This window comes from Callithrix jacchus, chromosome 15, assembly GCF_049354715.1.
Source record: "Callithrix jacchus isolate 240 chromosome 15, calJac240_pri, whole genome shotgun sequence".
In the NCBI taxonomy this organism is placed as follows: domain Eukaryota; kingdom Metazoa; phylum Chordata; class Mammalia; order Primates; family Cebidae; genus Callithrix; species Callithrix jacchus.
In genome coordinates this window covers 66,053,570-66,526,153 of record NC_133516.1, presented here as the reverse complement: position 1 = coordinate 66,526,153, position 472,584 = coordinate 66,053,570, and the positions used below count along the sequence as shown (strand labels likewise).

At 42.7% G+C, this 472,584-nt stretch overlaps 2 protein-coding genes, 2 long non-coding RNA genes, 1 other non-coding gene and 1 pseudogene across 20 annotated transcripts; 2 read left to right on the top strand and 4 right to left on the bottom strand.

Annotated features, from left to right (window-relative positions):
- Positions 1-70,260: 70,260 nt before the first annotated feature.
- Positions 70,261-338,104, top strand: SRGAP3 (SLIT-ROBO Rho GTPase activating protein 3). 13 transcript variants are annotated; one of them, XM_054245906.2, is made up of 24 exons: positions 70,261-71,033; positions 189,836-190,028; positions 212,998-213,160; positions 238,389-238,451; positions 253,123-253,308; positions 256,983-257,111; positions 258,566-258,787; positions 260,680-260,781; positions 263,884-264,081; positions 273,278-273,362; positions 281,288-281,383; positions 282,916-282,943; positions 285,343-285,429; positions 292,713-292,743; positions 293,839-293,899; positions 295,455-295,532; positions 307,092-307,226; positions 308,910-309,015; positions 309,216-309,443; positions 312,302-312,381; positions 324,316-324,496; positions 325,786-325,935; positions 327,997-328,324; positions 332,885-338,104. In XM_054245906.2, exons 1-24 carry the CDS (start codon positions 70,967-70,969, stop codon positions 333,296-333,298), a joined length of 3,411 nt encoding a protein of 1,136 aa, XP_054101881.1. In that variant the 5' UTR covers positions 70,261-70,966; the 3' UTR covers positions 333,299-338,104. The 13 variants fall into 13 exon arrangements, with proteins under 13 accessions (XP_054101881.1, XP_035132063.2, XP_054101883.1 ...); XM_054245910.2 differs by lacking the exon at positions 70,261-71,033 and adding an exon at positions 71,149-71,386; XM_078351583.1 differs by lacking the exon at positions 70,261-71,033 and adding an exon at positions 192,152-192,294 and having other exon boundaries at positions 189,913-190,028.
- Positions 156,610-159,111, bottom strand: LOC118148058 (uncharacterized). Its single transcript, XR_008476812.2, has 3 exons — positions 158,987-159,111; positions 157,368-157,429; positions 156,610-156,721 (listed from the first exon to the last, which is right to left on the bottom strand). It is a non-coding gene; the product is annotated as an uncharacterized LOC118148058 (long non-coding RNA).
- On the bottom strand, positions 198,516-199,833 carry LOC100896828 (serine/threonine-protein phosphatase 2A catalytic subunit alpha isoform pseudogene; annotated as a pseudogene).
- Positions 338,105-355,462: 17,358 nt separating the features above from the next.
- Positions 355,463-454,690, top strand: RAD18 (RAD18 E3 ubiquitin protein ligase). Of its 3 annotated transcripts, XM_008982083.5 has the most exons (14): positions 355,463-355,600; positions 361,974-362,055; positions 382,408-382,469; positions 383,717-383,787; positions 390,667-391,004; positions 391,947-392,021; positions 393,215-393,314; positions 396,830-397,014; positions 412,690-412,766; positions 414,024-414,084; positions 423,706-423,846; positions 427,078-427,231; positions 440,790-440,852; positions 453,811-454,690. In XM_008982083.5, the coding sequence occupies exons 1-14, from the start codon at positions 355,550-355,552 to the stop codon at positions 453,911-453,913; spliced, it is 1,563 nt and encodes a 520-aa protein (XP_008980331.2). In that variant the 5' UTR covers positions 355,463-355,549; the 3' UTR covers positions 453,914-454,690. The 3 variants fall into 3 exon arrangements, with proteins under 3 accessions (XP_008980331.2, XP_002758647.2, XP_017820539.2); XM_002758601.7 differs by lacking the exon at positions 391,947-392,021; XM_017965050.4 differs by lacking the exon at positions 427,078-427,231.
- Positions 401,534-401,671, bottom strand: LOC118148187 (small nucleolar RNA SNORA43). Its single transcript, XR_004734963.1, has one exon. It is a non-coding gene; the product is annotated as a small nucleolar RNA SNORA43 (small nucleolar RNA).
- An 8,282-nt stretch (positions 454,691-462,972) lies between the features above and the next one.
- On the bottom strand, positions 462,973-465,774 carry LOC128929801 (uncharacterized). 2 transcript variants are annotated; one of them, XR_008476927.2, is made up of 3 exons: positions 465,740-465,774; positions 465,160-465,221; positions 462,973-464,393 (listed from the first exon to the last, which is right to left on the bottom strand). It is a non-coding gene; the product is annotated as an uncharacterized LOC128929801 (long non-coding RNA). The 2 variants fall into 2 exon arrangements; XR_008476928.2 differs by having other exon boundaries at positions 465,417-465,769.
- Between the last annotated feature and the right edge of the window lie 6,810 nt (positions 465,775-472,584).

Here is a 472,584-nt window from a genome sequence, read left to right as displayed (position 1 = left end):
AACTCTGTAAGCTAATGGAGTGGAATGTTTTCAAGAAGAGGACCCTCTGTATTGTCTTTGTTTATGAGACTATTGTCTATAAAGTGCCTAATATAGTGACTAGAATATAAAGGGCCCTAATGAGAGATAATTACTCATTTTATTATCCACTCTGTTTCTATAGCATGCCTTGGTGTTTCTTTCCTTGTTTTCCTCCTGGTTGGAATTAGCTAATTACCCTGGTTGGATTAGCTAATCTAAGATTAGATACATTTTCTGTATATCTAATACAACACACATCACACTATTACATTTTTCACCTTGTCTCTCTACTGCCTCAGCCTTTGCGTGCTTTAGTTTTAGGAATCATGGATTTCCTGTTTAGTTCCAATCTCTCTAGCACAGAACCTGGCTGAATAAATGATGATTGAATATAATTGAAATTGAATTACACAGTTGCAAGGTACATTCAATCACATTCTTGTTTAAATTAAAAAAAAAACTTTATTTTAAAATAATTATAGATTCACAAGGAGTTGCAAAAACAAACTAAATCAACAGTCACACACACATTCTAGTTTGACTCCTACAGCAATAATCCTGTGAAGCAAGTATTATTGTTAATATCATGTTAAATGATATTAATATTAATAATATTAAAATATGAGGAAACAGAGGCTCAGTATCCGGAGAATTTCTTTGCAGTTGGTGATGCTGAAGGGATTTTTGTGAGGTGATTGCTATTCCTTGCATTTATTTACCATTTCTGCCATGTTTTCTTCTTGATGGCAGAGCCTAAGTCGTATGATGATCTCTATCCCCAGCATGAGGCATAGCAGGTGGGAGACACTCAGTAATTGTTGATTTGAATTTAATTTCCACTTATATATGTTAGAAGTTATGTCTAGTACCACTCTAGGGAAATGTTTAAAAATTGCTTATGGTAAGTCTACCAAATGTACCTTCATTCTTTTATCATGGATCAGATGTTTGCAGAAGTAGAGAGGGAGAGAGAGTGGAAGAAAGAAAGAGAGGGAGAGAGAGAAATCTTTGAGAAGAGAAAGACCTGGGAAATTGCTAGGTAACCCAATCCTGTCTGAGAGAGAATTGTTTCTTTGTGCCACCACCAGAGAAATGCAGGACTGTTATGTGAGGAGCAGTTTTGCTTTTTGTTTATCAGGTAAGGCAGAAAGGAGAGGAATAAGGTTCATGGCAAGGAGGAATTAGAAGGGGCCAAGTGATTGAAATCAACAAAGGGAACAGACCAAGAAATATGAGAAATGGAGAGGAAGGAAAGGCTGAGAGGGTGTAATGTTCATAGCATTTAAAAGGGAATAGGGAATGCAAAGTGACCTGCTGTGAAGGAGCTCTAAGATACCATCTGAATTCTTTTTCCTGTGAGACACTTTCTCTTGAAAAGAATTGTCATCATCCAACCCTAAACACCGCTACAGTATTTTATGGGTGTAGTTGCTTTTAACAAGTTACATAGCTTTGTACCAGGGACTCTGATGCCTTTTATTATTGTTTGCATTCTCCATTCTAAGATTAATAAAAAGCTTTCAATTTAAGAATTTGATTAATCTGTGATAATATTCTGGTTTTTAGAAAACTAAAGTATGCTAAGTCATTCTGTCAAAAAGCTAGGGTATTTTTTTTCCTCTACCATCATGGTTGCGAATGTTGATAAGGAACTACCCATACGCAAGAAACATCTCTTAGTATAGTGAGTTCCATATCTGTTTTGAGCTAATATGATTTTCTCGTCTGGAGCCACTTGTGTCTGAATAAAAATGACAGCTACGGGAACAAATTGTCATATTCTCCTTGCAGCAAGTTCCGTTTGCTCATGAGTCTGTTATTATTGAAGAAGCATTTAGTTGTAGGTAAATGACCCCTGCCTTCTGTCTTTAATTGAAACTCAGCCTGCCACATTTAATATGTTTCATTAGTCAGTAAAGCTTGGAAGAAAATCCTAATGTGTTTTAAAAGCAAAGGAAATATATTAATTGGTTTCAGCACACATTTTCCTATGTGAACAATTCCTTGCTTTTATGTAGAAAAAACTCTCTTGACATTCCTTTTTTTTTTTTTTTAATAATCTTCTGGACTGTCTCATCAGTATCTGTTCAGTTGCACATAGTTGTGTTTTGAGAAGAAGAAAGCTTTGGTATGTTTGGAAGGGAGTGTGAGACCTATAATCACTCTCTGACTATGGAATTTGGGTTTGATCTGTGTACTAGGAGAGGAGATACAAGATAACCTCACTGCGGCTGGGTGAGGTGGCTCATGCCTGTTATCCCAGCATTTTGGGAGGCCAAGGCATGTGGATCACTTGAGGTTGGAAGTCCAAGATCGGCCTGGCCAATATGTTGAAATCCCGTCTCTACTAAAAATACGAAAATTAGTTGGGCATGGTGGTGTATGCCTGTAATCCCAGCTACTTGGGAGGCTGAGGCATGGGAATCATTTGAACCTGGGAGGCAGAGGTTGCAGTGAGCCAAGATGGCACCACCGTACTCCAGCCTGGGTGACAGAGTGAGACTCCATCTCAAATAATAATAATAATAACGACCTCAATGAAAGGGCTTGCACCACACTGAATAATATTTCTTTTTTTGACATTGGCCCAGCACAGGCACTTCAATGACTGGAAATCTTCTTTTGCTTTGTAAATTCAAGTTGTATCAGTTAGCTATTGCTCTATAACAAATAATCCCACAACTTAGTGGCTTAATTAACAACAGTATATTACTTTTCACTATTTTTGGGTTTTCTGGGCAATTTTTCTGCTAGTTTTGCCTGGGCTCACTTATGTGGCTCCATTCATTTGAAAGGCTGTTGGCTGGGGGCTGGGTTCATTTGGTAAAACAGGAATGGCTAGACCTCTCTCCATGTGGTATTTCATTTTGGGCTTGTTTACACCATGGTGGTCTTGGGGGAGGGATTCTGAGAATATAAGAGTGAAATCTGCAAATCCTCCATAACTTAGCAATGTCATTTCTGCCATATTCTGTCAGTCAAAGCAAGTCTCAAGGCCAACTCAGATTTGAGGAATGGGGAATATACCTCTTCAAAGAATGAGCTCCAGAACTTTGCGGCCAAGTTTTTTCAGTCTACCATATGGATAGTTACCTAGGAGAGAATGATTAGGATATATGGGGCCGTGGTGGGTAGTCATATCTGGGTTTTGAGCCTTACATAGTGGCCATCTGAGTTAGCCAGCTCAGCTGAGTCTAGTATTTATGAGGGTATCTGCTTTTGTGCATGCAGGCATATATAATTGCATTCCAAAGTCAGTTCCCATCATATGGCCCCAAGCTTCATCTCTTCATCCTTAAAATAGGAATAGTAATAGAGCCTCTTACATAAATTGTGAGGATTAAATGAGAGAGAATGTATGGAAAGTGCTTTGCAGTTCCTGGCACATGGTAGGTATTCAAATGAATGATATCTAATTTTACTTTTAAATTTTCTTATTTAAAATTCTTAGCTATTTGTGTGTGTTTGTTTTATAAGCAATCCACATTCCTTGCAGAAAAATTGGAAAATATGGAAAATCAAAAAGAGAAAAAAGCTAATTTCAAGTTACTCAAGATATAGTTACTATCAATCTTTTGGTGAAATCCATTTATAGTTGTTAAAGCAAGCTAAATATGGTCTGAGAAGGACTCTGTACTTCTATATTTGAGTCCTTTTGGATGAACTGTAACCTAGCTTAATAGTAAGACAAAATTGAAACCTAACTTAGTAGAATGTGCCTGTAACAATAGCTGAGTGTTGGCCAGTTCCAGCAGCCATACTTCAACCAATCATTGACTGCTGAATACAGAATAGTTTTGTCTTACCTCAAACTCCTGGTGCTGTCCCTTTATAGTCAGCACCCCTCCCTGTTCACCTCTGGCAACTATGAATCTGTTCTCTACCACAGTAGTTTTCTCTTTTTCCAAGAATGTCATATGGATAAAGTCATACACTATGTAGCCTTTGTAACTGCCTTTTTTCACTCACATCTGTGTTATATGTATGAATAGTTAGTTCTTTTTTGTTGCTGAGTCATATTCCATGGTATGAATATATCAAAATTTGCTTATCCTGTTGAAGGATATTGCTAGGCTTTGGTGGGTATGAATAGAGCTGCTGGAAACATTCATATACAAATATTTGCGTGAACTTAAATTTTCACTTCTCTGAGGAATGGGATTGTTGGGGCACATGGTAAGTGTATGTAAACAAACTATTTTTTTTTTTGCTTGTGTTAATGTATTAAGATGGCAGTCTCCAACGTTTTTGGTACCAGGGACCAGTTTTGTGGATGGCGGGGAGTGGCAGGGGATGGTCTCAGGATGAAGCTGTTCCACCCCAGATCACTAGATTCTCATAAGGAGCACACAACCTACATCCCTTGCATGTGCAGTTCACAATTGGGTTTGTACTTCTATGCCACGCTGATCTGACAGGAGGCAGAGCTCAGGTGGTGAAGCTCCCTCGCCTGCCACTCACCTCCTGCTATATGGCCCTGTTCCTAATAGGCCACAGGGAGCCATACCAGTCTGCAACCTGGGGGTTGGGGACCCCTGTATTAAGATCTGACATCACCGGCATTTCATAGAACATACTATTAACATCCTACAGTCCTAGTCTTTCACAGAACCCACTTTAGGAAGGCCTCGTGTGCTGACACTTAATGCACTTGGAAAGTCCATTCCACCTCAAATCTATCCCACACACCCAAAGCTTACTGAGGTTCAGCCAGGATTCCCACCACACTCCCCTTTGTTGAGTGCCTACTGCCAGATGTTGGCATCGTTATTTAATTTAATTTAACCCACACCACAATCTGTGATTTTTATAGCCTAGGAAACTGAGGCCCAGAGAGGCTAAATGAGTAGCCTAAATTTCAATATGTGGTAAGTAGCTAAGATTTGAACCCTGGTGTCTTATCTCCAAAATCAGTGCTACCTCTTCTACCCTATTTACCTGCCTTTTCCCTGCCTTCCTTCTTTAAACATTTATTATTATTATTATTATTTTTTAAAGTTTTATTTCAGGTTCAGAGGTACATGTGCAGGTTTGTCATATAGGTAAGCTTGTGTTATGGAGATTTCTTGTGCAGATTATTTTGTCACATAGGTACTAAGCCTAGTACCCAATAGTTATTTTTTCTGATTCTTTCCCTTTTTCTACCCTTTACCCTCCAATAGACCCCAGTGGGTGTTGTTCCCCTCTATGTGTCCATGTGTTCTCATAATTTAGCTCCCACTTATAAGTAAGAATGTGCGGTATTTGGTTTTCTGTTTCTGTGTTAGTTTGCTGAGGATAATGGGCTTCAGCTCCATCCATGTTCCTGTAAAAGACATGTTCTCATTCTTGTTCATGGCTGCATAGTATCTTTGAACATTTTTATCTGGGTTTGTAGTTGGTTGTAGGCCAGCGCTGACAAATGACAAACCCAAGTGCTGTCACTTCCCACTTCTATGCTCATGGTAGACATCATTAATTAAATTTCATCTTCTCTTTTTCACTCAGCCCTGATGCAACCCTCTCCAGACAACTATCAGTTGGTCAGTGTTAGCACTTTAGCTAATTACCATTTTTTATTTTGTCTTGTATTAGTTATCTATTGCTGTAAACAAACTACCTCAAAACATAGTGGCTTAAAAATAGTAAAAATCCCTATCACTCATGATTTCTAAGGGCCAAGAATTCAGACAGCTGAGCAGAATGGTTATCACTGTTCCACCATGCCTGGGGTCATGTTCATTGGAAGACTTGAAGGCTGGGGCTGAAGTCCTCTGAAGGCTTGTCCACTCTCTTGTCTAGTGGCTGATTCTGGCTGTTGGGTGAGGGCTAGCTGGGGCTGTTGTCTGAATACCCATATGTGTTTCTCCATGTGACTTGGGCTTCCTTGCCATGTGACACCTTGGTTCCAAAAGCTAGCATTGCAAGAGAGTGAGAGCCGAGTGGAAGTCATAAAGCATTACTTCCACCACATTCTATTTTTCAGAAGTAAGTCACTAAGTCTGGCTAATTTTCAAGGGCAGTAACTAGATTCTACCTTAAAAAATATATATTACATATATATTTTGTATATATACGTATATATTGTGTATATATTATGTATATTATATATTTTGTGTATATATTATATATTTTGTATATATTGTGTATATATTTTATATACACACACACACGCAATGTGTGTGTGTGTGTGTGTGTGTGTGTATGTATAATAGAGATGGGATCTCACTACATCGCTACAGGCTGATTTCAAACTCCTGGCCTTAAGCAATCCTCCCACCTTGGCCTCCCAAAGTGCTGGGATTACAGGTATGAGCCACCACACTGGCCCCCCCACTTTTTTTTTTTAAGAGACAAGGTCTTTCTCTGTTGCCCAGGTCAGATTGCAGTGGTGTGATCATAGATTACTGCAGACTTGAAGTCTTGGGCTCAAGTGATTCTCCCACCTTTGTCTCCCAAGTAGCTGAGACTACAGGCATGCACCATCACACTTGGCTAATTAAAAATTTCTTCTTCTGCTTATTTTTTAATAGAGATGGGGTTTTGCTATATTGCACAGGCTGGTCTTGAACTCCTGGCCTCAAGTCATCTACCCACCTTGGCCTCCCAAAGTGCTGGGATTATAGATGTGAACTATTGTGCCTTGCCTATATTCTACCTTTTAAAGAGAGGAGTGTCAAATACTTTGTAGACCGATTTTTAAGCCACCAGTTTTTTTGTTTGTTTTTTGTTTTTGTGATGGAGTCTCACTCTATTGCTCAGGATGGAGTGCTGGAGTGCAATGGTGTGTTCTTGGCTTACTGCAACCTGTGCCTCCTGGGTTCAAATGATTCTCCTGCCTCAACCTTCTGAGTAGCTGGGGTTACAGCCACCTGCCACCACACCTGGCTAATTTTATTTGTATTTTTAGTAGAGACAAGGTTTCATCATGTTGGGCAGGCTGGTCTGCAACTCTGACCTTGCAGTCTGCCTGCCTTGGCCTCCCAAAGTGTTGGGATTACAGGTGTGAGTCACTGCGCCCAGCCAAGCCACTAGATTTTAAACACATATTGGACATAGTGTCTGTGCAACATTCTTCTGTGGGCCTCATAGAGCCCTATGAATAATTAAGTGTTGGAATTAAGTTGTTCTGTTGGCAGGGTTAGCAGCTAGCATTGTTAAGATCTTATATCTAACATACCTACAGTGAATATTCACTGGTTGGAGAGAGTTTTCTTTGAATCTTAAACTCCCTTCCTTTTATTGGGTCTTAAAGACAACTTCCCTCAGCCAACGAGCAGTTTGGCTAGACCCGGTGGAAGCACATTTAGGGCTTAGTCCTTGTGTAATTCCACAAAACAGTGTTGTGCCTTCAGTGCTTCTGAACATATTTTCATTATTCAGAGTAAATTTTTATGCATAATGCATTAGCAAAGTCTCTTTCAGAAAGTGACAGATACTCAAAAAGGAAATTTATTGGTTCACTTAACTGAGAAGTTCAAGGTGATTAGTTTGTCAGACTGGATCCAGGGCCTCAATTGGTGTTCTTAGGTTACAGTCTCTCTCTCTTTTTGTCTCTGTATTAGTCTGTTCTTGCACTGATATAAAGAAATAGCTGAGACTGGGTAATTTGTAAAGAAAAGAGGTTTAATTGGCTCATAGTTCTGCAGGCTGTACAGGAAGCATAGTGACTTGAGACCTCAGGAAGCTTCCAGTCATGTCAGAAGGCAAAGGGGGAGCAAGTCGTCTCACATGGCAGGAGCAGGAGCAGGAGCAAGAGAGAGAGAGGTTGGGGAGGTGCTACACACTTTTAAACAGCCAGATCTTACAATAACTCACTCACTATCATAGGAACAGCACCAAGGAATGGTGTTAAACCATTCATGAGAAATCCACCTCCATGATCCAACCGTCTCCCACCATGCCCCATCTCTTACGTCGGGTATGCAGTTTGACATGAGATTTGAGGGGAACTCAGATCCAAGCCATATCAGTTTTCCTCTATATTTTAGCCCTACTTCCTTCTCTGTTGGCTTTATTCTCAGGGAAGCTCTCCTTGGGAGGTGGTCCAGATGGATATGCCAGCTCCAAGTTTACCTTCTACCAGGTTAGCAAGCCCAGAGGATCACATCTCCTTTTTTTCCATCGCTTCGGGAAAGCACAAGGATTGGCACTGATTAGCCTGCATTGGGTCCCAGTGCTCACCCCTGAGCCAATCCCTGTGACCTGGCCAGTTGGCATGAACTAGATTGGGGGAATTTGTTCCTCAAAAGGATGAGACTGGGTTTGTTCTCAGAAGAAGGCTGCTGGACAAAAAACAACAGCTGTTCCCTGTGCACAGTGACACGCTTTTGACTTGAGGCTTTCTCCGCTCCCTGCTTTCCTGCACCTGTCCCGGCTTTGCACTCTTCGCTCTCATAGTCATGTTCCTGTTCAACTGTGGATGCTCTGAGTCTCTCCCTCAGGAGGACAACTCAAGGGCAAACATAACCTTTCTAGTACAAGGTCTAGCTCTTAACTGCTAATACTTTGATTTACTTCCATAACTCCCTGGATTCCTGACTCCTGGGCTGGGCAGAATTTGAGGGATTCAGATCGCTTTGGTTTTGGAGTTAATTTTCTGTACTCCTTACCTGTCTCTCATGGTCAGGAAATGATCACTCCTTGACCTGTGACCTTGACTTTAGGCCTTTTGACTTCTTGGTCCCTGGTGTTTACATGCCTGTTAACTTTTACTTTCCTTGAATCCTGTCTCTTGGTTTTTTCCATCTGCCTGTTACCACCCCTTCTGGCCCTTGCTGTCATCTGCCATGTGGTTGTCAGTTGAGGACTGATTTCTATGCCTTGTATCCACATCTTGACTTAATAGTATCTCTTGGCTCAAATAATTTCCTAACACACATCCCCTGATCAGTGTTCTGAGTCATACCTTCTGCAATGACAGGCCTCCCTCTGTCCCTTTCTTTTTTGGAGGACAAGCTGAGGTACAAAGGAATGAGCCTTGAATTCGGAACCAGCATCCCTGGGTTTGGCACCATGTGACTTTAGGCAAGTCTTTTTAATTTCTTAGAGCCTTGGTTTTCTTATTTGTAAAATGGAGTGAATGACATCTGCTTCACAGGACTGTCTTGAACATTAAACAGGAGAATGCAGGCATTGCGAGATAATAATTCTAAAGTACTAATATGTGTGTATATATTTAAAATAAATATATTTTGTCCCCTTTGAAGCATTTCCCTTTATTCAGTTTTGTCCCCTTGAGCAGGCAGGCCATTCTGTGCTTATTGACTGAGGGAAGAAAATGACAGAGCAGAAAAAAAAAAAATAAGGATATTACTGGCTTTGATTTTCTTTCTTTCTTTTTTTTTTTTTCTTTCTTGAAACAGGGTCTCACTCTGGCGCCCAGCTGGAGTGCAGGTGTGCGATCACAGCTCACTGCAACTTCAACCTCCCAGGCTCAAGTGATCCTCCCATCTCCGCCTCCCAAGTAGCTAGGACTACAAGCACATGCTGCCATGCCTGGCTATTTACATTTTTTTCTTTTGGAGGTACAGATGGGGTCTTGCTGTGTTCAAGTGATCCTCTTCCCCACCCTCTCAAAGTGCTGGGATTACAGGTGTGAGCCATGGCACCTGGCTCTGGCTTGATTTTCAAAAGCTTAAAGCCCTCAGGGGACTATCGAGGGCACCTATATATGGCCAAAATGAGTGAGGGCAAGGAGGTTGAAGAGGGAGAGTCTCCCTCAGTATAGAAAAGATTCTGCTGCTCTGGACAGAGAAAGGGGGCAGCAGGGGGAAGAAGGAAAGAGAGAGGAGGTGTGATGAAAGCAGAAATGCAGCCAGCCCCAGAGAGAGGGGCCCTGTGCTCTACTTTCTGGGCAGAGCCCTGGGGAGCAGAAAGGACATGGCTGGGTAGTAAGCCAGCAGATTCTGGGTTCCCAATGTGGCCCAGAAAGGGTGCTGGGCTGGAGGTGAGAGACACATCAGTGGTGATGAGTGAAGACTAGTGCCTATGGGCCAGACAAGGTGATGGCAATTTCAACAGATAACTGCATGGAAAGACAACAGCAAGGACCAGAGTGTACCCCTCTCCCTCCCATGATTCTCCATAAACAGCCAGAACCTGGGGGCATTCCCTGAAAGTGTGAAGAAGACTTCAAATTAGCTAAGGTTATGTATTTGCCACTCTGATCTGATAGGGGCTAAAATGAAGTTGAAATATTATATTTTGTGTACAACTGTGCAGTAAATTGAGAACCATAATCAGCATCTGTAGAAAGCATGTAGCCTGTGTCTGTAGGTGGACACCAGAATATGTTTACTGAGTCTGAATCCAGATGTTGTTGAGCCTTTGAATATGTCCAGTGTCTTGCTTGATGTCCGAGGCCTAGTAGAATCAGTGGTTTGCATCAGTGGCTTTCAAGTGTGGCCCCTGGACCAGCAGCATCAGCATTCGAGGGCGCCTGTTAGAAATGCACAGTCTTAGGCCTTGTCCTGGAGTGACTGAATTGGAAAGTCTCTCAGGTGTTTCTGATGCATGCTAGAGTTTGAGAACCTCCCTTCTACATCACTTCTGTTTTCGCTTCTTACTTACACTCTCAGTTTCTTAGATGTATTCTCATTTTTAAATAGCCAAGTTACTCATTGACACTTGACCAACTTTAGCTTTGGGCCAGCCACACATTTTAAGCTTCTTCTGTGAAAACAGGAGAGAGCTTCTGATTTTACCCAGAGCTTTTGGCATAGCTATCCCAGTTTCACTGAGGATCTAGTTTCTGGAAGGAAAATAGTAAGATGGGGAGAAAACCCTTTAGTAAATGAGGAGAAGGAATTGCAGGCAAACATGATCTTAAAAACCTTTACCAACTCTCCATGGAGTTGGTGAACTTCAGAGGGAATGATTTTGTACCAGCTCCTAGGGAAATTTAAGGCCGAAACATTTCCCCGTTTCTAGGTCAGGAAGTGATAGCACACAGATGGAATTTACAATGGGACCATGAATGGAGTCTACGTTAGCCGGTGGCCCTACCAAGGCTGCAGAGCAAAGGCCCTTTTCACTGGCTCTATTCACATATAATGAGTGCTCCCCAGGCTCTCGGCTGCTGGCTGGCCCCTTTTTCTTTTTCCTCGACTGCTTTCACTTTTCAGAGGGCTGCCCTGTTGCGGTCCACTTGGGATTGGTGTGAGCCTTGATTTGGCAGGAGAAAGGAAGAAGTACACTGTGGCCTACAAAATTGAATTGCTCTGTCTCCCTGGCCCCTTTCCTCGAATAATAGGCCTTTGTGCTTTGAAATGCAGGGAAGTCCCAGTTTCTCAGGCTTTAAAAAAACTCAGCCCTTCCTCCAACCTCCTCTCCCGCCTTAAGATGCTTAGCAGGGAGTAGTTAAGGGGCAGAACAATTGTTAAATCAAATATTTCTTTAATGTTAGACATTGTTTGGTTAGCTGATTTCTAAACAATATGTGTGATGCATTCCTTCAGATGGACAAAAATATTGGCTCAACTTAAAAATCCAGCTTAAGAAATCATATAAGAAACTGCTATATTATTATTATTTTTAAACCAACAAGGCCAGGTGCAGTAGCTCATGTCTGTAATCCCAGCACTTTGGGAGCCCAATGCAGGTGAATGTCTTGAGGCCCGGAGTTCAAGACCAGCCTGGACAGCATGGCGAAACCTGGTCTCTACTGAAAATACAATAATTAGCCAGGTGTGGTGGTGTGTGCCTGTCATCCCAGCTACTCGGGTGGCTGAGGCATAAGAACTGCTCGAACTCAAGAAGTGGAGGTTGCAATGAGCTGAGATTGTGCCACTGCACTCCAGCCTGGGTGACAGAGGGATACTGTCTCAAAATAAATAATAAATAAAATAAAATAAATAAATACCATAAAATAATAAAATATTCAACAAAACCAAGTGTTTGACTCTAGCCTGTGACTCACTTTCTTTTTTTTTTTTTTTGAGACAGAGTTTCACTCTTGTTACCCAGGCAGGAGTGCAATGGCGCAATCTCGGCTCACCGCAACCTCCGCCTCCTGGGTTCAGGCAATTCTCCTGCCTCAGCCTCCTGAGTAGCTGGGATTACAGGCACGCGCCACTGTGCCCAGCTAAGCCTGTGACTCACTTTCATGAAGTATATGACAGAGCAAAATTGCATTGCCAAAGAGGAATTCAGCCTTTGTAGTCTATTGAAATGGGTTTTTGATAATAAATATAGTTTAAGTAATTCATCTCTTTTTTCCCTTCCCTAATTTTATCCTATGTTTTCTGTTCTTTTAAAGGTGTGTGTTGATAGCATTACTTTCCTTTTTTTAATCTTGAAAGCGAATTATGTTGAAAAATCATTATCATCATTTAGATGCTCACATTTTCAGTGGTTTAAGTCTATTTTGTACATCTTTAATTTTCATTTCACCATAAAAGATATGATTTTCCTACATGTATTTGACTTCTGTACAGTGTGGCAGAAGATGGAAAACATTCTTCCATCAAGGACTATTATTGAACTCTTTGGCTGGGTTACTCAAGGAGTGGAACTATAAACTTAACATAAGAGGTTACTGTCTCCCATCCCAGCAGCCATTACCTTTCCTTTCGTTTCAAGCCCGGATTTGTGTTTTCTCCTTGTCTCAGTGCTCTCTGTGAGGCTCCACTCACAGCTCCAAGACTAGAAAACATGACCCCCACCTAGCCAATCAAATGATCAAATCTTCCCAGGATGGAAGGGAGGCCACAGTGATAGGTTTAAGGTTGGGCCCATGATCCAGCCATAGCCTGTGAAATGCAGTGAGACTTTTCTGGGATTGGTGGGAGAGAGACAGGGGCCCTCATTCCAGGCCAGCTTCAGTCTGGGAAAAGGTCAGCAGCCTCTGGGAGGTACAGCACCCAGCTGAAAGCCTTAAGCCTCTGGCAGAGGTTGGGAGCCTTGGAAGAGCCTGGGGCTGAATGAAGCCAACCCAGCTGAAGATACAGTAGAGAGTTGAAAACACAGTCCCGATGATGTCATTTGAACCCCGGCGTGAGGCCAGCCCTCCAGACAAGCCTTACCAGTTTAGTTTTTTAAGCCAATAAATTTCCATAGCGCTTATGCCAATTTAGTTGGGTTTCCTGTTACTTTCAATGGAAGAGACTTTTTGATAACATCGGTCATGCCAAGGCTGGTCTGGAGTCCAAATGTGCTGGGAATTTGCCAAGATGAGGTTCCGGGCACTGAGAATGAAGCTGAAGTCTAGTTATCAGAACATAGGCTCCAGTGCTAGGTCCCCTCCCTGGCCTCTGGCCAGAGAGGAGTGCCCCGAGGCTGGTTTCTGTAGAGGGGTGCTGAAGACCCCTACAGTCTTGCTTTCCCTGGGTCAGGTCTGTTCTGAGAACTGGGAGCAGGACTGGACTTGGAGGTTGGGGATCACAACCCTCCAGCACTGGAAAGAGGAGGGCAGGCTGGGGAGAGGAGGGCAGGCTGGGAAGAGGAGGGCAGGCTGGACATATATTGTGAGGGGGGTATAGTAAGACAAAAAAACCCCACCCTGTATTAAATTTCTTTCATTGCAAGGACTTTTCCCCCTCTTTCTCAGTGTGTCCATGAGAGCAGGGAATGTGTCTACTTTGGGTCTCTGTTCCGAACATTCTTTTCTTCTTCCCCTTCTCCTTCTCCTTCCCTCTTCTTCCTTCTTCTTCCTCCCGTCTCCCATCTCCTGTCTCCCTTCTCTCTTCCCTCTTCTTTCTTCTTCGAGACAAGGGATCCCTGTGTTGCCCAGGCTGGTCTCGAACTCCTGGGCTCAAGTGATACTCTCGCCTTGGCTTCCCAAAGTGTTGGATTTACAGGCGTGAGCCGCCACGCCTGCCCTGAACATCTTCTCACCCTGTTGTGGTCTGCCTAACTTCCACAACGGGATTAGATATCTCTCCTCTGTATTCTCCTACATGCCTTTACATAATAATCATCACATTTCTTGTCCCGTATTTTCATTCATTCATTCATTAATTCAGTAACGGTTTATCAAGTGTTATGCCAGGCACTGATGGTACAGCAGTGAACAAGACAGACAAAACTGTCTGCGCTCAAGGAGTTATGTTCTAATAGGCAGAGATATACAATAAACAAATAAATTTTAAGCTATTTTCTTTTTCTATTTAGAGGGAGTCTCATTCTGTCATCTAGCTGGAGTGCAGTGGCACCATCTCAGCTCACTACAAACTCCGCCTCCCAGGTTCAAGCGATTCTTCCACCTCAGCCTCCCAAGTAGCAGGGAATGTGGGCCTGTACCACCACACCCGGCTAATTTTTGTATTTTAGTAGAGATGGGGTTTCACTATATTGGCTAGGCTGGTCTTGAACTCCTGACCTCAGGTGATCTCAGCCTCGAAAAATGCTGGGATTACAGGTGTGAGCCACCACGCTGGTCAATTATGAGCCATTTTCTTTTTTAGATGCAGAATCTTGCTGTTTCACCAGGCTGGAGTGCAGTGGTGTGATCTTGGCTCACTGCAACCTCTGCCTCCCAGGTTCAAGCAATTCTCCTGCCTCAGCGTCTTGAGTACCTGGGATTACAGGTGTAGGTCACCATGCCTGGCTAATGTTTTGTATTTTTAGTAGAGATGGAGTTTCACCATGTTGGCCAGGCTGGTCTCGAACTCGTGACCTCAAGTGATCTGCCTGCCTTGGCCTCCCAAAGTGCTGAGATTACAGGGATGAGCCACTGCGCCCAGCCAAATATGAGCTATTTTCAAAGTAGATAAGCATAAAGGGGAAAAGTGGAGAGGGTAAGAACTGACAGGGAAAGTGCTTGTAATTTGTAATGTACTGGGAAGTGAAGACTTGATTGAGAAGGTGGCATTTAAGGAAGATTTGAAGGAGCTGAGTTAATGAGCCACGTGGGTATCTAGAGAGGGAGGAAGCTTTCCAGGTGAATGCAACAGCAAGTGCAAAGGTCCTTTGGTGGGGGCTTAGTGTGTTTGAGCAAGGAAGCCAGTTTGGGAGGTGTGGAATAAGCACCTGGGAAAGGAGTATGGTTGGGGAGATGGGTGGATTGCAGATCACCCCCATCCTTGTAGAAGGGGAACAATGGAGGCTTTTCAGGAGAGGAGGAACATGACGCTTGTTTTTTGTTTTATTTATTCATTATTAGAGACAAGGTCTTGCTCTGTCACCCAGGCTATAGTGCAGTGGCACAAACATAGCTCACTGTAACCTTGAACTCTTGGGCTCAAGTGATCCTCCTGCCTCAGTCTCCTGAATAGCTAGGACTGCGGTGTGCACCACGACGCCTGGCTAATTATTTTTATTTTTATTTTTTGAAGAGACAGGGTCTTGCTATGTTGCTCAGGCTGTCTCCAACTTCCAGCCTCCAGCAATCCTCCCACCTCAGCCTCCCAAAGTTCTGGGATTACAGGTGTGAACCACTATGCCCAGCCTTTTCTATTTTAAAAGAACCTTTGGCTACTTAGTTGAGGATGGACTGTTAAATAATCTCTCTCCTATGCTAATCAATTCATGTCATAACAGCAGAGACCCTAATTGTGTTGTTTATGACTGCTTCCAGTGACCCACCCAATGTCTGGTTCGGTGAGTTTGCTGAATGAACAAAAGAAGGCCCGAGCATGTGGCTAGACACAGATATTTGCTGTCATTGCATGACAGGTGTCAAAAATTGAATCTCGGCTGGGCATGGTAGCTCATGCCTATAATTCCAGCACTTTGGATGGCTGAGGCTGGGGGATCACTTGAGGTCAGGATTTCGAGACCAGCCTGGCCAACATGGTGAAACCCTGTCTCTACTAAAAATACAAAAAAATTAGCTGGGTGTGGTGGCGGACACCTGTAGTCCCAGCTACCCAGGAGGCTGAGGCAGGAGAATCCCTTGAACCTGGGAGGCGGACGTTGCAGTGAGCCGAGATCGCACCATTGCACTTCAGCCTGGGCGACAGAGTGAGACTCCGTTTCAGACAAAAAAAAAAGGAAACAAAAATTGAATCTCAGCTAATTGTCAATTTTTCAGAGTAATGAAAGAAAGCTGTGGTTCTTGTTGTCCATATGCACAATTGACTGTGCAGATTAGACATAAAAATTATAACATTTGCTAAACTTGTAGTTACTAGTCCAGCTGAGCTCTGTGCATTGGCAAGTGGATGCATTAGTACTCATGTAAATGATTTTAGAAATAGTAGAGTGTTACAGTTACTCATTTAGTTACTCAATCCTATCAGCAGAGATTTGACACAGAAAGTATTTCTGGTATTACAGCAGGGTGGGTTATGGCAATGCATGAGTGCTCCCCGACCCTAACCCTACTACCCCCAACCCCAGAATCATTAACTTTAGGAAACCCTTTACAGCAGGGGGAGACAACCTGTAGTTTGCAGATCAAATGCAACCTGTGGCCTGTTTTCCTATAGCTAAGAAGGGCTTTTACATATTTGAATAGTTGAAAAAAGTCAAAGGAAGAATAACATTTTGTGACATGTGAAAATGATACAGAATTCAGATTTTGGTGTCCATAAATAGCGTTTTATTTGGGTATAGCCACACGAATTCATTGCATATATTGATGGCTGCTTTTGTACTACAACTGAGGGCCAAGTGGTTGCAACAGACTTGATGGCTTGTAAAGCTCAAAATATTTACTAGCTGGCTCTTTGCAGAAAAAGTTGGCCGACCTCTATTTTACAATAATGCCAAAGTTTCCTTCCCAAGTTGTCCTGAATAGTTTCTATTTTATGTGTGTACTTTTTCCTTAAGTACATTACCTTGCACTTCACATGTATTGAAATTTATCAGCCTCTTTTCTACATATGCCTACCTCTTCACGATTATCTTCCTAGAGTTTACTACAATTAGCTATTAACCATCTGGAAGTTCAGGTGTCCTTTGTAAACCTGGAAGTGCCACTGTATGTAGTTTTTTTTTTTTTTTGAGCTGGAATCTCGCTCTGTCACCAAGGCTGGAGTGCAGTGGTGTGACCTGGGCTTGCTGTAATCTCTGCCTCCGGGGTTCAAGAGATTCTCCCACCTCAGCTCTGAGTAGCTGAGATTACAGGCACCCACCACCAGGCCCAGCTAATTTTTGTATTTTTAGTAGAGACGGGGTTTCACCATGTTGGCCAGGATGGTCTTGAATTCCTGTTGATCTTGAACTCCAAGTGATCCGCCCGCCTCAGCCTCCCAAAATGCTGGGATTACAGGTGTGAGCCACAGCACCTGGCCAACTGTATGTATTATTCAGGAATCTTTAGATTGCAGATAACAAAAACCTCATTCAAGCAGCTTAAAGAGTGAAGGAAATTATCTTCTATAACTGAAAAGTCAGGTTTAGGACTAGTTTCAGGTGAGGTTTGAGTTGACCTCTCAAATAATGTCACTAAAGACCCAGTTTGATCCTTCTTTCTGCTCAGTGGTCAGTTGGTTTTCTCTCTCTAGCTCTGCATGATTATTCCAGGTTCTTTTCTTGAGGTACCAACTGGTTATAGCAATTCGAGAACTTATAACCTTATATCACACCTTAGTGAAGAGGGGATGTCTCTTTCACTAGCTCATGCAGAAGCACCTCTTCCCAGAAGCACGGGCAAACATCTCCTGGAGTGGCATTGGCACTGATCAGTTTGCATGCCTAAGCCAGTCTCTGTGGTCAAAGGTAGGATATACACTGATTAGCTATGGTAACCAAGATCCATCTCTGGAGCTAGAGGTGGGTTAATCCCACCCAAACTGTGGGGATGAAGACAACAGATGGGGATACTAATGGCAGGAAAAGGGAGGAGTGGATGTTAGAAAAAGCATCAATAAGTGTCCACTAGATTGGGCATTCTACCTTTGTGCTTATGTGCAGCTCTGACCTTGGGGCAACTCCAATATTTACCCATGTTCATCCTGGGAAACATCTGTTTCCTTTCTTTTCTTTCTTTCTTTCTTTCTTTCTTTCTTTCTTTCTTTCTTTCTTTCTTTCTTTCTTTCTTTCTTTCTTTCTTTCTTTCTTTCTTTCTTTGAGACGGAGTCTCTCTCTGTCGCCAGGCTGGAGTGCAGTGGTGCAATCTCGGTTCACTGCAATTTCTGCCTCCTGGGTTCAAGCAATTCTCCTGCCTCAGCCTCCCATGTAGCTGGGACTACAGGCATGTACCACCATGCCCAGCTAATTTTTGTATTTTTAGTAGAGACAATGTTTCACCACGTTGGCCAGGATGGTCTCGATCTCTTGACGTCGTGATCTGCTTGCCTTGGCCTCTCAAAGTGCTGGGTTTACAGGCGTGAGCCACTGCACCCAGCTGTGCATGTTTATTTCTACCTGTCCTTTGTGATGAAAAGGAAACCTCATCCTGACTTGGCTCTGCTATTAGCTTAATGAGTTCAGAGAAGTAAGAGACAGGGTCTCCCTCTGTCACCCAGGCTAGAGTGCAGTGGTGATCATGGCTCCCTGCAGCTCGACCTCCCATGTTCAACAATCCTCCCACCTCAGCCTTCTTGGTAGCTGAGACTACAGGTGTGTACCCTCATGTCTGGCTAGTTTTTAAATTTTTTGTAGAGACTGGGTCTCACTGTGTTGCCCAGGCTGGTCCTGAACTCCTGTGCTCAAGTGATCCTCCTGCCTTGGCTTCCCAAAGTGCTGGGATTACAGGTCTGAGCCACCACACCTGCCCTACCTGTAGTTTTATCTTGATTCCTTTCATATTTAGGTGAATGATACTGGTCCTAATTTCCTGGATTCCCTCTGAAAGTGCAGGTTGGAAGTTACGACCCAACGTCCCTTAGGGGCTGCTCAGCCAGGAGACTAGGAGGGCAGGGTCTCATCCCAGGTGGTTTCTCATTATTAACTTGTATTGCCTGGTCTTACACAGCAAGTGGGTCCCTGAAAGGAGCAGCCCAAGGGGACAAGCCCTAATGTGGAAACAATTATCTAACCTCTGTCTGAACCACACTTGCTAATATTCTGTGAGCCAAAGCAAAGTCATATGGCCAAGCCCAGAGTCAGTGTGGTAGAGAACCACAGATGAGGCTGTGAATATCAGGATACAAGGTTCACTGGGAAGCATCCAGAGAGGCTCAGGGATCCTGGTTTCTAAACCCATTGAAAGAATGGGGCAAGGGTGTACATGATGGATGGGCTGTGGGGTTGGGATGGGGTGGAGGAGAGGCCAGGTCAAGAATGTTGACCACGTTCTTGCCATCTAGTTGACTAGCTTCATCCCTAGGCAGAGCCAAGGAATCACCGAGGAGACTGTAATTCCTCATCATTTCCATCAGCCTCTGCTTCCTTTTATAGAAATACTTGGTGTCATCGCATTCTTATTTAAGGTGCTGTGCAAACATGGCTTCAGCACAAGCTCCCAAGCTGAATCTCCAACTAGACTGCTGCCTTTAAGTTCTACCTATATGTACATTTTGGAATTACCACTGACTCTGTGAACAAGAGGAATTGAGATCTAGCGAATTATATGAGCCCTCAGTGGCAACTGCTTTGTTAAATGCTCAAAAAAGTATCTGGCAGGCCCTCTTCTCTCAATGTAGTTCTCCGTCTAGCTCTTTATTGTCTTTGGCCTTGGGAGTCATTTCAGTGCCCTTATGATTATTTTGTTTTTCAAAGTGAAAACTTTACACACTGTTTTTCTTGGCCTTACAAATGTTATGATGCTTGTTTTAAAACATCCAAATAACACAGACCAATATAAAAAAGTGTGTGAAAATCTCTTGAAATTTCACTACCCAGAGGGTACCACTGTTGATATGTTCATGAACATCCTTCAGTTGTCCCTCAGTGAATATATGCGCACACATGCAACAAATGGGATGGTGCTGTGGTCTAACTTTTTTTTTGAGATGGAGTCTTGCTCTGTTGCCCAGGCTGAAAAGCAGTGGTGCTATCTCAGCTTACTGCAACCTCCACCTCCCGGGTTCAAGTGATTCTCCTGCCTCAGCCTCCCCAGTAGCTGGGATTACAGGTGTGCGTTACCACGCCCGGCTTTTTTGTATTTTTAGTAGAGATGGGTTTCACCATGCTGGCCGGGCTGGTCTCGAACTCCTGACCTCAAGTGATCTGTCCGCGTTGGCTTCTCAAAGTGCTGGGATTACAGGCATGAGCCACTGCGCTCGGCCTGTGGCTTAACTTTTTAAACCCCATTTTATAAAGGTGCAAATTTGTTTAATCCCGCATTTATGGACACATGGGTTGTTTCTAACCTTTGCAATTCTGATTAAGTAATTTTTGATTCTCTGATCTCAAATACGCCCCTGAGGTTTTTCTGTTCTTTCTGTCTGGAATCTATTTCTATTTTGCCAAAGATGCCATCTGTGTAGGCTTTCTTTTCTTTCTTTCTTTTTTTTTTTTTGTCTCAGCAGTTTTCATTATGGACATACATTTTGTTTAGGATCTCTAATAGAACTTCTATTATAAATGGTTTTAAAGTAATGTGTGATAGACTTTTAAAAGCTTGTTTTAACCTTCTCTTTAAATAGAGTATGCATTTGGTTGACTAAACATCCACCTGAATAGCTGGGTGGCAGGTGCCTGGGCTGCTCTCTCCCTCCCATTGTTCAGTCACGTTGTGTAACCACGGTTACCAGGCTTGGTGTCATTACTTCCTTATGGTGATTTCATGCCATCAGCATTTCCAGACCCCAGGAACCCTGGCTGTTCACAGGCTAAATGCCTTCCAGGGGTTTGATGCCCTGGCTGGGCTGGAGTAGGGGGGACAGTCATAGAACCTAACTGGGGGCTGGCCTAGGTAGCTCATGCCTGTAATCCCAGCACTTTGGGAGACCAAGGCAGGTGGGTTGCTTGAGGCCAGAAATTCAAGACCAGCCTGGTCAACATGGTGAAACTCAATCTCTGCTAAAAAAAAAAAAAATTAGCTGGGCATGGTGGCATGTGCCTGTAGTCCCAACTACTCAGGAGGCTGAAGCAGGAGGACTGCTTGAGCCTGGGAGGCTGAGGCTGCAGTGAGCTGTGATTGCACCACTGTAATGCAGCCTGCATAACAGAGCAAGACCATATCTCAAGAAAGAAAAAATCATACAAGTGTGTAAAGAGCTATATATAATGATTACATATAAATATTTGAAAAGCATCTTGCTTATGAATATATTTGAAAAACAAACATCTCTCTTTTATTGCTAAGTTTAAAAATATATAGAATAACGTATGATAAGTTGTCATTTTTGTAACTGTCTTTTGTGGCAGTCAGGAGATTGTGTGCTCAGATCAGCTTTAAGAGAGGACCTCCTGTGAGGACTGTGGGTAGCTTCTTCCCCCTCGGCCCCCGCATTGCACTACAGCCCTCATGCGGAGGCCATGCTCTTCTCCAGCTGCCCTCACCAATGAATAAGCACTAGGAGGATACTACAGTCCTGAAGCCTGAGGTTCTCCCTGCCAAATCCTTCCTCCCCTTCTCTCTTCATTGGTGTCTGACCTGCAGCAGGGTCTGAGACTTTCTGGGCCTACTCCTATTCCCTCTCTCCTTTATCCTTAGATGTTTCTTCCAATTAGACAAAGTCTCTTGTATGTCTAATTCTGTCTTAGTGTCAGCTTCCTGGAAGGCCCAATCTGACATCTCTCTGTTCTCAGGGCCTAACATAATGGATATGCCTCTGAAGGTGGTTGTGAGGATTAAATGAGGTATTGTTGAGAAAGGCTTAGCAGAAGGCCGGCACAGAGGAGGAGTTTAGTGAAGGATAAGTGTTGTTGTTGTTATTATACTCACCGATACTATTCCCCAGGTGAGCAGGTGGAGAATGGTATTTGTCAGATGTCAGTTTCATTAGATGTTGCAACCCAGTGGACTGCCCCTGAATCACTGCCCCCGGCCCTGGGAGTTTCTCCAGGAATCAGGGACTAGAAATTGGAAATGGGAAGCCCTAGGAAGATGCATCCTAGGCCTTCAGGGAGTGAGCATACAGCTTCTAGAAGAATCTCCTGGATTTGGGGAGCCTAATGCAGAGGGGGAGAAGCCCAAACGGGAGGCTTTGAGCTCTATCCCTCTCTGACAGCAGCACAGGCCACTTGCTATAGCTTGAAGGAAAGAGCCAAGGGCAGTGGAACATGGTGAACCTGGCATCGGAGTCAAATCCTAGCTCTGCCATTTACCACCTACCCATCAGGGCTGCTATGAGATTTAAGAATCTAAAGATAGAATGCTGAGCACAGAGTGAATGCCTAAAACCTACTAGTTCCACTTCCTCCCTGATACCATTTTTATTTTACTGTATTTGTAACTACTCTTGAGAATTAGGGCAGGGGCCTGTGCCAAGGAGCTACAGTCTAATCTCTGTGGATTGCTGGGAATGAGAGGAAGGTCTGGGGAAAGACAGGAGGGAGAGCAAATGAGCATGAAGAGGAATAGGACCTTTCATGAGGCAAGTGTTTATGGGGCAACCCCCATGTGCAAGGCTCTCTGCTGGGTGTTGGGTTATGCAGACGATGAGGACACAGGCACTGTTCTTAAGGAGCTCAGGTGCTGAAGGGGAAGTTACTGTTGTGGACTTACAGGTCAGTAAGCCATACATGGGGTCCCGTACCACGGGCAGGCACAGGGCTTGGCAGTAGTGCGACCCTGGACAGAATTGTTTGTGAAACGTCTCCCCTTCCAGACCAAGTTATTATAGCTCCTGGGACTACTTTCTGTGTTGCCTAGATTTCCCCCGTTGTACACTCAGTTCATGAGTACTTACTCATATCTCACTCCAGGGCATGGGGACCCCCAAAACCTTGTTCATGTGTACCCCAGGGTCCAGCACACAGGAGGCAGATGTGTGCTGACTGAGTGGTCTTTAGTTTCCTTGTTTTAAGATGAAGATAACATTGATCTTAACAGGCTGTTGTGTGGATTAAGTGAAGTAATGTTTATCAAGTGTAAATCGCCTTCCAAATGTTATTATTGTAGACTTTTCAAATTGGTGCAGTCTCTTGTGGATTAAGCCAGTGACTTGAGAAGCCATTCTATACCTTCCTCATGGCTGTTTTGAAGATTAAATAAATTAATATAAATAAAGTACTTAGAACAAGGCTTATCACATCACAAACACTCAAAAAGTGTTAGCTAAATCAACCAGGATAAAATTTCAGTTATGCAAAATTAAGTTCTAGAGATCTGCTGTATAACATTGTGTTGTTATACATCGCTATATAGTTAATACTGCTGTATTATGTACTTGAAAATCCATTAAGAGGGTAGGTCTTATGTTGAGTGTTCGGTGTTTTTTTTTTTTGAGATGGAGTCTTGCTCTGTCACCCAGGCTGGAGTGCAGTAGCACGATCTCAGCTCACTGCAATCTCGGCTGCCTGGGTTCAAGCAGTTCTGCCTTAGCCTCCCCAGTAGCTGGGACTAGAGGCATGCGCCACCACGCCCAGCTGATTTTTGTATTTTTAGTGGAGCTGGGGTTTCACCATGTTGGCCAGGTTCATCTTGAACTCTTGGCCTCAAGTAATCTGCCTGCCTCGGCCTCCCAAAGTGATGAGATTACAGGTTTGAGCCACCTCGGCCGGCAAGTGTTCTCGCCACAATTAAAAACAAAGAAACAAGCAAACCCACAAATGTGAAGGAATAAAAACTAGGTAAGAAAAAATCGAGGTAATGTTACAACTTATCAGAGTGCCCAGAAAAAATGCTGTATGACTTCTAAATTTATTGTCTACATTGATTTATAATCCTTTACTATTTCAAAATAAAGTGGTGACAAAAGGTGGCGGTGGGGAATATTAGGTATTTTAAGTATTGTCTTCGTTGCCATTCTTCGGTGTCATTTTACCTATCAGAATTCTGAGGTTCAGAGAACTGAAGCCCCTTGCCCAGAGTGCAAGCTAAATATGGGCAGAGCCTCCCGCTGGGACCCGGGAGACTGTTCCTAATGGCTGTTCCGAGACATTCTCGGAGTTGTTCGCCAGATGGCGCTCTTCCCCCAGGATAGGATCTGACCAAGCCCCACCCCGCTGCAGACGCTAGTCCTTCCTCACTAGGGGAACTTGGCGTTCTACAGCCAGCAGGGGTTTTGAGCGTGTCTACAGTCTCATTTTAGAGGGAGAGAAATAAAGCTCAGCGAAAGTATGTCCCTGGGCTCAGAGCCACCCACAGGCACCAGGTGGTGCTGGGGCGGAGTCCCAGTTTATCCAGTGACGAATCCCATTTGCTTCTTACCTCCCTGCGGCATCCTGGCCTAGCTTCCCACGCCCACCGGGGCCCCTTCCTTGCAGACACTATCTCACGCCTGAGCGCAGCTGGGCAGAGTGAAGCGCTTCCCTGCCTGGCTGTTGCAAAGCTCCACGATAGTGGAGCGAGTGTTTGGGAGCAGGGCAAGGGTGTAGGCAGGCTGGGGAGGAGTGAGGGGGATACCCAGCGACGCACCCTCCCGTTTCTCATTCTTCTCTAGTTGCATTCAGAAGCAGTGTGTGCACTCCTAAGGCCAGGGCCCCTGGAGTCAAACCGCCTTCACCCAAACCCTTGGCCTACTCTAATCCAGCAGCGTGCCTTGGGCAATTAGTGAGCTTGTGCGACGAGTTTTCCTATCTATAATATGGGAAAAGTAATACTTATCTCATTGGGTCCCTGAGGTGACTGAGTAAACGCACATAAAGTGCTGAGGATGGTTGTAAGCACATGATAAGCACAATAAAAATGTTAGCTCTCAGCAAGATGACTCACTAGCACCCTACCTGGATAGAGGAGTTTAGGTGAGAATTTCAGGATGATTCATCATACTCCTAGCCTATCACTCACCCCACAACCTCCTTTCAGAGTAATAACTGCCGTTTATTTGCAATTATGCCAGGCAGTATGCAAAACCTGTGATTTCATGATCTCAATTAATCCACAGGTCAGCCCTGTGAAGTAGGTACTATTACTGTTCCTCTCTCATTGTCGAGGCTTACACAAGATTAAGTCATTTATCCCGGGTCACACAGGTAATGACAGAAGCGGGTCCCACGCTCATTCCTGTCTGGTGCCAAAGATGAAGCTTTTTACTACTACTCAATCTTCTACCTCTTCTTGAAGCCAGTTAAAAACAACAAACACAGCCCCCTCAGCAAACACAGGCTCCCACAGCAGTCACAGGCATCAACTGTGCTCACTGTAATTCTACAGGACCCATCCCTCACAGAAGCCAAGGTCTGTAGAGTGAGATTTCTTTCTGCTCTTACGTGGTACAAAAGAGCGCATTTTACAGATGTCTCCCTGCTTCCCTGCTGCATGCTTTGACTGACACAGAGGCCTCTAGAGATTAAAGCTAAGTTAGCCATGGAGCCTTCAAGGACCACCTTCCCTGCCTCCTGTTTCTTCTGAACCCCAAAGCCACCTATCTGGGCAGGCAGGGACAATGCATCTCAGGCATGTGCGGTCACTTAACTTCTGCCATCCCGGATGTAATGCAAGGGCTCAGTGACTCATGCTAGGCTACCTGGGATGTCTCCTCTCTTGGCATGTGAAAGAGTCTATGCAGCATTGACATCTTTTAGCCATGAATGAAACAATAGGAACCAACCTACAAATGCAGAATTCTAGAAAGTCAGGGCCAGAAGAGACTGTAGGAAGTAAAAAATGGAACTTCACCAAGGGAAGATGAGGATCACATTGAGAGGAAGGAAGGTAACCAGATTTAAGCCCGTATTTACCTTCCATACCTTCCTGGTAGCCTCTGTTCCTAGAGGTGCTGAGCTGGGAGGGGTGGGAGTGGGCAGCCAGGCTGCTAAGCTTGTGCGTTCATCCAACTGTCTGTTTTTTCCCCTCCCCAGCATGTGATGATCCTCTAAAACAAGACTTCTCAACCTCAGCACAGCCTGGCTTAGGGTTGGACTATTTAGGGTTGGACCATTCCTTGTCGTGGCAGCGGTCCCGTGCATTGTCTGATGTTGAGCATCAGACATTTGTTCACTACCCACTACCCACTAGTTTCCAGTAACACTTCCATCTCCCCTCTGTTGCATGATAACAAAAAATGTCTTCAAATGTCACCAGTTATCTCCTAGGGGTCAAAATTTCTCCCCTCTCTCCCTCCTGTTGAGAACCACTACTCTTAAAGCAGACTCCTTTCTCCTTCCATTCCTGGAACATGTCTTGAGAGCTTGGTATATGCCATGCTTTGCTGGCTAATAAATCAAGCCCTGGCTCTGTCCTTAAACAATTCAGAGTCTAGCTGAGGAGACAAGGCCCACCCATACAGGTGGCAAAGATGGGAAGCCTCTCTACAGACAAGAGCGAGGTGCTCAAAGGAGCACAGGGGTGGATGCCTCACCGTCTGGGGAGATGTGAGAGAGCTTCATAGAAAGACACATGGCAATTTCTCAGGCAGGCAAGATGGGTAAAGGACATTCCAGGCAGAAGAAATGGGAAGTACAAAGGTAAAGAGTTGTGAAGTGTGATGTTTTGGGGAAAAATATTTTAATATGATTGTTCTCCAGAGTGCACATGAGGAGATGTTAAGGAAGAGGCTATAGAGTCAGGCAGAGCAAGGTGATGATGGTGGTGATAGTGGTGGTGATGATAGTAGTGGAAGTGATGATGGTAGTAGTGGTGGTGATGACAATGATGGTGGTGGGGGTGATGATGATGGTGGTGGTAATGGTGGTGGTGGTAGTGGTGATGGTGGGGATGGTGATAGTGATGACAATGATGATGATGGTGCTGGTGATGATGATGGTGGAGGTGGTGATGGTGGCTGTATGGTGGTGGTGGGGATAGTGGTAGTGATGACAATGATGATGATGGTGGTGGTGGTGCTGATGGTGGCTAACACATATTGAGCACTTAGTTCCAAGTGTCTCTCATATATTGTCTTTTAATTTTCATAGCAGTCCTTTGAGGAGGGTGCTATTATTACCTCAGTTTGCATATGGGAAAGATGTTGCATAGAGAGATGAAGTAACATGTTGAAGTCACATAGCTTGTGAAGGTTCCTTGTGAGTTCTAAGAAATTTGGCTATGAGGAGCCAAGGGTGTTTGTTTGTTTGTTTCTTTATGAGACAGAGTCTCACTCTGTCACCCAGGCTAGGGTGCTGTGGCGTGATGTTGGCTCACTGCAACCTCTGCCTCCCAGTTTCAATCTCCTGCCTCAGCCTCCTGAGTAGCAGGGATTGCAGGTGTGTGCCACCACGCCCAGCTAATTTTTGTATTTTTAGTAGAGATGGGGTTTCACTATGTTGACCAGGCTGGTCTCAAACTCCTGAGCTCAGGTAATTCTCCTGCCTTGGCCTCCCAAAGTGCTGGGATTATAGGCATGAGCCAACTCTTCTGGCTAAACCGAGGGTTTTAAATAGAGCAGTGAGTGACATGACCAGTGTTTCAGTTATTTTTAGCTGTATAATAAACCACCAAAAATGTCCTTGCCTATCCAGCAGCGTTTTATGATAGCTCACGATTCTGCGGGTTGGCTGGGGCTCAGCTGGGTTGTTCTTCCGCTGGTCTGGCTATTGCCGTGGCAGTAACATGGTGGCTGGGGATGCACGTTGGGCTGAATGTTTACTATCTTGATGTTTCTTTTTTCTTTTTGAGATGGAGTCTCACTCTGTTGCCAAGGCTGGAATGCAGTGGCACAATCTTGGTTCACTGCAACCTCTACCCCCCTGGTTCAAGTGATTCTCCCACCTCAGCCCCCTGAGTAGCTGGGATTACAGGTCCCAGCTAATTTTTCTATTTTAGTTTCACCATGTTGGCCAGGATGGTCTCTAACTCTTGGCCTCAAGTCATCTGCCCACCTTGGCCTCCCAAAGTGCTGAGATTACAGGTGTGAGCCACCCCACCCAGCCTTGGTGTTTCTTCATGTGGCTCCTATTTCTTTGAATCCTTCTAGGTCTTTCCCCGTGGCTACTCTTTCCAGCAGAGTATCCTGTTCTTGGTGGCTCAAGCTGCTAGGCCTCCTTAGTGCCTGGAACTGGAAGTCCCAGGACATCATTTCTTCTGCATTGTGTTGGTCAAAGGGTCACAGGCATAGCTTAGATTTATGGGGAGAGGGCATAGGATCCATTTCTAGTGGAAGGAGGGCCATGTGCGTACACGGAGGGGTGGAATTGTTTGGCCATCTAGCTATCACAGCCAGATTTTTATACTAGGAAGAATGTTCTGGTGACATTGTGTAGAGTGTTTTGAAGAGGGCAAGACTAAAGACATGATGATTAATTATAAAGTCATGGATAATTGTAGTTGAATTAGTCAGCTAGCTTCTCTTTTTCCTTCTGTTACGGAAAGACCAGAGTAATTATGCTTTAATAATAATAATAAAACAAGAATCATACTAACCTACATTTCTTGAGCACATAGTATGTGCCAAGCACTGTGGTAGATTCATTTCTCCACAATTTAATACAATTATCTCATGAGGTGTGTCTATTCCTATTTTATCTTTCAGAAAACTGAGGTCAAGTTTATTAGTATGCGAAGGCTGCCATAATTGTAAGTACTATTGACTAGGTGGCTTAAGCAACAGACATTAATTTTCTTACAATTCTGGATGCTAAAATTCAAAGATGAAGGTGTCAGAAGGGTTGGTGTCTTCTGAGGCTTCTCTCCTTGGTGTGTAGGTGACCTTCTTATTCCTTGGTCTTCACATGGCCTTCCTTCTATGCACATCTATGTCCTAATTTTTTCTCTCTCTCTCTCTTTTTTTTTTTTGAGATGGAGTCTCACTCTGTTGCCCAGGCTGGAGTGTAGTGGCACAATCCTTACTCACTGCACCCTCTACCTTCTGGGTTCTAGCAATTCTTGTGCCTCAGACTCCCGAATAGCTGGGATTAGGCACTCATCACAATGCCAGGATAATTTTTGTATTTTTAGTAAAGACAGGTTTCTCCATGTTGGCCAAGTTGGTCTTGAACTCCTGACCTCAAGTGATCCACCTGCCTCCGTCTCCCAAAGTACTGGGATTACATGCGTGAGCCACCACCCCTGGCCCTAATTTTCTCTCTCTCTCTCTTTTTTTTTTTTTTTTTGAGACAAAGTCTCCCTCTGTCGCCAGGCTGGAGTGCAGTGAGCCGAGATCATGGCACAAGATCTTGACTCACTGCAACCTCTACCTCCCGGGTTCAAGTGATTCTCATGTCTCAGCCTCCCGAGTAGCTGGGACTACAGGCCATGCCACCATGTCCAGCTAATTTTTCTATTCTTAGTAGAGATGGGGTTTCATCATGTTGGCCAGGGTGGTCTCGATCTCTTGACCTCATGATCCTCCCACTTTGGCCTCCCAAAGCGCTGAGATTACAGGCGTGAGCCACAGAGAAAAGAAGAGCAATTTTCTCTTTTTTTAAGGACACAAGTCATGTTGGAATTAAGGTCCACCTTAATGACCTTATTTTACCTTAATTATCTTGTTAAAGACCCTGTCTCCAAATTTAGTCACATTCTGAGGTACTAGGTATTAGGATTTCAACATACGCATTTTGGAGACACACGATTCAGCCTATAATATTATGTGATTCGTTTATGCTCGTGTAGTTAATAGGTGGGAAGTCAGACTTTAATCCAAATTTGCCTGACTTCAAGCTCCTGCTATTAAGTACCGTGTGTATTATTCCTCCCTACAAGTGTCTTTAGTTTTTGCCCAAGCAGGAAAATAGCAAGGTGGAGGAGGACACTGGCCTGCATAGCTTTGTCTTTAGGACATAGCTATTTCTAACTTGAGGAACAGGGGTTGGATTCCAGTTATGTGTTCTGTGTCTGTTAACCTGTAACTCAATCATAATGATCTTTTTGGAAGGACATTGAAAGGTAGCAGGGATTTGCTTGAGCCCAGGAGTTCAAGACCAGCCTGGGCAACACAGAGAGACCCTGTTTCTACAAAAAATAAAGAAATTAGCTGGGTGCGGTGGTGCACCTTGTAGTCCCAGCTGCTTGGGAGGCTGAGGTAGGAGGATTGCTTGAACCTGAGAGGTTGAGACCACAGTGAGGTGTGATTGCATCACTGCACCCTAGCCTGGGTGGCAGAGCAAGACCCTGTCTCAAAACAAACAAACAAACAGACAACAACAACAGCAAAACCCCCACAAAAAACAAAACACTAAAGGTGGCAGGGGCGGTATATCCTGATGGAACTATAATAGGGGATGATAATAATAATCACTAATACTTCAGGGATGTGTACTGTGTGCTAGGCACAACGCTTAGTGCTTTACACATGTTATTCTCACAATAATTCTATTTGGTAGGTATTATTATGTTTCCTGTTTTACATATGGGGAAACTGAGGCAGGATGGTGAGTTAACCTGCCCAAATTCACTCTGCTGATAAGAAGTGGCAAAGCCAAGCTGAGCACCCAGGCGAACTGAATCCGGAACCTGTACTCTTAACTATTATGCTTCCATACTGCCTCTGGGAACCCAGTGAAGAATGTATATGTACCGTTTTTACAAAAAGAATCTAAGTATCTAAGTCAGAGAAGACTCATCAGGCCTCCCTTACTCTGCTAACATGGCTACCATTCCTCCATCTGTTTTCTGTCTTCTAAAAATGAATGGGATAAATGGCCAATAAGCACATGAAAAGATGCTGAACATCACTAATCACTAGGGAAATGCAAACTGAAGCCACAGTGAGATACTGTCAACGTCCATTAGGGTGACTATTATTAAAAAAAGACAACAGCAAGCATTGGCATGTATGTGGAGAAACTGAAACCCTTATGTATTGCTGGTGGGATGTAAAATGGTACAGCCATTATGGAAAACAGTATGATGGTTCCTAAAAAAATTAAGTATAAAATTACCATATGATCCAGCAATTTTACTTCTGGGCATATACACAAAACAACTGAATGTATGGATTTGAACAAATACTTATACACTAATGTTCATATCAGCATTCTTTGCAATAGCCGGAAAGTGGAAGCAACCCCAGACGTCCATCAGTGGATGAATGGATAAAGAAGATGTGCTCTAAGAATAAAATGAATATTATTCAGCCTTAAAAGGAAGGAATTCTGATACATACAACAAGATAGATGAACTTGAAAACATTACGTTAATTGAAATAAGCCGGGTACAGAAGGATATACATGCATGATTCCTCTTACATGAACTATCTAGATTAGTCAAATACATAGAGAAAGTAGAGTAGAGGTTACCAGAGGTTGGGGAAGAGGAGCATGGGGAGTTCATGTTTAGTGGGTACAGAGTTTCAGGTTGGGACGATGAAAAAATTCTGGAGATGGATGGTGGTGATGGCTGCACAATGATATAAATATACTTAATGTCATTGAACTGTACACTTAAAAATGGTTAAAATGGGCTTGGTGCAGTGGCTCACACCTGTAATCCCAGCAATTTGCGAGGCTGACGTGGGTGGATCATGAGGTCAAAAGATCGAGACCATTGTGGCCAACATGGTGAAACCCCGTCTCTACTAAAAAAAATACAAAAATTAGCTGGGTGTGGTGGCAGGTGCCTGTAGTCCCACCTACTTGGGAGGCTGAGGCAGGAGAATTGCTTGAACCCAGGAGTTGGAGATTGCAGTGAGCCGAGATTGCACCACTGCATTCCAGCCTGGCAACAGAGCGAGACTCCACCTCAAAAAAAATGTTTAAAATGATAAAATTTATGTTATGCATATTTTACTACCATAGAAAAAAGAGCTAAAAAATGGAAATCTCTTGCCATTGTGATATTATTTCCCATTTTCTTTGTGTGTCTTTTTTTATGCCTTCAGTGTCATTTAGTGGGGTCTCAGAATGAAGAAATGTGTGTGGTTAATCCACCAATCACAACAAATTCCTCTAAAATATGTTTTGAATGCCTGCTACATGGATGGCACTATGCCAGAGAGTAGAGAAATGGTAGGTTTTCATGTTGAGGGAAGAAAGAAAAACAGCAGGCAGAACACTCCTTCAAAACTTGCATGCTGTAAAACAGTTTTGGTTCTGAGGTCACTAAAGAATGAAGAGAATAGATTTGCAGCAATATTTAATATATTTGCTGTCATCTTGTACTATAGCCCTAAGTTGCCGTAGCAACAGACCAGAGCAGAAACTTCATTAGAGGAAGAGCTTCTTGGATTTTAACCCTGTTATTCAATCAGGCATGAGTGATGGGGAAGGCCATCAGATGGCACCCATAAGATCTTTTATTTTGATAAGCTGTATAATTATTGAAACCTAATAAGCCTTTGGAACAAGTAAAACAACAACCTCAAACCTTACTTTATGTATCTTTTCCAGAGTCAACAGTAGCCAAAAGATTTCCTAGGAGTTTCCTCATGGAACTATTCAAAGCAGTGCTAGCAATAATAATGGAACATCGCATTCATCAACGAAGGGCAGGAAGGAACACTAACAGATTAATTATAGATAATAGCTTACTTTTATTAGCATTTGGCATTTGGAAGAAGATGCCTGGCCTAAGCAGGTCATAAAATAAAGAAATTACTCTGTAATAGTCAAGTCTATGTCACAGGTTGGGGGGAACTATTTCTTTGGAGGGGAGAAAGACACCTACACACACACACACACACACACACACACACACACACACACACACATCCCGCTACCTGAAAAAGCTTCAGTAGCAATTTCAATGTAACACGCAGTGAGTCCGTACTGCCGAGGGAATTTAGAATAAAATGTGGTCAGAATCAAGCAGGGGTGGGTGGTCATTCCCACCAAGGATGGATTGCAGGAGGACAGGAGTTTTGTTTTGTTTTTGTTTTTTAATTTTTAAGTTCAGGGGTACATGTGGAGATTTGCTACATAGGTAAATGTGTGTCATGGGGGTATGTTTTACAGTTATTTCATCACTCAGGTATTAAGCCTTGTACCCATTAGTTATTTTTCCTCATCCTCTCCTTCCTCCCATCCTCCACCCTCCAATAGCCTCCAGTGTGTGTTGTTTCCCTCTATGTGACCATGTATTCTCATCATCTAGCTTCCACTTACAAGTGACAACATGCAGTATTTGGTTTTCTCTTCCTGTATTAGTTTGCTAAGGATAATGGCCTCTAGCTCCTTCCATGTCCCTGCAGAGGACATGATCTCATTCTTTTTTATGGCTGCATAGTATTCCATGGTGTGTATGTACCACATTTTCTTTACCCAGTCTATCATTGATGGGAATAGGTTGATTCTGTGTCTTTGCTATTGTGAATAGTGCTGCAAAGAACATACACATGCATGTGTCTTTATAAAAGAATGATTTATATTCCTTTGGGTATATACCCAATAATGGGATTGTTGGGTTGAATGGTATTTCTGTCTTTAGGTCTTTGAGGAATTGCCATACTGTCTTCCACAATGGTTGAACTAATTTGCATTCCCACCAACAGTGTATAAGTGTTCCTTTTTCTCTGTAACCTCTCCAGTATCTGTTACTTTTTGAATTTTTAATAATAGCCATTCTGACTGGTGTGAGGTGATATCTCATTTTGGTTTTGATTGGCATTTTTCTAATGATCTGTGCTGTTGAGCTTTTTTTGATATGTTTCTTGGCCACATGTATGTCTTCTTTTGAGAAGTGTCTGTTCATGTTTGAGTGGGCAAAAGTGCCCACTTTTTAATGGGGTTGTTTTTTCTTGTAAATTTGTTAAGTTCCTATAGATGCTAGATATAAACCTTCATCAGATGCATCATTTGCAAAAATTTTCTCCCATTCTGTGAGTCTATTTACTCTGTTGATAGTTTCTTTTGCTGTGCAGAAGCTCTTTAGTTTAATTAGATCAGGACACGAGTTTTAAGCAGAGTTTTGGGAAAAGAAAGAGTCACATACTCTTGAGGAAGACAGATATTTCTGAGTCATTAAGATCTTACCATCACGCCACATCCTCAGTTTGTCCATTTGTGATTAAGTCATGCTCATTTCCAACACTTCCTCTTTGCCAGCCTTCCAGGAGGCAGGCACCAGGCAGAGCAATCAAATGGAGGCAAGTGGTTATTTGCAGGCCTCTTCACCAACCCTGGGAAGGCCATTGTTTTGTTCACTCATTTTCCTCCCACAAAGGGTGACTTTGGAATTTAACTCTTCGGTTTACAATACAGGACTGTTTTACTGCAAATATTCTTTTATTGTGTTGCTGTCCCCTGGATGCAATTGTGATATAGTAAAATATATATTTGAAGTCAGCAGTGGTGTTTTTTCTTTTTTCATTTTCTTTTCTTTTCTCCTTCCTTCCTTCCTTCCTTCCTTCCTTCCTTCCTTCCTTCCTTCCTTCCTTCTTTCTTTCTTTCTTTTCTTTTCTTTTCTTTTCTTTTCTTTCTTCTTTTTTTGTTGCAGCTGCTAATTCTAAAGCCCTGCGCAAGGTACTGTACAGTTTACAAAGAAGAGTCAGATGGAGCCCCATTGTGCTCTTAAGGGACAATAGAAGAAATGACAGAAGACAGTCAGTGATTAATGACCAGATGAATGATGTATGCCAGGTGGTCCAAACCTGAGCTCCCAGGCTCCCAAGGGTCTTAGAGAGCAGTAATGGGGAGAGAAAGAAGGGGTGCTTATGAGCTGTTTTCAGTACTTCAAAAAGACTAATCCAAAGAGCTCATATTTACCAGATATTAGATGCACAGGCTAATTAAAAGAAAACATCAGGTTTCTTTGCTTGGGGCTAGAAATACCAGTTACCCCATGCTAACTGGAAGCTCTGATTGGCAGTTACCCTTGTCTTTGATTAATAAAACATGAGAAAATGAATTAATTATTACTTGATAAATGTCTTTTATTTGATAGCCAAAAAAACATTTCAAGGCATGGATGGGATTTGTGGAATGAGAATAATAAAATGTTTGCTTTGAGTGAAAAGAATGGGAATCAATGAGATGGACAATAAATGACTATTCTGGAAGTGTAAGGTGGATAGAGAAGGCAGAGAAGGCTTCATGGAGGGCAGAAAAGGAGGGACTCACCCAAGCAGGATTTTGAACGATGTATAGGATTGATCTATGCAGTGGTTCTCAACGTGTGGTCTCAATGAACAGCGTCAGCCCCATCTGGGAACTCGTTAGAAATACAAACTCTTGGGCTTTGCCTACTGAGTCAGAAACTCAGGGGATAAGGCCCAGCCATCTGTGTTCTAACGGGCCCTCCGGGGGATTCTGTTGCATGCTACAGTTTGAGAACCTAAGATCTATGCCATTTTTTCTCAAAGTTTGAGATGCGAATGCAGCAGTATGTGATTCCAAGAGGTATCTGTTCAGCCTAAAAACAAAACAGAATCACTACCAAGAAAGTTATTTCCTTTCCAATCTCTCATGCCTTCTGTTAACATCATGAGAAAACACTCAGTTTGATCCTAGTAGTGCCTTAACAAGAAACATCCATGTCTCTTTTTCTTTTAGACAAAGAGAACAGGCTTCATTTAGTTTCTGTGCTTTGGTTGGCAATAGAATTTAAGTTGAGTGTGATAATTTGGCTCATTTTCCCTTACATTTATTTTTATAGTTACCTTCTTTTTTGGCAAGTGAAACTAATTTTTCATTTGCTGAACGAGTATAAACTATTTTTTATGAAAACTTTATTTATATAAAAATGTGATTTAATTTAAAGAAAAAAGGTAAATAGTAGTGCCAGAGGTGGGTAGAAATGGAAAACATAATAAAGACATCGAGTGAATTAAATTTGTGAAATATATTTAAGACAACAAGTGTGTGTGTGTGTGTGTGTGTGTGTGTTTGGTGTTGATGCATGAATGGATGCATTTGTATTTGTCCTTGCTTATTGATTGTTTTTTGGGAGAATAGACCACAGATATGCACACCATTGCAGCAGTACAAGAGCAAAGAAAAAAGTATACAAATAAAATGTATTCCATGCTACAACCTATGACGCGTTGGTGGAAGCAGTGTTCAGTATAATGAAATCCTGCACAGCAAAGGGACTCATATGGTACTTTGTGCCAGTTGTGCCAGGATTTTGTGATTCTTTATCTCCTTAAATAACAGGGCTGCTGAGATGTAATGAGAGCTGGAACACAGATTTTGTGATCTCTTCAGGCAAATAAGAAAACCATTGTTGAATAGGTAACAATTAACAGCATGCTTTCACCATCCCATGTTCATAGAAATGCTTTTTATCACTTTATTGTGAGTCAGAAAGTGCCAAGATTAATTGATCATGTATATACATAAATGTGAGCTGGCATGCTACAGGAGGAGTTATTCAGGGGGGGAATTATATTGCGTTCCTTTTCCTCCCAATATTTTAATTATAGGTCAACTGTGATTAAAAAGAATATGAAGGGCATCCTCCAAGGCAATGCCTCTCTTTTTTGACCTCAGTACACAAAACACATTTTATAGCTTAGCCCAGAACACACACACACACACACACACACACACACACACACTCCATCACCACCACCACAACAACAACAAAAATTTTGTGAAATAACACACATCCTTATAGCAAGAGATGCACACTGAGAAATTTCATTTTATTTTGGCTCATTAAAGATGATTTCCCATCTTGCTAGTGGTCTCATTAGCAGTTAGGAAAGCATTGCTCTGACTCACAGCTCTTGGAGTTTAGTTTGCATAAGGTTTACCTGCAAGCTTGTTAAAATTCCGGGTCTTGAGAATTACCCCCTTCTTAGCTTCCCTCCCTGGGAATACTGACTGAGTAGGTTTCGGGTATAGCTTGGATCTGCAAGTTTTGCTAAGTGAGGTAGACGATTCTGAGGCAGGTAGAACTTGGACCACACTTTAAGAAACACTACTTGAAAGGAAACAAGAATATAAAAAACTTTATGAATCTTGTGTTCTGAACTTGGAAGTACCTCCATTACCCACTGGATGAAGTTGGAATATCGAATGACATTCAGGGCTCCTCATTGCCAGGTCCCTACTGTGCTCTTCAGGTGTATCTCCAGCTCCAATCTTGCTGTCCCCCTCACTCCTGTCCTAAATGACCAAACAATGTCAGATCATTCATCATTTATGCAGCACATACTTTTATGTGGACTTTCATTTCTTGCAACCTTGGCTTAACCTCCTGTTTTAAACAACTAAAAATTCTGGAAAATATACAAAAACCATTAAAAAATATGTTTATGATCCAGTGAGTTATTAAGGAATCTCCAGAGGCCAAAAACAAAGAAAGGTAAGGAGAGCTCCAAAGTGGCTTGTGTTTGCTTCATAGACACTTGCTGAACTAGGTGTTTTTTTTATTCTTTTTTGAAACAGAGTCTCACTCTGTCACCAGGCTGGAGTGCAGTGGCATGATCTCAGCTCACTGCAGCCTCCGCCTCCCAGGTGCAAGTGATTCTTCTGCCTCAGCCTCCCAAGTGGCTAGGACTATAGGCTTGTGCCACCATGCCCAGCTAATTTTTGTATTTTTAGTAGAGACAGGGTTTCACCATGTTGGCCAGGCTGGTCTCAAACTCCTGACCTCAAGTGATCCACCCGCCTCGGCCTCCCAAAGTGCTGGGATTACAGGTATGAGCCACCTTGCCCAGCTTGAACTGGGTGATTTTTGAGGTTTGGTTTTTTTCATGGTGTCAGTTGCAGGGGACAGAAGAGGAAGTCCAAAACCCATCCAAGGTAAGGATCTAATAGGACTCCTCCCATAAAGTTATGTCCTTAAATGGCCAAGTGTAAAGGTAATTTAGTGCAAGGGTGATTTAGAAATAAATCTGTCACCTAAAGCATAAAAACAATTGCCTATCTTGAACATTGGGACTGGGTGTAGGGGCCAAAAAAAAAAAAAATCTCTGAGAATTTGTAACCACAAGTAAACTGTTACGAGGATCTATAACATGAATTCACACAATCAAAGTGATGTTAGACTAGTAGTGTTCTAAGGTGCCTAGCAGAATCAAATACATATCCCCATAGAATAACCTGTCTTTTCCCAGATCTCAAAGAATTCTTTATGATGAAGTTTTAAGAGGTTTCAGCTCATGGTAAAAAATTCTAAGAAAGCAAGGCAACGTAAGTATTGAGCCAGCAGAACAATACATAGCAGAATCAGATCCATGGAGACTGCAGATAGTATAATTATCAGTCACAGAATATAAAAGAAGTGTTTGAATATGTTAGAAAAAAAGAAATAAATTTGTTAATAAAGAAACTAGGCCAGGCACGGTGGCTTATGCCTGTAATCCCAACACTTTGGGAGGCTGAGATGGTCAGATCACTTGAGGTCAAGAGTTCTAGACTACCGTGGTCAACGTGGTGAAACCTCATCTCTACTAAAAAAATACAAAAAATTAGCAGGTGTAGTGGCACATGCATGTAGTCCCTGCTACTCGGGAGGATGAGGCAGGAGAATCACTTGACCCTCAGAGATGGAGGTTACAATGAGCAAAGATTATGCCACTGCACTCCACTTTGGGTGACAGAGTGAGACTCTGTCTGATAAAAAAGAAACAATTAAACTAGAAAAATGACAATGTGTGTCCAGGTATAGTGGCCCATACCTGTAATCCCAACACTTTGGGAGGCTTAGGTAAGAGAATCACTTGAGCCCAGGAGTTCAAGACCAGCCTGGTCAACATAGTGGGACCCCCATCTCTACAAAAAAATTTAAAAATTAGCTGGGTGTGATGACATGCACTATAGTTCCAGCTACTTGAGAGGCTGAGGCAGGAGGATTGCTTGAGCCCAGGAGTTGGAGGCTGCAGTGAGCTATGATCACACACTGCTCTCTAGCCTGGGTGACAGAGTGAGACCTCTCCAAAAAAAAAAAAAAAAAAAAGTGGACTTTAGAAAAATAACTTACAGAAATAAAAAATAATGGATTCAACAGTTAATTAGATACAGTTGAAAAGAGAATTAGTAACCTAAGGGAGAGTTATTAAAAAAATACTCAGAGTTCTGAAAAAGTATTCAGAGCTCTGGAAGATAGAATTGAAACAAGGCTGGGTGTGGTGGCTCACACCTGCAATTCTAGCACTTTGGGAGGCTGAGGCGGGTGGATCACCTGAAGTCAGGAGTTTGAGACTAGCCTGGCCAACATAGTGAAACCTTGTCTCTACTAAAAATACAAAAATTATCCTGGTATGGCTGTATGTGTCTGTAATTTCAGCTACTTGGGAGGCTGAAGCAGGAGAATCACTTGAACCTGGGAGGCGGAGGTTGTAGTCAGCCAAGACTGTGCCATTGCACTCTAGCCTGGGCATCAAGAGCGAAACTCTGTCTCAAAAAAAAAAAAAATAGAGTGAAACAATTCAGTATTGTTTTATTGAATATTGAAATGTATAATTAGTATTCCCTAAGAAGAGGAGACAAAGAATAATGTGGAGATAATATTTGAACAGCAGTAAGAATTTTTCAGTATTGGTGAAAGATACCTGTCCATACATGCAGAAAGTCCAGTGAATCTCAAGCAAGATAAATAAATAAAAAAATTCACACCTATATACATCACAAATGAAACTGCAGAACATCAAGATGAAGAAAAGATCTTAAAGCAATCAGAGTGAAAGACAGATGTCGTTTAAAGAATGATGATTATCCTGACAGTTGTCTTCTCAATGGCAGTAATACAAACCACTAACATGTCTTTTAAAAAATTAAATTTTTTATATATTTAGGGGTACAAGTGCAGGCTTCTTGCATATATGTATTGCATAATGTTGGAGTCTAGGCTTTTAGTGTGCCTGTCACTCGAATAGTGAACATCGTACCCAACAGGCAGTTTTTCAATGCTCACTGCACCTCACCCTCCCATCTTTTATAGGCTCCAGTGCCCATTATTTCACTCTGTGAGTCCATGTGTGGCCATTGTTTAGCTCCCACTTCTAAGTGAGAACATGGGAGAAACCACTAAAATATCTTACATATGCTAAGGGAAAATCACTGTGAATGTGGGATTACATATGCAACAAAAATATTCACAAGGAAGAGGAAATAACATTTTCAGGCAAAATCTGAGAGAACTCATCACCAGTAGACTCTTTCCAAGTGAAATTCTAAAGAATATACTTTAAGCAGAAGGAGGACTAAAATGCAAGAAGAAATGAGGATCAAAAGAGTATTAATGTGCTGGGTGTAGTGGCTCATGCCTGTCATCCCAGCAGTTCAGGAGAGTGAGGTGGGAGGATTGCTTGAGCCCAGGTATTTGAGACCAGCCTTGGAAACATGGTGAAATACTGTCTGTTCTAAAAATACAAAAATTAGCCAGGCATGGTGGCATCTGCCTGTAGTCTTGACTAATCAGGAGGCTGAGGTAGGAAGATAGCTTGTCTCTGAGGTCAAGGCTGCAGTGAGCCATAAATGCACTATTCCACTCCAGCCTGGGTGTCAGGGGCAAGACCCTGTCTCAAAAAAAACAAAAAACAAAACAAAACAAAACAGTGTCAATGTGTGGACAAAGCAAACAAGTATTACCTCTATATATAAGATAATAACAATGTCTCGAAGGCCTTAAAAAACAAGATAGAACTAAAATAGATGATATAGGTGATAACTCTTTAAATTTGGGAGAGAAAGTACCTAAAGTTAAGGAGACATAGTCTTTATTTTTCATGGGGGTATCTTTAAAGTACGGATCAATCTTGAATTGTTTAAAAAATAGAGATGGGGTCTTGCTATGTTGCCCAGGCTTGTCTGGAACTCCTGGGTTCAGGTGATCCTCTCACCTCAGCCTCCCAAAGTGCTGGGATTACAGGTGTGAGCTACTGTGCCCAGCAACCTTGGATTTTGATGTGTATCCATGTTAACCTTTCTAAAATAGTGTGTGTTGTGGGCATGTTGTAAGAAATCTTTCCTCACCCATTCCCAGGTTGAGGCCCTATAACTAAAGACAGATGAATGAGAAAAAAGTATACAAATCTATTCATTGTAAGTGTTACGTGACACAGGAACCTTCAGAAATGAAGACCAAGACACAGATAAACCGTGTGTATGTGTGTGTGTGTGTGTGTGTGTGTGTGTGTGTGTGTTTGAGATAGGGTCTCGCTTTGTTACCCAGGCTGGAGTGCAGTGGCGTGATCACAACTCACTGCAGCCTTGATCTCCCAGGCTCAAGCAATCTACTCAGCCTCCCAGTAGCTGGGACTACAGGTGCACGCCACCAGGCTGAGCTAATTTTTAAACTTTATTTTTAGTAGAGATGAGATCTCACTGTATTTCCCAGGCTGGTCTTGGGCTCCTGGGCTTGAGTTTCATTGATCCTCCCACCTCAGCCTCCCAAAATGCTGGGATTATAGGAGTGAGCCACTGCACCTGGGCAACTTGCGTATTTTAATGCTTAGGTTGGTTTTTCACTTAACAACAAATTTTTTTTTTTGAGATGGGCCCTCACTATGTTGCCCAGGCTGGACTTGAAGAACTCCTAGGCTTAAGTAATCTGACTGCCTCAGCCTTCTGAGTAGTTAGGACTACAGGCATATGTCACCACACCTGGTTTTATGCTTAGGTTTGATGTAGACAAGTTGTGGGCAAGTACAATTGTAGGACAAGTAAGTGCGTGATCTAATGGTAGTAAACTGGGGGAATCTTAGCAAGGCCTGTTTGTTCAGATTCTTCTCTGCATCCCTCTGCCTTCAGAGATGAGGACATTCCTTTCCTCCAGGTATGGGGGGATACCTCTCAAATATGAGTCTTCTCCCAGGCAGGTTGGAGAATTCTTTTACAGCCTGCTTTAGAGGAGAAAAGCAGGGGTTCAGAGAGACTTTCCTGCTTCTGCTGTTTTCTCAAATGCCAAGGTATTACATTTTAGGGTAGCAAGTTCTGAGCCCCATCTTTAATCACTAAAACAATAGAATGGTTGCTCTCTCTTCGCTACACAGCCTGCCACTCTAATGCCAGTGGACCCTGATGCTTCCGTCTGTACTTCTGGACAGTAGGATGGTCTGCCCGCAGCGGGAGGAGTAGCTTGGCCCTGGCTTTGTTGGGAATTGTCAGTATGTGATAACAATGAAAACGTACAAACTTCTAGTGGATTTTGTCTTCTTCACTCCCCTAACTCCTGCACTGGTTTTAGTTTTTCACTGATCACTTTTTCCTTTGCAAGGAAAGGATCTCTGTGAGTCTTATTTTTCACTTTGGGGTTGTCTGGCTCTTAGCTTCTTTTTCTCAATCTTCTTCAGGTCATTTCCTTAACCAACAACATTACCTTAGGGCAGTGGTTTTAAAGTATGTGCCATAGACCCCTGAGTTCCCCAAGGTCCTGTGAGGGGGTCCACAAGGTCAGACCCATTTTTTTTTTTTTTTTTTAAGATGGAGTCTCACTTTATTGCTCAGGCTAGAGTGCAGTGGTGTGATGTTGGCTCACTGCAGCCTCAACTTACCAGGCTCAAGCAATTCTCCTGCCTCAGTCTCCTGCCCAAGTAGCTGGGACTACAGTTGCATGCCACCATGCCCAGATAATTTTTAAAATTTTTGTAGTGATGAGGTTTTCTCACGTTGTGCAGGCTGGTCTCAAATTCCTGAGCTCAAGTAATTGATCTGATCAGCTTTCTAAAATGTTGGGATTACAGGCATGTACCACCACACTTGTCCCAGAACTATTTTATATTAATACTAAGACCATCACTTGCCATTTTACTGTGTTTACTTTTACACTAAGGGTGCAAAAGCAATGGTAGCTAAAGCTTCTGACACCTTAGACATCAAGGTGGTGACACCAAACTTTACTTGTAGTCATTGTATTCTTTGCCACACATGTGGTAAAACAAAACAAAAACCCAGTTCACTTAAGAATGTTCTTGGCAAAGCAGTGCACATTATTGATTTATTATACATCTTTTTGGTACTTTGTGTCATGAGATAAGAAATACACATATAGCACTTGCATTCTATACCGAAGTAGAATTATATTTTCATTAAACCTTTTGTTTTTTTATTTAACTCAGGAGGATGGGTGACATACAACTCTAAAGGAAGATTTGTGCTTTGAAGGAAAACTGAATCGTTATACATCTTGGTTGATTCTGATTCTATCAGTGCTATTTTACAACTCTGTTAAGTTGTAGATAACTCACGGCAATGCAAAATAATTCTGGTCTATAAATGTTAGGCAAATGAATTCTGCCTGCTAGAGGGACATTCCTTCCCCATCCAGTAAAAAAACCAGTCTTGTGACCATATGTACTTTCGTTTTGACATTTCAAAATCCCTTAATAATTTGTGCTTGTTTGGCTTCTCCTTTGAACTGGTTTAAATATCTGCCTGGTTCCCTCATTATGAGTTAAAAAAATTAACATATGTTCATTTTGTGTGTCAGTATGAGAGTCATGGTTTTACCTTTTTTTCTTTTTTTAAAAAAATATCTTTATCAAAGACTATAATTACTCTACCTTGGGTATTTAGCAGAAAATTTCTCAAAAATAATTAAAATGATCCTGTCAAGGAAAACAACTGACAGTATTTGTTAGCAAAGGTCACATTCGAGCTTTCAAATGAAAATTAGAATATCTGCTGCCCTGAGCCTGACAGCTACCCAATACTTAAAGACTTAAATTATGAGGTTGATGGTGACGTTAGTGAATGTGATGCTGGATAATAAAATGTGACAGTGTTTGGAAGATCTGCATAATTCAGTGAGCCAATATTTTCTAAATGACCAATGCATGATGTTACAAAGTCATGTATTAAAAAATCCATTCAAAGTACATGATAGGCCAACAGATTTTAATGTAACGGAGTATGAAAAGTTCATTGATATGGTTTCAGATTCTATATACAAATAGTCTTTAAGAAACTACCGGCCTGGTGTGGTGGCTCATTCTTTTAATCCCAGCACTTTGGGAGGCTGAGGCGGGCGGATCGCCTGAGGTCAGGAGTTCAAGACCAGCCTGGCCAACATGGTGAAACCCTGCCTCTACAAAAATTAGCTGGGTATGATGGTGAGTGCCTGGAATCTCAGCTACTTGGAAGGCTGAAGCAGGAGAATTGCTTGAACCCAGGAGGCAGAGATTGCAGTGAGCCAAGATCACACCACTGCACTTTAGCCTGGGTGACAGGGTGAGACTTTGTCTAAAAAAAAAAAAAACTACAAAATTTTTTGTGTCCAAGAAGAAAATTCACAATTATCTGAAAAGACCATTACAATATTCCTTCCCTTTCCAGCTACATTTATCTGGGTGAGAGCATATTTTCTTCATACCCTTATTCAGCCAAAACAATATATCATAGCTGGGTGCAGTGGCTCACATCTGTAATCCCAGCACTTTGGGAAGCCAAGGCAGGCAGATCATGAGGTCAGGAGTTTAAGATCAGCTCGGCCAACGTGGTTAAACCCCGTCTCTACTAAAAATACAAAAATTAGCCAGGCATGGTAGCGTGCACCTATAATCCCAGTTACTTGGGAGGCTGAGGCAGGAGAATCACTTGAACATGGGAGGCAGAGGGGTTGCTGTGAGCTGAGATCTCACCACTGCACTCCAGTGTGGACAACAGAGTAAGACTCCATCTCAGAACAGAACAAAACCAAAAACCAAAAACCAAGATATCATAACAGTTTGAATAGAGAAGCAGATATGAGAACAAAGCTGTCCTCTATTAAGCAGGACATTAAGGAGATTTGCATAAATATAAAACAGTGCTATGCTTCTTATTAAATGTACATTTTCTTAAATTTTGTAAGGTAGTTATGTTTTGTAAAATATGTAATTAATGTTCCTATGTAATGAGTTTATAATTGTTATCTTAAATTAATAAGTAGTTTTAAAAGTCTTAGTTTTAATTTTTAATTTATTAACTATTGATAGATAAAATCTACATAAACAAAATCTTCTTGGGAATCTTCAATAATTTTTAAGTGTTGGAGTCTTGAGATCAAAATGTTTGAGAACCATGACCTTAGAGAAAAAGATTGTTAAATTTGAGCTGGTTAAATGGTTGGTTTATGTTAGAAGATGGGGTTTGGAAAGAGGTAGGATTATGGGATTATTGATTAAGGTAGAGTTGAATTCCCTCCTGTATTGTGCAGAAGTCATTGGCTTTGCCATTAATAATAATAACAGTATCAGGTCTAGTGTAGTGGCTCATACCTGTAATCCCAGCACTTTGGGAGGCCAAGGTGGCTGGATCATTTGAGGTCAGGAGTTTGAGACCAGCCTGGCCAACATGGCAAAACCCTGTCTCTACTAGACATACAAAAATTAGCCAGGCATGGTGGTGCATGTGTGTAGCTCAGCTACTTGGGAGACTGAGGCACAAGAATCACTTGAACCCAAATGGTGGAGGTTGCATTGAGCCCAGATCATGCTACTGCTCTCCAGCCTGGGTGACAGAGCAAGACCCTGTTTCAAACAAACAAACACACAAACAAGCAAACAAACAAACAATCTACTAATTTGGGGGCACCTATTGTGCACTAAATACACTACATAGATTACTTCGTTTATTCTTATACCAACATTAAAAGGTTTGCCCTTTCATAATAATAGTAATAACAATAATAAAAGTAAGTATATCTAGGTTTCAAATAAGCCCAGATTCAAAGAAGTAGAATGACTTGCCCAGAGTCTAACAGCCAAGAGGGACTCTATTTTGTTCTTCCTCATAGCCAGTAGCCTTAACCAGGAGTCCACATTATCTCCTAATTCTGAGTGGCCACGGTCAAGTCTAATTTTCCTAGTCTGTTTCCCAATCTGTAAAACAAATGGGATCAAAGAGAGTTTCACCTACCAAGGGCCAAGTCCTCAGCCTTGTGTGCAAAGCATATTGCACATTCCCCTGCCTTCAGGAAGCTCCCAGTAGGATGTTCCTTAAAATCTGGTGAAGCTGCCTGAGACTGTAATTTTCATAACCCATATTCTTAATGCTATCACTGTGAGTCCTGGGATTTCAGTGGCTTTGTGGTTGGAGAGTGAAGAAACCTAAGCAGAGAATGCAGAGGCTGCCAGTTCATTAGTGTGGAGAGGCGAGATAACAATCCAGTAGTTAATTCATTTTGCCACCGAATCCTAGAGGCTGGGAACTAGAAACCTAAGCAAGAAGCCTCCTCTGCTGGAAGACTCCCTCCCCCTCACAATTCAGGAATTGCTTTTAGCCAGCATTACCTCTGCTTTCTGAGCACAAGCCTGGCTATTGTGCTGGAAATAATCTGTGTTAGTCTTATTGGAGTGGCTTGCGTTGCCATAGTTACTATTTGGGTTCTGTGCACCTAAAATTTCAAGTATTTAACAGGCAAAAAGAGTTAGCTTATTTTTCTCTTCTTGCCTTTGGAAAATCAGATTGGAGAGAAAGCAGATTCTACATCCTATTAAATGTCTGTGTTGAGTGAGTACTGTCATATCCGGCATTGCAGAGTCATAGTTAACTAGCAAGCAGTGAAAAGCAGCTTGGCCGTTGCCTTGAAAATGGAGTTATCAGCATCCTGCTGAGGACCCACAATCACTGCCTCCTGATGGATGGAAATGCAGATTGTCATTGCTGGTTTTGCAGCTAAGGAAATTGGGCGAGGCAGCTGGTTATTTACAACGGAGCAACACAGAGCTGGTCAGTGGGTTTTCCAGTTGCTACCACGCTGTGTACATGGCAACCTGCCCCTAGGACTGAAGGCTGGGACAGAAGCTTACAAAGAGATGGGAAAGGGAGGTGGGCACAGACTGGCGTGTATGTGGGGTAGCAGCACAGCAGCAGCAGAAAGGGAGCAAACTGGGCCACTCAGCATCATGAGTGTGCAACACATGAAGACCCTGCTTTTGAAGCCATCATGTCTATTCGTGCTTCCTGTTTGCCTGTCTGGTTCACAGGTTCTGAATCAGCCCACAGTGGTGCCTAGAAATAGTTCCCTTTGCCTGGTCACCATGAGTCAGACTGGTCTTTATGTGGCTGTCTCCTAGGAACCCAAAGCTATGCCACATGGCTGGAAGCTGTGTTTACAAGCTTTTCATCCGTCTTCCTTAACTTGTAGTTGCTATGGTTTCCTTAGCCTGCTGGGCTGGCCCTTTAAGGGGGACAAGCTGTACACTCAACCAAATGCCAGAGGCACTGGCTCCACTAGCATCGGTCTTTTGGCCATGGGCTCAACATGTCTTGTCACCTGCTCATTCTGAGCCCCAAACTTCTCCCCTGATGAGGCTGACCTTGACCTTTGCCCTGTCATGTGTCCAGTGTGGGGTCTGCCACCTTACTGCCTGTTCTGGCACCCTCTGCGTTTGCCACAATCAGGGTGTTCATTTTGCTTCCCATTGGACTGACTTCTCAGTAGCTTGGATTTTGCTCGGATAGAGAGCCCTGTCTCCTCTGCCGTGGTCATAATGACTTACTTAGACACAGGGCTCATGTTCACCTGGAGGTGCCATCCTATTCTCTGTCACTTTGTCATAAACACCTGTTATCCCCTTTTTGGGTAATGGCACTTTGTGTTTTGGGGATCCACCTCATTCTCAGCTTATAGGTGTTTCTAGAAGGGCTTATCCAACCCCTCTTCAATGATTGGTACAGGGATGAACACATAATCCAAGCCAGGCCAATGACAATTAATTCTGGAACTTTTGCTAGGAGAAAGACGTTTTTTGCTCTGTGGTTGTTTAGGGTATTGGATGTATCTTTTTTTTCTCTCCTATAGCCCAGGCTGGAGTTTGATGGTACAGTCTTGGCCTTCTGGGCTCAAGCAGTTCTCGTGTCTCAGCCTCCTGAGTAGCTAGGATTACAGATATGCACCATCATGCCCGGCTAGGGTACTGGATGTAATCCTGATGTGCTGGGTGATGTGGGGGTAAGGGTTACTATTTAAAGACAATCAATCAACATGCAGGAGAACAAAGCTAAGAGATCAAAAGAGAGCCTGTGACTTGACATTGTTCACATGCCTCAACTGTAGTCCAGATACCTGAGTCAGAATAAACTCCTTCTTAATGCCAATGCCTGTTGAGGTTGGGCTTTCTATCACTTGTAACTGAAAGAGTCTAATACATCCCTATTCATGAGGACGCCAAGGCTCAGAGAAGTGAGGTAATCAACCCAGGATACCTGGCTGCTGTGATTTGACCTCATTTCTCTTGGCTCCCATGACTATGTCTCTCCCATTATGCCTACTTTGAATAGCAATCTTATGTTTGTGACATTTCACAAAACACAAACCACTTTCTCATGACATACACCACCACACCAAATTTTACTGCTTTCACTGTGTGCTTCCAGCACGGGGTTATTATTGTTATTAGACACACTGTATTATCAATCTGATTTTCCAGATGAGGGCATTGAGAGTTGGTTGCATGCACACTTGGCTGGTGAGTGGCAAAGTGGGACTGTCTGCTTCAAGTCTGACTTAATATTCATGCCATTTCCCTACATCACTTCCTGGGTATGCCATGGAGAATAATTGCCTCAGCTAGTGGCCTCTTGTCCCTTGCTTTTCCCCCAGGGAGTCTTGACCAGTGCATATCTTGGAGGCAGTTGCTTTTGAAGGAGGCCTGACACAATGGAAAGGGCCTAGGCCTAGGGGTCAAACAGATTCAGGTTTAGATCTTGCTTCCCCCACTTACTGGCTTTGTAACTGACTTAGTCCACTCAGACAGCTGTAAGAAAATACCATAAACTGGGTGGCCAATAAACAACAATGTATATCTCATAGCTCCTGAGGCTGGGAAGTCCAAGATCAAGCTGCCTACAGATTCCATGTCTGGTGAGGGTCTGCTTTCCAGTTTATAGATGGCATCTTCTAGCTGTCCCTTCCTCACATGGTGGAAGGGACAAGACAGATTGTGCCTCTTTTATAAAGGCACTAATCCCATTCATGAGGGCTTCACCCCCTTGAGTTAATCTCTTCCCCTTGAGCTAATATTAGGAGATATCAGCATATCTCCTAATACCATCATCTTATTATGGGGGTTGGGATTTCAACATATACATTTGGGAGGGGACACAAATATGTATGTATTTATTTATTTTATTTTTGAAACAGAGTTTCACTCTGTTACCCAGGCTGGAGTATAGTGCCATCCTGGCTCACTACAACCTCCACCTCCTGAGCTCAAGTAATTCTCCTGCCTTGGCCTCTCAGGTAGCTGGGATTACAGGTGTATACCACCACACCTGGTTAATTTTTGTATTTTTGTATTTTTTTTTTTTTTTGAGATGGTGTCTCACTTTGTCATACAGGCTGGAGTGTAGTGGCATGATCTTGGGTCACTGCAACTTCTGCCTCTTGGATTCAAACAATTCTCCTGCCTCAGCCTCCTAAGTAGCCTGGACTATAGGAACATACCACTATGCTTGGCTCATTTTTGTGTTTTTTTAGTAGAAATGGGGACTCGCCATGTTGGCCAGACTGGTCTCCAACTCCTGACCTCAAGTGATCTGTTCGCCTTGGCCTCCCAAAATGATGGGATTGCAGGCATAAGCCACCATGCCTGGCCTGGTTACAAATATTTAGACCATAGTGGTAACTGTGGGCAAATTACTTGCTTTATCTGAACTCTTGTTTCCTATTCTGTAAATTCTGTGAGTCAGAGAGAATAATGTCTTGCAAGGTTTTTGTGAGGTTTAAATGGAGACAATGCATGTAAATTGGAATAATATCCACAATTAACATTAGTTGAGCATTTATGAGATGTATTGACTCACTTAACTCTCAAGCTAATCTTCTATGATAGGTATTATTCTTATCTCCATACACTATATGAGAAAATGAGTCAGACAGAGGTTAAGTAATTTGCCCAATGCCACATTTCTTGTGAATGGCTGAGCAGTATTCAACTCAAACATGCTGATTAAGAGCGCTGAATCACAGCATCATGATACACCTAACTCAGTGCTGAGTGTAGGGTAAATGCTCAGATAATGGGAAACCCTTTCTCCATCCCAATCCCATTTCTCTGGATACCTTAGCATCCAGTGTTTAGGACAGAATTGAAGCAGTGGAACTAGGTTGGAAGAGGGCCACATTCAATAGTACAGATTAGAGCAGGGATGGAGACCCAATCAGGGAGGTAATAATGGTCAAGAATCTATGTGGATCAGACACCAGGAAGACAGTCAGGGTCTTGGATGCTAATGGAGGAGGGCCCAGCAAGACAGGTGAGCTCAGGAATTAAAGACTGTTCACAGGAACAGGAAAAGCTAACTAGTAGACCCCTTAGTCACCAGAGGCTTTTTATCTCTGTCCCAGAACTTTGCTGTGGTTTCTGTGAAGCCAGAAACCCATTAAAGAGTGGCTGACCTGGGCTCTGCAGAAGAAGGGGTTAGGATTAAGGGAGGCTGTGGCTTCTGGTGGGCATCTGTGTTTTGACATTGACTAAATCTTGATGGTGATAATCTCGATTCATTCATTCATTCAATACATGTTTATAACCCAGTGGAGATTCCTTCCTTCCTTCCTTCCTTCCTTCCTTCCTTCCTTCCTTCCTTCCTTCCTTCCTTCCTTCCTTCCTTCCTTCCCTCCTTCCTTCCTTCTTCTATAATAGGTATTATTATAGAAGTACAAACTATATTGTGAACTGCATATATGAGAGATCCTTATTAGAACCTAACTAATTCCTGGTGATCTGTGGTGGAACGGTTTCATCCTGAAACCATCCCCCTGCAACCTCATCTGTGGAAAAATTGTCTTCCATGAAACCAGTCCCTGGTGCCAAAAAGGTTCAGAACCACTGTACTAAGATACAACCTTATACCCATTAGGATGGGTACTATCCAAAAACGAACAAACAAACACCCCCTCCCCCCAAAAAACAAGTGTTAATGAGGAAGTGGAGAAATTGGAACTCTTATGTATTGTTAGAGTGAATATAAAATGGAGAACGACTATGGAAGAAAGTATGACAGTTCCTAGAAAAAAAGAAGCAGAATTATTATATGATCCAGTAATTTCACTCTGGGTATATACAAAAAATAATTAAAAGCAGAGACTCCAACAAATGTTTATATACCAACATTCATAGCAGCATTACTCCTAATAGCCAAAAGATAAAAGCGACTCAAGTCTCCATCGATGGATGAATAGAAAAACAAAATTTGATTCATATATACATTAGAATATTATTCATCCTTAAAGAGGAAGGAAACTCTGACCCATGCTACCACATGAATGAACCTATGGACATTGGGCTGAGTGAAATAAGCCAGTCACAAAAGGACAAATACTGTAAGATTCCTTACTTGTATGCAATACCTAGAGTAGTCAAATTCATGGAGACAGAAAGTAGAATGGAGGCTACCAGGAGCTGGGGTAGGAAGGATGGGAAGTTTAGGGGATCCAAAGTTTCAGTTTGGGATGATGAAAAAGTTCCTGAGATGGATGGTGGTGCTGGTTGTACAATGATGTGAATGGCTTAATGCACAGACCTGTACACTTAAAAATGATTAAGATGGTAAATATTATGTGTATTTTACCACAAGTTTTAGAAATTTAACAAAACTTTAAAAAGTGATTACTCACTTAAAAAATCATACCACTGTAATGACTGACAACATTTTGTACCTTGAAGAGATGGTGCAAAGTGGGTAAGTTCCTAGCTGCCCAGTAAGGGCAGATGGGCCAGACATTGCAACAGATTTGTGGCAACTGAAGTTGTAACTGGTTTTGGACATTCATCTATTTTGGCAGGTCATATGACTTTAGTTTGATCATTGTGGTCATTTGCTATTAAGACAGTGGCACTGGCCAGGAGTCATGGCTCATGCCTGTAATCCCAGCACTTTGGGAGGCCGAGGTGGGCAGATCACGAGGTCAGGAGATCGAGACCATCCTGGCTAACAGGGTGAAACCCTGTCTCTACTAAAAATACAAAAAAACAAAGTTAGCTGGGCATGGTGGTGTGCATCTGTAGTCCCAGCTACTCAGAAGGCTGAGGTAGGAGAATTGCTTGAACCCAGGAGGCAGAGGTTACAGTGAGTTGAGATGGTGCCACTGTGCTCCAGCCTGGGTGACAGCAAGACTCCATCTCAAAAAAATAAAAATAAAAAAAGATAGCCATACTCCTGAATAACTATAATTCCAGGATGGAGCAGGTCTCAGACCTTCCATGCACATTATCTTCTGTTGTGATGACAACATGAGAAATGCTGTAAAAGATAGAGCTAGGTGTAGGGTACCTATTTGTTCATTCATTCTTGAGACAGGACAGAGGTGTAAATTACTGCTTCTTTGCTACCTCCTCTGCCACACTGTGCTTTTTTCTTAGTGCATCATGCTTTGGCTGTAAGGTTTTCATCTTATTAATAGGGCACCTTATGTTCAATGGGTAAGCCAATTTTCCTAAGTTGGGTTCCCTGGTGAACAGACTCCAAACTGGAGATTTGTGCACAGCTTTATGAGATACCTCTCAGGAACAACAACTGTGAGGGAGTGAGGGCAGCAGGCTCGGAAGAGGCCTTAGCCAATCTCATGAGAAGTTCTGACTGGGAGGGTCGTTGTGAATTGTCCACAGTTAGGTAAGCGGGTGGAATCTTCTGCCCCATGGTCTGGGACTTAGGCTGCCCTGGGGAAGGAGAATGATCTGAGGTAACATAACACTCCTTGGCTCAGGACAATGCTTGAGGAGTATTATAGCCATGAGCCCTCAATAGCCAACACTTGATTGATTGATTGATTGATTGAGAAAGGGTCTTGTTCTATTGCCCAGGCTGGAGTGCAGTGGTGGGATCTTGGCTCACTGCAACCTCTGCCTCCCTGGTTCAAGTGATTCTCATGCCTCAGCCTCCCAAGTAGCCGGGACTATAGGCATGTGCCACCGCACCTGGCTAATTTTTGTGTAGTCAGGTAGAAATGGGGTTTTGCCATGTTGTCCAGGTTGTCTCGAACTCCTGGCCTCAGGTGATCTGCTCATCTTGGCCTCCCAAAGTGCTGGGATTACAGGTGTGAGCCACCGGGTCTGACTGATAGCCAACACTTTAGGCATTTGGAGGAGTGTGTCCAAAAGCCCAGGCAATGAAAGAAAAACAAAAGAAAAATCCTCTGCAGGGGGATCTGGACAGCACAGCACACACATCTATGCCGCACTAGTCTTCTGCTTTTGTCTTTAGCAGTTGAAGACATGCTAAAGACAAAAGTAAGGCATTTCCTGGAAAAGTAGCACAAAACAGTACCAGATGAACAAGAATTGAGTTGTTTCTTTTTTTTTTTTTAATCTCTTGCTTAAATAATATCAGTAAAAATGGAAAAAAAAATATTAAACTCCAACCTCTGTTCTGAATTACTTGTTTTCACTTGCTGTGTTATTATCTGGTCAATATCCATCTGTACATACAAATTTTACACAGTTATGATTATAGGTATGTATATGTGTATGTATATAATTTTGTATTATGTGTATTTATATAAAAATGGCACTTTTTGCTGATGACAGTGAGTTTTTAAAAATGAGTTAAATTTGATAGAGAAATATGGGTCTTAAATATACAATTAGATTAGTTTTGATAAGTGTACACATTTGGGTGACTACCACCTAGTTAAGGTAAACATTTCCGTTATTCCAAAAGGTTTTCCTGTAACCCTTTCTGGTCAGTCTCCACCCCCATGGGCCACTACTGTTCTGACTTCTATCACCATGGATTAGCGTTGTCTGTTTTTGAATTTTACATTTAAAGGAAGCAGAGAGGATTGACTCTTTTGATACACATATATGTAAAGATTGACTTTTTTCTTTCCATAATACTATTAATGTGTTTTTTCTAATTATAAAACATGTACACTTTTATTGTCAATACTATGTAATACAGAATAATATGATGCAGCATTCAAAACAACTGTGCTTAGACCCTTTTCCTATAGGTGACCACTGAATCTTGGTTACAGTGGTTCTCAAAGTATAGTCTCCAGACTAGCAACCTCAACAGAACCCAGAAATGCACCATTTTCAGCCCTACCCCAGGTCTACTGAATCAGAAACTCTGGGGGTGTAGCTAGCAATGTGGTTTAAGAAGCCCTCCAAATGTTCCTGTACTTCAGTATTTGAGAACTATTTCTCTATGATTTCCCTCCTTCCTTCCTTTATTCCTTCCTTCCTCTGTCCCTCCCTTTCTTCCTTCCCACATTTTTATATTCTACTTTTTCATATGACACCTTGTCAGAAGCATTACCATGCCATGCCAGGTAATGAGCTAATTTATTTAGACTAGGAAAAACTGGTGTGGTATTTAAGTGTAGAAATGAGGGTAGATGTGGCTTGATTGGGCTTTTGCCCTCTCTTGAGATAACTGTTTCCCAGCCTGGCCCCATTTGTGGATGGCTTCTTTACTCCCTCTCATCCCCATGCAGCATGAGGATGCTGGAAATGTGTTTGGGTGGAGAGGTTCAGTTGTATTTGGGAATATTTACAAATAAACCTTGTCTCATTTATAGCAGGTGAATAAGAGCTTTATCCAGGGAAATGGCACAGAAGGCTGGGGCTTGTGGTTCCCAAATAAGAGTTGGTCTTAAGTCTAGGTGGGCAGGCATGGATGTACCAGTGGCAGGGGAGACACCCTGAAGGAAAGATCACTATGTGGCTCTGTGGGAGACACTGTCTGGGTTCTTGGTTCTGGTTGAACAAGGACCCTTCCTCTTGCCTCATAATACAGCACTGTTGGAGAGCACTGTGTCCTCTGGTGGACTCCAGATTGGCAGGCCTGACTTTGGTCCTCCTTGGGAAGTGCCTGTTGACGCTTCTTGTCTTGAGATGCCATTTGTTAGGCAGAAAGAGGAGAAGGGGCTTTATCCACAATCATCCCAAGTATAGCCCTCCACCCAAAGGCTTTCTATTCATGTTTCAAGAAATGACCTTTCAAGATATGACCTGTGAGCACCCAGAGACTGGGGAAGTGACTTGCTGAAGGTCACACAGTTGGTGTGTTTCGGCAACACTGGGATTCCAATCCTAATCACCTGACTCCAAATTCTGCCCTCTTTCCACTCTGTTGTGCTACCTCCTGGAGCAGGCATGGTTCTGTTCTTCTTCATGGTGGACAGGGCAGTAGGAAAAGGGACAGTGTTGGACATCTCAGGGAGCAAGAGGCACCTATATCAGAACTCCTGAGGAAAAGGAAGGAAGAAAACATGAAATGCAGTGTGATATAGTGTAAAAATGAGTGGGTTCTGGGACCAGTGTGACCTGATTTAGAATCAGAGCTGAGGTTCCTACAGGTTGTGTGCAAAAAATTACCTCTAAACTTAGCAGCTTGAAAAAACCCACACATTTATTATCTCAGAGTTTCTGTGGATCAGGAATTCAGGTTTGCCTTACTTGGGTTCTCTGTTTGTGGGCCTCTTGCAAGGCTGCGTTTGATGTGTTGGCTGGTGCCTGGTGCTGAGGTCTCATATGAAGGCTTAACTAAAACGATCCTGTTTTAGTCTCCAGGCTTCTAAAACAAGATGCCATATATGCCATAGACTGGGTGGCTTAAACAACAGACATTTCTTTTTTCACAATTTTGGAGCCTCTCAATCTGAATTTAGAGGTCAGGGTGCCAGCATGCCCAGGTTCTGGTGAAGGCTGTCTCTTCCTGGTTTATAGATAATTGCCTCCTCCTATGTCCTCATATGGCAGAATGTGTGTGTGTGTGTATGTATGTGTGTATGAGTGTGTGTGTGTATGAGAAAGAGAGAGAGAGAGAGAAAGAGAGAGAGAGAGAGAGAGACTGTCGTCTCTGGTCTCCTCTTATAAGGGCACTAATCTCATCCTGAGGCTTTATCCTCATGACTTCATCTAACCCTAATTATTTCCCGAAGGTCCTATCTCCAAATACCATCACACTGGGGGTTAAGGCTTCAATAGGTGAATCTGGGGAGGACATAGCTCTCTCTGTGGCAGATCTGCTTCCAGGCTGACTCACATGGTTGGTGGTAGGATTCAGTTTCTCCTGGGTTGTTGGATGAAGGGTCTGAGGCCATCCTTGCTTCCTTCCACAGGGGCCTCCCCAGCATGGCAGATGACTTAACTCTTCTGTATCCCCTCAGCCCTTTTAACATGTAAAATGGCAACTGCTGTAGCTATCTTAGAGTTGTTGTGGGATTTCCTGAGGTAATGTAGGAAATTGCCTTGTACAGAAAATGACTCCTTGTTGGGGCTTCCTAAATGGTAACTATTATTCCTATTATTAAAATTTTTAGGGCATCTGTTACTCAGAAGCTTGGCTATTGCCCAGACAGCATATGGGGTAAAGCCCTGTCCCCTGCTATAACACAAAGGCTTCCCTACATGAAGGACAATTTCTAAGTACCAGAGAAAACACATCTAAGACTACGTGACTGACAGTTTTCAGAGATGTGGCCTGGGAAATACAATGGTCGCATTTATTGTCCTTTCATGATAAGAGCAGGACTCAGCTTCTCAGGGTAGGCCCCAGTGTGTTCTTCACATCCTCGGGAACAAACCCAATGCAACCACTGCATGCGGAACAGCCCCCAACTGCACCCATGGCATCCAGAACAGACACCAACTGCACCCACTGCATGTGGCACAGCATGAACTCTCTAGGAAGTTCAACTCAAGCCACTTTTGCACAGTTGATCTCATCTCTCAACCATCGTTTCTGTTTTTTGTCCCATATTTGTTAATATCTGAAAGCATCTCTGTCTGCTGTTTTCCCAACCAATCCTGGGCACAGTTAACAAGGTGTTTTCCAGAGGCCTTGGGAACTCTATCTTTCTCAGTCATTATTTAGGGCCATTACAGGGAGAAGTAGAAGTCTCATTGCGTGGGATAATGTAGATGTCCTAAATCCTCACTGGGTAGAAACAAGACCAGATTGAATATCTGTTCTGAATTATCTTTCTCTGTTTAAATGAAGTCCAGGAGGAACCCTTACTTGCAAAATATATATTATTCAGCCCGATGCTGCGTTCATTTCCTAAAAGGGATTGGGTCCAAATAACACTTTAATTGAATTCAGTTTCTTGACCTGACACTGACTTGGTTCTCCCTCCTGTGCCTTCCAACATTAGACAAAGGAGGAGGAGGAGGAGGAATAGACAAATAAAGCGATTCACATGGATTTATAGGCCGAGCCACTCACTTCCACATTCCATAAAGCCCAAATGACTGTATAGGAAACAGCTGCAGTATTTATTGGGGCCTGGTAAGGCCTCATTACCATCCCACCTCCTCACAGTGGGTATTGCCTCCAAATGGAGTGCAGTGGAGGGAGTAATTGACTCTGCTGCCCTGGCACCTGGTGTTTCTGCCAAATGCCTAAGGGCAGTGCTGAAAAAAAAAAAAAAAAGAAAGAAATAAAAACAGATGGAGGGAGGCCTCAGGGCTTCCAGTGGAGTAGGGAGCGGAGCTGGAGATAGTCAGAAGGGATTTCATTAGTTTGTATTTTTCTTCCTTCACATAGGTAGTGTTTATTGATCACCTACTATATGTCAGGCATAGTTGTAGGCACTGGGGATATAAGGACAGACACAGTTTCTGCTGTCTTAGAGCAGGTACTCTAGGTGGCTCTACCTAAACAATGACCCCTAGCTACATGTGGCTATTTAGTTTTATTTTTTAAATTATACTTTAAGTTCTGGGATACATGTGCAGAACGTGCAGGTTTGTTACCTAAGTATACGTGTGCCATAGTGGTTTGCTGCACCCATCAGCCTGTCATCTACATTAAGTATTTCTCCTAATGCTATCTATCTCCCCTTACCCCCAACCCCCCGACAGGCCCCAGTGTGTGATATGCTCCTCCCTGTGTCCATATGTTCTCATTGTTCAACTCCCACTTGTAAGTGAGAACATGCAATGTTTGTTTTTTTGTTCCTGTGTTAGTTTTCTGAGAATGATGGTTTCCAGCTTCATCCATGTTCCTGCAAAGGACATGAACTCATTCTTTTTTATGGCCGCATAGTATTCCATGGTGTATATGTGCCACATTTTCTTTTTTTTATTGCATTTTAGGTTTTGGGGTACATGTGCAGAACATGCAAGATAGTTGCATAGGTACATACATGGCAGTGTGTTTTGCTGCCTTCCTCCCTTTCACCCACATTTGGCATTTCTCCCCAGGCTGTCCCTCCCCAGCTCCCCCCACTGTCCCTCCCCTATTCTTCCCAATAGACCCCACTGTCTAGTACTCCCTTCCCTGTGTCCATGTGTTCTCATTTTTCCTCACCTGCCTGTGAGTGAGAATATGCGGTATTTCATTTTCTGTTCTTGTGTCAGTTTGCTGAGAATGATGTTCTCCAGATTCATCCATGTCCCTACAAAGGACATGAACTCATCATTTTTGATTGCTGCATAATATTCCATTGTGTATATGTGCCACATTTTCCCAGTCCAGTCTATCATTGATGGGCCTTTGGGTTGGTTCCAGGTCTTTGCTATTGTAAACAGTGCTGCAATGAACATTCGTGTGCATGTGTCCTTAGAGTAGAACGATTTATAGTCCTTTGGATATATACCCAGTAATGGGATTGCTGGGTCAAATGGAATTTCTATTTCTAAGGCCTTGAGAAATCACCACACTATCTTCCACAATGGTTGAACTAATTTACACTCCCACCAACAGTGTAAAAATGTTCCTATTTCTCCACATCCTCTCCATCATTTGTTGTCTCCAGATTTTTTAATGATTGCCATTCTAACTGGTGTGAGATGGTATCTCAATGTGGTTTTGATTTGCATCTCTCTAATGACCAGTGATGATGAGCATTTTTTATATGTTTGTTGGCCTCATGTATGTCTTCTTTTGTAAAGTGTCTGTTCATATCCTTTGCCCATTTTTGAATGGGCTTGTTTATTTTCTTCCTGTAAATCTGTTTGAGATCTTTGTAAATTCTGGATATCAGCCCTTTGTCAGATGGGTAAACTGCAAAATTTTTTTCCCATTCTGTTGGTTGCTGATTCACTCTAGTGACTGTTTATTTTGCCGTGCAGAAGCTGTGGAGTTTGATTAGGTCCCATTTGTCTATTTCGGTTTTTGTTGCCAATGCTTTTGGTGTTTTGGTCATGAAGTACTTGCCTACTCCTATGTCCTGAATGGTTTTGCCTAGATTTTCTTCTAGGGTTTTTATGGTGCCAGGTCTTATGTTTAAGTCTTTAATCCATCTGGAGTTAATTTTAGTGTAAGGTGTCAGGAAGGGGTCCAGTTTCTGCTTTCTGCACATGGCTAGCCAGTTTTCCCAACACCATTTATTAAACAGGGAATCCTTTCCCTGTTGCTTGTTTTTGTCAGGTTTATCAAAGATTGTAGGGTTGTAGATATGTTGTGTTGCCTCCGATGCCTCTGTTCTGTTCCATTGGTCTATATCTCTGTTTTGGTACCAGTACCATGCTGTTTTGATTACTGTAGCCTTGTAGTATAGTTTGGAGTCTGGAAGTGTGATGCCTCCCGCTGTGTTCTTTTTGCTTAGAATTGACTTGGCTATGCGGGCTCTCTTTTGATTCCATATGAAGTTCATGGTGGTTTTTTCCAGTTCTGTGAAGAAAGTCAATGGTAGCTTGATTGGGATAGCGTTGATTCTGTAAATTACTTTGGGCAGTATAGCCATTTTCACGATATTGATTCTTCTTAACCATGGACATGGAATGTTTCTCCATCTGTTTGTGTCCTATCTTATTTTGTTGAGCAGTGGTTTGTAGTTTTCCTTGAAGAGGTCCCTTATGTTCCTTGTTAGTTGTATTCCTAGGTATTTTATTCTCTTTATAGCAATTGTGAATGGCAGTTCATTCTTGATTTGGCTCTCTTTAAGTCTGTTATTGGTGTATAGGAATGCTTGTGATTTTTGCACATTGATTTTATATCCTGAGACTTTGCTGAAGTTGCTTATCAGTTTCAGGAGTTTTTGCCACATTTTCTTTATCCAGTCCTTCACTGATGGGCATTTGGGTTGGTTCCAAGTCTTTGCTATTGTGAATAGTGCTGTGTAAACATACGTGTGCATGTGTCTTTATAGTAGAATGATTTACAATAATTTGGGCATATACCCAGTAATGGGATTGCTGGATCAAATGATAGTTCTATTTCTAGGTCCTTGAGGAATCACCACACTGTCTTCCACAATGGTTGAACTAATTTACACTCCCGCCAACAGTATAAAAGTGTTCCTATTTCTTCATGTCCTCTCCAGCATCTGTTGTTTCCTGACTTTTTAATGACCACCATTCTAACTGGCATGAGATGGTATCTCATTGTGGTTTTGATTTGCATTTCTCTAATAATCAGTGATAATGAGCTTTTAAAAAATATGTTTGTTGGCCACATAAATGTCTTCTTTTGAGAAGTGTCTGTTCATATTCTTTGTGCACTTTTTGATGGGTTTGTTTGTTTTGTAAATTTGTTTAAGTTCCTTGTAGATTCTGGATATTATCCCTTTGTCAGATGGATAGATTGCAAAAATCTCCCATTTTGTAAGTTGCCTGTTCACTCTGATGATAGTTTCCTTTGCTGTGTAGAAGTTCTTTAGTTTGATTAGATCCCATTTGTCAATTTTGGCTTCTGTTGCAATTGCTTTTGGTGTTTTAGTCATGAAGTCTTTGCCCATGCCTATGTCCTGAATGGTATTGTCTAGGTTTTCTTCTAGGGTTTTTATGGTTTTACATCTTATGTTTAAGTCTTTAATCCATCTTGAGTTAATTGTTGTATAAGGTGTAAGGAAGGGGTCCAATGGGGGTTGGGTGTGGAAAGTCCAGAAATAGTCATTAAGTGAACAAACAAGTAGGTAGCCAGGTGCGGTGGCTCATGCAGGAGGATTACTTGAGCCCAGGTGTTTGAGACCAGCCTGGGCAACACAGTGAAACCACTGCCATCCCTACAGAAAAATAAAAAAATTAGCCGGGCATCTGGTGTTTCAGGTCACACCTGGTACAACTTAAAGTCCCAGCTACTTGGGAGGGAGGCTGAAGTGGGAGGATGGCTTGAGCCCAAGAGTTCCAGGTTGCAGGAGGCCATGATTGTGCCACTTCACTCCAGCCTGGGTGGCAGGGGATGACCCTTCTCTAAAAAAAAAAAAGAAAAAAAAAATACTCAGCCCCCCAAAGTAGGTAAATAAGATAACTTCAAATGTGACAGTCCTGTGAAAAAAATAAAACAGGGAAATGTGCTGGAGTTGTCCTTTGGATAGTGTGGCTGGGTGAGCCTGTCTGAGAAGGCCACACAGGAGCCAACACCTGGGGAGGATCTGAATGAACAGCAAGTGCTGGGAGCATTGCAGAAATATAAGAATGCCAAGCATGGCCTGGAGTAGGGAGCAAGAGGGAGAGAAGCGTGAGATGGGCTCAGGAGTGAGGCAGAGGCCCAATCCCATGATCTCATGGGAAGGAGCTTGCAGTCAACTCTTAAGTGTTGGACAGACATTGTGGGCTTCCCACAGGAAAGTGTTATGATCTGATTCACATGTGAAAAGCTCACTCTGGTTCCAGGGTCGATCGCAGATAGGAGGGAGGCATGAGCAGAGACAGAGGGATCAGTAGGGAGCTCCTAAAGCTGTTCCAGTGGGAGAAGCTGGGGCCTTGGGATCACGGAGAAAGGGCAGCAGCTAACCCCAGAGGGAGCCAGTATTCGCATTGTAGCTCAATTCTGCATCTGAAAATAGCAGGGGCAATGATAGCAGCCAGTATGTGATGCCACTGTTACAAGGATACAGAGAGCTAGTCTATAAAGTCCCCAATCTTTTCAATATGACGGTATATGGCATCATTTTGTCTAACCCACCTGTACCTCTCAAAATATTTTATAGCTCCCTGTCTTGCCTGTTCTAGTCTGGTTTCCACACTGCCACTAGAGTTGCCTTCCTCAAAAGCCAATCTGATGTCAGTCCGCTTCAGGAGTCCTGGGGAAACCCAGATGAAACTTCAAGCTTTTTAGTACATCCTAGGAGGCTCCTCACACTCCAGCCCATGTCTCTGTCCAGCTTCACCTCTCCCACTCTCCACCTGGCACTCTGCTCCAGTTGTACTGATTGTCCACTTGGCTCATGCAGTTCCCTTGGCTGGGAATACTTTCCCTCCCCTACTTGGGTGGGCTCTCTCCAGCTCTCTGTCTTTCTAAGCTCAGCTTAGAAATTTCGTCTGTAAGAAACTGCTTCTGTCCTTCCAAGTCTAGGTCAAGTGCCTTTTCATGAGATCCTATGGAACCCTGTACTTCTCCATCACGTTGAATTACAATAGTCTGTTTACCAGTCTCCCATTAAACTAAAGTCTTTACAACAGTGGGGATTCTTTCTATCCAGTTCACAATTGTGCCTATCTCAATGCCTAGACTCTACTGAGTGTTTAAGATACATTTTGTTTAATGAGTGAGGAAATGAATTAAAAAAAAATTATCTATTCAGAGCATTTGGCAGACACTTTCTTTTCCTGTGCCCTTCTTTTTCATATTATTATTGTTATTTTCAAACAACCATTCCTTAGGTTTCCTAACCTGGGTGTATTAGCTCAGGGTGCCATAATGAAACACCGCACATTTGGGGGCTTAAAAATCAGAAATGTATTTTCTCACAGTTCTGGAGCCTGGAAATCTGAGATTAGGGTGCCAGCATGGTCAGGTTCTGGTTTAGTCTCTTTTCCTGGCTTTCAGATTACCATCTTCTCAGTGTGTCCTCATAGGGCAGAGAAAGAGAGAGAGGTCTGATGTCTTCCTTCAAAGGGCCCTAATCCCATCATAAGGGCTCCACCCTCATGACCTCATTTAACCTAATTACCTCCCACAAAGCCATTTTCAAATAGCATCACATTGAGGGTAAGGACTTCAACTCATGCATTTTAGGGGACACAAGCATTCAATCCATTGCATACCCTGTGCCTTAGAATTTAAAAAAATATAAGGTGTAAATTCTTTTGTCTTGGACTTTCATAGGGGCAATATATAATACCTCTCTTTCCTATTTAGGTTCTGAACTAACTGAAGAATAGATAAAGAAGTTAGACAGATGGAGACGATGTTTAACAGATGCTTATGTGTCACTTACTAGGTGCCAGCTAACAACTTGCCTAAGGTTACAAATGGCTTTGTGGGAGGTAATTAGGGTTAAATGAGGTCATAAGGGTAGAGCCCTTATGATGGGATTAGGGCTCTTTGAAGGAAGACATCAGAGCTCTCTCTCTCTCTTTCTCTCTGGCCTATGAGGACACACTGAGCCAGGAAAAGAGACTGCACCAGAACCTCACCGTGCTTGCCCAAGGTCATCGGTGGTGGAGCTGGGCTTTACACTCAGCTCTAGAATCTCTTCTTGTTATTCCATTTCTTAAGTGTAAGCTTTAAGCTAGATTGCATGGTTTAGGTTCATGCCCACCAGGCCAGCTAACTCTCCATCACTGAACTAGACTCTCCCAGAAGGTTGCAGAACCAGAGGTCTCCTCCACAGGGGCAGAATGCAGGCAGAGCTGAAAACAGATTAATGTGTAAACTTAGTCTCTCTCAAATGTACCAATCAGCTAAGTCACTTTTCCTCCCCTGGGGAGGAGTGAATGAGGGATGGGGAGTGAATGGCTGGAAATGTTCATCAGGCTAAGGTCTCATTGGGGAAACAAGCATTCCCTCAAACCCGGTGGAAGCCATGCTGCAAATACCAGCTGTAGAATCTGTTCTTGTTACTCTGCTTCTCAAAGTGTAAGCTTTGAGCTAGATTGCAGGACATGGTTTAGGTGCATGTCCACAGGGCCAGCTAACTCTCCATCAGGGACCTAGACTCTCCCATGCAGTTGCAGAACCAAGGGTCTTCTCCACAGTGGGAGATATTTAAAGCCTTCTCTGTCATCATTGGAAATGAGCAAACTTTGCTAGCAATGGAGTCAAGGGCTTAGGGGTTTGAAGTCTTTCCTTCTGTTCTTCCAGAATTAGGATCTGGGGCTCAGCTGTGAATTTCTATCACTGAAGCTGTCCAGTCCTTGGATGCACACGGAGACAGGTGGGCTGAGTAATGGGAATGTTCTTGGAAAGCCGGAGGACCTCTGCAGTATTGCCCAGCAGCTCAGTGACAGGTCCTGATGACCAAGAGACTGATTTCCCATCATTTCCTAAAGAAACAGGGACTGGTGAGCAGAGCACGTGTGAAGCCTGTGAGGTTCCTAAGTGCATAGCAGGGTCTTTCAGTAGAGCTTGACACCTGAGTGGATGGGAGAACAAACACCAGATGCAGGGTCAGGTGTCTTGATTTCTTGTCCAGCTCTTCCATTTGTTATGAGCCATGGGATTCTGGGAAAGTCATTCAGCCTCCCTGTGCCTTCATTTCCTCAACTGTAAAATGGGAAAACTATAACCTGTCTCCAAGGACTGTGTGAAGAGCATGATACTAAATGAGAAGATGCTTTATAAGCATCAAAGTTGGATAATTTCAAGTTGTTATTACTCCATCTTCCTTATTTCCCACATTGATTTTGTAGCAGACACATACTGACTTGCCCTACCTCCTCCTTCTGAAATAGCACCCTGATCCTCCTTTCGGAGCTCCTGGGGCCCATCTCTTGGGGCCATGCGGATTGTTTGGGACTGACCCCATCCCAAAGTGCCAGGGCGAGCCCAATCTCCAGGCCTGGCCAAGCGGAACACCCCTGACTCCAGTGATTGGTTCAGGGATCCAGGGGCCAGCTGATCAGTCCAAAACTTTCCTGGAAATCCTGGGAGAGACTTTGCCTTCCTTGCTGAGATTGCCAGTCTGGGAGAATGTAAGCCTGGGGGTGTTGGGGGCCATCTTTGCCATCTTACAGGGAGAGCCTGCCACCCATACAGAGGCAGAATGGAGAGCAGGAGGAAGACACAGTGTCCTGTGTCTAGACACAGGAGAGCTCGTGTTTCCAGTCATGCCTTACTTATGTTCATTATGATTGAGGTGGGCTAACATTTCAGGTGTAATTCCCTTTCTGTGAACTGCTGCTCATATCTTTTACTGATTTTTCTACTGGGTTATTGGTGTTTTTCTCATAGATTTGCAGAAACTTTCTTTTCTTTTAGTAGTTATTTTTCATTGAGGTCAAATTCACATAATCATAAAACTTACCATTTTAAAGTGTAAAATTCAGTGGAATTTAATCTATTCACAATATCATACAACTGTCACCTCTGTCTAGTTGAAAACATTCCTTCCTTCCCTCCCTCACTCCCTCCTCTCCCCCGCCCCCTCCATCCCTCCGTCCCTCCTTTCCTCCCTCCCTCCCTCCCTCCATCCCTTCCTCCCTTCCTTCCTTCCTCTCTTTCTCTCTTGCTTTCTTTCTTCTTTCTTTCAACAGAGTCTTGCTCTGTTGCCAAGGCTGGAGGGCAGTATTGCAGTTGCAGTCACAGCTCACTGCAGGCTCCACCTCTTGGGATCAAGTGATTCTCCTACCTCAGCATCCCAGGTAGCTGGGACCACAAGCATGCACCACCGCACTTGGCTAATTTTTGTTTATTTTTTGGTAGAGAAGAGGTCTCACTGTGATGTCTAGGCTGGTCTCAAATTCCTGAGCTCAAGCAATCCTCCTGCCTTGGCCTCCCAAAGTACTGGGATTATAGGTGTAAGCCACCATGCCCAACCCCAAAACATTTTAATGATCACCAAAGAAACTTGGTGCTTTCTATTAAGCAGTTACTGCCTGTTCCCTCACTCTTTCTAGCCCCTGGTGACCATTCATCTGTGACCATAGAGATGGAATTTTCTATGGATTTATCTATCCTGGGTATTTCATAAAAAGGACTTATATAATCTGTGTATTTCTTTGACTTAGCATAATATTTTTAAGGATCCTCCATACTCTGGCATGTATCAGTACTTTGTTTCCCTTTATGGCTGAATAATATTCCATTGAATCGATATACCATGTTTTGTTTATCCATTCATCCACTGGAGGAAATTTGGGTTGTTTCTATCTTTTCATTTTTGTGAATTGTGCTCCTATGAATATTCACATTTAAGTGTTTGTTTGAATTGATATTAGAAAAATTATTTCTTGCCCTATGATAGGTGTTGCAAATACTGTTTTTCAGTTTGCCATTGGTCTTTTACTTTGCTTTTGTCAAGCAGAATTTTGAAAGTATCGTTCTGTAGTTGAATTTGTCAGCTTTTCCAACTAATGGGTTTTGTGACACAGTTGGAAAGGTCATCCTTACTCTTGAGGTTATAAAACAATTATACTATCAAAACCTCTGCTTATCCATTTATTTCCTTACCAATGAAACAGGGATTGAACACAGCCCTACTTGCCATTCCTTCCTCTCCCAGGATTATTGTGAGGACCACATAAGACAAATGATATAAAAGAGTCTTACAAAATATAAAGCAATATATACACACGAAGCATGTTGTCATCATCACTATTAGTTCTATTAAATTCTGGCATCAACTAGCTGAGTTCTGCTTGTTGCTTTTGTTTTGCAGAGCAGGGCTTGAAGGGCAGAATTATTCACTGAGCTGGCCAAAGATGCATTCGCTGGTAGCAAGATGGAGAATGTCACAAAATTAGTCATCTTGGTGAGGGGGAGGTGTTCATATTTGACCAGAAAAATAAAAGTACCTTAAACCAAAAACTATTCTGAGCACTTTTCCTACAAATGAAGCCTTTTCTTTCTACCAGGAAAAAAATTCAGTGGGTTTTGCATTATTCGGCTGTTATTTTAAGTTAAGCCTCACCTTTGGTCATTTGTGACACGTTTTCCTTATATTTTTAACCCCAAATTCTTTTTTTAAATGTAAAACTTTATGTTGAACTCTGTATTGAAACAATGTAATTATGGGGAATGAAAAAATAGGTTAATACTTGATAGCAATTATTCCTATGCTGATTCCTCCGGGATAGAATAGTGCTCTGGTTAAGTCCTTAGGCTCTGATATGAGCCAGACCTGGGCTTCAATATAATTAAGTTACTAGCTAGCTGTGTGATCTTGGGTAACTTGCTTCACTGCTCTGGGCCTCTGTTCACCCAACTTGAAAACAAGGATGATTTACAGCACTGGACTCATGGGGCTGTAGCAAAAAATCAGTGATAAAATCTACATAGAGTGCTTGGCCCTGTGCCTGTGTGGAGGGAGAACTTGTTAAATACTAGTTATCAGTATAATTCAGAAATATCTAAAAGAATTCAGACATGAGCCCCAAGGAAAGGGGACAAACCCTTCCAGGGGCTCTTCTGGTCCTTAGTGGATGGCATAGATCAAATCATATGGTAGAAGCCCTCCCCTCACATATCCACCAGTAACAGAAACCTGGTTTCTGTTACTACCATGTGAAGGGTAAACTTTGTGAATAGCAGTTGGTTCTCAGACAACAAGGAAAAGGTGGCCTTGCAGAGGAGGAGTCACAGGAGGGCAGTGGGAGGGCTGGGGTAGGCTGTGGGAAGGACTGGAAGGGTGAGAACCTGGTGCTGGAGGACTGCCCAGGTCTGATGTGGGTTCATTGTGTGTGGTGATAGATTTTCAGGGAGCACAGACGTTTTCCTCTTTTTCTTTCCTCTCTTCCTATTCCCAATCTGGGTATCTGTGGAGCCCAAGCTCCATTCCTAGGTCTAGCTTGGTTGGGCCCTGTATTAGCCCATTTTGCATTGCTGTAAAGGAATACCTGGGGTTGGGTAATTAAGGAGAAAAGCTTTATTTGGCTAGTGTGGTGGCTCACGCTGCAATCGCAACACTTTGGGAGACTGAGGTGGGAGAATTGCCTGAGACCCGGACTTTGAGACCAGCTGGCCCAACGTGGTGAGACCCCATCTTGAGAAAAAAAAAAGTAGAGTTTTAATTGACTCGTGGTTCTGCAGCCTATATAAACAGCACCAGCATCTGCTTGGTTTCTGGTGAGGCGTCAGGAAGCTTCCAATCATAGTGGAAGATGCAGGCATATCACATGGTGAGAGAGGGAGCAAGGAAGTGGGGTGAGGTCCCAGACTTTCCAACAATCAGATCTCTCATGAACCCGTTACTGTGGAGGTGGGCACCAAGCCATTCCTGAGGGGTCCGTCCCCATGACCCAAATACTGCCCACCAGATCCCACCTCCAGCATTGAAGATCACATTTCAACAGCCCTGAAAAAGAAATTATGTCTGTGAGACTTCTGTTCTATTTAAAGCCAGGTACTTTAAATCCATGATCATGTTGGATCCTGTGCCATGGGTGGATCACTATCATATGACAGATGAGGAAACCAAGACTCAAAGAAGGTATATTGCTCCATGAGCCCCACACACAGCTTGTGCACAGCAAAGCCAGAAGGTAAACCACTATCTGACTTACTCCAAAACCCAGCCTCTGCCAGGTGTCAGCTCAGAGTGCTCTGCCATCTTTGGTGTTGGTTTTGTGTGGATTTTTTGTGACATTCTTGTGACATTTCTGTGGCTCAGCACCCTACACATGGGTCTCCTAGTACTATTTGTGGATTTTTAAATTTTAATAATGGTGAAAATAGCTGACATTTACCGAGTTCCTGCCACCAGTGGGCACACAAGCAGGTTGAGCCACTTGCTCAAGTTCTCATGAGCTTAAGGCTCATGGCAGAGCCAGGAAAGAATCCAGTCTGTTGCACTCCAAGGCGTAGCTTTAACTCTCATTTTTCTTGAAAAATCTAGGATTGTGGCAGGGATGCTAATCTCTGTGCCTGTCTTTCTCAGGTAATGGGGGGGCTTTTGCGGGTTTAAACTAGTTAGGACAGCAAAGGGCCTGAATGTGTCCAGGGGAGGTGTGAGGCAGTGGGATGATGGCAAGAGCTGTGGGCCAGTGGCATCTATTTCTGAACTCCGTGACCTCCTGCCTCCTGGCTTGAGGTTATAATAAACCCCATGATTCACCAGTTGGACTTCTTCCTTTGGTTGCTCCAAGCAGGTCTTGTGCTTTGCCACCTGTGGGCCCCAGCTCACTCTGCGTGCTCCAGGAGAACATCCTGCCCAATCTCACTTCCCTTGCCATGCCTGCCTGGCAACACCCACTGCACCTGTCACCTCTTCTAGGACACCTCGATGGGCTAACCTGGATAATCTATTCATTTCTGAGTCCAAACCAAATCTTTTATTATATACTCAGAAAAAGGCAAATGGAAGGGCTGGGTGCGGTGGCTCAAGCCTGTAATCCCAGCACTTTGGGAGGCCGAGGCGGGTAGATCATGAGGTCAAGAGACCAAGACCATCCTGGTCAACATGGTGAAACCCCGTCTCTACTAAAAATTCAAAAAATTAGCTGGGCATGGTGGCGTGTGCCTGTAATCCCAGCTACTCAGGAGGCTGAGGCAGGAGAATTGCCTGAACCCAAGAGGCGGAGGTTGCGGTGAGCCGAGATTGCGCCATTGCACTCCAGCCTGGGTAACAAGAGCGAAACTTCGTCTCAAAAAAAAAAAAAAAAAAAAAGAAAAAAGAAAAAGGCAAATGGAAGACTATACCTATTTTGAGAAATTTGGGAACATTTCTCTCAGGAGACATGCAGGGGCCAATACATGTTAGTGACTATCTTAGCATATGAAATTCCTTGACTCTCTAGTGCTTGATTCAATTTTACAGAAGAATATTTATTCTACTTTAACTCCACATGAAATGGGTTTGGTCTTCCTTGTAGAATGCAGGAGACTTTGAGCAAAGTGTGGTGTAAGACAGCCTGGGTGGGAAGACAGCCTTGGTTAAGTCACTTCCCATATCCGAGCCTTTGCTCCACTGTCTGTGAAACAGTGGTGCTTTTACCTACGTTGTTTAGTTGTTGGGAGTTATAAAAGGGTAATAACAATTGCTACCGTTTATTGAGTTCTTACTATGCACCAGACACTGTGCTAAACTTAGCTTTGCATTCTTCTTAGATCTTCCCAAGAGCTCCTCTCATTCCTGATATCCCTTATCGTGCAATATTGTTTTTCCCATAGCCCTTAACATTTTGTATGATATTATATAATATACTGATTATGCTTATCTTTTTACTTCCTCTCCCAGGGCCTCTTTCCTCGTACAACTCCAGGGGGCACCATTCACAATGGATTCTACTCCAAGGGTGCTTTTACTAAGAATATTAGCATGAATGGTGGAAACTCCTGGAATTGTGTGATGTGGAGACCCGGGAGCTTCAGAAGGTCAGGGATTTTTGTGTGTGCCAGTTCTGATCATTGCTGTATCCCTGTACCCAGAATGGTGCCAGACCTATAGTAAGCATTCAGTAAATATCTGTTGAAAGAATGAATAACAGAGCATCCAAAGAGAGCTGATTTTACTGTCTAGGAAACTGACTTATGAATTTGCCCAGAGCCCCACAAGCCAATGACCCAGCTGTTATGCCTCCAGCCTGCCTGCTCTGCATGGCTTTGCTAAGCTGCATGCCTTTAACTCCTGGCATTGCCCCTGCCACCAACTAACTGCTCAACAAATATTGAAGCTTTTCCCTACATGGGTCAGGCCCTCTGCTAGACTCTCCCGGCATTGTGACAAACCATCATATAGCTGTTGATTCCAGAAATTGAATTAAATTGCACAATGCAAAAAAAAAAAAAAAAAAAAAAAAAAGGGAAGATCTTTAGTTTTTGGAAGAAAAATCCCTAACCCAAGTGCTAATGTTTGGAGTTTGCAGAAACCTCTCAAGCCTCACCAACCCGATTATTTTTCCTGCTGCCTTCCCTTTTGTAAGTGTTTCTTCCCCTTTTTGCTTGCAGTGAGTTCTGCTGTCCTGTAGGCTACAATGTGTCAGTTGTTATAAAATCCGGGAGGCGGAGTCTAGTGACGTAGGCGGTGGGGGAGCGCTCAGCCAGCCCTGCAGGGCGAGCAGTCCAGCCCTGGGTTCACCGGAGCTTAAGCTTTGCAGCAGGAAAACTTCCATCTCGCTCTCCTGGCTTTGATCCTCACTGGACAGCAGACCAGAGGCACTGAAGGGAGGGAGGATGCGAGATGACCGGTCCTTTGGCAACCTGACCATCGACTTAGCAGAGCCTTCAAAAGCGAGCCAGTGGCTGACTGCACGACCAAGGAGGCGCCGCGCCTCTCGTGGATGTGTGTGTGTGAGTGATCCAGCGAGTGTGTGTGCGTGTGAGGGTGTGTGTGTATGCCTGTGTGCACATCACAATTGTGTGTGTGTCTGGGTGAGTGTGCGTGTGCACGCGTGAGTGTGTGTGTATGTTTGCATGTGTGTGTGAGTGCTCTTGGCTATTATTATTATTTTTGGAAGAAACATCTTTGAAAATCTGGGGCAGGTTACTGTGCTCCTAGGGTGATTCTTCTTTTGCAAGAGGAGCTGACCACAGCAAGCTACTAGAGCCATTTCTCGGCCAGTAAAGAGATTTTTCCTCCCAGAAGGAGAAGGATTTTTCTCCCTGCTCTGCAGCCAAGTGAAAGAGATTAGTCCCTAAACCTGTGAAATCGACCAGAGCTGTGTGATTACCAGGGCTTGAGAGAGGACTCGAAAAGAAAAGGAGAAATAAATCAGCCTGACAGTTCCTTTGGCCACATTGGAAGATGTCATCTCAAACTAAGTTCAAGAAAGACAAAGAGATCATTGCTGAATATGAAGCCCAAATAAAAGGTGAGATGCTGGCTGGGAGAGTTTTTTTTCTCCTCCCCTTTTGTTTTTCTCTTGCTCTGGTCACCCCCCCCCCGCCAATTTTCCTCTCTGCCATTATGAAATGTTATGCATCAATAATCTTTTTGTGAGGAGGAACAGTGGCAGCCGCACAAGTCCGGACTGGTTTCAACTGCAGATAGCGCTGGGGCTGGGAGTGTGGATTATGGAACGGGCAGCAGTCTCTGCATTGCAGGTGTGTGAGGAGGATCCTACGCCTGACTTTAGGAGCGTCGCTGATACTCTATCATCTTGGCGGTGACATGTCACTCTAAGGCCATTTTGACAGTCACTACGTCTATCCCTTCCCCGCCACGGTAAAAGCCCTTTAATATTGGGGTTTATTTCTTACCATCTGCTCTTTTTCCCTCCCCTTTTTGGTTTCTGTTGGTGGTGGTGTTTTTGCCTCCGCCTCTTTCTCTGGGCTGGAATTCACATGCATGTGCACAGCGAGGCAGCATCTCTGGGCGGCACTTCTTTGTCGGTGTCTCTGGGCTGGCCTGGGTTGCCATGGATTAACTGTTATGGGGCATATTGATCCAGACTAATGCAGGCATTTAGGCATAAAGAGGAAGCTCAGTGAAGAAAATGTATTATCTCGTGGTGTGCAGCCCAATTACTCCGTGCCCTGGTGTTTAGAGTCATCAGCTTTCATTCAAAGCCAACACCTCAGCATGCCGTTTGGGCTGGTTGGTGCTGCCTAGCTTCTGGGGTTCCAGGAGAAGCCTGCCGGGAGGGCGAGATGACCTCTGGTTGCTGGTTGCAGCTTCTGTGCCACTGGGTGTATACTTATTTCAGAAGCCGCTCCCTAAATCCACTCTGGCCAGGCAAAATAGGAAAGGGAACACAATTGTATGGCTAAATGCAGGCTTGCTGCGTCCTCATTCAGGCCAGACTGGGGCTTCTCCCACCCCTACCTGTACTAGGCTCAGCTTTGGCAAGGAAAATCTAAAAGCTCCATCCACTGTGCTCCCCTTTTCTCTGAGCGTGCGCCTTGTGGGGAGCCTGGGCCCGTGCCTCTTGGTGTCCGTTTTCTTTCTGGTCGTGGTTCTCCTTGCTGCGACACAGGGTGTGCTGTGGCCCCTCCTAGAAAGAGTAAAAGCAAAATATGTCTTCAGTGGAGGCCTATCTTTGAGCTTATGCACAGACTGTTAAGCAAGTTGGGTATTTGGGGTTCAAGCGACCTGAGGTTGCCACACTTGCTTCTGGGTGCTGCTGCAGCTGAAGACCCAATGACCCAGGGAGCCGGGTGGCCTCCTTAAAAGCAGCGGGAAGGCTGGGCACCACAGCTGCCATACACGCTTCTGATGCTTGGGAAACTTTGGGAGTGGAGCAGCCACTGTGGGAGGGCTCTGTTTTTTTTTTTTCCCCAGTCTCACCAACAGCCTTTTTGCCTTTTAGTCTTGGTCAAACCCAGTGTGCTCATCACCTCTGGGCAGACCTGAGGGCAAAAGGAGCAGAAAACCCTGTGCTTTCCTGGTTTCCTGTCTTCGGTTTTTCAGTTCAATGTGGAAAACAGTGACTTATGATGTCTCAGCCTTGCTGTAAATTTAGAAATAAGCCCTTTATTGGTCAGAGATTTGAAGTCACCCGACTGCTCAACACCAAAGCCTAGTTTCAATCTTTGAATAGACTCTTTTTAGGGAATTTATGTCTTATAAAATGAATTTGGCCAATTATTATTATTTTGTAAAAATTAAGGTTGCCATGAAAATGCCATGAGAGAGAAGGGGATGCTGAGTTTTGGACAGTTCAGGTTTTATAATTGTTTTCTTGGTAACAAATGTGCTTATCTCATTTTGGAAGGATTGCTGCTACTGGGCCAGTGAACTTTTCTTCAGGGCCAGTTAGGCATTAATTGCTCTGGCTGATCCTTTTGCTTTTGGCCTTTCATCTATTATTTTAACAACTAATCAGCAAGTACCATGAGTTTCAAAAGAAATGCACCAATTACCATGCATTTCATTAGGAAATGTGTCCAGATGATCTTGTCTCTTCCAAACACTGAATTTCTCTGGATTCTGGTTAAAGGAGTTACATCTTATTCCTTTAGAATTGACATCCACAAGATTCAGGTCAGAATATGGCTGTACCTGAAACCCTCTGGAATCTTTTCTTTTAAAATTCTGCATGTTAATCACCATCATAATTCTTGGTGTGTGTATAGGGCCCTGCAGTTTCTATGGCTCATTCCCAGACATCATGACTCCTGGCCCACACAATATACAGTAGGGTAAGTGTGAGCTCAGTTTCAGAGATGAGGAAACTGAGGCCCAGTTAATGTTAAATGACTTGCCCAAGGTCACGAGGCCAATTTTCTCCAATGTGTTCCCTGATACATTGTTTGCCCGAAGCTGCCCCTTGAAGGATTGATGTCAGCCCCAGATGGCAGTTTTTTGGGGGAACTGGCAGCCTCTTGATGGAGTTCCATTGTTTACCTTCTTACTTTCATCCCGTTGCCTTTGTTGCATGCCTCTGAAGAACATTTGACCAGTCACCAAAAACAGTGCCCAAGGCCAATTACCTTTCTCCCTGGGAATCATCTGGCCAGTTGGATACAAACGGTTCACCTAGTCAGACAGATTTTTTGCTTTGTAAATTTTGTGAAGGGAACTTTTGATTTTTAAAAACAGTGCTGAGTTCTTTGTTGACTTATTCCCTTTTATCTCTTTTTCAAGAATTTACAGACCTAACAAAAAGGAATGTTTTAGAACAGTATTTTTTCTATTGTAAAATAGAAAGAAAGATTCATGCCTCTTCTTACCTCATCAGATACTTGAAGCCCGTTGATTATGAAGCAGTAGTAAACCATATACTTGCATGTTTCTAGTGATGGGGAACTCACCACCTCCCAAGCCCACATTGTCTATCATCTTTAGACAGCTCTGGCTCTTGTAAGCATTTTTTCTTTCTTCTTTTGAGACAAAGTCTTGCTCTGTTGCCCAGGCTGCAGTGCAGTGACATGATCTGGACTCACTGCAACCTCTGCCTCCTGGATTCAAGTGATTCTCTAGCCTCAGCCTCCTGAGTAGCTGGGATTACAGGTGTGCACCACCACACCCAGCCAATTTTTGATTTTTTAGTAGAGATGGGGCTTCACCATGTTGGCCAGGCTGGTCTCAAACTCCTGGCTTCAAGTGATCTACCCACCTTGGCCTCCCATCACAGGTGTGAACCACTGCACCTGACCCTTGTAAACATTTTTTTTTAAAATGTTGCATTGAATATGTCTCTCATTTACTTATTGTTCTATAGTTCCTTACCCTTTGGACTAGAGCAAAACAGATACGTCTTCCCTGGGACTGCCCATGGGGTGTGTGGAGCCTGGGATTAAGTTCCTGACAATGATTATCCTCATATAATAAGGTGGTTCACTACCACTTACCATCTCCACTCTCCTTTGGCTCTACTGCATACTGGGTTGCAAACCTCAGTGTCATTGGGTGCTTGGCAGATAGAATAAATGAGTGAAGCTGGCCACATAAAAGATTTGTGACAGCTGGCCCACCACCTAAGTGCAGGCAGTAGAAGAGGGCGTGGTGATGATTATGACGGACCTCAGAGTACATGTCCTGTCTAAATGGGCAGTCAGTACTTAGGTTCAACCAGTTATTGCTATTTAGGTTTAGGAATGTAGGCCCAGTCAGATTTTCCAATTTTTCAACAGATGCCAGAAATCTGGATGAAAGCTTTATGTTTTTAAAGAGGTTTTTGCCAAAAGGGCCTCCAAAGATTATACTTCAGTATCCTATATCAAGAGCAGAACTGAGTTCTGAATATGATTCTCTAGATGTGACCAAAGACAAGACAACTATCACCTCCGTTCTGCTGTCTTATATTAATACTTCTATTAATATAGCCCAAGGGTTGAATTAGCCTTTTGTGCTGCTTGCTCCCTCAGTGTACCATGTATATTGTGTCTGCTGTGTTTCTCCATACACTAGGCTGGGAGCCTTGTCAGAGAGAAGAAAATGAAATGAATTTAACATGACTTGTTCTTGGTGACCCCATGCTGGTGCCAAATGGACATTACTTCCTGTCCTCAGAGCTCATAAGTGTCGTTAACAAATATGTTCAAGAACCTTGCTTGGGAGTGACATCACATTATCTAGTCTGGAACTAGCAAACTATAACTTTTTTCCCCTTTTGAAAATTAGAACATTTGCCTGCCTCCAGCTTTTTGGCGCCTGTCCTATTTATTCTCTATGATTCCCTCAAAGATCACTGATAATGTTTGGTGATCTTATTTGTAGGCTTTCCCAGGGCTTCTGATTCATCTTGCTGCCAGACATCATGATCAGTTCTGCATTTATTCAGAGTTTCCATTTCCATTTCAACCTGATAGAAAATTGAAATAGAAATGCAATGATTGACTTTGGTGCTTTATTTTTTTATTACATATGCATCCATCTTCTTAGTAGCAAAAGTGTAGAGTTTTGAGGAAGAAGGGCAGGTATGGAAGATGACCACAGAGGTACATGTGTTTACTCATTAATTTCTGCATTAATTCAACAAAAATTGATTATCTACATTGTACCTAGTCTTGTGCTGAATTGTGTGGGAGACACAAAATATGTGATTCATTCTTTGCTTTCTAAGAGTTTTCTTGGACTATGGTGATAAAAATGAGAGAAAGAAGTAAAAAAATCAAAACACAAAAAACTTCCAACTGAGTGCCAGAATGAGCTGAATCTTAGAGTATATATTGTACAGTGATTAGAAGACCACCTTAGGAATGCTCACTGATTTCAACAGGTTTAAATGAAGAAAGCAGGCTGGGTTGGGGAAACAGTGGGGAGTAGTGGGGACTGTGGCCAAGTGGGGAGTTCATCTAGAGAGGGCAGCTGCTGCTCTGGCCTGCCCTTCCTAGGCAGGAATGTAAGCCCAGAATGGTCAGTTCCTTCAGCATTTCAAGGGAATCTGGATTTTTAAACAAAATCTCTTGATTTTTAAATGGTGGCTTAAAAATTTAAAAACACTTCCTGAACAAACATGCCAGTAGAATCGTTTTAGCCTGTTGGGCCACAGTTTGTAAAATATGGTCTACAAGTTGAAGTCTGTACAAGTCCTTGGTGATGGGGTGTCAGCCAATTTTCCTATTTTATTTTCAGTCATTTTTCTCTATGATTGGCTTGTGCTCTTATAACCACAAAAGACCACTTCCTTTTCTCTCTCTTTCATTTTTTCTTTTTCTTTTTCTTTTTTTTTTTTTTGAGACAGAGTCTTGCTCTGTCACCCAGGTTGGAGTGCAGTGGCATGATCTTGGCTCACTGGAACCTCTGCCTCCTGGGTTCAAGCGATTCTTGTACGTCAGCCTCCTGAGTAGCTGGGATTATAAGCATGTGTCACTATACCTGGCTAATTTTTGTATTTTCAGTAGAGACGGGTTTTCACCATGTTGGTCAGGCTGGTCTTGAATTCCTGACCTCAAGTGATCCACCTGCCTTGGCCTCTCAAAATGCTGGAATTACAGGTGTGAGCCACCACACCTGGCAACCAGTCCCTTTTCTCTGAATCCTCCATACCCTTCCCCTCATCCAGATCTTTCCCATTGTAGACAGCTGCCTTTTAGCCATATGCTTATCTAGCCTTTTCTTAGTGCATGCTTATGGAGAGTGAGAGAAATGGAGAGTGAGAGAAATCTCTCACTTTCTCTCCTTCCTCTTCTTCTTTTTTTTTTTGAATTAGGGTCTCACTCTGTCACCCAGGCTAGAGTGCATGGCATGATCTCAGCTCACTCTAACCTCCACCCTCTGGGCTCAAGTGATCCTTCCACCTCAGCCATCCAGCTGGGACCAGAGGCCACTATGCCCAGCTCTTTTTGGGTATTTTTTTGGTAGGGATGGGGGTCTCACTATGCTGCCCAGGCTGGTCTCAAACTCCTGAGCTCAAGCGATCTACCTGCCTTTGCCTCCCAAAGTGCAGCACTACAGGAGTGAACCACTGTGCCTGGTCTGCTCTCTTCCTCTTCTTATAAGGGTGCTAATACTATCACGAGGGACCCACCTTCATGACCTTATCTAAGCTTAATCCCTTCCCCAAGGCCCTGCCTGCAGATACCATCACATTGGGAGTTAGGGCTTCAACATATGCATTTTTGGGGGACATAAACATTCAACTCAATAGCTTCCACACTTTCTATTCTATTGAAAGTAGAGGTTTCACTGGGAGAAGAAATATTCTTAATGGTTTGCTTGATTTCCTTGCATTTCCTTGGTAGAGACGATGTTTCTTAGTGGAGGTTTGGTGTAGGCTGTTATATTGACAGCCATCTCAGTGGGGTGTGGTCTAGGGAGCACTTCCTTTGAGGCCCCTCCCAGTCTGGGGAAATTAATGGATCTGAGAGCTCACGTTGGCCATTTCTGGGGTTTTTACTACTAGAGGTCATGTGTTGGCGATGACCTTTCCTTTCCAGAAACTCCTATTATTCATTCATTCAGTGACTGTTAAAGCCATGCTTCAGGCTATAGCTTTATTTAGTAGTGGGAGGTAATTCTTTTTTTTTTTTTTTTTTTAGCTTCTATGTCTCACTCATATATGGAGTATCTTATTTTGTGATCCCTGTAACTCTGTGAGGTAGTCATTATTGTTTTCATTTTATAGATGAAAGGCTGAAGTTCAGAGAAATAAAATAGATTGCACTGGATTGCATAGTCAACAGTGGCAGAGCTAGGTTTAAACCAGCATCTTCCTCACTTCCCAGGGTGCAGGAAAGCAACATGCATGCCAAGGCAACAATGGTCTGCAACCCAGGGATTCCTTCAATGGGGGAAGTCTGGGGTGGGTCTTAACATTTGACTTCCTTCCCTTCCTGACACTTCCATCTTCCTGCTAATCCAGCCTCTCCTAGTTTGCACTTGATGCCACTAAGAGATCTGCCACTAAGGTCAGATCTCTTCAGTCCCATCCTGGGAAGTCATCTTTGGGAAAGTGTATACTGCAACTCCCCCCTGCACAGCTGGGATGCAGGCTGCCAGCTCTACCTCTCGCTAGCCAGCCCACCCCCCCACCAACCTGGAAGTAGGAACCAGAAATTGTAGGTGTCTTCTAGTCCAACTCCGTCTGTTTTTCATATTTGGAAATTGATGCTTGGAGAGGGACTCTGGCTTTCAGATTACTTTTAGACTGTTTCTCCACGAGGATGGAAGGTTGATCTGCTCGGTTCATTACTGTAGTGTAGCGCCCATCATGTAGTTGGTGATCAGTACATTTTACTGAGTTGAGTTGTTCTGGTGTGTGGCAGTTGCCTAGGGAGGAAGAGCTGAGTAGTACCTTGGAAAGAAAGATGAGGCAAGGGTGTCTAGCAAGGTAAGGATTGGTGAGGTCAGGAGGGGATGAGTTTAGGTTGCCTTCTGAAATTGAGTCCTAATAGCTGTGAAGGAAAGGACTTTTGAATCTTTTCCAAGTGAAATCAAGCCCAAGACAGCTTCCTGAGCCCTGTATTAGGCCGGAAGTTCTCAAGCTCATCACCTTTAAAATTTCAAAGCTCTTTCAGATTACTTTTACATTGTCTCTCCATGACTTTGTAAAGGTGCTGAGCTTGAGAACTTCTGGCCTAATACAGGGCCTGGGAAGCTGTCTTGAGCTTGATTTCCCTTGGAAAAGATTAATTCCTGATAGATTGTTGATGTTCATAAAATATCTTGGGTGGCCAGCAATGGCACTGCAGCTCTATTCTCTTAGTTTTTTGAATTGTGCTGCTAGTTTATGCTTGGGATAATGTTCCCTAAGAGTATTCCATGAAACTGGATATAAAGAGGTGTTGGGTGAAAAGAAAGTAGTTGTGTGCTCAAATAGATTTTGGAAATTCTAGAATAAATGGAGTGAAATAGGCCTGGTTCCCCCAGGACTTCTGGGAATCTTGCCTGTGTGAAGTGTGAATTGCTGAGTAGGGGCCATGGGTTTTCCTCAAACTTACTTGATTGTGTAGATCTTTTTCATGGACTAGCTCCCAAGACTGTTTTCTGAGTTACATTTTATAATATGTCAGGCTGCACAATTCATGGATTATCTGGCTGCTTTTTCTTTTTGCCTCTTGCCTAGTTGCCTAATGTTTATACTTTTCTCAGAGGGTAGTTTGAAGAGGGAAAGAAGGAAAACAAATGCACATCCAGTTGAGCTAAGTGGTATCAACATTAGTGCTTTGAGTTCACCTAGAAAATGTGAGTTTTGACATTTCCAATTACAGAATGCTCAACCATTGATTTTAATGGTAATTTGGAAACAACACAGTCCAGATCAATATGCATTGCTTGTGCCCATTTGTTTGTGACGGTAATGGGGTGCACGCTGCTGCAGCAGAGTGTTCTGGGTACCTTGAATGGAGCTGGCTCTGCCCCTGGGATTGCATAGCCAATGCCAGGTGATAATGGCACAGATGAACAAAGAGCCCATGTCCTCTTGTGCCTCAGAGTGAACATACCTCAGCTATAAACCCAGATGTACAAGAAATATATTTTTCTTTCTTTCTTGGTGAATCAGTCTCCATTTCACATCTCTATTCTTTTTTTTTTTTGAGACAGGGTTTTGCTCTGTTGCCCAGGCTGGAGTGCAGTTGTGCAATCTCAGCTCACTGCACCCTCTGCCTCTCGGGTTTAAGTGATTCTTCTGCCTCAGCCTCCCAAGTAGCTTGGATTACAGGTGCCAGCCACCACACACAGCTAATTTTTATAGTTTTGGTAGGGACAGGGTTTCACCATGCTGGCCAGGCTGGTTTAGAACTCCTGACCTCAAGTGATCCTCCTGCCTTGGCCTCCCCAAATGCTGGGATTACAGGTATGAGCCACTTCTCTCGGCCTTATATCTCTATTGTGCTGGGGGTGACAGAAATAAGTGTAAGTCAATTTGGGGTTTCCCTCCCTTTTCCTCCAGGGTTGTGTCCCAAGATCCAGGGGGACTTAGGCAGCACCAAGGCCCTGTGTGGACACCCGTTGTGGTTTATCATCAATCTACTTTGACAGCTACTGGGACATACTCCTTCCTATTGGGTCTTTGGTGGTTGGTCCTTGTCAGCAATCCTTCCTTCTTTCCTCATGTGTTCCCCTCCCGTGTTCCCCTCTCCTTGGCTCCTTCCATGCAATTTGCAGGCACTAGAGGCCATCCTGCTGCTCACACAACACGCTGGGCTGTGGGGGACCCTGGACATTTGTCTCGGGCCTGTCTTGGCCACACTCAGCACTTGCTTCTCCCCTGGTGTCTCCCTAGGGCTCTGCCTGGGGAAGTGACCTGGCTTCTCTCCGCTCTTAGATTCTGTGAATCTGTTCAGTGGTTCCCTTGTTACCTCCCTCCCTGGGCTTGTTCGGGATGAGTGGGGCAGGGTGCAGATTTTTTTCTTATAGATATTACAGATCCCTATACCTACATATACTTTGCTTTACTGCTTTACTCTCTGCTTTGGTCCAGGAAATTTTTACGCATGTGTGAATACAGTGGGGTGGGGAATGAGGGTGCTATCTTGGCTTTTTCATCAGACATCCACTCAAAGCTGTTATCCATGAATCTCATGTTCTTCCTCTCCTTCCTAAGGGTTTTTGAAAGTCAGAAGCCAAGAATTGACTCTCTCTCTGTATTATCCTGGAGGCAATGAACACAGAATGCCCTCACTGACTGAGGAGGGACCAAGGGGGTCTAAAAAAATATGGAGAAAACCGCTCAACATTTCAAAGTATTAACTACAGTGAATTTCCTTCCTTTTCCATCTCCTCCATCCTGGCCTAGACTGCCATTACCTCTAGCTGGGACCAGTGCAACCCGAGGTTTCTCAGGGTCTCCTGACTCAGAGCTTACCTACAGTCAGCACTTTGGGCTGGATCATTTGTCGTTGAAGATGCTGTTCTGTATAATGTAGGATATTTAGCAGCATTCCTGTCCTCTACCCACTAGATGCCATAGCATCCTCACTCCCAGTTGTGACAATCGAAAATGTCTTTAGACATTGCCAAATGTCCACTGGGGGCAAAAATCACCCCTAGTTGAGAATCACGGTTCTAAGTGGCTGCCCTGCTTCTTCTCCTGTCCCCATAGTCTACTGTCCCCACAGCAGCCAGTAGTAATTTGTATACCATTTAAATCTGGCCATGTCTCTTCCCTGTTTAAAAACCTCCAGTAGCATCTCACTATATGAGAATAGAATCCAAGCCCCTCATCTGAACTTACAAAGCCACGCTCTGCCCCCCTCTTTCCCTCCTCTGGTCACTCTCCCCTTGTCATTCCATCCAACCATACCGGCCTGTACTGGTTTTTGGACTGCTCCAATCTTGTACATGCATTGGGCCTTTGCACTTAGCTTTTCCCTCTTTCTGCAGTGGTCTTGCCCTGGATTACCACTTGACTGGCTCCTTCTTGGTGTTCTGCTTTGAGGTTGCATGCCACCTGCTGCCTAACCCATCTTAAGTGGCCAAACAGCAACTTAAGATTAGCTGACCTGAATTCTTAACAGAGCACAAAAAGCTGTATGATATTTTTCGTGCTTTCTTTGTTTCTTCTCTTCACCAGGACTGAAACTCGATAAGAAGTTTGGTTTCTCTTGTTCATTAGTGTTTTTTGGCACCTAGAACATCCATTGTGCCGATGGTTACAATTTTTGTTGAATGAATGAACGAATATAGGTATTCTTGTGAGGGACTTTGCATACAAGAATGCATAGATATTATGTTTTGGGGTGCATGCTGAAGCAGATTCAAGCTTTCTGCAAACCCTGCCTGAGAGGTAATTCAGGAAGATGAAAAATCCCAAGATGGGACAATTGTATCCATGCAGAGCCACCCAACGGATGACTTAGAAGGAAGTGAAATGAACAGGTGGCCAGTTGCAGAAATACTGCAGGGAATCTGGCATATACTCTATTAATTGACTTCCTAGTATGTGTCTGAGATGGGGACACAGAAATAGTTTCATAGTTTTATGAAACTTATGAGTTTTATCAAAGATAAGAATGGGAACTATATTTCACCAATTTTTGTGTCCCCATCTCAGACACATAGTTTTATGAAAAGACAGTGTTAGTCTCTTCTTGCACTGCTATAAAAAAATAGCAGTGGAGACTGGGTAATTTATAAAGAAAAGGGGTTGAATTGGCTCACAGTTCAGGAGGCTGTACAGGAAGCATGATGCTGGCATCTACTCAGCTTCTAGGGATGGCTGAGGAAACTTACAATCATGGTAGAAGGTGAAGGGGAGGCAGGTACATCTTCCATGGCAGGAGTAGGAAGAATAGGTGGGGGGTGGTGCCACACACTTTTAAACAGCCAGATCTCCTAAGAACTCACTCACCATCATGAGAACAGCACCAAAGGGATGGTGCTAAACCATTAGTGAAGGATCCATCCCCATGATCCAATCACCTCCCATCAGACCCCATCTCCAACACTGGGGATTATAATTTGACATGAGATTTGGGCGGGGACACAGATCCAAATCATATCAGACAGATATAAAAATAGGTGAATAAATTGTGACACAGTATAGTACGTACTGGTACAGTGATGGAATCAGGCACTGTGGACACTTAGAATGAAAGTTGCAGCCTTACCAGGGAGAGCTAGAGAAATTCTTATAGAAGAAAGATCTTTTGGGCAGGATTTTAAAGGATGGTAGAAGCTCTCCAGGTGACAAAAGACATTACATGAAGAGAAGACAGCATATGCAAAGGTATAGGGGTCACAAAAGGGCCAGGACACTTGAGAAATGGTGAAGAGTTTGAGGTGGCTAAAACTCTGAGTAGGTGGAATGGAGTGGCGGTGGAAGATGAGGCTGGAAAGGAGAAGAGCTTGAAGTTCCTGTCTGATCATCAGATCCTGTAAATATTTAACCTTGAAAATGGTATGGATGAGAGTTTTATTTATTTGTTGTGGTAAAATATACAAACACAGAGTTTACCATCTTACCCATTTTTAATTGTGCAGTTCAGTGGTACTAAATGCATTCGCATTACATGCCACGCATCTTCATAACTTTTTTCATCTTGTAAAATGCAACTCTGTACCCATTAAACCATAGCTCCTCATTCCCTCCTCCTCCCAACCCCTGGAAGCCACTTTTCTGCTCTTTGTATGAATATGACTGCTCTAAGGAAAAATAAAAGAATCTAGAAGCCCCTATCTGAAATAACTACTATAAACATCTGATGTATTTCCTTCCAGACTTTGCATCTCTATCAATAAAATTTGTTGTGTATCTCTGTATATAACAAAAATGGGATCATAGATTTTTAATGCAGATTTATAAAAATAAGGCTGATAGGAAAATAATCATAGGCCCATAGGCTTAGGGCTTGAAATAGAGAAAAAACAGTTTGTCAAGTAAGAACATCAATATGCATGACGTCCCACGTCCGTTTTGATGGTCCTTTAGGGAGGGGACACCACTCTCTCATGGCAACTGGCTTGTGTTGGCCACTTCTGTCTCAGGTCTTTGTGATTTGGGTAAAACTGGAGAGAACTGAGCTCTCTCATCAAGAACTTCCCGCCCTGCCACATCTGTCCCAGCCACTTTCAGCCAGAATCTCCCCCCTTCCTATCCCTGGCAGTCTCACTTCCCTGTTGGTCATAGGCAGCAGTTTCTGTCTTCGGCAGTAAGTGCTAAAGTGAGAGGCTTGTCTAGGGCAAAGGTTCCTGATCTTGCTCTGACCAGCAGGAATGCTGATTCTCAGCATCTGGAGACCCTCCCTGCTGGTCCCTCTTCCCTGGCCTACCCTTCCTTCCCTCGTTGTTGCTCTCTGTGGGTTTTCCTGGCTGTTGTGGTACTTTCTGGATTCACAATTGTCTGCTCCTGGCAGATGTAGCCTGCCATCCCCTTGCTTTCGATTCCTGGTGAGAACACTTTCAAAGTATGTTAATATAGATCAGTAAGTTTTCCAACCATTTGTCAAGTAGAAAGGCCTGGATTCCTGTAGCAGGGGTAGAGTTCTCACTGAGAGATTCAAGCTCAACAGGATGTGACAGTTCCTTAGGGGACACTCTATAGCTTATAGTGCCTTAAGTGGGTCAAAGAGGTGCATAAGAAGACTCTTACCAATGAAACACCTCAGCCACCTTCAGGGACTTGAAAGAATGGATGTCATTTCTATGATTTAAGTACTAAAGAATGTGAACTGGCCAAGAAAATGGCTGTTCTCCAACTCAGTGTCTTGGTAGGACACTTCCAAGCAGAGTTGGCAGCCATAATGTCTTTACTTGAATCAGTGGCCTCTCCAGACAGGATGCTTTGGGTCTCCAAAAGATCTATCACCTTTGGGAAACTGAGGCAGAACAATAGTCACTCTCTGGCTTCTGACATCTTATACTTGATTACTCCTTGAACTTTTGCTCTGACCATCTGGAACCCTGACCATTTGCCTGGTTGTGGTCACTTGAATTTATTTGTCCCTTGACCCTCAGCTAATCTAGGGCTCCATCCTTGGCCTGATTCTCCTGGTTCAGGCCCCACTTTGAGCATCTCTGTCTTGCTGGATCTTGTACTTGGCGTAATAACACCATTGAAACGCTGCTCCAAAAATGGCAGAGGCTCTACTGCTCTTTGCCAGAAACAGAATTATGTTACTGGGAATTGTGCAAAAGAAATGCTGAGATTGTGGTGAGCCAGTTTACGTAGATTGAGCTCCTACTATGTTCTTTGCCCTCATAGACTTTATAATTCTGTGGGGAAGACAAAGGATAATTTGTAATTACAAAAGTGTTGAGTGTTATGGAAGGAGTGGTGCAGTGTGTGCGAGGGAATCAAATGGATCTAAAGCTAAAAGTGCTGCGGGTGATTTTCTGATATTGAGCTGTAAAGTTGAATTGTATTGGCTAAGCTTACCTCACTATCATTATTTCCTGAGCTCTTTACAATCTAGAAAGAACCATCTTTCCATTTAGAGAAGGGTCAGAAGTTATGAAAATATTTAAGGGGTCGGAAAGATCAGTGCGTCTAAGAGAAACACACAACTCCCAGCGTAAAAGATAAAAGTGGTTCCAGAAAGGGAATTTTATAATAGCTCTATTCAGGATGGCAAATACCATGTGGGATAAGTGCTTTTAAGGTGGAATTAAAGCCAGGGATCAGCTGAAGAGGATTGAAACCTACCTTTGCTGGATAGAATGAAGCTAAAGGCACAGAGGTAGATGAGACAAGAAAGTGGAACGTGAAAGGAGGCAGCTGTGAGACCCTGGGTAGAATTGCCCAGACCTGGGTTCAATCATGGCTCATGGTGAATCAGCTGAATGACCTTGGATGAAAAGTCATTAACTTTTCTGAGTTTCAGTTTCCTCATGTGAAAGAAGGACATAATAACACTTCACTGTATGTGTGTGATTAATTGAAATAAAGTCAGAATTTCCAGCACAGTGCCTGGCACACAGTGGCATTAATTTAATGCTGGAAATGTTGACTAAACCAGTTAGTGGAGCACCAGCATTCAGAGTCCTGGAGGGTGATTCTGAGCCAACAGGTGAAGCCATTGTTAAGTGCACCTGGTTGGGAAGGAGAGTAAGGTGAGACAGTACTAGAAGACGTCAGGAGACGTGGAGTAGTTGCCAGCATGGGTAGCTGGGAAGAGAATTCTGGTAAGTGTGGACAGGCATGATACTTTCTTTGCCTACTATGTATGTGTTTCTCCCACTGTGGTTCCTGGACCACCTGCATCAGAATCACCTTAGAGGAACTTGTAACAAATTCAAGGAGCTTGAATTCTAGGAACGGCCCCAGACCAATTGAATCAGAATCTCTGTAGGGAGGTCGTGGGTGGACCCTGGGAATCCGCATTTTACAAGTGCCCGAGAGTTCATGAACTTAATGTACTTGTCCTTGGTCTGTAGTGAACTCTCCAGCTTGGCTGAGTATCCTTTTTTGAAGGCAAAAGGACATTTAATAATTAAGTACACTATTGCTGAGTGAGGGGGGAAAGTAACACCCAAAGTGTGTGTGTGTGTATGTGTATTATAAGTTTAAAAATAAGAAATCTATGTCCTTCTATATTTAGATATGTATAAAAAGAGTCTTATGGTTCTTGATGATTGGTAATGAGGTTTACCCTTGGGGACTAGGGATGGAACAGGATGATAGTGATGGTGGACAGTGGAAAGAAGACCTTTTAATCTTTATACTGTTTAATTTTGATTGGCTTCTGAAAAAAAATTAGCATGTATTACTTTTCTGATTTGAAATCCCACAAAGTTGACAATAAGTAAGGACTTTCTTGGCAAAATTCCTGCTAGAGAGGATGCTCAGATATCAGCTGAACTGTAAAAGAAAGAAAGTGAAACCTGCAAGAGCTACTTAAGTTATGCTGAACTTATTGTGGTGCTCATTATGTAGTGTAAGGATGATTGCTGAAATGAAATGTAATATGTTACTGAATTATTCCCCCATGTAGTAGGAAAATGATTTTCCATACTCTTTGAAAACTTTGAAAGATGGGTAGAGGAGTGGAAAAGTCCAGCTTAACCTTTCAATTTACTGAGTCTCAATCAGGAGCCATCACGATGCTGTGACCAGAGTCTGGGGTTTAAACTCATAAGACCTGACTTTCCACTTCTGATCTATCTAATAAGCCAGTCACGTTTGCATTCTTCATTCTGCATCTTGGCTTCGTCACCTGTGAAATGAGGGTGTTATCAACCTTAAAGAGTAGTTACTGTGAGGATCAAATGAGGTGGTATGTGAGAAAGTAAATTCTCAAGTGCTGCAGAAACGTTCATTATTTCTATTTTTTGTCCCACTCCTCCTTTGGACATGCTGCTATTACAGTGGTGTTGTTTATGTGTCTGTCTCTCTGTGAGCTCATTGAGTGCAGAGGCCTTGTTTTATTCATTCCCCAATTCTTGTGCTTAGGGCCTGCCACACAGGAGGCATTCAAAGTAACTTCTGGAATAGCTATCAAGGAGAGAAAAATACATGCACAGTTTGGTGTAGGCCTATAAAAATATTAAGATAGTCTTCCAGAAAACATTATCTTCCATTTCTATTTAAAGGAATTAAAAAAAATTATCCAAGTCCACAACAGAAATTGTATTGCTAGGAGAAAATAAAGAACTTCATTAAGGAAAATTTAATTGCCCAGTTTTCTAAAGAGACAGAACCTCATCTCTCCATCCTCATTACTGCCAAATGGGTGATGGCCATTTCCAAGGAGGGCAAGATGAATGACAAGGGATTGTGAGAAGGCAAATCCTAACACTCCTGGAGAAAAGTCTCCCAAGAAACGAGAATGCCCCTGCTGGATCACCAGTTACACTATTGTTTGTCAGAGCCATGGAAGAAGCCTTCTCTGAGCTCCTTGGACAAAAGCCCTTCTTGGCTTCCACCCCAGACCTTGGCTGATAAACCACAAAGTCCCTGTTTCCCCTGGAAGTTGGAAAACTTCCAGTGTCTTGACAAAACTGGAAGGATTATCTGACGTTCAATTTGGGGGGCTGTGGTACCTCCAAGACCCTGATAATTATCATCTGAATGGGCAGGGGGAGAACTGAAGCCAAATCCAGTAACAGAGCCCTGGGGTACACCTGCAGTTAGAAGATGAGGACCAATCTCAGCTTTTCCCCTTTTCATGTCCTGCTACAAATCTGCACTTTTTTTCTTTCCTTTTCCTTTTTTTTTTTTTTTTTTTGAGATAGGGTCTCACTCAGGCTGGAATGCAGTGGCGCTATCATAACTCACTGCAGCCTTAAACTGCTCAAGCAATCCTGCCTCAGACTCCTGGGGAGCTGGGACTATGGGTGCATGCCACCATGCCTGGCTAATTAAAAAAATTTTTTTTTCTTTCTTTTTTTTTTTGTAGAGACAGTATCTTCCCAGGCTGTCTTGAACTGTTAGGCACAAGCGATCCTCCTGCTATATCTTTCCAAAGTGCTGTGATTACAGATGTGAGCCACTGCCCTTGCCCAAATCCTTTCTTTTTCCCTCTCCTGCATCAGTTCCCAAGCACAGACCAGACAGGTAGCACCATTAGACGTGTTCATAACTGTTTGAATATGTGCTGATTCTGGCATGGGGGTGCCATTGTCAGCCTAGGTGAAGTCTCCAGTGGCATACCAACAGGCTCTCTCCTGTTCAGTGTTTTAATTACTTGGATGAGAATGTGAGCATGCTCATCTAGTTTTAGACTGTCAGGAAACCAAGAAAGGTAGGTTTAGTAATTGGGAACATAGTTGTTGGTATTGAACTCACCAGGGTTTGCAACGTTTTTGCCACTTTCTAGCTGTGTGACTTTGGGCAAGTGTTTTCATTTTTTGAGCCTCACTGTCATCATCTGTAATAATAATAATCCAACCTCAAAGAATTATTGAGCAGGTTAAGTGAGATAATGTGTATAAAACCCTTAGCACAGTGCCTGGCACAGTCCTTACATAATAAGGACTCAGTCAATGTCACCGACTATTATTGGTAAATCACAACTGTAAGAGCTGCACTGCAGGCTCTGGAGTCTGGGCTTAAATTCCAGTGCTGCCAGTTATTAGTTGTGAATAAGTTGTTTAACATCTCTGAGGCTCAGCTTCTTCCTCTGTAAAATAGGGACAGTAAGACTTACCTTGGATGTTGCTGTAAATAAAGCCTGCAGGCCAGAACAGACACATAGCAGATGCTCAATAAACCGAGGTTACCATTAAGAGAAAGAGCGAATCTTGTGGCAGACAGAACCAGGAAGCTGAGTGCTTAGCAGGAGGGGATGAGGGATTGACTCAGAATGCAAAAGTTTAATAGTATCTTTAAGAGAAAAACCACCCACTCATTGAAAGAAGCTAAACTTTTTTGGATCTTGAGCCCTGAGAAGAATTTCTCCTATAAATAGATAGAAATGTGAATGGGGTAGGGACCAGCTGGCATTTGGTTAGGATGCCAGACCTCAGACCCTGACCCCATCCTGTCCCTTGTCCAGTGGCTTCTGCCCCGCCCCACCCAAGAGATTCTAGTGAGATATATGTGACAGAGGCTGCTGGCTAGGAAATGAAATCCTATCTCAAAGCTGTGGCTGAACACAGAATTCTGGTGAGCTCTTCTCTACATGGAGAGTACCTTTGGCCTAGGGAGTTTGCCATGCAGGCCTCCCGCCAGGCCCACACCTGAATCTCAGCTCTATTGCTCCAGGGTAGAGGAAGCCGATCTGTAGTGTGTCAGCTCTGGGGGAGAGCTGGAGTATCTTACCCCTTTCCTATAGGGACCAGCTAGACACCTGCTCCTATTTCTCTCCCAGATGTGGCCAGGCCTACCCAGCCACAGAAAGAAGAATGTCGAAAGTCTGGACCCACCAAGACTGAACCTTTGAGCTTGTTAGGAATATAACCTCTGGGAATTTTGGTCTATGACTGTATCCTAGAACCTAGCCAGTCCATAATATCACCTTTCCTTCCAGTGGGTGGGTTACTATGCCCTTAATAATAACCCTTATTTGGGGAGGAGTAAGTAGAGTTGACCTTTAGCTTGCTAGATGTCAGCATCCCCCTCCCTCTTCAACCTTATTGATCTTTCTTCTATTGCCCCCAAGAATTTAACAGCAAAACCCATGATCAACTCAGGGTATGACTGTTGGCTGTCCTTTACTGCAGAAGAAATTAATGAAGTCCAGGATGCATCCCCAGCACCCCTCCATAGGGTGCCTGCCATACAACCAGGAGCTGGCTAATGTAGCCCCCAAGGATTTAAGAATGGTTCTTTGGCTTCCCTCCTCTTCTCTGGATGTTTGAAGCAGTTCAGGACTCAATAGGAAAAAAATTCAACTTATTTTTTTCTAGAACAACACTGAGAATCAGGCAAGAGGTGGTCTGGCTATGCATTTGCCAGCATTGGCCAGTGAGTTTGAGATACACAGCACTGGCTGGTGAGTTTGAGATGCACAACAAAATTGGGCAACTTCATTTAAATATCTGTATTTCTCACTCTTTAAGAACGAATTGGATGATCTAGAGGCACTGGGTGCCTATTCCCACATAGTAACCAATCAGCCAGAGCTGACTGGCAGCTTCCCTTTTATAAAAAATTTTTTTTGAGACAGAGTCTCGGTCTGTCACCAGGCTGGAGTGTAGTAGCATGATCTTGGCTCACTGAAACCTCCGCCTCCCAGGTTCAAGTGCTTCTCCTGCCTCAGCCTCCTGAGTAGCTGAGAGTATAGGCATGTGCCACCATGCCCAGTAATTTTTATATTTTTAGTAGAGACAGGGTTTCACTATGTTGGCCAGGATGTTCTTGATCTCTTGACCTTGTGATCCACCTGCCTTAGCCTCCCAAACTGTTGGGATTACAGGCGTGAGCTACCACGCCCGGCTGCAGCTGCCCATTTTGTATGAAGTGTGTGCTCTTGAGCCCCTAACCCTCTCTGGCCCATAGCTCTTGGGTCCCTACAACTTTCTTCTCTTACACCCACTGCTGTTCTCATTAGCCTAAGCTGCCTGGTTTCTATGTGTGTTTGAGTTTGCCACCTTTGCATTAGGCCCAGAAGTTATGCTTTATTTTCTGTCTCAAACTATGATCATCAGATTGGGTTGTACAATGAGAATCGCATGATAGCGTAACAAACAATTCAATGTTTGTGATGGAAAACTGCCTCCACCTTACCATCATCCTTTCAAATTTCACCAAGGAGACTCCCTGTCATTACTTCCAGTAAAACCTTTGTCATCTCCTTAAGGATGAGTTTGAAGTTCCACTCAAGGGCAGGATGCTCTCCCCCAACAAGAAGTGCTGCTGTATTTGTCTCTGACTGCTCCTCCACCCCTGAGGGAAATGGAGGGAGGGGCATTCAGGTGCTAGAGGCCATTGAAGACCCAGTGATGTATCACATGTGTCCTTAGTCATCCCTATCATAGCCACTGTAATACGTTTTCAGTAGTTAAAAACACCTCAGTGTAATTTGATAATTTTAACGCCAAAGCGCAATTTATAAGAAGCAATTCTGCCCAAACAGCATGGCCCAAGGACTCTGCATTGGACTGGGAAACCAGACAGATCTAGGGCTGAATCCCAACATTGTCACTTACTAATTGCTTGACCTTGGGCAAGGTATCTCCTCGCTCTATGCCTCAGTTTCTTCCTCTTTCAAACGGGCACTACATTGGACTCTTGCAAGGATTAAATGACATAACCCATGCTTACCCAATGTCTGGAATGTGGGCCACACTCAATAAGTGCTCTCTGTTATTACTCTTACCCAGATTTTGAAGGTTTGATTTGATCCAGGAGTGAAATTTAGAATATTCATGGCAGAATGGATAGCGTGCAGGCAAAGTCAGACCCATAGCATGTTTTGTTTGGCCCTTGCAGCATTTACAAAAATGAATTTATCATTTTCAACATTTAAAAATCAAGAGAGTTTTTAAAAAATCAGGGAGTTCATGTAAAAGTTCAGACTCCTGGCAGCTCTTAGAAAATGGGAAGATCTAGGAACACTGGGCCCTCATTCTCAGAGGCAAAAATTGGCTGTTTACTTCCAACGGGACAGGGGCTCAGATTTGTGCCAGTGCCTACCTGGCCCACTTTGCTAATTTCTGTTGCCTGCTTGGCTCTTGTGGGCATGTGAGTTTTTTGATCTGGAGGAATGGATCAACCTTGAGCCAACCCTCCATAAATATCATTTCCTGTAGACAGGGCTTGGGGAAGGTGAATAGCAGGTCACATTTCCTGGCAGGTGCCCATGGTGCCATCTGTGTTATCGATGAAATGCCAAGCTGTTGGCTTCAACAATTCAAGGGGCAGAGATGGGGTCATGGTCCTCTGAAAAGAATCTGAGAAATTAACAGATTTGTAGCTGTGAATGGATGGCCACCTCATCCCCCTATGTAGGTGGGCTGAAATTTAATGAGGAAAAAGTGTAAAATCTTGCCCTTATATCTGAAAACCAGGCCGGCCAAGTACAGCCTGGGGAGAGATGTGCTTAGCAGCAGCACTTGTGAAAAAGACTTAAGGTTCTCGTTGATAATGAGTTTTGGTGTGAGTCACTGCAAGGCAGTTGCCAAAAAACCTAATCTGATTTTGGGCTGCGTTTATAGAAGTCTAGTGTCTGGAAGGCCTTTCTAACAATTAGAGCTGTCTTGAAGGAACAGGCAGGCAGTCTCCTAAGCCTTGATCTCCTAAGCGTAGGAAGTGCTTGAGGCTGGGTGATGAATCCCTGGAAGAGATTGTCGGAGTGGGGATTTAGGCATCAGAGGGAGATTTGTTCTAGGTGACTTAGAAGGTCTCTGCCAACCCTGAGATTCTCTGCTTTCTGCAGCCCACTAGAGAAAAATAATTTCCATAACAAAAGTAAAACTGTTTCTGATAGAGGAAAGCAGGACTCCCTGAAGAGGCTCAAAATGGAAATGTAAACTTCCAGTTCATACCAAGTAATTTGGGCAAAAGATGTCACCACCCTTACCCCACCCCAACCCCCTGCCTTATTTCTCAGAGATGGGGGCATGGGGCAGGATCTGCTCTGAACATTACTGGTAATTTTTTTTAAAGCTGAACTTTTATGCAGAGCTTGCAGACTGACGGCACATGGGCCAGATCCAGCCTCAGATGTGTTTTATTTGGCCTGTACTGTGTCTTTTAAAAATGTGAATTAGATGCCAACTTGTAAAAATGAAGAGATTTTGTATAAAATTTGGACTTCCCAGCACCTTTTTAAGAAGTCAGAAGGTCTGGCAGCACTGGGCTCGTGTTCCGGGGATGAGCACTGATTGCCCTTCAGTGGCAGGACCTGAGCTCTCTCTTGGTCCTGGTCCTAAACTCCCTACCTGGCCGGCGTCTCCTCTTCACCCGGCCTGCCTGGCCCCAAGACATATTGGAGTTTGTCATCCCTGGTATCATGGCTTGTTTTAAAGGCCCTGCACTGTTGTGACCCTTAAGGTACCATTGCGAACTCTACTTGGTCATCCCCTAGCAGAGGGGCGGGTGGCTGGCTGGGAGTCCACCAGGGTAAGGGGTTGGGGTAAAGTGAATGGGTGTAGAAATGCTTCTTACAGCTGCTTTTAAAAAGTACCTGTGGCTCGAACCATCATTCTCAGCAAACTGACACAAGAAGAGAAAATCAAACAGCACATGCTCTCACTCATAGGTGGGTGTTGAACAGTGAGAACACATGGACACAGGGAGGGGAGCATCACACACTGGGGTCTGTTGGGGGGAATAGGGGAGGGACAGCGGGGGGTGGGGAGTTGGGGAGAGATAGCATGGGGAGAAATGCCAGATATAGGTGATGGGGAGGAAGGCAGCAAATCACACTGCCTTGTGTGTACCTATGCAACAATCTTGCATGTTCTTCACATGTACTCCAAAACCTAAAATGCAATAAAAAGAAGTACCTGTGGCTCACACACAGTCAGCCCCCGATTCTTTCATCTCAGTAAACACCCTCAGCTGTTCTATTGCACGGCTCCAAGGCCCCCAGTGGTTTTCCTCATAATGACCCAAATCTTCATCTTGGTAACTTCCACATTGTGGGCCTGTTCTGGAGCTTTGCAGAACGGTGGCTTCCTCTTCCTCAGCAAAGCCTGCCAGATATTTGCAGACAGTAGTCTCCTCCCTCCTGGAAGCCACCGACCCTCCTTGCCCTGAGAAGATAGTGTTGGGGTGCAGAGAGACCAGGTCGATTTCCTGGAGGTGGTTGAGACAGAGCTGCTTTCAGGTGGGTCCCAAGCTGGGCAGTTTCTGCTTGGAAGACTTGAGTGTCACATGAAGCACTGTCCTCTCCAAAGGCCCCTCACTCCAGGCTCAGAACCTCTCTGTCATCTGCTGGAGTCAGGAGAGACGGAGAAGAACTGAATCTTTTTATGAAGTTTTGGAATTTGGTGGTAGAAACTACAGGCACTTCACCCAGAATCAGGAATTTTCAAGGACTGTTAGCTCCATGTCTGTTGGCTGCTCTGAGTTGAAGGGAGTGAAGCCTGCCTGTAGACCTCTTTGTCGGCTGCCCTGCTCGGCAATAATTTGCTAGACTTCCACCCTGTTTGAGTCTCTCTCTCTCTGTTTTTTGGTTCTCGTGCTGAAATTGTCCATCCTGGACCTTCACAACCTGTAGGACACCCTCCAACACCACTTCCCTGCACAACCAGCCCCTCCCTGCATGGGTCTGTAGGCTTCACACTTAGAAGCTGCCCTTCTGTTCTGAGTTATTTCTAGTGTAGACATAGGGGCTTGTCTGGCCGTCCATGGTACAGCCATCTGGTGGCAGTTCCGTGTTTTCACTGTAGCTGCCTCAGTGTGTTCTTTTATTGAATCATCCTTTGAGTTTTCCTTTCACTTTTCCCTTATCTTTCTTTTTAAAGACTTGCCCTTTCTCGGGGCCTTTTTCCCACAGGTATGAAGGTATTTGTGAATTGTGGTAATTTCAGGAAGGTGGTATTTCTTGGGAATGGTGGGGTGCCCCACAATTACTCGACATTTGGAAGATACTGGAGTCTGCATAGGGAGAAAAGATAGGCAGGTACCCTCTGACCTGCTTGAACAGGGTTAAGTGTGCAGGGCGGAGGAAGGATGCATGGTATTCCCACATGTCCATCTCCCTTTGCACTTTCCTTCCTCTATCCCCTTTTCCACACCACTTATAAATGGCATGACATTTCAACATGAATGTCATGGCTGCTACCTAGCTTGGGGTCCTGACTGGCTCAGCGTTCCCTGGGGGATTCCAGAGGTCTGAGTCAGAAACAGCCTAGTCTCGTGTCTAAGTGAGTTGTTCTATTGACTAAGCTTGTGTAGCACTCGGTGATGAAACCTGACTGTTGATGTAGGTATCATGTGGAAGGGCTGTGGGCGTTGGTGGAGGGGAGGGTCAGACCTTCTCTTCAGTAGGGGCATCTGTCTATTTAAGAGCCCCATGGCTTGTGAAATGGCTTTGCACAAGGAAACAATCTCTCTGGAGCAGATTTCACTCCTGTGTAGTGTGGGGAGCTAATCAAAATCTTCCACTCTTCGAGAGGAAGAGTGCCTGTCTTCCATCTAGAATCAAGATTAATTGATGTTCTTTAATGGAAACAAATCGAGTCTCACAGCAACCCTTCCCATTAACCTTACAGTCATGAGCTTTTCTATGAAGGCTGGGACAGTTTTTCAGAATCAGCAGGTTCTTGGAAACAGTTGATACCTTGATGCCATTTGTGTCTGTCCTCATAATGGCTGGTGGGAAACAGGGAGAAAATGCCTCTGGAACATCTGATGAGTGACTGCGATGAAGGGGTGATTCTTGTTTGCCTTGTGACTTGCATGGCACACTCATGTTGCATGGCATTTGATCTTCCTGGCAACCCTGTGATGCAGGTGGAGTTGGACTGAGTATCTTCAATTTACAGATGAGGAACTCCTCCTAACTTTGGCGCACCAGTCCCTTAAGATGTCTGCTGAGTAAAGGGCTCTGTGTTCAAGTAAGGGTAGAAAACATTCTACTGCATCTCCTTCTTAAAGATTAATAGCTCACATCTGTGTATTAAAGGCTGTGACAAGTCCTATAGAAAAAAAATCTATTTATCATTTCCTGGACTGATTAACCTAGGTACTCTTTTCTTTATAGTGTAATTATTGGCATCTTCTAGACCTACTGACTTGTCCTATAAAAACCAGAGAATAAATATTTTAGGCTTTGTTGGTCGTCTGGTCTTTGTTGTAACCAATCAACTCTCCCTTTGTAGTGCAAAAACATCCACAGACAATAGAGAAATAAGTGGATGTGGCTATGTTCCAATAACACTTTATTTACAAATGCAGGCTGTGGGCCAGATTTGACTCATGGGTTGTAGTTTGCTAACCTCTGTTCTGGTGAAGCATCCTGCAGTATATCTTTTTGGGAGATGGTGTTTTAAGTGTCCAGTGAGTCCCACACAAGGACTACACTCTCAGCCCCTAGCACAGGTGGCATGGTGGCAATGTCTTGTGGAATGTGGCACAGAGGCTGAATTTGTTGCCCAGGGTATGTGACTGCTAAGCGCTGTCACAGAGATGTCACCCAGACTGTTGACTATAAAATGGATTTATTTTGCATTGTTCTCTTCTCTTTTGGAGTACAAGAAGGGTAAGGGGCAAAATGCTCCTGGGAATGGGGCAAAATGCTCTGAGTGTCTTGCTCTGCAGAATTGCAGTGATATGCATGCTAGGTGTATGTGGGTGTTTGTGTGCAAGTTGGTGTCAGTATGACCATGACATTTGTGTTATTAAGCACGAATATGGTTGATGGATGAGTTACCCAGTTAGAGGCCTTTATTTCAAGACACTTAACAGAAGATGCTAAAAAGAAGATTCAAAGTGCAATTTGAATTGAGATCTGTGGTGATAAATCATTAATAGATTCAGCAACGTGCAATAGTTTACTAAACACCTAACATGTTCCTTTGCTTTAATCAGAACTTGGATTTATGAGCCACAGAAATCAGCTAAAGCTGATGGTAGTAGAAATACATGGATTTTGTGATGAAGATGCAGGGTGTCTTGTGGAATCTAGGTGGGGAAGTGCAGTTGCCCCAGGCTGGCCTGGGACCAGGATCTGGAGGGCCGGGGAGCCCTGGTTTGTTCTAGGTATCAGTAGTATACTTCCTCTCATTTTGTCTCCTCACTACACATCTGCTTCATCCTTCCTTCTCAGAAAGCCAGTCATTTCTGGTACTTGGACTACATGACAGGTACACAGTGATTGCCAATGTCTCCCAACTGTGCGTTTCAGGTGGAAGTAAACACATGGAAGTACTGTTGACTGTCTCTCTCACTCAAACTCTCTCTCTCTCTCATTTGTCTGTGATGCCTCCTCCCCCACTTCAGCATTGCTGGGGAAGGGACTCTGAAGGGCTCAGCCTAGGCCATTCCTGAACCAGTCGCTGTGGCTTGTGGGATCTAGGTCAGCTGGACCCTACTCCTGTGGATGTAGGCAGTTTTCAAAGGAGAGGGGCTACTGTAGTCCTGCCCTGTCCAGGCGCTGAGCAGGCACAAAGTTAAGAAGAACCCTTTGATCGCCTGACATTTATAAATGAGTTGGAAAATAAAACCAATACATAGCAGTGATGACAATGTCACATATGTTGTTTCATTAGACAGTAGAGAGGATGCTGGTATAAATAAGGCACTGATTTGGCTGTATAGACATTGAGTGCCAAAAGATGGAGTCAGGAGAGGGTGTGTGGGCCAACCTCAACAGGAAGGCTGGCTTTCTGCGGCACATAGACATTCTTGGAGGGTGGGTGGGAAGCAGAGTTCTGACTGGGAGATCAGCATGGATAAAGCCAGAATTGTAAATGTAAATACAGTCTGGGTGGGAGTGTTAAACTGGGATGCTCTTTCCCAAGAGCCTGGAAATTATTAAAAAAAATTTTTTTATATTATAATTTTTCTTTAAAAGATAGGGTCTCGCTCTATTGCCCAGGCTGGAGTTTGGTGGTGCCCTCATATCTCATTGCAGCCTTGAACTCCAAGGCTGAAGCTTTCCTCCTGTCTCAGCCTCCTGAGTAGCTAGAGGCATGCACCACCACCAGGCCTGGCTAATTTTAAAAATGTTTTTGTAGAGATGCGGTCTTGCTCTGCTGCCCAGGTTGGTCTCACACACTTAGCCTCAAGTGATCCTCCTACCTCAGCCTCCCAAAGTGCTGGGATGACAAGCATGAGCATGCCTGGCTGGAGATGACTTTAGAAGGCAGTCGGAAATATATTGGGGGAAAGCAGGAAGCTTTGCAGGAAACCCAGTCCCCAGTGTTCCTTAATTGTGACAGGAGGGGCTGGAAGCTGGAACTGCTTTTCCTGGGGGAGGAGGCAGTGCTGGGGAAAGACTCCCAGCTCTACCCAGGCAAGAGGAAGTCCAGGCTGGCAGATGCATGTCCTGGCCATGGGGCTGGGACACTCAGGAACAAGACTCAGGCACTGGGGACTAAGGCAGATGCTGTTGCCAGTGGGGTGGGACAGAGGCGGGACCTGCGAGGATGGGAGGTGGGCTCTGCCCTAGGCTGTAAGGCAGCAGCAGGACTAGCAATGGGAATGGAGTTGCTTTGCCTTCCTCAAGCCATCCTTTTCTCTGTCCTCTCATTAACACCTTCCTGTGTGTGTCCCATTTGCTCAGGACCTCAAGGCCAATGATGAGCTAATCATCTAGGGAGCCGATGATCAATGTGGCTTTAGGTGCTACCCAATTTTTGTGACATTTGCATTGGGACAGACACCTTAAATGCCTTGATCCAAAAGAATGACAGTCCCTGGGATTTTGGGACAGAGACACTAACCCAATGTCAAAGATCCCATCTGTGTCCCTTTGTGAAGAATACTCTTGTTTGGGGATATAATGATCAAACAAGATGGCTGCTTTCCGGCAGTGTGGAAGCTGAGCCCTGTACCTGAAACTTTCGGAACAGCAACTATTGGGCCTTTGCATAACAATCTGGGCAGCATCTTTAGGGAGGAAAGGGCAGGCAACAGTGGTACCATCTGAGGACCGAAGAGCTGCAGAGGAGGCCTCATCTTGATGTTTGCAGCCTCTCCTGGAGGTGGGTGGAATACATGCAGGACTTCAAATGATCTGGATATGAATTCTTTTATTTTTTAAAAAAGGCTTTAATTGATTCATAATAATTGCACATATTTATGGGGTACATGTGGTATTCTGATACATGCATATAATATGGAGTGATCAAATCAGGATATTTAGGATTCCTATCACGTCAAACATTTTTAATTTCTTGGTGTTGGGAACATTTGAAATCTTCTAGCTACTATGAAATATGCAGTATCTTGTTTTGAACTATAGTCATCCTACTGTGCTATTGAACACCAGGATTTATTCCTCCTATCTAAATATATGTTTGTACCCATTAACCAATCTGTCTTCCTCCCCAACCCACCCTGCCTTTCCCAGCCTCTGGTAATGATCAGTCTACCTTCTACCTCCATAAGATCAACATTTTTAGCTCCCACATATGAGTGAGAACATGCAATATTTCTCTTTTTGTGCCTGGCTTATTTCACTTAACATAATAACCTCCAGTTCCATCCATGTTGCTGCAAATGACAGGATTTCATTCTTTTTTTCTTTTTCTTTCTTTTTTTTTTTTTTTTTGAGATCGAGTCTTCACTGTCAACTAGGCTGGCATGCAGTGGTGTAATCTCTGCTCACTGCAACCTCTGTATCCTGGGTTCAAGCAATTCTTCTGCCTCAGCCTCCTGAGTAGCTGGGATTATAGGTGCCAGCCACCATGCCTGGCTAACATTTTGTATTTTTAGTAGAGACAGGGTTTCACTGTGTTGGCTAGGCTGGTCTTGAACTTCTGACCTTATGATTCGCCTGCCTCGGCCTCCCAAAGTGCTGGGATTACAGGTGTGAGCCACCATACCGGCTAGATTCATTCTTTTTTTAATGGCTGGATAGTATTCCATTCTGTAGATATAAATTTTTGATATTCTACTTTCTCATAGGGTGAAGTTACACAAGCCCCCTCATCTGTGAATAGAGGTGATAACCTGTGTGCCTTTTCCTGCCACATGTTATGGCTTAGTATATACCCAATTACACTGAACCTCAAGAATCACAGAATATGCCCTAATGCTCACCTGATGCAGGAATTCTCAACAATCATGAGACTTCTGTTTGGAACTTCCTGTCGTAAGGGGCTGCCCACTTCAGAAACCAGACTATTAGCATTCTTGGAAAGGCTTTCTAGGAAGGTCTTTCTTGAGTGGAACTGCAAGAGGCCTCTCTCCTTTGGAACAATGCAGACTAGGTCTAAGCTGGATACCTCATGGTGACACTTTCATCATTTGAAGACAGCTTTTGGCCAGGGGCGACAGCTCATGCCTGTTATCCCAGCACTTTGGGAGGCCAAGGTGGAAGGACTGTTTGAGGCCAGGAATTCAAGACCAGCCTGAGCAACATAGTGAGACCTCATCTCTATTTAAATAAAATAAAATAAGATGAAATAGGCTGGGTGCAGTGGCTCATATCTGTAATCCCAACACTTTGGGAGGCGGAGGCAGGCAGATAACCTGAGGTCAGGAGTTTGAGACCAGCCTGGCCAACATGGCGAAACCCTGTCTCCATTAAAAATATAAAAATGAGCCGGGTGTGATGGTGCACCCCTGTAGTCCCAGCTACTAGCAGGTCTGAGGCAGGAGGATTGCTTGAACCCAGGAGGTGGAGGTTGCAGTGAGCCAAGCAGAGATTATAACAGTGTACTCCAGCCTGGGCAACAGAGTGAGACTCTGTCTCAAAAAAATAAATAATAAATAAAATTAAAAGATAAAAAATAAAATAAAATAAAGACAGCTTTCATACTCCTAGGTCAGGGGTGGGAAATTGTTTCCGCCTGAACTGCCAACTGTGGATTGCAGTGATGGCTGGTGGACTGTGTTGAGAAGTATTCTGAGGCTGTGTCAGATTGGGCAGGAGAGTATCGGATCTGCCTGGGGCTCAGGGCTGGGCATGGTGTGTATGAACAGTGTATTTATTTTCTCTGCTAAGCACTCTCATGCTTAGATTCTGCCATGATGCTTTAGGTGACTTATTCCCTCACCCTCTGGTCTCTTTTTCTGGCCACACTTTAGCTTATCAACATTTAAAAAGCCATCTGGCTGTCATCTCTTCTCCCTAATTCATTTTTAGGGTGGATTTGACCAATCTGGCTGGCCCAGCTGTGGTCTCTCCTAGAGCATTGTTTCCTGCAATATCTTCCCAAATAGAGGAGGACAATTTTTGGATCTGCAGTCTGCTAATAAACCTTCCAAGCTATTAATGGGTCTCTTAAAATCTGGAGCCCAAGCTAAGCACTGTTTTTCAGAAGTACTCTCAATGATTTGGAGGCTAGCAGGACTAATAATACATCCCTTGATCCTGTTAATGCGGCTTAAAGGTTGTGTTAGCTTTTTCCCTGTGTTTGTAAAGCCGAAGCTGTAGTGCACCCCCTGCTTAGGGTGAGGAGGCAGGAGAGCCAGATGCAGTGGGGGCAAGATCTCCTCCTGTCCCCTCCCTGCCTCTGTGACTCTTGGCGGCTTGGAGGGTCTGGGGCCTGCAGGGGTGACATGTGGCCCCAGTGAGGTCTGAAGGCCACAGTTCTCATTCTGTCACAATGAAGTTGTCGGCCCTAAAGGTCTCTGGATCACTGTCAGTCTTTGGAGTGTCTCTAAGTCTGGAGCAACATGAAAAAAATAAGGACAATGCAGACCTTTTCCCATAAAGCAAATGGCACATAATTCAAGACCTGCTCTTTAGTATACAAATTATGGCCTTTATTTCCTGTGTGTGGCATGTTGTATTTGTATATATATGTGTCAGAAATTATCCTTTTTTAAACAATTGAGGTGGTTTTTCTCCCTGCCCTGAATACCCTTTGAAAAGTTGGCCACCCCCTGTAGACATCCTTCATTTCGGGGGTAGGAGGCAGTTTTACCAGGCTGTGAAAGCTGGCCTAAAAACCACAGCCTTGTCCAAGGTGAGGCCCATCAGAACTTGACGTGCCCCCTTGGAGGGTCTCGAAGAAGCCATCTGGCATCTCAGTGAGGCCCCTGTGGCACAGGATTGGGCCATGGGTAACTTTATTAGTAGTTAAAGTAGTTAAATTTCTCATAGTCCAATTTGTTGGAAAGGTAGCAATGTTTTTATTTAGATCCTAGGGCTGGGGAATAATTTAAGGAGAATGGACTTTGATTTAGGAACTTGGTTAATGAATGCCAGCCTTGTCAATTTTTTCTATTGTGTCAAAAAGCTCATCACATAAAAATTACTATCATAACCATTTTAAATGTACAGTTCAGTGACTTAGAAACATTCATAATGTTGTGCAGTCTTCTCCACCATTCATCTCCAGAACACTTTTCGTCTTGTAGGACTGGAACTGTACCCGATTAACAGGAACTCCTCGTTCTTCCCTTCTTCCTCCATTTCCTGGCAATCGCTAGTCTACTTTCTGTCTCTGTGATTTTGGCTCCTCGAAGTATCTCATGTGAGCGGAATCAGACAATATGTTCCTCTGTGACTGGTGTACTTTAGTTAGCATAATGCTTCAGGGTTTATCCGTGTTGTGGCGTGTGTCAGAATTCCCTTCCTTTTTAAGGCTGAATAATATCCCATTGTATGCACATAGGCTGTATTGTGTTCGTCCACTCCTCTGGGAATGGATGCTTGGGTGGCTTCCGTGGTTTGGTTCATGTGCTGTGGTCTTGTCAATTTTTAGCCATGACTCAGGAAAGTGACTTAACCCCTCCATACCTCAGTTTCCTTATCCATTACATCAGAATGTGTCCTCTGCCTGGGACTGAAGTAAGAATCGTTGCTTGTGACAGTGCATAACTGCAGCGGTCCATCTAGTTGAAGTAATTTCTGAGAGTGTCCGGCTAGACTTTTTCAGGGTATCTGCTCTGTGGCCATTCATCTTTGCCAGCCTGAAGTATAGGAGGAAGGTTAGGGAGGGTTCAGAGAAGTGACATGGAGATGATCAGGATGAGGCTGCTCCATGGGGTGTTTTGGGTGGGGCAGTTGCTCACTGTAGGGACTGTCTCAGGTATTGCAGGGGCTTAGTTCCCTGGCCCCTGACCATTAAATGCTGGTAGTACTCTCCACTCATTGTGTTGACTTAAAACATATACCCGTATTTTTGCATTCCCCTTGGGGAGATGGTCCTGCCTCCAGGTGAGAGGCAGGGGCTGAGTGTTTTGGAAGGGTCTGTGGATGTCAGAAGACGTAGCACAGAAGAGGCAAAGCATCCAAGAATGACCTGGTGGGCTGACACATCTGCAATGTGTGTATCAACAGTTGGCGCTCAGGCCCTCTGAGTGTTTGTATTAGGGTTCTCCAGAGAACCAATTAAAGAATATATGTATTTTTCCGTGTGTGTGTGTGTGTGTATGTGTGTGTGTGTATGTATATATATGCATATCTATCTGTCTGTGTGTTTGTCTATCTATCTGAGGGGATTTATTAGGGGGATTGGCTCACGTGATAATGGAGGTTGGGAAGTCCCACACTAGGCCATCTGCAACCTGGAGATACAGGGAAGCCAGAAGCATTGGTCAATTTAAGCATTGGTCAAAGAAATTCTCAGAACCAAGTCAATAGTGCAGCTTTCAGTCTGAGGCCAAAGGCCTGAAAACTGAGGGGAGGCCACTGGTGCAAGTCCTAGAGTCCAAAGGTTGGGAGACCTGGAGTTCTGAGGTCTAAGGACAGGAGAAGAAGGATGTCCCAGCTCCGGGAAAGAGAGAGAAGGAATGTGCCTTTCCTCTACCTTTGTGTTCTATTCAGGGCCTCAGCTGACTGGCTGGTGCCAACCCACATTGGTGATCTTCCTTACTCAGTCCACTGATTCACATGCCAGTCTCTTCCAGATGTACCCTCACAGACAGAACTAGAAAAAATGCTTTACCAGAGATCTGAGTATCCCTGATTCTAGTCAAGTTGTTACCTAAAATGAAGCATCAGCATTGAGCAGAGAGAAGCATGGGTTGCAGAAGGACCACAGCTTCATGAGGGAGGCAGGGGTCTGTGTTCAAATGCCAAGCTTCCTCCTGACTAGTGAGGGAGCCTTGAGAAAATCTTCTCCCTTCTCTGGACCGCATCTTTAAAGTGAGGGCTTTGGAAAAGGTGGTCATTTTCAACTCTATGGCTGCAGGATTTGAAGGCAAAACAGGATAGATTTCAGTGAGCTGAAAGGAAGGACTGCTCACCTTTGGGACTAAGTGGAAAAAGGTGAAATCTAATAAGGAGGCTTGAGTGGGAAGAGCCAATTTGCTGAAATTGCTTCCTAAACCCCCTCATTGTCTTTGTTTTGATTGTTGAAATACAGTTCATTCTTTGAATAGGTAAAATAGACACACAGTATCATATTCAAAACATAAAAGGTATTATAAGTAGAGCAAAAAGTAAATTTCTCTCCCCACCACTTAGCTCTCCCTTTTCAAAGGCCACCTCATGTTATCCTTCCAGGAATGCTGGACTCTCATTTTCTTTTAACAGGACTCAGAAGATTGTTTGAAATACAGCTTGGTTGTGGTGTATTTTAACTTTCTGGTCTGAAGGGTGAGAAATTTGATCCTCCTGTAGCCTGTGGTTAGTTTCCTATGATGAATTTTCCTTATTAGTCATAGGTTTTTTTTGCAACTCTTGACTAGAAGTACAGCATTTTTCATCTCTCTTTTTATTCCCTCTACCCCCAAATTCCTGGTTCTTCATTTGAATCAAAGGATGCCATAAGCACAGATCAAAACTGAGATAGGACATCTGGATGCCTTGCAGCTTCTCCATCCGTGGATTTCAGAGGGGCTCATTTTACATAAATGTCTATTTTGATGATTTCTAAAATGGTTTCATAGCTTCATATTTTCTTTTGCCTTGGAATTTAACTCAATCCTGCAAGTAACTGCCTTGCTCCTCATCTGGTGTTTAAAAGTTTTTGCTCAATGACTGGGAAGCACTGTTGGATGTTAACAGTAAACCAAGGGAGGAACTCTGGATCAGAGGCAGAAAGCAAAACAGAGGTTTGTGCAAAACAGGCTTCTTTCTTACTATGTGACCTTCGGCAAGCTCCTTGGCCTTTCTGAATCTCTGCTTCCTCATGTGTAAGTTAGGGTTATGCTACCTGCCCCATATGACTGTTTCTGATATTAAGGCAATGAATATCAGTATTCTTTGCAAATTGTTAAGGGTCTTGCAATGATAATTATTGTTATTCCTTCAGAAAATAGTTATTAAGCTTCTGTTGTGTCTGGATTCCAGTGATTGAGTAGGAAATGAGATTATATTTGTGTGTGTGTGTGTGTGTGTGTGTGTGTGTGTGTGTGTGCTGGAGATGGGTAGGGATGATAGAAGACAAGGAACTGGAAATAAAAGGGTTAACTAACAAATAGGAGCCATTCAGATAATGGTAACCGTTACAAGGGAAATAAAACAGAGCAGTGAAATAGAGAATGAATGGAGGGGAATGGTTCCTGATAGGATATCAGGAAAAGTCTGTAAGCTGACATTGAGATGTCATGTGAAAAGCGGGAAAAGAGAGTCCAGGTCTGGGAAGCAGCAAGTGCAAAGGCCCTGGGGAAGAAACAACAAGCTTAGGCAATTGGAAAAGAGAAAGTGTGGAGCAAATTGCAAGAAAGTATGTGCATCAGGAATGAACTGACAAGGAGGCAGAGAATGTCACAAGAAGAGGTGGGAGAGGTTGGCCAGATCATGTTCGTGGAGGGCTTTGTGGGCTCTGCTAAGAGCTTGTATTTTATTCTAGGTGCAATTGGAGATTTTAAGCAAGGAGGTGATGGGGCCAATTTTCTGGTTTAGAAAGATCTCTCCTCCTGGAGTGTGGAGAACAGCTTGTTAGGTAAGGGGGAGTGTGAGACCAGTTGGGGGTTATTATAGTAGCCTAGGCAAGGGAAGATGCCTGCACACCTACATGAATGAAACCACCCTTGAGGTATGTGATATGAAGCTCAGGGAGCTGCGTTCGTATGAAAAGGGTGGTCTCCTGATGTAAAGGAGGATGCCTTCCATTTTCCCTTTGCTGTTAGGTTTGCTTCGTCTTAGGAGTATGGAGGGGGTTGAGGAAGTGGGCAGGGGAAAATGTTGCATATTTTTTTTCAGGTGAGGCTAGTTTTGGACTGAAGATGCCTATGATGAATCAACAAGCACATACTGACTAGAGGAAGGTTCTTTTAGGCCTTTGGTTTCCACTTCAGATCAGTCTTTTCTGTGGACAAAGTGGGCATTCTCTCGGAAGCCTAATAGGGAATAGACTCCATTATTTGTATCTCCAGTGTGCACAGGAGCAGCAGTGATCCCAGAAAAGGTCACCTATATGGCTGTGTAGGTTGTCCTCTACCCAAGGGCACCAGGTTGAGAAGTGAGACCCCAAATCCTGTTGAATTTCTGCTCACGAAGCAATTTGCCCTGGTATGGAGCTGCATCAGCAGTGGGAAATGGGAGTCTTTTCCAATGGGCTCCAAGACGTCATCTGGGTTGGCAGTAACCCTTCCCAGGCCCTGGAGATTTCTGCTTTGTGGCCTGGTTTTCTGGGAGGCTCTGTCTTCACCTACTCTATTTCAGTCAATCAGCATGTATTTTAACAAATATTTATTGAGTAGCTACTGTATACCAAGCACTGGATTTACACTGATGAACAGGAAGACACGCTTCCTGCCCTCATGAATTTATAGTCTAGTGGAGGTCATTCTTGCTTTCTTTCTTCATGGTAACTGAAGAGAGACATCTTTTTGAGGGAGACTGAGCTGATTGCAGCCCCTGTTCTTTGAGACATGGGCTGTTGCCACCTGACTTGGGAGCACCTTTTGTGGTTGGGAAACAATGACCATCATCCGCTCTGCACACATACATCTTTGTCTAGAGTTTAGGGGAGCTGGGACCAGTGTGGTTTTTGGACTGTTAATAGCTTAACTCCTTCATCCTCGGCTTGGGAGCAGCACAAACTCACACACGAAGTGACACCGAGGTTCCCACTGGAAAAGGGGTAAATTAATTATTGAGCCTTGAGCCATAAAAATGTTCCTTAAACTTGGTATACTTTTCTGTATACCTAGTTTTCTGTGTTGTACTTCAATCAAAAGTTAAGTAAACACCACTTAAGTTTGTTGAACTGCCAGGGTCTGAGCTCAGAGAAATCAAGACAGGGCTGAGGCCAGGCACAGTGGCTCACACCTGCAATCCCAGCACCTGGGGAGGCTGAGGTAGGAAAATCGCTTGGGGCCAGGAGTTTGAGACCAGCCAGGGCAACACAGTGAGACCTTATCTCTACAAAGAGTAAAAAAAATTAGCTGGGCTTGTTGTTGAGCACCTGTAGTCCCAGCTACAGGATGCTGAGGTGAGAAGATTACTTGAGCCCAGGAGGTTAAGGCTGTGAGGCTGCAGTGAGTCGTGATTGTGCCACTGCACTCCAGTCTGGGTGACGGGGCAAGAACCTGTCTTTAAAAAAAAAAAAGAAGGACGGGTTAGGCACATCCATCAGGCCTTCCTGTTGTCTCTGCATCTGCATCTTGATGAGATCCTCAGGTTTTCAGTTTAACTGAGTAGTCAGATTATTTTATCAAACTTTGAGGAATCCATAAGAAATTGCCTTATAAATCATGGTGTCCCTAGACACCACAAGCACCTAGGTTAACACTGTGGGATACCCCTCTCTAGGGCCCTCTTTCTCCCCAGCTTCAAGGTGGTTGGAGAACAGAATTAGTCATAGCTTGTTTGGGAAGCTTGGAATGAGAGAAAGACAGAACTGGGTGGTTTTCAGATGTTTTTTTTCCAGGCTGCGGTGGAGCTGGGAGAATGAGAGATTCCATACATCTTGTGACCAGATGTGGTTTCTTCAGCTACGACTAGGCTATATCAACAAAACAGAGTCAATTTTCAACCTTCCTTCTTTATTTACCTATTTATTTTACTATTTACATTGTGTGTGTGTCCTTAATTATAAAAATAATGCCCACTTCTCCCCCCTCAACATCTTACTAAGAAAGTGTTCAAATATGTAGCAAAAATACCTAATTTAAGGAAATCAGACCAACTGGAAGAGAACCATAAAGAGAATGAAAGGTTCTGATAACTCTACCTTCTGGAGAGAATGTTGCCATTACTTGTTTGTTATAAAATCCTCCAGAATTTTATTTTTTAAGTATGTACTAATGTATACTAATATGATTGCTTTAACAATCAGATATTATTTATATTATTTTGTTTCTTTAAAAAATTTAACAGTTTATTGTGGACACCTTTGCATGTGAGAATTTTTTTATTTATTCGAGATGGAGTCTTGCTCTGTTGCCCAGGCTGGAGTACAATGGCAGCATCTCGGCTTACTGCAACCTCTGCCTCCTGGGTTCAAGTGATTCTCCTGCCTCAGTCTCCCAAGTACTGGGATTACAGGCATGTGCCACCACGCCCAGCTAATTTTTTTGTATTGTTAATAGAGATAGGGTTTCACCATGTTGGCCAGGATGGTCTCGAACTCCTGATCTTATGTGATCCACCCATCTTGCCTCCCAAAGTGCTAGGATTACATGTGTGAGCCACCATGCACAGCCTATCATGTGAAAATTTATTTATCTACATTATTCTATTTTTAAAAATTTTATTTATAGGCACAGAGTCTCATTGCGTCACCCAGGCTGGAGTGCAGTGGTGCGATTATAGCTCACTGCAGACTTAAATTCCTGGGCTCAAGTGATATTCCAGCTTTGGCTTCCCAAATACTGGGATTATAGGCATGAGCCACCACACCTGGCTGTTCTATTTTGAAAAGTGGTTCTACTGAAATATGAATTATGTACCACAAAATTCACCTGTTTTAAGTGTACAGTTCATTGACTTTGGTAAAATTTCAGAATTGTGCAGCTAACACCATAGTCCAATTTTAGAACATCTCCATCATCCCTAAAAGATTCCTTCTGCTCATTTGCAGTTACTCCCTGTTCTCATCCTTATCTCTAGGCAACCACTTGTCTATTTTTTGCCTCTATAGATTTGCCTTTTATGGGCATTGCATATAAATGGAATCATACAATGTATGTTCTTTTGTGTCTAACTTCTTTTAAAGAGCATAATGTTTTTGAGGTTCATTTATGTTGTAATGTAGATCCATACTTTGTTCCTTTTCATTGCTGACTAATATTCCATTTTAGAATATAGCACATTTGGTTTATAGCACATCTGTCAGTTGGTAGACATTTGGATTATTTCCAGTTCTTGGTTATTGTGAATAATGCTGCTGTGGACATTTATGTGCAAATCTCTGTGGGGACATAGCTTCATTCTTTTTGAGTGCCTTGCTAGAGTTCCAGTGTATGGCGCTACCATAATGCATTTAGCCAAACTCCACCAGTGGCAGTTTACTTGGTTTTTGATTTTTTGGTATGATAGAAATAATACTTTTTCAGACGTCTTTGTGCTTACATCTTTGTATATACAAGGGATTGTTTTTGAAGGATATATATTTAGAAGGGAAAGTTCTGAATCAATGGCTATAAACCTTTGAAACTTCAATAGCTAGCGTCAAATGGTCTTCGAAGAGAAGTTGCCCTAATTTATACCACCACTGTTTTCACATACTTATCAATGTGGGGCAGAATTAATATTCTAATCTCATAAGTGAAAAATCTCTTATTGTAATTTGAATGGGAAGTTCTCTCATGATTAGAAAGGTTATTGAGCATTTGTATGTCCTTTTCTTAATTTTCTATGGGGTTGTTTATCTTTTCCTTGGCTTTGCAATCACCATATTTTAGGAAATTGGCTCTTTGCTTATAAGATGTACTGTGAATTTTTTTATTTGTTAGTTTATCTTTTATTTCCCCAAAACTGTGTTCATGGCTGTTGTGCTATACAGATGTTTTACATTTTTAAGGAATCATATGTGTTACGAGAAAAACCCCTATGAACATTTTATAGTATCACTTAGCTATTTATAATATCCCCAGAAGGAGGTGAGGAAGGTGAAATATTGGTGGGGAGAAAACTGAGGAATGTTACATGTGCTCCATCTACCTAACATCTGGATGATCAGGAGACATTTTTTAAACCTCTTATTTAGTTATTTTTGTGTCCTAGAAGCCCAGCCTCCATGTATGAATGTGAAATCTGAGAACTGAGTCTGGATTTTCTGGGGCCTCCTGGCCCCTTGCTGGTAATAATACTGACAGACACTATTAATTGAATGCATACCATAGGCCATTTGTTCCAGTTAATCCTTGCAATAACACTAGGAGATAGGCACAGTGATTTCCCCATGGAAAAAGACACAGGAATTTGATAGCAGCTTGCTCAGAATCATATGGCAAATGCTGGAGATGAGATTCAAACTCAGATTAGCCTGACACCCCAGCCCTGTGGTGAACTAGGGCCCCCTTCATCCTCCCTTCCTGAAGCATTGAAAGAGTTGGCCCAGCACTGACCAATAAGTTATTGGTCAGGGAAATTGGGAAACAGGGTATTGGGAAAGGACAAGATCTCTAGGAAGGTGCATGTTTGGTGAGAAGGCCACTGACTTGAGCATGGCTGGCAAGATCTGTGGGTCCTAGTCTTACCCGCTGCCCAAACTCTTTCCTTGTAATGAGAGAGAAGGCATGTGATTGCAACAGAGTCCAAGGAATGACAGCAGGAAAAGTCGATGGGTTCCGAAGACCCTTGTGGGTTTTCTGTTTGCTACGTGGCAGGAATTAGCTGACTCTTGGCAGTTGGATCTTGGCCTGGCATGGAGACATCTGGGGCAGTGGGAGAAGAGAGGAGTTTCAGGATCCAGCTCCAAAGTCAAAGTAGTTTCTAGATTCATATTGCTCTGCCTGGGATATTTTGACACTGGGAGATGCAGTAGAGGGGTTGGCTAAACTGACTAGGACTGGGGATATGGTAGGCCTAGAAAGAATATGGTCAAAACCCATAAAAATCTCGGAGGTCTGGAAAAGGATGGACATACTCTTGCTCATCCACTGCTTCCTTGGGAAGGATACAGTGCCCAGTGCAACTGTGGGAGGGGGCCATACAAAGATGAATTATTTGTGGGCCCTGCACTCAGAGGACTCACTGTCTGGAAAGGGAGATGGGATTTGTTCTGGCGTTGTCGGAGGAAAGGTCCAAGAGGTAACACAAGAGGTTCAGATAATAGAGCAGAAGGAGCTCAGACTCTGCAGTGAGACAGGCCTGACCTTGAATTATGTTCCATAAGAGCAATAACATTTCTCACGTCTTGCATGGTGTGGTGGACACAGAGTTCCCTCGTCAGGATTGAAGGACATATCTCCAGGTCCTGGGATTTAGTGTGAGATGACAGCTATCAGCTGCCTGCCCTCTTGGAGAACTGCTTCAGCTGAAAAGAGCTGCCTCACCGAAGATCACGTCCTCTTCCCAAAGGCCTAGCTACCTCACCTCACCCTGGGACAACTACAAAGGACCAACCTCAGCTTCAGTGCTTCCTTGTGGAGCCTGCTGAGGCCTTCACTGGCCCTGTACTGTGGCCTGGCTTCTCACTGGGCCCAATCCTTCTTCCTTTTCTTCCCTTCAGTGGGTTTAGAAACTAATAGCACACCGTAACACACTTCCTGTATGGTAGTCTGCATCTCAGAGTTTGCTTCCCAGGGAGCCCAATCTACAATAAGTAGATGATCATGATAGACCTCTAAGTTGGGATTATTTGCTTGAGGGCTTTAGCTATAACTCTCTGCTATCTGCTGACTCTGGGCAAGCCAGAGTCCTAAATGGCAGATCTCAGGTTCAACCCACTATCTCTATATTGCCACTGTCTAGGTGTGTGACTCTAAACAGTAGAAACCATGGGGTTATAAAATCAGCTTGCAGGAACAGAATTCAAAGTTCATTTGGTTACAGCTCCTGTTCTTTAATCTCTGGATCGGAGTTTCCTCCTCTGTGAAATAGGGACAATAGTACTTAAAGCAAATGTTGTGAGGATGGGATGCCCAACTCATCTTGATTTGCCTGGGACTTTCCCAGTTCCCCCACCAAAAACCTCACATCCTAGGAACCCCCTCCATCACTGAGCCTTGATGGTTGGTCACCCTATGTGAGGATCAACCAAAGTTAATCCATTCAACAAATCTTCATTGAGCATTTACTATGTGCTAGGTGCCATTTTAGGGTCTAGGGATACTGCATGAACAAAGCAAAGTCCCTGCCCTCCTGGAGTTACCTTAGGAGGGGGAAGCAGACTGTCATGAAATAGACAAATGAGGATGTGCTATGATGCCAAGAACTGATAGGGGCTATGAAGGAAATCGAAGAGACTAGGGGGATGCAGGGTGCTGGGCTGGAGGCTGGAGAGAATGTCTTCTTTAGGGCCATTCTGCAGTGAGGGGATCTTTGTGCTAAGACCTGAATGAACGGTGAGCTGGCCATGGAAATCTCAGTGGAAGTGCATTGCAGGTGGGAGAAACAGCATGTTCCACAGCCCTGGGCATTTTTAACAGGTTTAAGAAAGACGCAGGAGGCTGGTGTGGCAGGAGCACTATCAGTGAAGGGGGAGAAATAGAAGGTGAGATCAGAGAGGCATTGAGGGGCCATAACCATGTGGGACAGGGGCATAGTCAGGGAGATTTGTGACTGTTGTGCTGAGAATAGCTTATGAGTCGATTTGAGGATCATCAGAGAGTTTCATGGGGGAAGCCATATTGAAAACATGGACTCAGGAATCAGACTCCCTATGCTCCTGCACCCATTAGCTGTGGAACTGTGAATTATGTGTTATGTTTAAGCCTCGGCTTCCTCAGTAGTAAAGCAGGGATAATACAGTACCTATATTATAGAGTAGGTTTGTTGTGAGGTTGAAATGCAATAATGCCCGTAGAAGTTAGCACAGAGCCTGCATTTTTTATTTTACAGCTTCTCGTTGGTTGTAATAAAATTTATTTCATTTTAAATATTTATTTATAATATACTGAAGATAAAATTTATAGTTTTCACCATTTTTAAATGTACATTCAGTGGCATTAAGTTCATTCACATTGTTGGGGAATTGTCACCACTTTCCATCTCAGACCTTCGTCATCTTCCTCAACTGAAACTCTGCACCCATTAAATACTAACTCCTCCTCTCCTCCCTGTCCCCTAGCAACCACTATTCTACTTCCATTTCTGTGAATCTGATTACTGTAGGTACCCCATATGAGTAGAAGCATACACTATTTGACCTTTTGTGACTGGCTTATTTCACTTGCATGATGTCAAGGTTCATCCACATTGGAGAATGTATCAGAATTTCCTTTCTTTTTAAGGCTGAATAATATTCTATTGCATAGATAGACCACATTTGTTTATTTATCTGTGACGGGCATTTGGGTGGCTTCCTTCCTTGGCTGTCGAATAATGCACCTGCATTTCATAGCACTGGACTTACCTTTGCCATAGTTTTTATCCTTGTTTGCTTGAGCACAGGGAAATGATAGACACATAGGACCAGGAGGCAGGAGATCTAGGTTCTAGACTTGGGTGGGGCTGACTCATTTATTCTGAGTCTCAGCTCTGTCATCTGTGAAATAGTGCTGCAAATGCCTGCTTCAGGAGGCTGTTGTAAAGACCGGTTAGATATATTCTGCCAACTTGATGGTTGTACCAACCAACATGGTAGCCACCAAGCCACATGTGGTTATTGAGTGTTTGAAATGTGGTTAGCCCTATGTGAGACATGCTGCAAGGGCAAAATCCACAACAGATTCTAAGAATTTAATACAAATAAAGAGAATATAAAATATCTTGTTAATAATTTTTATATTGATTACACACTAAAGTAATACTATTTTGGATGTATTGTATTAAAGAAAATATAATACATTAATGTTAAGATGTATTAAAGAAAATACATCTTAGCATTAATTTTATCCCTTTTTAGTTTTTTAATGTGGCTACTAGAAAATTTAAAATTACACTCGTGACTTTGTATTTTGATTGGACAGTGCTGGTATAGAGTTCGCTGCACATTTTTCAAATAATAATCAGCAACTTTCTGGGTGCCCCTCCCTGGGTCTGGGATCTGAAGGGAGATTCTGTCTCCCAGAGCTCCAGGCTGACAAGTGATTTACATTACCAAGGTGCTGAAGTCTCAGTGGTGATCAATGTTTATGGCCCATGGAAGCTTAAACAAGCCAAGAGTAGAATAGGTCTGGGCATTGCTGCCAGTAATGTCCAGCCTTTAATGTGCAGCTCTTAGCTGCCTCCACAAAGGGCGGTTTTCAGTGTCACCACTCTGCTGGGATTTGTGATTTAGCTCCGTGCTCCCTAGTGACAATAGATTTCTTCATTTCAAAGCCTAACTCCTACAAAAGCTGGGGCTGGGGGTGGGGAGGGCCTTCGATCACCCGGTTTAGGCCTTCTGTGTGTCGCTAATTGTATTATCACAGTTTCTTTAGGGAAAAATCATGCATTCACTTAGGACTTAAAAAAAAAAAAAAAGAGAGACCTTAGGGGAGATTCATTTGGGTGTAGAATTTTTTCCCCCCTCTGGGGCAGAGGAGAAAATAATTTCTATTTTGCAGCTGGGAGAAAGCTGTTGTGTACATACCCTCCCTCTTCCATTTTATCTCCCAACTGATAGGATATGCAGGGGGCTGAGACAGCTAGTGTTCCTCACAGAAACAGATCAGTTCAGAGCCCAAGGCAGTGGCAGCAAAGGCATGTGTATCCCAGGCCCAGGAGTGAGCTGGGTGGCAGTCAGGGAGGCCTGGGGGAGTGGCCTGGTGACCTCTGAATTCTCTTCCTTCTCTGTCAATGCCACAGCTTCCTGGCTAAGGCTCTGTCTAGGGCTGTGTGCCCAGTCCCTGAGGCTGTCACTCCTATGGCCTTTCTGGCAGGCCCTCTGCCTTCAGCTTTTCTGAGGGTCACACAGGGCCCTACTCTCTTGAAATTTTGTCACAAGAAATATTCTAACTTGGGGTCTAAGTAGTTTCCAAGATGGGTTCCTGGTGTTTGATGGTTTCATTCATTCACTGCTGGGGTGTTGGCCCCTGAATAGTGGGAGCCACAGGGCTGGGGATGGTGGTGGTGGAGACAAGCCCTTCCTAGAGTGTCAAACTGTAGCAGTAAGATCTGCATCCTCCTCTCATGTTTTGGTGGGGGGTGGGTTAATGGGCGAGAGATGCTGGCTTAGCAGGCCAGAGACCAGTCCCCATCAGTGAGTGAAGCACTTAGGGCAGGGAAAATGATTTCTGTCCTGTCTACTCTACAAGGTTGTTATGAGGATCACATGAAATCCTAGGTATGAAAGCCATTTGCACATTGTAAAGGGCTGTGTTAACACAATATTACCATTGCTTTTTCTGTAGCACCTAGCTTTATTAGTTTGTTCCCAAATATTTTTGAACCTTCACCATATGCCAGGTTCTGAGGTGGGCACAGGGGCATATAATGTTGAATAAACACATTCCCTCCCCTTATAGCTCATGGACCAATATAAGGAAAAGACAAAAAGCAGGTAATTGCAATTTAGAAGGTAACAGCTGCAGTAAGGGTGTGGGCAGAGGGTGCAGTAACACAGAAGAGTTCTCAATCTTGCCTTTGAGGGCTGCGGAGGGCTTCCTGGAGGAAGTGACATCTGGGCTAGGATGAAAACAAACATGTAGTCAGTTCTCAGTTAATGTTTGATAACTCTTCATCAAGGAAGAGTCTTCAGGGTCCCAAATCCATCCAACTGCTTCAAGGGCGAGCTAATTTGGCTGCTGCTCCCGCCATAGCTGTTTCCATGGATACATTTTAAGCCTCAGTCTGGTCATCTTCAAAAGCATCAAAGGCAGCAAACCCCATCCATGCATAATCTTTTGTTATAGCCCCACAAACAGCTTTTGTTATAACCCTTCCCCCACCTCTCTCCCTCTATCCTCCAAACCAAAGAAACCGGCTTCAGTGTGGCACAGTCCTCTAGCAAAAGAAGCATTCAACTTTTTCTGGAAGTTGAAAGACCTGAGTTTGAAGTCCAGCCTTGGCATTTGTAAAATGCAGATAGTAACAACTAAAGCACAGAGTTGTTGTAAGGATTCAATGAGACACATGGATCTGAAAATGCACAGCACATTGCCTGGCCTGTGGTAGGTCTTCATGAAATGTTTGTCTTTCCTTTCTCTGTATTTATCAGCTGGGCAGCTTAGGAATCACATCCCTCCAGTAGGACTCAAGTCTCTGTACTCTGTCTCCTTGAGTGTTACATGCACTGGATACAGAATAAGCTCTCCTTGATGTCCCTGTACTCTCCCTGATGGCAAACACCAAGTCCCATGATTGCAGTCTCATAGATTATCTCGACTGTTCTTTTTTCTGACTCCCTAGTTAGGAAGGAACCAGTTATAGGGACTTGAAGGCAAGTAGGCCAGTCTTTTTCCTCCCTCATCAAGGCCAGGCCTTTGCTAGGAGCAGGCAGAGGCACACAGGGCGGGGACGCTCCTTGCCTCTGGAGAGTCTGTTCCAGCAGATGGCTCTGCTGAAGCTCTGCTTAGGAGGTTAATGGACACCAGATGTCTCGTCAGGCAAGTTTTCATTTTCTCCTGGAACCACTTAATTTGGCTGAACATCTGCCTTGGCTTCCAGGCTTTTCTATCACCTGAGCTTCAACCCTGGGTCAGTGGCCAGTGCGGAGGAGCTTACAGTCCCTTTTCCTCACCTGGGGTCTTGGGGGCTGGGGATACCAGCCTGATTTGTGGGAGTTAAAGATGGTGGTTGAGAGGGCAAGAGTGGGGCCTGGTTGGCTTTTGTCACCGTCCTTAATGTCTGGTCTGTTGTCACTGAGCCTTCCTATTGGAAAATCAATATTAAGCTAACAAAATGGTTTGTGCCTGATTGGGGAATATATCCATCTGGACCAGCATTGGCTGTTTGTCAAGGGCAGAGGGAGGCTTCTTGGAATTGGCTTGAGGGAGGTGCCAACATGCTCACCCTCCTCTGCTCCAAGGCCTCCCTGGGTGCATTTCCAAATCACTGGCAGCTGATCATCTCAGGGTAGTCGTGACTTGAGTTTTGTTTGGAAAGTGCCATTCTATTACTGGTACTGCTGGTTTTTAAATGTGTCAGCATGGCCTTAGGACCTTAGTAAGCTGTAAATTGCTGGGTCTCATCATGGAATTCAGTACATCTATGGTGGAGCCTGGGAATTTGCATTTGAAGCAAGTACCCCAGGTAATATTGATGTATGTGGTTTTTCCACTACACAGAATAATGCTGCCTGGAACCCTGTCTTTTTGGAATCTGGAAATTTCTTCTGCTTTCTATCCCAGGGAGGTGCATATGCATTCATGGTCTTTCTTCCTTGCCTGGGAAACTACTCATCCACTAAGACCCAGGTCAAAAGTGACTTCAGCTGTGAGACTTTTTCAGCCCACAGTTGCTTGCTTCCTCCTTATTAGTTCCATAACATTTTGCAGGCACTTTAATAGGATGGCACTATTCATATTTACTATGGTGTTGGTGTGCTCCTTTGGGGCTGGGAGCTTGTCTTTTTCTGTTTGTCCTAGAATATAGCAAAATAGCACATCATAGGCTCAATAAATACGTATTGAGTGAATGAAAGAATCCTTGTCCAACCCCCAAATATTAATAACATACTCTTACAGTATATAGGATCTTTATAAACTTTATTCAAATAAAACAATTTTAGTTTTGATAATATAGCTTATTTATCTTAAAAACAAAGTATATTGGTGACGTTTAAAGGACACATACTTTTTCTTTTTGCGCTCATGGTCCTAGTCCTCATGGGACACAGTTTACCTTCTTCCTGGCTGTAGTTATTTTCCCCCACAAGCACACAAGTGATGCCTTGCATACAGCCTACATATTGTCAGCCTCTCCTTTAATCAGCTTGCTTTTAAATGCCATTTTCCTGGTTACTAGCCAACCTGCAGCCTGATAGTATGTCTCGCAATTCATAAGGCCTTTCTGAAGGCTTGGTTTTTTTTTTTTCTTAAGCATTTATACTGGTTTTTCATTTCTTCTTTGTCATTGTTCCTTTATTTAAGAGCTCAATGGTGTCTGTCTCAATGGCAGATTTCCAGGGGACAGAGACCAAGTTTTTGTAAATCTTTTTGGATGGGGCTTGGCATGTCAAGTAATAATGAATAATTGTAGAGTGCTCATATAGTTTATAAAGCACTTTCCCATCAGCCATGCTTTGAATTAGAGAATACGATTGTTTTCCCCTTTAAGGACTCGATAACTAGGAAGAGACACAGTCAAAATTGGAATGCACTTCTTTAAATCCCATGCTCTTGAAAATGATTATTGCAGCACTATTTATAACAAAAACAAACAAAAGCAGAACCTACATAATACTGTTACAACTTTTTGGTGGAATGTTATACAGTCATAAGAAATGAGGCCTCTGGAGGTAATGGAGCCACATGGAAAATATGGTCACAGCAGTCATATAAAGTGAACAGAGAAAAAAAACAAAGGACATTGGAAACGATTTGATTGGTGGGGGGAGATAAAATGGCTTAAAAAGAAATCTCAATCAGCGTTGCTAGCACATTGGTGTGACTGAAAAACAGGAATACAAAACCAAACCCCCACCCCCTCTTCTGCCAGTACACATTTGCATTTATGAATGCTTCTGAGGTGCTGATGAAGTGAGAACAACTTTCAGCTGGAGCAGAGAGGTATCGCGTGTGAGTCGCGGGAGTGTGGTCTGATGCAGATGATTAAGCCCATTGCAAATGCAGAATTAAGTAACTGATAACGGAGCCCTTGAGCATCCTTCTTGGAGATTAAACCTTTCAGGCTTTTAGCGATGAGAGGTGCTGGGGATTGGAGATAGCTGGCTTAGAAAGGATGGGAAGGGGGGCAGATATTGGATGGGGACAGGAAGGAAAATGCACCACATTCAGGTTAGGGTTCTGTTCTGAAATTGGCTCTTGCTGCGAGAAGTGTTGGAAAATGGCCCATTATCTGGAGTGAGAGGACAGTGTGTCTGCTTGCTGCCCTTCTTTCGCTTGCTTGCCTTCCTGCAGGCTGGGGTTTTAATTTTCCGTACTGGCCTCTTCCTCCAGTTTGTGTATGAGTTTTCATTCTTGTTTGGTGGCTGAGCCTGTTTTACATGTGAATGCCCTTTAGAAGAAAGGGCAGTCATAGCGTCATTTGCTGGGGAGAGAAAGGAGAGGCCTCTGGGTCCTGCAGCCTCTTCCTTGCACCTATTGACTGATTCATCTCGTGCATACATAGGGTGCACCTTTCTTGTGCTAGACACAAAGCCAGGTGCTGGGAGTAGACAGACATGGTCTTTGCCTTCATGGAGCTTACAGTTAAATAGTGGTTGCTCAGGACTGGATACATAATTTGAAGGGCCCTGTACAAAATGAAAAGGTAAAACCTCTTTTAAAAAATGAAAAGTTTCAAGACAGTGCCAGTAGAGCACCAAACCAAGCACTGGCTACTGAGTGCTGGGTAGACTGTAAGCCCAGGAAGCTGGTCCTATGGTTTCTTCAGGGCACCTTGGTATAAGGAGAGGGAGTTATTCCTTCCTTATTACCCCAGTCTTCTTTATCGCTGGGTATGGGAATTGAGCAGCCTCTGAAGAAGAGGGTGTCTTCCTTGACTCAGTGGGCCTATGTAGAGAAATGATAGAACACAGATAAAAGGCAAGAGAAATATTAAATAAATACTAGTTGCCTGAGACATGTAGTTAAGGCCATGTAGACATATAAAGAATGTTCTACTTTTTTTGAAACATCTGAACGTAAAGCAGATGTAATGACAGAAACCTTATCATCCAACATCTTGCCCCATGGAGCAAATAGGTTGTGACCAGTCTAATTGTTACAGGCTTGAAAGACAGTCTCTATAGAAAGGCCTGTGTCCTGTTTGGTATCACAGTTTACCAGTTTCTATAAAGCAACAGACAACCTACCTGAAAGTAATAATGAAATGAAGAGTAACTACAATAGGATAGTTTTTGTATTTCCCAAATATTCTCTGGAATATTATTTTAAAGAAAGAGATTCTACCTAAATTGGGTAATTTGACAAATAAGTTTTGGAAAGACCGCATGCTCTATTCCCTCTTGGAGACGTACAATTAATATTAAAGTCCCAGGGCTGTGAAGGAAGTCCTTTAAACTTTTACCACAATTTTATTTGATTGTGACGCCTTTTTTAGAAAATAATAACTAATAACAATGTAGTTAGAGAACAGGGATTCTGAAGCATAGCTTTGGGAAATGCCAGCGGTGTACTTCTAAACTGCTAAGATGCATAATCTGGGATCACAGGATCTGGCTTTCAGAGCCACTGAGAACTATGGGCAAGTTACATGATCTTTTGGAGTCTTTCACCCAGTCTGTTAAATAATAATACCCACCTCACACAGTTGTGTGGTTTAAATGAGACACTGCAAAATGAGAAGAAACATTTTGCAAACTGTGAGGTTGTCAAGCAAAACGGTTAGTGATTATTGAACGGATATTGAAATAAACAAGAACTATTATCTCTATTTGAAAGTGAGTAAACTGAGACCTGGAGCGATTAAGAAAGGGGGCCGGAGTCCATAGCCATTTTGTGGCAGAGCCAATTTCGCAATTCATAGTTCTCAATGGATGATTTTTTTTTCCTTTTTATTGCATTTTAAGTTTTGGGGTACATGTGCAGGACATGCAAGATAATTGCATAGGTACACACATGGCAGTGTGATTTGCTGTCTTCCTCCCCTTCACCCACACCTGGCATTTCTCCGCCTGCTATCCCTCCCCAGCTCCCCCCGCACTGTCCCTCCCCTATTCCCCCCAGTAGACCCCAGTGTGTAGTGCACCCCTCCCTGTGTCCATGTGTTCTCACTGCTCATCAACTGCCTATGAGTGAGAATATGCGGTATTTCATTTTCTGTTCTTCATTCTCAGCAAACTGACACAAGATCAGCAGGATGATTTTTAAACCAACTTCGGTTGTAGATTTTAGTTTGGAAAACAGGCCACCTCTTTGACAGGATGTTCCGTGGAACAGCTAGAGGCAGAGGCTGGCATCAAAATGCCAACTTTCCTTTCTAGCATTGACATCTGATGACAGCAGAATGATGAATTCAAGGTGACAGATTTCTAGAGGATTTGTGTCCTCCTTAGGCCAGTACACCCTGTCATCTATATGAATCCCTTTTCTATCCTGAAAACCATCACTGAGGCTGACTTAAAAAGGAAAGTGGCTTTTCTTGTCATGAGTGAAAAAGAACCTGGTATGTTCTCTGTTGTGTATCTTTGAATGGGGAGGACAAAAACTTTGGAGAGGTGTGTTTTAGAAAAGAAAATGTTGTTTTTCTTCCTTCTTTAAAACGGAGTGAAAAAATGTAGAAATTGGAATTAGAAGACCTGAGTTTTAATCCTCTTTCTGCATCTAACTGGCTACCTGACCTTTGGCTGTTCCCTTACTTTATCTGGGTGCAGTTTTGCTGTCTTAAAATAAGAGTATTGGATTAGTTTGCAAAATTTAGGGTTTTGTGTCTTATCTTTCTAATTTTCCGTATTTATGTCACCTTTATTGTCTTCTGCATATTTTTCTTTAAACTGATCCATCCATTCTGTACAAACTGTTTTGGAGGGAAATGTTATATACTTCTGCAAATAAAAAGTCAGCATCGATACTGTATACTGGAGGTAATTCTAAGACAAAAGAAAGGATGCTTCAGAGGGTGTGTTTTTGTTATGCATATTTTGCCACAATTAAAATATTAAAAACAAAGAAAAACAAAAACAAGAGCAAAGAAAACATAAAACACAACTATTAAAATAAATATACTAAATTTACGTCTTTACAACTCAAAGCTTTCATCCATCAGTGACAGTAGATGATCCGAAGATGACCTTCTGGCTCCAAAGGTTTTGGTACAGATGATGTTTCTACTGGAAACTAGGACACCATGCTGCCCTTGCCAGAGAGCCACACATCTTTCTTAATCACACTGTAGCCGTGGGAACGCCCCCTCCTCCAACTTTGGCAGTCCTTAATGGGTGGTCTCCAGGGCTCATGGCTTGTCTCTGGGAAAACCCCATCCCGCCTGGCAGACCTGTCAAATGCCTGGTTGTTGGTTGCACCTGGATTAAACTGCTTTCTCCATCTGGAGAGTTCCTGGTTTTCATTTCCAAATCAAAATCCTACTCACTCTTTTGATCCCAACTCCTGCAGAAACCTTCCCTGGATCCCTCTAAAGCCACAGTGATCTTTTCTACTTTCTCCCTAAATTTTTACTCTGTACAATATTTTAGGTTGGGTTCTTTTCTTTTTTGTTGCTTTTTGTTTTTTGGAGACAGGGTCTTGCTCTATCACCCAGGTTGGAATGCAGTGTTGTGATCATGGCTCACTGCAGCCTCAAACTCTTGGGCTCAAGTGATCATCTTGTTTCAGCCTTGCAAGTACAGGTGCACACCAGTACTCCTGGATAATTTTTTACTTTTTGTAGATATGGGTCTTGCTGTGTTGCCCAGGCTAGTCTTGAACTCCTGAGCTCAAGTGATCTTCCACCTTGGCCTCCCAAAGTGCTGGGATTACAGGTGTGAGCCACCATGTGTGGCTTAGGTTGAGTTTTTTAGAAGTAGAGCCTGAGGCTGGGCACAGTAGCTCATGCCTATAATCCCAGCACTTTGGGTGGCCAACATGGGTGGATTATCTGAGGTCAGGAGTTTGAAACCAACCTGGCCAGCATTGTGAAACCCCATCACTACTAAAAATATGAAAAATTAGCTGGGCGTGGTGGCAGGTACCTGTAATCTCAGCTACTTAGGAGGCTGAGGCAGGAGAATTGCTTGAACCCAGGAAGTGGAGGTTGCAGTGAGCTGAGATCCCACTAGCCTTCTAGCCTGGGCAACAAGAGTGAAACTCCATCTTAAAAAAAAAAAAAAAGTAAAGCTTGAGACAGGGCCTTGGGTGCATGCTGTTTATTGGTGTGCACTTCTGGAAATATCTGTAAGGAGGTGGGAACAGAAGGATGGGGAAGAGAAGGAGCTGAGGGAGGAAGTGGCCTCAGGCAAGTCTACACTGGGACTGATCCATGGGAGTTCTGGGATTAATCACACCACAAGTTGTTTCTTACCCCTAGATGGGATGAACAGCTCGGGTTTTGCACCCCTGTGTCATCAGTTACCAGCCTCAGGCTGGCAGGGATGGGGTGGGGGGTAAACCAGTGGTATGCTGGACCTGACCCTTAAGAGCTTATGATGGTCAAGTTTTGAGGAATTTTGTGAGCCACTATTAACAATTAAATCATATAAAATCATATTTAAGTAAATAATGTTAAAAGAGTGGAAATTCATATTCAGAAGTCATCACTGTCTAGTTATTTTACTACAGTTTAAAAAAAATCTGTGCACTTGCAGTTATTTTTGTATTGGATCTTTATGGTGGAAATACTACGTGTTGGAGAGCTCCATGCATCTCTTCACAACTCCACCTTGGTGATGTCTTGTTTGGAGTCAGCCATTGTGGGAATATTTACACCAGAGGAAATGGAAAATACTCAAGCTGGGCTCCCCCTACCCCACCAGAAAGTGACTGCTAAACATCTACCAACACAGCATTTGGTGTAATCTCCCTCATCAGCTGGGTTTGGGGGTGGTGGGGGTGGCAATTCTCCAGAGGATGGGGCAGCTGTGAGCCACTGGCAGCTACCACTCAAAGCAGCCAAGGGATGGTACATGGCCTGGAAATGGGGATCTGGACAGGGCACAGTGTTCTCTATAGAAAGTTAATTGAAATTTTCTTCATATCCTGACACGTGGTGTTTTTTTCCTTCTGTTTTTATATGTTTCTGTGGAGAGGAAAGAACAATTGGAGTCTGGAGCCCTGGGTCTAGTGTTGACTTTGCCACTATCTTGCTGTGTGACTTTGGGAGAATGTGATTTTATGTCTCTGTTTTCTCACCCATGAAAATAGGGGATCAGATGACCTCTTAGGAGGCTTTCAGCCCTGCACAGCCTCAGACTATGTGATCCTCTCAGCCCACCTGAGTTAGGAGTGTCAGTACAGAAACCACGTCTCACTATATTACCTGCAGACGGAGCACATGAAACTTTCCTCCTTGATCTCCAGACTTAGAGACCCAATAGTAAAAAAAGATAACATTTATTGAGCACTTACTGAATAGAAGACATTTTAGATCTTAACTCATCGAATCCATATCTTAACCTTATGACATAGGTATTTTTCTATTTTATAGATGAGAAAACTGAGGCTCAGAAATATGAAATTACTTGTTCAGTCACACAGCTGGCCCATTTGGGATTTGAGCCCCAGTTGGCTTGTACTTTCAACCATTTTCCATATTACCCTGTTGGAAAAGGATTTAGAAGAGGCTCTTGCTACATCAGGGTCCCCACCTGAGATCTAGAGAATGCTTGTTTTCCTCCCTGCTTCTACCTATTCTCTGTCTTGCTCACTCTCAGTTCTTTTTCTTCTGGGTAGAATGGGTTTTTCAAGTTCCCTCTGCAGCTCAGGCCTTTGTAACTGTTGAATAGGCAAATGAAGGAGGAAGGCTCTGAGGATGGAAGCCAGCTGTGCACTTGGCTGATGGTTTGGGATGCGAAGAGGTGGGGTGGGGCAGGTGAGCAATGGAAGGCTGCTAATGAGCATTTCCCAGTGATGCCTCTGAGGGTGGCTACAGCCTTTGAGCTGCTGTTTCGGGTTGTTGGAGTCACCACAGCACAGCCAGGATTTGCCCTTAGGGTTAGTGACAGGTTGGATTACCTTCACTCAGAAGGCCTGGCCACTCTTTGTGACGTCTGGTCTGTGGTGTGGAGGGACAGCAGCTGACATGGACTCCTAGACATCCAGAAATGTGTAAAGTGCAGCTTAGCCCCAGGCCAAGGGGAAATTTTCTGTGCAGCTTGCAGAGCCTTTGTTTCTTATGATTTCATTCAACCCTGCCCCCAACCCCCACCCAGCATCACAAGGATCTTAGTCCCACCTCCCCAGGGTCTTCCCCAAGACCTTCGTCACCCTTGGTGTTTGAAAACTCTTTGCATAGCTATGGTTTATTTAGGTCTCTGTCACCCACCTGGGCATCTCCTCCTCCTGGCTCCCATTGCACAGAAGGTGCTGATGCCTTTCTTGTGATTCTGTCCGCAGAAAAATGGAGGTCAAGGAGATTGGCCAAGCACACCTTTCTGAGGCTTTCACTGTGGGCAGAGGGCTGAAGGGATGGCTTCAAGGAGAGAAAAAAGAGCAATCTGATGGTTCCTGAATTGTAGAAACGAACACAGTGAAAACAGTCAGTCTGGGTTGGGCGTCAGAACCTCTCCCCAGCCCCCGAACATGAGCTTCCTCATCAGGATTTCTCACTTCAGTGACTGGCTCCATCATCCCTCCAATTGCTCAGGCCAGAAATCTAGGAGTCGTTCTTGGCAAATCTTGTTGTATCTATTTTCAGTCTCTTGAGTTCAGTCCTTTACTGTGGCCACTGCCCACTACCAAGGATGCCCCAGCTCTTACCTGGACTAGTTCAGCCATCTCCTCCTAGGTCTTGGTCTCCCTGCTTCAGCTCCGTTCCCCCAGATCCCCCATTCATTCCCCACTGCAGTCCAAAGTATCTTCTAGAAGTGTACATTTGGCCTTGTCATGCCAAATGTACCTCCGTGGTTCTAACCTGGAGCTACTGTAACGATTACCTCCAGGGCGAAGTTCAGACTCATTAGCCTTCCAGGAAAAGCTCTTCTTGCCCTGTTCCTGTTTGACTCTCTATGATGGGGCTCCCAAGACTACCTTAGGTTTGATGATTCACTGGAGGGACTCACAAAAATAAGAAGAGCTGTTATACTCATGCTTACGTTCATTTCAGCAAAAGGAGACAGATTAGGATTAGCCAAGGAAAAGGGTGTGTAGGTCGGGGTCCAGGAAAACACCAGGCATACATTTCCAGTTGTCCTCTCCCAGAAGGTCACTTAGACCTGGGGTAGTACTGAACTACCCCAGCAATGATGTATGACAACACATAGGAAGTATTGCCAACCGGGGAAGCCCAACTGCCCCTTGGTGTCCAGGGTTTTTGTTGGGAGAAAGGGGTCAGTCATAGAGGTATGAGTCACCCATGTGACTGACCTTGGCTACTCCGTCTCTAGGCAAACCCCTGGACCCCTAGAATCAATCTGGTAAGAGTATGGTCTGGGACGCCAGGCAAACAAAAACAGACCTTTATCATGAGTGACACTGTTAGCATAAACTATGTGGGGTGGCTCAAAGCCCCAGTGATACAAGGTACTCTATTCTACCAGGCATGATATTCCATGGGCTCAGAGGTTATCTCCCAGGGGCTGGACAAGGGCCAGTTCTTTCTTTGGAAGGTGCAGAGTTTGAGGACCCCAAAATGGAGTTAACCCTTTATTGCATACCTCACATCCATGATTCTCTTCAGTATTAGGCCATTCTTGCATTGCTGTAAAGGAATACCTGAGACTAGGTGATTTATAAAAAAAGATGTTTAATTGGCTCATGGTTCTTCAGGCTTTACAGCAAGCAGGGTGCCGACATCTTCTGGGGAGGCCTCAGGTGGAATCATGGTGGAATTACCATTATGGTGGAAGCTGAAGGCGGAACAGGCATATCACATGGCAAAAACGGGAGTGAGATAAAGTTAGGGGGGAGATGTTACACATTTTTAAATAACCAGATCTCACAAGAACTCACTAGCATGAGGACAGTACCAAGGGGGATGGTTCTAAACCATTCATGAGAAATCTGCCCCCATGATCCAATCACCTCTTACCAGTCCCCACCTCCAACATTGCAGATTATAGTTCAACATAAGATTTGGATGGGGACACACATCCAAATGATATAATCTCCCATGCATCCCACATTCCAGCTATATTATTTAGCTTGCACTCTTATGACTTTGCTTTTGTATATACTGTTCCTTTTGCCTGGAATTCCCTTCTGCCTCCTCTTCCCTTTTACCTGGAGAGCTCTCACTCATCCCATGTGGAACCTTCCCTGATGCCCCCAGGCAGGCTGAATTTCCTCCCTCCCATGCACCCGAGCTACTCTGTCAATGCCTCCTGTCAATTGTAGATTCATCATGCTGTGGACAGGTTCGTGTCTATTTTCCATGCAATAGGAAACACTATTAGCTGCTTTAGCATGAAAAATGTGCAGTTCATTAAAATGTTTATTTTATTTTTTCATGATAAAAGCAATACTTGTTCATGGTAGAGAAATTTGGGTAGCATATTCCTTTTCGGCTTTTTCTCTCCGATGCTTTCCATGTGTGAATCATTATAATCCAGGAGACCATGGTGCCTGGGCCTGCGTTTGCCTCCACAGCACTGCTGCTGTTCTTCTAGTCTCTCTAAGGTTGTGAATGAGGGCTACTCTACACCTGTGTTCTCCCAACCTCCAGAGACTTGTGGGATGGGCTGGGAGCTGAAGATAGAGTATGGATGAGGGGGAGGAGAAACGTCTTTTTCTCTTTTGTAGGAAGAAGAGGTGGGGTAAGGATGGAGTAAAGGGAAGACTTCCCAAAGAAGTTGACATTTGGGCCAGGACTCGAAGGAACTTTAGGATTTTGCTCAGGGATGGGAGGGAAGAGCTTTCCAGGCCAAGGTCATGGAACAAAGGGGTGACTGGCTGAGCTCAAGGCAGTGGGGCTCCCCTGCCCAAGGGTCCCCAGCCCTAGGATGTGACATACCACTTGATTTTCCTTTGATCCCACACAGGAGTTGTTTCCAGGGGCCCACCCTTCCCAAGCTGCTGGTCCCAAATTCTGTTTTAGTCCAGGGCTCATTTGTTTGTTTGTTTTGTCTTTTGGCTCTGGATGCGTGTGAAATCCTAATTAAGGCCCCAAATAGCTGGCTGATTAAAACCTAATGAAACAAAAAGGTGGAGGAAATGTGCACTAAGACAGATGTCAAGTAACCCCAGGTAGCATCAGCGCATGCCAGCTTTAAGCCTATAAATACGTCGATGGGCAACTCTTTCTCTTCTGAAACAGCAAGCCCTGGGGATTGGAGCCAGCCAGTGATATTCCATTATACAACATTTTCAGTTTTAGGAAATCTTTTGAGCAAAATGGGATCTTTTGGGTCCAACCTGTCATACTTGAGACCTTGGTGAAACCTGTATGTTCATGCCAAGAGCCCAGTGTCCTATCTGAGTCCTGCTGAATTGCCCGTTCTCATCTCTTCCTTTCAAAGTCACTCGCTGCTACTTCCTGTCACGGTAACTAGGACTTTCCACTCCTTATTCTGCAGCCTTTGCTATCATCAGGGCTGAAAAGATCACTGGACCTTCATGGGGTATTTTTCCAATGTTAATTGACTTTGTATGTGTTGGTGAAATGACCAGAATCTTCCACCGATTGTATGAGGATGTTTGTAGATCCAGTTCTGTTCTTTTCTTGCTGTGTGTCAATCTCTACTTTGTCACTTACTCATCCTGGGATATTGGACGGGTTACTTGACCACTCCTGTGTGTCAATTTCATCTGTTAAGTGGGGATGATTATTTCTCAGTGTTCTGGCAGGGTTAAATGAGATTATACATGAAAAGCACTTAGGACAGTACTTGACACATAGTCAACATTTAGGAATGGTTATAGTATTATGACTGTACTCTGAGATCCATCTTCTGTCTTAAACTCTGGATTATAGGAAAATAGGAGACTCAGGGAGAGCTGGGTTCAAGTCTGGGTTCTTTTATCAATTTACTCTGTGATGCTGGGTGTCAGTTCTTCCTCAAAGGCCTTAATCTGGCCACAGTAAAAATCACAGGTTTGATCAGGAATGACAGAGACGTGAAGGACATGGAACTTCTGGATTTTCACCCATTTCCTACTGGTCCCAAGCATGGGACCCCAAGACTGTTCTGAATATAGCCCTCCAGGCAGCCATTGTAAATGGATTAGAAGACACTTGAGCTGAAATCTGTTTTCTGTCCCTGGACTACAGGAAGCGTAGGGAATGTGGGATGCATAGGAGATGATATAGTTTGGATGTATGTCTCTGCACACGTCTTAGATTGAATAGTCTGTGATCTTAAATAAAGGGATGGGGGGAGCCCAATTTTCAGGCTCCACAGATACTTCATCCCCTTCCCATATATCTCTGCCCATTAAAGATGACAATAGATAAAAACAGACTTCCAGGAGGGACGAGGGACAAACCATTTGACGAAGAATAAGCAGGGGCTTGCCTTACCGGCTGCAACATTTCCTAAACCTCAGTTTGTCCAGTTCTCTCTGCATAATATTCAAAAGAGGCCTACTGAAGGTCTGAAAACATCTTATCTCCAACTTTGGATTTGTTTTTAATTTAATTTAGCCAAGGAGCAGAAAGGAGACAAGTTTGACCAGAGCTAAAGGTTTGTAGGAGAAAATCCTGAGTGGACAGGGCCAAATTATGGTGGCTCCTTCTTGACTGTGATGATATGTCCTCCTCTAAATGGCAGAAGTCTAGAAAAGTGTTTTGTTTTCAGTGGAACCTACAAGAAAAGGACACAGACCAGTAGCAGTCACTGGTCTGATTCTTTTAGCTTCTGTTCTTTCTTTCTGCCATCCTTCAATGGTCTGTTTAGGAATCAGTGGTTAAACCATCCCGGTGGTCTGTTTAGGAATACCACCCTTTCTCAAGTTTCCTCAAATTCTTTCTTTCATAGTGTAAAGAGAATTCTTAATGTGAAGAGAATGGCCAGGGGAGCAGGGATCACTAGTTCTTAGGCCAACTTTGCATCATCCCTATTTGCATTTATTATCATGCACTAATTATTCACAGAGAGCCTTGCCTTTTGTGGATTCACATTAATTTAGATTGCTTTTGAAAAGCAATCAAGGAGTGAATGAAGTGATCACACATCAAAGGGAAAAAGATATGGCACCAAAGAGAGGTAATATGCTTTGCACAACTGGTCATGTTAGGGTGCTATGTGCTTTCTCCAGCCTGGGAAGTATCAGAAAGTCCATCTGAGCTCTCCTATCCCTGGTGTGGCCCTGTTCATCTTGCTTCGTGTCATTCTCTCAGTGAATAAGAAGGTGGAGGAGGCATATGTGGCAGATGATTGCTGGGTAGGGCAGGACTTTTTCCCTTGCTCAGCCTCAGTTTCCTCATCTAGAAAGTGAAAAGGTGGATTAGATGATTTTTCATGCTCTTCTCTAGGTCTACAACTCTCTCCAAAGTTGTTTTGGAGACTTATAATTGTCTAACATAACAAATGGACACACTAATTACCTGCTCCTAATCCATAAGGTTCTCCTTGCTCAGTCTTCCCTTGGGTATTATTAGAAACAGGAAGGTAAACTAATAGTTCTATATCCCTCTCCTGCTTCAGTTACCCAATGCTATTAATCTTGGTCATGGATTTTTCAGTTGTCAGCCTTTTGTCTTATTTGTATTCTTAAAAAAAATGGTGTTATTGAAGTGTAATGTACACATAGAAAAATGCACATTCAGTAAGGGTACAGCTAGATCCTTGCTTTTTATGTTCACTATCTTGTATTCTTTCTCCCCTCACTCCCTCATCCTACTTCCTTCTAATTTGGGATGGGCACAGAAAGGGACTGGACCAGAGTCCCATTCCAAATATATTGTTTTCATAGGCTTCTGGCAGAGGGTTGTTTGCGAAATAAGTTTGGAGGATTTGTTGTGAACCTGGTTTCTATTTCTGTAGTCACTGTTAAGGGTGAATATGAAGATTTGCAGGTGTTCTGAGGGTGTCTTTGTTGGGTATAAGTCACATCATACATGGGCTTGTATGGGACACCCAGGGAGCAAGCGTTTGGTGAAATGAGATGGAGGCTGAGGGTAGGACCCTGGTGGATTGAAGAGACTGGCAGGGAAAAAGACAGTGGAGCAGGAGAGTGGGGCAGAGCATGCCCTGTCAGCAAGAAGCAGCACAGATGAAGCTGCAGTGGGGTCTAGATCCATACAAGCCAAGGGGGCGGGTGGTGCCCACAGATGGGCAGCCAGAAAGAGACAGTGGCTGGCTTCTTAAACTGCTCTTCACGTGGGGAGAGGCCCAGGGCTGGGAAGGACCACTGAATTTGTGGTTAGGAGGTTGGTGAACACTGTGTTTCCTTGAAGAGGTGAAAGGTGCTGCGGGGAGAGAGAGAGAAAGGATATGGAGCACTTAGCACAGTGTCTGGGCATGGGGTGGTGCAGCTCTCCCCAACTTACCCTCAATCACTGGACCGTGGTGATGAAATCCCACCCTGACCCTTCCTTACTCCACTGACTATGCTCCCCTTCTCTACGACTTTTCACCTTGGAGGCACATTGCCTTAGAAAGATCACCATTAAAACTTTTTGCTGAAGGGAAAGTAAGAATGTAGGGAGACTTCAGTGCCCACTGGCCATAGAAAGGTCTAATTAGCCTTGCTTTGGTGCTGCTGAAATGACAAGCTGTTCCTCTGTAGAACAGCAGATGCCCCCAATGTTTATTCAACAGCAGCATATCGATTGATGGACTCAAATTGAGTAGATTTCAATAACTGGAAACAAACATCTACCTTGGACTGCCTCAGGACACGGCATGATTATTCCTGGGGTTAGACGTACATGGCAGGGTTTGGGGAGGGCGGGAGTTGACCTGCTCAAGCTGGTTTGTTCCTTCATCTCACAGTTAGCTGAGGTTCTCTGAAGGCCAGGTTCCCTATCTCCAAGATGGGCTAAGTAATACTTCACTGGTGAGTTACATGAGGATTAAACAAGTTTCTGTTTCTCAAGTACTTAGGGTAGTCCTTAGCATGTGGTAGGCATTTCATAAAAGGTGATATTAATAATAAGACCAGCAAGCATTTATTGAGCGTCCCAGGTGCTGTCATAGAATGAGTAATACAGAACCCCTATTCTTAAGGAGCTGACAATGTAACAATAAAGAAAAATTTATAATAGGAAGTAGTCACAAGGCAGTATGATAAATATTGTGATAGAGGGATACTCAGAGTACTGTGAGAACATAGAACGTCAGATTCTCTTTGGGAGAGAAAGACAAGGCTTCCTTGAAGGTTAAGTTAGATCTTGAAGGCAGAACGGCAGAGAAAAGCTTTCCAGGCCCAGGAGACTCTGAGTCCAAAGGCCGCAAGGTTTGAGACAATGTGGTGCTTTTTAAGGTAGAATAACTAGTGTGGTGTGGCATGAGCGAAACAGGCTTTCCCAAGTATTTATAACAGTTCGTGAGTTTGAAGGGGTGACACAGTTGGAGAATGTTGAGTTGCTGGGATTGGTTGGCAAGTGGAACTTTCCCAACACTTAGCAAGGTTAGTCTTGCTAACCCTGTGTGCCTGCCCTCTCCCTGCCTCTCCACTGAATCCTCTTGGGAGCATTTGGGGAACAATCAGTCTTGGCATCCAAGGCTCATTACAGTCTGTTTCGCATCTTTCTTCCCTCTAATCTCATACATCAAAACTTCTCAACTAGGTGCAGTGGCTCATGCCTGTAATCACAGCACTTTGGGAGGCAGAGGGGGCAGGATCACTTAAGCCCAGAAGTTTGAGACCAGCCTGAGCAACATAGTAAGACCCCATCTCCAAAAAAAAAAAAAATTAGCCAGGCATCAGTGCCACTTGAGCGGTACACACCTGTGGTCTCAGCTACTTGGGGAGCTGAAACAGGATTGATTGAGCCTGGGAGATTGAGGCTGCCATGAGCTATAATCTTGCCACAGCACTCTAGCCTGGGTGACAGAATGAGACATTATCCCTAAAAAAGAAGAAAAGAAAGAAGGAAAGAAAGAAAAAACGACTTCTCAACATTTATCCAGTGCCCCCTCCCACAAAGGGGTGCCATTACTATGCCTCACTCCCACAGTCAGTCCAGTTCACAGAGTACTCCCTCTTCCTCTGAAACCCCTCTTTGACCACTGTAGTCATGAGCCTCCCTGCCCCTTCTTGGAGCTCAGGGTAGCTAGTACGAGGGGCTGGAATCTGGCCTCTGCCAGGTAGATAAGGGATAGAGAGGCTCAATGTGGAAAAGGCCTTGCATGGTGTCCAAGGGCACTCAGCCTGTCCATGGGAGATTGGAATATAGGCAGACAAAGGGGTCAGCAGTGATTTTGAAACCACAGGTGCTCCACTTGGATGGAATACTGCCAAGGGGGCTCTGTGGCCTGTGATACTTGGGAATCATGTGGGAAGACCCTAGACTGGAGAGAGACGATGGGAAGAACAAGGTACACTAGGGATGTGACTAATACAACACCCAGCCCAGGGCTTGGGAACAAGGTGGGATCCTGACTGTTTCCTGAGAGTTACATTGTGGAAGCCACAGGGTGGGGTCCAATCTGATTTATACCTTCTGAGCTGATTTATACCTGGTATGGATGGTTGTAGAACTGGAGGAGAGGCTCTTGGGAAGAAGGGTGCAAGGGTAAGGAGCCAAGCTGGGCTGGATAATCTCCCTCTTCTCATCTCTCCTGTAAAGCACCTAGTTCATTCTTTGCCATTTGTTTGACCCTTAGCCTCCAAATGACTTTTGCATTGTGGCCAAGACCTCATGGAACTTCAAGTGGCTCTGCCTAATTCCCATTCTGGCTATAAATTCCTTGAAGGGAGGATCTGTGTCTGCATTTCTAATAATAGTAATGACATTAACAACAACACTTATTTACTGAGCATTTCCTTTGGATGCTAAGAGATTAGATGGATAATTGATTCCATCCTCCTGTTAAAACCTTGAGATCTACTTATTTATCGCAGTTTGACAGATGAAGAAACTGAGGCTCAAAAGACCTTAACGCCTGGTGTTGAAGGTCCCACAGCTAGTAACTGTTGCACTTCAGATTCGATTTCAGTCTGATGCAAAGTCTCTCTGTCTAATCCCTGTGCTATCTGTGAAACAAAAGCATTCCAATTTATTGAAGCAGGTTTGTTAAAGATCATAACTGTGCTGGGAGGCACTGTGCTCCTTCCTCTCCATGGCCTCTGGCTTCACCTTGCCCACTATTAATTGATTGATTGAAATGGGAGGAAGTCGAGGGTATGGTCAATGCAGGGACACCTGGCTTGGTGCCCTTTGCTTCCTTAAGCCCCTTGACAGAGGGGACTCCTGAGAGCAGATGGAAGTGTCTGCAGGGAGTATTTCTTTCAAAGGGCCCCCAAAAGCATTCTGCCTAGCAACAAAGAGCCTTTCAGAACGCAGCTCCGAGAGGAGGCGAGGAGCTTGCAAGCTGAGAACCTGGAAGGGCTGGAGTCAGTGCTATATCTGGCTTCACAAAAGAGGCAAGCAGCAGAGGATTGAGTTTCATCTCAGGGTACAGCTGTAGGGGCTGAGGGGCGGGGGCTGGGGATTAAGGCTAGAGAGACTGAGAAGGTCTTTAGGTGAACAGTATAGTGTGTGTGTGCGTGTGTATGTGTATGTGTGATAGCAAATTTGTGTTTTAGTACTATATATAACACAACCATGTGGAAAGACATGTTCAACCAGTTTCCTAGGGAGCTGTGTGTTCTTAAGAATAGCTTTAAATTATAAAAGCAATGCATACTTGCTATAAAAATTCAAATATTCTAGAGGTATATAAAGTAAAAATGGAAAGCCTTTGCCATCTACCCCGAGTAAGTACTGTTTTAACATTGTACTGTGTATTCTCCCAGACTTGTGTGTGTGTACAATGTTTTATATATGCATAATTAAACATCTGTATAATAGATACACAATCATAATGACTAGATTTTCTTGAATGCTTACTATATGCCAGGCTCTATAGTAAGTGCCAGATATTCCATGTTTTCATGACCTCATTTAATTCTTGCATCTTTGTGAAGTTAGATGTTGTATACATTTATAATTTGCTTTCACAGGGAGAGGGATGTGAGACTCAGTAAGGTACAAAGATGTGGTAGCAGGGTTTGACCCAGGCACCATGGCTGCACCATGCACACTTTTCCCTGCCAGCCCTGTGCCTGCTGTTCATGACAATGTGGCATCAGATCAGCTGTTTTTGCAACTTGGCCATTTTCCTGCTCCCCTCCTGGGCCTCCTCCTCTCTCAGGTTCCAGTCAATGGCTCTTCCCTCTATTCAATGAGTCTGATAATGCCCAAATATTAAGGACCGATAGTCAATGGGTGAGTTTGGGAAACAGAAGAATGTTTCCCCAGAGATCCTGGGAACCTGTGAATGTTATTTCACACCACAAAAAGGACTTTGCAGATATAATTAAAATCTTTGGGCTGGGCATTATGGCTCTTGCCTATACTCTCAGCACTTGGGGAGGCTGAGGTGGGAGGATCACTTGAGGCCAGGAGTTCGAGACCAGCTTGGGCAACACAGTGAGACCTCCATCTCTATAAACATTTTAGAAAAATTAACCAGGCATGGTGGCACATGACTGTAGTCCCAGCTACTTGGGAGGCTAAGGCAGGAGGATCACTTGAGCCCAAGAGTTCAAGGGTGCAGTGAGCTGCTTTGTGCCACTGTACTTCAGCCTGGGTGATAGAGCAAGATCCTATCTCTATAAAACAAACAAATAAAAATTTTAAAAATTTAAAAATAAATATTTGTATCAGTGTCCCAGAAGTGCTATAACACAGCATCAAAAAATGGGTGGTTTAAAACCCACAGAAATGTATTATCTTATGGTTTTCAAGGGTGAATGTCTGAAATCGCCATATCAGGAAGACCTTGCTCTCTCTGTTGGATCTGGGTGAGAATCCTTCCTGGCCTTTTCTGGTTTCTGGTGTGCCTTGGGTTATAGATGCCTCACTTTGGTTCCATGGCTGTGTCCCCACTGTGTGTCTTTCCATCACCTCTGTGTGCCTCTGTCCAAATTTCCCCTTTATACAATGATATCAGTCATACTGGATCAGGACCTTCCCTAATGACCTCATTTTAACTCGATGACTTCTGTAAGAGCCTTTTAATTTTTTATTTTAATTAATTAATTCCCCCAAATTAGTAGATATTTACTTTGTTTTTTTGAGACAGGGTCTTGCTCTGTTGCCCAGGCTGGAGTACAGTGGTATAATATTGGCTCATTGCAACCTCTGCCTCCTGGGTTCAAGTGATTCTCATGCCTCAGCCTCCTGAGTAGCTGGGACTACAGGCATGTGCCACCACGCCTGGCAAATTTTTTGTATTTTTAGTAGTGTTGCCCAGGTTGTTCTTCAACTCCTGGCCTTCTGTGATTCTCCCACCTCAGTCTCCTAAAGTGCTAGGAGTAGAGGTGAGAGCCACCATGCCCAGCCCAAAGATTTTAATTACATCTGCAAAATCATTTTTGTTGTGTGAAACAACATTCACAGGGTCCCAGGATCTCTGAGGAGACATTCTTCTGTCTCTCAAACTCACCCAATGACTATCAGTCCCAATGCTTTGGCATTACCTGACTCATTGAACAGAGGGAAGAGCCATTGACTGGGAATCTGAGGACGGAGGAGGCCAAGGAAGGGACCAGGAAAATGGCCAAGTTTTAGTAGACAGGGTTTCACCATGTTGGCCATGCTGGTCTTGAACTCCTGGTCTCAAGTGATCCACCCTCCTTGGCCTCCCAAAGTGCTGGGATTACAGGCATGAGCGATTGCTCCTGGCTCATGTAAGACCCTTTTTAAAATTAAGGTCACATTCTGAGTTATTGGGATGAGGACTTCAGTCCATCTCTTTGGAGGCTTACAATTCAACCTGTAACAATTTTAAAAGATGGAGATTATCCTGGATTATCTGATGTGTCCAGTCTAATCACATGAGCCCTTAAAAAACAGAGAACTTTCTCTGGCTGGAGGCAGAAGAGTTGGGGCACCAGAAGGAAATATCAGAAGGTTACAACGCATTCACCCTCCCTAGCTCTGAGATGTCTGGGCCCAGGCACAGAGACTGGAGAGGTCTGAGGAGCAGAGGGCACCCCCTGATGGCAGCTAGCCAGGAAACCTCAGTCCTACAACTGCAAGGAATTTGATTTGGCCACAGCCACAGCCACCATTCATGAAGAAGCAGATTCTTCCTAGAATCTTCCAATAGGAGCTCAGCCTGATAAGACTCTAAGCAAAAAACCCCCTGAGTCAACCTGGACTTCTGAGCCACAGAACGGTGAGATAATAAACTCATGTTGTATGAGGTAGCTAAGTTGTGGAAATTTGTCTCACCAACAAGAGAAAACAAATACCATTATCTTCCCATTTGGCTGGCCCTTCAATGCTTTAAACTAAAGAAATGGCCTATGCTGGGAATTTCTTGGGGTCTCATGTTTACCTTCTCAAGTCTTTGAATAATACCACCCACCTGTGCAGCACGTGACACTTCCCGGTGCATTTCTGATTCTCTCAGCAGCCCTGAGAAGTGTAGGTATATTATTATTCTTATTTTACAAAGGAGGAACCCAAAATTTAAAGAAGTAAGTGGCTCTGCTTGAGGCTTTACAGAGCTGGGGTTGCAAGCCAGGTTTCCTGCTTCCAAATCACATGTGCTTTTTTGCTACTGCCCATGTCTGCCTCTGTGTCTCCAGACATCTGTTGTCTGAACACAATTTCTGTTATCCAGTGGGCTGGGCTTTCTTGTGAGATCATGGGCTTCCGGTTGTTGAGAAATGCCCAAGCGAAGCCAGTGGACAATGTACTTGGGATGCCAAGGAGGGACTCACTGGCATTCACTGGAGGTGCTGGCAGGTGGGCTCCTGATGCCATGTTCATCTCAGGTTCTACAGTGGAAACGGGGATCTGCTCTTGGGGCTGCATTCAGACAGGTTAAAGCTCCCTGGGAATAGCCCTAGCCGAGGACAGATTCACGGAGGAGATGAAGTCTGAGTGAGGGTTTGAAGAGCACACAGGACTTAGAGAGGATGCGTGTGTTTGGGTTTCTTGTGTGATTGCAGGGTACAGCTTTTGCCCATGCCTTCCACTCCGGTTGCTGTGGTGAAACTTGCCCGCAGGAACTGGACCAGACTCGAAGTCAGCCTCTGGGCCTGCCCTCCCCACCTTGCTCCTTGAGTTCATCTTGGTGGCTGAGGGTTCATAATGCGGTGGCCTGCTTCTCCGCCAAAAGAAAAGTGGTGGGAGAGGAGGGGGTGAGGGGAATATACAGACTGAGAATAACTTCCTCCTGGCCTCGCTTCCTGTGGCTTCCCGCTCACCCCACCATAACTCTTATTAACTCTCTGTATCTTTCTGTGGGTGGGAACCAAACAGCCTGTCTTGAGGGCAGCTGTCTGCCTATTAAAATTCCCTAGCAATGGCCACTTGTCCTTCCTGAGCCTCAAGTGTCCCCTCCTCAGTCTTGTTCCCTGCACTGCTGAGGTGACTGACAATGTGTCCTCCCTGGGCCACACCTCTCTTGGTAGCTGTGAAAGGTGGTAGAAGCCATTCTTTCCCTCCCTTTCTCTGGAATGTCTTGGAGTGCTGTTCAGTTCAGGAGCTCTTTCTAACACATTGCACTGTGCCAAGTGCAATGGGGATGCCCCAGAAGTGTTGGCCTGGTAGGCTGCATCTTGGGAGGCAGTGTGGCTCTGTGGAGAGAGAACTCAAGTGTCTACCGGGCATCTAGCCCTGTCCTGGACCTCAGGGACACAGTACTGAATGGGACAGTCCGAAGAGGGTATACAAGCCTTAATTCTCCCACTTGGTAGCTATGTGGCCCTGGGCTAGTCGCTTGACCTCTGCATCTTCACAGTTATGTCTTACAAAGGCCAACATCGTGCTTTGGAAGTGTGTTGCAAACTGTAACACTCTATGGAGGTGATGTTGTTAGGTATTATGCCCTCAGTTGATTCTCTCAATCTCCTTGTGAGAGAGGCCCGGAAGCGCCATTATACCCATTGTTCAGAGGAGAAAGCAAAGCCTTCGGGAGAGTGAAGAGCAGAAGCAGGAACGAGAACGAAATGGTCACCTTCTTGTTGTGACCTCACTCTATTTTATCTGGTGGCTATAGCCACCAGGCATCCATTGGTGATGGTATCTGATGACATTTTCAACATCAGCAGCATTAATAACTAACATTTGCCAGGTGCTTACTAAGTGCCAAGAACTAAGTTAAACCCTTTGATGCCTATTATTACCTCTACTTTCCAGGTGTAAAAAATGGAGACTCGGCAAGGATAAGTAACTTGCTCAAGGTTGCTTTTTTAGGAAGAGGCAGAGCCAGGCTTTGAACTCAGGTATGGCTGATTCCAGAGCCTAGACTGGCAGCCTCGGTGCTACCTGCACATCTCATCCAATTGTGCATCTCAACATAACATGCCTGAAACAGCCAGAAATTATGCAATCGAGTAGGAAGGGCATATACTGGCAGGAATCAAGCCCCTTCCAACCCCCAGAGAGTGACCCAGGCAACTGGGACTGTGCGTCTCAAGAAGAGATGGTGTCCTGAAGCCTGGAGTTATTGGGTGAATGGATCTTGTTTGATGGGCAGGATTGGAAGCTGAGAAGGACAGAGGCTGGTATGGACAGGAGACTTGGGGCAGGAAGGGATCAGGTAAGTTGGGCAGGGCCTCAGAGGGCTGTCAGTGCAGCAAGGGAGGTGAAGTTGGTTTGGGCAACTGTTGCAGCTGTGGCCTGAGGGTTCACTGAGCTGCCCACGTCCCGGCCACAGAAGGAAATTAGTACACAGAGACATCTCCGGGTCTGGGTGGAACAAAGATCCTGTCCTATTTGTTTTTCTTTCTGGAGCCTTGAGGTTAGGAGAGGGGCACAGTGCTTATCCCTAGGGCCTGGGAGGAGGACAAAGGAGAAGAAGGGAGGAGTCCACGCCATGGGAGGCATTGGGTGTGTCAGTCATGTTGCCAGCCTGCTGCAGGAGCACCGGCCTGGGGGTCCACAGGCCCAGGTGCTATGCGACTGTCTGGCTTTGGGAAGTTGGATGGTTGAGTCCTCTCTGGGTCTCAGTTTTTCAAACTGTGGAGAGATCTATCAGGAGAAACTGTTGGTTGCAAGTATCAGAAACACAATTCAAACTGGCTGGAATCAGGCATTTATTGGCTCATGTGATTGGAAAATCCAGGGAGAGTTGTAATTATAGGAAGGCCTAGGTCCAGAGGTTCACATGTACCCTCAAGGATCTGTCTCTCTCCATTTCTCAGCACCACTTTCCTCAGTGATGCCTTCTGTCACAGGTAGCCTCAGTGTTTGAGATCTCAAAGTGACCGCCAGCTGCCTCAAGCTTACCTACTTTTCTTTTTGTTTTTAATTTTTTTTGAGATAGGGTCTGGCTCTGTTGCCCAAGCTGGAGTGCAGTGGCACAATCTCAGCTCACTGCAACCTCTGCCTGCCAGGCTCAAGTGATCCTCCCACCTCATCCTCCCAAGTAGCTGGGACTACTGGTGTGTGTCATCACACCCTGCTCATTTTTGTATTTTTAGTAGAGACAGGGTTTCACCATGTTACCCAGGCTGTTCTTGAACTCCTGGACTCAAGCAATCTGCCTACCTCAGCCTCCCAAAGAGCTGGGATTACAGGTGTGAGCCACCGTGCCTTACTTTCTTCAAGCCTACCAACCTGCAGAAGGAGAGCAGCTGCTAGCAGTTCCTGCAGAAGTCATGGGACAGATGCCTGTTGGTCCTGATTGGTCGTGTGTCCATCTCAGGATCTATTCCTATGGCCAGGAGATGCCCTCCTCCTATTGGCCAGACCGGGGTTGCATAGTCTTCTTTAGAGTAGGAGTAGTTAATTCTACAGAAGCCACAAGGAGTAAGAATGGAAAGGGGTGATTTTCCCTAAAGAAAAAAAGAAGTATTGATGCCAGAAAAGAGAGCATAAATATTGGACAGACAAAAACCACAGATGCTCTCCTTGGCACCCAATGGCTGGTCTGACTATCTTCAAATGAAGCCAGGACCCTGGGCCCCTGACAGCGGAGCTCCTCTCAACTGTATTAGGATCATGGAGCCCTTTGAGTATACATGAAAATCACAGACTCCCTTCCCAGAAAGGCACATGGGCCTGACTCTGTGGCATGGGCTCTGAGGGCTGCACCATCTCTCCTGCCTCCTCCATGTTCCCAGCCAGTTCCACTGGCCTCCTTGATGCTCCTTGCACTCACCATGCTTCCTCCCTCCAGAGGGCCTTGAACTTGCTGCTCCCTCTGACCTAGTTATTGCCTCCCTTTACATATGTTCTAATTGCACTGTGAACCTCTTCATCCCTATTTCAGCTGAAGTTGTAAATTTCTTACAGGATTATTTGGTTGTATCTGTCTATCTCACCAGAATGGAGACTCCGTAACAGGAGGGACCTGTCTTTGCTTCCTTGTGTGTCCACATCACCCAGTAGGGTGTCTGGCACGTAGCTGGTGCCCAGCAGTTGGTGGGTGAATGTGTGTCCGTGAACACATGATTTTCCCTGCAGTTTTAGTTGCATTCACTTTCCTAGAGCTTGTCTCTTAACTTCAGGTTAAGAATCTCAGGATAAAAACAAAATAGAAAAATCAAGGCATTAGCAGCAAGGCTGTGCAAATGAGGTCCTCCCAGGCCAGCTTTCCTGACAATCTTACTGCTATTGACTTATGTTGATGTCTTTTAAGAGGAGTTGATATAGTTTGGATATTTGTCCCTGCCCAAATCTCATGTTAAAGTGTGATCCCCACTGTTGGAGGTAGGGCCTGGTGGGAGGTGTTTGGGTCATGGGAGTGGGATCCCTCATGAATGGCTTGGCCCATCTCCTTGATGAGTTCTCTAGAGATACAGTTGTTTAAAAGTGTGTGGCTCCTCCCCAACCCCACCTTGCTCCCACTTTGCCTTCAGCCATGAGTGGAAGCCTCCTGAGGCCTCCCCAGAAGCAGATGCTCCCATGCTTCCTGTATGAGCCAATTAAGCAGAACCATGAGCCAATTAAGCTTCTTTTCTTATAAATTACCCACCCTCAGGCATTTCTTTATAGCAATGCAAGAATGGACTAACACAGGAGTCCCTTGGACGATTCCTGATGGGTAAAATCTGTGGTCAAGTAAATCTGGGGAACCCTGTCTAATCTGCTCCTTTTGGAGAGTCACAACATACACTAATAATAGTAATATTTATTTCATGTGATCATTAGTATAACTGCCATTTATGAAGGGTTTTCTACCTGGTGGGTACCTTATGAGGCCCTTCATATGCATTTTCACGCCATCTCATCATATCCTTGTGTGACAGATGCCATTATCACCCTGTGTTACAGAAGAGAAATGAACATGTGGAGATATTAAGAATCCCAAGCTCTCTTCTAGGAAACAGTAGATTTGGTGCTCAATCCCTGCCAATCTGATGTGTCTATGCACTTTAAGCCCTCAAGAGGTGGGGAATCACCTTTGCTGATAATGGAGCCCTTTTTCCCTCTAAACATGTAGATGCAACCTAAGGACCACACCTGGTTTGGGATGTGCTGGTGAAGTGTTGATTCCCATTGACTGGGTCTAGAACAGAAAGAATGTAGACCTGGCACAGGCTCAACTCCACAAATATTTCCTGTGCCAGGTGTGGTGCTGGGAGTGCCAAGAATGCAGCACAGAGCTGCATCCTTGTTGCCTGGGGGTACTCAGAGCCCCAGCTTTTCCCTATAGCAGACCAGCCTTGCCCTGAGCTGCCCCACCTTGAGGACTCCCCATGCTGGGTCCTCCTGGGATCATCCAGCTATGTCTTCCCTCAGGGGAATAGGGCTCTGTGTCATGTTCATGATGAGTTCACAGCAAAATGCATATTTTCTATAAATGTTTACCCAGGACTTTCCGTGGCCCTGGCTTGTGCTAGGAATTGGGGATACAGAGGCAAATAAAATGCTGTCTCTTTTCCGAGGACACCCATCGTCTAGTGGGGGAGACAGATCAGTGAAGAAGAAACCATAAGAAACCAAAGGACAAGGCAGATGAAATGCCCTCTTATAGATAGAAACCACCCTGCTGTGGGAGTTCTGAGATATGGAGGAGTTCTTTCTTTTTTTAATTAACAAAATTATTTTGGCTTGGGATTTAAGCTCATGCTTAAATGATGCTGGAACATCTGGCTGACAGGCAAGGCATTATCAGCCTCCTAAGTGTTTCGCTGACAGGGCAGTGAGGTGTCTGTATTCCTAAGCATCCTGGGGAGTTTCGGGGGAAGAGGGACCGTGGGAATGAGGTGCCTGCTCACCGGGCTCCCTTGGGCTTTGCGGACCACAGCCCAGCAGAGCCTGCATACACAGAGTGCCATCACCCCCACCCCTGCACACAGTCCTCCTAGTCTGCAGAAGGATGCCTTCCTGGTGTCTACCTTTGCCAAGCTGCTCCTGTTTCTCGTGTGAGCCTCAGTCACGCACATGAGCCTCAGGAACAAGCCTACACTTGCATTCTACTGCCCTCCGTTTCCTCCTCTGTCAGCTGTGAGTACTAATTCCTCCTCCCGAGGTGCCTGGGAGGATCAAATTAGATGAAAAACACGGGGAGAGCTTTGCAAATGTCACATGTTGTTAAAGACCCAAGGAGTCCCCCTGGAGAAGTAGCAGATTCCAGCCCCCTCACCCTCCTAGGGGTGCGACTCCTCTTTGGGCAAAAGGTCAGGTGAAGCTGGAATTCTTTCATGGGTCCTGGAACCTTAGGTAACCTCTTGCCTGTGGGTCTTTGCTGGTAGATTCAGTGAGATGATCAGTATGAAGCCTTCAGTGCAGTGCCTGCCACAGAGTTGGTGCTTACTAAATAGTGGTGGCTGTGGCCTTTCTCCCTTCCTTCTGTCTTCAGCCTCCTCCCCTCCTTCCCTACTCCCTCCTCCTGGCTTCCTCCCTCCCTGTTTCCTTTCCTCCTTCCTCCCATCTTTACTTCCTCATTTACTCATTTGTTAAACACTTCCCCCCTTTAAAACATTATTTTAATTGTGATTAAAAAACACATAGCAGAAAATGTACCATCTTAACCATTTTAAAATGTAGAATTCAGAGGGATTAAATACATCACAGTGCTGTGCAGCCGTCACCAATGTCTGTCTCTAGAACTCTTTTCAACCTGCAAAACTGAAACTGTACAAATCAAACAATAACTCCTCATTCCCTCCTTCCCCCAGTGCCTGTCAATGAATCTGGCTCCTCTGGGTACCTCATGTAAGTGGATCCTTACAGGATTTGTCCTTTTGTGACTGGCTTATTTCACTTAGCATACTGGCGCCAAGGTCCATCCATGTGGTAGCACTCAGTAGTCTCTTCCTTTTGAAGGCTGAGTTGTACCTCATTGTGTGCCTAGACAGCATCTGGTTGACCCATCCATCTGTGGATAGACTTATGGGCTGCTTCTGCCCTGTGGCTATTGTGAATGGTGCTGCTGCGAACACTTTGGTACCGATGAGTGCTTTTTGAGCATAACCATGCGCCTGGCACTGTGCTGGGCTGCAGTGGGCATGAACTTGGTCCCCATGGTCTGGGGGTAATGTTAAGAAGCAAACTCTAATATATGTTTACTAAGAGACTACAATATGTCCTGTGATGGGAAAGAGCCATGTTCGGGGGAGAGAATTATGGCAGAGGTGGAGGTGAGTGGCAGGGATGATGGTCAGGTCTCAGGAAGTGGCCTGAAGAATGGGGAGAAGAGGTGGGCAGGGATGGGGAGGGTCCAGGCAGAAGGAACAACGTGTGAAGCCACTGGAGTGCGACAGAGTTGGCAAGTTGGAGGGGCTGGTGCTTAGACTGCTGCTTCAGTGCCTCCTTCTCCAGGAAGCAACCTGCCAGCCTCCAGGCCCAGCTCTCCCTGTCATCTTCTCCTCTCTGCTCTTATTCCAGTTCATTCAAACTGCCTCTTTGCTCAGCTGTTTCTCCCACTGGCCAGTGAGCGGCTTAAGTGCAGGAACTGTTTTATGTTTGGCCCTTCCTTGCCTATCTTAGTAGATGTCAGCAACTCTCAAACAGATACTCTCCTGAAGGAGGGCAGTGCGTTCACTGGCTATGCCCCAAGACCATCTAAGCAGGGAGTCATCTGGGGTCTGCCAGAGTGAGACATAGCCCCGGCTTTAGGACTTTGCGCTCAACATGCAAGCCTGCCCTCTGCGTATGTGGTTGCCGCACAAAGCGCTTGTAAACATCTGTGTGCAGTGCTGCCCCTTTTGGCCTGCTGAAGCTTTCCTGCCCTGTTGCCTCCTAAGCAGGGAATATGGGAAGCACCCAGCTCAGAGCTGGGCCAGATGTGGCCAAACCTCCCAGCAATGCAAGCAGCATCTCTGCTCCAGGCCAGCTGACTCCACTGGCCCTGGTGCACAGTGCTTAGGGGCTTGTGGCTGCAAGCCATGCCCCACCACCTCTCCTGTTTGCCTTGGTAGCTTCCCAGCTTCCTCTCACATGACTGTTTCTGTTTACCTCTCCCTCTGGCCTCCCTGCCTGCAGCATCCCTGTGCCACCTCGAGTCTCTTCTACTGCATTAGACATAGCCTCTGCAATGGCCCCTTATCAGGGCCTCTTTCCAGGGCATATCCTGTCTCTGTCTTTAGCCTGCACTCACCCCTTTCACTCCCCATCTCTCTCTATCACTGTGAGTGGAGGATCTGTGCACTTTGTCATTTTAAGCCTATGACATTTTATCTGTGGCTCTTCCATCAAGTGCCAAGGAGAGGGCCATCTCCTGGGGCCAGAGAGGGGTTAGTCCTAAAGTCATGGGTTGGACATTTTACTGTGGCTGGCCCAGAACTTGGCTGGAAACAGATGAGAGATGGCATGTGAGGAGGCAGACAGGAGCTGGGGATCCAGGCTCTGAGTGCCTGAGAGGTTTGGGGGAAGGTATTGGTAACGGATTAGATTGTGTCCCTCACCCAAAGATTTTCAAGTCCTAACCCCTGTACTGGTGAATGTGACCTTATTTGGAAATAGCATCTTTACAGAAGTAATCAAGTTAAAATGAGGTAATTTGGGCAGGTGCAGTGGTTCACGCCTGTAATCCCAGCACTTTAGGAAGCTGAGGTGGGTGGATCACTTGAGCCCAGAGTTCAAGACCAGCCTCGGTGACATGGTTAGACACTGTTTCTACAAAAAATTAGCCATTAGCTGGGCATGGTGACATGTGCCTATAGTCCCAGTTACCTAGGAGGCTGAGATGGGAGAATTGCTTGAGCCCAGGAGGCAGAGGTTGCAGTGAGTGGAGATTGCACCACTGCATTCCAGCCTGGGCAACAGAGTGAGATGCTGTTTCAATTAAAAAAAAAAAAAAAAAAAAGAAAAAAGAGGTCATTCGGATCGTTTTTAATCCACTATACCCAATGTCATAAAAAGGGAGAATTGGGACACAGGGACAGACGTACACAAGGAGACAGCCATGGATGGGAGCATGACACCAGAGATGCAACAGGAGACTAGAAATGCCACAGATTGCAGGCAGTCCCAGAAGCAGGGACAGGGGCATAGAATAGATTTACCCTCACAGCCTCGGAAGGAACCAGCCTCACCGACAAATACCTTGATCTCTTCCGGCCTCCAGAACTGAGGCAATACATTTCGGTTGCTTAAGCCACCTAGACCAGGAGGCTGTTGGGGAAGCCCCCGGAAATGAATGCAGTATTTGGATGCCATCAGAGCCTCTCACCTCTGAGTACGGGTCAGTGCACTTGAGCTATCTGGTTCCTTCACATCATATTTAGTTGGGACACACAGGGGCTATTTTGAAGCATCCAGGCAAATATTTTAATAAAAAACTTTAAATAAGACTTTAATAAGAATTTTAATAAGGTTCTAATGAGAAACTTTTGGACGTCCTTCCGAGTCATGTAAAGCCATGCGAGGGATAATAAGACTCATAATCCCACTCTATTTTTATAGAGCTTTCCAGTTCACAGAAAAAGTCCTTCTCATTTGTTATCTCACTTGACCCTTAGGGCAATCTTGTGTGATTAGCACTGTGGCCATTCCCATTTAGGAGAGGAGAGAACTGAGGCTCACAGATGTTCCAGAATTGTCTTAAGTGGTAGGCAGGGGTTTAAACACAGGCCTCTGACCCAGCCTCATGCTCTTTCCATGCACTGGAGGCTGCCCCTGGAGAAGATTGGATGGTTTGAGGGCCCCTTGGCCTTTGCCTGTGGCTCGAGGAGTAACACGTTCTCTTCCAGGAGTGAGGGACAGGGAACATCAGGTTGCCAGGACTTTTTCGGGTTCTTATGGGGTTCTGTGGAGGCTGCTGGGGCCTCAAGGGTTCTTGGGTTCCTCTTCCACAATATTCTAGTATGGGACCCAGGCCCTGAAGGGTCAGGTCATCTATAGCAGGACACAGCTGGTAGAAGCTGACTGCCCAAGGCCAGGATCGGCACTCCTCAGATGCATGCACTGTCCTGCTGCTGAGGGACAGAACAGGCCTGAATCCTATGGCCCTGCCCTGCCAGCAGGCTGGAGCATGAGGGCAGTGTCTGGCCCAGGACTTTTTGTGGCTCCCCCAATCCTGAGACAGCGCTCATTATACATCAGCAAGCGAAGGGCTTCGGGGAGAGGAGCAGTACTGAGGCTGGAGGGCAGGTCTCTGTGGCATGTGACCCTCGGCATGTGCCCTCATCTCCCTGGGCCTCAGACCCAAGCCTGTGAACCGGCTCCATAGGAGCATCTGCCTCACTGGGCGAAGGTGCAGAGGAAAGGATATGCTGGGAACATTTTGCAGTGGTTGAGCTCAGCATCATTCATAATCAGAACCACCGAGAATGTCCATGAGTCTTCAGGGACCACGTGCTAAAACCTTCATTTGGAGTCATGAATACCATTTGAGTGCAACTTCCTAAAAAGTAGTCCACCTCTGCTCAGGTCATCTGTTTTCTGTTGCGTCAGGGTGTGAGTCACATTCTTTTGCTGCTGGAGAGTTTCTTTCCCCTTGAATCCTCCCGCCCCTATCCCTCTTACTCCCCGCACTGCCACTCAGAGGCTGTCATATGAGTGTTTTCCACGTAAAAAAACGTGGAAAGTTCATTCAAGCCAAGCACAAAGACAGTGTTACCAAGTCTGAAGTGTATGGAGTCCATTGCACTCACCTGATGCAGGGCTTTGGCAGGCTCAAAAACTTCCCAACTGTCAAAGAGTTTTGGTTTATAGATTTGAGAGGTGTGAGACTGGGGGCTGTTTGGTCTACAGACATTCACTGACACATCCCACACACCATCACTGTCTAAACAGCAGTGATCAAATCTATCATTTCTTCTGTGCTTCCTATGGGGTGGTGTTAGGTGTTTTACATAGATTAAATCCTCATTTTGTTCCCTTAACACATGTCAACACAGGCCTGTCTGACTTTGAAGTCTAGGCTCTAAGCAGTTAGGTGTACTGTCTCCCAGTTTGAAGAAACTCCAGCCCAGCCCCCTTCATTTTACAGGAGAGGAAACTGAGGCTCAGGAAAGGGGACAGTGACTTGCCTAGAAGGTGGGGCAGGAACCCAGGAACCCTGACTTCCAGGGCTTTCCCCCAACCCATCCTCCCTTTCAGAAAGCACCGATCTTCCCTCTGTACCAGAGGAAACTAATTTAGTGGTTCTCTAGCAAGCAATAACATTCCAGGTCCTGAAGTAACCTGACGAATGTGGTGGTGGTGAATTCAAAGCCATTGTCAACTTCACAAGGCGTTGGCCTAGTTGGCACCAAGTATGGCTACTTTGAGTTTCCCAAGCGTTGGGATTTATAAGTTTGGCACCTGGAGGGAGTTGTTTACTCACTTATTGTGCACTTCAGCTCAGCAGAAGTTCGTAATTAGTAGTTAATAGTGTGGGAACTTCTCACACACTGTTCCTGGAACATGCAACGACATGTAACTCCTCTGCCTTCATACATACTGTTCTCAAAGCCTTGAATGGTCTTCTTCCCATGCCCACCTTTTCTCTGCTGGTTGAATTCCTACTCACCTTTCAAGAGCAGTTTTCTAACTCGGGTCCTGCTACCCCTACCTTCAACCCTGGGTATAAACAGATATAATGTTTTTATAATCTGCCTCTCCCACAGACTGTCAACTCCACAAGGGCAGGGGCTGTGTCTCATACATAGTGATTATAATAGTACTTACAAAGTGCTTTTTTGCAGTCAGGTTCTGTGCTAAGCACTTTCTGTGCATCCTCCCTGATATTATAAGATAGATACTATTACTATGCTCATTTCCTAGATGAACAGATAGATCCACAGAGAGACTCAGAAACTTGCCCAGGGTTATACAATAGCTGGGATTGAAATTAGTGCTACCATGTACAGTTGTGCTGGCTGTGCACTGTACAAGGGTCCACAAGGGTGGAAGGACCAGTTGAGGCTGAAGTCTTGCTCTCACCTGGGTGCAGAGCTGTGACTGTCGGGAGGAAGGGACACCTTTCTCTAACTCCTGCACAGGCACCACAGGGTCTGGCTCCAGGGTTTATGTTCTTAACCACTGCAACATATCAGAATATCAATTGCATATTCATTATTGCCAGTCTGTGCCAGTCTGGCTGAGTAGGGGCCCGAAAAATGAATGACAGAGAGATTATGAATCAATAGGTTTTCCCTTTTTCTCCCCTCTTTACTCATATCTGCAGGACCAGTTTGTCACTTAACAGCTTAGTTGGTTTTAGAAGCACATCTTTTAGTTGGCTTGCCTCCAAGCACGTACAAAGAGATGGCTGAAAACCCAGAAAGAGGTCTCCATTTGGAATGTCTTTTATTCTAAGTAATTTTATTCTGCCACCTCTGGGCCTTTGGAAGTTGTTAAGTGGGTGTTAAAAAGCACAGGTGAATGGAAACAAAGAATTCATTCTGAAACCAGCTGCAGGAACTGCACATCCTGCTCATGCATGATGTGCTGGGCCTTGGTTTCAGTGAGGGAGGGCACATATGCACTGGATTCTCCTGTAGGCCTCAGCTCGAGTCCTGAGTGGGGTGGGGTTGCTTCTGACCAATCAGGTGACTTCTGAGCACACTTGGAGCAGTTGACAGCAGAGCTGATGGTTGGGCTCCTGCCACTAGCAAAAATGGGGCTTCAAGCAGAAATGTCTGAGTTTTTCCAGATCCAAGCAAAGGACTAGAGAAGACCTGGGGCCAGCTCTCTTTGATGGACTATTGGGCTAAGTCGAGACTGCATTTTAGTCCTCACTTCTGACTTTGTTTCACTCCTGTTGACAAAGACGTGGTGCCACTTACTAGTTGTACCCTTGGATGTGTCTCAACCTCTCCAGGTTTCCTTTTACTCACCTGCAGAGTAGGGAGAATGGTACCTCTGCATAGGCTTGTGGTGGGGGAGTCAATGAGCTAATGTCTGTGAGAAAAGCACTTTGTGAATTGGAAAGGGCTGTACAAATGCTGTAACTACCATTATTTGTCATTAGGTGGTTTTACTTGTTCCCTGGAGGTATTTTCTGCTTCTGCGGAGTGTGCTTGGAGGTAGTATTGAGGGAGGAGTAGGGTGGGAAGAAAACAGCTAGGCATGCTGAGGACTAAAAGATGTTTAGGCTGGGCTCTTGTGTAGACATAGAGAAAATGGTTTTTGCTTTCAATCTGAAGTGGGATGAGTTGATGGTCTTCAGCAGATGCTGCAGAGTAGAGTTGAGGAGCTGGATTCTCTTCCTGAAGTTGGACATCCAGGGATGTTTCTTAAAACCAGCACATCCCACTGCAGGACCACCCTCAGCTCCGAGGATCAATCCTCCCCTTCACCTGTCCCAGTTGCTGCCGCAGGTGAGCTCCTGCTGATGGTAGGAGAGTATCATGTCTCAAGGCTGCTGGTTTGCAGAAGAATTAAGAGCCAGAGGACTAGAGGTCTCCAGGGGGCTGAAGAATGGGGAGAGTTGAGTCAGGTAGAAACAGAGGAATGAGAAGTTGTAGCTAGAAAAAGGGGTTTTCCAGTTGAGAATTTCAGAGGTAGGGCAGTTCCTGGGAGTTGAGAAGGTCAGGGTGGGGCCATATGAGTGGGTTCTAAGAAGGGGTGAAATAGAGGACAGTTTGATTAGTGAGGATGAAAATGCTCATCAGCGTGGATATTTCTATGGCCCCAGATGACTGCAAGGGTGGAAGTCATGAGGAAGGCTGTGTGCTGGCTGCCAAGTTTACATTTGCTGTGGTTTGTAGGTCTGTAAATAACGAGGTATGTGTTAGAATAGAAACACCCCAAAGTACTATTATTGAATGGGATAGAAGTCGATTTCTCTCTGGTTTAAGCTGTCATGGAGGCTTTGCTTCATGAGGCCATTCAATGACCTGGTTCCTTCTACATTGTTGCTCTGCCATTTTCTAGAATGTTTCATTCATCTACATGTTGAGGCTGGTCACTATCACATCCACTCACATTCCACTGGAAAACTCTTAGTCACATGGACACCTTTAACTGGAAGGGAAGCTGGAGATTTTTATTCTGGGGGCAGTGATGAACCCAGCTAAAATTCTATCTTTGTGAACAAAGAGGATAACCAAATTTGTGGGACCATCTAGCATTGTGGCCCAGATAGCTTCAAAGATGAGAAGTCATTCATTCAACATTCTTCTGTGTTAGGTACTGGGGTTACAGAGGTGAAGGAAACAGGCATGATGTCTTTTCCTGGAGCTCAGACCTAGTGTGAAGGTTTAACTGAAGGGTGCGGAGGAAGAAAGGCTATAGATTGAATGCATGAGAGCAGGGAGATGGAGATTTTTCACAGGGAAAGGCTGTGATGGGCATGGTGGTGCCGAGGAAGGCTAGACTTGGGTTTAGGTGGTAAGGTAGAAGATTCATTCATTCACTACTCATTCACTCACTATTCTGTATTCAACAAGTATTGATTGATGGTGATACAGTGATAAGTGAAAATAGATATAGCACCCCCTCTCATGGGTTTTTTTTCCTCATTAATCAGATAATCACATGTGTAAGATGTATGATTACAACTTGAGATAAGACTCTGAAGGAGCAGAATTCAGATCTGTGAGAGGATTTCACAAGGCTTCTGACCTAGCTGAGGATTCAAGGAAGGACAAATAGTGATTGGACGCTGAATGGGTTAGCCAGGTTAAAGGAGCACTGAAGACCAATGCAACCATGCATGCAAAGGCCCTCAGGATGGAGAGACTGAAGAATGCAGGTATGGCTGAGCAGGGTGGGGGTGGCAAGGAGGAGGCGCATTGGGAGATAAACAGGGGCAAGCACACAAGGCCTTGAGGGTTCTGCTGAAGATTTTGGCATTTATATTAAGAACTAAGAGAAGTCACAGATGGGTTTTAAGGAGGAGGGGTGATGTGATCAGAACCCTGAAAAGAGCTAAGTCTGCGAGGCAGTATCTTTGCAATAGAGCAGAAGAAACAAAGATCAGAAAGGAACTGGAAAGGCTGCGAGAACCGGGAGGCAGGAACGATGCCTTGGTGGGGTTTGTGGCTCACAGGGATGATGAAGGAGCGGGTGAGGAGCCGAGAAGGATGATAGGAAAGGGGCTTATGCACTTTTGGCCTTTCTCTGGAGCTGGGTATGAAGCTTGTGCTGAGGCCTTCCTTGGGAAGGGCCCCATGGCTACCTGACTTACTGGCCAGCATGGTGGGCATCTTGCTACAGCATGGTTCTTTCTCAGACCCAGGTAGCATGATCCTCCCTTCCTGGCAGGAAGATAGGTCCCCCCTGAGGGGCCCCTTTTCTCCTCTGAACATGGTGCTGGAGACTGCCAGGGGACCCAGGCCCTGGGGCATTCTCCTGGCTCAAAGGCCTGACCTTCTACCCTAGCTAAGCCCAGCTTGCCTCTGCATTTCCCCAAGGGAACCATAGGGCAAGTGCTGACTCCAAAATGTATAGGATCATGGGACTCCACTCACCTGGTTACCCAGAGATGGGGCAGGGAAACAGGCTGGGCTGGCATTGGGTTTGTAGCCACAGGGACCCTCTTACTGGCTTATTTACCAAGCATGACTTTATGTGTGTTCTTATCTGTAAAAGGAGGATTTATTTCTCTGTGAATCAAAGGGAAGATAACCTAACTGTGACGTGCAGTATACAATAATAGAGAATATCTGAAGTACTGAGTGGCCATGTTATTTACCTGAAATACCTATATTGTGTGGCAAGGAAGATGGTATGTGTTCAGCCAGCAAGGAGACGCTTAGTAGGTGCTGTATCAGATGCCTCTGAGCTGTCAGAATAACCATGTGCATATGTGAGTGTGTGTAAGTTTTGTAAAATAGTTAGGGTGGGGCTGAGTGTGGTGGCTCACACCTGTAATCCCAGCACTTTGGGAAGCTGAGGTGAGTGGATCACTTGAGGTCAGGAGTTCAAGACCAGCCTGGCCAACATGGCAAAACCCCATCTCTGCTAAAAACACAAAAATTAGCCAGACATGGTGGTACACACTTGTAGTCCCACCTGGAGGCAGAGGCATGAGAATCACTTGAACCTAGGGGGCAGAGGTTGTGGTGAGCTGAGATCACACCATTACACTCTTGCCTGGGCAACAGAGTGAGACTCCATCTCAAAATAAATAAACAATAAATAAAAAACATAGTCTGGGTGTCAGAAGATTTGGGGTCCAAGCTCAGCACTAGCACCAGTTGCTGAGTGACAAGGAGCCATCAGGTCCCCCACTTTATTATATGATTGACTGCAGTGTTTAAATGCCTCAGGTCTTAAAAAAGATCAGCCTTGGGGCCGGGCGCGGTGGCTCATGCCTGTAATCCCAGCACTTTGGGAGGCCGAGGCAGGTGGATCACAAGGTCAGGAGATCGAGACCATCCTGGTCAACATGGTGAAACCCCATCTCTACTAAGAATGCAAAAAATTGGCTGGGCATGGTGGCACATGCCTGTAATCCCGGCTACTCAGGAGGCTGAGGCAGGAGAATTGCCTGAACCCAGGAGGCGGAGGTTGCGGTGAGCTGAGGTCGTGCCATTGCACTCCAGCCTGGGAAACGAGTGAAACTCCGTCTCAAAAAAAAAAAAAAAAAAAAAAAAAAAGATCAGCCTCGTTTTATATCCTGCCATACCACTTTCCAGCTATGTGAGTTGTAATAATGCAGAAAGAATAGTAGTTGCTGGGAGCATTAAAGGAGATGCTGCATCTGAGGAGCTTCATACAGTGCCTGTAATAGTGGATGCAAATGGAAACAATGTTACTAAACCCCAACTTCCTCATCTGGAAGGAGTTGAGCAGAGTCTACCCCAGTGGTGACAATGGCAAGGGTTCCCACTGGGAGTGTCAGTGTTTCCTATAGGGATTCTTCTCACCGGTGGGATCCCAGGGTCTCTGACTCACCCCAGCCCTGACTGTGCAGAGGCCCTAATTCTACAACCTGCTGCAGCTCAGGGCATGGAACAGAGATCCTTGCAGTGGTTCAGGCCAGGTGATCTCAATATCTGGAAGCCCTTTGGGGTCTACCTCCTTTTTCCTGTGTACCATACCTTCTTGGCCCCCTCTGCTTTGACAGTGGCAGCCTTCCAGCTAGGCCTGAGCAACCGCATGGCTTATATTTAGCCCCACTTCAGTGATGAGCCACAGGCCAAGACTGAGGGGGAGGCCAAGGGGCAGCCACTTTCAAAACGCCTTCAGTCACAGCCAAAAGCCGAGCAAATGTCAGACCAGTGAAGGGGCCCACACCCTCAGCTTGTTTTTGAGGGAAAACTGGAAAACAATCTTATTTCCTTCTCTTCTGCTTCCTTGGTTGGTTGAACCACCCTGGATCAGGCCCCAGGCTCTGCTGCCTTAGCTGGGAGCTGCAGGTTGGAAGTACTCTCTCCCATGAGAGTAAGCACTGATGCCTGTGTTGGGTTTGGTTCAGACAGACTGGCCCCTGTCATGTATCTCCATCCCTCTTGATCTCAGCCAGGGCTGCTGCTGTAGGCAGCCTGGGCAGACTGAGGCCTGGGCCAGTGATGCTAACAGTAATTGTTCATGTTTATTGAACACTTACTATGTCCCAGGAATTGTTCTACTTGTATCGGCCCACTTAGTCTTAGTAATAATCTAAGAAGTGGGTACAACAACCACCCTCTTTTTATGGGTGCAGAAAGTGAAGCACAGACAGGGTGAGTAACTTTCTCCAAATCATACAGCTGGTAAGTGGCAGAGCTGAAACTAGAATTCAGCTTGCCTCCAAATCCCAACACTTGACCACTGCCAGACACTGCCTCTGCCATACTGGCTTCCTTCTTTGGAGTCATTTACACTATTTCAACTAAACCTCCACACCCTACAAGATAAGTAGTCCCATTATTGTTGCCTTTTCAGTCATGGAAACTGAGGCTCAGCGAGGTTAATCACTTGCCCAGGGTCCAGCCATACTGCTGGGTTCCAGAGCTCATGCTTCTTAGCCTTGCCTACCCTTGGTGCTTCGCCATGGCCAGCTCCCCCCACCATGTGTGCTCCCACCTGCCAGGTTGTCCTGGAGCCTTTGTCCCTGTGTTGGAGGTATTGTCCTCACTGTGGTTTATCTTGCAGGGCTTAATCACAGCAGCCTGCAAGTGGAACAGAAGGAGCAGGGTTCGCTCAGGATTCAAAATTTTTGGCAGCAGGTTCCACAGGCAGATGTTGCTCTCAGAGCCCCAAATATTAGGATTGAAACCACCCATGTACTACTCAGGGAGGGGGATTCTTTGCAGTTATCTTGAGGGGAGGTGTATAAAGGGGGCATCTTAATATCCCATTCCTTATTTTTGCTTCATCTTTGCATATATTGAGCTTATTTTTATTTATTGAATTGTGGCAAAATAGACATAAAATTTGGCATTTTAACCGTTTTTAAGTGTGCAGTTCAGTGGCATTAAGTACGTTCATATTCTTGTGCAACTATCACCTTTATCCATCTCCCCAACTTTTTCTTCTTCCCTAACTGATACCCACTCCCCACTTCTCTAAGTCCTGGGCACCCAGCATTCTACTCTCTGTCTCTATGAACTTAACTAGGTCCTTCATACAGTATAGAGATAACATAAAGTAGAGTCATACAGCTTTTCCCTTTTGTGACTGGCTTATTTCACTTAGCATGTCTTCAAGTTCATTCATGTTGTGGCATATATCAGAATATCCTGTCTTTGAAGGATTAAGACAATTCCACTGTATTGATATAGCACACTTTGTTCATCCAGTCATCTGTTCATGGACACCTGGGTTGCTTCTACCTTTCGGCTATTGTGAATGATTCCATGCTGAGGTTTTGCAAAAGGGTTTGCTAAAAAAAAAAAAAAAATTTGGCTGCTAAAAGAAGTTTGAAAACCGCTGGCCTGGTCTAGTTGGGGCAGATGGAGACCCAGCCAGTGTGAGTGAGATCCCTGTGCATGAGGAGCAGAGCTGAAACTGCAATCTTTGGATTTGACATCTAGCACTTTTCTCCCTCTTATTGCTGGTGCTGATATTTATCAAAGGAAAGGAGAATGCAACTCTGTCCCGGGAAACTACCCTGGTTTCCCAGAAACCTCTTGGAGCTGCAGAAAGGGCTCAATTCAGCATTTATTGAGTGCCCAAGGGAGCCAGTCCAATAGGGACATAGAGCAGGGTTTATATCCTACCTCTGCCTCTTGTCGCTCATGTGACCTTGGACAAGTTGTTTCACTTCTCAGAGCTTAGAGGCAAAGTGAAGATCCAATGAGATGATGCATGTCTGGTGCTTTTTGGTACAGTGTCTGGTACACAGTGCCCAGGAACCAGGAGCTGCCGCTGCATATGAACCACCGTTGGGAATAATGCGATGAGCAAGAGAGGCTCTGACCCATGGGAGTTCTTTTCAATGCAGTGTATCAGCAGGCATGTGATGTTGATTTGTCCCATTACTGGTGATGTTTGACATTTATCAGTTGATTAAGGTGGTATCTGCCAGGTTTCTCCTTTGCAAAGTTAATTAACAAGTATTTTGTTCTCATTAATTAATTAGTATTTAATAGCATTTTGTGGCACTCATTTGAGACTGCATAAATATTCAATTCCTCATCAAACATTCACCCTCTAGTTTTAGCATTATGTTTTGTCAAATATGTGATTTTATAATTCCTTCATTCACTCTACCTTTATTATTTGGAATTCTACTGCAAGATAGAGTTTTCATCTCTCCTTTATGTGTTTGTTTATTTATTCATTTATGTCAGCATGGACTTACTATTTTCTATTTTATTCAATGGTTTATAATCCATTACAATCATTATTGATTTTGGTGCTTAAGTTCTATTTCTCTAAATTTTAAAATGTATGATAAACTTGGGGAACAGTACGTAGCCTAGTCTTATTATTATAAAAAATAATACTGAGCATTTTGTATATGCCAGAAACTGTTCCAAGTCTCTGTTAACCCTTTATATGTATTAATTCTTCACATATATAATATTGATTGCTATGAAATAAATTATTCAAAAATGTACCAGTTTAAAACAACAAACACTTCTTATATGACATAATTTCCATGGGTCAAGAATCAGGAATGGCTTAGTTGGATGGTTCTGGCTCAGGGTTTCTCATGAGCTTATAATCAAGATCTTGCTAGGGCTGCAGTCAGCTAAAGGCTTACCTGGGACTGGAGGAGCAACCTCCACAATGGCAGACTACATGGTTGTTGGCTGGAGACCTGAGTTCCTTGCCACATGGACCTCTCTGTAGGGCTGCTTGAGCATCCTCACAGCATGGCAGCTGGCTTCCAGATTGAGTGCTTTCTCAGAGAAAGAATAAAGAGGAGTTCACAATGCCTTATGTGACCTAGCCCTGGAAGTCACACACCATCACTTTTTGCCATATTCTAGTCATTTAGAAGCAAGTCATTAAGTACATCACACATTTAGTGGGAGATGAAGGATGCTCTTAGGTCCCTTTTAAAGAGAGAAGGTAAAAGAATTTTATGGTGGTATTGTAAAACCACCAAAACATATATTAACTCTTATTCAGTCTTTAATCTGCACCATAACCCTGTGAGGTAGGTATTACTCTAAGCAATTAAGTGACTTGCCCAAGGCCACAGGTAGCCAGTGGTAACACTGAGATTTGAATCCAGGCAGCCTGGCTCCAGAGCCCACATTCTCAACCACTACCTCATCTGACAGGGCCTTGAATACTTTTTTGGAAAGCATCCTGAGGCAGGCTAGAGGATGATGGGAGAGGTGAGTGTCCATTCCTTCTTAGGTGAGCCTTTCAGGCAGACTCCCTTCCTCCTTCTTCCACCTTCTGCTTTCCATATTCTCATTTTGCAAGTAGGTAGGTAGAGATAAGCTGTTTATGCCATTATTCTTAAAAATGGGTGGGATGGAAGTACTGGCCTCTTCTAGCAAGCACTGGGGAAAGGCTCCATGTGGAGTACTTACAGTTGGGGGAGGCAAAGTGGGACAAGTAGGAGACATGGTTCTTACTCTCAGAGGCATATTATCTATTTGGAAGGGAAGAATAGAAACACAAAATTATTATTATTTTAACTTTTATTTTAGGTTCGGGGTACATGTGTGGGCTTGTTATATGGGTAAACTGTGTGTTATGGGGTAAACACAAAATTGTTTAAGACCCAGGTTATGTATCTTTAATTGTTGAGTGGCTATTTAGCCCAGGATCCTGTCTTTGTTGCCTTTATCTCTCACTGCTGTGGTGGCAAGGGGCCCTGTTGTGCTTACTAATTATTTGTTAAGTGAAAGACAAATAGATATAACGATGGTCTACTGTGGCCCAGGTGGCAGAGATAAGAAGGAGGTGGGTGGTGAGGTCGAGTGAGCTAGTTGGGAGAGAAGGTAAGTGATTTGAAGCATTGGCCCCAGAAGGCAGGTCCCATCAGGATAGTTAGCAGACATGAAAAGCAAAAGGACATATTAAAAATCTACACAGACTGACGAGCACCAAGAAATGGGCCAAGGCCGGGAAGACACCAGCAGTCAGGAGTCTGGCGGGATTGTGGGTGGTGGGGAGGGTTCTTAGGACAGGCAGGTGTTAGCACCTTGAATCTAAGTGGGCAGGTAAAGGGAGTGATGGCCCCAGGACCCCAGTACAGAACATGAGTTGGAGCCTAGAGCTGATGGCCTTTGACTTTTGGTGTCCTTTGACTTTGTTTGGGCCAGAACTGGTATTAGAGGAGCTCTCTCTCAGGCATGGAGCAGAGCAGACACTAGGGTGAGTCAGGGAGACTCTTCCTCCTCCGGCTGCTGATGGGCTCTGTCAGGGAGGCTTGGAGAGTGGGAGTGCATTTCATTTGGGTCAGATCATGGCTGTGTTTCCTGCAGGCAGCTGAGGCCTTCCCATGCCTGAGTTGTGGGTCACGGTGCGGTTAGACTGAGGGCTCACTTGCTGTCAAGGGATTTATAGAGTTGAATCCCACAGGAGAGACCCAGACCTACACTGCAAATGGGATCTGAGGAACGGAACAACAGCGTTAGCCTGTCTGAGATTCTGTGCTTTCCCTACTGTGCAAAGAGAGAGAATTGCTTCTTAAATTTCTTTGCAGAGGTGGTTTCAGTGAGTGATTTGAGCCCTGGCTCTGCCACTTTCTGGCTGTGGGACCTGCAGGTGATATGGGATAATTTCCCATCTGGAACATGGGGATAATGAATACCTATGTCCTGGGGTTTTTTGGAGAATCAGTTCAACCACACAATCGAACGTGTTTATTCAAACAGCAAAGTGCTATGTGAACCTCAGGGAATATGACTGTGAAATAAACTCCACTGATGATAGCTGAAAGGCCTTAATATTGACGATGGACCTATATCTCTAGTCACATTTACAGGGGGCTGCGTGTGAATGAGCAACCCCCCTTCTCTGGCTTTTGAGCAAAACCTCAAGGAGAACCTGGCTAATAAGACCTCCAATCTGACTAGAATCCCTCCCCACCCCCGACTCCTTGTAAAGGACCGACTTCTGTAAAAGTATCCTACAGAATCCTCCCAGGTTTGAGTGGACAGGAGAGCTAGAAATAATCCCTGATTTGGCCACATTGTCTTACCTCAGTAGGAAGCAGCTTTATTCTTGTACATTTTGTTAGAGGCCCGAGCAACCCCTTACAGTATGGCCTTGGGGTTGTCATGAAAGCCCTAGTGGGCTCAGCCAGGGGCAGTACTTCTTGATAATACCTGAAAGGGTTATTGTAGGTGGACTTTCAGAGACTATAAAAAGGATTAGGTGAAAAATAACAACAGCTGTTATTCATTCAGTAGTAAAAGAGAAACCTCTGAGGTGAGTCTCTCCATTAGGAACCTTCCCTTGAGCTGAGAAATAGTCCTCTAGGATTACTTCCTGTGCTACTTCCTGTGTCACATCATTAGTCATCCCCCTGACTGTAGCAGTTTGTATTTTAACTGTGTGGCATCTACATATGTGTGGGTTGTAGATGTATAAGTTGTCCTCAACTGTTTAGCCCGGGTTTCATTTTCCTTTTAGGGTTCTCTTTAATTCCTGGTGTCCCCTAGCAGAGTTTAGAGAAGGCCAGTGGTATAGTGGCCAAAAGTAGGGACTCTGGGGACAGACTCTACCATTACTAACTGTGGGCCTTGGGCAAGCTACCACTTCCTTTCCATAAAATAAGGACAACAGCATCCTGTTTTAAGGTTGCTAATGTGTATAAAGTGCTTAGACAGTACCTATGTATAGTGAACACTCAACAAATACTTATTATGATTATCTTTAAGTAGCACTTATGGTATTTGATATAGTTTGGCTCTGAGTCCCCACCCTGATCTCATGTGGAATGGTAGTTCCCAATGTTGAAGGAGGACCTGGTGGGAGGTGACTGGACCATGGGGGTGGAGTTCCCCCTTGCTGTTCTCATGAGAGTGAGTGAGTTCTCTTGAGATCTGGTTGTCTGAAAGTGTGTAGCACTTTCCCCTTCTTTCTTGTTCTGCCACCATGTGAAGACGTGCTTGCTTCCCCTTCACCCTTCGGCCATGATTGTAAGTTTCTGAAGGCCTCCCCTGTGCCTCTTGTATAACTTGTGGAATTGTGAGTCAGTTACACATTTTCTTTATAAATTACCCAGTCTCAGGTAGTTCTTTATAGCAGTGTGAGAACAGACTAATATAGTATTCATTATGCTCAAGAAAAATATAACCCACTACAAACAGAAACATCTTGAAAGGTTCAGATCAACCCATGGATCCATACTTGGAATATTAAAGAAAACTAGGGTGCTCAGGGGAACAGAGTAGGGTCTTAATAAATACTTTTACGTATTTGGGAATGAAGCATACAGGGGATGCCCCTTTGAGGTCTAGGCTCTGCTCTGCTTGGCTGTCTCCTGTCTGTTGAAATATGTACCCAGGCTTTTCCTCACTGCCTTCACCCTCCCAGAACTAGTCCAAGTTCCTTGGGAAATATGTTACTAGATGTTGCTTCCCTGCCAATGCATTTCTTCCCCATTCCTGGGCCAAAGTCTCAATGCTTTAGTGATAAGACCAAGTGATAGCTTCCCTGGAATACATTAAGGGAAAGCAAATGGGTCTTAAAGTGCCCCTTTTGAGAGGAAGAGTCCCAAACCAGGCTTATTACTTGAAATTTGGGGTGGGACTTGAGTTTCCTGACCTGGGAAAGGCGGTTAGGAAAAAAATTCTCTGGATTGATGTCTAAGGCTATGGCAAAGTAATGTACCAACACATTTTTATAGATAGTACCTGGCCAAGCCACCCAGCAGCTCAGTGGCAAGAACCACAATGTCCCCAATATCACCATGGGACTTAAGCCTGGAGCGGCCACAGGGTCTGCTTCTGCTTTGGGGCCTCTGCTGGGCCAAGAAAAGCCAATTGCAAAATGGCAGAGAGCAAGACAGCGAGAGCGAGAGCAAGAGAGAGAGATTGAGAGAGAATGCAACAAACATGAAACAAACCTCTCGTTCAATAGAGCAAGACCCTGTTTCAAAACAAGCAACACACACACTCAAACCCTCCCGATACCCTCTCAAACTCACTTCTGACCATAAGAATTAAGCAAAAGCTAATAATGACTTCAAAGTCTGTATACTGAGGATCCTTCAAGGGCTGAAGAAAGGAATAGTATCAATAAAAAAGAATAAGAAATAATAAAACAAAAAGCAGGCAGAAACTAAACAAGAACGCAGGATGTAAAAAGAATCAATTAGAAATCAGGAAATATATAGTTTTAGATTTATTACTAAAACCTCAACAGATGACATTGACTTGATACCGGACATAATTGAAGAATTAGTGAATTAGAAACCAGTACTGGGGAATTCATCAGAGACCCAACCCAGTGCAATGAATAAAAAATATGAAAATTAGTTAAGAGACACAGAAAATAGAAAGATTCCAATATATGCCAAGCAGAGTTGCAGAAGAAGAGAATGGAGGGAATGAGGAGAAGCAATATTTGATAAGATATTGAATGCAGATTTTCCCATAATTGAAGAAAGACATGAGTTCTGGGATTGAAAAATCACCATGAGCGACAAAAATAAATCTGCACCCAGACAGACTGTAGTGCAACTTCAAAATGCAAACCTCCAAAGACAGACTCTTAAAAGATCCAGAAAGAAAAGACAAATTACCTACACAGGGACAATGGCTAGCCTGTCAACATTCCCATCAGCAACAGCCAGCTGCCAGAAGGCCATTAGGAAGAATCCTGAAAATGCTGAGGGAGTCTAACTGTCATCCAGAACTCCATGCTCAGCTAAACCAGCATGCGGGAGTGAGGATGCTATAAAGGCACTTTCAAATACACAAAAAGAAGACACTTTAATACACACTGACCCCTGCTTAAAGAAATACTAAAGGCTCAACTTCATCTGGAAGAAAAGTGACTATTGAGGTTAAAAAATAGGATGCAAAAGAAAAACCCACCTCTGAGCCTGGAGATCGATGATCTATGTTGGTTGCAGATTTATATAACCATTGATTATAAAGAGAGCAAAGGAAAAAAGCAAAACTGAACCTTTGGGCAAAAAAAAAAAGTTCTAGAGAAGGCAGTTTCTACTCCCTTTCATTGTTGCAATGTAGGAAGGAAGTTTGGTCTTTCTAGATCACTGTCTTTTTTTTTTTTTTTTTTTCAAGATAATCCAGAAAGCCAGAGAGTTATGTGAAATGTCCTGACTTCTGAGAGCTTGCAACAAAAATTTTTATCACCCCTGAGCTCTGCAACACTTGATATGTTAAATAAAACTTCAGCTGGCCGCTCAGCCTGCAGTCTGTGATACTTCATGTCCCTTCGGCTCTCTGGTTTCTGTCACATGAACAGGAAAGTCTTCACAGAGGAGGTGGTGCTTGTGCTGGGAATTGAAGGAAGGATGGAATTTAAGTAACTGGAGAGGAGTTGGGTGGGGCCTTGAGACTTAGAAGTAGGAATGAAGCTGCTGTGTCTTGGGAAACAGTGAACTTGATGGAGGTGGGGCTCAGGAGAGGGCAGTGAGGTGGACTGGGGCTGAGATATTTGAGTCTTGTCCTGTATCCTTGGGCCCTCTCTTCTGTAAGAGCTGGAAGCCATTCTATTTTGAGTTATGTTGTTTAACATCTTACCTCATTCCCCAGGGGCGGTGGTGGTGAAGAAATGAACACTGTTTGGTGATGAGGGTGAGAATGCCAATGAAAAAGGCAAGGAGGAGAAATCCAAGGACATCTGGGAGAGTGTGTGGTGTGATGGGATGCTTCCCAAGGAGCTACGTCATGTGTCAGCCAGGACTTTAATTAGAAACAGTGATCTGGAAAGCGAGGCTGCAGTGGGGTAATTCACGTGGATTTCTTAAGAGCTTGGGTCTCAGCTCTTGAATTTTCCTAAATGGCAGTGCTGCAGTGTTCAAAACTGGCTTGGTTTTGTTGAAATCAAACCGGATAAACAAGTGGAGGGGACGTGGGTGGGAGTGCTGGAGGGAAGCTGGATCGTGAATCAGGAGCCCCAGACTGCTGCCCTGTTCTTGCCATCAGCTCCTTTGGAGGCAGAGCCTATCTTACAGAGGTTTCGAATCCAAAGTCAACCTATGGGGCCACAGTCCCAAAAATTGCACTTAGACTGTAATGCACTTGATTTGGTGCATATAGTACTATATGGTAACATGTGTATGTATATAACGTATACAGTAATATGCCATAGAGTGCATATAGCAAGATGTATTATTTAAAAGATCTTTTTGTTCACTCTCTTTCCCATCATGTGTATATTTTGATTATGTTTGAGTTAGATGTTCCTACACTGCTACTGCATTGTATGACTTTGAGCATTAAATTTAAAAATCATCCCTTTGGGTCTTAACACAATAAAATGACTAACCTGGATAAATACAGGCCCCTATCCAGCTCAAAATCGTTGCCTCTTTCTTTGGCATTGTAGTTGAGTGTCCCTGTTGTAGGAGGCAAGGTAGAATGTGGGTAAGGACACAGGTTCCATGTTGAGCAGATTCGGTTCTCATAATTGTGTGATTCTGAGAAAGTATGTCTTAGTTTCTTTTCTTTATAAATCTGTAAAACAGAGATAGTAGTATTTGCCTTGCAGGGATGCTGTAAGGATTAAATGATCCTTGTAAAATGCTAGACTAATGCCTAGCACATAGTATTTGCTCAGTAAGTGTTACCTATTATTATTACTATTGTTATTATTTGCAAAGCACTGTAGTAACCACTCTTGGGACATACAAAAGGAGTCATTGCAATTAAAATGGATATTGCAAAAACTAATACCATCAGTCCAATCAAGTCTCACTCATGCTGGCTGAGGTAACAAGGGTTTATTGTAAGGACATACAATGTTAGGGCTGTCATGAGTGGGGTTCTGTGCTCCCTGAAAGGTGCTGAGATAGAAATTAGCATGTGGGGCATTTATTGGAGAGTTTGATTGAGACCAACACCTGTGTAAGCCAGGCAAAGGCAGCAGCACTGGGTAGAGGGAGATGGTGAGCTCTGATACAGTCCTAATGAAGGCCTCAGCTGACTCCATGGGGCACTCTGGAACTTGGAGAGGCCCTTCAGATTTGTCCCAAGATACACAAGTTATTCCCTCATGTTGATCAGTCATGGATGTGGGCTGCCTTTGGAAGGCAATCTTTATAGAAGGCTGACAGCCAAGGGCAGTCTTCTAGTGCCTGTCCCAGCAACTGGGGAATAAGGCCTTCCTTCCTGAAGGGGAATCTGGTGGCCCATCACAGAGACCACCACAATGCCCAGGGACTGAGAACAAAGTTCATCCTGTCCTCCTGATGATGGAACTGGAAGCTTGGGAATGGAGGCCACACTGCTCATCTCTCAGGGGCTATGCTGGGTTTGTCTCTGCTTCTGTCTGTTTCACTCTCCAGCCTGTTTCTGCAGACTGGCTTCCTCCTTCTGCTCACTTTGCACTTGGCCCAAGGTGACTGTCATCTGGGCCTGCATGGCTTTAGGGCTTGTACCCATCACAACTGCCCTCAACTCTTGTGTCTTGGTTCAAATGTTAGAGAGACAGAGGTTGGCTGTCTGAGGCCAGCCTGTGCGTAGACCCCCTCTCCCACCTCCACCTTGGATAACCATCCATTCCTGGTCCAGTTGCTGGAGCGAGGGGACTGGATCATGTTATGCCAACATGGCTGGCTACCCATACTTCCCCTTTCTAGAGGTTGTGGCCAAGTCAGATACGAAACATGTGGATGGGACATTTAACAAGGATTTATTGAGCACCTATGATATGCCAGGCAGTGTTCTAGGTAGAGGGGACATAGCAGTGAATCAAACAGACAATGTTCCCTACCCTCAGGGATAGTACATTCTTCTCAGGTAGGCCCAGCTATGCAGAAATAAATAAGACACCATCAAGGCATAGGTTGGGGATCTAGAGTAGCATTTCCATAGGACACATGGATGATGTGGGGAGGAGCAGAAAGGGCTCTGCTCAGGATCCCGGTTCTAGCTTTATCTCCTCTCTCCCTTGCAGCTTCGACAGTTCCCTTCCAACTGGCTCCCCACTGCCTGCTTCTGCTTATCTCTCTGACCCTGTCCTGGGCTCTCTGAGTTTTCAAAGGCAGCAATAGTTTTCCTTACTTTGGCTCTCGCTTGAGCTCCTTGGAACTGTCAAAGCTGTAAGGGAGAGAGGAGATAAGGCTAGAACCGGGATCCTGAGCAGAGCCCTTCCTGCTGCTCCCCACATCATCCATGTGTCTTATGGAAATGCCAACCCTAGACAATTCAACCATGTCTGACAGCCACTTCCCTCCAACCTGCTGACACTGTTGCCAGGAACTTCACAGTCATTGTTGCAGACTTGAAACGTTGGGATGCCTCTTGGCTCTGTTCTTTCCGCCTAGCCTGTTAATCCAGTTGTGTGGAGTCAGTTCTTCACATCTGTCTCTTCTTCTCTGACTAGTTCTGGCAGGGTCTTCTTAATTACTCCTCTTGGCTTCATTCTGTCCTTTCCAACCCATCTCACTAGTCAGCCAGATTAATATTCCTAAAATGCATCCCTGATGTCACATCTTCTGGCTCATCACTGTGTTCAGGACAAAGTTCAACTTCTCTTGGCATCTTGAGACTTCCTTGATCTGGCTCCAGCCTGCCTCTCCAGCTGCCCTTCCACATTCTCCATGTTGATTGCTGCATGCCAAACATCCAGAATGAGCCTCCAGTAAGTTCTGTGCTCCCCACCTCCATGCCTTTGGGCTGCTTCCTTCCCTCGTATGTTCTTCCCCCATTCTTCTTAGTCCTTGACTCATCTTTCTAGAAGCCTTGCCTGATGCCCTCAGCCAGATATGACCCATCTTGTTTTCCCTGGACTCCATATGAGTCTCTCTGCCACCCCCACCACTAGCTGACTGTACTGTGTGGCATTCTGTACCCTCCCCTCCCCAAACCACACCACGTAAAGACAAAATCTAAGTAAATATAGTCTCACTCTTCTCAACCAGCCTCAAGACAATTTCCCTAGGGGTCTGCTTCCAAAAGATTGCCACCTCTAGGGTCTGCCTATGTAGAAAGTCTGGAGTTGCCCCAGTTTCTTCTAGACTGGAAAGTCTTTGAGGAAAGGACTGAGGTTCAGCCATTGTTCAGTGATGTGATCTGGGGCTTGCAAAATGTGGTCCATTAGGGATTTTGGCTGAACGAATGAATGAATGGTAAATGAATGAATACCACAGCCCATAGCCTCCTTTGAGACGTTCTTCCCCTCCTTTTATTTTCTTCATAGAGTTGAAGCATACTTTTGTTTGCCTCTGATGGGCTGCTTTAGCACAGAGCTGTAGATTTTAGTAGTAAACCTTCAATTCCTGTCTCAGTCCCTATATGAGAAACAGCAGAGAGCCTGCAGGTTTAGGTGGGTGGCAAATGTTCCTTACAGTGGGGTCCACTGTCTAGAACTCAAATGCAAGGACTGCCCTCAGAGGCTGTCCTGGGCCATGCCACTCTGAGTATACACTGAAAATGTTCTGTGGCCTTTGCCTTCCTCTTTCAATCTGTGCATGGAAAAAACTTATGTGATCTCTTCTGGGTTTAACTTGGCCTTGAAAATGAACATGGAAAAAGTACCTGGGATGAAAATTGGGTCTTTTCAGTGCCAGCCTCTCCGGGCTCCCTTTTCCTCTCACCTTCTTACTTCTGGGCTCCAGCCAGATGGTCTCCAGCCTTTGCCCAGGGTGTCTTCTGCTGGGGACATTCTCCCTGACCCCCCTCTCCTTACACCACAGTTCTTTCTCTGGCCCGCTCCTCTTCAGGCTTTAGATTTCAACTGAGATGGTATTGCTTTTGGGACCTTCTCCTGATCTCCCTGGTGCCCCTTATCTCATTAGGCTCACCTCCCTGTGCCCACCCTATTCCCTGCACTTGCCCTATCCCAGCGTTTATTTCACTGGATTGCAGTTGCTTGTCAATCCTCCTTCCTGGTCTGTCTACTCAGTGAAGAAAGGGGCAGGTGTGTTCTTTGCCTATCACTGATTCCCCAGTTCCTGCACGGTGTTGGACACATGCTGGGCACTCAACAAATACATGGTGAATGAATGGATGGAGCCATCGCTGGCTGGATGGGTGCATGAATGGATGGGGAAAACAGGTGCTAGGTGGTTTGAGCCTGTTAGCTACTGCCAGAGAATTGTGCATGACAACCACATCACCTCAGTGGCATCAGTAACAGGTATTTATTGCTCACATGTCTAGAGTTATCTGGAGGTCAGCTATGCAGCTCTGTTGATCTTGGCTGGGCTGGCTCACATGTCTGAGGTTGGCTGTTTGGCTAAGGTGACTAGGGAAATGCAGCACCACTGCTTTTCCCCTTACCCTCCTGCAGGCCAGCCCAGGCATATGTCACTGGTGATGGCAGGGGTACAAGAGCAAATGGAGATACTCAAGGCGTCTCAGGGCCCGACTGGAGCTGGAGTAGCACATTCTACTGGACAAAGCAAGTCATAGGGCAGCTGTGGTTCAAGAAATGGGGAACTAGATTTTGCCCCTAACTTTAGTGAGAGAGGAATTGTCACATGGCAATGATTGTGGGTACAAGGAGAGACGAAGAAGTGGGGCCGTCAATGCAATTAACCTGCCTCATGGGGCATCGAAAGCCCTGGGACACAGCTTGGGACTAGGAAACTGAGGTACAGTTAATGAACTCAGCCAGCTCCCAACTAACTGGGACTTAGGGGAAGACACATGTGCCAGATGGGCTCTCTAGCTTCAGCTTTATTCCCGAGAAATAAGGGAATGATGTTGATGCTGCTCAACTCACATAATTCCAAGGAATCCATTCTTCAGCGCACTCTCAGATTTGGGGAAGGATTATAAACTGTAAAGTGCTGTGTTGTGGGAAGCAGAATTGCTCTTCCAGAAGTACTTGGCCCATAGAACTGGGGAGGAACATGGGGTAGTGGAGAAAGAATGGACTGTGAGATGAGGAACCTGCCGGTAGGCCCCATGTCCCAGGCCCATTGTCCCAGGCTCCATGTCCCAGGCTTCTGATATCTCAGGTTTTCCATTGTAAATTGGAGGCCCTGTGGGGTCAAATAAATAATGCATGTAAATGGGTTTCAAAAAACATCAAGCACTCTGTGGTTGTAAGGTATTATTAGAAACGGGGGTACCCTGTTTTAAATAATTGCCAAAGTAGCTATTTGACAAGTCTGGCTTCACCCCATGGCACTTCCTCTGTCTCCCCTGATGAGATGGTTGGGAGTAAACTGTTCTAAAAAGATGCTTCCAGAGTCCAAGAAAATGACAAGTGAGACTTCCTAGGTGTTCTTTTCCTGCCTGAAAAACTGCCGGTGCTTGTAGCACACAATCCTCTGCTTGTCGTCTGCCCAGCACAGAGAAATGCTGGGGTTGGTGGTTTCTCTAGGACGTTTTCCTTTTCCAGTCCTGCTTGTTCAGCCCCTGAAATAAAAGCCGGTGTTTCTGGAGAAGAAGCAAGCATCTTTTCCCTCATCCCTTTTCCCTTCTCCTCCTCCCTCCCTGAAGTTGATGCCTTTGGTGATTAGTGTTGTCCTCCCTGAGATGCTAATGGGAGGTTCACTTGGACATTTAAGCTAAACTGCATCCGTGGGTATCTCTCTCACTGGCTTTGGAGGAAGAAAACCAACAAAACAGCCCCTCCCTGGTTCTGGAGACAATCTCAGGGATGGGAGGTGAGGCTTAATGCCTTTCATTCCCAAACTTTGCAGAGGGGCTTCTGAAAGATGGGAGGGAGAGGCCAGAGTGTGGTGACAACATCTGAGGGTCTGGGCTCAGCCCTGGCGAACCCTGGCCTGCCCATGTCATCTGTTTTAGGGGCTCTGGCACAGGCTACATTCCTTTCTCCTGGAGGCTTCACCTCTCTCCAGAGGCCACCGCTCTGGACGGCTTTGTGGAAACACCTGGGCCAGAATGTGTCCAATTCCTGCAGAGCAAAAGGAAGCGCTTAGATGCTTCTTGCTCTGAACACATTGTTATTTTTCTTTCCCCTCTCATGAATCATTCTGCCTGGAATCTTCCCTGGAAGGGCTCATCTGGCTAATGAGTCTGTGCCCAGAATCAGGAATTTTGATGCACTGATGAGTGACAAGCTGAGGTGGCTGAGATTTAAGGGCAGGGGAGCCTTCAGTCTGGGCTTACCTAGTCCGGGGCTCAGGTTGTGGCTACAGCACCTGACAGCCAAGTTCATTAACTCAACCTCTGTTTCCCAGTCCTAAGCTCCTGTAGGTTTGTGGTCAGTGTAAAATGAGATCAGGTGTGTGAAACTGCCTCGCACAGATGGATTTTGAATCTGACTGAAGTACAATCAACCCTTGAGCCTACTGACACCTTACCCCACTTCTCTGGTGGCTGCCACAACCCCATATTCTTTTCCTCTACAGTAGAATAAATCAAGGTGGGGGCCCGACAGACTCTTGACTTCCAGAAAGCCTTCTTCTTGTTTCATGTTTACTTCTGCAGGGGAGCAAAAAGGGGGATGTGTCCTTGGGCAAGTTTTTCAATCTCCCCAAACTTTAGCCTCCTCATCTCGATAATGAGCATGGTATTGTATGTGTTGTAGAGAAAGTTTTAGAAGTACCAGATATAGAGTCGGATATAGATTTGGTACTTGATAAGTGCCAGCTAGGTTAATTTCACATCCCACACATCTCTGGTCTTACCAACCTGTGGGTATGTGCAGAGGGGGTCACACTCCTATTCCATTTCTGCCACTCATAGCCTGCACTGCCTCACAGCAGGCTGCCACCGCTGAGCATGAGGTCTCCAGAGGCATCTCACATATGCCATTAACAAGTCTGCTCATGCTCTGGTTGACCTCTGCTTCCTGCCAAGCACCCAAGAGGGACATATCACCCTCGCGCCCTGCGGGGTGTGCCTTGTGGGTTTCCCACTCCTCTTCTAGCACCTGGTCCTGGTGCTCTCTGAGTGCATCCCTTCAGATGCCCCTGTGGTCCCATCCATCTGCGTTGCCCCAGAACCATCCCTGTGCCAAGCCAAGGTGTGGAAGAAGCCCTTCCCTTAACTCTGCCAAGCTTTGTCATGAAATCTCATGATATCCCATGAGACATCTGAATTGGGCCTTGAAGTTTGAGTAGGAGTTCACCAGATAGGGGGTAAATGTAACACTTATATTTCACTGAGAAGCCACTTCTCCCAGGCTGACTTCCTTTTCATTAATTTTTTATATCAGTTATAGAAATTGATGCTGGGGTTCCCTGTCTGCACCTCTGGTCTCACTCAGGGCTGGAAAGTCCCAGCTATTATAGCAGCAGCCTCACATCACTGCCACTCTTGCCACCAACTACAGGTGGAGTGGGACTCTAAACTGGACACTCTAAGGGAAATGCTCTGTGTGAATTCTACTGCAAGAACCTTTGCATTTGAGATGGACCCTGTGGCACTGCATGCATGAGGCTCTTGTACAAGTTAGCAAACAAGGATTTGTCAGTCAACACATGGAATGCCTGCTTGATGGAAGGAGCTCCATCGACAAGTTTTATTTGAGTCTCCCTGTCTCTAACTGTAGTATGGCAGTAGCCTTCTAACTGGTCTCTTCTACCAATTCACCTGCCTCCATGCTGCCACCAGGTTTTCCATAACATTACTTATGGAGTAAGGTCTAAGCCCCTGAACATGGCCTTTATGGCTGTTCATCATGTGGCTACAAGGAGCCCTTTCCACCTGAGCTTCTTCCATGTCCTGCTAAACTTCTTAACTTCTAGCATTGTTGAATCCCTCACCAGTCCCTGAGCATGCTGCATACTTCCAGACCTCAGGGCCTTTGCCCACTCACCATACTCTTCATGGCTTCTTTTCTCTCCCCTCACCTGGTGAACTCCTATCCATCCTTTGAGGCCAGGCTTGCATGCCCAGTGAAGCCTCCCTTGCCCTTTTGGTTCCTACCATCTCCCCTACTTACTGAGTTCCCTTCCTTCTTGATGTTCTTCTTTTGTGTGTACCCCTGTTTTAGCTCATTGTGTTGTGGTTTTTTTGCATTTGTTAGTGTCTGCTGAATTCCTCAAGAGAAGCTCTTGAGTCTCTCCCAGAGTTGTATAGCACAGAGCTTGGCAGATTCTAATAAATGTTGTATGAACCTGTAAATGAATGATTGAATATGGAAATAGGAAGTTCAATATGAACTAGGTCAGCTATGTCTTAGGAGGAAGAGGGATTTTGAGTATTTGAGTCAAACATAAAAACTTATATGAAACAGAAAGAAAGGAAAGTATCCCTGAGCTTTTACTTGCTAGAATAGAAGATAAAGCTATTAACTTAGAGAAAAGAGAGAGAAAAACTATATGGGCATGAGTAACAATGGATTTTCAGATTTAAACATTTACAATGCATATGTAACCTTCACTGAATACTCAGGCACTGTGCCAAGCACTTTACATGCATAATCTCATTTCATGCTCTTAGCAAAACCATGAGGTAGTTACTCAATTTCCCCAAATCTGAGTTTACCACAATTGAGACAAATAGGAATTAGATAGATGTATTAGTCTGTTTTCACGGTGCTGATAAAGATAGACCCGAGACTAGAAAGAAAAAGGTTTACTTGAACTTACAGTTCCACATGACTGGGGAGGCCTCAGAATCATGGCAGGAGGTGAAAGGCACTTCTTATATGGCAGCAGCAAGATAAAATGAGGAAGAAGCAAATAGCAGAAACCCCTGACAAACCCATCAGATCTCATGAGACCCACCCACCAGCATGAGAACAATATGGGAAAGACGGGCCCCCATGATTCAACTACCTTCTCCTGGGTCCCTCCCACAACATGTGGAAATTCCGGGAGATACAATCCAAGTTGAGATTTGGGTGGGAACATAGCGAAACCATATCAATAGGAGAGGGGCTGAAGTGGAGAGGAGAAGGGCATTCCAGGCAGAGGAATCTGCCTGAGTACAAAGGCCCTGAGGCAGAAAGAACTTGGTATGTTGAAGAGGAAGAGAGACAGCCAGGGGACTGAAAGATTGGGCACAAAGGGCAAATAGGACAAGATGAAGCCACGGAGAGAGGTGGAGACCCCACCACGTAGATCTTACAGGCCACATTAAGGCCTTGGTCTGTTATCCTAAAAGCACATTAAGGTTTTGGTCTTTATCCTAAAAGTGAAGTTTAGGCTGGAGGTAGAGAGGGAGGAGAATAGGAACTTTCCAGTGATAGCATGAATTTGATTTTTTCATTCCAAAGAAGAATTGATTTGAAAATATTGGAAGGGGGAAAAGTGACACAGGGGCTGGTTTAGGAGGCTTGTGGTTGTCCAAGTCAGAGACATGGGATTTTAACTAGTGTGGTGGCAGTGGAGATGGAGAGGAATTGGTAAATTTAGAAGTGTTGGGCTGGAGAATGGATAGGGTGCAGTGATGGGGTGGAATGGGGCATGGGGGAAGGCAAGGTCAGGGTGATGGCCAGTTTCTAGCTTGAACAGCAGAAGAATTGAGGTGGTATCTCCTCAGGGAATACTGGGGCAGTGGTGGAATTTCCAGGTGGGAATGGGGGTAACTCATGGGGACAGGGCTCCATGGAAGCCTGCCATCATGTACCCTTCCTATGGGGGAGGGTGCTGTGGGCTCACAACCTTATCATGATCATGGTTTTGACAGTGCACCCCAGCCTTTCAAAGACAGACGACTGGAATCAGCGTCACTGGCATTTGTGCCTCTCTTATATTCCTTGTTGATATTTTTATATATCCTATTATGAAATACTTTCAGGATACAAAAGCCTTGGTCCTGGAAACTGCACTGTAAGATTCAGTGGCATTTTATCTATTAATTTCCCTGATAAGCCAATCTACAGCAGCCACCTTCATTCCGAAGGGAGAACATAAGAGAGTCAAAGCGAAGGGAACAGGCAATGCAGCAGAAGTTAAAATCTGTTGTGTTCCTGCAGAGCAGACTGCATTAGGCAACTCGCTTTGGTGCTGGGGAGAAATGTCTGGAGGTTGAGGGAAGAGGAAGAGGAAGACCTGAGGGCTGGAGTTCATTTTCCTGTGATCTGGACCAGTAGTGGGCACCTTGGCCCGGAGGTGATTCCTATGGGATTGTTGAGCATATAACCTGATTTTTGGTAAAACAGGGAACAGAGGTGTGTTAGATTAAGAAATTGAGGCTAAACATGGTTGTTAATGCCTGTAATCCCAGCAGTTTGGGATACTGAGGCAGGAGGATTGCTTGAACCCAGGAATTCATGACCAGTCTGGGCAACATAATGAGACTGCATCTCTACCAAAAAATGAACAAAATTAACCAGGCTTGGTGGTGCATGCCTGTAGTCCCAGCTACTTGAAGGCTGAGGTGGGAGGATCACTTGAGCCTGGAAGGTCAAGGCTACAGTGAACCAAGGTCACGTCACTACACTCCAGGCTGGGTGATAGAGAGAGGCCCTGTCTCATTAAAAAAAAAAAAAAAAAAAGGAAATTGCCCACCAACTTGGTTGACATGCAGTGGACTCTTAGTGCTGGAATGGACCTCAATCCAACTACCTTGCTTTCTGCAGAATATAAGTCCCAGAGCTTGGTTCATAGTGGGACCACAAATACAATCCACTGACTGACTGACCTAGAGTAGTGAAGAGACTTGCCCCAAGTCTCACAAAGAATTATTGCCTGAGCAGGGAACAGAAAGAACACACTACACTATGCTGCCAAGTGACAAGCTAATAAACACAAGGTGTTTTTCCTCTTTGGTAATAGGACCCAAGACATGAAATATGAGCTTGGCAGAGAGTTCCACATTGCATTAAAAGGACAAATAGATTTACATAGGGGTAGTAAGTGCTCACTCTGAGCCCAAGTGTGAATGATTGGATTCCAGCTTGACTACTGAAATTTGCTACAACATTGGGAGATGTGTCTACAAAGGGAGCTATAAGCTTTTTCATGTTTGGTTGATTTGTGTGAAAATTACAGTTAGTGAATGTGTGAGCAAGACTTTTTGCTAATTCTCAGGCAGCAGAGTCTTATAAAGTAATAATAATCATACCAAGGAAAAGAATCCTGTCCATTCCTGTAACTTTTTAACTGCTTACAGAACTCTTTCATATGTATGTGTTAATAATATTACCTAATTTGAATTTACCACAATTCTTAGGTAGATTCCGTTAATCCCAGTTTAAGGGTGAGGAAACAGATGAGGTTAATGCCTTGAGGCAGGACTGGAACTAACCCAGAACTCATTTTTTCAAATTGGAATTTGAGTATTAAAAAGCCTTACTGGACCAAGGGTATCTGCATATTCCAACATTAACTGCTTTCAGGCTTGCAATCCATTATTAAGCCATTAGGCAATGATAATGATTTTGTATTTTTTTCTGAGGCTTTTCCTAAAAGTTTGCTGGACTCAGCATTTGAGAAGTTACTTTGCTGTAGCCCCTTTCTTATGTCTTGCCAGCCTCCATCTATCCTCAGAGGCAGAGAGGGTCTTCTGAAGGGTTTATTTGGAAGCTGGACCAATGGACAACAGGAATTGATAGTAATGACCTAGAGGGTTTGCTTGATGTGCACCATAAAAATGAAACTCATTCAAACAACCAGACGCTGATCATTGACCTCTTGGAAAATCTGATCTGTCTCTCTTGTAGAATGGATTGGGATTCTCTTTGAAAATCTTTGTAGAGTCTTACAAGGTTAAAAAACAAAGAACACACAACACACACACACACACACACACACACACACACACACACACACACCATGCCTGAAGTCAGATCCTTCTTGTTTCTCTTTCTTGCCTTTCCAAAAATCAACTGGAAAGAATTTGCAAAGTTGTCAGGATGAGGTCATGGGCAATAACTCAAATGGTTTTCAGAAACATAAATCACTCAGCCTGATGTAGTGGCTTTGCATCCCGTGGTAAGTCTTAGTAGGCAGTAACTGCAATGTGCATAAAATATTTGGATGGCCTGGTGGCCTTGGATATTCTTCCATGTGGCATTCTCATCAGAAGGTCAAGGGAATTCATCCTGCATCCTATTAATGTCACGTGAATGCACACACGGCCAGCGGCACCCTCTCAATGAAGGTTACTGGCACTGGCCCTGGCTTGTCATTTTAGTGTGAGTTAATGGGGTCAAGATGGAGACAGCTGTGGCAGAGAAGGGGCTGCCCTGTTCTGGGTTTGAATCCAGTAGGGCCAGCAGTAGCTAGAGAGATTTGCTGGGAAGTTTTCCAGAGTCATAAGCTAGAGGTGATATGATTATTGTTTAGTATTAACATAAAAAAATGAATCTGGATATATTTTGTCAGATCTTATGTTTTTCATATTGTTTTACACTGGGTCTCTAATCACATTTTTGCAACCTTTCTATCCTTGCCTGACCCCTGGGGAGAAAAGGGGTTGCCATAACCAGAGGAGATCTCACTGTGGTATGATCCAATAACTGCTTTCCCAGGGCCAATAGATATTGAGTATTTTTTAAAAATTTACTACCTCTCCCTTTATTAGAGAAGTACTGACTATTATATGGAATATTTGGAAAATGCAGAAAAAAAGAGTGATTACTTAGTAGAGGAGTTGGCAACCTATAGCCCACAGGCTATCCTAGCCCATTACCTGTTTTTGTAAATAAAGTTTTATTGGAACAGATATGTGCATTCATCTCTGTATGTGTATTCCATGGCTGCTCTTGTTGGATAAGTGTAGAGTTGAGTAGTTGTAACGGAGATGGTATGGCCTACAAATGTCAAAATGTTTACTATCTGGCCTCTTATGAAGAAAGGTTGCCAAGCCTTGACTTAGCACATAGGTGCTCAGTGAATATTTGCTGATGAAATTAATTTTTATCTGTAATCCTACCACCTAAAAATAGCCATGATTAACATTTTGGTGTATATTCTTCGATCTTTTCTCTGTGTATAGGTAGCTATCATTGCATTGCATTTTAGGAGGACTAAACTCTACATCCTATACTTGTAACCAGCTTTTGTCATTTAACAATATATTATGGGCATTTTCCAAGGCTATTTGTATGCAACATGAATCTTACACCACATAGGAATTTATTGCATGGATGTGCCAAAATTATTTAAACAATGCTCTGCTGCTTCATAGTTAGGTTGTATCTAAGTTTTCACTTCTATAGACAATGCTGTGATAAGTCTCCCTGCACATACATTTGTGTATATGTGTGTGTGTGTGTGTGTGTGTGTGTGTATACCTCTGAGCCTAGAAGGAAAATTATTCCATTTCATATTGCTAATTATTGTTTCACTTAGGCATGCCGTACCATTGTACTACATTGGGATTTCCTTGAGGACAAGGATGCTGTTGCATATGTATTTCTGTCAGCTCCTCCTGCCCTCTAACACAGACGTAGTAGGTGATCATTAAATGCTTGAGGTGGTGGTATATGATAGAATGCCCCTCTCCTTCTCTCTGCTGGTCTAGCTCATGAAAGTCTTGCTTCATGAGGCCTCAGCTGACTCCTTTACAACACATTGCCCTTCCTTCTTCTAGTCATCTTATTTTTGATACCACTCCCCTTTTAGGCTGTAATCTATATTCTTTAGAGCTTTACACTGCACTCTGTAATTCTTGAGAGCTTTCAGAGTGGCCCAACGTACATTATATTAATTTGCGATGGCTACTGTAGCAAATTGCCACACACCTGCTGACTTAAAACAACACACATTTATTCTCTCACAGTTCTGGAAGCGAGGCATCTGCATTCAGCTTCACCAATCTAAAATCAAGGTGTGACCAGAGCCACATTCCCTCCAGCGGCTCTAGGGGAGAACCTGTTCCTTGTCTGGTGGCTGGTGGCTGCCATCATTCCTTGGCTTGTGGTTGCATTAATGCAATCTCTGCTTCCATGGTACACCACCACCTCTTCTGTGACAAATCTCCTTTTTTTTCTCTCTTTCTCCTGTAAGGACACTTGTAATTGCATTAGGATCCACCCAGATGATCCAGGATAATCTCATCAAGATCCTTAATTTTAATCACACCTGCAATGTCCTTTTTTGCCATTGAAGGTAACATTCACAGATTCCAGGGATTAGGAGCTAGATATCTTTTGGAGGTCATTACAACATACAACATTTCATTTATTCATTTAAAAAGATTTGTGAGGAACCAACCTGGTGACAGGCACTGGTGCTGTGCTAGCTGCCTTTTGTAACAACAGGGTAGAAAGGACTTGAATATGAAGAACTGTGGACAAAAGAGTTGAGCACCGGCCAAGCAGCTGGGAGACACAAGTGCTAGTATAGATTTGGGGTGTGGCTCTCTGTTCCTCAGTTTCCCCTCTTGGGAATTAAGAGGTTGGGCCAATTACTGTTTCTTGAAGTTGAGGGATGAACATTACTGATGGTACAGGCTAAGTATTCTTTATCTGAAATGCTTGGGACCAGAAGTGTTTCAAATTTTGGAGTTTTTGGATTTTGGAATATTTGCCTATTCATCATAAGACATCTTGGAGATGGGGCCCAAGTCTAAACATGAAATTCATTTGTTTCATACACACCTTTTATGCATAGCCTGAAGGTAATTTCATACAGTCTTTAAAATAAACTGTGTATTGTGTGTCTACGTTTTGACTGTGATCTGTTCTATAAGGTCAAGTGTGGAATTTTCCACTTATGGCATCATGTGAGTGCTCAAAAATTTTGGATTTTGGATTTTAGATTTTCGGATCAGAGATGCTCAATCTGTTTATATACAGGATGATTTTAGGTGGTCTGCAGAGACAGAACTAAATAACATCAACTCACGACAACAGATAGTTATTTTCTTTATAGTCCTCCTTCAATCCTTTCTGCCTTTAACCTTTTTGATTACCTTAATGAGAAAGTTGCCGTTAGGTGCTGGCCTGTCTTCAACACTTGCTTGAAAACTTGCTAAACTCCTTTTATATTAAAAATCAGGCCTCAGACTACAGAAGCTATGAAGAATTTAAAAACATAATTTTGTGTTTATTGTGTTTATTTCTATAGCTACATTCCATCAGTGGCACATTTTTGGGGGGGGGTTCCATTTATGGTGATACCATAAAACATCCTAGGTAAAAAGTGAGATGATTTAAAGAAACATATTATACAAATATACAGCAGGTAGTTTTTAGAAGGAGCACATTGTAAAGATGGCTGTGAAGTTTGGGAAAGATTTAGATGTTTCTAGCAAGCCCCCAGTTCTCTGACTTCTATTTTATCTCTGGGAGGAAGGTCGGATTAAAAACATAAAGAGAAAATCATCAGTCAGAGGACGCAGCTGGAAATTCAGCATTAATGAATTCTGATCTCTTCTCATTTAAATGCATCTGATCCTTCAGGGACCATTGGGCAGCAAAACCGTGAATATTAATGTTGTGTTGGAATTGATCACACCCAGCCAGCTTTAACTCAGAGCCTCTGATAGGAGGAGGCGTGGCCTCAGTCTGGCTGTTCTTTGCATTTCACTGAACATCTGGAAGGGGTGGAGGCAACTTCTGTCTGACTTCTTTATGGGAGGGAATGGCTATTATTTGGACACAGCACAGATGCTATGGGGAAACCCTCTTCCCCTCCCATTCTGCTTGCGGCTGCCTGCTTCCTATTCAGGAGCATGGTTTAGCAATCTGGGTAGGGGTAGCTAGCGGGCTGCAGAGCTGGATTTCTGCTTTCAGACCACTGTAGGAAGTGGGACTCCTTTCTTTAATTTCTCCAAACATGCATGTATATCCAACATGAATTCCCTAGTGTGTTGGGGACCTTATTTACTCTTACACAGAAGAAAATTTTCCTGGTTAACAGCATCGCTATTATTAAACAACGTTTTTTTTTTTTTTTTTTTAAATACTAGTCAATATACTGTACTTCCATTTTGGAGGAGCTGCTGGTGGTGAGAATCAGTGGGGGATATGCCAGTCATTTCATCCAGCACTGCTTTCGCAGCATATGTGTTCCCACATCCCCTAGAAAGCTGCAAGCAGATAGAATTTGCTTCAGGGAAGCCTTAGGATTTGATCTGCTTTGATTATCTGTGCTAAGCCTGTCCTTCACTACCCTGAATAATCGTGAGATGGTGAAAGACAGAGTGTAAAATCCTGGCTCACTTGGTATAGTACATATGGCAGGCACTCATCTCTCTGGCAACAGGTACAAGATTTGGGCCGAAAGGTATCTTAATATTTACATGAAATTAGGCATGTCACTTCACCTTTCTGTGGCTCAGTCTCCTCCTCTGCAAAAATGGGATAATAGTAGTAACTTCCTCCTAAGGCTGTAGCATAGGTTCAAGGAGACAATTCAGAGGAAGCACACAGCTCCAAAATGTCTGCTCTTACTCCCTTCATCCTGCAGATGGGAAAACCAAGGCCCAGAGAGTTTAACTGACTTGCTGAAGGTCACACAGCTAGCCAGTGTCAAGGTCAGGCTGTGAACTCAGCCAAGTCTGATCCCAGATCCAGCTCTTGGCATAAATAGGCAGCCCCCAAAAGGCCTATGTATCAGGGCTGAGAAGGTAATGAGACATGGAAAAAGAACCCCATTCTGGGGCAGACTCCCCAGGAACTGGGGATCAGAGATAGACCCAGGAAGCGCCTGGCAGTCTCCGGAGGTCTCTGGTAGGCCCAGGTTCCAATCCTGTGATTCCGGCAGCCCCTTTCCTTTCTCTTAGGCCTCAAGTTCCTCATCTGTAAAAGGGCGTGACACCCACTGCCTCCTCTAACGTGATGTTATTTAATAATTGAGGATGGCCGCTGACCGGCCTGGCTTGGTAAAGGTTAATAAAGGATGGCCTGATGTCACTGCTAAGGATCCTTGGACGAATACAGGAAGGGGAGAGGGAGAGAATACAAGGTACCAGGAGCTGGCTCGGTCTGCGAAGAGGGAATCTGAAGAGACGACTTCAGAGCCTGCTCTCAGCCACCCCAGCGGCTGCACACAGTTAGCGGGGCGGGCAGGGCGCTTGGGGTCCCAGCCGGCCATGGTTGCCGAGGCGATGGCGTGCAGCGGCTGACCCCGGCCCCACAGCTGCTGCCCCCGCCCCCCGCCACCAGGCACTGGGGGCGTGGATCCCGGGGGTCCTCCGGCCCCGGGGAAAGCCACCCCTCCATTAGGAGGAAGGGTGGCGATGGGGAGCCTGTGCTTGGGCTGCGTGAGTCTTTTGTGCAGAGCCTAGAGAAAGGAGCCAGGGCTGCAGGGAGGGTGTGCGGGGAAGGGGAACCAGAGCAGAGAGGCTGGAAGAAGGTGGCCCGTGACACAGCCCTTCTTGCGGGGCTGTGGACGCGGGGCACGAGATGGCGCCTGAGAAACACGTAGCTCGGTGCCCAGTGTGCCTGGTGCTCACAGTCCATGACTGCAGCAGCCGCCATGGCTCATTTCTTGCCACCCTGCAGTGCCCCAGGCACCATGCGCATACCACCCTTGTTCCTTCTAACAACCCAGGGGTAAGGTATTATTCCCCATTTTACAGATGAGAAAACAGAGACTCAGCTGAAGCCACTTCCCAAAAGTTGAGAAAACCAGATTTGGAGCCTAGGCTGGCTGTCCTTAGAGCTTGTGAGCGCATGCCCTTCTGCTGCGCCATGCCACCTCTGTAGCGATGCTGTTTGCCAAGAGTCCATCAGGTACGTGGCACATCACGTGCATTATTTCCAGGCTGATCTTGGCAACAACCCTGCAAGATAAGAATAGTTACTTGCGCAATAATAATAATAATAAGAAGAAGAATAGTTGCTTTTTGCAAATTGGGGCAGCTCAGAGAGGATATTGAGTTGACTGCCCAAGGCTTCACACTGCGGATCCGGCAGAGACAACAATCAACCCTATGAGAGTGGCTCCAGAGTCCAGGCTCTGCCGGGTCTATCCACTGGGCCAAACACATCATCTCCTCTAGCGCTGGTTGGAGAGCAAGGAACCCTACCAGGATGCTGGGTTTTGGGCTGGGAGCAAGGTGACTGAGTCTCCATCATCATGTTTACTTGGGGGGAGGGGTTCGAAGACTCCATTACACTGCTCCAGTTGGAGACGTTGTGCACAAATTCGGAGTAATAAGATAGTGGCATTCCTGCCTTTCAGGAGCATATTTGCCCTTTAAGGGGATGAGAAATGGCCACAGAAAGAAGTTATAATACACGATAATCATAACTAAACTTTATAAAGCCTCTAACGCAGTGCTGTCCCATAGTAGTTTCTGCAGTGATGGAAATATTCTGTACTGTCCCGGCTGGTAACCACAAGCCGCATGTGCCTTTCACACTTGAAATTTGGCAAGTACAACAGAGGAATTAATTTTTTATTTTAATTAAGTGCAAATAGCCACATGTGGCTAGTGGCTACTATGTTGGACAATAGGGTGCTAATATATGGAAAGCACTATGCCGGGAACTTCCTTTGCATTAAAATGTATTATTCTCACAACAATATGAGGTAGAGATTATTATCATCCCCATTTGACAGAGGAAACTGAGTCCCAGGTTGCCCACCTGAGCATGTGGCAGGGACAGGCTTTGAACCAATGGGCAGGTGAACCCAGAGCCTGCTATATTGTGCTATGAGGCTGAAGTTTCTCTCCTCAGAGGAGGACCTGAGGTCAGGGTCAGGATGCATAGAATGACAGGCAGGCTGGTGCTCTGTGTGGATGGCACAGAGATGACCATGGGAGGTGGAGACAGGAGGTAGAACAGGACATGATCCTTGAAAGAGGAGGCAGCAGGACCCCCAGAGAACACCCCTGACTTGGGCATCGAGTGATGTTAGTTCCTGTCTGCCTGTTACTCTTGGTTTGAGCCCTTTCTTGGTGGTCCTGGGCAAGTCATTTGCCCTCCCTGAGTCTCAGTTGCTTCATCCATAGAATAGGAGTGGCAATACTACCAGCCTTATAGGATGTCACAATAATCAGATGTGATTGTGCATAGATGTGATGAGATGTTGGCTGTAACATGCCTGGAGGTTCATCTTTATCAGCTCCTAAAAATTTATACTGGGAAGGTAGCAGCTGCCCCTGTGGAGCAAAGGGGGCAAGTGCTCACTTGATTTTGGTTTTCAGGATGGATATAGACTGTGAGTGGTGCCTCGCCTTCCAGGAGGTGCCAGAACAGTTACTGCATTTTCAGGACAGGGTCCAAAGATTAGAATTGGGTGGGGTCTTCCCAAAGCTACATTTGAAATTGCTCTTTGCAGCATACCCTGGCTCCTCTTACTAACCCAGGAAGGCCGTCTGGAGGCAAGTGGCAGAGGCCTGCGAGGGCAAGTTGTTGGCATTCCTAACAGGTCAGACCTATTTACCAGAGCTATAGGATTTGCATTGGGTTTATCTGCCTTTTCTCCTTTTTTTATGATGAAAAATTTCAAACATTCCAAAAGTAGAAAGACTAGTATAATAAGCCCTTTCCTGATATCTAGCACTAAACCAAACTTCAATGATTAACTCAAGGCCAGTCTTGTTTTACTTAAAACCCTACCACTCTCCATCTCCAAACCCAAGGCTATTTTGGAGGAAATCCCAGCATGTCTGCTTTTAAATAGTTCTACTCGCTCCTAAATTTTTCATCATAGTATAAATTGGTAAAATTTCAAGGGAGGGCAGTTTAGCAGTTGATATCCTTATGTGATTTTGCTATAGATGATATTCCTGCACATGTGCAGAATGAAGACTGTATATGATCATTCATTCCAGCATTGCTGATGATAGTAAAAGATTATAAATGATCTAAATGTTCAGCAGAAGAGACTGGCTAAAAAAATTTTACAGTGGAATTCTAGGGTGCTGTAAAAGGAATGAGAAAGTTCTTTATATAATGATATGGACTGATCTCCATGACATATTCTTTTTTTGTTTGAGATAGAGTCTTGCTCTGTTGCCCAGGCTGGAGTGCAGGGGCACAATCTTGGCTCACTGCAACCTCCACCTCTTGGGTTCAAGCAATTCTCCTGCTTCAGCTTGCCAATTAGCTGGGATTAGAGGTGTGTGCCACCATGCCCAGGTAAGTTTTTTTTATTTTTGGTAGAGACAAGGTTTTGCTATATTGGCCAGACTGGTCTCAAACTCCTGACCTCAAGTGATCCACCTGCTTTGACCTCCAAAATTGTTGGGTTTATGGGTGTGAGCTACTGCACCTGATCTCCAGGATGTATTCTTAAAAGAAGAAGATAAGGTACAGAACATTGTGACTAATATGCTATAATATGTATAAAAACAGAGTAAATAATATTTAACATTCTATATATATAAATTCTATATATAGATATTCTAATATATAGATATATAATAATATGATATATATAACATATATAATATGTTTTAGATATATGCCATTAATTTCTGAAATGAGGCACATTATCATGGTAGTTTGGTTGTCTTGCTAGAGAGGTACTAGGTGACTGATAGAGATGGGAGTGAAACTTTACATACTTTTTCTACCTTTTCAGTTTTATACATAATATTTTAAAAAATCCCTGTATTTCCTATTTAAAAATATAATTCCTTTTTTTCTGTAAGCCTAAAACTGCTCTAAACATAAAGTCTGTTAATTTCAAAAGGGTATTTATCCAAATGAGTTGAAAACATGTACACACAAAAACCTGCACACAGATGTTCATAACAGCTTTATTCATAATTAGCAACCAACATGTCTTTCAATAGGTGAATGAATAAACAATCTGTGAACATTATTCCATAACATGGAATATTATTTAGTGACTGAAAGGAGCTACGAAGCTACAAAAAGACATGAAGCCCTACATACATATTGCTTGGTGAAAGAAGCCACTCTAAAAAGTCTACTTACTTTATAATTCCAGCTGTATAACATGCTGGGAAATGCAAAACTATAGATACAGTAGAAAGATCAGGGATTGCCAGGACTTGAGGTGAGTAGGGAGGAAGGATAAGGGGAAGAATAGGTGAAGGACGAGGATTTTTAGGGTGGCACTACTATTCTGTATGATACTATAATGGTGGACACACGACATTAGACATTGGTCAAAACCCATAGAATGTACAATACAAAGGGTGAACCGTAGTGTAAGTGACAGACTGCTTAGTAATAGCTATCAGTATTGGCTCTTCAACTGTAATAACTGCACTACGGAATGCAAGATGTTAATAATCGGAGAAACTGTGCAGGGGAGAGGGGATATATGGGAACTCTGTAATTTCTGGTCAATTTTTTGGTAAACCTAAAACTGCTCTAAAAATAGCTCATTAATTAAAAAAAGAGAGAGAGAGAATTCCTAATTACCTTTAATCTGAAGAATCTCCCTACTCTTGCTGGTGAGGTTGTAGCTGTGAGGGGCAGTGGGAATTTTGAGGAAGGAACCTTGCTCTCCATAAGGTGGGTCACATGGGCTGTTTGCCATGGGTGGCAGCCTGGGGGCATGCAAAGTAATCTTTAGTAAGATGGTTGCTTGGCGAGTGAGAAGGAGTGTTATGGGGATAGGTAGGAAGACTGTATGTTCTTGGGCTTTGAATGTCAGAGGAGTTTGACTTTGATCCTATAAGCAATGGGGAACCATGGAGAATTTTACTAGGAGGGTGACACAGGGAGATTGGTGCTTTGGAAGACCTGAATTGAAGGATCAGTTCTTACTGCTGGGTGCAGTGGTTCACACCTGTAATCCAGCACTTTGGGAGGCTGAGGTGGGTGGATCACTTGAGGTTGGGAGTTCAAGACCAGCCTGACCAACATGGTGAAACCCTGTTTCTACTAAAAATACAAAAAAATTAGCCGAGTGTGGTGGCACGCATTTGTAGTCCCCAGCTACTTGGAGGCTGAGGTGGGAGGATAACTTGAACTGGGAAGGTGAGGTTGCAGTGAGCTGAGATCATGCCACTGCACTCCAGCCTGGGTGACAGAGTGAGACTCCATCTCAGGGAAAAAAAAAAAAAAAAAAAAAAGAAGAAAAGAATTAGTTCTTCCCCTTCTCTGAGCCTCATGCCCCTGTCTATGAAATCAAGAGGCTGCACCAGGCTATCAGTGAGGTCATATTCAGCTTTCAGGTGTTGAGTTCAAAGCCTGTCCCAACTTTCCAACTGCTTTCCCTCCCTGCCCTATCCCCTTTTAATTTTTCTGCCACTCAACGCTGTGTTATCGCTGGAACTGTCTCCCCAGGGGGAATGTCTGCTGAATGAAGTCTGTGCCTTGGGAACAATTCTGTTTTATTTTATTTTTCTCTCTTTGAAATCTTCAAGGAGAAAACTCAAATCTGTGCCAGCTCATGGGCTCCTAGCAGAACTTGGATGGGAATTAGAAATAACGAGATGGGTAATCAAATGCCCTCAGGGCTCCAGATCAGGGCAGCCTTCAGAGGATGCTCTGCCAGGGCCATTTCCTGCTAGAAAATGCTCTGCCACGGCCATTTCCTTCCTCTTGATTCTGAGCCCTGCAAACTGCTAGAGGGTTCCATGCACGGCCTAGCCTGGGAGGCTCCAGCTGGTTGTATGAACTGGGGGAGGTTGCTCTGCTCCTTCCAAATCATCTGCTGTCATCACGATGTGATTTATGAGCTTTTCCTCTAAAATATGAGAATGTTGTCTCCTGATTATGCTCTGTAATGGTGGAAGGCAGTGGCTACAGCTTTTCTAATAAATAATATCTCTTTAGATCACCATCTTATTACAACAAGAATGCAAGAGGTTGAATACAGATGGATTAAAAGTATCTTTTGTTTTGTTTTAATATGGAAAACAAGGGTAATTCATGAAATACAGACCAAGAAGTTCCTATAGGGGCCTCAGTCTAGTTCTATCATCATGTGAAGAGCATTGTGGTAAGCTTCTGAGGGACTTGGGTTTGATTGCTGGCTCTGCTAGCGACTTCCTCTTGAGTGGTGGCCACTTCCTTGTCTATGGGGAAAAAGTAGGGAAACACTGGTAGCACTCACTGCATTGTTATACTTTTATAACTATGTGTTGATATGACAAGGCTTGGTCTGGTGGGAGTGATGGTACCTCACTACAATTCAGTTCAACAGGTAGAGCACCTAAGAGGGGACCTGAGTAGTTTGTTAGAGTTCGGAGACAATGTGTGACCTTGGATGAGTCCCTGATTTTGGTTTACATAAAGCCTTGGTTTCTTCATCTGTAAAAACCATGCTACTGTACATCCATGTTGAATGTGTGTGTGTTGGGGGGAGGGTTGAGTGGTATTATGTGTAGTATGTTGTGTGTTTTGTATGTATGTGTGATATGGTGTGAGTGTGTATGTATGTGTGTGTGTGTCAGCTGAGGCTCCCATGATCACAACATTTAATGCACTTGGGTAAAAGCACCTGCTAATGGGAAACAGTAGGCTGGGTGTGGTGGCTCATGCTTGTAATCCCAGCACTTTGGGAGACAGAGGTGGGCAGATCACCTGAGGTCAACAGTTCAAGACTAGCCTGGCCAACATGGTGAAACCCTGTGTCTACTAAAAATATAAAAATTAGCCAAATGTGGTGGCTTATGCCTGTAATACCAGCTACTTGGGAGGCTGAGGCAGGAGAATCACTTAAACCCAGGAGGCAGAGGTTGCAGTAAGCCGAGATGGTGCCACTGCACTCCAACCTGGGCGACAGAGCAAGACTCCATCTCAAAAAAAAAGGGAAATAGTAGTTTGCTATACAGATATTGATATTCTGATGACCTATTATGTGCTGGGAGAATCTACCCTCAGAGTTTGAGGCGATAAGGCAGAGATGGCATGCATACATGAAGGAATGAAACTAACAATAAAAAACCCAAACAGAACAGCACTAGGCAATCTGAGATTTACTGTACGTGCCATGGGAGTTCAGAAGAGGGTCACCAGGGCTGGCAGCCCAGGGACTTTCTGGGAGGAGCAGTGCTTCATATGGGCCCTGAAGCAGTGGTTTTCAACTTTTTTTTTTTTTTGCTTATCTACCCTCTACATGAACTTTGGGAACAAAAATATCTCTTCTGCATACATTTCAAGTTGACATGTAAAATGTCTCATTCTTTAGTTTGTGCTAAATAAAATAAAATATTTTATTCTAAGTTTGGTAAGTTACCAAGGATATCATTTTGGCCATGTTTTAAATATTGACGTTGTAGTGTAGCATTATACCATACCACTCTCTTAAAACTGTATCAAAATGTTGGGGGGTAGGATGGGCGGGGTGGCTTACCTCTTTAGTCCCAGCTATTTAGAAGGACGAGGCAGAAGGATTGCTTGAGCCTAAGAGTTGAAGACCAGCCTGGGTAACATAGAGATCCCTGTCTCAAAAAATTCTTGAAAATGTATCAAATAGAAACTAACATAGCAATTTTTAATTTTGTCTTTTTATTGAAGCCTCACTTTCATGTAGTAGAATGCACAAATACTAAGTGAGCAGCTCAATTAATTTTTATCAGTGTCCCTACCACCCACATCAAGGTGTGGAACGTCTCCAGTATTCAGAAGGCATGCTTATTCCCTCTCTCCATCAGTACCCATAAAAGGTGACCACTTTTCCAGCCTCTATCACCATAAACTAGTTTTGCAAAACCTCATTTGTTCTGGCTTCTTTCATAATCACAAGGTCTATGGGTTTCAAGCATGTTACTGTGGGGAGCAGTAGCATTCCTTTTTCATTGTTGCATATTATTTCACTCAATATCTCACATTCAAAAAATCTGTTCTATGACATTTAGGGTCATTTCTAATATTTGGCTATAAAGATGCTATAAGTATTCTTGTATATATTTTTTGGTGAACATAGGCACTGATTTTTTGTGTGTATGTATCGTGAGTGAAATTGCCTGGTCACAGAATAAATACCATAATTCATTGGTTTCTACCATCATCCATCAAAAATTACCTGAACAAGTCCAATGTTTTACACTGTTCTTTCTTTGCCTTCTTGAACTCCTAATTCCCTTTCACCTGCTTTGTAAAATTTAATCCTAACATATTTTATATTTGAAAGTTTTAAGATTATCATCCTTTTTTAACTGTATGTATGTATGTAAACTGAAATGGACATTTAAATTCCTTTGAACTCTAAGGATCTTCCTTTTATATTGATTTGTGTATCATTACAGTGATCACTAATACACAGTTTATCAAAATAACATTATTATACATTTGATAAATCATTAAACAGAAAGCATAACTCTGCATGGGAAATGCTTCTCATAATGAGATGGGCAGGATGGTTGATGGCAGTGCTACCCAAACTTTAAGCTGCACGAGAACCACCTGGGAAATCTTGATAAAATGCAGATTCTGATTTGGATGGTATGGGCTGGAGCCTGAGACTTTACTCTGCAGCTTTTTTTTAGCTTTATTAAGGTATAATCGAAGTGCTCCCAAATGTATACATTTAATTTATGCATCTTGATGAGTTTGGATGATTCTGTGTTTCTTTTTCCTTCCTTCCTCCCTCCCTCCCTCCCTCCCTCCTTCCCCTCCCCCCCTCCTTTCCTCCTTCCCTTTCTTCCCTTCTTTCATCCTTCCCTTCCTTCCTCCCCTTTCCTTTCCTTCACCTGCCCCTGCCCCTGCCCTTGCCCCTCCCCCTCCCCCCCTCCCCTTTCTTACCTTCCTTCCTTCCTTCCTTTTCTTTCTTTTTCTTTTTTTCATCTCTTTTTCTTTCTGTCTCCATTCTTTTCTTTTCTCTTATAGGAGTTCCCTGTAAGCATCATGGTATGGTCATGGCTCACTGAAGCTTTGAACTCCTGGGCTCAAGCAACCTCAGCCTCCCAAGTAGCTGGGCCTAGAGGCATGTGCCATCATGCTCAGCTAATTGCTTTTTAAAATTTTTACTAGGCATGAGGTCTTCTTTTATTGTATAGGTGTCTGCATTTTTAACAAGCCCACTGGTGATGCTGATGCTGCTAGTCCATGAACCACATTTTAATTTTTTTGAGACAGAGTCTTGCTCTGTCATATAAGCCAGAGTGCAATGGCACAGTCATGGCTCACTGCAGCCTGGACCTCCCAGGCTTAAGCAATCCTTCCATTTCAGCCTCCTGAGTAGCTGGGAACACAAGCCCATGCCACCACACCTGGATGATTTAAAAACGTTTTTTTTTTTTTTTTAAATAAAGATGAGGTCTCTCTATTTTGCCCAGGCTGGTCTTGAGCTCCTGGCCTCAAGTGGTTCTTCTGCCTCAGCCTATTAGAGTGCTGGGATTACAGGCTGAGCCTCATGGATCACACTTTGAGTAGCAAGGGTTTATGATCCCTTGATTAAAGAAAGATTTGCTAATACCAACTTTTCAAAAACATTTTTTATTATTGGAAGAGAATCTAACTTTGTACATTTATTTATTTATAAATGTATGGAGTCCAAGTGTAATGGTTACATGCATAGCTTGTATGATGGTGATGTTTAACTCCAGCTTCCAGCTTTTGAACTGTTGCCCAGGTTGCATAGACCTGTTGAGCAATCAGTATTTTCTGAAGTGTGGTATCTGAGAGGTTCATACATGGATTCAAAGTGATTTAAAGTAGGACACGTGGCCTTAGATAACACTGAAACCCAAGAGGGAAGAGCATGCCCTTCTCGGCCCTTTCTCAGTCCTGACTACACACGGAGAAAGTCACACTGCCATTTTCCTTTGGTTGATAACAAGCCAGCAGCTTGGGCTTGGGGCCTTTGGTAAGCAATCATCTCTAGATAGAATTTTACAATGTTTTTGTTTTCATTGAATTATTTCCCAGGCTGCAAGGAGTCCTAGTTTTTCACTTTATTGTAGTGATAGGAAACTTTGCACTTTAAGCAAGATCATCTCTGTAAGAAAAGCGAGTCAATTCACTAGTTCATATGGAAGAAATAAGAATGCTTGGGGCATGTGGATATGGGAAAAATCATGGTGGTGACATGCAATGATTCAAGTTTTGGAAACATTTGTTTAGACCAATGGCAGAAAAGAGCAAGAGTGAAATCTTTGGGCCAATGCTCTGCCAAGCAAGGTCTGGGCTCAGGCTGAGCTCAGAGATGCTCTGGGTGGTGGTAGGAGGGAGCTGCCTGAATTACAGGCCCTGGGACAGCAGCAGAATGGACCCCAATGCCCCCATCTACCACTGGTCTCATGCTCCCACCCTTGTGTACCTGCAGAGATCCGTACGCAGCTGGTGGAGCAGTTCAAATGTCTGGAGCAGCAATCAGAGTCGCGACTGCAGCTGCTTCAAGACCTCCAGGAGTTTTTCCGCAGGAAAGCTGAGATTGAGCTCGAGTACTCCCGCAGCCTGGAGAAGCTGGCTGAGCGCTTCTCCTCCAAAATCCGCAGCTCCCGGGAGCACCAGTTCAAGTAAGAAGTTGGGTATGGGTGCACAGAAATGGGAGGCAGCACTGGGGTGGGTAGACAGTTAGTGGCAAAGCAAAAAGGAGGCTGGCCTCATTGGAGGTAGAGGGAATGTCTTCAAGGCCCTGGCTCTGCAGGTTACTTATACCTCCAAGCCTCAGTCTTCCTCATAGGTAAAGAGAAGCTAGAAAGAGATCCTCTGCAGAAGTTTCCTGAAGGGAAAAAATGAGCAACCCAAGAAGAGTGTTTGTCACAGACAATAGGTACTCGATCAATTGTTGCTGTCATTATTATCCTACCAAGCACCAGCACTGAGCTAGCCTCCTGCGCCCTGATGAGACCCCTACCTCCCTTCAGGACATCCTGTCCCTATCCATTTGTCTTTCATTTGGGTGTCAGCCAGTCTTCTTCTGAATTCCTTTAGCATAGTGAATTTCTTCTCCATGGAACTGATGCTCAAACATTCCTCTTCCTTGCTCCCCTGGAGGACCTCCATACCCAGGCTCTTTCCCTGCCTTATTTACTTATTTACGATGCACAAACTGTCCCCTGTCCTGATTTCTCATACCCCAAGCTCTGAGTTCATGGAGACACCATCTGCTAGGGCACTGACTTGGCAGGCCCTGAATCCTCCAGCTACAAAACCTTCTGCGCTTAGAACTCCTCAGCTTCAGCTCATTAAATGCAGGCAGGCAGGAAGCAGCAAATCTCACTTGGACTGTGCCAACCATGCAGGACTCCACTCGGCAGGTCCCCCTCCAGCACTGTCTCTCTTTCAGCCATACTCCCTGGACTCTACCCTTTCCTTAGGTCATTTCTCCAGCCAGTGGCCCTCAACACCAGGAGACAAGTGACTTGCTTCATCTGCCCTGTTTCTCTCTCTCTCCGTCCCCTACTCTCTCTCTCTCCCCCACCCTGTGTGTATGTATGTGTGTGTGTACACGTGTGTGTATTTTTTTTGAGACAGAGTCTTGCTCTGTCATCCAGGCTGGAGTGCAGTGGCGTGATCTCAGCTCATGCAACCTCCGCCTCCTGAATTGAAGTGATTCTCCTGCCTCAGCTTCCTGAGTAGCTGAGATTACAGGCATGTACCATTACACCCAACTAATTTTTGCATTTTTTGTAGAGACAGGGTTTCACCATGTTGGTCAGGCTGGTATTGAACTCCTGACTTCAAATGACCCACCTGCCTCAGCCTCCCAAAGTGTTGGGATTACAGACGTGAGCCACCACACCTGGCCTCTCTGTGTATATATATTTTAACTGTGACAAAGCACACATCATATAAAATTGACCATTTCTATCATTTTTAAATGAACTAAGCACGTTCACATTGTTGTGCAGCCGTCACCACCATCTCCAGTGCTTTTTTCATCTTCCTCAACTGAAATTCTATCCCCACTAAACATGAACTCCCCATTCCCTGCCATGCCTTCGAGCTGCTGGCAACCACCATTCTACTTTATGTCTTTATGAATTTGACTGCTGTAGAAAGCTCACATAAGTACAGTTATACTCTATTTATCTCTTTGCGACTGGCTAACTTCACTCAGCACAATGTCTTTGAGGTCCATCCCTGTGGTAGCATGTGTCAGAATGTTTTTCCTTTTTAAAGCTGAATAATATTCCATAGCGCAGATGGACTACATTTTGTTTGTCTGTTCATCTGCTGGAGGACACTTGGGTTGCTTCCATCTTCCTGTCCACGGTTTTCCCATCCCACTCTGGCCAGGAGCTCTCTTCCTTTAAACTCCCCTAAACCCCTCCCTTAGTCTGTGCATCTAAACACTCACTTATGTGCCTTCTCTTGGCATGTGGGGATAAGAAGTTGCTGCATTACACATTTGCAAATACCATGCTGCTTTTTCCACCCAATCTCTTCTATTCAATCTTTTGCTGCAGCAGGAAGCCTCTACTAATAATATTCACCCAGACATAGTCTAGACCCTTTCACATACATCTTCTCATTTTTTGGACATATATTTTGGAGAAAATTTGTACTTTTTCAAACAACAAAGGTAAAATGCTCATTGTATACAATTTATAAAGTACAGAAAAGGGAAAAATATCTTTCATAGTCTCACTACTCAAATTTTGGAAACTTCTCTCTCCTGTCCTTTTTTTTTGAGATGGAGTTTTACTCTTGTTGACCAAGCTGGAGTACAATGGTGCGATCTCAGCTAACTGCAACCTCTGCCTCCAGGATTCAAGTGATTCTCCTGCCTCAGCCTCCCCAGTTAGCTGGGATTACAAGCATGTGCCACCACACCCGGTAATTTTGTATTTTTAGTAGAGATGTGGTTTTTCCACGTTGGTCAAGCTGGTCTTGAACTCCCAACCTCAGGTGATCTGCTCACCTTGGCCTCCCAAAGTGCTAGGATTACAGGCAGGAGCCACCATGCCCGGCCTTGTCCCTTGTCTTTTAAGAATAAAAACAAAGATAATGTATTGAACACATTCACTGAGCACTTACTTTGATGCCAGATGGATATTACTACCCCATCATAAAGATGAGGATGATAAAGCTCTGAGAAAGCAGCTTGTCCAAACATGTCTATGAACCCACAGTTGGAAAGAGACAGAATTGAACATTCTACTCTTGTTGTGTCTCCTTGGCCTGGGATAAGAAAGGGTCTAGTGCAGTGCCAGAGTATCTATGGCATCCAGACTCTCCCTGAAACCACAGGCACAGACATTGACTCAGAAACCCATGACTCTGGCTGAGCGGCCACTGGAGCCACCACATCTCGGCCTCTCCTCAGAGGCAGACAGGGCTGTCTCCTGCCTGCTCCTTCCTCTTGGTTAGGAATCAGCTCTCTTCCCATTCTTAGTGTGCACATGGGGAGATGGAAAAGGCAGGGATTGGGGACATGGGGGGGGCACCCTGTTCCTTGCATCACCTATAATGAGCTCGGCCAGCCCCTCATGGATTCATTAACTGAGGCCACCAGACGGAACAGGAGCCCCAGCTGGCAGCCGGGCCATGCAGGCTGCCTGACACACTATGAAAGTCTAATTAGAGTGCTGGCCCAGGCCAGTGCAGCTGGAGGGGGCCCTCTGCACGATGCTAATGTGATGGTAGAGCCATCTCAGCTTCTGCAAGTGTAGAGTCTCTAGGGACAGGCTGGACTCACCTTTTGACCCTGGGGCACTGACTGGCCTTGGGTTGCCTCTTCCTTGGAGCTCAGCATGTAGGGCCTGTGCTGCCCTCTGCTCCCTTCATTTGGGCTGTTCTGAGAAGCCTTGTCTCACCATCATAAAGATTCTTGGTTTAATAATGTCCATCTACCTGCCAAGTAGCCCCTCAATGCCTTGAGGGCAAAGCCCAGGACTTGTCATTTTATTTCCACTGCAGCAGTGGATCCGGTGCTTGGCAGAGCTGGGGTGTGTGTACATGGACAGAAGGGAGGAAAGAGGGAAGAAGACAGGAGGGAAGGAAGGGAGAGGATTGATTTGGTCTATCTAGTCCACTTTAGCTGAGAGATTTGCCTCGGAGATGGAACTGATTTGCCCAAGATTTTATGGCAAATTAGGGGCAGAACTGGGATGGGAACTCAGGTCCTTGGCTCCGAGTCTATTGCTCCTCCTTGTGCTCCATGGGCCATGTCTCCCTAAGGCCCCAGCTGTTCCCTCCCTACCTGGGCAATGGAAGAATGTGCTGCTGCCCGGGAGCACACACTGTGCCGTGTTCAGGGCTAGACTCACCTGGGCTGAGTTCCACGTGGCATGTGATCCAAAGAAAGGCTCGCATGATGGCTCTGAAGGCTTCCCTGGGGCAGGTTAACATTTAGAGAACAATATCATCATATTTCTTTTCTAACAACACACATTCCAATTCTAACAAACCCTTTTTCAAAGGACTCTGACATCCTTGCTTTCTTATAAGGTTGATGACAACCCAGGGAAGTACAGAGGGAATCAATGGTTTTATATCAGGCAAACTGAGCAACAAATATAACTGAGCAGCTTATTTTAACAAGGATGCAATGAGCTGTTGAGCATGAAAACCCAGGGTTCTTAACTTCCAGCTCAGGATTCTCTCTCCAAGAAGCCACGTGGGACTTCATTTGTTTGAAATGCATGCATTGAGGACCTCATATTTTCCTGGGCTGTACTCAGTGCCAAAGACACAAAGATAAATGAAGCATGGTTTTTGCTGCCAGATATTGAGAGACAAGAACATGGCTTGGGGAGGCCTCGTAGTTGGTATGGCTGTGGGGGCCCAATCCCATAGCTGTGCCCTTTGAGCCCTGCACCTACGTGCCATCAGCCCATAGCACTGAGATGTCACTTCCACTGAAAAGCTTCCTTGATTCCCACCTGGGGCCTCCCTCTGTGCCTGTCACACTCTGATGTACTTATTTATTTGCTTATTCTACCAGTATTTATTGAGTACCTACCATGTGCCAGACCCTGCCTGGGTATACAGTGGTGAACAAGATAGACTTGGTTCCTGCTATGGTGAAATTTACAGGGAGAGATGAAGAATAAAACATTAAAAAGCAGCTAAAAAAAGACCAGCTGTAATCCAATGATTGCTATGATGGAAATTATAAATAGACTATGTTCTGGTTATCTATCCTGTATAACTGCAGTGCTGCCAAAGTTAGTGTACCTTGTGGTTTAATGGATTGAGGATTTGGACAGGGCTCAGCTGGGTGATTTTTCTGCTGTGTGTGGTGTTCATGGTTCTGTGATATTCAGCTGGCAAAGGGCCTGGTCTGGAGGGTCCCAGACAGTTTTACTTGCATGCCTTGTTCCTCTGTGGGGACAGTTAGTAGGCTGGGCCCTGCTGGGCTGCCCTCCTCTCCATGTTGTGTCAGGGCCTCCTGCTTCAACTGGGCATCAGACTTCCAACACAGTAGCTTGTGGCTTCCTGTTAACTACTAGGCCTGGAGCTGGCATGGTGTCACCTCCCCCTGACCCAGATGTTATTTGCCAAAGTTGTCTCAGCGCTAGCTCAGCTTCAGGAAAGGAGAAATAAAGCCCTCCTCTTATTGGAGGAGTGTCAAAGGGTTGGTAGCCCACACCAAGCTGGACCATGGTCACGAAGGCGTCTGGAGGAAGTGAGACTTAAGAGTTGAGAAGAAACAGCATGGGGCAGTGGAAGGGGATGGAGGCCAAGTGACCAGAATTAGTGAGTATGGGGATTGGGAAGCAGGGAGTCACATGATGTGATTTATATGTTTAAAACACCACCTGGGTTGGAGGGTGGAGCTGAGGAGCCCACTCATGGGCATGTGGATATAGCTTTCCAGGCAGGGGCAGTGATGTCCTGGGTGGGAACACAGCAGATGAGAGAAGTCATCAGATGCCAGGAAACCTCTCAGAGGAGAACAGAAGAAAAGAGAGAGAACAAGGATGTCTCCTGTTTCTGCCTTGAGATGGGAAGGACTTAGGGAAGAGGATGAGGTAAGAGCTATAGCCCTGTGTTGTCATAATCTGTTTACTTGTCTCTCCTCTTGGACAACCACTGGGTTGCAAGCTCCGAGATGGCAGAGAGGGTGACTGTTGACCCAGAGTCCCTAGCACCTCTCACAGGGCTGGCACATGGTTGCTACTGAATGTCATTGACTGATGAATGAGTGAATGAAAGTCAAGTGGTAATTAGAGTTGTGCAGGGAGGACAGGGAAAGGGGGCATGCTTGCTTTCTGGCTGCCTTAGGAGCTTGGTGAGGCCATCTGGGTTAAGTGCCACTCACTCATGTGCCTGGTACAGGTACTATATTGCTGAAAGGATAGAGTATAGAGTGTGGACTGTGCCATAGTCTCCCCGTTTGGGGAATGGGACCAGCAGCATCGGCATCACATGGGGACCTGCTAGAATTGCAAGATCTGGGGCCTTGCCGGAGACCTGCTAGATCAGAACTTCTGGGGGTGGAGCCTGGCAATATGTATTTAACAAGCCCCCTGGGGGAGTCTGATGGGCATTCGCTTTGAAGAGCCAGTGTGATGATTTTCTGAGTGATCAATGGTTTTCAACTCACTTTCAGGGTACACTGGCCTTCCCTCTTCTTCACCAGCATCAAATCCACCATCTACTGCCCTTTGCAAGCTAGGCCTAACCTGAGCTTGGCCTTTCCTTCTGAAGGCCTGGAGCTGAGCCCTTCCTGAGAAGGACTGTGGGATAGTGGGCAGCACATATGGGGCCCCCAAACCTGCCTCTCGGGGTAGGTGGATGGTCTTGTCCAAATGAATTGATGGCTCCACAAACACAGACGTTTCCTGGGAATAAGACTTTCTCTTCCTCCAGGAAAATGTGCTCTAAAACACCAATACTTTGAGATGTTGGAATGGGAGAGAGGAAGGGGAAAAGGAGGAGGAGAATGAGGATAAGGAAGACTGACTTTTGCAATAAGTAAGCCTGTTGACTTCCTTTTTTTTTTTTTTTTTTTTTTTGTTCACAAGTTTATTATGAAAAACACTGCAGTGCTCTTGTGCAGTCACACTGTCTTACAGGAAGAGGAAAAAACAGTTCTGTTCAAAACAACTCACCAGGTTCTGACAATAACAAAGAACAACATAGGGCTAAGATCTGAGTAAGGAATAAACTGAGTGCAGACAAATCATGTAATTAAATTAAATGGTATCCCTGAAATGAAAAAGAACCATTTCAAAACTCACAAGTAGAGGGGAGGCCTTGGTACTTATTTTTTTTTTTTAATTTTTTATTGCATTTTAGGTTTTGGGGTACATGTGCAGAACATGCAAGACAGTTGCATAGGTACACACATGGCAGTGTGTTTTGCTTCCTTTTTCCCCTTCATCCACATTTGGCATTTCTCCCCAGGCTATCCCTCCCCACCTCCCTCTCCCACTGGCCCTCCCCTTTTCCCCCCAATAGACCCCAGTGTTTAGTACTCCCCTCCCTGTGTCCATGTGTTCTCATTTTTCATCACCCGCCTATGAGTGAGAATATGTGGTGTTTCATTTTCTGTTCTTGTGTCAGTTTGCTGAGAATGATGTTCTCCAGATTCATCCATGTCCCTACAAACGACACAAACTCATTATTTCTGATTGCTGCATAATATTCCATGGTGTATGTGTGCCTCATTTTCCCAATGCAGTCTGTCATCAATGGGCATTTGGGTTGATTCCAGGTCTTTGCTATTGTAAACAGTGCTGCAATGAACATTTGTGTACATGTGTCCTTATAGTAGAACGATTTATAGTCCTTTGGATATATACCCAGTAATGGGATTGCTGGGTCAAATGGAATTTCTATTTCTAAGGCCTTGAGGAATCGCCACACTGTCTTCCACAATGGTTGAACTAATTTACACTCACACCAACAGTGTAAAAGTGTTCCTTTTTCTCCACATCCTCTCCAGCATCTGTTGTCTCCAGATTTTTTAATGATTGCCATTCTAACTGGCGTGAGATGGTATCTCAATGTGGTTTTGATTTGCATCTCTCTGATGACCAGTGACGATGAGCATTTTTTCATATGATTGTTGGCCTCATATATGTCTTCTTTCGTAAAGTGTCTGTTCATATCCTTTGCCCAATTTTGAATGGGCTTGTTTTTTTCCTGTAAATCTGTTTCAGATCTTTGTAAATTCTGGATATCAGCCCTTTGTCAGATGGGTAAACTGCAAAAATTTTTTCCCATTCTGTTGGTTGCCGATTCACTCTAGTGACTGTTTCTTTTGCCGTGCAGAAGCTGTGGAGTTTGATTAGGTCCCATTTGTCTATTTTGGCTTTTGTTGCCAATGCTTTTGGTGTTTTGTTCATGAAGTCCTTGCCTACTCCTATGTCTGGATGGTTTTGCCTAGATTTCCTTCTAGGGTTTTTATGGTGCCGGGTCTTATGTTTAAGTCTTTAATCCATCTGGAGTTAATTTTAGTGTAAGGTGTCAGGAAGGGGTCCAGTTTCTGCTTTCTGCACATGGCTAGCCAGTTTTCCCAACACCATTTGTTAAACAGGGAATCCTTTCCCCATTGCTTGTTTTTGTCAGGTTTATCAAAGATTTTATGGTTGTAGATATGTTGTGTTGCCTCCGATGCCTCTGTTTTGTTCCATTGGTCTATATCTCTGGAAAAAACCACCATGAACTTCATATGGAACCAAAAGAGAGCCCGCATAGCCAAGTCAATTCTAAGCAAAAAGAACACAGCAGGGGGCATCACACTACCGGATTTCAAACTATACTACAAGGCTACAGTAATCAAAACAGCATGGTACTGGTACCAAAACAGAGATATAGACCAATGGTACTTATTTTTAAAAATGTTCATTAAGCTCCAACGATTGTTTGCTGCTATCCTTATCTATAGTCATGCTGAGTAAAGCTATAGCTAAATGGAAGTTAAATTGTATTCACGAGGTGTTAATGTTTACATTTTATTATCTGCAGTCTCTCAGAGAAAGCAAAAATAACTACAAATAGCACTATCCCAGAAACTGGTTTCTTGACCAACAATGTTGCTTCAGCATGCAATGAACTGGTTCATTCTAAAGTGGTCACAGCTGTTGATGACAAGAGGCTTTGTATATTTATATGGCACATCTTTTGGTCCGTGTGAAAACAAGTTTTTTGAATGTTAACTATTTTCTGACACTTTGGAGTTACTGTTGCTCTTCCCATTTCCATTAGGTCAATATATGGTTCATGGCAACACTGTACAAGTTTAAAATTTCATTACAGGAAGTAGTCTGGGGTACCACGAGTAACATGTGGCTCACCTCTACGAGGTGCTGGGTCAAACTGCAAGAAAGAGTATTTTAGAGTATCGTCAAGTTCCATGATTGCAGCTTGGTTACCTCAACAATAACAATAGTTTGGAGCACTGAAAATCGTTACTACATTCTGGTCATGGCACCAGTTATATCCCTCCATCACTAGCTGGTGAGCTCTAGACACCAACGTGAGGCCATTGGCATGATTAAATGTCTCAGAAATATCTTGTCCAAAGGTGTAACCAGCTCCCTGAGGAGATATACCCCAACCACCATGGTCATCTGGATCTGACCACAGCAAGTCACACATTGGACCCTCATGGGGAACTTCTTGTAGGCGAGCAAGTGCTCTGATATGATCCAGTGTATCTACAGATGGCGAGAGACCACCATGTAGACAGAAGATTTGCCCATCCACCAAGGCAGTGAGAGGAAGATAGTCAAAAAGATCTGTAAAATATTTCCAAACATTTGCATTTCCGTATTTTCTGAAACGCTCATCATAGAAACCATAAACTTGTGTGATGTGTCTGCTGTCATGATTCCCTTGAAGAATGGTGATGCGTTCACCGTAACGAACCTTAAGAGCTACAGGCAGTGTAACTGTTTCAACTGAATAATATCTTCTGTCAACATAATCTCCCATAAACAATAATTTGTATCTGGTGATTTGCCACCAATTCTAAACAGTTCCATGAGATCATGAAATTGCCCATGCACATCTCCACAGTGACTGGAATTGAACCTATTGCACGCTGGATTCTTTCGTCTGGATTTCTTTAGCCTTCTCACAGAGGCTCTTGACCTGGGACTCCGACAGTTGCTTGCACTCGTTCAGCTGCTCGATACACTGGTCCAGCTCCTTGGTGAACACCTTCTCGTCCATGATGCCACCTGCCCCAGGAGGCTGTCGCTGGCGCTGCTCAGGCACCGCCGCCCGCACACGGGCCACACGCACATGCCGCCGCCGGTTCCTTGTGTACTTCTGGAGGCTGCTGAGGCTGGCGCTGGCCCGCTGGCTCTCACCGCGATATTCGGCCGTCGGCTGTTGCGCCTCCTCCTCTTCTCGTTCAGGCACCAGAGCTCGGCTCTCTGTAATGGCGGCCGCCTGTCGTGGTGACGTCACGCCGGCGTTAGGAGGTGGCGGGGAGCGGACAGGAAAAGGGACCGGGAGCGAGCTGCGCAACTGCGGTGCCCAGCCCTGGCGGCCGCACTACTGGAGTTGGGGCGCTAACTGTGGGTCCAAGCCTGTTGACTTCTTTCTGAAAGCTATTTTACCACAGGATTCCCTCTCCCCATAGTATTTATTTATTTATTTACATATTTAATTATTTTTGAGACAGAATCTCACCCTGTCACCCAAGCTGAAGTGTAGTGGTGCGATTACAGCTCACTGCAGCTTCAAACTTCTGGGCTCAAATGACCCTCCTGCCTCAACCTCCCAAGTAACTGGGACTACAGGTACATGCCACCACATCTGAAAAATTTTTTAAATTATTATTATTATTATTATTAGAGACAGGGGTCTTTCTATGTTGTCCGGGCCAGACTTAAACTTCTGGGCTCAAGCAATCCTCCTGCCTTAGCCGCCCCAAACACTGCAATTATAGGCAGAGTTTTGCCTATAATTGGGCACCGCACCTGGCCCTCCCTGTAATATGTGTTAATATTTCACAAACCAGCACTTCTTGAGACCTAATTTGAAAATCTCTGTCCTAAACAAACACTGGGGTTACTCTCTGTAGTAGCAACACTCTATGCAAATAGTGCTCTGTGTCTGCAGTGACAGAGTCCCCTTCTGTTCTGGCTTTCTCAGTTTTTGATACCCCTCATCTTCCAGGGGCTGTACCTGATGAATATGCTCCATGCAGAGAGTTAAGTTCTGGTTGCTGCTATTTGAACTGCTGTGACACAAAGCAACAGGGCATTCTATTTAAATATGACTTAAACATTTGGGAAAAGCCAGAATTTGGAAAGTGCTGAGAGGTGCTTGGCTAGTTAGGGAATATATTATATGCAGATATCCTGTGCAAAGGAAGTTTGGAGCCTCTTTCAGCTTCACAGAGCAGTTGGGAGAGAGGATTCCTGTGAACAACTAACTTCATTTCCAAGAAAACACTTCTTAGTGGGGATAGAGCATCACAGGACTTTTTTTTTCCCGCAGATGTAGCATGTCTCTAAGAGATGCTATAATTTAGACTTAGTCTTCCAGTCTATTCCTAAACAGAGAAGCACTTTTGTAGCATATAAATTGAGCATATACGTATAAAAAGGATTCAGAATTAAAACATTTGCTTAGAATGAGGTAGAGATGGAGAAAGCCCTCCAGTGGGGCTTGTGTCTCTATTTGCAGCTATTACTATTACTGCAGCTGGTATCAAGCTAGTAATGGCTTTGCAGCATCATACTTTCTAGAGCTGCTATTCTCTCAGCACCATGTGCCAGCCGGATCTTTCCTGATTTTTTGGTGCCTGTGTTGTGCAGGTCGTTTAATCTTTCAGGCACTCCTCACATCCACATCACCGTGGACCAAGTGCTCTACTGGATGTCTGATAGGCATCATCTAATTGCACCTTCACGGGGAATGTGGTCTGCGAGGAAGGGGCTATCTTTATCTCTCTTGTTGAAGACACTGTTTTAGAGAAATTAAGTAATTTGCCCAGAGGGACATGGCTAGCACAGGTAAGAGGCAGAGCTAGGATTCCAATCTTGGTTTACCTGACTCAAAAATGCAAAACTGCAGCTAGCTGTTGATTTTATTCCCTCACCTTTCTGGGGTGGCTTAGTGCTTCCTGAGAATCACCCATCCATGTCAACCTCATCCTCCTTGGATGAGCATCAGGGGGTTGCTACTATCCCCTTGGTCAGCTCCTACATAGAGGCCAGCTTCGGGCTTGTCTCTTCAGTGAAGCCCCTGCTGCTGATCCCAAGCCTACAGTCAGCTGCTCCTCTCACCTCCAGTGTGAGTCGTGTGTCTCTCTCATGGGGCTTGCATCAGATTATCAAGCAGTGATCTAGTTCCTATATCTGGTTCTCTCACTTCAGTCTGCCAGCTGACTGAAGGTAAGGGACCATTTCTAGTCTCCCTCTCTCTGATATATAATTGATGCTTTATCAAAGTTTTTTTCAGTGAGTGGCTGAATTAACCAAGACACTACCAAATGCTTTCTTTAAATATATTTAACAAATAGACTTATTTTGTGTGGCTGCAGAAGGAGGACGTGATGTCCAAGGGTAGCATTTTCAGAGAAACAAACTTCAACTTAACCTTAAAGACGTTCCAGTAGCCACAGCTGTCCACCAATGAAAGGGCTGCCTGGGGAGGTAGTGAGTTCCCAATGCACAGAGGTATATACACAAAGGCCGGGTATTTTAAGGGTGGCATTTCTGTAATATGGATGATCAAAATGAAAGGAGATTCTTGATAACACAGGAACCATAGATATTGAATTACCTTTTCAATTCTCTTTTAAGGTTTCTGGTAGCCTGGAGGAGAAAGTCTCAGTTTGGTACTAGTGTGTTGTTAATACCCTCTAATCTCCTTTTTAACAAATAGAGAACAGACCTCAAGACTGAAAAACTGTTTTGTTTTCACTGAATTTATTTTTTTATTAACTTCTATTTATGGCAAATGATGCTTTTTTTTTTTAAAGCTAAAAGTAGTGAAGTTCTTTGTAAATACATTTAAGTTAAAAAAAAAAAAAAGACATCAACAGGGAGATATTAAGTGTGGTGGTATGCAGGAATGGCAAAAATCCTAAAGCCAGCATCAAATCACTCTAAGTCCCCTTCCAGTTCCTCCTGCAAAGTGAGAATCCTTCATCTCTACCTTCTTCATCCTCCACTTCCTTTTTTTTTAATCAGGGGAAGGGATTTTAAGACAGGAGGCTCAGCCTGAAGAGTGGATTTTGCAATGGCTATAGATAGCTCCTTTTTCTCCTTCCAATTTTTTCCATCTGGCTCTTTCCCAGGTTCCACACGAAAGTCCCTGGAATCCTCAGAGACTCTAATCAGCAACTTCCAAAGCATTAACTAGGACGTGATTTCTTTATGCATGCATATGCTTGATATACATGTATTTTTTCTATCATTTAATTTTTATACTAAAAATGAAAAATAGATGTAAGAAATGAGGTTTTCACAAACAGTAATATGTAGGGGTTTAGTTTTGACTCTATTCCTTTAGGTAAATAGGATAATAATAATCTTTGAAGGTTATATAGGACCTTACACTTTGAAAATTCCTTCCCTAGCCTTTAGCTGTTTAAATCCTCCCAAGAATCCTGGTGAGAGTTGGGAGAGTCAAGGAAGGTGTTGTCATCCCCAACCGTTAGGTAAAGGACCTGAAAGCAAGGCAGGGTGAGCCCTAACTTCAGACCCACAGCTGACTGGTGAAAGAACTGACCCGGTTTTGCATTTTGGAGTCAGGTAAACCCAGATTGGATTCCTAGCTCTGCCACTTACGTGTGCTAGCCGTGTCCTTCTGGGCAAATTACTTAATTTCTTGAAACCTCAGTATCTTCACCTAGAAAGATAAAGATAGCCCGTTCCTAGTAGACAACATTTCCCATGAAGGGTCAATGAGGTGATGCCTATCAGATATCCAGTAGAGCACTTGGTTCACAGTGGTGGGTGTGAGGGGTGCCTGAAAGATTAAACGACCTGCACAGCACAGGCACCAAACAATTGGGAAGCCATGGCTCAGGGCCTTTTCCTCTGCCTAGTGCTGCACATACCACGTGGTGCACCCATTCTGCAGGCAGGTAAACCAAGACAAAGGGGCTTGCAAGGAAAGAGATGAGGCTGACCTGTGCTCTGTATTTGGGGTGACAGAGTCCCTTCTATTCTGGCTTTCTCAGCTTTGATACCCCTCACTTTCCAGGGGCTGTGCTTGATAAAAATGCTCCATGCAGAGGGTTAAGTTTTGGTTGCTGCTATTTGAACTGCTGTGGAAAAAAGCAACAGGAAATTGCCTAGTGAGGCAGGGATTTTTGCTCTGATACCAAGAATCCATCCAGAAAGTCTAAGTAGAGCTCAGAGGTACTGCTGGATAACAGACATCAACGTGGACCCTCATGCTGCAGTGTGAGGAATGGGATCCCAAAGGAAGCAGTGAGCCCGTGAATCATTCTGCCTTGGGTTGGAGGGGAAATCACAGGGATATTTGCACTGGGCCTTGAAGTTCACATAAGAGTTTGAAGAAGGACCAGGTAGTAATGGAGAAGGAAAACCAATATTTTTAGAACACTTACCATAGGCTGTTTGTCTATGTACAGCAGTCCTTAGATCTTCCCAATAACTTAGTGAGGTGCTAGTGGTAATAATGGTATTGACAATAAAAGTTACTATTATGTGCAGGGTTTGGCACTCAGAGAATTGTATGGGTTGTGTCATTTAGTCCTCAAAGCACCACTATGAGGTGGTTGTCACCTCATTTCACAAATAAGGAAAGAGAAGGTTTAACTATAGTAACTTTCCAAGTTCAGTTTGTTGGTGAGGGACAGAAGTGGCATTTGAACCCAAGCCTCATGACTTGATAGCCCCTCAACACTGATAAGCAGAGCCCGCTTTGGCCGGGGGACTCAATGAATGGAATTAGTCCCCTTTGGGATGACTCTGTCTCAGGGTTGCCAAATAGTGCTGGAGCCAGGCCCTGGACTGCACTCTAGCTCCGAGCACGGCAGCCTCGCACTCCTCAGGGGACTCCTGGTGGGGGGTGGGGGGGAGATAATAAAGTAAATATTTATAAAGTAATTTATAAAGAAAAGTGGTTTAATGGACTCACAGTTTGGCATGGCTGGGGAAGCCTCAGGAAACTTAAAATCTTGGTGGAAGGCACCTCTTCACAGGACAGCAGAAGAGAGAAAGAGTGCCCAGTGAAGGGGTAAGCCCCGTATAAAACCATCAGATCTTGTGAGAACTCACTCACTATCACGAGAACAGCATGGGGGAAACCACCTCCATGATTCAATTATCTGCACCTGGTCCCACCCATCACATGTAGGGATTATATTACAGTTCAAGATGAGATTTGGGTGGGGACACAACCAAACCATATCAGGGTGGAATTGTGTCCCCTCAGAATTCCTATGCTGAAGTCCTAAACCCCAGTACCTCAAAATGTGACCTTATTTGGGAACAGGGTCTTTCTAGAGGTAATCAGGTAAAAATGAGGTCATTGGGGTGGGCCCTAATATCTTTACAAAAAAGAAACTTTGGGCATAGAGACCGACACACAGGGAGAATGCCTTGGAAAGGTGAAGGCAGAGACCAGGGTGCTGTGTCTACAACAAGGACACCGAAGATCTCCAAAAACCCACCAGGAGCCAGGAGCAAGGCCTGGGACAGATCCTGTTAAAGGCTCTCCAGGCTCCATGCATTTCTCGTTCAGAGCCCTTCTTCCTGCTGCTATTTTCTATGGATTTTTGTGATTATCTGATTGTTATCTGAGACCCCCACTAGTCTGTAAGCTCCAGGAATTGAGAAGTGTGGCTCATTTTGCTTACCATTGCCTGGCGCAGAACAGGCACACGGTTACTATTTACTGAATTAATGATTCATGCTACAAGCAAGTGCAATGAATCCCGAATCCTGCTTGGGGCGGCTTAGATAGCAGGAGGTTAAAAGCAACTTTCTGAATGAGAGTACATGGACACAGGGAAGGGGGTACTACACACTGGGGTCTATTGGGGGGAATAGGGGAGGGACAGTGGGGGTAGGGAGCTGGGGAGGGATAGCCTGGGGAGAAATGCCAATTGTGGGTGAAGGGGAGGAAGGCAGCAAAACACACTGCCATGTGTGTACCTATGCAACTATCTTGCATGTTCTGCACATGTACCCCCAAACCTAAAATGCAATAAAAAAAATAAAAATAAAAAGGTGTGAATACAAAACAAATCTCATTTGGTAAATAAAAAAAAAGGAAAAAAAAAAAGCACCTTTCTGGCTGAAGAACTAATTGAAATAGCATTTCTCAGAGGCAAGCCCAATGTGAGGCCTGAGAAGGTCCTGGAAGGGAGCAGGAAGCCCGAGCAGGAGCTTGCCTTCCTCCCAAAGGGACCCTGGTCCCAGGGCAGGAGCTTTCATCTGCAACATGAAGCTCTGCAAGCTTGGAAGTGCGTTCTGTTTGCTAAGCGGAATTTTCCGGCCCTCAGCCGAGAAGCTGGAGAAACTGGCTCACTGCTAATTTCATTTTCCCAACTCACCAGCTTGGCAAGGCCTGGCTCCTCTAGCTGCAGTCTCCTAGAACCTCATATCCAGCTCCCCTAGCCAAAGAAAGAAAGCTGTGACTCACCAGAAATGTTCATTGCTATTTTCTTGCCATAAAAAAAAGAAAATATATACATACATATGCAAAAGTTCTAACGTGATGTCTTAGTTCAGCAGCTTCTGCTTGCTGGGTCAACGCTTGCATGCAAGATTGGAGAAGCAGAAGGGCCGCTCTGAGTGCCTTGGCCAAGAGCACTGGCCCTCATTCATTCTGATGTCTTCCAAAAGTGGCTGTTGGCACAGAGCTGGATCTCAAGTCAAAGGGGTTCCGCTTTCAAAAGGGGCAAGCATCCCCAAGAACAGGGAAGGCTGAAGGTTTCTGCAGCCTTCAACCTTCTGGCTCTGCAGTCCAGAGCCTTCATGCTTCATCCCTCCTGCAGTCCCAGTGTGAGCTAGATGGAAACAGGATGGAGAGCATGAGACCCTGTGGGCCCCTCCAGCCTCACTCTGTACCCTCTCTCTCCTCTGCCTTGCCTCTGGCTCCAGCCAGGCTGTTCTTAGTTCCTTAAATGCACCAAGCTCCCCACCCTGAGGCACCTTTGCCCATTCTGTTCCCTCTGCCTGGAGCCTTCTCCTGCCAGTCTACCTGCTCAGCCCCCTTCACTGTGCCCTTCAACTCTTCCTTTGGAGCCCAGCTTAATGAACCCTTTTTTGGGGATACTTCAGGGACCCCAAAATCAGGCCAGCCCTGTTGTTACGGGTGCTGATGGCACAGGCTCCCCTCTGTTCCGGCACATTCTGCACTTCTAACTCAACCCATGTTTGTGGGCTCGTGGGGGGTGTCTGTCTGCACACCAAACTGCCTGCTCCATGAAGGCAGGAACTGTGTCTGTTCAAGAATGTGTCCCTGGGGTCTGATCTATACAAAACATTCAACAAAAATGTATGGAATACATGAAATGCTAAAGAATGACTGCAGAGCCCTCTTCTGGCATTTAAGCCCAGAGTGACTCCATGGTGTGAGTGGCTAGGACACAGGGGATAGAATGGCAGACACTGGTGAATGCCCATCCCCACATCCAGGTGGCTGTCTGTTCTCTTCTGCTGTACTGAGTCCCACTTGTGGGCCTTCTCTCTTCTTTCAGACATGGTGAGAGCCTGCCTGGTACCATTGTGGCCAAGGCTTTCTGCAGACTACAAATGACCTGCCCCACAGGAGGGACCCAGGGCTGGGAGAAGGTCAGGGGAGCAGAACCAGCAGTCTCCCATGCTGGGGGGACCTAGAGAACAGGCCTCTGATTGGACTGCAGGCCTGGGACAGCATCTCAGAGAAGGCTGGGCTGCACATTGTCCAATCCTGCCCTCTTCCAGGGAAGCAGGAGGGGAGACACCACAGCAGCTTGGCCCTGCCCCAGCCCTCTGGCCACCATCTTGCCAGGCTTCCCTGGGACTGACCTCTTCTGCCATGTGGCCATGGCATTTGTAAAGCCTTCTGTGTTGTTCTGTGGTTTTAAATAGCATCCAACTCCTTGCTGCTGGCTTCCACGTTTGTCTCTCCAGCCCAGATAGCTCCACCTGGATGCCCCATGGCCTTTTAGACTCGTCCTGTTCAACTTGAACTCATCGTTCTCCCTCCCTGCCCACCCTTGACCTACTCCTCTTCATCTCCACAGAGGCTCCTTCTGTTCCCCCCGGGTGCCGAAACCAAAAACTGGGGAGTCATCCTGGACAGCTTTTGCTCTCTCTTAACTTCCAGCCCCAACCACATCGTCTCCCTGTCCAGTCAATTTCCTACCTAAGCCTTTCTTGAATCCCTCAGTTTCTCTCCCAGTCTCGGCTCTGCACAGCAGCCAGAGCGAGAATTTGAAAGCACAGTTTTACACTTTCACTCCCCTGCTCTAAACCCTTCCTTCAAGGGCTCTCTGCTGATCCCAGGATGGAGCTCAAACTCTATTGAGAGTTAAAGACCCTTTGCCAAGTGGCCCCTGCCTCAGTCTCCAAGTTCACCCTTACCCTCCTACTCCAGAACACTATGCCTGGACCCCCTCCCTACCTCCAGCTGGCCAACACGCCCTCTCCTGCTTCTCCTGGAACCTTGGTCATCACATTTCTCCGCTTTGAAGGCTCCTCCTTGTGAAACTCCAGCCCAGCCTTTAGTTCTCAGTCTAGAAACTGCTTCCTCCAGGAAGTCATCCATGACCACTCCACTGCCAGATCTAGAGAAGGAGGCCCCCTGCTGCTCCATAGCCTCCTTCTCATGACTGCATTGATGAGGCTGCCTCATCACTTTCTGTTCTTTGTGAATCTCCTTTTAAGTGGAAGACGTGTGGGGCAGGGTCTTGCAGCCTTGGTTGCTGCTGCACTCACAGCACCTAGTCCTGCCCAGCACAGACACACAAACACAAGGAGTGAACAAGAGCTGGAAGGAATCTTCACAGCGGCTGCTCACTACAACTTAACGAGTCTTTGGCTTTGGCTGCTTTCGGGTAACATCCTGCTTGTCTTGGCTCGTTCTGCCTCCTGCAGTTCTGTCTTACACTGCACTGCCTCCTGGCTTGCAGCTTCTCATAAGGACAGCACTGTCCTTTCTGCCCTTCCTCTCATCTCATCTCTCTGGCTAGATGACCTAGTTAATGGTCCCCAAATCGTCCCAAGACTCCCCCATCATTTCCGGATAACTTGTCTTTTTCCTTCCCTCTGAAACTCACCTTCTGGCGGTGGCTTCCATAATTTTGCACATTTAATTCCCTGGTGCTGTTCACTTCTTGCCTCCCAGGTTCAGCTAAGCCCCTGAAGTAATTTAGGTAACAGCTCAATTATCTCATCTCTCCTTAATCTTTCCATTTCCACCACCACCTAGGAAGCAGTGAAAATGAGATGAGCAATGCATTTTCTGCCCAAACTTACTGCTCCCCTTGCATTTCTTATCTCAGTTCATGTCATTGGCGTCTACCCAGTCACCTGAGATCTCTGCCTCAGAATTACCATCTGCTCCTTCCTCCTCTCTTGGCTGTTTCCAGGAAGTCGCCAAGAGGATTTGCTCTCCTGTTGAGAAGTCTCTCAAATTCAGTTTTCTCTGGCCACAAGACCATACCCAGGCCTCACCATCTCTCATTTGAACCAAGAGTTTCTGCCTGGTCTTCTTGCCAATAGCCCCATATCCCTGCTCATCCACCCACCCACCTACCCATCCATCCCTTCATCCTCCAATCTGCCCTCAATGATCTTGCCAGAACACATGTTGGTTATATCCTACCTCTGCTAAAATAACTTCCATGACTCTCCACTGCCCATAGCAGACATTCTTATTTTATTTTAGAAACAGGCCCTTGCCTATTTCCCAGGCTGGAGTGCAGTGGCATGATCATAGCTCACTGTAGCTTCAACCTCCCGGGCTCCAGTGATCCTCCCACTTCAGTCTCCCAAGTAACTAGGACTGTGGGTGCATGACACTACACCTGGCTAATTTTTAAATTTTTTATAGAGATGGAGTCTTGCTATGTTGCCCAGGCTGATCTTGAACTCCTGAGCCCAAGTGATCCTCTTGCCTCTGCCTCCCAAAGCCCTGGGGCTGCAGGCATGAGCCACTGCACCTGCATCCCTAAAGCAGGCATTCTTAATTCTGGCTGCACATTAGAATCCTCTAGAGAGTATGACAATGTGAGTGCCATGCTCTACCCTCAGAGATTCTGATTTTGTCTTGGATGGGGCTGGGGTCTTGGTGATTTTTTTAAGCTCCCCAGGTGATTCTTGTGTGCAGGACAGATTGAGAACTATGTGATCTAGAAGATAAGGGGTCCCACCCTCTTAGCCTGGCAGTGTGCCCCACAGTTGGGCCTTTAATCTGTATCCCCAGGCTCATGTCCTACAGTCCTTCAGTAACACACTCACAATTCCATCTCTCCTGAGCTACTTCACTATATTTGTGCCCACTGTTCCTTCTACCCACAATTTCATCCTCTCTCTGACTTCTGACCATTTGGAAAACTCCTACTCATCCTTCAAGACCCAGCACAAATGCAACTATTTTTCAGGGTTCTCTTTTCCATGCATCTGCTATGTGGCAGGCAGGTTGCTGGGTGCTGGAAGTGATGACTGCAAAGAAATGGTCCCTGCCCTCAAGAGCTCACAGTAGGGTGAAGGGGAAGGATGGAAACTTCTTAAGGTAGAAGGTCTCTAACTTAAGTATGCATCCAAATCACCTCAAGGGCTTGTTAAAACACAGGTGCTGGATGCAGCTCCAGGGCTTCTGAGTACAGGTGATCTGGGGCTGCCCTGAGAACTTATATTTTCAAGTTCCTAAGTGATGCTGCTGCTGCTGCTGGTTCAGGGGCCACAGTGAGAACCACTGCCTTAGTGTGTGGTCAGGGGAGTGCTCTCTAGGGAAGTATCGCCTAAGCTGAATCTACAGTAATAGAAAGAGACATTCATGAGAAGAGCAGGGACTGTGGTATTCCAGGTAGAGGGAAGAGCATGAAGGACCCAGTGGGAATAGAAGGGATCATGTGCCTGGTACCCAGAGTGCACTGGAGGAGACCAATGCCTTCTGCAGCATCTCCAGTAGAACCGATGCTCTGTTATAGACTAGAACTACCTTCCACTCTAAATCATTTTTTCTGACACAGCCACTCAGCAGCGAGCCCCCTCCAAGGCAGGGTGTGCATCATAGCCACCTTTATGTGCCCAGAGCCCACCAGGACCTGATACAGTAGATTCTGAGGGATTCTAGCTGGGGTCGTATTGTAGTGTCCTGGCTCTTTCTCTAGGTTGTAAGCCAAGGAGAAATCTGTTTGTTTCATAGCAGTGTCCTAAATGCTTCATCATCCTCCCTTTTCCTTAGATAGTTCCCATCCTCTATCTGAACCCAATTTCCTTCTCTCAAATTTCTGCTGCCTAGATAGATTTTTAGCACATTTGATGAGAAAAAGAAAAATTCCTTGAAGTCAAGGTAGCCCCGCCTCACCTAACTTCCCAAGCCCCAGGAGATAGGGAGAGGTGGGGTGGTGGGGGTGGGGTGGGGAGAGCAATTCAGAGGCCCTTCTGCTTGGCTTTGGGGAGGTGGATGTGGTCATAGTGGGAGTTGGCAGAATTGCTGTATTAGTCCATTTTCATGCTGCTGATAAAGACATACCCAAGACTGGGAAGAAAAAGGTTTAATTGGACTCACAGTTCCACATGGCTGGGGAGGCCTCAGAATCATGCAGAGGCCTTGATTACTTCTTACATGGTGGTGGCAAGAGAAAATGAGGAGGAAGCAAAAGTGGAAACCCCCAATAAACCCATCAGATCTCACAAAATTTATTCACTATCACGAGAGTAGCATGAGAAAGACTGGCCCCCAAGACCATTTCTATAACACATGGGAATTCTGGGAGATACAGTCCAAACTGAGATTTGGGTGGGGACACAGCCAAACCATAGCAATTGCCTTTCTCAAAAATGCTAATAGTAGGAGGCTGTGTTTCCTGAGAACAGAACCTTGGCCAGCTCCTGGAGGTGTTCCACACTCAGGACAGAGTGGGACAAGGCAGGCCTGGGGGGACCCTGGAGCTGCCACCCTCAGGTGGTGGAAGGGCCTGTCCCCTCACATCCTGCCTTTACAACATCTCTGTCCACACTGGAAAGGAGTCAGGGAGAGACTGCATTGGAGGACAAGAGCTCCAGCACAGGTGCCCTCTGTGGCAGGAAAGGGTTATTGGTTTGGTTTTTGTTTTGAATTGCCCTTCCTCTTCCTTCCTGGAGAACAGGGTGTATCCGCCTTTACCTAAGGCTCCCTGAGGGCTCTTTGGTAAATACAGATGGTCCTCAACTTAAACTTGGGATGACTTCTAATTTTGAGACTTTATAGTGTTGTGAAAGTGGTACACATTCAGTCTAAACCATATTTCAAGTACATATAAAACCATTCTGTTTTTCACTTTCAGGATAGCATTCAATTAATTACATGAGACATTCAACACTTTATTAGAAAATAAGCTTTGTGTGCAATGATTTTGCCCATCCATAGGCTAATGTGTTCTAAGCACGTTTAAGGTAGAGTAGGCTAAACTATGATGTGCTGTAGATTGGGCTTATTAAATGCATTTTCAACTTAGGATGTTTTCGCCTTGTGATGGGTTTATTGGGATGTAGCCCCACAGTAAGTTGAGGAGCATCTGCAGAACCAAGAGACAGATTTTCTCTGATCTCATTAGCATCCCAATCTTTGGGAAACAACAGTATAAGGATCTGTGGTTCTCAGACTTGAGTGAGTATCCGAATCCCTTGGAGGGCTTGTTAAAGCCCAGATTGCTTGGGGGGGGCACCCCCAGAGTGTGTGACTCAGAAGGTTTGGAGCGGGACCGGACAGTCCGCATTTCTAACCAGTCCCCAGGTCATGCTCTTGCTGCTGGTCTTGGAGCACACTCTGAGAACCCCTCCTTTAGCATCACACCCAGCTAGAGAGTGCTAAAAACCTATCAGTCATTGCAGGACAAAGGGTTTTTTGTCTTGCAGGTATTTGTATTTTCCTTAACTCTTCCTCCTGAATACAGAATCTGAACCCTCCTAGTCCCTTTCCCTACAGCTCCACGGAGGGGCAAAGGCATGTATTTCCAAGAGACAGAGGCCAAGAGACAGAAGCCAATATCTGGAGAAGAACAAAGAAGTTAAGAGCCCAAGAAAATTACAAGGGTTGAGGGAGGCAGGATGGGGGAGTGGAAGTATCTACTTTTTGTTCTTTCTATTGCATAGTTCTAGAAATCATACAAGTATAACATTTAAAGCACAATTGGTTTAATATTTCTTAGCTCCAGTGGAGGTAGCTTCTTCCCAGAAGGTAGAGGTACCTGGAACAAGCACCACATTTAGTAGGAGAGTAGAACTGCATAGGCATCAAAGACCTGGGTTCTAGCCCCAGTGCTGCTCTGTGACCTTGGAGGATCACTTCAGCTGTTGTAGCCTGTTTCTCCAGCTGTATAACATGTAACAACAAGACTGACCTTGAAGGGGCAATGTGGGGGTCAAAAGAGCTGAGGTGGGTGGCAGTGTAAACCACTGTTTGATGACATTCCAATGTAGCCAGTCTGAGCTTTCTTGGTTTCCACAGGAAGGACCAGTACCTCCTCTCACCTGTGAACTGTTGGTATCTGGTTCTGCATCAGACCCGGCGGGAGAGCCGAGACCATGCCACCCTCAATGACATCTTCATGAACAATGTCATCGTCCGCCTCTCCCAGATCAGTGAGGATGTCATCAGACTCTTCAAAAAGGTGGGCAAGTGGGCTGTCCCATGTGTCCGAGGTCTTTGCCCCAAGCTGGCCCATAGTAACACTATACCAGCCAGGGTGGGATGTGGTTTGGAGACAAGGGACCAGAAGGGCAGGTGCATTGAAGGATGCAAGTGGCTAAGGGCTGGACTTGGGACCGCAACCCAAGTTTGAACCCTGGATGTACCTTTCAAAGAATGTGTGGTCTCAGCCACTTAAGCAACCACTGCCACAAAAATAAAAACCTTTGCATGGGTAGGTAAGTAGTACATGTTCATTGTAGAAAATTTTTAAAATTAGAGAGGAGCACACACATAAAAATTAAAATGACCTGAAATGCCATTGTTTGGAGATAACCACTCTGATATCCTAGGAATTTCTCTATATGTACAAATGCAACTACATTTTCTGAGAGTCCTTAAATTCATGTATTTTCTAGTGTACACATGCATTTTTCCAAATCAGATCATAATGCATATATGATTTTACTACCTGCTTATGTCACCTAACAAATTACATAACACTCTATTACATTTTCCCATATCAATAAGCACATTTCCATAACATTTTGAATGATTACATAGTATCTCATTATATAGGTATACCCTAATTTATTTAATCTCTTATTGTTGAGCACTTAGTTTATTTCTGTTACTTTACTCTTATAAATAACGCTGCTGTGAGCTTTTTTGTCACATTCACTGTTAGTTTCTTAGGATCAAGTTTCTGCAGTGGGAATTTTAGAGTTGAAAGTATGCTCATTTTTAAAGCTTTTCACAGTGTACCTTATTGCCTCAGGAATATTTTACCCATATAAACATCCAGAAGCTGAGTGTGGAAGGAGAACTGCGGTTTCTGCATCCCAGTTTCCTTGTACAGTGCCTGGCATGTGTAAGGTGCTATACAAATGTTTGTAGATCTGAACTCACTTCTGTGAATTTCAGTTTCCTTGTCTGGGAAATGGGCAAGTCGTTTAGCCTCTGTGAACCTCATTCTCTTTGTCTATCCAGAAGAGTTAAGATCAGCTACTTCCCAGGAGGCTGAGGGTTAAACAGATAGTGTGTGGGGAGAGTAACATTATTGCAAAGTGGTTTGGGATGTGGCCTCTGGGTCTAGAATTCTTAATTCTTGGGTTCATAATCCTGGTTCCATCATTTATTAGCTGTGTTTCTTTGGACTTGTTACTTCTACTCTCTGTGCCTCAGTTTCCTCATTTGTGAAATGGGGATGGAGATAAATACCCATGGGCATATGGGAGGATTAACAGGCTTGTTGTTCCCATGTACAGTGTGGAGACCAGCACCTGGCACTTAGTAAGTGCTCATGAAAGCTATTATTATGCAAATATAAGAGACTATTATTACCAAAAGAATCTAGCTCATCTCTTCTTGCCAGGTGGCAGTTTTAGGGATTTGGTGACCTGAGATTGCTAGAAGCACAAAGAAGGGGACAAGTTGATTGAAAATATAATCATCTTTCCATGGTCTGTGTTTGGATTGTCCACTTTGAGGATTACTTCTATAGCAAAATTGTAATCACAGGCTAATTTCCTCCTGCCACACAATATTCTTCTGGTCTCCTCCTGGGGTCATGTTTATGAAATGTGGGCTAACTTTCATATTTGCATAAGCAAACATAATTAGGAAGGTAAATACAGTGCAAAGAAAGAAAAATTACACAGTACTTTGCAAAGCCAAGCTGACATGATCCAGACGTCTGCAAGTTTGGACTGTTGGTCTCATTCCCAGCCCCCGCCTGCTGTTGCTGTCACATCTTTTTTCCTGGGTGGGAGTGACTCACAGGGAAAGGGTCATCAAGGCCTTTAGGAAATGAAGGGTCTTTTTCCTGAGCTGAGCCCTGGGACAAGTGAGATAAATCTTTTCAGTTCTCATTTAGGCTGACAGCAGCCTGACTTGTGATGGAGGTTAACAGGGTGGAAAATAATGAAAAAAATGTCTACAGCTGAGCTCCCGGCTGCCTTGTTACCAGGCCTGTTCCTGTGGAACAAAGGAAACAACTCAGCCCACAAGGGCTTTGGAGAGAGGCGCGGACAGAGCCTGGCTGGCTGACTTTGCGCAGCACGGCCCCTTTGTGTCACATCAGTTATACCTAATTTTGGAACGGAGGCCGGCACTCTTTACATAATAATAGTTCCCGCAGACCTCAAAGCAACTATGGAAGCTGCTGTCTGGTCAGACTGGGGATCCTCGAGGAACCCCATTTTACAGGTGAGGAGGTAAAGCGCTGGGAGGCTTCGAGGAGAACCCAGACTTGGTGGCTTTGGGCCCCTTGTCATTACCGGCAGGAAACAGCATGGCTGGGCTTTTGGAGTTTGTCTCAGAACTGCCTATCACTGACCACCCTGGGAAAGTCTCTCTGAGTCTCAGTTTTCTCATCTGGGATATGGAGATGGTAACAATGCCAGCTTCATAGGGGGCTGCTTGGCTGGGTAGAGGTGGGCCAAGTGTCCAGCCCAGGCCTGGCATCCAGTAGTTGCTTACTAAATGGTAGTTTGCCAGTGATCACTAAGAATAGAAACCACTCCCCATTCACAGCTGGGGTCCTAGGGCTCTACCTAACCACACTCTGGCAGTGAGGCTGCAGGAGATGGGAGTGGCTTCTAGCTCAGGTGTCTGTCCTGTGCCTATTTTCTGGCTTTGGCTTGGTAGCTGCCCTGCCTGCCAGCTCCTCACTGATGTCGGAACCAGTTTGACTTAATAACTTACCTTTTCATGATTCTCCATTTCTGCTTTTGCAGTGGGGTCTGTTGTTATGATTAGAGGCAGGACTTCACATTCTAGAAGCCCATGCATGTGACCCTTGCTCTAAGTGTGAGATGTGGATCAGCCATTGTAAAATTAAACTGAAAGAGATCCAGGAGGCTATCTTTAGTGATCAGGACTCTTATGATGGCAGACAGCAGAAATGCAACCTACCCTGCTTTAAGAGAAAAAGGGACCTTACTAGTTATAAGCCTGGCTTCGGGCATGGGAGGCTTCGGGGGAACAAAGGATGTTAGAACTCTCTCTGCTCCAGTTTTGTCTGTTTCCCTTTCTTGTGGGGAGGCTAGGGGCTCTTTCATAGTCAGCTTCTCCCCAAGTGATGATTAGAGGGCCCCTGGCATCTCCAGGCTTACATCCTCTCTGCTTCAAGTCCCGTTTCCCAGAATGGGTTTTTTGGGTCTCTGATTGGTCCATCACGGGTCACGTGAACACACCCGGGGCTGCACCTGTGGCCGGGGTGCTGCAGGGCTCTGCCTCACCGGGCCCGGAAACATCCTCCCCTGAAGCCAAGTGCGCACTCAATTCCACCTGACACGTGGGACTGAGAATGGATGAAGGGTGGTTCCCCAAGAAAAGTAGGAGTGTCTTTATAAGAATAAGGGAGAAATAAAACAGGAGATGGCTACTGGACCCTCTTTTCCAGCCCTTTTATCATCATCTACAGCAGCTGTACACCCTCTGCTAGAGATCCCTCAATAAAGAACGCTCCTATCTCTCAGGATAGCTCATTCCATGTGGGGACATCTGTAATCAATAGAAAATTCTCCCAAATGCTGAAATGGAATCTCATCGTGTTTTCACTCACAGGTCCTGATCTTCCCTAGAGGGCCAAACAGATCAAACCCACGTGGAAACAGTTGCTTGAAGGCAGAAATTGTGACCATCCACTGGTCCTTCCTGCCTGTGGGCAGATGTCCCAGGTTCCTTCTGTTGTCCCCCTGGGATTTGGCTTTGTGTTCTGTCCCCATCTCAGTCACCCTCCCTGAATCATGCTTCAGTTCTTTTCTGACCTGCAGAAGTTAATATTCAGAACCAGTCAGAATCCTCTAGGAAGGTCTGAGCAGCTCAAGGCAGACCAGGGCTGTCCAGACATTTATTTCTCATAAGACCCATGAAGGTGTTTGCCTCTTTGATGATTGTTTTACCACATGACTGACACAGTGAATTCTCAGTCAGCAAAAAAGTCCCAGATATTTTTGTACCAATTGTTTTTTTAATCCAACCTTTACTTCTGTTTTTGTATTTCTTCATATTTCCCCTTCTAAAACTTCATTTTATTAGATTCTGGTCAAATGGGATCAGTGTCTTTGAGTGATTTTTCAAGCAGCAGGAGGGTAACTGCCAAGAGGTCCTAATTCCTCCTCTGTGGGAAAGGCTGTTTTGTAATTTCTCCACGTCTTCCTCCTCGGTGTCACCTTCCATGTGTCAATTCTTTGGCCTCCTGTTTGATTCCTCTGTCTTCTTAGTGAGAGGTGGAAAGTGGGGCAAAGAGTTGAGAATAAATTCACAGTGGAAGTGACCCTGGAGTTGGGTGTTGACGGATGAATAGGAGCCTGCTGAATGGGAAAAGGAGGTTAGGAGTTCAGGGTCTGGAGAAAGGCAAGAGCCAGTTGGTAGAGTTTATTGTGATGGAGGTTGAAGGAAAAAAACTCAGAACAGAGGCAGCAAAATGGCAGTGCACAGCAGAGTTTGGCTCCTACGTATAATCTTCTTGGCCCTCACTATGTTAAGAAAGATTAAGTTGACATTTAAACATTTAAAGATTTCTCCTAAAATCACGATTTTGTGTTTCTCATGCAAAATCAGAAGCTCTGACTATACCAGCCCGATGTGGACTCACACTTGGCATCAGCTGGTGGTAGCTGAGTGCTGCCAGCGCCGTTGGCCTGGGCATGCTGTCTCGGCCACTCCCCTCATCCTGCTGCCGTGCAGGGCGTTTCACCTTGCTTGGGTCCTTGATTTTCCCTCTCTGGCCCTTTGTGCATTTGAGTTTCCAGCCTCATTTTTAAACATTACCTAACTGTGGTTCGTAAATTCTAGTGTGCATCAGGATCACCTGGAGCCTTTATTAAATGCAGACTTCTGGGCCCCAGTCCCACAGTTTCCAATTCATTAGGTTTAGGGTGGGGCCTGGAAACCTGCATTTGTAGCATATTCCCAGGTGACACTGATGCTGCTGGTCTGGGGACCATACATAGAGAATGACTCCTAGTCCAACCTCCCAGCTTCACAGATGAGGACACTGAGGCCCATGTTTGGCAAATGCAGAGAGTCTGGCCCCAAACTCAGGGTTTTCACCTCCAGCTCCAGGACTGAAGCCACTAGTCCATGTGCTGCACCAGGTGGGAGGGTCAGTTCGCATCCCACTTGCTCTCCTTCTCCCCACTAACCGTTTCTGAGACTGGGCATTGAAGCCCATTCCATTTCCAGCCTCATTCTGTTTTCTTCAGCTTCCTTAACAATAGCCATCCATTATTCTTTGCTCGGATGCCTGCGGAATTTAATTACTTGCCCCAGCCGTGATGTGAATTTGATTGTTGGAAGCTGTGGTGTTGGGAGGAAGCGCTAATGAGGAAAGACTCTTTGCAGAGAAGCGAGGCCATGTGGGGGGCTTGTGTTTGAAAGCAGCCATTCACTGTGTGGCAACAAGGACTTGGTCTTGAGTGATTTTTCTCATTCCTGCCTCGAAGATGTCCATCGCATTTCATAAATAAATCAGGGCTTTTTGTGTTCAATAATTGCCTTGCTTTGTAACCGAGATCAAAAGCACTAGTGGCCTTGGATTCAAAGCCAAGTTTATTTTTTATTTTTTGGTTGCATGAGAGAGTGGAGTGAGGGTTTGCATGCTGGAGGGTTCAGCTACGAGGCCTGCATGGGGAAGGAGAGGGAGAGAGCAGAGTGGGCATCCTGCCAAGAGATGAGGGGCCTTCGCCAATCTCTACCGTCTCCCAGGGAGATGAAGTCGCTAACGGCCACTCTGCCAGTAGAGCCTGCTAAGCTGGCCATCATCAGACACTCCCAACTCATTTAATAAACATATATTAGCACTAGCATGACAGTAGGCAAACAATAATTATAGATATCAAACAGTGAGCAAATGCTTGCAGCATGCCAGGCTCTGGGCTAAGCATTTTATACACATTTAACTCTTCAAACCTAAGAGGAAGATGCTGTCATTATCCCATTTTACAGATGAAGAAACTGATGCCAAGAAATGTGGGGCTGGGGTTTGAATCTGATACGTCCAGCCCCAGAGCCCATACTTAGTGGTAAAGGCAGGTGCCAAAGAAGATAGAGCCAGTGGCTCACACCTGTGATCCCAGCACTTTGGGAGGTTGATGGGGGAGGATCACTTGAATTCAGGTGTTTGAGACCAGCTTGGAAAACATAGGGAGACCCTGTCTCTACAAAAAATAAATTAGCCAGGCATGGTGGCATGTGCCTGTGGTTGCAGCTACTTGGGAGGATGAGGCAGGAGGATCACTTGAGCTCAGGAGGCTGAAGCTGCTATGAGCTCTGATCACTCTATTGCAGTGGGGGACAGAGTGAGACCATGTCTCAAAAAGATTTAATTAAAAAAAAGTAAAGTAGATAGATAAATGACTCAGACACAGTGCCCTCCTCTCCCTCTAGGAGCTTCCAGTGCAGTCTGAAAGCAGGGACAGGTGTGAGGCGGTAACTCATTCAGATACAGCAGAGCAGGATGGTTTTTGCCACAGAAGTTTGTTCAGAAGGAGGAGAACTTCTATCCTGGGATGGGGAGGTTTGGGAAAGATTAGAGGTGGGGGAAGCAGCATTTGAAGTTAGTCTCAAATAATTAGGATCTATCACAGCTAAGGTTCCCTGGGAAGTCAGCTCTGAGACTGTATTTCAGTACAGAGGTATCAGGGAGGATGCGTGGGATTCCTGCCTGCAGAAGAAAAGGGAGGAAAGTAGGAGTTAGCAAACAGAGAAGTCGGACTGCTGTGCAGTCTTAAGGACCCTGGGGAGCTGGAATGGTCCTTCAGAGTCCATCCTGAGCTACAGCTAAGAGGCTGAGCCTTTATACCCTCATGTTGGGTGGTCATTGGATGTAAGCTTGGATGGATGATGCCTGTGCAGCCAAGGCAGTTCCAAAGCGGCTGACAGCTGAGGCTGTCCGTTGGCCGCACTTTCCGGCAGCTGGGGGAATACATTCCCCAGGCCCAAAAGGGGAACTGAGTGGTACGTCACAGCATCCACAACAGATGTGCAGATTTGGGGAAAGCGAGAGACAGAATCCACACCAAAGCAGAGGCCAGTGGGAAGAAAGTCTGGGTCCTGGATCATGAGGAGGTAGGCAATTTAGTGCAGTGGCCAAGGTTGTGGCCGGGCTCTGATTTCATCTCTGTTTTGCTATTTACCTGCTGTGTGAGCTCTGCCTAATCCCTAAAACTCTCTCAGTTTTGTCATTTTCAAAATGCATCTAATAATAGCCTCCATCAAAAGGTTGTTGTAAGGACTAAAAAATTATATAAAATGCCTACCAGGTGCACAATAAGTGATCTATAAATAATATTATAGCTATTAGGCCAGGTCATGGTGGCTCACATCTGTAACTCCAGAGCTTTGGAAAGTGAGGTGGGAGGATTGCTTGAGGCCAGGAGTTTGAGACCAGCTTGGGGAGCATGGGAACAACTCATCTCTACAGAAAAATTAAAAATTAGCCTGGTGTGGTGCTTCATGCCTGTAGTTCAAGCTACTTACAAGCCTGAGGCTGGAGGATTACTTAAGCCTGGGAGTTTGGGGCTACAGAGAGCCAAGATTGTACCACTGCACTCCAGCCTGGGCACAGAGAGAGAGACCCTGTCTCTAATACATATGTGTGTGTGTGTGTGTATTTACATATAAAATATATACAGTATATAATATATAAATTATAATGTAAAGATATATAATAATGTATATTAGTTGTTATTAGGATGATTATTTAGACTTTGAGAGGAAACTTAATGAGAATAAAATTGAAGATGGGATGAAGGAAGATTTTTCAGGGCATGCAGGTGAAACAGGATCAGAAATAAGAAAATATGCACAGGAACCACTCACCAGTTAGTTCCAAATGATGGTGGTTTTACCTCCTTTTATAACCTCTAATTTGTTTTTTTTTGTCTTGGTTAGGACCTTCATCCAGTACAATGTGGAGGGAAGTGGCGCCCTTGACTCTTAAAAGGCATGCTTCTGATTTTTCATCATTTAAGACAAAAACTCTTAGCAAATTAGAAATAAATAGGAACTCAGCCTGATAAAAGGTATTATCAAAGCTAACAGCAAGTCCCACTTCCTGCTGAAGAGAGTTCAGCAAGATGGCTGCTTAAACATTAAGATACAAAAGTTAATAATGCTCCTTTGTGCCAGCCACATCCAATTAGAAAATGTCATTTAAATGCATACATTAGAAAACAAGAATAACTGAAAATTGATGCCATCAGGGCTACAAACTAGCTACATCCTAGAAGTTTTGATAAGTGATGCTGTCATTGTCATTCATATATAAATACTTCATAATTTTCATTTCAATTTCTTTGCTTATGAATTATTCAGAATTAGGTTTTGGTTTTTAAAAAATAGTTTCAAAGGTTTTTTTTTTTTTAAAGCTTTTTTCTTGTTTTTAGCCTCTAAATTTATTGGATCATAATAAAATTAGACAATAAAGATATATTTTTGTTTTTGGTGTTTTGTTTGTTTATTTTTTGAGATGGGTTTCACTCTATTGCCCAGACTGGGGTACAGTGGTGTGATTATAGCTCACTGTAGGCTCAAACTCCTCGGTTCCAGCAATCTTTCTGCCTTAGCCCCCTGAGTAGCTGGGACTATAGGGGTGTGCCATCACACCCTGCATTTTTTTTTTTTTTTTTTTTTTTAGTTTTTGTAGAGACAGCATCTCACTTTGTTGCCCAGGCTGATTTTGAACTCCTGACCTCAAGCAATCCTCCTACCTCAGCCTCCCAAAGTGTGAGATTACAGGCATGAGCCCACACCTTGCAAGGTTATATATTTTTTGGTATTTGTTGAAGCAGTGACCTTATTGGATATCAAGACTTCCTCTGAAATGATAGTCAGACATTACTAAGCAGGGCTAGACAAACTGATCAACTGGGCAAATGGGAGCCCAGAAACAGAGCCCTCCATAAATGGAAACTTGGTAAATGACAGTGGTGTATTACAGATCAGAGGGTAAAGCATGACTACTTAGTAAATGGGGCTGATTCAACTGATGGTTTGTCCTTTTCTTATTATTTGTAAGAGCTGATTTTATACACACACCAATACACATATAAATATGCTTTCTTCATTCAGAAAAAAAAATAAGGCTTTTACCTTAGTTTACATTCTGGAAAGCTTTAGGTACTAAAGGTAAAAAAGAACACTTCAAGACTTTTGAAAGACAATGTAGATTATGTTTAATATTTAAAACTTTGGTGTAGAAGAAGGCTGCTTAAAGAAAGCATTAAAAAGCACAAACCATAAAAGAAAGTATTGATTAATTGCATTATATAAAAGTAAAAAATCTACTATACAACAAAAATAAATAAATAAATAAATAATAACTAGAACATATGGCCAAGACAAGGAGAAGATATTTGGCATACACAGAATCAATAAGAGATTAATACCCAGAATATAAAATCTTACAAATTAATAAGAAAAGGAAAAACAACCCAGTAGAAACATAGGTAAGTGACATAAATTGGTATGTCACAGAAATGAAATTTAGGCTGGATATGGTCTGGGATTACAGATATAGCTAACACCTATAAACTTAGTACTTTGGAAGGCTGAGGTGGGAGGATTGCTTGGGGCCAGGAGTTCAAGACAAGTCTGGGCAATATAGGGAGACCCTGTCTCTACAGATAATGATGATTAAAAAATAGCCGGGTGTGGTGGTATGTGCTTGTGTGCTTGTGGTCTCAGCTACTCAGGAGGCTGAGGTGGGAGGATCTCTTAAGCCCAGGAGGTCGAGGCTGCAGTGAGTTATGATTACACCACTGCACTCCAGCCTGGGCAACAGAGCAAGACTATGCCTTAAAAAAATTTAAAAAGTGAAACTTAAATGGTCAATGATATAAGAAAAATGTTCATAATTACTGGTAATCAGGAAAAGGTAAAATAAAACAAAATGAGATACAATATGACTCCCAGTTGGTAGGTAAAACAATCCTAAGTGCTGGCAAGAATGTCCACCCTCAAAACCCTCATGCATTCCCAGTAAACATGTAAATTAGTTCAGCTTCTTCAGAGAATGATCAGGCCATATCTAGTAACAGTGCAGGAAGGGGTACAGACCCTTTGACCCAACAATTTTACTTCTAGGTATAACCCGAAGTTATTCTAGCATATCTGCACACACACAAAACTGTATGAGAATGTTTGCTGCAGTGGTGTGTGTAATAGAGAAGCAGAGAAATAACCTAAATGTCCATCATTAGGGAAATGGTTAAATAGCTGTGGGTAGTTGCACCATGGAATCTTATACAATAGTTAAGAGGAGCTAGATCTGCAAGTATCAATGTGAATAAAACTTGAAAACATAATGTTGGGTGAAAAAAGTAAGGTACAGTATGATATTTTTATAAAAAATTTGGAACACAGATGAATAGTTTATATGGTTCATATGGTTAGACACCTGGCTGAAATAAAGCTATGCAAATGTAGAATATGTAAGAATACACAGCAGTCTCAGAATTGTAATTGAGGAAAGCGGGAGGAAGGAAGGAGACCAAGAACATTTCTGCTGTCTCCATAACATTTTGCTTCCTAAACACAATTTAGTAGCAAAAATAGCAAAATTTTGTTATCGAATTTGAGTGGTGTGTTCCTGGGTATTTGTTATTGTTCTTTCTCCTTTTCTGCATGTTTTAGATGTTGAAGAAATGACAATAAAGGTAAAAATAAGGAAAGTCAGGTTGGAGACAGGTCAAGGAAGCCTTTGGGTGTTAGAGTGAGAAGCTGGGGTTTATTTTATAGATATTAGGGATCCATTGAAGGTTATTGAATGGGGGGTGAAATGATCAGAGGCAAGCTGAAAGACACTTAATTTGATATGGTATGTTTAATGGCTTTGAAAAGAGATTTTGAATGGAGGGTGCATGTTATTATACATATACACTTGTATACATATTAATGGTGAAAGATAATGGGGGCTGGATCAGGGAGATTGATACAGGAATGGGAAAAAAGAAAAGGAAAGATGGATAAATAGATGAGTGGGTTGATGGATGAATGAATGGATGGATGAGTGGTTGAGCAGGTTGATAGGTAGATGGATGGATGAAAGAAAGAATGGATGAGTGCATGGGTAGGTTGATGGATAGATGGGTGGATGGATAAATGGATGGGTGGGTGAGTGTATGAGTGGAAGGGTGACTGGGTGGAGAGGTGGACAGATGGGTGAAACCATAGGCAGAAACATTTTTGAAATGCCAATGCAATCCTCATTTACATCCTGTCCACAAATAATTCAAGTGAAACAGAAGATCAGTTTATAAAATGACAAGGAGGTTAAAGTGATGTCTCAAGTCACTGATTCAGCAGTAATAAGTAATCAATAATGCTTTGAAACCAACATATAAGCCTAACAACATCCACAGTCACCTTGAAGATAATGTAGAGAGGGAGAAAGCAGCTCAAAACTGAGCAGCTTCATGTTTTCATAGATACTGGCTTTTCAGGAAGACAGCCCTGTCACTTCCCATGACATGCATGCAGGCTCTCACCTTATCCTCAGTCATAGCTCCTGATCTGTGAGTGACTCTTGGAGAGAGAGAGAGAGAGAGAAAGATATGTATATCTATCTTAGATAGATAGATAGATATTTCTATATATTTTATATATAATATGTATATATGATATATACACACATGTGAATATGTATATATATTTTATATATAATATGTATATATAAACATACACATAATATAACAATATATAAACAATATATACACACACATGTGTGTGATATATATAGATACAGATATGGATATCATATACCTATATATATCACACGTGTGTATATGTATATATATTTTATATATAATATGTATATATAAGACATCGACATCAGGGACACAGTCAAGAAAGATTACTCCTGAGTATGCGAGTATGTTCTGGGCTCACAGAGATTCAGCCCAACTTTCTACACCATCCCCAGCTACCTGGTTTGGAAGCCACGATGGGGCAGGATTGAGTCACAGATGACAGGAGATTCTGCAAAATGGCATGGGCACTGTGTGTTACCTGACATTTATGATGATCTAAAGCAGAGCCTTGTAAATATCAATATGCTTTCTATACTAAGGCAGAAGAGTATTCATGTTTGAGAATTATTTTTAGATGTTTGGGGAAAGAAGACCTTAAAGGTGCTTAGAGTGCTAGCTTTCCCAATGGAGGCAACACAATGGAGAATATCACATTCACTAGCTCTATGGCCTTGGGCAAATTACTCACCCTTCCTAAGCCTCTGTGTTCTCATCTTCAAAATAGGTTCAACAATAGTGCCTTCCATAAAGAGCTAATCTTAGGCTTACATGAGATACTGTCTCATAAAGCAGTTAGCATTGTGCGTGGCACATGCTAAGATATCAGGAAACAATAGCTATTATTGCTATTAGCAACAATGGTATGTATTATAAGTATATAGTAAGTAGTATTAGTAGTAATTATACTAAGAATTATTACTAATAAGTATTACCATTATTAATAATGTTTAGTATCATCAATAGAGATCCAGACAGTCCTACCCTGACCACGTCAGGTCATTTTTCATAACCATTCCAAGATATCTACTTGGACTTCCTCAGGCCTATTATGTAAAGCAGTTCTGAAAGTGAAGCTTTCAGCATAAGCAGGGTCCCAAAATGAGGCCAGGAGTAACTGCAGGGAAAGGAATTGATGGCCACAGTGCTAGACTCACTGCCTCCATGCCTGCCTGGGCTCCTGCATCTGCATAAGTGAGGCTCACCACTGCCAAGAACGTCCAAATGGTTCCAGGGTCTTCCTGCTTCTTTGCAGTCTGATATCCGAGCCCTGGCAACAGTAGGAAGAGCTAAGCAGTCGAATCTACATTCTTGAAAAATGAGTAGATGACAACATTTGGAGTTCAGCAACAGGAGGCATAAATTAGTGCGGGAAGGGAAGGAGAATAGGGAAGAGTCCAGGAGCAGGGAAAGGAAGAAAATGGGAGGCAGAGGGGAAGGATAACAAGGATCGGCATAGAGGGAGGGCAGGGATCCAGCTAAGGAGGATGTTTGGAGGCAGGGGTTGGCGCCAGGATGGAGAGCCCACAGCCCAGTTATTGGCAACCCAACCCCTAGCTAGGAGTGGGAGTGAGCCGTTAGCTGTTGGAGCCGCTGTATTCAGGGGTATGCTGACCTTCCAGGACAGGCTGGAGAAGTCTGATCCTCTGAGACACGCCTTTTAAGCCTTTGCTTTGGAAATAAAAACACAATCCAATCGCTTTGGGAGATAGTCTGTGCTTACATGCCTCATGTATTTAAATAGGGAACATCAGTGGGTCTCAAGTTTTGTGATTTCATGAGAAAAGCTGAAATGTGGAGAAGCAGTGGGTAGGATCTGGGCATTTAGAACTGAAGGAGACAAAGGACTTTATTCTTGTTGTTATTGAGTTGTGTTTTCTATTGTTGTTTTTGAATCCTGGAACTAGGAAAATTATGAAATGTCCCTAATAGTAACCCAACATGAGACCATCTACTCAAGCAAAGGTGAGAAAAGAGAGCTGGGGGGCTGGCTGAAGTAGGGTTTGATAAGACAGGAGAAGAGAGGCCCAGCAGGGATAAATGAGAGTTAACAAAGGCCACCTGTCTTACTCCTGCATTACAATTTTCTAAAAAAAATGTTTAGGATGGTCTTATTGGGAGAAATAAAAGGGAGTATGTGTGTATGCATGTGTGTGTGAGAGGTCTTATCCTTCAGACTCAATGTTTTAAGATGGTATTAATTTTTAGACATAGAGGGTGATACCAGCCCTAGAAATAACCCATCTTTGAGTTACTTTGAGGGAGACAGACACATGCCCTTTGAAAACAGAGCTTTTCAGGCCGGGCACAGTGGCTCATGCCTGTAATCCCAGAACTTTGGGAGGCCATGGAGGGTGGATCAGCTGAGATCAGGAGTTTGAGATCAGCCTGACCAATATGGAGAAACCCCGTCTCTACTGAAAATACAAAAATTAGCTGGGTGTTGTGGTGCGTGCCTGTAATCTCAGCTACTTGGGAGGCTGAGGCAGGAGAATCACTTGAACCTGAGAAACGGAGGTTGCAGTGAGCCGAGATTGTACCACTGCACTCCAGCCTGGAGGACAGAGCAAGACTCTGTCTCAAAACAACAACAAAAGAAATAGAACTTTTCGACTATAACTCATAAAGTCATAGGACCTACTGTGAGGTTTTTTTGAGAGTTTTCCCTAAAAAGCATGATGCATTGAAAACAAAATCAAATTATACAGGGCAAGATTTTCATGGCAAAGGAACTGATTTAATTCAGAGCTGTAAAGAACTTTGTCAGCTGATTCCGTGTTGACATGAATTAATGTTTGCTTGATTTTTTTTTTGCAAAGAAATAAGAGTCTGAGGTGACCATCCTTTACTCCTCTCTAATGAGCCCATCCATAGGCATTTATAGAATTCCTTTTGTATGCAGGTCTTCGTAATCAGCATTGTGGGAAACTCTCTGAAGCCAGAGTTCTGGTCTTTAGGGAGTGTGTACTCGAATTAGTCCTTTTGCAGGAACTCTTTGAAAGCTGTTGCTTGGTGGAGGGTTTTCAGAAGACCATCTCACTCACTGGTCGTTTTAGTATCTACAGACTGACATAAGCATGGATTACATCATTAGTGTTCTTTCAAATAAGCAGAAATGAGAATGTATGGGATCCTATAAACTGATAAAATTCAGAGGTGAATCTTCTTTAGGCACCACTAGATCTAGGGTCTGAAAGGTTCTGGCTATCTGCCATGGTGGGCACAGTGCTGCAGGCAGTGCAAGACTCCTGATGACCCCTTTAGCAACCCCAGGGGAGAGATGATCTGAGAGTGTGGTTATAAGAAAGCTCCTAGGGAAGATTTTTCATTGGCTTAGCCTGGAACACATGTTTGTCTCTGATCTGATGACTGGAAGCAAGGAGCTGGAGCCTGGTCAGACCCTGCCCCCTGCCTGACGATCTCGTGTGACCAGGCAAACAGGAGCCTGTTCCACCTACATCTCATCTTCTGTTAGCAGAAGAAGCAGGAAGGGAGAAGCAAGACATGGTCATCATGGCTGGTTTATTCCTAGCAGAGCAGGTAGGCTAAAGAGGATGAGATCTATCTGTAAGTTGGGGCAAGGCCCAGAGATGCATATTTCTTTTTTTCTTTTTTTTTTTTTTTAACTCTAGAGGTTGGGAAGTCCAAGAACAAGGAGCCAGCATCTGATGAGGGCCTTTGTGCCACGTCATCATTATGGTGGAAGGTGAGAGAGAGAGAGCAAGGAGGCACTGAATGTGTCCCTTTCTAAGGAGCCCACTCCCATGATAAGAGCATTAATCCATTTGTGATGGCAGAGTCCTCATTGCCTAATCAACTTGTAAAGGCCCCATATCTTTATACTGTTACAATGGCAATTAAATTGCAATGTGAGGCTGGGGTCAGTAGTTCATGCCTTCAATCCTAGCACTCTGGGAGGCCCAGGTGGGTGGATTACCTGAGGTCGGGAGATCAAGACCAGCCTGGCCAACATGGTGAAACCTCGTCTCTACTAAAAATACAAAAATTCTGGGTGCAGTGGCTCGTGTCTGTAATCCCAGCACTTTGAGAGGACAAGGTGGGTGGATCACAAGGTCAGGGGATTGAGACCATCTTGGCCAACATGGTGAAACCCCATAAAAAAAATTAGCTGGGCGTGGTGATGCATATCTATAATATGAGAGATGCAGATTTCTGCACAGGTGATGAGAAAGTGCATTGGACAGGTAGGTGGTGTCCGGAGGGCATGGCCTCCTTTGTACCTTCCTTGTGGTCTGGATTCATTTCCATTACAGCATTGCGATGACTTCTTTTCATTATGTGTCTGCATCTTGAACTAGGTCCTAAGGAAGCAGATCATAGTAAGTTGCTATGAGTGCCAACTTTGGAGTCAGACCAGTCAAAAAGCTGAATCTTGGCTCTGTCATTTTCTAGTTGTGCAACCTTGGGCAAGTTGCTCAGCCTTTCTGAGCCTCCAGCCCTCCTTTATCTGTCAAGTGGGAATAATTATAGTAGTTACTTTAAAGATTTAAATTAGATAATACATGGGAGTGATTTTGGATAGTAGTCAACAAATGGGGACAGGTGCCGTGGCTTATACCTGTAATCCCAGCACATTGGGATGCTGAAGCTGGCAAATCACTTGAGCCCATCCAAGAGTTCAAGATCATCCTGGGCAACATGGTGAAACCCCATCTCTACAAAATTAAAAATATTAGCCAGGCATGGTGGCGTGTGCCTGTAGTTCCAGCTACTCGCGAGTTTCTGGTGGGAGAATTACTTGAGCCCAGAAGGTCAAGGCTGCAATGTTTGTACTACTCCACTCCAGCCTGGGTGACAGTGAGACCCTGTCTTAAAACAAAACAAATGAGAAGTGCTCCATAAATGCTAGAGCAGGGACAGTGTCTCATTCAGCTTTATGTCATTAGTGCCTACTTTAGGCTAGTATATATGTAGTCAAAATAAACACCCGTGTAAATGGAATCAAAGCTAGTGAAGCATGGACCACACTAGTGTCTGGTCATAAACTCAGATATCTCCGTGGGCTGTACGGGGCACTTGGCTAGGTGGAGGGAGAAGCTGGGCACTGTGGTTACCTGGACCAGCAGTAGCACAAGCCTGAACTGAAGGGGCCACCATACTTGAAACAAGGGCTCGGCATTGCTGGATCTTCTAGCATTACCAGAGACGCTGAAAATCAGGACTTCTGCAGGAAATTTCCTGAGTTTTCAACTCTGGGAAAGCATCCAGATGTTCTGAAAGCACTGAATGGCCAAATAAAACACATCTGTAGGCCAGAGAAACTGTCACTTGGAAGCCTTGGTCTAAGGCAGTGTTTCTCAATCAGGGCAGGAGAGGGGGAGTTTTATCCTCCATTGAACATTTGGCAATGTCTGGAGGTAATTTTGGCACCCACACAGGTAGGGAATGCTACCGGCATCTCATGGGTGGCAGCCAGGGATGCTCCTAAACATCCTCCTATGCACAGGGTAGTCCTCACAACAGAGAATGCCTGGCCCTAAGGGAGCTGAACTGGCCTTAACTGAAGACAAAGAAGCAAAGGAACCAGGCAGGGCTGGGGTTCCCTGTGCTCATGGTGGCTGACCCTTGAGGTTGGCCAGCCTCATTTTACTGGCTTATTTGAACATCAAAGAGAGGGCTGTGCTCTGTCAACCCAGAGGAGCCACAGCTGCCATGGCTGAACCCTCCTTGGCCCCATGTCACTGTTTTCCACCATCCACATACTCCTGTGCATGAAGGAAGCAGCCTGCCACCCCTGACCCCTGCAGGCATGAAAGTAATGTGGAAAATGAGGACAGTGAGAGCTAATACATTATCCCTTGGGTCCCTAAGGGCTGGGTGTGGTGTCTGCTGGAGATCATAGGGTTTGGGCTTCCTATTCCTGGTGAAAATTGTGGTTTGAGTCCCTCATTCAGCAGTTTCTGGAACCGTAGTTGAGAATATTTCCCTTCTCAATCAACCACAGCCAAAAAAAGAAAGCATGCTTCTGAGTCCTGCACAATTGAGTATTTGCTGAGCACTTACTCTGGCCAGCCCAGGGCTTGATGCTGGGTGGTTGGTGAGCAGGGAGGCCCCGGGCAGGTTCCCTCTGGCAGCTTACAGTCCTGGGGAGGAGACACAAAAACCTGATCTCCAGCCCCTCTCATTCAACCCACCATCCATTCACTGGTGTCTTCATCTTCCTGAAGTATGGCCTTGGTCATCTTATACTTCTGCTCAGCAACCCTCAGTGGCTCCCGGTCCTGCTCTGAAGGAAGTTTGCACTCTGTCCGCCTCTGTGATCTGTCCCAACCTCTGTCTCAGGCTTATCTCCTGCTCACCTGTTGCTGAGCTTCTCTCTTTATGAACCAGTCTTTCCACCATCCCCAGTCTCCATGCCCCTCGCCTAGAAGGCTGTCTCTGGTCATTCATGCAAGCTAAGAAGGTCCTGGAAGTATCCCCTCAGTCCTCTTTATCACTATCTCACATCACATCATCCTTTACTCTCATATGGCCCTGCCCGTCTCCTGCCTTAGAATTGTGTTCTTGACTCTACCCTACCAAACTGGGAGATTCTTAGGGGAAGAGTTACTAAGAAATTAGATTATATATTCCCTTTTCTGAGCAACTTCCAAGCCTTTTCTGAGCAATGTCCTCGGCATCTTGTGGGTGTTGATTCACCCTGTACTATTTCCCCGGGACTACTTCTATGCCCCTTATGGTGCTAGGTGCTGCCATATGTGTTATCTCTTTTCATCTCACGTTTACAGGAAACTAAGTCTTAGAGGAAATGTCACTTCATTCGTTCATAGATTCATTCAGCAAACATATATACACATACACATATACATATATACATATATGTATATCTATGTGTGTATACATACATACACATATGTCTATATGTGTGTATATATGTGTGTACATATATACACACATGTATATACACCCACCTCACATACGTACACACATATTTTTGTTGTTGTTGTTGTTTTTGAGACAAGGTCTCACTCTTTCACCCAGGCTGGAGTGCAGTGGCCTGATCTCGGCTCATGACAACCTCTGTCTCCCAAGCTCAAGTGATTCTCTTGCCTCAGCCTCCCAAGTAGATGTGACTACAGGCACCACGTGCCTGGCTAATTTTTGTATTTTTAGTAGAGATGGGATTTCACCGTGTTGGTCAGGCTGGTCTTGAATTCCTGACCTCAAATGATCCACCACCTCAGCCTCCCAAAGTGCTAGGATTATAGGTGTGAGCCACAGCACCTGGCCAGTTTTTGTTTTGTTTTTCCTTTTGAGACAGAATATCACTCTGTCACCCAGGAGTGACACACTGGAGTGCAGTGGCATGATCTCAGCTCACTGCAACCCCTACTTACCAGGCTCAAGCCATCCTCCCACCTTAGCTTCCTGAGTAGCTGGGGCCACAGGTGTTTGCCACCACACCTGTCTAATTTTTTGCATGTTTGGTAGAGATGGGATTTCACCATGTTGCCCATGCTGGTCTCGAATCCTGGATTCAGGTGATCTGCCTGCCTCAGCCTCTCAAGGTGCTGGGATGACAGGCATGAGCCACTGTACCCGGCCAAGCAAACATATTTAATGAGCATTTAATATGTGGCAGGCTGTGTTGCATGCAGAAATGCAGGAATAGGGGAGTGAGATATTGCAGATTGGGTCCTTCAGGATGCAGACCCTGAGTCATCTGAATTTAGCTTCTAGGAGAATGATGAGGGAGTGTTCTCGGGATCAGCTACTTGGGAAGGCAGGTGAGGCAGCAGGGTAAGGTCAAGCTGTGATGCAGGCAGCCTTACTATAGGCCCTAGCCAGCCCAGTGGGGAGCTTTTTTAAAGCTTGTATTTTCAGTTCAGGGCTACACGAGCAGCATATGCAGGTTTGTTGCATAGGTAAATGTGTGTCATGGGGGTTTGTTATACTGATTATTTTAATCATCCAGGTATTTAGCCTAGTATCCATTAGTTATATTTCCTGATTCTCTCCTTCTTGCCACCCTCCATCCTCCAGTTGGCCCCAGTGTGTGTTGTTCCCTTCTCTGTGTCAATGTGTTCTTTTTATTTAGCTCCCACTTATAAGTAAGAACTTGTGGTATTTGGTTTTCTGTTACTGTGTTAGTTTGCTAAGGATAATGGCCTCCATCTTCATCCATATCCCTGTAAAGGACATGATCTCATTCTTTTTATGGCTGCACAGTATTCCATGGTGTATATGTATCACATTTTCTTTTTCCATTCTATCATTAATGGGTATTTGGGTTGATTCCATGTCTTTGCTATTGTGAATAGTGCTGCAATGAACATTCACATGCATGTGTCTTTATAATAGAACAATTTACATTCCTTTGGGTATATACCCAGTAATGGGATTGTTGGGTCAAATGGTATTTCTCACTTTAGGTCTTTGAGGAATTGCCACACTGTCTTCCACATGATTGAACTAATTTATACTTCCACCAACAATGTACAAGCAGGGAGTTCTAAAGATGGAATAACCCTTCAGAGCTGTCTGAGGTGAGACAGGAAGAGACCAACCTCTATGCCCCACAATGATCAATCTTTGGGTAAGAGCCACACTCAGAAGGAGGTGTATACTGGTGTCATTTTGTCCTCTGGGGCCATCCCTGTACAGTGCCCTCAGCTGAGGGTTGTCTGCCTGCAATACTACCAGCAGATGGGAGATCTGAGCATTCATTGCCATAGAGAAAGTCTCTTTACCCTCATGGGGCTGACATTGAAGCAGGGGAAACAAATGATAAATGAATAAACAAGTAAACAAACAAGATAATTTACAAGTGCAGAGAAGACATAAAAGGGTGCTCATTTTACAATCAGGAAAGTTAAGATGCCAAGAGGTTGAATGACTGAAAGCCCTGCTTCCAAACCAGGTCCCTGTGGCCCCCAAAGTCACCCCCTCTGCTGCCCAACAGGCCTGTGCTAGCCATGTAAAGCCTCAAAAGTCAAGCTAAGGAGCTGGGGCTTGGTTCTGTAGACAATGAGGAGGATTTAGAGGAATAGAATAAGTCAATTTCCAGGAAATTTCACTGGCACAGGCCTGCAGAACAGACTGTAAGCTCAGAGAGATAAGAACTAAGGATTTTGGTAAGAGGTGCCTCTTAACAAAGTGATCTGGGTCTACAGTGATGATGTGCTTGCTATGGGAACTGGTGGTGGAAAATGGAACCGAATCCCTTAGGATGGTTTTGGCTGCAAGTAACAGAAACCCAGCTGAAAGTGACTTAATCAATAACTACAGAAGTGTAAGTCTGCTTTCTCTTTTGGTTCTAAGATCCCTGCTGGTAGCAACTGGTCTACATGCATTGTTTTTCCCAGCACTCAGTAGAAAAGCTAAAACTTTCCCTTTGACCATGGAAGTCTTTCTTTTCCATCCAGTAAAGTCACATACTCGCCTCTGGACTAATAACACATACCAGAATCTACCATCTTGAGTTGGGATGGCATCTAGTTTCTCGTGAAGAACTCTCCTGGAGGAATGAATTCCTGGGCAAATTCATGGATCTCTTAGGAAGTAGGAAGGGCAATAATGGACACTGGAAGGTGGGGGAGGCCAGCTTGCCTGTTACTCCGAAGAAGTAATTGGGCAGTTTGCAGACAGGACCCAGTTACAGATTGGATTGAGAAGGAGGAATTTTAGAAAGTATCAAATAGAACTCATAGGTATCCAGTTGACAAAGCCAGGAAGATACTATCCCATTGACCAAAACTGAAGGGATGGGGGGAACAGTTCACCTTTGGATAATTTGAGTTTGATGTGATGAGGGGACATCTAGATCATACCCATTTTGCAGCAGCTAAAGACACAGGTCTTTGTTCTCGGGCTCAAGGTCTCCTAGGCAGGACAGATCCCAGGAGAGAGGCCTGGGAGATGACAACATGGCTTCTGGTCACTAAGAAGTGGGAGCTGAAGTCAGGAGCATGTGGGGCCAAGAAGGCAAAGCTGGAGGGAATTCTGAAGACAAGACTCTTCCCAGCAGAGCTGCCTCTAGGATGGGGTCCCTGCCCACGTGCACAGTGACAGGACACAGGATGTTCACTGCATCAATGTTTGAGATAATAAGATACTGGAGGCAGTGTAAATATCAAGCCCTAAGGAACTGGCTAAGTTAATTATGATATCTATGGTATAGATATCATATGTCCCAAGCAGCTGTGCAAAAAAGGGGATGTAAGAGTTACATGATGGAAAAATCTCTCAGAGATATCATTAAGTGAAAAAAGCAAGATGCAAAGGAATGTATGATATGCTCCCTTTTGTGTTAAGAGAGAACATATATATGCAAATGTATGCTTGTTTATTCATAGATTATTTCTAGAAAGTATCAGAAGAAATTTTTCATAGCCATTGCCTCTGGACTAGGAGGAGCCTTGGGAGACTTATTCTTTACATTTTACCTGCTGGCTGTTAGACTTTCTTTAACCATGTGCCTTTATTACCTATGTAAAACATTAGATCATAAAAATAAACACGTAAGAAACAAGATCTTGAGTGTCAGAGTTGTTTGGGAGTTTGAGGACCAAGAGGAGGCCGCTGGAGGGTGTCAGAGAATCTGGAGTCAGCAGTGATGGGGTAAATGGCAGGGGGAGGGGTTACAGGGGAAACTGAGGCACTGATTGTTCACTTGAGAGAATCATGGAGAATAGGAGATACGGGTAGCTAATTTGGCTCATAGAGTACCTGTATAGAAATCACAGGACACTGCTGAAATTCCCCAGTGAACTGTACACAAAAGGCTCTGCACACTCTTTGTTGCAGTTTTGGACCTGGTCTCATTTTTTTACCTCTCAGAGCTGGAAGGAGATCTAGACAGGTCTCTGGAATTACCCCCAAGTTTTCTGCTGTCTATTAAGAGGTCTGGCACAAGCAGAGACCACCTTCAGATGAGTGATTCTTGGCAAGCCAGGCCTGGAAGCTGAGAAAAAGGGCTGTAGGGGTTGAGGAGAAGGAGCCTGAGAAGGCATCATGATGATACTAAGCCTTCATGAACTACCACTAGGTTCAGGGGTTTCTCATCTCTGCAAGGGTGGGAGGAAGGCTGGTCTTTGCCTTTCAGCAGCTGGTCCAGCTATGAGGCTGAGGGAGCTGGAAGGGAGAGCAGGATGCTGCAGCTGCTCAGATAGCTGAGATCATGGCTGCTATCATCAGTACAGAAACTTGACATGATAGTCTAGGCAAACAGGGAGAGTGTCTTGGTTCTTTTAGGCAGCTATAACAATGCAATAGACTGGGTGACTTATAAACAACAGAAATATATTTCTCACAGTTCTGGAGGCTGGGAAGTCTAAGAGCAAGGCACTGACAGATTTGATGTCTGTTGAGAACTTGCTTCCTGGTTCATAGAGGGCACCCTCTTGCTGTGTCTCCACTTGGTGGAAGGGGCAGGGTAGCTCTCTTGGGTCTCTTTTATAAGGGCACTGTATTAGTCTGTTCTTACATTACTCTAAAGGACTACCTGAGGCTGAGTAATTTGTAAAGAAAAGAAGTTTAATTGGCTCATAGTTCTGCAGGCTGTACAGGAAGCATAGCGCAGGCTCCTGGTGAGGTCTCAGGAAGCTTCCAATCATGATAGAAGGTGAAAATGGAACAGGCATTTCACATTGCAGGAGTGGGAGCAACAGAGAAAGACTGGGAGGTGCAGGTGCCACATGCTTCACACACTAAGGGGATGGCACTAAGCCATTCATGAGGGATCCACCCCCGTGATCTAAAGTCTCCTACCAGGCTCTGCTCCAGTGCTGGGAATTATATTTCAACATGAGATTTGGCAGGGACAGAGGTTCAAACCGTATCAGGCACTAATCCCATTCATGAGGGCTCCACTCTTATGACCTAATCTCCTCCCAAAGACGTCACCTCCTAATACCACCACCTTGGGGGTTAGGATTTCATAATATGAATTTTAGGGAGGACACAAACTTTCAGATTATAGCAGAGAATATTTATCAAAATCACAATCACAATCATAAATTAAATAATTCTAGACTCTTCATGCTGCACGGTACCTAAAGATAATTTTCTCATTGTTTTCTGAATATTCCTTAAATATCTTGAAAGCCACTTCATGGAAACAGGACTACTGTCAATGAAACTACACACTACACCTCCTTCTTAGAAAGTCTCTATGCAAGGAAGGATATAAAAGGCACTGAGAAGTCCTGCAGTAAGAAAATTTGTCTATCTTTGTTCAACTAGCTTTTTCCCAAATGCATATAATTGTAGAAGCCTCTGTCCCCCCTTTTTAGCATAGCACCTTGCAGTGATCTCCAGGCCATGCTTTGGGAAATGTTGTTTTAGTTTATGCTTTTTATTTCATAGGTGGGATAGCTAAGGCTCAAAAGGGGAAGTGATTCTCCAAGGCCACACAGGCAGTTGGTAAAACAGTGGAAATGAGAAGCTAGATCTCTTGCCTTGTGCCCTAGACGGCTTTCTGCCAACCTGTACTGCTCTTCCCTCATTGGAACAGATACCTTGACAGTGTGGACCTGCTGCTGTGTCAAGATTCAGGCAGTGGTAAGACAAGATTAGGTAGAGCAGGGGACCAGCACAGGGGAGGCCTGGCTGAAATTTGGAGTCAATCAAGATTGGGGCATCAGTTGTAACCAGTCCTTGAAAGCTAGGAAGGCTATGTCCAAGTGGGTGCCAGCTGATGATTCTTATTCAAGGAAGACAAGCCTTCAGGAAACATCTTCTGGAGCAGTGCTTCCCAACCTTTTTGATACCAGGGACCAGTTTTGTGGAAGATAATTTTTCCACGGACCAGGGTCGGGTGATGGTTTTGGGATGATTGAAGCACATTACATTTATTGTGTATTTTATTTCTATATTTTTACATTATAATATATAATGAAATAATTATGTAATGTAGAATCACTGTGAGCCCTGAGCTTGTTTTCCTGCAGCCAGATGGCTTTATCTGGGGGTGATGGGAGACAGTGACAGATCATCCAGCATTAGATTCTCATAAGGAACAGGCAACCTAGATTCCTCACGTGTTCAGTTCACAGTACGGTTCAAGCACGTATGAGAATCTAATGACGCCACTGATCTGACAGGAGGCAGAGCTCAGGTGGTAATGCCCGCTCACCCTCCACTCACCTCCTGCTCTGTGGCCTGGTTCTTAATGTGCCACAGACTGATCTGTGGCCTGGAGGTTGGGGACTCGTGTTCTGGAGGACCCGGTATGTTTCCTGGAGGACTTGAGAATTGTCATTAATCTCAAGAGGAATTGGGATGCTGGATCATTGTTTCTCAAACTGTGTTCTATGGAACCCCACTCTCTAGCCATTAGTGAGGATTGTGCAAGGAACTCAGACCCTGGTCATTACCAGCTTAGGACACATAGAATTAAAGAAAAATTCTGTGGGGCTTCCCTACATCTTCAATATGCTACTGTCACTGTGAGTCACTGTGGTAGGGAAGTGATGTGGAGGGTTCCCCAACTCATATGATCAGGGAATCCCATCCACAAGGAACCTCTCTCTGTGGGTTGGTTTCATGGACATACGTTGAGGAATTCACATGTAGATCAATGAGGTTTATGCTGATTTCTGTACCCCTTCCGACCCCACCCAAAACATACCTGACCTTTCTGTGTTGAAAAGAGATTGGTAAATGTAGCCAGCAAACTTCTCCTTTTCTGACATTTGTTCTTCCATATTCCAGAGCAAGGAGATTGGCCTGCAGATGCATGAGGAGCTCCTGAAGGTGACCAATGAGCTCTACACAGTAAGTTCTGCCCAGGCTCGCCGCTGTTTTGGGATTGGGTCTCCTGTCATCACCAGAGCTGAAGGGAGGAGACAGAGGTCTGGAATGACCCCAAGCCATTTTTTGCTGCATTTTATGCTGAGTGATAGTGGGTCATCATGTCAGGATATAATAACTCATAGCCCCAGCTTCTAATTCTGTACATTTGGAGCAGGGCCTGGGCATGTCTAGGGTTTTGAAGTTAGGCACCACAGGCTTGAGCAGAGGCCCTTCCTTACCGACTGCAGGGCCATAAGCAGGTGGGCCGTTTGTCTGGGTCTTAGTTTCCGCATCTGCAAAATGGAGCATGGTTCCAAAGATCACGTGAGGTGATGGGGTGAGCCTGCCTTGCCATCTCTAAGGCATAATTTCAGAACATCACGGTGTGGCCCAGAGCTGACCTCATTACCTGCTTGGAGTCAACATCTAACTGTGCTTGACATGAGTTTTAGAATCCAAGAAGGTGAGTGAGTGGGGGCACAAACACATGAGGTGATGATGCAGGGACTTTCAGACTGTGCTTTGGGGAGGAGTGTGGGGAGCCCCATGGAGAAGTGTGGGAGAGGGGTGGGTAGACCCAGCAGGTAGAGCTCCAGGCCCCTCCCCCCTCCCCCAATCAGAACAGTGGAGATGGTTATGTTTTAAATAGATATGTGCCCTATATAGCTTTTCATGAAAAGTGTGTCTGTGTGTTGGGGAGAGTCTGTTGCTAAAATTATATTTGAAAATCCCTGGTATCAGGGGAAAGAACAGCAGGCTTTGAGAAGCCCCTTCTGTTCGGTTTTGTTATCTTTCTGAGTTTATATCCTGTGTGGCCAGCAGGTGGTAAATTCCTCAGAGGCACTGAGAGCCTTTGCAGGAGGGCCTGGACCTCAGGTCAGAAAGCCTGCCTCAGATCCCAGCAAGCTATGGAACTCCAGACAAGGAATTTTTTTTTCTGGGCCTCAGTCTTCCAATCAGTAAAATGGGGGTGAGAGTTCTTAAATAAAAGTTGAAACTTTTAATTCTGTTATTCCAAATTAAGGAGCAAAACTTGAGCTGTGGATAGTTGTTAGTTGGGACATCCTTAGGGTAAAGGAAGAATTGCTGCTTGAGAATACATATTGCTTTCCATCAGCTGGTCACTGGGGGTCAGAACAGCCTACTGGGTTAAAGCACAGATTCTGAAGCCAGAGATCTGGGTTTATATCCAGGTGTTAAGTAGAAATACTAGTATCTGTTTAGAGCACATCCTTGTGAGGATTAAAGGAGATCCTCTGTGCAATGTGTGCTTAGAACAAAGAGAAAAAAGCATTCTGTATCAGAAGTTCTGAGTGTCACTGTCATCCTCATCACCATCATTTGCTTCTCCTTGATGGGTGTGAAATAGGCTGTTCTACATACTCATGTGGGGGAAGGGTGGTGATAAATAATGCAAGCCTGGCAACCTAATGGGATTGTCCTGTTCAGAATTCTGCAGAGGGTTTGGCCACACCAGGTGTTCCCCAGTCTAGGTCCTTTCTAAGTTCCTCAGGCACCACTTTGAATGGGTCACTTTCCTCCATAATGTCAAAACAACTTAGCCCCATGTCCTTGGTTCCCCCAGGCATCCCCACCTAGGTCTCTAACTTTTGCTGTGACCTCCAGCCAGGCTCCTCTTCTTGGTGCCCTCTATTTACACCAGATACCTTCCCCCTCTGCTGCTTTTCCCCTGAAGTCCTCACTGTCCATACCTACCTGTTTGTGTCATACTCATTTTTGAAACTTAGACCAAACCCTACCACCTTCAGAATGTTGTCACCTCTGAGCTTCAAGTTCCTATGGCAGATTTACCAAAATCTCTTGTATCTTTATTGTCTATATCCCATCTCCCTGTTGGAGTGTAAACTCCCTGAGAGTCAGGTCTTGGCTAAGAAACACTGCATGAAAGGCCCAAATAGTCCATTTGAACCCAGCTGTGTGGCCTTGGGCAAGTCCCCTTCAAGGGGGCTGCTCATCTTGCCAGTTTGTATACTGGACAAGGCCAGGTGGTGGTCAGAGGTCAGGAGGATAATGACATCTCTCTGTCCTTCACGGTCCCAGTGCCCAGCGCAGTGGCCTGAATCTAGCAGGTACTCCATGCATATCTCCCTGTGCTGGCTGCAGGGCAGGATGGCTGGATGGAAATGCCACTGGCATCGGAGACACAGGCCAGGCAGGCTGGCTAGGGCCCCAGCAGGATGAGCCATGCCTTGCCATTTCTACAGCAGCCTGGTGAGGGGTGTCAGGAGCTGGTGGAGGAGGAAGAGCCCCCAGATCTCTCCTTTGGCTGCACGTGGAAGAGTGAGATCCTCATGGTGCCAGCACACCCCCCATGAGGATCATTTGTTGATTACACACTGAATCTTCAGTAGTTATTCAGAAACTCAGTTAAATTCAAGCATTTGGGGCCACATGCTGTGGGCCCAGAAAGCTGCAGGAGGGCACAGTGGGGAATCATGAACATTTCAGAGTTTGTCTCTGTCAGAGTCTTGTACATCCTTGGTGCTGACAGGGTGCTCAGTGAAGCAAAGGAGGGAGGAGGGAGGGATGAATACATGAACGAAAATGGTCTTACTCCTAAGGAGTTTCATATCTGGGCAGAGAGATAGGAACAGTGTATAAAATGTTGATACAACACACGACAGAGCCTAGTATGTGCTGGACATGTGGGGTCGCAGGGGAGGTACCTCTGGGCTTCGCTGTGTAGCTTGCCTGAGAGCTCTGTGGGGCTGGACCTTGTTCCCCACAGTATTCCCAGAGCACCTGGCCAGCCGTCCACACACATAGGAGGAGATGGATGCGTATTAACTGAAGGAGATGCGCGTGTGTGAGAGATGGATTGAGAGGAGGGAGGAGGGAGGTGGGATAAAAAGGAAGAAAATTCAGAAAAGTGGGCTATCATGTTCCACGGTGAGCTTTGAGCTTGGTGCTTTTGGATGGGCAGGAATTAAAGAAGCAGAGGGAGTGAGAGAAAGAGAGAGGCTGTTCTCAGCAGGGAAGGCAACATAGGATCACAGCAGTGCACACTGATCACAACAGATCTGGATTTGAATTCCTGCTGTATCCCACTTATCAGCCTGGCCCAAGTTAATTAACCTCATTGGCCCTCCTCCTCTTTGCTGCCAAAACAGGGATGATCCTAGCATCTTAGCCATTTGGTGAGTGTTTATGATGCATCTCACTCTGTATGAGGTACTTTATATATAATATGTAGTTAACATTCTTACATTTTTACAAATTAAGTAAGTGACTTACTTAAAGCCTTTCTATCAGTTATCAGTTGCAGCATAACAAACTGTCTCAAAACTCAGTGACTTAGAACAACCACCATTTTCTGTGCTCATGATTCTGTGGGTCAGCAATTCAGGCAGAGGGTTCAGCTGGGGCCACTCACATGGCTGGAGTCTTTTGGTCAATTAATAAAAGGAAAAGAGTCCAAAGTGAGCAAACCCCAATGTGCAAGCACTTTTCAAGCTTCTACTTGTGTCATATTTGCTAATATTCCCTTGGCCGAAGCAAATTACACAGCCAAGCCCAGAGTCATGGGCTAGAAAAGCAAGCTCCCCTCCCCCTGCAGAGTCACAATGCAAAGGGCCATACTTGCAGCCATGCCAGTAATGATCACAGTCCTCTTTGCAAACAGTTCACTCCGGCCACCCAGCTGCTAACTGCACTATGTGCCCCAAATTCATGCTTCATTGCTAGGAATTTCTTTTGAGAACTTTCTAGTTGCCATGCCTGGTTATACAAACCTACATAGTCCCCCTCCTCCCTCAGTACCAGGGTCGTTTCCACAGTCACTGAGGAGCAAATAATGCAGAGAAAGGGTTTTCCAGTGAGCCCTACTTTTTTTCTTCTTAAAGTTCTACAAGGGAAGTGGTGGTGGTCTGTTCAGAGGGCCCTATAAAGTGTAATGATGGTGAAGATAGATGCTAAAGGCCACCCATCACCTGCGGTAGAGAAAAGGCTTCTTTCTGTATGGGGCTAGGAAGGATGCAGAGGAGACTGCAAGGCTGGGTATTTTGTTCATTCATTCATTCTTTCATTCATTCACTCACTCACTCACTCAATAAGCCTTCCCTCTGCCCAGTCCTTATCACATCACCTTGAGGTGCCCTCCCCTCTCAAGCATGCTAGCGTGGGTGCTTGTGCATGTGCACACACACACACACACACACATAGTCACGCACACACATGCATACATGCATATGCAATTTGACACACACCACACACTAGCATGTATGCACATTGACGCATGCATGTATATACACATATATGCAAGCATGCACACACATATATCCCACTCCACTTCTTTTTTCTTGAACTCGCATCAGCCCAACACAATACAGCCCTTGTTCATGTATTGGCCTGGGAGAAAAAACGGGTAGAGGTGCAGAATGTGGACCAGTATGGCAATCCTTCTAGAAGAGGGCAAATCAAAACAAAACAACTAACATGCTATAAATCCAACTGTGTTTTCACTGTTTGGCTAAAAATGTGTTGAGTTTCAATATACCCCTAGATTACGAAATGCATGTGTGTCAGTAACCAGTTAATGTCCAGCATTCCCCCACCTCTCTCTTCCTCAGTGTTCAGCAGCTCTGCTCTAAGCTGTGGGCAGGCCTTCAAGCCCAGGTCTGCAGGAAAGGCCCAGTGACTTTGCTCTTTGCCATATGGGGAGGGCCTGAGGAGTGTCCATTCATGCCCAGCAGCGGCTGGTGACAGGTAGACCCTATAACTGGAGCCATAGAATCACTCTACCTTTTACTTGATTGATTGTATGCAGGCTCAGGGATATGACATCAACTCTGGGACAACAGGCAAATTTTGGCAAAGGTGTCTCCCTCCTCACGACTGTCCTCAGAGATGGGGGTGGTGGAGGGAGCTGACACTGGGAGCCTGGGTTCTGGTCCCAGCTCCACGTTGGGCTTACCGAGTGTCTTTCTAGGACAACATTCAGGTATAGCCCCACAGCTTCACCCTATCATTGGGCCGTCTGTCATTTACTTAATATTTTTCTTTAAGTTGACCTCCCCTCCCTTTTAAAACTCTCCCAGTGTTAATTAGTGGAAAGTGGCCCTGCGGGCTGAGAGAGCACAGGTTTTAGAGTCAGCTAGGCCTGAGTTGAAGTCCCTGCCACACAGACCCTCCCATCCCAGTCCCTCCCTAGAACATGGGGCTGCTGCCAGCTCATCTGTCTGGATGATTCTGGGGAGAGTGACTGGCATAGAGTATAGCCCAGTGCCTGGCAAACCTGAGTTTTGAGTCATTTTGTCTTTTATGAAAGAATGAGACACGAATATTTTTCCTGTATAGTTCAGAATCTTTCTTCTCTATTCCCTGTCACCACTGGGTCATCCAGAGCCCTAAGAATGTTTTATTGGAAAACGTGCAACTACCTCCTCCTTCATTTCCCATCCTCCAGGCCTGCTGTCTGTAATGCTGGTTCCATCATACATGAGCTGGATGACTTTCCTTTTAAAAAAGATTGTTTAATATTTAAATTTAGAAATAGAAGATATAAACACTTGGTTAAAAATATAAATAATTAAAAATAAAATAAATTAATAAACAGTAATTAAAAATAAAAGAAGGTACACAGGAAGAAGCATGCTTCCTGACTCCCTCCATCCTGTATAACCTTGTTTACTAGGTTACTAGTGTCCAGTTTAGCCATGTCTCCTTCCAGAGATCTTTTATCATCAGTCAGCACATGTGTTTGGGCATATCCCACACATTCCTGTTTTATGCAAGTGGTGACAACTGTACTTACTATTCTGCATCTTGCTTTGCTTTTGTAGGTTTATTTTGGAGATTGTTTCATCTCATGAATAACTAGAGCCTCCATTCATGTACAGCTTATTGTAGGCCAGGGGCTGGTCTAAATGCTTTACATGTACTGATCCATTTCATCCTCACCATTTCACCTCAACCTACCTTTGAGGTAGGTGGCATTATTACCACTCCCATCTTAGGGATGAGAGATCTGAGGCACAGAGAGCCCAGGTGGCCAGCTCAGGGTCGCCAGGAGAGGGAGCAGCAGAGCCTGCTCCAGACTCCCAAGAGCTTAAGCACTCACCTACACTACTAATATAAATACATTAAACTATTTATATGACTATATAGAAGCTACTTATCTGGGCTGGGCTTGACTTTACCTGTAATCCTGGCACTTTGGGAGGCTAAGGCAGACAGATTACTTGAGCCTAGGAGTTTGAGACCAGCCTGAGCAAAACAGCTAAACCCTGTCTCTACAAAAAAATAAAAAAAAATTAGCAAGGCATGTTGGCGGGTATCTATAGTCCCAGCTACCCTGAGCCTGGGAGGTGGAGACTCCAGTGGGCTGTGATTGCACCACTGCACTCCAGCCTGGGTGACAGAGCAAGACCCTGTCTCAAACAAACTTAAAATTTAAAGTTAAAAAATAAACTACGAATCTGCATTTACTGTGGAAGGAAATGATATTTCACATTAACAGATGAAACACAGTTTGGTATAAATAGAAGCATTCTGCTAGTTAAGTGAAAATCAAGCAGTGTTGTACATTCAAGCTTATGCCTGCCAGAGCAGCAGGCGAGAAGCTTTGAAGATGTGTGGGCACCAACTGGTTTTTCCTCCTGATATAATCAGAAGGATCCTCAGAGAACTGAAAGGGGTTAATAACAGTAAATTAAACAATGCAAGCAGGTACAGCTAGAGAAGCATATCTCCTGACACTTCCTCCATCCCCATATCACCTCCGTTACTAGGTTACTAGTGTCCAGTTTAACAATGTTTCCTTCCCATGACACTGAAAGTCACCTTGCTAACACAAGTGGAAATGGTGACCCAGTGCCAGATAGTGAGGCTCTGGTACTTGGAATGAAGGTGTGGAGCTTGAGGAATGTGGAGGCGCCTGACAGGCTTTGATCATGCCACTGTGCCCTGGAAAGGAGACCAGGGGCCGCCTGGCTCAGACTCAGGGAAGGGCAGCTTTGTGGGGCTGTCACAACCTGCCAGCCAGGATGTGTGCAGTGTGTTGTCCAGGGCTGGAACTGGTCCTAAGCAGAATGGAAGAGGTTTCCCTCTAGGTAACCTTCCCCTCTCTTTCTGCTGTCCTGCCCAGACACCCATTCACTGAGAATACATTGATCATCAGCACATCCAGACCATGAGATGTGGCTGCACGCTGTGACAGGTGTCTTAGTGGGGATACAACAGTGTGAGGGAACATAGAAGAGGGGGTGACGAAATCTTCTGAGTACCAGGAAGGCATCAGAGAAGAGATGGTATCTGATCGACATGGACAGTTCTGGATGCCTTGAGGGGCAGCAGAAGGGGCAGCACTTAGAGCAGTGGGAAGCAGCAGCTGGGATGTGGGAGGAAGACTCTGCCCAGTTAACACTGCTCCTGAGTCACTGCACTGAGCCTGGGTGCTCGGGATCAGGACTGATATGGGTAGTTGGGGAGGCTGGAAGGGAAGGATCTGCCTTTTGGGATTCATTTAGTGGCAAGGGACTAGAATCCACTGCAAACTGGCTTAAGTAAAAATGACACTCTATTGAATCATATGAACATGTAGCTCAGGTCTAGCTGGATCCAGTGGCTCACACACTGATTTAATTGTCTGTCTCACCAATACATCATGTACTCTGTGAGGCCAGAGACCCTATCTGTCTTCTATACTGTATTTTGACTGTAGTGCACTTGGTATAGGCACATAAATAAATATTTAATAATTGAAGGTGTAGCTGTTCTCCCCACCTATGTACTCACTAGATCAAAGGCAGTAGAACTACACTTCCCCCATTTTATCCTTTTCCCTCCTTCCATCTCTTCCTACCTTCCTTCCCCACTCTTTCCAGTCCACCCATCCATCCACCCATCTGTCCGTACGTCCATCCATCCATCCATCCATCCACACCCCCACCCACCCACCTAACCATCCATCCATCCGTCCATCTGTCCATCCGTCCATCCATCCATCCACCCACCCACCCACCCCCCCAGCCACCTTTGGGAATCAGTCTCTCTGCCACTTGGTTAGTTTTTCTCTGTGTGGACTTCATGATCTGGCTGGCTTCTTCCGTGTGTTGGCAAACCTATGGAAGTCACCTAGCACCGCAAGTTCTCTTTCAATCAGCCTCTCCCCATCCTCCAGTGGAAAGAGAACACTCCTTTCCCAGTGTTTCCAGCAAAGCCCCAGGGTAGCATCTAATTTGCTTGGCTGAACTCCCTATGGCCAGATGAACATAATGTTTATGGATTGGCCAGGCTGGGGTCTCGTGCCCATTCCAGGGTTGCAGAGTGATGTCAGCTTCCCATGAACCAATTGTACTGAGAATAGTGGAGGGGAATTTGGGAGATTTCCTTAAAGTAAAATTAGGGGGCTGTTCCCAAAGAAGGAAGACTGGATGAGTCTGGGCAGAGAAAAACAACAGATGTCCACTGAGGGGGAGTTGCTGGGAAAGGAAGAGGAAGTGGTTCCATTAGCTGGTGCTGAGACACACCTGATGCTCCTTCACCTATCAGAGGCTCCTCAGCCCTGTTTGCCCCCTGCTCTCCCGGACTAATGCTCACTCTGCTCCCTTTGTCTGGGGCATTCCACCCCCACCCCAAGCCCTGTTCACCCTGCTAACAGCTGCTTTTCCTGCAAACTTTCTCCAGGAAGCCTTCCTGTAATGCCTGTACTCCTTTCAGCATTGCACTTATCATACCATGTGATCATCGCTAGTATAATTGCCTTTGTCTCTACTACAGTGTGGATCCAATGAGGGCAGTGACCCTGCATGTCTTCTACACTGTAATATTGCCTAGCACGGTACCTGGCACATAATGAACTGCTCAATAAATATTTAGTGATTGATGGTGCACCTATCTCCCTACTCCCAAGTATGCTCAGCAGAACAAAGGCAATGGAACTGTACCTCCCTTATTTTACCCTCCCTCCCTGCCTTCTTCTTGTCCTTTCTCCCTTTCATCCACTATCCCTTCTACCTATCCATCCCTGCATTTATCTACCCACTCACCCATCTGTTCATCTGTCCATCCATCCATCTACCCATCCATTCAGCTGTATTCATTGACCCATTGATCTTTTGATCTGTTGGTCCAGCCATCCAAGCCAAACATTCATTCATGCAAATATATATTGATAGTTGCTGGATGCCAGGCTCTGCTCTGGCACAGAGCATACAATCAATAACAAGATCCTGGCTTTAGGACTTTGCTTCTCTTTTTTTTTCAAGGTCTTTGGTGTGCACTGGCCTAGGGTTTCACCCATATACAGATGTTGGCGGCAGAGAGCCACTGTGCCCAGGGACAGCCTTGTCAGTGGGGCGGAGGAAGCACACAGGGACTGCATCATTGAGAAGCTGTTTTCTCACAACTGATCCTTATCCTGCCCCAGGTGTCCCTTTATGGATGCTGTCGACTTCCAGATTCTGTTTGTCTTCTTTTGCATTTAAATGAGGGACTGAAGGATGATTCAGATAACACTCTGCTGTTTTCAGAATCCAAGGATCAGGGAGGAGGCAAAAGGCAATGTGTGCACAGCAAAGGCAGTGTGATTACCAGAAGAGGCAATGCTTAGCAGTCAACAGACCTGACCTGCAGTCTCAGCTATGCCTGGCTTTTTGTGTGACTTTGAACAGCACTCTTGCTATTTCTGAGCCTCAGTTTCCTTAAATAAGGGGCTAGGACACTGAGATTTATGGAGGACCTTTTGGCCCTTACATTCTTAAGAACACATACAACTGAACTGGGTCCAAGAATAGTGGTCTTAACTTACATGTCCCTATGAGGTTCTTCCCTAGACTCCCTCAGTAGGGTCTGGAGGGCTGGAAAGTGAGCTCCTTACTTGGCATCAAGCGGATGGGTACCTCTGAGGGGCCTTTCAGACATCGCCAGTTCAGCGGCTTGGCCTCAGCTGAGCTCCTGCATCTGCCTCTGCCCCTTCCCAGCCCTGGGCACAATGCCGCTGGCAGCTGGTCACTTGAAAATCTGCAGTTGACAGAGCACTTTCTTCATCTACCCCCTTCTGATCTTCACCAGGTGGGCACAGAGACTACATGCCTCTCCACAGCCACCCAGGAAGTAGTGGAAGGGCTGAGTCTCAAAACCAAGTCTCCCAAATTCCAGTTGGCTGGAGGAACTTTTCACCCCTGTTTTACAGTTGAGAAAGGGGTATGGGGAAAGCAAAACAACCATGTGCTCAGTAGGCCCAGGCTCTGGGGTCAGTCACCTTGGCTTTGAACCCCGATTGACCTATTCGGGGCCATGGTGTTCTCATCTGTAAGGCAGGGATCATAGAATGCCTATTTCTTAGGGTTTTTGTGAGAAATAAATGAGTTAATATAGATAAAGTGCATCGAGCAAGGCCTGGCATGTAGTAAGTGCTCAATAAAGGCTAGCTGCTGTCATTGTTGTTACTGTCATCACACTGCCTCCCAGGACTGGGGCAAGGACGCACCGAAATGCTCTATCACTAGAAGGAGAAAGAGGTTTGCAAACTTTGAAGTAATAGGTAAGGTTAAATGTTGTTTAATGCATCCTGGATTGGCAATATTGAGCAAACTGTTCTAGGCTATTGAGCTAAGAACCATTCATGCTGAAGCCCATGTATCAGGTAATTAAATAAAAGAAACACCTAGAGGATTCTGGGTACAAATAGACTCATGTCAGAGAAGCCTCCGGGTGAATTCTTTGGTGGCAGCTGTCTGACAGAAGTCACCCTGGGCAGTGAAGTTCACTGTTATTCTTGAAATCAGGAATCAATTAGATCACAGGGAGTTTGGCCACAGGGTTCTTGGGTTATCTTCTCCAAGCATGGGATTTTTGGAATGAAGTTTTAGTGGCTATCCTGGAATTTTGGCCTGTCGGAGGGCAGGAAGAGTACTCTGTGGCTCAAGAAGAGTAGAAAATGATGTAAGGGGAGATAAAATTAAAAACAGAAAACTAGGCAAAGGATATGTGGGAATTGAGAACACCCAGCTGGGCTGCTGACCTTGAGTGAGTGGATGGATGCATGGTGATTGGAAGGAAGATCTAGCTGTAAATAGAAAGGCTCTCTTTTCCCCTGAACTACCCACCACAGCTGATAGACTCGTGGTAAGGCAAGCAGACTCAGAAGCCAAAATAGAAAAAGGAGATGTAGCAGGAATCATTGAACGCAGACAGGGGTGGGATCCAGACTTGACAAGCACCAGCAATATGGTGGTGAGGCAAAGAAACCAGGGTTGTCTGTGGGTGTGGAGGGACATGTAGAGAAGGGGGAAGGTGGGGTCCTGGAGACAGCTGCAGCAGGTGTTCCAACCTTTTAGCCACACCTATTTTATTTTCTTTATTTTTTCTTTCTTTGCATTCCATTCATTTTTGCTCATTTGTAATTTCCCTAAAACTCCTAGAACTCCCCTCTTTTGCTGATTTTATTCTCTCTGTATGCCAGTTCCATCAAGATCATATCCAAATAACTCAAAGGACTCACTTATTTTAAGATCCAGGATACATGTGCAGGACGTGCAGGTTTGTCACATAGGTAAACGTGGGCCATGGTGGTTTGCTGCACCTATCGACCCATCACCTAGGTATTAAGCCCCACATGCATTAGCTGTTTATCCTGATGCTCTCCCTCCCGCTGCCTCCCCTGACAGGCCCCAGTGTCCTTTTAAACAAGACATGAAGATCATCAAAATAGGCAGCTTTCTCTGCAAGTCTGCAGTCACCCCTTTTGGCCACTAGATGTCGAGAACGCATCAATATGGCACATTTTCTGATCCATTCTGTTATTTGGATGTGATCTTGGTGGAACTGGCATACAGAGGGGGTGAAAACAGCAAGGGGGTTTCAGGAGTCTTAGGGAGATTGCAAATGAGCAAAAATGGATGGAATGCAGAGAAGCAATCTTTCCAACAAGACCCACAAAGAAAAGTTGACTGCATTTTAAATATATGTATTGTTTTACAATTTGGGAGACTTTTAGGATGAAGGAAGAAGGAAGAAACATGGCATAAAAATATATATTCTTTGCATTAGTTAATTTTCTCCAGAGCTTGTAAGCATTTCCAAGTGAGTATGTTTACGGTTCTTAAACCCTGAGCCCAAATCAGGGATGATAATGATGATGGTGGTGGTGGTGGTAGCATCTGATAGATACCTCCATGGCTCTTACTATGCGGAAGGTATTGTTCTCAGCAATTTACAGAAATTGACTCATTTAGTACTCACAACAACCCTAGGAAGTGCTATTATTATCCCTGTTTTACAGATAAGGAAGCAGAGGGCAGAGAGGTTGTATGACTTGTCCAGGGTCACACAGCTGGTGAATGAGAGCATCAGGATTCAGCCCAGACACTTGTCCATATTCTTATCTTCCATGATCTGTAATATATGTTGCCACATTGACTCCTGGCCTATGGCAAAGGGAACTTTCTGAGCAATGAATCAATGATGTCATTTAATGATAAAAGTCACAGAGGCCAGGTGCGGTGGTCACACCTATAATCCCAGCACTTTGGGAATCTGAGGCAGGTGGATCACCTGAGGTCAGGAGGTTGAGCCCAGCCTGCCCAACATGGTGAAACCCCCATCTCTACTAAAATACAAAAATTAGCTGGGTGTGGTGGCGTGCACCTGTAATCTTAGCTACTTGGAAGGCTGACAGGAGAACCACTTGAACCCAGGAAGCGGAGGTTGCAGTGAGCCAAGATCGCACCACTGCACTCCAGCTGGGCAACGAGAGTGAAAGTCTGTCTCAAAAAAAGAGTCACAGAATTCCTCATTCTAATAAACTCACTTCACAGCACTTCAAATGAGAAGGAATAAGATTTTAGGGTTGGCCAGGAATTCATTCTGAGTTCCCCGACCTATAGGGCTTGGTTAGATAGGAGCACATTTCATTTCCAGGAGGAAGCCTCTGCTCTATTAGCTGTTGTAGTGATCCAAACAACAGAGGAGAATGAACAAGGCCCAGGAGCCATGGATTCCAGAAGGTTTTTTTTTTTTTGTTCTTAGCATAGAAAGATGTTCATAAACTTGACATTGCAAAAGAAAAGTACATTTCTAGTTGGGGGCCAGTAAAAATGCTGTTGGTATGAAGCAGCCCGGCCAGTGCTCAGGCTACTAAAGGTATTTATGTCTGCTCAGAAAATGATAATGAATTTAAGAAATTAATTAACAGCTGGATGTGGTGGTTCACATTTGTAATATCAGCACTTTGGGAGGCTGAGACAGGAGGATCACTTGAGCCCAGGAGTTTGAGATGAGCTTGGGCAGCATGGATGAACCTCATCTCTATTTATTAACAAAATGATACAGACAATCTAGGATGATCTGGGAGAAAAAGTGGTGGATTTAAAGTGAGAGACCAGATTTCCAGTATGGTTAAATATATATTTACCATATGACCCTCCATCCCATCCCTGGTATTTACCTAAGAAAAATGAAAATACATGTCCACACAGAGAAATGTACATAAGCATTCATAGCAACTTTATTTAAAATAGCTAAAAACTATAAACAGCTCAAGTAGCTATGGACATATGAATAAGTAAACAGATTGCGGCATAGCCATACAGTAGAATACTTAGCCATAAAAAAGAAGTTCTGATATGTACGACATCATCAGGGAATCTCAGGAAAGTTATGCTGAGTAAAAAGAGGGCTGACCCAAAGGAGTTTATATTTTATGATTCCATGGAACCAGATTCTAGAACACACAAAACCAATCTACAGTGACACAAGGCAAATGTATGATTGGGGCTGGGATGGGGTCAGGGATTGGCTGCAAAGGGGCATGAGGGATCTTTCTGGCACACTGGGAGTTCTATATTTTGCTTGTGGTCCTGGCTACATGGATGTAAAGTCTGGTGGCTCTGAACTGATGCTTTGAGCCTCTGGGCCTCAGTTTCCTTGTTTGTCAAACTAGAAGGTTGTTAGATTAGATGATGTCTATAATTTCTTCTGGCTCAGAAATTTTCCCTATAATAACAGTATCCATTTTTATTATGGAAGTAGAGTAGCAAAGTCCAATTTGCTTTATAGGAATTGTTTTTATAGGCAAGGATGAATTTATTCCAGAGAGCAGAGAATATCTATTGGGTTACTTAATATTACTCATTTTGGGTACAGAGCCATTTGCAACCCATTGCACTTCAGAAAACAGCTGAGAAATGATTTGTGTGTAAGAAGGCTGTTCCCCATTGGAGTCCCATGGGGATGTGAGGAGGGGCCTTCCCAGTGGCACTGGGAGGAGAGGGAGGGAGGGAGGGATGCCAGAGTCACTGCTGGCAGGGCTAGAAAGGACAGCTGAGCAAGGGCCAGGCTTGCCTTGTCACCTTGGACAGTCCCCAGATGCCTGGAGCTGTGGTTACCCCTTTAAATTTCCTCCTTTTAATTTATTATTATTATTTTTAAATTTCCTCTTTACTGGCCCACACCTGGCTCTTAGGGCTTAGTGATGTTGCTGCTGCTGTTGCTGCTGGTCGTTACCACCATCATCATCATTGTCCAGTCCTCAGTCTGTACAAAAGTAAAGGAAGGCAGGTGCACAGAGCGTATTGTGGGACCAGGGCAGCGGCTGACTAGAGTGTAGGACTTGGTATGGAGCCAGGAGCAACAGGGAGGGCAGTATTGGGCCATAACCAGGTGCTGATTTCCCCTACTTGTGTGCCCCCAGGTCATGAAAACCTACCACATGTACCATGCGGAGAGCATCAGTGCAGAAAGCAAGCTGAAGGAGGCCGAGAAGCAGGAGGAGAAGCAGTTCAATAAGTCTGGAGACCTCAGCATGAACCTTCTCCGGCATGAGGACCGGCCCCAGCGCCGCAGCTCTGTGAAGAAGATTGAGAAGATGAAGGAGAAGGCGAGTGGGGCCCTGGGCTGGGAGAGATCAGGCACAGGGCACAAAGGGAAGGGACATGCTCTTGGCGGATAGCCTTGGCCGTCCCTTTTATTCCCCTACATCCCAGTGGGGTGGTAGGTGTTGGGGGTATGGGACAATGTAGCCATCATCTCCTCTTTTGGAGGTCCATGGAAGCAGGGCTGGCCATGCCCCTGCTAGCACTGGTTAGGCCTGGCTTAGTGCTAAGGTCAGCGGCAGAAGAGGGGCTCAACTCAAGAAAGTTGAACTGTGATGAGATTCACGCCCAGCAAGCGCCTTCTCAGATGGGCTGGAATCATCAGGCATTAGTGGGAACAGGGGCTTATTCTGGAAGCCAATTTGATAACCAAGTTAGGGGCTGGGGGTGAGGTGTGAACTGATTACTGAATGTGTCTCTACAAGAGGCACCAGCACCTGGAAACATGGTGAAGGGCTGATTCCAAAATTGCCGTTGCCAACTCAAAGATGAGAGAGTTAGAATCCCTGTGTATTGATTCTGGAAAAGTCCTTTAGTAGGGCATGGTGGAAGGAATTCTAACTTTGGAGTCAGTTGGGCTAGGTTATGAAAATGCCACATTTACAACACCTCTCTGAGCCCCAGTTTTCAAATCTGATAGGAGTGGCAAATTCGTCTCATCTTTCATGTCAACTCTGATCAATTGCCCAGAGTACTGGGTTGAGGATTGGGAAACCCTATCCAGGCTTAGTTAAAAACAGTGCTATAGGGCTGGACACAGTGGGTCATGCCTGTAATATCAGCACTTTGGGAGGCAGGGGTGGGAGGGTCGTTTGAGTCCAGGAGTTTGAGACCAGCCTGGGTAAAATGGCAAAACTCCATCTCTATTTATGAACAAAAGGGGTGGGGGCAAAGAACTTGAATAGATGTTGCTCTTAAAAAAACATATACGAGTAGCCAATAAGTATGTGAGAAAATTGTCTGGGCCAAGCATGGTGGTTCACTCCTGTTAATCCTAACACTTTGGGAGGCTGAGGTGGGCAGATCGTTTGAGCTCAGGAGTTTGAGACCAGGTTAGGCAACATGGTGGAACCCCATCTTTACAAAAAATCAAAACATTAGCCAGGCATGGTGGTATGTGCCTATAGTCCCAGCTACTTGGGAGGCTGAGCTAGGAGGATCACCTGAGCCTGGGGAGGTTGAGGCTGCAGTGAGCCATGATTGTATCACTGCACTCCTGCCTGGGCAACAGAATGAGACCCTGTCTCAAAAAAAATAAAATCATCTATATCATTGATGATTAAGGAAATGCAAATCAAACTCAATAAAATATCACTTCATACCTGCTAGGATGGCTAGAATTAAAAAGGCAGACTATATGAAGTATTGGTGAGAATGTAAAGAAATTGGAATCTTCATACACTACTAGAGGGAATGTACAATGATTCTATCACTTAGGGAAGCAATGCAAATGTTAAACATAGACTAAGTTACCATGTGACTCAAAAATTTTGTTCCTAGGTATCAACCCAAGAAATAAAAACATATGTTTGTCAAAAACTTGTACATGAATAGCAGCATTATTCACAATAGCCAAATAAAATAAAATAACCAAGCAGGGAATGATAGGACTACAACATAGGGAGAAGCAGAGTTGAGAGGGTGCTAACTGGGAGTACAGAGGCTGACTGTTAGTTCAGAGTTGTATGCTTAGTTCGATTAGCTACTTGGCTCTTGGGCAAACCACTTCTCTCCGGTTCTCATTTCCTCATCTATAAAACAGATGAGTTTAACAAAAATACGTTTAATATCCTTTCTAGGTATAACATTTTATGAGTCCATGAAGAGTTAAAAATGGTCTGAGGGTTATGGTCATAGTGGGCCACTGGAAATAGGCCAAGAATATCAAAACTCTTTGTGGGGGTTGGGTGCATGGCTGGTGTAGAATGTAACCGGCAGAACCCTAGAGAAAAGTTAGAGATCTCTGAAGAGAATTAAAATGTTGAGAACTCATTGTGGAATAGGTGTAAGAATGTCTAGATGAAGGAGGAAAATCATTTATTTACAGAGACCTGACATTTCACCCAGCAGGGGTCTCTTCAGTCTTAAAGGGGCAGGGGACAGCGCTCCAGCCTGTTTACTCTTTCCTCCTCCATTCCCAGGCTGGCCCAGACAGGAGTAGCTCCCTGGGTGGCAGCTGGGTCCCAGCCAAGATGGGCTGCTCTGACTGCCCCCACCTCCTCTCCCCACCACACCCATCCAGACAGCCATTCTCCTCCCTCCTGTCCTCCAGTCACTGAAAATCACCAAATACCTACATTGTGCAAGGACATTTCTGTGTGCTCCAGACCTAGCAATGAACAAGGCAGATCAAGTCCCTAACCCCACTTATTTTCTAGTGGGAGGCCACTGATAATCAGCAAGTAAATAAAGGGGTTTAAAAAATGCAATTTCAGGTGGTGGAAGTGCTTATAAAGAAAAGAGCAGGGCAGGGGTGGGTAGAGGGAGGGGGAGAGGTAGATGAGCTTGTCGTCAAAGGCCAATCTGGCCTTGAGACCTTGGGTCAGGACCTGAAAAATGTGAAGGGGCAGGTCACGTTGGGATTTGGGAGGATGGTCGGCCGGGTTGAGGGAACCACAAGACTGAGGGCCTTGAGATAGGAATGAACTTGGCATCTTAAAGGATGGACCAAGGAGGCTGAGCAAATGAGAGGGAGCATGGGGGAAAGCAGGGCTTGAGAAGTGGTCAGGAGCCAGGGCACGGAGGGCTCCTCAGGCAAGAGCAGCAGTTTGGGAAGTCGCTGGAAGGTGCTGGGTAGGGGTCTTATTTATCTATTTATTTATTTATTGAGACAATATCTTGCTCTGTCACCTAGACCTAGAGTACAGTGGTACAGTCTTGTTCACTGCAACCTCCATCTCCTGGGTTCACGTGATTATGCCACCTCAGCCTCCTGAGTAGCTGGGACTACAGGTGTGCGCCACCACACCCAGCTAATTTTTGTATTTTTAGTAGAGATGGGGTTTCACCATGTTGACCAGGCTGGTCTTGAACTCCTGACCTCAGGTGATATGCCTGCCCCGGCCTCTCAAAGTGTTGGGATTACAGGCATGAGCCACTGTGCCCGGCCAGGGGTCTTATTTACACCCCACCTTGGCAGGGACCATCAGAAGGCTGCTGCTTATCTAGTGTCCTCACTGGCTGCACAGGTGCAATCTAAGGGGATCTGCCTGACTCCACGTCCAACCCTTTCCCTTCTAACAGATGGAGGTCTTCCATAGGTGTAGCTGTGCAGGGCTTGAATGGCAGGCAGCTACCATAAAGAAAAGAAATCACTGAGCCAGTCATGGTGGCTCATGCCTGGAATCCCAACACTTTGGGAGGCTGAGGTGAGAGGATGGCTTGAGGCCAGGAGTTCCAGACCAAATTGGGCAACATAGTGAGACCCCATCATCTCTAAAAAGCTAAAAAAAAACTGGCCAAGTGTGATGGCATGCATCTGTAGTCCCAGCCACTCAGGAGGCTGAGGTAGGAGGATTGCTTGAGTCCAGGAGGTAGAGGGTGAAGTAGGCTATGATCACACTACTGTACTCCAGCCTGGGTGACAGAGCAAGACCCTGACTCTAAAAAAATAAAAGAAAATCAAAAGTCCTGTCCTCTTAGATGGCTTGCTCTTACATCTACTCTTTTCTTCTTCCAGAGGCAGGCCAAGTATTCTGAGAACAAGCTGAAATGCACAAAGGCCCGAAATGACTACTTGCTCAATCTGGCAGCCACCAATGCAGCTATAAGCAAATACTACATCCATGACGTCTCCGATCTGATCGATGTAAGCTCCCTAGGGAGTCTGGGACTGAACAGGGCCCACACCTGGGCTGGTGCATATCACTGGCTGAAGGAGGGGCTGATCTTTGTCTTTAGCTGACATTCTCGGATAGCCAGGAGTCTTTTGAGCCCTGCTAGAAGGGAAGGGCAGCAAATGTTTGGGAGCTGGAAAATGAGTGTTACCCCCTGGTGTCTATTTTCACTAGTGGGACATGGGCCTCTGGTGGCTCCTGTGCAGTTGGCTTGGGCAGTTGTATATCCAGTGCCAACTTTCCAAGTACCCTCCTGGACACCAGGTCCTTTGGTGGGTTTGAGGGGTTCAGGGGTGAACCATATACAGTGCATGCCTTGGGGGATTTCCCAGTGTGATAAAGGAGATGTTATTAGTAATATGTTTAGCGCCCCTAGGGCTGCTCAGCCAGACACACATACATGTGAAAGAAAATAGCAAATGAGACAGAATTAATTATGCAGATCAGCTTTGCCTAGGGAGGTTATCTTGGGAGAAATCGGGGAGCTTAAGCAAATGGAGAACAGAACACTGACTCCCCAAGTACCAGCTGTACAGGACACGTGGCAGGGACAAGCAGACTAGGAGAAAGAACACTGTGAGCAGTGGCGCTGGGGAGGGCTTCTGTGTCATCTAAGTAGGAGCCAGGACTGGGTTTCTATCGTGTTCCTCTTCCTGCACAGATGGGGGAGCTGACCCTGTCCGTGCTAGTAAGGGCTTGGTACTGGTTGATGAGCTCTTTTCCTGGTGTATCCTATCAGGAAGTCAGGGAGCTCCTGCTATTCCCATGGCTCCAGAGGGGGACCCATTGTCAGCATCACAAGGAAAGGGAGCTCCCAAATGGCCCAAGACCAGACCCTCCTCTTTACTACCTTTCAACTTTCCTTTTTGCTCTTTCAGTCCTTTTATTCATTCATTTACCATATCTTAATTTGAGCACCTGCTGTGGTCTAGAACTTGAGGTGCAGGAGCCAGTGGGTCGGCCCACAAGGAGCTTACCTTACCAAGGACTTGTTGATAGGTGTTAATACTAAGTGGCAGGGGTCACAGTGAGGGAGGTGGAGGGAAACGTGGACACTTGGAGGAGGAACACCTGACCAACTCTGAGTGGGGAGAATATCAACGAAGCCTTCCTGGAGGAAGTGACCTCTAAACTGAATTCTGAAAGAAGAGTATTCCAGGTGGAGGAGATGCATGCATGCCACCTTAAAGAAGAGAAAGATGGTGAATGTAGGGAGCTGAGTTCTGCTATTGCCCAAATCTCAACCGCAACTCCTCCTGAGGGCCATGGTGCTGTTTGTGCGGTAGGATTCCAAAGTGCCTCGGGACCTCTGGGATAGAAGATTCGGCTGTGGAAAGGGAGGTAGTCATGTCACTGTGGTTGCTGGTGACCACCCCTCTACGTCCTGGCTCTCACCTGCATCCTTCTGTTGTTGCCTCTCCCCAAGTGCTGTGATTTGGGCTTTCATGCCAGCCTGGCCCGCACCTTCCGGACCTACCTCTCAGCTGAATATAACCTGGAGACGTCTCGCCACGAGGGGCTGGACGTCATCGAGAATGCAGTGGACAACCTGGATTCCCGAAGCGACAAACACACAGTCATGGACATGTGCAACCAGGTCTTCTGCCCTCCACTCAAGTTTGAGTTCCAGCCCCACATGGGGGATGAGGTAAGCTTCCCCTAGGAGACTGGGCTCGGGGCTGCCTCCCTCTCTTCCCCCATGTGCTCCAGAACATCAGCCCTGGTTGCACATACAGGAAGTTTCTATCCAAAGCCTGGGGTCAAGGTCTTGGTTCATGGGCTTCCCCAGCCAAGGAGTTTACCACTAATACCCCAATCTTACGGTCTCAAATCCCCCCTGTGCATAATTACAGGACCTTGGCTTTCCTTAAAGCCACTCCCAGCTATATCTAGAATATTCTAAGGGAGCCCTGGTCTGCACACAGGCTCATGTTCTTCCCTCAGATGCCCAGATAAGGTGCACAGGAAGCCTGAGCCTCACCACAGCCATTCAGGCTGGCCCATTCCGCCAGGGTGTGGGCAGAGCTCCCTTCCTTCAACACTACACGCCTTTGATACACCAGACAATCAAGTTCCTTCAGTGCTTGTGCTGCTCAGATCCTTATTATATTCTAAAACAAAACAAAACACAAAAAAAAAGACCCAAAAGAAAACAAATGAAAAACAAATGGGAAGAAGACACTTGTCACTGGCCCCAACACAGCCCTACTAGTTACCCAAGGCTTACAAAATTCCTTATGCAAATAGTTCCTTGAGTTTGTCTGTGTCACTGCTCCCTTTGAGCACTGGGAGAACCCATTTGAACAGTGTCTCAGACCCAGCCAGCCTCTGGGTCCCAGTGAGGCTCAGCTGGGCCATCTGTGGCACTTACAGTGCTGGGAGGGGCAAGGAAGCATCTGAGAATATGGCACTTGCTAGACTCTCTGCGTGGCTCTGCCCACTTACTTCTGCAGGGCTGCACTACTGTGCCTGCCCCCTTACCTCTGCCTTCAACTCCAGCCCTTTCCACACATCACCTGGGCCTGAAAATCCTGGCCCCATGGTGACCACTGGTGACTGTAAACTTTGGGTTGCACAGTTAGTGGCAAATAACTAGCACTGTCCTCAGAGCTCTGCTGTCCCTTGTGATCCTAGCTGTGTTCCTAGAAGGGGTGAGGTGCACATACATGCCTGCCAGCAGCCCAGCCCACAGGTAATACTGCAATCCCACATGAAAGGTGGAGGACAGTGGCTCACATCTATAATCCCAGCACTTTGGGAGGCTGAGGTGGGTGGATCACTTGAGGTCAGGAGTTCAAGACCAGCCTGGCCAACATGGAAAAACCCCATCTTTATTTTTAAAAATACAAATATTAGCTGGTCATGATGGTAGGCACCTCTAGTCCCAGCTACTTGGGAGGCTGAGGCAAGAGAATTGCTTGAACACAGGAGGTGGAGGTTGCAGTGAGCCGATATGGTTCCACTGCACTCCAGCCTGGGTGACAAAGTGAGACCCTGTCTCAAAAAAATGAAAAAAAAAAAAAAAAAAAAAAAAAAAGAAAGCTCTAACTTAGTCAATTGCTGGGGGATGAGGAGCTATGAGCTGTGAGAGTGCATTGTCTCACAGTTGCCCCGCTGCAGCATTGCTCTGCAGCACAGTGAGAGCACACCCTGGTCCTTTCTCATGTAGGGTTTTTTCTATTGATTTCTCTTAGGTGGTTGCTTTCTTGCCACAACTTCTTGCCATGAAATTAACCAATTAGTTTTGCTTAATAAGAGTATGTTAAGGTTCTTTGTAAACCTTCTAGTGCTTCCCAAATGTAGATCATGACTGAAAGGCCACACCTGGCAATGGCAAGAGGGCAGACTTTGAGTAGGGAGACCCTGGTTCTCATCTGGCTTTGGTTGCCACAGCCACTATGAGCTCTGTAACTATGGGCTGGGCACTGAACCTTTCTGAGCCTGTATCCTGGATTGGGATGTTAATTGTAGCCCTGCCCTAGCTCCACACAGGTGAGGAGGGTACAGGGCAACCACAGATAGTGGCTGTTGTTTCTGCAGGTATGCCAGGTCAGTGCTCAGCAGCCCGTCCAGACAGAACTGCTCATGCGGTATCACCAGCTGCAGTCCAGACTGGCCACCCTCAAGATAGAGAATGAGGAGGTGAGTGAGTACCTCTACCCTATAAGGGACTTCCTTTGGAAGATCTGGCTTGTCCCAGGGAGTCTACTTGTGCCATGGAATGCATAAGAAATGATGGTTCCACTTATAAGATGGCGTAGTATGCAATCATTAAAAACACACACTGCCGGGCACAGTGGCTCAAGCCTGTAATCCTAGCACTTTGGGAGGCTGAGGTGGGTGGATCACCTGAGGTCAGGAGTTCAAGACCAGCCTGACCATCGTGGAGAAACCCCATCTTTAAACACACATGCACACACACACACACACCCCAAGAATCATTAATAGCCTGGGGGAACACTTATAAGATGTTAAATTGAAGGAAAACAAAAGGTGGGAGACTGAGGCAAGAGAATCGCTTGAACCTGGGAGGCGGAGATTGCAGTGAGCTGAGATCATGCTGCTGCACTCCATCCTGGGTGATAGAGTGACGCTCCATCTCAAAAAACAAACAAACAAAAACAAAAGGAAATAGGAGTCTATGTTCTGTATTGCCATAACTGGAGTAAACTGAACCATGTGTATATTCCTAGGCATAGGAAAAAGACTGCAGGGAAATGCTTAAATGTTATTAGTTATTATGTTTGGGTTGTGGGGTGATAGGTGCTTTCTGTTTACTTCTTTGAGCTTTCTTTTGTTTTCTGCAATGAATTTCTGTTTTATTATTAGAAAATACACTAGATATTTTAAATTACACAATGAAATAAACAACCCAGGGAGCACTAAATGTGTCATGGATTCTGAGCTCCAAAGAGCAGGTCAGTCTTCACAGGCCCAGCCTCCCTTCCCTGTAGCTGGGGGGCATAGGATTCTCAGCAGGTGGGTGCAGATGGAAATACCAGTGCAGTGGCTCTATTCTGATGTGGACTGAAGAGGCCACATGGGAAACATCGTATTCCAACCTCCTCCTCCAAGGAGGATGTCAACTAACTGGAGGCCCCTGGAGAAAGAACACCAGGATGTGGGGAGTGACACTCAAGGTCATGGGCAGGTTTATTCTTGAAAGTGCAGTCATAGTGGGAGGTGGGAAGATGCAGTTATGGTCTTCAAATCTCAAGAGTGCTATCCTGGGCAGAGAGGGCAGCTTTGCTTTTCATCTCCACAAAGGACAGACCTAGGACAAATGTGAGACAGATTGGAGCTCAGGATGATAGCAAATCAGTGCAGTCCCTGGGGGTAGGTTGTATGGAGACAAATTATATATTTGTTTTTCAAACCTGACAAGAGACAGGAGATGAAGAGAGTGTTTTCTTTATTTATTTAAGCCCTACATCTTCCCCCAAAGGATTTTAAATTGTTTATGTGGAATAGTATATGGATCATAACGTTAATGGAATTTAAATTGGAAATCAGGTCCAAAGAAAGGAGAATGAAGCCACTGTTCCTCTGTATGAGCTTCTAACTGTCTTGGATATGCTTAATTTTGAACCAGAGCTTCCTGTCTTGCTGCATTAGGAAGAAGAATTGATTCATGTATTCATTCAACAATATCCATTCAAGTGACATTTATTCAAGTATTTATAGAACACATACTGTGTGCCAAACATAGAGAATAAAGTGAGTGAACATAACACAACATAGCACCTTCTCTCCAGGAGGGAATATTCTCATGAGAAAAAACAGATAATAATTAAAACTGTCAACAGAGAGAGTCAAACTCTATAAAATACTTGAAGAGTTTTATTCTGAGTCAAATATGAGTGACCAAGGGCCTGTGACACAGCCCTCAGGAGATCCTGAGAACGTGTACCCAAGGTGATTGGGCCACAACTTGGTTTTATACATTTTAGGGAAATGTAAGGCATCAAACAATACATGTAAGATATATTTGGTCTTGAAGCAGGGGCTTTCAGGTCACAGGTGGATTCAAAGATTTTCTGACTGGTGGTTGGTTGAAAGAGTTAAGTTATTGTCTAAAGAATGGAAATGTCTTGGTTGAGATAAGGGGTTGTGCAGACCAAAGTTTTATCATACAGATGAACCTCCGGGTAGTATGCTTTAGAGAATAGACTGTAAATGTTTCTGTCAGAGTTAGAGTCTGTTCTAACAGTAATATCAAAAAGGAGGAGGGTATAATGAGGCAGGTTTGCCTGCCCCTTCCCTTCATACCCTGAACTAGTTTTTCAGATTAACTTTGGAATACCAAGAGGAGAGGTCCATTCAGATGGATGAGGGCTTAGAATTTTATTTTTCATTTACAAAACACAAAAACAAGCCAATAAATGAATGAGCTTGGAAAATATTAGACAGTGATAGGCACTGAGTGAAGATATCGGGGGGACTGATGTCACCAGAAGGTGACATTCAAGCTCAGGTCTGAGTGATAAGAAACAGACTTTGAATGACAATAATTTTATACCAACATTGAGGCAGTTTTTCCAGGGACTGTTTTTGGAACCAACCTCCAAAGCAAAGAATCTGCCCTTTAGCCACAGTTACGCAAAGGGTGTTGGGAGGTCAGGGTCCATGGGCCCTGTTTGTGCAGACTTCTGGTGAGTCCTCAAAATTCTAGAAGAAAAACTGGAGTCCTAACTGAACAATGTGTGCCTCAGCAACTGTTTTCCTGGAGTTTTCTTTTCTGAGCCGGGCTTTTGATAGGACTCCAGCAGCAGATAGCTGGAGAGTTTGTTCATGATGGATGTCTGCCCACCATTGTCAACTTTGTCTCTATCCTTCTCTGAATGAAGAGAACTAGAGCATGTCTAATGTTGTCCCTACTCACCTGACCACCTTGCATTGGAGGAGCTAGCTTGCAGTTACATAATTAGGCCAAGAAAAATAAACCTAGAAACCTGGGTTCCTCATTTGTCACAACATTCCTCAAGATTCTCTCTGACAGAAGCCATACAATAAAATGTCTTTAAATTGGGCAACCTGGCTTTGGATCCCAGCCAGCTGTGTGATTTTGGGCTGGTGACTAATTTGTGTTTTCCACATTAATACAATGAGAAGGATTATTTTGGTTCAGCCTATATCCTAGGGGCTTTATATGGAAGAAGTAAAGTGACCGTTGAAAAAGGAACTTTAGGTGTCAACAACAGTATGAGAATACAGGATTTTTGTCAATCTGCTGTGTTCCCCCAGGTTAGGAAAACCCTGGATGCTACCATGCAGACCTTGCAGGACATGCTGACGGTGGAGGACTTTGATGTCTCCGATGCCTTCCAACATAGTCGATCAACAGAGTCCGTCAAGTCTGCTGCCTCTGAGACCTACATGAGCAAGATCAACATTGCCAAGAGGAGAGCCAACCAGCAGGAAACAGAAATGTTTTATTTTACAGTAAGTGGCATCCTAGGCCCAGAACCACACTGTCTGCTGACCCACTGGCAACCCAAGCGACTGACAGCCAGAGAAACCATATGGGTCAATTGGACCTAAGACTTTACCACCATGCTTTTATTTTTTTAAATTTATTTTATTATTATTATTATTATTTTTATTGCATTTTAGGTTTTGGGGTACATGTGAAGAACATGCAAGATAGTTGCATAGGTACCCACATGGCAGTGTGATTTGCTGCCTTCCTCCCCTTCACCTATATCTGGCATTTCTCCCCATGCTATCTCTCCCCAACTCCCCACTTCCCACTGTCTCTCCCCTATTCCCCCCAACAGACCCCAGTGTGTAGTGCTCGCCTCCCTGTGTCCATGTGTTCTCATTGTTCATCACCCGCCTATGAGTGAGAACATGCGGTATTTCATTTTCTGTTCTTGTGTCAGTTTGCTGAGAATGATGGTCTCCAGGTTCATCCATGTCCCTACAAAGGACACGAACTCATCGTTTTTGATGACTGCATAATATTCCATGGTGTATGTGTACCACATTTTCCCTGTCCAGTCTATCATCGATGAGCATTTGGGTTGGTTCCAGGTCTTTGCTATTGTAAACAGTGCTGCAATGAACATTCGTGTGCATGTGTCCTTATAGTAGAACAATTTGTCATTCTCTGGATATATACCCAGTAATGGGATTGCTGGGTCAAATGGAATTTGTATTTCTAGGTCCTTGAGGAATTGCCACACTGTCTTCCACAATGGTTGAACTAATTTATACTCCCACCAGCAGTGTAAAAGTGTTCCTATTTCTCCACATCCTCTCCAGCATCTGTTGTCTCCATATTTTTTAGTGATCGCCATTCTAACTGGCGTGAGATGGTATCTCGATGTGGTTTTGATTTGCATATTTCTCTAATGATCAGTGATGATGAGCATTTGTTCATATGTTTGTTGGCCGCGTATTTGTCTTCATTTGAAAAGAGTCTGTTCATATCCTTTGACCACTTTTGAATGGGCTTGTTTGTTTTGTTCTTATAAATCTGTTTGAGTTCTTTGTAAATTCTGGATATCAGCCCTTTGTCAGATGGGTAAACTGCAAAATTTTTTTCCCATTCTGTTGGTTGCCGATTCACTCTAATGACTGTTTCTTTTGCCGTGCAGAAGCTGTGGAGTTTGATTAGGTCCCATTTGTCTATTTTGGTTTTTGTTGCCAATGCTTTTGGTGTTTTGGTCATGAAGTCCTTGCCTACTCCTATGTCCTGAATGGTTTTGCCTAGATTTTCTTCTAGGGTTTTTATGGTGCCTGGTCTTATGTTTAAGTCTTTAATCCATCTGGAGTTAATTTTAGTGTAGGGTGTCAGGAAGGGGTCCAGTTTCTGCCTTCGGCACATAGCTAGCCAGTTTTCCCAACACCATTTATTAAACAGCGAATCCTTTCCCCATTGCTTGTTTTTGTCAGGTTTGTCAAAGATCAGATGGTTGTAGATACGTTGTGTTGCCTCCGAGGCCTCTGTTCTGTTCCATCTCTGTTCTGGTCTGTATCTCTGTTTTGGTACCAGTACCATGCTGTTTTGATTACTGTAGCCTTGTAGTATAGTTTGAAGTCCAGTAGTGTGATGCCTCCCACTGTGTTCTTTTTTCTTAGAATTGACTTGGCTATGCAGGCTCTCTTTTGGTTCCATGTAAAGTTTAAGGTGTTTTTTTCCAGTTCTGTGAAGAAGGTCATTGGTAGCTTGATGGGGATAGCATTGAATCTATAAATTACTTTGGGCAGTATGGCCATTTTCGTGATATTGATTCTTCCTCGCTATGAACATGGAACGTTTCTCCATCTGTTTGTGTCCTCTCTTATTTCCTTGAGCAGTGGTTTGTAGTTCTCCTTGAAGAGGTCCTTTACGTTCCTTGTTAGTTGTATTCTTAGGTATTTTATTCTCTTTGTAGCAATTGTGAATGGTAGTTTGTTCTTGATTTGGCTTTCTTTAAGTCTGTTATTGGTGTATAGGAATGCTTGTGATTTTTGCACATTGATTTTGTATCCTGATACTTTGCTGAAGTTGCTTATCAGTTTCAGGAGATTTTGGGCTGAGACGATGGGATCTTCTAGGTGTACAATCATGTCGTCTGCTAATAGAGACAATTTGGCTTCCTCCTTTCCTATTTGAATACCCTTTATTTCTTTTTCTTGCCTGATTGCTCTGGCTAGAATTTCCAGTACTATATTGAATAGGAGTGGTAAGAGAGGGCATCCTTGTCTAGTGCCAGATTTCAAAGGGAATGCTTCCAGTTTTTGCCCATTCAGTATGATATTGGCTGTTGGTTTGTCATAAATAGCTTTTATTATTTTGAGATACGTTCCATCAATACCTAGTTTATTGAGGGTTTTTTAGCATAAAGGGCTGTTGAATTTTGGCAAAGGCCTTCTCTGCATCAATTGAGATAATCATGTGGTTTTCGTCTTTGGTTCTGTTTATGTGGTCAATTACGTTTATAGATTTGTGTATGTTGAACCAGCCTTGCATCCCCAGGATGAATCCTACTTGATTGGGATGGTAAGCTTTTTGAAGTGCTGTTGCAATCAGTTTGCCAGTATTTTATTAAAGATTTTTATGTCTATGTTCATCATGGATATTGGCCTGAAGTTTTCTTTTCTTCTTGAGTCTCTGCCGGGTTTTGGTATCAGAATGATGTTGGTCTCATAAAATGATTTGGGATTTTGGATTATTTGGAATAGTTTCAGAAGGAATGGTACCAGCTCCTCTTTGTGTGTCTGGTAGAATTCGGCTGTGAACCCATCTGGACCTGGGCTTTTTTTTGTGTAGTAGGCTCTTAATTGCTGCCTCAACTTCAGATCTTGTTATTGGTCTGTTCAGGGTTTCGGCTTCTTCCTGGTTTAGGCTTGGGAGGAGGCAAGTGTCCAGGAATTTATCCATTTCTTCCAGGTTTACTAGTTTATGTGCATAGAGTTGTTTGTAATAATCTCTGATGATGGTTTGAATCTCTGTGGAATCTGTGGTGATATCCCCTTTATCGTTTTTTATTGCATCTATTTGGTTATTCTCTCTTTTCTTTTTTATTAATCTGGCTACTGGTCTGTCTATTTTGTTGATCTTTTTGAAAAACCAGCTCCTGGATTTGTTGATTTTTTTAAGGGTTTTTTTATGTCTCTATCTCTTTGAGTTCTGCTCTGATCTTAGTTATTTCTTGTCTTCTGCTAGGTTTTGAGTTTTTTGGTCTTGCTCCTCTAGCTCTTTCAATTTTGATGAGAGGGTGTCAATTTTGGATCTCTCCTTTCTTCTCATGTGGGCACTTATTGCTATATATTTTCCTCTAGAGACTGCTTTAAATGTGTCCCAGAGATTCTGGTATGTTGTGTCTTCGTTCTCATTGGTTTCAAAGAACATCTTTATTTCTGCCTTCATTTCTTTGTTTATCCAGTCAATATTCAAGAGCCAGTTGTTCAGTTTCCATGAAGCTGTGCGGTTCTGAGTTAGTTTCTGAATTCTGAGTTCTAACTTGATTGCACTGTGGTCTGAGAGACTGTTTGTTTTGATTTCCATTCTTTTGCATTTGCTGAGGAGTGATTTACTTCCAATTATGTGGTCAATTTTAGAGTAGGTGTGATGTGGTACTGAGAAGAATGTATATTCTGTGGATTTGGGATGGAGAGTTCTGTAAATGTCTATTAGGTTTGCTTGTTCCAGGTCTGAGTTCAAGTCCTGGATATCCTTGTTAATTTTTTGTCTGGTTGATCTGTCTAATATTGACAATGGGGTGTTAAAGTCTCCCACTATTATTGTGTGGGAGTCTAAGTCTCTTTGTAAGTCATTAAGAACTTGCCTTATGTATCTGGGTGCTCCTGTATTGGGTGTGTATATATTTAGGATTGTTAGCTCTTCTTGTTGCATTGATCCTTTTGCCATTATGTAATGTCCTTCTTTGTCTCTCTTGATCTTTGTTGCTTTAAAGTCTATTTTATCAGGGAAGAGAATTGCAAATCCTGCTTTTTTTTTGCTCTACATTTGCTCGGTAAATCTTCCTCCATCCCTTTATTTTGAGCCTTTGTGTATCCTTGCATGTGAGATGGGTTTCCTGGATACAGCATACGGATGGGTTTTGGCTTTTTATCTAATTTGCCAGTCTGTATCTTTTGATTGGGGCATTTAGTCCATTTACATTTAGAGTTAATATTGTTATGTGTGAATTTGATCCTGCCATTTTGATGCTAGCTGGCTGTTTTGCCCGTTAGTTGATGCAGATTCTTCATTTTGTTGATGCTGTTACTTACCATTTGGTATGTCTTTGGAGTGGCTGGTACTGGTTGTTCCTTTCTATGTGTAGTGCCTCTTTCAGGAGCTCTTGTAAAGTAGGCCTGGTGGTGACAAAATCTCTGAGTACTTGCTTGTTCTCAAAGGATTATGTTTTTCCTTCACTTATGAAGCTTAGTTTGGCTGGATATGAAATTCTGGGTTCAAACTTCTTTTCTTTAAGGATGTTGAATATCAGCCCCCACTCTCTGCGGGCTTGTAAGGTTTCTGTTGAGAGATCTGCTGTGAGTCTAATGGGCTTCCCTTTGTGGGTAACCTGACCTTTCTCTCTGGCTGCCCTTAGCATTTTCTCCTTCATTTCAACCCTGGTGAATCTGACGATTATGTGCCTTGGGGCTGCTCTTCTTGAGGAATATCTTTGTGGTGTTCTCTGTATTTCCTGGACTTGATTATTGGCCTGGCTTCTAGGTTGGGGAAGTTTTCCTGGATAATATCCTGCAGAGTATTTTCCAGCTTGGATTCATTCTCTTCGTCACATTCAGGTACACCTATCAAATGTAGATTAGGTCTTTTCACATAGTCCCATATTTCTTGGAGACTTTGTTAATTCCTTTTTACGCTTTTTTTCTCTGATCTTGCCTTCTCGTTTTATTTCATTGAGTTGATCTGCGACCTCTGATATCCTTTCTTCTGCTTGGTCAATTCGGCTGTTGAAACTTGTGCATGCTTCGCGAAGTTCTCGTGTTGTGTTTTTCAGCTCCATCAATTCACTCATATTCCTCTCTAAGTTGTCCATTCTCATTAGCATTTCGTCAAATCTTTTTTCAAGGTTCTTAGTTTCTTTGCATTGGGTTAGAACATGTTCTTTTAGCTCACAGAAGTTTCTCATTACCCACCTTCTGAAGTCTGATTTTGTCATCCATCACACTCATTCTCCATCCAGCTTTGTTCCATTGCTGGTGAGGAGTTGTGATCCCTTGCAGGAGGAGAGGTGTTCTTGTTTTGGGTGTTTTCCTCCTTTTTGTGCTGGTTTCTTCCCATCTTTGTGGATTTACCCACCTGTCGTCTTTGTAGTTGCTGAGTTTCAGATTGGGTCTCTGAGTGGACGTCCAGTTGATGATGAAGTTATTTCTGTTTCTTAATTTTCCTTCTAACAGTCTGGCCCCTCTGGTGTAGGACTGCTGAGGTCCACTCCAGGCTCTGCTTGCCTGGGGTTCACCTGCAGCTGCTGCAGAACAGTAAGGGTTGCTACCAGTTTCTTCTTCTGCTATCTTTGTCCCAGAATGATGCCTGCCAAATGTCAGTCTGATCAGTCCTTTGTGAGGTGACTCTTTGGATATATGGGGGTCAGGAAGCTGCTTAAGGAGACAGACTGTCCTTTATAGGAGCTCAAGTGCTGAGCTGTGAGCTCTGTTGTTCAGAGCTGCTGGGCAGGTATGTTTAAGTCTGCTGCAGCAGAACTCATAACCCCCCCTTTTTTTCCCCAGGTGCTCTGTCATGGGGAGTTAGCGCTTTATTTATGAGTTTCTGTTGTGCTGCTGCCTTTTTATTTCAGGGTTGCCCTGCCCAGCAAGGAGGCAGCCTAGTCACTGTCTGCCCGCAGAGGCTTTGCTGAGCTGCTGTGGGCTCTGCCCTGCTGTCGTGTGAATTTCCCTGCAGTCCTGTTTATATGGGTGTGGTTAGAACTGCCTTGGCAATGGTGGCCCACCTCTGTAATGGCGGACTCTCTCTGTAGTGGTGGGTTGCCTTGGCAATGGCGAGGTGCCTCAGCAATGGCGGACTACCTCTGTAGGGGTGGAGTGCCTCAGTAATGGTGGACGCCCGTCCCCTACACAGCTGGGCCATCCCAAGTTCAGCTGTGCTTGCTGTGAAACTCTCAACCCAGAGGGTTTCCAATTGCTGTTTTTTTTGAGGGGGGGGAGTGGGACCCGCTGAGCCTGATCACCTGGCTCCCTGCCACAGAGCCTTTTTTTTTAAGTTGAACAGTCGACTCTCCCAGCTGTTCCAGTTGCCTGTTGAAAAGGCACTGGGATCTGTGTGATTACCCGTGCTTTGACCCACTGCACCAGCTGAAACAATGGTGCTGCCTGGGAATCTCCTGGACTGGCTCCCTGTTTCTGTCCCCTGTTTAATCAGATGAGTGGGCAACTCTGTGCTCCTGGAGCTCCAGTTGCCAGCTTAAAAGGGCAACCAGACCAGTGTATTTTGTACGGAGAACTGCCACGCTGGGGTGCCAGCAAAATAGCCACGCTGGCGACCCGTGGGGCTCCTCCACCTGGGAATCTCCTGGTCTGTGGGCAATAAATATCCATCTGGAAATGCCTCATCCACTCACCCTCTGTGCTTCCACTGGGAGCTGCAATCCTTAGTTGCTCCTAAACCGCCTTGGATCCTGTCCTCCCAACCACCATGCTTTTAAAATTAAGTTACCTGGCTTGGTTTTCTGAAATGCAGAAAGTGAATTCCCAATGGGTAGCATTGGCATTGATCTTGGGTGATGATTATTGAAATTTTCTTGCTCTAGAAAAAAACCAGAGACAGTTTTATTCAGTGGGGTGATAAGAAAATGGCTAACAGCATCAGGTACAAGTCCCAAGTAATAACCCTAAAATTATATATAGAGATTATCATGTTGAATTGTCTGAAATTTAGGTGTGGGCTTTGGAAAAAATGTCCTCAGACATTTATGTCTCTGAAAACTGTCAAGGGTTCTGCTGGATACAAAGGGGAGTGACTTTTTTTTTTTTTTTGACACAGAATCTCACTCTGTCATCCAGGCTGGAGTGCAGTGGTGTGATCTCAGCTCACTGCAACCTCCGCCTCCTGGGTTCAAGTGGTTCTCCTGCCTCAGCCTCCTGAGTAGGTGGGGCTACAGGCATGCAGCACCATGCCTGGCTAAGGTTTTTTTTTTCTGTGTTTTTCGTAGAGATGGGGCTTCACTGTGTTAGCCAGGGTGGTCTCGATCTTCTCACCTTCTGATCCACCTGCCTCGGCCTCCCAAAGTACTGGGATTATAGGTGTGAGCCACTGTACCCGGCCCAGGGGAGTGACTCTTAATGGCCAATAGGCCAGGTCCTGGAAGCCAAGGACCATGGAAAAGGAGAGGGGAAACTATAACCTCCCACCAGCCCAGTCATTCCAGAAACCCATCAAGGGTGGGCCAATGTGAGATGACCCCAGTCTTATTTGGTATATGTCAGCCCCCACCCCAATGGCTCTTTCCCCCACAGCTGTCAATGGGAGGGTGATGATGTTAGAGATCTTCCTCTACAGTTTACTTGGGGGTGTCTGAGCCTCTGCAACTCACTTTTCTCTGCCCCTTTTTTAGAGTGCTGGCTGGGGCAATAGAGTGGGCTTCTCTTTGAGAAACTAGCAGATAGAGTTGGGGCAGTCACATCTACCTCCTTGACTTTATCCTCAGCTTTTGTAACTGCCATGTCCCTTGCTTGCAAGCTCCTTCCCGCAGGTCCCCACTTGGCCCCTTTCCTCCTCCTTCACGCCTTGGCTCAAATGCCCACTTTGCAGGGAGGTCTTCCTGGACTTACAGTCCACTGTTCCCACTTTATTTTATTTGTTTACTTTTTTTGTGGAGATAGGGTCTCACTCTGTTGCTCAGGTTGGAGTACAATGGCATAAATATAGCTCACTGCAGCCTCGGCCTCCTGGGCTCAAGTGATTTTCTCACCTCAGCCTCCTGAGTAGCTGGCACTACAGTACATGTCCCCATGCCTAGCTAGTTTTTTAAACTTACTTTTTAAGAGACTTGGTCTTGCTTAGATGCCTAGGATGATCTTGAACTTCTGGCCTCCAGCAATCCTCTCACCTCAGGCTCCTGAGTAGCTGGAATTACAGGCGTGAGTCAACATACTCAGCTCTGCTTTCTTTTTATCCATAGCATTCATCACCACCTGACCAAGTGGTATCTTACTGTTTTTGTTCATTTATTGCTTTCTTCTCCACCCAACCACATAAGCTTCAAGAGGACAAGGATCCAGTGAAATTTCTCAGCACCTACTCTAAGCCAATCACAGTTTTAGGCACTGGGGAGCTGGAGATGAGCTGGGTGTGGAGTCCACCCTCTAGCAGCTGGCCATGCAGCAGAGGCATGCCCAGCAGGGCTCTGGGACTGTGTGGGTGGGGGAAGCTGGTACCTATGTAGAGGTAGCTGAGGCCCAGGATGAGTTCTGAGCAGGTAGATGTGTTTCTGTCCTGGCCTGTTCTCTGTCCCTCAGTGCTGCTATAAGGTGCACTGCATTGGCCAGGACCCTGAACTAGGAAGCAGGCTGGGGCAAGGGCCTGGCCCATGGCTGACTTTCCATGGGATTTTGGACAAATCACTTTCCAGTGAAAACTTCATTTTTCTCATCTGTCCAAAAAAGAAAATCCTATTGCCCACTGCAATTTGGGTTATTTTAATGGGAAAGCCTCGCAGGGGCCTGTAGACCCTTTCTCCTTCAGAACCGTCCAGATGAAAGGAAGAGTCGTTCCAAGGCTTCTCTCTGATAGATCCGATAAAGCTCTCTGGCCTCAGCTGTGTGGCCCCTGGGACGGCTCCCATTTTTTGTGCTCTTGGCACAGAAGTACAGTGGAGCTTTGATGACTTCAGAGGCCCTTTGCTTTGTCTCCACACAGACCTTACCTGACAAAGGCAGCTTTCAGTGTTCCCATTCTTCCCAGAATTGCTTTGTATTCCTAACCCCTTACCTGAAAGGCCAGAAGCCTTGCAAGGGCCAGTCCTCCGCATGGCAGCGCTGGGGATCTAGATGGAGGAAAGCAAAGGCACAGACGCAGAGGCCTCTCTGTTCCCTGCCCCAGGGTCCCTGCAGGTGACGTGATCTCTCTTTGGCTTTCCTGTCCCAGAGGTCAGTTGTAGAGGCAGAGATCCCATTACTTGGCCTTACAATCTATAACTTCCTTGTGCCTTGTGTCTTACAGAAATTTAAAGAATATGTGAATGGCAGTAACCTCATCACCAAGCTGCAGGCCAAGCACGATTTACTCAAGCAGACCCTGGGCGAAGGTGAGTGAGGTGGCAGAGGCCCTCTGGGAGGAGCTGTGTTCCCCACTGTGTTTTGCTGTGGTCCCCTGATGTGTTGAGCTGTTTAAGCTTGAGACGACAGGCACCTGGCCGAATGAACCTGGACTTCCCTACCAGGACTGGGCAGGCTGGGAAAATCACCTTGGTACAGATGCCTTGAGGGGTCCAATCTGGCTATAGAAAATAGTGGGTGTGACTTGCTTTTTGATTAATAGAAAGAAAAATAAATAAGAAAAAAAAGAACATAGAGGGCAACCACAAGTCTTGGTTTAGGTTGTCAAGGATGGTCCAAGGCAAGTGATAGAGTGGCCCCCATCAGGTAGGGAGTGGGAATCCAGGGCCTCAGAGGCCAACACTGATGTTTTTCAGCAGACACTATTTGCAAGGAATACTGTTGGAGTGTCTTGTCAGGGTTCTAGGTCCAGAAAAGGAAAATCCATACATGTAAGTCAGGGTTTCATCCTTGAGGGAGCTGGAGACTAGGCTGAAAGCCACCCAATGCCTTCCAGTGGTAGTTGGAATAAAATCCCAGCTGCTCTTATGGCATGTGAGGCCTTATAGCACTTGGCTTCTGCCTGCTTCCCTGACCTCATCCGTCATTCTTCTCTTCCTTACTGTGCTGCAGCCATGCTGAGCAAATTTCTGCCCTTCAGGATTTACCAAGCTTATTCCTGCCCCAGGGCCTTTGCATCTGCACGGGTAACCACCACCCAAATCAGGGGATAGAGCATTTCAGTCACCCTCAAATATCCCTTGTACTCCTTTGCAGTCAGCCCCCTATGCTCTACTCTGCTCTGTTTCTGTCACTGCAGATTAGTTCTGTGTGTTCTAGATAGTTAGAGCTGGGGAGCTTTGGGGGCTGATGGAAATAAATGTTCCATATCCTGACTTGAGGAGTGATTACACATGGGGGTAGACATTGGTTAAAACTTGTTGATTGGTGGATAGAAGTGGGGAAGACTTAGTTGCAGTGAGCTTTTTCTTCATTCTTTCCCTCTAAATTTTACCCATACTGACATTTCAGTATCAGGGTGTAAGGGGGATGTGGAGGAGTATGGGTAGCAAAGAGGGAAGAAAAAAAGTGAGAATGGAGAACAAAGGAAGAAAGTTCAAGAGTGGAGCTCAGGGTGTATGTGCCATGAGGGCAGCTTCTAAGACTAGCATTAAAGAGGAGGATTGGTGTTTATAGGCACAGGGCAGGGGGTTGTTCCTCATGAGCCAGGTAACAAAAGGCCGGACAATATGAGTATGTGGCTACTTGCATTTTTGAAATCAGATGCTGAATTTAGAAAGCTAGATCTTTTTTAAAAAAAATAAGGTCCTGAGTCTGGTGCAGTGGCCTGCCCACACGTTCTTGGCACAGAAGCACAGTGGAGCTTGGACGACTAAAGAGGCCTTTTGCTTTGTCTTTCGGGTGCCCTTACCAGACAAAGGCAGCTTTTACTTTCACTGCTCCCATTCTCCCTGGGCTGGCTTTGTATTCCCAACTCAAATGATGATGATGATGACAGTCATTATCATCATCATCATCACCACCATATTTAGTTTTGGTTGGCATAACTCCTGGTCCATTTGGTCCTCCAAGTTAATTTAGCCTTCAACTATGCCTTGCTCTAAGATGGCTTTACCAGTCCCTTTTCTGAGTTTTGAGCTGATTAGCAACAAAAAACTCCTGGAAAATGCAGTTTCAGAAGTAGAGGGACAGATAAGAAAAAGCCATCGAGAAGAATCTCTTTACTCCTGTGTTTCTGTGAGCTGGCCTTGGAAAGGCTCACTGTGCTTCCTTCAGCAACTGGATGGTTCTTGATAGACTGGTCAATTCTAGAGAAGTTTTTTTTTTTTTTAAGTAAACTTTCTATTTTAAAGCAGATTTAGAACTACAGAAAAGTTGGGAAGATAGTATGAAGTTTTCATATACTCTGCATCTAGTTTGCCCTATTATTGACATTTTACATTAGTATGGTATATTTGTCAGCATTAATGAATCTGATTCATTATTATCAACTGAAGTTAATGAATTACTGAATGACTGGGGAAGGTGAAAGCTGAATAAATTGACACCAAATCTCTAGTCATTTTTATGTAGCCACTATACGATAAAGATACATGTAGACTCTTAGGGCATTGAGTGAAAAGGGAGAATTTGAAACCAGGAGAATCTGCACTGACCTAACTGATAAATTGGAAATTGGCTATTGGGTGAAGGAAGGAGAGAAAAAAAAATCAGCAGGCCAAAGAGAGCTCAGAATCTTAGTGAATTCATCCTTCTGAGTGTCAACCAGTGACTCACCTTTTCCTGAGCATTTTGGTTCTTCTATTCAGTAGCACTCTCTTTCTAAGAGTAGGGTAGGGTTACAGCTGCATCAGCGGCCTTTTTATGCCATGTGAGGGCTATTTTGTATTGGGAGGGGATGGTCTGGAAATCTTGAAAGCAGGTGAGAAATATGAAGCCAACAGGATATTTTGGCTAGAAAGATACAAGGCTTCTTTTCTTTTAAATGAGATGAAGTATCATATCTAGTGCCTCAGCTTCTCCAAAGTTCAGTAGCTTTCCTTTATTTGTGGCTTTGCTTTCCATGGTTTCAGTTACTTGTGGTTAACTGTGGCCTGAAAATACTGTGTGTTCTGGGTAGTAAGAGTTGGTGAGCTTTGGGTGCTGACAGAAATAAATGTTCCATATTCTGATTTGAGTAGTGGTTATACATAAGGGTAGACATTTGTTTAAACTCCTTGACTGAGGGATAGGAGTGGGGAAGACTTAGTTGCCATGAGCCTTTTCTTCATCCTTCCCTTTAAATTTAGAATGGAAAATTCCTGAAATAAACAATTCATAAGTTTTAAGTTTCTCACTGTTCTGAATAGCACAATGAAATCTTATGCCGTCACACTCCATCTCTGAAAGGACACGAATCCTCCCTTTGTCCAGCATATCCACCCTGGATCTGGTACCCACCTACTAGCCACTTAGTAGCTGTCTTGGTTATCAGATCGAAAAAACAGAGGGCGTGTAGGATTTGGGACTATCCACAGTTTCAGGCATCCCGCTGGGTCTTGGAACGTATTTCTCACAGATAAGCGGGGACTGCTGCGCTCTTTTGACAGGATAGCTCAAGGAAACTACAAGTTAGATGAAGCCCGAGGTATTTTTGGTCAGCTTTACTTAGAAGCAAATTTGAGAACATGATTGACCCCAGACACACCAGTCAAAAAGCCTCCAGGTGCTCGGCAAATAGCATTCCCTGTTACAAAGGATGTCACTGGTGCCTCTTGGGAGCAAAAGCACACATGTTAGCTGTCACTATGCCATTTTATTGGCCAGAGAATTCTCAGTTCATCATCATCGCTGAGTTGTAGACTTATGACCTTTTTATTGCTCTGGGGTGGTAGTCTGTAAGCTCTAGGGTTTACACTCAAGGTTGTGGGTGGTTTTTCAATTTCTGAAAGCCCTTCAAGGGTGAATGAATAGTACACTGCCTATAGAAGGGAAGAAGTATAACTTTTTCAGGCCAAGGTGTAATCACCCATTATAGAGCAAAATGGCCACCAGGACCAGGCCATCTGACTTTCTAGTAAATGACTGAACCAGCAACTATAAAATATATTTTTAAAATATATTTTATATTTCACATCCTGAAACTTTTGGTTTCTACCTGCCCCCATCTGTCTATCCAAGAGCATAGGCATTTTGTTTGGCCAGGCCTGGGGAGATAGTGGTACACAGAAAGTTAAGGTCCCAGCATTTATGGAAAAGAGAGACCTCAAATGGGAAACAAATACTAAGTAAAGAATGATAATTGAGCTGGGTGTGGTGGTGGCCCTGTAATCCCAGCTACTCAGGAGGCTGAGGCAGGAGAATTGCTTGAGGCAAGGCAATGGAGGCTGCAGTGAGCCAAGAGCACGTGGCTGCATTCCAGCCTGGGCAACAAAGCAAGACTCTGTCTCTTAAAAAAAAAAAACGGGGGATGGGGTGGGGGTTATAATTGTGTTAAGTTCCATGAGTGAAAAATTTGAGATAGAGAACAATCGTATATATGTTGTGGAGAGATGCGGGGGGACCTGCTTTAGATGGGGTGATCAGAGAGGCTTCCTAGGAGAATTACTGTTTCTGCTGAAACTAAAGGATGAGAAGGTATCAGTCAAGTGAAAAACCAGGGAAAGACTTTCTGGGGAAGAGGGGACAGCATTTGCAAATGGGGGAAAAGATGTGGTGAGTTAGAAGAATTGAGAGAAGGGTATTGTAACTAGACCATGTTGAGTACATAGAAGAGTGGACAGTTTGGAAACCCAGAGGAGGGGGAACAGGAAATTAACCCTCCTTGTCCACTAATCTCAGGCTATTGCCTGATCACTTTCATGGTTTGCCATCTGCTGTAACAGGAGGGCTTGGGTTTACCTGAAAATTTTACCCAAACTAGTGTCTGGTAGGAATTTGCTCTTGATTCCAGGTACACAGTCAAATCAAACAGGACAAATTTCCCTGTTTTTTTTTTTGAGATGTGATCTCGGCACACTTCCACCTCCACCTCTTGGGTTCAAGGGATTCTCCTGCCTCAGCCTCCTGAGTAGCTGGGATTACAGACACCTGACACCATGCCAGGCTAATTTTTGTATTTTTTTAGTAGAGATGGGGTTTCATCGTGTTGGTCAGGCTGGTCTTGAACTCCTGACCTCATGATCTGCCTGCCTTGGCCTCCCAAACTGCTGGGATTACAGGTGTGAGCCACTGCACCCAGCCGAGCTTACCTATTTTACCTAACCTTTCTCCTTTCCTGCTTTGGTCTTTGCTTCCAATTCCACTGATGTAACTGCCTATGGCTTTGCTCAGGAATTAAGGAGTTTCCTGTTGATTCACCTCAAATTCTGTTTTCAGACCCAGGTTACTCTCTTCCTCTCCTTATTTCTCTTCCTGGTCCCATTCTGCCTCTTTTTTCTTTCTTTTTTTTTTTTCTATAGATAAAATGCTCAATTCTTTCTTCTAAAGTTCTCTTAATGTTAATGCTGGGTGGGATTTCAGAGTTTGAGAGCTGTGCTGTCCAGTATGGTGGCCACTAGCCATGTGTGGCTGATGAAAACTTGAAACATGGCTAGTCTGAATTGGGATGTGCAATATTAACATCAGATTTTGAAGAGTTAGCACACACATATACACAAAATAGAAGATATCTTATTAATTTTTCTATATAGATACGTATTGAAATGATAATCATTTTAATAGTAGGTCAAATGAAATATATCATGAAAATTAATCTCACCTGTTTCCCTTTTTTTTTTTTTTTTTTTTTGAGATGGAGTCTAGCTCTATAGCTCAGGCTGGAGTGCAGTGGCACAATCTCAGCTCACAGCAACCTCCAACTCCTGAGTTCAAGCGATTCTTGTGTTACAGCCTCCCGAGTAACTGGGATTACAGGTGCCCGCCACCACACCCAGCTGATTTTCATATTTTCAGTAGAGATGGCGTTTTACCATGTTGGCCAGGCTGGTCTCAAACTCCTGACCTCAAGTGATTCACCCACCTCAACCTCCCAAAGTGCTAGGATTACAAGTGTGAGCCACCACACCCAGCGTCACCTGCTTCTCTTAACATTTTGTAATGTAGCTACCAGAAATTGTGGCTTGTATAAATTTCTACTAGACAGTACTGGTTTCAGAGATTCTGAACTGGAAGCAGTTCGTAGAATATTAGGAAATGGAGAGCATTTTTGGAGCAGTGACTGGAATAATACTGCTGGTATTTGGTGAATGAGATCCAGGGATGTCAGCATCTGCAATGTACTAGACAGGCAATGAAGAATTTAAACTCAGGATATGAAGGTTTAAAGAAAGGAAGTGGCTCGTCCAAGCTCACGAAGTGAGTTGATAAAGGAGTTAAACAGTAGGACTCAGGCCTCTTTGTTTTCAGTATAATTTTGGTAGGAGAAGGAAAAGATATTATTTAATCTCTTCATTTTGAGTGCCACATCCCTGCCAAGGCAGCTGTCTTCTAATGTGTGGCATCCCTGAAGCCCACAAAGAGGGGATACTATAAGAAGCCAAGTACCGCCTTTATGGAGTCCCTGCATCCGAGGCGCATTCTGCTGGGGACATCTATTCTCCCTCACCTGTGTTTGTGGAGGTGAAACCAGCTTCCCTGGGTAAGCTTGGGTTTGAAGTTAGACAACCTGGATTGGGCTCTACATTTAGCAGGGACTTGGGAAAGTCACTCCATTTCTCCAAGTCTGTTTGCTCATCTGTTGTGACAGGTAAGACACCCTGTGTACAATTGTGCTGTGACACTTATTACACTATTGTGTGATCTACTTATTGAGTCATTTGGCACTAAGCTTCTTGCAGATAGAGCACTTGTTCATTCATTTACTCATTCTACAAATATTTATTGAGCACATACTTTGTGTCAAACACTGCCCGAGACCTTGGTGTCATAGTAGTTTTAATAACTGACAAGATTCCTTCTCATACAACACAGTATCTTCCAATGGAGATAGACTGGCAGTGGACAAGTAAATAAATAATAAGAAAAATATTAATGATAAGCTGCATGTATTGAGAATTTAAAGAGAGAAATTCTACCTATAAAGAGACAAGTGTCTGCTTTAGATAGAGGAAGCAGCCTGGGCAACATAGTAAGACCTTGTCTCTACTAGAAAGAAAATAGCTGGACATGGCGGTATGCACCTGGGGTCCCAGCTACTTGAGAGGCTGAGGCAGGCGGATTGCTTGAGCCCAGGAGATTGAGGTTGCAATGAGCTGTGAGTGCACCACTGCACTCCAGCCTGAGTGGACAAGAGTCTCAAAATAAAATAAATAGATAGATGAAGCTTGTCTCTGGACAGCTTTTAAGTTAAGACCCAAAAGACAAGGAGGAATGAGCCATGCAAAGGTTGGGGCCAAGAGAATTCCAGGCAGCAAATGCAAACGCCTACTTGAGGACCACACAGAAGCCTCTGCATCTTTAGCAGAGCACACAAAGGAAAGAGTGTCCCAAATAGATGGAGTGGCATTTTGAAGGGTCTACTCTGATCTCAAAGGGTTTATAAAGCAGAGTAAGAGGTCTGGATTTTGTCCCTTATCCAAGGCTCTAAGCAATGGAAGGACATGGTCTGATTTACAGTTTAAAGAGATTGCTTGGCTGCTGAAGCAAGAATGTATGGTAGCGGAATAGGAGACCCAGTTAAAAAGAAAGTGATCCAGGTAAGAGATGAGCATGGCCTGGCTAAGAAGATAGTGTTAAGATGGAGAGAAGTGTACAAATTTAATTTATAAAGGAAAGACAGTTTTCAAGGGGAGTGCCTATTGGACTTCTGGCTTAAAGAAGAGGGTGGGTGGATGTCCACCTATTGAGATATTGAAGACTTGGGTGGGAGTAGGTTTCGGGCATGGAAAGAAAGAGTGCTTTGGGAAACATTTAAGGTATGAGATACAAAGAAGGCAATTTATGTTGAATGGATAAAGAAAATGTGGTCTACCCATATAATGGAATATTACAAAGCCATATGAATTACTAAAGAATGAATTACTAAATCGTATTATATGGATAGACCCCAAAAGCTTTATGCTAAGTAAAGGAAGCCAGATGCAAGGGACCACATCTTATATAATTCCATCTATATAAAATGTCTTGATTAGGCAAACCTGTAGAGACAGGGAGTAGATTAGGGTTGCCAGGGGCTGGAGGCAGGAACAGGGAGTGACTATTAGTGGGTACGAGGGATCTTTTTCTGGGGATGGAAATGTTTTCAAATTGAATTCTGGTGAGGGTTGCATAACTCTGAATATTCACGAAAAATCATTGAATTATACACTTCAAATGGGTGAGTTTTATAATATATAAATATGCCTCAATAATGCTGTTATTTTATTTATTTTATTATTATTATTTTTTGAGATGGAGTTTTGCTCTTGTTGCCCAGGCTGGAGTGCAGTGATGCTATCTCGCTCACCTCAACCTCCACCTCCCGGTTCAAGCGGTTCTTCTTCCTCAGGCTCCCGAGTAGCTGGGATTACAGGTGTGCGCCACCACATCCGGCCAAGTTTTGTATTTGTAGTAGAGATGGGGTTTCTCCATGTTGGTCTGGTTGGTCTCAAACTCCTGACCTCAGGTGATCTGCCAGCCTTGGCTTCCCAAAGTTCTGGGATTACAGGCATGAGCCACTGTTCCCAGCAGTAGTGCTATTTTTTTTTTTTTAAGATGGCAGTGCATCTGAGTTAGGAATTCTAGGAAAGGGTAAGATCTGGACATAGAGTAAGGGGTTTTCTGTAAGCACTTGCAGTCGCTTTGAGAGGGTGTGTAGAAAAGGAAAGCAGCCCTCAGTCTGTGTCCTGATGGCATTCCAACATTTCAAGGTTTGAGATTGGGCAGAATGAGGAGGAGACATAAAGAGAGACTGAGGAAACTGCAGGGCAGGAAGAACACTGGGAAAGTGTGGAGTCATGAAAGTGGAGAGAGCTTTGTAAGAAGGGAGTGGTGAACTGAGTAGAATGGTATGGAGAGGTCAGGTACAATAAGGGCAGTGAAGACAATTGGATTCAGCCTCAAGGAGACCTTTGTTGACCTTAAGTGTTGATCTTGACAAGAGCAGTCTCAGCCCAGGGATGAGGACAGAAGCCCAGCTGCAAAGGGGCGAGGAGGAAATAGGAGGGAAGGAAGCGGTGGTGCCTCAACACAGCTCCTTCAGAGGATTTCACTGTAAAGAAGAGCAGAGAAATGAGGATGTAGCTGGAAGGAGAAATCGGGTCAACAGAAGGGTTAAAAGCTAGGCCATTCATTTCTAGAACATGTTAATATGTTGTTGGAAATGGTCCAGAAGAGAGGAGAGTGGTGATGTGAAGGAGAGGGGAAACACCTGCAGAAACTAAGGCCCCCCAGAAGGGCAGAGGGAATGGAACCAGGGCATGAGGAGAAGGTCTGGAGGGTAGGCAGGAGGGCCTCATGGAGGCAGGCAGATGGAGAACCCATATTACTTGATTTTGTTTTCCAGTGGAGGAAATGAGAAGATCTTCAGCTGAGAATGAAGGTGGAGGCAGGGCCACAGGAGCACCTGCCTTATGGCTGATACCCTTCAGTGCCAGGCACATGGCACAGGCTCAGTCAGTCTTCATTGCCATTAAACACTACAGGAGTTTTCAAACTTTGGGAGGCATAGAAGTGATCACCAGGAGTGGTTGTTAAAATGCAGATTTCTGGGTTTTTATTTCAGAGATTCTGATTCAGAAGACCCATGAGAGAGCCAAGAAATCGGCATCCTTAACCAGAGCCCCAGATGTTTCTGATGCAAGTGGCTAGCGGGCTATAGTTTGAGAATCACTGAAAATATGTCTTGAACAATAACGTGCATGAACACACTCCTACAAATAGGAGGCTTTTAATAAAGAATTAATAAGACGCAATTCTTTTCAGCAGACCGTGCCTTAGGCATAATTAGATTTCATGTTTCATAAATAATTAAGACCCATTGCATTTTGTTTTTAGAAAAAGACGAATGTTCTTTGGTTGAAAAAGAAAAGGGAATTAAACATTAATGTATACTTTTCTTTACAGGGGAAAGAGCAGAATGCGGCACCACCAGGTGAGAGTGGGGGAGTCGTGTTTTCTCTTATCTGCTGCCGGAGGTGGGAATGGGATGGGGCTGGAGAGGCACTGCTGGGAGCTGGAGAAGCAGGGATGGCTTCTTCACCAGTGTACCCATGGGCTGGTGTGGGTGTGCCCGGGTGAGGCACAGCTGCTGCTTTGCTTGTTCCAGCATTAGACGGAAAAAGCCACGCGCCTCCAGGCTGGCCATGGAAGGGGGTGCTTTTGTGGCTGCTGTGTGACAGTGGGGTACCCTCCCTTTGTGCTGGCCATCAGGTGAGACAGTAATGTCTACTAAGAGTGGCTGAGGGCAGGCTGTAGGGGCCAGAGGCTTTGGGGTGGCTGTTGACCTCTCTCCCCACCTGCTATACTGCGCTGAACAAACTGCCCAGCCTTGGGCAATGCCCAGCCTGAGGTCCCTACGTGCTAAGGCCTTGGGCCAGGCTTGGATTACGCACAGCTGGGCACACGCATGTGCAGAGGAATGCACAGACTCCCTGGCCATCAACACCCTGGCTTGGACCTCATGGGCACTTGGATGGGCTGATAGAAAGTAACACAGGCAACTTCTGCTTTCTCTCTAACTTGTTCAACATCCCCTTTTGCGCTTTTCCCTGAGCAGACCAGAGCCAGTGAACACTTCCCACTCAGCAGCTGATAGCCCAGGGGCTGACTTTCCTCCCCTTTCAGAGAGCGTAGATCCATAAGTTGCTCTGTCACCAACCAGGTTGTTTGCTTAGAGCCTGTTTCATTTCTGCATCCCCAGTAAGAGATACTGCACTGCCTAGCTGAAATTCAGCCAGTGGCGCAGAGGCCTGCACTTTTTCATCCCATGGCAGTAGAGCACTACTTTTTGCCTCACTTTCTGGGCCCAGGGACCTGAGGGCATTCTTTCCTTTCCCACAAATGCTTCCCAGTGGCCCCGAATCCTGGAAAACTGTCAGGTTTGGCAAAGCAAAGATGAACTTCCAACTCTCTCCTGCTCCTTGGGAAGGGAGTGGGGCAGAGGCTTGGAAAACCCTGGGGTTTTCAGTTTCCTGGGCCCAAGATGGGGAGATGGAGGGCTCATCAGAAGTTTAGCCCATACAGTTGTACCTCTGGGCTCTGGCAATTTGGAAACATCAGGATGATTCACACCAGGCAAGCCTTTCCAGCACATGGGGCGGCAGATGTGCAGGTCACTTTCGAAGTACCTTTTAGAAACAAACCCATTATAATTATTTTTTTCTGGCAAGAGAATGTTGCCATAGTCTTAAAACAACAGAAGTCATATTTTACACCAAATTCTGCAAATAGGGAAACAGATGGGGGATGAATTGAGCTGTCCCTCACTTCCTCATAATTCCTAGAACTCATGCAGAGAAGATTGTTCCAGCAGAGAGCAGGAGAGGAAATCTGTAATCAAACCCTTGGCCAGGTCTCAGGGTCCTCCCTCAGGGGAAAGTTGAGGGTTTTTTTGTTTTGTTTTGTCTTTTAAATAAAGCCCTCTGAAGTGTTGTCTTCCATACCCTCTTTGACCTGGGGCCTGGGAAATCCAAGCTGAGTTTGTCAGACCTCCCACTTAGACACCCATCATTCAACTGCAGCTAACCTGCATTAAATTGCAGACCTAGCTTGTGTACTCTGGTTCCTGGCCAAGGTCAAAGGCAACTTTGTTAGTAAACTAAAAGTCTCCCCTTACCTCCAAAATCATTATTTAACTTGTGGAAATTGTTGCCAACAATGTCTCTGTCCTGTGGCTCTGTCTGTATCTTCCATGGGCTTCCCACACATGGTGGATTTGAGCAGGATCCCCTTAGCCAAGTTGTGTCGACCTTGTATAGAGGAATCGGATTTACGTATGGGCTGCAGCATGTTGTATTTTTCTCACACTTCAGAACCTTATCTTAGACCAAATTCATAATAACCCTGTAATTCAGGCTGGCCAGATGTGATAATACGCTTAAATTTAAAAGCATATTATTGTAAATGTCAAAGCAAGATGCAAATATAAGGTTTGATTATTGTGATTCAGATGAATGTCTGCCTCCCCTTACCCAGGTTAACATGCCCTCGCAGTCTGGATTAGAGATTAAATCACTTGAGATCTTGTCCAAACAGATGCAATGCAGTACACAACCCATGCACAGTCTCCAAGGGCCTGACTGCCACCATTTGGGATGTTGACCTCCAGGTCTATTAGGTTATCTAGGGGAATTTTTCATCACATCCTTTTAGTTGCAGGATAATTTTGAGGCCATTACCTGTGTTGCCAACATGTGTTAATTTTCATCTTGGTTAAAAGGCAGAAAGGGGACATTGGTCTCTGGTTTCTCTCTCTTCTTCTCTGTGGCTTTCTCTGTTCCTGTTTTCCCTGCCTCTCTTTCTTTCTTTCCTTTTTGCTCTGCATCTGAGCAGCAGAAGAGATGGAAGGCTTAGGCTGCCCCACTTTGCTTGGCTGAGCTGTCCCCCTGCTCCCCACTTTGTGCCCCACCCAGCACTTCAGTAAGTTGGTATAGATTTGATATTGTTCAAAGTTGGGATAGCTACGTTTCCTTGTCAGAGATTTCAGACAGTGCACAGAGCACTACACAAAGAAAGAAATCCTGGTGTGATTCACGCAGTCCTTTGCTTTCTGGGTTGGGCAGGAAAAGTGGGAAAACATATTCTATTTTGCCTTTATTCCTTTGTGTAAAATTTAAGAAAAAACAAAAACACTTAGAACTTTCTTTTAAGGAAATCCTCCAGTTGGACACCTTAGGTTTTTTGATATTAAATGTCCAACCTTGCTGGCCATGAGAATTTAACAGATAATTTAATGTTACTTCTGGATGTTCTATGATAAAATCACTTTCGTCCTCACACTAGAGCCTGGAGAGTAGGAAGAGCTGAATTTACCCCCAGCCTCAATCACATTTTATTGTGTGACCTTAGGCAAGTTTTTTCACCTCTTATGGGCTCACTGGCCTTGTACGTAAAGTGAATTGAATATTCTTTCCCAACCTCACGGGGTTGTTGTGAGGTTATCCTGCAATGTGATAAAGAAATGATCTGGGAACGTTCAAAAACAGAAACCAGACACTGAAAACTGGCTGACAATGTTGCTATCCTCAAGTTATTTCTAATCCCCCAGTTAAAAACTTATGGCCTTGTGTCACATTTTTGACACTCTCTTTTACCTTTGGCATTTGAAAATTTAAGAGCAGATCCTGAAGAAACCCCCCCCCCCCGACACATGCACATACATCCTCAAAAATAAGTAATTTTTGAAAGAGAAATGACATGGACTTAGCTAACCAAATTGACATAGATCCAAGATGGGCTTGAAATAATCTTGCCTGTTGTTTCTTTTCAAAATTTTGATCTGTGCTGTTATTTTGTTTCCATTGTTTGGGTGGCATGATATTTGGATTGACCTGGTTTTTGCCCATGCATGTACTGGAGCTAGCAGCATTTGCTCAATACTCAAACACCTAGGAGAAGTTGGTTAGCAGCCCTGGATGGCTGGGCTTCTGAGGAAGACAGGTACAACAAGCCCAGTCAGCAGAGGCAGCATGAATCTCATTTATCCTGATTGGCTGCATAGTCCAGAAGATTTCTTGCCCACTCACAGAAATCAGTCAAGATTTGGGGGACCAGGTCTTTGCTTGTCATGTGTGGACATGATCTGTGCCTGGCTGAGTCCCCACTTGTTGCTATCCAAATTTTGAACCCAGCCATTTGAAAATGAACTGCCTCTCTTGGTTAGGGGCCCTCTTCTCAACCTTAAAAAGCCCTTTGCCCTAGAAGGCTGGTACCATTGAGTCAGGCCAACTTGTGTGGTGAAATGAGCAAATAAGCCTACACAGGTATATGCATGGTCAGCAATTCTGGAAACGGGTTCAGTTTGTGGCTGTTTCACTGGTGCACTGTGGTGTGGTTACCCATCCCTGTGGCCAAGAGTGGAGTATACTTTAGGAATGACAAACCTAAAGTAAAGTAAGACACTTTCAACCTGATCCCATGGCAAAGGTTACTGGGATAGATGAGTCCTTGGCTGGAAATAAAAAAGTGCCCTAAGGCTCCATGATGGTGGCCTAGAGAAACCCCGAACTTGGAGCCAAACAGTTTCAAGTCCCACTGTCAGTTCTCCTTCAGAGGAGGCTTCAGTTTCTGCCTCTGTAAAATGGGGCCACAAATTCAGGGTTGAGATGATGTTAAGTATAGTAACAGATTTGAAAGTGCTTTAACTGAAAGTGTGCTTGAGGCCAGGTGCAGTGCCTCACTCCTGTAATCCCAGCACTTTGGGAGGCCGAGATGGGCGGATCTTGAGATCAGGAGTTCGAGAACTGCCTGGCCAACATAGTGAAACCCCATCTCTACTAAAGACAAAAAATTAGCCGGGCCTGGTGTTGTGCACCTGTAATCCCAGCTACTTGGGAAGCTGAGTCAGGAGAATCGCTTGAATGCAGGAGGCAGAAGTGGCGGTGAGCTGAGATCATACCATTGCATCCCAGCCTGGGCTACAGGGTGAGATTTCGTCTCAGAAAAAAAAAAAAAAAAGTGTACTTGACTAAAGAACAGGATAGTACCATCATCCTGGGCCACCTGGGAACCCCAAAGAAGTTACAGACTCCCTCATGACATCAGTTTCTTCATCTCTGAAATGAGAATAGTAATTGCCTGGCTCTTAGATCAATGAAATAAAGATTAGTCAAGTGCATTTGAAATGCCAAGAGGCATTAGGAAGATCAGTGCCCTGATACAATGGGAGTTGAGACTTGGTGATAAATTTAAGCCAAAATAATGAAAATTAACCCTCATAATCATGTTTGAAAGTCTCTTGCTTTCTCAGGCTACAGATTATATATCTCTCCCCTGATTCCCCCTCCATCTGGTCAGCTTTGCAGGATGACAGCCTCTGATTGGAGTTTCAATGATTTCTTGCACATGTACTATTTTCCCCCTAAGATTTAGAATGTATTTGCATTATGTAAGAGTTGCTACTGCTTGGCATTGTGGGTAAATTAAGATCCCCTAAAACATCCAATGGCCTTCAGATGGAACATTGGAAACCAATGTCTTGGCAGGGGGTTAGGGGCTTCCATTTACATTTTGTGTTCTCCTTTAGTCATGGGTTTTAAGAGCATCTTTCCCAGTTGTATGTTTATGTTGGTTGCTTTCTTGATTTCTTTTGTTCCGTTTTCCCCTAGGCCCCCCTGTCTTCCCCCTAAACCACAGAAAATGAGGAGACCTAGGCCTCTCTCAGTGTATAGCCATAAACTCTTTAACGGCAGTATGGAAGCATTCATTAAGGTACTTGCTGGGGAGCCGTGGAGTCCGCGAATGTGCCCAATGTAATGGCAGCCTCTGTCCACCTGCCTCCCTGCCAGCAGACAGCCCTGTTCTTGGCCAGGCCCTGTGGAGCTAGTTCCTTGCTGCAGCCTGCTGTTAGTTTCAGCGAGGACTTTTCACAGGAGCCACTGTGGCCTCTAACCAGTTGCTCCTAAAGTGCCCTGCGCAGTTCTCAGCCCTGGGGTAGGGATCAGATCATGACAGAACCCAGAGAAGTCCAAGTGGGGCTGAAATACCAGTGCAGCATGCCCAGCCAGCTACGCTTCATTGCTTAAGCAACTGTAGTCCTAACACCTGAGGGACAGTCAGAGAAACCCTATTCCCTCACTTCACACCCACATCTCCCAGGAGGAGCTGAATTGAAAGCAACACAGAGGAAATCCCTGTAGATATCAGTGTGTTTTTATACACATGATTTTTTTTAGTTGCATATATATATCAGCAAAGGAAACACATACAATTTTTATGAGAGAAAATCCTCCTACCTAGTTTTGCTTCCCGTTAGGTGGTTTGGGAGAAGGGAGAAGAGTTGAGGTTGTCCCTATTGAATTCTAGGTTAACCCTTTATACCTTAAACTAAAAATTAAAATAGTTCATCCAAGCGAGTTTCTCTTTTCTTTCCTCTTTGGTGTAAAGGGTATGAGATCAAGCCATATCAGATATAATGGCTCAAGGGAAATTAAGATGATGATGGAGAGGCGAAGAGTGGGAAGATACTTGAGGAAGGGGAGAAGCATTCTTAACATTACTTAGAGGAAGGGGGGAGGTTCCTGCAAATGATTTGAGAGCCCACTACCTTCTAATGAAGACATTCTCTGCAGAGAAGATGATAGATACCAATCAAGAGCAAAAATGAAGGCTCTTCGGCTTTGCCAATGACTTTGGAGTTATGGAGGATGCTCGTGTTCCGGCTCTCTACTCATGGTCCTCAGACAGGGTCCAGCACAGGACTTGCAGGACAGCAAGAGACTGGATATGGGTTTGGCCTTAGGCAGGGGAGAGGGTAAGCAAGACCAGCCTGGGTCCCCGGACTGTCTCTTTCTGTGGGCTGAGTTCTGAGGAAGGGAGAGTGAGGGAAGACTAGGGCCCAAGTCGGGACTGCCCAGGGGTGAGGAATGTCAAGGGCTGCTGTAGGGATGCCTAACAAGACCAAAGCATGGAGGATTCCCAAAAGGAGGGGCCCATGGGTGCATTAGGAAGGAAGATCAAGAGGTAACCCAGAGGGAGTGGTTTATTGGGTCATGGGAGGGTGGGGCTGTGCCAAAGGAATCCTCTGTCTCCATCCTCCTTCCTCTCTCCTCCAAGACTTTCTTCTTTCACCTTTGCCCCTAAAAAAGCCACAGTCCATGAGGGGACTAGTTATTCTCCCCTCCCTCAAGAAGCCAGTAGTGGAGCTTGGGAGATAATAAATGCAAAAGGCAGAAAGTGGAAGGTGATTTAAGATGAGCACCTAGTGAGTTATCCCCACAAAAACAAGTTCAGGACAGGTGTGGTTGCTCACACTTATAATCCTAGCACTTTGGGAGGCTGAGGTAGGAGGATGGCTTGAGCCTGGGAGGTCAAGGCTGCAGTGAGCTATAAGCCTGGGAGGTCAAGGCTGCAGTGAGCTATAATCGTGCCACTACACTCCAGTCTGGGTGACAGGGTGAGACCCTGTCTCAAAAATAACAACAAAACAAGTTTAGAGCAAGAAGAGCTATGAACTCAAGCACAGGAGGCTTCTGGAGGGGCTTTGAAGGAAAGGTGGGAATAAAGAGAAGAAAAGGACAGACGGAATGATTGAAAGGAGGAACAGAAGGAATGAACGCTCAGAGACAGGGACATCCTCAGTTTGCTTAGGTCTTTGGAAATGGGTAATTAGTCAGGATACTTAGAAGGAATCAACTCTCATCTGACGGTACTTGACAAGAAGATGTTCTGTTGAATTAGATATTTTTGTAATAGGTCCGACATATCAGATGTGACTATAAAGTAATCTGACTTTATTCCTTTCACCAACACATCAGAACCTACTCAACCACATGAGTGTTTGCCCCTTTGAGGCAGTCACCTTGGGAAGCCACCTTCTTACCTGAATGTGTCGGCATTGCTGCAGCTGCTTTGGTCAGTCTTCTTTAGAGCCTTAAGCATGGCCTTTACCAGTGTGGCCAAGACTTTGTATTCAAATGGACACCTTGTCTTTGGAATAGAAAGCTCCACTTGGAAGCTGAGCTTTGTGATGCCATTGGAGGTGCAAAATGGCAAGAGGAATTGCTACAGTGGGACCGTTTCCCTGGCCCCTGAAAGAGCCCTCAAGCAGCACCAGCCCAGAGCATTAGAGCAGCGGCAGCACTGTTAGAATAAGTGCATCATCTCCTAAGGGGAAAAGTTGGAGGAATAATACTCATTTGACTGGGAAAAAAGGTGTATTTGTTAAATACTATTTCATTCATTCATTCATTTATTGAGGCACAGTCTCACTGTATCACCCAGGCTCGAGTGCAGTGGTACAATCACCACTCACTATAGCCTTGATCTCCTGGGCTCAAGTGATCCTCCTACCTCAGCCTCCTGAGTAGCTGGGGCTACACACATGCACCATGATGCCTGGCTAATTAAAAAAAAATTTTTTTTGTAGAGACAGGGTCTTACTATGTTGACCAGGCTGGTCTTGAACTCCTGGGCCCAAGGGATCCTTTCGCCTTGGCCTCCCAAAGTGCTGGGATTACAGGCATGCACCACTGTACCTGGCCTTACTATTGCATTGCTTTACAGTCACACTGTAATCATCAGATACTATCAGTGCAGTTCAACAAACTCATACTGTGCACCTACTATCAGCTGGTCAGTGTTTTACAGCACAGTTTTACTTTGAAATATTATTAACTTTCAGAGAATGTAAAGGCAGCATAATGTATTCAATCCTTCAACTACTGAGAAAGGAATTTAATTTTCTATTATAATTCGCATGCCATCTGAAGGAATATTGAACCAAGAGTCCCCAGTTGTGAAAAACCACACCTGCGAAAAGCTTTTCAATAAAATAACACCTCTGGGCCCTACAATTATGATGGTTTAGAGGGACAAGGAAGCATCCTCAGGTTAATAATAATAAGTAAATATTGCTAGGGTTTGATTTATACATTTCTAGGACCCTACCTGAATAAACAAACCCCTTTCAAAATCCTTGATATTTTTTCATCCTCTCAGACAAAACGAGGCCTCATTTTTATAAGAGCCAGTTTTGAAGCCCAAGAGATTCACCTCTGGGACAAGGAGAGAATCCTCATCCTGTTTCTGTAAAATAAGCATGATAATTACCTACTTCATGAGTTTGTGAGGAACATTAAATGAGCTAATATATGTTATGTTTCTAGAGCACTGGATGGCACATAGTAAGCGCTATGTATTACCTATGATGATTAGCATTAATTTTAGCATATTGTTCACAGAGCCTGTTAAACCAGACTGTTTGCTCAGTTCTGGGATTCTGGTAGATTTAGTCAGCATGTCAGGTAGCAGACAATTCCAGTTGTTGAGATGCTGAGACTGGACAGATCATGCTAGCTAGAAGGCACACATCTTCCAGGAGCCTGGATGGAATAAGTGCTCACCCCAGAGATGGACCTGCTGCACAGATGGAAAAAAACAGACAGCACTCCCCTGAAAATGGGCATCATCAGTGGCTTTTAGTGAAAGTAAAGGTTCCAGTTCTGTCCCCAGGTTCATGAAGGCATTCTGACTCAACTTTCCTCCCTCCTCTAGGCATTTCTCAGCTCTTGCATTCCTTAGTGCCAGTGTAAGGATCAAGAGGGTAGGAAGGAAAGCAAAGCCAAGTGGAAACCCAAGAAAAGCAACTTAGGGTGGATGGTAGGGACACATGGGAAGCTGTTTGAAATTTGGTGTCAGGTGGAATCCTATGGGCCTCTATCGAGAAGGCACCTTGTAGACATGATCTTGTTAGAACTGAACTTTTTACCAGGAATGAGGTTTCTTGAGCTGAATTCCAGAGACACTGTTCCAGTGGACATAATGGTCTATTTCTCTGCTTTTTGTGGGCAGCTGGGAATACCTTACAAGGTTGTAGGTAGACTTTTGTCCATGGGTGCATAAACAGTCTCTTGTTGAAGAGAAGCTAGGTACAGGGATGGGAATGGGTCCAGTCCACATAGTTGCTGCTCTTTCACAAGGACTGAAAGAGGCCCCCCGTGTCAACTGGTATCTGGAAGGGCAGCCTAGGCAGCCATGTGGGAAAGCTGGCTGGGTGGCTTCCAGAAGTTTCATGAGGCTCCCAGGCTTGGGGGTGGCCCTCCCCACAGGCCAGCTGTTTGGCAGGCTCCCCAGGACCTTGGCTGGCTGCCATTGCATTTCAGCGTTCACGGACTCTGAAGGATCTGCTTACTCTAACTGATCTTGTTCCTGCTTAATCTTTTCTTTTTCTCCTGCTCTGCTGCCTGTTTATTTTTTGTTATCAGAGGAAGAAGAAATGCTCGAACCAGGAACCAGGTATTTACTAGAAAGGCCCGTTAGCCCCATTCACCACAATGGAAACTGTCTTTAGTAGTGAATTCCAGAATAGAGCCCACCTTACCTGTTGCTGATGGGTCCACATTCTTGTCCTCTCCCTGGGCACAATCAGTCAAGGAAAAAATTCACAGGTGGGGTGTGGAGAAGCCAAGAATGTATTCAAATCTATGCTGTCTTCACAAGAGCATATTACATGTGCGTCATTGCTTACTCACCTTGTGAGGAGGCTGGGCATTTAATTCGGCCCCTTTTAAAGAAAGTTTAAAATAATTTGATGCTCTTTAAGTGACATGGACTAACAGAGAGGTCAACCAATCATGGAATTGAAAAGAAAATGTGTCTCCCATCCTCCACAATCATTTGTTGCTGTAGACCAGTCTAGGAAGATGTCATTGAAAATAGATTCACATCCCAGGTGGAGAATTGCATCTTATTCAGCCTTTTAGATGAAGGTTGACCCCTAGATGGCCAATGACTGACATTGGCTGCCTCTGGAGCTTTTCCCTATGACATGTTTACTGTGAAACGCAGTATGCATCTGGGTGTTGAGTTGTGACTTCATGAGTAGAACTGGTCTACCCTTCTTAGAGTTCAAAATTTTCATCAGGGATCAACCTTGCTTGTCCCATGGTGTGCTCTTAATTCTGGCATCAGGTGCTGCAGTAATAGGATGAGGACTTGATCCTTGAGTACTGGGAAAATAGCAGTGAGTAAAGACAAAGTGGAGGCAGAGAACTCTTCAAGGCCAGACTCCAGCCCCCCTCTATATGGTGGTTCCCTCTCCATTGCCCAAGTGGGCCTACCATGCCTCCTGAGCCCAGGTTCCTTGCCGACTGGGTAAGAAGACAGAGCATTTCTCTAAAATGATCATAGCTATGCCTTTTTGTGCACACAGCTGAAGGCTCTCTATTGTAACTGTCTGTGGAGACTTCAGGATTAGCAGTTCCTTGCTTGTTTTCCTACTAATCCGATGGTACTAATATTCTGGCTTGAGTCTGTAATCTGTGTTTGCAATGTCTTTTTCCTGTGGTGGTTGTCAAGTCCCATAAAACTCACAATTTTTCTTTTCTTAAGGATTCAGGACAAGCTATACCACTTGTAGTCGAGAGCTGCATCCGTTACATCAATTTATATGGTAAGCTGGATCTTGGGCCAGTGTTTTCAGCAATCTGCACAACAGGTGCTAGGCTGTTCTGATAGGAAATGAGAGTCTAATTCGTCCTGGAAGACTTCCCATCATGGGTCTGCTTTTAGGGGAAAATACGGCCTGCAGCAGCTGCTCTTCTGAGTGCTGCTTTTGAGCCTGTGTGTTGGGGGATGGAGATCATGGTAAGAGGATCCAAGACCTAGGAAAATGAGAGTAGAAAGGGCATGGACAAGATAACTAAACCCTATAGCTCTGTGCTTTGAGGACTGAATGGAGTTGACCAATAAATCAGCTAATACTACTAGATTATAAGCTCCATGAAGGTATTACGTTGATACAAAAGTAATTTTTGCTCTTACCTTTGAATGGCAAAAACTGTAACTATTTTCGCACATGGTGTCTGAGATTTGTTAGCCATGGTGTCACCAAAACATAACTGGTGTTTATCCACTCCTTCATTTCTCCAAAACTATATTTATTGAGTGCATGATAGGCACTGCTTTGGGCAATGGGAATATAGGCATGAACAAGACAGGTACAGTGCCTGCCCTGCATAGCTTACATTTCCAATGAAAAGGGCAAGGAGATTATCAAGTGGAAAAATAAATAATATCATTTGAGATAGTGAAAATGCCATGAAGCTAATTAAAAGGGAATAGAGAATGGCTGGAGGGGAGGGGAGGTGCTTTGGCTAAGGTGGTGAGGAGAGATGTCTCCAAGGGGGTGATGTTTGAACTAGGTAGTACCTGAGTAGAAGCAGCCAGCTATGCAGTGGAGAGAATGGAGGATGGTGAGTGGAAAGGCCTAGTGTGGGGAGGAAGGTCAGTGTGGCTGGGTGGTAAGGAGCCAGGAGGATGGGCTCAGAGACTTGGGTGGTAGAAGTTCAGTATTGTTTAATTAAAGAGAGGAATAAGCATTTATTGAGGCCATACTATGTACAAACCAAACTTTGACCAAAGCCTGCCTTTGAGAGTAAACGCTTCCTAAATTGTCATGTGGAAAATTGTTTTATATAGAAAAATAGAGATAGGAAAAGTATCACAGGCTCCCTCATTAATTCCCATTTAAGTGGAAACAGACCCTTTAATTCCTTCAGCTGTGCAAGCTGCTCTTATGTCATTACTGTCTTGTCAGGTATAAGGGTCTTCTCTTTGTTAAGGCCTTGTAGAAACATGTAAAAAAAATGAGATTATTTTACTTAATAATTTAATCTCTCCCAAGTCCAAGCCAGAATGTACCCTAGAGTCTAGCTTTTCTTGAAGGCAGAACATGTCTGTGAACAGGGAAGGAAAGGTATTGATACAAACTTCTTGTGGCCTTTTCCTTTAAGCTCAAACAGAAGATCACAAATGTATAAAGCAGATGTGTCCAAGGATTTTGGCCAGCTGTACTTCACTGTGAAGGCCATTTTTGGAGACCTTCATAGGGAATGACTCTGTTATAAAGGATGGGGGGGAGAAAGGGAAAAGCAATGGGGAGAGTCACCAATATTCATGGTGGTCTAATGAGTTTATTATTTCTTTTTTGTGTCCTTCTTTTTTAGGACTCCAGCAGCAGGGGATCTTCAGAGTGCCAGGATCTCAGGTGGAAGTCAATGACATCAAAAATTCCTTTGAGAGAGGTGGGTACAGAGCGACCATCTTAAGCTTGTGCTAGGGGAAACCGGGGTGAACATTCACATGTATCTTGGAGCTAGTGGTGTGGAGGAGCTGATTGTGTACATCTCTTCCCAACTTCACATTCAGTGACTTTGTCCTGGTACTTGGAATAAGCCATGACTGGAGTGTTTACACCACAGAAATTGGCAAACACTGAGTTCTAATTGTTTCCCACCAAAGAGCTAACTGTTTAACATTTACTTACCACCAGCACGAGCATCATCGCTCTCACCATCACCACCACCACTACCACTACTACTACTATTACTACTGTTACTGCTTACGGGTGACTTTCTGCAGCAGACTGCACAGTGGTTGCCGGGAAAGGGTTCCTTGTAAAGAGCTCTGGAATATTTATGTGAATCTGTAAAGGATGATACATTTTAGAATTGGAAGAACATAGAAAATACTGAGTGGCTTTTAGGATATCTTAATTTTTAATTTTTTATGCAGTAGTTTTGGCAAGCCACACATTAGGAGGAAGAGATTATATACTCCCTCCCCCCCTGGAGAGAGGATCTAGTTCCCATATCAATTTAGGCAAGGATATGAAAGCTTATTAGAAGTAAGGTGGACCACTAGACCAGGACATGTGATATATTTGGTGTAGTCTCTCTGGGCCTCAGAATCCCTGATAGGAACAGATGGCCAGTGACACTGCTTAAGCCAAGTGAGGACTCACTGGGTTAGGAAACACTCAATTCTTACACCTCTGCCTTTGAATATTCAATGCTTATCTCACTGCTACACTGAAACAGAAAATCCATGTATTTTCATTTGAGGAAATATTTTCAATCCCGCTCCCTGATTCTAGAACAAAACCCAACATTAACAAGTCCATAACCTCATCCTAAGGGAGGAAAGAAGAGTTGGAATATAGGTATCCCAAATAATATCTCTGCCTCCAGTTTTCCAGTATTTGAAAAGGTCATGTCTCCATGATCCATTCCTTCTCAACTCTGATTTACTGCCTTCTTCTCTGAGTGGTTTTGGTACTGAGGACCCCAATCCCACACCCCTTTACTAGCAGTACATCATATCCCAGAACGTACGGTTTACCCCTGTTGGCTGTGCTCTGAGCAGGCCTCTCTCTGTGTTTCTTACGTATTACCTAGCTCCCCTCCCACCCCGAAGGAGCTGCCTCTTGAGCAAATTCTCTGCCTCCCAGTCCTCTCCATTCCATCCTGAAGTGGAGGGAGCATTCTGCAGCCCCAAGCAGTACTGCCATGGCCTGCAGGCACAGACCCACTGGGGATGTCGGCACTCTGTGTTGGAACGATGTGTAGACACTGAAATTTGGCTGTATTTCATGCTCAGTGGCCTCCTAGGATCTAGGAGAGCTTTGTTTCAGGAGCCTGCTCCAGGATCTTGGGTGCTTAGCACCAGGGAGCCCCGGGACCTCCTTGTTCCAGCTCCTATTCAGGCATTGAGCCCTACACCATACAAGGTAATAGCTTAGGGCCTGGAAATGCAATATGAACAAAACACAGTCACTACTAGTCGGGGAGCCAGTTTAGTCAACAGCCAGTATAATCAGTGTACTGAGGAGCATAGGAGCCCCCAGCCCAGCCTGGATGGAGCGGGGAGGAATAGCAAAGGCAGGGAAGGTTTCCTTGGGAGAAAATGCCTAAGCTGAGGCTTGAAGAGCAAGAGCCAGGGGAAGTAGGGGCAAAGAAGGGGCATTCCAGGCCAAGAGAACAGCATGTACAAAGGCCAGAAAGCAAGAGGTCTCTCTCATCAGTGTCCCTGATGCAAGTGTCATTCGCTATTGCTCTAAGCCTCTCTTGACAGCACTGGACAGTCCAATCCAGAGTTTTGTTTCTTCATTTCCTGAACTCCTTACACTCCTGCTGCCCTGTATGCATTTACAGTGAACAGAACTGTAGTCTGGAACCTTTGCTGGTTGCCGCCTCCTGGGCTCAACCCATTATACGGAACACCTTGTCACCCTGCCTTGAATCTCATGAGCAAACTCACTGCATGGTGCCTCCAGCCTGGCAACCACCTTGCCTGACATTTCCCTTCCTTTCCATATTTTGTAGGTAACCTTGTTGCCACAGGCAACCCCACCCTTTCCCTACCTGGTAGCAATGCTTTTTTTCCTTCTGAATGTGATTTTCTAAGGTCAGCACCTCCTGTCACTTGCTTTGGTGCTTTGCGGGGGTGATGTGCAATTTAAAAGAATTCTCTGCTCCTAACAAGCCTTGGATCGCCTCAGGCAGTGCCCAGCTGGGCAGAGAACACCTGAACTAAATCTCAGCTGCAAAAAATATTTTCTCCTTTTTCTTTGCCTCACGTCTGCAGTTGGCCTCACTCCCCCTCCCCATTGTTCCAAAACGAATCTCATTCTTTTGCCAGCCTGGTCCTTCTGCTCCACCAGAGCCAACAATGAAGCATGCTTTCTTCAATAAGAATAGTTTCTAGTATGTCTCTTTTAGAAAAATCCTTTCCTGGATTTTCTGGGTCAGTACCAGATTTCTCACTTACTCTTTTCTGTTCCTTGATATTCACCAAGCACATTCCCTGGGTTTGGCTCCTAACCTGACTGACCCTCAGGGCCACCATCTCCTGCACCTACTCAGACTAGGGTCTTCCCTATTCCTGGCCCTCAGCCTGCATATCTCTGTGTTCCCCTGGCGACGGAGTGGCCTGAACCCAGGCCTGGCTCAATATTCTCTTCTCGCCCACTCTTCACATCCCACATGGTTTAACTCGTGACTAAATTTCCTCTCCAAACCAGTACATTGTATGTGTTTCCTTTCTTCCTATATTTTATTCACTTATTTATTTTTGGAGACAGGATCTCTGCCTCCCCTGGCTCAGGTGATCCTCCCACCTCAGTGCCCCCCGAGTAGCTGGGATTACAGGTGTGTACCACTGTGCCTGGCTAATTTTTCTATTTTTTGTAGCGATGGGGTTTTGCCGTGTTGCCCAGGCTGGTCTTGAACTCCTGGGATTTCAGGTGTGAGCCACTGCTCCAGCCTCTTCCTTTTATTTTTTAAAATTAAATCTAATCCCTGCAGGGTGCCTATCCTTCACCACTTGTTAAAAGGGATTTGGGTCTTGTTCTTCCTTGGCCCCATGTTTCCTTTCTCCTGGGCAGAGGTCTTCCCAAAGTTCCTTGCCTAAGGCTGTTGAAAGGAACATAGTTTTCTTTTCCTTAAGCTCCTGAAAAGTGATAGCATATTGGAAATCCACTCCTGGCTTATTATTCTTAAGTCTACTTTTTTTTTCCTTTTCATATGAGTCAGCCAGAGTTTTAGTTGGAATTCTTTTTGTTGTTGTCGTCAGTAAATCTTAAACTCGCTGCTCAAGTTTTGAGATCTCCCTATAAATATTCTGACAAAATGAAGGAGAAAAAAAAAAACACATCATGAAAGGCAGGAATTAGCAGCTGAGCTGTGGAGTGAGCTGTGGTTTGCTCTTGTCTCCCAGAGGATCCCCACAAGCCTCTCTCTTGGTACCACCTTTGTATGCACAGATGGGAGTGCTGAGATCTCTCCTCATGTGGAGGGGGTGCTTTGCCAAAGAGGCAATGGCTGTCTTCTGCTGTGGTTCTAGGCAGGGTTTGGATGTGGGGCTGAAGCCATGCCGTGTAGGCTCTGGCACACTCTAGACTTGGATCTGACCCTTCTGAGATCTGTGTCCTATCTCGAGAAGAGGATGGAACCAGGAGGTGCTGGGCCGGGTTGTTGTGTTGAGGGACTTGAGGACCTGTGGCCAGAGAGAACTGCCCTCGTGAGAGAGACTGACTCCAAGCTTCCAGCAGCAGGTCTGACAGAGCCTTTAAGCACAAACTGTGCACTCAGTCTCATCCTTGGGTACAGCCCTGCCTTAAAGCCATTGGCAACGCCCGGTGATCTGGGTAAGAGTAAGCTGCAGGCAGGGCCATTTGTTAACAATGCCACCTCCCCAGGACATTAGTTAGCCAAGTGTGAACATGGCTTTCTTTCAGATTTGTCTGGAATGTTAGCTCTGATTCTCCTCCTGGAGAAAGCGTCATTCACAGGAACCATTCAGCTCATCTTGAGCTCTGGGATTCCATTCTCAGGGCCAAAACTGACTAGCTTGCAGAGAGCCAAAGACCTGGGCTAATTGAAAAGAATATTTGGGCAGCTCCATTTATGGACCGAGGGCCTTGCAGGAGGGATGGCGAGAACTAATGGCATGTGTATGTGTATGTGTACGTATGTAAAGTCAATATGCTCATCATGTTTAACAATAGGAGCTAGTACTAGGCAATATGGAGGAAAATATCCACGTGTTTTTGAATCATGAGACCACAGGAATGATGTGTGGAGCTAATAGGAAAACAGCTTAATATGGTATAGTTTTTGAATGCCTTAGGCTGCTACAGGGATAGAGAGGGAGGCTGAGGAGGTCAGGCTTAGACATCTACCACCCCAGTTCAACTAAGACAGCTTTGTTCTATAAGTTGGGATTTCATAGGACATTTTTACTGAGAAATAAAAAGGTTGGGATTCCACTGTAAAGGATGGAAGGAAGAAAGGAAGGAAGGAAAGTAGGTAAATATGTACCTATTTATATAAGCAGGCATACATTGCAGACAAATAGATCCAAAAATCACAGGGAGAAGAAAATATATCTCCCAGGGATTATGAGACCTTGGAGCTGCCAGCATCTGTTGTTGATTTTGTGATTTTGGGCACACTGCTTCACCTGCCAGGGCCTCAGCTCTCCCACAGGAGAGAATGGTGATGTTGGAGCCATGTCTCCCTTAGTGCCATGCAATGCTGTTGTGAGGGTTAGGAGAGATTGTATGTACAAATGTCCTTCTCACTTGAGAAGTGCTGTGTGAACACAGGTGATTTTTGGTGTGTATTTTCTCTCCTCCTTCCCTACAAGAAAGTCTTATGGGGACAGCATTCTTACCTCCTCCAGCGGGAACATTTGAGAGATTGACCTATCGAACACCAGTATCTGGGCCACTGTGCACTATTGTTTAGGCTGGGCACTGCACAAGGCTGCCCAGCCAAGAGAACAGATGGGAACTGAACCCTGACTCATGCTCTGTATGCTGCCAGCCCTGGTGCAGGTATGGTGTACCAGGTGCAGGACCATTCTCTAATTCATACTGATGCATGTTGGGGCTAGGGAGGCTCTGGCAGTGACATGCATTCACTTCTCATGGAAGTAGAGTAAAGAGATACAAGGATGAGTTTCCAGTTCTGCTTTTCATTGCTTGCCAGCCCTAGAGGTGCTCTTAGCTGTTCAGGAGGAAAAGCAGCCCATTGTGTAGATGTCTCTGAACATCTCAGGAAGGCAGCAGGTTGTTCTTGTTGCCTTTCACCTTCCCCATGGAAATTCGCACTGGTGAACCTGCCCAGCAGCTCTGATTAAATTGAAAAGTGCTGCTCCCCTGAGATACCATTTTCCCTTGTCCAACTGGCAAAAATTCAAAACACTTGCAATATGCCAGTGGCAGGGCTGTGGAAAACAACATTCTTGAGATGGCGTTGCTGGTAGGAATATAAAATGGCATAGCCTCAGTGAAGAATTTGTCCCCATCTGACAAAACTGCAAAGATATCTACCCTATGACCCAGCTGTCCCACTTTTAGGAACTGATCACAGAGATCTGCCATGCATACAAAAACACAAGAACATTCACTGTGGCAATATTTATAATAACAAAATAGTAGAAAGAGGTCAAACGTTGACCATAAGATATTGATTGCATAAATTATGGTCTATCCATGAAGTGGAGTACTTTGCAGCCTTTAAAAATAAATAAATAAATAGAGGAAGATCTCTGTGAACTAATGTGGAGGGATTTCCAGGATTTCTTGTTAAGTGAAGAAAGAAATCTATTTAAAAGTATACCACATTCTGTGTAAGAAATAAGAGGATATTAAAAATAGGCCTATGTATTTGCTTACACAGCAGGACAAACTAGAAACAAATGAAAATGGTGAAATAAAGGTGTGGAGGAGAGAAGGACAAGAATAGGGCTTCTCTTAGTGTGACTTTTGACTTTTGAACCCTATAAATGCTTTGTGCACTCAAAACTGTAAATTTAAAAAAAGGATTTCTGAAAAAAAATTAACACCTAAAATTCAATACAAAGAAAACCAAGTATGCTGTTTGTCAAATTGATAATTACAGAGAGAAACTTATGAACATGTACTCTGATCATACATTTCTAACAGCTTTATTGAATTATATACCATGAGGCTCACCCATTTTTAGAGTATACATTTCATGCAAATCAAAACCACAAATATCATCTCATCCCAGTTAGAATAACTATTATTAAAAAGGCAGAAAATAACAGATACTGACAAGGATGCAGGGAAAAGGGAACTCTTATGTGCTGTTGGTGGGAATGTAAATTAATACAACCACTATGGAAAACAGCATGAAGATTTCTCAAAACACTAAAAATAGAACTAGCATACCATTCAGCAATCCTACTACTGTGTATTTATCTAAAGGAGAATAAATCAATATAGCAAAAGGATACCTGCACTCCTATGTTTACTGCACCACTATTCACAATAGCAAAGATATGGAAGTAACCTATGTGTCCACCAATACAAGAATAGAAAAAGAAAATGTGGTATATAATATATAGTGGAATACTATCCATCAATAAAGAAGAATGAAATTCTGTCATTTGCAGCAACATATATAGAACTGAAGGGCATTATGTTAAGTGAAATAAGCCATGCTCAGAAAGATGACTGTATGTTCTCTCTCCTGTGTGAACTAGAATACTTGATCTCATGGACACAGAGGATAGAATGATAGGTGCCAGAGATTGGGAAGGGTGGGTGAGTGGGAGATGGGACTGAAGAGAAGTTGGTTAGTGGGTACAGACATACAATTAGATAGAAGAAATAAATTCTAAGGTTTGATAGTAGAATAGGGTGATGATACTTAGCAACACTATTTTGTGCATTTCAAAATAACTGGAAGAGAGAACTTGAAATGATACCAACACTTAGAAATGACAGATATTCAAGGTGATGGATACCTCAAATACCCTGACTTGATTGTTACACATTCTGTGCACCTAACAGTTACATGTACCTCATAAATATTTAAAATGTTATATATCAATAAAAGAAAAAATACATTTCAGCAGTTTCCATTATATTTAGAGTTATAAATCATCATTATAATGTAACTTTAGAACTTTTTAATTATTCCCAAAAGGAATCTCATACCCATTTGCAAGTCCCTCCCACTGTCCTCCGTACCCTGGCTGCCAGCCCTAGGAAACCACTGATCTACTTTCTGTTTTCTGACTGTGTATCTCTTTAGTGAGATACATTTTGGAGACAAAAATACTAAACAATAACATAAACAAAAGCCCTGGAAAGAAATCTCAAGTTGTGTGTAGCAGGTTTATTGTTAGCAGTAATCTTGTGATTAAAACTGTTACACCATCATATGTGTATTATAGGATAAGGCAGAAGATGAATATATTTATTACTATTATTCTGAACAAGATTTTTACCGTAAGGAAAAAATATACAAATGCAAAATAAGTGAAAGTAATGAAAACCTTATTTTATGAATAAGAAACATCAGTATGGCGGGGAACAATCCAAGATGGCCGATCTTAACAGCTCGGGATTGCAGCTCTCAGTCAAAGCGCAGAGAACTAGAGGACGCCACACTTTCAGACAAATTCTGGTCGCTCACGGAGCAGAAGATCCCCAGTGGAGGAACCACACGAGTCGCCAGCGCGACTCTTGTGGCCGGCGCAGCGGTTTTGCTGGCACCTCAGCTCGGCAGCTCTCGGAGCAGAGTAAACAGGGCCGGCTCCCCTTCTGACCGAGGTTTGGAGGACCCACACGGGTCCCCAGCACGACAGCACCTCAGCGCGGCAGCTCTAGGCGCAGAGTAAACGAGACTGGTTCCCCTTCTGACCGAGGTTTGGAGCCCGGGGAACGCAGGGTCGCCCATTACGGACACAAGAAGGAAGCCAGACAGGGGAATCCTCGGCAGAAAAGCACCATCAGTCTTAATGCCGACGTTCTGACCCTGGGAACTAACAACTTGGACGTCCAATCAAGAGACCTAATCTGAAAGTTGGTAATTTCAAAGACGACAGGAGGATAAATTTACAATCATGGGAAGAAACCAGTGTAAAAAGGCTGAGAATACTCAAAATCAGAACGCCTCTCTCTCTAAAGATGATCACAGTTCCACATCAACAATGGAATAAGGCTTGATGGAGAACGAGCGCATCCCAATGACAGAATCACTCTTCAAGGAATGGATAATAAGAAACTTCTGTGAGTTAAAAGAACATGTTGTAGCCCAATGTAAAGAAACTAGGAACTTTGAAAAAAGGTTTGACGAAATCCTATTGAAAGTAGACAACTTAGAGAGGAATATAAGTGAATTAATGGAACTGAAGAATACAATACAGGAACTCTGAGAAGTATGCACAGGTTTAAACACTCAAATTGTTCAAGCAGAAGAAAGGATAACAGAGGTCAAAGTCCAACTTAATGAAAGAAAACAAGAAGACAAGATTAGAGAAAAAAGGATAAAAAGGAATGAGCAAAGTCTCCAAGAAATGTGGGACTATGTGAAAAGACCAAATTTACGTTTGATAGGTGTACCTGAATGCGACGGGGAGAATGAATCCAAGCTGGAAAATACCCTTCAGGATATTATTCAGGAAAATTTTCCTGAACTAGCAAAGCAGGTCAATATTCAACCCCAGGTAATACAGAGAACACCACGAAGATATTCCTCAAGAAGAGCAACCCCAAGGCACATAATCATTAGATTCACCAGGGTTGAAACGAAGGAGAAAATACTAAGGGCAGCCAGAGAGAAAGGTCAGGTTACCCACAAAGGCAAGCCTATCAGACTTACAGCAGATCTCTCAGCAGAAACTCTACAAGCCAGAAGAGAGTGGGGGCCAATATTCAACATCCTCAAATAACAGAACCTTCAGCCCAGAATTTCATATCCAGCCAAACTAAGCTTCACAACTGAAGGAAAAATAAAATCTTTTATGAACAAGCAAGTACTCAAAGAGATTTTATTACCACCAGGCCTGCTTTACAAGAGCTTCTGAAAGAAGCATTACACACAGAAAGAAACAACCAGTATCAGCCCTTCTAAAAATATACCAAAAAGTAAAGAGCACCAACATAAAGAAGAATTTACACCAACGAATGGATAAAACAGCCAGTTAACATCAAATGACAGTAGCCCTAAATTTAAATCGACTAAATCCCCCAATCAAAAGACACAGCCAAAACCCAACGGCATGTTACATCCAGACCTGTTTCACATGCAAGGATACACAAAGACTCAAAACAAAGGAATGGAGAAAGATTTACCAACCAAATGGAGAGCAAAAATAAATAAATAAATAAATAAAAAGCAGGAGTTGCAATTCTCATAGCGGATAAAATAGATTTTAAAGCAACAAAGATATAGTGGTAAAAGGATCAATACAACAACAAGAGCTAACAATCCTAACACCCAGATACATAGAGACTTAGATTCAATGAGACAGAAAATTAATAAGGATATCAAGGACTCGAACTCAGATCTGGAACAAGTAAACTTAATAAATATTTATAGAGCTCTCCACTTCAAATACATAAAATATACATTCTTGTCAATACCACATCACATGTACTCATAGGTTTAAATGAAACATTGATTGGCCATTATTAATACCCATTTTTTTTTCAGAATAAAGCAATATTTCCATTCACCCTCCCTCTCTCTCTTCCTCTTTCTTTCTCTCCTTTACTCATTTTTTTTCTTTCCTTCTCTCAAAAAGAGAAATCAACTTGTAAACCTCTAGATCCAAGTTGGCAATGTCTCTCTCATTGCTTGAATTCCTTCTTTCCTTTCCCTCCCTTCCTCCCCCCTTCCTCCCTTCCTTCCTTCATCCCTTCCTTCCTCCCTCCCTTCCTCCTTCCCTCCCTTCCTGCCTTCCTCCCTTCCTCCTTCCCTCCCAAAAAAAAAAAAAAAAATCAGTATGAACTTAAGAAAAAAAATTCTAATTCTATCCACTGAAAGAATCTCGTTATGACGCCTCTGCAGCAATGAGCACACCTAGTACCTAGATCTTGATGTCTCTTTATGATTCTCTACGAAAAGCAAACAGAGCTTGTTGAAGAAACGTTTGATTCTGGAGCTGGATAAAGGAAAGTAAAAAGTAATTGGTGGCTTTTTTGTGTCCAGAAAGCAAGGAAGTGCTCAATGAAGGTCACATTAAAAGGACACAAGAAATTATACTTCCTGGCTAAATTTGGGACAATTTAAGTATTCCAAAAAACGGTGATGGTAATGGATAATCACAATTAAGTTAAAAATTACAAAAACAAGTGTATAGAAATATTAACAATAAGGGAGTGAGGGTGGGTGACATGAGGACAGCTCTTCTTTATAAAAGAATTCCTGCTGATACACAGAGAAGAAATGACACAATTAGAAAATCACCATGTTGTGACCCCCAGTGGAACAATTAATTTGGGCAGAAATCATTGCTGGTTGCAAAAATCATCACTGGATGCTAAAACCATTGGGTGAAACATGTTGGGCACTACAGGCACATGGTCTCAAAGTATCATGACACTTTGAGTATCATTTCATGGATCATACTTATTACAAAGTGAGGGAAAATACCTTTATAATGTAGAGATCCGGAGGCCACCACCTTAACCCAGTGATCAAGGCTGGCATCACCAGCAGCGGGACAGTCTGATGTATGTGCCTGCTAATGGGATGCATTAAGGTGTTTGTAACATCACCCATATAGTGTTCCTGCCAAAAATATTGAATTATAATCTAATTATGAGACAACACATCTGGAGTGTGAGGCATTCTATAAGACAACTGGCTAGGGCTCTTCAGAAAGAGCCGATATTATAAAACACAAACTAGCATGCAAAAATATCAGGGTGTGTTTTACACTTAAAGGACTCAAGAAATGTAACCACCAAATTAATTGTGTGAACATTGATTAGACCTTGGCTTTTGAACAAATTCTGTAAAAGATACCGTGGGACAACTGGGGATATCTGAATTGTAGGCTGTCTATGAGATGTTATTTTTCAATGGTTAATTTTCTTAGGTGTAATAATATTGTGGTTACGTAGGTGAATATCCTTATTCTTAGAAGAGTGTTGAAGTAGTTAGCAGTGGTGTGTTTTGATGTCTACAGAATAATCTCAAATAGTGGAGCAACAATAAATATAAATACAGAAAGAATGAGAAATCAAATATGGCAAGATGAGTGTAAGTGAAGGGTGATGGGTGTTCATTATTTTATTTTTTACAACTTTATAGATTTGAACATTTTGGTTTTTTTTTTCTTTTTGCGGGGGCGTGCTGCCAATTAAGGAGTTGCAGGGAGAACTTTAAACTTGCTGAAGGGGGTCTCATATGTGGGGAAGGCTTCTCCCATCTGCCGTTCCGGTGGTTTGGGCTGGGCCAGGCCATCTCTTCTGCCATCTGATGCTCTCTGACTCCTTCCCAAGCTGAGACATCACCTCCTCTCTTGTTTCCACTCAGGTGAAGACCCCCTTGTGGACGATCAAAATGAACGAGATATCAATTCAGTCGCTGGTGTTTTAAAACTGTATTTCCGAGGACTGGAAAACCCACTCTTTCCTAAGGAAAGGTTTCAAGATTTGATATCTACTATTAGTAAGTATTTCCCAGGTTAAATGATCAGTTCTTTGACAAATCATTGTTGGAGTTGAGCCACAGGCCCATTGCTGTGCTAGGCATAGAGGGGGAATATTATGAAAAAGTGTAGCCTGCATCCTTATAGCTGAAAGTGGAAATAATAAGCTAGTTTATAATGAAAGGGCTCATGGTTGTGGCACATACCCTGGGTAGAGAAGAAGCTCAGAGGACAACCAGAGGAACACTTGGTTTCATAGATCAGAGCCAAAAGAGTGCTGGGAGCAGAGTGTTCCATGCATGGTGCTAGAGGCTGGAAGGGGAAAATGGAGCAAGATGGGGAAGACCTTGAATGCCTTGCTAACATTCCAGAGCTTTTCCCCTTGGGTGAAGGGGAGCCATGGAAAGTTTAGAGGTCAGGTCAGCAGCATGACCAGCAAGGGAAATGGTGAAAGTAAGTTGACTGGGGATTTTCACTGACATTGCTAGTTAATGGTAAGCAACTGTTGTGTTTCTGTGGATAAAATCAGGAGGAACCCAGTCTAGGGGGCTGATGTCATGGCACCTTGACTGTGAGATACCCAAATCCAAAGTAACCTTTTAGAATTTTTTTAAATAAGCTTTTAACTTTAGAATATTATAATTTTAGTCATTTAGAATAAAATTCTAAATTTCAATTCTAGTCATTTAGAATAAACTTTTAAATTTGATTCACAGAAAAGTTGCCCCACACCCAGTTTCACTTGGGGTGTTTCTCACAATACTCTGAGAGATATTTGCAGCCAGGAAAGTGTCCCAGGAGATGAGAAGAGAAGAGAGAGGTTTGAGCTCTCTTTTATTGTGTGTGTAAAAGACCCTTCTGTTCCCTCTTCCCTCCACACTATTCCCTGCTCATCTTTCCAGACTTCTATACTGCAAGCTCTATTCTAGACTGCTAAAGTCTGACCCTGCCTGAGCCCTGTATCACTTGCTCAGCCAGTGTTTCCAGAACCCTCAAAAATCCTGTTCCTGTACAGGGCACTTATCAAATTTCAGGTCTAGGATGACTTGGAAACAGGGGTCAGAGATGAGATCCCAAGCATCTGCTAGACTTTGACTGATAGGTAGCTTGAGAGGTGGTGATATATTGGATGTTCATTTCCTGAGCAACTATTCTGTGTCAGGCCTGTGCTGCAGCTGGTGTTTGTAAAGAGTTTAATGAAACATGGTCCCTGCCTGTGTCTGTCAGGACTCACAGGTACCAGAAACCCAGCTTAAACCTGCTTACTTCATAAAAGGGAATGCATTGATTCAGGTACCTGAAAAGCTTAGGGCCAGCTGGACTCAGACCCTCACACAGCATCAGCAGACATATGCCCCCTCCATCTCTATGCCAGCTTCACTCTTAGGTGGGATCCTCCTCTCAGGGGCCCCCACCATGCTCCAGGTTTCTCTCCACCCAGATCCAAGAGGGCACCTCCCTGTGGGTTTCTCACAACCAAAGTCCCAAGAGTCGACTCTGATTGGTTCTTGATTAGGCCACACCCCTGCTGGGGAGATGGATGCTCTGATTGGCCAGGCCAGTATCACCTATGATCCCCAAAATCAAGGGTAGAGCTGGCTCCTCATCCAGGTGGGCTGAATATAGGAGGTGTGGCCTGTGAACATTTGCTGCATTGCTCTCTAAGGATGAAAGGCATGCTGAAAGGTCCCTTTGTGTTACAGAACTGGAGAACCCAGCTGAGAGGGTGCACCAGATCCAACAAATCCTTGTTACCCTTCCCCGTGTGGTCATCGTGGTCATGAGATACCTCTTTGCTTTCCTCAACCAGTGAGTACCTAGCCAAGGGGCCCCTTTTTGACTCAGGCCTGGCCTCCTTTGGGAGGGGGTGTCTTGAGACTTTTGCAGATGCTGTTTTTAAAGGAGAACATGGAACCCTCCTGGATTTTTTAGAGTCCCCCAAAAGACAGAAACCACAGGGGGAGGACTTGCCTTTCCCAGATGACTTGTGGGTAACTCCTCTCTCCTAGCCTCTCCCAGTATAGCGACGAGAACATGATGGATCCCTACAACCTGGCCATCTGCTTCGGGCCTACCCTCATGCACATCCCTGATGGGCAGGACCCTGTGTCCTGCCAGGCACACATCAATGAAGTCATCAAAACCATCATCATCCATCATGAAGCCATCTTCCCCAGCCCCCGGGAGCTAGAGGGACCTGTGTATGAAAAATGCATGGCTGGAGGGGAAGAATATTGGTAAGATGCCATTCCTCTTAATATTATTATTATTATTATCATCATCATTGTTGTTGCCACTGAACAGGAACAATAAGAAACCCTTCAGTTTTCTCAGTGCTTGATAGTTGATGCTTCCATATACATTTTCTCATCTGAGCTTCACAGCAGCCTCACATGAGAGATAGGTACATCAGTTAGGATTCTCTTGGTTAAAACGGACAGACATACAACTCAAATTGCCTTAAGCCAAATGAAATTTTACTGGTTTACTTAAGTAAAAAGTCTGGGGATATGTCTTCAGGTATAGCTTGATCCAGAGGCTCAACTATTACCACAAGGACTTGGTCCTGCAATCTCAATCCCTTGACCCTGCTTTATTCTGTCTTGGCTTCAATCTCAGACAGACTTTTTCTTGGTGGTTGCAAGCAGGCAACCAGCAACTTAAGATCTATAACTTACTCTCTTAGCATCTTCAATAGAAAAAGACCCTTTCCTTCCTATATGTTCCAACACAAACTCAAGAATTGTGTTTCATTGCTGAGGTTTGGGCTTGGTGAAGTAATCTCCTTGGTAAGGAGATGCAATGCTTTAACTGGGCCATGTGAGTCACAAGCCCATCTCAGGATGCAGGGGAGTGAACAGTCCCCACCTCAACTTCAAGAACTGAGTGTAACATTTCCCACCCTTGTCTCCTTTCACCTAGGAGTTCTCTTTTCCAGACAAAGTGAGCTCAATTTCTTTGCATGTTCAACATCATGTCAACAATCACTAGTTAGGCACCTCTGTGTACCTGGTATACCTGGTGCTACACTGGGACTTAGGAGAAATATTTTAGAACCTTTTCAAAGTCAGAGCTTTGAAAGCTTCCTCAGGCTAATACCTTAAAATGGGAAGACAGGAAAAAAATGTTTAAATGTGGTGAAGACAGGGAATTCAGGACACTAGATGACACAGACCAAAGCGTTTCTACTATTTCTTTATTTCGAATTCAGGAGAGCACACAGCTATATATTTAGGTATTACCCATACTGCCTTCAGCCAGGTGCCTGCAGGGGAGTTTGTTTTTTGATTGTCAAAGCATTCCTGGACTTTTGAATTGCCTTAGTACTGTTAGCATATTCGGGCAGCTGCTTCAAAGAAACAAGGTATTCCAGCCTTTGTGTTTCCTTCCCACGTGCCTCCCTGCATAGAAATACTGGGTCATAGTGGTGTCTAATCACAGCTCTCTAATCTCATTTGAGGCACTAGGGAGCAAGTCCATCCCTGTTCTGTAACAGAAACGTTAAACAGCTGGCAAGCATAATTTCTGGACAAAGAGAAGCTTTTCACACAGTTTTTGCAACCATTGCCAGTTCTCTTTTCTTGCTGCAATATATATAATTAGTGTTCTGAGAAGGGACCCACAGATCTTCGTGTACTTATCAAAGAACAATATACAATAACCATACTTTTCTTACTCCTATTTGTTTTCCATGAGACTGTAAAACTATTAATTCTGTGGTAATTTTGGAGTTTTAAAACCAAAAAGGGAGACTTGGCTGAGGGTCTCAGCACAGTAGACAACATTCATTCATTCAACAAATGGTTACCAAGCATCTGTTGTGGGCTGGTTCTGCGCTAGGAGTCAGGGATGTAACCAAACAAGATTGACCCCTGGTGCAGGAGCTTTGATGGAATAAGAAACAGAGGGCTCCAGAAGTGGGTCTCTCTGAGCCAATCTAGGGAAGTCAAGAGGGGCTTCCTGGGGGAAGTACAGACTGAGCTGAGACTGCAGAATGAACTGTAGCCAGTCCAGTGAGGAGTGGGCAAAGACCTGGACCATTCAGTAGAATGAAAAGTAGTTCAGTGTGGCCAGGAGTTCAGGAGTTCAGCAGTTCAGTGTGGCCACACGTGTCAGCATGTGTGACTGGAGAATTTTTCATAATAAAGTGCATATTCCTTTAAATGGCATTGCAAATGTCACCTCCTTTGAGAAGCCTTCCCTGACTACTCTTTATCGGTCCCCTCTGCTGTTCTTGTCTCTACACATTTATTTCCTACATAACACTATTTCAACTTGCAACTGCCTTATTTAATGGCCTGTTTACTTGGGCTTTTTTCTTGTCCCTCTCCCTACAAGGTAAGCAACATGAGGCCAGGGCTCTTGTCCACCTTATCTATCATCGCATCCCTCCTATGAGCACATTGCCTGGCATATTAGGACTCACTCAGTGGCTCTATAAAAAACAACTGGCTGACTATGTTAATTAACCCTTGCTTGAAGAAACTTATAATCTAGCTAGGGGGTAGTAGCTGGTGAAATTATACCACCACATTAACAACTAAATCTGATGGATCAGATTACTCAGCTACCATGCCCATCATGGCTGCCAGTCACTCTCACTACCTGCATCAATGGGGGCTTTTGCATGCAGAAAGATGGGGTGGCCTTTGTTAGTGTCATCTTACCTCCTGGGATGTGTCGCCTCAGCTATAAGACAAGAGAGTCAGGCCAGATGAAATAATTCATGGTACTTCAAAGTGTTCTTTTTCTTCTGGCCTGTGGTCCTTCCAATGATAAATGCTGGGGTTTTGCCACTGCCCTCTTGATCTTACAGAACATGTAAGCATTGACAGTCTTCACTGTGACAGCCCAGCAAATTCCAGGGCTAGGAGGGCACTAGGGGAGATTTTTGGGAAGATTTACGAGGAAGAGGCTGGGAGTAATTTTCTGATAGGAAGATCCCTGGAGTGGTTAGATGGAAGAGATAGGATGGTATAGGCCTGCATCTGAGCTGCGGGAGGGCCCAGAGGCCAACTGGACTTGTATGAAAGTCTAAAGATGCTGTGAAGGTAGATAGCCTCCCAGTGAGTCCCCTTCCCATGTTTCCTTACAGTGACAGCCCACACAGCGAGCCAGGGACCATCGATGAAGTTGACCATGACAATGGCACAGAGCCTCATACCAGCGATGAAGGTGAGTAAGGGGGATCCTGGGGACAAGGGATTCTTCCTCTGGCCTCTCATGCTGACCTATGTCAGCCCAACCACAGGGCTGGCCCATGTAGACCCCTTCAGCTTTACAAGTCATCCTTCTATCTTTCAGAATAGAGGAAGACCCAGAAAAACCTTCATGGTGTTCCCCGAGTCCCAGCATGGGCCTGACACAGAGCAGATCCTTGTAGGCTCACATTGTGTTCACCACATCCCACATCTGGCCCACTTCATTACTTAATGTGTCCTGCCTGGCCCAGGCACAAGTCCTAAGTGACACAAGTTTCCTAAATGGGAAGCAAGCTTTGTCCCTCCATCCTTCCCCCGTGTGGATCTGCTTTGTGCCAGGCCTATGCTGGGACTTGGACGTGGGGATGAACAAGATGTTGGTCCTTGAGGAACTCCCAATCTGTCACCAGATCTTGACAGGTTGGAAGTAGCTTCTCATGGTGCAAAGCAATAATGCCGGATTACAGGTGTGTCTGGTGCATTGGGCACCCTGTAGATTAAACCAAAGGGTGATGATCCTGGGAAGTGTGTGGTGAGAGAGAGAGAAAGGCCAGCTGAGACCTTTCTCCAGATTCCTCCACCCCTTCCAGACAAGAAGAGAGTTGGACTGGTCTTTAGGGCAACTGGACTGCGTAGACAAGCAATCTGAACCATATGCCAACTTATCCATCAGGCAGAGTAGGCACAATGCCAAGGGCCCATGATACTTGTAGAGGTCCACTAAAATGTTTTCTTTTAAAATAAGAAAAAAAATGAATACAATATCCAGTCTGGATTATATTTGTCTTTATACCAAGGCAGTTGTAAAATATAATTTTTAACATTTTTGAATGGAGGAAGGGACCCATGCAGGCAAAAATGCCTAGGACCCAAGAAAGTTAGAATACGGCCTGAGATGCACCAAGCACCTGGGATAGTTTTCCTTGTAAACATCATGGCTTAGCAGTTCTCTGACTTGTCCTTTGAGTTTCTCTTGTGGGACTAGGTTATGTTGGCTACCACATTTGTCAGGAGAGCAGGCAGGCACTCAGGTGACAGTTCTGGAAATTGGTAAAAGAGAAAGACTGATAGATGGGTTTTCACATTCTAGTAGGACTATTTCAGTTGCTAATGACATAACCCCCAACTCAAATTAACTTCAGCTTAAAAGGGAATAAGTTCCTTTACCTGAAAAGTCCCAGGGTTGGCATGGCTTCAGCTGGATCCAGGAGCAAGGGTGATTTGGTCAGCACTTTGTCTTCTTGCTCTGCTTCCCTCTGTGCTGGCTTCATTCTCATGTAGTGGTCTCTGGCATTTCCAGGCTTTCACCATCCTCCTACCCAAAGTCTCAGTAGAAAAGTGCTTCCTTTCTATAGTGTTTCTAAGAGAGGTCCTGGGGTGGAGTCTCACTGGACTACCCTGAGTCATGCACTCAGGCCTGATCCAGTCCCTGTGGCCTGAGAGGGAGCTAATGGTCCAGACCTGGGTCACAGGTACAGAAAAGCAAATCCAGATGTCACATTCAGCTTGATCAGACTCCTGAGAGGCTAGAGTCATCCTGAACTGAGATGTGTCCTGCAGAAGATTTGTTTGCAGATGGGAGGGTGACACCTTCTACTTACTCGTGGTGATTTGCTTTTCTCTTTCCTCCTTTTTCACTTCTGCCAGCCACCTCCAGTTCTCCCCTTCCCTTTATCCCTTTTAATAGCCCCCACCCCATCCTCTACATCTGTTGCTCTTTTTATTTCTGGGTCTCTTTCTGTCCGACTCTTTATCACTCTCTCTAGCTTCTTCTGTCTCTATCTCTCTCCCACTCCTGACATTTCCTCTCTTTTGTCTTGACTGGAGCACCTGCTTTCCTGGGGACTGAGGTCCTTGTCCATGCCTTTGCTGGTTTTTCCACAGCTCCTGGGACTAATGGGCAGAAAACTGCTCTGGACACCAGGACTGAGGATAAGGAGAGACAGACAGAATATCTAAGAGTCCTTTGCCAAATTCTAGTTCATGAAGATGTATTCCTGTATTTTCTTCTAAGAGTTTTAGAGTTTTAGATCTTACATTTAGGTCTTTGATCTATTTTGAGTTAATTTTGGTATAAGGTAATGGTCAAACTTCATTCCTTTGTATGTGGCTCTCCACTTGTCGCAGCACTATTAGTTGAAAAAATAATTCTTCTCCCCATTGAATGGTCTTAGCACCCTTGTAAAAAAATCCTTTCACTATAGGTGTATGGGTTTATTTTTGGACTTGCAATGCTATTCCACTGACCTATATGTCTGTCTCTGTGTCAGTACTATACTGTCTTTATTACTGTTGCTTTGTAGTAACTTTTGAAATTGGGATGTTTAAGTCCTCCAACTTTGTTCTTTTTCAAGATTGTTTTGGCTATTCTGGGTTTCTTGCAATTAGATACGAATTTTAGAATTAGCTTATCAATTTCTACAAAGAAGTAGGCCAGGATTCTGATAGGGATTGCATTAAATCTGTAGGTCAGTTGGAAATATTTTATTAAATCTTAGTAGTGTTGAGTCTTCTGATCCATAAACATAGGATGTTTTGCCAATTATTTAGATCTTCTTTAATTTTTTCAACAATGATTTGTAGTTGCCAGAGTTTGAGTGTTGTACTGCTTTTGTTAAATTTATTCCTCTGTATTCTTTATTTCACTTTTGAATTTATTATGAGTATGAGTATGGAAATATAATTGGCTTTAATATATTGCTCTTGTATTCTGCAACCTTGCTGAACTTATTCATCCAGTCAAATAGTTTTTATTGATTTCCTCATGATCCTTTTAATATATAAGATTATATTATTATATATAAATAGAGATATTTTTACTTCTTTTCCAATTTGGATACTTTTTATTTTTTTTTCTTGCCCAGTCGGCCCAGCTAGACTCTCCAGTACAACACTGAAGTGATGAGAGTGGACATCCTTGTCCAACTCCTGATCTTATGGGGAAAGCATCCAGTTTTTCACCATTAAGTATGATGTTAGCTGTGAGTTTTTCATAGATGCCATTTGTCAGGTTGAGGAAGTTCCCTTCTATTCCTAGTTTGTTGAATGTTTTATCTTGAAAGGATATTAGATTTTGTCGATGCTTTTTCTTCATCTATTGAGATAATTGTGTGCTTTTTGTTTTTATTTTACTGATAAGGTGCATTGCATTGATTAATTTTGTTTAGATGTTAAATGAGTTGGCAGTCCTGGAATAAATTCCACTTGTGGATAGAGCATAGTTCTTTTTATGCTACTGAATTTGGCTTGTGAGTGATTTTTGTTTTGGGGGGTTTGTTTTGGAGATGGAATCTTGCTCCACCATCCAGGCTGGAGTGCAATGGCACAATCTTGGCTCACTGCAACTTCTGCCTCCTGGGTTCAAATGATTCTCCTGCCTCAGCCTCCCAAGTAGCTGGTATTACAGGTGCCTGACACCACACTAGGCTAATGTTTTGTATTTTTAGTAGAGAAAGGGTTTTGCCATATTTCAGGCTGATCTCAAACTCCTGACCTCAAGTTATCCACCCAGCTCAGCCTTCCAAAGTGCTGGGATTACAGGCATGAGTTGCTGTGCCTGGCCCGGTTTGCTAACATTTTGTAGAAAATAGTCACATCCCTATTCATAAGAAACACTGGTCTGTAGTTTTTTTGTGATATCTTTGTCTGGTTTTGGTACCAGGGTAACACTTGCCTGGTGAAATTAGTTGAGCAGTGTTCCCTTCTCTTCTAGTTTTTGGAAGACTTTTTGAGGAATTATTATTAATTCTTTTTCAGATATTTGGTAGAATTCAACAATGTAGCCATCTGGGCCTGGGCATTTATTTGTGGCTATTTTTTTGATTATTAATTCAATCTCTTGTTATAAGTATTTTCAAGGTTATAATTCAATCTCTTGTTATAAGTATCTTTTTGTAAGAAATAGAAAATATTTCTATTTTCTATTTCTTCTTAAGTCAGTTTCAATAGTTTGTGACTTTTTAGGAACTTGTTAATTTTATCTAAGATCTCCAATTTGTTGGCATATAATTGTTTATAGTATTTATTATCCTTTTCCTACAGTAAAATAATGGTGGTAATATCCCTCTTTCATATCTGATTCTAATAATTTGAGTCTTCTTTCTTGTTTTCTTGGTTTATTTTGCTAATGGCTTGTCAATTTCATTAATCTTTTCAAAGAACTAGCTTTTGGTTTTATAATTTTCTCTACTGTTTTTCTATTTTCTGTTTTATTAATTTCTAATCTAGTCTTTATTATTTCCTCCCTTCTGCTTGCTTTAGGTTTAGTTTGCATTTTTTTCCAGTGTCTTAAGGTGGAAGTTTAGGTTATTGAGGTGGTTTTTTACCCCTAATATAGGCATTCACAGCCATACATTTCCTTCTAAGCACTTCTTTAGCCCCATCCTCTAAGTTTTGGTATGTTATATCTTCATTTTCATTCATCTCAAAAATTTTCTAATTTCTCTTTTGATTTTGTCTTTAATCATTAGTTATTTGGCAATATGCTGTATAATTTTTGCCTATTTGTCAGTTTCCCAAATTTTTTCCTGCTATTGATTCCTACTTTAGAAAAAACTCCTTCTGTTGAAGAAACCAATAATTTTATCCTACTGTGACAGAAGAACACATTTTGTATTATTTGTATCATTTTGAATTATTGAGGTTTGTTTTATGGACTAGCGTAAAGCATACCCAAGAGAATGTTCCATGTGCAATTAAAAAGAATGTATAGTCTCTTGTCGGGTGGTGTGTTCTGTAGATGCCTGTTAGGTCTAGTTGGTTTATAGTGTTGTTTAAGTCTTCTAGTTCCTCTTTGATCTTCTGTCTAGTTGTTCTGTTCATTATTGAGAGTAGGATATTGAAGTCTCCAACAATTATTTCTGAATTGTCTATTTCTTTCTTTTTTTGTCAATTTTTGCTTCATGTATTTTTCTGCTCTTTTATTAAATGTATTTTGTTTATACTTTTTTAATCTTGATAGATCAAAATTTTTATCATTATGAAATGCTGCTGTTTATCTCTAGCAATATTTTTAGTTTTAAAGTCTATTTTGTCGATATTAGTATAGTCATTCTAGCTTTCCTGTGTCTCCAGTTTCCATAATGTATTGTTTCCATCCTTTCACTTTCACTATAATTATATCTTTGAATCTAAAGTGTGTCTTTTGTAGACAGCATACAGTTAAATTATGTTATTTCATCTAGTCTTATAATCTCTGCATTTTAATTGGATTGTTTAATCCATTTGCATTTAATATAATTGTTTATATAGTTGGATTTATGTTCGCCATTTTACTTTTTGTTTTCTACATGTCTCGTATTTTTTTTGTTCCTCTATTCCTTCTTTCTTGCTTTCTTTTGCATATTTTCTAATATAGTGTTCGGTGAATATTTTCTAATATAGTATTTAAATTTCTTTAATGATTTTGTACCATATTTTTGAGTTAATTTTAAAGGTTTTATTTTTGATGGATAGATAATTGGACATATTTATTGGATACAATGTGATATTGTAATACATGCATACATTATGTAATCATTAAATCTGGGTAAGCAGTATATTCATCACCTTATAAATTTATTGTTCCTTTGTGCTGTGAACACTTCAAATCTCCTCTCTTCCAGCTATTTTGAAATGTGTAATAAATTATTGTTCGCCATAGTTGTCCTACTGTAAAATAGAAAACCAGAACTTATTTATCCTATCTAACTCTAGCACTGTGCCTGCTGAACAATCTTGCCCCTTCTCCCCTCACCTCCCTTCTTAGTTTCTGACAACCAGTATTCTGATCTTACTATTTTTGAGTTGTTTTCAGTAGTTTCTCTAAGCTTTACCATATACATCTTATTCGAATGAGCTTCTATTTATACTAGCTTAATTTCAGTGATATATGGAAATGTTACTCTGTGGTATGACAGTGGTTTTGGTAGGGTTCCCTTTCCCTGAGATGATAGTGGTTTTGGTAGAGTCCTCTTTCCCTGATTCTTTATAGCTGTTAATTTCCACTAATTGCTGGATGGTTGCTATTCTTTCAACAGTGCTCTTGGTCCTAAATTGCTCTACAAATTAATCCATTCAAATTCTGTCCACTTTGTAGGGATGGTTTCTGAAGTCAGTGTTTTGTATTTGTTCTGATCCTAGGAGTACTTCTCCTGGCTGTCTTATTCCCTGGTTCTCCTCTGCTAACTATCTGGCTTATAGTCTATCTTCTATGTTCATTAAATTCATGAACCATCACTGGATTGCCCTTCAACACAACCTCCATTGTTCTTAAGAATACCCTTAGGCTTGAACTTCTCCAAGCTCTGTTGCAACTGAAGTTAGTTCCTCTGGGACAAAATTAGGAGCCATCTGTTTTACAGGATGCTTCTCCCCTATGGAAAAATCTCTGAGCCAAGACTCTGGGGCTGGGGATGGAGACAATGGCATCTTCTGAGTGACGACCCCATTGAGCACTTTGTGGAGGGGCAGCCAGAGATCCTCTTAACTTACCTCTCCTGCCATGTAACCACCACCTCACAAGCTGGGGTAAGGGTAAGAGAACCTCCACAGTGTCAGTGGTGCCATGTCCAAAGTACAGCCACCATTCCATGAGTAGGGGTTGTGTGGAAGAATGAAGCCCTGTTCTCTCCACTCCACTCACTTGGGAATTAGCCTCAGCAACAGGTAGCTGGGAGCAGGATGAGAATCACTGAACTCCTCCTCCTTCCAAGAAGAAAGCCCTGTGACTAGAAGGTGGTAAAGGGAGAGGAATCCCTGTGTTCTTGGCTGCACTAGTCTGGATTGGAGCCTCCATCTCCCTTAGCTTGGAGCAGGAGTAGAGGGAAGGAGCAGTCTTGGTTCAAGTACCAGAGATTTTCACTTTTCTTATTAAATTTTTATAGATTTTCTTGAATAGATGTTTCTTCATTTGCTTTTTGCCCTTAGGACCATTTCCAAGGGCTTGAAATATTTTTTTTCCTTTTTATATTTTTTCTTGAGTTTCCCTGGGGAACTCTTCATCCTATCATCCCAGAAGAATCTCACTCCTTTACTTTGAAATCAAATCTAAATCCCAATATCAGCTGGTACCTCCACTGAATGCAAAGAAAGAACCCAAGGTCATGAGTGAGAAGGGGAGAAAAGAGGGACCCTGTATACAGACCCTGGCTTATGCCATTACTCTCATTACAGGGAGGATGAGGGAGAAGAGAAGGTACACCCACATTCCCAACCTTTGACACAGTGACTTGGCCTCTAGTAAACTGGTTGCATGAGATTAGTGTTCTCTCTTCTGGGGATTAAGTAGGGGATGGGGTGGGCAGGGGGACATGAAGTGGTATTGAGAGGAATGGAGCCATCCCCTCTTTCATGCAGGCAGGGTTCATGACCTGTAAAAGAATTCTCTGGAATGACATGGCTAGAGAGAGGAATTTGAGCTTCCTATTGAATGACGGGTAGAGAAGGATAAATGTCCAATCTTCAGATTCTGAAATAAAAGCAAAGCTTCAACATGTCTTTTCAGCTCCAGAAAAGCCCATGTCTAGTCCATGCTAGTTCAGAGGCTGGACCAGTGTAGCAGCCTTTGAACCACTGCTGCCTCTAGCCTCTCCCCTCCAATCCTTCCACTGCTCTGCTTTGCCACTGGAGTGATTATCCTGAAGTGTGACTCTAGCCAGGCCCCTACTGAGACAGTCTCAACTTCTCCTCTAAGCTCAAGGGCTGCCCTGTTCGTCTCTTCCCTCACTATAGAGCCCATGGGGTCCTTACCTGGTACAATTAACCTGTCAACACACAGGAGTTGAATTGCATCAAACATAGAGCATTGTATATCTATATAGTCACATTTACACTATACAGATGCAAAGACCTTGTGGCAGAAATAAGATTAGCACAATTCAGAAACACCTAGAAGCTTCTATTAATGATGTCTGGGACCTGGGCTCGGATGTTAGCTCATCGCTATATCTACTGGTGTGACCCAACCTAGGCCCATCATTCAACCCAGTTTCAGTTTCCTCATCTGAAATGAGGGTAGTGCCTCAAATGTTGTTACGGGATGAATGTGATAATGAGGGTAGAACAGGTGGCACCAGTAAAAGCTTAATTTGTTTATGCAAGCAATAAATATGTATTGAGTGCCTGTTTGTCCCAGGGTTTGTTCTAGGAGTCAGAATCAGTAGGAAAGAAAAGAAACACACACACACACACACACACGCACACACACACACACACCACAAACACATAAATATACACATCAAAAGAAGTACAAAAGCCCTGTAACAGGAAGATACTTGTCATGTTTTAAAAGCATCACGAAGGCTCTGTAGCTGGGGGTGGTGGCTCACATCTGTAATCCCAGAACTTTGGGAGGCCAAGGCAGGAGGATCACTCAAGTCCAGAATTTCGAGACCAGCATGGGCAACATAGTGAGAACTCCACTGCTACAAAAAAATTTTAAAAATCAGCTGGGCATGGTGGTATGTGCCTGTGGTCCCAGCTACTCAGGAGGTGGGAGAATTGCTTGATCTCAGGAGGTTCAGGCTGCAGTGAGTCATGATTGTACCACTGTACTCTAGCCTGGGTGACAGAAAAAAGAAAAAAGAAAGCTCTATGAATATTTATGCTGAAGTGTTTAGAGATAAAGTATACTCATGTTTGTAACTTAATTCAAAATTCATTTAAAAATAAGATGGTTAGTTGGAAGGGTGGGTAGATATCCGATAAATCTTGCGTAATAAAATGTGCATAGTAGAATTTAGTGGTGTTCCATGCATGTTCACTGTGAAATTCTTTCAATTTTACTTTGTGTTTGAAAAATGTCATACTAGGATGTTGGAGGAAAAACATCAGGAAGGTTAGTGAGGCAAGAGCAGATTGAGCTAGTGAGGGAGAAAGAGAGACAGAGAAGATGAGGTCTCAGAGGTCTCTGCGACTGAGATCCTGGAGGGCCTTATGAACAGTGGGAAGACTCGGGGGTTTTGTTCTAAGCTCCATGGGAAGCCTTCGAAGGATTTTGAACAGGGGAGTTTCATGATCTGATTTGTTATTGTAAAGGACCCTCTAGGCTTCTGTGGGGAGAAGCGGCTCTATCTAACAAATCTGAAAGTGAAAAGGGTGGCATGGGAGGTGGCAAGCCATGGTCAGATCCAGGAGACAGTCTGCAGAAGTCACTAATGGATGAGGTGTGCAGAGCATGTCAGGGCATTGGCCTGGGTGAGCAGGTAGAGAGCAGTTCTTTTTCCTGAAATGGGGAAGATAAGGGAATGAAATAAGTTTGGGTAGCAGAGTGTGGGAGAGTGATGAGGGGGAGAAACACGTATTCTGTTTCAGGCATGAGAAGCCCAAATAACAGACTTAGTAATCAACGGGAGTGTTATTACTGTTTCCACGACACATACTTATGTAACGTCATTTGCAAACACACGTGCTTTCTCTGAGCTGGAGATTCTGCCCTGTCCTTCCTATTTTCTTTCCCTCACATTTTCTACTCCCCCTGCTGCCCCACTCTTTCAACTTCAGACTACTATTCAGTGACTGCTAGAGGCTCTGGTGATGGTAAAGGCAGAAATGAGGAACCGGAGGCAGCCCCTCTAAAGCCCTCTGAGCATCAGAAAACCTCTGCTTAGGTCAGCGCCTTTCTCAGTGTGAGAAATCTGGGTCAGAGGAAGTCTCTGGGTGAAACCAGGAGCACACAGCTCTCTGGGCTCAGCTCCTGCCCTTGCAGACCCTCTGGCCTTCCTGACTCTTGAAGTGAGGCAGGCAGATGGGCTCCCAGGCAGTTCTAGCACATGGTTGAATGTGAGATTCAAAGATGCTGCAGAGAGAAGGATCAAGATCTCTTTGTTTTACTGAGAATGTGACTCTGAGTCAAGATCTGAACTAATTTGACCCATTTAGTGGTGCTGTCGTTTCCCCACTTCCTTCCCTCCTTCCTTCTCTCATCACCTAGGTTAGAATAGCATTTAAGGACATTTGTCAGGTAGCCAGCCGAGGAAACTGACTTGACTGTTGGAGGCCTACTCCCTGTAGAAGGCTGCCTCAGTCACTAAAAGCTAAATATATCCCAAAGCCACTGCATCTCATAGGGCCCCAAGCACAGTCTTCTCAGGCCAGTTGCTTCCAGAGGGGAGCCCTGGTGCATGTGTGTGGCAGAGAGTGATGGAGAGTGAACCATGCAGTTTCCTCCTCCTGCTCTTTGACTTTCCATGCTACCCGTGGCCCTTAGAAGTGCACCAGCCTTTGGTAACAACATGTGCACAACTCTTATAGACTACAATGTGCCAGACACTGTTGCAAGCAAGATACTGTTAATGTATATTAACTCATTTAATCCTTCTAATAACTCTGTAAGATAGGTTCTGTTATTACCATTTCCATTTAACAGATGAGGAAACTGAAGCTTAGAAAGAAAAACGAAGTATCCCAAGGTCACACAACTAGAAAGTGATAAAGCCAAATGTTCTGAGCTTAACTATGTGATGGACAGGTGGATGAATAAATTGATGAAGACAAGATTGTCTGCAATGAATGGAGCAGATAGAGAGCCCCAAAAAAGCTCAGTATGGGGAAGTTATCTGCAGGCTAGAGAGAGCAGGGGTTGCTTTTGTTACTCTTTTGTTCTATTAAAATAAAAAAAAGAATTATAAAGTTAAACATCGTTATGTTTACTTTAAAATATTAAAACATTAATACCTATATAAAATCAGTTTTCTGCCACATATGGACACTTCTTAGAGTAGAAACTATAACACAGGCGGAATAAATTATATAAGCACAATCCTCTACTCCCCACAAAGTCTTCCACAAATATCATTAGCTGTATGGTTTTAGGCAAACCAGTTAAATTCTGTGCAGTTTACATGTCTTCTCTGGAGCCATCCCATAGGCCAAATCCATTAATAATTATAATCACAGTCATGATAGCTGCTGTCAACTGAGTACCTGATGAATATCTGTACTAAACTAGGCGCTTTTGTATAAGAACTTTGTTTGTTTGTTTTGAGACAGGGTCTTGCTCTGTCACCAAGGCTGGAATACAGTGGCATGATCATGGTTTACTGTAGCCTCAACCTCCCGGGCTCAAGTGATCCTCCTGCCTCACTCCCTAGAGTAGCTGACACCACAGGCACATGCCACCATGCCCAGCTAATCAAAACAAAAATGTCTGGAGATGAGGTCTCACTATGTTGCCCAGGCTGGTCTCAAACTCCTGGACTCAAGTGTCCTCCAGCCTCAGCCTCCCAAAGTGTTGGGCTTATAGGCATGAACCACCGTGCCCAGCCTCTCTTCTTCTTCTTATAAAGACACCAGCCCTAGGATTATGCCCCCACCATTAGGACCTCATTTAATTTTAATCACTTCATTTACATTAATTAAAGGCTCTATCTTAAATACAGTCACATTGGGGTGAGGGCTTCAACATATAGATTTGGGGGAGACACAACTCAGTCCTTAACAATGAGCTTTGAAGAGTCTGGGTATCTTTAAAAATCCTGTATCCAATTTTGCACAGATGAGAGTCTGCATGCACAATGTGGACTCAAACGATGAAAAATGACTAAAAGTATTATAAATGACAAGAAAAGGGCTCATAGAAACATAGAAATATTAATAGAACTTGTGTTAAGGGGTAGAAGAAAAAGAAAATTCTATAATGTTGTCTTAATGAGCATTAAAAAGTGGAGAACAAGAAGGGCAGTGGAAAATGAGGGTGTCAGCCCTCTCCTTACATTTGGAAAGGTTTGATGGTTTGCCTGAGGTCGCAGAGCAGAGAATGGATCTGAGTCTAGGACCCCAGGATCCCAAGCCCCAGCCCACCAGGCGTTCTGTCCATGTTCTCATCAGCTGTGCTGTCTGTCGTTTCCCAAAGAAGCCAGGGCCATCTGATTGAGGTTCCTGAGCTGCCCCTCTGCTGACTCGGATGTTCTTTCCCTTGCTTTCCTTCCAGAAGTGGAGCAGATTGAGGCAATCGCCAAGTTTGACTACATGGGGCGGTCCCCACGTGAGCTGTCCTTCAAGAAAGGGGCCTCGCTGCTCCTGTACCACCGCGCCTCAGAGGACTGGTGGGAGGGCCGGCACAATGGCGTGGATGGACTCATCCCCCATCAGTACATAGTTGTACAGGACATGTGAGTGGAGTCGGGGCTTCTGTGAAAAATGCTGAAATAGACTAGTGATATCTGGAATGGGCACCATAGGGGAGTGCTAACTTGTATGCCAGCGATTTGCTCTCCTTGATACCATATGCTTGATCTTCTGTAAGAATGGGTAATATCTAACTTCCCTTTAAATGGTGATCCACTTAACAGATACACAAATTGCTCCTCCTTCTGAGTACACAGAGACAGTTTTGGGTGACCCTGGCCTGCATCCTGATGCAGCTGACAGCCCCAGGGTGACCATCACCCACCATGGCTTTCAGTATCCAGGGGTTCCTTCCATGCACCTTCACCTTCTAGGCTTCCCCTGCCTACTGTTCTATACTCCAGAGGCAGCTCTTTTAGGAGATGGGCAGAAACAACCATGCCCTTGTTTCTGATTAATAGGTTACTATTTTTTAAAAAATAATTTCAGGGGTTAACAAAAAAGAGCCCTGTGTCCCAAATGCCTAGTCTTACCACAGAAAGTCTGCACTTTCCATTCATTTGAAAGCCATGGAAGATTCCAGTGCACATATTCCCCGGGAGCTCTGGTCAGGCTCAGCAGAACAGACGTACCCTATTTGCAGCCACCAAGCTAAGCCTCAAGGTTAAGGGATCAAAAACCCACATTTTGATGGGAGAGAGGAGGTCTCAGCCAGAGAAAAGGCTAGGGCCAAGCAGACTGCCAGAGGAATGCCATAGTGGAGGGCCCTTGGCAGCCTCCTGATGTCCTCAGACCTCTGAGGCCAGGGTCAAGTCACGACAGCAGAGGAACATGGAAGGAGCATGGCAGGGCACCCCAGCAAGCTTATGAGCCACCTCACAATGGCCCAAGCCCTGAGTGGGGAGGTAAGGGGCAGAGGCAGCTTCTTCCTCCCTTGCTTAGCCCCAAGCCATTTCCCACAGAGTCACACAGAGACTCAGCACTCAGCCCTCGGTGCTAGGCCTGCGGACTCCATCCCCACATTTCTCCAACACACCCTGCAGTATTTAGCTTGTCTTAGCCTGGAGCTGCCTGGGAATGAACCTAGAAGAGAAAAAAGGAGGAGGTAGGTGTGGGACAGAAGAGGGTCCCTGCTGCAGAAACTGAATAGGAGTGTTGCAATGGACATGTGTGGTGGGAAGGCACCCAGTGGGCAGTGGCTCAGCAAGTGCTATGGGCACAATGTAACCATAAGGTGTGTTAATTCGGCCCCTCAGACACATATCAGGGAGCCTTGTATATGCTGGGTTCTCCAGGGGAAGGCACCTCCAATTCACGTCTGTCTTCTCCCCAGGGATGATGCCTTCTCCGACAGCCTGAGCCAGAAGGCTGACAGCGAGGCTAGCAGTGGGCCACTGCTGGATGACAAGGCCTCTTCCAAAAACGACCTCCAGTCCCCCACGGAGCACATCTCGGATTACGGCTTTGGGGGGGTGATGGGCCGGTAGGAAACAGGGATTCATTTTTTTTCCTCCTAGTGCTAAGCCTGCTCATGTCTGATTTGGGAGAAGCACAAGGGCAGGGAGAAGAGAAGGAGGCTACTGCAGCACCCTGTTCCCCACAAATGTGACGGGCACACTGGGCAGGCTGGCTGGCATTGGCCCAAGAAGGCCAGGCATAAAACCATCCAGCCTGCCTTGCAGGGAGGAAGAGGAGGAGGAAAGACATGTGTTGGGAACTCAGTGCTTTTCTATTGAAAATAATGTGTGAGAGAGAGATACAAATTGGCAAGTATTTTTCCTATCTCTCTCCAGTTCCTGCACCTCCTTCCAGCTTTCTGTTATAGACCTGAGTTGTTATATTTAAAAATGTAAAGCTCACATATTCCCTGAAATGCACTACATAAACAGAAAACTCACACCTACTCATGTGTTGAAGGAAATTGACAGTCGACTCCACCTACTTATTTGGTGGGAGCAGTATTGCCAATTTCTTCACTCCCTATGTGTGGGCCAGGCTGTGTCACGTGACCTTTCTACCAGACTAGGAGGTGTGCACATTATTCTGAGAACAGGTATAATCCAAAGTATTTGGTTATTTAAAAAAAATTAATGAGGAAATAAGAAATGCAAAGCAAAACTGACAGTTTCTCACTGCCTTTTTAGTCACACTCTCAAAATGTCATATTCCATGTTTTTTTCAGTGGAGGGGTCATGTGATCAACCCACACATGTGGGGATTTGCAGATAGACCCCCCAAAAAATATCATTCACAATGGGAACACACAGTTTATGAATTTATTTCAGCAAAAGTCCTGACTCTCTGCAAATTCTACTCAGTTCAGCAGGTAGCTCTGGGCACTATGGTAGAATTGGGAAGGGCAGGGAAGTGGAAGGCTGGGATAGGTAGACAAAAAAGTTATGGCCCTCTGACTTCTTGGAGGGCCTTGGCATATCTTCTGCCTCTCTTTTCCTCTCCCTCATCCTTCCCTTGCCTCCTTGTTCTTTCTTTCTACATACTGCTTCCTCTCCAGTACCTATGCTTTGGTCCTGTTGGGGCACCCACAAACACTGCTTAGCTTGGCTGGTGGCACTAGGATAATCACTGCTGGTCCCTGGTCATAATCCATTCCCAACACGTGGTCCCTCTCCATCCCTGCTCACCACTTCTAGCCTCCCCTCCCTTCAGACTCTTTGGTGACCTCTGTAGGATGCAGCAAAATCTCCTGTGTATAGAACCTCTTATCTTCGAGGTGCTTTTAAACCCACCTGAAGCAAAGGTAAAGGGTGGGCAAAGGATCCTACTTACACCCACTTAACAGATTAATAAAGTGGGATTGAGAGAGGACACAGGAAAGCATGCGGCAGACACAGAGCAAGAACTCACCCTCCTGAAACACACCCTACTCCCCTTTTCCCTGCAGCAGAGCCTCCCTGAGTTGAGAAAGGTATTCAAATGCACAAAAGGGCTGTCCAGCCATGCAGTGTTTACTTTTGAATGACTAGTTTTCCAAGATCCAAAAAAGCCTCATAAAACCAGCCCTCTTCTGGGGAGATTAGGGGTTGGGTGGCAATGTCAGAGTGTCCTTAGTTCCCAGAGGACCCCTCCTGTGCTTGAAGGGTGCTGGTTACTTTGGTACAGTCAAGCCTCAAAGCTTCAGACCAGTTAGGAGCCCCTCAGAATCATGGAAATGTCTGAACTGTTTGAGAGGGTATCATGAGCCCAATTAACCATCACCAAAGCATTTCCAGGGTTGGAATCCTGTAGGCCTTGACTTAGCATGTGGACCAGATACATCTTGCTATTGGCAGCACTGCTACCTGTGGCCTGGAAGCACTGTGCTCCAGATGCCTTTGTGTTTGCACATTAGACCTCCCACTGCTGGTGAGCTGTGTGCTGGGCCAGGCCTTTCATTGCAGAATTGTGGGGTCTGGCTGAATGAGGCTTTACTGTACCTGCTCCTTAGAATAGCATGTAGTATGTGGCATGGGGTTGGCTCACCCATTCTGAGACTTGCCAGGTTTGACCTCTACCCCATGCCCTTCGCCCCCTGGCTCCTTTGCAGAGTGCGGTTACGATCTGATGGAGCGGCCATCCCCAGACGCCGAAGTGGGGGCGACACACACAGCCCACCCCGGGGCCTGGGCCCCAGCATAGACACGCCACCCCGGGCTGCTGCCTGCCCCAGCAGCCCCCACAAAATCCCCCTCAACCGGGGGAGGATCGAGAGCCCTGAGAAGCGGAGGATGGCGACGTTCGGGAGCGCTGGCAGCATCAACTACCCTGACAAGAAGGCGCTCTCTGAAGGGCACTCGATGAGGTCGACCTGCGGTTCCACCAGGCACAGCAGCCTAGGGGACCACAAGTCCCTGGAAGCTGAGGCCCTGGCAGAAGTAAGGGCAAGCGGGAAGTCAGGCTGGGCAGCCAAGAGCCCCACAGGGCCGTGGGGTGGGAATCTGTGGAGCGGGGAGTCACCTTGGCCTTTATGCCAGGCTCACTGCTAAGCCAGAGAACAGGAGAATGAGTGGCTTCCCTATCCTGTACTAGGCTTCCCTTGAGAATGGAGACTGGTTGGGAGTAGCCACTGCTAGGGTTCCTATAGAGGCTGAACAGCCCCAGTGTCCAGGGCTGGAGAGGGCATTGGCCACATTCTGGGGTTGAGGTAATGGCAGGTCACTACACAGAATGATATGTTTCAGTTATTCATTCATTTACTCATTCATTCATTTCTCTGTTCATTCATCTATTCATTCATTGACAAATATTGATTGAACATCTATTGTTTGGCCGTCACCATGGTAGCCACCAACAGTACAGTGAAGACCTAAAATGGACTCAGGCCCTGCCCACATGGAGCTTACAGTTTAGAGAAGAAAGAGATACCAACCAATACACACACACAGCTGTGAAATAGTGGTTGCGTCCTTTAAGGAGTAGTCCACAGTATTTTGAGAGCCTAAAATATGAGGATTGCACGTAGGCAGAGAGAGACTTCTCTGGGAAGAACTTGACCAGAGACCCAAAGGGTAAGCAGAGCTAAACAGCTGAAGCTGCAAGAGAAGAATGTTCCAGGTTCTTCTCAAGTGCTTAGTTTTTTGTTTGTTTGTTTTGGTTTTGTTTTGTTTTGTTGTATTTGGATGAAAAATCCATATGATTTTTACATTTGCCAAATGAATAGAACTGTGATTGGTTTAACAATTTGCATGGCTGGTTTCATGTGTTTTTGACAGTTCTATCACATTTTGTAAAGTTTCCCTCTTTTTTTGTCTCTGGAATTTGGTGTGGGGGCCCATTATGTACCCTCTGCCTAGTGTTCTCTCCCACATAAGGTAGCAGAGACAATCAGAACCTTCTGGTCTGTGAGAATTCTGTGGAGAGTGACCTTTTGCATCCCTGTTCAAAAGCAGAAGGAGGAAAGGTGGGGAGCTGTGAGCTGTGTTCTAGAGGAGGCCAGGCAGAGTGTCCAGGAATACTCAACACAGAAACAGCTCACATAGCAATGAGTACTCCTGTTCACACCAGCAGGCTCTAGCTTGGCCCCATGCTCACTCCCAAGTGGTCCCGGAAGATCACTGCCTTTCAAGGAGGCATGCCAGCTGCTAGTTCACCCATACTTGTGGGAACATCACCCTAGCACCCACCATCATCTGGAAACTCTACCAGTCTAGAAAGTTCTACCAATTATGATAGGGGATGAGCTGCCCGAGGCCTGTCCCAGGGCTCTTTACATAAAGAATGAAATGCAGTCTAGAGCACTGTTTCTGAAAGTAGGTCTCACAGCAGAGTAGTTCCACAGGATGCCAGGGGGTGCATAGGGAATACATGTTCTGTGGTCAGCAAGGTTTGTGGAATGCTGCTCTGACAGAGTTGAGTGGCTTATCTGTAAGACCCTTATAAAACCTTTAAAGGAGGCATCCCCAACCCCCAGGCCATGGATGGGTCTGTGGCCTGTTAGGAACCAGGCTGCGCAACAGGAGGTGAGTGGGGTTCACCAGCATTATTGTCTGAGCTCTGAGTCCTGTCAGATCAGCGGTGGCATTAGATTCTCATAGGCCGGGAACCCTATTGTGAACTGTGCATGCGAGGGATTTAGGTTGTACACTCCTTAAGAGAATCTAATGCCTGATCTGAAGTGGAACAGTTTCATCCCGAAACCATCCTCCTAACCCCTGTCTGGAAAAATTGTCTTCCACGAAAATGGTCCCTAGTGCCAAAAAGTCTGGGGACTGCTGCTTTAAAAGATGTGCATTGTGAATCTCCACAAAAGAAAACAGGGCATGCCCCATATCCCAGACTTCTTTGACCTTTATTCATGGAGGATTTTGCAAGACCAGCTCCCAGAAAGCACGTGGGGACTGCTGCATGTGTTCTCAGTTTGCCAAGGGATCTGCACCCTCTCTACTTTGACAGCAGCCATCCAAGAGCCCCTTTCACCAACAGAGGTCAAATGAGGAATTGTGGTAAATGATATGTAAATAGCTCACTGCCAATGGAGAGCTTCCAGCCTCAGCACTGGCTCTAATGAGCCCTTGACTTTGCTCGTTGCAAAGGGGTGTGGCAGCTGAAGCATCTCAAGTAGTAGGTGGAGTGACCTAAAATTCTCTGGTCTCAAAATGTCCTGTAGGATTTAGATTTGAACCCACTTAAAGAGGCTGCTTGAGGAACTTGCAACACGGCCATCAAAAGTGGGAAGATCAAATTGGGGAGGAGATGAAAAGCAATCGCAGTCCCTACTCTGTCCTGCAGGGACTCTCTGCAGCTCCGCTCTGGAGACTCACAGCATTACCTCTCGGACTAATGCAAGGCTGAAGCCTAAACAACTCAGCTGATCTTTCTCTGAGCTTTCTGTCTTTCTGTTCACTCTGCTGGGGTAGAGTAGTGGTGGTGGAGGGTCGGGGGAGGAGGATAGTGGTGGAATGGCAATAATTACATTTTATTTATTAAAGTTTTACCTTGCAGCTCATGCTGGACTAGAGCAAATAGAGAGTAGTGAGGTCAGTAAGGGGCTTCCTTCAAGCAGAGTGGATGATGACAGGGCAGCTCGGCTGCAGGAAAGCAGGCTGTGTCACTGCAGGGCTGGCAGAAAGCAGAGATGGGGAGAGGTCTGCCTTCCCTCCCTTCCTGCAGAAAATTGCTCCGACAGCGCCTCCTTTTGGATAAGGCACAAAAGACCTTTCTTAGAGTTGCTGGTGTTCTGGGGCAAGGGATGAAACATTCCGGAGAAGCATACAAGCTAATATTAGCCATTAGCCAGACGTCCATAGTCCCCTAACAAAAAGGATAGGCTGTGACAATGAGGGAGGCAAGAGCTTGGGGCCCTGACCCAAGCCAGATCGAAGTCTACCTTGGGGCCTAGGGCAGGCAAGAAGCTGCCTGCAGACAGGAGAAGGAGAGAATGTAAAAGACCACGGTGGAGAAAGGGGCCGGCCCCAGGATTTCTAGGCTCCCACTCCATCCATTTCAACAGACTCATATGTATTTTTTTAGGATTTGCAATAAAGCAAGCCTGTCTTAACAGTCATCATTGCTACATGAGGTCATGCATAGCACCTACTAGTGGTGGTTTAGGCAATATCTGTCACGATGCCCTCAATGGCCAAGCCAGCTGGGCTCTGACCTGGCTGAGCCAGAGCAGGTCCTCTCATGTCTGTCGGATGTGGAGGCATCCCTGTCAACAGTCATGGGAACCCACAGGGTTCTTGGGCTAGAAGCATTTTGAAAACCACCGTCTGGCAGTTTGCAAAGCTTCATCACATCCATTATCTCAGCCCATCTTCTCAGTAAACTTCTGGGAGTGTAATAGGTGAACAAAATATGGTATGGAATGATCAAGACTTGCTCAGGGTCACACAGCCAGCAACTGGCCACAGTCTTTTTACTCAAAATTCTGGGGCCCTGTGCCCTGTCCATGGGCTCCTGGCTAAATGCTGCCTTCTAGCTACTGCACCATCTTGAACATGAGGGGATGGGAGCTGAGGGAAGCTGGCATGGTGAGCTCGGGCTGCCATGGGTGGATGGGGGGGGGTCTCTCTCTCTCTCTCTGAGTCCTTCGGAGTGCTCTCCTCCTGATGAACTCTCAGATATCATAACATCCTCAGGAATTATGTAGGCAGAAGGAGATTTTTCTTGCCTGTTAAAATTGCCACTTTTTTAAAAAACAAAATTTTCTGATTATAATACAGAGAAGAGAGTAGCAGTCCCTCTATTCTGGGATGAGCACTGTGAACATTCTGGTACATAATCTCCAAGTAATTTTTTGTGAGCAAGGATTAAAAAAAATACTGAACTGCCTGGGTTCAGACTTGGGCTATGCTGTTACTTAGCTGTGTGACCTGGGGCAAATTATTAACCAGTCTGAGCTTCAGTTTCCTCACGTGTGATATGAGCATAAAGGTGGATCCTACCTTAGAAATGTGAGAATTAAATGAATTATTAGGGGACAGGGTTTGGATTGGTGCTCAGTGTTAGCTCTTATTGCTACTATTGTCATTTTTAGTTTTGAGTGCTTACTCTGTGTCAGGGGTCAGGCCAGGCTTTTCACAGGGACTGTATCGTTTAATGCACTTACCAACTCCCTGAGGTCCATATTATAATTATCTGCTGTTTGCAAATGAGGATTCTGGAGGCTCAGAGGGGTGAGGGAACTTGCATAAGGTCACGTAGCAAGGAAGTGACAAGGCTAGGATTTGAATCTGTGTCTGTCTGACTCCAGGGCCTGCCCTCTTTATCAGTAGTCTGACCTGCCCTTATTAAATCTATTTCCTGTGCAAGGCAGTATGCAGGGGATAGCCACATTGGTTCTCATGTGTTATAAGACACCCTGAGGACTTAATCTCCATCCCTGCTGCGAGGCTTCTGGGGAACCTCCCTAAGAAGGGAAGCTGCTTAACAGACAGGAAGGACCTGGCTCCAGGCCTCCAGACGCTGCTGACCCCAGCTCCCTCTGTCCCCAGGACATCGAGAAGACCATGAGCACAGCTCTGCACGAGTTGCGGGAACTCGAGAGGCAGAACACGGTCAAGCAGGCGCCAGATGTGGTGCTGGACACCCTGGAGCCCCTGAAGAATCCCCCAGGCCCCATCAGCTCGGAGCCCGCCAGTCCCCTTCACACCATCGTCATCCGCGACCCTGATGCCGCCATGCGCCGCAGCAGCAGCTCCTCCACCGAGATGATGACCACCTTCAAGCCAGCCCTGTCCGCCCGCCTGGCGGGCGCCCAGCTGCGCCCACCCCCCATGCGGCCCGTGCGGCCGGTGGTCCAGCACCGGTCCAGCAGCAGCAGCAGCTCAGGCGTGGGCAGCCCAGCCGTGACGCCCACCGAGAAGATGTTCCCCAACAGCTCAGCGGACAAGTCAGGCACCATGTGACCTGCAGGATGGGCCACCCTGTCATGGCCCACTGTGGCTCGCCACGGCCCAGGGTGGCCTCGGTGGCTTCCACGTGCTTCCCAGTGACCCTGGCCTTGGAGGGCAGAGGTCAGCCTGGGAGGATGTGTCTGTGCAGAGCTGAGGTAGGCGCTGGCTGCAGTTCACGTCCAGCCGTGGGAATCCCACAGACCTCTCGCGTGTCCGCAGACGTCCAGAGGAGTGCCGGAACTCCGGCAGCCCCAACCACAGCATCTCCTAACATCGAGGTGACATGCGACGTGGCTTCTCCCGCATATCGTCACTGGAAACTTCCTCTCTCGACATTCTGTCTACATACCTATATGTGTGTGTATATCGATGTGTGCATATATACACATGTATATGTATGTATGTGTCTGTAGGTGTGTGTATATATATATATATTTATGCATCTATATACATATACTAGATCTGGACACACACATACTAAGTGTATATAGTATCTCCTTTTTCTTTTTATGAAACTTAGATTTACCTCAGACCCATGCCACCAAACATCTCCCACTGAGTTATTTGGTGGGATTTGCAGGGACTTTTCTGGGAGAACTTAGAGGCCCATAGTAACTGCGAATGAAGCAATATATCACTAACCTGCAGAAAAACACAAACAAAAACAGTCTCCCACTGTCTCCAGAAGTCGTGGCCTTCCAGAACAGTCTGCCCCTCAAGGAAGGGTGGGGCAGGCAGTACCCCTAAGCAGGCTGCTCCCAGAGGTGGGGAACCCTTCATAGAAAATCCCCACCCCTGTCCACCCCAGAGACCCTGCCCTTCCACCCGGAGGCCAAAGGCCAACTGTATCCCCGAAGGCACGGGAGAAAGTTGGCGAGAAGACCCCTGACCACCACATCCTTGTGTTTGTGTGTAGAGGCAGGGGATAGTGAGAACCTCAGCCCCATTGTAGCACAGTATTACATGTGGTTGGGAAAAAGGGAAAAATAAAAATACAGTGGTGTGAAATACTTCAAAACCTAGAAACGCTGTAGGAATAAATCTGTGGTAACTATAGAGGTTTAACTTATATCATTTTCAAAATATTTAATTTTTTCTTTTCCTGGTTCTACTAATTATACTGTGTCAGATTTGGAACTAAACAGGCAAGGAGGCTTTGAGTCACATCGTTTTCATTTTAAATCAGGCTGTGACGCACTATGGCTGGTGCCGTCTTGCATGAAACGCATGAGCCGTGAGCGCCCAGTTCAGACTGGGGCCAGGGAGGGACAGTCCTTGGCACTTTCTGTCCTAAAGGACACTGTCAGTTGAGTTAAAACAAGTGGCATAGCTTCCCTTCCCTTCCCCTTCACCCACTCCCTCCAGAACATTTAGCGTAGATGAAAATGTGGTGATAGGAATGGGTGCATGATCTTCGTGTGTGACAGCAAGGCCTTTGCCTCTTGGCTGAGCGAAGCCCTTCTGGGTCGCTCTCCTTTGATTTCTTTGTACCTCCTCTTCTGATCAGTTCCAGTGATGAGCTGTTTCTGGATAATGAAATGGCACAGGGTGAATCTGTGTGTCCTGTGGGCCACTGTTACCCCCTCCTGCCAGACCCAGAGGCTCTTCCCTATTCTTCCCAAGCTTCCTCTCTCTCTCGGCCACTGAAGTTTGGAATCAAAAGGCCCAGAGTCTGAGTCCCAGCCCTGAGCACTTAGGAGCCTTGTGACTTAGGGTTTGGCATTCCACCTCATTGAGCCTGGCTTTTCTGCTCATAAAATAGGATAATAAAGGTAAAATGGCAGTGAGCAAGCTGTGTACACTGGAAAGCACTAAATCAATACAATGCTCTTGTGATTATCATTAGTAAGGTAAGTGTTAAGATGAGAACCCTCCAGCCCTTCTTTTTGAAACCTCTTAATGGCATTTCAGAAGTGAGCAGTGGAATTTTCCTACCATCTTAATAAGAGCCCTGGATTCCATCATTAGCCATTCTACCTTGTCTGAAGGACTGGACTTGTCACCCCACAGTGAAAAGGAGCATCAGGAAAGGAACAAAGAAAGGATCTCAGGGAGAGGCCAGTGTCAAACTTGACTTCCCTTGTTTGGCCTAGAATGAACCCTTCTCTTTAACTCCTGGATACGAAAGGCCCTCTGCCTTGGAGCACAGAAAGATATTGCCATTTTACCGCTTCAGAGAGTAAGGCCTTGGGCTGTGCTTTGACCTGCCCAAGATTTGACAACTGGCTAAGAGCAGAGGCTGTGTCAGGCTCTTAAAGTCATGTGTTTGCATGCTCGACGCTATGCTAGCCAGTCAGGACACAAGACTTCTGATTTCTACCAGATCCTAAATCCAGTAGCCTCCCAGGCAAAATATAGCAATCTCTGCCACAGCTATCAGATGAAAGGCAACAATCGGAGTAGACAAATCTGTTGCCTGATATACATAACACCAATCAGACCATGTGGATTTTTCTCTGAATTGACTGCTTTTGTTTTTTTCTTACTGAAAATGGATCTGCCTTTCACTGAATTTTCTGAAGGCAGAGGCTTAGCTGTTTTCTTCAAGCACCTATTTTTTTTCCATTGGGAAATGGCTGATGAGTTCACATTTAGGGATGCGCACACACAGATGGCAGACGTCTCCCCACTCATCCAGGCCCAAATCTGAGCCCTGATGCAGCCCAAGTGGGAAAATACTTCCCCGCCCCCTCCCCTGTTCCCATTTCCTCATCTGGCACTATGCATGTCTCAGTCACCCTCCACAGCACTCAGTCCCATCAACGTTCACTGAACATTGGCTTTCTCTTTCTGACTCCTGCCTGTTTTAGTCCACTATATATTGCTGTATTTGCTTAAATGCTGGAAAGTAACTGTTAAAATGTGAAATTGTAATTTTTAAAAAGGCTACAATTAAATTTTAGCCAATGCCACTCACCAAATCTTTGCACCTAGTAGATAGATCAATGTAAAAACAAATACCAGAAACCTAACTGTACAGTGCGTGTGGGGGAAATGTAGTAACCTAGTTAGTAGTCTTCAATATAACCAGTTGTACAAGGGGAAGTGGTGTGTACCTACTTGTTCATCACCATTATTGAAAACCGTACTGATCAGTTAGTTGATAACGGGCATTTTTAATTTTTATTTTTTTGCTTCATGGAATGATTTCTTAACCTTCGACTTATCCTGAGGTCAAGCCTTTTGTCTTTACGTATATCTGATGTTCAGTCTATTTTAGGTATGAACCAGCAAGTTCATTTAAAACTGACCAAAGACAATTAATTCCTGGTCTAGTTTCCTGGGCCTCATGGCCCAGCTGCCGCTAAAGAGCTTTCTGGATAAAATTGAGAACAAGCTGTGCTTCCTACCCCACTCGCCCTGTCCCCTTTTATTCCCTTTTCCTCTTAAAGAGCTGCTCTGAGCTGTGGGATTCTACGAAAAATTCTTGCCTTTCCTTGTTTCAGTGCTAACGATTTCTCACCTTGAAGCGCCTTTTGAACCCCGGACAGAATGCACAACTGGAGGGAATTGTGGGCTTGGGAATTAGACTTGGGAGTCTTTTCTCTGAAGTCACCAGGCAAGGGGTCAGGAGAGAAATGGATTCCCAAGGGATGAAAGGTTTCTATTCAATGAAGAAATCTGAGTGGGAAGAGACACAGGGAAACTGAGCCATATTTTGGCTATCGGCTGGAACCAGCAGTTCAGAGATCTGCCTTATAAACACTTAAAACTGGTTTGTGGTACACAAAGGGGAGCCAGGTGGGAAGGGGCCTTTACGTGGGGCTTTCTTCTCTGCTGGAGTCCCTTGGAGTGCCTTGTTGGGTATATTTCTTTGTTGTTCAGGAGGCACGCATGCGGAGGACTTCTCATGACCTGGTCGTGATGTGGCACTCAGTGCATGTACACAGCTAATGGAAAAACACAAGGACTCGCGTAACGGTTCTTCCTCTCAGTCTTTCTATTTCTAACTGTTCACGCATCCAGATGGTTCCACAGTAGAGCAAATGCCTCATTCTCCTGAGAAACCTGGAAAGAAGAGTGGCTGGCTCACAACCATGGGGGTGGCCCCTGATGGGCTGGGAGTGGGGGTGGTGGCAGGGAGGAAAGGCAGAAAGGGGTGAGTTGAGGTGTTGCTGAGCTGATTTTCTGCTGTGCAGAGCTAATGCTGACGTTTCATGTCAACTTCCCCGGTTCTCTGGGGTCTCCTCTCCTCTGAGCAGCCACATAGAACATTCCCCACATATCCAGAGCTGCCCAGAGGAGCTGAGAGAAAGGACTTTACTGTCAGGTCCAAGCCCTCCTGGCATTCCTGAGATTGATCTGCCAGTGTCCCACTGTCCCTCTGGGTCTGGCCATGTGGCCATTGCTGCCCCCTTGTTGACACCTCCTTTCTGTGTGAACTGTCCCCAGCAAATAACAAAGCTGTTCCTTGAACTAGAACAACCAGAGTGCACTTTTCCTTCCTTAGACGGAAGTAGATCTTGGCTAGGGTTTCTGCCCAGGCCCTTGTTCCCGGCAGTGTGACTGTTTACATGGTTTGGCAATAGGTTTGATTCTGATTGCTTCAGAGTGGCTGGTCTATTTCGTTTCCTTTGGTTTCCTTCCTCCCCAAATTGTGACAGGAAAAACAAACCAAAACCACCCTAGGAAATTGCTGGTTGCCTGTCCCCACGTGATGATAAATGTTTCCCTCTTCTGGATATCGTTTCTCTACCTTACGACCAAACGCCCGTCCTATAGAGTGTCTGATTGGATCCTCTGTCGCGTATTCTGATGGTGCCTGCTGGTTTGACGTGGAGCTATCCTGTGAAATAAAACAGCTTAACTTTTCTCAAACATGCTCCAGTGGTTTTTGAAAGGGTGAGGTGCCATGTCAGAGGTGGAGAGGTCCTGGGAAGAGTCCCCATCTTCCAGTCCACACTGTCTGCCTGCTTCCCTGAGGAACCACCTTTGAAATGTCCATTAGCTCAGATCCAACAAGGTGAAGGTCAAGGTTGCAAAAAGGACTGCTTCCACTGTAGAACTAACTGAAGAAGGTAACTGTAGGATGACTGCTGGGGAAATGCGGTTTGGAAATGTCAAAGCAAAGGCAAGTTGGGAGTAGTAGCTGTCATCTGCAGAAAGTGTCTTCAGAAGTTTAGGATAAAGTATCAGAGGTCACTGGGTACTAACACACCAAGGCACATGCAACATTTTGATGTTCATTGTCTACAAACTTCATACAGCCTCTTGGACTTTTGTTTTTAGTGGTGTGTGTTTGTGAACTGTTTATTGACCACTTATTTCTGTCCCAGCCACTAGATTAAACCCTTTACCTATATTTTCTCATTGAATTCTCAATCCACCATTGAAGGTAAGTATCATTATTATACTCTGTCCTGCAGATGAGGAAACTGAGGCTCCAAGAGGCTAAACAGTTTGCCCAAGGTTAAGCTAGGAAGTGGAGAAGACAGAATTTGAATTCAGTCTGCCTAACTCCAAAGCCATGCTCTTTATAAGTTTGTCATACTGTCTCTCATTTGAGCATTGTACTCATTACAGCAGGATTAGGGGCAGGATTTCATGATGAAGGTTGCTTGCTGCTTGCTGCAGTCAAGGAATACTCTAGGACCTGTCCTTTCCAATGAAACCTCTGCTGGATCTTCATGCAAGGGTCTCATTCCCACCGAAAACACTCATCACTCAGTGTTGGTCTCTTGCTAATTCCACACTCCTCTGCTATGAAACTGTCTTAGTCTATTTTCTGTTGCTGTAACAGAATAGCACAGACAGGGTAATTTATAAAGAAAAACAGTTTATTTGACTCATGGTTCTGGAGGCTGGAAAGTCCAAGAGTATGACAGTAGCATCTGGCTAGCGTCATCTCATGGTGGAAGGCAGAAGGGCAAAAGAGACCATATGAGGAGGCAGACTCTTTTGTAACCTTCTCTCACGATAAAAATCCTACTCCTGTGCAATGACGTTAATCGATTCATGAGGGTGAAACCTCATGAACCAGTTACCTCTTATTAGGTGCCCTCTCCCAACACTGTTGCATTGGGTATTAACTTTCCAACACATATATTTGGGAGACACATCCAAACCACTAACCTTCTAAGAGGCTAAAGTTTGAATGTGTTCCATAATCTGTTTACTTGCTCATAGCAACAGTATACATTTGAAAGCTTCAAATCAGGAGCCTTTCATTCATTCAACAAACATGTATGAAGCACCTTTTTACGTAACTTGCCCCAAGTTAGCTGCTGGGGGCACAAATGGATAAGCCCCAGTTCCTACCCTCAAGTTGTATACAGTCTAATTGCACAAAATGATCACTCTAGAATTCTAAGACTGACTTTGACTCAGTGCTTAATAGAACAGTGTCTCTTAACCCACAGGGGCACGAAAGGAAGATTTTAGCTGCTTAACTATTTTGTCATCCACGAAGCACAGTCCATTACTGGATTGTCCATTTTCTGGTCACATCTGTTTAGGAGCTTTTTGTTTGCAAATGAAAAACTATTCAATCCCAACAGCCCTAAGCAAAAGAGAATGTATTGGCTCACATGCGGAAACTGCAGACTAGGAATGGCTTCAAACCCGGGATGATGTGAGGAAGTGAGTATTGTCTCTGGAGTGCAGTTCTCTTCTTTCACGTTGGCTCTGCTCTGCTCTCTGGGTTAACTTTATGCTTGCACAACTTGTCTGATATTTTGTGGTTGCCCAGTGGCTGCTGAAGCTTCACTACCTGCACCTCCTCAGCTTCAGTAGTCTTGGGTCTGATTTTCACTGACCAGAATTAAGCCACAGGTTTATCCCAAAGGCAGACCAAGGGGATGGAATAGACAAATGGCCTAAGAAACCATTTTCAAGGGTGGTGTCAACCCCACCAAGACTTTGCATCAGGGAAGAATACAAGTTGCCCAAAGGAGATTGTGGGGCTGCCCGTGAAAAATAATAAATGGTGATGGTTTTCAGTCTGTCAGTTTTAGGGTCGTTAGCTATGCAGCAATAGCTAACTGATACACTCAAAAAATGCTCATGCAAATATGCTAAAATTTTGTCCTTGTCCTTTGACTCTTGGTTAACTTCACAATAATAAAGTTAATATCCATCAAGTGCATACTGTATGTTGACACATTGCCAGGCACTTCACATGCCTTGCCTCATTGAATCCTTACAAACAACTTGTGGAGGCAGATACTGCTAGCATCCCTGGTTAATGAATGAGAAGACTGACCCTAAGGGAGCTTAAGTGCAGGGACTTTAAGCTCTTTCAGGCCAGCCAGGATTCTTTGGCCCCCAAATGCCTGGCTGCAGGGAGGTCTGAGTCACCAGCCTGAGGGCTTACCTAGTGCCTTGGCTGAAGGCTGCAGAAGCACACATGGGGGAGGGTAACCACCTCCACCACACACCCTCTGCTTTCTAAAGGAAGATCCCTTGATGGCCACATTTGGTATTGTGCTACCCCATCCCCTGGCTCCATGGGATTGCGCCAAGGATGGAAGCTGATGCAATAGCAGTTGATAGTAGATTGGTTAGTAACCATGGCCCTTGGCAAAGCTGGGCCTGCAGATGACCTTTCTTGGGAAGCTTGACCCGAAGTAACAAAATGACAGGCCCTGTTAGTGGGACGAGTAGAAGATGAGAGGCCACAATGACAAGGAGGTCGGAGGCAGAGAAGTGGCCCTTCTGTACCATATGGAGGCTAAATCACTACGGACGAGACTCTGTGAGCACAATGACAAAGCCAATGGGCAAAGCCAATAGTGGGGCTCAAAGGCTTCAAGAGTGAAGCTATCCAGTTCCCAGAGGGAGCCAGAACCACCAGTTGGGCACCTGCCCCAGTGCCTGTTCCTCACTGGGAGACCTTACATTCAACCCCTCCTTACTTGGTGTAACTTGAGTGGGATTTCTGTTTATTTTAATTAAAAGGAAAAAGGGGCTCACGCCTGTAATTCCAGCACTTTGGGAGGCTGAGGCAGGGGTATCATTTGAGGTCCGGAGTTTGAGACCACTCTAGTCAGCGTGGAGAAACCCTGTCTTTACAAAAAACAGAAAACTTAGCCAGGTGTGGTGGTGCATGCCTGTAGTCCCAGCTACTTAGGAGGCTGAGGCAGGAGAATTGCTTGAACCCAGTGGGTAGAGGTTGCAGTGAGCTGAAATTGCACGACTGTACTCCAGCCTGGGTGACAGAGCAAAACTCTGTCTTTAAAAAAAAAGGGAAAAAGTGGACAGAATGATAATAGCCAACCTGTTTGAGCACTCACTGTGTTCTAAGCCCCTTCACATATAAAGGCCAACTCATTAGTGCTCTCAACCACCCTTTGAAGCAGGTATAGTTACTCCGGCTTAACCTATGAGGAAATAGTGCAGAGGCCAAGTAACTTGCCACGAGACACACCACTCAGGCATCACGGAGCTGAAGTTGAGAACTAGGCAGTGTCACTCTGGAGCTGGATCTTCAGTCTCTCTCTTAGGCCTGAGGATGAGGCAGCACACTGGGTGTGGTCTGAAACAGAGAGCTCCACCGAACTGGGAGTGTTTGACCCAAGATACCACACCCAGAGGGGCCTTATGCCCCCTTGGCATGGGGGATGCTGTGGTGGGGTGGGTGGTCACTGGCTGCTCACACAGCCCCCAGTGAAGGAGCAAGGATGGATACAAGGTGCCACCAGGCCATCCTGTCCCAGGCTGCAGCCAAGGCTCAGGCCCTGCCTCTAACACAAGTGAGCATTTTATGTTGGGAAATTCCCTAGAGAAGGAGGAGTGTGGGGGTTGGGGAAAGGCCTCCAAGGAAGGACAGTTGCCTCCACCCCTAAGCAGGGAGGTCTGGAAAGGACCCGGCTGCTCCCTCAGTGTGAGCAGCGAGGCATGGCCTTGGAGTAGCCTTGAGAGGAGCTTTAGCAGTGGAGGGTTGTGGAGAAAGATGGGGGTGAGGTGGGAATAAGAGACCCCCCAGAACCTCTAACCCCCCGACACCTCACATCTTCCTCAACGCACCTCCACCACTGCCTCTAGAAGCAGCAGAAGTGACAGTTTTCCTTTGGGCAACAAGTGGAAGTTTGTGTTTAAATAGATGCAAAGGAGAGGCAGAGAGAGGACAAGAATTTATCAGGCCTTTTCAGCCACCCCAGAAAGCAGGTCAGCCTCACACTGGAGGCCCAGAGCCAGCTCCATACCAGACCCCAGGCTGGGATTTGTGGGTTGGCTAAAAAGGCCTGGGACCTTCCTCTGACACTCAAGAGAACCTGGTATCAGATCTCCCAACAACTCTTCATTGCCTCAGAGACACCTCCCCTGACTTCCTTGCTTAGAGCAGTTACCATCAGGTTAATATGTTTTATTCTTTTCATTGCCCTTATCATTACTGGAATTTATTTGTTCCCTTATGTGTTGTCTGTCTCCCCCAGCCCAGAATGTAAATCTGGGGTTTTGTCTATCTTGTCCATACAATCTCCAGATGGTAGTAGGGTGTCTAGCTACTCCTAGCACATAGTAGGTACTCAATAATTATTTATGGATGAAATGAACATTCAACCACAACTGGGGGCAAATGCCATTTCTCACTGAGGTGGGCTTGGTAGCTAAAAAAGTCACATCTCTGGGGGTCATTCCCTCATTTAACAAACAGTCTTCAAACCTATTATGTGCCAAGTGTTGTTCTGGGTACTGGGGATGCAGCCATGAGCCAAGCAGACAAAGATCCCAATAGAGTTTATGGCCAAATGCTGGATACAGACAATGACAACCACAAAGCCAGAAGCACCCAGGGTGGAGGGAGGAAGAGCACTGAAATCTGCTTCAGACTGAGAGGTTGGGAAGGCCTCTCTGAGGAGGGGAGCTCAAACTGGGAAAAGCCTGAGAAGGAGCTCATCGTGCCAAGGGCTGACCTGGTAGGCACATGGTGAGAAAGAGCTTGGCACAAGAGAATAATGGAGAAGGCCATGTGGCTGGAGTTGAGGGGGTGACAGGTGTGAGAACAGCTTTCTGGAAGAACACAGACAAGGCCTTATGAGCCAGGGTGACCATTTCGAAGTTATTCTAAGAACAATGAGAAGCCCTTGGAAGGTTGTAATAGGGGCATTACTTGATTCTACTTATTATTGTTAAAAAATTAATGGCTGGGTATGGTGGCTCCCACCTGTAATCTCAGCACTTTGGGAGACCAAGTCAGGAGGATCTCTTGAGGCCAGGAGTTTGAGACCAGCCTGGTCAACAGAGTGAGATCTTATCTTTACTAAAAAAATAAAAACAAAAAATTAGCTAGGTGTGGTCAGGCATGCCTGTAGTCCCAGCTACTTGGGAGGCAGAGGCAAGATGATCACTTGAGGCCAGAAATTTAAGGCTGCAGTGAGCCAGGATTGTGCCACTGCCCTCCAGCCTGGGTGACAGAGTGAGACCTTGTCTAAAAATAGTAATAATAATAATAATAATTCATCATCTCTGGCTCTGGACTACAGCCACTTCTTAACAATGGAGGGCTTGGGTGATAACTGAGGATTAAAGTGGATTAAAGGGCTGCATGGGGCCACCATGCTGTGTCATGAATCCCAGGTTACAGGGAACCTGCTTCTCTTTATCTGAGGGCTGATGCAGGAGGAGGAAGTATTATTATCATTATTATTATTTTTTGAGACGGAGTCTCGCTTTGTCGCCCAGGCTGGAGTGCAGTGGCACAATCCAGCACAATTCGGCTCACTGCAACCTCCACCTCCCAGGTTCAAGCAATTCTCCTGCCTCAGCCTCCCAAATAGCTGAGATTACAGACAACCATCCCCATGCCCAGCTAATTGTTTGTATTTTTAATAGAGATGAAGCTTCAACATGTTGCCCAGGCTGGTCTCGAACTCCTGACCTCAAATGATCAGCCCACCTCCGCCTCCCAAAGTGCTGGGATTACAGGTGTAAGCCACCAGGCTCAGCCAGAGGAAGTATTATTATTATTAGTGCTTCTGGGCCTTGAGTGTCCTTATTCAGTGTTGTTTCTGAACTTCCAGCTCTGCTTTCATTCTCCATCCAGTCATGCACACACAGTCCATCTAACCCACTGAGAGGCTGATTCAAATTCTTCCCAATATGGAGATCAGTGGCCCCTGCGTGCCGTAAAGCTGCAGACCTCCATTCCCAGGCAACTCACAGAGTTCTGTCATCCTTGTTTCTTTTTCTGGAACAAGATTTTCCTCTTCATTTGCCAGTTATTGTAACTGAACCTAGAATGGTGCTTAGAGGTCATTAAACTTCTGATAAATAGTGTAGCCCTTTTGCTTTATACCATAATGTCAAGAAATGTATTAAGGACTTATTTAATTACAAGTGACAACAACCCAACTTAGCCTGGTTTGTATCACAAGGCGTGCTTTTTGCCCCATCTGTATGAAAAGTCCAGAGATAAAAATGGATTCAGGCAGGCTGGGCCCAAGTATTCCAAGGATGTCAACGGGTTTGGGTCTCTCCACTTCTCAGCTCTGCATTCCTTAACACTGCACTCTCAGGTTCACTCTTCCCAAGTGATGGCAAAGATGGCCCAAAGCAGTTCTAGGCTTGTGTCCTAGTACTTAGCTACACTAGTAGAGAAAACTGTATCTCTTTCCCATTGAATGAGTGAGAGTCCCAGGATTGCCTCTGATTGGCCTTGCTTGAGTCACATGCTTACTATGAACCAATCACTGAAAGGAGGGTGGGTCTTACTATCATTGACCAGATTTGGTTACTTGCCCAGTCTTCAGTCTAACGCTCTCCCAACTAAGCTATTTCGGCAGCTGCTTTTACTTGCCCAGTCTTGAGTCAGAGTTTGGTATCAGCCCTGCCTGACCACATGATTGAGAGCAGGGTAAGGGCCGTTTCCCAAAAGGAAGAAATGAGTTCTATTATTGGAAGAATGATGCTGGGGCCAGGTGTGGTGACTCACTCCTGTAATCCCAGCACTTTGGGAGGCCAGGGAGGGAGGTTCACTTGAGGGTAGGAGTTTGAGAAGTCTAGGTAATGCAGTGAGACTCTGTCACCACACACACACACACACACACACACACACACACATTCAATGAGCTAGGCGTGGTGTCATGAGCCTGTAATTCCTGCTACTTGGGAGGCTGAGGTAGGAGGATCTCACCTGAGTCCAGGAGTTTTAGGCTGCAGTGAACCGTGGTCTCACCACTGCCCTCTAATGTGGGCAACAGAGTGAGAAAGAGGAAGGAAGGAAGGGAGGGAGGGAGGGAGGGAGGGAGGGAGACAGAGAGAGAGAAAAAGAAAGGAAAGAAAGAAAGGAGGGGAGAGAGAGAGAGAAAGGAGAGGAGGGGAGAGAGAGAAAGGAGGGAGGGAGAGAGAGAGAGAAAGAAAAAGAAAGGAGAGAGAGAGAAGGGAGGGAGGGATGCAGGAGGGGGAAAGAGAGGAAAGAAAGGAAGATGCTGAGCAGGCAAAGCCCAGTGAGCTTATCAAGAGCTCCAGTCTGCAGAGGACACTCTTGAGAAACACATTTGTAGCATGATGTTGGACATTCTCGCATCCCTTCCCCAGTACACAGGTCCCAGTCGACTGCAGGACGACATCCCTATCTCCATGTAAATGTTTTGTCTTTCCACAGCGCTGATCCCCAAAAAGGGGTACAACGACCCTGGTGGATATGAATGAGAACTCCAAGGCCAGGCTTCCTGGGTTTCAATCCCGGCTTCCCGGGTTTAAATCCCGGCTTCCCGCCTTTCCCATTGAAAGACCTCAGGACATTTCTTCAACACTTCTGTTTTCTCATCTCTAAAGTAGGGACAGTAACAGCCCTGCCTTGTAGGTTTGCTGTTGGGACAGCATCTGGCACAGAGAACCCTCAAGAAATGTAGCTGCTATAATTGTGATTTTGCCTTTTGGAGAGTGTGCTTCCAGTGCCCCAGTCTACATTCACTATTTTCTCCATATAGATAGGTAAATACATTCATTTTGAGCACTTACTATGTGCTAGGCACTGTTCTAAGCAATTTTTGTAGACGATCTTATTCTCTTGCAACAGGAAAGCTGTAAGATATAAACTACTATTAGTCCTGTGAGGTTCAGAGTGGTAAAGTAACTTTCCCAAGATCACAGTAGATAAGTGGTAAACCCCAATACACGTAACTCACACAGCGTGAGTGGCCAGCTCTCTCCATTCCCCACATTGATTTCTTTGTTTCCAACATACATGGCCAAGGTCTCCACTCCCGTGATGCCAAACGTAGAAACACCTGTGTTTCTGGTAGACCCAGCGGGACAGAGGCTCCTGGTCACCACCCCTTCCTTGGCCTCCAGACACAGACATAAATTACACATGTGGCTGCAGGAGCTCGGATTGGGTGAATTCGACATTTTGTACCCTATAGGCCCAGCATAGGATCCTGCAGAATACTCACTAAATGATGGGTTAGAAGAAAGGATGAGAAGTAAATAAATTATGCATGAGTGGGGTGATTGCGCGTCTGCATTTCCCTCTCAAAGCGTGAGCCCACATTCAGCCTGATGCTCTGCTGCCCTCATGTGGTCATTTGTAAGATGGCAGGGCGGGTAAGCAGCCTCTAATTTTTATTATGAAAAATTTCAAATGTACGGCATACAGAGACATAGTTAACCCATTATGTCTATCATCTAGTTTTAAAAATTATTCACATTTTTATAAATTTGACTTGCCTCTTTTTTGAATTTCAAAAAAATCACTAACACCATGACATTTTACCCTGAAACATCAGCATATGTCTCTAAAAATGGCATTTTCCTGCATAATGATGACAATCCCATGACCACACCGAATAAAACTAATGACAAATTCTCAATAAAACATGTTACCTAATCCACATTCCATTTTCCTTGATTGTTCCAAAAATGTCTTTTAAAGGTTACTTTGTTCAAATCAACCTCCGGTCTAATGAGTGTCGTCTCTTAGTTTTTCTAGAGTATGCCCTGTCACTACTGGTTGAGCTTGTTTTCTGGTGAAATACCCCACAACCAGTGTTTGCCTGACTGCTTCCTTGAGTTGTCAGTTCACTGGTTGCTGTCCACCCTTGTATGTTTTTTATTTTATTCTATTTATTTTTTTGAGATAGGGTGTCATTTCGTTGCCCAGGCTGGAGTGCGGTGGTGCAATCATGGCTCATTGCAATCTTGCCTTTCTGGGCTTAGGTTATTTTACCACTTCAGCCTCCTGAGTAGCTGGGACTACAGGTGTGCACCACCATGACCGATTAACTTTTTGTATTTATTTATTTATTTATTATTATTTTTTTTTGTAGAGACTAGGGTGAGGGGCAAGTCTCATCCCAACTCCTCTGTGCCCTAGCACAGCCATGAGTGACCTGGAAAGACACCATGAGTGTAGCGGGTATCTAGCACATGTTCCCTGGGTGAGTTGCCTGGAAAGACAGCAAACACATACCTGAGCCTAGTGTGTGTTGCCCAGGCTGGTCTCGAACTCCTGGGATAAAATTTAGCCTCCCAAAGTGCTGGGATTATAGGCATGAGCCACCACACCTGATCCTACTCTATATGTTGTTTAAACCACAAGTTGGATCTAAACCTTTGATTAATTTCACTATTTTTGGAGAGTACGCTTCCTAGGTAGTTCACATTACATCGCTTCAGGAGGTGTCCACTGCTTGGTGCCCACTTTTAGGTACAAAAAAACTTGGTGAAGGGGTTCAAGTGGGTTCATCCTCATTTTTCTCTGTGAGCCACAAGTGAACTTGTTGGTCTGATAATTTGGGGACCTGATACACATCCAGTTCCCCAAGAATCACTCTCACAATTGTTTGATCGCGCATTGGTGATCATCGCCTGAAACAATACTATTTCATTAGAATCTGCAAAATGGTAAGTTTCTAATTTTATCATTCCTTCTATATGTTTTAGCTATTAATGGAATACTTATTCACAAGAGCTAGTATTTCTCTAAACATAGCTCATTCTGAAAATGAAGAATAAATGCTTAATTATTTATCAACTTTCAGAGTAAGAAGCTGATATAATAGCACCTCCCAGTGGCAGTAAATGAAGGCTTTCTTTTCTTTTACTGAGATTAATTGTAAGTTTCTGGATGTAAAAATACCCAGTGCCTTTCAATCTGTTGCAGTGTTCTTTTTATTGCTTAAGTACGTAGGAGCAAGTTCAAACTGTCGCTTACATCCACTAGTTTTCTTTAGGGGAACAATAAGATGTTCTAGGCTCATCTTGTACCTGCCCTGCCAGACCTGAAACCAAACATTTCTCTAAGAAGCCCTGATACCTTTTAGTGGGGATGGTATTTAGAGACCACACTTCACATATGGTACGTGGAACAGCTGAGATTTGGACCCAGGCAGTCTGACTGCAGAGTTGGCGCTCTTAACCTCAGTACCCTCTGGTCAACATATTTATTAGTGATGAGAATAATAATAACTATAACTCCTAATGCTATACACAGCCATTTACCATGCGGCAGACACTCTGCTAGCTGCGTTCTAGCCTTTGAAAAAAGACTTGATCCTTATAAGAGCCCTCTAAGTTAGGCATTATTATTTTAATCTTATGAAAGAGGAAAACAAGGCTCAGAGAAATGAGTGTCTTAGCTGAGATCGGATGGTAACTGACAGCATGGATTCAGATTTCTGTCTGTGACTCTAAATCATGTTCCCTTAGTTGCTGTGAACTATATCGATTGGTGACAATTGTGTCTCCTTTCAATGGTTCCTTGCTTGGCTCCCTGAGCCCTGGCACTCCTATGTCCCAGGGCCCCAGGCCCCAGGTATGTTTGGTGTCTTTCTGGGTGACTTACTCAGAGAACACGTGTTGGGTCCCTGCCTCATTCGTGGTGTCTTCCAGGTCACTCACGGCTGTGCTAGGGCACAGAGGAGTTGGGAGGAGGAAGGCTGGTTCTGTCTCCTCCAGGAACCCATGGTTTAGTGAGGGGAGACTTAACAGTTACAGTTACCACTAGTGTGTTTGTGCCGTAACATAAGAGGTGTAACCTGCTGTCACTCCCCCAGAGGAGCAGTCACCTCTCCTATGGCGCTCTGAGAATCCAACTAACCTTTAACAACCAAAAAACTGGGGCTGTCCAGAGAGCCGTGAGAGGGGGTGGGAGAGATTTTTCTGGCACAGGACTCAGCTACACACCCTTCAAATTATTACAGGTTGGTGGCTGCCTCTTAGTAAGGAGGAATGGCTAGGAGCCTACGGAGGCAGGAGGAGTTGCACGGGCCTGCCCCTGGCACCCGTAATCCAAATTATGCACCAGAATGGAAGCAGAGCAGAGTCAGGCACGGGGGTCTAATAGAGCAGGAGAGGATGCTGGGAGTTGGTTATGGGAAAGATGAAGGACTAACAGGACTGAGGCTCCAGCCACTCTGTATCTGGGGGCTCCTGAGCCAGACTCCAAGCAAGTGGAAGACTCCTGCACAGGGTCACTGTGGTTTTTAATCACTGCATGAGTAAGCCACTGCTGTGGAACAACACATGTCCAGACTTAGTGGCTTAAGAGAATAAACAATTATTATTTGCCATGATCCCATGGGTATGTTGAGCAGTTTTCTGGTCAGGGCTGGCTGAGCTGATCTCTGCAGTAAGCAGGTGCTTCAGCTGGGGCTGGATAGTCTAGGATGGCCTCACTCATGTATGGTGGCTTGATGTTGGCTGGGGTGACAAGGATGACTTGGCCCTCTGTCTCTCATCACACAGGAGGATCACAAGCTGGGGCTTATTCACATGGTGGCTATTAGTGCACAAGCCTCTGCTTGGGTCACCTTTGTTAATGTCCTGTTGGCCAAAGCAAGTCACAAGATCAACCCCAGATTCAAGGAGTGGAGCCACGGACCTACCTGTTGCTGGAAGGAGTCTCATGGAAACGAGGTGTGGATAGGCAGGGGAAGAATTTATAAGCATTTTTGCAACCTGCTTACTTGCAGGCATCCATTCCCTCTTTTTCTATATGTGACACCCTGTTGTTCACTTGGGGAATCACTCCCACTCCCAAACTCATACTTAGGTAATCTGAGGCACAGTGATTGGTTCAAGGATGTGCATGAGACCCAATTCTGGCCAATGAGAGTTGGTCCTGGAACTTCTGCTAGGAACTGTTGGGAATGAGGTCCTTCCTTTCTGCCGAGGCAGTTGTCCTAATATAATACAGGTCTGGAGCTTCTGGAGCCATGTTTGCCTCTCAGGGGGAGTCTGCATGAGCATTGAGCCGACAGTGAGGGAAAAAGATACAAGACATTAAGAAAGAGTGATTGTGGCTGGGTGTGGTGGCTCATGCCTGTAATTCCAGCACTATGGAAGCCCCAGGCGGGCAGATCACGAACTCAGGACTTCAAGACCAACCTGACCAATATGGTGAAATGCTGTCTCTACTAAAAATAAAAAAATTAGCTGGGCGTGGTGGTACGTGCCTGTAGTTCCAGCTACTCAGGAGACTGAGGCAGAAGAATCCCTTGAATCTGGGAGGTGAAGGTTCTAGTGTGCTGAGATCACACCACTGCACTCCAGCATGGGAGACAGAGTGAGACTCCACCTAAAAAAAAAAAAGAAAAAAAAAAGAGTGATTGAGAGGGAAGAAGAGAGACCACTTGGATCAGGCCACACCTCAGGACTTTTCAGTTACGTGAGCTAACACACTGCCTTTCTTGCTTAGGCCATTTTGAGTTGGCTTTCTAATTCAGCACTTTGAACCACAAAGTCCGAATACAGTTCACTCCCTTAAAGTTCTTCCTCTCTGATCTCAAAGCTCTTCCTATCTGCAGACCTTGACTTGGACCGGGCATTCCTCTGTCTAGTGTACTCGTCACTTCTGACTGGGCATATAGTAGGTGCTCAGTGAACACTTGTTGAAGGAATCAATAGGCGGGGTTGGGACTCACTCCTCCTAAGAAGAGGCTTTGGTGACAGACAGGTAGCTGGCCTCAGGGAGAAGCTCCCAGAGGTGATGGTGGTCTAAGAGGCAGGTGGAGGGGGTGATGGGCACAGACAGTCAGTGTAAATAAGACCCTGCTGGCCCACGGCTGGGAGGGAGAGAATAAGGCGGGGTCCGTGTCTGGGAGGAATCAAGATAGGGGCCTGATCACAGGGTCAAAGCAGGGTCTGCTTCCTGCAACTGGAGTCCACAGCACTTTCACCTCCTCTGGACTGCCCCGCCCACATTCAGCCCCTGTCACCTTCTACTGTACGATCCTTTCCTCACCCAGCATTTACCTTTGGAAAATGTAAATCACACCCTTGCTGAAAGCCTCTAAGGGCTTTCCCCTGTGCTTATAGCAACATAATACTAATGACAGCTGGTACTCACACAGGGCTTAAGTAGTTTCCAGGTGCCCTTCGGGGCATTCTACTTACAATAACTCCCGTAACTTTCCCAACATCCCTGTAAGGCAAATACTAATATCTCCATTTTACAGATGAGAAAAATGAAGCACAGAGAGGTCAATAACTTGCCCAAGTTAACATGGATTAAAATCTCAACTTTTTACTAAGCATGGAAATCTCCACTTCTGGGGTCTTTGGGTCTTTGCATAGCTGCTTCTCTCTTATCAGCTGGGTCTCTGCACATACGTCATTTCCTCAGAAGGAGCCTCCGGGGTCATCCAACTTACAGTGTCCCCTCCTCTGTCTATTTCATCACCCTCTTTTATTGTTTTTTTTTTTTTTTTACATCAATTACTCTTTTATGCAATTATCTTACTCATTTTCTTACATACACTCTTTTTTTGTCCTGGTTCCATGCTCACCCCCAGGGTGCCAGCTCCTGGAGAGCAGAGACCACATCTGTCTTGTTCACCTCTGTAGTCTAGCACCTGGCACAAGTGGGGAGCAGCTTAATAAACATTTTTTTTTTAATGAATGGAGGAAGGGAGAGATGGAGGCAGGGAGGAAGGAAGAAAGAAAAGAAGGAAGAAAGGAAGGAGGGAAGGAGGGAAAGAAGGAAGGAAGGGAGCTCCTTTAATTCCCCCTTTCCCATAACTAGAATGAGGAAGATGGGGCCTAAGGAAGAGAGAGTGCTGGGCAGAGAGGAAAAGGATGAAGAGAACTTGGGAAGGAGCTCAGGGGCCACAGAACATTCCCAGCTTAATCCAGGGTAGGCCCCACACTCAGTTGTAATGTTTCCCTAATTAGGGTTGTCAGATTTGGCAAATAAAAATACAGGACACCCAGTTAAATATTAGAATTTCAAGTAAACAACCAATAATTGGTTAATATAAGTATGCTGTGTGCAATTTTTGGGACAGATTTACACTAAATGTTGTTTGCTTTTTTCTGAAATTCACATTCACTGAGCAACTTGTGTTTTATCTGGCCACCCTATTCTGGATCTTCACTGTGTGCTGTGTGCCACAGAAGGTTCCACTGAACACTAGCCTGCTTTTATTTTACATGGAACATTTTGTTTTTAGTCCTGAATAAGGAATATCTTTATTGATCGAACAGAAGGAGAAAGTCCATACAAACAGCAGCTTGTTAAGAGAAGAATGGCTCCCAGGGTTGGATAAACACCCAAGACAAATGCCTTTTCCTGAGCTGAATGTGAGCTTGTGTTCTTGAACTTTCCTTCCGGTGAGCTTGATGGGATCTATCTCCCTGGGTGCTGCTGAAGATGGCAGGAAGAGAAATGTTCAGCCTGGGAGGAAAAGATTTATGGGAATGTGGGCTGAGTCACTGATTCATCCATTCATTCAGCCTCACCCAGCAGCTATTGGCAGACACTCAGAGATGAATGGCACCGGGTCCTGTCCTGGAGGCTCTCCATAGATAGGGAGATAAATTTTGGCTCCAGGACCAAGGCAAGTACTGCCTCCTTCCAAATCTGTCTCCACGGTTGAATGCAAAGAGTACATTTCTGTCCCGGTCTTTTCTCTCTCTGCCTTTCTCCTTCCCCATTCTTTTTTTTTTTTTTCCTCATCTCCTCTCTCTTCCTCTCTCACCTTCCCAGCCATTTGTCACCTTAAACCTTATTATTGGGCCGGGCACGGTGGCTCAGGCCTTGTAATCCCAGCACTTTAAGAGGCCGTGGCGGGCGGATCATGAGGTCAGAAGATCGAGACCATCCTGGCCAACATGGTGAAACCCCATCTCTACTAAAAATACAAAAAAATTAACTGGGTATGGTGGCGCACGCCTGTCCCAGCTACTCGGGAGGCTGAGGCAGGAGGATGGCTTGAACCTAGGAGGCGGAGATTGCAGTGAGCCGAGATTGTGCCCTGCACTACAGCCTGGGCGACAGTTTGAGATTCCGTCTCAAAAAAAAAAAAAAAAGAAAGAAAGAAAAAGAAAAAAAGGAAAAGAAAAACCTAATTACCTTGTCCGACTAGTATTGTGAAAAAACAATTACTGGTTCACTCAGTCCACGGACCTGGTCTTAGATGCTTTTCCCTTATCTCTCCAAGACCCTACTGCCCCTGCATCCAGAACTATCCAACCTCTTCCAGCTCAGCCTGGCATGCATTTGAATGCCGTTCTATGATTGCCTGATACAAAGCATAAGGGTGGGGGTTGGCACCATAAACCTCCATTCCTCATCTTCCTTTTGGGAGTCCCACTAGGTCCAACAACCTGAGATTCTCAGACCTGGCTCTGCCCCTTGACTTGGTTTACTTAACTGTTTCTCAAAAAATTATCAGTGGGTGATTTCTTCTGGTTTTAGGTTAAAAGACCTAGGTTCCATCCTGGATAATGCCACTGACAAACTGTGGTTTATATGAATTCCTTTACCTCTCTAAGACTTAGTTCTCATGATGAAGGCCTTATGAGAATATTCTGTTGTGGTCAATATGGACTCTCAAGCCAGACTGAGTTCAAATCTTTCATCTTCCACTACCAGCAGGGTGCCTTGTGAATAAGTCAAATAAGTGCATATGTGTAAAAAACTTAGAATGGTGTTTTGCATACACGTGCCTAATAAATGCCAGCTACTACTGTAATGGATACTAAAGTCCTTTCTCTTTTTTTTGAGACGGAGTTTCGCTCTTCTTACCCAGGCTGGAGTGCAATGGCGCGATCTTGGCTCACTGCAGCCTCCGCCTCCTGGGTTCAGGCAATTCTCCTGCCTCAGCCTCCTGAGTAGCTGGGATTACAGGCACGCGCCACCATGCCCAGCTGATTTTTTGTATTTTTAGTAGAGACGGGGTTTCACCATGTTGACCAGGATGGTCTTGATCTCTTGACCTTGTGATCCACCCGCCTCAGCCTCCAAAGTCTAAAGTCCTTTCTCTAAATGCTATTAGTATTAATATTACTGCCCAGTAAGTATTTGGGTGCAAGCTGGGAAAAATCAATTGAATACAGCTTTGGCTAAGAGACTAGAGGGTTCTTATGAAGAGAACTCAGAGGAGTGAAGTCTTAAGCTTTCTGAGCCTCAGTGTCCTCATTTGTAAGATGGCCATAACAGTCTAATCTCTGCCTGCTTCCCAAGAAAGCTCAAGTGCCTGGCCCGTTGTAAGCATTCAGAAAATATTTGTGAAATGAATCAGTGCATGGACCACGTGGGGCGTGTTCTTCATCTTAAGCCTCAATGGGCTCCAAAATGTCCCTTCCTAGATTCTACAAAAAGAGTGTTTCCAACCTACTGAATCAAAACAGAGGTTTCAACTGTGTGAGAATCCACACATTGCAAGGCATTTTCAGATAGCTGGTTTCTAGTTTTTATTGTGGGATATTCGGATTTTGCCATGAGCCTATATGGATTCCGAAATGTCCCTTCCCAGATTCTTGCTAACTTGGTGGGAATATCAAGGGCAAGGATTCAAGGGTGGGGATATTGCTAACTTGATTTAGCAGAGTTCTTTGCTAAAACTGGATTTTATCACGAAGTACACAGATTGGCCTAGGAGAAGGTTCAGGAGCCTGACTAAAGTTTGGTCAAGCCAAGAATCTTTGCCAATTTGCATAGGAAATATCTGGAAGGCTATATGCCGAAGTTAATAGTGCTTCTCTCTGAAGAAAAACTGTACATTAAAATTTTAATATGATTAAAAGGAAGAGCTCCTATTTAAACTCCAGAGGTCCTGTTTCGAATCTGACTCGAAACTCTATTCAGCTTTTCCGGAGTAGTTTCCGCTTGTGTAAACTGACAATGATAACACCTACCTCCCAGTGTTGTAATATGGGAGAGATATTACACAGTAGCGGACATAGCCTAGCGCAGGCGCAGTACAAGCACCATCAGCAGCGCCCCGCCCACATCCTACTACAATTTCCGGCAGGCTCCGCGCCCGCCTCTGGCGCGTCGCGGGTTGTGACGTAATGCGATAGCGCGGGGAATTTCGAGTGGTATTGGAGCGCCGGAGGCTAGTTGAGTGGTAGACCCCAGCATCTTCAGGAGCGACCATGGACTCCCTAACCGAGCCTCGGTGGCCGCCGGGCCTGGCAGTTATGAAGGTGAGTGCTTCGGGGAGGTTGGGGGCTCCCGGGTGCCTGCGGGGGGCGGTCCCTCCCTTTGAGGAGGATGTCCTCGCCTTGAGGAGAAAAAATGAGGCGCGAGAGTCGCACTGGGCCATAGTACCCGGCTCTGCTCTGTCACTAGCCGACCGCGTGGCTCTGGGTCTCAGTTTACTCCTTTGATAAGTGACAAGGACAAGCTTGGTGAGCTGAGGTTGACAGTCTAATGGAACCAGATATTCTGCGATCCAATCCGAACAGTAACATGGAGAAAAACAGCTGTTCTAAACAATGACATTGTCAGCTAACCTTCACTGAAAGCTTACTTTGTGTCAAGCACTAAACAGTGACACCGGACATGATTTTGGGTGGACACTTTATCAAGTAACATGTATGTAATCACGTAGCCAAGCAGGTAGTCTCCTTTACAGGCTCTTCTGATTATTCTCAATAAACCTACTGCTGGTTTGTACCGACATACTGCCCCAGCTCCTCCCTCACACGTCCTATCTCTTCTGTAACAATTGCTCATCTCTCTGTCTTTTAAACAAAGATCAAGATTCAGCAGTCATCTTTCATTGCATCGAATTATTTCAGTTAAATAACACTTATTTTTGTAGCCACTTTCTGTTTTGGCAAGGCAACAGTTTCCATTTACGTAGTGGTGGTCCCTGGATTTGCTCAAGAGCAGATGCACATTCCCGTGCTGGCTAAAAGTCAGTTGTTTGGTGTTTCTTTTTGCTCTGTGATTATTTTTGTTTCTGACAGTGGCTAAGATAGCCTTTTTCTCTTCCTCAGTTTTGTAGTCTTGGGGATTATAGTATCTGTCCCACTGGCTCATAAAGTTGACTTTAGAATTAAGTGAAGGCTAAAATAAGTATAAGGCCTTGTTCTTCCTGCTGTCATCCGTGATATTTAGAGGTCTTGGGGACTTGAGATATCTGCATGACGAGAAGCTGACATTGTGAAAGGATCCAGGAAAGCGGTGGTTTCGAAGTTGTGATGGGCTTGGCACCAAGATGCCGTGGAAAAGAGCACAGATTTGAATTCTAGTGGTCCTGGGTGAAATCTGATCTCTGCCTCTTAGCTGTGTGACCTTCAGTTAGTAACATAACCTCTCTGAGCCTGAATTTCTTCAACTATAAATTAGAGACAAAAATAAACAGTTCATAGGGTTGATTAAATAAATGAGTTCATGTGTGTGGGTGCAGATTCTGCAGGCTTATTCATTGTGCTTGATGCGGTGCCTGACAGAAAGTGAGTGCTCAAGTATTATTTGCTGCTTGATTGAAAGTATCTGGAATGTAGTAAGCATTCAATGAATATATTTTATTACTATTATTAGCACTGTGCTAAGTGCTTCTCTCCCCTTTTAATTTGTTGTCATGAAGCTTGATTTGGATAAGGAAAGTAAAAGAACTCTGTAACCTGTAAAGCTCCTGCTTTGTAGATTTAAGCATATTTTACATATTCCCACAATTTCAGTGTTCTTTAGAGGCAGGTTCCATGTCTTCTCTGACTTTGGTATCTCACCACGGCACTGAATATAGAGTTTGATACCACAGAGTGTTCAGTGATTGTTCAACCAGAGAGTTGATTGAGCCCATATTTTTTGCTCACATTAGAATCATAGAATCTTAAGGTTTGGAAACCAGCCTCCTTCATTATTTTAAACTCTTTTATAACATATCTGCCAATTTCTCACCTAATTTTTGCTTGAACTCTTCCAGGGACAAAGAACTATCAGATCCCAGAAGTGGATCTGACTAAAGTTACTTCTAATAGAAGTCTGACTCAGAATGCATGGTTCCTGACTTAGGATCCGTAGAAAGACTTCGGAGTCTCAAGTTATTTGTAGAATTTTCGTATATATGTTTTTCTGAGAATAGAGTCCATAGTTTTCATCTAATTTTCAAAGGGATCTGTAACCCCAAAAACTTGGGTATTTTTGTAAGTATTATGTTTTTCTACCCATTTTCTACTCCCTTTCACTTTCTCTCTCTCTAAACTAAAGACATTTTGGGGTGTCTGCTGACCACTCTCTATTCAGGCATCGTTTTTTGTTTGGTTGGTTGAGGCACATGTGATACGCATATTACAGTCTTGGAGAGACATGACCAGAAATTTGAACCCGAAATAGCTCATCTTATGGAGTGTCAACTTCCACAAATTGTGCTCTGCAGATCTTTCTGAATCATTACTCCACCGAAGAGAATGGCATAGATAAGAAAGAGTGGTATGACAGACTGGTTCCGGCTTCTGGGCCTGCCTCTGATCTTAATTGATCTTTAACATTAACCCTCTAGATTTTTGTGTCTGTGACAGCTTACCATCCACAATAATGGAAGATTTTGGCATTTTATTATTTCCCTGGTTTTATTTTAGCAAAATTGGACTCTTTTTGGCATATTGTAAATGTAATAGGTGTACACAGTAGAAAAAAATTAAAATTCAGAGTAAGATAAAGGTGAAAAAGAAAATCATCTGTAATCCTACCACCCAGAGAACCAGTGTTTAACATTTTACCTTATTTTCCTTCAGTTTTTACGCATTTAAAATTTGGGATCATTGTGGAGTCAACTTCTTGGGTTTGATTCAGCCAACCTAGGAACTCTGAAGGCTTTGTTTTTAAAATTGGGGTACTGATGCTGTGGACTTTATAAGATTGCCATGAAGATTAAACTACAGAGTTGCCATTATTATGTATTATTGGCATATATTTATTTTCTGATTTTTATTTTCCTATGGCATTAAATATTCTTTGAAAGCATGTTTTTTAATGGTTGCATAATATTTCATCATATGGACTGTTGGCAACATTAGTCTTTTTTTTGTATAAATTTTAAAAATTCAGATAATAGGTTCACTTGGTTCAGGATACACATGAAGTGAAAAGTAAAAGTTTCCTTCTTACCGTGTTCCTGGCCCTGATCATTTTTATTATTATCTTCTCATAATTTGTTTGTATTTCTGATGAAAATAGATACTTTTTTTTTTTTTGAGATAGGGTCTCACCGTCACCCAGGCTGCTTGCTGCCTTGAACTCCTGGCCTAAAGTGATCCTTCCGCCTTAGCCTCCTGAGTAGCTGGAACTACAGGCATGTGCCATCATGCCCAACTAATTTTTACTTTTTTTTATAGACATGGATTTTTGCTATTTTGCTCAGGCTGGTCTTGAATTCCTGAATTTAAGCAATTCTCCTGCCGTGGTCTCCCAAAGTGCTAGGATTACAGGCAAGAGCCACCAAGCTAGGCTTATTAGAATACATTCTTTTTTTTTTTTTGAGAGAAGGAAAGAAAAAAAAAGGAGTGAAGGAGAGGAAGAAAGAGGAAGAAAAAGAGGGAGAGAGAACGGAAATGTTGCTTTATTCTAAAAAATGGGTATTAATAATGGCCAATCAATATTTCATTTAAACCTATGAGTAGGTGTGATGTGGTATTGACAAGAATGTATATTTTGTGTATTTAAAGTGGAGAGCTCTATAAATATTTATTAAGTTTACTTGTTCCGGATCTGAGTTCGAGTCCTGGATATCCTTATTAATTTTCTGTCTCATGGAGTCTAAGTCTCTGTGTATCTGGGTGTTAGGATCGTTAGCTCTTATTGTTGCATTGATCCTTTTACCACTATATCTTTGTTGCTTTAAAATCTATTTTATCAGATGCGAGAATTGCAACTCCTGCTTTTTATTTATTTATTTATTTTTGCTCTCCATTTGGTTGGTAAATCTTTCTCCATCCCTTTGTTTTGAGTCTTTGTGTATCCTTACATGTGAAATGGGTCTGGATGTAGCATACAGTTGGGTTTTGGCTGTATCTTTTGATTGGGGGATTTAGTCAATTTAAATTTAGGTTTACTACCATTTGATGTTAACTGGCTGTTTTATCCATTCATTGATGTAAATTCTTCTTTATGTTGATGCTCTGTACTTTTTGGTATATTTTTAGAAAGGCTAATACTGGTTGATTCTTTCTATGTGTAATGCTTCTTTCAGAAGTTCTTGTAAAGCAGGGCTGGTGGTAATAAAATCTCTGAATACTTGCTTGTTCATAAAAGATTTTATTTTTCCTTCAGTTGTGAAGCTTAGTTTGGCTGGATAAGAAATTCTGGGCTGAAAGTTCTGTTCTTTAAGGATGTTGAATATTGGCCCCTACTCTCTTCTGGCTTGTAGAGTGTCTGCTCAGAGATCTGCTGTAAGTCTGATGGGCTTGCCTTTGTGGGTAACCTGACCTTTCTCTCAGGCTGCCCTTAGTATTTTCTCCTTCCTTTCAACCCTCATGAATCTAATGATTATGTGCCTTGGGGTTGCTCTTCTTGAGGAATATCTTCGTGGTGGTCTCTGTATTACCTGGGGTTGAATATTGTCCTGCTTTGCTAGGTTAGGAAAATTTTCCTGAATAATATCCTGAAGAATATTTTCCAGCTTGGATTCATTATCTGCATCGCATTCAGGTACACCTATCAAACGTAAATTTGGTCTTTTCACATAGTCCCACATTTCTTGGAGACTTTGCTCATTCCTTTTTATCCTTTTTTCTCTAATCTTGTCTTCTCGTTTTATTTCATTAAGTTGGTCTTCGACCTCTGATATCCTTTCTTCTGCTTGATCAATTCCAGTGTTTAAACCTGTGCATACTTCTCGGAGTTCCCATATTGTATTCTTCAGTTCCATTAATTCACCTATATTCCTCTCTAAGTTGTCTATTCTCAATAGGATTTCATCAAACCTTTTTTCAAAGTTCTTAGTTTCTTCACATTGGGCTACAACATGTTCTTTTAACTCACAGAAGTTTCTTATTATCCATCTTCTGAAGCCTGATTCTGTTAATGGGATGTGCTCGTTCTCCATCAAGCCTTGTTCCCTTGTTGATGAGGAACTGTGATCCTCTTTAGAGGAAGAGTCATTCTGATTTTGAGTATTCTCAGCCTTTTTATGCTGGTTTCTTCCCATTATTGTAAATTTATCCACCTGTCATCTTTGTAATTACCAACTTTCAAATTAGGTCTCTGAGTGGACATCCAAGTTGTTAATTCCCAGGGCCAAAATATGAGCAACCCACTGCGCCGGCCAAAACAGCGGCATTAAGACTGACGGTGCTTTAATGCCCAGAAATCTCCAGTCTGGCTTCCTTCTTGAGTCCGTAATAGGCGACTCTGCCTTCCCGGAGCTCCAAACGTCGGTCAGAAGGGGAACCAGTCCCTTTTACTCTGCACCAAGAGTCGCGCTGGCGACCCGTGGGGCTCTTCTGCTCCATGAGTGACAAAAACTTGTCTGAAAGTGTGGCGTCCTCTCGTTCTCTGCGCTTTCACTGGGAGCTGCAATCCCGAGATGTTAGCAATCAGCCACCTTGGATCCTTCTTCAGAATACATTCTTATTCACCCTTCCCTTTTAAACAAACAGTAGCATAGCATATGTGCTGTCAGTACCTTATTTCCTTTTTTTCACTTATCTTGGCGATCTTTTCATACCAGTACAAAGGAGAGCTTCCTCCTTTTTTTTTTTCTTGGAGACAGGCTTTAGATCTGTCGGGAATACAGTGTTGCGATGTGGGCTCACTGTAACCTCTGCCTTTTGGACTCAAGCGATCCTCCTGCTGAGAGCTTCCTCCTTTTAAAAGATATTTATATTGAATGGAATAATATTTTATTTTAACCAAGTTGAAGATTTTTGGTTGCAAGAATAGTTTCTTTCCTGTTTAGATTGCATTTCAGGTTGGCACACATCTATCTTTCCAAGTTGTCTGCTTCCTCTTCCTTTGCTTTCACTGGGTCCACCTCTTTTCATTTGGCTCCACGAAGAAAGCACTGGTTTGCCAGAAGGGAGACAGGAATTTTGGTCTTGACTTGACTAATGCCTATTGTTGTGTGCTTGCTCTTGATACCAGTTTCCTCTTTTGTGAAGTAAGGGTTTTAACTAGACAGTTTCTAGTGTTTGGCTTTAACATTCTTTGATTTGATTCTTAACCTGTGTGGTGGCATTGGCTACTTTTCATCCAACAGTGACTATAGGCTAGGTGCTGGAGTCCGAAGAGGAGGAGGCTTGGAGTGAGAGCTGGAAGCACATTGCAAGTGGAACAGAAGTACAGTAGCCCTTATGTGAAGGGATGACAATATGGCACAAGAATCGGTACACCATCATCTTTAGCTGTCTAAAGCAATTTGGGCAACCTGAGACTGAATGTGTAAGAGTCATATGAGAGAAGTTTTTGTTTGTTTCTTAAGATCCCTTGTAGTTTATCTGGAGTTAGCTTTTGAATTTGTGTATTTGGCAAATAATTTGAATTTTTTTTAGGGGATGGAGAAAAAGTTTTGTGACAGACTTCCAATTTTGATGTCTTTCTGATATGTATATATGCATCTTTGCATTTCAGACAGTAGATGATTTGCTGCGGTGTGGAATTTGCTTTGAGTATTTCAACATTGCAATGATAATTCCTCAGTGTTCGCATAACTGTAAGTATGTTTTGTTCTTGTGAATTAGTAAATTGTGATTTTTGCATGAGGTAGTGTTAATTTAACACCAAAAGATACATGCACATATTTATGTTTCACCTTTAGCTCTTCTATCTTGTAGTTTTCAGAAGGTCTTTTTCACTGCCTTCCTCTTGAGTATTGAAGGTTTTTGCAAGGCTTCTATATTTTCTCCTGCCTTCCCCTTGGATATTTTTTTTATTGAGAGGGAGGTTCGCTCTTGTTACCCAGGCTGGAGTGCAATGGCGCGATCTCGGCTCAGCGCAACCTCTCCTCCTGGGTTCAGGCAATTCTCCTGCCTCAGCCTCCTTAGTAGCTGGGATTACAGGCATGCGCCACTATGCCCAGCTAATTTTTTGTATTTTTAGTAGAGATGGGGTTTCACCATGTTGACCAGGATGGTCTCGATCTCTTGACCTTGTGATCCACCCACCTTGGCCTCCCAAAGTGCTGGGATTACAGGCTTGAGCCACGGCGCCTGGCCCTCCCCTTGGATATTTTTATGCCTTTTATGGCAATGAAATTTTTGGTCACAATAAGTGGTTCTTTATTTGCCAAGTGCTTTTTGATGTTAAGTTTCAGAATTTTTGTTTTTAATAGGATAACAGTTAGGTAGTTCCTCCAAGTAGCACTTGTTATAGAATTTCAAAGTTTAAAAATCTGTAACAATAAGAATATTTCCCCAGTAGGAGAATTCTTCCACTGAATTTATTACAGACAGTTTTATAACTTAACTGGTATGTGATGCTAGGAAGGCTTATGTTGGAATTTGTTTGTACTTCTCTTTATGAGTCTAGGATATAAGCATTTAAACAAATTGTACCTTGAGATATTTAGTGCATAGAGGTTACCGTATCATTGTTGAGGAGCTAGACATGCATTTTACAGGTTAATTAGGTTCATGATCTTTCTTGTCCTCTGTTTTCAAGTTGATTTATCTTGGAAAGTTAAAAAACAGTCAGCTTAGGCCTAAGAAATCAGTTTTAATGGTTAGTAGCTTTGGTGAAAAAGTTTCTGTAGAGAAAACATAGTAAGAGGATAGTCGTGATGTCAATACGGGCTTTAGAGATATCCCTGGGCTTCACTCTTGAAAATCTGGTGAGTAATTACTACTTTAGAAAATATTTGTAAGAATTAAATGTGCAGAACTCACTGTCTGGCACATGATGAGTCCTTAATAAATGTTTTCTTCCAGCCAAGATTCGCATTAACAAACAAGATAAGTTTTGGAGATTGTTTTAAAATATATTTTAACATCATCTTTATTTGGGTATAATTTACATACGATAAAATATATCCATTTAAAGTGCACATTAGAGTATTAAAGTATTAATGAATTTTGACAAATGTGTATGCTGTGTAACTACTGCAGTTGATACTGATAAATTTATCCCCATCTCAGTCAGTATGATCTCAGCCATCTGTAGTCTATTTCTGGATTCTTCTATTCCATTGATCTTAGAAACCTTTTCACCAAAACTACTGCCCACTAAAACAATTTTTTTTGGGCCTAAGTCTACTGCTTTTTAGCTTTCCAAGATAAATCAACTTGAAAATAGAGGACAAGAAAGATCATGAACCTAAATAATGTGTAAACTGTCAAGCTCTTGACCAATGATTGGATAACCCCTGTTGCACTAAATACCTTAAGGTACATTATTTTAAAATGCTTATGTGTTAGACTCATATCTATCTATCTTTATACCAGTACCATACGATCTTAATTACTGTGGCTTTGTAGTAAGTCTTGAAGTCAGGCATTGTAAGTCCTTCAACTTTGTTTTTCTTTGGTTCTTTTAGGATGTTTGCATTTTAAATTCATTTCCATATATAATTTAAAATGAGGTTGTCAGTTTCTACCAAAAGCCTGCTGGGATGTTTATTAGAATTGTATTAAATCTAGAGATCAATTTGGGAGAATTAACATCTTAACAATATTGAGTCTTCAATGTGTGAACACAATATACTTCTTTATTTCTTTCAACAGCATTGTTTGATTTTCATTGCACAGACCTTGCGCAAAGAAATATAACTTATATTGACCTTTTGTCTTCTGACTGCATTAAATTCACTTAATTCTAGCATCTTTTTTGTTAATCCCTTATAAATTTTTCCATACACAATCACATCATTTGTGAATAAAGACAGTTTTACTTCTTCCTTTCTGATCTATACGCCTTTATATTTCTTTTTGTTACACAGGCTAGTACCTCAAGTACAGTTGAAAGTGGTATGGATGGACATCCTGTCCTTACTCTAAATTTTGTGGGAAAGCATTCAGTCTTTTGCCATTAAATATGATGTTAGCTGTAAGTTTTTTTTATATTTTTAATATGTTTTCATAAACTTATCAGTTTGAGGCACTTCTCTACTCCTAGTTAGGTGAGAGGATTTTTTTTTTTTTTTAATTATGACTGGGTGTTGAATTTTGTCAAGTACTTTCTGCATCTATGGTGATGCTCATATGATCTTCTTCCTTTATTTTGTAATGTAGCTAATAACACTGATTTTTTTTTGGAAGAGGGGAACAGGGCCTCACTCCATTACCCAGGCTGGAAGTACAGTGATGCAGTCATGGCTCACTGCAGCCTTGGCCTTCCAGACTCAGGTGATCCTCCCACATCAGTCTCAGAGGAGCAGAGGCTGCAGGTGCATGCTGCCCACCATGCTTGGCTAATTTTAAAATTTTTTATAGAGATGGAGTTTTGCCATGTTTCCCAGGCTGGTCTCCAACTCCTGAGCTCAAGCAATCTCCCCACCTTGATCTCCGAAAGTGCTGGGATAATAGGTGTGAGTTACCATGCTTGGCTTGATTGATTTTTGAGTGTGAAAACAACCTTGAATTCCTTACAAGAAGTGTGTCCATTTATTCTAAGCTGCTGACTTTATTGGCATAGAGTTATCATTTTTAAAAATACTGCTTCCTATTGTTCTTTTTATGTCTGGAGGATCTGTTGTGATGCATCCTTTAATTCCTGATGCTAGAAAGGTGTTTCTTCTCTTTTTTCCTTGATCAGTCTAGACAGAAGTTTATCAATTTTAGTGCTCTTTTCAAAGAATCAGCTTTCGGTTCGTTGTTTTCTATATTTTTTCTGTTTTATTGATTTACAGTCCTAGCTTTATTATTTCCTTTCTTTTCCTTACTTAGGTTTGCTATTATTTTTCTAAATTGCTAAGACAGAAGCTGAGATCTTTCACTTTTCTTCTTTTCTAATGTAAGCATTTAAAGCTCTGTTTCCCTCTAGGCCCTGCTTTAGCTGCATCCCACAAATTTTGATATGTGTTTTCATTTTTATTCAGTTTAAAATATATTCTAATTTCCTTTGTGATTTCTTCTTTGGCCATGAATTACTAAGAAATTTGTTGTTTACTTTCCAAATACTTAGGACTTTTCCTACTATATTCCTGTTACTAATTTCCAATTTAATTATTTTCTGGTCTGAGAACATAATCTCTTTAATTTCACTTCTGGGAAATTATGTGAGACTTGTTTTATGGCCTAGCATATGGTCTTCTTGGTTAACGTACCTTGTGTACATGAAAAGAATGTCTATTCTGGTGTCGTTAGGTGGAATGTTCTATAAATGTCAACGAGGTCAAGTTGGTTGATACTGCTCTTTAAGTCTTCTATATCTCTATTGATTCTCTGCCTATCAGTAGGGAGAAAGGAGTGTTGAAAACTCCAAGAATAATTGTGAACTTACTGATTTTTCCTTTCACTTTTATCAAGTTTTGCTTTATATATTTTGAAGTGCCTTTATTAGGTACATACACATTTAGGATTGTTTTGCCTTCTTGATGAATTGACTTTTGTTATCATGAAATGTCCCTTTTCATCCTTGGTAGTATTCCTGGTTCTGAAGTCCACTTTTTTTCTAATGTTAATATAGCTGCTGTAATGACTAGCGTTTATCTTTTTCTATCCTTTTACATGTATCTATCTATATCTATCTATCTATCTATCTATCTATCTATCTATCTATCTATCTATCTATCTGAGACAGAGTCTTGCTCTGTCACCACTACTGGAGTACAGTGGTGTGATCTTGGTTCACTGCAACTTCTGCCTTGTGGGTTCAAGCAATTATCCTGACTCAGCCTCCCAAGTAGATGGGAGTACAGGCCTGTGTCACCACACCTGGCTAATTTTTGTATTTTTAGTAGAGATGGAGTTTCACCATGTTGGCCAGGCTGGTCCAACTCCTGACCTCAGATGATCAACCACCTTGGCTTCCCAAAGAGCTGGGATTACAGGCGTGAACCACAGTGCCCTTCGGATCCTTTTACTTTTAACCTACCTTTGTTTATATTTAAATTGAGGTTTTTTTGTAGACAATGTATATTTGAGACTTGCGCTTTAATCCAGTCTGATAATATCTATTTTTACTTAGCATATTTAGACCTGCACTATTTAGTACAGTAGCTGGTAGGCACATGTGGTAGCTACTTATATTTTAATTAAAATTTATGTATTTAGATATACCATTTTGCATTTTGGTTTCAGTTTGCCCATCTATTCTAACCTTTCCTGCATTTTCATAGTGAAATAATTGAACTTTTTTAGTATTGTTTTTTTCAACATGTTGACTTACTAGATGTACTATTTTTTTTTTAGTATTTTTTTTCAACATGTTGACTTACTAGATGTACTATTTTTTTTTTTTTTTGGTGGTGGTTTAAAATATGCATCTTTGTTATGATCTCTCTTCAAACAATACTGTTCTGCCTGAATAATGTAAGACTGTGACAACTGTGTGCTTTCATTCCCCCGCTGATGCTCCTGTCATCCTATTGTTGTTTCCATTTTGTGTGTGTGTATTTATTATATACCCTACAATACATATGCTTTAGACAGTCAATTATTTTTTACAGAGAATAGACATGATAAAATATCTTTTACATTTACCCACATATTTATCATCTCTGATACTTTCTTTTCCTTTATATATATCAAAGTTTATTTCTGGTATTATTTTCTTTTTCCCTGCTTCAACATTTCCTATGGTACAGATATACTGCTGAAGAATTTTCTCAACTTTTGTTTGTCAAAAAGTCTTCTTTATATTAGTTTTTGAGAGATGTTTTCAGTGGGTGTAGAATTCTAGGTTGACAAATTTATTTTTTTTTCTAGTAATGCCAATTTACTGTTTTCTGGCTTTCCTTGGTTTCAGATAAAACCAGGTGTGGTATTTTTATCTATCACATTCTGTACATAAGTTGTCATTTTCTCTGGCTGCTTTTAATATTTTCTGTTATTTAGTGATTTTTAGAAATTTGTCATATGCTTTAATGTGGTTTATTTTTGGTTGTCCTGCTTGGGATCCATTGAGTTTTTTTTATCTATGTGGTTATATTTGGGAAAATTTTAGCCTTTATTTGTTCAAAAATTTTTTTTTTCTTTTTTTGAGACAGGATCTTGCTCTGTCTGCCACCCAGTGGCCCGATCACAGCACTGCAGCCTCGACTTCCCAGGCTGAAGTGATCCTCCCACCTCAGCCTTCCAAGTAGCTGAGACTACAGGCATGTGTCATTATGCCCAGCTAATTTTTAAACTTTTGTAGAGATGAGGTCTCCCTGTGTTGCCCAGGCTGGTCTAAAACTCCTTGACTCAAGGGATTCTCCTGCCTCAACTGCCCATAGTGAGCCACTATGCCTGGCCTCAAATATTTTTTTGTTGACATGCTTGCTCTCACCCTCAGTTCTCATTACACTTCATTAGACTACTTGATATTTACTTGTAGACACCAATGTTCTCTGTCTTTTCTTTTTTCACCTCTGGTTCCCCCCTCGGTGCTTTATTTTGGATAATTCCTGTTGCTCTGACTTCAAGTTTATTGACTTTTCATTCTGCGGTATCCTCTGTTAGTTCAATCCAGTGAAATTTTCATTTCATGTATTGTTCATCAAATTCCATTTCTTTGTGTTCAGTATAGGTTATATGTCCTTTATTTGAAATATTTAGTACTAGAAGTGTTTTGAAATTTGGATTTTAATATTTGTGTATACATAGTGAATTACCTTGGGGTTGGTACCAAGTCTAAACACAAAATGAATTTATGTTTTTTTATATACCTTATGCACATAGCTTGAAGGAATTTTATAACACATTTTTAATGATTTTGTGCATGAAACAAAGTTTATGTTAAGTACATATGTGTGTAATTTTCCATTTGTGGCGTCATGTTGGTGTTCAAAAAGTTTTGGATTTTGGAGCATTTAGATTTCGGAATTTTGGATTAGCGACGTGCAACCTGTATTTGTGTTTTTGAGTGTCTAGATTTTGTTTTATTCTTTATGGGAATGTTGGACTCTGTTGTGGCAGACAGTTAAATTACTTCCAGATTAGATTGGTTCTGTTAGGATTTGTTTTTAACCTCTGTTTAGGGTGGGTCTAGAGTAGTCTTTTATGTAGGGCTCATAATTTTGTGCGTATGTGTGGTAAAAAACAACAAAACCTATGCTATTACCACATTTTTAAGTGCATAGCACATTATTATTAACTATATGGACATTATTGTACGGCAGATCTCTAGAACTTTTTTTATCTTGCATGACTGAAAATCTCCACCCAGTGCATAGCAACTTCTTATTTCTCCCTCCTTCTAGTCCTTAACACTACCATTTTTTCTGCTGCTATGATTTTGGATTTCTTCAGGTACTTTATATGTAAATGCAATCATGAGGTATTTGTCCTTCTGTGATTGTCTTATTTCACTTAGCATAATGTTCTCAAGGTTCGTTTACTTTGTGGCATATGGCAGGATTTCCTTTTTTAAGGCTTAATAATATTCCATTGTATGTCTATACCACATTTTCTTTATCCAGTTATCTGTTGATGGATATTTAGGTGTTTACCCCTCTTGGGTATTGTGAGTAGTGCTGTAATGAAAATTCTGTTTCTATTTATTTAGGATAAATACCCAACATTGGAATTGCTGGACTAATAGAATATGGTAATTCTGTAATTTTTTGAGGACCCTCCATATTCTTTTCCATGACAGCTATGCCATTTTTATATTCCCATCAGTGGTGTAAAAGGGTTCTCTTTTTTCCACAGCCTCATCAACAATTGTTGTTTTCTGCTTATTGATATTTTTTTTATAACAGCTATCCTAACAAGTGTGAGGTGGTATTTCATTGTGGATTTGATTTGTATTTTCCTAATAATTAGTGGTGTTGAACACCTTTTCATATACCTGATGGTGTTTGTATGTCTTTAGAGAAATCTGTATTTCAGTCTTTTAAGTTTTTTTTTTTTGTTGTTATTGAGTTGTAAGAGTTCCTTATATATTTTACAAGCTAAAATCAGATAAATTGTCTGCAGATATCTCTCCCGTTCTGTAGTTGCCTTTTTCCTATTTCCTATGTTGTGCAGGAGTTTTTTAGTTTGATATAGTCCCCCTTGTCTGTTTTTGCATCTATTGCCTGTACTTTTGGTGTTATATTCAGGAAATCATTGCCAAAACAAATGTTATGGAGCTTTTAACCTGGTTTTTTTTTTTTAGAGATTGGTAGTTTCAGGTCTCATGTTTAAGTCTTTAATCCATTTTAACATTTTAACAGTTGATTTTTGTGTATAGTGTAAGATAAGGTATTATTTTGCATGTAGAAATCTAGTTTTCCCCGCACCATTTGTTGAAGAGACTGGCCTTTTTTCATTATATAGTCTTGTCAAGGATCAATTGACTATTATGCTGGGGTTTATTTCTGTGCTCTCTATTCTGTTCTTTTGGCCTATGTGTTTGTCTTTATGCCATTCCATACTATTTTTATTACTGTAACTTTGTAATATGTTTTGGAGTTTGGAAGTGTTATGCCTCTAGCTTTGTTTTTCTCATGATTGGTTTGACTATTTGAAATCCTTTGTAGTTCCATATGAGTTTTAGAAATATTTTGCTATTTCTATAAGCAATACCATTGGGATTTGATAGGGATTGCATTGAATATATAGGCTGCTTTGGGTAGTATGGCTGTTTTAACAATATTAAGTTTTCCAATTCATGAATACAGGATGTATTTCCATTTATTTGTGTCTTTATTTCAGCACAATGTATAAATCTTTTGTAGTTTTCAATGTACAAATCCTTTACCTCCTTGATTAAGTAGTTTATTCTTATTTTATTCTTTTTGATACTACTACAAATGGGACATTTTCTTAATATTCTTTTTGATTCTTTGTTGTTAGTGTATAGAAACACTACTGGTATTTGTATGTTGATTTTGTATCCTACAACTTTGCTGAACTTATTTCTACTTGTAACGGCTTTTTTTTTGGCGGAATCCTTAGGGTTTTCTGCATATAAGGTCATGTCACCTGCGAACAGAGATAATTTTACTTCTTCCTTTCTAAACTGGATGCTTTTAAATTTCTTTTTCATGCCTAATTGCTCTAGCTAGGACTTCTCATTCTGTGATGAATAGAAGTGGCTACTTTGGGCAACCTTGCTTTTGACCTGATATTAGTGGAAAGGCTTTCAGTCTTTCATTATTTTGTATGATATTAGCTGTGAGGTTATCAAATACAGTCATCCCTTTGTCTCCATTGGGGATTGGTTCCAGGACCTCCTGTGGATGCTTAAGCCTTTTATATAAAATAGCAGTATTTACATATAACCTATGCACATATAAATACTCTGTGCATAATACCCAACATAGCATAGGTATAATACAATATCGAATGCAATGAAATACTACAAAATAGTTGTTACACTGTATTTTTTTATTGTTGTATTGTTACTTTTTTTTTCTTTTTGAATATTTTCTATCCACAGTTGAATCTTCAGAGGCAAACCTATAGATACAGAGGGCTGATTGCACGGCTCTTATTGTGTGGAGGTAGTTTCCATTTTTCCTGGTTTGTTGAGAGTGTTTATTCTGAAAGGGTGTTGAATTTTGTCAGATGCTTTTTCTGCATCTGTTTAGATGATCATGTGAGTTTTATTCTTCATTCTGTTAATGTAGTGTTTCATATTGATTGAATATATATGTTGAACTATCCTTGCATTCCAGGGATAAATCTCACTTGGTCATGCTGTATTTGAATGTGTGGTTTAATTTGGTTTGCTAGTATTTTGTTGAGGATTTTTGCATTTGTGTTAATTATGGATATTGATCTGTAGTTTTCTGTAATGTCCGTATTTGACTTTGGTATCAGGCTGGCCTCATAAAATGAGTTTGAGTGTTCTCTCCTCCTCTTCTTTCTTTTCCTTTCCTTTTCTCCTTTCTTTTCTTCTTCCTTTTTATTTTTGAAGAATTTGGGAAGGATTGACATTGATTCTTATTTAAATGTTTGGTAGAATTCTTTAGTGAAGCCATCTGATCCTGGAATTTTCTTTGTTAGGAAGTTTTTGATTACTTATTTCATTTCCTCGGTAGTTATAATTCTATTCAGATTTTCTTTATGGTTTAGTCTTGGTAGGTTGTATTTTTTGGGGAGTTTATTCATTTCTGTAGGTTATCTAATTTGATGGTATATAATTGTTCATAGTAGTCTCTTAGGATCCTTTTTATTTCTGTGGCATCAGTTATAATGTTTCTCTTTTTCTTTTCTGATATTTATTATCATTATCTATCATTTTTTTCTTAGTCTAGCTAAGGGTTTGTCAAATTTGTCGGTTTCAAAAAGTCTTAGTTTCACGGATCTTTTTCCTTTTGTTTTTCTGTTCTCTATTTTGTATATTTGTGCTCTAACCTTTACTTTTTCCTTCCTTTTGCTCATTTTGGGCTTAATTCTTTTTTTCTAATTTCTTGAGATGTAACGTTAGGGTTTTTTTTTAGTTTTTGTTTTTGTTTTTCGCTACTTTTTTTTATAATATAGGCTTGTATTGCTGTGCTTCCCTTTTAGTACCTATTTTGCTGCATATCGTATTTTGGAATGCTCTCTTTTTATTTTCTTTGTCTAAAGATGTTTTCTAATTTCCATTTTGATATCTTTGACTCATTGGTTATTCCAGAGTGTGTTATTCAATTTATACATATTTGTGAATTTTCCAGTTTCCCTTTTGCTATTGATTTCTATTTTCATTCCATTGTGATTGGAAAAGATACTTGGTATGATTTCAGTCTTTTAAAATTTGTTCAGACTTGTTTTGTGACCTAAGATAGGTATGTATTCTGGAGGATGTTCCATGTGTGCATGAGAAGAATGTGTGTTCGGCTGTTGTCGGATGGCATGTTCTTTATCCAATCAGCCCTCTGTTGTCCACAGGTTTTACATTCGCAGATTCAACCAATCACGGATTGAAAATATTTGGGAAAAAATAAACAACAATACAACAGTAAAAATGATACAGATTTTAAAAATACAGTATAATAGCTATTTATTTATTTATTTTTGAGACGGAGTCTTACTCTGTCTCCAGGCTGGAGTGCAGTGGCGCAATCTCGGCTCACTGCAACCTCTGCTTGGGTTCAAGCGATTCTTCCGCCTCAGCCTCCCAAGTAGCTGGGACCACAGGCGCGTGCCACCACGCCCGGCTAATTTTTGTATTTTTAGTAGAGATGGGGTTTCACCATGGCCAGGATGGTCTCGATCTCTTGAACTTGTGATCCGCCCACCTCGGCCTCCCAAAGTGCTGGGATTACAGGCGTGAGCCACTGCGCCTGGCCTATAATAGCTATTTATAAAGCGTTTCCATTGTATTAGGTATTATAAGTAACCTAGAGACAATTTAAAGTGTATGAGAGGATGTGTGTAGGTTATATATAAACGTAATACTATATCATTTTATATAAGGACCTTGAGCCTCCATGGGATTTTGGTGTTGTGGGGTGGTCCTGGAACCAACATCCGTTGGTGTTGTGGGGTGGTCCTGGAACCAATCCCTCTTTGATACTGAAGGACAACTATATTTTAGATCCATGCAGTCTACAGTGCTGTTCAAGTCTTCTGTTTCTTTAGTGGTCTTCCTTCTAGTTGTTCTACTTATTACCAAAAGTGAGTATAAAAGCTTAGCATTATTGTGTTGCTGTCTAGTTCTCCCTTCAGTTCTGTCAATATTTGGTTGCTCTGATGTTGTGTGCATATATATGTGTAATTGTCATATCTCCACGGTGAGTTGACCCTTTTATTATATGTCTTTCTTTGTGTTTTATGACAGTTTTTGACTTAAAATCTATGTTTTATAGGTATGGCTGCCTCTGCACTCTTGGTTACCCTTACATGGAACATCTTTTTTCACCCTTATACTTTCAGTCTGTGTGTCTTTAAATGTAAAGTAGGTCTCTTATAGGCAGTATATAGCTTGATTAAAAAAAAATCCATTTGGCTACTCTGTGTCTTTTTTGGCAATGTAATTCATTTATATTTAAAGTTAAAACTCTATAGGGAAAGACTTACTATTGCCAGTTTGTAAATTGTTTTCTATCTGTCTTGTAGCTTTTTGTCCCTTTCTCCCTCTAGTGCTTTCTTCCTTTGTGCGTTGTTGATTTTTTTTTTTTAATAGTCATAAGCTTTTCCTCTCTTTGTCTCTGTCTCTCTGTCTCTCTCTGTATATCTTCTGTAAGCATTTTCCTTGTGGTTACCATGTGGCTTTTATAAAACATCTTATTTTTATAACAATCTATTTTAAGCTATAATAACAAAATTAACTCTAATCTCAAACAAAAACTCTACTCTTACTTCTTCCCCCAACACTTTATGTTATTGACGTCACAATTACATGTTTTTATATTGTGTTCCATTAACATATTTTATAGTTATGGTTTTTATACTTTTGTTTTTTAAATTCTATGGTAGAAATAAAAATGATTTCTGTACCACCATTAAAATATTACAGTATTCTTTGTGTATTTACCTTTGCCACTGACTTTATATATGTTCTCATATATTTTCATGTTGTTACCTATTGCCCTTTTATTCCAATTTGATGACTCACTTTAGCATTTTTTGTAAGGCTGGTTTAGTGCTGGTGAACTGCCTCAGTTTTTGTTTATCTGAGAAAGTATTTCTCTTTCATTTCTGAAGGAGCATTTTTGCTGAAAATAGTAGTTTTGGTTGGTAAGGCTTTTCCCCCCACCATTCAGCACTTTCAATCTATCATCCTACTTCATTCTGTCCTGCAAGATTTCTGTGAAATCTGCTGATAGTCTTATGTAGGCTATTTTGTACATGATGATTGTTGTTTTTCTTTTGCTGCTTTAAAAATTCTGTCTTTGACTTTTGACGGTTACACTACAATTTTTTTTTTTTTGAGGTAAGGTCTTGCTTTGTTGCCCATCCTGGAGTGCAGTGGTGCAGTCATAGCTCATGACAGCCTTAAATTTCTGGGCTCATGCCATCCTCCCTCCTCAGCCTCTTGAGTAGCTAGGACCACTGGCAGGCACCACCATGCCTGGCTAATTTTTTAATTTTTTTGTAGAGATGAGGTCTCGCCATGTTGCCCAAGCTGACAGTTTTATTATTATGTGTCTCACCATGGGCTTCTTTGTGTTTATCCTAGTTAGGGTCATTAAGGCTTCTTGAATCTGGATATCTGTTTCCTTTTCCAGATTTGGGAAGCTTTTGGCCCTTATTTCTTAAAGCAAGGCATCTGTCCTTTTCTTGTTTTCTTCCTTCTGGAAATTCATAATGTGTATATTTGTCTACTTGATGATATCCCTTAAATACTATAGATTTTCTTCACTATCCATTATTTTTTTTCTTGTGACTCTTCTTTTTTATTGTACCTGACCTGTTTTTGAGTTCATAGATTTTTTTCCTTCTGCTTGATCAAGTCTGCTGTTGAATTCCTATAGTGAATTTTTCAATTTAGTTATTATGTTCTTCAGCTCCAAAACTTGTTTCTTTTTTAATATTTTCTTTTTTTGATATTCTCATTTTATTTATTCATCAGCTCATTGAGCATCTTTATGAATTTATTTTGAATTCCTCATTGCATAATTCATATAATTCCGTTTCTTCAGGGTCAGTTTCTATAGGTTTATTTTGTTCCGATATTCTCATTTTATTTATTCATCAGCTCATTGAGCATCTTTATGAATTTATTTTGAATTCCTCATTGCATAATTCATATAATTCCGTTTCTTCAGGGTCAGTTTCTATAGGTTTATTTTGTTCCTTTGGTTGGGCCATGTTTCTCTGTTTCTTTATGTACCTTGTTACTTTGTGTTGGGCTGTTAAGAAAACAGCCACCTCTTCCATTCTTTACAGACTGGCTTTGTACTGCAGTCCTCCCTTATCTGTGGTTTCAGTTACTTGTGGTCAACTGCAGTCTGAAAATACTAAATGGGAGATTATGGAAATAAATAATTAATGTTTTAAATTGCACGCTGTTCTAAGTAAAGCATTGATGAAATCTTGTGCTGTCTTGCCCAGGATGCGAATCATCCTTTGTCCAGTGTATTGATGTTACATATGCTATCCACTGTTAAACACCTAGTGACCATCGCAGTTATCAGATTGACTTTTGCAGTATCACAGTAATTGTGTTCAAGTAGCCCTTAGTTTACTTAATAGTAGCCCCAGAGCACAAGAGTAGTGATGCTGGCAATTTGGATATGACAAAGAGAAATCATAAAATGCTTCCTTTAAGTGAAAAGGTGAAAGTTCCTGACTTAACAAGGAAAGGAAAGAAAATTGTATGCTGAGGTTGCTAAGATCTATAGTACAATCTACAGTACAGCACAAGATATTTTGAAAGACCACATTTAAATAACTTTTCTTATAATATATTGTTTTAATTCTATATTAGTTATTGTTCCTAATCTCTTACTGTGTCCTATTAATAAACTTTAGCATAGGTAAGTATGTATAGGAAAAAGCATAGTATAAACAGGATTCAGTACTATCTGTGGTTTCAGGCATCCACTGTGGTTTATGGAATGTCTCTCCTGTGGATAAGGGGGCACTACAATATAGAGAAAGACCTTCACTAGTCAGCTTGACTGTGGATTCTAGGGGACCTTTTAAGCCTTTTCTTTTTTTGTCCTTTTTTTTTCTTTCTTTTCTTCTTTTTCTCCAGCCTTAAAAATAATGCTGATTTTTGTTGTTGTTGTTGTTTGTTTTTTCTTCTTTTAAGCCCTTTCTATGGATGTGGCTTCCTTGGGCTTGTGATTACAAATTCCCAAGTAGAGAGATTTTGTCAGTTTTTTCATTAGCTGGTATTCTTTTTCTCTCTTTGGTGTCTGTTCATGGTATTGCAGGTTCTCCCGAGTTGCTGTAAGCCATTGAGTTCTTTTTTGTTTTCAGCTGCCCTCCAAAATCTAAAGTATGTCAATCCAAAGCACCCAAAGTTGAGTGAGACAAAAACCATTCCCATAGGCAGTCCTCTGAAAAAGTCAAATGCGGATTGCACACTCCACTGTTCTGTCCCTACCGCCCCTCCCAGCAGAAGCCACAGAGCTGTATCAGCTTCTGTCTGCAGTACTATGGGTCCTCAGAATCCGTAGCAAGCCACCCAGCACTTTTTTGTTTTTAACAGTTTCCGGTCACCTAGAACGTCCTGGGTTCATGCTTAGTGGTGCTACATAGAAGCCAGTCCTCTGGGCAGCTCTTGGAAAAACTAGAATAGTGGACCATGTTCCACTTCTTTTCTTCCCAGGGAGAAAGTTGCGGTTTTCTTCTTCCTTGCTGAGCCTGGGGGAGGCACAGTGGCCAATGAGTGTGGTACTAGTCCAGACCTTTGCTTTTGTTCTCAGTGACTCTCAATCTGGTTCCCTTTTCTGTCAGTGTGTAGATTCAGGCAGTTCAGAAACCAGGTTTTCAAGTAGCCCACGTGATGTAAGTGCTAGTCTTTTGTTTCCCTCCCTAGGGATATATGTCCTTTGCTCACTTCTTCATAACTTACAGCTGTCACTTATGCCCTTCTTTATCTAAGAGGAAGTCAGTGGAGGGAAATTTCAGTAACGATGATTTATTTTTCACATTTGAAGTCTCACTATTCAGTAGGCCTTTTCTACTGAACACCAGTTGTCACAAATCCTGTCATGTCTAAAATTTGCTCTGGGTCTGTATTGTTGTTTTAATGACACAAAGCCCCCAGAGCTTTAGTAGAAGCCAGGTCTGTCATGTTCTGGTATCATCTTGGATTGACTAGAATTGGTGATCCAGAATCCTAGGTATTTATTCCTGCTTCTTAGACATTTTATGATTTATCATTTTAAGTCACTTTGTTTTGTTATGTTCTGGTTTTTGGGTATGAGTAATAAACACTACGTTTGTAGTTCTGCAGGTACAAAGGTGTGAGTGGGGTGCCTTGCAGAATGGTCAATTAAATTGATCCAAATTTGTGCTATTAAAGAGTATTTTGGTGGTAAGAGGGAGCAGACTTACTCTAACCCATAAAACGCCATTATGTGAGAAATGAAAAGACTGATATGCTCAAGTGCCAATTTTCTTTGCACTCGCATAATTTCTTTGCATAATTTTTCTCACTTGATAGTGGAAGGTGATCAAAATATTTGCTCCTTGATGAAATAATGGCTTGTGGACAGTGATAAATTACCATTATTTTAAAGCTTGGCCAACAGTCTTTTTCTTTTCTTTTGTGGATTTGGACTCAAAAAATTAATCAAAGCTTGTGTAGGAATAAAAAGCAATTTCATTTTTAAAAAAATCTGAAATATGAGATGTTCCACTCACAAACCTTTGCTAATTCAGGAGACAACGTAAGATTCTATTAGGGAAGTAATCAACGTGTTTATCTTCTTTTATATTCTCATTAAGTAGCACTGTGAAACAAGACAGAGAAGAGAAATAGCTATGCATACAAAAGGGACATACAATTTTGCAGAGCTGCACTTCTGGAAATTTTGAAATGCTAGTCTTTAGTTGGAGGGATGTTATTCTCTTATCACCTAACTGTCCCTTACTTAACATTAGAACTGGAGGCAGATGCCAACCTTCTCAGCTTTCTTGGACATCCTGTTCTTTTCACTTTGGGAACTGGAGTTTTTCCATCTAACTGGACACTTCAGATGTTTTTTCTAAACAGTTTTTTTTCTTTTTCATAAAATCCTTAAGATTTCACACAGAAAGTGTTGGTTTAAGTTTTAGAAAATTCCTTTGTACTGTAAAGATGCTAGACTCTTTATATGTTTGAAAGCCAGCAGATTGCAGCATCTTGTTTGGGATTAGAGATGCCCTTTCTCCCAAGGCTTGGATGTTTCCATGAAACTACCCTTTATTTCATTGTTGTTATTGTACTGTCTCCCACTCTGCCCACACATCTTTTTTGGGCTTTCTTGGATGGAAAGACAAACTTCATAGGTGATTTAAATGAAACCCCTGGGAATACATGAATTCAAAACTCTTCAGCTGTTCTCCCTTGAATGGAGGGTTGTCATAGTTGCTTATTAGAAAATAAATTATGCTGGTTTGCAGCTTACCAGTACATATTTGGTAGTAGTCTAGTACACTTAAATTAAGCCTAAGGCTTGATCTACTTAGGACTCCATATCTGGTTCTCCACATTTCAAAAGAAAAGAAAATGAATGATACACAAGATTATGTAGAAGAGAGAGCAGTAGCCTTATTATAAATACTAATTTAAAAGATGCATGTGACCTTATTAAATGTTATTTATTTATATAAGTATACATAATATAGAATGTATACTTATACTATATATAGGTACATAGTGACATGTATATATAATATATATACAATATAATATATTGTATACATATGTATTATATAACATGGTACATATTTATATAATCATACATAATTTATAGTATAAATATATAATATATATTTATTTATAATATTTATTATATATTTATCATAAACAAATATTTCTAAATATAGTCAGTCCCTGACTTATGATGATTTGACTTAGGATTTTTCAACTTGAAGATGGTGTGAAAGCAATACACATTCAGTAGAAACCATACTTTGAATTTTGAATTTTGATCTTTTCCCAGACTAGTGATATGTATACTAAGTATATTTTGGCTTAGGATATTTTCAATTTATGATGGGTTTATCAGGATGCAATCCCATGTTAAGTCAAGGAGCATCTGTAATTTTAAATTAGTATGGACTCTGGTGCTTGCCTTTGCCACCTATTAGTTCCATTATCTTTGGCAAGTTAGCTGAGCCCTGTGCTTCATTTTTCTTCTTGTCAAATGTGACTAATATTGATACCAACCTCAGGGTTGCTGTAAGGATCAGAAGAGTTAATACATGTAAAGTGCTTAGAACAGAGCACATACTAAGTGCAATGTTTGGTTGAACCACATGAAATTGCCAATATTTGTCCATTTTTAACTTAACAAAAAATGTCAGTTTCATATAATTCAACTCAATAGTAACAACTTATTAATTTTTTAAAAATTGTTGTTGTTATTGTTGAATCAATATCACATATTAAGGATGTGATTTATTGACCAAAATCTCTTGAATCAGGGTATAGTTTTAGTTTGGTGGTGTTTTTCTCTCAATATTTTAAATATTTGACTGCACTCTCTTTTGTATGGTTTGTGAGAAGTCAGGTGTAATTCTTATCTTTGCTGCTCTGTAGATAAGGCCCCCATACAGCTTCCTTCAAGATTTTTTTCTTTATCTTTGATTTTATGTAGTTTCAATATGATTGGCTGAGGTGTCTGTTTGTTTTGTTTTTGCATTTATCTTGCTTTTTGTTCTCCAATCTTCCTGGATAAGTAGTTTAGTGCTTAATGTTAATTTGGAGAAATTCTTAGCCATTACTATTTCTTCTGTTCCTGTCATTCTTCTCTTTCTGATATTCCCATTATGTGTTTGTTACATCTTTTGTAGTCATCCTGCAGTTCTTGGATATTCTGTTCCATTTTTCTAGTCTTTTTCTCTCTTCGCTTTTCAGTTTTGGAGGTTTCTGTTGACATGTCCTAAAGCTCAGAGATTCTTTCCTCAGCTGTGTTCAGTCTATTAATGAACATATCAAAGACATTCTGTTATAGTGTTTTTTTTTTTTTATCACTAGCATTCCTTTTTGATTCTTCCTTAGAATTTCCACTTCTCTGCTTATATTACCCATCTGTTCTTGCATGTTGTCTTTTTTTTCCATTAGAGCCCTTAGCATATAGTTTTTAAAAATTGCTGGTCCGATAATTTCACACATTTTTTGTATATCTGACTTTGGTTCTGTTGCTTTCTCAGTTTCAAACTGTTTTTCCTTGTGATTTTTTTTCTTAATAGCTGGAAATGATATACTAGGTAAAAGGAATTGTAGTAAATAGGCCTTTAGATATGGACAGAGGGGACATATTCTGTTGTCCTATGATTAGGTCTCTCTTTTAGTGAAGTTTGTCCCTGGATTGTGAATGTCACTAGTACTCCTCAGTTTTCCCCTCCTTAGATAGGACAGGATGGTTAGAGGGCTGGAGTTGTATATTTCCTTTTTCCTGAGTCAGTTGGACTCTGATAAAACCCCAGTAGATTTGGCTCTGGTAAAATAGTTTTTCCTGAGGGAGGGCCTTGTTAAGAACAGACTACTCTGGGCGAGGTGCAGTGGCTCACTGCCTATAATCCCAGCACTTTGGGAGGCCGAGGCAGGTGGATCACCTGAGACCAACCTGGCCAACATGGGGAAACCCTGTCGCTACTAAAAATGCAAAAATTAGCTGGGTGTGGTGGCACACACCTGTAATCCTGGCTACGCAGGAGGCTGAGGCAGGGGAATCGCTTGAACCCAGGAGGCAGAGGTTACAGAAAAAAAAAGACCACTCTGGCTTATTTAGAAATGGTTACTTTTACCTTCCTCCTGCTGAAAGGACTAGGGAATTTTTCTCCAGTATTCACTGTAGAACTTTGTAGAACTCCTGGAACTAAAACTCACAGAAATGTGAGGACATCCTCCCCATACCTGCAATGACAGGGTCCCCTGGAGTTTTTAACTCTCAGACTTGCCCACACTGAGTTTCCAGCAATTCATTTCTCCTACTCCAGCACTGGTTCCAGCACAGGTTTCTTCTCTGGTTCCTGTGGAGGTTTCTGTTTGTGGGTTTCTGTTCCAGTAAGTTGTGATAGTATTACCTCTCTCTCTCTCTCCAGTTCGGGGGCCAGCAGTTTGCCCTGTGACCTTGCTTTTCTGCTGGATGTAAGAAAAGTTGTTGGTTTTTCAGTTTGTTCAGCTTTTTACTTGTTGTTAAGACAGAGTGGTGACTTCCAAGCCCCTTATGTGGCAAATTGGTCCCCTTATTCATCTTTGTTTCCTAGGAGAACTCAACCTGTTGCCTGTTTTATCCTTTTCATAATGTGTTCCTCTGTTTTTCCTCCTAGGGTACTCTTACTGAGGCTGGCAAGACTTATTTATTTTCTGGATTATCTGTATCATTGAAATCATACTGTCTCCTCCTCAATTAAGTAGAATCCTTTTTAATGAGGCCTCTTAACACAGCTGAATTTGGGCTACTAGTGTAAATTAGCTTAGCTAATTAGTAAGGTACCATTCTATTAGTTACATCTGCTTTTTCTTTGACTGGGAGAACATTTTATGCTGCCTTGAGTGTGGTGAATTTAGTTTATGCCCATTTCCTGCTTAAATTATTAGGATATAGTATGTGGAATTATGCTGTAATTGCTTCACTATTTTATTAGCTCCTTGAGCTCAAGAACTTTCCTTAGTGCCTGCCACAAAAGTGCTTATTAAATGTGGGATGATGGACATTATTTTATAGAATTAAGATATAGAAGTTCCTAATCTGATAATCTGGCTATATATTTTTTCTTAATATGTATATATTCTTTGTTTTTTTTTTTTTTCTTTTTCTGAGACAGGAGTTTTGTTCTATTGCCCAGGCTGGAGTCCAGTGGCATGATCTCGGCTCACTGCAACGTCTGTCTGCCGGGTTCAAGAAATTCTCCTGCCTCAGCCTTTCGAGTAGCTGGGACTACAGGTGCACGCCACCATGCTGGACTAATTTTTTGTATTTTTAGTAGAGATGAGGTTTCACCATGCTGACCAGGCTGGTCTTGAACTCCTGACCTCGTGATTTGCCTGCCTCGGCTTCCCAAAGTGCTGGGATTACAGGTGTGAGCCACCGTGCCCGGCCTGTTGTTTCAAAATTTATATTTTCAAATGATAGGCAGTAGAGCTATATGGCAGGTTTATATAGTACCCAGCCCAAGTCTTGCACGTATAGTTACTGTTTTGCAGATGGAGGACCCAGTGATGTATGTTGCTTGTGTAGTGTGGTATCCACAGGACTTACAATATTTATGTTTACCTTCCCTTAAAATGCTGTTTAATCACATGTGTAAGTGTGCATAGAGTAGAGGTACTAGAAATTTAAGCTTATGATTGATTATACCTTAGATGATGGAAATAGTCTAGTGCTTAAGAGTTTGTTAGAAGTCATATTCCTGTATTATTAGTATAGCTTAAGTAACATTATGTTGCACTTTGTGTTTTGCAGACTGCTCTCTCTGTATAAGAAAATTTCTGTCCTATAAAACTCAGTGTCCAACTTGTTGTGTGGTGAGTTTTTGTTTCCTTTTTTAAAAAATTTACTGACTGCTGCAAGCAAATATTTCTGTTTTTTTTTTTGTATACATAAAAGCCTGTGTATATGTAGGATGATGTGCAGTTACTGACTTAAGCTATATGAAAGACATTTTCAGAAAGGACCTCTAAAGTACATGTAAGAAGAACCGGGCTTTGTTCAGTTTTTCTTCAAGATTTCTGAAAACCTAAATGTATTTTAGTAAGTAAAAACTAATTTTAAATTCAGCATGTAGTAATCTTTATTTTTATGACCCATGTCTTTATGGCTTCTAATTTTTAGTAATTTCTCACTTTGGTAGAAACTCTGATGATAGGATTATTTATTTGCAAGGAACTAGTCTAAGTATTTGTGCAGAAGGTAAATATGCTTGGCCATTGGGCTCAATCCAGCCTACCTGTTCTCTTACCTCTTTCCTCTCCCGGAGCTTTAGGGAAAACACTAGATGTTTGTTGTTATTGTTTCTGAAACTGTTCAAGTAGTGGGAACAGGTGGAAAAGTAGACTAAAAGCACAATTAAACATAAGTGGGAATAAAGAAAGAAGAGACAGGTGAGGTCTAACAGCGGACACTAGGACTAGGTAAGGAGTTTGGTTAGTTTTGCCTCTCTGGTAGGTACGTGGTATCAGGGTGTTATTAAACCTTTCAAAACTATTTCTGTGTAAGAAATTTTGTGATTTGGCTCCCAAGTCTAAGATCTTTGTAGTATGTTACACTGCTTTTGTCAAGATGGTCTCATCACTGAGATAAACTGTGTGATACTCATACTAAATAACTATTGGGTTTATCACTTTTCTCTTGCCTTACAGAAAACCAGTCTTACTTTAAAATTCTCTTTGAACGCTTAATGCCTCACCCAGTGTTAGTACTTAAGAGACCATTCCTCTTCTGTTTGTCAAGAGAAAGTTTTGAGAAAGCTGAGTGCTAGCATTTTGAAGAAAGATTCTTGCTTATATTAGTTACGATTGTAGTCAGTACAGAGTATATATGATTTTAAGAGAAGTTTTGGAGAGCTTTTATCAGGCTTCCAGTCAGCAAATACTGATTCACTGTTTTAAAATTTTATATTAGCATGAGATAAATTAATTTTATTTTGAGGCTGCCTTAGAAGACTTAGTGGGATGGAAAACCTCAGGAAGATGGGTCAGATATTTTCTAAAACAAGATTATGACGTTAATTATTGTTTTTGACCTTTTTTCATCTGTTGTTTGTTTTTCCTAGACAGTCACAGAGGCAGATCTGAAAAATAACCGCATATTAGATGAACTGGTAAAAAGCTTGAATTTTGCACGGTATGATTTAATTTTGCGACTAACCTCTAACTACTTTCGCCTTGTATATGTGTTCTCTCTTTGTGCACTTTTGGATTAGGAAATGCAGGGTTGCATATTTTATAGTCAAAGAAGGGAAGTAACAGTAGTCACTCACACATGAAAATTTACTAAAGTAAGATTTCCTTCCTTTACTTAACAGAAATTCTCCTGTAGTATAGAATAATTAAGAGTTAAAATGCAGATTTGAGGACCTCCTTAACTTTTGGGTGCTCTAAAGATACTTGCTTTCCTGTCCAAGCCCTGGAATCAGCCATTTCTTCAAGGAGCTCCTCTTATTGAAGAATAATATTTAGTGACCAGGATCTGGTGCTGGGTATGCTTGTTGCTACTGGGGTGATAGTGCTTCTAGCCCCACTCAATGGATAGAGCTAAGTAATATATGTATGTTATATATGTGTACTAACTCCTGTATATGCACATATCTATAATTGATTCTGTCTGCTATATATTAATCTATTAATTCTTAATCTGATTTATTCAGCATGTATTAAATGGTATGGCATTTGAAATATGTAATTGCTTGTACTTTATAAAGCTCAGATATGCAGCTTTAATTCCTGTCAGTTGCATGACTGTATGAAAGTGAGTTTGATCACCCAAAGGGATATGAAAAGGCATTTCACTATCTTGAATTACTTTTAGTTTTAATCATGCAAGTCAAGCAAGAATTTTTTTGAAGGACATACTGTGTTTAGATAGTGGTCAGTTGCCCATGTAATTAAGTTTAATCATATGTTGCTTAAAAGGGATATGTTCAAGAAATGTGTCGTTAGGCAATTTGGTTGTTGTGTGAACATCATAGAGTGTACTTACACAAACCCATGTGGGATAGCCTACTACACTCCTAGTCTATATGGCAGGGCCTGTTGCTCTTAGGTAACAAAACCTGTACAGTATGTTACTATATCAAATATTGTAGGCAGTTGCAATACAATGCCTACAATATTCTAAATCATCTAAACATAGAAAAAAGTACAGTGAAAATATGATATAAAAGATAAAAAATGGTACACCTATATAGGGCATTTAGCATGAATTGAGCTTTCAGGATTGGACGTTACACTTGGATAAGTTTAATGGAACCATCATCATGTATTTGGTCTGTTGTTGAACAAAGCGTCATTGTGTGGCATGTGACTGGATGGGACTTCTAGGCTTGTTGGAACATTCTTAGAGGTACCTTATGTTGCTTTAAAAAATATAAACAGTTTTCTTTCAGTAAATTGCACATTTCTTTGTTGGTTTGCATTCTAAAAATGATCAAGTTTAGTACAGTTTTCTCTTAGTACAGGGGATTGATTGGTCCCAGGACCCCCAAGAATTCCAAAGTCTGTGATGCTGAAGTCCCTGACATAAAATGGCATAGTATTTGCATATACACATCCTCCCTTATACTTTAAATCACCTCTAGATTACTTATAGTCCTAATACAATGCTATATAAATAGTTGTGTTTTTAAAATTTATTTTTTATTGTTGTATTGTTACTTTTATTAATTTTTGAACATTTTTGCTCTGTGATTAGTTGAATCCACAGATGTGGAACTGGCAGATTTGAAGGGCCGACTGTAGTCTGAGCTAATTTCATGTGCATTCTAGAAATCAGATGGTTAGTTATTTCCTAAGGAAAAAAAGATGGAATAGTTTAAAAAAGAAGTTTAAAAAAGATGGCATAGTTTCCTAGATTAAGAAACTTTAAAATTATCTGATTTTCCCAATTAAAGTTACTGTTTTTCTTAACATTTTTCACCAGTTATTTTTGAAATCTATGAGGCAGTGGGGCCATGCCTTTAAAAGGGAATTTATTTCCCGTTTTTCTCAGCTAGTACTGAAGCATAACAACTTTCCTGTTAGGTAGGATAAAGGAAGCCTTGCAAATAACAGCATCTGTTTGTTGAAGAGAAGTGATCAGTATCTTTGGATTCACAGACCTTTTGGTGTTACTTAAGGGGAGGTCATGGAATTGTTGAGCTCTCCTCTGTCCCCTCTCCTTCCTGAAAGGAATAGGCGATTTCATTATTCATTATAGTGGATGTGGTAGGGTGGGAAGCATTCTTTGTAGATTTGGGATGGTTTATGTTCGCTCCTTTCTCTCTTTGCTTTCTTGGAATTGCTGTTCTTCTTGGCATCATCGTGGTGAACATTTGTCATATGTAAAGTGCTGTGGTACTTCATTTGCAAACCTAGGATTTCAAAAAAAAATTCAAGCTAACCAATTTCATTATCTGTTTGAACTCTGGTTTAAGATTTATGAGGGAGGAAGTTTAATCCTATGACCAAAATGTAAGATATTTATATTGTTTGTCAGTTTCATTTCTTCTTGGCATTCTCATCTGTCATTGTCATTTTACGTGCCATTATGACTTTAAATATTTAATATTCTAGATTTAATAATATAAAAGGGATATTGGAAATAATTGCGGTTTTTCAGCTACAAGGCTGACATATAGCTCTTATATTTTTGTCTGACCTTTGACTTTTACTTTCAAAGAATATGTGTTTTTTTCCTTGACTTAGTGTTATTTAAAATAATGTTCTTAACCTGTTGTTGAACATTTCTTAGAATATTTTTGTCTAAGTGTAGCATCATTCTTGACTTAAGTGAATATTGTTTGTCTGTTTTTGTAGCCAGCGTCCATCTCTATCGTTTTCAGGAATTGAGAGTAGAGAACATCATTTACTGCTTTTGTTTATCCACCATCAAGGGATAAGTTTTTCTGCAAATATTCTACGTTTAAGAATTTAAACATCTTATATGACAATTCAAGTAGATAATTCCCTCAACAGCTCACAAAGAGGATATAGAATATAGTTTCACCTTTTTTATTCTATAGTTTAAAGCATACTCATGTTGAATTCAGGCAGAACTGGGAGTTGGTCTAGGCCTTATTAGTTCTAAAGTGATTGTGAGCAAGATATTTCACCTCTTTGCCTTCTGTTTCCTCATCTAAAAAATGATGATAATACTGTCGATACCTTGAGGATTAGAAATGAAGAGCTATAGTAAAAGATATCTAGCATATAATACCTAGAACAAAGGAACCTAAAAAGATTCCTATTATTATTATTAATTATTATGATATATTGCCTATATTTTCAATAGTGTTGATACCTTAAGCTGCTATAAAAAGAATTTTTGCTTGGGTGGACCACTGCTTGTTTAGCCAAATGGTTCTAGACTGCTGTTTACATGTTTCTGTTCAGAACAAGTGTTGCAGGGACTTCAGTTACAGAAGTCCATGGAATTGATTGCATAGATTTAAGGGCTGCCCATGTCTACACAAAGGCCTATTTTGACTCTTGATTCTTAGCCACATTCTAAAGAAGTAAGGTTATTATAGTTAACAGATGAGCAAGACTATCCCTTCCCTTCTCATTCCCTTCCCCTTCCTGATGACTAATGTACCTTTTAATGTGCCATTGACTATTCTTAAGTGTCTTTCAGTTTTTTGTCCAATTTAAGAAAATTGAATTTTGTCTTTTTCTTATTGATTGGTAGGAGCTCTTTGTGTATTTTGATTAAATATATGTATTGTGATTTTTTGCTTCCTGTCTGTGGCTTGCCTTTTCGTTTTCTTAAGGGTATCTTTTGACGAACAGATGTTTTAATTTTGATGAAGTTCAGTTTTTCTCTCTGCCTTTTTAATGGTTAGTGCTTTTTAATGATAAGAAATCTTTGCCTATCAAGATTTTTAAATATGTTTTTTCCAAGATTGTTACAGATTTAGCTTTTACATTTAGATCTATGAACTTATTCAAGTTAATCTTTGTGTATGATGGAGATAAGTATTAGGAGTCATTTTTTTTTTTCTCAACAGATACTCAGTTGCTCTAGCACCATGATTAAAAAGATTCACTAAATTGCAGTGACTCCTTTGTTGTAAATCAAGTGACTATGTATGTATGAGTCTATTTGTGGACACATTATGTTTCATATTTTCTTTGTCATTAAGTGAATACTGCAATGTCTTTAATAATTTAGGTGTATTGTAAGTCCTTAAAATCTGGTAGTTCAAGTTTCTAACTTTGCTCTTCTTCAAGACTGCTGGCATTTTAGGGCCTTTGCATTTCCATATAGATTTTAGAATGCATATATGATTTCCACTTCCAAAAAAGTAGCTTGTATTTTGATTGAGATTGCCTTGAGTTTATAAATCAATGTGGGAAAAATGCCCACTTTCTTAACATTGACGTGAAATAGCTCTTCATTCATTTTGGCCTTTTATCTCTAAGCAGTGTTTTATAGTTTTCAGGACATAGGTTTTGCACATTTTCATTAAATTTATTCACAAATATTTAATATTTTCAGATGACATTTTAAGTGGTATTTTAAAATTTTTTAAAATTTTATTTTTTGTTTGCTAATATATAGGTATAACATTAATTTTTATTTATTGACATTAGATACAGAATCTTTTGAAAATTCTCTTATTCTAGGTCCTAGTAGATTCTTTGGGATTTTCTTTGTACATAATCATTTTATTTGTAAATAAAGTTTTCTCTCCAGGTGGTGGTGATAGACATCCTTGTTTTATTTCCTGTCTTTGGAGGAGATGTCAGTGCTTCACTAATGACTGATACTAGCTATAGCTTTTGTGAAAATATCTTTTATCAGATTAAGAAAGTTTCCTTCTATTCCTAGTTATCTGAACGTTTTTATTTTGAATGGGTGTTAAAATTTATCAAATGCTTTCTCTGCATTTATTGAGATGATTATATAGTTTTTCTCCTTTATTTTGCTTATGTGGGGAATTGCACTGGTTGATTTTTCAAATAGTAAACCAGCCTTGCATTCTGGAATAAATTCTGCTGAGTCATGACACATCACATTTTAAAAATTTATCTTTAGATTTTATTTGTTAATATTTCATTTAGGATTTTTGTGTCTATATGAGAAATTATTGGAAAATTATTGAATAATTTTCCTTTCCTACAATGTGCTTGTGTGGTTTTGTTAGCAAGGTTATGCTGACTTCAGCATAGGTTGGGAAGTGTTTGTTCTTTTCCATTTTCTGGATGAGGTCATATAATATTGATATTATATCTTCCTTAAGTATGTGGTAGAATTTTTTACCAGTGAAGCCGTCTGGGCTTTGAGTTTTCTTTGTGGGAAAGTTTTAAATTATAGCTTCAGTTTCTTTAATAGATAATAAAGGCTCTTCAGGTTTTCTGTTTGTCAATTTTGATGAATAGTGCTTTTCAAAGAATTTGTCCATTTAATCTAAAATTTAAAATTTATTACAAAGTGTTTATAATATCCTCCAATTATCTTTTTTATAGGATTTATAAAGATGTCTTCTTTTAATTCTTTGTTTTGGTAATTTGTATTTTCTCTCATGTATTTCTTAGTTCAGTCTTAGTAGCAATTAATAATTTTGTTAATTTTTTTCAAAGAACCAATGTTTGGCTTCACTTGTTTCACTAGTATCTGTTATTAGTTCCTCTCTTCTTTTGGTTTATTTTTGCTGTTTACTGTTCATTTCCTAACCTTTTAAGTTGGAAGCTTAGAGTATTGGTTGCATTTTGTTCTAACAGGCAGTTAAATTACCAGCTCTTCATCTTTGTTCTGTCAAGGCCTGGTATAATGTTTTCGTAGGTTAGGTCTGTTGGAGTTTTACTTGTATTTTTTCAGTGTGGTCCATTTTTCTAAGATGAGACCTTTGTGGGATCTCACTTGAATATCCATCGTCTTCATAAAGATTTCTCAGCTTTGGCTAGACTTCAGTGCTAATAACTAACTTTCCAGCACTGACCTTTGGGATTTTAAATTACCAGTATCAGCTTTCTACTGGGTCTCCTGTGTTTTTGTCTAGTCATGTGCAGCCCTGGAGATGAGCAGAAGTGGATGTGAATTTCTGAGCAGACTTCTGGGGTTCCCTTTCAGTAGCTACCACATCAGAAAGTACTCTGACCCCTCAATCCTGGACACCTTTGCCCAGAACTCTGATCTCTGATTTTCTCTACTAAGATAACTATTTCCTGCTTAGACTTCATTTTAATACCCAATTCCTAGAAAATGCTTCCAGGGTAAAGTCTTGGGGAAATGTTGGATTACTTAATGTTTTCTTTTTTATCAGGGATTGCAGCCTTGTGTTGATTTCAGTCCAGTGCCTACAAAGAGTTGGTTTTTTTTTTTTAATGTGTGTTAGGCCATTCTTGCATTGCCATAAGTAAAACCTGAGGCTGGGCAATTTACAAAGAAAAGAGGTTTAGTTGGCTTATAGTTTTGCAGTTGTACAAGCTATCTGCTCAGCTTCTAGTGAGGTCTTAGGCTGCTTAAAAATCACATTGGAAGGCAAAAGACAGGCGCAGCATTATCACGTGGTTGAGAGTGGAAGCAAGACGGGGGCATAGGTGCCACACACTTTTAAACCAGATCACATGAGAATTCACTGTCACAAGGACAGCACTAAGGGAACGGTGCTAAACCATTCATGAGAAATTCGCCCTCCTGATCCAATCACCTTTCACCAGGTCCCGCCTCCAACATTGGGAATCACATTTCAACATGAGATTTGGTGGAAACAATATCCAGACTCTATCAGTATATTTTGTTCAGATCTTAAAGTTACTTACAGTTGGAGATTAGGTCTCATATAAGCTATTCTCTTTGGTCTAAAGCTGATTTCCTTTCATTTTGTTTTATTGACACATAACTGCCTTTTAAGTTAGATTTATTGCTTTGAGTTATTCTAGAAGAAACTTTGGTTTGTTTGTCATTATAGTATAAGTCCTGTATTTCTGAAAACAAGGTTAATTGGGAAAACAGCATATGTCAGTTAATTTATTGTATAAAATTTGATATCTTAATTATCTGTTGTGTTTTTTGTACTTCAAGGAATCATCTGTTGCAGTTTGCTTTAGAGTCACCACCCAAATTTCCTGCTTCTTCCTCATCAAAGAATCTTGCTGTCAAGGTAGATACTCCTATAGCCTCCAGATTGTCTTTAAAGCAGGGGAGCAGGTTAATGGATAATTTCTTGATCAGAGAAACGAGTGTTTCTACATCAGAGTTGTTGATAAAAGAAAATGAAAGCAAATTCAGCCCTCCAAAAGAGGCAAGCCCTGCTGCAAAGACCAAAGAGACACGTTCTGTAGAAGAGATGGCTCCAGGTTCCTCAGAGGCTCAGCGTCCTGAGACACCCTCAACATCCACTTTGAAACAAGTTACTAAAGGTAGGAAGTTATTTTCATATGTGGAAGTATGGAAATCTTTTCATCCACTTGACATAAGAATAAATAGGCAACATCTTTGAGGGGGAAGGAATGGTAAAGGACAAATAATATTTCACTGTGTCATAGTCTCAGCCATTGATGTAGATATGTTTGTTCTTTTTCAGAAATAGGAATTCAGGCTGACTGCTACAAAAAGTATACAATTTTAATTAGTTCAGGCTTCAAGTATGGCACACTTCAAGTATGGCAGTAGCTTTCTGTTTTTAGCTTTTAATCCTTTTCTCCCCAATTCAGTGTATCAGTTTGCATATAATCTTGAAGAGCTCTTTTTATCTTATTTTGCCACTGCTTGACCACCTCCTCACTGTTCTGCCTGCCATGTAGAGCCTTTGACAATTGGAGCCCTACCCTAGTCATCCCGCCATATTGCTGACCTCTCCCTCTCAGAAGTCTTGCTCTAGCCAAGCTGATCTCCCCACTGTTCCTCCAGTACACCGAGGAATTGGCACACTTCAGCTGGAAGATCTAATCTGGCTTGCCACCTGTTTTTGTAAATAAAAGTTTGCATACCCATTTGTTTACATATGACTGTGGCTGCTTTCATGCTACAGTGGCAGAGTTGCGTGGTTGTGACAGAGGCCATATGATTCATAAAGTCTAAGTTCTTCACTACCTGCCCCTTCACTAAGAATGTTTGGTGACCGCAAATATTCTTAGTGAATGTTATTTCAGTTCTGTATTTCAGTATAGAACTAAAAAGTTCTATACCTTTCCAGACTCTATCCGGATCTTCACTATTCGTTGGTTATGTTAGAAAACACTGTCTCACATCACAAAAGTGCTATAACACTTGTTTTCTGGACTGTTTTATATACCATTTGCTTAGCTGTTTGATAAATATGTCAGCTTGTTTAACCTTTTGTTTTTGTGTCTTCTTTCCAGTGAAGTTTAGAGCACGTTTTAGGCAGAAACTCTTAGACATCTTTGGTATACCCATACCATACACAGTGCAGAGATGTGAGTGTTTATTAAACTTAGATTGAATTAGTTTGTTAGTACTTATGTGTTTACTTCTTTAAAAGAGATATAAATTTCACTTACATTTTCTTTTTCTTTTTTTTTGGAGACGGAGTTTTGCTCTTGTTATTCAGGCTGGAGTGCAATGGTGCGATCTCAGCTCACCACAACCTCCACCTCCTGGGTTCAGGCAATTCTCCTGCCTCAGCATCCTGAGTAGCTGGGATTACAGGCACGTGCCACCATGCCCAGCTAATTTTTTGTATTTTTAGTAGAGATGGGGTTTCACCATGTTGACCAGGATGGTCTTGATCTCTTGACCTCATGATCCGCCTGCCTCAGCCTCCCAAAGTGCTGGGATTACAGGCGTGAGCCACTGCGCCTAGCCCGACTTACAGTTTTAACTATATCCTTAGTCTTTTTACCAATTGACAATTCTTATTGTAGTATTTTTTAGCTTGATGGTTAACTGTTTTTCCCCTAGCAAAACCTTTTTTTCCCAAATGAAATTTTACAATAAACCATAACATATAAAATAGATTGTTCTGTTCCACCTGTACTCCTGCCTATTTATCCATGGTGATCTGTAGGCCCTGAGATACCCCCACAGATCTCTGCAACTTTATGAAATAGTTTGAGAATGACAGTATTCCTTAATTTTAACATTATATATGGAATTACAAATGAGAGCTAAATTAACAAATTTGTAATCATTGACAAAATTGAACAGTAGTTGGCCCAACTCAATAATTATTTAATCTAGTTGTACCTGTCCTTTGCCCAGCCCCTGGGCCAGGTATATCTTACTGAGGTTACTCTTGCTTCTATGCTAAACATGGATAGCTCCTAAGGCTTGGGAAAATTTAAGATTAGTTTTATTATAATTTGGTCATACCTTGGTAGAAAAGATTTAACCAAAGCATTTTCTAGTAAACGAACTTTCAAGCTTATTTGCAGTTTCTTCTTCTGGGCCTAGGACTTCAACTGTGTGACCTTCCACAATTTGGCCATTACCCAGTAACCAGTCTGTCCCACTCCTGTTGTCCTGATGGGCCATTCTTTTTCTTTTCTGCTTTTCTAAGTGCATATTAAGTTGGAATTCTTTTTTACTTTAATTGCTGAAAAGATTCCAGTTTACATTACTTTTGCCCCTTCTACAATTAATAAAGTCTTTTTCTTTTTAAAAAATACAGTGGATTGTCCTGTTTGTGGGGTTAACATTCCAGAAAATCACATTAATAAGCATTTAGATAGCTGTTTAACACGCGAAGAGAAGAAGGAAAGCCTCAGAAGGTAAGGAGGCTGGGCAGAACCATTGAGCTACTTTAGCTGGATGTCTCTTGTGCTTTATAAACTTGGGGGAAAATTACAGTATTCATTTTATCCTGGCGACTGTATTTCCCACTCTTACTTGATTTCTCCTTTAATCCTGTTGGCTGCCTCTTCCAATTCCTCTCCTCTGTTCTGTCTTCAACTCCCACATTACCAACTATGATTAGTTGTATTGAATATTTGAACTGCTACTAAATTTGACTTAATAAGAAATTAGTGACTTCACATTCAATTCTTTTTAAAGTTTTTTTTTTCTCTTAGAATTTTAGAACTACCAAAAAGCCTCTTGGCCAAAGAAAGCAAGATTAGACTCTAAATATAGGATATAGGAAATCTTTCTTTGGTCCTTAAGATGCTCAGGAGTTTTAAAATTTAAAATCAAAGTTTTCAAAAATTTTTGACTAGGAAATTTTATATATATATATATTATATAATATAAAAAGGTATGAAAATGCAAATGTGAAATGTAATGTTGTATCCCATCTCACCCCAACCCCACACCATCCAGGTAATGTAACTAATAAATTGTCAGCTTAGTATTTGCATCTGAACTACTGTGCTATTCTGCCTCTCTTGTACATCAAAGTAACTGTAATTTTTAAACTAGTCCGCTACTGTTATACATACAAGTTGTTCAGGAATGAAATATTAGACAAACTTAAGTTGAAAGGCATTAAGGAATCAATGCATAATAAAGAATCAGAAGATGCAATTTAGATGAGTCTGGTGATGAAGGGAGAAAGATGAGATGGTAGTTTGGAGAAGGAGTGAGTGGTGTGAAGATCAAGGGAAGATGTTTTTAAAAACAGGAGTTTAAGCCTTCAGTCTCTTTCCTTCCACTATCTCCAGGGAGAGAGCAGAGGATAAATGGAAGAAACTGAGGAGCACAAGAGCCTAGTATTGAGGTTATCCTTGACATGCAGAAAGGACTCTTCTGAAACAGGAGGCAAGGGGAAGCTAATAGGTGGTAATTCAGAGATATTTGGAAAAGAAGAGGAGGGAAACTGAAGAAATTACTGTCCTTCTTTAGTTGTATCCTGGGAAGTGGTGATGAAAGAATGATTTGCTTCTATGTTCAGACTGTTTTAAAGGACTTTGAAGACTATTTTCCAAAAACAGTGTTAATAAAACAGAGCCATCGTATTATTGTGATTAAAGATGTCACTTAATTTTTATAAGTAAATTTGGAGTGAATGCAGATATTGAGGGTCAGATTCATGCTGTTATAACTTACAAAAGCTAACATATAAAACACAGTGATGCCTTATTAAAAATGGTAGACATACTTGAGTCCAAACGTGGGGCAGTTTTGCATGCACAGTACTCCCACCTGGTGGGCAATTTTGTTGATGACAATAAAATTTACATTTTTAGGTGGCTTAGTGGCGATTTTAAGAAAATGAGTAGTGCTAAGGATTATTTCCTGTAAGCCACGAGAGTCAGATGACCTTCTTTTCTCTTTAGAAATGCATGAGTTGGGAATATAGAAGCTGAGTATATTATTTTTGAAGAATAAGGAATCTGCACTGATGATGTTGCCTGGACTACCCTTTTTCTAGATCCATTCATCAGTTTGAATACATTTCTGATAGATCATTTCTGATGCTGTCAGTTTATTTAAAGGCATACTTGTCCATGTGTAATTAAGTTCTAACAGTGAGTCAAATTTCTTCTCCAAAGAATACTATAGTCCTCCCAGTGCTCTGTAGTGAACTTAGAATTAGAAGCACTACCTCCTGGGTACCCCTCTTAGTGTGTTAAAGGCTTTGAGAGGTCCTACATTAAGGATGACTGTTAGGTTTTAATTTAGTAATTCCTAAATTTATTTGACCACCAAATCTTTCTGTCCTCATCACTTCCATCTTACAAAACTGGTGTTTGTGGAGTCACTGAATACAACATTGGCCATGTCCTTCTTTAGTATCCAGGCCCCAGGATCGGGTCACAGAGAAGAGGCCGTGCAAGTTTTCCTGTTTTCCTCCACAATATCCTGACAGGCCATTTGCTGGATGTGAGTGGCAGCCCTTAACCCTTCTGTATAAAACCATGTCAGAACTGATTCAGAGAATGTACTCTTCCTTTGATGTCCTCAGATTCTGAGGGCCCTTAAATGTATTACTCAGTTCTACTAAATCATAGAAGAAAAGTAAATGTCATTTTCGTGTTTGGGGAAACATTTATCAGGTTTCATGTTTTTAAATTCCTGACAGAAATTGTTGATCTTTGGTGGTGCTTTTTATTGTAAATGCCAGTGAACAGTACAGTTCTTCAATAGAATTTCACAGTCATAGTTTAATCATCTATCCTTGATAAAACAAATATTTTAGATACAGACTTAATGAATCATCTCTCCCTCTGTGCTTGTATAAACACAAAATGATTCAGCAGTTGTTACCTACTGAGATTTCATTTTGCCATAATTTTATCAGTCTTGTAGAGCCTGATGGGCTGTCATTATAAGAGCAATTTTCAGAAAAATATAATCTGTTGAGAGTTTGCAGGTCTTTTCACAGTTAATTAGTTATTTCTGGCTTTATTTTTTATTATTACAACATAAAAGACATAATTTAGTCAGGTAATGGCACTGTTGGTTAATAGAGAAATTTTTGATTGTTTTCAGTCTATACCTGACTGTAATATTTCTCTGTTTGATTATGGGACCATTTATATCAGATTTACTCCAGAGAACCTTGTTGAAAATAGAGATTTTAGATGTCCGCTTCAGACCTGAACCACAATTGGTGGATGGTGTGGAGAAGGGGACTGAGAATCTGCATTTTAAATAAACTCTTTAGGTGCTTCTTAGGTACACTAACGTTTGGGACAGCATCCTGTGAGCTAGTTATATGCAAATCCTTTGTAAAAACTTGTTTTTTGGATAAACCTATTATTTCAAGTTTCTGTTAATTTTCATTTGAATCTTTGCTATTCTCATTTTGAAATGATGGCAAGTGTAATGACCTCCTTGAGAATGTTTTTGTTTAGCACCTAATTGCCATAAAGCTGAGCTAGGTAGAGAACCTACTATAATCAGATGAAATGGATTAAAACTCACTAAGGAGTTCCTGTTTACGGAATTGTCTCAAGTCATTGGTACTTTTAGGTAGTTTACATTTTAGCCCAGTAGGTCTATGTAAGTGTGATTCTAAGTGAAGTCCTCATAACATATACCAAAAGCCTTACATATGTGTCTTCTAAGTGTGCCTCTGTAGGTATGACCTCTTTTTGAGACCCAAGTCTCTCACTTCTGGTGCCATCTAGGCCCCTGTGTCTGAATATGTCACCAGCACCTCAGATGCATTATGTTAGACAGTCAGCTTTATCTGCAAACTCGATTCTTCTCTCTCCTTTTTATCTTAATGGTTCTACTAGTTCTCCAGTCACCTAGTTGTTGAATCAGAAGATAAATTGCCATTTTACATGAAAAGCATTTGATAATTCACAATAATCATCAGGAATCTTTCTCCCCTTTTCAGTTCTGTTTACAAAAGGAAGCCGCTGCCCAAAACTGTATATAATTTGCTCTCTGATCGTGATTTAAAGAAAAAACTAAAAGAGCATGGATTATCTATTCAAGGAAATAAACAACAGCTCATTAAAAGGCACCAAGAATTTGTACACATGTACAATGCCCAGTGCGATGCTTTGCATCCTAAATCAGGTAAAGTAATAAAACAGTGAGTCATGCTTACCTTCTGGATAAAGAAATTTGGTGTAGCTCAGAAATCATATACCATAGAAAAATATTGTAAATAAATACATTTTTGATAAAGGTAAGACATGAGAATGTCTTCCTTCAAAATGTACCTACAGTTTGCTTTGATAAGCCAGGTTATTCTCAGCCTGTCTTCCAATGCTCAGATCTCTTCTCAGAGACACTGCTATTGCCAGTTTCTCATGTGCCTTTCTAGGGAAAGTGTGGTGGGGAAGAATGGATCTGGAGAGCCTGGGTTACGGTGCCGTTTTTCAGCTTTATGGCTTGGTGACTATGGGCATGTTACTTGATATCTCTGTACCTCAGTTTTCTCATTCAAAAAATAAGGGTTATAATACTGCCTACTTCATAATGTTGAGAGGAATAAATGATAAAAGCCATGGAAAGTGCCTCGGACAGTACCTTAACAAGTAGTTAGCATTCAGTAAATGTTGCCATTATGATTTTTGTACACAAACATAAATGCTTTTCATTACTGTTTTACAAAATGTTAGTATTCTGTGTAGTGCACAATTTAACGGTTGGTTCTTTTCATTAAACCACACACATATGTTGGAGTTCTTTCTATTATTAACATATAGAATTGCTTAATTTAAAAAAACTTGGTGAATAACGTGCAAACATTAAACACACAACGTATAAGTGTATTGTTTAGTGAATTATCACAAAGTAAATTTCATAAAGTGAAAATGTTGTAGCCACTACTGAGATCACTACTGGCATCCCAGAAGCTATCTGCCCCCCTCCCATTCACTACTTCATTCTCACATTTGACCACTGTCTTGACTTCTTAGCCCACATGTTCATTTTGCCTATGGTTGATCTTTAAATAAATGGGACAATAGCTTATGTATTCTTTTGTGCCTGCCCTTATTTGTGCAACATTAAAAGATTCATTCATTTTTGTATACAATTGTATTTTTTTTATTTTTGTTGCTATATGGTGTTCAATTGTATAAACATATCATCTTATCCATTCAGTGTTTAGTAGACATTTCAATTTTTTCCCACTTTTTCTCTGTTATAATGCTGCTGTAAATAATTTTTTACATATCTTTTGGTGCACATCGGTGCATGTTGCTGCTGGATATATATATATATATGAATGAATGAATGGAATTGCTGTTATATATTTGCAGATGTTCAGCTTTCATGGATAGAGCCCCAAATTCAGTAGTCATGTATACTTTCATCAGGAGGGTATGCGGGTGTCGGTTGTTCTACACCTTTGACAACATCACCATTGTTAACTCTCCATTTTAGCCATTCTAGTGGGTCCATGGCAGCACCTTGTTATTTTAATTTGCATTCCTTAATAACTTATCATGTTCAGCACATTTTTATATGCTTATTTTATATGTTTTATATGGCATCTGGATGTCCTGTTTGGTGAAATACCTGTTTAAATCTCATGTCCAATTCTTCTTGGGGATCTATTTTTCTTATTTGTGGGAGTAATTGAAATTTTCTGGATAAAAATATTTTGCTTGATGTATGTATATTTCTAATTTCAACTTTTCACTCTCTTAATGACATCATTTGAAGAGTAGAAGTTCTTCATATAGTTTGATTCATTACATTTTTCCTTTTGGTTAGTGCTTTTACTTTAGCCTATTTCAAGATCATGCAAATCTTCTCTTTCTTTTATCTTTTTTTTTTTTAAAAACTTTATTCTTGCTCTTAAATTTTGATGTACAGTTTATTTGGAATTGATCTTAGCATATGTTGTGAGGTAGAGCACAAGATTGTCTTATTTTTTTCATATGAATAACGAATTGATGCAGCACCACTAATTGAAATGCCATTCTTTCTCCCACTGAATTGCCAGAAGTCTTGGCTGAGAATCAGCTAATTGTACATGTGTACGCCTGGACACTGTTTTGTTCCATTGGACTGTTATTAACCCTTGTGCAGGATAAATACTGTGTGTCTTAAGTACGTTATAAATAATTTATATTAGGTCTTGCTTTCTGGTAATATAGTTCTTCCAGCTTTGATTATTGAAGTTGACTTGATTTTTTTAGGCCTTTTGTATTTCCATATAAGTTTTAAATTGGGATTACATTGAATTTGTAGATCAATTTTGGGATAGTTGATATCTGTATAGTATTTGAGTATTCCAATTCATGAATATAGTTTATCCCTTTATTCATCTTTGATTTTTGTCAGTAATGCTTTGCAGTTTTCAGTGTGGAGGCTTACACATCTTTTTAAAGAGTTATTCTTTGATATTTTTGATGCAGTAGTACATTGTGTTTTGTTAAAAAATGTCAATTTTTATTAGTTACTTGTTTAGAAAAATACAACTACTTTTTGTATAGTTTTCTTATATTCAATGGCTTGTCACTTTGTTATGTGCCCTTTTTATTGAGGTATAATTTACTTACAATATAATCCATTCTTTAAAAGTGTATAGATGAATTTTGACAAATGTATATTGTCATTTAGCCATTATTCTAATTGAAATGTAGAACATTTCCTTCATTAACAAGTTTCAATGCCCCTTTGAAGTATATTCCCTCTCCTTCACTCTAAGACCCTAGGAAATACTGATCTCTTTTTTTTGGCCCTATAATTTTACCTTTTCTAGACTGTCACATAAATGAAATTACACAAATTGTATAGTATGTAGTCTTTTACGTATGGCATCTGTCACTGGGTATAATACTTTTGAGATTTTTTTCATGTTGCTTTTACCAGTAGTATATATATTATTTATTTATTTATTTATTGAGATGGAGTTTTGCTTTTGTTACCCAGGCTGGAGTGCAATGGCACGATCTCGGCTCACCGCAACCTCCGCCTCCTGGGTTCAGGCAGTTCTCCTGCCTCAGCCTCCTGAGTAGCTGGGATTACAGGCACGCGCCACCATGTCCAGCTAATTTTTTGTATCTTTAGTAGAGACAGGGTTTCACCATTTTGACCAGGATGGTCTCGATCTCTTGACCTCGTGATCCACATGCCTTGGCCTCCCAAAGTGCTGGGATTACAGGCTTGAGCCACCGTATTTATTTATTTTTTAGATGGAGTCTCGCTCTGTTGCCCAGGCTGGAGTGCAGTGGCATGATCTTGACTCAGTGCAACCTCCGCCTCCCTGGTTCAAGCGATTCTCGTGCCTCAGCCTCCCGAATAGCTGGACTACAGGTGCCTGCCACCACACCCAGCTAATTTTTGTATTTTTAGTAGAGACGGGATTTCACTATATTGGCCAGGCTAGTCTCGAACTTCTGACCTTGTGATCTACCCTCCTTAGACTCCCAAAGTGCTGGGATTACAGGTATGAGTCACCATGGCTGGCCAGTGCATTTATTTTTTATTGCTTGGCAGTGTTCTGCTTATGGCCACAATTTGCCTACCCTTTTACCTATTAATGGACAACTGGACTATGTTCAATTTTTTTTTTATTATCGATAAAGCTGTTGTGAACATGGGTTCACAGATCTTTGTGTAACCATATGTTTTCATTTCTCTTGGGTGAAGTTGAATTGCTGGGTCATATGGTAAATGTAACTATAAGAACCTGCCATATAGTTTTTCAAATGACTGAACCATTTTGCATTGTGTGAGAGAGTCCCACTTTTTCCACACCCTTGCTAACACTTGGTATTTTCATTCTTCTTAATTTTAGCCATTCTAGTGGGTGTGCAGTAGTGGTATCTCATGATGGTTTTAATTTGCATTTTCCTGTGACTAGTGGTGTCTACTGTCTTTTGATGTTTTTATTTGCTATTTGTGTATTTTCTTTGATAAAGGATCTGTTGAAATATTCTGCCCCTTAACTCCTTTTATTGATTTGTAAGTTATTTCTATATTTTGGATACTGAATTCGTTAAATATATGTGTTGTGAATATTTTATCTTAGTATGTGGCTTACCTTGTCATTTTCTTAATGATATCTTTGAAGAGCAGAGATGAAATTAGTTTACTTTTTTATTTTATGATTTATGGGTCTTGTGTATCATTTCATGATATGTAATTGTATTGTGTATCAACAAAATATTTGCCTATCCTAAGATCACAAAGATTTTCTCCTGTGTTATTTTCAGGAGTTTTATAATTTTAGTTTTTGTATTTAAATCTATGATCCATTTTCATTTAGTTTTTCTACATGGTAGAAGGTAAATGTCAAAGTTCATTTAAAAAATATGTATATCTAGTTTTTCAGCACATTTGTTGAAAAGACTCTTTTCCCCATTGAATTACTTTGCCTCCATTGTGAAAAACCTGTTGGCCATGTATAGTATGTGAATCTGTCTAGAATCTATTCCGTTCCATTGATCTGTGTATCTTTTCTTTCACCTATGCCACACTCTTGATTTCTGTAACGTTATAGTAAGTCTTAAAATTATTAGGTAGTATAAGTCCTTCAACTGTGTTCTCAAAATTGTTGTAGGTCCTTTGCAATTCTACATAAATGTTAGACTCAGGTTTTTTTTTTTTCTTCTGTTTGTTTTTTCTCTCTAAGAAATGTCAGGCTATTCTCCATTCTTGTTGTTTACTGTTTTCCGAATATTGAGTGTGGAAATAACCACTTTGACTTTTCCCCGATGTTACAGGCAGAGCAGAGCATCTGCATCTGTGCTGCTGGTAGGTCCAGGACAGCATCTGCAGGGCAGTCAGTTTATTAATGTGTACCTTTTGGGATTTTGAGTGAGATTATATAGATCAGCTTAGAACTCATATCTTAACAATATTAAGACTTTTAATATATAATCTTGGTATGTCTCTTTAGGCCTCCTTTAATTTCTCTCAATAGTGCTGTCTAGTTTTTTATGTATGTGTGTTCCATGTATTTTGTTAAATTTATCCCTAAATATTTTATGTCTTTTGGTGCTATTGTGAGTGGTGTTTTAAAATTTCAATTTCTTATTGTTTATTACTATTTTGAAGATTCATTTTGATATATTACATTTTATATATTTGTATACTATTAACTAGTGAAATTCACTATTTCTGATTTTTTATAGATTTCATAGGATTTTCATATACACAGTCAAGGTTACATGTCAAAACAAGTTTTTTTTTCAGTTGATATGCATTTTATTTATTTTTCTACCCTTGGTTGGTTGCACTGGTAGAACCTCCAGTGCGATGTGGAATAAAAGTGATGTAGGCAAATATCCTTTCCTTTCCCCAATCTTTTTTTTATATGAATTTTTAAAGAAAGGATCTCTAACTTTCATCTGATTTTTCAGGGGTCTATCTCCCCAAAAGGAAGAATAATTGCCTTCAAAAATACATTTGAGTGACAATACTATTGCATCAATATACGTTCTTTTAATTCTGGAATACCCCAATCTTACAGGTAATACATTTAGTCTTTCACTATTAACTCTGATAGGTTTTCATAAATGCCTTTTATTCGGTTGAGGACATTTCTTCCCTTCCTAGTTTATTGAGAATTACGAAGGAACATTGAATTGTCAATTTCTTATTCTGCATCTATTGAGATTATAATATTTTTTCTTTATTCTGTGATATGATTTATAAAATTGAGTTTTAATCAGTTTGTTGAAATATGATTCATATAATACATAATTCATAGCCACCTAAATTGTACATACAGTTCAGTGGTTTTCAGTATATTCACAGACTGTGAATGATATTCACAACTATCATCACATTAAATTTAAAAAAATTATTGTTACCCAAAAAGACCACAGTATCCATTGGCATCATTTTCTACCAACCTTTCCAGCTCTAGATAGCCAGTAATTTACTTTCTGTCTCTAGATTTGTCTATTCTGGATATTCCCTTTAAATGGAATCATAGCTTGTAGTCTTTTATAAACTAACTTCTTTCACTTGTATAATGTTTTCAAGGTTTATCTATGGTCAATACTCATTCATTTTCATTGCCAAATAATATTCCAGTGTATGAATATGTCACATTTTTCTGTCTGTTCATTAGTTCACATCTGACATTTTTCTGCTTTTTGGCTATTATAAATAATGCTGTTACGAACATTATGTAAAATTTTTTGTGTGGATATACGTTTTCATTTCTATTGTGTATTTGAATTGGTGAATCATATGGTAACTCTATTTTAACATTTTGAGGAATTGCTAAACTGTCGTATAAAGTGACTACACCATTTTACATCCTATCAGCAACATATACAACTTCCAGTTGGTCTGGGCACAGTGGTTCATGCCTGTAATCCCAACACTTTGGGAGGCCGAGGCGGGTGAATCACCTGAGGTCAGGAATTGGAGACTAGCCTGGCCAATATGGTGAAACCGTTCTCTACTAAAAACACAAAATATCAGCTAGGTGATGGTGGTGGGTGCCTGTAATCCCAGCTACTTAGGAGGCTGAGTCCGGAGAATTGCATGAACCGAGTAAGCAGAGGTTGCAGTGAGCCAGGATCGCACTATTGCACTCCAGCTTGCATGGCAGAGTCAGACTCCATCTCAAAAAAAAAAAAAAAGAAAAAAAGAGTTCCAATTGCTCCATGTCCTTGCCAACACCTGTTAGTCTGTCTTTTTTATTGTTATTCTCCTACTGAATGTGGTATTAATTTGCATTACACTGATTAATTTTTGAATATTAAACTAACCATTCATCTTTAGCAAGGAATGTGTTCATTTCATCTAAGTTGTTGAATCTATTACCAGAGGGTTCTTTTTGTTTTTGTTTTTTTTTAAGTAACATTTTCTTGTTAACCTTTTAATATCTATGGGATTTGTGGTGATTTACTACTGTCTTTCATTTTCTATACTGAAAATGTGTCTTCTTTTTTCCTGATTGTTCTTCCTACAAGTATTAATTTTTCTCATTTTTCTAAAGAGCCAACCTTCAGCTTCATTTTTCTCGAATTGTTTTTTCTCAGTTTTTGTCTGTTTTTCTATTTCATTGAATTCCAATCTTTTATGATTTCTCTCTTTCTACTTACTTTAGGTTTAATTTGGTCTTCTTTTTTTTTTTTTTAGCTTGTTGTGGAAGTTTAGATAATTAATTTCAGATTGTTCTCTATGTACTCAAAATACAGATTTTTCTCTTAAATACTATTTTGCCTGCATTCACAAACATTGATAGGTTGTATTTTCCTTTTCTGGTTTTTTGAGACGGAGTCTTGCTCTGTCACCAGGCTGGAGTGCAGTGGTATAATCTCGACTCACTGCAACCTCTGCCTCCTGGTTTCAAGGGATTCTTCTGCCTCAACTTCCTGAGTAGCTGGGACCACAGGCGCGTGCCACCATGCCTGGCTAATTTTTTTTTGTATTTTTAGTAGAAGCAGGGTTTCACCATATTGGCCAGGATGGACTTGATCTCTTGACCTCGTGATCCGCCCACCTTGGCCTCCCAAAGTGCTGGGATTACAGGCGTGAGCCACAGCGCCCGGCCTTTACTGAATGTATTTTCCTTTACATTCAGTTAAAATATTTTCTAGTTTTTGTTGTAGATTCTTCTTTGACTCATATATTATATAGAAGTATTGTTTAATTTTTAAAGATGTGGTTATTTCTTAGATATCTTTTTATTATTCCTTTCTAATTTGATTCCATGGTGGTTCAGAGAACCTGTTCTGTGTGAAATCTGTATGATTTCAGACCTTTTACATTTATTGAGATGTGCTTTATAACTTAGGTGTTAGGTCTTCCTGGTGAATATTGAATAAATACTTGAAAAGTTTGCTTTTTTGTATAGTGATCTGTAAATGTTAGTTATGTAAATTTGCTTGATAGCGTATTCAAGTCTTCAACACCCTTGATGATAGTCTGTTTACTGATTCTATCAATTACTGAGAAGCTTTTTGAAATATCCAACTGTATTTATAGATTTTTCATTTTCCCTGTCAATATTTTCAGTTTTGTTGTATTTTGATTCTCTTAGTAGTATTATGTATCTTCTTGATTACTTAGCCTGGTTATTATGGCATATATGTCTTTGTCTCTAATAATAATCCTTGTTTCAAAAATCTATAGCAAACTACTTTATTTCATTTTTCTTTAAACCTATTGTATCATTATATTTAAACTGTTTTATTATAAGCAGTATATGGCTTGGATTTTCTTTTTAAATTTAATTTGACAATCTCTACTATTAAATTATAGGGTTTAAAGTATTTTATTTGGTTGGGTTTATATTTATTTTTAAAGTATTAAATTATAGGTTTAAAGTATTTTATTTGGTTGGGTTTATATCTGCCATCTTGCTTGTTTGCTATTTATCCTACCATTCTTTGTTTTTTTCTTCATTTCCTGCTTTCTTTTAGATTAACTGAGTATTTGTTATTTTCATTTTATGAGCTGTACTTCTTTTGTTTTTTGTAGGGGTGATTGTTCTAGTTTACTATATGCATTTTAACTTATCTCACTCTACCTTCAATTAATGTTATACTACTTCATGTATAATGTAAGGACCTTATGACTTTCATTCTTTGTACTCTTTTGTCATAGATTTTTCTTCTACATATATTAAAAACTCCATAATACCTTGTTACCATTTTTGCTTTAAACTAAATAAAAACAGTAACGATAAATAAAAAATGGAAAAGAAGGTCTGTGTTTACCTGCGTATTTACCATTTTCAGCATTCTTTGTTTCTTTATGTAGATCCAGGTTTCATCTGGTGTCATTTTCTTTTGCCTGAAAAACTTATTTTTTTCTTGATTTCCACAGTGTTTGGACATTTTCTGAAAAAATTTATTCATTCATTTTTTTTTTTTTAAAGATGGGGTCTTGCTCTGTCACCCAGGCTGGAGTGCAGTGGCACAATCATAGTTCACTGCAGCCTCAGACTCTAGGAATCCTCCTGTTTCAGTGTGCTAGGTAGCAAGGAGTACAAGCGCATGCCACCATGCACAGCTAACTTTTGTTGGTTTGTTTGTTTGTTTTGTAGAGACAGGGTCTCACTACGTTGCCCAGGCTGGTCTTGAACGCCTAGCCTCAAGAGATCCTCCTGCTTTAGCCCCACAAAGTGCAGGGATTATAGGCATGAACCCTCATACCTGTATTATTCAATGTTTCTTGTAGTTCAGATGTGTTGTTGAGACAAATTCTCTCAGCTTGTTTGTCCGAAAAAGTCTTAATTTTGCATTCTTTGAAAAAACTTTTTATTTGGAAATTTATAGGAAAGTTGAAAGACTATCATTATGAATGCATAGACTATATCCTTTGTACAGATTCACCTATTGTTAGCATTTTCCCTCATTTGCTTTATGAATTACTCTGTTCTCTCTTTTTCTGTGAATATGTGTATGTGTCCATATTATTACATATTTTTTTCTTAACTGTCTGAGAATAAGTTATATAATGTTTACTCTTTACCCCTAAATGCTTCCTGGTATTATTTCTTAAGAAAAAAAGATTCTCTTTTATTGCTACTGTAGTTACTACTTGTAGTAAATTTAACTTTGTTATAATACTTTTACTAATCTTATCATCTCTATTCTAGTTTTATCAGTGGACCCAATAATAGCCTTTGTAGATTTTTTTTTCCCTGCAGTACATGATCCAGTTTTGGATCACATATTGCATTTAGTGATAATATCTTTTCAGTCTCTTTTAATCTGGAATAATTCCTCAGCCTTTCTTTGTCCTTTATGACACTGGCCTTTTAAAAGAATACAGTCTTTTTTGCGTGTGTCTGTTTTTCAAGTAAAATGTTTTCATCTGACACAAAATTCAGATTGTGCATTCCTGGCCAGAATACTATTTAAATGATGTTTTGTCTTCAGAATATTGCATGTAGGGGCATTTGACATCTGTGTAACCCTCATTTGTGATATTGGGCTTGATTACCTGGCCAGTTTCTCCCTTGTTTATTCATTACATCCCCCTGCTTGGTAATAATTAGTCTGCAGAGACACTTCAACATTATGTAACTATTCTATACCTCATTAAGATTTTACCCTTATATTTAGCATCATTTGGTAATTTTTTTCTGAACTAATCTTTTCCATAATAGTTTCAAAATGATGATTTTTCAACTTCAGCATTCCTTTTACACTTGCTGATTGATACTTGGCATGATTCTGAAAACAAGAGCCCTCCCCGCTGCCTTATTATTTGTCTTTTATGGATGTGGAGTCACAGATTTTTAACTCATTACTTCTAATTATTTTTGTGTTTGTATTTTTCCAGATTTGGCTGGCAGGAGTGTCTTCTTTCTGATTTCTCTCCTCATGACATACCCCCCATTATTTTTGTTACCATTTTCTTATTTCTAACATAACAAGATATTGCAGGCTTTTCTTGTTCTTCCATGTCCCCGCCTTGAAATCGGCGATTTCTCTGAGGAGCTCTGTTTCTTTTTATTGGTGAAACCGAGGTATGGCTACCAGCTATGCTCATTGCTACTTGGTGTCTTTGCTTCTAGGCTATTTGAGCAGATGAAGCTGGGAATTATGTGCATTTATATGCATATATATACATGTACACACATGGATACATATATACATACACATGCATGTATACATATGTATACATGTAAATCCATCTACACTTACATGTTTCAAGGCTCTCAAAAGTAGTTCATACAGTAGCAGTTTTGTTTTGTCTCCAGAGCACTAATTGCCTGTTGGATCATTTTTATGATGGTAGTTTTTAAATTCTTGTCAGATATTTCCAACAACTGGGTTGTCTCAGGTATTGGCAACTTGTCTTTTTTCATTCAAGTTGTGATTTTCCTGGTTCTTAATATGACAAATTTTTAAAAAAATTATATTCTGAATTTTTTTTGTACACTAATGACATTCTGGGTTCTATTTAAATATTCTAATTTAGCAGAAAGTCATCTTGTTTAAGTTTAGTATGCAGATCCTGGCCTACTTTTGTAGGCTGTGGTTCTAATGATGATTTAGTTTCTGGATCCCTTGTAATGCGATTTTGTTTTACTTTATTTAATTGCTACCTGGAGACTGTTGTGAAAACCTGGTATTCCACACTGTGGTCCAGTTTTCAAACCTTTTGGCATATTAATTGTATGCCAGTTTTACATGTTGGTTGTATATGTCCTTCACAGGCTGAAAGAATGCTTTTTTCTAGCTTCCTTCTCTTTGATATTCCCCCGTTATTAGTTTAGAGGGTACAGCTGGCAGTTGCCACCATTGGATGGGGGGTAGAGGCCCTCACTAGGCTTCCACTGACACTGTTGATATGGGAGGACATTCTGTACGAGGACCCCTGCCACCGCCGGTTGGTGGGTAGAGGTTCACACTCCCCACTTACTCTCTGGTAATAATGCATAAGGCAGAGAGCATCAGCAGTGTTTTGCTTGGGTAGGTCAAGTGTTATCAAAAAGGTTTCTGGGCACCCTCTTTTTCAGTCCTTTCTTAGCGTAGATTTTTTTTAAGGCTTTTTTGTCTGTTTCTCTTGATGGCTCTGGCTGGCTTCTCCAGAGCCTAGTCTGTAAGATATAGAATATAAAGAAACCCCAGGGAACTCACCAGTGTCATTCCTCATATGCTGAGATCTTAGCCAGTCCATTTTCCTCTTTCTACTTTCCAGAGTTCTCTTTTAGTTGTTTGTTATATATCAGGGTTTTTACTTGTACTTCTTTGGGAAGAATAGGGAGAAATGAGTATAATCCATCTTGTTTGGAACTGGAAATTCTTTTTCATGTATTTTAAATTTCTGTTTTAGGGGCAAACACATTTAAGATTGTTACGTCTTCTTGGTAAATTGACCCTTTTATCATGATATAATTTCCCTCTTTTTTTGAGACGGAGTTTCACTCTTGTTGCCTATGCTGGAGTGCAGTGGCCCGTTCTCCGCTCACTGAACTCTGCCCTCTGGGTTCAAGTGATTTTCCTGCCTCAGCCTCCTGAGTAGCTGGACTACAGGCATGAGCCACCATGCCCTGCTAATTTTTGTATTTTTAGTAGAGATTGGGTTTCACCATGTTGGTCATGCTGGTCTTAGACTCATGACCTCAGGTGATCCACTTACTTGCCTTGGCCTCCCAAAGTGTTGGGATTATAGGCAAGGCATGAGCCACCGCACTCAGATCCTAATTTCCCTCTTTATCCCTGATAACAATCATTGTCCTGGTGCCTGTTGTGCCTCATATTAATAAAGCTCCTCCAATTTTCTTTTCATGACTTTACATAAGACATTTCTTTCTGTGCTTTTATTTTGAGCTCATCTTTTTATTTAAAATGGATTGTTTTTGATAGTATATAGTTTGGTCTATCTTTTTTTTTCCAATCTGACATTCTCTGTCTCTTAATTGGTGCCTTAAAACCATTTCTTTAATGTAAATACTGATGTAGTTGGCTTTGAACTTAATATCTTGCTTTTTTTTTTCTTGGTTCCATCTCTCCTTTTTGTTGTTTTTATCTTTTTTGCTATCTTTTGGATTGAGTGTTTTTATTACTATATTTTATTTCTATTATTGCCTTATTACTTTACCTCTTTTTCAGAAAATTTTAGTGATCTCTCTAGGGTTTGCAGCATACATCTTTCATTAGTTACAGTCTACCTTTAAGTAATTATACAGCTTCACTAGTAAGAATCAATATACTTCAACTCCTAATTCATTGTACTGTTACTGTTATGAATTCCTTTTACATATACTATTAACACAATATGTTGCTATTCGTCCATTAATCAGTTATCTTTTAGAGTAGTTAAAAATAAGAACAAAGTATATTTTATACTTATTTTCATGTTTTTCATTTTTACCAGTTTTCACTTCTTCTTAGGTAAATTTCTTTCTGGTTCTTCTACTTGAAGAACTTGTTTTAATGCTTTTTGTAATGGAGGGCTTCTAATACATTCTTGTGGCTTCTGGTTTCCTCAGAAAGTTTTCCTCTTTCACTTTTGAAAGATATTTTCATTAGAATTCTGGATTGGCAGGCTTTTTTTCCTAATGCTTTAAAGATGTCACTCTATTGTTATCTGGCTTGAATAATTTCTGATGAGAAGTATGAGGTAAGTCTTGATTTTTCTTATATAATGCATCTTTTTCCTCTGTATGGCTACATGATTTTCTCTTTGTGTCTATGTGCATGTTGTCATTTCTGATGTTTTTATATCTGTGTTGTTTGATCTTTGAACTTCTTGAATTTTTGGTTTGGTATCTTTCATTATATTTGGCAAATTCTAGACATTAGTTCTTCAACAATTACTTCTCTTCCCCTCTTCTTCTCTGATTTCTATTATGTGTATGTTATATTTCTTGATATTATCTCATAGCTCTTAGAGGCTCTGTTCTGTTAGGGTTTTTTTTTTTTTTTTTTTTATTTTAATTTTTCCTTTTTTTCCTCTCTCTCTCTCTCTCTCTCAGTGTGTTTTAGATTGGATAATACCAATCCAACTTTAGGTTCACTGACTCTTTTGCTGAGTCAAGTTATCTGTTACTGTGTTGGTTTTATATATCTATATATCTATTTATCTATAAATCCAGGATTTCTGTTGAAGTAATTTCTACTGAAATGCCCCATCAGTTCAATCATGTTGTTCATCTTTTCTACTAGATCCTTTATCATCTTAGTTATAGTTTGCTTGCTTTTTCACATTTAAGTGTTGGTTGAAAGCCAAACTTTGTAGGTAAGAATCTGAGGTGCCAGACTTTTTTTTTTTTTTTTAATGTACTACATATCACTCACAAGTTAGGTTTTCCCTATGAGCCTGTGCCTCAGAGAGGGTCTGTCTCCATGTTCATTTCTTCTCTACAGATAGACTGCGGTTACATATCACTTGGATCATGCTAGGTTTGTGATAGTAGAGGGAAAAGGAGGGTTCTCTGTTGCTCTGGTTGAGCTTCAGTCTTAGGCAGGTCTTTCAATCCTGCATCTCAGGTGTGGTGCTTTTTCAGTGATCTTGTCCCTCTTCTACTGCTGGTGGCAGGGGTCCTCTACTGGCCAGGGCCCTGAATGGTTTCTTGACCCTCCTGAGGGGTAGAGGGGGTTTTTGTTTGTTTCTGTTTACTTCCCTCAGCAACCTGTGCTCTGGGGATAACATATTTGCTTTTTATCAATGGGGCTTAATGCTTTTTTTTCTTCAAGGATAAAGATATGGTTGGGGTTTCATGTCTGTCCTACAGTGGGGATGGTTCTCTTTTGGTTGGATCTGGAGGAAGATCTTTTCTAATTTCCTGCCCTTCTCCAGTGAGCTACAGAGAGGCTGAGGACTCTTATGAGTGCCCACTGAGGTCTGTAGAAAATAGCCTGCAAATGGATGTGATGCCCTTTGTGTTCAAGCCACCCAGGGTTTTTGTGTTTTCATGGTAGCTCGCCCTTGGCCTTTTGCAGTTTATCAAAAAGTTTAGCTGAGATTTTACTCAGAGATTGGGTGGTCCCAACTTTTCTCCTGTACACTGTCCTATGTCAACCAGTGCTCATGACCCCACTCTCCCCTGAGGTACCCATCTGTCTTTAGGTTTCAGGCTAGTTGGTTGCCCTCTTACTTTAGCTCTGATGGATTCAAGAAAAATATTGTTTTATAAATTATCCAGCCTTTTCTCGTCATTAGGGTGAGAGTGACATTATTTATAGCTCTCTACAACCTAAACAGAATCAGAAGTCTCCCTGAAAAAGATTTAAGCCACCCAATCCTAATATAGATTTTCTAATATCGTAGAAGAAGACATGCCAGATGCTCTTTATCTTGAGTGATACTTGTATTAATGGACTGGAAAAAATGCAAATGGTCCCTGTGTTTTTCATGATATTCCATGACTCAGTTTGGAAAGGAGCGAACCACTAGCTAATCATGTTCACAGAGAGAGTGTTTACATCATTTCTGCTGGTTTTACAATATCAGGGAGGCAAAAGGTACCTCTCAGTGCTTGGAAAACATAAACTTTATATTGAGACAGTTGCATTCTTAAATGATCCTCTTAAGGTCTGTGGTTTTTTTAAAAAAATAAAACTTTAACGGGGATTATTTCAAACATATACAGAAATAGAGAAAAGAGTTTACTGATTTCCCCATATGTCTACTTCAGCTTAAACAATTACTGTTTAAACTATCTTAATGTTGTTTTATCTAGCATTTACACCCCTTTCCCCATGGATTATTTTGAAGCAAATTCCAGATATAATTTTTATGTATAAACACGTGTAAGGAATTGTAGATTTTTATTTCATACCATATGTATTTCAGTTTTAATGTATTGACTTTGGATGGAGAAAGATATCATTTGCAGATTCTGTGCTGTTTGCATTCAAAGGCCTTTAATGTGTGACAGGGTGTATTCCACATCTCTTTGATAACCATACCTCCAGACAAAGGTTCTGGAGGCAAGGACATTTTCCTGGTGTTTGTAGATCTTTTTCTCTCTTTCAACAGTAGCCTGTTGTACTGCATTTAGTAAATTGGAGTTTGAGCAGACATCCCCTAATAATTGAACTCACACTCGCAAATTAATTTTCATATTTCATTGAGACTGCTGTTTATATTTGTATATTCAAAGGAGAAAGAAAAATGGCTTTACTCTTCTGGATGTATGTTTAACAGCATGTGCATGTGTAAGAGTTCAGTATTTTAACTCTGTTTTTTTAACCTTTTATTTTGGAATGGTAATTAATTCACAGAAAAATTATAAAAATATATCAGGGAGTTCACATATAGTCATCACCCATCTTTTTCTAATGCTCACAACTTAAATAATTATTGTATAGTGATTTTAAAAATGTAATTAACCTAGTGGTTATTTTCTTATTTTAACAGCTGCTGAAATAGTTCAAGAAATCGAAAACATGGAGAGGACCAGGATGCGTCTTGAAGCTAGTAAACTCAATGAAAGTGTATGTTATGGGCTATTTCAGTATCTGTATAGAAATGAAGAAAGAAAGTTTAATACCCTACAAAAATTAAAGCAAGCCATTGTTAAACTTGTTCATTTACTAAGACATTTCCATTTAGTGTATTATGATTTACTTGCAACTCATTTTTGTACAATATTTGATTGTACTTAGCAGTCTTCTAGTACAGAATGCAATCCAAAACAGAGTTTGTTCATGAGCTAGGATTCTATAGAAAATGCCTATAGCGACTGTGCATCAGGCAGCTTTGATATTGGTCCTTTCTCTGCTGGTTGCATTTGATAAGCTACCTCTAAGGACCTCTAAGCTACCTCTAAGGACCTCTATGATCCCTTTTTAGCTGTGGCATTCTGCAATTCTATGATTATACTTATGGAAATGTTAAGTAATTATAAGAGGATGAATTAAGTAATTTGAGGATAGAGTATTCACTTGAGCTTTTGAGAGAATCAGAGACCTAAAATTCTTCACTGTTGCCTTCCACTAGCTTGATGGCCCAAAACTTGAAGACAGGATACCAGTGAAGAAAATAGTCATTGTGTCCTGTGATACTGGAGGAAGTGTTTTGGTCTCTTCCAAGTAGAGTTTTTTTTTTCTAGACTATCTATAGTGTGTGAGGAAAGCAGTGGTTACCTTAAGAAAGTAAGTTCATAACCAGATAAGTAGGAAAAAGAAAGGGATTTACATTGATTCTATTATTACCTATATGCCAACTGTAAGATGGGAACTGTAGTGAATCATGGAAGTCAACTTCTGATCTTTTAAGTCTGAGGTTTAGAAAAGTGGACCTAGAAATTTAACTACTGTGTTTTGTATTACTGCATTTTCTATACATATTACTTTTCTAGAATGACCTGGAGAAGTTAGGTTGGAAAGGAGAGAAAGCAGATGAGAAGATCAGCCTTACTGATAGTCAGCTAAGTGTCATCAGTCTTCTGGGGGTTTCAAATGTTGCCTGCTGTATTAAAGAATGTTGAAAATTAAATATTGAAGATAGAAAATTTGTTATTTTGTTAATATATAATTTAATTATATTGCATTTTCTACTGATGAGAAAAAATAATGAGTAAAATGTATACCATTTCTGTATTTAAGGGACGTACATAGGAATGATTTTTTCCTAGGTCTATATCAAACAGTCTTCTCTTTTAAACACATCTGAGATTTGAAAGTTTGTAATATTTCCCATTTTGTTATTTTGGGGAGATTTTTATTAAGATCTTTTTTTGATTATTTTAGGTAATGGTTTTTACAAAGGACCAAACAGAAAAGGAAATAGATGAAATTCACAGTAAATATCGTAAGTTGTGTGACTTTATTTGTAAAGAGCTTACCGTTTTTCATCTTAAGTAATTTTTTCAGAATAATGTTTTATGTTAAGGTTCAACTCAAACTTTTGTCAACATTACCCAAGAGATTGAATTTTAATTGGGTGTTTACTCAGTGACTTTTTTTGTATTTTTTCTGCTTTTTGATATTTATGACTAGCATTCTAGTTTGAGCTTATCACTAAGCACTTTGCAAATATTAATTATCTGCTCGCAAAGCATCTCTGTGAGAAGATGGGATTAAAATGGAAACATTCTGGACTCTATCTTGTCCTCAGGCCATTCAGTAACAATACTTCTGTATAGGATTTCAGTGCTTCTATAGCTTGCAAATTTGTGTCAAAAATAGTTTTCATTTTATTAGTTGTTAGCAACCTCCCAGCTTTATTACTTGCTTTTCTTTAAATGGTCTATGTGTATATCTTTCCCAGGGCTAACACATTACTATTTTGTCAGTTGGATAGCTATTATTCTTTGTGTGGTTGGTTGGTTTGTAGTTTAAATTTAAGAGCCTAACAAACAGTAGATAGTTAATAAATGTTCATGGATTGAGTATTCCCAGGTGTGGTGTGTTTTAATTGAGGTAAGATAATTTTTTTCTCTTTTCATTTCTTAAACTCTGAAGGGATATGCTCTGTAGTGATGTATTGTGGGAGGGAGGATGAACACACATGCACTGGATGTAGGTGTCATCGCTTGTGCCTTCCTAGAGGATTCTTGGATTATAGACTGAACAACAAAAGTCACCATTATTCTGTTGCTAGACAGATAAGTATGATATGAACCTCTTTGATCAACTTTTAGGAAGTCAGAGTGATTTTTCTTTAGAAAGGAAAAGAAAAGAGAATATCAAATGATCACCGAATTGGCCTGTAAAAATAAGGATCACTAAGGCCTGTAAAAATAAGGAAACCAGAAAATTTGTATTGAGAGAAAGTAATTTAAATAACTGAAAAGGTGGTATCTAATAATTATCCCATATTAAGAAGAATTTGGACTATATCCAGTCAAGAAAATATTCATTGCCCACCATTTAGAGATCTAAAAAAAAGTGTAACCTTACTAAATAGGTCATATTAAATTAATTCATTTTGTCTTAAACCTCAAAAGTCAAGTGCTTCACAAAGCTTAGATGCTTAGCCTTATAGTTCAGTCATACATTTTGATTTAGTGTTAGGTTATAACTATACTATTGATATATCTTCATCTTTTAAACATTTTATTAATGTTTTACATGTATTTTTTAAAATTTACTTTTTATAAGGCTTATTATGTAAAAGAGCAATCTCTTGCTTCCTCCAACAACCTGCCTCTATTCCCATTCCCTAGAGGTAACAACTCCCAAGCCTTTTGAAGTTAGTTTTGGTAATTACTTTATGATTTATAAAGAGGTATTCTTTCTGCTACTTCTTGAAGTTTTTTAATTTCATATTAACTGTTGATGTGCTAATATGAAAGATGGAGATTTAGCTTATTTATATATCCTGCCGCTACCTCTGCTTGCCTTCCATCCTTTAAATATTATGTCATAATTTTTTGTAAGATCAGTATGTAGTTAGATACATGGTTTATGGCTCGAGCCAGACGGTATGTATAAGGTGGTTATAATTCCTTTCGTGAAAACATTCTGTTTTTCTTATAATTAATAATTTTATTTGTTTATTTACCTAGTACTAATATATCTCCAAACCTTCCAACAGAAGTGCAAATCACTTTCCAATACATTTGCACACATTGATTACAATTTATTATTTCCTCAAGCACTTCTCCCCTTGGGCCACCCCCAGACTCTCCTGTCTAGTTCCAGTCTACTGTGCTTGCTCTTTTTGCCTCCTATTAATACACGCTGCTCTCCTAGAATTTCTTGACCACCAACCTTCTGGGGATTCTGCTCTCCTTCTTCCTGTGTTGGTTCACTTCTTCAAGGTTCCAAGTCTCCCTCTTGCCTTGTTTTTGGTAGAATACATTTTCCAGGAAACTTCCTGAGAAAGAGCATATTCAGACTTGTCCAACTCACAGCCCATGGGCCCCACATGGCCCAGGATGGCCTTTCAATGCAGCCAAACACAAATTTGTAAACTTTCTTAAAACATTATATCAGCTATCATTAGTGTTAGTGTATTTTATTTGTGGCCCAAGACAGTTCTTCCATTGTGGCCCAGGGAAGCCAAAAGATTGGAGAGCCATGGTATAGAAGAATATTTCTTGAGATATATAAAATTCCAGGCATAACTGGAAAAACACCTTTATTACTGATTAATAATTTGGCTGTTCATAGAACTTTATGTTGGAAAGATACCTCTCTCCAAATTTTCAAAGGTATTCTTCCATTATTTTCTACTTTCCAGCACTGTTGCTAATAACTAGCTTGCCATTTTGATTCTTTATCTTTCATTTGTTACTTTTTTTTTCTTTCTTGATCTGTCCATGTTCAGTTCACTGTCAAATTTTGTCAGTCTCTATCTTCTAAATATCCCCTGAGTCCATACACTTTTTATGTATCACTTTGCTTTCTAGTCATCCCCCATGTACTCTTGCCCCTTACTCAGAAGCCAAAACTGTCTCCCAAAACTGCTGAGTCTTCACATCATGCCATTTCTGCCTTGCTGCGCTCCTGCCAATATAAAAAACTCCTCAGTGGCTTTGTATTTCTCTTAAGCTAGAGTTTACAAAGTCTGTTCACTCCTGTATCTAGACCTGCCTACCTCTCTAGCCTTGCCTCTTCTCTTCCCCTTACTCCTTGTATTCCAGTCAGTCTGGCTATCTTTTACCTTACCAAGTTCTTCACTGCTTTAGGGCATTTGTTACCCTTTTCTCACTTTGTCTTTCTCTAATTGCCTCTAACCCCTATCTATACTCCCTACTCTCGGTCGGCTCAATTGTAGTTTCCCTGGGAAACCCTTTGTGATCTCTCAGACAAGGTAAGATTTCCTTTTTATATGAACTTACATTATCTTGTGTTTTTTCATAGTACTCTTCCATTCATTCAGCTATCACACATTTTTTGAGTACTTAGTATGTGCCAGACACTGTGTTAGGAGCTGGGGATACAGAATGAACAAGACAGACAAAAGCCTACTCTGTTGGAGTTTATATCTTGCCAGTATTTTAGAAAGTGATAGGTGAAAAAATAAAGCAAGGAAGAATATAAGAAAGTTTAATTTTTTGATAAAATGGTCATAATCATTATTGATTGTGCAGTTAATTATTTCTAATTAATTTCTAATTACGTGTTTTTATTAGTGTGCTAGGGCTGCCATAACAAAGTACTGCACACAGACTGCATGGCTTAAAAAACAAATTTATTGTCTCACAGTTCTAGATGCTAGAAGTCCAAGGTCAAGGTGTCCCAAGCTTCTCAGGGCCATGCAGGAAGGATCTATTCTAGGCCTCTCTCCTTGGCTGTAGATGGCCATCTTCTCCCTATGTCTCTTGACATCATCTTCCCTCTATGTGTGTCTCTGTGTCCAAATTTCCCCCTTTTATAAACATACCAGTCATATTGGATTAGGGCTCATCCTAATGACCTCAGGGTGGCTCCTCTGTCCTTTCCCTATCATAAGCAGAGTCCTGAGGTATGAAAAAAAACTCTCTCGCTTAGAAAAGAAAAAAAAAACCTTAAAGTGAATGTTGGGGGTGGGTTGGGGGCCTCAGGGAAAGCCTCTTGCTCTGTGGAATTGGGTTCCTTTGATCATTTTATCTCTACCTCTGTTCAGACCAGCTAGACCTCCCTGAAGGGAAACAGCCAACATTTCTTTTACCCACAGAAAAAGAGAGGTGGCAGGGTCTTGGATAAGAGACAGATCGAACAATACCACATTTTAACTCACCCTTTGTCATATCCTGGATGAGCCCCCTTATGAGATGGGTTAGTTCCCTTGACCCGCTTTGTGGGCAGGAACCAGTTGCTCCTTTCACTTAGCCCACTGTTGGACACTCTTTGCAAGAGGGAATGAATGCTGGAACTGGCTGGTCACTCCTCTCTGGTGGGAGCAGGCTCTGTGCAGGCCCCGTAGCAGTGTCCAAGCCTTTGCCCTTTCAGGACACAGGTTATTGTCTGGCATCTTAGAAAAATGAGGTTGCACAAATGGATTGAAGGGTAGTGTTATGTGGAGGATTTTACCGGGTGATGGCTCTCAGTGGATGGGAGTTGGAAAGGGGATGGTAGGAGAAGTTAATCTTTCCCTGACGCTGCACCATCTGATGTTAGCCATATCTGTCCATAGTCTCCAACGTTCAGCAGCTTGCATCCCTGACTGCTTGCATCACCCACTTGTGTTGCTCCGCCAGCTGAAGTGTTTTTATGGCCACATAGGGGTGTGGCAGACCAAAAAGGGCAATATTTGGGTGGAGGAACAGGGTCAGCTGTTTTCCCTTAGGGCCAAGGTTCTAGGCTTGAGAGTGGAGTTTAGCCAGGAGCCCAGTGATTCTGTATCACAAGAATTTTTGTTTATATGGGGCATATCTATTGACATGTATCACATTATCAATTAAAACTTAGAGGACATCTGTTTCCAGCCATGGAATGACTTCATTTACTTTTCTACCCAAAACAAGCAAAATGAATGTATAAAACATATTAAATAGCAGTTTTCAAGATACTGGCCATTGGGCACCAAAGGACAGGGATCCTTGAGAGATAAGCAAAAAATGTGAACAGGCTTATCATAGAGTTTCCTGGTAGTATGGACAAGTGTATTCCAAGCAGAGCCTGAAGACTCTAAGGAGAAAGAGCTGAGAGAGAGATCAGAGGAACCAAAGGAGTTAGAGTTTGCAGGACCGAGTACTGGAAGGAAAAATTCATTGATCTACAGAGAGTTCACCTTGAGTATTCATTTGGCATGCAAAATACATTCTCTGACCACAGTGAAATTAAATTAGAAATCAGTAACATAGCTCTTGGGAAGGTCACCAAATCCATTTCAAAATAACCCATAGGTCAAGGAAGAAATTAAAGCTAAGCTATTTCAAAAATATTAACAATAAACCCATTACATGTTAGCATAAATAACATATTTTGATTAAAAAAAAAATTTCCCCCGCGCTAAAAAATAAAAATGGAGATTTCTATTAGCCCAGATGGAATAACAGAGACTGTATTTACTCTCCTCCATTAAAAACAAACAAACAAACAAAAAACCCTAGAAAACCAGGTGAATGTTTAATGGTTTTTCAGATAATGGGAAACAGGTAGCACAGGACTGTGATCTCTGAGATAGAGAGAAAACAAATCATGACTTATGCTAAATGTTGCTGTGAATGGGCAACATTACATTTCACAGAACTAGAAGGGAACAGGGCTTTTACAGCTTGGAAGCAGTAAACCTTGAGGAGACCAGTCTGATTAGAGAGGTCAGAAGCGCTTAGAGTTGACTGAGTGAGACCAAGTTGGAGGTGAGGAAATGAGACTATTAAGGTAGATGAATCTTTGGGAAGGTTTTACTGTGTTAAGAAGAACAGAAAAATAGGGTCATAGCTGGAGGTAGGTGTTGGGTAAAGTGAGGGTTTTGTTTGCTTGTTTTTTTAAGTTTGTTTTTTAAATTGGGAGATACTTAACTCTGACTTTCTGGCCTTTTTGACTACAACCCACAGTGAGAGATACATTTTATATCACTACTAACTATATACATGCAGGTGACTGAAACAACGTTTCACAAAATAGTCTTTACCTTTTCCATCTTTAACACACTACATTCTGTTCTCTTTATTTAGTTAAGAAAAAAATGCTGGTTCTAGGTTCACTGAGTTGTTTTCATAATTCACACTCTAGGTTTGAAGGCAGAGTCTCCCTGTTCACAGCTTCATGATGGAATTCTGAGCATACTGAGCATACGTTAGGTGTTAGCCTTTAATTATAGCAAGGACAATTGTTTCATGGTAAGAACAAGGGAAGTAGATCATAAGTGCACAGACAAGGTATACTGGTGGTTGAAAGAGGACAGAGTTTCGGTTAGAATGATTCTGTATTTTTCAAAGTAGTGTGAGGCCAATTAAGAAGGGGCCACATGGGGAGTGTTGAATATTTGAATGAAGAGAAGAAAGTGTGAGACAGACATTTTGGAGAATAGTAAAGCAAACTTTACTAGAGAAAGGTGGAAAAGTTGTTAGCAGTATTGAATGCCCATTTGAGAATTATCATGAAATTAAAGTGTCACTAGTCAGTTCAGGGCTAGATGAATAGAATAAGCCTGTAGTGAACATTAACCATAACTGTTAAACTCTTCCATGTTTAACTGCCTGGCTATCTTAGGTGATGTCATGGTGAAAGAAATATATGGGATTTTACTTTGGAAAACACTGACTCCAAACTCATTTCTTGATTAAAGTAGACTAGTAAGTATCTCAGTGGCATCACTGTAGAAGGGTATGCATCTGTTACACTCTTGAGAGATCCTTTTAGTCTTTTGTGCTACTGGGTTCTGCATTCTTGGGCAGACCCAGAGACACTCTGGCTCTAAGGGCTGGTCTGAAAAAGAGTAGTTAAAGTGATCAGGGAGTGAAGGCCTTGACTTGATACTAAAAAAGATTACATTTAAACTTGGAGAGGTACAAAGGATGGTATGATTGAAGTATTTAAAATCTGGAAGAAAATGAGTTGGTTGAACTTGTACCTAGTCATGGACATTCCCACAACTAGCTAAGCCACTTAACACTTTTAAGAGGCAGGCCAGGCATGGTGACTCAGTCCTGTAATCCCAGCACTTTGGGAGGTTGAGGTGGGCAGATCATGAGGTTGAGAGATGGACACTATCCTGGCCAACATGGGGAAACCCCATCTCTACTAAAAATACAAAAAATTACCTGGGCATGGTGGTTCGCACCTGTAGTACCAGCTGCTCAGGAGGCTGAGGCAGGAGGATTGCTTGAACCTGGGAGGTGGAGGTTGCAGTGAGCCGAGATTTCACCACTGCACTCGAGCCTGGTGACAGAGTGCTACTCCATCTCGAAAGAAAAAAAAAAGAAAAATACTTTTAAGAGGTAAATTCAGGACATATACCCACCAGAACTGAGATTTTAAACTCTATAGTACTTGCCAAATGGCAAAACTTCTAAAATGAAGTAAAGAGGTTGAGTGGGAACAATGTTACTAGTCTTGATCTGTTGACATATTTCATTTTCTGAGCAGGAGTTACAGGAATTCTCTGGCTAAAGCCAGAGTAGTAGCTGCCATTTACTTTTGGTTTCCAGCCTAGCTGTGGGGTAATTATATTTAAATCTGGGATTTTATTACTTCAGAAGATAATAAGTCATTAAGCCTCCTTAACTATTAATGTGATTACTTTAGCAAATATCTTGACTAATTCTTAAATCTACAGTCTAGGAAAGTGGTTTAGACCTGGTTTGACTAAATTATGTAGATCTTACAATACTGTGTTACCCTTGCCTAATAGAAACTACATAATGATGGTGGTAGTGTTAGCCCACTGATTCCAAGGAGCCAAAGAAATTATCCTCAAGTATGTAGAATGAAATAGGACTTAAAAGAAATTACCTAGCTTGTATATCTAGATAGGATTTCACTTGTTTCTAAAGAGTTAGTTTTTTCCAGCCATCTTTACAGCCAGCATAGATTTCTTTTGCTGACATTTTAATTAGTCTCTTGTTTAAAATGTACCAGACATTTTGCACACCAACACTTTTGTTTCACTGGAAGTTTTCATATATGTATCATACACATTAAATATATAGTAATTAGGAGCATTCTTTCCTGAATGTCTTTGCTGTGCCTGTCAATGTTCATGTATAGGAATCCAGCTATTTTCTTCCTTGTTGTGCATCGTAATTTAGTGTTTTCTTGTGTTAAAAGATAATTTTCAAAAACAAGTAACATTTTCATATGGATGTAAAATGAACACGTGTTTTTATTAAATATTTAAACGTATTAGTAGAGAGAGGACTGATAGTATGAGATGATCAAAGAAGGATCCAAAGAATAATGGCACTTACAGATCAGGAACATTGAAATGAATGTGTAAATGGGAAAAAAAACTGGCTTCTTCCACACTGGAGGAGGGAAGTCAGTTAACCTCCACCCAACAGGATTTTGCATATCTATAGACAAGAATTATTTTCCATTGCTCTCAGTTATCTACAACATACAGTTATACCAGTGAATGGCTGGAATCCTGGGAGAGTAGATTTAGACAATGCCACAGTTCAACTGAAGCACAATTTTTCCCTACACCCAGTACATTCCCCACACCCTAGTGTTGTGCTGAGGAAAATGGAAGAAACCAAGTGATAAAAAGTACATTGTTGGTTTTTGTATGAAAACAGTGTCAAAATTTTGTTTTAACCATTTGTAGTATGGTTCTCTAAAAATTTTACAGGATTTATGACATTACTTTGGATTGTGGACCAAGTGTTTAATGTTGCTGGATAAGTAAACTGCACCCTCAGCTGTTTGAACCGTGGTTCAGAATCACAAATAGATGTCCTTAAAGTTCATGCAGTAATGATGACTGGCTGCACTTTATTGAACAAATTGGTACATTAATAATGATCTCGAGGTCAGGTGTTTATATCAAAGGTGTTAAAATTGTAGTAAATAAAGATTAGTTAGTATAATATCCTGAGATAAGGTAGAATTGGTTGGGAGAGGTCTTAGAATCTTAAAGGGACTGTACTGGGAAACAGGCCAGAAATGTGAAGAAGTGAAAAAGCAGAGCTGGAGTGGATATCCTTTGTTATTATGATTCAACTTTTCTAGAGGCTTCTATTTTAGATTCCATGAATACTTTTAGTACTCTTATATCTTGGAAGTTAGAATATTATCATTTGTGTATATTTAAGAAAGTGCATGACCATCCTGAATCTCTAGGAGCTCCTCTTGTGTATAAATACTAGGATCACATTAAGAGGAGCCTATCACCCAGTCAACTCGGTTCACCCTGGCACTATATTACTCAACTAGTGAGGAGCATGCAAGCAAGCTGGCAAGCCAGGGAACAAAGAAAGTGGGGATCTCTCATGCTCTTATTATTATGTAAAAGCCTCTCTAGAGAATGGGGTTTGGGAAGAAACCTAGAGTAGCAAACTAGGAATATCATGTTTCCATATTTGTATTTGAGAAAGGGAGAAGATAAAAAGAAGCTTCCATGGCACTGCAGCCCTTTGTATTCTTATGCTTGGCAGCTTCTAAATTCATTGCAAGTGATTCCTAAGGATGCTCTTCTTGAGCAAGCTTGTATATCTCTGTTTTTTGTTTTTGTTTTGAGACAGAATCATGCTCTGTCACCCAGGCTGGAGTGTAGTGGCATTATCTTGGCTTGCTGCAACCTCTGCCTTTCAGGTTCAAGTGATTCTCGTGCCTCAGCCTCCTAAGTAGCTGGAATTACAGGCACGTGATACCCCACCTGGCTAATTTTTTTTTTTTTTTTGTATTTTTAGCAAAGGTGGGGCTTCACATGTTGGCCAGGCTGGTCTCGAACTCCTCTCAAGTGATCCACCGACTTTAGCTTCCCAAAGTGCTGGGATTACAGGCATGAGCCACCGCGCCTGTCCCTTGTACATCTCTTGATATTCAGTTTGTTAGTTGTAGATGGTTAACTTTCGTAGTCCTAGCTTTACTGAGAAGATCTTTTGAATTTCAGGTAAAAAACATAAGAGTGAATTTCAGTTTCTGGTGGATCAGGCTAGAAAAGAATACAAGAAAACTGTTGGAATGTCACAAGAAACAGTAACAATAACAAAAGAAGATGAATCTACAGAAAAGCTATCTTCTATATGCATGGGTAAGAGACTATAATTAAAAACAGATATATGTTGAATTTCATTATTTACTTTTAATATGAAAAGAAAATTAAACCAAAGAAATTTACTTTGGAGTTCTTAGTTCTTTGAAATGTGAAAAGTATTTTTAGACAAACTTCATGTAGCAGTTTGTAAACTAGATTTATCACTATGGGGAAAATGGTTGAAAGAATGTCTTGAAGAAATAGTCTCTTTTGTCTATCATCCTTTCAGGTAATGATAAATCATTTCTTAGTTATTTAAGCTTGAGGATGTTTTCTAGGTATAGAATTTATTGGTGGAGATCCTGAGAGATTCTATAAAGAGAGTGAATTATTTTTGTGATAATATACTAATGTTTACTTTGGTTGAAATGTTTTGCCAATCTAAAGCTAATATAGCTGGTAGGCTAATACAGAGCACATTCTTTAACTTTGGCCCATTTTAAAATTTGAAATTAATATTCTATTGCCTGGGCTTTGGACCAGAGAACAAAGAAGAATCATAATGGGGGAAAGTGTGCAAGAAAATTCTTTATTTTTTTTTTTATATTTTGGTAAAATATACCTAACACAATGTTCATCTTTTTAACCCTTCATAAATGTACAAGTCATTGGCATTAAATACATTCACAATATTGTATAACTATCACCATTGTCTGTATCCAAAACATTTTCATCATTCCCAGCAAAAACTCTGCCCTCATTAAATAGCAACTCTCCCCTCGGCCTCATAGCCCTGGTAATAACAATTCTACTTTTTGTGTCTATGAGTTTACCCATTCCAGGTACCTCATATAAATGGAATTGTACAATATTTGTCGTTGTGTGTTAGCTTTTTTCTCCAAGTATAATGTTTTCGGAATCCATCAACATTGTAGCATATTTTAAAATTTCATTTCTTGTTATGATTAAACAGTATTCTGTAGTGTGTATATGCCATATTTTATCCATTTATCTGTTATGGTTATTTCCACGTTTTGGTTACTGTGAATAATGTTGCTGTGAGCACTGGTGCTCAAATATCTAAGTTCCAGCTTTTATTTCCTTTGCATATACCTTAGAGTAGGATTTCTGATTCGTATGCTGGTTCTATGTTTAAGCTTTTGAGGAATCATCAAACTTTTCCATAGTGGCTGCATTGTCTTATATTCCCACCAGCAATGCATGAGGCTTCCAATTTCTTTACATCCTTATCAATACTTGTTATTTTCTGATTTTTAAATTTTTTAAAAATTGTACATGTGAAGTGGTATGTCATTGTGGTATTGATTTGCATTTCCTAGTGACTAAATTAATAAGCAGTTTGTGCATAAAGTGCTGCCTCAGTATGTAACTCATGGTCTTTGAACAACTAGAACTTGTTCATGCAATTGTTAAAGGATGTTTCTAGAGACTAGTTTAGCACTTGAGAAAACCTGACTGAATATTTCCCATTAATAAAACTTTTTTTTTATTAGTTGAACCCTCTTTTGAATATCATTGATGACTTGTATGTATTTATGAACATAAATACTGCTTTTTCTGGGGTTCAAACGTGATTGCTGCTTTTAGATTGTTGTGCATGAATGAGATGTTTGAGAGGGTAAAGGATGAGAGAGAGATGAAGACAGACACAGACTGACTGAAAAGATGGATTTTATATAGCATCATACAACCAGTATAATTGTTCCTCTTTAGAACAGACATTGAAGTGCTCACGTAAGTGAACAAGTTGCATATTCTCTCAAGTGAAAACTTAGCCTGTTTTTGTTGTGTGTCTCTAGGAAACTCTGATGTTTGAACCTCACTCTTGGGGCTCTATTTGACTTGATAGCCAGATGACATTAGGAGCATACTTTTAGGAATTATACTCTTGTGTAGTTGCTGTTCTCCCATTGAATACAGACAGTGTGCAAAACCAAAAGATTGTTTTAAGTTGAATTTTTGTTTCCTGGCTTGCCAGCTTGCTTGCATGCTCCTCACTAGTTGAGTAATATAGTGCCCATGTGAAATGAGTTGACTGGGTGATAGGCTCCTTTTAATGTGATCCTGGTATCTATTTACAAGAGGAGTTCCTAGAGGATCAGGATGGTCATCCTGCCTAATAACTTCTTCCCTTTTTCAGATATACATTAGAGGGTGCTGTTTTGTTTTGCTAATAATAGCTTATTGATAGCCAGATGACATTAGGAACATATTTTTTAGGAATTATACTCTTGTGTAGTATGCTGTTCTCCCAGTGTAACAAAAACTTAGAACTATTTCTGAAAAAATTTTGACTGTATGAACTTGGCAAGGTTTTTTGAAGATTTTGTTGTATTCTTTCCCCATAATTTCTCTGTGTATAACCAAACCTTGACAATTATAATTTTAGTGTGCTTTGTGGAAGACCACTTGCCTCTATAAGTGCTTGACGAGTGCTGTGTGAAAGCTGTTTTTCTGTGAGGAAACACATGAAAGGAGTTCTGTACTATTAGCATGTGTAGCTTGCATGTGAAGTACCTCCTCAGTTCCTGAAAAAGGAAGAACATCCCGGCAGAGTTCATGAAGAGTGGGAGAATTCTCGCCACTAAAGACTCACATGGATATTCTTTTCATTCATATTTGTAGAAAATTGGCCATATCTATATGCCATGTTTTTGTAAACACTGCATCCTTCCAGCTTTTTGGGGCCTTTATTTTATCTGTAATAAGAGACCTCAAAAGCTGAGAATATGACAAAGGATGCCTGGAAATGTGATGTGTATTGGATCAAATGGAAATATTCCTTCTGTCTGATTAGTTGTCCTTTTCTGTAGAGAATAATTAGATTCTATATAACAGGTTTAGGAAAATGACCAGATAGATTCACTATCATATAATAGTGACAAAGATTGTGGTTGTCTTATTAGTTGAATCTGTAGTCTTTTTTTTGGTTATACTTCTTATGTTGGTTTATCCTTAGTAATGTGTTAATAGATGCTTCATTAGAATGACAAGATTCTTTCTGCTCCTGGTTTTAAAATAAATTTTATTTCAAAATTAATTAATCTTGGAAAAACACGGCTGGACAGTATAATTAGATAACACCATTGTACTGTTAATTCTTGCTGTCTGGTTGTCACTGGAGTTTTGGAATCAATGTGACATATACTTCAACTTTACTAAGTGCAAATGGCAGTATTAAGTATTGCAGAAGTAATAGGCATATGGAAGTTGTAGATTTTAAGGTACTCTTAAATTTTTTTTTTGATTTTATTTTTTCCTTTTTAGGACAGGAAGATAATATGACCTCAGTAACAAATCACTTTTCTCAATCAAAGCTGGACTCCCCAGAGATATTAGAACCTGACAGAGAAGAGGATTCTTCTAGTTGTACTGATATTCAAGAAGCTCTTTCTTCACCAGAATCAGATTCATGCAATAGGTAACAAACAGGCAGTAGTTGATTATTTTAAATATCTACTTCATATGCACATGTAGACAGACAGGCAGAAATACTTAGGAAGTAGTTTTGAGGCATGGTATGATGTGTCAGCCTTACATTTCTCTCCCATTTTACTGCTGGGTCATTTTCACAGTGATAACAAGGCAGGATTTGGGAAGGTAGTGCAGGGATCATAGAGTGACTTTGGTCTCTGCAGCCTTTATATAGCTATTTTTCCTACCGTTGGAAAAGAAAGCATGATAGGCAGTGAAATTTGCATCAAGACAATGAGTGAAGGTCATAAAAACAACTATATTGGAAAACAGATGATTAGAAAGACATGGCTCATAGGAGAGTTAAAAAATGAAAAATTTAACTGAGTAAATAGAATAGATGGGGAAGCTTTAAAAATGAGAAGTTTGATAGTGAATCATTTTGAAAGGATATTTTAAAAATATGTAGGGTTTATTTGATAAACACGCATGCATACACATATACCATTTTTTGTTCTGGTCCTTCACTTATGTCATAAATATTACATTTTTATAGGTTGATGTAAAAGTATTTGAAACGACAGTTATTTTGCACCAACTATGCTTATAATTCTTATTAACGAGTACACTATTCTGTTATGTGTCTGTACCATAATTTACCAGACCCTTCAGTTTCTGTTAGAGCGCTACATTTTCCCCAGTGTTGTATTTATATACCTGATGCTGTGGTAAAGCTCTTCCTTTGTTTCTATTGAATACTTTTGTTTTCTTTTTTTGAGATGGTGTCTTGCTCTGTCACCTAGCCTGGTGTGCAGTGGTGTGATCTCGGCTCACTACAACCTCCACCTCACAGGTTCAAGAGATTTTCCTGCCTCAGCCTCCCAAATGGCTGGGATTATAGGCCTGTGTGACCACACCTGGCTATTTTTTTTTTTTTTTGTATATTTAGTAGAGACTGGGTTTCACCATGTTGGCCAGGGTGATCTTGAACTCCTGACCTCAAGTGATCCACCCACCCTGGCTTCCCAAAGTGCTACGATTAAAGGCATGAGCCACCATGCCTGGCCACTTTTCTTACCTTTATTGACATTCCAATAGGTATGCGCTGCTTTCTGAATGAATTGTACTGATTTGAAATGGTAGTATGTCAATGTGAATGTGTCTTGGAAATTATTTAATCTTTTATATTAGTTTATTTAAAAATTGGTAACACTGCTCTAGAATGATAAACTATTTCTAATCTTACTAATGGAATGATGAATAAACTTTTATGAGTATACCCATTGTTTTTGTAGGATTCCTGGGAAACAGTTTCAAATTAGTCAGAGTCAAGTAATAGGAAGAAAAAATCTTCCCATCTCAGTCCAGAGGTTTTCAAGGTCAAAAAAAATTGCATTTCTAGTTGACTGAGGGTAAAACACATGGTTGCGTGACTTGTTATCCTAGATCAGGCCATTCCTGCAAGTCCCGTGTGTAGTATTTGTTTTAAACACAAATCTAGGAATATAGAAAAAAATAGGAGTCAGGGGAATAAGAGTTAGATTTTAACCATAGTCACTAGATGCTTGAATGTTTCAGAATGCCATAATGAGTTGGGACATTTGGGAATGGCAGAAACTGAAAGGGAAACACAAGACAGTTAGATATCTTTATCTGGTTTTGAGAGTATGGAAAATAGGGTGAGTTTGTTGATGTCGTGGCCTCATTTAGACGTGTCGGTATCACCGAACTATGAGAGGACTATGGGAAAATGCCATTGCTTTTAGGAATACCATGACTCAGGAACTAGGAAAGCAAACAGTAGACAGTCTCTGGGTTTAATAAAAAAGGTAAAGGAAATATGGCTGAGGGAAATATGGAGTAAACCTTACTGGGTCAATTTACTAAAATGGGTTAATAAAAAGGTTGATCGTTCTACCTCATTACTCACTGAAAGAATTGAAAAGTGCTTTCACACTTGTCCCCAGTCACATATTGTTCTGCTGCCACTTCATTAAGGGATTAGCCTTTTCTCATTATTTATCTTTCTACTGACCAAGATTCTGGGCAAGATTATAAGTTTTTTCATCTTTAATGAGTTCTTCTTGATGGGAATCATATAGGGGTATCCTTATGCTATATTATAAGGTGAGAATTTTGTTAGCAACTGAACATAAGTATAGTGATGCTAGATTAACCTTTGTTCTTTGTTAATAGCAGGGTCTGACATTACACTATTGCACTCAACCATTCAACAAATATGTACTGTGTTCTAGCACTATTCTAGACACAGCAGTTTAGCAGGGATCAACCCATCAAACAGTTCTTTAAAATGTAAGCACTAATATTCTATTTCACATTATAATTAGTTATATATGTGCATATTTCTGCATGCACACACATGTAGATGATTCAGTGGAAGTACATACTAATAAGCCTTATTGAAATGCAGTTCATATACCACACAGTTAACTATTTAAGAGTACAATTGGCTGGGCGCGGTGGCTCAAGCCTGTAATCCCAGCACTTCGGGAGGCTGAGGCGGGTGGATCACGAGGGCAAGGGATCGAGACCATCCTGGTCAACATGGTGAAACTCCGTCTCTACTAAAAATACAAAAAATTAGTTGGGCATGGTGGCGCGTGCCTGTAATCCCAGCTACTCAGGAGGCTGAGGCAGGAGAATTGCCTGAACCCAGAAGGCAGAGGTTGCGGTGAGCCAAGATCGCGCCATTGCACTCCAGCCTGGGTAACAAGAGCAAAACTCCGTCTCAAAAAAAAAAAAGTATAATTGAGTGGTATCTAGTATATTCACAAATTTGTACAACCATCACCACAATTTTAGAACATTTTTATCACCCCAAAAAGAAACCCTGCACCCATTAGCAGTTATTCTCCATTTCTTCCCAGATCTCCTCCTCCAAGCCCTAGACAACCACTGATCTACTTTATGTATCTATAGGTTTGACTGTTGTGGACATTTTGTATAAATGGAATCATACAATATGTGGTCTTTTGATACTGCCTTCTTTCACTTAGTTTGCTCTCAAAGTTCATCTGTGTTGTACATGTTTCAGTACTGTATTACTTTTTATTGTCAAATAATATTTCATTGTATGGATATACATTTTATTTACTCATTTGTTGATGGACATTTGAGTTGTTTCCAATTGCAGTTTTAACAAGGAAAAAAATTACCAAGTTTGCTTGCACACAGTAGAAGCTTAGCTTTAGTGATGGTGTATAAAGATTTAACAGGCTTACTTTGAGAAAGTGGGCAGTGTCTCCTCTAGTAGTCTTGTCTTAAATATGAACAGGAAGTATTATACTCATTGTAAATATTAAGTATGGTAATCTTTTTATTTTATTTGGGTTCTTCTTTATATTCCTTTCTGAATTGTTCTGCTGTTTTATCAATCCTAAGATCTTTAAGCTTAAAAGGTAGAGTCTATTTTTTATATAAGACCTAGAAACTAAGGCTAAAGGGAAAGTGGGAAAGAAGTGGACCTTTAATAGTGGTATTAGTTTAGTACCAAGACAGACCACTTGGCAGCTTATTCAAGAGTAGATTGTCAAGGAGCGAGCATGCAGCAGGAAGCAGCCATGGGGTAGCAGGAAAAGTAGTTGACTTTGAATTGATGGTTTATAGGTCAAGTTCTGCTGGGTAATTTTGGGTTCAGTTTTTTGAAGTCCATTTCTATATATCTTTAAGAAGCACATTAAAATATGTCTCAGATCTATTGGGAGGAGGAAATGAGATAATATGAGAGTCATTGATAAATATATGATTATGGGTATACTTTCATAAAACAACTACATTTTCTTCCTAATTCAGGAAATTAGGACTTATGACTGGACATATTTTATGAAAATATTTTTTTTTCTCTACAGAAATAAGTTAAATGTTTGGACATTTAGAAGTGCTTTCACAGCCCTCATTTTATTGACTTTAAGACATCCACTTTCTGTTTTAAATTTTAATATCCGAAATTGTGATGTGTCTTATAATCAACAATAACTTAAAATTGCTGACAGCCTGGTTGTAGTCATGAAGTATTTGCCAGTGGGTGTACATCACAGCTCTTCATGGTATCATCATTGTGTTAGGTTACATGTATTGTTGGCATTACATTAGTTACTCATGTAATATGTCTTCAACAAAATATGAAACCAAAAAAGTTAATATGTATGAAGAAAAGCACAAAAACAGAGCAGCAAGATTTAAGTTTGATGTTATGGAGATAATGTTCATCATTGGGTGAATGATCTCAGTTCTGTATTTTCTTGACAAACAGTCAAGTGCCTTACAGGACCTAGGAAAGAAAGATACCCACAAGTATATGAAGACATGTTACATTATGTTAATGAACCGTGTGCAAAGAATTGCCTGTTTGTTACGTAACAGAGTGAGGGCAAGAGAAAGGGCCAAATCCCTTGGAAAAAAATGGAAGAAATTTCAAAGCATTACCAGCATGAGTAATTCTGTTCAGCATGACTAGTGCAAAAGAATATTGCTAAGGTATAGCACGTGTCAATTTGTCAGACACTTCTTACTCTCTTTTAACAAAAACTGCCTATCTTCCAACACATGCGGTGTGATTGAGGAAAGAAAGAAAATTATGAGTTCAGTTTGCGGAATGGATGTCAGTGCTTTAGATCAAATTCCTGGAAACAGTAGTCTAGTACATTTGAGAAATGTTGTACCTCCGGTGCTTTTGATGGTGCAGAGGATGAGTTCGTGTGGAAAAACTCAGTTATCAGAGATGCTGGGTCAAAATACGATGAAGTGGAGTTGGGTTCTGAATATGAAGACAATTTAGGAATGGTTTAGCCAATTTAATTCAGTTTTTAAAAATATGTGTACAACAATGACATAAATTAAAAATATGTCTACCTAAGTTTAACTCTCTGGATATGTACAAATTAAAAATTCTAAGTGAAAATGAAGTATTATAGTTAAGTTGACCTCAGTTTTTTCTCTCTTAGTGGCAGATAAAATAATGCTTATCTTGCCATCAATGTTGTCTTCAATTTTATGATTAAGGTCCCTGACTCACTTTAAACATAATTTAAATAATCTAATTGGAAACTCATAAAGTGGCTTATAATACTGGTTGGTGGTAGCCTGAAAGAAGGCTGTCACAGAGTATTGTGAATCATTGGTTAGTGCCAGTGCTATTTAATGACTCTGAAACTTAGTCAAGCGAGATGCCCAGTTGATTAGGGTAAGTAATACCATAGAAATCAAGAAAAGATTCAGAGTTAGAAGGGACCACCAGTCAAGACCAAATTCCTTCAGGAGATCATAGCATACTAGAGATATGTGGTCTTTATTTATCCAGTCCAACTGGGCATTCTCAGGGTAGATTAATGAGTATATTACATAGAGTTGGCCTTGCAGTGCTGAGGACATACCAGTCTCAACACCAGCTTCATACTCAACCCCTCAGTTTCTGTTATCGAGCAAGCTTTTCATCAAATTAAAACTTATGTGATAGAGGAAATTTTCATTTTGGGAATGTTGCTTGTCTTTTGCTTCATTTTTCCTTGTGGGATTCAGTGTTGTAACTTATTTCTGTGATTCCCCCTATATTTTATTATTTGATTTTTATTTGTATCAGTCATTTATACTTCTGACAATTGAAAGAATAAAAACAGAATGAAGCATCATTATTTTGTTTCCCTGCCCATTTAACTTCAGAGTTTGATTCAGTATCTAGTTGTAGCAGTGGATATTTTGCTAATTAAAAAAATTTTCCCCAGCATTACAGTTGCAGTTTTTCTCAGAGCTGATAATCTTTTGTTAAGTTTGTAAGTTAAATGCAAGTACAATTGTTTAATTCTCTTTTGAACTTGAATTTTTCCAGAGATCCAAGAGAACTCTAATATTTGGAATTAACCTAATGTTCTTACATTTTTTTTCCTTGACAAAATACAGCACTTTACTTTTTATAAGAATGTAAAGTGATTGACTTAAAAGGAATGCATTATCTTTCTCTCTTCTATCTTTAATATGGTGTTTGCTAACCCTTTTCTTCAGCACACGTAGCAAATGATAGTATTTTGTGGCACGCCAGGATAAAGAGATGATGCTGCCAGGGTTTTCAGCCACCCTAGGTCTCGCTGTGGGCTAGAGATTGATGCCTAGTATACAACTGCCCTGTGGAGGAGGGGGAGAACACACCAGTTAGGAAGCTTTGCTTTTATGTACTATATGAATATACCGTTGAACAGTTGAATAGGTGGGACATACGTAGACAAATAGACTCATAGTGCTACTGTAGTAGAAAGGACAGCAAGAGCACTTGAAACACCCCTGTTTCTAGGCAGGTAAGGCAATGATTGAGTCCATTGAAAAAGAAATTGACTTAATCTCATGATCCTAATGAATGGTAAAGCCAGTTTTCTGAATTCAGATATAATACTTTTCTCCTGCTTGGTTTTGCTGTTCTCCAAATCCTCAGAAGGCACTGAGGCCAGATTAGAAGTTAAATGAACAGGTGACGTATTAAAGTGACTGGTTTATGAGTTTCCCCACTCCACTGTTTTCATGTAACTGGAGAACCTTAGAGGATAATAGAAGAAAAATTCGGTGCAATGTTAGTGGATAACAGAAGAAAAATTCAGTCCATTGCTATTTTTCATTTACTCATTTACATGAGTAAAATGTATCATGTTTTTAAAGTAAAAGATTATCAGTGTACATATTAAATATAAGTTTTTCAGATTTAGAATTTGTTCATCTGAAAATAAGAGTGTTAACTGTCTCCTAGATAGAAAACCAGATCTGGTTCTGGGGTTTTTAGGATCCAGAAAGCACCATGCCCAAATGGACTTGGATTAGTTTACTTGATTTGTGTGTGAAAAAGGTGAGGGTATGGGAACTGTCTGGGTTGGGGTGGTCTGAAAAGGGAACAGATTTGACTATAGCAGGAGATAATTTTTGCAAATTATTTCTTAGGACTAGATCTATTTTGAAATCAGTATTTCAAATAAGATTCCTGGATCTATGAGATTAAATAGAATATTTTAAACATTTGAGAATTTTTTGAGCATCTGGAGACTGAGAAGGAAAATAGAAAAATGGGTAGAAGTCATGAACAGACAGTTCACTTAAGGAGCAATGCAAATGTAAGCCATTTCTTAGCTGTTAGGTTGGCAAATCTCTTTTTTTATTGTCGTTGTTAAAGTAGAGTCTCACTTTGTCACCCAGGCTGGAGTGCAGTGGCATGATGTCAGGTCACTGCAACCTCTGCCTCCTGGGTTCAAGCGATTCTCCTGCCTCAGCCTCCCAAGTAGCTGGGCTTACAGGTGTGGATTCATACCTAGCTAATTTTTTCTTTTTGTAGAGACAGGGTTTCCCTGTATTGGCCAGGCTGGTCTCGAAATCCTGACCTCAGGTGTTTCACCCACCTCAGCCTCCCAAAGTGCTGGGATTGCAGGCTTTAGCCACTGCACCTGGCCTGGTTGGTAAATCTCTTAAGGTTTGATAATATACTCTGCGTTAAGCCTGTGGGGAAACAGGCACTCTCATGTATTACTGGTTGGAGTATTATGTATTACAATCCCTAAGGAGGGAAATCTGGTGAGATCAACTAAAGGTACTATTGTTTTTCCTTTTACTCAGTATTTGGATGAATTTGTCCCACTGATGTACCTGCACACATGCAAAATAACCTATACACAGGGTTATTCATTGCATCATCGTTTATAATAACAAAAGCCTGGAAACTCGAGTATTCATTAGTGGGGATTGGTTGATTAATAAATACATCCATATACTGAAATACTGTGTGATTTAAAAGTAAGATCTTTCAGTGCTCATATAGAGAGTTCAGGATATGTTTATAATGGAAAAGTCCAATGTTCAGAACAGCATCTATAGCATGTGACCTCTTTTCTAAAAGGGAGAAGAATACGTATATTTATTTGGTTTTGCATAAAGTAACACTAGAAGAATACACAACAAACTAATGAAAGTGATTACATGTTGGAAATAAGAGAAAACAGATTGGATGGGAACAAAGGAGGAAGTGGGCCAGTTCAGTGTACATCTTTTATGTCATTTGATTTTGAACCATGTAAATATATTAAACTTTAATATATAAATACTTTAAACAAAACAATATATAAATACTTTATATATATATGTATATATAAATACTTTAAACAAAAAAGAAGAGAGCACGTACTATTTAAATCTTACTGTTTACAGTTTTGGAAATCATCTCATCAGTGTTAATTGTCATTGTAAATCAGTTAGTGAAGTTTGGGGGTATAGGCAGTAAGGAAGACATATCAATGAGATTTTGTAATTTAGAGGGTATTGGAATATTAGAAAAAAGTATGTTTCTGTCAAATTGAGAGAAAACAGTATCTAAAGAAAACATCAAACAGTGGAACAATATTCTAAGTTGGAAGTAAGTCAATGATGGCTTTATATGTTTTTAAATCTTCATAATTGCTATTGGAAGGTTGACATTACATTTCATTTTATTACTGTTAAATGTGACATTCAGTGTATTTAATGTTACCACAAAATCTTTTTCTACTAATACTTATTACTATGTGTATTTTGTTATATCCTTTTTTGTGAGACTCTGAACTTTAGAATACCCTGAAAGGTTTATTCTGTTTCTGGTGGTTTTTTTGTTTTAAATGGTTTATTCTGTTTCAGGCGGTTTTCTGTTGTTATTGTTGGAAGTTTCTAGAGAAAACGTGAGTCTATAAAAAGGTTCTTCAGTATCTTTTGCATTTTTGAAAGTGCTTAGGCCAGACACAGTTTATCCCAGCGCTTTGGAAGGCTGAGGCAGGCAGATCACCTGAAGTCAGGAAGACCAGCCTGGCCAACATAGCAAAATCTCACCTTTACTAAAAATACAAAAAGTAACCAGGTGAAGTGGCACAAACCTGTAATGCCAGCTACTTGGGAGGCTGAGGCAGCAGATTTGCTTGAACCCGGGAGGTCAAGGTTGCCACCAGCCGACATCGTGCCACTGCGCTCCAGCCTAGACAACATAGTGAGCCTCCATCTCAAAAAAAAAAAGTGGGGGAAAGAGCTTAAACTGAGCATGGTGCATGAGATAGACCATCTTTTAGATGATTGGAACATTTGTTTTTTGGGAATGTATCTTTGTACAAGATACTGTGACTGCAAGTCCTTCAAATGTGCATGAGTCCTTGAGATCCATGTACTTAGCAGTTAGTCTTCTTTGTTTCATTGTGGGAAGTTAGCTCAGCCATTGGCTTTATCACTCTGGAAGGGTGCCTGGCATGTGGGAGATTTTAAATTAATCTTCCAGAGTTTCAGTTTCCCCATTGATAAAATGGAATAATAGTTAGTTTTTAGGTTTGTTTGTCCCTCTAACTTCCCTGGATGATTCTGCAAAGCAAATGAGATGACTATATATTGTGGATGGTTTGTAAATAGAACATAAACTTATTGTTGCTTGGTTTAATCTCTTACTAAGGATTTTGCATATATTGTTATTTTTATTATTTTCTCTTATCTAAAGCTTTCTTCATTTTATCTTTTTTTTAGTTCAAGTGGAGAGTAGTGAAACTCTTAGCCTTGTTTTTTCCAGAACTTTGTTGATGGTTGTCTGACAAAAACCTTATTGATAAATAGGCAGGAGAGGGTGTTTTTAACTCTGGTAAAATCAATAGCATTTGATTTTTCTGCTATTGCTATTGAAGCAGCATGGTGTGGCAAAAGGAGATGAGTTTTGCATTGCCATTCCTGTTTTTCTACTTACTTTAATTTCTCTCAGCCTTTGTCAAATGGGGAGAAAACTTACGGTGCTTCTACGAATTAAAGCTAATGTGAAGGCTGGGCGTTGTGGCTCACACCTGTAATCCCAGCGCTTTGAGAGGACAAGCAAGGCGGGAGGATCACTTGAGCCCAGGAGTTTGAAACCAACCTGGGCAACACAGGGAGACCCCATCTCTACAAAATATGTAAAAATTAGCCAGACATGGTGGTATGCACCGTAGCTACTCAGAAGGCTGCAGTGGGAGGATTGCTTGAGCCCAGGAAGTTGAGGTTGCAGTGAGCTGTGATTGTGCCACTGCACTCCAGCCTGAGTGACAGAGCAACATTCTGTCTCTAAAAAATAAAAAATAAATAAATAAAGCTAATGTGTAGAAAGTATTTATCACTGTGGCTTGTGGAGGTAGTTGCTCAGAAAATAATTGTTGTCATTGTCATAATTGAATGATTTTTTTTTGAAAACTGGAACTTTACTATTCTAATATGTTGTCAGCCAACTGCTAAACTATTTGGCATATAAGCTATTGTTCATCTTACAGAACAGATTACTGAAAATAAGAGTTTGAGGAAAGATTCCTGGTAGCTGACAGAGTTTATTTAAGTACCATTGCCTGGTAGGCATGTCAGCCTGCATTGATCCTCCAGTGATGTACCCTGGAAGAGCTATTGTTTTCAATTGGATATACTCAATCACATTCAAATTAATGCCACAATTAAGGGAAGAAATTGGGGGGCTAACAACTAGATAATAGAAAAATTCCACTTGTAAGTAGTCCTTAATTCACAGGATTTTAATAGCAGATGTTTGCTTTTTTCCTACCCCACAGTACCCTTTGTATCTGCCATGCTGATTCTGATGAATTTGCACCCTGGTGTCATAGAAGCTGTGGAAATCAAAGATTAAAGTAGAGCACATAGTAATCAGGTTTCCTTGGGTAAATTGAAGCATGGCGCTGAAGCAGTTATTCAGATAATTCAGACCCAAATCTGTTTTATGAAAATGGAACTGACATTTGTCGAACATTTACTATGTACCAAGCTCTATGCTAAACATTGAATGTGTTATATTGAATAAGCTTTCAAAAAAATCCTAAGAAATACACATATTATTTTCCTGATTTTATATGTGAGGATATTGACACAGAGGAAAGTTAAGTAACTTGCCCAAAACTACACAGTAAGTGAAAGAAATGGGACCGCACCTTAACTTTGTCTGACACTGAAATCTGTGGGTTTTTTCTCTAAATAACATTACCAGTCATACATTTGCCAGAGTTATTTGACATCTTACTTTTCAGTTTCAGTGGTAAATTCTTTACTAATACAATGAAATAAGGTGCTACAAAAGGAATACACAAAGATAGTGTTTTTCTTTGCTGCAGAAGTTATGCTACTTTCGGTAGGCATGTCAGCCTGCATTGATCCTCCAGTGATGTACCCTGGAAGAGTTATTGTTTTCAATTGGATATACTCAATCACATTCAAATTAATGCCACAATTAAGGGAAGAAATTGGGGGGCTAACTACTAGATAATAGAAAAATTCCACTTGTAAGTAGTTCTTAATTCACAGGATTTTTGAATTAGAGAATGACAAAAGTGAGATATTATAGGAAAACCAGCTTGGCCAAGGTGGGCATGTATGTGTGCATGCACACACACAGAGTTAGCTTACACTTCTGAAACTTTGACCTGAAAATAAGGCCTAAAAGGTGTGAAAAATTAATTGCGGGTGTTCTAAATAAGCCTATTAACATCTTCCTGTACCAAGGTTGGGAATTCCATCAAATTCAAGATTCAATTTTGAATCTTTGCCAGTGAGTCTTTCTCACATGTAATCTATATGATGATATCCACTGTAGCCTGGACCAGTAGGGACATCAGAGTGCGCTATTTGAATGTCCTTCCATAGGTGACCTTACATTCGTCCAGCTTCTTGAAGTGTGGTCTACCAGAATGTTTAAAGACCAAATAGTAGACAAGCTGAAGTCTACTCTGAAAAAGTTCCTTGTTCTGGACTTTAAAGCTGTAGTTAAATAGGCTTGTATATGCTCTGACCTCAGAAATATCAAAATGAATAATTAGTTTTCTCCTTTGGAGGATTGAATATTAAAGAAATTTTTGATCTTCAAGGCATATTAAAATGACTAAGACTTCAAAAATATTAATTGCTTCTATCCACAGGGTAGCGATCTGAGAGTTATAATTTTGGTAACACTGACACTGGATCTAAGTGTCTTTTTGTAAAATCCTATTTGTGAAACTGTTTAATTTTAGGAATGTGGTTTTAGAGCAGATATAGTAATAAGTACATTACTTTAAAAAAGGAATGAACAGTTCTTTCTGGTATTTTAATTGTATTAGTATCACTCTGTTTTTCAGTGGTGACTAGAATTGGAGCAGCAGATATAGCAGATAATCCTGAAACTTCATTTTAGATAAAATTCTGAACTTCCCAAACTTTGTATCAGTCCATTTAGTGGTTTGATTATCATTCAGGTGATTGCCTGAGGTGGGGTACAAGGAAAGGTAATGAGAATTGAAGACACCAGGGAGCTGTGCAGCCTGGCTGGGCAGTGGCATTGAAGTCACAGGGGAAGAGGAGATTGCAGGGAACTTCTGAGATGTGTCTTTTGTAAACCATCTCTACCATCTGTTTTCACTGAGGTAGCATAGCAAAAACCTCTTAGGTTTCTGTCATTAGTGTACTACAAATATTTTCCTTTAACAAATCAGTGATTTGTGCTGGTGATTTGAGAACCCCTAGGTAAATTGATCACAGGCTCTATTAGGTTACTTGAAAGGCTTGTCCCTCCTGTTTGCTTAGCTGGAATAGCAGAGATGCTTTGTAACCTTCCTGTTTTAAAAAAAATTGTGTGTATTGAGGGGGATGGGCGGTTGTTGGCAAGAAGCTGACTGCTCTTTCTCCAACTCTATGACTCTACCAGGCCCCAGAACTAAATGATCCCCCCCAGTTCCCATTTCCCTAGCTCATGGGTTCTCAGTAGGAGCAGTATCACCCCCAGAGGGCGGAATTTTCTTTTTTGTGGGGGTGGGAAGTGGGTAAAAAGTTTACTCTGTATATGCATAAAGCACACACACACACGTATATATATCTGTGCTTTATACATATACATGTGTGTGTATACATATACATATATATGTATCTGTGCTTTATACATATATATGTGTGTGTATATCTGTGTCTGTGTGTATACACATGTACAAATACAACACCTGAACAAATAGACATCATTTGTGGTATTAAAATTTCATAGAGTTGGGGGAAAAGTGTAAAAAGGCTCCTTAGAAAGATGGTAATTTTAAAAGCTTGAGAAACAGGACCGGAAGCACTTCAGGTAAAGAAGAATGAATGACACTGGAGGAGAGAAGGGAATGAGAAGGTTGGATTAAGACAGCTTCAGTTTTGTTTAAAATTGGAGTAGTTATCTCCAAGGTAAGGAGTAGCAAGAGCTGGGGTCTTGTGAATACAAAGGTTTAGAACAACTTCTCTTGAAGTAGGCCTGGCAGTGAATATTAGCCTCCCTGGCTAGTGGAAAATGCTAAAGTTGGTAAAATCTGCCTCAGTCTTCTTCAGCACCTTTGACCTGTGCTCCTCCTCTCCTAATGGAAACTACATTTGGCTGTCTCCTTCCTTGCCCACCCCTACTCCCTCATTTCTCTCACTGGTAACCACTGGTTTGCTGGTTTGCTTTTTATCACTATACATTTGTTTGTTTTTTCTAGAATTTTATATAAATGGGATGATACTTCTTACTGTCTGGCAATGCTGATGTATATATGTATATATCCTTTTAGTTCCAGTTCAGACATCATAAGAGATCTTCTAGAAGAAGAGGAAGCCTGGGAAGCGTCACATAAGTGAGTTCTCATAATCATGAAATAAGCATGCACTTTGACCTGAGAAATTATACTTATGCAGCTTATTTTCAAACAAAATGATATCTGTGCTATCTGGTTTCAGAAAGTAGTAATCCACACGCAACATAAAGATTTTCAGTTTACTACTTGTTTCTATATATTTCTGTTAAGGAATGGAATCCTATAACTGTAGCTATGTATCAGATGTTCCTTCTGTATGGATAAATTGTTCCTGTGGGTTATTAATATGGTCATGCATCACTTAACAGTGGGAATATTTTCTGAGAAATGTGAATTCATTGTTGTGGGAGCATCAGAGTAAGCTTACCTAGATGGTATAGCCCACCACACAGCTGGGCTCTAGTGTATAGCATATTGCTCCTAGGCTACAAACCTGTACAGCATGTTGCAGTTAGGTATTTGTAACACAATGGTACCTGTTAGTATCTAAACCTAGAAAAGTTACAGTAAAAACATGGGATTATAATCTTATGTAATTGCCACAATGTACCTAGAACGATCTTTTCAAAATGCAAATGTGATCACTATTACTCATCCCTCTGCTCTAAAAAATCCTGAATGGCTTCTTGTTCCTTTTAGGTTCAAGGACACATGGACCTCTTTAATCTGCCTAAAAGGTCCCAAATGGTTAGATCTCTTTCTCCAGACACATCTCTTATTATATACTTATAAATTCTCTCTGCTTCATTGTATAGCTTCTTAAGTCATCCTGCATGAAAAGCTCCCTCCCAACACAGGGCCTTTGAACTTGGCCCTCTACCAAGAATGTTCTTTATTTTTTCACCTAGTTTACACCACTACTCACCAGCTCAAGTTTTTCCTGGATCCAGCCCTCCTACTATAGGTGCTTAGAGCACTGTGCCCATCACTTTCCAGCACATTTGTATGATTATTTGTTTGCCCATAACTCCTACTGGTCTATTAAGTTCAGCATTTTAACTCCACTGCCAACATGAGTCTAACTCATAGGAAATACATGTGTGATCTCATTAAAATATAACACTGTGATGTGCTATTATTATCCCTATTTACAGTGTGGAAACTGAGGCTAAAAGGGGTAAGTCTCCAGATCAAGGTCATATAGCAATAAGTAATAAGTGATGAAAATGAGATTCTAACCTACTTGTCAAAAGTCGGTGTGCTCAACCATTAAACGCTACTATCTTTCCAAAAGAGGAGAGGTTTGCTGTGCTGTTGACATTTTGTAGTTTCTCAGCTGAATCACTGGGATAGTGGAAAAGTGTGCTGTATCCAGGGGCTACATAGTTTTATTATGAGATATTTGGTGGTTCAAGGAGTAGCATTTTATGTAAGTTTGAATTTTGGGCTGCATTACTGTCTCTTACCTAAGCATTATTTAACTTTGAGTCCTGGAAGAGGAGGCAACTCCTTAGCTATTTTCTCTTGTACCTCTTCATGCTGCACTAACCCTGACACCAGTGACTGTAATGAGCCCAGAGTTCCTGAGCCCAAACCTATTCTTGTTAATGATGACTTCCTTTTTTTTTTTCAAATATGTATTTTATTGCACTTTAGGTTCTAGGTTACATAGACAAATCATGTAGGATTGTTGCATAGGTACATACATGGAAATGTGGTTTGCTGCCTCCATCCCCCTAGCACCAATATCTGGCATTTCTTTCCCTGTTATCCCTCCCCAACTCCCTAACCCCCGCTGTCCCTCCCCTGGTACCCCCAACAGACCCCAGTGTTTGATGCTCCCCTCCCTTTGTCCATGTGTTCTCATTGTTCAACACCCGCCTATCAGTGAGAACATGTGGTGTTTGTGTTTCTGTTCTTGTGTCAGTTTGCTGAGAATGATGGTTGCCAGGTTCATCCATGTCCCTTCAAAGGACACAAACTCATAGTTTTTTATGGCTGCATAATATTCCATGGTGTATATGAGCCACATTTTCCCTGTCCAGTCTATCATCAATGGGCATTTGGGTTGGTTCCAGGTCTTTGCTATTGTAAACAGTGCCACAGTGAACATAAGTGTGCATGTGTCTTTATAACAGAATGATTTATAATCCTTTGGATATATACCCAGTAATGGGATTGCTGGGTCAAATGGAATTTCTATTTCTAGTTTCTTGAGGAATCGCCACACTGTCTTCCACAATGGTTGAACTAATTTACACTCCCACCAACAATGTAAAAGTGTTCCTATTTCTCCGCATCCTCTCCAGCATCTGTTGTCTCCGGATTTTTTAATGATCACCATTCTAACTGGCATGAGATGGTATCTCAATGTGGTTTTGATTTGCATTTCTCTAATGACCAGTGATGATGAGCATTTTTTCATATGTTTTTTGGCCTCATACATGTCTTTTTTGAAAAGTGTTTGTTCATATCCTTTGCCCACTTTTGAATGGGTTTATTTTTTTCTTGTAAATCTGTTTTACTTTATTTTTAGATTCTGGATATTAGTCCTTTGTCAGATGGGTAGAGTGCAAAATTTTTTTCCTATTCTATTGGTTGCTGGTTTGCTCTAATGATTGTTTCCTTTGCTATACAGAAGCTCTGGAGTTTAATTAGATCCCATTTGTCTCTTTTGGCTTTTTGTTGCCAGTGCTTTTGGTGTTTTAGTCATGAAGTCCTTGCCTATGCCTGTGTCCTGAATGGTTTTGCCTAGGTTTTCTTCTAGGGTGTTTATGGTGTTAGGTCTTATGTTTAGGACTTTATCCATCTGGAGTTAATTTTAGTGTAAGGTGTAAGGAAGGGGTCCAGTTTTAGCTTTTTGCATATGGCTAGCCAGTTTTCCCAACATCATTTATTAAACAGGGAATCCTTTTCCCGTTGCTTGTTTTTGTCAGCTTTGTCAAAGATCAAATGGTTGTAGATGCGTGGCGTTGCCTCCAAGGCCTCTGTTATATTCCATTTGTCTATATCTCTGTTTTCGTACCAGTACCATGCTGTTTTGATTAGCCTTATAGTATAGTTTGAAGTCAAGTAGCGTGATGCCTCCAGCTTTGTTCTTTTTGCTTAGAATTGACTTGGCTATGCGGCCTCTCTTTTGGCTCCATATGAAGTTTAAGGTGTTTTTTTCCAGTTCTGTGAAGAGGGTCATAGGTAAGTTGATGGGGATAGCATTGAATCTATAAATTACTTTGGGCAGTATGGCCATTTTCACAATATTGATTCTTCCTAACCATGAGCATGGAATGTTTCTCCATCTGTTTGTGTCCTCTCTTATTTCCTTAAGCAGTGGTTTGTAGTTCTCCTTGAAGAGTTCCTTTCTATCCTTTGTTAGTTGTATTCCTAGGTATTTTATTTTCTTTGTAGCAATTGTGAATGGCAGTTCATTTTTGATTTGTCTCTCTTTAAGTCTGTTATTGGTGTATAGGCATGCTTGTGATTTCTGCACATTGATTTTGTATCCTGAGACTTTGCTGAAGTTGCTTATCAATTTCAGGAGATTTTGGGCTGAGACGATGTTCTAAATGTACAGTCTTGTCATCTGCAAATAGAGACAATTTGACTTCCTCCTTTCCTAATCGAATACCCTTTATTTGTTTTTCCTGCCTGATTGCTCTGGCTAAAGGTCCAATACTATATTGAATAGGAGTGGTGAGAGAGGGCATCCTTGTCTAGTGCCAGATTTCAAAGGGAATGCTTCCAGTTTTTGCTCATTCCATATGATATTGACTGTGGGTTTGTCATCAATAGCTTTTATTATTTTGAGATACGTACCATCAATACCTAGTTTATTGAGAATTTTTTGCATAAAGGGCTGTTGAATTTTTTTTGAAGGCCTTCTCTGCATCTATTGAGATAACCATGTGGTTTTTGTCTTTGGTTCTGTTTATGTGGTGAATTACATTTATAGACTTGCATATGTTGATCCAGCATTGCATCCCCGGGATGAAGCCTACTTGATCGTGATGGATAAGCTTTTGGATGTGCTGTTGCAATTGGTATGCCAGTATTTTATTGAAGATTTTTGCATCTATGTTCATCATGGATATTGGCCTGAAGTTTTCTTTTCGTGTTGAGTCTCTGCCGGTTTTGGTATCAGGATGATGTTGGTCTCATAAAATGGTTTGGGATGGATTCCCTCTTTTTGGATTATTTGGAATAGTTTCAGAAGGAGTGGTACCAGCTCCTCTTTGTATGTGTGGTAGAATTTGACTGTGAACCCATCTGGACCTGGACTTTTTTTAATTGGTAGGCTATTAATTGCTGCCTCAACTTCAACCATTGTTATTGGTCTATTCAGGCTTTTGACTTCTTCCTGGTTTAGGCTTGGGAGGGTACAAGTATCCAGGAATTTATCCATTTCTTCCAGGTTTACTGGTTTATGTGCATAGAGTTGTTTGTAGTAATCTCTGATGGTAGTTTGTATTTCTGTGGAATTGGTGGTGATATCCTCTTTATTGTTTTTTATTGCATCTATTTGATTCTTCTCTCTTTTCTTTTTATTAATCTGGCTAGTGGTCTGTCTATTTTGTTGATCTTTTCAAAAAGCCAGCTCCTGGATTTTTTGATTTTTTGAAGGTTTTTTTGTGTCCCTATCTCCTTCAGTTCTACTTTGATCTTAGTTATTTATTGTCTTCTGCTAGCTTTTGAGTTTTTTTTTATCTTGGTCCTCTAGCTCTTTCAATTTTGATGATAGGGTGTTGATTTTAGATCTTTTCTTCTCATGTGGACATTTATTGCTACAAATTTTCCTGTAGACACTGCTTTAAATGTGTCCAAGAGATTCTGGTACGTTGTGTCTTCATTATCATTGGTTTTGAAGAACATCTTTAGTTCTGCCCTCATTTCATTGTATATCCAGTCAACATTCAAGAGCCAGTTGTTCAATTTCCATGAAGTTGTGCGGTTCTGAGTTTCTTAATCCTGAGTTCCAAATTGATTGCACTGTGGTCTGAGAGACTGTTAGTTATAATTTCTGTTCTTTTACATTTGCTGAGGAGTGATTTACTTCCAATTATGTGGTCAAATTTAGAGTGCGTGTGATGTGGTGCTGAGAAGAATGTATATTCTGTGGATTTGGGGTGGAGAGTTCTGTAGATGTCCATTAGGTTTGCTTGGTCCAGGTCTGAGTTCAAGTCTTGGATATCCTTGTTAATTTTCTGTCTCGTTGATCTGTCTAATATTGACAATGGGGTGTTAAAGTCTCCCACTATTATTGTGTCTTTGAAAGTCATTAAGAACTTGCTTTATGTATCTGGGTGCTTCTGTATTGGGTGTGTGTATATTTAGGATTGTTAACTTTTCTTGTTGCATTGATCCTTTTACCATCATGTAACGCCCTTCTTTGTCTCATTTGATCTTTGTTGGTTTAAAATCTGTTTTATCAGAGACTAGGATTGCAACTCCTGCTTTTTTTTTTGCTCTCCATTTGCTTGGTAAATCTTCCTCCATTCCTTTATTTTGAGGCTATATGTGTCCTGGCATGTGAGATGGGTTTCCTGGGTACAGCACACTGATGGTTTTTGACTTTTTATCCAATTTGCCAGTCTGTATCTTTTGATTGGGACATTTAGTCCGTATACATAGTATACATATAAGGTTAATACTGTTTTGTGTAGCTTTGATCCTTCCATTTTGATGCTAGCTTGTTGTTTTGCTCATTAGTTGACGCAGTTTGTTCATTGTTCCAATGCTCTTTACCAGTTGGTACATGTTTGGAGTGTCTGGTACTTGTTGTACCTTTCTCTGTTTAGTGCTTCTTTCAGGAGCTCTTGTAAGGCAGGCCTGGTGTTGACGAAATCTCTCAGCAGTTGCTTGATTGTAAAGGATTTTATTTGTCCTTCGCTTATGAAGCTTAGTTTGTCTCGATATGAAATTTTAGTTTGAAAGTTCTTTAAGGATGTTGAATATTGGCCCCCACTCTCTTCTGGCTTTTAGGGTTTCTGCTGAGAGATCTGCTGAGAGTCTGATGGGCTTCCCTTTGTGGGTAACCTGACCTTTCTCTCTGGCTGCCCTTAGCATTTTCTCCTTCATTTCAACCCTGGCGAATCTGACGATTATGTGCCTTGGGGTTCCTCTTCTTGAGGAATATGTTTGTGGTGTTCTCTGTATTTCCCAGACTTGAATATTGCTAGGCTGGGGAAGTTTTCCTGTATAATATGCTGAAGAGTGTTTCCCAGCTTGGATTCATTCTCTCCGTCACATTCAGGTACACCTATCAAACGTAGATTAGGTCTTTTCACATTATCCCATATTTCTTGGAGGCAGTGTTCATTTCTTTTCATTCTTTTTTTCTCTAATCTTGACTTCTCATTTTATTTCATTGAGTTGATCTTCAGTTTCTGATATCCTTTCTTCTGCTTGGTCGATTTCAGCTACTGAAACTCGTGTATGCTTCTTGAAGTTCTCGTGTTGTGTTTTTCAGCTCCTTTAAGTCATTTATATTCTTCTCTAAGCTGTTTATTCTCGTTAGCATTTCGTCAAGCCTTTTTTCATGGTTCTTAGTTTCTTTGCATTGGGTTAGAACATGTTCTTTTAGCTTAGAGAAGTTTGTTATTACCCACCTTCTGAAGCCTATTTCTGTGAATTCATCAGACTCATTCTCCATCCAGCTTTGTTGCTTTGCTGGTGATAAGTAGTGATCCCTTGGAGGAGGAGAGACGTTCTGGTTTGGGGTGTTTTCATTCTTTTTTTGCTGGTTTCTTCCCATCTTTGTGGATTTATCTACTTGTGGTCTTTGTGGTTGGTGACTTTCAGATGGGGTCTCTGAGTGGACGTCTTTTTTGTTGATGATGAAGTTACTTATTTCTGTTTTTTAGTTTTCCTTCAAACAGTCAGGTCCCTCTGCTTTAGGACTGCTGGAGGTCCACTCCAGACCCTGCTTGCCTGGGTATCACCTGCAGCAGTTGCAAGACAGTAAGGGTTGCTGCCAGTTTCTTCTTGTTATCTTCATCCCAGAAGGATACCCGCCAGATGTTAACCTGAGCTCTCCTTTATGAGGTGACTCTTTGGATATATGGGGGTCAGGGAGCTGCTTGAGGAAACAGTCTTTCCCTTATAGGAGCTCTAGTGCTGAGCTGTGAGGTCCGTTGTTCTGTTCAGAGCTGCTGGGCAGGTACATTTAAGTCTGTTGCAGCAGAACTCATAACTGCCTATTTTCCCAGGTGCTCTGTCCTGGGAAGGTGGGGCTTTATTTATAAGTTCCTGACGTGCTGCTGCCTTTTTTCAGAGCTTCCCTGCCCAGCAAGGATGTAGCCTAGTCACAGTCTGCCAGCAGAGGCGTTGCTGACCTGCCATGGGCTCTGCCCAGCTGCTGTGTGAACTTCCTTGCAGTTTTATTTATAGAGGTATAGTTAGAACTGCCTTGGTAATGGTGGTCTGCCTTAGTAATGGCGGACTGACTCTGTAATGACAGACTGCCTTGGTAATTGTGCCGTTAGTGGCGAACGGCCTCGGTAATGGCAGATGCCCTTCCCCCAACAGAGCTGGACCATCCCAGGTCCAACTGCACTTGCTGCGAAAGTCTCAGTCCAGAGTGTTTCAGATTGCTGGTCTTTGTGGGGATTGGACCTGCTAAGCCAGATCACCTAGCTCCTTGTTTCAGCCTCCTTTTTTTCGGTTGAATGAGCACTCTGTCTCCCTGGAGTTCTAGGTGCCAGTTGAAACGGCTGCCCAGAGTTTTTGTGCGGAGACCTGCTGCACCAGCTGAGACAGGTGTGCTGGAAACTCATGGTGCTTTTCAGCTCAGGAATCTCCTTGTCTGTGGGCAGTAATAACTCGTTTGGAAATGCGGTGTTCACTCAGCCTCTGCATTGTTCTCGCTGGGAGCTGCACTCCAGAGCTGTTCCTATTTAGCCATCTTAGCTCTCCTCTCCAAAAGGCATTTTCTTTCGATAATGATGACTTCTTAAAGTCGTTACTACCAGAAAACACTTAGAAAACAAATCCCATCATCTCACTTTTTAAAGCAAGAAAGATACAAGAGCTCATCTAGTCCAATCCATTTGTTTCATAGAAAAGGAAGCTGGGCTCCAGAGAGGTAAACTGACCCTTAGTCAAGGTCAGAGGACTAGTTAGTGATACTGTCAGGATCAGAATCCAGACCTCCTGATTTCAGGCCTCCTGATTTTAGCAGAGTATGGAATAGTTTAAACAGCTGCAGTTCCTTCTAAGGAAGAACTTATGCTGTGATGTAGTTTTAAAAGCAGAATCAGGAAAAGCCTCCAGAGCTTTATTTTTCAACAAAATGATGCCATTCTACAAATTCCTATCTTAAGCTTATAGTTATTTTTTGTGGTACCACAGTGGCATATTTGAGATATTAGTCCTAGAACATGCCATATCAGTTCCAACACATTCTCTTAATTCCATAAATGATTTAGAGGTTTCGTTAGCAACACATGGCTCCATATAAAGCAGTATTTTCATAAGCAGCTGGAAACTTATTTTTTTACAGACTGGTCTTGGGGTCTTATGTCTATAAATATTGGTTCATCTAACTGTTTTGAGCTACATTTTGTATTCTTTTTTGAGATGGTCAGTCAGGTGTGGCCACAAGAGGAGACATTAGGTTTGGGGAAACAAAAGTTTCATTATACTCAAAGGTCTTAGAGACGCCATGGCACACCACACAGGGCCACAAGGGAGAGACACAAGGGTGGTCAGGAGGCAGAAGACAGGAACAAGGAAATGCTTTAGCCCTGCTGGAGCCAGCACTTCTCAGCCTGTCAGAGTGGTCACTTTGCAGGCTGTAATTGTTTAAAAGAAATAAAGGCTCCTTTCCAAATTTGTAAATTTGATTTTTAAGCTAACACCGTTTAAGAATCTTGCTAACTCTTTGTCTCTATCTCAGTGCCTTTGAAAGAAAATTTTAGAAAATAACTTTCTCTAATTTTACAAAATCGGAAAAGGAATAATCATTTTCTCTATTAATAGTCTGCATTTCATTTTAAACCCATGAGAAGTTGTTTGCATGCACCTATGAGCCTGTCATGTTTGTTAAATGATACAGTTACTGTAATTGAATGTACTTGCAGCAGGAAAGCAGTGAATCCCATGTTTAAAAAAATGAATAAAAGGAAACCCAGGCCTGTTTAGAGTGGTCTTTGATCTGACCACTCTCTCTGTAATCAACATGAGGCAAGGAGAGGCACACACCAAGAGATTCTTTCTATGGCCCTACCAAGAAAGAAAGTAGATCATCCTGGAAATAATGTGTATTGGAAGCAGGCTGGTAATGAATGGCCAGATCTCCCAAGGCATGTTTTTGCATTCAGTAGATTCAATACTTTAACAGTAGATAGATTTGATACCTTAACAGTAGATGCCTCACTGTGGACCTCCCCAGTAGGGCACGTAGAACTCCCCATAAACTCCTTATCATCCCATCTGGCTAACATGCTATTGACAAATTTTACTAAAATAAATTCATTGATTATACCTGCTGAAGACCAAGAATTAAAAAACCTGCTGTACCTGTGAGATCTTATTAAGTGTTATTCCAGTAAGTCAATATGTTACATGTATGGGAAAAAAATATGGGTTGGGTTATTCTATTAGGATTCTTGCATCTTAGGGGATAAAGTGTTTTAGAGGATTGTTCTGGGAGAACCACTGAGATCCTTGCCAGGAACTCCCCTCCTAATCCCCCACTTATGGTATAGATGACTTCTTCTGCTACTTCAATAGCCGTGTCTGTTGCCAGCTATCATAAAGGCAAATCATAGAGGGGAAACATGGGAGGAAAATATTACTGAAAATTTTTAAAGGATTCTTGAAAACAAGATCTGAGAGTAAAGAGCAATAAAATAGAAGTTAAAAGTAAGGAAGAACATCCCACTAAAACTTAAGCCTTAAAAAGAGTCAGAAGTCAAATAAGTAAATGATAATAAAACATTGAGATAAAAAATTTGACATGGTGAAAGTTGAGAGATTTTAAGAACATGAACTAAAACATGAAAAACAGTAAAAATGATAAAAATGATGTCAAAACTGGTGGAAATTCTCTGCTTCATAAAAGCAATAACAAAACTGCAAAAATTGTCAGAATCAACTTTTTGGAAAACTCTGAAAATTAACCAAAGGCAGCAGTAATTTAGGGAGCATCTATTCAAGAAAAATGTCTGAATCTCAGAACAGTGAGCCTTGCGGTGATTCGACTGGCTTTGTTCTCATTGTCCTCTCTCCAGTTCCTCTGTGGCCTCGGGAACCAAGAATCTGCAGTCGTGATGAGGACCAGCAGGCTGGCAGCCCCTAGAGAAGGCAGAGTGGGGTTGGAGCTCCTTTAAAGCCGCATTCTCAGAGAATTTTTACTTAGCCTTAGTGTCTAATGGTTCTCCCTGAAAGACTCTACTTGCAAGACTATCATTACTTTACGTGACTTGGAGCTTACTGAATTCAAAAAACCTTTTCTCTAAGGGGGTTTGTTGAAAGCAACTAGAGGCATTTGACTAGCTTTGCAGCTGTCTGAGGTGGTAGATAACAGATGGGGCAAACAATATGCTAGCCAAAAAGCCTAACAGTAAAAGCTGAAGAATAAGATTTCCATCGGGGTTTTGAACAGCTGCGAAATATTCCTGGGAATCTAGAGGGTCACTCTCATTCATAGAGCTCTATGCATGCTTAGGAGAGACCTTTACCTCTGGTTAACCATGAGGCTGTGGGCAAGCAGGAAGTAGAGGCTAAGGCAGAGTTGTCCACCAAGTGTTGAGTGAATGTTGATTGCATGCCCCAGCACATACACACAGCCCCTCAGCAAAGACTGGTTTTGCTAAGGGGTTCTGTATGATATTGGTTCCAGATGTCTAAGGAACTGTCCAGTCATTAGTGGACCACAAAGCTAATCAAGCAGACACTTTTAGTTGCCATATACTACAAAGAATACATATTTATAGGATTGGTTTAGAAAATTCACTAAACGATAACAGCAAGCAGCAACAACAACAAACCCTGGAGAGATCTTGTTTGTTGATTGTTTAATTTTGGTATTTATCATGATTGGAGTTCTTTGACCAACTTTGATCTTGATTTGATGTGTTTCAGCATTTTTAGAAAATCCACAGCCACATATATTTACATATTTATTTTCCATAGTTATTTTTCTCTTTTCCTTTAGGTATTCCAATTATACACGTGTTATGCCATTTTTATTGTCCCAATAGCTCTTGGCTGCTCTATTCAGTGTGCATCCCCCACACACTCCTTTTTCTCTTGTATCTCAATCTGGATGGTTTTTATTGATATATCTTCTAGCTCACTAAGTCTTTTATCAACTTTATATATTATACTTAAATCCTATTGAAAGATTTTTTTTATCTTTGTTGTTGTCTATTTCTAACATTTCCATTTGAGTCTTATTTCCATATTTGCTGAAATTTTCCACTGATTCATGCATGTTGCTTGACTTTTCCACTGAAGCCTCTAACATATTAATCATAGGTATTTTAAAGTCCTCTGTGTGGGTCATCTCTATCTGCCAGCTGCTTTATCTCAAAATGGGTTTTTTTCCCTTGCTTCTTTGTGCATCATACTTTGTGAATGTTAGCCATATGGTGAAGGACCATAGGGACTGAGGTCAGTAGTGTTTGTGCCTAGAAATGGGCATCCTATTGGGTCATTAGTGTTGGGAGTTGAGCCATGTAATTCAGAGTTGACTCGGGTTGGTGTGTCCTAGTGACTAATGTGACCTTTTCAGTGCATCACTGACTTCAAGTTACTCTAGCAGATGGCTGTTTTGACTTCTACTTAGTGTGGGGGCTGGATTGCCAGAGGCTTTTTCTCACCGATTTTACTCCCATTTTCCTTTCAGCCGTGCTTGCCTGCCTGCACCACGTAAGGGCATGTCTTCATGTCCTTGTCTCTCCCTCAGCCATTCCTGCTCCTGCTTATTGCTTGGTGCTAGGCTTATGGTGGGAGACAGCTGGGGTTCACTGTTGTCTCAGTCCAGTCTGAGTCTTAGGTAGACCCTGCGTGCCTGGGTCTCAGGGATGGGCCTTTCTCAGCACTTCCACCTCCTCCCATGGTATCAGGCTGCCTTGACCAAACCTCTGCTTGGTGTCAGTATAAGGTCATCAGCCTGAGATTTTTCTGCCCTTCCTGTAAGGTAGAGGTTTTAGTTTCTACTATTTCCCCTGCAGCAGTAAATCTTTGCCTGCATTCCTTTTCACCTCTGCGCCTTCCCTAGAGGCAATGGGTCTTTGCCAGAGCCCCAGGGGGAGTTTCCTGTGCATCTCTCAGCAATTGAAAAGCTTATGTTTCACAGGAGAGAAGCATTCAGGAAAGCGGGCAGGACTTCTTCCTGTCCCCAGTAGCCACTGAAGTGGCCTCTCCATTCTCCTGCCCTATTCCCAGTCTTTCTTGTGAGCACCTGACAAGGCTTGTGGAAAAGAGTTGCCAAGTGTGAGCGGACTCTCCTTGTGTTAGAGCCTGCAATATTAGCCTGTATTTAAGAAATTAGGAAAATCTTAGCTGATTCTTCTTACTTGGTTGTATGGCAGCCACCTTGTTCTCCAACACTCTGCCAAAAGTGAGAGAACACCTTTGGAGGAGAACATTTTTCTTTGGCCCACCTTTGGAGGAGAACATTTTTCTTTGGAATTTTGCTTTTTAGTTACTTTACAATGTCAGATCTTTGAAGGATCAAAAAAGAGTTAAGATTTTATTAGACTTTCTGGCCCTTTCTTGTTAGGATGGGAGCAGCTTTTTGTTTGCCTTTTTTTTTTTTTTTTTTTTTTTTTTTTTTTTTACCTCCAGCTCTCTACATGCTAAACAGAATCATAAACTCCTCGATTGTAATTCAGAAAAAGGGATTTAGAACCCATTTATTATCTGTGATCTTTGCTAATTCACTAGTTCATAAAGTAGAAATACTAGTAGTAACAATTATTAATTCATCAACAGAATAGAGGGTTATTTTGAGGTTTTAATGAAATAATCCATGTGAAAACACTTGTAAATTAGAAACTGTTGTAGAATAATGATCATTACCTCCTAAGACACCATTTCTTTTTTCTATTTCCAGAAACGATCTTCAAGACACAGAAATGAGTCCAAGACAGAATCGCCGCATAAGAACTCCTGAAAGTGCTGAGATTGAACCAAGAAACAAGCGCAATAGGAATTAGTGTGGGCTTTTTCTGACCTTTCAAATACAGTGATTAGAATATGATACTTTTGGTTGCTATATATAGATTTCCTATTTATACATTCCCAAGGAAAGTTGCTAAATTCTAAATATTATGGTTAGCTGATTTTCATTCTTTTCTGCTTTTCCAAGGGGGGAAATTATTACAAAATATTCTCACTTGCTTAGTTGCCTCCTGCCTCTAAAACATCTCTCAGTAAAAATACTGACATTCACACAGGCCCCACTTGCAGAGTAGGCAGACTCTTTGGCACTTTGGCGGAGGAATTTGTTTTGGTTTGGTTTGATATCTAAATTTCAGACTGTCCTTAGGCCATTCTCCGTCTCTTCCATGGAGAAGCCAACCTCACAAAAGGATTTTTTTCAACCTCTTTATTACAAGAAACAGTTGAGAATTTAAATATTTGTATTTTAGAAAGGCAGGATGTCAGTTCACATTCTTGGTGTGTGTGAGTGCCGATGCAGGCCACCACCATGCCTGTGTTACAGCAGTTCCATGATGATTGTTGCCCAAGGTTAATGTAGTTTTTTATTAGACCTGTATTTTACACATTTCTCAGAGTAGGATATTGGTATTATAATTTAAAGTCACAACAGTCACAAAGTCACAATAAGTTAGAAACATTGTGCATATTCTTCTGAAATAGCACCAAAAATGATTAGTGTCAGTATTTTTTCACTTGGGTCAATAAAATCTGTAACACTGAATCTAAGCTATTAAACAAAAAGTATGCAATAAATGAATTTTGTAAATGAATAGACTGTATCGGTTTACAGTAATGTTCTTAAAACAATATCCTGTGGATAGTTGAGTATGGGTTAGAAATCATTGCAATGGATTGGTCAGAAATTGCTGTATGTGTGTAAAATGTCTACCAGTAGTCAGATGCTTCCAGAGTTCATAATGCCTCTATTTGGCATTTCAGAGCCAGCATCCCCCCACTCCCACCCCTCTGCCACCACCCAACCCAAACACGTCAGCTTTCAAATGAGACTACAGCAAATGCGGCAGTGTTAAGAAAAGAAATTTATGATTTGCCAGGTTCAACATTTACGACCTCCTCATTCCAAAGAATATCTCTGTTGACCTTGGCTTTTTGGTATGCTTTGGGGTTTCTGATAATGCATAGAGTGTCATTATGGCTGAGGGTTTAGTGTTTTGACAGTGAAGTCCAGACATTTGATTTCTTTATGAGTTCCCTGTGTTACAAATGGCTATAGAAAAATATGTCATAATAATTTCATTTGGTTGAAATCCTGAGTGGTGCATTAAGGAAACTAAAAGCACCACTTACCAAATCTGTCAGCAGAACTGATGTGAGGTAAGTGAGCATGTCAAACAAAAGAGGGGCTCACATGGATATATTTATGTCACCGAGTTGTCAGAAATTATGCCAAAATGAAAACTACTTGTTGCATTACAAGTTATAGTCTATAAATTAAACTGGAAGTAATTATTACTTTAATTGCAACAAAAGGAGTTTGTGAGGGAGCAGAGAGACCTAAGACTGGAAAGCAGGCACATGAGTTCATCCAGCAAATATTTGGTTGTCTACTTAGTTATGTATCTGTCACTGTGCTGACACTGGGAATACAAAGGTGGCTAAAGATCATCTGAAACTGTGGTTCCCAGTGTGGTGGGCGGAAAGATTTTGACCCTGAGGAGACAGCTGGCAATTTGTGGAGACACTTTTGGAGATAGGGGTTGGTGAGAGATACTACCAGTATCAATGGGTGGAGGCCAGGGATGATGCTAAACCTCCAACCCTCATTGCCAGGGCTGCCATCACAAAACACTACAGACTGGGAGCTTTAAACAACAGAAAGTTTTATTCTCATAATTCTGAAGGCTAGAAGTCCAAGATCAGTAGGATTTCTTCTTAGGCTTCTCTCCTTGGCTTCCAGACAGAGGCCTTCTCACTGTGTCTTTGCATGGTCTTTTCTCTGTGTGCACGTGACTCTGCAGGGCTGGTGTCCTGATTTCTTATAGGGATCCCAGTCATAGTGGATCAGGGGTCATGCATATGGCCTCATTTTACTTTAGTTACCTCTTTTTTAGATAGACGGCCCTATCTCTAAATACAGTCACATTCTGAGATACCAGCAGTTAAGACTTGCAACATATTTAGTGGCAGGGGTGGGGCAGGGCACACTTTAGCCCACAGCACTCCATAATGAAGAATTATCCAAGTCTAAAATGTCAGTTGTGCCAAGATTGAGAAACCTCTAATGTAAAGGAACTCCCATGTCTACCTGAAAAACAAGGTCTAAAGGGCATTTATTGAGCACTATTTGTTAGCACTTAGCATGTTTAATACTCATACATTGAAAGAAGAGTATGTTTATATCCATCTGACAAAGATTAAGGAACTTAAAGTAAGTGGTAGATCCAGAATTGAAACCAATAAACTTCTGGTTCTAAAATTCACCTTTTAGTGAAAATGCAGTTCTCATCAAACTTATGGTAATTCACCGGTTATTAACTCTTTGTACCTCCACACTCCCCTCAAAGTTATAACATCTCTCATCAGCGTCAGCTCAGAATAGCAGTGATGCTTATGGTTTGGGGGTGTGGGGGTGAGCTGCTAGATGCACTTTAGATGGGCTAGTATGCGAGGCCATCCTTTCATCCTCTACTCCTGTCTTTTTTGACCACCACATTGAGGATCACTGGTCTAGTTGAAAAAAGAATTCATACACATAAGACTGTGTAAGTTATATAGGGAGGTATGCCTTTAAAAACAAAATCATATGGTAAATATTGATGTGTCAACAGAGGTAGGGAAGGCTAGAATTGGGGTGAAAAACAATGGACTTCAAACTTAGCATCTGATAAAAGAAAATAGCAATTATTCAAATGAGAAACACTTGTGTCTGCTGTGCATGTATTATAAAAGAATGAACATAAGAGGGAAAAATCACAGCCATTACATTTATTACCATTTCTATAATTTTTTTTTGGTTTTCAGTCTGTTTTTTCAGATATCTTTAAGAACAACTATCTGAGGCTGTAAGTATTCACATTAACATCCATGGTACTGACTTTGTACTCCCCACCTTCACTGAGAACTTAAAGGGGGCATTTCTCCATTCCTTCTGTGTATTTCTGGGTATCCCTAGGTTCAGATATTCAGAATACTGACACTGTCCCCTTGTATCATATCTTTTATATAGTAGCTGATTTTGAGCAGCCCTGACTTTCCCATGCCTAGTAAGTCTTCACTGCAAAATGTACTTTCTAGGTAATGTTATTGAATGAGCTATTTTAATATAACTATTTTAATTTTAAAGAGTATCTACTGAAAACATTTTATTTTGGCAACATAAATATTGAATTTCTGAAAGCATGGCACCTAGATAGAATAATTTGTTTCCTATTTGCAATACATGGTATTGTATACTTAGGTTAAAAACCTAAAGAAAGGGGTGGGGCTAAGGAAACCTATGGTAGCATAATGTAAGGCTCAAATCTGATTGTCAGGAGACTATTCTTACCTACTTTGTCACAGTTTTGTAGAAATACGGGCTTCATAGAAGCATATTTGTCTAGATGTACTTTGGGAATATTGCTGGTTTATATCCATAAGGGGAAAATAGATGAATAAATGCTAAAAGTTATAACCTTGTCGGGGGCTGGTTTTTGTTTTTGTTTTTGTTTTTTCTAGCAAAGTAAAAGAATATCATAGTGATGAACTGTGGGATAGTTCTGTTTTAAACCAGCTCAGCTTGTTCTTCATGCAAGATAAATTCAGAGATCCAGACTTCTCTTTGTTAAGTTGTGATGGGCAAAAGTACTTACTAAAGGATGCTCTTTAGTAAGAGTGAAATGAAACCCAGAAGAAAGGAGTGGGATACAAAAGGCAGTGGTGAGTACATACATTGGTAAACACATTGGCAAGTTTTAAGTAAATATAGATTAGGGGGTGGGGAGTGGTGAATGATTAAAACAAGATGGAAATAAAATAGTAGAAAATCTTGTGGGATCTAGGAGATCAGAATATCAAGGCATTCTGAAGTCCTTGGTATTAATATTGTTTGGGAGGCATAAACCTACTTAGGACTATCTATTTTAAAGTTTTAAACGCAACTCTTAGTGAACACCTGTTTCTAGAAAATGGGTTTCAGGAAAACTTGATAAAAGCACTGAGGCCTTTGGGAGGCTCAGGTGGGTGGATCACAAGGTCAAGAGATCAAGACCATCCTGGTCAACATGGTGAAACCCTGTCTCTACTAGAAATACAAAAAATTAGCTGGTCATAGTGGCATGTGCCTGTAATCCCAGCTACTCAGGAGGCTGAGGCAGGAGAATTGCCTGAACCCAGGAGGAGGCAGAGGTTGCGGTGAGCCGAGATCACACCATTGCACTCCAGCCTGGGTAACGAGTGAAACTCCGTCTCAGGAAAGAAAGAAAGAGAGAGAGAGAGAGAGAGAGAGAAAGGTAAGAGAGAGAGAGAGAAGGAAGGAAAGAAAGAAAGAAGAAAGAAAGGAGAGAAAGAGAGAAAGAAAGAAAGAAGAAAGAAAGCACTGAGGCAGAAAAGATTAGAAAAGCAAAGAAAATCATGGTGAATAGAAAAATATAAAATAAGATGGCCCAATGACACCAAGTATATCAGTCACTATCCCTACAAATGATGAAACTGAATTCTTTTTTTTTTTCTTCTTCTTTTTTTTGAGACGGAGTTTCGCTCTTGTTACCCAGGCTGGAGTGCAATGGCGTGATCTCGGCTCACCACAACCTCCGCCTCCTGGGTTCAGGCAATTCTCCTGCCTCAGCCTTCTGAGTAGCTGGGATTACAGGCACGCGCCACCATGCCTGGCTAATTTTTTGTATTTTTAGTAGAGACGGGGTTTCACCATGTTGACCAGGATGGTCTCGATCTCTTGACCTCGTGATCCACCCACCTCAGCCTCCCAAAGTGCTGGGATTACAGGCTTGAGCCACCACGCCTGGCCCTAAACTGAATTCTTAATAGTAGCTAGCATTTATTAAATGTGTAGTATGTGCCAGGGCTAAGGGCTTTGCCAATGTTAACTCAGTTGTTGCAACAACCCTTTGTTTTACAGATAAAAAACCAGGACAAAGGTTAAGATGTGTTCCCACAATAATATGTGACAGTTTCTCAGGTTGGATTTTTAGGAAAGAATCTGGCTTTATGCAGTTTACAAGAAACAATCACACAGAAAGCAAAAAGGTAGGGAAAGATATCAAACAAAGCTAATTACAGTGTAGCAATGGTTGTAACAATTCATTTTTTTTTTCCTTCATTTTGCTCTGGATTAGTGGAAACTTGTAATGAGAGATTGAGACTTGGGTTAGTTTTTAAGAAGAGATGCAGTTTGCATTAGCAGAAGAGAGTACAGAGAATGCCAGAGATGTAAAATGATGACAGTCTGGGTGAGGTGAGGAACAGTCATTGCTGGAGAGCACTGAGGGCTGGCCATGAAGGAATGTGGGGTGCTGCCACTCTCCCCTTATCTTTCCTCTTTTCCTCTTGCTGTGCGCCTTTCCTTTCACCGAATGTTGTCCTTCAGCTGAGGGAGCCAAAGCTCCTTCTCTAATATGCCTTTCACCCCATTTTCACCAAAATCTCCACTCAGTAAAGGGAAAACAATGTCATTACATGGATATTCATTTAATGAATACTGTGTTAGGATATAATAATCAAGAATGTACAGGAAAGAATCATTCCCTGGCCAGAGAGCTACTGTCTGACTAATCCAGTTCTAGGAGTGGGTCACTTTCCTTCCCCTGGCCCCTGCTTCCTCATCTTTATATAAAATAGGGCATTTGAAGAGCTGGAGCGAACCTCATCTATCATTTAGCTCAATCCCCTCATGTAACAGGTTGGAAAACAGATTTAGTGAGCGCCTAAGACATAGTGTGTCTTCTGGCTGTAACGTGCCGATTATCTAAGGCTCAGGTGAAAGTTATGGCCAAGACACCCCTATGTGGGGTGGAGGGATTAGTGGCCCTCTCTGTGTGCCATGCCCACGAATAAGACCTGTACTTGAGGGTGGCACAGAAGGCAGGAAAGAAACCCACTGCTCCAGCCGAGGAGACAGGAAGGCAGTGCTTGGATGTTTCTACATGGTGGCTCCTGAGACTAGAAATCAGGGAAATCAAGGCCCAATCGTCTGCCAGCTCAGGTGGCTCTACTCACTTCCTGGGTTGAGGTTCCAGAACCCTAGCAGCAGCCTTACCGAAGGTAGGACTGTGCCCTCTCTTGCTTCTGAGGAGAGCCCATCTAGGCCTTGGGTTTTAGACAGAAAGCTGTTGAAGGTGAAGGCAATTAATCAGCTTGAAACTCCTCAAGCCCCCTTAGGTGCCAAAGGATAATCCTTGTAAGGGATGAGAAAGAGGGGATTGTATCTCCAGGCCTCTCTATCCAGTGGATTCTTAAACCATTTACCACCTGCGCCTTCCAAGCCCAGGACACCACAGAAGCTGTACTATTTACATTAATGGTGCACCCTTCAGAATGTATCCTCTATCTCTCCACTCCTTAGCCCCTCAATCACTAAACACATTAATTTCAGCCACTGTCATCTTTCAGTGATGCTACTGTTCTAGTTTTCTAATTAGTTTCTCTCTATATCCACATCTATTTCACCATAGTTGATTCTTTCCCAACAGCCATCTTTTAGAAATGTAGATCAAATATTATTCTCCTTCAAGTCCTCTAATGACTGCCCAATGTATTTCAACTCAACCAAATTTCTTACTATGATGGGTAAATGTCCTGGTTGGCCCAGGCTCCGTCCACCTCTGGCCTGTGCCCTCTTGCTGTTTGCTAGGCCACAGCCACACAGCCCTTCTTACAGTTGCTAAACATGCTAGGCTTGCCCCTGTTTCATAGCTTTACCCTTGCATTTCCTCAGTGTGGAATTGTCTTTTCTGGGATCTTCCCATGGCTGGCTGCTTCTCATCATTTAAGAGCTGCATAAATATTACCTTCCTATTAAAGCCTTCCTGGACCTCTCTTTCTAAAAGACTTCCTCACTCCTCCATGTCAATATCTGTTCTAGACTCTGTTTTCTTTTCTTCATAATATGCACTGTCCAGAGTTATTTATTTGCCTACTTGTTTGTTACTTTTCTTTCCCTACTGGTATGTAAGCCCTGTGGCAGGAGGGACTCTGCCATGTTTACTGGTGTCTGCCAGGCCTAGAATAGTATCTGGTACATAGTAGGCATTCAAAAACTTTGTGAAAAGAAAAAAACAAAAGACTATTTGTGACTGACTGTCTTCTTTCCTGGAATGTGACGTCTGTGAGACCAGGGACCTTGCTTGGATGGTGTTCACCTCTGCATTCCCAGTGCTCCGAACAGCATCTGAGCATGTTAGGTGGGCACCAAATCAGCATGGAATGAATTCTCTCTGAGCAGAGAGATCTGGTCAAGTGAGTCAGGGACCCATTGGAGCAATCTCCTTTTTTCTTCAGTTTCTGCTCTTCTCAGCTGTCCCAGAAATGCTTGGTTCAACTGGATGAAAATAACACCAACTGTATTATTTATGTGAACTACTCACTAGTTTCTCCAGTTTCTGTAACTGAAGGTATGCATGTGTTTTCACTGACATGTACAATAATCTTTATCATAGGCTTATTGGACACAGCACTAAATGCTTTTTGTTACTTTTGGGTGAAACGTGTTATTTTTGTAGTGTGGACATGCTCTCCCAACTAAAAAAATGTTACCAGGACCATCAATAAGGACCTAAACTATGGAAATAATTTTCTATTTTCACTTAATACTTACCTTTAGTCTTCTTTCTTTGGGCCTAAACTTAATTTTGCTTTGGACCTTTGCTTTGAACCTGCATGTTAGTTGCACAACATCTTTAAATCTTCATTTGAAGATAGCTAAGAGACTCAGGACTTGAAAGCTATCACTCCTTCTTCCTATGTACCTTCAACTGTTTTGTTAATAGCGTTCCTTTTTGTTGAACAGATTATCCTGTATCTCTGTGTCATGTTGAAATGCTCAGCACTGACATTCCTTTTCTCAGGAGGTTTTACAAGAAGAGCAGAGGATTTTGTTATGGATACAAAGCTCTGCTTTTGTGAGCATGTTGATTCATTCTCATCAGGGAAAAGATGAGGGGTTGTGTGAAGGACTGGGAAAATTGTTACCAAGAGAGGAAAAAACCCAAGAAGACTGAGATATTGTTTTCGCTTTCTTGACCTGAAGTTCAAGATGTCATAAAATCCACCTGAAAGCCTACTTAGTTTAGTGTTATTATTATATAGATGAGGACACTTGGTTCAGGAAGGAAAAGGGATTCTCCCAAGGCCACACAATTGAGACACAAAAGTCAGAGTCAAACTGAATTCCATCTGGTTTTGTGAAGGGCTGGTTACCAAAGTACAGGTAAACAGTTAAACCAAAACAGGCTCACCGTGGGATCTTGAATGAATCCTCTAATCTTTCCATTTACGTTTTAAAATCTATAAAATGGGCCTATCTGGAGAAAAGTCCAGATGAGTATTTAATAGTTATCACCAGATTATTAGGTGTTCAATTGTATTTTGGCTCTTTTATAGCAACAGCAATAATATCATCATAATACCTTTACTTAATTTATTTACATAATAAAATATTTATTTTTAAGCAATACATTATCATGGTTTGTTATTCATAAGGCACAAAAGAATATACAGCAAAAAGTCTTCCTGCCTCCACAACTTTCCAGCCATTGAGTTCTTGGAGGCAACCAGTTTCTACCAATCCTTAGTGAATCTTTCTAGAAATGTTTTATGCACATTCAAGAAAATATGCATTTTTTAACAGAAATGGTAGCATATTATATACTTCGTTTTATATTTTGCTTTTCTCTTGTAGCATTTTATCTTTTTATATATTATTTTGTTGTTTCCTTTTTGTTTTTTAAGGCCAAATAGGATTGGTCCATATGGCTGTATATTGTTTGAAATAGTTTCCTACTGAGATATGTTTACATTTCCAATATTTTTCTATTATAAATATTGCTAAAATAAACATACATATGTTTATATATATATATATATATGCACAGTGTGTGTGTGTGTGTGTGTGTGTGTGTCTTTCTGTGAGTGTGAATCTGTAGGATAAATTCTTAAAAGTGAACTTAGTGGGCCAAAGATTTTGATAGTGTGTGCCACTTTAATGCCTTGGATTTAAGTACTGCTTTTAATCTTCCCTTTTTGAATGATTATTACATAGGTTCTGTCCTTTGGAATCAGAGGCTTAAGATTTGAGGTAACAAAAACAGGTATGACTGTTTATCTGCGTAATAAAAACAAAGGGACAGAGAGCTCCAAGATCCACAACTTGGAAGGCTCTTCAGAAGAGAATAGTTGTTAAGGTGCCTGGAAGCCTGTGGGCAGCTCATGCTGTCACTGAAGGTGGTCATCGCTTCTGGAATGCCTGCTTCTTGAGCCTCTAGAGGTCTGGCAAACTGCAGAGGATACCCTGCAGAACCCAGACTGGACCGTAAAACCCTTTATCTGTGTTGTCTATAAATGCCAAGGCAGGGTATAATAAAATTAGTATAAAAGCAGTAAATATTTATTACATTAATGAATTTATTCTTAGGCACCTATCTTTTAGAATCTTGAAACATCAGTGCTAGAGGAGTCCTTTGAGACACTCTAGTCTATCATTGAAGAGGGCGGGAGTGGTCTAGCTCTTACCTCTAGTGTTGGAACTATTGAACTTTGCCTCCATCACCCTGTTTATTTGGAATTGTGTATGTGGTTGTGAGTGCCACAGTTTAAATGGGAATGTAGATGAAAAGAATCCTACCTAGCATGTAGAAAATAAATGAAAGACCCATAGGTGTTAGGCTTGGAAGGGGAGAGGGAACTTTAGAAAGGATATATACATGGCACTTGTCTTGATAGCTACATAGTGAAGAAAATATTCTAAGCACTGCAAGAACTATTAACTAGAGCCAGTGGATGGAAGCCATAGGGGTACAGAATCAGTTTAGTATGGGAAATCTTTCTAATGAAGCCATGTGAACTCCTGGTGAAGTGGCCACATCCTAGTGGTAGCAATGTTTAGGCAGAGGCTGTGTGGCCACCTTGGAGAGATGAGGTTTGCAGAAAGGCCACTCTGGGGGAGATAAGACCAACTGCCGGGAGGATCCAAGATGGCCCTTTTAGGAGCAGCTCAGGATTGCAGCTCCCAGTGAAAGCGCAGAGGGTGAGTGTATGCCGCATTTCCAGATGGATCTTTATTGCCCACAGACCAGGAGATTCCTAGGCAGAGGAGCCCTATGGGTTGCGAGCGCGGCTGTTTTGGCCAGTGTGGCTGTTTTAGCCGGCGCGGTGGCTCTCCGTACAAAATACACTGGTCTGGTTGCCCTTTTAAGCTGGCCAGGAGATTCCCAGGCAGTGCCGTTGTTTCAGCTGGTGCAGTGGGTCGCCTCATGGGAAATCACACAGATCCCGTGCCCTTTTAGCAGGCAACTGGAACACCTAGGAGAGAGTCAACTGTTCAACTTAAAAAAAAAAAAAAAGAAAGGCTCTGAGGCAGGGAGCCAGGTGATCAGGCTCAGTGGGTCCCACCCCCCTCCCCCCCAAAAAAAAAAAACACCCAGCAGTTGGAAACACTTGGGGTTGAGAGTTTCACAGCAAGCACAGCTGAACCCAGGACAGTGCAGCTCTTTGGGGGAGGAGTGTCTGCCATTACCGAGGCACTCCACCCCTATGGAGGTAGTCCACCATTGCTGAGGCAGCTTGCCGTTGCTGACGCAACCCGCCATAACAGAGTCTGCCATTACAGAGGCGGGCCACCATTGCCGAGGCAGTTCTAACCACACCCATATAAACAGGACTACAGGGAAGCTTAATGGCAGCAGGATGGAGCTCAGCAAAGCTTCTGCAGGCAGACAGTGACTAGGCTGCCTCCTTGCTGGGCAGGGCAGCCCTGAAAGAAAAAAAAAAGCACAACAGACATTCGTAAATAAAGTCCTAGCTCCCTGGGACAGAGCACTTGGGGAAAAAAAGGTGGTTTATGAGTTCTGCTGCAGCAGACTTAAAGGTACCTGCCTAGCAGCTCTGAAAGAACAACGGAGCTCACAGCTCAACACTTGAGCTCCTATAAAGAACAGACTGTCTCCTCAAGCAGCTCCCTGACCCCTGTATATCCAAAGAGTCACCTCACAAAAGACTGATCAGACTGACATTTGGCGGGCATCATTCTGGGACAAAGATAGCAGAAGAAACTGGTAGCAACACTTACTGTTCTGCAGCAACTGCAGGTGATCCCCATGCAAGCAAGGCCTGGAGTGGACCTCAGCAGTCCTACAGCAGAGGGACCAGACTGTTAGAAGGAAAACTAAGAAACAGAAATAACTTCATCATCAACAATCTGGACATCCACTCAGAGACCCAATCTGAAAATCAGCAACCACACAGACAACAGGTGGGTAAATCCACAAAGATGGGAAGAAACCAGCACAAAAAAGGAGGAAAATAGGGCCGGGTGCAGTGGCTTACGCCTGTAATCCCAGCACTTTGGGAGGCCGAGGCGGATGGATCATGAGGTCAAGAGATTGAGACCATCCTGGTCAACGTGAAAACCCGTCTCTATTGAAAAATACAAAAAATTAGCTGGGCATGGTCTGTGATCCCAGCTACTCAGGAGGCTGAGGCAGGAGAATTGCCTGTTCCCAAGAGGCAGAGGCTGAGGTGAGCCGAGATCACGCCATTGCACTCCAGCCTGGGTAACGAGCAAAACTCCGTCTCAAAAAAAAAAGAAAAAGAGGAAAACACCCGAAATCAGAACACCTCTCCTCCTACAAGAGATCACAACTTCTCACCAGCAAGGAACAAAGCTGGATGGAGAATGAGTGTGATGAAATGACAGAATCAGAATTCGGAAGGTGGGTAATGAGAAACTTCTGTGAGCTAAAAGAACATGTTCTAACTCAATGCAAAGAAACTAAGAACCTTGAAAAATAATTTCAGGAAATGGTAACAAGAATGGACAACTTAGGAATATGAGTGAATTGATGGAGCTGAAAAACACAACACAAGAACTTCACGAAGCATACACAAGTTTCAACAGCCAAACTGACCAAGCAGAAGAAAGGATATCACAGGTTGAAGATCAACTCAATGAAATAAAACGAGAAGGCAAGATTAGAGAAAAAAGCGCAAAAAGGAATGAACAAAGTCTCCAAGAAATGTGGGACTATACGAAGAGACCTAATCTACGTTTGATACATGTACCTGAATGTGACAAAGAGAATGAATCCACACTGGAAAATACTCTTAAGGATATTATACAGGAAAACTTCCCCAACCTAGAAAGGAAGGCCAATACTCAATTCCAGGAAATACAGTGAACACCACAGAGATATTCTTCAAGAAGAGCAACCCCAAGGCACATAATTGTCAGATTCACTAGGGTTGAAATGAAAGAGAAAATGCTAAGGGCAGCGAGAGAGAAAGGTCAGCTTACCCACAAAGGGAAGCCCATCAGACTCAAAGCAGACCTCTCGGCAGAAACCCTACAAGCCAAAAGAGAGTGGGACCCAATATTCAACATCCTTAAAGAAAAGAACTTTCAACCCAGAATTTGATATCCAGCCAAACTTAGCTTCGTAAGTGAAGGAAAAATAAAATCCTTTGTGAGGAAGCAAGTGCTCAGAGATTTTGTCACCCCCAGGCCTACTTTAAAAGAGCTCCTGAAAGAGGCACTACACATAGAAAGGAACAACCAGTACCAGCCACTCCAAAAACATACCAAATGGTAAAGAGCATCAACAAAATGAGGAATCTGCATCAACTAATGAGCAAAACAGCCAGCTAGCATCAAAATGGCAGTATCAAATTTACACACAACAATATTAACCCTAAATGTAAATGGGCTAAATGCACCAATCAAAGGACACAGACTGGCAAATTGGATAAAAAGCCAAAACCCATCAGTGTGCTGTATCCAGGAAACCCATCTCACGTGCAAGGATACACAAAGGCTCAAAATAAAAGGATGGAGGAAGATTTACCAAGTAAATGGAGAGCAAAAAAAAGCAGGAGCTGCAACTCTCGTCTCTGATAAAATAGACTTTAAAGCAACAAATATCAAAAGAGACAAAGAAGGACATTACATAATAATAAAAGGATTGATACAACAAGAAGAGCTAAATATAAATGCACCCAATTCAGGAGCACCCAGATACATAAGGCAAGTTCTTAATGACTTACAAAGAGACTTAGATTCCCACACAATAATAGTGGGAGACTTTAACACTCCATCGTCAATATTAGACAGATCAACCAGACAGAAAATTAACAAGGATATCCAGGACCTGAACTCAGACCTGGAACAAGCAAACCTGATAGACATTTACAGAACTCTCCACCCCAAATCCACAGAATATACATTCTTCTCAGCACCACATTACACCTACTCTAAAATTGACCACATAATTGGAAGTAAATCACTCCTCAGCAAATGCAAAAGAACGGAAATTATAACTAACAGTCTCTCAGACCACAGTGCAATCAATTTGGAACTCAGAATTCAGAAACTAACTCAGAACCGCACAACTTCATGAGAAACTGAATAACTGGCTCTTGAATGTTGATTGGATAAACAATGAAATGCAGGCAGAAATAAAGAAGTTCTTTGAAACCAAAGAAAACGAAGATACAACATACCAGAATCTCTGGGACACATTTAAAGCAGTCTCTAGAGGAAAGTATATAGCAATAAGTGCCCACATGAGAAGAGTGGAGAGATCCAAAATTGACACCCTATCGTCAAAATTGAAAGAGCTAGAGGAGCAAGATCAAAAAAACTCAAAACCGAGCAGAAGACAAGAAATAACTAAGATCAGAGCAGAACTGCAGGAGATAGAGACATGAAAAGCCCTTAAAAAATTCAATAAATCTAGGAGCTGGTTTTTCAAAAAGATCAACAAAATAGAGAGACCACTAGCCAGATTAATTTAAAAAAAAAAAAGAATAACGAAATAGATGCAATAAAAAATGATAAAGGGGAAATCACAGATCCCACAGAAATTCAAACCATCATCAGAGAATATTACAAACAACTCTATGCCCATAAACTAGTAAACCTGGAAGAAATGGATAAATTCCTGGACACTTGCATCCTCCCAAGCCTGAACCAGGAAGAAGTTGAAGCCATGAAAAGACCAATAACAAGATCTGAAGTTGAGGCAGCAATTAAGAGCCTACCACACTAAAAAAGCCCAGGTCCAGATGGGTTCACAGCCGAATTCTACCAGACACACGAAGAGGAACTGTTACCATACTTCCTGAAACTATTCCAAATAATCCAAAAAGAGGGAATCTTTCCCAAATTATTTTATGAGACCAACATCATTCTGATACCAAAACCTGGCAGAGACTCAACAAGAAAAGAAAACTTCAGGCCAATATCCATGATGAACATAGACACAAAAATCTTCAATAAAATACTGGCAAGCCGATTGCAACAGCACATCAAAAAGCTTATCCACCATGATCAAGTAGGATTCATCCCGGGGATGCAAGGCTGGTTCAACATATGCAAGTCTATAAATGTAATTCACCACATAAGCAGAACCAAAAACAAAAACCACATGATTATCTCAATTGACGCAGAGAAGGCCTTTGACAAAATTCAACAGCCCTTATTATGCTAAAAACTCTCAATAAACTCGGTATTGATGGAACGTATCTCAAAATAATAAAAGCTATTTACGACAAGCCAACAGCCAATATCATACTGAATGGGCAAAAACTGGAAGCATTCCCTTTGAAATCTGGCACTAGACAAGGATGCCCTCTCTCACCACTCCTATTCAATATAGTACTGGAAGTTCTAGCCAGAGCAATCAGGCAAGAAAAAGAAATAAAGGGTATTCAAATAGGAAAGGAGGAAGTCAAACTGTATTTGCAGACGACATGATACTATATCTAGGAGACCCCATCATCTCAGCCCAAAATCTCCAGAAACTGATAAGCAACTTCAGCAAAGTATCAGGATACAAAATCAACGTGCAAAAATCACAAGCATTCCTATACACCAATAATGGACTTCAAGAGAGCCAAATCAAGAACGAACTGTCATTCACAATTGCTACAAAGAAAATAAAATACCTAGGAATACAACTAACAAGGAACGTAAAGGACCTCTTCAAGGAGAAGCACAAACCACTGCTCAAGGAAATAAGAGAAGACACAAACGGATGGAGAAACATTCCATGTTCATGGTTAGGAAGAATCAATGTCGTGAAAATGGCCATACTGCCCAAAGTAATTTACAGATTCAACGCTATCCCCATCAAGCTACCAATGACCTTCACAGAACTGAAAAAAAGTACTTTAAACTTCATATGGAACCAAAAGAGAGCCCACATAGCCAAGTCAATTCTAAGTAAAAAGAACACAGCAGAAGGCATCACACTACCAGACTTCAAACTATACTACAGGGCTACAGTAATCTAAACAGCATGGTACTGGTACCAAAGCAGAGATACAGACCAATGGAACAGAACAGAGGCATCGAAGGCAACACAGCATATCTACAACAATGTGATCTTTGATAAACCTGACAAAAACAAGCAATGGGGAAAGGATTCCCTGTTTAATAAATGATGTTGGGAAAACTGGCTAGCCATGTGCAGAAAGCAGAAACTGGACCCCTTCCTGACACCTTACACTAAAATTAACTCCCGATGGATTAAAGACTTAAACATAAGACCTACCACCATAAAAACCCTAGAAGAAAATCTATGCAAAACCATTCAGGACATGGGAGTAGGCAAGGACTTCATGAACAAAACACCAAAAGCATTGGCAACAAAAGCCAAAATAGACAAATGGGACCTAATCAAACTCCACAGCTTCTGCACGGAAAAAGAAACAGTCACTAGAGTGAATCGGCAACCAACAGAATGGGAAAAAATCTTTGCAGTTTACCCATCTGACAAAGGACTGATATCCAGAATTTAAAGAACTAAAACATATTTACAAGAAAACAAACAAGCCCATTCAAAAATGGGCAAAGGATATGAACAGACACTTTACAAAAGAAGACATACATGAGGCCAACAAACATGAAAAAATGCTCATCATCACTGGTCATTAGAGAAATGCAAATCAAAACTACATTGAGATACCATCTCACGCCAATTAGAATGGCGATCATTAAAAAATCTGGAGGCAACAGATGGTAGAGGATGTGATGAAATAGGAACGCTTTTACACTGCTGGTGGGAGTGTAAATTAGTTCAACCATTGTGGAAGACAGTGTGGCAATTTCTCAAGGAACTAGAAATAGAAATTCCATTTGACCCAGCAATCCCATTACTGGGTATATATCCAAAGGATTATCAATCATTCTACTATAAGGACACATGCACACGAATGTTCATTGCAGCACTGTTTACAATAGCAAAGACCTGGAATCAACCCAAATGTCCATTGATGATAGAGTGGATTGGAAAATTTGGCACATATGCGCCTTGGAATATTATGCAGCAATCAAAAACGATGAGTTTGTGTCCTTTATAGGGACATGGATGAACCTGGAGAACATCATTCTCAGCAAACTGACACAAGAACAGAAAATGCAATACTGCCTGTTCTCACTCAGAGGCGGGTGTTGAACAATGAGAGCACATGGACACAGGGAGGGGAGCACAACACACTGGGGTATGTTGGGGGGAATAGGGGAGGGACAGTGGGGTTGGCTAGTTGGGGAGAGAGAGCATGGGGAGAAATGCCAGATATAGGTGAAGGGGAGGAAGGCAGCAAATCACACTGCCACATGTGTACCTATGCAACTATCTTGCATGTTTTTCACATGTACTCCAAAACCTAAAATGCAATAAAAAAAAAGAAAAAGACCAACTGCCTTATCAGATCACCACCAATTCAGTTTCTGTGCTTGGATTAACATCCAAATGGAGCTTTGCCTTTAGTGTAAACCTTCTTTATTATACTTTATGGAATATGTTTCTTTGTGTTCTTTTTTTTTCTTCTTATTTAAAATATATTGTATTACACTTTAGGTTCTGGGGTACATGTGCAAAACATGCAAGATTGTTGCATAGGTACATACATGGCAATGTGGTTTGCTGCCTCCATTCCCCTGTCACCAATATCTGGCATTTCTTTCCCTGTTACCTCCCTCCCCAACTCCCTACCCCCTGCTGTTCCTCCCCTAGTACCCCCAACAGACCCCAGTGTGTGATGCTCCTCTCCCTGTGTCCATGTGTTCTCATTGTTCAACACCTGCTTATCAGTGAGAACATGTGGTGTTTGTGTTTCTGTCCTTGTGTCAGTTTGCTGAGAATGATGGTTTTCAGGTTCATCCATATCCCTACAAAGGACACAAACTCATAGTTTTTTATGGCTGCATAATATTCCATGGTGTATATGTGCCATATTTTCCCTGTTTAGTCTATCATCGATGGGCATTTGGGTTGGTTCCAGGTCTTTGCTATTGTAAACAGTGCTGCAATGAACATATGTGTGCATGTGTCTTTATGATAGAAAAATTTATAATCGTTTGGATATATACTCAGTAATGGGATTGCTGGGTCAAATGGAATTTCCATTTTTAGTTTCTTGAGGAATCGCCACACTCTCTTCCACAATAGTTGAATAATTTATACTCTCACCAACAGTGTAAAAGTGTTCCTATTTCTCCACATCCTCTCTAGCATCTGTTATATCCAGATTTTTTAATGATTGCCATTCTAACTGGCGTGAGATGATATCTCAATGTGGTTTGATTTGCATTTCTCTAATGACCAGTGATGATGAGCATTTTTTCATATGTTTGTTGGCCTCCTAAATGTCTTCTTTTGAAAAGTGTCTGTTCATGTCCTTCACCTGCTTTTGAATGGGTTGGGTTTTTTTTTTGTAAATTTATTTTAGTTCTTTTTAGATTCTGGATATTAGCCCTTTGTCAGATGGGTAGATTTGAAAAATTTTTTCCCATTCTTTTGGTTGCCGGTTTGTTCTAATGATTGTTTCCTTTGCTGTACAGAAGCTCTGGAGTTTAATTAGATCCCATTTGTCTATTTTGACTGTTTTTGCCAGTGGTTTTGGTGTTTTAGTCATGAAGTCCTTGCCTATGCCTATGTCCTGAATGGTTTTGCCTAGGTTTTCTTCTAGGGTTTTTATGGTGTTATGCCTTATGTTTAAGTCTTTAATCCATCTGGAGTTAATTTTAGTGTAAGGTGTCAGAAAGGGGTTTAGTTTCTGCTTTCTGCACATGGCTAGCCAGTTTTCCCAACACCATTTATTAAACAGGGAATCCTTTCCCCATTGCTTGTTTTTGTCAGCTTTGTCAAACATCAAATGGTTGTAGATGTATGGCATTGCTTCTGAGGCCTCTGTTCTTTTCCATTGGTCTATATCTCTGTTTTGGTACCAGTACCATGCTGTTTTGATTACTGTAGCCTTGTAATATAGTTTTAGGTCAGGTAGTATGATGACTCCAGCTTTGTTCTTTTTGCTTAGAATTGACTTGACTATGCAGCCTCTTTTAGTTCCATATGAAGTTTAAGGTGGTTTTTTCTAGTTCTGTGAAGAGGGTCCTACATAACTTCATGGGGATAGCATTGAATCTATAAATTACTTTGGACACTATGGCCATTTTCACAATATTGATTCTTCCTAACCATGAGCATGGAATGTT

Bases quoted from the DNA above. Each gene is read 5' to 3' on its own strand.
- SRGAP3 (XM_054245906.2), top strand. From the start codon at position 70,967: ATGTCATCTCAAACTAAGTTCAAGAAAGACAAAGAGATCATTGCTGAA. The intron at 295,533-307,091 runs GTGGGTACAGAG...GTTTCCACTCAG, and splicing joins CAAAAATTCCTTTGAGAGAG to GTGAAGACCCCCTTGTGGAC. The intron at 324,497-325,785 runs GTGAGTGGAGTC...TCTTCTCCCCAG, and splicing joins TACATAGTTGTACAGGACAT to GGATGATGCCTTCTCCGACA.
- RAD18 (XM_008982083.5), top strand. From the start codon at position 355,550: ATGGACTCCCTAACCGAGCCTCGGTGGCCGCCGGGCCTGGCAGTTATG. The intron at 362,056-382,407 runs GTAAGTATGTTT...TGTGTTTTGCAG, and splicing joins TCCTCAGTGTTCGCATAACT to ACTGCTCTCTCTGTATAAGA. The intron at 412,767-414,023 runs GTATGTTATGGG...TGATTATTTTAG, and splicing joins CTAGTAAACTCAATGAAAGT to GTAATGGTTTTTACAAAGGA.